At 40.6% G+C, this 576,716-nt stretch overlaps 4 protein-coding genes and 4 long non-coding RNA genes across 9 annotated transcripts; 5 read left to right on the top strand and 3 right to left on the bottom strand.

The window, feature by feature from the left end:
- The first annotated feature begins 191,605 nt into the window (after positions 1 to 191,605).
- LOC132710506 (uncharacterized) lies at positions 191,606 to 237,894 on the top strand. The gene is given in 7 exon segments (XM_087890718.1): positions 191,606 to 191,957; positions 192,637 to 196,116; positions 203,525 to 203,611; positions 219,140 to 221,534; positions 221,650 to 221,653; positions 229,742 to 232,079; positions 232,081 to 237,894. Coding segments are annotated over 6 exon segments (5,220 nt in total). The 5' UTR covers positions 191,606 to 191,957; positions 192,637 to 195,964; the 3' UTR covers positions 232,325 to 237,894.
- Positions 237,895 to 272,980: 35,086 nt separating this feature from the next.
- Positions 272,981 to 512,405, top strand: LOC117660100 (uncharacterized). Its single transcript, XM_087890717.1, has 6 exons — positions 272,981 to 275,459; positions 277,682 to 280,153; positions 288,902 to 291,313; positions 490,177 to 490,235; positions 507,480 to 507,568; positions 509,635 to 512,405. Exons 1-6 carry the CDS (start codon positions 273,036 to 273,038, stop codon positions 509,886 to 509,888), a joined length of 7,710 nt encoding a protein of 2,569 aa, XP_087746843.1. The 5' UTR covers positions 272,981 to 273,035; the 3' UTR covers positions 509,889 to 512,405.
- Positions 300,217 to 309,391, top strand: LOC117656325 (protocadherin gamma-B5-like). Its single transcript, XM_087891214.1, has 2 exons — positions 300,217 to 305,426; positions 308,064 to 309,391. The coding sequence occupies exons 1-2, from the start codon at positions 303,006 to 303,008 to the stop codon at positions 308,079 to 308,081; spliced, it is 2,439 nt and encodes an 812-aa protein (XP_087747340.1). The 5' UTR covers positions 300,217 to 303,005; the 3' UTR covers positions 308,082 to 309,391.
- On the top strand, positions 410,994 to 412,150 carry LOC148114796 (protocadherin gamma-A9-like). Its single transcript, XM_087891215.1, has one exon. It carries the CDS (start codon positions 410,994 to 410,996, stop codon positions 412,014 to 412,016), a length of 1,023 nt encoding a protein of 340 aa, XP_087747341.1. The 3' UTR covers positions 412,017 to 412,150.
- LOC148114795 (uncharacterized) lies at positions 500,888 to 506,031 on the bottom strand. Its single transcript, XR_015733543.1, has 2 exons — positions 505,339 to 506,031; positions 500,888 to 504,202 (listed from the first exon to the last, which is right to left on the bottom strand). It is a non-coding gene; the product is annotated as an uncharacterized LOC148114795 (long non-coding RNA).
- A 1,204-nt stretch (positions 512,406 to 513,609) lies between the features above and the next one.
- On the bottom strand, positions 513,610 to 516,090 carry LOC132710507 (uncharacterized). Its single transcript, XR_009621227.2, has 3 exons — positions 515,864 to 516,090; positions 514,384 to 514,511; positions 513,610 to 513,899 (listed from the first exon to the last, which is right to left on the bottom strand). It is a non-coding gene; the product is annotated as an uncharacterized LOC132710507 (long non-coding RNA).
- A 6,572-nt stretch (positions 516,091 to 522,662) lies between these two features.
- Positions 522,663 to 542,532, bottom strand: LOC132710450 (uncharacterized). 2 transcript variants are annotated; one of them, XR_015733540.1, is made up of 2 exons: positions 542,256 to 542,532; positions 522,663 to 523,028 (listed from the first exon to the last, which is right to left on the bottom strand). It is a non-coding gene; the product is annotated as an uncharacterized LOC132710450 (long non-coding RNA). The 2 variants fall into 2 exon arrangements; XR_009621204.1 differs by lacking the exon at positions 542,256 to 542,532 and adding an exon at positions 532,325 to 532,346.
- On the top strand, positions 525,805 to 538,339 carry LOC148114794 (uncharacterized). Its single transcript, XR_015733542.1, has 3 exons — positions 525,805 to 525,888; positions 526,911 to 527,045; positions 538,000 to 538,339. It is a non-coding gene; the product is annotated as an uncharacterized LOC148114794 (long non-coding RNA).
- Positions 542,533 to 576,716: the final 34,184 nt, after the last annotated feature.

Genomic DNA, 576,716 nt, shown 5'->3' with positions numbered 1-576,716 from the left:
CAGATTTGCAGAAGAAACACATATTCATGCTCGTCACAGTCTGAAAAGCACAAAAACGCCTTCAAGTTTCAAGTACGAGCTTTCCCTGAGGAGTTAGACCAAAGTACATCTCAGAATTGGCAGTAGGGCTCATTTCAGCCAGAACACGTAACTTTTTACAGAGAGCTCAGATTTGTAGAAGAAACACATATTCATGCTCCTCAAGGGCTGAAAAGCACAAAAACGCCTTCAATTTTCAAATACGAGCTTTTCCTGGGGAGTTAGACCAAAGGGCATCTCAGAATTGGCAGTAGGGCTCATTTCAGCCAGAACACGTAACTTTTTACAGAGAGCTAAGATTTGCAGAAGAAACACATATTCATGCTCGTCACAGTATGAAAAGCACAAAAACGCCTTCAATTTTCAAGTATGAGCTTTCCCTGGGGAGTTAGAACAAAGTGCATCTCAGAATTGGCAGTAGGGCTCAATTCATCCAGAAAACGTAACTTTTGACACAGAGCTAAGATTTGCAGAAGAAACACATATTCATGCTCCTCAAGGTCTGAAAAGCACAAAAACGCCTTCAATTTTCAAATACGAGCTTTTCCTGCGGAGTTAGACCAAAGTGTATCTCAGAATTGGCAGTAGGGCTCAATTCATCCAGAAAACGTAACTTTTGACACAGAACTCAGATTTGCAGAAGAAACACATGTTTATGCTCCTCACGGTCTGAAAAGCACAAAAACGCCTTCAAGTTTCAAGTACGAGCTTTCCCTGTGGAGTTAGACCAAAGTGCATCTCAGAATTTGCAGTAGGGCCAAATTCAGCCAGAAAACATAACTTTTGACACAGAACTCAGATTTGCAGAAGAAACACATATTCATGCTCCTCAAGGTCTGAAAAGCACAAAAACGCCTTCAATTTTCAAATACGAGCTTTTCCTGCGGAGTTAGACCAAAGTGCATCTCAGAATTGGCAGTAGGGCTCAATTCTGCCAGAAAACGTAACTTTTGACACAGAACTCAGATTTGCAGAAGAAACACATGTTTATGCTCCTCACGGTCTGAAAAGCACAAAAACGCCTTAAAGTTTCAAGTACGAGCTTTCCCTGTGGAGTTAGACCAAAGTGCATCTCAGAATTGGCAGTAGGGCCAAATTCAGCCAGAAAACATAACTTTTGACACAGAACTCAGATTTGCAGAAGAAACACATATTCATGCTCGTCACAGTCTGAAAAGCACAAAAACGCCTTCAAGTTTCAAGTACGAGCTTTCCCTGAGGAGTTAGACCAAAGTGCATCTCAGAATTGGCAGTAGGGGTCATTTCAGCCAGAACACGTAACTTTTTACAGAGAGCTCAGATTTGCAGAAGAAACATATTCATGCTCGTCACAGTCTGAAAAGCACAAAAACGCCTTCAATTTTCAAATAGGAGCTTTCCCTGGAGAGTTAGACCAAAGTGCATCTCAGAATTGGCAGTAAGGCTCATTTCAGCCAGAACACGTAACTTTTGACACAGAGCTCAGATTTGCAGAAGAAACACATATTTATGCTCCTCAGGGTCTGAAAAGCACAAAAACGCCTTCAATTTTCAAATACGAGCTTTTCCTGCGGAGTTAGACCAAAGTGCATCTCAGAATTGGCAGTAGGGCTCAATTCATCCAGAAAACGTAACTTTTGACACAGAACTCAGATTTGCAGAAGAAACACATGTTTATGCTCCTCACGGTCTGAAAAGCACAAAAACGCCTTCAATTTTCAAGTACGAGCTTTCCCAGAGGAATTAGACCAAAGTGCATCTCAGAATTGGCAGTAGGGCTCATTTCAGCCAGAACACGTAACTTTTTACAGAGAGCTCAGATTTGCAGAAGAAACACATATTCATGCTCCTCATGGTCTGAAAAGCACAAAAACGACTTCAATTTTCAAATACGAGCTTTTCCTGGGGAGTTAGACCAAAGGGCATCTCAGAATTGGCAGTAGGGCTCATTTCAGCCAGAACACGTAACTTTTTACAGAGAGCTCAGATTTGTAGAAGAAACACATATTCATGCTCCTCAAGGGCTGAAAAGCACAAAAACGCCTTCAATTTTCAAATACGAGCTTTTCCTGGGGAGTTAGACCAAAGGGCATCTCAGAATTGGCAGTAGGGCTCATTTCAGCCAGAACACGTAACTTTTTACAGAGAGCTAAGATTTGCAGAAGAAACACATATTCATGCTCGTCACAGTATGAAAAGCACAAAAACGCCTTCAATTTTCAAGTATGAGCTTTCCCTTGGGAGTTAGAACAAAGTGCATCTCAGAATTGGCAGTAGGGCTCAATTCATCCAGAAAACGTAACTTTTGACACAGAGCTAAGATTTGCAGAAGAAACACATATTCATGCTCCTCAAGGTCTGAAAAGCACAAAAACGCCTTCAATTTTCAAATACGAGCTTTTCCTGCGGAGTTAGACCAAAGTGCATCTCAGAATTGGCAGTAGGGCTCAATTCATCCAGAAAACGTAACTTTTGACACAGAACTCAGATTTGCAGAAGAAACACATGTTTATGCTCCTCACGGTCTGAAAAGCACAAAAACGCCTTCAAGTTTCAAGTACGAGCTTTCCCTGTGGAGTTAGACCAAAGTGCATCTCAGAATTGGCAGTAGGGCCAAATTCAGCCAGAAAACATAACTTTTGACACAGAACTCAGATTTGCAGAAGAAACACATATTCATGCTCGTCACAGTCTGAAAAGCACAAAAACGCCTTCAAGTTTCAAGTACGAGCTTTCCCTGAGGAGTTAGACCAAAGTGCATCTCAGAATTGGCAGTAGGACTCATTTCAGCCAGAACACGTAACTTTTTACAGAGAGCTCAGATTTGCAGACGAAACACATATTCATGCTCGTCACAGTATGAAAAGCACAAAAACGCCTTCAATTTTCAAGTATGAGCTTTCCCTGGGGAGTTAGAACAAAGTGCATCTCAGAATTGGCAGTAGGGCTCAATTCATCCAGAAAACGTAACTTTTGACACAGAGCTAAGATTTGCAGAAGAAACACATATTCATGCTCCTCAAGGTCTGAAAAGCACAAAAACGCCTTCAATTTTCAAATACGAGCTTTTCCTGCGGAGTTAGACCAAAGTGCATCTCAGAATTGGCAGTAGGGCTCAATTCATCCAGAAAACGTAACTTTTGACACAGAACTCAGATTTGCAGAAGAAACACATGTTTATGCTCCTCACGGTCTGAAAAGCACAAAAACGCCTTCAAGTTTCAAGTACGAGCTTTCCCTGTGGAGTTAGACCAAAGTGCATCTCAGAATTGGCAGTAGGGCCAAATTCAGCCAGAAAACATAACTTTTGACACAGAACTCAGATTTGCAGAAGAAACACATATTCATGCTCGTCACAGTCTGAAAAGCAAAAAAACGCCTTCAAGTTTCAAGTACGAGCTTTCCCTGAGGAGTTAGACCAAAGTGCATCTCAGAATTGGCAGTAGGGGTCATTTCAGCCAGAACACGTAACTTTTTACAGAGAGCTCAGATTTGCAGAAGAAACATATTCATGCTCGTCACAGTCTGAAAAGCACAAAAACGCCTTCAATTTTCAAATAGGAGCTTTCCCTGGAGAGTTAGACCAAAGTGCATCTCAGAATTGGCAGTAAGGCTCATTTCAGCCAGAACACGTAACTTTTGACACAGAGCTCAGATTTGCAGAAGAAACACATATTTATGCTCCTCAGGGTCTGAAAAGCACAAAAACGCCTTCAATTTTCAAATACGAGCTTTTCCTGCGGAGTTAGACCAAAGTGCATCTCAGAATTGGCAGTAGGGCTCAATTCATCCAGAAAACGTAACTTATGACACAGAACTCAGATTTGCAGAAGAAACACATGTTTATGCTCCTCACGGTCTGAAAAGCACAAAAACGCCTTCAATTTTCAAGTATGAGCTTTCCCTGGGGAGTTAGAACAAAGTGCATCTCAGAATTGGCAGTAGGGCTCAATTCAGCCAGAAAACGTAACTTTTGACACAGAGCTCAGATTTGCAGAAGAAACACATATTCATGCTTGTCACAGTATGAAAAGCACAAAAACGCCTTCAAGTTTCAAGTACGAGCTTTCCCTGTGGAGTTAGACCAAAGTGCATCTCAGAATTGGCAGTAGGGCCAAATTCAGCCAGAAAACATAACTTTTGACACAGAACTCAGATTTGCAGAAGAAACACATATTCATGCTCGTCACAGTCTGAAAAGCACAAAAACGCCTTCAAGTTTCAAGTACGAGCTTTCCCTGAGGAGTTAGACCAAAGTGCATCTCAGAATTGGCAGTAGGACTCATTTCAGCCAGAACACGTAACTTTTTACAGAGAGCTCAGATTTGCAGACGAAACACATATTCATGCTCGTCACAGTATGAAAAGCACAAAAACGCCTTCAATTTTCAAGTATGAGCTTTCCCTGGGGAGTTAGAACAAAGTGCATCTCAGAATTGGCAGTAGGGCTCAATTCATCCAGAAAACGTAACTTTTGACACAGAGCTAAGATTTGCAGAAGAAACACATATTCATGCTCCTCAAGGTCTGAAAAGCACAAAAACGCCTTCAATTTTCAAATACGAGCTTTTCCTGCGGAGTTAGACCAAAGTGCATCTCAGAATTGGCAGTAGGGCTCAATTCATCCAGAAAACGTAACTTTTGACACAGAACTCAGATTTGCAGAAGAAACACATGTTTATGCTCCTCACGGTCTGAAAAGCACAAAAACGCCTTCAAGTTTCAAGTACGAGCTTTCCCTGTGGAGTTAGACCAAAGTGCATCTCAGAATTGGCAGTAGGGCCAAATTCAGCCAGAAAACATAACTTTTGACACAGAACTCAGATTTGCAGAAGAAACACATATTCATGCTCGTCACAGTCTGAAAAGCAAAAAAACGCCTTCAAGTTTCAAGTACGAGCTTTCCCTGAGGAGTTAGACCAAAGTGCATCTCAGAATTGGCAGTAGGGGTCATTTCAGCCAGAACACGTAACTTTTTACAGAGAGCTCAGATTTGCAGAAGAAACATATTCATGCTCGTCACAGTCTGAAAAGCACAAAAACGCCTTCAATTTTCAAATAGGAGCTTTCCCTGGAGAGTTAGACCAAAGTGCATCTCAGAATTGGCAGTAAGGCTCATTTCAGCCAGAACACGTAACTTTTGACACAGAGCTCAGATTTGCAGAAGAAACACATATTTATGCTCCTCAGGGTCTGAAAAGCACAAAAACGCCTTCAATTTTCAAATACGAGCTTTTCCTGCGGAGTTAGACCAAAGTGCATCTCAGAATTGGCAGTAGGGCTCAATTCATCCAGAAAACGTAACTTATGACACAGAACTCAGATTTGCAGAAGAAACACATGTTTATGCTCCTCACGGTCTGAAAAGCACAAAAACGCCTTCAATTTTCAAGTATGAGCTTTCCCTGGGGAGTTAGAACAAAGTGCATCTCAGAATTGGCAGTAGGGCTCAATTCAGCCAGAAAACGTAACTTTTGACACAGAGCTCAGATTTGCAGAAGAAACACATATTCATGCTTGTCACAGTATGAAAAGCACAAAAACGCCTTCAAGTTTCAAGTACGAGCTTTCCCTGTGGAGTTAGACCAAAGGGCATCTCAGAATTGGCAGTAGGGCTCAATTCAGCCAGAAAACGTAACTTTTGACACAGAGCTAAGATTTGCAGAAGAAACACATATTCATGCTTGTCACAGTATGAAAAGCACAAAAACGCCTTCAATTTTCAAGTATGAGCTTTCCCTGGGGAGTTAGAACAAAGTGCATCTCAGAATTGGCAGTAGGGCTCAATTCATCCAGAAAACGTAACTTTTGACACAGAGCTAAGATTTGCAGAAGAAACACATATTCATGCTCCTCAAGGTCTGAAAAGCACAAAAACGCCTTCAATTTTCAAATACGAGCTTTTCCTGCGGAGTTAGACCAAAGTGTATCTCAGAATTGGCAGTAGGGCTCAATTCATCCAGAAAACGTAACTTTTGACACAGAACTCAGATTTGCAGAAGAAACACATGTTTATGCTCCTCACGGTCTGAAAAGCACAAAAACGCCTTCAAGTTTCAAGTACGAGCTTTCCCTGTGGAGTTAGACCAAAGTGCATCTCAGAATTGGCAGTAGGGCCAAATTCAGCCAGAAAACATAACTTTTGACACAGAACTCAGATTTGCAGAAGAAACACATATTCATGCTCGTCACAGTCTGAAAAGCACAAAAACGCCTTCAAGTTTCAAGTACGAGCTTTCCCTGAGGAGTTAGACCAAAGTGCATCTCAGAATTGGCAGTAGGGGTCATTTCAGCCAGAACACGTAACTTTTTACAGAGAGCTCAGATTTGCAGAAGAAACATATTCATGCTCGTCACAGTCTGAAAAGCACAAAAACGCCTTCAATTTTCAAATAGGAGCTTTCCCTGGAGAGTTAGACCAAAGTGCATCTCAGAATTGGCAGTAAGGCTCATTTCAGCCAGAACACGTAACTTTTGACACAGAGCTCAGATTTGCAGAAGAAACACATATTTATGCTCCTCAGGGTCTGAAAAGCACAAAAACGCCTTCAATTTTCAAATACGAGCTTTTCCTGCGGAGTTAGACCAAAGTGCATCTCAGAATTGGCAGTAGGGCTCAATTCATCCAGAAAACGTAACTTTTGACACAGAACTCAGATTTGCAGAAGAAACACATGTTTATGCTCCTCACGGTCTGAAAAGCACAAAAACGCCTTCAATTTTCAAGTACGAGCTTTCCCAGAGGAATTAGACCAAAGTGCATCTCAGAATTGGCAGTAGGGCTCATTTCAGCCAGAACACGTAACTTTTTACAGAGAGCTCAGATTTGCAGAAGAAACACATATTCATGCTCCTCATGGTCTGAAAAGCACAAAAACGACTTCAATTTTCAAATACGAGCTTTTCCTGGGGAGTTAGACCAAAGGGCATCTCAGAATTGGCAGTAGGGCTCATTTCAGCCAGAACACGTAACTTTTTACAGAGAGCTCAGATTTGTAGAAGAAACACATATTCATGCTCCTCAAGGGCTGAAAAGCACAAAAACGCCTTCAATTTTCAAATACGAGCTTTTCCTGGGGAGTTAGACCAAAGGGCATCTCAGAATTGGCAGTAGGGCTCATTTCAGCCAGAACACGTAACTTTTTACAGAGAGCTAAGATTTGCAGAAGAAACACATATTCATGCTCGTCACAGTATGAAAAGCACAAAAACGCCTTCAATTTTCAAGTATGAGCTTTCCCTGGGGAGTTAGAACAAAGTGCATCTCAGAATTGGCAGTAGGGCTCAATTCATCCAGAAAACGTAACTTTTGACACAGAGCTAAGATTTGCAGAAGAAACACATATTCATGCTCCTCAAGGTCTGAAAAGCACAAAAACGCCTTCAATTTTCAAATACGAGCTTTTCCTGCGGAGTTAGACCAAAGTGCATCTCAGAATTGGCAGTAGGGCTCAATTCATCCAGAAAACGTAACTTTTGACACAGAACTCAGATTTGCAGAAGAAACACATGTTTATGCTCCTCACGGTCTGAAAAGCACAAAAACGCCTTCAAGTTTCAAATACGAGCTTTCCCTGTGGAGTTAGACCAAAGTGCATCTCAGAATTGGCAGTAGGGCCAAATTCAGCCAGAAAACATAACTTTTGACACAGAACTCAGATTTGCAGAAGAAACACATATTCATGCTCGTCACAGTCTGAAAAGCACAAAAACGCCTTCAAGTTTCAAGTACGAGCTTTCCCTGAGGAGTTAGACCAAAGTGCATCTCAGAATTGGCAGTAGGACTCATTTCAGCCAGAACACGTAACTTTTTACAGAGAGCTCAGATTTGCAGACGAAACACATATTCATGCTCGTCACAGTATGAAAAGCACAAAAACGCCTTCAATTTTCAAGTATGAGCTTTCCCTGGGGAGTTAGAACAAAGTGCATCTCAGAATTGGCAGTAGGGCTCAATTCATCCAGAAAACGTAACTTTTGACACAGAGCTAAGATTTGCAGAAGAAACACATATTCATGCTCCTCAAGGTCTGAAAAGCACAAAAACGCCTTCAATTTTCAAATACGAGCTTTTCCTGCGGAGTTAGACCAAAGTGCATCTCAGAATTGGCAGTAGGGCTCAATTCATCCAGAAAACGTAACTTTTGACACAGAACTCAGATTTGCAGAAGAAACACATGTTTATGCTCCTCACGGTCTGAAAAGCACAAAAACGCCTTCAAGTTTCAAGTACGAGCTTTCCCTGTGGAGTTAGACCAAAGTGCATCTCAGAATTGGCAGTAGGGCCAAATTCAGCCAGAAAACATAACTTTTGACACAGAACTCAGATTTGCAGAAGAAACACATATTCATGCTCGTCACAGTCTGAAAAGCAAAAAAACGCCTTCAAGTTTCAAGTACGAGCTTTCCCTGAGGAGTTAGACCAAAGTGCATCTCAGAATTGGCAGTAGGGGTCATTTCAGCCAGAACACGTAACTTTTTACAGAGAGCTCAGATTTGCAGAAGAAACATATTCATGCTCGTCACAGTCTGAAAAGCACAAAAACGCCTTCAATTTTCAAATAGGAGCTTTCCCTGGAGAGTTAGACCAAAGTGCATCTCAGAATTGGCAGTAAGGCTCATTTCAGCCAGAACACGTAACTTTTGACACAGAGCTCAGATTTGCAGAAGAAACACATATTTATGCTCCTCAGGGTCTGAAAAGCACAAAAACGCCTTCAATTTTCAAATACGAGCTTTTCCTGCGGAGTTAGACCAAAGTGCATCTCAGAATTGGCAGTAGGGCTCAATTCATCCAGAAAACGTAACTTATGACACAGAACTCAGATTGGCAGAAGAAACACATGTTTATGCTCCTCACGGTCGGAAAAGCACAAAAACGCCTTCAAGTTTCAAGTACGAGCTTTCCCTGTGGAGTTAGACCAAAGTGCATCTCAGAATTGGCAGTAGGGCCAAATTCAGCCAGAAAACATAACTTTTGACACAGAACTCAGATTTGCAGAAGAAACACATATTCATGCTCGTCACAGTCTGAAAAGCACAAAAACGCCTTCAATTTTCAAGTACGAGCTTTCCCTGGGGAGTTAGACCAAAGTGCATCTCAGAATTGGCAGTAAGGCTCATTTCAGCCAGAACACGTAACTTTTGACACAGAGCTCAGATTTGCAGAAGAAACACATATTTATGCTCCTCAGGGTCTGAAAAGCACAAAAACGCCTTCAATTTTCAAATACGAGCTTTTCCTGCGGAGTTAGACCAAAGTGCATCTCAGAATTGGCAGTAGGGCTCAATTCATCCAGAAAACGTAACTTTTGACACAGAACTCAGATTTGCAGAAGAAACACATGTTTATGCTCCTCACGGTCTGAAAAGCACAAAAACGCCTTCAATTTTCAAGTACGAGCTTTCCCAGAGGAATTAGACCAAAGTGCATCTCAGAATTGGCAGTAGGGCTCATTTCAGCCAGAACACGTAACTTTTTACAGAGAGCTCAGATTTGTAGAAGAAACACATATTCATGCTCCTCAAGGGCTGAAAAGCACAAAAACGCCTTCAATTTTCAAATACGAGCTTTTCCTGGGGAGTTAGACCAAAGGGCATCTCAGAATTGGCAGTAGGGCTCATTTCAGCCAGAACACGTAACTTTTTACAGAGAGCTAAGATTTGCAGAAGAAACACATATTCATGCTCGTCACAGTATGAAAAGCACAAAAACGCCTTCAATTTTCAAGTATGAGCTTTCCCTGGGGAGTTAGAACAAAGTGCATCTCAGAATTGGCAGTAGGGCTCAATTCATCCAGAAAACGTAACTTTTGACACAGAGCTAAGATTTGCAGAAGAAACACATATTCATGCTCCTCAAGGTCTGAAAAGCACAAAAACGCCTTCAATTTTCAAATACGAGCTTTTCCTGCGGAGTTAGACCAAAGTGCATCTCAGAATTGGCAGTACGGCTCAATTCATCCAGAAAACGTAACTTTTGACACAGAACTCAGATTTGCAGAAGAAACACATGTTTATGCTCCTCACGGTCTGAAAAGCACAAAAACGCCTTCAAGTTTCAAGTACGAGCTTTCCCTGTGGAGTTAGACCAAAGTGCATCTCAGAATTGGCAGTAGGGCCAAATTCAGCCAGAAAACATAACTTTTGACACAGAACTCAGATTTGCAGAAGAAACACATATTCATGCTCGTCACAGTCTGAAAAGCACAAAAACGCCTTCAAGTTTCAAGTACGAGCTTTCCCTGAGGAGTTAGACCAAAGTGCATCTCAGAATTGGCAGTAGGACTCATTTCAGCCAGAACACGTAACTTTTTACAGAGAGCTCAGATTTGCAGACGAAACACATATTCATGCTCGTCACAGTATGAAAAGCACAAAAACGCCTTCAATTTTCAAGTATGAGCTTTCCCTGGGGAGTTAGAACAAAGTGCATCTCAGAATTGGCAGTAGGGCTCAATTCATCCAGAAAACGTAACTTTTGACACAGAGCTAAGATTTGCAGAAGAAACACATATTCATGCTCCTCAAGGTCTGAAAAGCACAAAAACGCCTTCAATTTTCAAATACGAGCTTTTCCTGCGGAGTTAGACCAAAGTGCATCTCAGAATTGGCAGTAGGGCTCAATTCATCCAGAAAACGTAACTTTTGACACAGAACTCAGATTTGCAGAAGAAACACATGTTTATTCTCCTCACGGTCTGAAAAGCACAAAAACGCCTTCAAGTTTCAAGTACGAGCTTTCCCTGTGGAGTTAGACCAAAGTGCATCTCAGAATTGGCAGTAGGGCCAAATTCAGCCAGAAAACATAACTTTTGACACAGAACTCAGATTTGCAGAAGAAACACATATTCATGCTCGTCACAGTCTGAAAAGCACAAAAACGCCTTCAAGTTTCAAGTACGAGCTTTCCCTGAGGAGTTAGACCAAAGTGCATCTCAGAATTGGCAGTAGGGGTCATTTCAGCCAGAACACGTAACTTTTTACAGAGAGCTCAGATTTGCAGAAGAAACATATTCATGCTCGTCACAGTCTGAAAAGCACAAAAACGCCTTCAATTTTCAAATAGGAGCTTTCCCTGGAGAGTTAGACCAAAGTGCATCTCAGAATTGGCAGTAGGGCTCAATTCATCCAGAAAACGTAACTTTTGACACAGAACTCAGATTTGCAGAAGAAACACATGTTTATGCTCCTCACGGTCTGAAAAGCACAAAAACGCCTTCAATTTTCAAGTACGAGCTTTCCCAGAGGAATTAGACCAAAGTGCATCTCAGAATTGGCAGTAGGGCTCATTTCAGCCAGAACACGTAACTTTTTACAGAGAGCTCAGATTTGCAGAAGAAACACATGTTTATGCTCCTCACGGTCTGAAAAGCACAAAAACGCCTTCAATTTTCAAGTACGAGCTTTCCCAGAGGAATTAGACCAAAGTGCATCTCAGAATTGGCAGTAGGGCTCAATTCAGCCAGAAAACGTAACTTTTGACACAGAGCTCAGATTTGCAGAAGAAACACATATTCATGCTTGTCACAGTATGAAAAGCACAAAAACGCCTTCAAGTTTCAAGTACGAGCTTTCCCTGTGGAGTTAGACCAAAGGGCATCTCAGAATTGGCAGTAGGGCTCAATTCAGCCAGAAAACGTAACTTTTGACACAGAGCTAAGATTTGCAGAAGAAACACATATTCATGCTTGTCACAGTATGAAAAGCACAAAAACGCCTTCAATTTTCAAGTATGAGCTTTCCCTGGGGAGTTAGAACAAAGTGCATCTCAGAATTGGCAGTAGGGCTCAATTCATCCAGAAAACGTAACTTTTGACACAGAGCTAAGATTTGCAGAAGAAACACATATTCATGCTCCTCAAGGTCTGAAAAGCACAAAAACGCCTTCAATTTTCAAATACGAGCTTTTCCTGCGGAGTTAGACCAAAATGCATCTCAGAATTGGCAGTAGGGCTCAATTCATCCAGAAAACGTAACTTTTGACACAGAACTCAGATTTGCAGAAGAAACACATGTTTATGCTCCTCACGGTCTGAAAAGCACAAAAACGCCTTCAAGTTTCAAGTACGAGCTTTCCCTGTGGAGTTAGACCAAAGTGCATCTCAGAATTGGCAGTAGGGCCAAATTCAGCCAGAAAACATAACTTTTGACACAGAACTCAGATTTGCAGAAGAAACACATATTCATGCTCGTCACAGTCTGAAAAGCACAAAAACGCCTTCAATTTTCAAGTACGAGCTTTCCCTGGGGAGTTAGACCAAAGTGCACCTCAGAATTGGCAGTAGGGCTCAATTCAGCCAGAAAACGTAACTTTTGACACAGAGCTAAGATTTGCAGAAGAAACACATATTCATGCTCGTCACAGTCTGAAAAGCACAAAAACGCCTTCAATTTTCAAGTACGAGCTTTCCCTGGAGAGTTAGACCAAAGTGCATCTCAGAATTGGCAGTAGGGCTCATTTCAGCCAGAACACGTAACTTTTTACAGAGAGCTCAGATTTGCAAAAGAAACACATATTCATCCTCCTCATGGTCCGAAAAGCACAAAAACGACCTCAATTTTCAAATACGAGCTTTCCGTGAGGAGTTAGACCAAAGGGCATCTCAGAATTGGCAGTAAGGCTCATTTCAGCCAGAACACGTAACTTTTGACACAGAACTCAGATTTGCAGAAGAAACACATGTTTATGCTCCTCACGGTCTGAAAAGCACAAAAACGCCTTCAATTTTCAAGTATGAGCTTTCCCTGGGGAGTTAGAACAAAGTGCATCTCAGAATTGGCAGTAGGGCTCAATTCAGCCAGAAAACGTAACTTTTGACACAGAGCTCAGATTTGCAGAAGAAACACATATTCATGCTTGTCACAGTATGAAAAGCACAAAAACGCCTTCAAGTTTCAAGTACGAGCTTTCCCTGTGGAGTTAGACCAAAGGGCATCTCAGAATTGGCAGTAGGGCTCAATTCAGCCAGAAAACGTAACTTTTGACACAGAGCTAAGATTTGCAGAAGAAACACATATTCATGCTTGTCACAGTATGAAAAGCACAAAAACGCCTTCAATTTTCAAGTATGAGCTTTCCCTGGGGAGTTAGAACAAAGTGCATCTCAGAATTGGCAGTAGGGCTCAATTCATCCAGAAAACGTAACTTTTGACACAGAGCTAAGATTTGCAGAAGAAACACATATTCATGCTCCTCAAGGTCTGAAAAGCACAAAAACGCCTTCAATTTTCAAATACGAGCTTTTCCTGCGGAGTTAGACCAAAGTGTATCTCAGAATTGGCAGTAGGGCTCAATTCATCCAGAAAACGTAACTTTTGACACAGAACTCAGATTTGCAGAAGAAACACATGTTTATGCTCCTCACGGTCTGAAAAGCACAAAAACGCCTTCAAGTTTCAAGTACGAGCTTTCCCTGTGGAGTTAGACCAAAGTGCATCTCAGAATTGGCAGTAGGGCCAAATTCAGCCAGAAAACATAACTTTTGACACAGAACTCAGATTTGCAGAAGAAACACATATTCATGCTCGTCACAGTCTGAAAAGCACAAAAACGCCTTCAAGTTTCAAGTACGAGCTTTCCCTGAGGAGTTAGACCAAAGTGCATCTCAGAATTGGCAGTAGGGGTCATTTCAGCCAGAACACGTAACTTTTTACAGAGAGCTCAGATTTGCAGAAGAAACATATTCATGCTCGTCACAGTCTGAAAAGCACAAAAACGCCTTCAATTTTCAAATAGGAGCTTTCCCTGGAGAGTTAGACCAAAGTGCATCTCAGAATTGGCAGTAAGGCTCATTTCAGCCAGAACACGTAACTTTTGACACAGAGCTCAGATTTGCAGAAGAAACACATATTTATGCTCCTCAGGGTCTGAAAAGCACAAAAACGCCTTCAATTTTCAAATACGAGCTTTTCCTGCGGAGTTAGACCAAAGTGCATCTCAGAATTGGCAGTAGGGCTCAATTCAGCCAGAAAACGTAACTTTTGACACAGAACTCAGATTTGCAGAAGAAACACATGTTTATGCTCCTCACGGTCTGAAAAGCACAAAAACGCCTTCAAGTTTCAAGTACGAGCTTTCCCTGTGGAGTTAGACCAAAGTGCATCTCAGAATTGGCAGTAGGGCCAAATTCAGCCAGAAAACATAACTTTTGACACAGAACTCAGATTTGCAGAAGAAACACATATTCATGCTCGTCACAGTCTGAAAAGCACAAAAACGCCTTCAATTTTCAAGTACGAGCTTTCCCTGGGGAGTTAGACCAAAGTGCACCTCAGAATTGGCAGTAGGGCTCAATTCAGCCAGAAAACGTAACTTTTGACACAGAGCTAAGATTTGCAGAAGAAACACATATTCATGCTCGTCACAGTCTGAAAAGCACAAAAACGCCTTCAATTTTCAAGTACGAGCTTTCCCTGGAGAGTTAGACCAAAGTGCATCTCAGAATTGGCAGTAGGGCTCATTTCAGCCAGAACACGTAACTTTTTACAGAGAGCTCAGATTTGCAAAAGAAACACATATTCATCCTCCTCATGGTCCGAAAAGCACAAAAACGACCTCAATTTTCAAATACGAGCTTTCCGTGAGGAGTTAGACCAAAGGGCATCTCAGAATTGGCAGTAAGGCTCATTTCAGCCAGAACACGTAACTTTTGACACAGAACTCAGATTTGCAGAAGAAACACATGTTTATGCTCCTCACGGTCTGAAAAGCACAAAAACGCCTTCAATTTTCAAGTATGAGCTTTCCCTGGGGAGTTAGAACAAAGTGCATCTCAGAATTGGCAGTAGGGCTCAATTCAGCCAGAAAACGTAACTTTTGACACAGAGCTCAGATTTGCAGAAGAAACACATATTCATGCTTGTCACAGTATGAAAAGCACAAAAACGCCTTCAAGTTTCAAGTACGAGCTTTCCCTGTGGAGTTAGACCAAAGGGCATCTCAGAATTGGCAGTAGGGCTCAATTCAGCCAGAAAACGTAACTTTTGACACAGAGCTAAGATTTGCAGAAGAAACACATATTCATGCTTGTCACAGTATGAAAAGCACAAAAACGCCTTCAATTTTCAAGTATGAGCTTTCCCTGGGGAGTTAGAACAAAGTGCATCTCAGAATTGGCAGTAGGGCTCAATTCATCCAGAAAACGTAACTTTTGACACAGAGCTAAGATTTGCAGAAGAAACACATATTCATGCTCCTCAAGGTCTGAAAAGCACAAAAACGCCTTCAATTTTCAAATACGAGCTTTTCCTGCGGAGTTAGACCAAAGTGTATCTCAGAATTGGCAGTAGGGCTCAATTCATCCAGAAAACGTAACTTTTGACACAGAACTCAGATTTGCAGAAGAAACACATGTTTATGCTCCTCACGGTCTGAAAAGCACAAAAACGCCTTCAAGTTTCAAGTACGAGCTTTCCCTGTGGAGTTAGACCAAAGTGCATCTCAGAATTGGCAGTAGGGCCAAATTCAGCCAGAAAACATAACTTTTGACACAGAACTCAGATTTGCAGAAGAAACACATATTCATGCTCGTCACAGTCTGAAAAGCACAAAAACGCCTTCAAGTTTCAAGTACGAGCTTTCCCTGAGGAGTTAGACCAAAGTGCATCTCAGAATTGGCAGTAGGGGTCATTTCAGCCAGAACACGTAACTTTTTACAGAGAGCTCAGATTTGCAGAAGAAACATATTCATGCTCGTCACAGTCTGAAAAGCACAAAAACGCCTTCAATTTTCAAATAGGAGCTTTCCCTGGAGAGTTAGACCAAAGTGCATCTCAGAATTGGCAGTAAGGCTCATTTCAGCCAGAACACGTAACTTTTGACACAGAGCTCAGATTTGCAGAAGAAACACATATTTATGCTCCTCAGGGTCTGAAAAGCACAAAAACGCCTTCAATTTTCAAATACGAGCTTTTCCTGCGGAGTTAGACCAAAGTGCATCTCAGAATTGGCAGTAGGGCTCAATTCATCCAGAAAACGTAACTTTTGACACAGAACTCAGATTTGCAGAAGAAACACATGTTTATGCTCCTCACGGTCTGAAAAGCACAAAAACGCCTTCAAGTTTCAAGTACGAGCTTTCCCAGAGGAATTAGACCAAAGTGCATCTCAGAATTGGCAGTAGGGCTCATTTCAGCCAGAACACGTAACTTTTTACAGAGAGCTCAGATTTGCAGAAGAAACACATATTCATGCTCCTCATGGTCTGAAAAGCACAAAAACGACTTCAATTTTCAAATACGAGCTTTTCCTGGGGAGTTAGACCAAAGGGCATCTCAGAATTGGCAGTAGGGCTCATTTCAGCCAGAACACGTAACTTTTTACAGAGAGCTCAGATTTGTAGAAGAAACACATATTCATGCTCCTCAAGGGCTGAAAAGCACAAAAACGCCTTCAATTTTCAAATACGAGCTTTTCCTGGGGAGTTAGACCAAAGGGCATCTCAGAATTGGCAGTAGGGCTCATTTCAGCCAGAACACGTAACTTTTTACAGAGAGCTAAGATTTGCAGAAGAAACACATATTCATGCTCGTCACAGTATGAAAAGCACAAAAACGCCTTCAATTTTCAAGTATGAGCTTTCCCTGGGGAGTTAGAACAAAGTGCATCTCAGAATTGGCAGTAGGGCTCAATTCATCCAGAAAACGTAACTTTTGACACAGAGCTAAGATTTGCAGAAGAAACACATATTCATGCTCCTCAAGGTCTGAAAAGCACAAAAACGCCTTCAATTTTCAAATACGAGCTTTTCCTGCGGAGTTAGACCAAAGTGCATCTCAGAATTGGCAGTAGGGCTCAATTCATCCAGAAAACGTAACTTTTGACACAGAACTCAGATTTGCAGAAGAAACACATGTTTATGCTCCTCACGGTCTGAAAAGCACAAAAACGCCTTCAAGTTTCAAATACGAGCTTTCCCTGTGGAGTTAGACCAAAGTGCATCTCAGAATTGGCAGTAGGGCCAAATTCAGCCAGAAAACATAACTTTTGACACAGAACTCAGATTTGCAGAAGAAACACATATTCATGCTCGTCACAGTCTGAAAAGCACAAAAACGCCTTCAAGTTTCAAGTACGAGCTTTCCCTGAGGAGTTAGACCAAAGTGCATCTCAGAATTGGCAGTAGGACTCATTTCAGCCAGAACACGTAACTTTTTACAGAGAGCTCAGATTTGCAGACGAAACACATATTCATGCTCGTCACAGTATGAAAAGCACAAAAACGCCTTCAATTTTCAAGTATGAGCTTTCCCTGGGGAGTTAGAACAAAGTGCATCTCAGAATTGGCAGTAGGGCTCAATTCATCCAGAAAACGTAACTTTTGACACAGAGCTAAGATTTGCAGAAGAAACACATATTCATGCTCCTCAAGGTCTGAAAAGCACAAAAACGCCTTCAATTTTCAAATACGAGCTTTTCCTGCGGAGTTAGACCAAAGTGCATCTCAGAATTGGCAGTAGGGCTCAATTCATCCAGAAAACGTAACTTTTGACACAGAACTCAGATTTGCAGAAGAAACACATGTTTATGCTCCTCACGGTCTGAAAAGCACAAAAACGCCTTCAAGTTTCAAGTACGAGCTTTCCCTGTGGAGTTAGACCAAAGTGCATCTCAGAATTGGCAGTAGGGCCAAATTCAGCCAGAAAACATAACTTTTGACACAGAACTCAGATTTGCAGAAGAAACACATATTCATGCTCGTCACAGTCTGAAAAGCAAAAAAACGCCTTCAAGTTTCAAGTACGAGCTTTCCCTGAGGAGTTAGACCAAAGTGCATCTCAGAATTGGCAGTAGGGGTCATTTCAGCCAGAACACGTAACTTTTTACAGAGAGCTCAGATTTGCAGACGAAACATATTCATGCTCGTCACAGTCTGAAAAGCACAAAAACGCCTTCAATTTTCAAATAGGAGCTTTCCCTGGAGAGTTAGACCAAAGTGCATCTCAGAATTGGCAGTAAGGCTCATTTCAGCCAGAACACGTAACTTTTGACACAGAGCTCAGATTTGCAGAAGAAACACATATTTATGCTCCTCAGGGTCTGAAAAGCACAAAAACGCCTTCAATTTTCAAATACGAGCTTTTCCTGCGGAGTTAGACCAAAGTGCATCTCAGAATTGGCAGTAGGGCTCAATTCATCCAGAAAACGTAACTTATGACACAGAACTCAGATTGGCAGAAGAAACACATGTTTATGCTCCTCACGGTCTGAAAAGCACAAAAACGCCTTCAAGTTTCAAGTACGAGCTTTCCCTGTGGAGTTAGACCAAAGTGCATCTCAGAATTGGCAGTAGGGCTCAATTCAGCCAGAAAACGTAACTTTTGACACACAGCTAAGATTTGCAGAAGAAACACATATTCATGCTCGTCACAGTCTGAAAAGCACAAAAACGCCTTCAATTTTCAAGTACGAGCTTTCCCGGGGAAGTTAGACCAAAGTGCATCTCAGAATTGGCAGTAGGGCTCAATTCATCCAGAAAACGTAACTTTTGACACAGAACTCAGATTTGCAGAAGAAACACATATTCATGCTCGTCACAGTCTGAAAAGCACAAAAACGCCTTCAAGTTTCAAGGACGAGCTTTCCCTGTGTAGTTAGACCAAAGTGCATCTCAGAATTGGCAGTAGGGCTCAATTCAGCCAGAAAACGTAACTTTTGACACAGAGCTCAGATTTGCAGAAGAAACACATATTCATGCTCCTCATGGTCTGAAAAGCACAAAAACGACTTCAATTTTCAAATACGAGCTTTTCCTGGGGAGTTAGACCAAAGGGCATCTCAGAATTGGCAGTAGGGCTCATTTCAGCCAGAACACGTAACTTTTTACAGAGAGCTCAGATTTGTAGAAGAAACACATATTCATGCTCCTCAAGGGCTGAAAAGCACAAAAACGCCTTCAATTTTCAAATACGAGCTTTTCCTGGGGAGTTAGACCAAAGGGCATCTCAGAATTGGCAGTAGGGCTCATTTCAGCCAGAACACGTAACTTTTTACAGAGAGCTAAGATTTGCAGAAGAAACACATATTCATGCTCGTCACAGTATGAAAAGCACAAAAACGCCTTCAATTTTCAAGTATGAGCTTTCCCTGGGGAGTTAGAACAAAGTGCATCTCAGAATTGGCAGTAGGGCTCAATTCATCCAGAAAACGTAACTTTTGACACAGAGCTAAGATTTGCAGAAGAAACACATATTCATGCTCCTCAAGGTCTGAAAAGCACAAAAACGCCTTCAATTTTCAAATACGAGCTTTTCCTGCGGAGTTAGACCAAAGTGCATCTCAGAATTGGCAGTACGGCTCAATTCATCCAGAAAACGTAACTTTTGACACAGAACTCAGATTTGCAGAAGAAACACATGTTTATGCTCCTCACGGTCTGAAAAGCACAAAAACGCCTTCAAGTTTCAAGTACGAGCTTTCCCTGTGGAGTTAGACCAAAGTGCATCTCAGAATTGGCAGTAGGGCCAAATTCAGCCAGAAAACATAACTTTTGACACAGAACTCAGATTTGCAGAAGAAACACATATTCATGCTCGTCACAGTCTGAAAAGCACAAAAACGCCTTCAAGTTTCAAGTACGAGCTTTCCCTGAGGAGTTAGACCAAAGTGCATCTCAGAATTGGCAGTAGGACTCATTTCAGCCAGAACACGTAACTTTTTACAGAGAGCTCAGATTTGCAGACGAAACACATATTCATGCTCGTCACAGTATGAAAAGCACAAAAACGCCTTCAATTTTCAAGTATGAGCTTTCCCTGGGGAGTTAGAACAAAGTGCATCTCAGAATTGGCAGTAGGGCTCAATTCATCCAGAAAACGTAACTTTTGACACAGAGCTAAGATTTGCAGAAGAAACACATATTCATGCTCCTCAAGGTCTGAAAAGCACAAAAACGCCTTCAATTTTCAAATACGAGCTTTTCCTGCGGAGTTAGACCAAAGTGCATCTCAGAATTGGCAGTAGGGCTCAATTCATCCAGAAAACGTAACTTTTGACACAGAACTCAGATTTGCAGAAGAAACACATGTTTATTCTCCTCACGGTCTGAAAAGCACAAAAACGCCTTCAAGTTTCAAGTACGAGCTTTCCCTGTGGAGTTAGACCAAAGTGCATCTCAGAATTGGCAGTAGGGCCAAATTCAGCCAGAAAACATAACTTTTTACAGAGAGCTCAGATTTGCAGAAGAAACATATTCATGCTCGTCACAGTCTGAAAAGCACAAAAACGCCTTCAATTTTCAAATAGGAGCTTTCCCTGGAGAGTTAGACCAAAGTGCATCTCAGAATTGGCAGTAGGGCCAAATTCAGCCAGAACACGTAACTTTTGACACAGAGCTCAGATTTGCAGAAGAAACACATATTTATGCTCCTCAGGGTCTGAAAAGCACAAAAACGCCTTCAATTTTCAAATACGAGCTTTTCCTGCGGAGTTAGACCAAAGTGCATCTCAGAATTGGCAGTAGGGCTCAATTCATCCAGAAAACGTAACTTTTGACACAGAACTCAGATTTGCAGAAGAAACACATGTTTATGCTCCTCACGGTCTGAAAAGCACAAAAACGCCTTCAATTTTCAAGTACGAGCTTTCCCAGAGGAATTAGACCAAAGTGCATCTCAGAATTGGCAGTAGGGCTCATTTCAGCCAGAACACGTAACTTTTTACAGAGAGCTCAGATTTGCAGAAGAAACACATATTCATGCTCCTCATGGTCTGAAAAGCACAAAAACGACTTCAATTTTCAAATACGAGCTTTCCGTGAGGAGTTAGACCAAAGGGCATCTCAGAATTGGCAGTAGGGCTCAATTCAGCCAGAAAACGTAACTTTTGACACAGAGCTCAGATTTGCAGAAGAAACACATATTCATGCTTGTCACAGTATGAAAAGCACAAAAACGCCTTCAAGTTTCAAGTACGAGCTTTCCCTGTGGAGTTAGACCAAAGGGCATCTCAGAATTGGCAGTAGGGCTCAATTCAGCCAGAAAACGTAACTTTTGACACAGAGCTAAGATTTGCAGAAGAAACACATATTCATGCTTGTCACAGTATGAAAAGCACAAAAACGCCTTCAATTTTCAAGTATGAGCTTTCCCTGGGGAGTTAGAACAAAGTGCATCTCAGAATTGGCAGTAGGGCTCAATTCATCCAGAAAACGTAACTTTTGACACAGAGCTAAGATTTGCAGAAGAAACACATATTCATGCTCCTCAAGGTCTGAAAAGCACAAAAACGCCTTCAATTTTCAAATACGAGCTTTTCCTGCGGAGTTAGACCAAAATGCATCTCAGAATTGGCAGTAGGGCTCAATTCATCCAGAAAACGTAACTTTTGACACAGAACTCAGATTTGCAGAAGAAACACATGTTTATGCTCCTCACGGTCTGAAAAGCACAAAAACGCCTTCAAGTTTCAAGTACGAGCTTTCCCTGTGGAGTTAGACCAAAGTGCATCTCAGAATTGGCAGTAGGGCCAAATTCAGCCAGAAAACATAACTTTTGACACAGAACTCAGATTTGCAGAAGAAACACATATTCATGCTCGTCACAGTCTGAAAAGCACAAAAACGCCTTCAATTTTCAAGTACGAGCTTTCCCTGGGGAGTTAGACCAAAGTGCACCTCAGAATTGGCAGTAGGGCTCAATTCAGCCAGAAAACGTAACTTTTGACACAGAGCTAAGATTTGCAGAAGAAACACATATTCATGCTCGTCACAGTCTGAAAAGCACAAAAACGCCTTCAATTTTCAAGTACGAGCTTTCCCTGGAGAGTTAGACCAAAGTGCATCTCAGAATTGGCAGTAGGGCTCATTTCAGCCAGAACACGTAACTTTTTACAGAGAGCTCAGATTTGCAAAAGAAACACATATTCATCCTCCTCATGGTCCGAAAAGCACAAAAACGACCTCAATTTTCAAATACGAGCTTTCCGTGAGGAGTTAGACCAAAGGGCATCTCAGAATTGGCAGTAGGGCTCAATTCAGCCAGAAAACGTAACTTTTGACACAGAGCTCAGATTTGCAGAAGAAACACATGTTTATGCTCCTCACGGTCTGAAAAGCACAAAAACGCCTTCAAGTTTCAAGTACGAGCTTTCCCTGTGGAGTTAGACCAAAGTGCATCTCAGAATTGGCAATAGGGCTCATTTCAGCCAGGACATGTAACTTTTTACAGAGAGATCATATTTGCAGAAGAAACACATATTCATGCTCCTCACAGTCTAAAAAGCACAAAAACGCCTTCAATTTTCAAGTACGAGCTTTCCCTGGGGAGTTAGACCAAAGTGCATCTCAGAATTGGCAGTAGGGCTCAATTCAGCCAGAAAACGAAACTTTTGACACAGAGCTCAGATTTGCAGAAGAAACACATATTCATGCTCGTCACAGTCTAAAAAGCACAAAAATGACTTCAATTTTCAATACGAGCTTTCCCAGAGGAATTAGACCAAAGTGCATCTCAGAATTGGCAGTAGGGCTCATTTCAGCCAGAACACGTAACTTTTTACAGAGAGCTCAGATTTGCAGAAGAAACACATATTCATGCTCCTCATGGTCTAAAAAGCACAAAAACGACTTCAATTTTCAAATACGAGCTTTCCGTGAGGAGTTAGACCAAAGGGCATCTCAGAATTGGCAGTAGGGCTCAATTCATCCAGAAAATGTAACTTTTGACACAGAACTCAGATTTGCAGAAGAAACACATATTCATGCTCGTCACAGTCTGAAAAGGACAAAAACGCCTTCAATTTTCAAATACGAGCTTTTCCTGGGGAGTTAGACCAAAGTGCATCTCAGAATTGGCAGTAGGTCTCAATTCAGCCAGAAAACGTAACTTTTGACACAGAGCTCAGATTTGCAGAAGAAACATATTCATGCTCGTCACAGTCTGAAAAGCACAAAAACGCCTTCAATTTTCAAATAGGAGCTTTCCCTGGAGAGTTAGACCAAAGTGCATCTCAGAATTGGCAGTAGGGCTCATTTCAGCCAGAACACGTAACTTTTGACAGAGAGCTCATATTTGCAGAAGAAACAAATATTCATGCTCGTCACAGTCTGAAAAGCACAAAAACGCCTTCAAGTTTCAAGTACGAGCTTTCCCTGAGGAGTTAGACCAAAGTGCATCTCAGAATTGGCAGTAGGGCTCATTTCAGCCAGAACACGTAACTTTTTACAGAGAGCTCAGATTTGCAGAAGAAACACATATTCATGCTCCTCAAGGTCTGAAAAGCACAAAAACGCCTTCAATTTTCAAATACGAGCTTTTCCTGGGAAGTTAGACCAAAGGGCATCTCAGAATTGGCAGTAGGGCTCATTTCAGCCAGAACACGTAACTTTTTACAGAGAGCTCAGATTTGCAGAAGAAACACATATTCATGCTCCTCATGGTCCGAAAAGCACAAAAACGACCTCAATTTTCAAATACGAGCTTTCCGTGAGGAGTTAGACCAAAGGGCATCTCAGAATTGGCAGTAGGGCTCAATTCAGCCAGAAAACGTAACTTTTGACACAGAGCTCAGATTTGCAGAAGAAACACATATTTATACTCCTCAGGGTCTGAAAAGCACAAAAACGCCTTCAATTTTCAAATACGAGCTTTTCCTGCGGAGTTAGACCAAAGTGCATCTCAGAATTGGCAGTAGGGCTCAATTCATCCAGAAAACGTAACTTTTGACACAGAACTCAGATTTGCAGAAGAAACACATGTTTATGCTCCTCACGGTCTGAAAAGCACAAAAACGCCTTCAATTTTCAAGTACGAGCTTTCCCAAAGGAATTAGACCAAAGTGCATCTCAGAATTGGCAGTAGGGCTCAATTCATCCAAAAAACGTAACTTTTGACACAGAGCTAAGATTTGCAGAAGAAACACATGTTTATGCTCCTCACGGTCTGAAAAGCACAAAAACGCCTTCAAGTTTCAAGTACGAGCTTTCCCTGTGGAGTTAGACCAAAGTGCATCTCAGAATTGGCAGTAGGGCCAAATTCAGCCAGAAAACATAACTTTTGACACAGAACTCAGATTTGCAGAAGAAACACATATTCATGCTCGTCACAGTCTGAAAAGCACAAAAACGCCTTCAATTTTCAAGTACGAGCTTTCCCTGAGGAGTTAGACCAAAGTGCATCTCAGAATTGGCAGTTGGGCTCATTTCAGCCACAACACGTAACTTTTTACAGAGAGCTCAGATTTGCAGAAGAAACATATTCATGCTCGTCACAGTCTGAAAAGCACAAGAACGCCTTCAATTTTCAAATAGGAGCTTTCCCTGGAGAGTTAGACCAAAGTGCATCTCAGAATTGGCAGTAGGGCTCAATTCATCCAGAAAACGTAACTTTTGACACAGAACTCAGATTTGCAGAAGAAACACATGTTTATGCTCCTCACGGTCTGAAAAGCACAAAAACGCCTTCAAGTTTCAAGTACGAGCTTTCCCTGTGGAGTTAGACCAAAGTGCATCTCAGAATTGGCAGTAGGGCTCATTTCAGCCAGAACATGTAACTTTTTACAGAGAGATCATATTTGCAGAAGAAACACATATTCATGCTCCTCACAGTCTAAAAAGCACAAAAACGCCTTCAATTTTCAAGTACGAGCTTTCCCTGGGGAGTTAGACCAAAGTGCATCTCAGAATTGGCAGTAGGGCTCAATTCAGCCAGAAAACGAAACTTTTGACACAGAGCTCAGATTTGCAGAAGAAACACATATTCATGCTCGTCACAGTCTGAAAAGCACAAAAACGACTTCAATTTTCAATATGAGCTTTCCCAGAGGAATTAGACCAAAGTGCATCTCAGAATTGGCAGTAGGGCTCATTTCAGCCAGAACACGTAACTTTTTACAGAGAGCTCAGATTTGCAGAAGAAACACATATTCATGCTCGTCACAGTCTGAAAAGCACAAAAACCCCTTCAAGTTTCAAGTACGAGCTTTCCCTGAGGAGTTAGACCAAAGTGCATCTCAGAATTGGCAGTAGGGCTCATTTCTGCCAGAACACGTAACTTTTTACAGAGAGCTCAGATTTGCAGAAGAAACACATATTCATGCTCCTCAAGGTCTGAAAAGCACAAAAACGCCTTCAATTTTCAAATACGAGCTTTTCCTGGGGAGTTAGACCAAAGGGCATCTCAGAATTGGCAGTAGGGCTCATTTCAGCCAGAACACGTAACTTTTTACAGAGAGCTCAGATTTGCAGAAGAAACACATATTCATGCTCCTCATGGTCCGAAAAGCACAAAAACGACCTCAATTTTCAAATACGAGCTTTCCGTGAGGATTAAGACCAAAGGGCATCTCAGAATTGGCAGTAGGGCTCAATTCAGCCAGAAAACGTAACTTTTGACACAGAGCTCAGATTTGCAGAAGAAACACATATTTATGCTCCTCAGGGTCTGAAAAGCACAAAAACGCCTTCAATTTTCAAATACGAGCTATTCCTGCGGAGTTAGACCAAAGTGCATCTCAGAATTGGCAGTAGGGCTCAATTCATCCAAAAAACGTAACTTTTGACACAGAGCTAAGATTTGCAGAAGAAACACATATTCATGCTCCTCAAGGTCTGAAAAGCACAAAAACGCCTTCAATTTTCAAATACGAGCTTTTCCTGCAGAGTTAGACCAAAGTGCATCTCAGAATTGGCAGTAGGGCTCAATTCATCCAGAAAACGTAACTTTTGACACAGAACTCAGATTTGCAGAAGAAACACATGTTTATGCTCCTCACGGTCTGAAAAGCACAAAAACGCCTTCAAGTTTCAAGTACGAGCTTTCCCTGTGGAGTTAGACCAAAGTGCATCTCAGAATTGGCAGTAGGGCCAAATTCAGCCAGAAAACATAACTTTTGACACAGAACTCAGATTTGCAGAAGAAACACATATTCATGCTCGTCACAGTCTGAAAAGCAAAAAAACGCCTTCAAGTTTCAAGTACGAGCTTTCCCTGAGGAGTTAGACCAAAGTGCATCTCAGAATTGGCAGTAGGGGTCATTTCAGCCAGAACACGTAACTTTTTACAGAGAGCTCAGATTTGCAGAAGAAACATATTCATGCTCGTCACAGTCTGAAAAGCACAAAAACGCCTTCAATTTTCAAATAGGAGCTTTCCCTGGAGAGTTAGACCAAAGTGCATCTCAGAATTGGCAGTAAGGCTCATTTCAGCCAGAACACGTAACTTTTGACACAGAGCTCAGATTTGCAGAAGAAACACATATTTATGCTCCTCAGGGTCTGAAAAGCACAAAAACGCCTTCAATTTTCAAATACGAGCTTTTCCTGCGGAGTTAGACCAAAGTGCATCTCAGAATTGGCAGTAGGGCTCAATTCATCCAGAAAACGTAACTTTTGACACAGAACTCAGATTTGCAGAAGAAACACATGTTTATGCTCCTCACGGTCTGAAAAGCACAAAAACGCCTTCAAGTTTCAAGTACGAGCTTTCGCTGTGGAGTTAGACCAAAGTGCATCTCAGAATTGGCAGTAGGGCCAAATTCAGCCAGAAAACATAACTTTTGACACAGAACTCAGATTTGCAGAAGAAACACATATTCATGCTCGTCACAGTCTGAAAAGCAAAAAAACGCCTTCAAGTTTCAAGTACGAGCTTTCCCTGAGGAGTTAGACCAAAGTGCATCTCAGAATTGGCAGTAGGGGTCATTTCAGCCAGAACACGTAACTTTTTACAGAGAGCTCAGATTTGCAGAAGAAACATATTCATGCTCGTCACAGTCTGAAAAGCACAAAAACGCCTTCAATTTTCAAATAGGAGCTTTCCCTGGAGAGTTAGACCAAAGTGCATCTCAGAATTGGCAGTAAGGCTCATTTCAGCCAGAACACGTAACTTTTGACACAGAGCTCAGATTTGCAGAAGAAACACATATTTATGCTCCTCAGGGTCTGAAAAGCACAAAAACGCCTTCAATTTTCAAATACGAGCTTTTCCTGCGGAGTTAGACCAAAGTGCATCTCAGAATTGGCAGTAGGGCTCAATTCATCCAGAAAACGTAACTTTTGACACAGAACTCAGATTTGCAGAAGAAACACATGTTTATGCTCCTCACGGTCTGAAAAGCACAAAAACGCCTTCAATTTTCAAGTACGAGCTTTCCCAGAGGAATTAGACCAAAGTGCATCTCAGAATTGGCAGTAGGGCTCATTTCAGCCAGAACACGTAACTTTTTACAGAGAGCTCAGATTTGCAGAAGAAACACATATTCATGCTCCTCAAGGTCTGAAAAGCACAAAAACGCCTTCAATTTTCAAATACGAGCTTTTCCTGGGGAGTTAGACCAAAGGGCATCTCAGAATTGGCAGTAGGGCTCATTTCAGCCAGAACACGTAACTTTTTACAGAGAGCTCAGATTTGCAGAAGAAACACATATTCATGCTCCTCATGGTCCGAAAAGCACAAAAACGACCTCAATTTTCAAATACGAGCTTTCCGTGAGGATTAAGACCAAAGGGCATCTCAGAATTGGCAGTAGGGCTCAATTCAGCCAGAAAACGTAACTTTTGACACAGAGCTCAGATTTGCAGAAGAAACACATATTTATGCTCCTCAGGGTCTGAAAAGCACAAAAACGCCTTCAATTTTCAAATACGAGCTATTCCTGCGGAGTTAGACCAAAGTGCATCTCAGAATTGGCAGTAGGGCTCAATTCATCCAAAAAACGTAACTTTTGACACAGAGCTAAGATTTGCAGAAGAAACACATATTCATGCTCCTCAAGGTCTGAAAAGCACAAAAACGCCTTCAATTTTCAAATACGAGCTTTTCCTGCAGAGTTAGACCAAAGTGCATCTCAGAATTGGCAGTAGGGCTCAATTCATCCAGAAAACGTAACTTTTGACACAGAACTCAGATTTGCAGAAGAAACACATGTTTATGCTCCTCACGGTCTGAAAAGCACAAAAACGCCTTCAAGTTTCAAGTACGAGCTTTCCCTGTGGAGTTAGACCAAAGTGCATCTCAGAATTGGCAGTAGGGCCAAATTCAGCCAGAAAACATAACTTTTGACACAGAACTCAGATTTGCAGAAGAAACACATATTCATGCTCGTCACAGTCTGAAAAGCAAAAAAACGCCTTCAAGTTTCAAGTACGAGCTTTCCCTGAGGAGTTAGACCAAAGTGCATCTCAGAATTGGCAGTAGGGGTCATTTCAGCCAGAACACGTAACTTTTTACAGAGAGCTCAGATTTGCAGAAGAAACATATTCATGCTCGTCACAGTCTGAAAAGCACAAAAACGCCTTCAATTTTCAAATAGGAGCTTTCCCTGGAGAGTTAGACCAAAGTGCATCTCAGAATTGGCAGTAAGGCTCATTTCAGCCAGAACACGTAACTTTTGACACAGAGCTCAGATTTGCAGAAGAAACACATATTTATGCTCCTCAGGGTCTGAAAAGCACAAAAACGCCTTCAAGTTTCAAATACGAGCTTTTCCTGCAGAGTTAGACCAAAGTGCATCTCAGAATTGGCAGTAGGGCTCAATTCATCCAGAAAACGTAACTTTTGACACAGAACTCAGATTTGCAGAAGAAACACATGTTTATGCTCCTCACGGTCTGAAAAGCACAAAAACGCCTTCAAGTTTCAAGTACGAGCTTTCGCTGTGGAGTTAGACCAAAGTGCATCTCAGAATTGGCAGTAGGGCCAAATTCAGCCAGAAAACATAACTTTTGACACAGAACTCAGATTTGCAGAAGAAACACATATTCATGCTCGTCACAGTCTGAAAAGCAAAAAAACGCCTTCAAGTTTCAAGTACGAGCTTTCCCTGAGGAGTTAGACCAAAGTGCATCTCAGAATTGGCAGTAGGGGTCATTTCAGCCAGAACACGTAACTTTTTACAGAGAGCTCAGATTTGCAGAAGAAACATATTCATGCTCGTCACAGTCTGAAAAGCACAAAAACGCCTTCAATTTTCAAATAGGAGCTTTCCCTGGAGAGTTAGACCAAAGTGCATCTCAGAATTGGCAGTAAGGCTCATTTCAGCCAGAACACGTAACTTTTGACACAGAGCTCAGATTTGCAGAAGAAACACATATTTATGCTCCTCAGGGTCTGAAAAGCACAAAAACGCCTTCAATTTTCAAATACGAGCTTTTCCTGCGGAGTTAGACCAAAGTGCATCTCAGAATTGGCAGTAGGGCTCAATTCATCCAGAAAACGTAACTTTTGACACAGAACTCAGATTTGCAGAAGAAACACATGTTTATGCTCCTCACGGTCTGAAAAGCACAAAAACGCCTTCAATTTTCAAGTACGAGCTTTCCCAGAGGAATTAGACCAAAGTGCATCTCAGAATTGGCAGTAGGGCTCATTTCAGCCAGAACACGTAACTTTTTACAGAGAGCTCAGATTTGCAGAAGAAACACATATTCATGCTCCTCATGGTCTGAAAAGCACAAAAACGCCTTCAATTTTCAAATACGAGCTTTCCGTGAGGAGTTAGACCAAAGGGCATCTCAGAATTGGCAGTAGGGCTCAATTCAGCCAGAAAACGTAACTTTTGACACAGAGCTCAGATTTGCAGAAGAAACACATATTCATGCTTGTCACAGTATGAAAAGCACAAAAACGCCTTCAAGTTTCAAGTACGAGCTTTCCCTGTGGAGTTAGACCAAAGGGCATCTCAGAATTGGCAGTAGGGCTCAATTCAGCCAGAAAACGTAACTTTTGACACAGAGCTAAGATTTGCAGAAGAAACACATATTCATGCTTGTCACAGTATGAAAAGCACAAAAACGCCTTCAATTTTCAAGTATGAGCTTTCCCTGGGGAGTTAGAACAAAGTGCATCTCAGAATTGGCAGTAGGGCTCAATTCATCCAGAAAACGTAACTTTTGACACAGAGCTAAGATTTGCAGAAGAAACACATATTCATGCTCCTCAAGGTCTGAAAAGCACAAAAACGCCTTCAATTTTCAAATACGAGCTTTTCCTGCGGAGTTAGACCAAAATGCATCTCAGAATTGGCAGTAGGGCTCAATTCATCCAGAAAACGTAACTTTTGACACAGAACTCAGATTTGCAGAAGAAACACATGTTTATGCTCCTCACGGTCTGAAAAGCACAAAAACGCCTTCAAGTTTCAAGTACGAGCTTTCCCTGTGGAGTTAGACCAAAGTGCATCTCAGAATTGGCAGTAGGGCTCATTTCAGCCAGAACACGTAACTTTTTACAGAGAGCTCAGATTTGCAGAAGAAACACATATTCATGCTCCTCATGGTCCGAAAAGCACAAAAACGACCTCAATTTTCAAATACGAGCTTTCCGTGAGGAGTTAGACCAAAGGGCATCTCAGAATTGGCAGTAGGGCTCAATTCAGCCAGAAAACGTAACTTTTGACACAGAGCTCAGATTTGCAGAAGAAACACATATTTATGCTCCTCAGGGTCAGAAAAGCACAAAAACGCCTTCAATTTTCAAATACGAGCTATTCCTGCGGAGTTAGACCAAAGTGCATCTCAGAATTGGCAGTAGGGCTCAATTCATCCAGAAAACGTAACTTTTGACACAGAACTCAGATTTGCAGAAGAAACACATGTTTATGCTCCTCACGGTCTGAAAAGCACAAAAACGCCTTCAAGTTTCAAGTACGAGCTTTCCCTGTGGAGTTAGACCAAAGTGCATCTCAGAATTGGCAGTAGGGCCAAATTCAGCCAGAAAACATAACTTTTGACACAGAACTCAGATTTGCAGAAGAAACACATATTCATGCTCGTCACAGTCTGAAAAGCAAAAAAACGCCTTCAAGTTTCAAGTACGAGCTTTCCCTGAGGAGTTAGACCAAAGTGCATCTCAGAATTGGCAGTAGGGGTCATTTCAGCCAGAACACGTAACTTTTTACAGAGAGCTCAGATTTGCAGAAGAAACATATTCATGCTCGTCACAGTCTGAAAAGCACAAAAACGCCTTCAATTTTCAAATAGGAGCTTTCCCTGGAGAGTTAGACCAAAGTGCATCTCAGAATTGGCAGTAAGGCTCATTTCAGCCAGAACACGTAACTTTTGACACAGAGCTAAGATTTGCAGAAGAAACACATATTCATGCTTGTCACAGTATGAAAAGCACAAAAACGCCTTCAATTTTCAAGTATGAGCTTTCCCTGGGGAGTTAGAACAAAGTGCATCTCAGAATTGGCAGTAGGGCTCAATTCATCCAGAAAACGTAACTTTTGACACAGAGCTAAGATTTGCAGAAGAAACACATATTCATGCTCCTCAAGGTCTGAAAAGCACAAAAACGCCTTCAATTTTCAAATACGAGCTTTTCCTGCGGAGTTAGACCAAAATGCATCTCAGAATTGGCAGTAGGGCTCAATTCATCCAGAAAACGTAACTTTTGACACAGAACTCAGATTTGCAGAAGAAACACATGTTTATGCTCCTCACGGTCTGAAAAGCACAAAAACGCCTTCAAGTTTCAAGTACGAGCTTTCCCTGTGGAGTTAGACCAAAGTGCATCTCAGAATTGGCAGTAGGGCTCATTTCAGCCAGAACACGTAACTTTTTACAGAGAGCTCAGATTTGCAGAAGAAACACATATTCATGCTCCTCATGGTCCGAAAAGCACAAAAACGACATCAATTTTCAAATACGAGCTTTCCGTGAGGAGTTAGACCAAAGGGCATCTCAGAATTGGCAGTAGGGCTCAATTCAGCCAGAAAACGTAACTTTTGACACAGAGCTCAGATTTGCAGAAGAAACACATATTTATGCTCCTCAGGGTCTGAAAAGCACAAAAACGCCTTCAATTTTCAAATATGAGCTATTCCTGCGGAGTTAGACCAAAGTGCATCTCAGAATTGGCAGTAGGGCTCAATTCATCCAAAAAACGTAACTTTTGACACAGAGCTAAGATTTGCAGAAGAAACACATATTCATGCTCCTCAAGGTCTGAAAAGCACAAAAACGCCTTCAATTTTCAAATACGAGCTTTTCCTGCAGAGTTAGACCAAAGTGCATCTCAGAATTGGCAGTAGGGCTCAATTCATCCAGAAAACGTAACTTTTGACACAGAACTCAGATTTGCAGAAGAAACACATGTTTATGCTCCTCACGGTCTGAAAAGCACAAAAACGCCTTCAAGTTTCAAGTACGAGCTTTCCCTGTGGAGTTAGACCAAAGTGCATCTCAGAATTGGCAGTAGGGCCAAATTCAGCCAGAAAACATAACTTTTGACACAGAACTCAGATTTGCAGAAGAAACACATATTCATGCTCGTCACAGTCTGAAAAGCAAAAAAACGCCTTCAAGTTTCAAGTACGAGCTTTCCCTGAGGAGTTAGACCAAAGTGCATCTCAGAATTGGCAGTAGGGGTCATTTCAGCCAGAACACGTAACTTTTTACAGAGAGCTCAGATTTGCAGAAGAAACATATTCATGCTCGTCACAGTCTGAAAAGCACAAAAACGCCTTCAATTTTCAAATAGGAGCTTTCCCTGGAGAGTTAGACCAAAGTGCATCTCAGAATTGGCAGTAAGGCTCATTTCAGCCAGAACACGTAACTTTTGACACAGAGCTCAGATTTGCAGAAGAAACACATATTTATGCTCCTCGGTCTGAAAAGCACAAAAACGCCTTCAATTTTCAAATACGAGCTTTTCCTGCGGAGTTAGACCAAAGTGCATCTCAGAATTGGCAGTAGGGCTCAATTCATCCAGAAAACGTAACTTTTGACACAGAACTCAGATTTGCAGAAGAAACACATGTTTATGCTCCTCACGGTCTGAAAAGCACAAAAACGCCTTCAATTTTCAAGTACGAGCTTTCCCAGAGGAATTAGACCAAAGTGCATCTCAGAATTGGCAGTAGGGCTCATTTCAGCCAGAACACGTAACTTTTTACAGAGAGCTCAGATTTGCAGAAGAAACACATATTCATGCTCCTCATGGTCTGAAAAGCACAAAAACGACTTCAATTTTCAAATACGAGCTTTCCGTGAGGAGTTAGACCAAAGGGCATCTCAGAATTGGCAGTAGGGCTCAATTCAGCCAGAAAACGTAACTTTTGACACAGAGCTCAGATTTGCAGAAGAAACACATATTCATGCTTGTCACAGTATGAAAAGCACAAAAACGCCTTCAAGTTTCAAGTACGAGCTTTCCCTGTGGAGTTAGACCAAAGGGCATCTCAGAATTGGCAGTAGGGCTCAATTCAGCCAGAAAACGTAACTTTTGACACAGAGCTAAGATTTGCAGAAGAAACACATATTCATGCTTGTCACAGTATGAAAAGCACAAAAACGCCTTCAATTTTCAAGTATGAGCTTTCCCTGGGGAGTTAGAACAAAGTGCATCTCAGAATTGGCAGTAAGGCTCATTTCAGCCAGAACACGTAACTTTTGACACAGAGCTCAGATTTGCAGAAGAAACACATATTTATGCTCCTCAGGGTCTGAAAAGCACAAAAACGCCTTCAATTTTCAAATACGAGCTTTTCCTGCGGAGTTAGACCAAAGTGCATCTCAGAATTGGCAGTAGGGCTCAATTCATCCAGAAAACGTAACTTTTGACACAGAACTCAGATTTGCAGAAGAAACACATGTTTATGCTCCTCACGGTCTGAAAAGCACAAAAACGCCTTCAATTTTTAAGTACGAGCTTTCCCAGAGGAATTAGACCAAAGTGCATCTCAGAATTGGCAGTAGGGCTCATTTCAGCCAGAACACGTAACTTTTTACAGAGAGCTCAGATTTGCAGAAGAAACACATATTCATGCTCCTCATGGTCTGAAAAGCACAAAAACGACTTCAATTTTCAAATACGAGCTTTCCGTGAGGAGTTAGACCAAAGGGCATCTCAGAATTGGCAGTAGGGCTCAATTCAGCCAGAAAACGTAACTTTTGACACAGAGCTCAGATTTGCAGAAGAAACACATATTCATGCTTGTCACAGTATGAAAAGCACAAAAACGCCTTCAAGTTTCAAGTACGAGCTTTCCCTGTGGAGTTAGACCAAAGGGCATCTCAGAATTGGCAGTAGGGCTCAATTCAGCCAGAAAACGTAACTTTTGACACAGAGCTAAGATTTGCAGAAGAAACACATATTCATGCTTGTCACAGTATGAAAAGCACAAAAACGCCTTCAATTTTCAAGTATGAGCTTTCGCTGGGGAGTTAGAACAAAGTGCATCTCAGAATTGGCAGTAGGGCTCAATTCATCCAGAAAACGTAACTTTTGACACAGAGCTAAGATTTGCAGAAGAAACACATATTCATGCTCCTCAAGGTCTGAAAAGCACAAAAACGCCTTCAATTTTCAAATACGAGCTTTTCCTGCGGAGTTAGACCAAAATGCATCTCAGAATTGGCAGTAGGGCTCAATTCATCCAGAAAACGTAAGTTTTGACACAGAACTCAGATTTGCAGAAGAAACACATGTTTATGCTCCTCACGGTCTGAAAAGCACAAAAACGCCTTCAAGTTTCAAGTACGAGCTGTCCCTGTGGAGTTAGACCAAAGTGCATCTCAGAATTGGCAGTAGGGCCAAATTCAGCCAGAAAACATAACTTTTGACACAGAACTCAAATTTGCAGAAGAAACACATATTCATGCTCGTCACAGTCTGAAAAGCACAAAAACGCCTTCAATTTTCAAGTACGAGCTTTCCCTGGGGAGTTAGACCAAAGTGCACCTCAGAATTGGCAGTAGGGCTCAATTCAGCCAGAAAACGTAACTTTTGACACAGAGCTAAGATTTGCAGAAGAAACACATATTCATGCTCGTCACAGTCTGAAAAGCACAAAAACGCCTTCAATTTTCAAGTACGAGCTTTCCCTGGAGAGTTAGACCAAAGTGCATCTCAGAATTGGCAGTAGGGCTCATTTCAGCCAGAACACGTAACTTTTGACAGAGAGCTCATATTTGCAGAAGAAACACATATTCATGCTCCTCATGGTCTGAAAAGCACAAAAACGACTTCAATTTTCAAATAAGAGCTTTCCGTGAGGAGTTAGAACAAAGGGCATCTCAGAATTGGCAGTAGGGCTCAATTCAGCCAGAAAACGTAACTTTTGACACAGAACTCAGATTTGCAGAAGAAACAAATATTCATGCTCGTCACAGTCTGAAAAGCACAAAAACGCCTTCAAGTTTCAAGTACGAGCTTTCCCTGAGGAGTTAGACCAAAGTGCATCTCAGAATTGGCAGTAGGGCTCATTTCAGCCAGAACACGTAACTTTTTACAGAGAGCTCAGATTTGCAGAAGAAACACATATTCATGCTCCTCAAGGTCTGAAAAGCACAAAAACGCCTTCAATTTTCAAATACGAGCTTTTCCTGGGAAGTTAGACCACGGGCATCTCAGAATTGGCAGTAGGGCTCATTTCAGCCAGAACACGTAACTTTTTACAGAGAGCTCAGATTTGCAGAAGAAACACATATTCATGCTCCTCATGGTCCGAAAAGCACAAAAACGACCTCAATTTTCAAATACGAGCTTTCCGTGAGGAGTTAGACCAAAGGGCATCTCAGAATTGGCAGTAGGGCTCAATTCAGCCAGAAAACGTAACTTTTGACACAGAGCTCAGATTTGCAGAAGAAACACATATTTATGCTCCTCAGGGTCTGAAAAGCACAAAAACGCCTTCAATTTTCAAATACGAGCTTTTCCTGCGGAGTTAGACCAAAGTGCATCTCAGAATTGGCAGTAGGGCTCAATTCATCCAGAAAACGTAACTTTTGACACAGAACTCAGATTTGCAGAAGAAACACATGTTTATGCTCCTCACGGTCTGAAAAGCACAAAAACGCCTTCAAGTTTCAAGTACGAGCTTTCCCTGTGGAGTTAGACCAAAGTGCATCTCAGAATTGGCAGTAGGGCCAAATTCAGCCAGAAAACATAACTTTTGACACAGAACTCAAATTTGCAGAAGAAACACATATTCATGCTCGTCACAGTCTGAAAAGCACAAAAACGCCTTCAATTTTCAAGTACGAGCTTTCCCTGGGGAGTTAGACCAAAGTGCACCTCAGAATTGGCAGTAGGGCTCAATTCAGCCAGAATACGTAACTTTTGACACAGAGCTAAGATTTGCAGAAGAAACACATATTCATGCTCGTCACAGTCTGAAAAGCACAAAAACGCCTTCAATTTTCAAGTACGAGCTTTCCCTGGAGAGTTAGACCAAAGTGCATCTCAGAATTGGCAGTAGGGCTCATTTCAGCCAGAACACGTAACTTTTTACAGAGAGCTCAGATTTGCAGAAGAAACACATATTCATGCTCCTCATGGTCTGAAAAGCACAAAAACGACTTCAATTTTCAAATAAGAGCTTTCCGTGAGGAGTTAGACCAAAGGGCATCTCAGAATTGGCAGTAGGGCTCAATTCAGCCAGAAAACGTAACTTTTGACACACAGCTAAGATTTGCAGAAGAAACACATATTCATGCTCGTCACAGTCTGAAAAGCACAAAAACGCCTTCAATTTTCAAGTACGAGCTTTCCCGGGGGAGTTAGACCAAAGTGCATCTCAGAATTGGCAGTAGGGCTCAATTCATCCAGAAAATGTAACTTTTGACACAGAACTCAGATTTGCAGAAGAAACACATATTCATGCTCGTCACAGTCTGAAAAGCACAAAAACGCCTTCAATTTTCAAATACGAGCTTTTCCTGGGGAGTTAGACCAAAGTGCATCTCAGAATTGGCAGTAGGTCTCAATTCAGCCAGAAAACGTAACTTTTGACACAGAGCTCAGATTTACAGAAGAAACATATTCATGCTCGTCACAGTCTGAAAAGCACAAAAACGCCTTCAATTTTCAAATAGGAGCTTTCCCTGGAGAGTTAGACCAAAGTGCATCTCAGAATTGGCAGTAGGGCTCATTTCAGCCAGAACACGTAACTTTTGACAGAGAGCTCATATTTGCAGAAGAAACACATATTCATGCTCCTCATGGTCTGAAAAGCACAAAAACGACTTCAATTTTCAAATAAGAGCTTTCCGTGAGGAGTTAGAACAAAGGGCATCTCAGAATTGGCAGTAGGGCTCAATTCAGCCAGAAAACGTAACTTTTGACACAGAACTCAGATTTGCAGAAGAAACAAATATTCATGCTCGTCACAGTCTGAAAAGCACAAAAACGCCTTCAAGTTTCAAGTACGAGCTTTCCCTGAGGAGTTAGACCAAAGTGCATCTCAGAATTGGCAGTAGGGCTCATTTCAGCCAGAACACGTAACTTTTTACAGAGAGCTCAGATTTGCAGAAGAAACACATATTCATGCTCCTCAAGGTCTGAAAAGCACAAAAACGCCTTCAATTTTCAAATACGAGCTTTTCCTGGGAAGTTAGACCACGGGCATCTCAGAATTGGCAGTAGGGCTCATTTCAGCCAGAACACGTAACTTTTTACAGAGAGCTCAGATTTGCAGAAGAAACACATATTCATGCTCCTCATGGTCCGAAAAGCACAAAAACGACCTCAATTTTCAAATACGAGCTTTCCGTGAGGAGTTAGACCAAAGGGCATCTCAGAATTGGCAGTAGGGCTCAATTCAGCCAGAAAACGTAACTTTTGACACAGAGCTCAGATTTGCAGAAGAAACACATATTTATGCTCCTCAGGGTCTGAAAAGCACAAAAACGCCTTCAATTTTCAAATACGAGCTTTTCCTGCGGAGTTAGACCAAAGTGCATCTCAGAATTGGCAGTAGGGCTCAATTCATCCAGAAAACGTAACTTTTGACACAGAACTCAGATTTGCAGAAGAAACACATGTTTATGCTCCTCACGGTCTGAAAAGCACAAAAACGCCTTCAAGTTTCAAGTACGACCTTTCCCTGTGGAGTTAGACCAAAGTGCATCTCAGAATTGGCAGGAGGGCTCATTTCAGCCAGGACATGTAACTTTTTACAGAGAGATCATATTTGCAGAAGAAACACATATTCATGCTCCTCACAGTCTAAAAAGCACAAAAACGCCTTCAATTTTCAAGTACGAGCTTTCCCTGGGGAGTTAGACCAAAGTGCATCTCAGAATTGGCAGTAGGGCTCAATTCAGCCAGAAAACGAAACTTTTGACACAGAGCTCAGATTTGCAGAAGAAACACATATTCATGCTCGTCACAGTCTGAAAAGCACAAAAATGACTTCAATTTTCAATACGAGCTTTCCCAGAGGAATTAGACCAAAGTGCATCTCAGAATTGGCAGTAGGGCTCATTTCAGCCAGAACACGTAACTTTTTACAGAGAGCTCAGATTTGCAGAAGAAACACATATTCATGCTCCTCATGGTCTAAAAAGCACAAAAACGACTTCAATTTTCAAATACGAGCTTTCCGTGAGGAGTTAGACCAAAGGGCATCTCAGAATTGGCAGTAGGGCTCAATTCATCCAGAAAATGTAACTTTTGACACAGAGCTCAGATTTGCAGAAGAAACACATATTCATGCTCCTCATGGTCTGAAAAGCACAAAAACGCCTTCAATTTTCAAATAGGAGCTTTCCCTGGAGAGTTAGACCAAAGTGCATCTCAGAATTGGCAGTAGGGCTCATTTCAGCCAGAACATGTAACTTTTGACAGAGAGCTCATATTTGCAGAAGAAACACATATTCATGCTCCTCATGGTCTGAAAAGCACAAAAACGACTTCAATTTTCAAATAAGAGCTTTCCGTGAGGAGTTAGAACAAAGGGCATCTCAGAATTGGCAGTAGGGCTCATTTCAGCCAGAACACGTAACTTTTTACAGAGAGCTCAGATTTGCAGAAGAAACACATATTCATGCTCCTCATGGTCTAAAAAGCACAAAAACGACTTCAATTTTCAAATACGAGCTTTCCGTGAGGAGTTAGACCAAAGGGCATCTCAGAATTGGCAGTAGGGCTCAATTCATCCAGAAAATGTAACTTTTGACACAGAGCTCAGATTTGCAGAAGAAACACATATTCATGCTCCTCATGGTCTGAAAAGCACAAAAACGCCTTCAATTTTCAAATAGGAGCTTTCCCTGGAGAGTTAGACCAAAGTGCATCTCAGAATTGGCAGTAGGGCTCATTTCAGCCAGAACATGTAACTTTTGACAGAGAGCTCAGATTTGCAGAAGAAACACATATTCATGCTCCTCATGGTCTAAAAAGCACAAAAACGACTTCAATTTTCAAATACGAGCTTTCCGTGAGGAGTTAGACCAAAGGGCATCTCAGAATTGGCAGTAGGGCTCAATTCATCCAGAAAATGTAACTTTTGACACAGAGCTCAGATTTGCAGAAGAAACACATATTCATGCTCCTCATGGTCTGAAAAGCACAAAAACGCCTTCAATTTTCAAATAGGAGCTTTCCCTGGAGAGTTAGACCAAAGTGCATCTCAGAATTGGCAGTAGGGCTCATTTCAGCCAGAACATGTAACTTTTGACAGAGAGCTCATATTTGCAGAAGAAACACATATTCATGCTCCTCATGGTCTGAAAAGCACAAAAACGACTTCAATTTTCAAATAAGAGCTTTCCGTGAGGAGTTAGAACAAAGGGCATCTCAGAATTGGCAGTAGGGCTCAATTCAGCCAGAAAACGTAACTTTTGACACAGAACTCAGATTTGCAGAAGAAACAAATATTCATGCTCGTCACAGTCTGAAAAGCACAAAAACGCCTTCAAGTTTCAAGTACGAGCTTTCCCTGAGGAGTTAGACCAAAGTGCATCTCAGAATTGGCAGTAGGGCTCATTTCAGCCAGAACACGTAACTTTTTACAGAGAGCTCAGATTTGCAGAAGAAACACATATTCATGCTCCTCAAGGTCTGAAAAGCACAAAAACGCCTTCAATTTTGAAATACGAGCTTTTCCTGGGAAGTTAGACCAAAGGGCATCTCAGAATTGGCAGTAGGGCTCATTTCAGCCAGAACACGTAACTTTTTACAGAGAGCTCAGATTTGCAGAAGAAACACATATTCATGCTCCTCATGGTCCGAAAAGCACAAAAACGACCTCAATTTTCAAATACGAGCTTTCCGTGAGGAGTTAGACCAAAGGGCATCTCAGAATTGGCAGTAGGGCTCAATTCAGCCAGAAAACGTAACTTTTGACACAGAGCTCAGATTTGCAGAAGAAACACATATTTATGCTCCTCAGGGTCTGAAAAGCACAAAAACGCCTTCAATTTTCAAATACGAGCTTTTCCTGCGGAGTTAGACCAAAGTGCATCTCAGAATTGGCAGTAGGGCTCAATTCATCCAGAAAACGTAACTTTTGACACAGAACTCAGATTTGCAGAAGAAACACATGTTTATGCTCCTCACGGTCTGAAAAGCACAAAAACGCCTTCAAGTTTCAAGTACGACCTTTCCCTGTGGAGTTAGACCAAAGTGCATCTCAGAATTGGCAGTAGGGCTCATTTCAGCCAGGACATGTAACTTTTTACAGAGAGATCAGATTTGCAGAAGAAACACATATTCATGCTCGTCACAGTCTGAAAAGCACAAAAACGACTTCAATTTTCAATACGAGCTTTCCCAGAGGAATTAGACCAAAGTGCATCTCAGAATTGGCAGTAGGGCTCATTTCAGCCAGAAAACGTAACTTTTGACACAGAGCTCAGATTTGCAGAAGAAACACATATTCATGCTTGTCACAGTATGAAAAGCACAAAAACGCCTTCAATTTTCAAGTACGAGCTTTCCCTGGGGAGTTAGACCAAAGTGCATCTCAGAATCGGCAGTAGGGCCAAATTCAGCCAGAAAACATGACTTTTGACACAGAACTCAGATTTGCAGAAGAAACACATATTCATGCTCGTCACAGTCTGAAAAGCACAAAAACGCCTTCAATTTTCAAGTACGACCTTTCCCTGGAGAGTTAGACCAAAGTGCATCTCAGAATTGGCAGTAGGGCTCATTTCAGCCAGAACACGTAACTTTTTACAGAGAGCTCAGATTTGCAGAAGAAACACATATTCATGCTCCTCATGGTCTGAAAAGCACAAAAACCCCTTCAAGTTTCAAGTACGAGCTTTCCCTGTGGAGTTAGACCAAAGGGCATCTCAGAATTGGCAGTAGGGCTCAATTCAGCCAGAAAACGTAACTTTTGACACAGAGCTAAGATTTGCAGAAGAAACACATATTCATGCTTGTCACAGTATGAAAAGCACAAAAACGCCTTCAATTTTCAAGTATGAGCTTTCCCTGGGGAGTTAGAACAAAGTGCATCTCAGAATTGGCAGTAGGGCTCAATTCATCCAGAAAACGTAACTTTTGACACAGAGCTAAGATTTGCAGAAGAAACACATATTCATGCTCCTCAAGGTCTGAAAAGCACAAAAACGCCTTCAATTTTCAAATACGAGCTTTTCCTGCGGAGTTAGACCAAAGTGCATCTCAGAATTGGCAGTAGGGCTCAATTCATCCAGAAAACGTAACTTTTGACACAGAACTCAGATTTGCAGAAGAAACACATGTTTATGCTCCTCACGGTCTGAAAAGCACAAAAACGCCTTCAAGTTTCAAGTACGAGCTTTCCCTGTGGAGTTAGACCAAAGTGCATCTCAGAATTGGCAGTAGGGCCAAATTCAGCCAGAAAACATAACTTTTGACACAGAACTCAGATTTGCAGAAGAAACACATATTCATGCTCGTCACAGTCTGAAAAGCACAAAAACGCCTTCAAGTTTCAAGTACGAGCTTTCCCTGAGGAGTTAGACCAAAGTGCATCTCAGAATTGGCAGTAGGGCTCATTTCAGCCACAACACGTAACTTTTTACAGAGAGCTCAGATTTGCAGAAGAAACATATTCATGCTCGTCACAGTCTGAAAAGCACAAAAACGCCTTCAATTTTCAAATAGGAGCTTTCCCTGGAGAGTTAGACCAAAGTGCATCTCAGAATTGGCAGTAGGGCTCAATTCATCCAGAAAACGTAACTTTTGACACAGAACTCAGATTTGCAGAAGAAACACATGTTTATGCTCCTCACGGTCTGAAAAGCACAAAAACGCCTTCAAGTTTCAAGTACGAGCTTTCCCTGTGGAGTTAGACCAAAGTGCATCTCAGAATTGGCAGTAGGGCTCATTTCAGCCAGAAAATGTAACTTTTTACAGAGAGATCATATTTGCAGAAGAAACACATATTCATGCTCCTCACAGTCTAAAAAGCACAAAAACGCCTTCAATTTTCAAGTACGAGCTTTCCCTGGGGAGTTAGACCAAAGTGCATCTCAGAATTGGCAGTAGGGCTCAATTCAGCCAGAAAACGAAACTTTTGACACAGAGCTCAGATTTGCAGAAGAAACACATATTCATGCTCGTCACAGTCTGAAAAGCACAAAAACGACTTCAATTTTCAATATGAGCTTTCCCAGAGGAATTAGACCAAAGTGCATCTCAGAATTGGCAGTAGGGCTCATTTCAGCCAGAACACGTAACTTTTTACAGAGAGCTCAGATTTGCAGAAGAAACACATATTCATGCTCCTCAAGGTCTGAAAAGCACAAAAACGCCTTCAATTTTCAAATACGAGCTTTTCCTGGGGAGTTAGACCAAAGGGCATCTCAGAATTGGCAGTAGGGCTCATTTCAGCCAGAACACGTAACTTTTTACAGAGAGCTCAGATTTGCAGAAGAAACACATATTCATGCTCCTCATGGTCCGAAAAGCACAAAAACGACCTCAATTTTCAAATACGAGCTTTCCGTGAGGAGTTAGACCAAAGGGCATCTCAGAATTGGCAGTAGGGCTCAATTCAGCCAGAAAACGTAACTTTTGACACAGAGCTCAGATTTGCAGAAGAAACACATATTTATGCTCCTCAGGGTCTGAAAAGCACAAAAACGCCTTCAATTTTCAAATACGAGCTATTCCTGCGGAGTTAGACCAAAGTGCATCTCAGAATTGGCAGTAGGGCTCAATTCATCCAAAAAACGTAACTTTTGACACAGAACTCAGATTTGCAGAAGAAACACATGTTTATGCTCCTCACGGTCTGAAAAGCACAAAAACGCCTTCAAGTTTCAAGTACGAGCTTTCCCTGTGGAGTTAGACCAAAGTGCATCTCAGAATTGGCAGTAGGGCTCATTTCAGCCAGAACATGTAACTTTTTACAGAGAGATCATATTTGCAGAAGAAACACATATTCATGCTCCTCACAGTCTAAAAAGCACAAAAACGCCTTCAATTTTCAAGTACGAGCTTTCCCTGGGGAGTTAGACCAAAGTGCATCTCAGAATTGGCAGTAGGGCTCAATTCAGCCAGAAAACGAAACTTTTGACACAGAGCTCAGATTTGCAGAAGAAACACATATTCATGCTCGTCACAGTCTGAAAAGCACAAAAACGACTTCAATTTTCAATACGATCTTTCCCAGAGGAATTAGACCAAAGTGCATCTCAGAATTGGCAGTAGGGCTCATTTCAGCCAGAACATGTAACTTTTTACAGAGAGCTCAGATTTGCAGAAGAAACACATATTCATGCTCCTCATGGTCTAAAAAGCACAAAAACGACTTCAATTTTCAAATACGAGCTTTCCATGAGGAGTTAGACCAAAGGGCATCTCAGAATCGGCAGTAGGGCCAAATTCAGCCAGAAAACATAACTTTTGACACAGAACTCAGATTTGCAGAAGAAACACATATTCATGCTCGTCACAGTCTGAAAAGCACAAAAACGCCTTCAATTTTCAAGTACGACCTTTCCCTGGAGAGTTAGACCAAAGTGCATCTCAGAATTGGCAGTAGGGCTCATTTCAGCCAGAACACGTAACTTTTTACAGAGAGCTCAGATTTGCAGAAGAAACACATATTCATGCTCCTCATGGTCTGAAAAGCACAAAAACCCCTTCAAGTTTCAAGTACGAGCTTTCCCTGTGGAGTTAGACCAAAGGGCATCTCAGAATTGGCAGTAGGGCTCAATTCAGCCAGAAAACGTAACTTTTGACACAGAGCTAATATTTGCAGAAGAAACACATATTCATGCTTGTCACAGTCTGAAAAGCACAAAAACCCCTTCAAGTTTCAAGTACGAGCTTTCCCTGAGGAGTTAGACCAAAGTGCATCTCAGAATTGGCAGTAGGGCTCATTTCAGCCAGAACACGTAACTTTTGACACAGAACTCAGATTTGCAGAAGAAACACATATTCATGCTCCTCAAGGTCTGAAAAGCACAAAAACGCCTTCAATTTTCAAATACGAGCTTTTCCTGGGGAGTTAGACCAAAGGGCATCTCAGAATTGGCAGTAGGGCTCATTTCAGCCAGAACACGTAACTTTTTACAGAGAGCTCAGATTTGCAGAAGAAACACATATTCATGCTCCTCATGGTCCGAAAAGCACAAAAACGACCTCAATTTTCAAATACGAGCTTTCCGTGAGGAGTTAGACCAAAGGGCATCTCAGAATTGGCAGTAGGGCTCAATTCAGCCAGAAAACGTAACTTTTGACACAGAGCTCAGATTTGCAGAAGAAACACATATTTATGCTCCTCAGGGTCTGAAAAGCACAAAAACGCCTTCAATTTTCAAATACGAGCTTTTCCTGCGGAGTTAGACCAAAGTGCATCTCAGAATTGGCAGTAGGGCTCAATTCATCCAGAAAACGTAACTTTTGACACAGAACTCAGATTTGCAGAAGAAACACATGTTTATGCTCCTCACGGTCTGAAAAGCACAAAAACGCCTTCAAGTTTCAAGTACGAGCTTTCCCTTTGGAGTTAGACCAAAGTGCATCTCAGAATTGGCAGTAGGGCTCATTTCAGCCAGAACATGTAACTTTTTACAGAGAGATCATATTTGCAGAAGAAACACATATTCATGCTCCTCACAGTCTAAAAAGCACAAAAACGCCTTCAATTTTCAAGTACGAGCTTTCCCTGGGGAGTTAGACCAAAGTGCATCTCAGAATTGGCAGTAGGGCTCAATTCAGCCAGAAAACGAAACTTTTGACACAGAGCTCAGATTTGCAGAAGAAACACATATTCATGCTCGTCACAGTCTGAAAAGCACAAAAACGACTTCAATTTTCAATACGATCTTTCCCAGAGGAATTAGACCAAAGTGCATCTCAGAATTGGCAGTAGGGCTCATTTCAGCCAGAACACGTAACTTTTTACAGAGAGCTCAGATTTGCAGAAGAAACACATATTCATGCTCCTCATGGTCTAAAAAGCACAAAAACGACTTCAATTTTCAAATACGAGCTTTCCATGAGGAGTTAGACCAAAGGGCATCTCAGAATTGGCAGTAGGGCTCAATTCAGCCAGAAAACGTAACTTTTGACCCAGAGCTCAGATTTGCAGAAGAAACACATATTCATGCTCGTCACAGTCTGAAAAGCACAAAAACGCCTTCAATTTTCAAGTACGACCTTTCCCTGGAGAGTTAGACCAAAGTGCATCTCAGAATTGGCAGTAGGGCTCATTTCAGCCAGAACACGTAACTTTTTACAGAGAGCTCAGATTTGCAGAAGAAACACATATTCATGCTCCTCATGGTCTGAAAAGCACAAAAACCCCTTCAAGTTTCAAGTACGAGCTTTCCCTGTGGAGTTAGACCAAAGGGCATCTCAGAATTGGCAGTAGGGCTCAATTCAGCCAGAAAACGTAACTTTTGACACAGAGCTAATATTTGCAGAAGAAACACATATTCATGCTCCTCATGGTCCGAAAAGCACAAAAACGACCTCAATTTTCAAATACGAGCTTTCCGTGAGGAGTTAGACCAAAGGGCATCTCAGAATTGGCAGTAGGGCTCAATTCAGCCAGAAAACGTAACTTTTGACACAGAGCTCAGATTTGCAGAAGAAACACATATTTATGCTCCTCAGGGTCTGAAAAGCACAAAAACGCCTTCAATTTTCAAATACGAGCTTTTCCTGCGGAGTTAGACCAAAGTGCATCTCAGAATTGGCAGTAGGGCTCAATTCATCCAGAAAACGTAACTTTTGACACAGAACTCAGATTTGCAGAAGAAACACATGTTTATGCTCCTCACGGTCTGAAAAGCACAAAAACGCCTTCAAGTTTCAAGTACGAGCTTTCCCTTTGGAGTTAGACCAAAGTGCATCTCAGAATTGGCAGTAGGGCTCATTTCAGCCAGAACATGTAACTTTTTACAGAGAGATCATATTTGCAGAAGAAACACATATTCATGCTCCTCACAGTCTAAAAAGCACAAAAACGCCTTCAATTTTCAAGTACGAGCTTTCCCTGGGGAGTTAGACCAAAGTGCATCTCAGAATTGGCAGTAGGGCTCAATTCAGCCAGAAAACGAAACTTTTGACACAGAGCTCAGATTTGCAGAAGAAACACATATTCATGCTCGTCACAGTCTGAAAAGCACAAAAACGACTTCAATTTTCAATACGATCTTTCCCAGAGGAATTAGACCAAAGTGCATCTCAGAATTGGCAGTAGGGCTCATTTCAGCCAGAACACGTAACTTTTTACAGAGAGCTCAGATTTGCAGAAGAAACACATATTCATGCTCCTCATGGTCTAAAAAGCACAAAAACGACTTCAATTTTCAAATACGAGCTTTCCATGAGGAGTTAGACCAAAGGGCATCTCAGAATTGGCAGTAGGGCTCAATTCAGCCAGAAAACGTAACTTTTGACCCAGAGCTCAGATTTGCAGAAGAAACACATATTCATGCTTGTCACAGTATGAAAAGCACAAAAACGCCTTCAATTTTCAAGTACGAGCTTTCCATGAGGAGTTAGACCAAAGGGCATCTCAGAATTGGCAGTAGGGCTCAATTCAGCCAGAAAACGTAACTTTTGACCCAGAGCTCAGATTTGCAGAAGAAACACATATTCATGCTCGTCACAGTCTGAAAAGCACAAAAACGCCTTCAATTTTCAAGTACGACCTTTCCCTGGAGAGTTAGACCAAAGTGCATCTCAGAATTGGCAGTAGGGCTCATTTCAGCCAGAACACGTAACTTTTTACAGAGAGCTCAGATTTGCAGAAGAAACACATATTCATGCTCCTCATGGTCTGAAAAGCACAAAAACCCCTTCAAGTTTCAAGTACGAGCTTTCCCTGTGGAGTTAGACCAAAGGGCATCTCAGAATTGGCAGTAGGGCTCAATTCAGCCAGAAAACGTAACTTTTGACACAGAGCTAATATTTGCAGAAGAAACACATATTCATGCTCCTCATGGTCCGAAAAGCACAAAAACGACCTCAATTTTCAAATACGAGCTTTCCGTGAGGAGTTAGACCAAAGGGCATCTCAGAATTGGCAGTAGGGCTCAATTCAGCCAGAAAACGTAACTTTTGACACAGAGCTCAGATTTGCAGAAGAAACACATATTTATGCTCCTCAGGGTCTGAAAAGCACAAAAACGCCTTCAATTTTCAAATACGAGCTTTTCCTGCGGAGTTAGACCAAAGTGCATCTCAGAATTGGCAGTAGGGCTCAATTCATCCAGAAAACGTAACTTTTGACACAGAACTCAAATTTGCAGAAGAAACACATGTTTATGCTCCTCACGGTCTGAAAAGCACAAAAACGCCTTCAAGTTTCAAGTACGAGCTTTCCCTTTGGAGTTAGACCAAAGTGCATCTCAGAATTGGCAGTAGGGCTCATTTCAGCCAGAACATGTAACTTTTTACAGAGAGATCATATTTGCAGAAGAAACACATATTCATGCTCCTCACAGTCTAAAAAGCACAAAAACGCCTTCAATTTTCAAGTACGAGCTTTCCCTGGGGAGTTAGACCAAAGTGCATCTCAGAATTGGCAGTAGGGCTCAATTCAGCCAGAAAACGAAACTTTTGACACAGAGCTCAGATTTGCAGAAGAAACACATATTCATGCTCGTCACAGTCTGAAAAGCACAAAAACGACTTCAATTTTCAATACGATCTTTCCCAGAGGAATTAGACCAAAGTGCATCTCAGAATTGGCAGTAGGGCTCATTTCAGCCAGAACACGTAACTTTTTACAGAGAGCTCAGATTTGCAGAAGAAACACATATTCATGCTCCTCATGGTCTAAAAAGCACAAAAACGACTTCAATTTTCAAATACGAGCTTTCCATGAGGAGTTAGACCAAAGGGCATCTCAGAATTGGCAGTAGGGCTCAATTCAGCCAGAAAACGTAACTTTTGACCCAGAGCTCAGATTTGCAGAAGAAACACATATTCATGCTTGTCACAGTATGAAAAGCACAAAAACGCCTTCAATTTTCAAGTACGAGCTTTCCCTGGGGAGTTAGACCAAAGTGCATCTCAGAATCGGCAGTAGGGCCAAATTCAGCCAGAAAACATAACTTTTGACACAGAACTCAGATTTGCAGAAGAAACACATATTCATGCTCGTCACAGTCTGAAAAGCACAAAAACGCCTTCAATTTTCAAGTACGACCTTTCCCTGGAGAGTTAGACCAAAGTGCATCTCAGAATTGGCAGTAGGGCTCATTTCAGCCAGAACACGTAACTTTTTACAGAGAGCTCAGATTTGCAGAAGAAACACATATTCATGCTCCTCATGGTCTGAAAAGCACAAAAACCCCTTCAAGTTTCAAGTACGAGCTTTCCCTGTGGAGTTAGACCAAAGGGCATCTCAGAATTGGCAGTAGGGCTCAATTCAGCCAGAAAACGTAACTTTTGACACAGAGCTAAGATTTGCAGAAGAAACACATATTCATGCTTGTCACAGTATGAAAAGCACAAAAACGCCTTCAATTTTCAAGTATGAGCTTTCCCTGGGGAGTTAGAACAAAGTGCATCTCAGAATTGGCAGTAGGGCTCAATTCATCCAGAAAACGTAACTTTTGACACAGAGCTAAGATTTGCAGAAGAAACACATATTCATGCTCCTCAAGGTCTGAAAAGCACAAAAACGCCTTCAATTTTCAAATACGAGCTTTTCCTGCGGAGTTAGACCAAAGTGCATCTCAGAATTGGCAGTAGGGCTCAATTCATCCAGAAAACGTAACTTTTGACACAGAACTCAGATTTGCAGAAGAAACACATGTTTATGCTCCTCACGGTCTGAAAAGCACAAAAACGCCTTCAAGTTTCAAGTACGAGCTTTCCCTGTGGAGTTAGACCAAAGTGCATCTCAGAATTGGCAGTAGGGCCAAATTCAGCCAGAAAACATAACTTTTGACACAGAACTCAGATTTGCAGAAGAAACACATATTCATGCTCGTCACAGTCTGAAAAGCACAAAAACGCCTTCAAGTTTCAAGTACGAGCTTTCCCTGAGGAGTTAGACCAAAGTACATCTCAGAATTGGCAGTAGGGCTCATTTCAGCCAGAACACGTAACTTTTTACAGAGAGCTCAGATTTGTAGAAGAAACACATATTCATGCTCCTCAAGGGCTGAAAAGCACAAAAACGCCTTCAATTTTCAAGTATGAGCTTTCCCTGGGGAGTTAGAACAAAGTGCATCTCAGAATTGGCAGTAGGGCTCAATTCATCCAGAAAACGTAACTTTTGACACAGAGCTAAGATTTGCAGAAGAAACACATATTCATGCTCCTCAAGGTCTGAAAAGCACAAAAACGCCTTCAATTTTCAAATACGAGCTTTTCCTGCGGAGTTAGACCAAAGTGCATCTCAGAATTGGCAGTAGGGCTCAATTCATCCAGAAAACGTAACTTTTGACACAGAACTCAGATTTGCAGAAGAAACACATGTTTATGCTCCTCACGGTCTGAAAAGCACAAAAACGCCTTCAAGTTTCAAGTACGAGCTTTCCCTGTGGAGTTAGACCAAAGTGCATGTCAGAATTGGCAGTAGGGCCAAATTCAGCCAGAAAACATAACTTTTGACACAGAACTCAGATTTGCAGAAGAAACACATATTCATGCTCGTCACAGTCTGAAAAGCACAAAAACGCCTTCAAGTTTCAAGTACGAGCTTTCCCTGAGGAGTTAGACCAAAGTGCATCTCAGAATTGGCAGTAGGGCTCATTTCAGCCACAACACGTAACTTTTTACAGAGAGCTCAGATTTGCAGAAGAAACATATTCATGCTCGTCACAGTCTGAAAAGCACAAAAACGCCTTCAATTTTCAAATAGGAGCTTTCCCTGGAGAGTTAGACCAAAGTGCATCTCAGAATTGGCAGTAAGACTCATTTCAGCCAGAACACGTAACTTTTGACACAGAGCTCAGATTTGCAGAAGAAACACATATTTATGCTCCTCAGGGTCTGAAAAGCACAAAAACGCCTTCAATTTTCAAATACGAGCTTTTCCTGCGGAGTTAGACCAAAGTGCATCTCAGAATTGGCAGTAGGGCTCAATTCATCCAGAAAACGTAACTTTTGACACAGAACTCAGATTTGCAGAAGAAACACATGTTTATGCTCCTCACGGTCTGAAAAGCACAAAAACGCCTTCAAGTTTCAAGTACGAGCTTTCCCTGTGGAGTTAGACCAAAGTGCATCTCAGAATTGGCAGTAGGGCTCATTTCAGCCAGAACATGTAACTTTTTACAGAGAGATCATATTTGCAGAAGAAACACATATTCATGCTCCTCACAGTCTAAAAAGCACAAAAACGCCTTCAATTTTCAAGTACGAGCTTTCCCTGGGGAGTTAGACCAAAGTGCATCTCAGAATTGGCAGTAGGGCTCAATTCAGCCAGAAAACGAAACTTTTGACAAAGAGCTCAGATTTGCAGAAGAAACACATATTCATGCTCGTCACAGTCTGAAAAGCACAAAAACGACTTCAATTTTCAATACGAGCTTTCCCAGAGGAATTAGACCAAAGTGCATCTCAGAATTGGCAGTAGGGCTCATTTCAGCCAGAACATGTAACTTTTTACAGAGAGCTCAGATTTGCAGAAGAAACACATATTCATGCTCCTCATGGTCTGAAAAGCACAAAAACCCCTTCAAGTTTCAAGTACGAGCTTTCCCTGTGGAGTTAGACCAAAGGGCATCTCAGAATTGGCAGTAGGGCTCAATTCAGCCAGAAAACGTAACTTTTGACACAGAGCTAAGATTTGCAGAAGAAACACATATTCATGCTTGTCACAGTATGAAAAGCACAAAAACGCCTTCAATTTTCAAGTATGAGCTTTCCCTGGGGAGTTAGAACAAAGTGCATCTCAGAATTGGCAGTAGGGCTCAATTCATCCAGAAAATGTAACTTTTGACACAGAGCTAAGATTTGCAGAAGAAACACATATTCATGCTCCTCAAGGTCTGAAAAGCACAAAAACGCCTTCAATTTTCAAATACGAGCTTTTCCTGCGGAGTTAGACCAAAGTGCATCTCAGAATTGGCAGTAGGGCTCAATTCATCCAGAAAACGTAACTTTTGACACAGAACTCAGATTTGCAGAAGAAACACATGTTTATGCTCCTCACGGTCTGAAAAGCACAAAAACGCCTTCAAGTTTCAAGTACGAGCTTTCCCTGTGGAGTTAGACCAAAGTGCATCTCAGAATTGGCAGTAGGGCTCATTTCAGCCAGAACATGTAACTTTTTACAGAGAGATCATATTTGCAGAAGAAACACATATTCATGCTCCTCACAGTCTAAAAAGCACAAAAACGCCTTCAATTTTCAAGTACGAGCTTTCCCTGGGGAGTTAGACCAAAGTGCATCTCAGAATTGGCAGTAGGGCTCAATTCAGCCAGAAAACGAAACTTTTGACACAGAGCTCAGATTTGCAGAAGAAACACATATTCATGCTCGTCACAGTCTGAAAAGCACAAAAACGACTTCAATTTTCAATACGAGCTTTCCCAGAGGAATTAGACCAAAGTGCATCTCAGAATTGGCAGTAGGGCTCATTTCAGCCAGAACACGTAACTTTTTACAGAGAGCTCAGATTTGCAGAAGAAACACATATTCATGCTCCTCATGGTCTGAAAAGCACAAAAACGACTTCAATTTTCAAATACGAGCTTTCCGTGAGGAGTTAGACCAAAGGGCATCTCAGAATTGGCAGTAGGGCTCAATTCAGCCAGAAAACGTAACTTTTGACACAGAGCTCAGATTTGCAGAAGAAACACATATTCATGCTTGTCACAGTATGAAAAGCACAAAAACGCCTTCAATTTTCAAGTACGAGCTTTCCCTGGGGAGTTAGACCAAAGTGCATCTCAGAATCGGCAGTAGGGCCAAATTCAGCCAGAAAACATAACTTTTGACACAGAACTCAGATTTGCAGAAGAAACACATATTCATGCTCGTCACAGTCTGAAAAGCACAAAAACGCCTTCAATTTTCAAGTACGACCTTTCCCTGGAGAGTTAGACCAAAGTGCATCTCAGAATTGGCAGTAGGGCTCATTTCAGCCAGAACACGTAACTTTTTACAGAGAGCTCAGATTTGCAGAAGAAACACATATTCATGCTCCTCATGGTCTGAAAAGCACAAAAACCCCTTCAAGTTTCAAGTACGAGCTTTCCCTGTGGAGTTAGACCAAAGGGCATCTCAGAATTGGCAGTAGGGCTCAATTCAGCCAGAAAACGTAACTTTTGACACAGAGCTAAGATTTGCAGAAGAAACACATATTCATGCTTGTCACAGTATGAAAAGCACAAAAACGCCTTCAATTTTCAAGTATGAGCTTTCCCTGGGGAGTTAGAACAAAGTGCATCTCAGAATTGGCAGTAGGGCTCAATTCATCCAGAAAACGTAACTTTTGACACAGAGCTAAGATTTGCAGAAGAAACACATATTCATGCTCCTCAAGGTCTGAAAAGCACAAAAACGCCTTCAATTTTCAAATACGAGCTTTTCCTGCGGAGTTAGACCAAAGTGCATCTCAGAATTGGCAGTAGGGCTCAATTCATCCAGAAAACGTAACTTTTGACACAGAACTCAGATTTGCAGAAGAAACACATGTTTATGCTCCTCACGGTCTGAAAAGCACAAAAACGCCTTCAAGTTTCAAGTACGAGCTTTCCCTGTGGAGTTAGACCAAAGTGCATCTCAGAATTGGCAGTAGGGCCAAATTCAGCCAGAAAACATAACTTTTGACACAGAACTCAGATTTGCAGAAGAAACACATATTCATGCTCGTCACAGTCTGAAAAGCACAAAAACGCCTTCAAGTTTCAAGTACGAGCTTTCCCTGAGGAGTTAGACCAAAGTACATCTCAGAATTGGCAGTAGGGCTCATTTCAGCCAGAACACGTAACTTTTTACAGAGAGCTCAGATTTGTAGAAGAAACACATATTCATGCTCCTCAAGGGCTGAAAAGCACAAAAACGCCTTCAATTTTCAAATACGAGCTTTTCCTGGGGAGTTAGACCAAAGGGCATCTCAGAATTGGCAGTAGGGCTCATTTCAGCCAGAACACGTAACTTCTTACAGAGAGCTCAGATTTGTAGAAGAAACACATATTCATGCTCCTCAAGGGCTGAAAAGCACAAAAACGACTTCAATTTTCAAATACGAGCTTTTCCTGCGGAGTTAGACCAAAGTGCATCTCAGAATTGGCAGTAGGGCTCAATTCATCCAGAAAACGTAACTTTTGACACAGAACTCAGATTTGCAGAAGAAACACATGTTTATGCTCGTCACAGTATGAAAAGCACAAAAACGCCTTCAATTTTCAAATACGAGTTTTTCCTGCGGAGTTAGACCAAAGTGCATCTCAGAATTGGCAGTAGGGCTCAATTCATCCAGAAAACGTAACTTTTGACACAGAACTCAGATTTGCAGAAGAAACACATGTTTATGCTCCTCACGGTCTGAAAAGCACAAAAACGCCTTCAAGTTTCAAGTACGAGCTTTCCCTGTGGAGTTAGACCAAAGTGCATCTCAGAATTGGCAGTAGGGCCAAATTCAGCCAGAAAACATAACTTTTGACACAGAACTCAGATTTGCAGAAGAAACACATATTCATGCTCGTCACAGTCTGAAAAGCACAAAAACGCCTTCAAGTTTCAAGTACGAGCTTTCCCTGAGGAGTTAGACCAAAGTGCATCTCAGAATTGGCAGTAGGGCTCATTTCAGCCAGAACACGTAACTTTTTACAGAGAGCTCAGATTTGCAGAAGAAACATATTCATGCTCGTCACAGTCTGAAAAGCACAAAAACGCCTTCAATTTTCAATTAGGAGCTTTCCCTGGAGAGTTAGACCAAAGTGCATCTCAGAATTGGCAGTAAGGCTCATTTCAGCCAGAACACGTAACTTTTGACAGAGAGCTCAGATTTGTAGAAGAAACACATATTCATGCTCCTCAAGGGCTGAAAAGCACAAAAACGCCTTCAATTTTCAAATACGAGCTTTCCGTGAGGAGTTAGACCAAAGGGCATCTCAGAATTGGCAGTAGGGCTCAATTCAGCCAGAAAACGTAACTTTTGACACAGAGCTCAGATTTGCAGAAGAAACACATATTCATGCTTGTCACAGTATGAAAAGCACAAAAACGCCTTCAATTTTCAAGTACGAGCTTTCCCTGGGGAGTTAGACCAAAGTGCATCTCAGAATTGGCAGTAAGGCTCATTTCAGCCAGAACACGTAACTTTTGACACAGAGCTAAGATTTGCAGAAGAAACACATATTCATGCTTGTCACAGTATGAAAAGCACAAAAACGCCTTCAATTTTCAAGTATGAGCTTTCCCTGGGGAGTTAGAACAAAGTGCATCTCAGAATTGGCAGTAGGGCTCAATTCATCCAGAAAACGTAACTTTTGACACAGAGCTAAGATTTGCAGAAGAAACACATATTCATGCTCCTCAAGGTCTGAAAAGCACAAAAACGCCTTCAATTTTCAAATACGAGCTTTTCCTGCGGAGTTAGACCAAAATGCATCTCAGAATTGGCAGTAGGGCTCAATTCATCCAGAAAACGTAACTTTTGACACAGAACTCAGATTTGCAGAAGAAACACATGTTTATGCTCCTCACGGTCTGAAAAGCACAAAAACGCCTTCAAGTTTCAAGTACGAGCTTTCCCTGTGGAGTTAGACCAAAGTGCATCTCAGAATTGGCAGTAGGGCTCATTTCAGCCAGAACACGTAACTTTTTACAGAGAGCTCAGATTTGCAGAAGAAACACATATTCATGCTCCTCATGGTCCGAAAAGCACAAAAACGACATCAATTTTCAAATACGAGCTTTCCGTGAGGAGTTAGACCAAAGGGCATCTCAGAATTGGCAGTAGGGCTCAATTCAGCCAGAAAACGTAACTTTTGACACAGAGCTCAGATTTGCAGAAGAAACACATATTTATGCTCCTCAGGGTCTGAAAAGCACAAAAACGCCTTCAATTTTCAAATATGAGCTATTCCTGCGGAGTTAGACCAAAGTGCATCTCAGAATTGGCAGTAGGGCTCAATTCATCCAAAAAACGTAACTTTTGACACAGAGCTAAGATTTGCAGAAGAAACACATATTCATGCTCCTCAAGGTCTGAAAAGCACAAAAACGCCTTCAATTTTCAAATACGAGCTTTTCCTGCAGAGTTAGACCAAAGTGCATCTCAGAATTGGCAGTAGGGCTCAATTCATCCAGAAAACGTAACTTTTGACACAGAACTCAGATTTGCAGAAGAAACACATGTTTATGCTCCTCACGGTCTGAAAAGCACAAAAACGCCTTCAAGTTTCAAGTACGAGCTTTCCCTGTGGAGTTAGACCAAAGTGCATCTCAGAATTGGCAGTAGGGCCAAATTCAGCCAGAAAACATAACTTTTGACACAGAACTCAGATTTGCAGAAGAAACACATATTCATGCTCGTCACAGTCTGAAAAGCAAAAAAACGCCTTCAAGTTTCAAGTACGAGCTTTCCCTGAGGAGTTAGACCAAAGTGCATCTCAGAATTGGCAGTAGGGGTCATTTCAGCCAGAACACGTAACTTTTTACAGAGAGCTCAGATTTGCAGAAGAAACATATTCATGCTCGTCACAGTCTGAAAAGCACAAAAACGCCTTCAATTTTCAAATAGGAGCTTTCCCTGGAGAGTTAGACCAAAGTGCATCTCAGAATTGGCAGTAAGGCTCATTTCAGCCAGAACACGTAACTTTTGACACAGAGCTCAGATTTGCAGAAGAAACACATATTTATGCTCCTCGGTCTGAAAAGCACAAAAACGCCTTCAATTTTCAAATACGAGCTTTTCCTGCGGAGTTAGACCAAAGTGCATCTCAGAATTGGCAGTAGGGCTCAATTCATCCAGAAAACGTAACTTTTGACACAGAACTCAGATTTGCAGAAGAAACACATGTTTATGCTCCTCACGGTCTGAAAAGCACAAAAACGCCTTCAATTTTCAAGTACGAGCTTTCCCAGAGGAATTAGACCAAAGTGCATCTCAGAATTGGCAGTAGGGCTCATTTCAGCCAGAACACGTAACTTTTTACAGAGAGCTCAGATTTGCAGAAGAAACACATATTCATGCTCCTCATGGTCTGAAAAGCACAAAAACGACTTCAATTTTCAAATACGAGCTTTCCGTGAGGAGTTAGACCAAAGGGCATCTCAGAATTGGCAGTAGGGCTCAATTCAGCCAGAAAACGTAACTTTTGACACAGAGCTCAGATTTGCAGAAGAAACACTTATTCATGCTCCTCACGGTCTGAAAATCACAAAAACGCCTTCACGTTTCAAGTACGAACTTTCCCTGAGGAGTTAGACAAAAGTGCATCTCAGAATTGGCAGTAGGGCTCAATTCAGCCAGAAAACGTAACTTTTGACACAGAACTCAGATTTGCAGAAGAAACACTTATTCATGCTCCTCACGGTCTGAAAAGCACAAAAACGCCTTCAAGTTTCAAGTACGAACTTTCCCTGAGGAGTTAGACTAAAGTGCATCTCAGAATTGGCAGTAGGGCTCAATTCAGCCAGAAAACGTAACTTTTGACACAGAGCTAAGATTTTCAGAAGAAACATATATTCATGGTCCTCACGGTCTGAAAAGCACAAAAACGCCTTCAAGTTTCAAGTGCGAGCTTTCACTGAGGAGTTAGACCAAAGTGCATCTCAGAATTGGCAGTAGGGCTCAATTCAGCTAGAACACGTAACTTTTGACACAGAGCTCAGATTTGCAGAAGAAACACATATTCATGCTCATCACAGTCTGAAAAGCACAAAAACGCCTTCAATTTTCAAGTACGAGCTTTCCCTGAGGAGTTAGACTAAAGTGCATCTCAGAATTGGCAGTAGGGCTCAATTCAGCCAGAAAACGTAACTTTTGACACAGAGCTCAGATTTGCATAAGAAACACTTATTCATGCTCATCACAGTCTGAAAAGCACAAAAACGCCTTCAATTTTCAAGTACGAGCTTTCCCTGAGGAGTTAGACCAAAGTGCATCTCAGAATTGGCAGTAGGGCTCATTTCAGCCAGAACACGTAACTTTTTACAGAGAGCTCAGATTTGCAGAAGAAACACATATTCATGCTCCTCACTGTCTGAAAAGCACAAAAACGCCTTCAATTTTCACGTACGACCTTTCCCTGGGGAGTTAGACCAAAGTGCATCTCAGAATTGGCAGTAGGGCTCATTTCAGCCAGAAAACGTAACTTTTGACACAGAACTCAGATTTGCAGAAGAAACACTTATTCATGCTCCTCACGGTCTGAAAAGCACAAAAACGCCTTCAAGTTTCAAGTACGAGCTTTCCCTGAGGAGTTAGACTAAAGTGCATCTCAGAATTGGCAGTAGGGCTCAATTCAGCCAGAAAACGTAACTTTTGACACAGAGCTCAGATTTGCAGAAGAAACACTTATTCATGCTCCTCACGGTCTGAAAAGCACAAAAACGCCTTCACGTTTCAAGTACGAACTTTCCCTGAGGAGTTAGACTAAAGTGGATCTCAGAATTGGCAGTAGGGCTCATTTCAGACAGAATACGTAACTTTTGACACAGAACTCAGATTTGCAGAAGAAACACTTATTCATGCTCCTCACGGTCTGAAAAGCAGAAAAACGCCTTCAATTTTCAACTACGAGCTTTCCCTGGGGAGTTAGACCAAAGTGCATCTCAGAATTGGCAGTAGGGCTCAATTCAGCCAGAAAACGTAACTTTTGACACAGAACTCAGATTTGCAGAAGAAACACTTATTCATGCTCCTCACGGTCTGAAAAGCACAAAAACGCCTTCAATTTTCAAGTACAAGCTTTCCCTGGGGAGTTAGACCAAAGTGCATCTCAGAATTGGCAGTAGGGCTCAATTCAGCCAGAAAATGTAACTTTTGACAGACAGCTAAGATTTGCAGAAGAAACACATATTCATGCTCCTCACGGTCTCAAAAGCACAAAAACGCCTTCAATTTTCAAGTACGAGCTTTCCCTGGGGAGTTAGACCATAGTGCATCTCAGAATTGGCAGTAGGGCGCAATTCATCCAGAAAACGTAACTTTTGACACAGAGCTCAGATTTGCAGAAGAAACACTTATTCATGCTCCTCACGGTCTGAAAAGCACAAAAACGCCTTCACGTTTCAAGTACGAACTTTCCCTGAGGAGTTAGACCAAAGTGCATCTCAGAATTGGCAGTAGGGCTCATTTCAGCCAGAAAACGTAACTTTTGACACAGAACTCAGATTTGCAGAAGAAACACTTATTCATGCTCCTCACGGTCTGAAAAGCACAAAAACGCCTTCAAGTTTCAAATACGAGCTTTCCCTGAGGAGTTAGACTAAAGTGCATCTCAGAATTGGCAGTAGGGCTCAATTCAGCCAGAAAACGTAACTTTTGACACAGAGCTCAGATTTGCAGAAGAAACACTTATTCATGCTCCTCACGGTCTGAAAAGCACAAAAACGCCTTCACGTTTCAAGTACGAACTTTCCCTGAGGAGTTAGACCAAAGTGCATCTCAGAATTGGCAGTAGGGCTCATTTCAGCCAGAACACGTAACTTTTGACACAGAACTCAGATTTGCAGAAGAAACACTTATTCATGCTCCTCACGGTCTGAAAAGCACAAAAACGCCTTCAAGTTTCAAGTACGAGCTTTCCCTGCGGAGTTAGACTAAAGTGCATCTCAGAATTGGCAGTAGGGCTCAATTCAGCCAGAAAACGTAACTTTTGACACAGAGCTCAGATTTGCAGAAGAAACACTTATTCATGCTCCTCACGGTCTGAAAAGCACAAAAACGCCTTCACGTTTCAAGTACGAACTTTCCCTGAGGAGTTAGACTAAAGTGCATCTCAGAATTGGCAGTAGGGCTCATTTCTGCCAGAACACGTAACTTTTGACACAGAACTCAGATTTGCAGAAGAAACACTTTTTCATGCTCCTCACGGTCTGAAAAGCAGAAAAACGCCTTCAATTTTCAACTACGAGCTTTCCCTGGGGAGTTAGACCAAAGTGCATCTCAGAATTGGCAGTAGGGCTCAATTCAGCCAGAAAACGTAACTTTTGACACAGAACTCAGATTTGCAGAAGAAACACTTATTCATGCTCCTCACGGTCTGAAAAGCACAAAAACGCCTTCAAGTTTCAAGTACGAGCTTTCCCTGAGGAGTTAGACCAAAGTGCATCTCAGAATTGGCAGTAGGGCTCATTTCAGCCAGAACACGTAACTTTTTACAGAGAGCTCAGATTTGTAGAAGAAACACATATTCATGCTCCTCACTGTCTGAAAAGCACAAAAACGCCTTCAATTTTCAACTACGAGCTTTCCCTTGGGAGTTAGACCAAAGTGCATCTCAGAATTGGCAGTAGGGCTCATTTCTGCCAGAACACGTAACTTTTTACAGAGAGCTCAGATTTGCAGAAGAAACACATATTCATGCTCGTCACAGTCTGAAAAGCACAAAAACGCCTTCAAGTTTCAAATACGAGCTTTCCCTGAGGAGTTAGACTAAAGTGCATCTCAGAATTGGCAGTAGGGCTCAATTCAGCCAGAAAACGTAACTTTTGACACAGAGCTCAGATTTGCAGAAGAAACACTTATTCATGCTCCTCACGGTCTGAAAAGCACAAAAACGCCTTCACGTTTCAAGTACGAACTTTCCCTGAGGAGTTAGACCAAAGTGCATCTCAGAATTGGCAGTAGGGCTCATTTCAGCCAGAACACGTAACTTTTGACACAGAACTCAGATTTGCAGAAGAAACACTTATTCATGCTCCTCACGGTCTGAAAAGCACAAAAACGCCTTCAAGTTTCAAGTACGAGCTTTCCCTGCGGAGTTAGACTAAAGTGCATCTCAGAATTGGCAGTAGGGCTCAATTCAGCCAGAAAACGTAACTTTTGACACAGAGCTCAGATTTGCAGAAGAAACACTTATTCATGCTCCTCACGGTCTGAAAAGCACAAAAACGCCTTCACGTTTCAAGTACGAACTTTCCCTGAGGAGTTAGACTAAAGTGCATCTCAGAATTGGCAGTAGGGCTTATTTCTGCCAGAACACGTAACTTTTGACACAGAACTCAGATTTGCAGAAGAAACACTTTTTCATGCTCCTCACGGTCTGAAAAGCAGAAAAACGCCTTCAATTTTCAACTACGAGCTTTCCCTGGGGAGTTAGACCAAAGTGCATCTCAGAATTGGCAGTAGGGCTCAATTCAGCCAGAAAACGTAACTTTTGACACAGAACTCAGATTTGCAGAAGAAACACTTATTCATGCTCCTCACGGTCTGAAAAGCACAAAAACGCCTTCAAGTTTCAAGTACGAGCTTTCCCTGAGGAGTTAGACCAAAGTGCATCTCAGAATTGGCAGTAGGGCTCATTTCAGCCAGAACACGTAACTTTTTACAGAGAGCTCAGATTTGTAGAAGAAACACATATTCATGCTCCTCACTGTCTGAAAAGCACAAAAACGCCTTCAATTTTCAACTACGAGCTTTCCCTTGGGAGTTAGACGAAAGTGCATCTCAGAATTGGCAGTAGGGCTCATTTCTGCCAGAACACGTAACTTTTTACAGAGAGCTCAGATTTGCAGAAGAAACACATATTCATGCTCGTCACAGTCTGAAAAGCACAAAAACGCCTTCAATTTTCAAGTACGAGCTTTCCCTGGGGAGTTAGACCATAGTGCATCTCAGAATTGGCAGTAGGGCGCAATTCATCCAGAAAACGTAACTTTTGACACAGAGCTCAGATTTGCAGAAGAAACACTTATTCATGCTCCTCACGGTCTGAAAAGCACAAAAACGCCTTCACGTTTCAAGTACGAGCTTTCCCTGGGGAGTTAGACCAAAGTGAATCTCAGAATTGGCAGTAGGGCTCAATTCAGCCAGAAAATGTAACTTTTGACACAGAGCTCAGATTTGCATAAGAAACACATATTCATGCTCCTCACGGTCTCAAAAGCACAAAAACGCCTTCAATTTTCAAGTACGAGCTTTCCCTGGGGAGTTAGACCATAGTGCATCTCAGAATTGGCAGTAGGGCGCAATTCATCCAGAAAACGTAACTTTTGACACAGAGCTCAGATTTGCAGAAGAAACACTTATTCATGCTCCTCACGGTCTGAAAAGCACAAAAACGCCTTCACGTTTCAAGTACGAACTTTCCCTGAGGAGTTAGACAAAAGTGCATCTCAGAATTGGCAGTAGGGCTCAATTCAGCCAGAAAACGTAACTTTTGACACAGAACTCAGATTTGCAGAAGAAACACTTATTCATGCTCCTCACGGTCTGAAAAGCACAAAAACGCCTTCAAGTTTCAAGTACGAACTTTCCCTGAGGAGTTAGACTAAAGTGCATCTCAGAATTGGCAGTAGGGCTCAATTCAGCCAGAAAACGTAACTTTTGACACAGAGCTAAGATTTGCAGAAGAAACATATATTCATGGTCCTCACGGTCTGAAAAGCACAAAAACGCCTTCAAGTTTCAAGTGCGAGCTTTCACTGAGGAGTTAGACCAAAGTGCATCTCAGAATTGGCAGTAGGGCTCAATTCAGCTAGAACACGTAACTTTTGACACAGAGCTCAGATTTGCAGAAGAAACACATATTCATGCTCATCACAGTCTGAAAAGCACAAAAACGCCTTCAATTTTCAAGTACGAGCTTTCCCTGAGGAGTTAGACTAAAGTGCATCTCAGAATTGGCAGTAGGGCTCAATTCAGCCAGAAAACGTAACTTTTGACACAGAGCTCAGATTTGCATAAGAAACACATATTCATGCTCCTCGAGGTCTCAAAAGTACAAAAACGCCTTCAATTTTCAAGTACGAGCTTTCCCTGGGGAGTTAGACCAAAGTGCATCTCAGAATTGGCAGTAGGGCTCATTTCAGCCAGAAAATGTAACTTTTCACACAGAACTCAGATTTGCAGAAGAAACACTTATTCATGCTCCTCACGGTCTGAAAAGCACAAAAACGCCTTCAAGTTTCAAGTACGAGCTTTCCCTGAGGAGTTAGACCAAAGTGCATCTCAGAATTGGCAGTAGGGCTCATTTCAGCCAGAACACGTAACTTTTTACAGAGAGCTCAGATTTGCAGAAGAAACACATATTCATGCTCCTCACTGTCTGAAAAGCACAAAAACGCCTTCAATTTTCAAGTACGAGCTTTCCCTGGGGAGTTAGACCAAAGTGCATCTCAGAATTGGCAGTAGGGCTCAATTCAGCCAGAAAATGTAACTTTTGACACAGAGCTCAGATTTGCATAAGAAACACATATTCATGCTCCTCACGGTCTCAAAAGCACAAAAACGCCTTCAATTTTCAAGTACGAGCTTTCCCTGGGGAGTTAGACCATAGTGCATCTCAGAATTGGCAGTAGGGCGCAATTCATCCAGAAAACGTAACTTTTGACACAGAGCTCAGATTTGCAGAAGAAACACTTATTCATGCTCCTCACGGTCTGAAAAGCACAAAAACGCCTTCACGTTTCAAGTACGAACTTTCCCTGAGGAGTTAGACAAAAGTGCATCTCAGAATTGGCAGTAGGGCTCAATTCAGCCAGAAAACGTAACTTTTGACACAGAACTCAGATTTGCAGAAGAAACACTTATTCATGCTCCTCACGGTCTGAAAAGCACAAAAACGCCTTCAAGTTTCAAGTACGAATTTTCCCTGAGGAGTTAGACTAAAGTGCATCTCAGAATTGGCAGTAGGGCTCAATTCAGCCAGAAAACGTAACTTTTGACACAGAGCTAAGATTTTCAGAAGAAACATATATTCATGGACCTCACGGTCTGAAAAGCACAAAAACGCCTTCAAGTTTCAAGTGCGAGCTTTCACTGAGGAGTTAGACCAAAGTGCATCTCAGAATTGGCAGTAGGGCTCAATTCAGCTAGAACACGTAACTTTTGACACAGAGCTCAGATTTGCAGAAGAAACACATATTCATGCTCATCACAGTCTGAAAAGCACAAAAACGCCTTCAATTTTCAAGTACGAGCTTTCCCTGAGGAGTTAGACTAAAGTGCATCTCAGAATTGGCAGTAGGGCTCAATTCAGCCAGAAAACGTAACTTTTGACACAGAGCTCAGATTTGCATAAGAAACACTTATTCATGCTCATCACAGTCTGAAAAGCACAAAAACGCCTTCAATTTTCAAGTACGAGCTTTCCCTGAGGAGTTAGACCAAAGTGCATCTCAGAATTGGCAGTAGGGCTCATTTCAGCCAGAACACGTAACTTTTTACAGAGAGCTCAGATTTGCAGAAGAAACACATATTCATGCTCCTCACTGTCTGAAAAGCACAAAAACGCCTTCAATTTTCACGTACGACCTTTCCCTGGGGAGTTAGACCAAAGTGCATCTCAGAATTGGCAGTAGGGCTCATTTCAGCCAGAAAACGTAACTTTTGACACAGAACTCAGATTTGCAGAAGAAACACTTATTCATGCTCCTCACGGTCTGAAAAGCACAAAAACGCCTTCAAGTTTCAAGTACGAGCTTTCCCTGAGGAGTTAGACTAAAGTGCATCTCAGAATTGGCAGTAGGGCTCAATTCAGCCAGAAAACGTAACTTTTGACACAGAGCTAAGATTTGCAGAAGAAACATATATTCATGGTCCTCACGGTCTGAAAAGCACAAAAACGCCTTCAATTTTCAAGTACGAGCTTTCCCTGGGGAGTTAGAAAAAAGTATATCTCAGAATTGGCAGTAGGGCTCAATTCAACCAGAAAACGTAACTTTTGACACAGAGCTAAGATTTACAGAAGAAACACATATTCATGCTCGTCACAGTCTGAAAAGTACAAAAACGCCTTCAATTTTAAAGTACAAGCTTTCCCTGGGGAGTTAGACCAAAGTGCATCTCAGAATTGGCAGTAGGGCTCATTTCAGCCAGAAAATGTAACTTTTGACACAGAACTCAGATTTGCAGAAGAAACATATATTCATGCTCCTCACGGTCTGAAAAGCACAAAAACGCCTTCAAATTTCAAGTACGAGCTTTCCCTGGGGAGTTAGACTAAAGTGCATCTCAGAATTGGCAGTAGGGCTCAAATCAGCCAGAAAACGTAACTTTTGACACAGAGCTCAGATTTGCATAAGAAACACATATTCATGCTCCTCGAGGTCTCAAAAGTACAAAAACGCCTTCAATTTTCACGTACGAGCTTTCCCTGGGGAGTTAAACCAAAGTGCATCTCAGAATTGGCAGTAGGGCTCATTTCAGCCAGAAAACGTAACTTTTGACACAGAACTCAGATTTGCAGCAGAAACACTTATTCATGCTCCTCACGGTCTGAAAAGCACAAAAACGCCTTCAATTTTCAACTACGAGCTTTCCCTTGGGAGTTAGACCAAAGTGCATCTCAGAATTGGCAGTAGGGCTCATTTCAGCCAGAACACGTAACTTTTGACACAGAACTCAGATTTGCAGAAGAAACACTTATTCATGCTCCTCACGGTCTGAAAAGCACAAAAACGCCTTCAAGTTTCAAGTACGAGCTTTCCCTGCGGAGTTAGACTAAAGTGCATCTCAGAATTGGCAGTAGGGCTCAATTCAGCCAGAAAACGTAACTTTTGACACAGAGCTCAGATTTGCAGAAGAAACACTTATTCATGCTCCTCACGGTCTGAAAAGCACAAAAACGCCTTCACGTTTCAAGTACGAACTTTCCCTGAGGAGTTAGACTAAAGTGCATCTCAGAATTGGCAGTAGGGCTCATTTCTGCCAGAACACGTAACTTTTGACACAGAACTCAGATTTGCAGAAGAAACACTTTTTCATGCTCCTCACGGTCTGAAAAGCAGAAAAACGCCTTCAATTTTCAACTACGAGCTTTCCCTGGGGAGTTAGACCAAAGTGCATCTCAGAATTGGCAGTAGGGCTCAATTCAGCCAGAAAACGTAACTTTTGACACAGAACTCAGATTTGCAGAAGAAACACTTATTCATGCTCCTCACGGTCTGAAAAGCACAAAAACGCCTTCAAGTTTCAAGTACGAGCTTTCCCTGAGGAGTTAGACCAAAGTGCATCTCAGAATTGGCAGTAGGGCTCATTTCAGCCAGAACACGTAACTTTTTACAGAGAGCTCAGATTTGTAGAAGAAACACATATTCATGCTCCTCACTGTCTGAAAAGCACAAAAACGCCTTCAATTTTCAACTACGAGCTTTCCCTTGGGAGTTAGACCAAAGTGCATCTCAGAATTGGAAGTAGGGCTCATTTCTGCCAGAACACGTAACTTTTTACAGAGAGCTCAGATTTGCAGAAGAAACACATATTCATGCTCGTCACAGTCTGAAAAGCACAAAAACGCCTTCAATTTTCAAGTACGAGCTTTCCCTGGGGAGTTAGACCATAGTGCATCTCAGAATTGGCAGTAGGGCGCAATTCATCCAGAAAACGTAACTTTTGACACAGAGCTCAGATTTGCAGAAGAAACACTTATTCATGCTCCTCACGGTCTGAAAAGCACAAAAACGCCTTCACGTTTCAAGTACGAGCTTTCCCTGGGGAGTTAGACCAAAGTGAATCTCAGAATTGGCAGTAGGGCTCAATTCAGCCAGAAAATGTAACTTTTGACACAGAGCTCAGATTTGCATAAGAAACACATATTCATGCTCCTCACGGTCTCAAAAGCACAAAAACGCCTTCAATTTTCAAGTACGAGCTTTCCCTGGGGAGTTAGACCATAGTGCATCTCAGAATTGGCAGTAGGGCGCAATTCATCCAGAAAACGTACCTTTTGACACAGAGCTCAGATTTGCAGAAGAAACACTTATTCATGCTCCTCACGGTCTGAAAAGCACAAAAACGCCTTCACGTTTCAAGTACGAACTTTCCCTGAGGAGTTAGACAAAAGTGCATCTCAGAATTGGCAGTAGGGCTCAATTCAGCCAGAAAACGTAACTTTTGACACAGAACTCAGATTTGCAGAAGAAACACTTATTCATGCTCCTCACGGTCTGAAAAGCACAAAAACGCCTTCAAGTTTCAAGTACGAGCTTTCCCTGAGGAGTTAGACTAAAGTGCATCTCAGAATTGGCAGTAGGGCTCAATTCAGCCAGAAAACGTAACTTTTGACACAGAGCTCAGATTTGCATAAGAAACACTTATTCATGCTCATCACAGTCTGAAAAGCACAAAAACGCCTTCAATTTTCAAGTACGAGCTTTCCCTGAGGAGTTAGACCAAAGTGCATCTCAGAATTGGCAGTAGGGCTCATTTCAGCCAGAACACGTAACTTTTTACAGAGAGCTCAGATTTGCAGAAGAAACACATATTCATGCTCCTCACTGTCTGAAAAGCACAAAAACGCCTTCAATTTTCACGTACGACCTTTCCCTGGGGAGTTAGACCAAAGTGCATCTCAGAATTGGCAGTAGGGCTCATTTCAGCCAGAAAACGTAACTTTTGACACAGAACTCAGATTTGCAGAAGAAACACTTATTCATGCTCCTCACGGTCTGAAAAGCACAAAAACGCCTTCAAGTTTCAAGTACGAGCTTTCCCTGAGGAGTTAGACTAAAGTGCATCTCAGAATTGGCAGTAGGGCTCAATTCAGCCAGAAAACGTAACTTTTGACACAGAGCTAAGATTTGCAGAAGAAACATATATTCATGGTCCTCACGGTCTGAAAAGCACAAAAACGCCTTCAATTTTCAAGTACGAGCTTTCCCTGGGGAGTTAGAAAAAAGTATATCTCAGAATTGGCAGTAGGGCTCAATTCAACCAGAAAACGTAACTTTTGACACAGAGCTAAGATTTACAGAAGAAACACATATTCATGCTCGTCACAGTCTGAAAAGTACAAAAACGCCTTCAATTTTAAAGTACAAGCTTTCCCTGGGGAGTTAGACCAAAGTGCATCTCAGAATTGGCAGTAGGGCTCATTTCAGCCAGAAAATGTAACTTTTGACACAGAACTCAGATTTGCAGAAGAAACATATATTCATGCTCCTCACGGTCTGAAAAGCACAAAAACGCCTTCAAATTTCAAGTACGAGCTTTCCTTGGGGAGTTAGACTAAAGTGCATCTCAGAATTGGCAGTAGGGCTCAAATCAGCCAGAAAACGTAACTTTTGACACAGAGCTCAGATTTGCATAAGAAACACATATTCATGCTCCTCGAGGTCTCAAAAGTACAAAAACGCCTTCAATTTTCACGTACGAGCTTTCCCTGGGGAGTTAAACCAAAGTGCATCTCAGAATTGGCAGTAGGGCTCATTTCAGCCAGAAAACGTAACTTTTGACACAGAACTCAGATTTGCAGCAGAAACACTTATTCATGCTCCTCACGGTCTGAAAAGCACAAAAACGCCTTCAATTTTCAACTACGAGCTTTCCCTGGGGAGTTAGACCAAAGTGCATCTCAGAATTGGCAGTAGGGCTCATTTCAGCCAGAACACGTAACTTTTGACACAGAACTCAGATTTGCAGAAGAAACACTTATTCATGCTCCTCACGGTCTGAAAAGCACAAAAACGCCTTCAAGTTTCAAGTACGAGCTTTCCCTGCGGAGTTAGACTAAAGTGCATCTCAGAATTGGCAGTAGGGCTCAATTCAGCCAGAAAACGTAACTTTTGACACAGAGCTCAGATTTGCAGAAGAAACACTTATTCATGCTCCTCACGGTCTGAAAAGCACAAAAACGCCTTCACGTTTCAAGTACGAACTTTCCCTGAGGAGTTAGACTAAAGTGCATCTCAGAATTGGCAGTAGGGCTCATTTCTGCCAGAACACGTAACTTTTGACACAGAACTCAGATTTGCAGAAGAAACACTTTTTCATGCTCCTCACGGTCTGAAAAGCAGAAAAACGCCTTCAATTTTCAACTACGAGCTTTCCCTGGGGAGTTAGACCAAAGTGCATCTCAGAATTGGCAGTAGGGCTCAATTCAGCCAGAAAACGTAACTTTTGACACAGAACTCAGATTTGCAGAAGAAACACTTATTCATGCTCCTCACGGTCTGAAAAGCACAAAAACGCCTTCAAGTTTCAAGTACGAGCTTTCCCTGAGGAGTTAGACCAAAGTGCATCTCAGAATTGGCAGTAGGGCTCATTTCAGCCAGAACACGTAACTTTTTACAGAGAGCTCAGATTTGTAGAAGAAACACATATTCATGCTCCTCACTGTCTGAAAAGCACAAAAACGCCTTCAATTTTCAACTACGAGCTTTCCCTTGGGAGTTAGACCAAAGTGCATCTCAGAATTGGCAGTAGGGCTCATTTCTGCCAGAACACGTAACTTTTTACAGAGAGCTCAGATTTGCAGAAGAAACACATATTCATGCTCGTCACAGTCTGAAAAGCACAAAAACGCCTTCAATTTTCAAGTACGAGCTTTCCCTGGGGAGTTAGACCATAGTGCATCTCAGAATTGGCAGTAGGGCGCAATTCATCCAGAAAACGTAACTTTTGACACAGAGCTCAGATTTGCAGAAGAAACACTTATTCATGCTCCTCACGGTCTGAAAAGCACAAAAACGCCTTCACGTTTCAAGTACGAGCTTTCCCTGGGGAGTTAGACCAAAGTGAATCTCAGAATTGGCAGTAGGGCTCAATTCAGCCAGAAAATGTAACTTTTGACACAGAGCTCAGATTTGCATAAGAAACACATATTCATGCTCCTCACGGTCTCAAAAGCACAAAAACGCCTTCAATTTTCAAGTACGAGCTTTCCCTGGGGAGTTAGACCATAGTGCATCTCAGAATTGGCAGTAGGGCGCAATTCATCCAGAAAACGTACCTTTTGACACAGAGCTCAGATTTGCAGAAGAAACACTTATTCATGCTCCTCACGGTCTGAAAAGCACAAAAACGCCTTCACGTTTCAAGTACGAACTTTCCCTGAGGAGTTAGACAAAAGTGCATCTCAGAATTGGCAGTAGGGCTCAATTCAGCCAGAAAACGTAACTTTTGACACAGAACTCAGATTTGCAGAAGAAACACTTATTCATGCTCCTCACGGTCTGAAAAGCACAAAAACGCCTTCAAGTTTCAAGTACGAACTTTCCCTGAGGAGTTAGACTAAAGTGCATCTCAGAATTGGCAGTAGGGCTCAATTCAGCCAGAAAACGTAACTTTTGACACAGAGCTAAGATTTGCAGAAGAAACATATATTCATGGTCCTCACGGTCTGAAAAGCACAAAAACGCCTTCTAGTTTCAAGTGCGAGCTTTCACTGAGGAGTTAGACCAAAGTGCATCTCAGAATTGGCAGTAGGGCTCAATTCAGCTAGAACACGTAACTTTTGACACAGAGCTCAGATTTGCAGAAGAAACACATATTCATGCTCATCACAGTCTGAAAAGCACAAAAACGCCTTCAATTTTCAAGTACGAGCTTTCCCTGAGGAGTTAGACTAAAGTGCATCTCAGAATTGGCAGTAGGGCTCAATTCAGCCAGAAAACGTAACTTTTGACACAGAGCTCAGATTTGCATAAGAAACACATATTCATGCTCCTCGAGGTCTCAAAAGTACAAAAACGCCTTCAATTTTCAAGTACGAGCTTTCCCTGGGGAGTTAGACCAAAGTGCATCTCAGAATTGGCAGTAGGGCTCATTTCAGCCAGAAAATGTAACTTTTCACACAGAACTCAGATTTGCAGAAGAAACACTTATTCATGCTCCTCACGGTCTGAAAAGCACAAAAACGCCTTCAAGTTTCAAGTACGAGCTTTCCCTGAGGAGTTAGACCAAAGTGCATCTCAGAATTGGCAGTAGGGCTCATTTCAGCCAGAACACGTAACTTTTTACAGAGAGCTCAGATTTGCAGAAGAAACACATATTCATGCTCCTCACTGTCTGAAAAGCACAAAAACGCCTTCAATTTTCAAGTACGAGCTTTCCCTGGGGAGTTAGACCAAAGTGCATCTCAGAATTGGCAGTAGGGCTCAATTCAGCCAGAAAATGTAACTTTTGACACAGAGCTCAGATTTGCATAAGAAACACATATTCATGCTCCTCACGGTCTCAAAAGCACAAAAACGCCTTCAATTTTCAAGTACGAGCTTTCCCTGGGGAGTTAGACCATAGTGCATCTCAGAATTGGCAGTAGGGCGCAATTCATCCAGAAAACGTAACTTTTGACACAGAGCTCAGATTTGCAGAAGAAACACTTATTCATGCTCCTCACGGTCTGAAAAGCACAAAAACGCCTTCACGTTTCAAGTACGAACTTTCCCTGAGGAGTTAGACAAAAGTGCATCTCAGAATTGGCAGTAGGGCTCAATTCAGCCAGAAAACGTAACTTTTGACACAGAACTCAGATTTGCAGAAGAAACACTTATTCATGCTCCTCACGGTCTGAAAAGCACAAAAACGCCTTCAAGTTTCAAGTACGAACTTTCCCTGAGGAGTTAGACTAAAGTGCATCTCAGAATTGGCAGTAGGGCTCAATTCAGCCAGAAAACGTAACTTTTGACACAGAGCTAAGATTTTCAGAAGAAACATATATTCATGGTCCTCACGGTCTGAAAAGCACAAAAACGCCTTCAAGTTTCAAGTGCGAGCTTTCACTGAGGAGTTAGACCAAAGTGCATCTCAGAATTGGCAGTAGGGCTCAATTCAGCTAGAACACGTAACTTTTGACACAGAGCTCAGATTTGCAGAAGAAACACATATTCATGCTCATCACAGTCTGAAAAGCACAAAAACGCCTTCAATTTTCAAGTACGAGCTTTCCCTGAGGAGTTAGACTAAAGTGCATCTCAGAATTGGCAGTAGGGCTCAATTCAGCCAGAAAACGTAACTTTTGACACAGAGCTCAGATTTGCATAAGAAACACTTATTCATGCTCATCACAGTCTGAAAAGCACAAAAACGCCTTCAATTTTCAAGTACGAGCTTTCCCTGAGGAGTTAGACCAAAGTGCATCTCAGAATTGGCAGTAGGGCTCATTTCAGCCAGAACACGTAACTTTTTACAGAGAGCTCAGATTTGCAGAAGAAACACATATTCATGCTCCTCACTGTCTGAAAAGCACAAAAACGCCTTCAATTTTCACGTACGACCTTTCCCTGGGGAGTTAGACCAAAGTGCATCTCAGAATTGGCAGTAGGGCTCATTTCAGCCAGAAAACGTAACTTTTGACACAGAACTCAGATTTGCAGAAGAAACACTTATTCATGCTCCTCACGGTCTGAAAAGCACAAAAACGCCTTCAAGTTTCAAGTACGAGCTTTCCCTGAGGAGTTAGACTAAAGTGCATCTCAGAATTGGCAGTAGGGCTCAATTCAGCCAGAAAACGTAACTTTTGACACAGAGCTCAGATTTGCAGAAGAAACACTTATTCATGCTCCTCACGGTCTGAAAAGCACAAAAACGCCTTCACGTTTCAAGTACGAACTTTCCCTGAGGAGTTAGACTAAAGTGGATCTCAGAATTGGCAGTAGGGCTCATTTCAGACAGAATACGTAACTTTTGACACAGAACTCAGATTTGCAGAAGAAACACTTATTCATGCTCCTCACGGTCTGAAAAGCAGAAAAACGCCTTCAATTTTCAACTACGAGCTTTCCCTGGGGAGTTAGACCAAAGTGCATCTCAGAATTGGCAGTAGGGCTCAATTCAGCCAGAAAACGTAACTTTTGACACAGAACTCAGATTTGCAGAAGAAACACTTATTCATGCTCCTCACGGTCTGAAAAGCACAAAAACGCCTTCAATTTTCAAGTACAAGCTTTCCCTGGGGAGTTAGACCAAAGTGCATCTCAGAATTGGCAGTAGGGCTCAATTCAGCCAGAAAATGTAACTTTTGACAGACAGCTAAGATTTGCAGAAGAAACACATATTCATGCTCCTCACGGTCTCAAAAGCACAAAAACGCCTTCAATTTTCAAGTACGAGCTTTCCCTGGGGAGTTAGACCATAGTGCATCTCAGAATTGGCAGTAGGGCGCAATTCATCCAGAAAACGTAACTTTTGACACAGAGCTCAGATTTGCAGAAGAAACACTTATTCATGCTCCTCACGGTCTGAAAAGCACAAAAACGCCTTCACGTTTCAAGTACGAACTTTCCCTGAGGAGTTAGACCAAAGTGCATCTCAGAATTGGCAGTAGGGCTCATTTCAGCCAGAAAACGTAACTTTTGACACAGAACTCAGATTTGCAGAAGAAACACTTATTCATGCTCCTCACGGTCTGAAAAGCACAAAAACGCCTTCAAGTTTCAAATACGAGCTTTCCCTGAGGAGTTAGACTAAAGTGCATCTCAGAATTGGCAGTAGGGCTCAATTCAGCCAGAAAACGTAACTTTTGACACAGAGCTCAGATTTGCAGAAGAAACACTTATTCATGCTCCTCACGGTCTGAAAAGCACAAAAACGCCTTCACGTTTCAAGTACGAACTTTCCCTGAGGAGTTAGACCAAAGTGCATCTCAGAATTGGCAGTAGGGCTCATTTCAGCCAGAACACGTAACTTTTGACACAGAACTCAGATTTGCAGAAGAAACACTTATTCATGCTCCTCACGGTCTGAAAAGCACAAAAACGCCTTCAAGTTTCAAGTACGAGCTTTCCCTGCGGAGTTAGACTAAAGTGCATCTCAGAATTGGCAGTAGGGCTCAATTCAGCCAGAAAACGTAACTTTTGACACAGAGCTCAGATTTGCAGAAGAAACACTTATTCATGCTCCTCACGGTCTGAAAAGCACAAAAACGCCTTCACGTTTCAAGTACGAACTTTCCCTGAGGAGTTAGACTAAAGTGCATCTCAGAATTGGCAGTAGGGCTCATTTCTGCCAGAACACGTAACTTTTGACACAGAACTCAGATTTGCAGAAGAAACACTTTTTCATGCTCCTCACGGTCTGAAAAGCAGAAAAACGCCTTCAATTTTCAACTACGAGCTTTCCCTGGGGAGTTAGACCAAAGTGCATCTCAGAATTGGCAGTAGGGCTCAATTCAGCCAGAAAACGTAACTTTTGACACAGAACTCAGATTTGCAGAAGAAACACTTATCCATGCTCCTCACGGTCTGAAAAGCACAAAAACGCCTTCAAGTTTCAAGTACGAGCTTTCCCTGAGGAGTTAGACCAAAGTGCATCTCAGAATTGGCAGTAGGGCTCATTTCAGCCAGAACACGTAACTTTTTACAGAGAGCTCAGATTTGTAGAAGAAACACATATTCATGCTCCTCACTGTCTGAAAAGCACAAAAACGCCTTCAATTTTCAACTACGAGCTTTCCCTTGGGAGTTAGACCAAAGTGCATCTCAGAATTGGCAGTAGGGCTCATTTCTGCCAGAACACGTAACTTTTTACAGAGAGCTCAGATTTGCAGAAGAAACACATATTCATGCTCGTCACAGTCTGAAAAGCACAAAAACGCCTTCAAGTTTCAAATACGAGCTTTCCCTGAGGAGTTAGACTAAAGTGCATCTCAGAATTGGCAGTAGGGCTCAATTCAGCCAGAAAACGTAACTTTTGACACAGAGCTCAGATTTGCAGAAGAAACACTTATTCATGCTCCTCACGGTCTGAAAAGCACAAAAACGCCTTCACGTTTCAAGTACGAACTTTCCCTGAGGAGTTAGACCAAAGTGCATCTCAGAATTGGCAGTAGGGCTCATTTCAGCCAGAACACGTAACTTTTGACACAGAACTCAGATTTGCAGAAGAAACACTTATTCATGCTCCTCACGGTCTGAAAAGCACAAAAACGCCTTCAAGTTTCAAGTACGAGCTTTCCCTGCGGAGTTAGACTAAAGTGCATCTCAGAATTGGCAGTAGGGCTCAATTCAGCCAGAAAACGTAACTTTTGACACAGAGCTCAGATTTGCAGAAGAAACACTTATTCATGCTCCTCACGGTCTGAAAAGCACAAAAACGCCTTCACGTTTCAAGTACGAACTTTCCCTGAGGAGTTAGACTAAAGTGCATCTCAGAATTGGCAGTAGGGCTCATTTCTGCCAGAACACGTAACTTTTGACACAGAACTCAGATTTGCAGAAGAAACACTTTTTCATGCTCCTCACGGTCTGAAAAGCAGAAAAACGCCTTCAATTTTCAACTACGAGCTTTCCCTGGGGAAAGCTTTGGTGAGATGCACCAAAGTGCATCTCAGAATTGGCAGTAGGGCTCAATTCAGCCAGAAAACGTAACTTTTGACACAGAACTCAGATTTGCAGAAGAAACACTTATTCATGCTCCTCACGGTCTGAAAAGCACAAAAACGCCTTCAAGTTTCAAGTACGAGCTTTCCCTGAGGAGTTAGACCAAAGTGCATCTCAGAATTGGCAGTAGGGCTCATTTCAGCCAGAACACGTAACTTTTTACAGAGAGCTCAGATTTGTAGAAGAAACACATATTCATGCTCCTCACTGTCTGAAAAGCACAAAAACGCCTTCAATTTTCAACTACGAGCTTTCCCTTGGGAGTTAGACCAAAGTGCATCTCAGAATTGGCAGTAGGGCTCATTTCTGCCAGAACACGTAACTTTTTACAGAGAGCTCAGATTTGCAGAAGAAACACATATTCATGCTCGTCACAGTCTGAAAAGCACAAAAACGCCTTCAATTTTCAAGTACGAGCTTTCCCTGGGGAGTTAGACCATAGTGCATCTCAGAATTGGCAGTAGGGCGCAATTCATCCAGAAAACGTAACTTTTGACACAGAGCTCAGATTTGCAGAAGAAACACTTATTCATGCTCCTCACGGTCTGAAAAGCACAAAAACGCCTTCACGTTTCAAGTACGAGCTTTCCCTGGGGAGTTAGACCAAAGTGAATCTCAGAATTGGCAGTAGGGCTCAATTCAGCCAGAAAATGTAACTTTTGACACAGAGCTCAGATTTGCATAAGAAACACATATTCATGCTCCTCACGGTCTCAAAAGCACAAAAACGCCTTCAATTTTCAAGTACGAGCTTTCCCTGGGGAGTTAGACCATAGTGCATCTCAGAATTGGCAGTAGGGCGCAATTCATCCAGAAAACGTAACTTTTGACACAGAGCTCAGATTTGCAGAAGAAACACTTATTCATGCTCCTCACGGTCTGAAAAGCACAAAAACGCCTTCACGTTTCAAGTACGAACTTTCCCTGAGGAGTTAGACAAAAGTGCATCTCAGAATTGGCAGTAGGGCTCAATTCAGCCAGAAAACGTAACTTTTGACACAGAACTCAGATTTGCAGAAGAAACACTTATTCATGCTCCTCACGGTCTGAAAAGCACAAAAACGCCTTCAAGTTTCAAGTACGAACTTTCCCTGAGGAGTTAGACTAAAGTGCATCTCAGAATTGGCAGTAGGGCTCAATTCAGCCAGAAAACGTAACTTTTGACACAGAGCTAAGATTTGCAGAAGAAACATATATTCATGGTCCTCACGGTCTGAAAAGCACAAAAACGCCTTCAAGTTTCAAGTGCGAGCTTTCACTGAGGAGTTAGACCAAAGTGCATCTCAGAATTGGCAGTAGGGCTCAATTCAGCTAGAACACGTAACTTTTGACACAGAGCTCAGATTTGCAGAAGAAACACATATTCATGCTCATCACAGTCTGAAAAGCACAAAAACGCCTTCAATTTTCAAGTACGAGCTTTCCCTGAGGAGTTAGACTAAAGTGCATCTCAGAATTGGCAGTAGGGCTCAATTCAGCCAGAAAACGTAACTTTTGACACAGAGCTCAGATTTGCATAAGAAACACTTATTCATGCTCATCACAGTCTGAAAAGCACAAAAACGCCTTCAATTTTCAAGTACGAGCTTTCCCTGAGGAGTTAGACCAAAGTGCATCTCAGAATTGGCAGTAGGGCTCATTTCAGCCAGAACACGTAACTTTTTACAGAGAGCTCAGATTTGCAGAAGAAACACATATTCATGCTCCTCACTGTCTGAAAAGCACAAAAACGCCTTCAATTTTCACGTACGACCTTTCCCTGGGGAGTTAGACCAAAGTGCATCTCAGAATTGGCAGTAGGGCTCATTTCAGCCAGAAAACGTAACTTTTGACACAGAACTCAGATTTGCAGAAGAAACACTTATTCATGCTCCTCACGGTCTGAAAAGCACAAAAACGCCTTCAAGTTTCAAGTACGAGCTTTCCCTGAGGAGTTAGACTAAAGTGCATCTCAGAATTGGCAGTAGGGCTCAATTCAGCCAGAAAACGTAACTTTTGACACAGAGCTCAGATTTGCAGAAGAAACACTTATTCATGCTCCTCACGGTCTGAAAAGCACAAAAACGCCTTCACGTTTCAAGTACGAACTTTCCCTGAGGAGTTAGACTAAAGTGGATCTCAGAATTGGCAGTAGGGCTCATTTCAGACAGAATACGTAACTTTTGACACAGAACTCAGATTTGCAGAAGAAACACTTATTCATGCTCCTCACGGTCTGAAAAGCAGAAAAACGCATTCAATTTTCAACTACGAGCTTTCCCTGGGGAGTTAGACCAAAGTGCATCTCAGAATTGGCAGTAGGGCTCAATTCAGCCAGAAAACGTAACTTTTGACACAGAACTCAGATTTGCAGAAGAAACACTTATTCATGCTCCTCACGGTCTGAAAAGCACAAAAACGCCTTCAATTTTCAAGTACAAGCTTTCCCTGGAGAGTTAGACCAAAGTGCATCTCAGAATTGGCAGTAGGGCTCAATTCAGCCAGAAAATGTAACTTTTGACAGACAGCTAAGATTTGCAGAAGAAACACATATTCATGCTCCTCACGGTCTCAAAAGCACAAAAACGCCTTCAATTTTCAAGTACGAGCTTTCCCTGGGGAGTTAGACCATAGTGCATCTCAGAATTGGCAGTAGGGCGCAATTCATCCAGAAAACGTAACTTTTGACACAGAGCTCAGATTTGCAGAAGAAACACTTATTCATGCTCCTCACGGTCTGAAAAGCACAAAAACGCCTTCACGTTTCAAGTACGAACTTTCCCTGAGGAGTTAGACCAAAGTGCATCTCAGAATTGGCAGTAGGGCTCATTTCAGCCAGAAAACGTAACTTTTGACACAGAACTCAGATTTGCAGAAGAAACACTTATTCATGCTCCTCACGGTCTGAAAAGCACAAAAACGCCTTCAAGTTTCAAATACGAGCTTTCCCTGAGGAGTTAGACTAAAGTGCATCTCAGAATTGGCAGTAGGGCTCAATTCAGCCAGAAAACGTAACTTTTGACACAGAGCTCAGATTTGCAGAAGAAACACTTATTCATGCTCCTCACGGTCTGAAAAGCACAAAAACGCCTTCACGTTTCAAGTACGAACTTTCCCTGAGGAGTTAGACTAAAGTGCATCTCAGAATTGGCAGTAGGGCTCATTTCTGCCAGAACACGTAACTTTTTACAGAGAGCTCAGATTTGCAGAAGAAACACATATTCATGCTCGTCACAGTCTGAAAAGCACAAAAACGCCTTCAATTTTCAAGTACGAGCTTTCCCTGGGGAGTTAGACCAAAGTATATCTCAGAATTGGCAGTAGGGCTCAATTCAACCAGAAAACGTAACTTTTGACACAGAGCTAAGATTTACAGAAGAAACACATATTCATGCTCGTCACAGTCTGAAAAGTACAAAAACGCCTTCAATTTTAAAGTACAAGCTTTCCCTGGGGAGTTAGACCAAAGTGCATCTCAGAATTGGCAGTAGGGCTCATTTCAGCCAGAAAATGTAACTTTTGACACAGAACTCAGATTTGCAGAAGAAACATATATTCATGCTCCTCACGGTCTGAAAAGCACAAAAACGCCTTCAAATTTCAAGTACGAGCTTTCCCTGGGGAGTTAGACCAAAGTGCATCTCAGAATTGGCAGTAGGGCTCATTTCAGCCAGAAAATGTAACTTTTCACACAGAACTCAGATTTGCAGAAGAAACACTTATTCATGCTCCTCACGGTCTGAAAAGCACAAAAACGCCTTCAAGTTTCAAGTACGAGCTTTCCCTGAGGAGTTAGACCAAAGTGCATCTCAGAATTGGCAGTAGGGCTCATTTCAGCCAGAACACGTAACTTTTTACAGAGAGCTCAGATTTGCAGAAGAAACACATATTCATGCTCCTCACTGTCTGAAAAGCACAAAAACGCCTTCAATTTACACGTACGAGCTTTCCCTGAGGAGTTAGACCAAAGTGCATCTCAGAATTGGCAGTAGGGCTCAATTCAGCCAGAAAACGTAACTTTTGACACAGAGCTCAGATTTGCAGAAGAAACACTTATTCATGCTCCTCACGGTCTGAAAAGCACAAAAACGCCTTCACGTTTCAAGTACGAACTTTCCCTGAGGAGTTAGACTAAAGTGGATCTCAGAATTGGCAGTAGGGCTCATTTCAGACAGAAAACGTAACTTTTGACACAGAACTCAGATTTGCAGAAGAAACACTTATTCATGCTCCTCACGGTCTGAAAAGCAGAAAAACGCCTTCAATTTTCAACTACGAGCTTTCCCTGGGGAGTTAGACCAAAGTGCATCTCAGAATTGGCAGTAGGGCTCAATTCAGCCACAAAACGTAACTTTTGACACAGAGCTCAGATTTGCAGAAGAAACACTTATTCATGCTCCTCACGGTCTGAAAAGCACAAAAACGCCTTCACGTTTCAAGTACGAACTTTCCCTGAGGAGTTAGACTAAAGTGGATCTCAGAATTGGCAGTAGGGCTCATTTCAGACAGAATACGTAACTTTTGACACAGAACTCAGATTTGCAGAAGAAACACTTATTCATGCTCCTCACGGTCTGAAAAGCAGAAAAACGCCTTCAATTTTCAACTACGAGCTTTCCCTGGGGAGTTAGACCAAAGTGCATCTCAGAATTGGCAGTAGGGCTCAATTCAGCCAGAAAACGTAACTTTTGACACAGAACTCAGATTTGCAGAAGAAACACTTATTCATGCTCCTCACGGTCTGAAAAGCACAAAAACGCCTTCAATTTTCAAGTACAAGCTTTCCCTGAGGAGTTAGACCAAAGTGCATCTCAGAATTGGCAGTAGGGCTCATTTCAGCCAGAACACGTAACTTTTTACAGAGAGCTCAGATTTGTAGAAGAAACACATATTCATGCTCCTCACTGTCTGAAAAGCACAAAAACGCCTTCAATTTTCAACTACGAGCTTTCCCTTGGGAGTTAGACCAAAGTGCATCTCAGAATTGGCAGTAGGGCTCATTTCTGCCAGAACACGTAACTTTTTACAGAGAGCTCAGATTTGCAGAAGAAACACATATTCATGCTCGTCACAGTCTGAAAAGCACAAAAACGCCTTCAATTTTCAAGTACGAGCTTTCCCTGGGGAGTTAGACCATAGTGCATCTCAGAATTGGCAGTAGGGCGCAATTCATCCAGAAAACGTAACTTTTGACACAGAGCTCAGATTTGCAGAAGAAACACTTATTCATGCTCCTCACGGTCTGAAAAGCACAAAAACGCCTTCACGTTTCAAGTACGAGCTTTCCCTGGGGAGTTAGACCAAAGTGAATCTCAGAATTGGCAGTAGGGCTCAATTCAGCCAGAAAATGTAACTTTTGACACAGAGCTCAGATTTGCATAAGAAACACATATTCATGCTCCTCACGGTCTCAAAAGCACAAAAACGCCTTCAATTTTCAAGTACGAGCTTTCCCTGGGGAGTTAGACCATAGTGCATCTCAGAATTGGCAGTAGGGCGCAATTCATCCAGAAAACGTAACTTTTGACACAGAGCTCAGATTTGCAGAAGAAACACTTATTCATGCTCCTCACGGTCTGAAAAGCACAAAAACGCCTTCACGTTTCAAGTACGAACTTTCCCTGAGGAGTTAGACAAAAGTGCATCTCAGAATTGGCAGTAGGGCTCAATTCAGCCAGAAAACGTAACTTTTGACACAGAACTCAGATTTTCAGAAGAAACACTTATTCATGCTCCTCACGGTCTGAAAAGCACAAAAACGCCTTCAAGTTTCAAGTACGAACTTTCCCTGAGGAGTTAGACTAAAGTGCATCTCAGAATTGGCAGTAGGGCTCAATTCAGCCAGAAAACGTAACTTTTGACACAGAGCTAAGATTTGCAGAAGAAACATATATTCATGGTCCTCACGGTCTGAAAAGCACAAAAACGCCTTCAAGTTTCAAGTGCGAGCTTTCACTGAGGAGTTAGACCAAAGTGCATCTCAGAATTGGCAGTAGGGCTCAATTCAGCTAGAACACGTAACTTTTGACACAGAGCTCAGATTTGCAGAAGAAACACATATTCATGCTCATCACAGTCTGAAAAGCACAAAAACGCCTTCAATTTTCAAGTACGAGCTTTCCCTGAGGAGTTAGACTAAAGTGCATCTCAGAATTGGCAGTAGGGCTCAATTCAGCCAGAAAACGTAACTTTTGACACAGAGCTCAGATTTGCATAAGAAACACATATTCATGCTCCTCGAGGTCTCAAAAGTACAAAAACGCCTTCAATTTTCAAGTACGAGCTTTCCCTGGGGAGTTAGACCAAAGTGCATCTCAGAATTGGCAGTAGGGCTCATTTCAGCCAGAAAATGTAACTTTTCACACAGAACTCAGATTTGCAGAAGAAACACTTATTCATGCTCCTCACGGTCTGAAAAGCACAAAAACGCCTTCAAGTTTCAAGTACGAGCTTTCCCTGAGGAGTTAGACCAAAGTGCATCTCAGAATTGGCAGTAGGGCTCATTTCAGCCAGAACACGTAACTTTTTACAGAGAGCTCAGATTTGCAGAAGAAACACATATTCATGCTCCTCACTGTCTGAAAAGCACAAAAACGCCTTCACGTTTCAAGTACGAGCTTTCCCTGGGGAGTTAGACCAAAGTGCATCTCAGAATTGGCAGTAGGGCTCAATTCAGCCAGAAAATGTAACTTTTGACACAGAGCTCAGATTTGCATAAGAAACACATATTCATGCTCCTCACGGTCTCAAAAGCACAAAAACGCCTTCAATTTTCAAGTACGAGCTTTCCCTGGGGAGTTAGACCATAGTGCATCTCAGAATTGGCAGTAGGGCGCAATTAATCCAGAAAACGTAACTTTTGACACAGAGCTCAGATTTGCAGAAGAAACACTTATTCATGCTCCTCACGGTCTGAAAAGCACAAAAACGCCTTCACGTTTCAAGTACGAACTTTCCCTGAGGAGTTAGACAAAAGTGCATCTCAGAATTGGCAGTAGGGCTCAATTCAGCCAGAAAACGTAACTTTTGACACAGAACTCAGATTTGCAGAAGAAACACTTATTCATGCTCCTCACGGTCTGAAAAGCACAAAAACGCCTTCAAGTTTCAAGTACGAATTTTCCCTGAGGAGTTAGACTAAAGTGCATCTCAGAATTGGCAGTAGGGCTCAATTCAGCCAGAAAACGTAACTTTTGACACAGAGCTAAGATTTTCAGAAGAAACATATATTCATGGACCTCACGGTCTGAAAAGCACAAAAACGCCTTCAAGTTTCAAGTGCGAGCTTTCACTGAGGAGTTAGACCAAAGTGCATCTCAGAATTGGCAGTAGGGCTCAATTCAGCTAGAACACGTAACTTTTGACACAGAGCTCAGATTTGCAGAAGAAACACATATTCATGCTCATCACAGTCTGAAAAGCACAAAAACGCCTTCAATTTTCAAGTACGAGCTTTCCCTGAGGAGTTAGACTAAAGTGCATCTCAGAATTGGCAGTAGGGCTCAATTCAGCCAGAAAACGTAACTTTTGACACAGAGCTCAGATTTGCATAAGAAACACTTATTCATGCTCATCACAGTCTGAAAAGCACAAAAACGCCTTCAATTTTCAAGTACGAGCTTTCCCTGAGGAGTTAGACCAAAGTGCATCTCAGAATTGGCAGTAGGGCTCATTTCAGCCAGAACACGTAACTTTTTACAGAGAGCTCAGATTTGCAGAAGAAACACATATTCATGCTCCTCACTGTCTGAAAAGCACAAAAACGCCTTCAATTTTCACGTACGACCTTTCCCTGGGGAGTTAGACCAAAGTGCATCTCAGAATTGGCAGTAGGGCTCATTTCAGCCAGAAAACGTAACTTTTGACACAGAACTCAGATTTGCAGAAGAAACACTTATTCATGCTCCTCACGGTCTGAAAAGCACAAAAACGCCTTCAAGTTTCAAGTACGAGCTTTCCCTGAGGAGTTAGACTAAAGTGCATCTCAGAATTGGCAGTAGGGCTCAATTCAGCCAGAAAACGTAACTTTTGACACAGAGCTCAGATTTGCAGAAGAAACACTTATTCATGCTCCTCACGGTCTGAAAAGCACAAAAACGCCTTCACGTTTCAAGTACGAACTTTCCCTGAGGAGTTAGACTAAAGTGGATCTCAGAATTGGCAGTAGGGCTCATTTCAGACAGAATACGTAACTTTTGACACAGAACTCAGATTTGCAGAAGAAACACTTATTCATGCTCCTCACGGTCTGAAAAGCAGAAAAACGCATTCAATTTTCAACTACGAGCTTTCCCTGGGGAGTTAGACCAAAGTGCATCTCAGAATTGGCAGTAGGGCTCAATTCAGCCAGAAAACGTAACTTTTGACACAGAACTCAGATTTGCAGAAGAAACACTTATTCATGCTCCTCACGGTCTGAAAAGCACAAAAACGCCTTCAATTTTCAAGTACAAGCTTTCCCTGGGGAGTTAGACCAAAGTGCATCTCAGAATTGGCAGTAGGGCTCAATTCAGCCAGAAAATGTAACTTTTGACAGACAGCTAAGATTTGCAGAAGAAACACATATTCATGCTCCTCACGGTCTCAAAAGCACAAAAACGCCTTCAATTTTCAAGTACGAGCTTTCCCTGGGGAGTTAGACCATAGTGCATCTCAGAATTGGCAGTAGGGCGCAATTCATCCAGAAAACGTAACTTTTGACACAGAGCTCAGATTTGCAGAAGAAACACTTATTCATGCTCCTCACGGTCTGAAAAGCACAAAAACGCCTTCACGTTTCAAGTACGAACTTTCCCTGAGGAGTTAGACCAAAGTGCATCTCAGAATTGGCAGTAGGGCTCATTTCAGCCAGAAAACGTAACTTTTGACACAGAACTCAGATTTGCAGAAGAAACACTTATTCATGCTCCTCACGGTCTGAAAAGCACAAAAACGCCTTCAAGTTTCAAATACGAGCTTTCCCTGAGGAGTTAGACTAAAGTGCATCTCAGAATTGGCAGTAGGGCTCAATTCAGCCAGAAAACGTAACTTTTGACACAGAGCTCAGATTTGCAGAAGAAACACTTATTCATGCTCCTCACGGTCTGAAAAGCACAAAAACGCCTTCACGTTTCAAGTACGAACTTTCCCTGAGGAGTTAGACTAAAGTGCATCTCAGAATTGGCAGTAGGGCTCATTTCTGCCAGAACACGTAACTTTTTACAGAGAGCTCAGATTTGCAGAAGAAACACATATTCATGCTCGTCACAGTCTGAAAAGCACAAAAACGCCTTCAATTTTCAAGTACGAGCTTTCCCTGGGGAGTTAGACCAAAGTATATCTCAGAATTGGCAGTAGGGCTCAATTCAACCACAAAACGTAACTTTTGACACAGAGCTAAGATTTACAGAAGAAACACATATTCATGCTCGTCACAGTCTGAAAAGTACAAAAACGCCTTCAATTTTAAAGTACAAGCTTTCCCTGGGGAGTTAGACCAAAGTGCATCTCAGAATTGGCAGTAGGGCTCATTTCAGCCAGAAAATGTAACTTTTGAGACAGAACTCAGATTTGCAGAAGAAACATATATTCATGCTCCTCACGGTCTGAAAAGCACAAAAACGCCTTCAAATTTCAAGTACGAGCTTTCCCTGGGGAGTTAGACCAAAGTGCATCTCAGAATTGGCAGTAGGGCTCATTTCAGCCAGAAAATGTAACTTTTCACACAGAACTCAGATTTGCAGAAGAAACACTTATTCATGCTCCTCACGGTCTGAAAAGCACAAAAACGCCTTCAAGTTTCAAGTACGAGCTTTCCCTGAGGAGTTAGACCAAAGTGCATCTCAGAATTGGCAGTAGGGCTCATTTCAGCCAGAACACGTAACTTTTTACAGAGAGCTCAGATTTGCAGAAGAAACACATATTCATGCTCCTCACTGTCTGAAAAGCACAAAAACGCCTTCAATTTACACGTACGAGCTTTCCCTGAGGAGTTAGACCAAAGTGCATCTCAGAATTGGCAGTAGGGCTCAATTCAGCCAGAAAACGTAACTTTTGACACAGAGCTCAGATTTGCAGAAGAAACACTTATTCATGCTCCTCACGGTCTGAAAAGCACAAAAACGCCTTCACGTTTCAAGTACGAACTTTCCCTGAGGAGTTAGACTAAAGTGGATCTCAGAATTGGCAGTAGGGCTCATTTCAGACAGAAAACGTAACTTTTGACACAGAACTCAGATTTGCAGAAGAAACACTTATTCATGCTCCTCACGGTCTGAAAAGCAGAAAAACGCCTTCAATTTTCAACTACGAGCTTTCCCTGGGGAGTTAGACCAAAGTGCATCTCAGAATTGGCAGTAGGGCTCAATTCAGCCAGAAAACGTAACTTTTGACACAGAGCTCAGATTTGCAGAAGAAACACTTATTCATGCTCCTCACGGTCTGAAAAGCACAAAAACGCCTTCACGTTTCAAGTACGAACTTTCCCTGAGGAGTTAGACTAAAGTGGATCTCAGAATTGGCAGTAGGGCTCATTTCAGACAGAATACGTAACTTTTGACACAGAACTCAGATTTGCAGAAGAAACACTTATTCATGCTCCTCACGGTCTGAAAAGCAGAAAAACGCCTTCAATTTTCAACTACGAGCTTTCCCTGGGGAGTTAGACCAAAGTGCATCTCAGAATTGGCAGTAGGGCTCAATTCAGCCAGAAAACGTAACTTTTGACACAGAACTCAGATTTGCAGAAGAAACACTTATTCATGCTCCTCACGGTCTGAAAAGCACAAAAACGCCTTCAATTTTCAAGTACAAGCTTTCCCTGGGGAGTTAGACCAAAGTGCATCTCAGAATTGGCAGTAGGGCTCAATTCAGCCAGAAAATGTAACTTTTGACAGACAGCTAAGATTTGCAGAAGAAACACATATTCATGCTCCTCACGGTCTCAAAAGCACAAAAACGCCTTCAATTTTCAAGTACGAGCTTTCCCTGGGGAGTTAGACCATAGTGCATCTCAGAATTGGCAGTAGGGCGCAATTCATCCAGAAAACGTAACTTTTGACACAGAGCTCAGATTTGCAGAAGAAACACTTATTCATGCTCCTCACGGTCTGAAAAGCACAAAAACGCCTTCACGTTTCAAGTACGAACTTTCCCTGAGGAGTTAGACCAAAGTGCATCTCAGAATTGGCAGTAGGGCTCATTTCAGCCAGAAAACGTAACTTTTGACACAGAACTCAGATTTGCAGAAGAAACACTTATTCATGCTCCTCACGGTCTGAAAAGCACAAAAACGCCTTCAAGTTTCAAATACGAGCTTTCCCTGAGGAGTTAGACTAAAGTGCATCTCAGAATTGGCAGTAGGGCTCAATTCAGCCAGAAAACGTAACTTTTGACACAGAGCTCAGATTTGCAGAAGAAACACTTATTCATGCTCCTCACGGTCTGAAAAGCACAAAAACGCCTTCACGTTTCAAGTACGAACTTTCCCTGAGGAGTTAGACTAAAGTGCATCTCAGAATTGGCAGTAGGGCTCATTTCTGCCAGAACACGTAACTTTTTACAGAGAGCTCAGATTTGCAGAAGAAACACATATTCATGCTCGTCACAGTCTGAAAAGCACAAAAACGCCTTCAATTTTCAAGTACGAGCTTTCCCTGGGGAGTTAGACCAAAGTATATCTCAGAATTGGCAGTAGGGCTCAATTCAACCACAAAACGTAACTTTTGACACAGAGCTAAGATTTACAGAAGAAACACATATTCATGCTCGTCACAGTCTGAAAAGTACAAAAACGCCTTCAATTTTAAAGTACAAGCTTTCCCTGGGGAGTTAGACCAAAGTGCATCTCAGAATTGGCAGTAGGGCTCATTTCAGCCAGAAAATGTAACTTTTGAGACAGAACTCAGATTTGCAGAAGAAACATATATTCATGCTCCTCACGGTCTGAAAAGCACAAAAACGCCTTCAAATTTCAAGTACGAGCTTTCCCTGGGGAGTTAGACCAAAGTGCATCTCAGAATTGGCAGTAGGGCTCATTTCAGCCAGAAAATGTAACTTTTCACACAGAACTCAGATTTGCAGAAGAAACACTTATTCATGCTCCTCACGGTCTGAAAAGCACAAAAACGCCTTCAAGTTTCAAGTACGAGCTTTCCCTGAGGAGTTAGACCAAAGTGCATCTCAGAATTGGCAGTAGGGCTCATTTCAGCCAGAACACGTAACTTTTTACAGAGAGCTCAGATTTGCAGAAGAAACACATATTCATGCTCCTCACTGTCTGAAAAGCACAAAAACGCCTTCAATTTACACGTACGAGCTTTCCCTGAGGAGTTAGACCAAAGTGCATCTCAGAATTGGCAGTAGGGCTCAATTCAGCCAGAAAACGTAACTTTTGACACAGAGCTCAGATTTGCAGAAGAAACACTTATTCATGCTCCTCACGGTCTGAAAAGCACAAAAACGCCTTCACGTTTCAAGTACGAACTTTCCCTGAGGAGTTAGACTAAAGTGGATCTCAGAATTGGCAGTAGGGCTCATTTCAGACAGAAAACGTAACTTTTGACACAGAACTCAGATTTGCAGAAGAAACACTTATTCATGCTCCTCACGGTCTGAAAAGCAGAAAAACGCCTTCAATTTTCAACTACGAGCTTTCCCTGGGGAGTTAGACCAAAGTGCATCTCAGAATTGGCAGTAGGGCTCAATTCAGCCAGAAAACGTAACTTTTGACACAGAGCTCAGATTTGCAGAAGAAACACTTATTCATGCTCCTCACGGTCTGAAAAGCACAAAAACGCCTTCACGTTTCAAGTACGAACTTTCCCTGAGGAGTTAGACTAAAGTGGATCTCAGAATTGGCAGTAGGGCTCATTTCAGACAGAATACGTAACTTTTGACACAGAACTCAGATTTGCAGAAGAAACACTTATTCATGCTCCTCACGGTCTGAAAAGCAGAAAAACGCCTTCAATTTTCAACTACGAGCTTTCCCTGGGGAGTTAGACCAAAGTGCATCTCAGAATTGGCAGTAGGGCTCAATTCAGCCAGAAAACGTAACTTTTGACACAGAACTCAGATTTGCAGAAGAAACACTTATTCATGCTCCTCACGGTCTGAAAAGCACAAAAACGCCTTCAATTTTCAAGTACAAGCTTTCCCTGGGGAGTTAGACCAAAGTGCATCTCAGAATTGGCAGTAGGGCTCAATTCAGCCAGAAAATGTAACTTTTGACAGACAGCTAAGATTTGCAGAAGAAACACATATTCATGCTCCTCACGGTCTCAAAAGCACAAAAACGCCTTCAATTTTCAAGTACGAGCTTTCCCTGGGGAGTTAGACCATAGTGCATCTCAGAATTGGCAGTAGGGCGCAATTCATCCAGAAAACGTAACTTTTGACACAGAGCTCAGATTTGCAGAAGAAACACTTATTCATGCTCCTCACGGTCTGAAAAGCACAAAAACGCCTTCACGTTTCAAGTACGAACTTTCCCTGAGGAGTTAGACCAAAGTGCATCTCAGAATTGGCAGTAGGGCTCATTTCAGCCAGAAAACGTAACTTTTGACACAGAACTCAGATTTGCAGAAGAAACACTTATTCATGCTCCTCACGGTCTGAAAAGCACAAAAACGCCTTCAAGTTTCAAATACGAGCTTTCCCTGAGGAGTTAGACTAAAGTGCATCTCAGAATTGGCAGTAGGGCTCAATTCAGCCAGAAAACGTAACTTTTGACACAGAGCTCAGATTTGCAGAAGAAACACTTATTCATGCTCCTCACGGTCTGAAAAGCACAAAAACGCCTTCACGTTTCAAGTACGAACTTTCCCTGAGGAGTTAGACTAAAGTGCATCTCAGAATTGGCAGTAGGGCTCATTTCTGCCAGAACACGTAACTTTTTACAGAGAGCTCAGATTTGCAGAAGAAACACATATTCATGCTCGTCACAGTCTGAAAAGCACAAAAACGCCTTCAATTTTCAAGTACGAGCTTTCCCTGGGGAGTTAGACCAAAGTATATCTCAGAATTGGCAGTAGGGCTCAATTCAACCAGAAAACGTAACTTTTGACACAGAGCTAAGATTTACAGAAGAAACACATATTCATGCTCGTCACAGTCTGAAAAGTACAAAAACGCCTTCAATTTTAAAGTACAAGCTTTCCCTGGGGAGTTAGACCAAAGTGCATCTCAGAATTGGCAGTAGGGCTCATTTCAGCCAGAAAATGTAACTTTTGACACAGAACTCAGATTTGCAGAAGAAACATATATTCATGCTCCTCACGGTCTGAAAAGCACAAAAACGCCTTCAAATTTCAAGTACGAGCTTTCCCTGGGGAGTTAGACCAAAGTGCATCTCAGAATTGGCAGTAGGGCTCATTTCAGCCAGAAAATGTAACTTTTCACACAGAACTCAGATTTGCAGAAGAAACACTTATTCATGCTCCTCACGGTCTGAAAAGCACAAAAACGCCTTCAAGTTTCAAGTACGAGCTTTCCCTGAGGAGTTAGACCAAAGTGCATCTCAGAATTGGCAGTAGGGCTCATTTCAGCCAGAACACGTAACTTTTTACAGAGAGCTCAGATTTGCAGAAGAAACACATATTCATGCTCCTCACTGTCTGAAAAGCACAAAAACGCCTTCAATTTACACGTACGAGCTTTCCCTGAGGAGTTAGACCAAAGTGCATCTCAGAATTGGCAGTAGGGCTCAATTCAGCCAGAAAACGTAACTTTTGACACAGAGCTCAGATTTGCAGAAGAAACACTTATTCATGCTCCTCACGGTCTGAAAAGCACAAAAACGCCTTCACGTTTCAAGTACGAACTTTCCCTGAGGAGTTAGACTAAAGTGGATCTCAGAATTGGCAGTAGGGCTCATTTCAGACAGAAAACGTAACTTTTGACACAGAACTCAGATTTGCAGAAGAAACACTTATTCATGCTCCTCACGGTCTGAAAAGCAGAAAAACGCCTTCAATTTTCAACTACGAGCTTTCCCTGGGGAGTTAGACCAAAGTGCATCTCAGAATTGGCAGTAGGGCTCAATTCAGCCAGAAAACGTAACTTTTGACACAGAGCTCAGATTTGCAGAAGAAACACTTATTCATGCTCCTCACGGTCTGAAAAGCACAAAAACGCCTTCACGTTTCAAGTACGAACTTTCCCTGAGGAGTTAGACTAAAGTGGATCTCAGAATTGGCAGTAGGGCTCATTTCAGACAGAATACGTAACTTTTGACACAGAACTCAGATTTGCAGAAGAAACACTTATTCATGCTCCTCACGGTCTGAAAAGCAGAAAAACGCCTTCAATTTTCAACTACGAGCTTTCCCTGGGGAGTTAGACCAAAGTGCATCTCAGAATTGGCAGTAGGGCTCAATTCAGCCAGAAAACGTAACTTTTGACACAGAACTCAGATTTGCAGAAGAAACACTTATTCATGCTCCTCACGGTCTGAAAAGCACAAAAACGCCTTCAATTTTCAAGTACAAGCTTTCCCTGGGGAGTTAGACCAAAGTGCATCTCAGAATTGGCAGTAGGGCTCAATTCAGCCAGAAAATGTAACTTTTGACAGACAGCTAAGATTTGCAGAAGAAACACATATTCATGCTCCTCACGGTCTCAAAAGCACAAAAACGCCTTCAATTTTCAAGTACGAGCTTTCCCTGGGGAGTTAGACCATAGTGCATCTCAGAATTGGCAGTAGGGCGCAATTCATCCAGAAAACGTAACTTTTGACACAGAGCTCAGATTTGCAGAAGAAACACTTATTCATGCTCCTCACGGTCTGAAAAGCACAAAAACGCCTTCACGTTTCAAGTACGAACTTTCCCTGAGGAGTTAGACCAAAGTGCATCTCAGAATTGGCAGTAGGGCTCATTTCAGCCAGAAAACGTAACTTTTGACACAGAACTCAGATTTGCAGAAGAAACACTTATTCATGCTCCTCACGGTCTGAAAAGCACAAAAACGCCTTCAAGTTTCAAATACGAGCTTTCCCTGAGGAGTTAGACTAAAGTGCATCTCAGAATTGGCAGTAGGGCTCAATTCAGCCAGAAAACGTAACTTTTGACACAGAGCTCAGATTTGCAGAAGAAACACTTATTCATGCTCCTCACGGTCTGAAAAGCACAAAAACGCCTTCACGTTTCAAGTACGAACTTTCCCTGAGGAGTTAGACTAAAGTGCATCTCAGAATTGGCAGTAGGGCTCATTTCTGCCAGAACACGTAACTTTTTACAGAGAGCTCAGATTTGCAGAAGAAACACATATTCATGCTCGTCACAGTCTGAAAAGCACAAAAACGCCTTCAATTTTCAAGTACGAGCTTTCCCTGGGGAGTTAGACCAAAGTATATCTCAGAATTGGCAGTAGGGCTCAATTCAACCAGAAAACGTAACTTTTGACACAGAGCTAAGATTTACAGAAGAAACACATATTCATGCTCGTCACAGTCTGAAAAGTACAAAAACGCCTTCAATTTTAAAGTACAAGCTTTCCCTGGGGAGTTAGACCAAAGTGCATCTCAGAATTGGCAGTAGGGCTCATTTCAGCCAGAAAATGTAACTTTTGACACAGAACTCAGATTTGCAGAAGAAACATATATTCATGCTCCTCACGGTCTGAAAAGCACAAAAACGCCTTCAAATTTCAAGTACGAGCTTTCCCTGGGGAGTTAGACCAAAGTGCATCTCAGAATTGGCAGTAGGGCTCATTTCAGCCAGAAAATGTAACTTTTCACACAGAACTCAGATTTGCAGAAGAAACACTTATTCATGCTCCTCACGGTCTGAAAAGCACAAAAACGCCTTCAAGTTTCAAGTACGAGCTTTCCCTGAGGAGTTAGACCAAAGTGCATCTCAGAATTGGCAGTAGGGCTCATTTCAGCCAGAACACGTAACTTTTTACAGAGAGCTCAGATTTGCAGAAGAAACACATATTCATGCTCCTCACTGTCTGAAAAGCACAAAAACGCCTTCAATTTACACGTACGAGCTTTCCCTGAGGAGTTAGACCAAAGTGCATCTCAGAATTGGCAGTAGGGCTCAATTCAGCCAGAAAACGTAACTTTTGACACAGAGCTCAGATTTGCAGAAGAAACACTTATTCATGCTCCTCACGGTCTGAAAAGCACAAAAACGCCTTCACGTTTCAAGTACGAACTTTCCCTGAGGAGTTAGACTAAAGTGGATCTCAGAATTGGCAGTAGGGCTCATTTCAGACAGAAAACGTAACTTTTGACACAGAACTCAGATTTGCAGAAGAAACACTTATTCATGCTCCTCACGGTCTGAAAAGCAGAAAAACGCCTTCAATTTTCAACTACGAGCTTTCCCTGGGGAGTTAGACCAAAGTGCATCTCAGAATTGGCAGTAGGGCTCAATTCAGCCAGAAAACGTAACTTTTGACACAGAGCTCAGATTTGCAGAAGAAACACTTATTCATGCTCCTCACGGTCTGAAAAGCACAAAAACGCCTTCACGTTTCAAGTACGAACTTTCCCTGAGGAGTTAGACTAAAGTGGATCTCAGAATTGGCAGTAGGGCTCATTTCAGACAGAATACGTAACTTTTGACACAGAACTCAGATTTGCAGAAGAAACACTTATTCATGCTCCTCACGGTCTGAAAAGCAGAAAAACGCCTTCAATTTTCAACTACGAGCTTTCCCTGGGGAGTTAGACCAAAGTGCATCTCAGAATTGGCAGTAGGGCTCAATTCAGCCAGAAAACGTAACTTTTGACACAGAACTCAGATTTGCAGAAGAAACACTTATTCATGCTCCTCACGGTCTGAAAAGCACAAAAACGCCTTCAATTTTCAAGTACAAGCTTTCCCTGGGGAGTTAGACCAAAGTGCATCTCAGAATTGGCAGTAGGGCTCAATTCAGCCAGAAAATGTAACTTTTGACAGACAGCTAAGATTTGCAGAAGAAACACATATTCATGCTCCTCACGGTCTCAAAAGCACAAAAACGCCTTCAATTTTCAAGTACGAGCTTTCCCTGGGGAGTTAGACCATAGTGCATCTCAGAATTGGCAGTAGGGCGCAATTCATCCAGAAAACGTAACTTTTGACACAGAGCTCAGATTTGCAGAAGAAACACTTATTCATGCTCCTCACGGTCTGAAAAGCACAAAAACGCCTTCACGTTTCAAGTACGAACTTTCCCTGAGGAGTTAGACCAAAGTGCATCTCAGAATTGGCAGTAGGGCTCATTTCAGCCAGAAAACGTAACTTTTGACACAGAACTCAGATTTGCAGAAGAAACACTTATTCATGCTCCTCACGGTCTGAAAAGCACAAAAACGCCTTCAAGTTTCAAATACGAGCTTTCCCTGAGGAGTTAGACTAAAGTGCATCTCAGAATTGGCAGTAGGGCTCAATTCAGCCAGAAAACGTAACTTTTGACACAGAGCTCAGATTTGCAGAAGAAACACTTATTCATGCTCCTCACGGTCTGAAAAGCACAAAAACGCCTTCACGTTTCAAGTACGAACTTTCCCTGAGGAGTTAGACTAAAGTGCATCTCAGAATTGGCAGTAGGGCTCATTTCTGCCAGAACACGTAACTTTTTACAGAGAGCTCAGATTTGCAGAAGAAACACATATTCATGCTCGTCACAGTCTGAAAAGCACAAAAACGCCTTCAATTTTCAAGTACGAGCTTTCCCTGGGGAGTTAGACCAAAGTATATCTCAGAATTGGCAGTAGGGCTCAATTCAACCAGAAAACGTAACTTTTGACACAGAGCTAAGATTTACAGAAGAAACACATATTCATGCTCGTCACAGTCTGAAAAGTACAAAAACGCCTTCAATTTTAAAGTACAAGCTTTCCCTGGGGAGTTAGACCAAAGTGCATCTCAGAATTGGCAGTAGGGCTCATTTCAGCCAGAAAATGTAACTTTTGACACAGAACTCAGATTTGCAGAAGAAACATATATTCATGCTCCTCACGGTCTGAAAAGCACAAAAACGCCTTCAAATTTCAAGTACGAGCTTTCCCTGGGGAGTTAGACCATAGTGCATCTCAGAATTGGCAGTAGGGCGCAATTCATCCAGAAAACGTAACTTTTGACACAGAGCTCAGATTTGCAGAAGAAACACTTATTCATGCTCCTCACGGTCTGAAAAGCACAAAAACGCCTTCACGTTTCAAGTACGAACTTTCCCTGAGGAGTTAGACCAAAGTGCATCTCAGAATTGGCAGTAGGGCTCATTTCAGCCAGAAAACGTAACTTTTGACACAGAACTCAGATTTGCAGAAGAAACACTTATTCATGCTCCTCACGGTCTGAAAAGCACAAAAACGCCTTCAAGTTTCAAGTACGAGCTTTCCCTGAGAAGTTAGACCAAAGTGTATCTCAGAATTGGCAGTAGGGCTCATTTCAGCCAGAACACGTAACTTTTTACAGAGAGCTCAGATTTGCAGAAGAAACACATATTCATGCTCCTCACGGTCTGAAAAGCACAAAAACGCCTTCAATTTACACGTACGAGCTTTCCCTGAGGAGTTAGACCAAAGTGCATCTCAGAATTGGCAGTAGGGCTCAATTCAGCCAGAAAACGTAACTTTTGACACAGAGCTCAGATTTGCAGAAGAAACACTTATTCATGCTCCTCACGGTCTGAAAAGCACAAAAACGCCTTCACGTTTCAAGTACGAACTTTCCCTGAGGAGTTAGACTAAAGTGGATCTCAGAATTGGCAGTAGGGCTCATTTCAGACAGAAAACGTAACTTTTGACACAGAACTCAGATTTGCAGAAGAAACACTTATTCATGCTCCTCACGGTCTGAAAAGCAGAAAAACGCCTTCAATTTTCAACTACGAGCTTTCCCTGGGGAGTTAGACCAAAGTGCATCTCAGAATTGGCAGTAGGGCTCAATTCAGCCAGAAAACGTAACTTTTGACACAGAGCTCAGATTTGCAGAAGAAACACTTATTCATGCTCCTCACGGTCTGAAAAGCACAAAAACGCCTTCACGTTTCAAGTACGAACTTTCCCTGAGGAGTTAGACTAAAGTGGATCTCAGAATTGGCAGTAGGGCTCATTTCAGACAGAATACGTAACTTTTGACACAGAACTCAGATTTGCAGAAGAAACACTTATTCATGCTCCTCACGGTCTGAAAAGCAGAAAAACGCCTTCAATTTTCAACTACGAGCTTTCCCTGGGGAGTTAGACCAAAGTGCATCTCAGAATTGGCAGTAGGGCTCAATTCAGCCAGAAAACGTAACTTTTGACACAGAACTCAGATTTGCAGAAGAAACACTTATTCATGCTCCTCACGGTCTGAAAAGCACAAAAACGCCTTCAATTTTCAAGTACAAGCTTTCCCTGGGGAGTTAGACCAAAGTGCATCTCAGAATTGGCAGTAGGGCTCAATTCAGCCAGAAAATGTAACTTTTGACAGACAGCTAAGATTTGCAGAAGAAACACATATTCATGCTCCTCACGGTCTCAAAAGCACAAAAACGCCTTCAATTTTCAAGTACGAGCTTTCCCTGGGGAGTTAGACCATAGTGCATCTCAGAATTGGCAGTAGGGCGCAATTCATCCAGAAAACGTAACTTTTGACACAGAGCTCAGATTTGCAGAAGAAACACTTATTCATGCTCCTCACGGTCTGAAAAGCACAAAAACGCCTTCACGTTTCAAGTACGAACTTTCCCTGAGGAGTTAGACCAAAGTGCATCTCAGAATTGGCAGTAGGGCTCATTTCAGCCAGAAAACGTAACTTTTGACACAGAACTCAGATTTGCAGAAGAAACACTTATTCATGCTCCTCACGGTCTGAAAAGCACAAAAACGCCTTCAAGTTTCAAATACGAGCTTTCCCTGAGGAGTTAGACTAAAGTGCATCTCAGAATTGGCAGTAGGGCTCAATTCAGCCAGAAAACGTAACTTTTGACACAGAGCTCAGATTTGCAGAAGAAACACATATTCATGCTCGTCACAGTCTGAAAAGTACAAAAACGCCTTCAATTTTAAAGTACAAGCTTTCCCTGGGGAGTTAGACCAAAGTGCATCTCAGAATTGGCAGTAGGGCTCATTTCAGCCAGAAAATGTAACTTTTGACACAGAACTCAGATTTGCAGAAGAAACATATATTCATGCTCCTCACGGTCTGAAAAGCACAAAAACGCCTTCAAATTTCAAGTACGAGCTTTCCCTGGGGAGTTAGACCAAAGTGCATCTCAGAATTGGCAGTAGGGCTCATTTCAGCCAGAAAATGTAACTTTTCACACAGAACTCAGATTTGCAGAAGAAACACTTATTCATGCTCCTCACGGTCTGAAAAGCACAAAAACGCCTTCAAGTTTCAAGTACGAGCTTTCCCTGAGAAGTTAGACCAAAGTGTATCTCAGAATTGGCAGTAGGGCTCATTTCAGCCAGAACACGTAACTTTTTACAGAGAGCTCAGATTTGCAGAAGAAACACATATTCATGCTCCTCACTGTCTGAAAAGCACAAAAACGCCTTCAATTTTCACGTACGAGCTTTCCCTGAGGAGTTAGACCAAAGTGCATCTCAGAATTGGCAGTAGGGCTCAATTCAGCCAGAAAACGTAACTTTTGACACAGAGCTCAGATTTGCAGAAGAAACACTTATTCATGCTCCTCACGGTCTGAAAAGCACAAAAACGCCTTCAATTTTCAACTACGAGCTTTCCCTGGGGAGTTAGACCAAAGTGCATCTCAGAATTGGCAGTAGGGCTCAATTCAGCCAGAAAACGTAACTTTTGACACAGAACTCAGATTTGCAGAAGAAACACTTATTCATGCTCCTCACGGTCTGAAAAGCACAAAAACGCCTTCAATTTTCAAGTACAAGCTTTCCCTGGGGAGTTAGACCAAAGTGCATCTCAGAATTGGCAGTAGGGCTCAATTCAGCCAGAAAATGTAACTTTTGACAGACAGCTAAGATTTGCAGAAGAAACACATATTCATGCTCCTCACGGTCTCAAAAGCACAAAAACGCCTTCAATTTTCAAGTACGAGCTTTCCCTGGGGAGTTAGACCATAGTGCATCTCAGAATTGGCAGTAGGGCGCAATTCATCCAGAAAACGTAACTTTTGACACAGAGCTCAGATTTGCAGAAGAAACACTTATTCATGCTCCTCACGGTCTGAAAAGCACAAAAACGCCTTCACGTTTCAAGTACGAACTTTCCCTGAGGAGTTAGACCAAAGTGCATCTCAGAATTGGCAGTAGGGCTCATTTCAGCCAGAAAACGTAACTTTTGACACAGAACTCAGATTTGCAGAAGAAACACTTATTCATGCTCCTCACGGTCTGAAAAGCACAAAAACGCCTTCAAGTTTCAAATACGAGCTTTCCCTGAGGAGTTAGACTAAAGTGCATCTCAGAATTGGCAGTAGGGCTCAATTCAGCCAGAAAACGTAACTTTTGACACAGAGCTCAGATTTGCAGAAGAAACACTTATTCATGCTCCTCACGGTCTGAAAAGCACAAAAACGCCTTCACGTTTCAAGTACGAACTTTCCCTGAGGAGTTAGACTAAAGTGCATCTCAGAATTGGCAGTAGGGCTCATTTCTGCCAGAACACGTAACTTTTTACAGAGAGCTCAGATTTGCAGAAGAAACACATATTCATGCTCGTCACAGTCTGAAAAGCACAAAAACGCCTTCAATTTTCAAGTACGAGCTTTCCCTGGGGAGTTAGACCAAAGTATATCTCAGAATTGGCAGTAGGGCTCAATTCAACCAGAAAACGTAACTTTTGACACAGAGCTAAGATTTACAGAAGAAACACATATTCATGCTCGTCACAGTCTGAAAAGTACAAAAACGCCTTCAATTTTAAAGTACAAGCTTTCCCTGGGGAGTTAGACCAAAGTGCATCTCAGAATTGGCAGTAGGGCTCATTTCAGCCAGAAAATGTAACTTTTGACACAGAACTCAGATTTGCAGAAGAAACATATATTCATGCTCCTCACGGTCTGAAAAGCACAAAAACGCCTTCAAATTTCAAGTACGAGCTTTCCCTGGGGAGTTAGACCAAAGTGCATCTCAGAATTGGCAGTAGGGCTCATTTCAGCCAGAAAATGTAACTTTTCACACAGAACTCAGATTTGCAGAAGAAACACTTATTCATGCTCCTCACGGTCTGAAAAGCACAAAAACGCCTTCAAGTTTCAAGTACGAGCTTTCCCTGAGAAGTTAGACCAAAGTGTATCTCAGAATTGGCAGTAGGGCTCATTTCAGCCAGAACACGTAACTTTTTACAGAGAGCTCAGATTTGCAGAAGAAACACATATTCATGCTCCTCACGGTCTGAAAAGCACAAAAACGCCTTCAATTTACACGTACGAGCTTTCCCTGAGGAGTTAGACCAAAGTGCATCTCAGAATTGGCAGTAGGGCTCAATTCAGCCAGAAAACGTAACTTTTGACACAGAGCTCAGATTTGCAGAAGAAACACTTATTCATGCTCCTCACGGTCTGAAAAGCACAAAAACGCCTTCACGTTTCAAGTACGAACTTTCCCTGAGGAGTTAGACTAAAGTGGATCTCAGAATTGGCAGTAGGGCTCATTTCAGACAGAAAACGTAACTTTTGACACAGAACTCAGATTTGCAGAAGAAACACTTATTCATGCTCCTCACGGTCTGAAAAGCAGAAAAACGCCTTCAATTTTCAACTACGAGCTTTCCCTGGGGAGTTAGACCAAAGTGCATCTCAGAATTGGCAGTAGGGCTCAATTCAGCCAGAAAACGTAACTTTTGACACAGAGCTCAGATTTGCAGAAGAAACACTTATTCATGCTCCTCACGGTCTGAAAAGCACAAAAACGCCTTCACGTTTCAAGTACGAACTTTCCCTGAGGAGTTAGACTAAAGTGGATCTCAGAATTGGCAGTAGGGCTCATTTCAGACAGAATACGTAACTTTTGACACAGAACTCAGATTTGCAGAAGAAACACTTATTCATGCTCCTCACGGTCTGAAAAGCAGAAAAACGCCTTCAATTTTCAACTACGAGCTTTCCCTGGGGAGTTAGACCAAAGTGCATCTCAGAATTGGCAGTAGGGCTCAATTCAGCCAGAAAACGTAACTTTTGACACAGAACTCAGATTTGCAGAAGAAACACTTATTCATGCTCCTCACGGTCTGAAAAGCACAAAAACGCCTTCAATTTTCAAGTACAAGCTTTCCCTGGGGAGTTAGACCAAAGTGCATCTCAGAATTGGCAGTAGGGCTCAATTCAGCCAGAAAATGTAACTTTTGACAGACAGCTAAGATTTGCAGAAGAAACACATATTCATGCTCCTCACGGTCTCAAAAGCACAAAAACGCCTTCAATTTTCAAGTACGAGCTTTCCCTGGGGAGTTAGACCATAGTGCATCTCAGAATTGGCAGTAGGGCGCAATTCATCCAGAAAACGTAACTTTTGACACAGAGCTCAGATTTGCAGAAGAAACACTTATTCATGCTCCTCACGGTCTGAAAAGCACAAAAACGCCTTCACGTTTCAAGTACGAACTTTCCCTGAGGAGTTAGACCAAAGTGCATCTCAGAATTGGCAGTAGGGCTCATTTCAGCCAGAAAACGTAACTTTTGACACAGAACTCAGATTTGCAGAAGAAACACTTATTCATGCTCCTCACGGTCTGAAAAGCACAAAAACGCCTTCAAGTTTCAAATACGAGCTTTCCCTGAGGAGTTAGACTAAAGTGCATCTCAGAATTGGCAGTAGGGCTCAATTCAGCCAGAAAACGTAACTTTTGACACAGAGCTCAGATTTGCAGAAGAAACACTTATTCATGCTCCTCACGGTCTGAAAAGCACAAAAACGCCTTCACGTTTCAAGTACGAACTTTCCCTGAGGAGTTAGACTAAAGTGCATCTCAGAATTGGCAGTAGGGCTCATTTCTGCCAGAACACGTAACTTTTTACAGAGAGCTCAGATTTGCAGAAGAAACACATATTCATGCTCGTCACAGTCTGAAAAGCACAAAAACGCCTTCAATTTTCAAGTACGAGCTTTCCCTGGGGAGTTAGACCAAAGTATATCTCAGAATTGGCAGTAGGGCTCAATTCAACCAGAAAACGTAACTTTTGACACAGAGCTAAGATTTACAGAAGAAACACATATTCATGCTCGTCACAGTCTGAAAAGTACAAAAACGCCTTCAATTTTAAAGTACAAGCTTTCCCTGGGGAGTTAGACCAAAGTGCATCTCAGAATTGGCAGTAGGGCTCATTTCAGCCAGAAAATGTAACTTTTGACACAGAACTCAGATTTGCAGAAGAAACATATATTCATGCTCCTCACGGTCTGAAAAGCACAAAAACGCCTTCAAATTTCAAGTACGAGCTTTCCCTGGGGAGTTAGACCAAAGTGCATCTCAGAATTGGCAGTAGGGCTCATTTCAGCCAGAAAATGTAACTTTTCACACAGAACTCAGATTTGCAGAAGAAACACTTATTCATGCTCCTCACGGTCTGAAAAGCACAAAAACGCCTTCAAGTTTCAAGTACGAGCTTTCCCTGAGAAGTTAGACCAAAGTGTATCTCAGAATTGGCAGTAGGGCTCATTTCAGCCAGAACACGTAACTTTTTACAGAGAGCTCAGATTTGCAGAAGAAACACATATTCATGCTCCTCACTGTCTGAAAAGCACAAAAACGCCTTCAATTTTCACGTACGAGCTTTCCCTGAGGAGTTAGACCAAAGTGCATCTCAGAATTGGCAGTAGGGCTCAATTCAGCCAGAAAACGTAACTTTTGACACAGAGCTCAGATTTGCAGAAGAAACACTTATTCATGCTCCTCACGGTCTGAAAAGCACAAAAACGCCTTCAATTTTCAACTACGAGCTTTCCCTGGGGAGTTAGACCAAAGTGCATCTCAGAATTGGCAGTAGGGCTCAATTCAGCCAGAAAACGTAACTTTTGACACAGAACTCAGATTTGCAGAAGAAACACTTATTCATGCTCCTCACGGTCTGAAAAGCACAAAAACGCCTTCAATTTTCAAGTACAAGCTTTCCCTGGGGAGTTAGACCAAAGTGCATCTCAGAATTGGCAGTAGGGCTCAATTCAGCCAGAAAATGTAACTTTTGACAGACAGCTAAGATTTGCAGAAGAAACACATATTCATGCTCCTCACGGTCTCAAAAGCACAAAAACGCCTTCAATTTTCAAGTACGAGCTTTCCCTGGGGAGTTAGACCATAGTGCATCTCAGAATTGGCAGTAGGGCGCAATTCATCCAGAAAACGTAACTTTTGACACAGAGCTCAGATTTGCAGAAGAAACACTTATTCATGCTCCTCACGGTCTGAAAAGCACAAAAACGCCTTCACGTTTCAAGTACGAACTTTCCCTGAGGAGTTAGACCAAAGTGCATCTCAGAATTGGCAGTAGGGCTCATTTCAGCCAGAAAACGTAACTTTTGACACAGAACTCAGATTTGCAGAAGAAACACTTATTCATGCTCCTCACGGTCTGAAAAGCACAAAAACGCCTTCAAGTTTCAAATACGAGCTTTCCCTGAGGAGTTAGACTAAAGTGCATCTCAGAATTGGCAGTAGGGCTCAATTCAGCCAGAAAACGTAACTTTTGACACAGAGCTCAGATTTGCAGAAGAAACACTTATTCATGCTCCTCACGGTCTGAAAAGCACAAAAACGCCTTCACGTTTCAAGTACGAACTTTCCCTGAGGAGTTAGACTAAAGTGCATCTCAGAATTGGCAGTAGGGCTCATTTCTGCCAGAACACGTAACTTTTTACAGAGAGCTCAGATTTGCAGAAGAAACACATATTCATGCTCGTCACAGTCTGAAAAGCACAAAAACGCCTTCAATTTTCAAGTACGAGCTTTCCCTGGGGAGTTAGACCAAAGTATATCTCAGAATTGGCAGTAGGGCTCAATTCAACCAGAAAACGTAACTTTTGACACAGAGCTAAGATTTACAGAAGAAACACATATTCATGCTCGTCACAGTCTGAAAAGTACAAAAACGCCTTCAATTTTAAAGTACAAGCTTTCCCTGGGGAGTTAGACCAAAGTGCATCTCAGAATTGGCAGTAGGGCTTATTTCAGCCAGAAAATGTAACTTTTCACACAGAACTCAGATTTGCAGAAGAAACACTTATTCATGCTCCTCACGGTCTGAAAAGCACAAAAACGCCTTCAAGTTTCAAGTACGAGCTTTCCCTGAGGAGTTAGACCAAAGTGTATCTCAGAATTGGCAGTAGGGCTCATTTCAGCCAGAACACGTAACTTTTTACAGAGAGCTCAGATTTGCAGAAGAAACACATATTCATGCTCCTCACTGTCTGAAAAGCACAAAAACGCCTTCAATTTTCACGTACGAGCTTTCCCTGAGGAGTTAGACCAAAGTGCATCTCAGAATTGGCAGTAGGGCTCAATTCAGCCAGAAAACGTAACTTTTGACACAGAGCTCAGATTTGCAGAAGAAACACTTATTCATGCTCCTCACGGTCTGAAAAGCACAAAAACGCCTTCACGTTTCAAGTACGAACTTTCCCTGAGGAGTTAGACTAAAGTGGATCTCAGAATTGGCAGTAGGGCTCATTTCAGACAGAAAACGTAACTTTTGACACAGAACTCAGATTTGCAGAAGAAACACTTATTCATGCTCCTCACGGTCTGAAAAGCAGAAAAACGCCTTCAATTTTCAACTACGAGCTTTCCCTGGGGAGTTAGACCAAAGTGCATCTCAGAATTGGCAGTAGGGCTCAATTCAGCCAGAAAACGTAACTTTTGACACAGAACTCAGATTTGCAGAAGAAACACTTATTCATGCTCCTCACGGTCTGAAAAGCACAAAAACGCCTTCAATTTTCAAGTACAAGCTTTCCCTGGGGAGTTAGACCAAAGTGCATCTCAGAATTGGCAGTAGGGCTCAATTCAGCCAGAAAATGTAACTTTTGACAGACAGCTAAGATTTGCAGAAGAAACACATATTCATGCTCCTCACGGTCTCAAAAGCACAAAAACGCCTTCAATTTTCAAGTACGAGCTTTCCCTGGGGAGTTAGACCATAGTGCATCTCAGAATTGGCAGTAGGGCGCAATTCATCCAGAAAACGTAACTTTTGACACAGAGCTCAGATTTGCAGAAGAAACACTTATTCATGCTCCTCACGGTCTGAAAAGCACAAAAACGCCTTCACGTTTCAAGTACGAACTTTCCCTGAGGAGTTAGACCAAAGTGCATCTCAGAATTGGCAGTAGGGCTCATTTCAGCCAGAAAACGTAACTTTTGACACAGAACTCAGATTTGCAGAAGAAACACTTATTCATGCTCCTCACGGTCTGAAAAGCACAAAAACGCCTTCAAGTTTCAAATACGAGCTTTCCCTGAGGAGTTAGACTAAAGTGCATCTCAGAATTGGCAGTAGGGCTCAATTCAGCCAGAAAACGTAACTTTTGACACAGAGCTCAGATTTGCAGAAGAAACACTTATTCATGCTCCTCACGGTCTGAAAAGCACAAAAACGCCTTCACGTTTCAAGTACGAACTTTCCCTGAGGAGTTAGACTAAAGTGCATCTCAGAATTGGCAGTAGGGCTCATTTCTGCCAGAACACGTAACTTTTTACAGAGAGCTCAGATTTGCAGAAGAAACACATATTCATGCTCGTCACAGTCTGAAAAGCACAAAAACGCCTTCAATTTTCAAGTACGAGCTTTCCCTGGGGAGTTAGACCAAAGTATATCTCAGAATTGGCAGTAGGGCTCAATTCAACCAGAAAACGTAACTTTTGACACAGAGCTAAGATTTACAGAAGAAACACATATTCATGCTCGTCACAGTCTGAAAAGTACAAAAACGCCTTCAATTTTAAAGTACAAGCTTTCCCTGGGGAGTTAGACCAAAGTGCATCTCAGAATTGGCAGTAGGGCTCATTTCAGCCAGAAAATGTAACTTTTGACACAGAACTCAGATTTGCAGAAGAAACATATATTCATGCTCCTCACGGTCTGAAAAGCACAAAAACGCCTTCAAATTTCAAGTACGAGCTTTCCCTGGGGAGTTAGACCAAAGTGCATCTCAGAATTGGCAGTAGGGCTCATTTCAGCCAGAAAATGTAACTTTTCACACAGAACTCAGATTTGCAGAAGAAACACTTATTCATGCTCCTCACGGTCTGAAAAGCACAAAAACGCCTTCAAGTTTCAAGTACGAGCTTTCCCTGAGGAGTTAGACCAAAGTGCATCTCAGAATTGTCAGTAGGGCTCATTTCAGCCAGAACACGTAACTTTTTACAGAGAGCTCAGATTTGCAGAAGAAACACATATTCATGCTCCTCACTGTCTGAAAAGCACAAAAACGCCTTCAATTTTCACGTACGAGCTTTCCCTGGGGAGTTAGACCAAAGTGCATCTCAGAATTGGCAGTAGGGCTCATTTCAGCCAGAAAACGTAACTTTTGACACAGAACTCAGATTTGCAGAAGAAACACTTATTCATGCTCCTCACGGTCTGAAAAGCACAAAAACGCCTTCAATTTTCAAGTACGAGCTTTCCCTGGGGAGTTAGACCAAAGTATATCTCAGAATTGGCAGTAGGGCTCAATTCAACCAGAAAACGTAACTTTTGACACAGAGCTAAGATTTACAGAAGAAACACATATTCATGCTCGTCACAGTCTGAAAAGTACAAAAACGCCTTCAATTTTAAAGTACAAGCTTTCCCTGGGGAGTTAGACCAAAGTGCATCTCAGAATTGGCAGTAGGGCTCATTTCAGCCAGAAAATGTAACTTTTGACACAGAACTCAGATTTGCAGAAGAAACATATATTCATGCTCCTCACGGTCTGAAAAGCACAAAAACGCCTTCAAATTTCAAGTACGAGCTTTCCCTGGGGAGTTAGACCAAAGTGCATCTCAGAATTGGCAGTAGGGCTCATTTCAGCCAGAAAACGTAACTTTTGACACAGAACTCAGATTTGCATAAGAAACACATATTCATGCTCCTCAAGGTCTCAAAAGTACAAAAACGCCTTCAATTTTCACGTACGAGCTTTCCCTGGGGAGTTAGACCAAAGTGCATCTCAGAATTGGCAGTAGGGCTCATTTCAGCCAGAAAACGTAACTTTTGACACAGAACTCAGATTTGCAGCAGAAACACTTATTCATGCTCCTCACGGTCTGAAAAGCACAAAAACGCCTTCAAGTTTCAAGTACGAGCTTTCCCTGAGGAGTTAGACTAAAGTGCATCTCAGAATTGGCAGTAGGGCTCAATTCAGCCAGAAAACGTAACTTTTGACACAGAGCTCAGATTTGCAGAAGAAACACTTATTCATGCTCCTCACGGTCTGAAAAGCACAAAAACGCCTTCACGTTTCAAGTACGAACTTTCCCTGAGGAGTTAGACTAAAGTGCATCTCAGAATTGGCAGTAGGGCTCATTTCAGACAGAAAATGTAACTTTTGACACAGAACTCAGATTTGCAGAAGAAACACTTATTCATGCTCCTCACGGTCTGAAAAGCACAAAAACGCCTTCAAGTTTCAAGTACGAGCTTTCCCTGAGGAGTTAGACCAAAGTGCATCTCAGAATTGGCAGTAGGGCTCATTTCAGCCAGAACACGTAACTTTTTACAGAGAGCTCAGATTTGCAGAAGAAACACATATTCATGCTCCTCACTGTCTGAAAAGCACAAAAACGCCTTCAATTTTCAACTACGAGCTTTCCCTTGGGAGTTAGACCAAAGTGCATCTCAGAATTGGCAGTAGGGCTCATTTCAGCCAGAAAATGTAACTTTTGACACAGAGCTCAGATTTGCAGAAGAAACACTTATTCATGCTCCTCACGGTCTGAAAAGCACAAAAACGCCTTCACGTTTCAAGTACGAACTTTCCCTGAGGAGTTAGACTAAAGTGCATCTCAGAATTGGCAGTAGGGCTCATTTCTGCCAGAACACGTAACTTTTTACAGAGAGCTCAGATTTGCAGAAGAAACACATATTCATGCTCGTCACAGTCTGAAAAGCACAAAAACGCCTTCAATTTTCAAGTACGAGCTTTCCCTGGGGAGTTAGACCAAAGTATATCTCAGAATTGGCAGTAGGGCTCAATTCAACCAGAAAACGTAACTTTTGACACAGAGCTAAGATTTACAGAAGAAACACATATTCATGCTCGTCACAGTCTGAAAAGTACAAAAACGCCTTCAATTTTAAAGTACAAGCTTTCCCTGGGGAGTTAGACCAAAGTGCATCTCAGAATTGGCAGTAGGGCTCATTTCAGCCAGAAAATGTAACTTTTGACACAGAACTCAGATTTGCAGAAGAAACATATATTCATGCTCCTCACGGTCTGAAAAGCACAAAAACGCCTTCAAATTTCAAGTACGAGCTTTCCCTGGGGAGTTAGACCAAAGTGCATCTCAGAATTGGCAGTAGGGCTCATTTCAGCCAGAAAACGTAACTTTTGACACAGAACTCAGATTTGCATAAGAAACACATATTCATGCTCCTCGAGGTCTCAAAAGTACAAAAACGCCTTCAATTTTCACGTACGAGCTTTCCCTGGGGAGTTAGACCAAAGTGCATCTCAGAATTGGCAGTAGGGCTCATTTCAGCCAGAAAACGTAACTTTTGACACAGAACTCAGATTTGCAGCAGAAACACTTATTCATGCTCCTCACGGTCTGAAAAGCACAAAAACGCCTTCAATTTTCAACTACGAGCTTTCCCTGGGGAGTTAGACCAAAGTGCATCTCAGAATTGGCAGTAGGGCTCATTTCAGCCAGAAAACGTAACTTTTGACACAGAACTCAGATTTGCAGAAGAAACACTTATTCATGCTCCTCACGGTCTGAAAAGCACAAAAACGCCTTCACGTTTCAAGTACGAACTTTCCCTGAGGAGTTAGACTAAAGTGGATCTCAGAATTGGCAGTAGGGCTCATTTCAGACAGAAAACGTAACTTTTGACACAGAACTCAGATTTGCAGAAGAAACACTTATTCATGCTCCTCACGGTCTGAAAAGCAGAAAAACGCCTTCAATTTTCAACTACGAGCTTTCCCTGGGGAGTTAGACCAAAGTGCATCTCAGAATTGGCAGTAGGGCTCAATTCAGCCAGAAAATGTAACTTTTGACAGACAGCTAAGATTTGCAGAAGAAACACATATTCATGCTCCTCACGGTCTCAAAAGCACAAAAACGCCTTCAATTTTCAAGTACGAGCTTTCCCTGGGGAGTTAGACCATAGTGCATCTCAGAATTGGCAGTAGGGCGCAATTCATCCAGAAAACGTAACTTTTGACACAGAGCTCAGATTTGCAGAAGAAACACTTATTCATGCTCCTCACGGTCTGAAAAGCACAAAAACGCCTTCAAGTTTAAAGTACGAGCTTTCCCTGAGGAGTTAGACTAAAGTGCATCTCAGAATTGGCAGTAGGGCTCAATTCAGCCAGAAAACGTAACTTTTGACACAGAGCTCAGATTTGCAGAAGAAACACTTATTCATGCTCCTCACGGTCTGAAAAGCACAAAAACGCCTTCACGTTTCAAGTACGAACTTTCCCTGAGGAGTTAGACTAAAGTGCATCTCAGAATTGGCAGTAGGGCTCATTTCAGACAGAAAATGTAACTTTTGACACAGAACTCAGATTTGCAGAAGAAACACTTATTCATGCTCCTCACGGTCTGAAAAGCACAAAAACGCCTTCAAGTTTCAAGTACGAGCTTTCCCTGAGGAGTTAGACCAAAGTGCATCTCAGAATTGGCAGTAGGGCTCATTTCAGCCAGAACACGTAACTTTTTACAGAGAGCTCAGATTTGCAGAAGAAACACATATTCATGCTCCTCACTGTCTGAAAAGCACAAAAACGCCTTCAATTTTCAACTACGAGCTTTCCCTTGGGAGTTAGACCAAAGTGCATCTCAGAATTGGCAGTAGGGCTCATTTCTGCCAGAACACGTAACTTTTTACAGAGAGCTCAGATTTGCAGAAGAAACACATATTCATGCTCCTCACTGTCTGAAAAGCACAAAAACGCCTTCAATTTTCACGTACGAGCTTTCCCTGGGGAGTTAGACCAAAGTGCATCTCAGAATTGGCAGTAGGGCTCATTTCTGCCAGAACACGTAACTTTTTACAGAGAGCTCAGATTTGCAGAAGAAACACATATTCATGCTCCTCACTGTCTGAAAAGCACAAAAACGCCTTCAATTTTCACGTACGAGCTTTCCCTGGGGAGTTAGACCAAAGTGCATCTCAGAATTGGCAGTAGGGCTCATTTCAGCCAGAAAATGTAACTTTTCACACAGAACTCAGATTTGCAGAAGAAACACTTATTCATGCTCCTCACGGTCTGAAAAGCACAAAAACGCCTTCAAGTTTCAAGTACGAGCTTTCCCTGAGGAGTTAGACCAAAGTGCATCTCAGAATTGGCAGTAGGGCTCATTTCAGCCAGAACACGTAACTTTTTACAGAGAGCTCAGATTTGCAGAAGAAACACATATTCATGCTCCTCACTGTCTGAAAAGCACAAAAACGCCTTCAATGTTCACGTACGAGCTTTCCCTGGGGAGTTAGACCAAAGTGCATCTCAGAATTGGCAGTAGGGCTCATTTCAGCCAGAAAACGTAACTTTTGACACAGAACTCAGATTTGCAGAAGAAACACTTATTCATGCTCCTCACGGTCTGAAAAGCACAAAAACGCCTTCAAGTTTCAAGTACGAGCTTTCCCTGAGGAGTTAGACTAAAGTGCATCTCAGAATTGGCAGTAGGGCTCAATTCAGCCAGAAAACGTAACTTTTGACACAGAGCTCAGATTTGCAGAAGAAACACTTATTCATGCTCCTCACGGTCTGAAAAGCAGAAAAACGCCTTCAATTTTCAACTACGAGCTTTCCCTGGGGAGTTAGACCAAAGTGCATCTCAGAATTGGCAGTAGGGCTCAATTCAGCCAGAAAACGTAACTTTTGACACAGAACTCAGATTTGCAGAAGAAACACTTATTCATGCTCCTCACGGTCTGAAAAGCACAAAAACGCCTTCAATTTTCAAGTACAAGCTTTCACTGGGGAGTTAGACCAAAGTGCATCTCAGAATTGGCAGTAGGGCTCAATTCAGCCAGAAAATGTAACTTTTGACAGACAGCTAAGATTTGCAGAAGAAACACATATTCATGCTCCTCACGGTCTCAAAAGCACAAAAACGCCTTCAATTTTCAAGTACGAGCTTTCCCTGGGGAGTTAGACCATAGTGCATCTCAGAATTGGCAGTAGGGCGCAATTCATCCAGAAAACATAACTTTTGACACAGAGCTCAGATTTGCAGAAGAAACACTTATTCATGCTCCTCACGGTCTGAAAAGCACAAAAACGCCTTCACGTTTCAAGTACGAACTTTCCCTGAGGAGTTAGACCAAAGTGCATCTCAGAATTGGCAGTAGGGCTCATTTCAGCCAGAAAACGTAACTTTTGACACAGAACTCAGATTTGCAGAAGAAACACTTATTCATGCTCCTCACGGTCTGAAAAGCACAAAAACGCCTTCAAGTTTCAAATACGAGCTTTCCCTGAGGAGTTAGACTAAAGTGCATCTCAGAATTGGCAGTAGGGCTCAATTCAGCCAGAAAACGTAACTTTTGACACAGAGCTCAGATTTGCAGAAGAAACACTTATTCATGCTCCTCACGGTCTGAAAAGCACAAAAACGCCTTCACGTTTCAAGTACGAACTTTCCCTGAGGAGTTAGACTAAAGTGCATCTCAGAATTGGCATTAGGGCTCATTTCTGCCAGAACACGTAACTTTTTACAGAGAGCTCAGATTTGCAGAAGAAACACATATTCATGCTCGTCACAGTCTGAAAAGTACAAAAACGCCTTCAATTTTAAAGTACAAGCTTTCCCTGGGGAGTTAGACCAAAGTGCATATCAGAATTGGCAGTAGGGCTCATTTCAGCCAGAAAATGTAACTTTTGACACAGAACTCAGATTTGCAGAAGAAACATATATTCATGCTCCTCACGGTCTGAAAAGCACAAAAACGCCTTCAAATTTCAAGTACGAGCTTTCCCTGGGGAGTTAGACCAAAGTGCATCTCAGAATTGGCAGTAGGGCTCATTTCAGCCAGAACACGTAACTTTTTACAGAGAGCTCAGATTTGCAGAAGAAACAATTATTCATGCTCCTCACGGTCTGAAAAGCACAAAAACGCCTTCAAGTTTCAAGTACGAGCTTTCCCTGAGGAGTTAGACTAAAGTGCATCTCAGAATTGGCAGTAGGGCTCAATTCAGCCAGAAAACGTAACTTTTGACACAGAGCTCAGATTTGCAGAAGAAACACTTATTCATGCTCCTCACTGTCTGAAAAGCACAAAAACGCCTTCACGTTTCAAGTACGAACTTTCCCTGAGGAGTTAGACTAAAGTGCATCTCAGAATTGGCAGTAGGGCTCATTTCAGACAGAAAATGTAACTTTTGACACAGAGCTCAGATTTGCAGAAGAAACACTTATTCATGCTCCTCACGGTCTGAAAAGCAGAAAAACGCCTTCAATTTTCAACTACGAGCTTTCCCTGGGGAGTTAGACCAAAGTGCATCTCAGAATTGGCAGTAGGGCTCAATTCAGCCAGAAAACGTAACTTTTGACACAGAACTCAGATTTGCAGAAGAAACACTTATTCATGCTCCTCACGGTCTGAAAAGCACAAAAACGCCTTCAAGTTCCAAGTACGAGCTTTCCCTGAGGAGTTAGACCAAAGTGCATCTCAGAATTGGCAGTAGGGCTCATTTCAGCCAGAACACGTAACTTTTTACAGAGAGCTCAGATTTGCAGAAGAAACACATATTCATGCTCCTCACTGTCTGAAAAGCACAAAAACGCCTTCAATTTTCAACTACGAGCTTTCCCTTGGGAGTTAGACCAAAGTGCATCTCAGAATTGGCAGTAGGGCTCATTTCTGCCAGAACACGTAACTTTTTACAGAGAGCTCAGATTTGCAGAAGAAACACTTATTCATGCTCCTCACGGTCTGAAAAGCACAAAAACGCCTTCACGTTTCAAGTACGAACTTTCCCTGAGGAGTTAGACTAAAGTGCATCTCAGAATTGGCAGTAGGGCTCATTTCAGACAGAAAATGTAACTTTTGACACAGAACTCAGATTTGCAGAAGAAACACTTATTCATGCTCCTCACGGTCTGAAAAGCAGAAAAACGCCTTCAATTTTCAACTACGAGCTTTCCCTGGGGAGTTAGACCAAAGTGCATCTCAGAATTGGCAGTAGGGCTCAATTCAGCCAGAAAACGTAACTTTTGACACAGAACTCAGATTTGCAGAAGAAACACTTATTCATGCTCCTCACGGTCTGAAAAGCACAAAAACGCCTTCAAGTTTCAAGTACGAGCTTTCCCTGAGGAGTTAGACCAAAGTGCATCTCAGAATTGGCAGTAGGGCTCATTTCAGCCAGAACACGTAACTTTTTACAGAGAGCTCAGATTTGCAGAAGAAACACATATTCATGCTCCTCACTGTCTGAAAAGCACAAAAACGCCTTCAATTTTCAACTACGAGCTTTCCCTTGGGAGTTAGACCAAAGTGCATCTCAGAATTGGCAGTAGGGCTCATTTCTGCCAGAACACGTAACTTTTTACAGAGAGCTCAGATTTGCAGAAGAAACACATATTCATGCTCCTCACTGTCTGAAAAGCACAAAAACGCCTTCAAGTTTCAAGTACGAGCTTTCCCTGAGGAGTTAGACTAAAGTGCATCTCAGAATTGGCAGTAGGGCTCAATTCAGCCAGAAAACGTAACTTTTGACACAGAGCTCAGATTTGCAGAAGAAACACTTATTCATGCTCCTCACGGTCTGAAAAGCAGAAAAACGCCTTCAATTTTCAACTACGAGCTTTCCCTGGGGAGTTAGACCAAAGTGCATCTCAGAATTGGCAGTAGGGCTCAATTCAGCCAGAAAACGTAACTTTTGACACAGAACTCAGATTTGCAGAAGAAACACTTATTCATGCTCCTCACGGTCTGAAAAGCACAAAAACGCCTTCAAGTTTCAAGTACGAGCTTTCCCTGAGGAGTTAGACCAAAGTGCATCTCAGAATTGGCAGTAGGGCTCATTTCAGCCAGAACACGTAACTTTTTACAGAGAGCTCAGATTTGCAGAAGAAACACATATTCATGCTCCTCACTGTCTGAAAAGCACAAAAACGCCTTCAATTTTCAACTACGAGCTTTCCCTTGGGAGTTAGACCAAAGTGCATCTCAGAATTGGCAGTAGGGCTCATTTCTGCCAGAACACGTAACTTTTTACAGAGAGCTCAGATTTGCAGAAGAAACACTTATTCATGCTCCTCACGGTCTGAAAAGCACAAAAACGCCTTCACGTTTCAAGTACGAACTTTCCCTGAGGAGTTAGACTAAAGTGCATCTCAGAATTGGCAGTAGGGCTCATTTCAGACAGAAAATGTAACTTTTGACACAGAACTCAGATTTGCAGAAGAAACACTTATTCATGCTCCTCACGGTCTGAAAAGCAGAAAAACGCCTTCAATTTTCAACTACGAGCTTTCCCTGGGGAGTTAGACCAAAGTGCATCTCAGAATTGGCAGTAGGGCTCAATTCAGCCAGAAAACGTAACTTTTGACACAGAACTCAGATTTGCAGAAGAAACACTTATTCATGCTCCTCACGGTCTGAAAAGCACAAAAACGCCTTCAAGTTTCAAGTACGAGCTTTCCCTGAGGAGTTAGACCAAAGTGCATCTCAGAATTGGCAGTAGGGCTCATTTCAGCCAGAACACGTAACTTTTTACAGAGAGCTCAGATTTGCAGAAGAAACACATATTCATGCTCCTCACTGTCTGAAAAGCACAAAAACGCCTTCAATTTTCAACTACGAGCTTTCCCTTGGGAGTTAGACCAAAGTGCATCTCAGAATTGGCAGTAGGGCTCATTTCTGCCAGAACACGTAACTTTTTACAGAGAGCTCAGATTTGCAGAAGAAACACATATTCATGCTCCTCACTGTCTGAAAAGCACAAAAACGCCTTCAAGTTTCAAGTACGAGCTTTCCCTGAGGAGTTAGACTAAAGTGCATCTCAGAATTGGCAGTAGGGCTCAATTCAGCCAGAAAACGTAACTTTTGACACAGAGCTCAGATTTGCAGAAGAAACACTTATTCATGCTCCTCACGGTCTGAAAAGCAGAAAAACGCCTTCAATTTTCAACTACGAGCTTTCCCTGGGGAGTTAGACCAAAGTGCATCTCAGAATTGGCAGTAGGGCTCAATTCAGCCAGAAAACGTAACTTTTGACACAGAACTCAGATTTGCAGAAGAAACACTTATTCATGCTCCTCACGGTCTGAAAAGCACAAAAACGCCTTCAAGTTTCAAGTACGAGCTTTCCCTGAGGAGTTAGACCAAAGTGCATCTCAGAATTGGCAGTAGGGCTCATTTCAGCCAGAACACGTAACTTTTTACAGAGAGCTCAGATTTGCAGAAGAAACACATATTCATGCTCCTCACTGTCTGAAAAGCACAAAAACGCCTTCAATTTTCAACTACGAGCTTTCCCTTGGGAGTTAGACCAAAGTGCATCTCAGAATTGGCAGTAGGGCTCATTTCTGCCAGAACACGTAACTTTTTACAGAGAGCTCAGATTTGCAGAAGAAACACTTATTCATGCTCCTCACGGTCTGAAAAGCACAAAAACGCCTTCACGTTTCAAGTACGAACTTTCCCTGAGGAGTTAGACTAAAGTGCATCTCAGAATTGGCAGTAGGGCTCATTTCAGACAGAAAATGTAACTTTTGACACAGAACTCAGATTTGCAGAAGAAACACTTATTCATGCTCCTCACGGTCTGAAAAGCAGAAAAACGCCTTCAATTTTCAACTACGAGCTTTCCCTGGGGAGTTAGACCAAAGTGCATCTCAGAATTGGCAGTAGGGCTCAATTCAGCCAGAAAACGTAACTTTTGACACAGAACTCAGATTTGCAGAAGAAACACTTATTCATGCTCCTCACGGTCTGAAAAGCACAAAAACGCCTTCAAGTTTCAAGTACGAGCTTTCCCTGAGGAGTTAGACCAAAGTGCATCTCAGAATTGGCAGTAGGGCTCATTTCAGCCAGAACACGTAACTTTTTACAGAGAGCTCAGATTTGCAGAAGAAACACATATTCATGCTCCTCACTGTCTGAAAAGCACAAAAACGCCTTCAATTTTCAACTACGAGCTTTCCCTTGGGAGTTAGACCAAAGTGCATCTCAGAATTGGCAGTAGGGCTCATTTCTGCCAGAACACGTAACTTTTTACAGAGAGCTCAGATTTGCAGAAGAAACACATATTCATGCTCCTCACTGTCTGAAAAGCACAAAAACGCCTTCAAGTTTCAAGTACGAGCTTTCCCTGAGGAGTTAGACTAAAGTGCATCTCAGAATTGGCAGTAGGGCTCAATTCAGCCAGAAAACGTAACTTTTGACACAGAGCTCAGATTTGCAGAAGAAACACTTATTCATGCTCCTCACGGTCTGAAAAGCAGAAAAACGCCTTCAATTTTCAACTACGAGCTTTCCCTGGGGAGTTAGACCAAAGTGCATCTCAGAATTGGCAGTAGGGCTCAATTCAGCCAGAAAACGTAACTTTTGACACAGAACTCAGATTTGCAGAAGAAACACTTATTCATGCTCCTCACGGTCTGAAAAGCACAAAAACGCCTTCAATTTTCAAGTACAAGCTTTCACTGGGGAGTTAGACCAAAGTGCATCTCAGAATTGGCAGTAGGGCTCAATTCAGCCAGAAAATGTAACTTTTGACAGACAGCTAAGATTTGCAGAAGAAACACATATTCATGCTCCTCACGGTCTCAAAAGCACAAAAACGCCTTCAATTTTCAACTACGAGCTTTCCCTGGGGAGTTAGACCATAGTGCATCTCAGAATTGGCAGTAGGCCGCAATTCATCCAGAAAACATAACTCTTGACACAGAGCTCAGATTTGCAGAAGAAACACTTATTCATGCTCCTCGCGGTCTGAAAAGCACAAAAACGCCTTCACGTTTCAAGTACGAACTTTCCCTGAGGAGTTAGACCAAAGTGCATCTCAGAATTGGCAGTAGGGCTCATTTCAGCCAGAAAACGTAACTTTTGACACAGAACTCAGATTTGCAGAAGAAACACTTATTCATGCTCCTCACGGTCTGAAAAGCACAAAAACGCCTTCAAGTTTCAAATACGAGCTTTCCCTGAGGAGTTAGACTAAAGTGCATCTCAGAATTGGCAGTAGGGCTCAATTCAGCCAGAAAACGTAACTTTTGACACAGAGCTCAGATTTGCAGAAGAAACACTTATTCATGCTCCTCACGGTCTGAAAAGCACAAAAACGCCTTCACGTTTCAAGTACGAACTTTCCCTGAGGAGTTAGACTAAAGTGCATCTCAGAATTGGCATTAGGGCTCATTTCTGCCAGAACACGTAACTTTTTACAGAGAGCTCAGATTTGCAGAAGAAACACATATTCATGCTCGTCACAGTCTGAAAAGTACAAAAACGCCTTCAATTTTAAAGTACAAGCTTTCCCTGGGGAGTTAGACCAAAGTGCATATCAGAATTGGCAGTAGGGCTCATTTCAGCCAGAAAATGTAACTTTTGACACAGAACTCAGATTTGCAGAAGAAACATATATTCATGCTCCTCACGGTCTGAAAAGCACAAAAACGCCTTCAAATTTCAAGTACGAGCTTTCCCTGGGGAGTTAGACCAAAGTGCATCTCAGAATTGGCAGTAGGGCTCATTTCAGCCAGAAAACGTAACTTTTGACACAGAACTCAGATTTGCAGAAGAAACAATTATTCATGCTCCTCACGGTCTGAAAAGCACAAAAACGCCTTCAAGTTTCAAGTACGAGCTTTCCCTGAGGAGTTAGACTAAAGTGCATCTCAGAATTGGCAGTAGGGCTCAATTCAGCCAGAAAACGTAACTTTTGACACAGAGCTCAGATTTGCAGAAGAAACACTTATTCATGCTCCTCACGGTCTGAAAAGCACAAAAACGCCTTCACGTTTCAAGTACGAACTTTCCCTGAGGAGTTAGACTAAAGTGCATCTCAGAATTGGCAGTAGGGCTCATTTCAGACAGAAAATGTAACTTTTGACACAGAACTCAGATTTGCAGAAGAAACACTTATTCATGCTCCTCACGGTCTGAAAAGCAGAAAAACGCCTTCAATTTTCAACTACGAGCTTTCCCTGGGGAGTTAGACCAAAGTGCATCTCAGAATTGGCAGTAGGGCTCAATTCAGCCAGAAAACGTAACTTTTGACACAGAACTCAGATTTGCAGAAGAAACACTTATTCATGCTCCTCACGGTCTGAAAAGCACAAAAACGCCTTCAAGTTTCAAGTACGAGCTTTCCCTGAGGAGTTAGACCAAAGTGCATCTCAGAATTGGCAGTAGGGCTCATTTCAGCCAGAACACGTAACTTTTTACAGAGAGCTCAGATTTGCAGAAGAAACACATATTCATGCTCCTCACTGTCTGAAAAGCACAAAAACGCCTTCAATTTTCAACTACGAGCTTTCCCTTGGGAGTTAGACCAAAGTGCATCTCAGAATTGGCAGTAGGGCTCATTTCTGCCAGAACACGTAACTTTTTACAGAGAGCTCAGATTTGCAGAAGAAACACATATTCATGCTCCTCACTGTCTGAAAAGCACAAAAACGCCTTCAATTTTCACGTACGAGCTTTCCCTGGGGAGTTAGACCAAAGTGCATCTCAGAATTGGCAGTAGGGCTCATTTCAGCCAGAAAACGTAACTTTTGACACAGAACTCAGATTTGCAGAAGAAACACTTATTCATGCTCCTCACGGTCTGAAAAGCACAAAAACGCCTTCAAGTTTCAAGTACGAGCTTTCCCTGAGGAGTTAGACTAAAGTGCATCTCAGAATTGGCAGTAGGGCTCAATTCAGCCAGAAAACGTAACTTTTGACACAGAGCTCAGATTTGCAGCAGAAACACTTATTCATGCTCCTCACGGTCTGAAAAGCACAAAAACGCCTTCACGTTTCAAGTACGAACTTTCCCTGAGGAGTTAGACTAAAGTGGATCTCAGAATTGGCAGTAGGGCTCATTTCAGACAGAAAACGTAACTTTTGACACAGAACTCAGATTTGCAGAAGAAACACTTATTCATGCTCCTCACGGTCTGAAAAGCAGAAAAACGCCTTCAATTTTCAACTACGAGCTTTCCCTGGGGAGTTAGACCAAAGTGCATCTCAGAATTGGCAGTAGGGCTCAATTCAGCCAGAAAACATAACTTTTGACACAGAACTCAGATTTGCAGAAGAAACACTTATTCATGCTCCTCACGGTCTGAAAAGCACAAAAACGCCTTCAATTTTCAAGTACAAGCTTTCCCTGGGGAGTTAGACCAAAGTGCATCTCAGAATTGGCAGTAGGGCTCAATTCAGCCAGAAAATGTAACTTTTGACAGACAGCTAAGATTTGCAGAAGAAACACATATTCATGCTCCTCACGGTCTCAAAAGCACAAAAACGCCTTCAATTTTCAAGTACGAGCTTTCCCTGGGGAGTTAGACCATAGTGCATCTCAGAATTGGCAGTAGGGCGCAATTCATCCAGAAAACGTAACTTTTGACACAGAGCTCAGATTTGCAGAAGAAACACTTATTCATGCTCCTCACGGTCTGAAAAGCACAAAAACGCCTTCAAGTTTCAAGTACGAGCTTTCCCTGAGGAGTTAGACTAAAGTGCATCTCAGAATTGGCAGTAGGGCTCAATTCAGCCAGAAAACGTAACTTTTGACACAGAGCTCAGATTTGCAGAAGAAACACTTATTCATGCTCCTCACGGTCTGAAAAGCACAAAAACGCCTTCACGTTTCAAGTACGAACTTTCCCTGAGGAGTTAGACTAAAGTGCATCTCAGAATTGGCAGTAGGGCTCATTTCAGACAGAAAATGTAACTTTTGACACAGAACTCAGATTTGCAGAAGAAACACTTATTCATGCTCCTCACGGTCTGAAAAGCAGAAAAACGCCTTCAATTTTCAACTACGAGCTTTCCCTTGGGAGTTAGACCAAAGTGCATCTCAGAATTGGCAGTAGGGCTCATTTCTGCCAGAACACGTAACTTTTTACAGAGAGCTCAGATTTGCAGAAGAAACACATATTCATGCTCCTCACTGTCTGAAAAGCACAAAAACGCCTTCAAGTTTCAAGTACGAGCTTTCCCTGAGGAGTTAGACTAAAGTGCATCTCAGAATTGGCAGTAGGGCTCAATTCAGCCAGAAAACGTAACTTTTGACACAGAGCTCAGATTTGCAGAAGAAACACTTATTCATGCTCCTCACGGTCTGAAAAGCAGAAAAACGCCTTCAATTTTCAACTACGAGCTTTCCCTGGGGAGTTAGACCAAAGTGCATCTCAGAATTGGCAGTAGGGCTCAATTCAGCCAGAAAACGTAACTTTTGACACAGAACTCAGATTTGCAGAAGAAACACTTATTCATGCTCCTCACGGTCTGAAAAGCACAAAAACGCCTTCAAGTTTCAAGTACGAGCTTTCCCTGAGGAGTTAGACCAAAGTGCATCTCAGAATTGGCAGTAGGGCTCATTTCAGCCAGAACACGTAACTTTTTACAGAGAGCTCAGATTTGCAGAAGAAACACATATTCATGCTCCTCACTGTCTGAAAAGCACAAAAACGCCTTCAATTTTCAACTACGAGCTTTCCCTTGGGAGTTAGACCAAAGTGCATCTCAGAATTGGCAGTAGGGCTCATTTCTGCCAGAACACGTAACTTTTTACAGAGAGCTCAGATTTGCAGAAGAAACACTTATTCATGCTCCTCACGGTCTGAAAAGCACAAAAACGCCTTCAGGTTTCAAGTACGAACTTTCCCTGAGGAGTTAGACTAAAGTGCATCTCAGAATTGGCAGTAGGGCTCATTTCAGACAGAAAATGTAACTTTTGACACAGAACTCAGATTTGCAGAAGAAACACTTATTCATGCTCCTCACGGTCTGAAAAGCAGAAAAACGCCTTCAATTTTCAACTACGAGCTTTCCCTGGGGAGTTAGACCAAAGTGCATCTCAGAATTGGCAGTAGGGCTCAATTCAGCCAGAAAACGTAACTTTTGACACAGAACTCAGATTTGCAGAAGAAACACTTATTCATGCTCCTCACGGTCTGAAAAGCACAAAAACGCCTTCAAGTTTCAAGTACGAGCTTTCCCTGAGGAGTTAGACCAAAGTGCATCTCAGAATTGGCAGTAGGGCTCATTTCAGCCAGAACACGTAACTTTTTACAGAGAGCTCAGATTTGCAGAAGAAACACATATTCATGCTCCTCACTGTCTGAAAAGCACAAAAACGCCTTCAATTTTCAACTACGAGCTTTCCCTTGGGAGTTAGACCAAAGTGCATCTCAGAATTGGCAGTAGGGCTCATTTCTGCCAGAACACGTAACTTTTTACAGAGAGCTCAGATTTGCAGAAGAAACACATATTCATGCTCCTCACTGTCTGAAAAGCACAAAAACGCCTTCAAGTTTCAAGTACGAGCTTTCCCTGAGGAGTTAGACTAAAGTGCATCTCAGAATTGGCAGTAGGGCTCAATTCAGCCAGAAAACGTAACTTTTGACACAGAGCTCAGATTTGCAGAAGAAACACTTATTCATGCTCCTCACGGTCTGAAAAGCAGAAAAACGCCTTCAATTTTCAACTACGAGCTTTCCCTGGGGAGTTAGACCAAAGTGCATCTCAGAATTGGCAGTAGGGCTCAATTCAGCCAGAAAACGTAACTTTTGACACAGAACTCAGATTTGCAGAAGAAACACTTATTCATGCTCCTCACGGTCTGAAAAGCACAAAAACGCCTTCAATTTTCAAGTACAAGCTTTCACTGGGGAGTTAGACCAAAGTGCATCTCAGAATTGGCAGTAGGGCTCAATTCAGCCAGAAAATGTAACTTTTGACAGACAGCTAAGATTTGCAGAAGAAACACATATTCATGCTCCTCACGGTCTCAAAAGCACAAAAACGCCTTCAATTTTCAAGTACGAGCTTTCCCTGGGGAGTTAGACCATAGTGCATCTCAGAATTGGCAGTAGGCCGCAATTCATCCAGAAAACATAACTCTTGACACAGAGCTCAGATTTGCAGAAGAAACACTTATTCATGCTCCTCGCGGTCTGAAAAGCACAAAAACGCCTTCACGTTTCAAGTACGAACTTTCCCTGAGGAGTTAGACCAAAGTGCATCTCAGAATTGGCAGTAGGGCTCATTTCAGCCAGAAAACGTAACTTTTGACACAGAACTCAGATTTGCAGAAGAAACACTTATTCATGCTCCTCACGGTCTGAAAAGCACAAAAACGCCTTCAAGTTTCAAATACGAGCTTTCCCTGAGGAGTTAGACTAAAGTGCATCTCAGAATTGGCAGTAGGGCTCAATTCAGCCAGAAAACGTAACTTTTGACACAGAGCTCAGATTTGCAGAAGAAACACTTATTCATGCTCCTCACGGTCTGAAAAGCACAAAAACGCCTTCACGTTTCAAGTACGAACTTTCCCTGAGGAGTTAGACTAAAGTGCACCTCAGAATTGGCATTAGGGCTCATTTCTGCCAGAACACGTAACTTTTTACAGAGAGCTCAGATTTGCAGAAGAAACACATATTCATGCTCGTCACAGTCTGAAAAGTACAAAAACGCCTTCAATTTTAAAGTACAAGCTTTCCCTGGGGAGTTAGACCAAAGTGCATATCAGAATTGGCAGTAGGGCTCATTTCAGCCAGAAAATGTAACTTTTGACACAGAACTCAGATTTGCAGAAGAAACATATATTCATGCTCCTCACGGTCTGAAAAGCACAAAAACGCCTTCAAATTTCAAGTACGAGCTTTCCCTGGGGAGTTAGACCAAAGTGCATCTCAGAATTGGCAGTAGGGCTCATTTCAGCCAGAAAACGTAACTTTTGACACAGAACTCAGATTTGCAGAAGAAACAATTATTCATGCTCCTCACGGTCTGAAAAGCACAAAAACGCCTTCAAGTTTCAAGTACGAGCTTTCCCTGAGGAGTTAGACTAAAGTGCATCTCAGAATTGGCAGTAGGGCTCAATTCAGCCAGAAAACGTAACTTTTGACACAGAGCTCAGATTTGCAGAAGAAACACTTATTCATGCTCCTCACGGTCTGAAAAGCACAAAAACGCCTTCACGTTTCAAGTACGAACTTTCCCTGAGGAGTTAGACTAAAGTGCATCTCAGAATTGGCAGTAGGGCTCATTTCAGACAGAAAATGTAACTTTTGACACAGAACTCAGATTTGCAGAAGAAACACTTATTCATGCTCCTCACGGTCTGAAAAGCAGAAAAACGCCTTCAATTTTCAACTACGAGCTTTCCCTGGGGAGTTAGACCAAAGTGCATCTCAGAATTGGCAGTAGGGCTCAATTCAGCCAGAAAACGTAACTTTTGACACAGAACTCAGATTTGCAGAAGAAACACTTATTCATGCTCCTCACGGTCTGAAAAGCACAAAAACGCCTTCAAGTTTCAAGTACGAGCTTTCCCTGAGGAGTTAGACCAAAGTGCATCTCAGAATTGGCAGTAGGGCTCATTTCAGCCAGAACACGTAACTTTTTACAGAGAGCTCAGATTTGCAGAAGAAACACATATTCATGCTCCTCACTGTCTGAAAAGCACAAAAACGCCTTCAATTTTCAACTACGAGCTTTCCCTTGGGAGTTAGACCAAAGTGCATCTCAGAATTGGCAGTAGGGCTCATTTCTGCCAGAACACGTAACTTTTTACAGAGAGCTCAGATTTGCAGAAGAAACACATATTCATGCTCCTCACTGTCTGAAAAGCACAAAAACGCCTTCAATTTTCACGTACGAGCTTTCCCTGGGGAGTTAGACCAAAGTGCATCTCAGAATTGGCAGTAGGGCTCATTTCAGCCAGAAAACGTAACTTTTGACACAGAACTCAGATTTGCAGAAGAAACACTTATTCATGCTCCTCACGGTCTGAAAAGCACAAAAACGCCTTCAAGTTTCAAGTACGAGCTTTCCCTGAGGAGTTAGACTAAAGTGCATCTCAGAATTGGCAGTAGGGCTCAATTCAGCCAGAAAACGTAACTTTTGACACAGAGCTCAGATTTGCAGCAGAAACACTTATTCATGCTCCTCACGGTCTGAAAAGCACAAAAACGCCTTCACGTTTCAAGTACGAACTTTCCCTGAGGAGTTAGACTAAAGTGGATCTCAGAATTGGCAGTAGGGCTCATTTCAGACAGAAAACGTAACTTTTGACACAGAACTCAGATTTGCAGAAGAAACACTTATTCATGCTCCTCACGGTCTGAAAAGCAGAAAAACGCCTTCAATTTTCAACTACGAGCTTTCCCTGGGGAGTTAGACCAAAGTGCATCTCAGAATTGGCAGTAGGGCTCAATTCAGCCAGAAAACGTAACTTTTGACACAGAACTCAGATTTGCAGAAGAAACACTTATTCATGCTCCTCACGGTCTGAAAAGCACAAAAACGCCTTCAATTTTCAAGTACAAGCTTTCCCTGGGGAGTTAGACCAAAGTGCATCTCAGAATTGGCAGTAGGGCTCAATTCAGCCAGAAAATGTAACTTTTGACAGACAGCTAAGATTTGCAGAAGAAACACATATTCATGCTCCTCACGGTCTCAAAAGCACAAAAACGCCTTCAATTTTCAAGTACGAGCTTTCCCTGGGGAGTTAGACCATAGTGCATCTCAGAATTGGCAGTAGGGCGCAATTCATCCAGAAAACGTAACTTTTGACACAGAGCTCAGATTTGCAGAAGAAACACTTATTCATGCTCCTCACGGTCTGAAAAGCACAAAAACGCCTTCAAGTTTCAAGTACGAGCTTTCCCTGAGGAGTTAGACTAAAGTGCATCTCAGAATTGGCAGTAGGGCTCAATTCAGCCAGAAAACGTAACTTTTGACACAGAGCTCAGATTTGCAGAAGAAACACTTATTCATGCTCCTCACGGTCTGAAAAGCACAAAAACGCCTTCACGTTTCAAGTACGAACTTTCCCTGAGGAGTTAGACTAAAGTGCATCTCAGAATTGGCAGTAGGGCTCATTTCAGACAGAAAATGTAACTTTTGACACAGAACTCAGATTTGCAGAAGAAACACTTATTCATGCTCCTCACGGTCTGAAAAGCAGAAAAACGCCTTCAATTTTCAACTACGAGCTTTCCCTGGGGAGTTAGACCAAAGTGCATCTCAGAATTGGCAGTAGGGCTCAATTCAGCCAGAAAACGTAACTTTTGACACAGAACTCAGATTTGCAGAAGAAACACTTATTCATGCTCCTCACGGTCTGAAAAGCACAAAAACGCCTTCAAGTTTCAAGTACGAGCTTTCCCTGAGGAGTTGCATCTCAGTGCATCTCAGAATTGGCAGTAGGGCTCATTTCAGCCAGAACACGTAACTTTTTACAGAGAGCTCAGATTTGCAGAAGAAACACATATTCATGCTCCTCACTGTCTGAAAAGCACAAAAACGCCTTCAATTTTCAACTACGAGCTTTCCCTGGGGAGTTAGACCAAAGTGCATCTCAGAATTGGCAGTAGGGCTCAATTCAGCCAGAAAACGTAACTTTTGACACAGAACTCAGATTTGCAGAAGAAACACTTATTCATGCTCCTCACGGTCTGAAAAGCACAAAAACGCCTTCAAGTTTCAAGTACGAGCTTTCCCTGAGGAGTTGCATCTCAGTGCATCTCAGAATTGGCAGTAGGGCTCAATTCAGCCAGAAAACGTAACTTTTGACACAGAACTCAGATTTGCAGAAGAAACACTTATTCATGCTCCTCACGGTCTGAAAAGCACAAAAACGCCTTCAAGTTTCAAGTACGAGCTTTCCCTGAGGAGTTGCATCTCAGTGCATCTCAGAATTGGCAGTAGGGCTCATTTCAGCCAGAACACGTAACTTTTTACAGAGAGCTCAGATTTGCAGAAGAAACACATATTCATGCTCCTCACTGTCTGAAAAGCACAAAAACGCCTTCAATTTTCAACTACGAGCTTTCCCTGGGGAGTTAGACCAAAGTGCATCTCAGAATTGGCAGTAGGGCTCAATTCAGCCAGAAAACGTAACTTTTGACACAGAACTCAGATTTGCAGAAGAAACACTTATTCATGCTCCTCACGGTCTGAAAAGCACAAAAACGCCTTCAAGTTTCAAGTACGAGCTTTCCCTGAGGAGTTGCATCTCAGTGCATCTCAGAATTGGCAGTAGGGCTCATTTCAGCCAGAACACGTAACTTTTTACAGAGAGCTCAGATTTGCAGAAGAAACACATATTCATGCTCCTCACTGTCTGAAAAGCACAAAAACGCCTTCAATGTTCACGTACGAGCTTTCCCTGGGGAGTTAGACCAAAGTGCATCTCAGAATTGGCAGTAGGGCTCATTTCAGCCAGAAAACGTAACTTTTGACACAGAACTCAGATTTGCAGAAGAAACACTTATTCATGCTCCTCACGGTCTGAAAAGCACAAAAACGCCTTCAAGTTTCAAGTACGAGCTTTCCCTGAGGAGTTAGACTAAAGTGCATCTCAGAATTGGCAGTAGGGCTCAATTCAGCCAGAAAACGTAACTTTTGACACAGAGCTCAGATTTGCAGAAGAAACACTTATTCATGCTCCTCACGGTCTGAAAAGCAGAAAAACGCCTTCAATTTTCAACTACGAGCTTTCCCTGGGGAGTTAGACCAAAGTGCATCTCAGAATTGGCAGTAGGGCTCAATTCAGCCAGAAAACGTAACTTTTGACACAGAACTCAGATTTGCAGAAGAAACACTTATTCATGCTCCTCACGGTCTGAAAAGCACAAAAACGCCTTCAATTTTCAAGTACAAGCTTTCACTGGGGAGTTAGACCAAAGTGCATCTCAGAATTGGCAGTAGGGCTCAATTCAGCCAGAAAATGTAACTTTTGACAGACAGCTAAGATTTGCAGAAGAAACACATATTCATGCTCCTCACGGTCTCAAAAGCACAAAAACGCCTTCAAGTTTCAAGTACGAGCTTTCCCTGAGGAGTTAGACTAAAGTGCATCTCAGAATTGGCAGTAGGGCTCAATTCAGCCAGAAAACGTAACTTTTGACACAGAGCTCAGATTTGCAGAAGAAACACTTATTCATGCTCCTCACGGTCTGAAAAGCACAAAAACGCCTTCACGTTTCAAGTACGAACTTTCCCTGAGGAGTTAGACTAAAGTGCATCTCAGAATTGGCATTAGGGCTCATTTCTGCCAGAACACGTAACTTTTTACAGAGAGCTCAGATTTGCAGAAGAAACACATATTCATGCTCGTCACAGTCTGAAAAGTACAAAAACGCCTTCAATTTTAAAGTACAAGCTTTCCCTGGGGAGTTAGACCAAAGTGCATATCAGAATTGGCAGTAGGGCTCATTTCAGCCAGAAAATGTAACTTTTGACACAGAACTCAGATTTGCAGAAGAAACAATTATTCATGCTCCTCACGGTCTGAAAAGCACAAAAACGCCTTCAAGTTTCAAGTACGAGCTTTCCCTGAGGAGTTAGACTAAAGTGCATCTCAGAATTGGCAGTAGGGCTCAATTCAGCCAGAAAACGTAACTTTTGACACAGAGCTCAGATTTGCAGAAGAAACACTTATTCATGCTCCTCACGGTCTGAAAAGCACAAAAACGCCTTCACGTTTCAAGTACGAACTTTCCCTGAGGAGTTAGACTAAAGTGCATCTCAGAATTGGCAGTAGGGCTCATTTCAGACAGAAAATGTAACTTTTGACACAGAACTCAGATTTGCAGAAGAAACACTTATTCATGCTCCTCACGGTCTGAAAAGCAGAAAAACGCCTTCAATTTTCAACTACGAGCTTTCCCTGGGGAGTTAGACCAAAGTGCATCTCAGAATTGGCAGTAGGGCTCAATTCAGCCAGAAAACGTAACTTTTGACACAGAACTCAGATTTGCAGAAGAAACACTTATTCATGCTCCTCACGGTCTGAAAAGCACAAAAACGCCTTCAAGTTTCAAGTACGAGCTTTCCCTGAGGAGTTAGACCAAAGTGCATCTCAGAATTGGCAGTAGGGCTCATTTCAGCCAGAACACGTAACTTTTTACAGAGAGCTCAGATTTGCAGAAGAAACACATATTCATGCTCCTCACTGTCTGAAAAGCACAAAAACGCCTTCAATTTTCAACTACGAGCTTTCCCTTGGGAGTTAGACCAAAGTGCATCTCAGAATTGGCAGTAGGGCTCATTTCTGCCAGAACACGTAACTTTTTACAGAGAGCTCAGATTTGCAGAAGAAACACATATTCATGCTCCTCACTGTCTGAAAAGCACAAAAACGCCTTCAATTTTCACGTACGAGCTTTCCCTGGGGAGTTAGACCAAAGTGCATCTCAGAATTGGCAGTAGGGCTCATTTCAGCCAGAAAACGTAACTTTTGACACAGAACTCAGATTTGCAGAAGAAACACTTATTCATGCTCCTCACGGTCTGAAAAGCACAAAAACGCCTTCAAGTTTCAAGTACGAGCTTTCCCTGAGGAGTTAGACTAAAGTGCATCTCAGAATTGGCAGTAGGGCTCAATTCAGCCAGAAAACGTAACTTTTGACACAGAGCTCAGATTTGCAGAAGAAACACTTATTCATGCTCCTCACGGTCTGAAAAGCACAAAAACGCCTTCACGTTTCAAGTACGAACTTTCCCTGAGGAGTTAGACTAAAGTGCATCTCAAAATTGGCAGTAGGGCTCATTTCAGCCAGAACACATAACTTTTTACAGAGAGCTCAGATTTGCAGAAGAAACACATATTCATGCTCCTCACTGTCTGAAAAGCACAAAAACGCCTTCAATTTTCACGTACAAGCTTTCCCTGGGGAGTTAGACCAAAGTGCATCTCAGAATTGGCAGTAGGGCTCACTTCAGCCAGAAAACGTAACTTTTGACACAGAACTCAGATTTGCAGAAGAAACACTTATTCATGCTCCTCACGGTCTGAAAAGCAAAAAAACGCCTTCAATTTTCAAGTACGAGCTTTCCCTGGGGAGTTAGACCATAGTGCATCTCAGAATTGGCAGTAGGGCGCAATTCATCCAGAAAACGTAACTTTTGACACAGAGCTCAGATTTGCAGAAGAAACACTTATTCATGCTCCTCACGGTCTGAAAAGCACAAAAACGCCTTCACGTTTCAAGTACGAACTTTCCCTGAGGAGTTAGACCAAAGTGCATCTCAGAATTGGCAGTAGGGCTCATTTCTGCCAGAACACGTAACTTTTTACAGAGAGCTCAGATTTGCAGAAGAAACACATATTCATGCTCGTCACAGTCTGAAAAGTACAAAAACGCCTTCAATTTTAAAGTACAAGCTTTCCCTGGGGAGTTAGACCAAAGTGCATATCAGAATTGGCAGTAGGGCTCATTTCAGCCAGAAAATGTAACTTTTGACACAGAACTCAGATTTGCAGAAGAAACAATTATTCATGCTCCTCACGGTCTGAAAAGCACAAAAACGCCTTCAAGTTTCAAGTACGAGCTTTCCCTGAGGAGTTAGACTAAAGTGCATCTCAGAATTGGCAGTAGGGCTCAATTCAGCCAGAAAACGTAACTTTTGACACAGAGCTCAGATTTGCAGAAGAAACACTTATTCATGCTCCTCACGGTCTGAAAAGCACAAAAACGCCTTCACGTTTCAAGTACGAACTTTCCCTGAGGAGTTAGACTAAAGTGCATCTCAGAATTGGCAGTAGGGCTCATTTCAGACAGAAAATGTAACTTTTGACACAGAACTCAGATTTGCAGAAGAAACACTTATTCATGCTCCTCACGGTCTGAAAAGCAGAAAAACGCCTTCAATTTTCAACTACGAGCTTTCCCTGGGGAGTTAGACCAAAGTGCATCTCAGAATTGGCAGTAGGGCTCAATTCAGCCAGAAAACGTAACTTTTGACACAGAACTCAGATTTGCAGAAGAAACACTTATTCATGCTCCTCACGGTCTGAAAAGCACAAAAACGCCTTCAAGTTTCAAGTACGAGCTTTCCCTGAGGAGTTAGACCAAAGTGCATCTCAGAATTGGCAGTAGGGCTCATTTCAGCCAGAACACGTAACTTTTTACAGAGAGCTCAGATTTGCAGAAGAAACACATATTCATGCTCCTCACTGTCTGAAAAGCACAAAAACGCCTTCAATTTTCAACTACGAGCTTTCCCTTGGGAGTTAGACCAAAGTGCATCTCAGAATTGGCAGTAGGGCTCATTTCTGCCAGAACACGTAACTTTTTACAGAGAGCTCAGATTTGCAGAAGAAACACATATTCATGCTCCTCACTGTCTGAAAAGCACAAAAACGCCTTCAATTTTCACGTACGAGCTTTCCCTGGGGAGTTAGACCAAAGTGCATCTCAGAATTGGCAGTAGGGCTCATTTCAGCCAGAAAACGTAACTTTTGACACAGAACTCAGATTTGCAGAAGAAACACTTATTCATGCTCCTCACGGTCTGAAAAGCACAAAAACGCCTTCAAGTTTCAAGTACGAGCTTTCCCTGAGGAGTTAGACTAAAGTGCATCTCAGAATTGGCAGTAGGGCTCAATTCAGCCAGAAAACGTAACTTTTGACACAGAGCTCAGATTTGCAGCAGAAACACTTATTCATGCTCCTCACGGTCTGAAAAGCACAAAAACGCCTTCACGTTTCAAGTACGAACTTTCCCTGAGGAGTTAGACTAAAGTGGATCTCAGAATTGGCAGTAGGGCTCATTTCAGACAGAAAACGTAACTTTTGACACAGAACTCAGATTTGCAGAAGAAACACTTATTCATGCTCCTCACGGTCTGAAAAGCAGAAAAACGCCTTCAATTTTCAACTACGAGCTTTCCCTGGGGAGTTAGACCAAAGTGCATCTCAGAATTGGCAGTAGGGCTCAATTCAGCCAGAAAACGTAACTTTTGACACAGAACTCAGATTTGCTGAAGAAACACTTATTCATGCTCCTCACGGTCTGAAAAGCACAAAAACGCCTTCAATTTTCAAGTACAAGCTTTCCCTGGGGAGTTAGACCAAAGTGCATCTCAGAATTGGCAGTAGGGCTCAATTCAGCCAGAAAATGTAACTTTTGACAGACAGCTAAGATTTGCAGAAGAAACACATATTCATGCTCCTCACGGTCTCAAAAGCACAAAAACGCCTTCAATTTTCAAGTACGAGCTTTCCCTGGGGAGTTAGACCATAGTGCATCTCAGAATTGGCAGTAGGGCGCAATTCATCCAGAAAACGTAACTTTTGACACAGAGCTCAGATTTGCAGAAGAAACACTTATTCATGCTCCTCACGGTCTGAAAAGCACAAAAACGCCTTCAAGTTTCAAGTACGAGCTTTCCCTGAGGAGTTAGACTAAAGTGCATCTCAGAATTGGCAGTAGGGCTCAATTCAGCCAGAAAACGTAACTTTTGACACAGAGCTCAGATTTGCAGAAGAAACACTTATTCATGCTCCTCACGGTCTGAAAAGCACAAAAACGCCTTCACGTTTCAAGTACGAACTTTCCCTGAGGAGTTAGACTAAAGTGCATCTCAGAATTGGCAGTAGGGCTCATTTCAGACAGAAAATGTAACTTTTGACACAGAACTCAGATTTGCAGAAGAAACACTTATTCATGCTCCTCACGGTCTGAAAAGCAGAAAAACGCCTTCAATTTTCAACTACGAGCTTTCCCTGGGGAGTTAGACCAAAGTGCATCTCAGAATTGGCAGTAGGGCTCAATTCAGCCAGAAAACGTAACTTTTGACACAGAACTCAGATTTGCAGAAGAAACACTTATTCATGCTCCTCACGGTCTGAAAAGCACAAAAACGCCTTCAAGTTTCAAGTACGAGCTTTCCCTGAGGAGTTGCATCTCAGTGCATCTCAGAATTGGCAGTAGGGCTCATTTCAGCCAGAACACGTAACTTTTTACAGAGAGCTCAGATTTGCAGAAGAAACACATATTCATGCTCCTCACTGTCTGAAAAGCACAAAAACGCCTTCAATTTTCAACTACGAGCTTTCCCTGGGGAGTTAGACCAAAGTGCATCTCAGAATTGGCAGTAGGGCTCAATTCAGCCAGAAAACGTAACTTTTGACACAGAACTCAGATTTGCAGAAGAAACACTTATTCATGCTCCTCACGGTCTGAAAAGCACAAAAACGCCTTCAAGTTTCAAGTACGAGCTTTCCCTGAGGAGTTGCATCTCAGTGCATCTCAGAATTGGCAGTAGGGCTCAATTCAGCCAGAAAACGTAACTTTTGACACAGAACTCAGATTTGCAGAAGAAACACTTATTCATGCTCCTCACGGTCTGAAAAGCACAAAAACGCCTTCAAGTTTCAAGTACGAGCTTTCCCTGAGGAGTTGCATCTCAGTGCATCTCAGAATTGGCAGTAGGGCTCATTTCAGCCAGAACACATAACTTTTTACAGAGAGCTCAGATTTGCAGAAGAAACACATATTCATGCTCCTCACTGTCTGAAAAGCACAAAAACGCCTTCAATTTTCAACTACGAGCTTTCCCTGGGGAGTTAGACCAAAGTGCATCTCAGAATTGGCAGTAGGGCTCAATTCAGCCAGAAAATGTAACTTTTGACAGACAGCTAAGATTTGCAGAAGAAACACATATTCATGCTCCTCACGGTCTCAAAAGCACAAAAACACCTTCAATTTTCAAGTACGAGCTTTCCCTGGGGAGTTAGACCATAGTGCATCTCAGAATTGGCAGTAGGGCGCAATTCATCCAGAAAACGTAACTTTTGACACAGAGCTCAGATTTGCAGAAGAAACACTTATTCATGCTCCTCACGGTCTGAAAAGCACAAAAACGCCTTCAAGTTTCAAGTACGAGCTTTCCCTGAGGAGTTAGACTAAAGTGCATCTCAGAATTGGCAGTAGGGCTCAATTCAGCCAGAACACGTAACTTTTTACAGAGAGCTCAGATTTGCAGAAGAAACACATATTCATGCTCCTCACGGTCTGAAAAGCACAAAAACGCCTTCAATGTTCACGTACGAGCTTTCCCTGGGGAGTTAGACCAAAGTGCATCTCAGAATTGGCAGTAGGGCTCATTTCAGCCAGAAAACGTAACTTTTGACACAGAACTCAGATTTGCAGAAGAAACACTTATTCATGCTCCTCACGGTCTGAAAAGCACAAAAACGCCTTCAAGTTTCAAGTACGAGCTTTCCCTGAGGAGTTAGACTAAAGTGCATCTCAGAATTGGCAGTAGGGCTCAATTCAGCCAGAAAACGTAACTTTTGACACAGAGCTCAGATTTGCAGAAGAAACACTTATTCATGCTCCTCACGGTCTGAAAAGCAGAAAAACGCCTTCAATTTTCAACTACGAGCTTTCCCTGGGGAGTTAGACCAAAGTGCATCTCAGAATTGGCAGTAGGGCTCAATTCAGCCAGAAAACGTAACTTTTGACACAGAACTCAGATTTGCAGAAGAAACACTTATTCATGCTCCTCACGGTCTGAAAAGCACAAAAACGCCTTCAATTTTCAAGTACAAGCTTTCACTGGGGAGTTAGACCAAAGTGCATCTCAGAATTGGCAGTAGGGCTCAATTCAGCCAGAAAATGTAACTTTTGACAGACAGCTAAGATTTGCAGAAGAAACACATATTCATGCTCCTCACGGTCTCAAAAGCACAAAAACGCCTTCAAGTTTCAAGTACGAGCTTTCCCTGAGGAGTTAGACTAAAGTGCATCTCAGAATTGGCAGTAGGGCTCAATTCAGCCAGAAAACGTAACTTTTGACACAGAGCTCAGATTTGCAGAAGAAACACTTATTCATGCTCCTCACGGTCTGAAAAGCACAAAAACGCCTTCACGTTTCAAGTACGAACTTTCCCTGAGGAGTTAGACTAAAGTGCATCTCAGAATTGGCATTAGGGCTCATTTCTGCCAGAACACGTAACTTTTTACAGAGAGCTCAGATTTGCAGAAGAAACACATATTCATGCTCGTCACAGTCTGAAAAGTACAAAAACGCCTTCAATTTTAAAGTACAAGCTTTCCCTGGGGAGTTAGACCAAAGTGCATATCAGAATTGGCAGTAGGGCTCATTTCAGCCAGAAAATGTAACTTTTGACACAGAACTCAGATTTGCAGAAGAAACAATTATTCATGCTCCTCACGGTCTGAAAAGCACAAAAACGCCTTCAAGTTTCAAGTACGAGCTTTCCCTGAGGAGTTAGACTAAAGTGCATCTCAGAATTGGCAGTAGGGCTCAATTCAGCCAGAAAACGTAACTTTTGACACAGAGCTCAGATTTGCAGAAGAAACACTTATTCATGCTCCTCACGGTCTGAAAAGCACAAAAACGCCTTCACGTTTCAAGTACGAACTTTCCCTGAGGAGTTAGACTAAAGTGCATCTCAGAATTGGCAGTAGGGCTCATTTCAGACAGAAAATGTAACTTTTGACACAGAACTCAGATTTGCAGAAGAAACACTTATTCATGCTCCTCACGGTCTGAAAAGCAGAAAAACGCCTTCAATTTTCAACTACGAGCTTTCCCTGGGGAGTTAGACCAAAGTGCATCTCAGAATTGGCAGTAGGGCTCAATTCAGCCAGAAAACGTAACTTTTGACACAGAACTCAGATTTGCAGAAGAAACACTTATTCATGCTCCTCACGGTCTGAAAAGCACAAAAACGCCTTCAAGTTTCAAGTACGAGCTTTCCCTGAGGAGTTAGACCAAAGTGCATCTCAGAATTGGCAGTAGGGCTCATTTCAGCCAGAACACGTAACTTTTTACAGAGAGCTCAGATTTGCAGAAGAAACACATATTCATGCTCCTCACTGTCTGAAAAGCACAAAAACGCCTTCAATTTTCAACTACGAGCTTTCCCTTGGGAGTTAGACCAAAGTGCATCTCAGAATTGGCAGTAGGGCTCATTTCTGCCAGAACACGTAACTTTTTACAGAGAGCTCAGATTTGCAGAAGAAACACATATTCATGCTCCTCACTGTCTGAAAAGCACAAAAACGCCTTCAATTTTCACGTACGAGCTTTCCCTGGGGAGTTAGACCAAAGTGCATCTCAGAATTGGCAGTAGGGCTCATTTCAGCCAGAAAACGTAACTTTTGACACAGAACTCAGATTTGCAGAAGAAACACTTATTCATGCTCCTCACGGTCTGAAAAGCACAAAAACGCCTTCAAGTTTCAAGTACGAGCTTTCCCTGAGGAGTTAGACTAAAGTGCATCTCAGAATTGGCAGTAGGGCTCAATTCAGCCAGAAAACGTAACTTTTGACACAGAGCTCAGATTTGCAGAAGAAACACTTATTCATGCTCCTCACGGTCTGAAAAGCACAAAAACGCCTTCACGTTTCAAGTACGAACTTTCCCTGAGGAGTTAGACTAAAGTGCATCTCAAAATTGGCAGTAGGGCTCATTTCAGCCAGAACACATAACTTTTTACAGAGAGCTCAGATTTGCAGAAGAAACACATATTCATGCTCCTCACTGTCTGAAAAGCACAAAAACGCCTTCAATTTTCACGTACAAGCTTTCCCTGGGGAGTTAGACCAAAGTGCATCTCAGAATTGGCAGTAGGGCTCACTTCAGCCAGAAAACGTAACTTTTGACACAGAACTCAGATTTGCAGAAGAAACACTTATTCATGCTCCTCACGGTCTGAAAAGCAAAAAAACGCCTTCAATTTTCAAGTACGAGCTTTCCCTGGGGAGTTAGACCATAGTGCATCTCAGAATTGGCAGTAGGGCGCAATTCATCCAGAAAACGTAACTTTTGACACAGAGCTCAGATTTGCAGAAGAAACACTTATTCATGCTCCTCACGGTCTGAAAAGCACAAAAACGCCTTCACGTTTCAAGTACGAACTTTCCCTGAGGAGTTAGACCAAAGTGCATCTCAGAATTGGCAGTAGGGCTCATTTCAGCCAGAAAACGTAACTTTTGACACAGAGCTCAGATTTGCAGAAGAAACACTTATTCATGCTCCTCACGGTCTGAAAAGCACAAAAACGCCTTCACGTTTCAAGTACGAACTTTCCCTGAGGAGTTAGACTAAAGTGCATCTCAGAATTGGCAGTAGGGCTCATTTCTGCCAGAACACGTAACTTTTTACAGAGAGCTCAGATTTGCAGAAGAAACACATATTCATGCTCGTCACAGTCTGAAAAGTACAAAAACGCCTTCAATTTTCAAGTACGAGCTTTCCCTGGGGAGTTAGACCAAAGTATATCTCAGAATTGGCAGTAGGGCTCAATTCAACCAGAAAACGTAACTTTTGACACAGAGCTAAGATTTACAGAAGAAACACATATTCATGCTCGTCACAGTCTGAAAAGTACAAAAACGCCTTCAATTTTAAAGTACAAGCTTTCCCTGGGGAGTTAGACCAAAGTGCATCTCAGAATTGGCAGTAGGGCTCATTTCAGCCAGAAAATGTAACTTTTGACACAGAACTCAGATTTGCAGAAGAAACATATATTCATGCTCCTCACGGTCTGAAAAGCACAAAAACGCCTTCAAATTTCAAGTACGAGCTTTCACTGGGGAGTTAGACTAAAGTGCATCTCAGAATTGGCAGTAGGGCTCAATTCAGCCAGAAAACGTAACTTTTGACACAGAGCTCAGATTTGCATAAGAAACACATATTCATGCTCCTCGAGGTCTCAAAAGTACAAAAACGCCTTCAATTTTCACGTACGAGCTTTCCCTGGGGAGTGAGACCAAAGTGCATCTCAGAATTGGCAGTAGGGCTCATTTCAGCCAGAAAACGTAACTTTTGACACAGAACTCAGATTTGCAGAAGAAACACTTATTCATGCTCCTCACGGTCTGAAAAGCACAAAAACGCCTTCAAGTTTCAAGTACGAGCTTTCCCTGAGGAGTTAGACTAAAGTGCATCTCAGAATTGGCAGTAGGGCTCAATTCAGCCAGAAAACGTAACTTTTGACACAGAGCTCAGATTTGCAGAAGAAACACTTATTCATGCTCCTCACGGTCTGAAAAGCACAAAAACGCCTTCACGTTTCAAGTACGAACTTTCCCTGAGGAGTTAGACTAAAGTGCATCTCAGAATTGGCAGTAGGGCTCATTTCAGACAGAAAATGTAACTTTTGACACAGAACTCAGATTTGCAGAAGAAACACTTATTCATGCTCCTCACGGTCTGAAAAGCACAAAAACGCCTTCAAGTTTCAAGTACGAGCTTTCCCTGAGGAGTTAGACTAAAGTGCATCTCAGAATTGGCAGTAGGGCTCAATTCAGCCAGAAAACGTAACTTTTGACACAGAGCTCAGATTTGCAGAAGAAACACTTATTCATGCTCCTCACGGTCTGAAAAGCACAAAAACGCCTTCACGTTTCAAGTACGAACTTTCCCTGAGGAGTTAGACTAAAGTGCATCTCAGAATTGGCAGTAGGGCTCATTTCAGACAGAAAATGTAACTTTTGACACAGAACTCAGATTTGCAGAAGAAACACTTATTCATGCTCCTCACGGTCTGAAAAGCAGAAAAACGCCTTCAATTTTCAACTACGAGCTTTCCCTGGGGAGTTAGACCAAAGTGCATCTCAGAATTGGCAGTAGGGCTCAATTCAGCCAGAAAACGTAACTTTTGACACAGAACTCAGATTTGCAGAAGAAACACTTATTCATGCTCCTCACTGTCTGAAAAGCACAAAAACGCCTTCAATTTTCAACTACGAGCTTTCCCTTGGGAGTTAGACCAAAGTGCATCTCAGAATTGGCAGTAGGGCTCATTTCTGCCAGAACACGTAACTTTTGACACAGAACTCAGATTTGCAGAAGAAACACTTATTCATGCTCCTCACGGTCTGAAAAGCACAAAAACGCCTTCAAGTTTCAAGTACGAGCTTTCCCTGAGGAGTTAGACTAAAGTGCATCTCAGAATTGGCAGTAGGGCTCAATTCAGCCAGAAAACGTAACTTTTGACACAGAGCTCAGATTTGCAGAAGAAACACTTATTCATGCTCCTCACGGTCTGAAAAGCACAAAAACGCCTTCACGTTTCAAGTACGAACTTTCCCTGAGGAGTTAGACTAAAGTGCATCTCAGAATTGGCAGTAGGGCTCATTTCAGACAGAAAATGTAACTTTTGACACAGAACTCAGATTTGCAGAAGAAACACTTATTCATGCTCCTCACGGTCTGAAAAGCAGAAAAACGCCTTCAATTTTCAACTACGAGCTTTCCCTGGGGAGTTAGACCAAAGTGCATCTCAGAATTGGCAGTAGGGCTCAATTCAGCCAGAAAACGTAACTTTTGACACAGAACTCAGATTTGCAGAAGAAACACTTATTCATGCTCCTCACTGTCTGAAAAGCACAAAAACGCCTTCAATTTTCAACTACGAGCTTTCCCTTGGGAGTTAGACCAAAGTGCATCTCAGAATTGGCAGTAGGGCTCATTTCTGCCAGAACACGTAACTTTTGACACAGAACTCAGATTTGCAGAAGAAACACTTATTCATGCTCCTCACGGTCTGAAAAGCACAAAAACGCCTTCAAGTTTCAAGTACGAGCTTTCCCTGAGGAGTTAGACTAAAGTGCATCTCAGAATTGGCAGTAGGGCTCATTTCAGCCAGAAAACGTAACTTTTGACACAGAGCTCAGATTTGCAGAAGAAACACTTATTCATGCTCCTCACGGTCTGAAAAGCACAAAAACGCCTTCACGTTTCAAGTACGAACTTTCCCTGAGGAGTTAGACTAAAGTGCATCTCAGAATTGGCAGTAGGGCTCATTTCAGACAGAAAATGTAACTTTTGACACAGAACTCAGATTTGCAGAAGAAACACTTATTCATGCTCCTCACGGTCTGAAAAGCACAAAAACGCCTTCAAGTTTCAAGTACGAGCTTTCCCTGAGGAGTTAGACCAAAGTGCATCTCAGAATTGGCAGTAGGGCTCATTTCAGCCAGAACACATAACTTTTTACAGAGAGCTCAGATTTGCAGAAGAAACACATATTCATGCTCCTCACTGTCTGAAAAGCACAAAAACGCCTTCAATTTTCACGTACGAGCTTTCCCTGGGGAGTTAGACCAAAGTGCATCTCAGAATTGGCAGTAGGGCTCATTTCAGCCAGAAAACGTAACTTTTGACACAGAACTCAGATTTGCAGCAGAAACACTTATTCATGCTCCTCACGGTCTGAAAAGCACAAAAACGCCTTCAATTTTCAACTATGAGCTTTCCCTGGGGAGTTAGACCAAAGTGCATCTCAGAATTGGCAGTAGGGCTCATTTCAGCCAGAAAACGTAACTTTTGACACAGAACTCAGATTTGCAGAAGAAACACTTATTCATGCTCCTCACGGTCTGAAAAGCACAAAAACGCCTTCAAGTTTCAAGTACGAGCTTTCCCTGAGGAGTTAGACTAAAGTGCATCTCAGAATTGGCAGTAGGGCTCAATTCAGCCAGAAAACGTAACTTTTGACACAGAGCTCAGATTTGCAGAAGAAACACTTATTCATGCTCCTCACGGTCTGAAAAGCACAAAAACGCCTTCACGTTTCAAATACGAACTTTCCCTGAGGAGTTAGACTAAAGTGCATCTCAGAATTGGCAGTAGGGCTCATTTCAGACAGAAAATGTAACTTTTGACACAGAACTCAGATTTGCAGAAGAAACACTTATTCATGCTCCTCACGGTCTGAAAAGCACAAAAACGCCTTCAAGTTTCAAGTACGAGCTTTCCCTGAGGAGTTAGACTAAAGTGCATCTCAGAATTGGCAGTAGGGCTCAATTCAGCCAGAAAACGTAACTTTTGACACAGAACTCAGATTTGCAGAAGAAACACTTATTCATGCTCCTCACGGTCTGAAAAGCAGAAAAACGCCTTCAATTTTCAACTACGAGCTTTCCCTGGGGAGTTAGACCAAAGTGCATCTCAGAATTGGCAGTAGGGCTCAATTCAGCCAGAAAACGTAACTTTTGACACAGAACTCAGATTTGCAGAAGAAACACTTATTCATGCTCCTCACTGTCTGAAAAGCACAAAAACGCCTTCAATTTTCAACTACGAGCTTTCCATTGGGAGTTAGACCAAAGTGCATCTCAGAATTGGCAGTAGGGCTCATTTCTGCCAGAAAACGTAACTTTTGACACAGAACTCAGATTTGCAGAAGAAACACTTATTCATGCTCCTCACGGTCTGAAAAGCACAAAAACGCCTTCAAGTTTCAAGTACGAACTTTCCCTGAGGAGTTAGACTAAAGTGCATCTCAGAATTGGCAGTAGGGCTCAATTCAGCCAGAAAACGTAACTTTTGACACAGAGCTAAGATTTGCAGAAGAAACATATATTCATGGTCCTCACGGTCTGAAAAGCACAAAAACGCCTTCAAGTTTCAAGTGCGAGCTTTCCCTGAGGAGTTAGACCAAAGTGCATCTCAGAATTGGCAGTAGGGCTCAATACAGCTAGAACACGTAACTTTTGACACAGAGCTCAGATTTGCAGAAGAAACACATATTCATGCTCCTCACGGTCTGAAAAGCACAAAAACGCCTTCAAGTTTCAAGTACGAGCTTTCCCTGAGGAGTTAGACTAAAGTGCATCTCAGAATTGGCAGTAGGGCTCAATTCAGCCAGAAAACGTAACTTTTGACACAGAGCTCAGATTTGCAGAAGAAACACTTATTCATGCTCCTCACGGTCTGAAAAGCACAAAAACGCCTTCACGTTTCAAGTACGAACTTTCCCTGAGGAGTTAGACTAAAGTGCATCTCAGAATTGGCAGTAGGGCTCATTTCAGACAGAAAATGTAACTTTTGACACAGAACTCAGATTTGCAGAAGAAACACTTATTCATGCTCCTCACGGTCTGAAAAGCACAAAAACGCCTTCAAGTTTCAAGTACGAGCTTTCCCTGAGGAGTTAGACCAAAGTGCATCTCAGAATTGGCAGTAGGGCTCATTTCAGCCAGAACACATAACTTTTTACAGAGAGCTCAGATTTGCAGAAGAAACACATATTCATGCTCCTCACTGTCTGAAAAGCACAAAAACGCCTTCAATTTTCACGTACGAGCTTTCCCTGGGGAGTTAGACCAAAGTGCATCTCAGAATTGGCAGTAGGGCTCATTTCAGCCAGAAAACGTAACTTTTGACACAGAACTCAGATTTGCAGCAGAAACACTTATTCATGCTCCTCACGGTCTGAAACGCACAAAAACGCCTTCAATTTTCAACTATGAGCTTTCCCTGGGGAGTTAGACCAAAGTGCATCTCAGAATTGGCAGTAGGGCTCATTTCAGCCAGAAAACGTAACTTTTGACACAGAACTCAGATTTGCAGAAGAAACACTTATTCATGCTCCTCACGGTCTGAAAAGCACAAAAACGCCTTCAAGTTTCAAGTACGAGCTTTCCCTGAGGAGTTAGACTAAAGTGCATCTCAGAATTGGCAGTAGGGCTCAATTCAGCCAGAAAACGTAACTTTTGACACAGAGCTCAGATTTGCAGAAGAAACACTTATTCATGCTCCTCACGGTCTGAAAAGCACAAAAACGCCTTCACGTTTCAAATACGAACTTTCCCTGAGGAGTTAGACTAAAGTGCATCTCAGAATTGGCAGTAGGGCTCATTTCAGACAGAAAATGTAACTTTTGACACAGAACTCAGATTTGCAGAAGAAACACTTATTCATGCTCCTCACGGTCTGAAAAGCACAAAAACGCCTTCAAGTTTCAAGTACGAGCTTTCCCTGAGGAGTTAGACTAAAGTGCATCTCAGAATTGGCAGTAGGGCTCAATTCAGCCAGAAAACGTAACTTTTGACACAGAGCTCAGATTTGCAGAAGAAACACTTATTCATGCTCCTCACGGTCTGAAAAGCACAAAAACGCCTTCACGTTTCAAGTACGAACTTTCCCTGAGGAGTTAGACTAAAGTGCATCTCAGAATTGGCAGTAGGGCTCATTTCCGACAGAAAATGTAACTTTTGACACAGAACTCAGATTTGCAGAAGAAACACTTATTCATGCTCCTCACGGTCTGAAAAGCAGAAAAACGCCTTCAATTTTCAACTACGAGCTTTCCCTGGGGAGTTAGACCAAAGTGCATCTCAGAATTGGCAGTAGGGCTCAATTCAGCCAGAAAATGTAACTTTTGACACAGAGCTCAGATTTGCAGAAGAAACACTTATTCATGCTCCTCACGGTCTGAAAAGCACAAAAACGCCTTCACGTTTCAAGTACGAACTTTCCCTGAGGAGTTAGACTAAAGTGCATCTCAGAATTGGCAGTAGGGCTCAATTCAGCCAGAAAACGTAACTTTTGACACAGAGCTCAGATTTGCAGAAGAAACACTTATTCATGCTCCTCACGGTCTGAAAAGCACAAAAACGCCTTCACGTTTCAAGTACGAGCTTTCCCTGGGGAGTTAGACCAAAGTGCATCTCAGAATTGGCAGTAGGGCTCAATTCAGCCAGAAAACGTAACTTTTGACACAGAACTCAGATTTGCAGAAGAAACACTTATTCATGCTCCTCAAGGTCTGAAAAGCAGAAAAACGCCTTCAAGTTTCAAGTACGAGCTTTCCCTGAGGAGTTAGACTAAAGTGCATCTCAGAATTGGCAGTAGGGCTCAATTCAGCCAGAAAACGTAACTTTTGACACAGAGCTCAGATTTGCAGAAGAAACACTTATTCATGCTCCTCACGGTCTGAAAAGCACAAAAACGCCTTCACGTTTCAAGTACGAACTTTCCCTGAGGAGTTAGACTAAAGTGCATCTCAGAATTGGCAGTAGGGCTCATTTCCGACAGAAAATGTAACTTTTGACACAGAACTCAGATTTGCAGAAGAAACACTTATTCATGCTCCTCACGGTCTGAAAAGCAGAAAAACGCCTTCAATTTTCAACTACGAGCTTTCCCTGGGGAGTTAGACCAAAGTGCATCTCAGAATTGGCAGTAGGGCTCAATTCAGCCAGAAAACGTAACTTTTGACACAGAACTCAGATTTGCAGAAGAAACACTTATTCATGCTCCTCACTGTCTGAAAAGCACAAAAACGCCTTCAATTTTCAACTACGAGCTTTCCATTGGGAGTTAGACCAAAGTGCATCTCAGAATTGGCAGTAGGGCTCATTTCTGCCAGAACACGTAACTTTTGACACAGAACTCAGATTTGCAGAAGAAACACTTATTCATGCTCCTCACGGTCTGAAAAGCACAAAAACGCCTTCAAGTTTCAAGTACGAACTTTCCCTGAGGAGTTAGACTAAAGTGCATCTCAGAATTGGCAGTAGGGCTCAATTCAGCCAGAAAACGTAACTTTTGACACAGAGCTAAGATTTGCAGAAGAAACATATATTCATGGTCCTCACGGTCTGAAAAGCACAAAAACGCCTTCAAGTTTCAAGTGCGAGCTTTCCCTGAGGAGTTAGACCAAAGTGCATCTCAGAATTGGCAGTAGGGCTCAATACAGCTAGAACACGTAACTTTTGACACAGAGCTCAGATTTGCAGAAGAAACACATATTCATGCTCATCACAGTCTGAAAAGGACAAAAACGCCTTCAATTTTCAAGTACGAGCTTTCCCTGAGGAGTTAGACTAAAGTGCATCTCAGAATTGGCAGTAGGGCTCAATTCAGCCAGAAAACGTAACTTTTGACACAGAGCTCAGATTTGCATAAGAAACACATATTCATGCTCCTCGAGGTCTCAAAAGTACAAAAACGCCTTCAATTTTCAAGTACGAGCTTTCCCTGGGGAGTTAGACCAAAGTGCATCTCAGAATTGGCAGTAGGGCTCATTTCAGCCAGAAAATGTAACTTTTCACACAGAACTCAGATTTGCAGAAGAAACACTTATTCATGCTCCTCACGGTCTGAAAAGCACAAAAACACCTTCAAGTTTCAAGTACGAGCTTTCCCTGAGGAGTTAGACCAAAGTGCATCTCAGAATTGGCAGTAGGGCTCATTTCAGCCAGAACACGTAACTTTTTACAGAGAGCTCAGATTTGCAGAAGAAACACATATTCATGCTCCTCACTGTCTGAAAAGCACAAAAACGCCTTCAATTTTCACGTACGAGCTTTCCCTGGGGAGTTAGACCAAAGTGCATCTCAGAATTGGCAGTAGGGCTCATTTCAGCCAGAAAACGTAACTTTTGACACAGAACTCAGATTTGCAGAAGAAACACTTATTCATGCTCCTCACGGTCTGAAAAGCACAAAAACGCCTTCAAGTTTCAAGTACGAGCTTTCCCTGAGGAGTTAGACTAAAGTGCATCTCAGAATTGGCAGTAGGGCTCAATTCAGCCAGAAAACGTAACTTTTTACACAGAGCTCAGATTTGCAGAAGAAACACTTATTCATGCTCCTCACGGTCTGAAAAGCACAAAAACGCCTTCACGTTTCAAGTACGAACTTTCCCTGAGGAGTTAGACTAAAGTGCATCTCAGAATTGGCAGTAGGGCTCATTTCAGACAGAAAATGTAACTTTTGACACAGAACTCAGATTTGCAGAAGAAACACTTATTCATGCTCCTCACGGTCTGAAAAGCACAAAAACGCCTTCAAGTTTCAAGTACGAGCTTTCCCTGAGGAGTTAGACTAAAGTGCATCTCAGAATTGGCAGTAGGGCTCAATTCAGCCAGAAAACGTAACTTTTGACACAGAGCTCAGATTTGCAGAAGAAACACTTATTCATGCTCCTCACGGTCTGAAAAGCACAAAAACGCCTTCATGTTTCAAGTACGAACTTTCCCTGAGGAGTTAGACTAAAGTGCATCTCAGAATTGGCAGTAGGGCTCATTTCAGACAGAAAATGTAACTTTTGACACAGAACTCAGATTTGCAGAAGAAACACTTATTCATGCTCCTCACGGTCTGAAAAGCACAAAAACGCCTTCAAGTTTCAAGTACGAGCTTTCCCTGAGGAGTTAGACTAAAGTGCATCTCAGAATTGGCAGTAGGGCTCAATTCAGCCAGAAAACGTAACTTTTGACACAGAGCTCAGATTTGCAGAAGAAACACTTATTCATGCTCCTAACTGTCTGAAAAGCACAAAAACGCCTTCAATTTTCAACTGCGAGCTTTCCCTTGGGAGTTAGACCAAAGTGCATCTCAGAATTGGCAGTAGGGCTCATTTCTGCCAGAACACGTAACTTTTGACACAGAACTCAGATTTGCAGAAGAAACACTTATTCATGCTCCTCACGGTCTGAAAAGCACAAAAACGCCTTCAAGTTTCAAGTACGAACTTTCCCTGAGGAGTTAGACTAAAGTGCATCTCAGAATTGGCAGTAGGGCTCAATTCAGCCAGAAAACGTAACTTTTGACACAGAGCTAAGATTTGCAGAAGAAACATATATTCATGGTCCTCACTGTCTGAAAAGCACAAAAACGCCTTCAAGTTTCAAGTACGAGCTTTCCCTGAGGAGTTAGACTAAAGTGCATCTCAGAATTGGCAGTAGGGCTCAATTCAGCCAGAAAACGTAACTTTTGACACAGAGCTCAGATTTGCAGAAGAAACACTTATTCATGCTCCTCACGGTCTGAAAAGCACAAAAACGCCTTCACGTTTCAAGTACGAACTTTCCCTGAGGAGTTAGACTAAAGTGCATCTCAGAATTGGCAGTAGGGCTCATTTCAGCCAGAAAATGTAACTTTTCACACAGAACTCAGATTTGCAGAAGAAACACTTATTCATGCTCCTCACGGTCTGAAAAGCACAAAAACGCCTTCAAGTTTCAAGTACGAGCTTTCCCTGAGGAGTTAGACCAAAGTGCATCTCAGAATTGGCAGTAGGGCTCATTTCAGCCAGAACACGTAACTTTTTACAGAGAGCTCAGATTTGCAGAAGAAACACATATTCATGCTCCTCACTGTCTGAAAAGCACAAAAACACCTTCAATTTTCACGTACGAGCTTTCCCTGGGGAGTTAGACCAAAGTGCATCTCAGAATTGGCAGTAGGGCTCATTTCAGCCAGAAAACGTAACTTTTGACACAGAACTCAGATTTGCAGAAGAAACACTTATTCATGCTCCTCACGGTCTGAAAAGCACAAAAACGCCTTCAAGTTTCAAGTACGAGCTTTCCCTGAGGAGTTAGACTAAAGTGCATCTCAGAATTGGCAGTAGGGCTCAATTCAGCCAGAAAACGTAACTTTTGACACAGAGCTCAGATTTGCAGAAGAAACACTTATTCATGCTCCTCACGGTCTGAAAAGCACAAAAACGCCTTCACGTTTCAAGTACGAACTTTCCCTGAGGAGTTAGACTAAAGTGCATCTCAGAATTGGCAGTAGGGCTCATTTCAGACAGAAAATGTAACTTTTGACACAGAACTCAGATTTGCAGAAGAAACACTTATTCATGCTCCTCACGGTCTGAAAAGCACAAAAACGCCTTCAAGTTTCAAGTACGAGCTTTCCCTGAGGAGTTAGACTAAAGTGCATCTCAGAATTGGCAGTAGGGCTCAATTCAGCCAGAAAACGTAACTTTTGACACAGAGCTCAGATTTGCAGAAGAAACACTTATTCATGCTCCTCACGGTCTGAAAAGCACAAAAACGCCTTCACGTTTCAAGTACGAGCTTTCCCTGAGGAGTTAGACTAAAGTGCATCTCAGAATTGGCAGTAGGGCTCAATTCAGCCAGAAAACGTAACTTTTGACACAGAGCTCAGATTTGCAGAAGAAACACTTATTCATGCTCCTCACGGTCTGAAAAGCACAAAAACGCCTTCACGTTTCAAGTACGAACTTTCCCTGAGGAGTTAGACTAAACTGCATCTCAGAATTGGCAGTAGGGCTCATTTCAGACAGAAAATGTAACTTTTGACACAGAACTCAGATTTGCAGAAGAAACACTTATTCATGCTCCTCACGGTCTGAAAAGCACAAAAACGCCTTCAAGTTTCAAGTACGAGCTTTCCCTGAGGAGTTAGACTAAAGTGCATCTCAGAATTGGCAGTAGGGCTCAATTCAGCCAGAAAACGTAACTTTTGACACAGAGCTCAGATTTGCAGAAGAAACACTTATTCATGCTCCTCACTGTCTGAAAAGCACAAAAACGCCTTCAATTTTCAACTGCGAGCTTTCCCTTGGGAGTTAGACCAAAGTGCATCTCAGAATTGGCAGTAGGGCTCATTTCTGCCAGAGCACGTAACTTTTGACACAGAACTCAGATTTGCAGAAGAAACACTTATTCATGCTCCTCACGGTCTGAAAAGCACAAAAACGCCTTCAAGTTTCAAGTACGAACTTTCCCTGAGGAGTTAGACTAAAGTGCATCTCAGAATTGGCAGTAGGGCTCAATTCAGCCAGAAAACGTAACTTTTGACACAGAGCTAAGATTTGCAGAAGAAACATATATTCATGGTCCTCACGGTCTGAAAAGCACAAAAACGCCTTCAAGTTTCAAGTACGAGCTTTCACTGAGGAGTTAGACCAAAGTGCATCTCAGAATTGGCAGTAGGGCTCAATTCAGCCAGAAAACGTAACTTTTGACACAGAGCTCAGATTTGCATAAGAAACACATATTCATGCTCCTCGAGGTCTCAAAAGTACAAAAACGCCTTCAATTTTCAAGTACGAACTTTCCCTGAGGAGTTAGACTAAAGTGCATCTCAGAATTGGCAGTAGGGCTCAATTCAGCCAGAAAACGTAACTTTTGACGGACAGCTAAGATTTGCAGAAGAAACACATATTCAAGCCCGTCACAATCTGAAAAGCACAAAAACGGCTTCAATTTTCAAGTACGAGCTTTCCATGGGGAGTTAGACCAAAGTGCATCTCAGAATTGGCAGTAGGGCTCAATTCAGCCAGAAAATGTAACTTTTGACACAGAGCTCAGATTTGCATAAGAAACACATATTCATGCTCCTCACGGTCTCAAAAGCACAAAAACGCCTTCAATTTTCAAGTACGAGCTTTTCCTGGGGAGTTAGACCATAGTGCATCTCAGAATTGGCAGTAGGGCGCAATTCATCCAGAAAACGTAACTTTTGACACAGAACTCAGATTTGCAGAAGAAACACTTATTCATGCTCCTCACGGTCTGAAAAGCACAAAAACGCCTTCAAGTTTCAAGTACGAACTTTCCCTGAGGAGTTAGACCAAAGTGTATCTCAGAATTGGCAGTAGGGCTCATTTCAGCCAGAAAACGTAACTTTTGACACAGAACTCATATTTGCAGAAGAAACACTTATTCATGCTCCTCACGGTCTGAAAAGCAGAAAAACGCCTTCACGTTTCAAGTACGAACTTTCCCTGAGGAGTTAGACTAAAGTGCATCTCAGAATTGGCAGTAGGGCTCATTTCTGCCAGAACACGTAACTTTTTACAGAGAGCTCAGATTTGCAGAAGAAACACATATTCATGCTCGTCACAGTCTGAAAAGCACAAAAACGCCTTCAATTTTCAAGTACGAGCTTTCCCTGGGGAGTTAGACCAAAGTATATCTCAGAATTGGCAGTAGGGCTCAATTCAACCAGAAAACGTAACTTTTGACACAGAGCTAAGATTTACAGAAGAAACACATATTCATGCTCGTCACAGTCTGAAAAGTACAAAAACGCCTTCAATTTTAAAGTACAAGCTTTCCCTGGGGAGTTAGACCAAAGTGCATCTCAGAATTGGCAGTAGGGCTCATTTCAGCCAGAAAATGTAACTTTTGACACAGAACTCAGATTTGCAGAAGAAACATATATTCATGCTCCTCACGGTCTGAAAAGCACAAAAACGCCTTCAAATTTCAAGTACGAGCTTTCACTGGGGAGTTAGACTAAAGTGCATCTCAGAATTGGCAGTAGGGCTCAATTCAGCCAGAAAACATAACTTTTGACACAGAGCTCAGATTTGCATAAGAAACACATATTCATGCTCCTCGAGGTCTCAAAAGTACAAAAACGCCTTCAATTTTCACGTACGAGCTTTCCCTGGGGAGTTAGACCAAAGTGCATCTCAGAATTGGCAGTAGGGCTCATTTCAGCCAGAAAACGTAACTTTTGACACAGAACTCAGATTTGCAGCAGAAATACTTATTCATGCTCCTCACGGTCTGAAAAGCACAAAAACGCCTTCAATTTTCAACTACGAGCTTTCCCTGGGGAGTTAGACCAAAGTGCATCTCAGAATTGGCAGTAGGGCTCATTTCAGCCAGAAAACGTAACTTTTGACACAGAACTCAGATTTGCAGAAGAAACACTTATTCATGCTCCTCACGGTCTGAAAAGCACAAAAACGCCTTCAAGTTTCAAGTACGAGCTTTCCCTGGGGAGTTAGACTAAAGTGCATCTCAGAATTGGCAGTAGGGCTCAATTCAGCCAGAAAACGTAACTTTTGACACAGAGCTCAGATTTGCAGAAGAAACAATTATTCATGCTCCTCACGGTCTGAAAAGCACAAAAACGCCTTCACGTTTCAAGTACGAACTTTCCCTGAGGAGTTAGACTAAAGTGCATCTCAGAATTGGCAGTAGGACTCATTTCAGACAGAAAATGTAACTTTTGACACAGAACTCAGATTTCCAGAAGAAACACTTATTCATGCTCCTCACGGTCTGAAAAGCAGAAAAACGCCTTCAATTTTCAAGTACGAGCTTTCCCTGGGGAGTTAGACCAAAGTGCATCTCAGAATTGGCAGTAGGGCTCAATTCAGCCAGAAAACGTAACTATTGACACAGAATTCAGATTTGCAGAAGAAACACTTATTCATGCTCCTCACGGTCTGAAAAGCACAAAAACGCCTTCAAGTTTCAAGTACGAGCTTTCCCTGAGGAGTTAGACCAAAGTGCATCTCAGAATTGGCAGTAGGGCTCATTTCAGCCAGAACACGTAACTTTTTACAGAGAGCTCAGATTTGCAGAAGAAACACATATTCATGCTCCTCACGGTCTGAAAAGCACAAAAACGCCTTCAAGTTTCAAGTACGAGCTTTCCCTGAGGAGTTAGACTAAAGTGCATCTCAGAATTGGCAGTAGGGCTCAATTCAGCCAGAAAACGTAACTTTTGACACAGAGCTCAGATTTGCAGAAGAAACACTTATTCATGCTCCTCACTGTCTGAAAAGCACAAAAACGCCTTCAATTTTCAACTACGAGCTTCCCCTTGGGAGTTAGACCAAAGTGCATCTCAGAATTGGCAGTAGGGCTCATTTCTGCCAGAATACGTAACTTTTTACAGAGAGCTCAGATTTGCAGAAAAAACACATATTCATGCTCGTCACAGTCTGAAAAGCACAAAAACGCCTTCAATTTTCAAGTACGAGCTTTCCCTGGGGAGTTAGACCAAAGTGCATCTCAGAATTGGCAGTAGGGCTCAATTCAGCCAGAAAATGTAACTTTTGACACAGAACTCAGATTTGCAGAAGAAACACTTATTCATGCTCCTCACGGTCTGAAAAGCACAAAAACGCCTTCACGTTTCAAGTACGAACTTTCCCTGAGGAGTTAGACTAAAGTGCATCTCAGAATTGGCAGTAGGGCTCATTTCTGCCAGAACACGTAACTTTTTACAGAGAGCTCAGATTTGCAGAAGAAACACATATTCATGCTCGTCACAGTCTGAAAAGCACAAAAACGCCTTCAATTTTCAAGTACGAGCTTTCCCTGGGGAGTTAGACCAAAGTATATCTCAGAATTGGCAGTAGGGCTCAATTCAGCCAGAAAACGTAACTTTTGACACAGAGCTAAGATTTACAGAAGAAACACATATTCATGCTCGTCACAGTCTGAAAAGTACAAAAACGCCTTCAATTTTAAAGTACAAGCTTTCCCTCGGGAGTTAGACCAAAGTGCATCTCAGAATTGGCAGTAGGGCTCATTTCAGCCAGAAAATGTAACTTTTGACACAGAACTCAGATTTGCAGAAAAAACATATATTCATGCTCCTCACGGTCTGAAAAGCACAAAAACGCCTTCAAATTTCAAGTACGAGCTTTCACTGGGGAGTTAGACTAAAGTGCATCTCAGAATTGGCAGTAGGGCTCAATTCAGCCAGAAAACGTAACTTTTGACACAGAGCTCAGATTTGCATAAGAAACACATATTCATGCTCCTCGAGGTCTCAAAAGTACAAAAACGCCTTCAATTTTCACGTACGAGCTTTCCCTGGGGAGTTAGACCAAAGTGCATCTCAGAATTGGCAGTAGGGCTCATTTCAGCCAGAAAACGTAACTTTTGACACAGAACTCAGATTTGCAGCAGAAATACTTATTCATGCTCCTCACGGTCTGAAAAGCACAAAAACGCCTTCAATTTTCAACTACGAGCTTTCCCTGGGGAGTTAGACCAAAGTGCATCTCAGAATTGGCAGTAGGGCTCATTTCAGCCAGAAAACGTAACTTTTGACACAGAACTCAGATTTGCAGAAGAAACACTTATTCATGCTCCTCACGGTCTGAAAAGCACAAAAACGCCTTCAAGTTTCAAGTACGAGCTTTCCCTGAGGAGTTAGACTAAAGTGCATCTCAGAATTGGCAATAGGGCTCAATTCAGCCAGAAAACGTAACTTTTGACACAGAGCTCAGATTTGCAGAAGAAACACTTATTCATGCTCCTCACGGTCTGAAAAGCACAAAAACGCCTTCACGTTTCAAGTACGAACTTTCCCTGAGGAGTTAGACTAAAGTGCATCTCAGAATTGGCAGTAGGGCTCATTTCAGACAGAAAATGTAACTTTTGACACAGAACTCAGATTTGCAGAAGAAACACTTATTCATGCTCCTCACGGTCTGAAAAGCAGAAAAACGCCTTCAATTTTCAACTACGAGCTTTCCCTGGGGAGTTAGACCAAAGTGCATCTCAGAATTGGCAGTAGGGCTCAATTCAGCCAGAAAACGTAACTTTTGACACAGAACTCAGATTTGCAGAAGAAACACTTATTCATGCTCCTCACGGTCTGAAAAGCACAAAAACGCCTTCAAGTTTCAAGTACGAGCTTTCCCTGAGGAGTTAGACCAAAGTGCATCTCAGAATTGGCAGTAGGGCTCATTTCAGCCAGAACACGTAACTTTTTACAGAGAGCTCAGATTTGCAGAAGAAACACATATTCATGCTCCTCACTGTCTGAAAAGCACAAAAACGCCTTCAATTTTCAACTACGAGCTTTCCCTTGGGAGTTAGACCAAAGTGCATCTCAGAATTGGCAGTAGGGCTCATTTCTGCCAGAACACGTAACTTTTTACAGAGAGCTCAGATTTGCAGAAGAAACACATATTCATGCTCGTCACAGTCGGAAAAGCACAAAAACGCCTTCAATTTTCAAGTACGAGCTTTCCCTGGGGAGTTAGACCAAAGTGCATCTCAGAATTGGCAGTAGGGCTCAATTCAGCCAGAAAATGTAACTTTTGACACAGAGCTCAGATTTGCATAAGAAACACATATTCATGCTCCTCACGGTCTCAAAAGCACAAAAACGCCTTCAATTTTCAAGTACGAGCTTTCCCTGGGGAGTTAGACCATAGTGCATCTCAGAATTGGCAGTAGGGCGCAATTCATCCAGAAAACGTAACTTTTGACACAGAGCTCAGATTTGCAGAAGAAACACTTATTCATGCTCCTCACGGTCGGAAAAGCACAAAAACGCCTTCACGTTTCAAGTACGAACTTTCCCTGAGGAGTTAGACTAAAGTGCATCTCAGAATTGGCAGTAGGGCTCAATTCAGCTAGAACACGTAACTTTTGACACAGAGCTCAGATTTGCAGAAGAAACACATATTCATGCTCATCACAGTCTGAAAAGCACAAAAACGCCTTCAATTTTCAAGTACGAGCTTTCCCTGAGGAGTTAGACTAAAGTGCATCTCAGAATTGGCAGTAGGGCTCAATTCAGCCAGAAAACGTAACTTTTGACACAGAGCACAGATTTGCATAAGAAACACTTATTCATGCTCCTCACGGTCTGAAAAGCACAAAAACGCCTTCAAGTTTCAAGTACGAGCTTTCCCTGAGGAGTTAGACCAAAGTGCATCTCAGAATTGGCAGTAGGGCTCATTTCAGCCAGAACACGTAACTTTTTACAGAGAGCTCAGATTTGCAGAAGAAACACTTATTCATGCTCCTCACGGTCTGAAAAGCACAAAAACGCCTTCAAGTTTCAAGTACGAGCTTTCCCTGAGGAGTTAGACTAAAGTGCATCTCAGAATTGGCAGTAGGGCTCAATTCAGCCAGAAAACGTAACTTTTGACACAGAGCTCAGATTTGCAGAAGAGACACTTATTCATGCTCCTCACTGTCTGAAAAGCACAAAAACGCCTTCAATTTTCAACTACGAGCTTTCCCTTGGGAGTTAGACCAAAGTGCATCTCAGAATTGGCAGTAGGGCTCATTTCTGCCAGAACACGTAACTTTTTACAGAGAGCTCAGATTTGCAGAAGAAACACATATTCATGCTCATCACAGTCTGAAAAGCACAAAAACGCCTTCAATTTTCAAGTACGAGCTTTCCCTGAGGAGTTAGACTAAAGTGCATCTCAGAATTGGCAGTAGGGCTCAATTCAGCCAGAAAACGTAACTTTTGACACAGAGCTCAGATTTGCATAAGAAACACATATTCATGCTCCTCGAGGTCTCAAAAGTACAAAAACGCCTTCAATTTTCAAGTACGAGCTTTCCCTGGGGAGTTAGACCAAAGTGCATCTCAGAATTGGAAGTAGGGCTCATTTCAGCCAGAAAATGTAACTTTTCACACAGAACTCAGATTTGCAGAAGAAACACTTATTCATGCTCCTCACGGTCTGAAAAGCACAAAAACGCCTTCACGTTTCAAGTACGAACTTTCCCTGAGGAGTTAGACAAAAGTGCATCTCAGAATTGTCAGAAGGGCTCAATTCAGCCAGAAAACGTAACTTTTGACACAGAACTCAGATTTGCAGAAGAAACACTTATTCATGCTCCTCACGGTCTGCAAAGCACAAAAACGCCTTCAAGTTTCAAGTACGAGCTTTCCCTGAGGAGTTAGACTAAAGTGCATCTCAGAATTGGCAGTAGGGCTCAATTCAGCCAGAAAACGTAACTTTTGACACAGAGCTCAGATTTGCATAAGAAACACATATTCATGCTCCTCGAGGTCTCAAAAGTACAAAAACACCTTCAATTTTCACGTACGAGCTTTCCCTGGGGAGTTAGACCAAAGTGCATCTCCGAATTGGCAGTAGGGCTCATTTCAGCCAGAAAACGTAACTTTTGACACAGAACTCAGATTTGCAGAAGAAACACTTATTCATGCTCCTAACGGTCTGAAAAGCACAAAAACGCCTTCAAGTTTCAAGTACGAGCTTTCCCTGAGGAGTTAGACTAAAGTGCATCTCAGAATTGGCAGTAGGGCTCAATTCAGCCAGAAAACGTAACTTTTGACACAGAGCTCAGATTTGCCGAAGAAACACTTATTCATGCTCCTAACGGTCTGAAAAGCACAAAAACGCCTTCACGTTTCAACTACGAACTTTCCCTGAGGAGTTAGACTAAAGTGCATCTCAGAATTGGCAGTAGGGCTCATTTCAGACAGAAAATGTAACTTTTGACACAGAACTCAGATTTGCAGAAGAAACACTTATTCATGCTCCTCACGGTCTGAAAAGCAGAAAAACGCCTTCAATTTTCAACTACGAGCTTTCCCTGGGGAGTTAGACCAAAGTGCATCTCAGAATTGGCAGTAGGGCTCATTTCAGCCAGAAAATGTAACTTTTGACACAGAACTCAGATTTGCAGAAGAAACATATATTCATGCTCCTCACGGTCTGAAAAGCACAAAAACGCCTTCAAATTTCAAGTACGAGCTTTCACTGGGGAGTTAGACTAAAGTGCATCTCAGAATTGGCAGTAGGGCTCAATTCAGCCAGAAAACGTAACTTTTGACACAGAGCTCAGATTTGCATAAGAAACACATATTCATGCTCCTCGAGGTCTCAAAAGTACAAAAACGCCTTCAATTTTCACGTACGAGCTTTCCCTGGGGAGTTAGACCAAAGTGCATCTCAGAATTGGCAGTAGGGCTCATTTCAGCCAGAAAACGTAACTTTTGACACAGAACTCAGATTTGCAGCAGAAATACTTATTCATGCTCCTCACGGTCTGAAAAGCACAAAAACGCCTTCAATTTTCAACTACGAGCTTTCCCTGGGGAGTTAGACCAAAGTGCATCTCAGAATTGGCAGTAGGGCTCATTTCAGCCAGAAAACGTAACTTTTGACACAGAACTCAGATTTGCAGAAGAAACACTTATTCATGCTCCTCACGGTCTGAAAAGCACAAAAACGCCTTCAAGTTTCAAGTACGAGCTTTCCCTGAGGAGTTAGACTAAAGTGCATCTCAGAATTGGCAATAGGGCTCAATTCAGCCAGAAAACGTAACTTTTGACACAGAGCTCAGATTTGCAGAAGAAACACTTATTCATGCTCCTCACGGTCTGAAAAGCACAAAAACGCCTTCACGTTTCAAGTACGAACTTTCCCTGAGGAGTTAGACTAAAGTGCATCTCAGAATTGGCAGTAGGGCTCATTTCAGACAGAAAATGTAACTTTTGACACAGAACTCAGATTTGCAGAAGAAACACTTATTCATGCTCCTCACGGTCTGAAAAGCAGAAAAACGCCTTCAATTTTCAACTACGAGCTTTCCCTGGGGAGTTAGACCAAAGTGCATCTCAGAATTGGCAGTAGGGCTCAATTCAGCCAGAAAACGTAACTTTTGACACAGAACTCAGATTTGCAGAAGAAACACTTATTCATGCTCCTCACGGTCTGAAAAGCACAAAAACGCCTTCAAGTTTCAAGTACGAGCTTTCCCTGAGGAGTTAGACCAAAGTGCATCTCAGAATTGGCAGTAGGGCTCATTTCAGCCAGAACACGTAACTTTTTACAGAGAGCTCAGATTTGCAGAAGAAACACATATTCATGCTCCTCACTGTCTGAAAAGCACAAAAACGCCTTCAATTTTCAACTACGAGCTTTCCCTTGGGAGTTAGACCAAAGTGCATCTCAGAATTGGCAGTAGGGCTCATTTCTGCCAGAACACGTAACTTTTTACAGAGAGCTCAGATTTGCAGAAGAAACACATATTCATGCTCGTCACAGTCGGAAAAGCACAAAAACGCCTTCAATTTTCAAGTACGAGCTTTCCCTGGGGAGTTAGACCAAAGTGCATCTCAGAATTGGCAGTAGGGCTCAATTCAGCCAGAAAATGTAACTTTTGACACAGAGCTCAGATTTGCATAAGAAACACATATTCATGCTCCTCACGGTCTCAAAAGCACAAAAACGCCTTCAATTTTCAAGTACGAGCTTTCCCTGGGGAGTTAGACCATAGTGCATCTCAGAATTGGCAGTAGGGCGCAATTCATCCAGAAAACGTAACTTTTGACACAGAGCTCAGATTTGCAGAAGAAACACTTATTCATGCTCCTCACGGTCGGAAAAGCACAAAAACGCCTTCACGTTTCAAGTACGAACTTTCCCTGAGGAGTTAGACTAAAGTGCATCTCAGAATTGGCAGTAGGGCTCAATTCAGCTAGAACACGTAACTTTTGACACAGAGCTCAGATTTGCAGAAGAAACACATATTCATGCTCATCACAGTCTGAAAAGCACAAAAACGCCTTCAATTTTCAAGTACGAGCTTTCCCTGAGGAGTTAGACTAAAGTGCATCTCAGAATTGGCAGTAGGGCTCAATTCAGCCAGAAAACGTAACTTTTGACACAGAGCACAGATTTGCATAAGAAACACTTATTCATGCTCCTCACGGTCTGAAAAGCACAAAAACGCCTTCAAGTTTCAAGTACGAGCTTTCCCTGAGGAGTTAGACCAAAGTGCATCTCAGAATTGGCAGTAGGGCTCATTTCAGCCAGAACACGTAACTTTTTACAGAGAGCTCAGATTTGCAGAAGAAACACTTATTCATGCTCCTCACGGTCTGAAAAGCACAAAAACGCCTTCAAGTTTCAAGTACGAGCTTTCCCTGAGGAGTTAGACTAAAGTGCATCTCAGAATTGGCAGTAGGGCTCAATTCAGCCAGAAAACGTAACTTTTGACACAGAGCTCAGATTTGCAGAAGAGACACTTATTCATGCTCCTCACTGTCTGAAAAGCACAAAAACGCCTTCAATTTTCAACTACGAGCTTTCCCTTGGGAGTTAGACCAAAGTGCATCTCAGAATTGGCAGTAGGGCTCATTTCTGCCAGAACACGTAACTTTTTACAGAGAGCTCAGATTTGCAGAAGAAACACATATTCATGCTCATCACAGTCTGAAAAGCACAAAAACGCCTTCAATTTTCAAGTACGAGCTTTCCCTGAGGAGTTAGACTAAAGTGCATCTCAGAATTGGCAGTAGGGCTCAATTCAGCCAGAAAACGTAACTTTTGACACAGAGCTCAGATTTGCATAAGAAACACATATTCATGCTCCTCGAGGTCTCAAAAGTACAAAAACGCCTTCAATTTTCAAGTACGAGCTTTCCCTGGGGAGTTAGACCAAAGTGCATCTCAGAATTGGAAGTAGGGCTCATTTCAGCCAGAAAATGTAACTTTTCACACAGAACTCAGATTTGCAGAAGAAACACTTATTCATGCTCCTCACGGTCTGAAAAGCACAAAAACGCCTTCACGTTTCAAGTACGAACTTTCCCTGAGGAGTTAGACAAAAGTGCATCTCAGAATTGTCAGAAGGGCTCAATTCAGCCAGAAAACGTAACTTTTGACACAGAACTCAGATTTGCAGAAGAAACACTTATTCATGCTCCTCACGGTCTGCAAAGCACAAAAACGCCTTCAAGTTTCAAGTACGAGCTTTCCCTGAGGAGTTAGACTAAAGTGCATCTCAGAATTGGCAGTAGGGCTCAATTCAGCCAGAAAACGTAACTTTTGACACAGAGCTCAGATTTGCATAAGAAACACATATTCATGCTCCTCGAGGTCTCAAAAGTACAAAAACACCTTCAATTTTCACGTACGAGCTTTCCCTGGGGAGTTAGACCAAAGTGCATCTCCGAATTGGCAGTAGGGCTCATTTCAGCCAGAAAACGTAACTTTTGACACAGAACTCAGATTTGCAGAAGAAACACTTATTCATGCTCCTAACGGTCTGAAAAGCACAAAAACGCCTTCAAGTTTCAAGTACGAGCTTTCCCTGAGGAGTTAGACTAAAGTGCATCTCAGAATTGGCAGCAGGGCTCAATTCAGCCAGAAAACGTAACTTTTGACACAGAGCTCAGATTTGCCGAAGAAACACTTATTCATGCTCCTAACGGTCTGAAAAGCACAAAAACGCCTTCACGTTTCAACTACGAACTTTCCCTGAGGAGTTAGACTAAAGTGCATCTCAGAATTGGCAGTAGGGCTCATTTCAGACAGAAAATGTAACTTTTGACACAGAACTCAGATTTGCAGAAGAAACACTTATTCATGCTCCTCACGGTCTGAAAAGCAGAAAAACGCCTTCAATTTTCAACTACGAGCTTTCCCTGGGGAGTTAGACCAAAGTGCATCTCAGAATTGGCAGTAGGGCTCAATTCAGCCAGAAAACGTAACTTTTGACACAGAACTCAGATTTGCAGAAGAAACACTTATTCATGCTCCTCACGGTCTGAAAAGCACAAAAACGCCTTCAAGTTTCAACTACGAGCTTTCCCTTGGGAGTTAGATCAAAGTGCATCTCAGAATTGGCAGTAGGGCTCATTTCCGCCAGAACACGTAACTTTTTACCGAGAGCTCAGATTTGCAGAAGAAACACATATTCATGCTCGTCACAGTCTGAAAAGCACAAAAACGCCTTCAATTTTCAAGTATGAGCTTTCCCTGGGTAGTTATACCAAAGTGCATCTCAGAATTGGCAGTAGGGCTCAATTTAGCCAGAAAACGTAACTTTTGACACAGAACTCAGATTTGCAGAAGAAACACTTATTCATGCTCCTCACGGTCTGAAAAGCACAAAAACGCCTTCAAGTTTCAACTACGAGCTTTCCCTTGGGAGTTAGACCAAAGTGCATCTCAGAATTGGCAGTAGGGCTCATTTCTGCCAGAACACGTAACTTTTTACAGAGAGCTCAGATTTGCAGAAGAAACACATATTCATGCTCGTCACAGTCTGAAAAGCACAAAAACGCCTTCAATTTTCAAGTATGAGCTTTCCCTGGGTAGTTATACCAAAGTGCATCTCAGAATTGACAGTAGGGCTCAATTTAGCCAGAAAACGAAACTTTTGACACAGAGCTCAGATTTGCAGAAGAAACACTTATTCATGCTCCTCACGGTCTGAAAAGCACAAAAACGCCTTCAAGTTTCAAGTACGAGCTTTCCCTGAGGAGTTAGACTAAAGTGCATCTCAGAATTGGCAGTAGGGCTCAATTCAGCCAGAAAACGTAACTTTTGACACAGAGCTCCGATTTGCAGAAGAAACACTTATTCATGCTCCTCACTGTCTGAAAAGCACAAAAACGCCTTCAATTTTCAACTACGAGCTTTCCCTTGGGAGTTAGACCAAAGTGCATCTCAGAATTGGCAGTAGGGCTCATTTCTGCCAGAACACGTAACTTTTTACAGAGAGCTCAGATTTGCAGAAGAAACACATATTCATGCTCGTCACAGTCTGAGAAGCACAAAAACGCCTTCAATTTTCAAGTACGAGCTTTCCCTGGGGAGTTAGACCAAAGTGCATCTCAGAATTGGCAGTAGGGCTCAATTCAGCCAGAAAATGTAACTTTTGACACAGAACTCAGATTTGCAGAAGAAACACTTATTCATGTTCCTCACGGTCTGAAAAGCACAAAAACGCGTTCAAGTTTCAAGTACGAACTTTCCCTGAGGAGTTAGACTAAAGTGCATCTCAGAATTGGCAGTAGGGCTCAATTCAGCCAGAAAACGTAACTTTTGACACAGAGCTAAGATTTGCAGAAGAAACATATATTCATGGTCCTCACGGTCTGAAAAGCACAAAAACGCCTTCAAGTTTCAAGTGCGAGCTTTCACTGAGGAGTTAGACCAAAGTGCATCTCAGAATTGGCAGTAGGGCTCAATTCAGCTAGAACACGTAACTTTTGACACAGAGCTCAGATTTGCAGAAGAAACGCATATTCATGCTCATCACAGTCTGAAAAGCACAAAAACGCCTTCAATTTTCAAGTACGAGCTTTCCCTGAGGAGTTAGACTAAAGTGCATCTCAGAATTGGCAGTAGGGCTCAATTCAGCCAGAAAACGTAACTTTTGACACAGAGCTCAGATTTGCATAAGAAACACATATTCATGCTCCTCGAGGTCTCAAAAGTACAAAAACGCCTTCAATTTTCACGTACGAGCTTTCCCTGGGGAGTTAGACCAAAGTGCATCTCAGAATTGGCAGTAGGGCTCAATTCAGCTAGAACACGTAACTTTTGACACAGAGCTCAGATTTGCAGAAGAAACACATATTCATGCTCATCACAGTCTGAAAAGCACAAAAACGCCTTCAATTTTCAAGTACGAGCTTTCCCTGAGGAGTTAGACTAAAGTGCATCTCAGAATTGGCAGTAGGGCTCAATTCAGCCAGAAAACGTAACTTTTGACACAGAGCACAGATTTGCATAAGAAACACTTATTCATGCTCCTCACGGTCTGAAAAGCACAAAAACGCCTTCAAGTTTCAAGTACGAGCTTTCCCTGAGGAGTTAGACCAAAGTGCATCTCAGAATTGGCAGTAGGGCTCATTTCAGCCAGAACACGTAACTTTTTACAGAGAGCTCAGATTTGCAGAAGAAACACTTATTCATGCTCCTCACGGTCTGAAAAGCACAAAAACGCCTTCAAGTTTCAAGTACGAGCTTTCCCTGAGGAGTTAGACTAAAGTGCATCTCAGAATTGGCAGTAGGGCTCAATTCAGCCAGAAAACGTAACTTTTGACACAGAGCTCAGATTTGCAGAAGAGACACTTATTCATGCTCCTCACTGTCTGAAAAGCACAAAAACGCCTTCAATTTTCAACTACGAGCTTTCCCTTGGGAGTTAGACCAAAGTGCATCTCAGAATTGGCAGTAGGGCTCATTTCTGCCAGAACACGTAACTTTTTACAGAGAGCTCAGATTTGCAGAAGAAACACATATTCATGCTCATCACAGTCTGAAAAGCACAAAAACGCCTTCAATTTTCAAGTACGAGCTTTCCCTGAGGAGTTAGACTAAAGTGCATCTCAGAATTGGCAGTAGGGCTCAATTCAGCCAGAAAACGTAACTTTTGACACAGAGCTCAGATTTGCATAAGAAACACATATTCATGCTCCTCGAGGTCTCAAAAGTACAAAAACGCCTTCAATTTTCAAGTACGAGCTTTCCCTGGGGAGTTAGACCAAAGTGCATCTCAGAATTGGAAGTAGGGCTCATTTCAGCCAGAAAATGTAACTTTTCACACAGAACTCAGATTTGCAGAAGAAACACTTATTCATGCTCCTCACGGTCTGAAAAGCACAAAAACGCCTTCACGTTTCAAGTACGAACTTTCCCTGAGGAGTTAGACAAAAGTGCATCTCAGAATTGTCAGAAGGGCTCAATTCAGCCAGAAAACGTAACTTTTGACACAGAACTCAGATTTGCAGAAGAAACACTTATTCATGCTCCTCACGGTCTGAAAAGCACAAAAACGCCTTCAAGTTTCAACTACGAGCTTTCCCTTGGGAGTTAGATCAAAGTGCATCTCAGAATTGGCAGTAGGGCTCAATTTAGCCAGAAAACGAAACTTTTGACACAGAGCTCAGATTTGCAGAAGAAACACTTATTCATGCTCCTCACGGTCTGAAAAGCACAAAAACGCCTTCAAGTTTCAAGTACGAGCTTTCCCTGAGGAGTTAGACTAAAGTGCATCTCAGAATTGGCAGTAGGGTTCAATTCAGCCAGAAAACGTAACTTTTGACACAGAGCTCCGATTTGCAGAAGAAACACTTATTCATGCTCCTCACTGTCTGAAAAGCACAAAAACGCCTTCAATTTTCAACTACGAGCTTTCCCTTGGGAGTTAGACCAAAGTGCATCTCAGAATTGGCAGTAGGGCTCATTTCTGCCAGAACACGTAACTTTTTACAGAGAGCTCAGATTTGCAGAAGAAACACATATTCATGCTCGTCACAGTCTGAGAAGCACAAAAACGCCTTCAATTTTCAAGTACGAGCTTTCCCTGGGGAGTTAGACCAAAGTGCATCTCAGAATTGGCAGTAGGGCTCAATTCAGCCAGAAAATGTAACTTTTGACACAGAACTCAGATTTGCAGAAGAAACACTTATTCATGTTCCTCACGGTCTGAAAAGCACAAAAACGCGTTCAAGTTTCAAGTACGAACTTTCCCTGAGGAGTTAGACTAAAGTGCATCTCAGAATTGGCAGTAGGGCTCAATTCAGCCAGAAAACGTAACTTTTGACACAGAGCTAAGATTTGCAGAAGAAACATATATTCATGGTCCTCACGGTCTGAAAAGCACAAAAACGCCTTCAAGTTTCAAGTGCGAGCTTTCACTGAGGAGTTAGACCAAAGTGCATCTCAGAATTGGCAGTAGGGCTCAATTCAGCTAGAACACGTAACTTTTGACACAGAGCTCAGATTTGCAGAAGAAACGCATATTCATGCTCATCACAGTCTGAAAAGCACAAAAACGCCTTCAATTTTCAAGTACGAGCTTTCCCTGAGGAGTTAGACTAAAGTGCATCTCAGAATTGGCAGTAGGGCTCAATTCAGCCAGAAAACGTAACTTTTGACACAGAGCTCAGATTTGCATAAGAAACACATATTCATGCTCCTCGAGGTCTCAAAAGTACAAAAACGCCTTCAATTTTCACGTACGAGCTTTCCCTGGGGAGTTAGACCAAAGTGCATCTCAGAATTGGCAGTAGGGCTCATTTCAACCAGAAAACGTAACTTTTGACACAGAACTCAGATTTGCAGAAGAAACACTTATTCATGCTCCTCACGGTCTGAAAAGCACAAAAACGCCTTCAAGTTTCAAGTACGAGCTTTCCCTGAGGAGTTAGACTAAAGTGCATCTCAGAATTGGCAGTAGGGCTCAATTCAGCCAGAAAACGTAACTTTTGACACAGAGCTCAGATTTGCAGAAGAAACACTTATTCATGCTCCTCACGGTCTGAAAAGCACAAAAACGCCTTCACGTTTCAAGTACGAACTTTCCCTGAGGAGTTAGACTAAAGTGCATCTCAGAATTGGCAGTAGGGCTCATTTCAGACAGAAAATGTAACTTTTGACACAGAACTCAGATTTGCAGAAGAAACACTTATTCATGCTCCTCACGGTCTGAAAAGCAGAAAAACGCCTTCAATTTTCAACTTCGAGCTTTCCCTGGGGAGTTAGACCAAAGTGCATCTCAGAATTGGCAGTAGGGCTCAATTCAGCCAGAAAACGTAACTTTTGACACAGAACTCAGATTTGCAGAAGAAACACTTATTCATGCTCGTCACAGTCTGAAAAGCACAAAAACGCCTTCAATTTTCAAGTACGAGCTTTCCCTGGGGAGTTAGACCAAAGTGCATCTCAGAATTGGCAGTAGGGCTCAATTCAGCCAGAAAATGTAACTTTTGACACAGAGCTCAGATTTGCATAAGAAACACATATTCATGCTCCTCACGGTCCGAAAAGCACAAAAACGCCTTCAATTTTCAAGTACGAGCTTTCCCTGGGGAGTTAGACCATAGTGCATCTCAGAATTGGCAGTAGGGCGCAATTCATCCAGAAAACGTAACTTTTGACACAGAGCTCAGATTTGCAGAAGAAACACTTATTCATGCTCCTCACGGTCTGAAAAGCACAAAAACGCCTTCACGTTTCAAGTACGAACTTTCCCTGGGGAGTTAGACCAAAGTGCATCTCAGAATTGGCAGTAGGGCTCAATTCAGCCAGAAAACGTAACTTTTGACACAGAACTCAGATTTGCAGAAGAAACATATATTCATGGTCCTCACGGTCTGAAAAGCACAAAAACGCCTTCAAGTTTCAAGTGCGAGCTTTCACTGAGGAGATAGACCAAAGTGCACCTCAGAATTGGCAGTAGGGCTCAATTCAGCTAGAACACGTAACTTTTGACACAGAGCTCAGATTTGCAGAAGAAACACATATTCATGCTCATCACAGTCTGAAAAGCACAAAAACGCCTTCAATTTTCAAGTACGAGCTTTCCCTGAGGAGTTAGACTAAAGTTCATCTCAGAATTGGCAGTAGTGCTCAATTCAGCCAGAAAACGTAACTTTTGACACAGAGCTCAGATTTGCATAAGAAACACATATTCATGCTCCTCGAGGTCTCAAAAGTACAAAAACGCCTTCAATTTTCACGTACGAGCTTTCCCTGGGGAGTTAGACCAAAGTGCATCTCAGAATTGGCAGTAGGGCTCATTTCAACCAGAAAACGTAACTTTTGACACAGAACTCAGATTTGCAGAAGAAACACTTATTCATGCTCCTCACGGTCTGAAAAGCACAAAAACGCCTTCAAGTTTCAAGTACGAGCTTTCCCTGAGGAGTTAGACTAAAGTGCATCTCAGAATTGGCAGTAGGGCTCAATTCAGCCAGAAAACGTAACTTTTGACACAGAGCTCAGATTTGCAGAAGAAACACTTATTCATGCTCCTCACGGTCTGAAAAGCACAAAAACGCCTTCACGTTTCAAGTACGAACTTTCCCTGAGGAGTTAGACTAAAGTGCATCTCAGAATTGGCAGTAGGGTTCATTTCAGACAGAAAATGTAACTTTTGACACAGAACTCAGATTTGCAGAAGAAACACTTATTCATGCTCCTCACGGTCTGAAAAGCAGAAAAACGCCTTCAATTTTCAACTTCGAGCTTTCCCTGGGGAGTTAGACCAAAGTGCATCTCAGAACTGGCAGTAGGGCTCAATTCAGCCAGAAAACGTAACTTTTGACACAGAACTCAGATTTGCAGAAGAAACACTTATTCATGCTCGTCACAGTCTGAAAAGCACAAAAACGCCTTCAATTTTCAAGTACGAGCTTTCCCTGGGGAGTTAGACCAAAGTGCATCTCAGAATTGGCAGTAGGGCTCAATTCAGCCAGAAAATGTAACTTTTGACACAGAGCTCAGATTTGCATAAGAAACACATATTCATGCTCCTCACGGTCTGAAAAGCACAAAAACGCCTTCAATTTTCAAGTACGAGCTTTCCCTGGGGAGTTAGACCATAGTGCATCTCAGAATTGGCAGTAGGGCGCAATTCATCCAGAAAACGTAACTTTTGACACAGAGCTCAGATTTGCAGAAGAAACATATATTCATGGTCCTCACGGTCTGAAAAGCACAAAAACGCCTTCAAGTTTCAAGTGCGAGCTTTCACTGAGGAGATAGACCAAAGTGCACCTCAGAATTGGCAGTAGGGCTCAATTCAGCTAGAACACGTAACTTTTGACACAGAGCTCAGATTTGCAGAAGAAACACATATTCATGCTCATCACAGTCTGAAAAGCACAAAAACGCCTTCAATTTTCAAGTACGAGCTTTCCCTGAGGAGTTAGACTAAAGTTCATCTCAGAATTGGCAGTAGTGCTCAATTCAGCCAGAAAACGTAACTTTTGACACAGAGCTCAGATTTGCATAAGAAACACATATTCATGCTCCTCGAGGTCTCAAAAGTACAAAAACGCCTTCAATTTTCAAGTACGAGCTTTCCCTGGGGAGTTAGACCAAAATGCATCTCAGAATTGGCAGTAGGGCTCATTTCAGCCAGAAAATGTAACTTTTCACACAGAACTCAGATTTGCAGAAGAAACACTTATTCATGCTCCTCACGGTCTGAAAAGCACAAAAACGCCTTCAAGTTTCAAGTACGAGCTTTCCCTGAGGAGTTAGACCAAAGTGCATCTCAGAATTGGCAGTAGGGCTCATTTCAGCCAGAACACGTAACTTTTTACAGAGAGCTCAGATTTGCAGAAGAAACACATATTCATGCTCCTCACTGTCTGAAAAGCACAAAAACGCCTTCAATTTTCACGTACGAGCTTTCCCTGGGGAGTTAGACCAAAGTGCATCTCAGAATTGGCAGTAGGGCTCATTTCAGCCAGAAAACGTAACTTTTGACACAGAACTCAGATTTGCAGAAGAAACACTTATTCATGCTCCTCACGGTCTGAAAAGCACAAAAACGCCTTCAATTTTCAAGTACGAGCTTTCCCTGGGGAGTTAGACCATAGTGCATCTCAGAATTGGCAGTAGGGCGCAATTCATCCAGAAAACGTAACTTTTGACACAGAGCTCAGATTTGCAGAAGAAACACTTATTCATGCTCCTCACGGTCTGAAAAGCACAAAAACGCCTTCACGTTTCAAGTACGAACTTTCCCTGAGGAGTTAGACCAAAGTGCATCTCAGAATTGGCAGTAGGGCTCATTTCAGCCAGAAAACGTAACTTTTGACACAGAACTCAGATTTGCAGAAGAAACACTTATTCATGCTCCTCACGGTCTGAAAAGCACAAAAACGCCTTCAAGTTTCAAGTACGAGCTTTCCCTGAGGAGTTAGACTAAAGTGCATCTCAGAATTGGCAGTAGGGCTCAATTCAGCCAGAAAACGTAACTTTTGACACAGAGCTCAGATTTGCAGAAGAAACACTTATTCATGCTCCTCACGGTCTGAAAAGCACAAAAACGCCTTCACGTTTCAAGTACGAACTTTCCCTGAGGAGTTAGACTAAAGTGCATCTCAGAATTGGCAGTAGGGCTCATTTCTGCCAGAACACGTATCTTTTTACAGAGAGCTCAGATTTGCAGAAGAAACACATATTCATGCTCGTCACAGTCTGAAAAGCACAAAAACGCCTTCAATTTTCAAGTACGAGCTTTCCCTGGGGAGTTAGACCAAAGTATATCTCAGAATTGGCAGTAGGGCTCAATTCAACCAGAAAACGTAACTTTTGACACAGAGCTAAGATTTGCAGAAGAAACACATGTTTATGCTCCTCGAGGTCTCAAAAGTACAAAAACGCCTTCAATTTTCACGTACGAGCTTTCCCTGGGGAGTGAGACCAAAGTGCATCTCAGAATTGGCAGTAGGGCTCATTTCAGCTAGAAAACGTAACTTTTGACACAGAACTCAGATTTGCAGCAGAAACACTTATTCATGCTCCTCACGGTCTGAAAAGCACAAAAACGCCTTCAATTTTCAACTACGAGCTTTCCCTGGGGAGTTAGACCAAAGTGCATCTCAGAATTGGCAGTAGGGCTCAATTCAGCTAGAACACGTAACTTTTGACACAGAGCTCAGATTTGCAGAAGAAACACATATTCATGCTCATCACAGTCTGAAAAGCACAAAAACGCCTTCAATTTTCAAGTACGAGCTTTCCCTGAGGAGTTAGACTAAAGTTCATCTCAGAATTGGCAGTAGGGCTCAATTCAGCCAGAAAACGTAACTTTTGACACAGAGCTCAGATTTGCATAAGAAACACATATTCATGCTCCTCGAGGTCTCAAAAGTACAAAAACGCCTTCAATTTTCAAGTACGAGCTTTCCCTGGGGAGTTAGACCAAAGTGCATCTCAGAATTGGCAGTAGGGCTCATTTCAGCCAGAAAATGTAACTTTTCACACAGAACTCAGATTTGCAGAAGAAACACTTATTCATGCTCCTCACGGTCTGAAAAGCACAAAAACGCCTTCAAGTTTCAAGTACGAGCTTTCCCTGAGGAGTTAGACCAAAGTGCATCTCAGAATTGGCAGTAGGGCTCATTTCAGCCAGAACACGTAACTTTTTACAGAGAGCTCAGATTTGCAGAAGAAACACATATTCATGCTCCTCACGGTCTGAAAAGCACAAAAACGCCTTCAATTTTCACGTACGAGCTTTCCCTGGGGAGTTAGACCAAAGTGCATCTCAGAATTGGCAGTAGGGCTCATTTCAGCCAGAAAACGTAACTTTTGACACAGAACTCAGATTTGCAGAAGAAACACTTATTCATGCTCCTCACGGTCTGAAAAGCACAAAAACGCCTTCAATTTTCAAGTACGAGCTTTCCCTGGGGAGTTAGACCATAGTGCATCTCAGAATTGGCAGTAGGGCGCAATTCATCCAGAAAACGTAACTTTTGACACAGAGCTCAGATTTGCAGAAGAAACACTTATTCATGCTCCTCACGGTCTGAAAAGCACAAAAACGCCTTCACGTTTCAAGTACGAACTTTCCCTGAGGAGTTAGACCAAAGTGCATCTCAGAATTGGCAGTAGGGCTCATTTCAGCCAGAAAACGTAACTTTTGACACAGAACTCAGATTTGCAGAAGAAACACTTATTCATGCTCCTCACGGTCTGAAAAGCACAAAAACGCCTTCAAGTTTCAAGTACGAGCTTTCCCTGAGGAGTTAGACTAAAGTGCATCTCAGAATTGGCAGTAGGGCTCAATTCAGCCAGAAAACGTAACTTTTGACACAGAGCTCAGATTTGCAGAAGAAACACTTATTCATGCTCCTCACGGTCTGAAAAGCACAAAAACGCCTTCACGTTTCAAGTACGAACTTTCCCTGAGGAGTTAGACTAAAGTGCATCTCAGAATTGGCAGTAGGGCTCATTTCTGCCAGAACACGTAACTTTTTACAGAGAGCTCAGATTTGCAGAAGAAACACATATTCATGCTCGTCACAGTCTGAAAAGCACAAAAACGCCTTCAATTTTCAAGTACGAGCTTTCCCTGGGGAGTTAGACCAAAGTATATCTCAGAATTGGCAGTAGGGCTCAATTCAACCAGAAAACGTAACTTTTGACACAGAGCTAAGATTTGCAGAAGAAACACATGTTTATGCTCCTCGAGGTCTCAAAAGTACAAAAACGCCTTCAATTTTCACGTACGAGCTTTCCCTGGGGAGTGAGACCAAAGTGCATCTCAGAATTGGCAGTAGGGCTCATTTCAGCCAGAAAACGTAACTTTTGACACAGAGCTCAGATTTGCATAAGAAACACATATTCATGCTCCTCGAGGTCTCAAAAGTACAAAAACGCCTTCAATTTTCAAGTACGAGCTTTCCCTGGGGAGTTAGACCAAAGTGCATCTCAGAATTGGCAGTAGGGCTCATTTCAGCCAGAAAATGTAACTTTTCACACAGAACTCAGATTTGCAGAAGAAACACTTATTCATGCTCCTCACGGTCTGAAAAGCACAAAAACGCCTTCAAGTTTCAAGTACGAGCTTTCCCTGAGGAGTTAGACCAAAGTGCATCTCAGAATTGGCAGTAGGGCTCATTTCAGCCAGAACACGTAACTTTTTACAGAGAGCTCAGATTTGCCGAAGAAACACATATTCATGCTCCTCACGGTCTGAAAAGCACAAAAACGCCTTCAATTTTCACGTACGAGCTTTCCCTGGGGAGTTAGACCAAAGTGCATCTCAGAATTGGCAGTAGGGCTCATTTCAGCCAGAACACGTAACTTTTCACACAGAACTCAGATTTGCAGAAGAAACACTTATTCATGCTCCTCACGGTCTGAAAAGCACAAAAACGCCTTCAAGTTTCAAGTACGAGCTTTCCCTGAGGAGTTAGACCAAAGTGCATCTCAGAATTGGCAGTAGGGCTCATTTCAGCCAGAACACGTAACTTTTTACAGAGAGCTCAGATTTGCAGAAGAAACACATATTCATGCTCCTCACGGTCTGAAAAGCACAAAAACGCCTTCAATTTTCACGTACGAGCTTTCCCTGGGGAGTTAGACCAAAGTGCATCTCAGAATTGGCAGTAGGGCTCATTTCAGCCAGAAAACGTAACTTTTGACACAGAACTCAGATTTGCAGAAGAAACACTTATTCATGCTCCTCACGGTCTGAAAAGCACAAAAACGCCTTCAATTTTCAAGTATGAGCTTTCCCTGGGGAGTTAGACCATAGTGCATCTCAGAATTGGCAGTAGGGCGCAATTCATCCAGAAAACGTAACTTTTGACACAGAGCTCAGATTTGCAGAAGAAACACTTATTCATGCTCCTCACGGTCTGAAAAGCACAAAAACGCCTTCACGTTTCAAGTACGAACTTTCCCTGAGGAGTTAGACCAAAGTGCATCTCAGAATTGGCAGTAGGGCTCATTTCAGCCAGAAAACGTAACTTTTGACACAGAACTCAGATTTGCAGAAGAAACACTTATTCATGCTCCTCACGGTCTGAAAAGCACAAAAACACCTTCAAGTTTCAAGTACGAGCTTTCCCTGAGGAGTTAGACTAAAGTGCATCTCAGAATTGGCAGTAGGGCTCAATTCAGCCAGAAAACGTAACTTTTGACACAGAGCTCAGATTTGCAGAAGAAACACTTATTCATGCTCCTCACGGTCTGAAAAGCACAAAAACGCCTTCACGTTTCAAGTACGAACTTTCCCTGAGGAGTTAGACTAAAGTGCATCTCAGAATTGGCAGTAGGGCTCATTTCTGCCAGAACACGTAACTTTTTACAGAGAGCTCAGATTTGCAGAAGAAACACATATTCATGCTCGTCACAGTCTGAAAAGCACAAAAACGCCTTCAATTTTCAAGTACGAGCTTTCCCTGGGGAGTTAGACCAAAGTATATCTCAGAATTGGCAGTAGGGCTCAATTCAACCAGAAAAGGTAACTTTTGACACAGAGCTAAGATTTGCAGAAGAAACACATGTTTATGCTCCTCGAGGTCTCAAAAGTACAAAAACGCCTTCAATTTTCACGTACGAGCTTTCCCTGGGGAGTGAGACCAAAGTGCATCTCAGAATTGGCAGTAGGGCTCATTTCAGCCAGAAAACGTAACTTTTGACACAGAACTCAGATTTGCAGCAGAAACACTTATTCATGCTCCTCACGGTCTGAAAAGCACAAAAACACCTTCAATTTTCAACTATGAGCTTTCCCTGGGGAGTTAGACCAAAGTGCATCTCAGAATTGGCAGTAGGGCTCATTTCAGCCAGAAAACGTAACTTTTGACACAGAACTCAGATTTGCAGAAGAAACACTTATTCATGCTCCTCACGGTCTGAAAAGCACAAAAACGCCTTCAAGTTTCAAGTACGAGCTTTCCCTGAGGAGTTAGACTAAAGTGCATCTCAGAATTGGCAGTAGGGCTCAATTCAGCCAGAAAATGTAACTTTTGACACAGAGCTCAGATTTGCAGAAGAAACACTTATTCATGCTCCTCACGGTCTGAAAAGCACAAAAAGGCCTTCAAATTTCAAGTACGAGCTTTCACTGGGGAGTTAGACTAAAGTGCATCTCAGAATTGGCAGTAGGGCTCAATTCAGCCAGAAAACGTAACTTTTGACACAGAGCTCAGATTTGCATAAGAAACACATATTCATGCTCCTCGAGGTCTCAAAAGTACAAAAACGCCTTCAATTTTCACGTACGAGCTTTCCCTGGGGAGTGAGACCAAAGTGCATCTCAGAATTGGCAGTAGGGCTCATTTCAGCCAGAAAACGTAACTTTTGACACAGAACTCAGATTTGCAGCAGAAACACTTATTCATGCTCCTCACGGTCTGAAAAGCACAAAAACGCCTTCAATTTTCAACTATGAGCTTTCCCTGGGGAGTTAGACCAAAGTGCATCTCAGAATTGGCAGTAGGGCTCATTTCAGCCAGAAAACGTAACTTTTGACACAGAACTCAGATTTGCAGAAGAAACACTTATTCATGCTCCTCACGGTCTGAAAAGCACAAAAACGCCTTCAAGTTTCAAGTACGAGCTTTCCCTGAGGAGTTAGACTAAAGTGCATCTCAGAATTGGCAGTAGGGCTCAATTCAGCCAGAAAATGTAACTTTTGACACAGAGCTCAGATTTGCAGAAGAAACACTTATTCATGCTCCTCACGGTCTGAAAAGCACAAAAACGCCTTCACGTTTCAAGTACGAACTTTCCCTGAGGAGTTAGACTAAAGTGCATCTCAGAATTGGCAGTAGGGCTCATTTCAGACAGAAAATGTAACTTTTGACACAGAACTCAGATTTGCAGAAGAAACACTTATTCATGCTCCTCACGGTCTGAAAAGCACAAAAACGCCTTCAATTTTCAACTACGAGCTTTCCCTGGGGAGTTAGACCAAAGTGCATCTCAGAATTGGCAGTAGGGCTCAATTCAGCCAGAAAACGTAACTTTTGACACAGAACTCAGATTTGCAGAAGAAACACTTATTCATGCTCCTCACTGTCTGAAAAGCACAAAAACGCCTTCAATTTTCAACTGCGAGCTTTCCCTTGGGAGTTAGACCAAAGTGCATCTCAGAATTGGCAGTAGGGCTCATTTCTGCCAGAACACGTAACTTTTGACACAGAACTCAGATTTGCAGAAGAAACACTTATTCATGCTCCTCACGGTCTGAAAAGCACAAAAACGCCTTCAAGTTTCAAGTACGAACTTTCCCTGAGGAGTTAGACTAAAGTGCATCTCAGAATTGGCAGTAGGGCTCAATTCAGCCAGAAAACGTAACTTTTGACACAGAGCTAAGATTTGCAGAAGAAACATATATTCATGGTCCTCACGGTCTGAAAAGCACAAAAACGCCTTCAAGTTTCAAGTGCGAGCTTTCACTGAGGAGTTAGACCAAAGTGCATCTCAGAATTGGCAGTAGGGCTCAATTCAGCTAGAACACGTAACTTTTGACACAGAGCTCAGATTTGCAGAAGAAACACATATTCATGCTCATCACAGTCTGAAAAGCACAAAAACGCCTTCAATTTTCAAGTACGAGCTTTCCCTGAGGAGTTAGACTAAAGTGCATCTCAGAATTGGCAGTAGGGCTCAATTCAGCCAGAAAACGTAACTTTTGACACAGAGCTCAGATTTGCATAAGAAACACATATTCATGCTCCTCGAGGTCTCAAAAGTACAAAAACGCCTTCAATTTTCAAGTACGAACTTTCCCTGAGGAGTTAGACTAAAGTGCATCTCAGAATTGGCAGTAGGGCTCAATTCAGCCAGAAAACGTAACTTTTGACGGACAGCTAAGATTTGCAGAAGAAACACATATTCAAGCCCGTCACAGTCTGAAAAGCACAAAAACGGCTTCAATTTTCAAGTACGAGCTTTCCATGGGGAGTTAGACCAAAGTGCATCTCAGAATTGGCAGTAGGGCTCAATTCAGCCAGAAAATGTAACTTTTGACACAGAGCTCAGATTTGCATAAGAAACACATATTCATGCTCCTCACGGTCTCAAAAGCACAAAAACGCCTTCAATTTTCAAGTACGAGCTTTCCCTGGGGAGTTAGACCATAGTGCATCTCAGAATTGGCAGTAGGGCGCAATTCATCCAGAAAACGTAACTTTTGACACAGAGCTCAGATTTGCAGAAGAAACACTTATTCATGCTCCTCACGGTCTGAAAAGCACAAAAACGCCTTCACGTTTCAAGTACGAACTTTCCCTGAGGAGTTAGACCAAAGTGCATCTCAGAATTGGCAGTAGGGCTCATTTCAGCCAGAAAACGTAACTTTTGACACAGAACTCAGATTTGCAGAAGAAACACTTATTCATGCTCCTCACGGTCTGAAAAGCACAAAAACGCCTTCACGTTTCAAGTACGAGCTTTCCCTGGGGAGTTAGACCAAAGTATATCTCAGAATTGGCAGTAGGGCTCAATTCAACCAGAAAACGTAACTTTTGACACAGAGCTAAGATTTACAGAAGAAACACATATTCATGCTCGTCACAGTCTGAAAAGTACAAAAACGCCTTCAATTTTAAAGTACAAGCTTTCCCTGGGGAGTTAGACCAAAGTGCATCTCAGAATTGGCAGTAGGGCTCATTTCAGCCAGAAAATGTAACTTTTGACACAGAACTCAGATTTGCAGAAGAAACATATATTCATGCTCCTCACGGTCTGAAAAGCACAAAAACGCCTTCAAATTTCAAGTACGAGCTTTCACTGGGGAGTTAGACTAAAGTGCATCTCAGAATTGGCAGTAGGGCTCAATTCAGCCAGAAAACGTAACTTTTGACACAGAGCTCAGATTTGCATAAGAAACACATATTCATGCTCCTCGAGGTCTCAAAAGTACAAAAACGCCTTCAATTTTCACGTACGAGCTTTCCCTGGGGAGTTAGACCAAAGTGCATCTCAGAATTGGCAGTAGGGCTCAATTCAGCCAGAAAACGTAACTTTTGACACAGAGCTCAGATTTGCAGAAGAAACACTTATTCATGCTCCTCACGGTCTGAAAAGCACAAAAACGCCTTCAATTTTCAACTACGAGCTTTCCCTGGGGAGTTAGACCAAAGTGCATCTCAGAATTGGCAGTAGGGCTCATTTCAGCCAGAAAACGTAACTTTTGACACAGAACTCAGATTTGCAGAAGAAACACTTATTCATGCTCCTCACGGTCTGAAAAGCACAAAAACGCCTTCAAGTTTCAAGTACGAGCTTTCCCTGAGGAGTTAGACTAAAGTGCATCTCAGAATTGGCAGTAGGGCTCAATTCAGCCAGAAAACGTAACTTTTGACACAGAGATCAGATTTGCAGAAGAAACACTTATTCATGCTCCTCACGGTCTGAAAAGCACAAAAACGCCTTCATGTTTCAAGTACGAACTTTCCCTGAGGAGTTAGACTAAAGTGCATCTCAGAATTGGCAGTAGGGCTCATTTCAGACAGAAAATGTAACTTTTGACACAGAACTCAGATTTGCAGAAGAAACACTTATTCATGCTCCTCACGGTCTGAAAAGCAGAAAAACGCCTTCAATTTTCAACTACGAGCTTTCCCTGGGGAGTTAGACCAAAGTGCATCTCAGAATTGGCAGTAGGGCTCAATTCAGCCAGAAAACGTAACTATTGACACAGAACTCAGATTTGCAGAAGAAACACTTATTCATGCTCCTCACGGTCTGAAAAGCACAAAAACGCCTTCAAGTTTCAAGTACGAGCTTTCCCTGAGGAGTTAGACCAAAGTGCATCTCAGAATTGGCAGTAGGGCTCATTTCAGCCAGAACACGTAACTTTTTACAGAGAGCTCAGATTTGCAGAAGAAACACATATTCATGCTCCTCACGGTCTGAAAAGCACAAAAACGCCTTCAAGTTTCAAGTACGAGCTTTCCCTGAGGAGTTAGACTAAAGTGCATCTCAGAATTGGCAGTAGGGCTCAATTCAGCCAGAAAACGTAACTTTTGACACAGAGCTCAGATTTGCAGAAGAAACACTTATTCATGCTCCTCAAGGTCTGAAAAGCACAAAAACGCCTTCACGTTTCAAGTACGAACTTTCCCTGAGGAGTTAGACTAAAGTGCATCTCAGAATTGGCAGTAGGGCTCATTTCAGACAGAAAATGTAACTTTTGACACAGAACTCAGATTTGCAGAAGAAACACTTATTCATGCTCCTCACGGTCTGAAAAGCAGAAAAACGCCTTCAATTTTCAACTACGAGCTTTCCCTGGGGAGTTAGACCAAAGTGCATCTCAGAATTGGCAGTAGGGCTCAATTCAGCCAGAAAACGTAACTTTTGACACAGAACTCAGATTTGCAGAAGAAACACTTATTCATGCTCCTCACGGTCTGAAAAGCACAAAAACGCCTTCAAGTTTCAAGTACGAGCTTTCCCTGAGGAGTTAGACCAAAGTGCATCTCAGAATTGGCAGTAGGGCTCATTTCTGCCAGAACACGTAACTTTTTACAGAGAGCTCAGATTTGCAGAAGAAACACATATTCATGCTCCTCACTGTCTGAAAAGCACAAAAACGCCTTCAATTTTCAACTACGAGCTTTCCCTTGGGAGTTAGACCAAAGTGCATCTCAGAATTGGCAGTAGGGCTCATTTCTGCCAGAACACGTAACTTTTTACAGAGAGCTCAGATTTGCAGAAGAAACACATATTCATGCTCGTCACAGTCTGAAAAGCACAAAAACGCCTTCAATTTTCAAGTACGAGCTTTCCCTGGGGAGTTAGACCAAAGTGCATCTCAGAATTGGCAGTAGGGCTCAATTCAGCCAGAAAATGTAACTTTTGACACAGAGCTCAGATTTGCATAAGAAACACATATTCATGCTCCTCACGGTCTCAAAAGCACAAAAACGCCTTCAAGTTTCAAGTACGAGCTTTCCCTGAGGAGTTAGACCAAAGTGCATCTCAGAATTGGCAGTAGGGCTCATTTCAGCCAGAACACGTAACTTTTTACAGAGAGCTCAGATTTGCAGAAGAAACACTTATTCATGCTCCTCACGGTCTGAAAAGCACAAAAACGCCTTCAAGTTTCAAGTACGAGCTTTCCCTGAGGAGTTAGACTAAAGTGCATCTCAGAATTGGCAGTAGGGCTCAATTCAGCCAGAAAATGTAACTTTTGACACAGAGCTCAGATTTGCAGAAGAAACACTTATTCATGCTCCTCACGGTCTGAAAAGCACAAAAACGCCTTCACGTTTCAAGTACGAACTTTCCCTGAGGAGTTAGACTAAAGTGCATCTCAGAATTGGCAGTAGGGCTCATTTCAGACAGAAAATGTAACTTTTGACACAGAACTCAGATTTGCAGAAGAAACACTTATTCATGCTCCTCACGGTCTGAAAAGCAGAAAAACGCCTTCAATTTTCAACTACGAGCTTTCCCTGGGGAGTTAGACCAAAGTGCATCTCAGAATTCGCAGTAGGGCTCAATTCAGCCAGAAAACGTAACTTTTGACACAGAACTCAGATTTGCAGAAGAAACACTTATTCATGCTCCTCACGGTCTGAAAAGCACAAAAACGCCTTCAAGTTTCAAGTACGAGCTTTCCCTGAGGAGTTAGACCAAAGTGCATCTCAGAATTGGCAGTAGGGCTCATTTCAGCCAGAACACGTAACTTTTTACAGAGAGCTCAGATTTGCAGAAGAAACACATATTCATGCTCCTCACTGTCTGAAAAGCACAAAAACGCCTTCAATTTTCAACTACGAGCTTTCCCTTGGGAGTTAGACCAAAGTGCATCTCAGAATTGGCAGTAGGGCTCATTTCTGCCAAAACACGTAACTTTTTACAGAGAGCTCAGATTTGCAGAAGAAACACATATTCATGCTCGTCACAGTCGGAAAAGCACAAAAACGCCTTCAATTTTCACGTACGAGCTTTCCCTGGGGAGTTAGACCAAAGTGCATCTCAGAATTGGCAGTAGGGCTCAATTCAGCCAGAAAATGTAACTTTTGACACAGAGCTCAGATTTGCATAAGAAACACATATTCATGCTCCTCACGGTCTCAAAAGCACAAAAACGCCTTCAATTTTCAAGTACGAGCTTTCCCTGGGGAGTTAGACCATAGTGCATCTCAGAATTGGCAGTAGGGCGCAATTCATCCAGAAAACGTAACTTTTGACACAGAGCTCAGATTTGCAGAAGAAACACTTATTCATGCTCCTCACAGTCTGAAAAGCACAAAAACGCCTTCACGTTTCAAGTACGAACTTTCCCTGAGGAGTTAGACTAAAGTGCATCTCAGAATTGGCAGTAGGGCTCAATTCAGCCAGAAAACGTAACTTTTGACACAGAACTCAGATTTGCAGAAGAAACACTTATTCATGCTCCTCACGGTCTGAAAAGCACAAAAACGCCTTCAAGTTTCAAGTACGAGCTTTCCCTGAGGAGTTAGACCAAAGTGCATCTCAGAATTGGCAGTAGGGCTCATTTCAGCCAGAACACGTAACTTTTTACAGAGAGCTCAGATTTGTAGAAGAAACACATATTCATGCTCCTCACTGTCTGAAAAGCACAAAAACACCTTCAATTTTCAACTACGAGCTTTCCCTGGGGAGTTAGACCAAAGTGCATCTCAGAATTGGCAGTAGGGCTCATTTCTGCCAGAACACATAACTTTTTACAGAGAGCTCAGATTTGCAGAAGAAACACATATTCATGCTCGTCACAGTCGGAAAAGCACAAAAACGCCTTCAATTTTCAAGTACGAGCTTTCCCTGGGGAGTTAGACCAAAGTGCATCTCAGAATTGGCAGTAGGGCTCATTTCAGCCAGAAAATGTCACTTTTCACACAGAACTCAGATTTGCAGAAGAAACACTTATTCATGCTCCTCACGGTCTGAAAAGCACAAAAACGCCTTCAAGTTTCAAGTACGAGCTTTCCCTGAGGAGTTAGACCAAAGTGCATCTCAGAATTGGCAGTAGGGCTCATTTCAGCCAGAACACGTAACTTTTTACAGAGAGCTCAGATTTGCAGAAGAAACACTTATTCATGCTCCTCACGGTCTGAAAAGCACAAAAACGCCTTCAAGTTTCAAGTACGAGCTTTCCCTGAGGAGTTAGACTAAAGTGCATCTCAGAATTGGCAGTAGGGCTCAATTCAGCCAGAAAACGTAACTTTTGACACAGAGCTCAGATTTGCAGAAGAGACACTTATTCATGCTCCTCACTGTCTGAAAAGCACAAAAACGCCTTCAATTTTCAACTACGAGCTTTCCCTGGGGAGTTAGACCAAAGTGCATCTCAGAATTGGCAGTAGGGCTCAATTCAGCCAGAAAATGTAACTTTTGACACAGAGCTCAGATTTGCATAAGAAACACATATTCATGCTCCTCACGGTCTCAAAAGCACAAAAACGCCTTCAAGTTTCAAGTACGAGCTTTCCCTGAGGAGTTAGACCAAAGTGCATCTCAGAATTGGCAGTAGGGCTCATTTCAGCCAGAACACGTAACTTTTTACAGAGAGCTCAGATTTGCAGAAGAAACACTTATTCATGCTCCTCACGGTCTGAAAAGCACAAAAACGCCTTCAAGTTTCAAGTACGAGCTTTCCCTGAGGAGTTAGACTAAAGTGCATCTCAGAATTGGCAGTAGGGCTCAATTCAGCCAGAAAATGTAACTTTTGACACAGAGCTCAGATTTGCAGAAGAAACACTTATTCATGCTCCTCACGGTCTGAAAAGCACAAAAACGCCTTCACGTTTCAAGTACGAACTTTCCCTGAGGAGTTAGACTAAAGTGCATCTCAGAATTGGCAGTAGGGCTCATTTCAGACAGAAAATGTAACTTTTGACACAGAACTCAGATTTGCAGAAGAAACACTTATTCATGCTCCTCACGGTCTGAAAAGCAGAAAAACGCCTTCAATTTTCAACTACGAGCTTTCCCTGGGGAGTTAGACCAAAGTGCATCTCAGAATTCGCAGTAGGGCTCAATTCAGCCAGAAAACGTAACTTTTGACACAGAACTCAGATTTGCAGAAGAAACACTTATTCATGCTCCTCACGGTCTGAAAAGCACAAAAACGCCTTCAAGTTTCAAGTACGAGCTTTCCCTGAGGAGTTAGACCAAAGTGCATCTCAGAATTGGCAGTAGGGCTCATTTCAGCCAGAACACGTAACTTTTTACAGAGAGCTCAGATTTGCAGAAGAAACACATATTCATGCTCCTCACTGTCTGAAAAGCACAAAAACGCCTTCAATTTTCAACTACGAGCTTTCCCTTGGGAGTTAGACCAAAGTGCATCTCAGAATTGGCAGTAGGGCTCATTTCTGCCAAAACACGTAACTTTTTACAGAGAGCTCAGATTTGCAGAAGAAACACATATTCATGCTCGTCACAGTCGGAAAAGCACAAAAACGCCTTCAATTTTCACGTACGAGCTTTCCCTGGGGAGTTAGACCAAAGTGCATCTCAGAATTGGCAGTAGGGCTCAATTCAGCCAGAAAATGTAACTTTTGACACAGAGCTCAGATTTGCATAAGAAACACATATTCATGCTCCTCACGGTCTCAAAAGCACAAAAACGCCTTCAATTTTCAAGTACGAGCTTTCCCTGGGGAGTTAGACCATAGTGCATCTCAGAATTGGCAGTAGGGCGCAATTCATCCAGAAAACGTAACTTTTGACACAGAGCTCAGATTTGCAGAAGAAACACTTATTCATGCTCCTCACAGTCTGAAAAGCACAAAAACGCCTTCACGTTTCAAGTACGAACTTTCCCTGAGGAGTTAGACTAAAGTGCATCTCAGAATTGGCAGTAGGGCTCAATTCAGCCAGAAAACGTAACTTTTGACACAGAACTCAGATTTGCAGAAGAAACACTTATTCATGCTCCTCACGGTCTGAAAAGCACAAAAACGCCTTCAAGTTTCAAGTACGAGCTTTCCCTGAGGAGTTAGACCAAAGTGCATCTCAGAATTGGCAGTAGGGCTCATTTCAGCCAGAACACGTAACTTTTTACAGAGAGCTCAGATTTGTAGAAGAAACACATATTCATGCTCCTCACTGTCTGAAAAGCACAAAAACACCTTCAATTTTCAACTACGAGCTTTCCCTGGGGAGTTAGACCAAAGTGCATCTCAGAATTGGCAGTAGGGCTCATTTCTGCCAGAACACATAACTTTTTACAGAGAGCTCAGATTTGCAGAAGAAACACATATTCATGCTCGTCACAGTCGGAAAAGCACAAAAACGCCTTCAATTTTCAAGTACGAGCTTTCCCTGGGGAGTTAGACCAAAGTGCATCTCAGAATTGGCAGTAGGGCTCATTTCAGCCAGAAAATGTCACTTTTCACACAGAACTCAGATTTGCAGAAGAAACACTTATTCATGCTCCTCACGGTCTGAAAAGCACAAAAACGCCTTCAAGTTTCAAGTACGAGCTTTCCCTGAGGAGTTAGACCAAAGTGCATCTCAGAATTGGCAGTAGGGCTCATTTCAGCCAGAACACGTAACTTTTTACAGAGAGCTCAGATTTGCAGAAGAAACACTTATTCATGCTCCTCACGGTCTGAAAAGCACAAAAACGCCTTCAAGTTTCAAGTACGAGCTTTCCCTGAGGAGTTAGACTAAAGTGCATCTCAGAATTGGCAGTAGGGCTCAATTCAGCCAGAAAACGTAACTTTTGACACAGAGCTCAGATTTGCAGAAGAGACACTTATTCATGCTCCTCACTGTCTGAAAAGCACAAAAACGCCTTCAATTTTCAACTACGAGCTTTCCCTTGGGAGTTAGACCAAAGTGCATCTCAGAATTGGCAGTAGGGCTCAATTCAGCCAGAAAACGTAACTTTTGACACAGAGCTCAGATTTGCAGAAGAAACACTTATTCATGCTCCTCAAGGTCTGAAAAGCACAAAAACGCCTTCACGTTTCAAGTACGAACTTTCCCTGAGGAGTTAGACTAAAGTGCATCTCAGAATTGGCAGTAGGGCTCATTTCAGACAGAAAATGTAACTTTTGACACAGAACTCAGATTTGCAGAAGAAACACTTATTCATGCTCCTCACGGTCTGAAAAGCAGAAAAACGCCTTCAATTTTCAACTACGAGCTTTCCCTGGGGAGTTAGACCAAAGTGCATCTCAGAATTGGCAGTAGGGCTCAATTCAGCCAGAAAATGTAACTTTTGACACAGAGCTCAGATTTGCATAAGAAACACATATTCATGCTCCTCACGGTCTCAAAAGCACAAAAACGCCTTCAAGTTTCAAGTACGAGCTTTCCCTGAGGAGTTAGACCAAAGTGCATCTCAGAATTGGCAGTAGGGCTCATTTCAGCCAGAACACGTAACTTTTTACAGAGAGCTCAGATTTGCAGAAGAAACACTTATTCATGCTCCTCACGGTCTGAAAAGCACAAAAACGCCTTCAAGTTTCAAGTACGAGCTTTCCCTGAGGAGTTAGACTAAAGTGCATCTCAGAATTGGCAGTAGGGCTCAATTCAGCCAGAAAACGTAACTTTTGACACAGAGCTCAGATTTGCAGAAGAAACACTTATTCATGCTCCTCACTGTCTGAAAAGCACAAAAACGCCTTCAATTTTCAACTACGAGCTTCCCCTTGGGAGTTAGACCAAAGTGCATCTCAGAATTGGCAGTAGGGCTCATTTCTGCCAGAACACGTAACTTTTTACAGAGAGCTCAGATTTGCAGAAAAAACACATATTCATGCTCGTCACAGTCTGAAAAGCACAAAAACGCCTTCAATTTTCAAGTACGAGCTTTCCCTGGGGAGTTAGACCAAAGTGCATCTCAGAATTGGCAGTAGGGCTCAATTCAGCCAGAAAATGTAACTTTTGACACAGAACTCAGATTTGCAGAAGAAACACTTATTCATGCTCCTCACGGTCTGAAAAGCACAAAAACGCCTTCACGTTTCAAGTACGAACTTTCCCTGAGGAGTTAGACTAAAGTGCATCTCAGAATTGGCAGTAGGGCTCAATTCAGCCAGAAAACGTAACTTTTGACACAGAGCTCAGATTTGCAGAAGAAACACATATTCATGCTCGTCACAGTCTGAAAAGCACAAAAACGCCTTCAATTTTCAAGTATGAGCTTTCCCTGGGGAGTTAGACCAAAGTGCATCTCAGAATTGGCAGTAGGGCTCAATTCAGCCAGAAAACGAAACTTTTGACACAGAGCTCAGATTTGCAGAAGAAACACTTATTCATGCTCCTCACGGTCTGAAAAGCACAAAAACGCCTTCAAGTTTCAAGTACGAACTTTCCCTGAGGAGTTAGACTAAAGTGCATCTCAGAATTGGCAGTAGGGCTCAATTCAGCCAGAAAACGTAACTTTTGACACAGAGCTAAGATTTGCATAAGAAACACATATTCATGGTCGTCACAGTCTGAAAAGCACAAAAACGCCTTCAATTTTCAAGTACGAGCTTTCCCTGGGTAGTTAGACCAAAGTGCATCTCAGTATTGGCAGTAGGGCTCAATTCAGCCAGAAAACGTAACTTTTGACACAGAGCTAAGATTTGCAGAAGAAACGTATATTCATGCTTCTCACGGTCTGAAAAGCACAAAAACGCCTTCAAGTTTCAAGTATGAGCTTTCCCTGAGGAGTTAGACCAAAGTGCATCTCAGAATTGGCAGTAGGGCTCATTTCAGCCAGAACACGTAACTTTTTACAGAGTGCTCAGATTTGCAGAAGAAACACATACTCATGCTCCTCACGGTCTGAAAAGCAGAAAAACGCCTTCAAGTTTCAAGTACGAACTTTCCCTGAGGAGTTAGACTAAAGTGCATCTCAGAATTGGCAGTAGGGCTCAATTCAGCCAGAAAACTTAACTTGTGACACAGAGCTAAGATTTGCAGAAGAAACACATATTCAGGCTCGTCACTGTCTGAAAAGCACAAAAACGCATTAGATAAAAAGCAAACATTATATGAAAGTTCCCAGCTGGTTATCAACAATAGAAGCAATAACCCATCCCAATTTATTAGTAAAACAAAAACTGTTAAGATACAGAGAAATATTAGATCCACAAGGAGTTTTGAAAACAAGGGAAGAACTCAATGAACAAGGAATATTAATAGACTGGTGGCCCTATTCACAAATAAAAATAAGATACAGAAAAGATCAGGAAGAGGGAGGAATAGATCCAAAACCAAACAGATTAGGTAAATTATTAGAATCCAAAGAAGGAAAACTAGTTTCCAAAACTTACAAATACTTATTAGAATTTGACTTGGCAGAACTGGTAAAAGGACAGATGATAGCCTGGGCAAAGAACATCGGGCATAATATACAGTTAGAAGATTGGGAGAGGATATGGGAAAATAATTATAGCATGACAAAATCGGCAGCATATAAGGAGAACCATTATAAGATGTAGTATAGATGGTATCTAGCTCCCTCAAGACTAGCGAAAATGCAAAAATCAAGGACAATAGAGAGAATAAAATATAAGGGTAAAGAGGTTTATGAGCAACAACTGATTAAAAAATCTTTTTTAGAGTTTTATTCGAGGCTGTATACTGGTGATAAAATTAAAGATATAGATATAGAGAGATTTTTGCAGAAAGAGAATATTTATACAATTTCAAATGAGCAGAGGGATAGTTTAAATCAATCGATAACTTCTGAGGAAATTGCGTTAGCAATTAAGCAGTTGAAAGTGGGTAAAGCTCCTGGGATGGACGGTTTGACGGCTATTTACTATAAAACCCTACAGGAGGAAATGATAGAACCGTTGAAAGAATTATTTAACAATATACAACAGGGAGGAAAGGTACCTCCAACTTGGAAGACAGCATTTATCTCGTTGATCCCAAAAGAAGGGCATGACGATACAGATCCTAAAAATTATAGGCCAATTTCATTATTAAATACAGACTATAAGATATTTGCTAAAATTTTGGCAAATAGATTAATGACAGTCATGCAGCAAATGATTCACCATGATCAAACTGGTTTTATAAATGGTAGACAAATGAAGAGTAATGTAAGGCAAATTGTTAACTTATTAGAGTATTTGGGAAGGAACAACCAGGTTCCCGCAGTGCTTGTGTTCTTGGATGCTGAGAAAGCCTTTGATAGATTGAATTGGCAATTTTTACTAAAACTAATAGAAAGGATGCAATTTGGAGAACAATTTGTACAATCTATTAAGGCAATATATCAAAAACAAACAGCGCAAATAATAGTTAATGGTGGTTTAACAGATGCTTTTAACATAGAAAAAGGAACAAGGCAAGGCTGTCCTTTGTCCCCGTTATTGTTTATTTTGATGCTGGAAATTTTATTAAACAAGATACGTGAGATGAATACAATTAAGGGAATTAAAATTAGACAGCATGAATACAAGGTACAAGCATTTGCGGATGACCTGGTTGTTACCTTAACCCAACCGGTACAATCGATTACAGCCTTGATGGCTATAACCTGCTTATATGGACAAGTATCTGGCTTTAAAATAAATGCAGCTAAAACAAAAATAATAGCTAAAAGTATGGTTAGGAGCCAAAAAGAAGAGATAGAAAGGTTAACAGGATTTGAAGTAGTTAAGAAGGTTAAATATTTGGGAGTTTATATTATGACTGCAAATACGAAATTATATCAGTACAACTATGAACCATTATGGCACAAAATACAGAAAGAGTTGGACAACTGGAAAAAACTACAACTGTCTTTGCTGGGAAGGATAGCCGCTGTAAAAATGAATATTTTACCAAAATTTCTATTTCTTTTTCAAATGATACCTATATTTAAAAAAGATGAGAACTTGAAGGAATGGCAGAAGGGCATAAACAAATTTGTGTGGGCAGGGAAGAAACCACGAGTTAAACAAAAGATATTGCAAGATATTAGAGAAAGAGGTGGTCTTAAGATGCCCAATTTAAGATTGTACTATGAAGCTGCTGTCCTCTCAGCAATCACAGATTGGATAAACTTAACGGAAGAAAAGATATTGAATATTGAAGGATATGGTTTGGTTTATGGCTGGCATGCTTACTTAGTGTATGATAAGAAAGTAGATAAGACTTTTAAAAGTCATATATTAAGAAATGCTCTATTGCGTGTCTGGAAAAAGTATAAATATAAACTAAATGATAGGTTACCAATATGGACAGTACCCAGACACGCGATAGAGAACATAAATTTAGAGCAAAAGCAAGATAAGATTACATATAAGGAACTCCTTTATAAGGAAGGAGTCAGACTACAGTTAAAATCCATGGAACAACTAAAAGAAGAAGGGATTATTAAGACTTGGTTTCAATATAGACAGCTGCTGGCCAGATGGAGAGAAGATCAAAAAATTGGTATTTTGCAACAGGATGAGAATTTGATAAAGCAAATAAGAGATGAAGGTCAAATGCACATAAAAAGGTTGTACAATGCATTACTGGAAATAGATTCAGAAACAGAGTTAGTCAAGGATTGTATGATAAAATGGGCACAAAATGTAGGTGAACCAATAATGATGGAAACATGGGAAAAGATATGGGTTAGAAATGTAAGATTTAGACAAGCACAAAATTTAAGGGAGAATTTTTACAAAATGTTTTATAGATGGCATTTAGACCCAAAAAAACTGGCTTGTATGTATCCAAATTTACAACCCAAGTGTTGGCGATGTGAGTGTGAAGATGCTACATATTTCCATATATGGTGGACATGTAAAAAGATTAAGGCTTTTTGGATAAAAATATGGTGGATTATTCAAAATATTTTGAAGAAAAAAATTAAATTTACACCACAGTTTTTTCTGTTGGGAATAGTTACGGATTGTACTGTAATAGAGACTAAGCTGGTTTTGAACTTAATAACGGCTGCCAGGTTACTGGTGGCACAGTACTGGAAGAAGGAAGATCCACCTACTATTGAGGAATGGACATTAAAAGTTGTGCATTTGGCGGAAATGGCAAAAATTTCATCATACTTTAAAGACCATTCAAATGAGAGATATATATCGGAATGGAGAAAATGGATGATTACATACAGAAGAAGTATCCGAATAAGAGGATTCATATAGCTTATGAATGAAATAATATTAAGTAGTTTATGTTTGTTTTTTCTGAGTTATAAGGAGTTAAGGACCTAGGGAGAACATGAAATGTAATAATTTGTTAGCACATTTTAGTTCTTGGTTTGTGAATGCTATACCCTGTGCTCGTTCTGGGAAGTCTAGGGAGCGGGGTGGGGGGAGGGAGGGGAAGGGAGGGTGGGAAGGGGAGGGGGGTTGAGGGGGGAAGGGGGGGTGAAAATGTTTGTACTTTTCATAAAACTTTTCAATAAAAAAAAAAAAGACTAGCGAAAATGTACCCGAATGTAAATCCTGTTTGTTGGAAATGTAAAAAAGCTCAGGGTACTTTTTTCCATGTTTGGTGGCTTTGCCCAGAAATAAAGAAATATTGGAAAAAAATAAAAACATGGATAGTAGAAGTAATAGATCAAGAAATTGAGTTAGAACCAGAAGTTTTCTTATTAGGCATGATAAAAAGGAATATTAGAAAAGACATAAAATATTTGACACTACACATAATTATGGCGGCCAGACTGGCTATAGCACAACTGTGGAAAACAGATCGTATGCCAACAGATCAGGAAGTAATTCAAAAAACCTACACATGCGCAGAAATGGATAAATTAACTCTAGAATTAAAGGACAAGGAAGACTCAAAATATTTTATAGTATGGAATAGATGATATAAGTGGATAAACCAAAGGAAAAAAGGGTAAAGATAAGAATTAGGGGAAATGCAAGTAATAATAATAATTAAAAAAAGCACCGTCAGATAGATAGAATAGGTAAATAAGTCACTGTTTGTATATTTGTATATATGTGTTTATATAATCACATGTATTTAGTATGTTAGTGTAACTGTGGATTGAAAATGTAAATTTTATCTGTGAGAAAATCTGTATATTTTCTTTTTTTTTTCTTGTTAATATTTTTAAATTCAATAAAGTTTGTTTTTTAAAATTAAAAAAAAAACCCCATAAATTACAATTAATAACCCAAGAAGAAGTAGCACAAAAAATTAGAGCAACTAAACAAAATTACTTTGAAAATGCCAATAAGCCCGGAAGAGGGTTGGCTTATAAATTAAAAAAAAGAAAAGGAAAAGAAATTAATAAAACAATTAGTGGATGAGGATGGAATGGTGCATCTACAGGAAGAAAAAAAGAAGAGTATAGCAGTAAACTATTTTCAAAATACAGTTCAGAAAAAATTGAAGAGGAGAATATTCAAAGATACCTTCAAAAAAGGAATCTTCCCAGAATACCAGATATAACAAAAGAAATATTAAATGAGGAAATAACGAAACTGGAGATACAAAGAGCAATTCAAAAGCAAAAAAATAATAAGACTCCAGGCCCAGATGGAATCCCCTCTGAATTTTATAAAACTTTTCAAGAGTCGTTAGAACAACTGCTATTAGAAACATTTAATGAAGTGCTGAAAAAGGCCAAGATACCAGAATCCTGGAGGGAATCATTAATAACTCTCATCCCAAAAAACAATAGTGAACAACAGAAGAGATAGAATTATCGGCCAGTATGGTTGTTAAATGCTAACTATAAAATATTTACGGCCATAACAGCGGATAGAATTAAAAATATATTGAATGAAATTATACATTTGGACCAAAATGGATTCCTATCTAACAGATATATAAAAAACAATATAAGAATTATCATCAATGCATTAGAATATTATGAAGCTCACCCCAAAAAACAGGTAGCTGTGGTTTTCTTGGATGCACAAAAAGCTTTTGACAACTTAAACTGGGACTTTATGATAAACCAATTAATAAGAATGAATTTTGGAGAAAAAATTATAGACATGATTAGAGCCATATGGGGAACAAACAGAAAATTTTGAAATAACTAAAGGAGTAAGACAGGGCTGCCCACTGTCTCCTCTGTTGTTCATTCTGTCTTGGAGACATTAATGTCCCAAATTAGAGATAATTTGGAAATAAAGGGATTAAAAATTAAGTCACAAGAATATAAGGTCCAAGCATTCACAGATGATCTGGTATTTATTATTGAGGAACCTTTAGAATCTAGACCTATTTTACTACAAGACATAAACCAATTTGGTGGAGTAGTAGGATTTAAAATAAATAAAGACAAAACTAAAATATTGATTAAGAATTTAAACAACAGACAGAGTGAACAACTAACGGAGGAACTGGGAATCTCGAGAACAAAAAAAATTAAATATTTGGGAATTTGGCTATCAGAAAAGTTACTACCATAAAGAGGGACAATTACGATATACTTCTATTACAAATGCAAAAAGATTTGGATAACTGGACTAAATTACCAATATCATTAATTGGCAGAATTTCAACGATAAAAATGTACATATTGCCCAAGTTACTATATTTATTACAAACAGTACCAATGACATTAGGGAAAAATTTTTCTGAACAACTGAATAAATTGACATCGAAATTCATATGGTCAGGGAAAAAAATGTGCATTAAATTCAAATTATTGCAAGATAGTAGAAAAAAAGGAGGTTTTGGTTTACCAGAATGGGAACTTTACTATCAAGCGGCATCCCTAACATGGCTCAAAGATTGGATACAATTTAAAAATAAGCGGATATTAACGATAGAAGGCCATGACCTTCAACTTGGTTGGCATGGCTTTTTATGGGATGGGAAAAATAAATCACACACTTATTTTCAACGTCATAAGGTAAGGGATGCACTACTGAAAGTATGGGAAAAGATTAAAAGAAATCATTATATGAAAGTCCCAGTTTGGTTGTCTACAATGGAAGCAATGATACATCCAAATACCACAGACCTAGATAAAATGGTGAGATACGCAGATTTAAATACAAAAGGAGAATTAAAATCAATACACCCCGAGAGGTGGTTTGCAAAAAACCGACGGCTTTGGGGTTTTTTAGATAAATCTTTAAGTTCTATTTTAAGGGGTTCTGGGAGGGATTGTGGGAATGGATCTGGGGGGATCCATAAATCCACTGAAAGGGGTAATGGGTCTGATGATCACGGTGGGGAGGATGGGGACAGAAATCTGACAAGGATGCAGGGGGATGAAGCGATGGGCATTAGTATAGTAAGTGGGAGGGGCAGATATGACAGCTGCAGGGGGCCATATTATGTTTTGGGAGTGCGCACTCGATGTTTACGAGTGATTGCGCACTCCGACCCCCAAAGCATTGCTCGTTTCCCGGGTTGTTCAGAGTCTCAGACCCTGGGTCTAAGGCTGATGTTATGTAATGCCAGGTCAGTGGTAAATAAAGCCCCCCTCATTCATGATCTTATTTCAGAGGGGGGTGCTGACCTGGCAGGGATTACGGAGACCTGGTTAGGCCAGGAGGGAGGAATTCCCCTTGTGGAAATGTGCCCGCCAGGTTTCCGTGCATTCCATCAGCCAAGGACTCAGGGAAGGGGTGGGGGAGTGGCAGCAATCATTAGAGAAAGTCTTTGCCCGAGGTACGCCACTGTTCCTCAGATAGCCGGATGTGAGTCCCTCCTTGTGAAGTGGGGTCGGGGGATTCAGATGGGCCTACTGATTGCGTACCTGGCTCCCTGCCATGTAACAGTGGTCCTGCCTGAGCTGCTCGACATTATAGCCGGGGTGGCGGTGGAAACCCCCAGACTTATTGTTATGGGGGATTTTAACCTGCCATCCACTGGTGAGATGTCAGAGACAGCTCGGGAGTTCATGGCTTCCATGATGGCCATGGACCTGACCCAGGTAGTTAAAGGCCCCACCCACTTGGGGAATCACACTCTGGACTTGATTTTTGTCTCTGATCAGTGGCTGAATGATCTAAGAATAGGGGATATAGACATCAAGCCCTTATCATGGTCTGATCATTCTCTCCTTCACATGGACTTTCAAATCACTTCCACCCACCACAGGGAGAGGGAACCAACCAAATGGTTCCGTCCCAGGCACCTGATGGACCCCGAAAGGTTCCTGACAGAGCTTGGGCCATTTCCTGAGACTCTGGCTCACGACTCGACTGAGGACCTGGTGGTCGCCTGGGACAGGGCGGCTACTGGGGCCTTGGACCGTGTCGTGCCTTTGCGGCCTCTGACCCGATGCCGATCTCGTCTAGTTCCTTGGTTTTCCGAGGAGCTGAGAGAGATGAAGCGTCGGAAAAGACACCTGGAGAGCGATTGGAGGACAAGCCGATCTGAATCTGACCGAACACAGATGAGATCTTATATCAAGACCTACCTAGTGGCGATAAGAGCGGCGAAGTCTAGCTACTTCTCCATTCTTATTCCATCTGCAGAGAACCACCCAGCTGCGCTGTTTAGGGTGACCCGCTCCCTACTTCAGGTGGGGGTACGGGAAGATCCCTTACAGGGTCGAGCTGAGGATTTTGTACAATTCCTGCATGATAAAGTCGCTCAGATTCAGGAAGGCCTGGACTCTGATTGGGTAGATCCAGGGGAGGAGGCGGGGGTAGGTTTTGAGAGCATTATCTGGGAAGAGTTTGACTCTGTGGCTCCTGAGGACGTGGACAGGATTCTGGGCAAGCTTAACGCTGCCACATGTTTATTGGACCCGTGTCCTTCCTGGTTGGTACTGGCCTCCCGGGAGGTTACACGAGGCTGGCTCCAGGGGATTATAAATGCTTCTCTGAGTGAGGGTGTCTTTCCTGCCACCTTGAAAGAGGCGGTTGTGAAGCCCCTCCTCAAGAAGCCTTCCCTGGACCTGGCTATATTATCAAATTATCGTCCAGTCTCCAATCTTCGCTTTGTTGCGAAGGTTGTTGAGAGTGTGGTGGTGCGACAACTACCCCGATACCTGGATGAAGTTGTCTATCTGGATCCATTCCAGTCGGGCTTCAGGTCACGATACAGCATGGAAACGGCATTGGTCACGTTGGTTGATGATCTTTGGAGGGCTCAGGACAGAGGTTGCTCCTCTATCCTGGTCTTATTAGATCTCTCAGTGGCTTTTGATACCATCGACCATGGTATCTTACTGCACCGGCTGGAGGGGTTAGGAATAGGGGGCACTGTGCTTCAGTGGTTCTCCTCTTTCCTCTCTGACCGTTCGCAGTTTGTGTTGGCAGGGGGGCAGAAGTCGACCTCGAGGCACCTTATTTGTGGGGTGCCGCAAGGGTCAGTCCTCTCACCCCTTCTGTTCAACATTTATGTAAAACCGCTAGGCGAGATCATCCGTGGTTTCGGGGTGAGTGTTCATCAGTATGCTGATGACACACAGCTATACATCTCCACCCGAGACCACCCCAATGATGCCCTTGCTGTGCTGTCCCGTTGCCTGGAGGCCGTGCAGATCTGGATGGGGAGAAACAAGCTCAGACTCAACCCCTCCAAGACTGAGTGGCTGTGGCTTCCGGCATCCCGGTATAGTCAGCTGGTACCATCACTGACAATTGGGGATGAGATCTTGCTCCCCACAGAGAGGGCCCGCAACTTGGGTGTCCTCCTGGATTCATGGCTATCTTTAAAAGATCATTTGATGGCCATGGGTGCAGGGGTGCCTTTTATCAGGTTTGCCTGATCCGCCAGTTGTGTCCCTTTCTGGATCGGGATGCCTTGTGCATGGTCACTCATGCCCTAGTCACCTCCCATATGGACTACTGTAATGCTCTCTACATGGGGCTCCCCTTGAAAAGCACCCGGAGGCTCCAACTGATCCAGAATGTAGCCGCGCGGGTGATTATGGGCGCAGCTCGTTGCGCCCATGTGACACCTCTCCTACGCGAGCTGCACTGGCTCCCGGTGGTCTTCTGGGTGCGATTCAAGGTGTTAGTTATCACCTTTAAAGCACTCCATGGCTTAGGACCTGGGTACCTACAAGACCGGCTTTTGCCACCAATAGCCTCCCACCGACCAGTTTGTTCTCACAGGGAGGGACTACTCAGGGTACCGTCAGTCAAATTATGCCGACTGGCGACTCCCAGGGAGAGGGCCTCCTCTGTGAGGGCTCCAACCCTTTGGAATGAACTGCCCCCGAGATACGAAATATCCCTGATCTCCGTGCTTTCTGCTGTGCCCTCAAAACCCTGATGTTCCAACAGGCGGGGCTAAATATATGAACATGTGAATGTTTTTAAAATGTTATCTAATTTTAGGTTCTATTTAATTGGGCCAAACTAAGTTATAATAATAATTTTAATTAGCAATTTTATGATGTTTGTGTATCTATATTTTTCTTGACTGTACACCGCCTTGAGTCCTACGGGAGAAAGGCGGTATAGAAATATAATAAATAAATAAATAAATAAATAAATAAATAAATAAATAAATAAATAAATAAATAAATTTGAAAACACAAGGAATAAATTTACAAATCAAAACTAGATCTAAAAAGGATAAGGAACAATTTGGCATAAACAGGAAACAACTGGAATTAGATAAATTAATATTAGGATTGGGAAGAAAAATTATTACAAATATCTATAATTACTTATTAGGATACAAATTGGAAGAAGAAACAGTAAAGGAAATGATGATAAGTTGGGCTAGGAATTTCAAACATAACATAGAATTGGATAAATGGGAAAAATTGTGGGAGAAAAATTATAAATTGACCATGGCAGTATCATACAAAGAAAACAGCTATAAAATGTTTTATAGTAGCATTTAGCACCAGCGAGACTGGCAAAAATGTACCCCAATTTATCATCCCAATGTTGGAGATGTGGTCACAAACTAGGGACATACTACCACATGTGGTGGATGTGCCCTAGGGTGAGGAAATTTTGGTATAAAATTAAAGGCTGGTTGGAAGAGATTACACTCCAAAAGATAGATTTTAAACCAGAGATGTCCCTCCTACGAATGATTGATAGAAAAATGGAAAAAAGTCTCTATTATATTATATTGCATATTCTAACTGCGGCCAGAATTACTCTAGCGCAAATGTGGAAGTCGACCAATACACCATCGGAAGAAGCAATAATAAAGAAAATCCTTGAATGCACTGAAATGGATAAATTAACGATGGAGATCAAAGAAAGAGAAGACTCGGATTATTATAAAGTGTGGAATAGGTTTTATACATGGTTGGAAAACAGAAATCAAATTAAGAAATAAGAATATAAAGTGAAATTTGATATTAACATACTAGATATAAATGTAAATAATGATCCTGCTAACAAAACAGTTAATCATGAATATTTATAAATAAAGAGAAGGAGCGGGAGGATAAAAGCTAAGAATAAAGACAAAAGTCAATGCAGAAAGTTGTAAAATTGTATATATCTGTTGTCAGTATTGTATTCTAACGTCTGATGTGTGTGTGTTTTGTTTTTTGTTTTTGTCTCTTGATTTCTTTTGCTATTGTGTGTTTGGTTTTAAAATGTAAAATACTCAATAAAAATTATTTTTTTAAAAAAAGAAGATAAACAATGATAGGTGGTGATCCTGAACATTATATTTGATAAGCTTTTCAACTGCTATATGCAACTGAGCCTCTTTTCTTCATTCTCAGGCATGTTTCTTTTATGCAAACTATAATCTTGGGTGACATTCAGGTCACCCAAGAAATTATAGCAATGAGACATCAAAAAGAGCAGCCTAATCAAGAGGTCAAAAGAATAAAGGCAATACTGCTAATACATCCAATAGGAGTAGAAAAAAATGTAACCAAAGGGCAAGTCGAGATTCAGCAGTCCAAATGACCAAACTGAGTCAATGAACAAATAAGAGAGAGTCGGTACATGCTATATTTTCTGTGATCAGAGAAAACAATGACCATGAGCGACAGGAGGGCAGGAGAGGGCAAGGGGTGGGGGGGCAACAGAGAATGAAAAAACATCATCATACAAAAATCACAACTAACATACTTGCATCAGATACCAGGAAACAAGTATGTAATCATGGCAATTGTGTGGTGACATCATCAAGTGCCTATCATTTTGTCAGTATCATAGCTTGCTAATGATGTTGTTGCTATGATAAATTCTGTTTTGATTTGAGAGGCTAGAGAATTATTTCAGCACCAGAAATTGGTGATTCAGCTTCTGCAGACATAGAAAAAATTAGGTTTTTGCAGCTTCCAGAACTCGATCTGGGTGAGGAAAAAACATTTCAAAATATGTCATTTCAGATTTATTTTGAATTGTTCCATAAAGACATTAAAATCATAAAGGAAATTATAATATATGACGCTGTAACATTTCAATCATTTGATGCATTAAACTGTCATTAAATAAATTTAGTTAGCTTTTCCTGAGGAATATTTTGGAAAAAAATGAGGAAGGTAGATCTATATGGTGTTGCAATTTTTGGTTAAAACTCTGAGTGTCACTGTTTTCTCACAGTACTGTGAATTATATATTTTATTCCTTCTCTGCTCAGACAGCAGTGAATACACAAAGCTCAAACACATGTTCACCACGTATGATTATACAACTATAATAAGTAGTTTGTGGCACTCATCTCCAAATAATGCAATAGATTTGGCAGTGCAAGAATCTGATAGAGTCTATGGAAAAGGGCTGGAATAAGAAGACACTAAAAGAAAATTCTGATTTGTTTTCTGTTGACTGGTATCTGGAAGACATTTTCTACACAAATTCAGTATTTAAATTCTGAAGAACTGGAGAAAGGATCTTTTGTTGAAGATATTGCAAAGGATTTTGGACAGGAAATAAGCAAACCATCAGGTGGTGAAATCAGGGTAATTTCCAGAGGTATGAAACTATATTTTGAATTTGATTTGATTTGGCTATTTGTTTGTAAATAAGAAAGTAACAGAGAATAGATATGCTATCAAATTATTAAATGTATATTATATCAGTATATTTGAGATTTTTTATCAAGAATAAGATGATTTTAAATAATTAAGATAGCAGATATTAAAGATAACTCTTAGTTTCTCTATTGAAAAACTGGAATTGAAAATTGCTAAAAATATAGATCTCAGGTCACAGTTTTTCTTAGAAGAAACTCAGGAGCCAGATCTGGGACTAATTCTCTCCTGAGTAACCTGTTGACTGAAAGTGAACATTTTTCTTTGAGTGTTCATACTGAAGTCCAATATGCAATAAATAAATAAATAAATAAATGCCCTTGAAAAGTTGCTAAACTGAGAAGAACAGAAAATACATTTTATGATTCTGATTGTTGTTTATAAAGGAAAATCAATCTGGTTTGGTATTTTGCACACCCATATTGTTTCAGCTGTAAATGACAATGTTCGTAACTTTAGCAAGTTTTAATATCAAGGTGATATTTTAAAAACATCCTAAGAGAATCTAAATTGCTAATACTGAATGCAGTTGTAGAATAAAATTCAGAGGCAATCTATTCATTAAGAGACGTTTCAGACAAGACTTCCTAAAAATTCTACTTAAAATTTATCTTCTGCAGGGCAAATAACAGAGATTGACAACACAGACTTGAAGAATCTAAATAATAGGAAATGGAACTGCAAGCACAAGATGGGGCCAGATTGCCTAGTAATGCCAAAGGTATAATAAGAATCATGGATGCAAATGACTGGTGCACTGGAGATCATAATAACAACATTTTTTAAAGAGATGGCAGAAGACTTTCCACTGGGAAGCACAGCAGATATTATCAACATTCATAATAATGACAGTGGGAATGGAGACATCACATCCTTCCTATCAACAAGCCTTCCATTTTTATTGAAGAAATCATTTGATAGTTATTACAGCTTGGAAATTGTAAGCTTACTTGATAGGAAATAGTTATCAGTACACAGCATCACAAAACCCTAGAACCTGGAATACTGCAACCAATTTTGGTCACCATACTACAAAAAAGATGTTGAGACCTTGGAAAAAGTTCAGAGAAAAACAACTAAGGTATCAAAGGCCTGGAGACTAAACCATATGAAGAGCGGCTGCAGGTTTTGGGTCTGACTAGTCTAAAGAAAAGAAGAATTAAAGGTGATATGATAGCAGTATTTCAGTATTTGAGGGGCTGCCACAAAGAAGAGGAGGTCAAATTATTCTCCAAAGCACCAGAGAGCAGGACAAGAAACAATGTTGGAAACTGATCAAAGAGAGAAGCAACCTGGAATTAAGGAGAAACTTCATAACAGTAAGGACAATTAACCAGTGGAATAGCTTGCCTTCAGAAATTGTGGGTGCTCCATCCCTGGACGTTTTGAAGAAGAAACTGGACAGTCACTTGTCTGAGATTGTATAGGTTCTCCTGCTTGAACAGGGGGCTGGACTAGAAGACCTTCAACGTCCCTTCCAGATTCTATTCTATTCTATTCTATTCTATTCTATTCTATTCTATTCTATTCTATTCTATTCTATTCTATTCTATTCTATTCTATTCCATTCCATTCTATTCTATTCTATTCTATTCTATTCTATTCTATTCTATTCTATGTTGAAGGGATTCCTCTCTTCAGCAACTGCATACTTCCCATTAGAAATAGATGAAAATAACAATCCACCCATTTTTAAAACTGAAGTTTTCAAGGCTTGCATTGAAATAATAATAATAATGCTGGTTATTTCATGATGAATTGAAGGTCTCTGTTCCTAAATGTAGGGAAAGTGGCACAATAACTAATTTTATAATTGAAACAGAGGCTAAAGGACCCAATTCTATAAAAGCTTGTTCAAAAATAAATTGAATCCTATTGAAATTAATGGAAATTATTCCAAGATAACTATGCCAAAGACTGACAACAGAAAATTGTTTTCCTCCTACCTCTCATTAATTCCTCGACAGGAACTGCTTATGACCTAAATCCTTGGATTATGGGGAGATTCCAGAGATTCAGTTCCGATCAAGGCTCTGAGCCAGGTTATCTGGTCTCTAAAGTAGTGGCAGTAGATGCAGATTCTGGCCAGAATGCCTGCCTCTCCTATCAGCTGTTCAGAACAACAGAGCCAGGTCCTTTGCCATGGGACTCCATACTGGAGAGATAAATGAAGGACAACAGCCAACAACCAGTGAAAACATTGTTTTTTTAGTTACTCTAACCTGTCTATATTACTTTTTATGAAAAAAGGCACACCTTTCTGCTGTGCACCCATTTTTCTCTCTCTGAGGGTTCTATTTACTGTAACAATGATAATAATAATGTAGTAATGAAGACTAAAATAGTCTTGCTTGCATAACTACATGAGAAGAATTCTTATTTAATGTCAGAGATATTCTTCTAAGTAAAAATGGGCTGAATGTTTCAACAATAACGAAACAAAAATGGTTAATTCTTACTAATAAAGATAAAATAATGGAGGATGTTGAAGTTACAGGAACTTTGGAGGTGAGTGACCATGTCATACTGGAATTCAACATAATGCAAGCACAAGCAATAGAACAAAATCTAATTAGTGTTTTAGACTTTAAGGGAATGGTCTTCAACAAACTTAGAAAGAGCTTAGGAAGGATTCCATGGATGGAAATCCTAAAGGGGAAAGCAATTCAAGATGCTTGGGAAACTCTGAAAAATGAGATTGTAAAAGCACAATCTAACACAAAACCACAAAGATAGAAAAACAAAAGAGTCCAGATAAAACCAGCATGGTCACATAAAGAGCTTACTGACAAACTGAGGGAAAAAAGGAATAAATATAAAAAATGGAAAAAGCTTCCTGGCTTCCAATATTTCAGTGAAATCTCCAAGTAAACAATCATGAAGGAATTCCTTCCATGGGCATTTTTCATAGCAGAAGTGTTACCAATTCCAAAGCTAAAGTAAATTCAAAACCACCAGCAAGAGAAATTCTACAGAAATTCTCAAGCATCCGAAGAGTAAGGCAGAAAAGGAGAAGCCTCTTTTGCAGGGAAGGGAAATCTTTGAAAAACTGAAAGGCAAATTTCAGCACAGCATTCACATAAAAATATATATTTTTATGTGAAAATATATAATGGAAAGCAATATTATGGCAGACATCAGTTACAGTTTTCTACAGAGCCTCTGGGTGTCGCTGTTCGCCTATCTGGTAATAAAATAATTTCAAAATTCCAAACAGCTCATTTGCAATTCTCTGAAACATCCAGACAAAATATATAAGAGATAACATTGCACGAAATGTTCTGAAACCAACTTTTATATGGAATTGGTCAGATTGTAAAGACAATGAGAGAAACACAGAGGCTGCAGAGCTATAAAAACAAGATCTTCCAATGCCTTATCACAATATTTGTTTGGAAAGAAATTTCTGGGAGCATTCATTATGTTATTAGAGAAGAAACACCAAAAGGTTTTTTTGTGGGGAACATTGCAATGGATCTAGGAATAGATGGCAATAATCTTTCAGAATATGGACAATGGATTGCAACAAGGACAGGTGCGGTTCAATATTTTGCTTTGAATTCTAATAATGGATATTTACATCCCTCTGAAAGAATAGACAGAGGAAAAAAAAATCTCTGGATGGGCAGAGAACTTTGTTTTAAGTTTTGATATTATTATTAAGAGCAAAATAGAGACTTATAGGATTGAAGTGAAAATTACAGACATAAATGATAATGCGGCTCAGTTTACACCTGGGAAACATGAAAGCAAAACCAGTGAATTATCTACTCCTGGATCCCAGTTTCCTTTACCTGAAGCTGAAGATCCAGATTTGGGTATAAACTCTATACAGAGATATGAACTTACAGGTAATAGTCATTTTTCTCTGGATATGCAAATAAAAGCAAATGGTGCCAGACAGGATGAGCTTGTGCTAAAAAAACATCTGGATCATGAATTAAATCAATGTATGATTTAATCCTCACAGCTAGTGATAGAGGTGAACCAGTGAAATCTGGAAGTGTTAGAATCCAAGTAATTGTTCTGGATGCAAATGATAAAGTGCCGATTTTTAGCCAACTTATCTATGAAGTCAGCATTGAGGAGAACATTCCGTAAGGCTTCACAATTCTTAAAGTAAGAGCTACTGATCTCTAAGGAGAGATTCATTCAAAAAAATCACAAAAGAAGATTCCAAAATATTTACTTTAAATTCAACATCTGGTACAATAACTATTATGGGCAATCTTGATTATGAAGAATCGTCCTTATATGAATTTGAAGTGAAAGCTGAAAATGTCCAGAATTATCCTCATATTGTCTTTTTGGCAGAAACCCATTTTGATCAGAATGTATAAAATTATTTAAATATCTTTTAAGTCTGCCAATATTGAAGCAAAAATTTTATAATCAGAATTTAGCAGGGAAATAGGCCTATAATTTTTGATTTGTTGTGGGTCTGTGTCCTCTTTTGGAACAAGTGTAATATATGCTTCTGACCATGACTTGGGTATTTTCCTCTTTAATATAACTTCATTCATAACTTCTAGCAATGGGAGATTCAATGATTCCTGTAATGTCTTATAATATTCCGCTGGCAGTCCGTCCAGGCCTGGTGTCTTCCCAATCTTTTGTTTTTTAAGTGCTTCAGTTAATTCCATCATTGTTATATTTTCTTCTAACATCATTTCAACGTCTTTAGGAATCTGAGGTAAATTCGCCTTTTGCAACTATTGTTTAATATTTTCCTCCTCTATATTTTCTTGTTCATACAGTTTTCTATAGTAATCTTGTATAATTTCTTTCTTCTCTTTATCTCCGAATCTAATTTGTCCTTGATCAACCATTAGTTGTGTTATTTTTCTTGATTCTCTCTCTTTTTTCAGTTTGTATGCTAACCATCTACCTGGTTTGTTGGCATCTTCAAAATAGTTCTGTTTAGGACTTCCGCCGGCACTGCCGACATTGCTGGACGCTCTTTTTTGGAGCACCAGCCCTGTGATCTTGTTAGCTGTTCTGACAGCGCAAATCAGCTATCTGACGGCTGGAAAACCTTTCCCTCAGGAGAAGAGGGAAAGGAGAGCAATCGGATGGGGGTAGAGCTCCCCAAAAGTCCCTGAAATAGCTTTGGGGGCTAGGAGGGTGAGAGCTCCCCAGGAAATTCAGTGAAACTCCGAGATCCAGGGCGCTTCTGCTTTAAGCAGAAAAAAACATCACGACCGTCTCTGCAATCTTTATTGAGATTTAAGTTGTTATTTTATGCAGATGGAGTGAAGACAGGAGAGCAGACAATTGCAAGTAACAAGCCCTTAATTTCATGCTTAAATCGTTACTTTTGGAAGTTGATTGAAGCAAGGAAGAAAATGGCGCTTGTGCTTAATAGGGCGTGAAACTGAAACTTAACTCTTGTTAAAGCTGTTAACATCCAGCATTGTTCAAGGTGGTTGGAGAAAAAGAAAAAGAGAAATGGCTGGCTTTGTTGAAAGTCTTGAAGGATCACTATTACAAACATCATTAAAGACACAAATACTGATTGGGGATCTCTTTAAAGAAATATTAGAATCATTTACCTCTGTGATAGTGGAGAAAATTGAAGGACTTTTTAAAAAGGATTTTACTCAAGTTCGAAACAAAGAGTCAAGCGAAGATATTGTATTGGAATTTCAGTTGCTAAATAACAGTGAATTGTTGAATGAAGAGATGAAAGAAATTCAGTTTAATGTGCCTCCGGGAAATGGAATGGATGTTTCTCAAATTAAGAAGGAAAGGCTGAGAGGCTTGAAGGAGCGTAATCAGGAAATACTGAGTGAGATTTCCCCAAAGGCTTTGTTACAGTCAATTGGAAAATTGTCAGGAGGTGTTGGGATTCCTAATATAACAAAGAAGATTCGAAGTGGAACTTTACAATTTTTTTACAAAAAATTTTACAAAAATGGATTCTTAATTGCAGTTAAGGAGATGTGTTCACTGAGAGGAATTATTTTGCGAAAAGAACAAGATGAAGGTGGAGGAATGAAAAAGAAAGTTCGCAAAAAAGTTAGGAAAAAATGGAGAGGGAAAAATTACAATCTTTTTGTTGGGGGAGAATAGTAATAGTAAAAATGAATGAGTATACCTGCATTTAGGGATATGATTTGTTTTGAAAAGTTATACTATAGTGAAAATGAATGATTTACTTATATTTAAGGATATGATTTGTCTAGAAAAGTTATATTAAACAATGTTATGTTTGTATTGTTATGGATTACTGACCAAATCTTTACCATGGTCTCGAAGCATATTAATACTAAAGTTATATGTCAAGGAATGTTTTGTTGAAGGATTTATATAAGCTTATGGGAAATGGTGCAAGGGTTGAGGGAAGATTTTTATAATATTTTTAATAGACTTTAAATAGTGAAGATGTTATTTGATTATATGTAATGGATTTGTAGAGAACAAGATGAATAAGTTTGTATAAAGTTATTAAGCAAGGAATGTTTCCAGGCAGAATTAATATAAGTTTGTGGGGCAAAAAGTGAAAATAAGGTTTTTTACAATATATTTTATTTGAGATTGGTTAAAATATTTTGCTAATGTGTTAATATATGTAAGGGTTGGAGATGTGATGGTTAATTGTAACCGGGTTCTGATTGTGTAATGCTGGAAGAAAGAAGACTTGCTTATTATTGAAGAACGGATAAGAAAGAAGTTGGATCGATTATTTTTAAATAATAATTGGTTTAAATAGTTACATTTAGATATGAACAAGGGGAGTTAAAGTTTTTTTCTCTTTTTTTTATATATATGTTCGTTAGATGCTATATCCTGTATTTGCTCTGGGAAGTCCGGAGGGGGAGGGTTGGGGTAGGAGGGGGTAGGAGGGAAGGGAAAATATGTGTAAGGAATCTGGAGAGGTTCTTTGAGTTTACATAACTGTTTTTTTTCTAAAGAGGTTGTTAATTTGCAAATGTGATTGTACAATCCACATATGGAAAGATGGCAAACGGTTTATGTTTTTCTTGTAAAAATGTTTTTTTGTCTTGCAAAACTCTTTAATTAAAAAAAATAGTTCTGTTTAGCACTTCTGATTTTTTGTGCTAAGTCTTCTTTTTGTATTAATCCCATTTTATGCTTAGTTGTATCCATTTTTATTTTAATATCCTTCTTTTGTGGAAATTTCTGAAGCTCCTTTTCGAGTTTCTTGTAGTCATCATCCTCTAGTGTTTTATAGACTTGTCTTTTCTTAATATTTCTTTTCCTTGTATAGTCTATTATCAGACCTCTAGTATAAGCTTTCATTGTATCCCAAAGATTTTGCATCAATGTGTCCTCTTTTCTGTTTTCTTTAAAAAAGAAAGCCAATTCTTTCTCCATTTTCTGTACAAAATCCTTTTCTTTTAATATTGTATTATTTAGAGTCCATCTAGATCTTATCCTTTGTCCTTTCCATCTCATGGTCACTGGATTGTGATCTGCCCAGGTATTTGCTTCTATTTCAATTTCTTCTATATTAGAAGTCAATTCCATTGTCGTCCATATCATGTCTAATCTAGACCATGATGAATGTCTGTCAGAATAAAAAGTATATTGCCTATTTTTTGCATTTCTTTCTCTCCATGCATCTTTTAAATTTGTTTTCTCTATCATTTTAAAAAAGGATTTCAGAATTAACTTTCTACTATGCTTTATTGCCTTGTGTGTATTGTAATCTAATTTCTCATCTACTATACCATTAAAATCCCCCATCATACAAATATTGTTATAGTCCAATTCAATTATTTTCTTATGTAGCTTTCTATAGAAGTTGTCTTGGTTGTTATTTGGAGCATATATTGCTATTAAGAGTATTTTCATATTATTATCTATTATTTCCACCATCAAAATTCTTCCCTCATCATCTGCATATATTTGCTCTGCTGGAATTGTGTTTCTAATGTATAAGACAATTCCCCTTTTCTTACATTGTAGCAATGAAGTAAAAATTTTCCCTAATTTTGGCTGTACCAGTAACTGTTCATGTTGCTTTTTAATGTGCACTTCTTGCAACCAGATTATATCAAACTTTAATTTCTCTAATTTATGGAATACCTTCCTTTTTATTATTATTATTATTATTATTATTATTATTTATTAGATTTCTATACCGCCCTACTCCCGAAGGACTCAGGGCGGTGCACAGCCAAACAATAAAAACACATACAATACAAAATTTAAAAAATAGAATAAAATCAAATTAAATAATTTTGGCCCCGACAAATTTAAAACCCCAAACTTTTAAAACCAATTTAAAATTGAATATATAAATACTAAAAAATATTTAAAATTTTAAAAATCTTTTATAAAAGAGGGGGAAAATTAGGCCAGGCCGGCCTGGTGAAATAGTAAGGTCTTTAAGGCGCGGCGGAAGGTGCGCAGATCCGGGATCCTCCGTATCTCTGGGGGGAGCTCGTTCCAGATAGTAGGTGCCCCCACAGAGAAGGCTCTCCCCCTGGGGGCCGCCAGTCGGCATTGTTTGGCTGACGGCACCCGGAGGAGCCCCTCTCTATGGGAGCGTACCGGCCGGTGGGAGGCTATTGGTGGTAGTAGGCGGTCCCGCAAGTACCCGGGTCCTAAGCCATGGAGCGCTTTAAAGGTGGTAACCAAAACCTTGAAGCGCACCCGGAAGACCACCGGGAGCCAGTGCAGCTCGCGCAGGAGAGGTGTTACATGGGAACGCCATGTCGCTCCCATTACCACCCGCGCGGCCGCACTCTGCGCCAGTTGGAGCCTCCGGGTGCTCCTCAAGGGGAGCCCCATGTAGAGAGCGTTGCAATAGTCCAGGCGGGAGGTGACAAGGGCATGAGTGACCGTGCGTAAAGAGTCCCGATCCAGAAAGGGACGCAACTGGCGAATCAGGCGAACCTGATGAAAAATCCTCCCGGTCACGGCCGTCAAGTGCTCTTCTAAAGACAGCCGTGAGTCCAGGAGGACGCCCAAGTTGCGAGCCCTCTCCGTGGGGGCCAATGATTCGCCCCCAATAGTCAGTGATGGCGTCAACTGACTATATCGGGACGTCGGAAACCACAGCCACTCAGTCTTGGATGGGTTGAGCCTGAGCCTGTTCCTCCCCATCCAGATCCGTACGGCCTCCAGGCACCGGGACATCACTTCAAGGGCATCGTTGGGGTGATCCGGGGTGGAGATGTACAGCTGGATGTCATCAGCGTACTGATGGTACTCCACCCCGAAACCACGGATGATCTCGCCCAGCGGCTTCACATAAATGTTGAACAGGAGAGGCGAGAGGACCGACCCTTGCGGCACCCCACATATGAGGGGCCTCGGGGTCGACCTCTGTCCCCCTGTCAACACAGACTGCGACCGGTCAGAGAGAAAGGAGGAGAACCACCGCAACACAGTGCCTCCCACCCCCAACTCTTCCAACCGGTGCAGCATGATACCATGGTCGATGGTATCAAAAGCCGCTGAGAGATCTAACAGGACCAGGACAGAGGAGCACCCCCTGTCCCGAGCCCTCCAGAGATCATCAACCAACGCGACCAATGCCGTTTCCGTGCTGTACCCGGGCCTGAAGCCCGACTGGAACGGATCCAGATACGTCGTTTCATCCAGGTGCTGGGGGAGCTGTTGCGCGACCACACTCTCAACAACCTTCGCAACAAAGCGAAGATTGGAGACCGGACGATAATTTACCAACATTGCCGGGTCCAGGGAAGGCTTCTTGAGGAGAGGCCTCACCACCGCCTCTTTCAAGGCGGCGGGAAAGTCACCCTCACTCAGCGAAGCGTTTATAATCCCCTGGAGCCAGCCTCGTGTCACTTCCCGGGAAGCCAGTACTAACCAGGAAGGACACGGGTCCAATAAACAAGTGGTCGCGTTCAGTCTACCCAGAATCCTGTCCACGTCCTCAGGGGTCACAGGATCAAACTCATCCCAGATAACATTCTCAAGACCTGCCCCTGTCTCTCCCCCTGAGACTACCCAGTCGGAGTCCAAATCTTCCCGAATTTAATGGCTAAGTTAAGTCTGTTTATATTTATTGTAATCAATTTTTCTCTTCCATTTTCATATTTTATATGAGGGGATTATTGCCCTAGTAGATCTCGGTTCACGTGTTGTTGTTTTTTTTTGCTTTAATTTATATGCCGCCCTTCTCCGGAGACTCAGGGCAGTTTATAATGCATTAAGCAAAAGCCTTCATACTTTTGTATATTTATACAAAGTCATCTTATTACCCCCACAATCTGGGTCCTCATTTTACCTACCTTTGAAAGGATGGAAGGCTGAGTCAACCTTGAGCCTGGTGAGATTTGAACTTGCAGTAATTGCAAGCAGCAGATGTTAATAACAGTGCTTTAGTCCACTGTACTATCAGGCTCTTCCTATATTATCAGGCTCTTCCTTGTTCTTTGTGTTCCACAATACCTCCTACTGCTCCTTTTGCTTTTTCAATCATTGCTATGTCTTCTTCTTGGATTTGAATCAATGGTTCTGCCGTTCCTGTTTCCATTTCTTTCTCTCTGAGAAATTCTGCATAAAATGCTTTAGCTTTATCCATTGAATCTATTCTATATCTTTGCTGTTCCCACGTAAACACTAATCCTTCTGGTATCAGCCATCCGTAATTCACACCTTTTTGAAGTAGTATTTTATTCAGGAATTGATATTCTCTCCTCATCTCCCTCACTCTTTTCGGTATTTGCTTCAGAACCACAATTTCTTTCTCCTTGTACTTCAGTGTTTTTTCGCTTGCAATCTGCAATATTTGTGCTTTAATCGATTTCTTGATAAACCTTATATAGACTTCTCATGGTAATTCATTTTGCATTACATACCTTGAGTAGACTCGAAATATCACATCTATGCCATCCATCATCTTTTCTTTGGTAATTTCTAATGCTTCTGCTAGAATTTCTATCATTATTTCTGCCAAGTTCTCTCCCTTTTCTTCTTCTATATATATATATATTTTAAAATTTGATTTATATGCCGCCCTTCTCCGGAGACTCAGGGCGGCTTACAGTGCGTTAAGCAATAGCTTTCATACTTTTGTATATTTATACAAAGTCAGCTTATTGCCCCCACAAACTGGGTCCTCATTTAACCTACCTTAGAAAGGATGGAAGGCTGAGTCAACCTTGAGCCTTGGAGAGATTCGAACCAGCAGTAAATTGCAGGCAGCTGTGTTAATAACAGGGTGCTTTAAACCACTGTAGTACCAAGGCTCTTATTTTGAAATCTGAGATAAAATTCTGCTCTGTCCATCTCCCATTCGGCTAATCCACTCTTATCTCGTTCAACTTCATCCAGTCTAGTGTCAATATCTCTATTTTTTCTCTCTCTTTGCTCTTCCTTTTCCTCAATTTTTTGGAGTCTATCTTCATATTTCATCATTTGCTGTATGTTCTCCACTTTCTCATCTGTTTTCTCTGTTCTTTTTTCAATCTTCTCTACTCTTGTTTGTATATTTTGAACTCCTTGTAGAATAATCTGTAGCGTCGTCTCCTTTTCTTTCTCTCTTTCCTTCTCCTTCTCCTGTTGTAGCATTGTCTGTATTGACCGCTGTCCTCCAGATGGTGATGAAGAAGATGTTGATGTTGTAAGAATCACCTCTCCTTCCAACTTAAGAAAGTACGAATTCTTGAAATGTGGTTGTTTAAAAGGATTCTTTTATTAAGCAGAAGTGACAGCCATCCAACTAAAGCAAGATCTGAATACCCTTAGGCAAAGCAGTAGAATTAAAGTGGTAGAGACCCCTCCCTTTAAGTCAGAATGCAGATTTTAGCCAATACACAAGTGTGAAGATGTTTTCTTTACTATTTCCTATGAGAACCCGAACAAACATGCATTCCCACCATTTACTTTAAAGTGAGACAACCCACATGGCTATCATAAAAATTCCTGCAGGCAAAGGAGATCTCAGGGCTCTTTGGCACCAGGATATAGGTTGTAAAGTATATGTTGACACAGGCGATGCTAGGGAATCGAATTCAAGTGTCCCCCCTCCTCCAACTGAATGGCAGTATCACTTTTAGGGATCTGACATGCTACCCTCCTTAGAAAGCAAAAGGATCCATCTGAAAAAAAAAACAAAATATACACAAGATTTCATGATAGTATATTAACAAGGTTTGTTAGGATATTGGGAGTGAAATTTTCTCAGTAAGATTGGAGCCCTAACGTGGTGTTTAGCGACCCATTCATTGTGTGCTGATGGTAAATGTTTCCAAGCAACTAAGTATTGGATTTTCCCTCTGTGGATCCTAGAATCAAGGATTTCCTTGATTTCAAAGTGTTGTTCACCTTCAATCATGATGGGAATGGGTGGTGTAGATGCAGGTGGTCTGAGGGATGAGATTACTTCTCGCTTGAGTAAACTAATATGGAATACTGGGTGGACTTGCTTGAGTGTCTTTGGAAGGAGTAATTCAACTGCTACTGGATTGATGATTCTAGTGATGGGGAAAGGTCCAATGAACTTTGGCCCTAGTTTTTTCGATGGTTGTAATGATTTCAGGAATTTTGTAGGTAAGTATACTCTGTCTCCAACATGAAAAGGTTTGGGTTCCATCCTTTTCTTGTCAGCTTGAATTTTAAAAGCTTCTCTAGTGTCCTTTAAAGCTAGTCTAACCACTGTCCACGTGTTTTGCAAATTATCCATCCACTCTTTAAGTGAGGGGATGGTGGGTTCTTCTGTGGGTAGTTCAGGCATGGGGCTGAAATCCTGGCCTGTCACTACTCTAAAAGGAGTAAAACCAGTGCTTGAATGGACAGCATTATTAAATGCAACTTCAGCAAAAGGAAAAAGTTCGGTCCAGTTATCCTGTGGAAAATTAATGAAACATCTTAAATATTGTTCTAACACCAAGTTCAAAATTTCAGAATTACCATTAGTACAAGGATGAAAGGATGTGCTCAACCCCTGGCCAGTACCAAGTAATCCCAAAAATGCCCTCCAAAAGTTGGAGGTGAATTGAGCCCCTCTGTCGGAGATGATCCTTTGTGGAGCCCCATGAAGTCGATAAATGTGTATTAGGAATAATTTGGCTAAACTTTTAGCAGATGGGATCTTTTGGCAGGGTATAAAATGTGCCTGTTTTGAAAATAGGTCTGTCACGACCCAAATAACAGTATTTCCCTCACTGTTTGGCAATTCCACGATGAAATCCATAGCAATCTCTCTTCAAGGTGCTGAAGGTTCAGCTACCTTCTGCAATAGACCTGGGGATTTCCTCTGATGTCTTTTTGCTGCTGCACAAATGGGGCAGCTAGCTACATAGCTTTCTATATCCTTTTTAAGCGATGGCCACCAAAATTGTCTTTTAATCAGGTGTAAAGTTTTCACAAACCCAAAATGTCCAGCTAATTTGGAGTCATGGCACCGTACCATTAAGCATAGTCTTTGGCTTGCAGGAACATACAACTTCCCCCCACACACCCAAGCCAAGTCTTCTCTCATCAGACAGCTGGATTTGTTGTTCAAAAACCATTCATCAGTGGCCAATGCTTGTTTAAAATTTTGGGTGGTGTCATTGCCCGTCAATGTCTCTTGTTTTGCCTGGGATCTGGTGACTATTTTGGCAGCTAGTTGATTGTTTTGTACTATGGGTTTGATTACGTCTGGCTTTGCACTATTGTATTGCGGTTTTCTGGATAGCACGTCCGCCAGAAAGTTTTTTCCCCCTGGGAGATATTTTAGAGTAAAATCAAACCGTTTAAAGTACTGAGCCCATCGTACTTGTTTTGGGGAGAGTTTCCTTGGGGTTTTTCTATTTCTATTGCACAGTCAGTGGCACGGTGGGGTGGGGGGGATTTTGCATTTTATGTGTGATCCTGAACTGTGGCTGCTGTAAACAGATTCCAAGTATTATACCAATTTTACTCACATGATATCTTTCTTTGAAAGAATTTTCAGAAAAACCTAATTTCACACTTCTAAAGTAAATATGTTTTTACTCTGTCCAATCAACCAATTTATGAAAAGGGATACAATTCTATTGTTGATTAATTGAATTTCAACAAAAAAATGAATATATAAATATATTTCTAGAATGAATTACATTTTACATTTAGGATATATTTCTAAATGAATTACATTTTACTGTAGAAGACCTCCAAGGTCCCTTTCAACTTTATGATTCTATGTTCTATGCTTAACAGTCTAAAATGCTTTTATATTGCCAAGAGGCTTTTTGGAATGTATTTTTCTCTTTATGCTAAAATTTAGGCAGCAGCTCAGGAACTACTGAACCTGATGTGGAGTAAGATGATTTGAGATGGTATTCATCAAGGTGAGGTGGTGGTGGGGTAGTTTCTTTTTATACTTTTCTTTGATATGCAGTTTGAGAGTTCAGATTTGTTTGGGGGTTTGGTAGTTTTTATCACTAGGGGAAACAGGATTAAGTAACATATAGGTTGAAGGGAATGTCTTCTCCATAGATCAGGGAGTTTCCATTTTGCTCTTGCTAATTAATAATACAGCAATAAAACAATCCATGATTATGGTGATTGCATCTTAAAAAACTGGAGTCTATCCTCTGTAGCCAAAAGACAAGATTTTCTGCATCAAAAGCTTGGCTGCAAAACTGATGCAAGAAATCAGGCATTTGTCAAAGGAAAAAAAAATAATTCCAAATGATTTATAATTATATTGACACAGGACTTCTGTACTTGATAAACCATCCCAAGAAACATATCCAAAATTTGAACCTGACGTTTTTATAGGGATTTTTTTTTTCAAATTACATTTTTAGTGAAAGAAAGAAAATTATCTCTTATATATTTAATTAATTCAAAATCTATTGTACTTACTTGGCATAATTTATTGGTGGGAGAAAGTGGCAAGAAGGTGACAAGCAACAGGGAGAAAGCAGAACTACTTAACATCTGTCTTTACACAAAGTGGGAAAAAAGTCCAACCTATCAAAAACAGCACCACAAAAAACAGATTAGGAATACAAGTTAAAATAGAGAATAAAATGGTAAGTGAACACCTGTCCATTCTAGATGAGTTCAAATCACCAGGACCAGATGGATTACACCCCAAAATTCTGAAGGAACTGGCAGACGTGATCTCAGAACCACTGAAGTATATCTTTCAAAGATCCTGGAGCAGTGGGGAACTGCCAGAGGACTGGAAAAGAGATTATGTAGTTCCCATCTTCAAAAAAGGGGAAAAAAATAGATCCAGGAAACTACAGACCTATCAGCCTGATCTCAATACCAGGGAAGATTCTGGAAAAGATAATCAAAGCAACAAAATAGCAAACACCTAGAAGCAAATAAAGTAATAACCAAAAGCCAAGATGGGTTTGTCAAAAACAAATCATGGCAAACAAATCTTATTGCGTTCTTTGACAAAGTGACAAAAATAGTGGGCCACAGGAATGTTGTCAATATAATTTACTTGGACTTCAGTAAGGCATTTAATAAAATAGACCATAACCTACTACTTGATAAGATAGAAAAATGTGGATTAGACAGCATCACCACCAGATGGATTCATAACTGGATGACCAACCACACTCAATGTGTAATCCTTATTGGAACTACATTTACATGGAGGGAAGTATGCAGTGGGATACCCCAAGACTCTGTTTTAGGCCCAGTACTCTTCAACATCTTTATCAATGATTTGGATGAGAGGATAGATGGGGAACTCATTAAATTTGCAGATGACACCAAGCTAGCAGGAATAGCTAACACTCCAGAAGCTAGGCTTAAGATACAGAAAGATCTTGACAGACTTGAACATTGGGTGCTAACAAAATGAAATTCAATGGTGAAAAAAGTAAGGTTCTACATTTAGGCAAGAAAAACAAAATGCACAGGTACAGTATATGTGGTACCTTGCTCAATAGTAGTAACTGTGAGAGGGATCTTGGAGTCCTAGTTAAATATGAGCCACTCCTTGAACCACTCCTGAAAGCCGTGTGCTTTCACTACCAAAAAAGCTAACACAGTTCTAGGCTGCATAAACAAAGGGATAGAATCAAGATCACATGTTAATACCATGTGTATTAAAGTGTTAATAGAACTTTATAATGCCTTGGTAAGGCCACACTTGGAATAGTGCATCCAGTTTTGGTTGCCATGATGTAAAAAAGATGTTGAGACTCTAGAAAGAGCGCGGAGAAGAGCAACAAAGATGATTAGGGGACTGGAGGCTAAAACATTAAAGAACAATTGCTGGAATTGGGTATGTCTAATTTGATGAAAAGAAGGACTAAGGGTGACATGATAGCAGTGTTCCAATATCTCAGGGACTGCCACAAAGAGGGAGTCAAGCTATTCTTCAAAGCACCTGAGGACAGGACAAGAAGCAATAGGTGGAAACTAATCAAGGAGAGAAGCGACCTAGAACTAAGAAGAAATTTCCTGACAGAACAATTAATCAATGGAACAACTTGCCTCCAGAAGCTGAAAATGCTCCAACACTGGAAGTTTTAAAAAAGAGATTGGATAACCATTTGTCTAAAATGGTATAGGCTTTTCTGCCTAAGCAGGGGGTTGGACTAGAAGACCTCCAAGGTCCCTTCAACTCTGTTACTATTCTATTCTATTCTATTCTATTCTATTCTATTCTATTCTATTCTATTCTATTCTATTCTATTGATGATTGTGATGATTATGATATTAGAACTACTATTCCAAGCATACTAATGCAGGGTACTTCCTCCTAGTTTATATTCCTAGAGGGAAGTAGAAGTGAGAAGTGAGGAGTGAGGGATTTGGGAGATGGGGTAGAAGGATATGTCAGAAAAAACCTCAGTAATAGTTTATGAATATATATTTAATGCCAAGGAAGGCAAGGATTGGCAGCTTAGAGATATAATTGTAAATTAAGGAACCTTTTTACAGGCTTTATTGTGATATAGAAAATTAAGAGTTGAAGGGGAATATATATAGGAAGAAAAAAGGGGAAAAGGTATTGTTTAAAACAGGGTAAATTTCAAAATAGAAAATAGTATTAGAAAACTGTAATTAAAATTCAAGGATTAAAGGGTTTAAGGATTAAATAATAACAAATAGATAGCAATCATAAGTGAGAGGTCCTAAGATTAGTTAAATTGAATTGTAACAGGTCAGAGTGATATCTAAATCTTTTTATGAAATTGTGGAGGAACTTGACAAGAAATTTAATAATGTTAACAACAACAATAACAAAAACTGGAAAAAAAACTGTATCAACCCCAACCTTGATGCCTTCCCCCACAACCCAGCATTTGATTGAAAGTATGCTGGGAAAAGAAAAAGTTAAGAAGGAACCAACGATGAGTACTATGCAGACCATGCTACAAACGATTCAAGAGACTTTAATGAAATCTCAAGAAAAGATGGCAGATCACCAAGAGGAAGCTAGAAGGTTCCATAAAGAAATTAAAAATGAAATAAATAATGAAATTAAAGGAAAATAGGAGAATTAAAGGAGAAAATGGAGAATATTCAACAAACAGTAGTAGAGAACGAGCAGAAAGTCAAAAAAATAGAATCTAAAGTAGACTTATTGGATCTGAAACTAGAAATGGCTGAACAGGATGCTCGACAAGCAAATAAAGAATTGGCCGATTCTATTGTATTTTTAGAAATGGAGAAAGCTTCCTTCTATTTGCGTTTTCAGAATGTGGCGGAAGAGAAAGAAGAAGATTTGGAAGGGAAGATGAGCGAAATAATATCAGAACTAATACAAAGAGATAAAGAGGAGGTAATAGACTCGATAGACGAAACATTCCGAGTACATAATAACTATAATAGAAGACATCGATTGGCACGAGAAGTACACATTAGGTTCAGTAAAAAAGCAATGAGAGACGAAATATATAAAAAATCTAGAGAGGAAACAATATCTTATAAAGGAAAAGAGATTATTATATTAAAGCAAATTCCACGGAGAATACGAGACCAAAGAAAACAATATCATCAGCTGACATCCCAACTAATACAACACAAAGTGATGTTCTGATGGATTATGCCGGAAGGAATCCTTATCACGTGGCAAGATAAAAAATTCAAAATTGACTCAGTAGAAAAAGCACAGCAGTTTTATAAAAATTACTTGGAAGATGAACAAGAAAGTAAGGACGAATTAGAAAGTAAAAGTCAAGAAGAGGAACAACAAGAAGAAATAGAAAGAGAGAAAGAATCAAAGAAAGCTCAAGAAAAACGCATTGTAAGCTGCCCTGAGTCTCCGGAGAAGGGCGGCATATAAATCAAATTAAAAAAAAAAAGAACGAGAAGAAAGAGAAGGAGCAAGAGGAAGAGTTAAGAGAGAGACAAGAAATACAAAAAAACAAGTACAGTAAGGGATGGAAGAAGCAATATCATTATTCTCCGTGAACATTAATGGTTTAAATATATAGAAGAAAAGAACACAAACATTCTCAAAATTAAAGAAGTTAGACATAGATATTATTTGTTTACAAGAAATTCACATAAAAAAAGGTTTTCAAAAATTATTGGAAAATAAGAAATTAGGGAAATTATATGTGTCTCTATCTCAACAAAAAAAAAGGAATAGCAGTGTACATAAAAGAAAGAATAAAATCAGAATTATAGTATGCGGATGATGAAGGCAGAATTTTGATGGTCAAATTAGATACTGAATCCAAACAATTTTTATTATTTGTGATATATGCCCCAAATTCAAATCAGCAAGAATATTACAAAAGACTACATGATAAAATAGTAGAACAGGAAATAGAAAACATTTGCATAATAGGAGACTATAATGCCATAGTGGATAATAAAAAAGACTATCATAGTGAGAAGAAAACAAAAAGAAAAAAGAAAGAAATATTACCAAAAGAGTTTTTCAATATGACACAAGAATTAGGTTTAAAAGATACCTGGAGAGAAATCAATAAAGAAGAGAGGCAATACACTTATTATTCACATCCACATCAGTCTTGGTCCAGGATCAACATGGCCTGGATGTCAACACAATTGCAATTGGAAATTGAAAAAATAGATATTGGATTAAACGAATGGGCAGACCATAACCCTGTAATAATTCATTGGAAGGGACAAAAAAGATATAAAAGGTGGACTCTAAATCAATATGTATGTAAGGAGAAATAATATAAATTGTGAATGGAAAAAGAAATAGAGATCTTTCTGAGCATAAATAAAAAATAAGATACCTCCCTTCAAAATCTCTGGGATACTCTAAAAGCCTACATCAGAGGGGTCTCGATCGCATATATTGCAAAGAAAAGGAGAGAGAAAAATCAACAACAAAATAAACTACAGGAAGAACTCAAAAAATTAGAAGAAAAATTATATAAAGATCCCCAAAACAAGAAAATTAAAGAGGAAAGAAGGATAATTAAACATAAATTAAATTTGATTACACAGGAAGAAGTAGCCTGGAAAATAAAGATAGCGAAGCAAAATTATTTTGAGCATGCAAATAAAATAAGTAGGTGGTTAGCCTACAAATTGAAAAAAGAAAAGGACAAAAGAACGATACAATGCCTGAAAGATGAAGAAGGGGCAATTCGATACAGAAAAGAAGATAAAAAATGAATAATCTATAATTTCTTCTCTATTATATACACAAGAAAAAAAAGAAGAATCGGAAATTAAAAAATACTTGGAGGAAATAAATATTTGTAAATTGACAGATGAACAAAAAGAAATATTGAACAGACCAATTTCTGAAACTGAATTTGGGATGGCTATAAAAAGACAAAAAAATAATAAGACCCCAGGCCCTGATGGATTACCGATTGAACTATATAAAAATATAATAAACCAGATAGGAGGGCTAATGTTAGAAATATTTAATGATGTATTGCAGGAGACAAACATTCCGAAATCATGGTCAGGGGCATTAATTACACTTATACACAAGGAAGATTCGGACCAACAACTAATACAAAACTACAGGCCTATCTCTCTATTGAATTCTGATTATAAAACATTTATGTCAATAATTGTGGAAAGACTAAAAATGATTCTGAATAAGCATATTCATCCGGACCAAAGCGGATTTTTACCAGGACGCCAAATTAAAAATAATACACGTATGATAGTTGACACATTAGAGTATTATGAAATACACTCGGAGAAGCAAATTTCACTGGTTTTCCTTGATGCACAAAAAGCTTTTGACAATTTGGACTTCCGGTTTGCTGTTTGTCGCTGCCAGACGTTCCTTTGGGATCGTCAGCTTCCATCGCCTGTCAGAGCCGCCTTCACAACGGAATGGCGGCTCGAAAAAACTCCGTTTCCATGAGGAAACGGAGATAGAGCCGGCAGGGGTGGGTAGAACTCTCTGCGGAGTCCCAAAAGTTTTTCCTTTACTTTTGGGACGGAGCGGATGAGATGCCCCGTATCCCCAGCCGCTGCTCTGGGCTTTGGGAGACCTCTGCTGATGCAGAGCCAGGCGTCAAAAGCAAGCCTGCAAATTTAACAGACTACTCAAAGAAAATGTGAGCTGGACCTGTAATACTGAACCGCAAGTATTTTACTGATTTTTTAAAAAATTACTTAAGAGAGAGGAGGAGAAGAAAGAGGAAAAAAAGCCTTTTAAAATGGCGTCGGCTGGAGGAGAGGCTGAAAGGGAAAGTCCTTCCGTTTTCTATTACTACAATGTAGCGGAATAAATACCACTGGCTACATTTGTAGATAAAACTTCGCTCCTGTGTCTTTTTCTCTTTTTTTTCCCCTTGGAGACCTGATATTGTTGTTGATTGGAAAGAAGTCCTTTTTTTTTTTCTTGCTTTTTTTTAACAAAGCCTGCCTGAGCGGAAACATGGCACTGAGACTCATAAAGTCAGATAAACAAGAAGGGGGGGGATTCCCCCACCAACAACTTAAGGGAACAAGTCTTAACTCTTCAGTCTCAGAAACCTGATTTTAATATAATAGAATTTTTTATAGAGGAGATTGAAAGAAGGGAGGAGATTGTGAATCAGCAACTTGAAAAATTTAAGCAGGAAATTAAAGAATTTGTGAAATCTAAGTTTGATTTTTTGGAGAAAAAACTCTCAAAAGTGGCTAATGGTTTTACAGAATTGGACACAAATACTAATGTACTAGAGTCTAAAATGGAAGAAATTCAAGATAAATTGGACAATAGAATTCAAAAAATTGAAAATGATTTGACAAACACTCAGGATAATAGCTTAGAAGAAAAACCTAAAATGGATGCTGATCAAAAGTATGGTAATGCAGAAAATCTGCAACAGAAGATTGAAAAAGAGATTTTAATGGTACAATATAATTTCACAGAATATGCGATAAGATTAAGAGGTTTGCAGGAAAATAATAGAGATGATTTAAGGAAAATATCTTCTGAATTTCTAGCTGGGATTCTAAAGGTTCAACCTGACGAAGTGTTTTGTAGGATTGACAGAGTTTATCGAATCAACTCCTGGATTGCCAAGCAAAGGCAATTGCCTAGAGATGTGGTGATTTATTTTACAGATAAAGAAATTAGGAATAATATCGTGCAAAATTCCTTCAATTTTAATTTGCAATTGTATGGAAGAAAGATTTGGATTTACAAGGAACTCCCACCTAAGATATTGATGGAAAGGAAGAAATTTGGTTTTCTGGTGAATGAGTTAAAAAAGAGAAATATCCCATTCAGGTGGGACGCCCCAGTTGGTATTATATTTAGATACCAAGGAGAAAGATATCAGCTAAATACTGTTGAAAGAGCGGAAGAATTTTATCAAAATAGGTTGAAAATGAACTTAACATCTTCAGGTATAATACAGGATAAGCAGAAGGAGCCGGAAATAAAGGTAAAATATTGAATTACAGAGACTGTACCAGATGAATTGCCTTTGGATTTATTGGATACCCCAGATGGATTATCTACAAATTTGAGAGAAGTGGCATCTAACCTTAATGTGATGACTTATCAAGGCAAGGATAAGCATGGAAACCAATTAGGGGATATACAAGGGATAAAAAAGAAACATGAGATACAAAAACAAAACCAACAAGACCAATCTACAAAGCAGAATAAAAACCGACCAGATGATACACAATTTGTAGAAAGGAAACCAGGATGGAAACCAAACCCACAAAAAGAAAAGAAAAAAAGAAATAGGTGGCATATAAATAGAAATTTCTAAATCAGGCAACAGTGAAGCCAGTGACTTTAAAATATGAATGATTATGTGTAAACACAGAAGAGGCGACGTATTGGTTAATATCATCCTGAGGATTGTGGCAGATCTCTGCATGGCCGTAATTTGGGGACGTGAAACGAGCCTTAAACTGATGGATTTGAATTATCCATTTTGGAATTTCTTTTTGTGTTGATAAATATATTATATTATCTTGAATCACAAGGCAAGAGAATTATGCTGGGGCATGCAGAAGATCGGGTTGTTACCCACTACGATGATGGGAATTAATAATCCTGATGAAACCCACAATTATTACTATATGGAATATAATTATAATGTCACTCGGGTGGTTGTTTTTACTTTTATACATATAAGAAGATATTTACTACTGATGGGGGCAGATATGATTGAAGATCCTGAATAAACTGTTGCACAAGCAAGCTATGTTACCCGATTATGGATGTTGGTTCTACCAATCCAGTGGAAAGATCTCAAAGAAGATACTATATGGATTATAAATTTAAAGTCATTGTCTTTTCTTTTTTTTTATTTAGATATAATGGAAAATATAGACACATATTTTTAAGTAGTGTGGGCAGTGAATCAAAGATATTAAGAAATGTTGTGTATGGTAATTTTGCATGATACTAGGTGAATAAGCTAGTTAGTAGATTGATTAGTCTAAGAAAAGGGATTTTTAAGTGATATATTTAGGGGAGTGGAGGAAATGGATAGAGTGGAATAAATGTTAAACTAGATTTTATGGGGAAGGCCGCTTTGAAATGTTATAGTAATATATATAGAAGATTAAATGTTAAAGTAGGACTTATTGTATAGTTTTAAAGCGGAGAAGTTATTCTATAATGTCATAGTATAATGTCTTTTTTTTTTTCCTTTCTTTTCTCTTTTCTGAAATGTATGGATAAAGGGGGATGTTATAATATTAATAATATTTTTAGTAAGTAAAGGTCAATATCTAGAGGAGGGAGTAAGTAATCTGTTATGAAATAGGTTTTTTTTTTGTTATGAAGAAGTCACAGGGGGGATGGGTGGGGAGGGGGGGTTAGGGAGGGGGAGGGAGAGGGGGAAAAAAGGGGGGGAAATTTGTATTTGAAAACTTTTTTAATAAAAAAAAAAGCTTTTGACAATTTGAACTGGAAATTTATGACAAAATTGATAAGGAAAATGGAATTTGGACAAAAATTTGGAAAAATGGTTGAAAAAATATATTCAAAACAAACAGCAAAAGTAATGTTTAACCAAGACACGATGGAAGGATTTGAGATAACAAAGGGAGTAAGACAAGGTTGCCCACTCTCCCCACTTCTTTTTATTCTTTCACTGGAACCACTCTTAAATAGAATTAGGGAAAATCAAGAGATTAAAGGTTTGAGAATTAAGAATGAGGAGTATAAAATTCAAGCCTATGCAGACGATATGGTTTTTATAATTGAAGATCCGCTAAAATCAGACCCTAAATTGATTAGAAAAGTAGAGGAATTCAGTGCAGTGGCAGGTTTAAAAATAAATAAAAATAAATCAAAATTATTAACCAAAAACTTTACAAAAGAACAGGAGATAGAATTAGAAAAGACTATGGATATACAAACTACCAAAAAAATAAAATATTTGGGAATCTGGCTGACCGCAAGAAGCTCATCAATCAAAAAAGAAAATTATGATAAATTGGTTTGGCAAATTGAGAAGGATTTGGCAAATTGGACAAAGCTGCAAATTTCATGGACAGGAAGAGTGGCGGCAATAAAAATGAGTATCTTGCCCAAAATTTTATTCCTCTTCCAGGTTATACCGATTAGAATGGAAATTTTTTTTTTGATTTATTAAACAGAACGACTACAAAATTTATTTGGCAAGGGAAGAAAGCCAGAATTAGATTAAAAGTATTACAAGACACAAGAGACAGAGGAGGAATAGCCTTCCCAGACTGGGAGACCTATTACCAAGCAGCTGGCTTAGTCTGGATAAAGGAGTGGATAGAATTAGAAAATAAAAGACTTTTAATATTAGAGGGACACGATCTTCATGTAGGGTGGCACGCATTTCTATGGGGGGGGGGGAAACAGAACACACATGGCTACTTCAAAAGACATGTAATTAGGAACTCACTCTTAACAATTTGGAACAAAATTAAGAAACATCACTATATAGGAGTATCGTCCTGGATCTCTCCAGAAGAAATATTAACACACCCAAATTTACTAGACTGGTCCAAAATTATTAGATATAGGGATATTGTTAATGAAGGGGGAATCCTAAAAGCAAAACACGAATTGGAGCAGGACTTAGGTAGAGAAATACAATGGTGGTCATACCTACAGATAAGATCAAAATATATTGAGGAGAAGAAAACGGATCAAATTAGAGTAGAACTAATCGACCTTGATAAAATTCTGTTAAAGAATGAACAAAAATTAATTAGTAAAATATATAAATTTCTATTGCGGTATAAACTGGAAGAGGAAACCGTGAAAGAAATGATGATCAAATGGGCCCAAAATTTTAATTATTTGATAGAGTTGGAGAAGTGGGAGAAGATGTGGAAAACAAATATGAAATTAACAATCTCAATTGCATACAAGGAAAACCAGATGAAAATGTTTCAGAGATGGCATCTCCCACCAGCGAGAATAGCGAAAATGTTCCCCAGCAATTCTCCGAAATGCTGGAAATGTAAGATTAGTTATGGAACATTTTATCACCAATGGTGGACATGCCCGGTGGCAAAAAATTTTTGGAAGAAAATTAAAAATTGGATTGAAGAAATAATCCAGAATTCAACAGAGGGAAAACCTGAACAGTTTCTATTAGGGATATCAATAGAAAATTATACCAAAGAAACACAGTATCTCATATACATACAGTATATTGACAGCAGCACGTATTATATATGCGCAATACTGGAAGAAAGAAGAATTACTACCAGATAAGGATATAATTTAAAAGTTTCTGGAATGCGCAGAACTAGATAAACTAACTAAAGAAATTCAGGGGAAAGAGGAAATACTATAAAGTGTGGAATAATTGGTATGAATGGCTAAAAAATAAGGAAATAAATTAAAGGAATGAAGAAGGGAAAGAGAAAAATGTGATAGATCAATTAATATGTTAGTAGAAATGAAATATGATAGGAGAAAAAGGCTGAATAAGTTAACATTATAATATCTGTAAATATTTATATATAGTAAGAAATGGATCACTGTTATGTAGCTGAAAAAGAAATTAAGACTCTTGTATATGTTGTATGTCTATGTATGTCTTTTTAACTATGTTTAAAATAAAAAACTTTTTTTAAAAAAGGAAGCTTTTTACAACTCACGTTTAATTATTAATAATGGTTAATTTTATTTCTTTTTAAATGTTAACATACTAAGTGCTATGCTATATTTTCCCTATCTTCAATCTTAATATGTTTTCCCAGATACTGTACTTATTTACTTACTTATTTATTTATTTATTTACTTATTTATTTACTTATTTATTTATTTATGAGATTTATATGCCACCCTATCTCCAGACGGACTCAGGGTGGCTCACAACAGTTAAGAAACATCTAATAAAAAGTTAAAAAATTAAATCCAAACCTCATAATTTAACAGTTAAAAGTACAATTAAGACTAACAAATTAAAATTAAATTAGAATTAAAACCCCATCAGTCCAGGCCTAAAGTAATAGATAAAGTAATAGAGGAAAAAATAGAAGAATGTTGAAACCAGGAAAAAGTTTGATGGTAGTTGCAAAGCTAGTAGTTCCTTTTGAAATATCACTGCTTAGGTCATCAGTTTATATTGATTGAAAAAAATCAAGAAAATCAAGTTTAGTGTTTTTCACAAACTTGAGATCTGGTTTCCATTAACTGAATATATTTAATAAGTCATCAGTTCTTACTTGAATGGACTATCTTTCCCAATCAACTAATTTGTAAACTCTTTGATCTCTGTTTTATCATTGAAAAAAGGGGGAATTTATGCGATAAAACTGCCTGACTAGGTGGCTCAATGGCTAAGACACTGAGCTTGTTGATCAGAAAGATTGGCCATTCAGCGGTTGGAATCCTTAGTACAGGTCTCCTGTGTGAGCAGGGGGTTGGACTAGATGACCTCTGTTACTGTTAGATCATTTACCATAAAGCCTTCACAGACTCATCAACTGAATGGGTGTAATTGCTATTGACTCCAATTCTTTGGGGAAAAAAATGTGTTACACATTCTGTAATCAGGTATATTCTTATAAAAAGTAATATAATACAAACATTTTTAAATACAACACAACCAATTCTTAAGGTAAAGAAATTATTCAAATAGCTTTAAATGAAAACTCTGTAAAATGAAAAACTTGGAAAGAAAGATCAACATTCGTCAAATCTATACAATACAATACAATACAATACAGTAGAAATTACAGCAGTTGATATATGGGAGGTTTTAGTTCCCATATGGTTAAATATAACTGCAGGAAAAGGAAAGATGTTAATCATACTCTGATTAGTTCATAGCCTGAAATTAAAACTTTGGGGAAAATATTAAACATTCTCTTTAAGTTTAAAGATTTCTGAGTGTGTTGTGTCTCCATTGCAGTTGCTTTAAGAGTCTGCATCAAGGCAATATGCAATACAATAAAACTCAATTGACTATAGAATTTTGTAGTGTTTTTGTCATAAAAAATCAGGACTTTGCGCTTTGAGCATCCATAATGAAAACAGAGTTTAGAAAAGTTTCTTTGCTACCTATCTAATTTACTATATCTGTCTCTCTGTTTCTGTCTATCTCTAGCTAGAGAGCAACATTAGTGAAATTCTTCATACAGACTCCGAGTGTCACTATTGGACAGCAAGGGAGTTGCATGGATGAGTATTGCAGCAACTCATTTCCATATTTCAGCAGATGAGCAAGGAGATGCAGCAGAAGGCATTATATGAAAAGCTGTTTAAGAAAGGATTCTATTTTTACTATCCTACTGTAAAATATTGGGTTAGCTGGGAAATTCTATATGGAAAACAAATTAGGAAGAAAAGAGGAAATAAAAGATGATGATGGAAGCAAAATACAAAACCAGAATACAGGAACTAAATTTGAGGCAAGTACTTTTTCTATTATTATGTTCTTTGATCAGCTGGGTAGTATCTGAACAGGTTCAGTACTCACTTTCAGAGGAAACGGAAAAACATTCCTTTGTGGGGAACCTTGCTAAAGATTTAGGGTTAGATGTTGATCTGCTGTCAAAACACAAGCTTGCTATTTCTTCAGAAAAAGAGTATTTTATTCTGAATGAGCAAAATAGTGATCTATATATAAATGACAGAATAGATCGGGAAAAGATTTGTCGAAAATTATCTACTTGCATCCTTAAACTAGAGGTTGTGGCACATAATCCTTTAAATATTTTCCACATAAAAGTTTTCATCCTAGATATTAATGATAATGCCCCACAGTTCAAAGAAAAAGATATAAAACTGGAAGTGAGTGAGTCACATTTGCCAGGAGCTCGATTTGCTCTGGGAAATGCTGAAGACGAGGACATTGGAATCAACGCCCTTCAAGATTATCATTTGAGCTCAACCCCATATTTCAAGCTAGAGGTTCAAGAGAGCAAAGATGGTGGCAAATATGCAGAATTAATTTTGCAAAAGCCATTGGACAGGGAGAAAGAGCACACACACCACTTGATTCTTACAGCTTCAGATGGAGGACAGCCAGTGAAAACTGGGACTCTTATCATAGAAATCAGTGTTATTGATACAAATGACAATCCACCAGTCTTCTCCCAGGCAATTTACAAAACAAGTCTGAAAGAGAATACACCAAGAGGGACTTCTCTGCTTCAAGTGAAAGCCTCTGATAGTGATGAAGGGTCAAATGCTGCAATTCATTATACAGTCAGTAAAATCCTAGATAGCAGTCAAAAGAAATTCATTTTGGATCCCACTGATGGAACAATTTCACTTAAGGAAAGCATTGATTTTGAAGACAGAGGAAGCTATGTGATGATAATACGGGCAAATGATGGAGGTGGACTAGTTGCACATTGCAATGTAGAGATTGAAGTTCTTGATGAGAATGACAATCCTCCAGAAGTAATTATTACATCTCTATCCAGCCCCATTCTTGAAGATATTCTACCTGGAGCAGTGGTTGCCCTCATCAAAGTCCATGACAGAGATTCTGGACTTAATGGAGAAGTCACCTGTTACCTAAGGGAAACTGTACTTTTCCAGGTGGTCTCATCATCAGATTACTACTTCAAACTCCTCACAGATGGCCCCCTTGACAGAGAAAAAACACCAGTGTATAACTTAACAATTACAGCCACAGACCAAGGCATACCTCCTCTTTCCACAGACAAAACCATCTCAGTACCAATTTCAGATATCAATGATAACCCTCCAGCATTTGAAAAACTTTCCTATGTTGCCTACATTTCTGAGAACAACCCATCTGGAATGTCTATTTTCCAGGTTAAGGCTTTTGATCCAGATCTGGATCATAATGCCCAAATCACCTATTCCATTCTTAACAGCAATGTCAAGGACCTGCCTCTCTCCTCCTATGTTTCAATTAACTCTGAGACTGGAACTCTCTACGCTCAACAATCTTTTGACTATGAGCAACTCAGAGATTTCCAGCTGCAAGTTCAAGCCCAGGATGAAGGCTCTCCATCTCTCAATAACAGTGCCACAGTCAAAGTGCTTGTACTGGATCAGAATGATAATACTCCCCAGATCCTGTACCCTTCCCAAACAACTCAGGGTTCATTGTTGTTTGAGATGGTGCCTCGCTCAGCCGATTTGGGTTATTTGGTGACAAAAGTCGTGGCTGTGGATGCTGACTCTGGGCACAATGCCTGGCTCTCTTTTCATCTCCTGCAGGCCACAGAGCCCTCACTCTTCATCATCGGCTCCCACACGGGAGAGATCCAAACAGCTCGAGCAGTACTTGAGAGAGACATTACCAAACAGAGGCTGGTCATCATGGTGAGGGATAACGGACAGCCACCTCTCTCGGCCACCACTAGTCTCAACATGGTCTTTGCTCAGAACTTCCAGGAAGCTCTTCCTGAAATGAATGCCCAACCTAATAACTCAGAGGATCAGTCCAAGCTCCCGTTTTACTTGGTTCTGACTTTAACTTTGGTATCCTTTCTGTTCCTGGTGGCAGTGATTTTGGCCATTATTATGAAACTTCAAGGGTTGAGGAACCCCACTTTTTTTCAGTGCCTCATTCCTGATTCTCATTCAAAGACTGGTACTGTATTGCCTCCAAATTATGAAGATGGGACTTTGCCTTATTCTTATCAGATCTGTTTATCCACTGAGTCCAGGAGAAATGAACTGACTTTTCTGCAACCCAATGTCCAAATAGTGGAGAATATTCTTTGCGAGGATAAACCTTATACTTGTATCATGCTCAATGGAGACTGTTATCTAAATTCTAAAAATAATTCTGAAAATATGGTAAGTTCATTTTTCCTTTCTTAGTAAGATTTGTCATTATAACAGCATTTTAATGGTATAAGTAAAAACAGTAACCATTTATGGAATAATTATTTTTGACAATTTTTTGTTTTAGCTGTGTACATTAAGTTGAAGTACTATAGGATGGAAGTTTTGAAGCACCACTGCTAAATTAAACGTAGGACTAAATAAATATTTCTGTATGAAGCAATGGGTTTCTGAAGTTGCCCCAACTAGATGAACAGGGAATATTAATAAGAGACTAGCTGTGGAGTTCAACATGAGAAAGAAAAGAACAGTGGGGCTAGAGGAATTATATATTCTGAGACAGTATGTGAACATATGTTGCCTGGAATGAAAATATGTCTTGGATCACTACAGTATTAACGGCAATGGGTATATTCTGAGAGAAATTGACTGCCTGTTGCAGCTGACCTGATTGCTTCCTGTTAAGCAAGGAGAAGATGTTATGAAGGTGACGTGTTTCTAAAGAGTAAATTCAGTGATTAAGAGACAAACTGGAAGAAATTTGTCAGATGAGTTCGGGGTGTGTGTGTCATCGGGAGATCTCTGTCTAAGTGAATAGTTGTAATATTGATAGAAATTATTTTGCAGGTATGCTTGTGTCTCTGAAAACAACAAAACAGCAAACTTACAATGCTTGAGGAAAAGGTTAAGTGGACTGTGGTAGTGAAGACTACTCTTCAACTCCTAAGAGAAATTGAACATTTGGGAAGTCAATAAGTCAGAAATAGGATTTGTTTGGCATGATCTGTTTTTTAGAAACCCATATTAACTTCTATTTATAAGTTTGCTTGCTTTTAGGTACTTGCAGATTTGTTGCTTGATTATCTTTCCCAGGATCTTCCCAGGTATTGATGTCAGCCAGGCTGGTCTGTAGTTTCATGGATCTGTCCCCCCCCCGCCCCCCCCCCGCGCCTTTAAAAAAAAAAGGTGGGAACTACATCAGCTCTTTTCCAGTCCTCAGGTAGTTCCCTGGTGCTCCAGGATCTTTGAACATTATGGTTCAATGGTTCTAAGATCACATCTGCCAACTCCTCTAGATCTCTAGGATCTAATCCATCAGGTCCCAGTAATTTGAACTCATTTAGAGTTCATTTACCATTTTCTTGCTTATTTTAATTTGTATTCCTAATCTATCTTTTACAGTTATATTTTTGGTAGATTGGGGTGTATTATCTTTTTGCATGAAGACAGATGCAAAGAATGAATTAAGCAGCTCTGTTGTCTCACTACTGCCCATTATTTCCTTGTCATCTACTCTCATTAATGGACCAGTTGTTTCCTTGACTTTTCTCTTGTTTTTTATATGTTGACCGAAACTTTTTATTATTATTTTTGACATTTGTTGCAAGTCTTACTTCATTCTGTGCCTTAGCTTTCTTGACTACATCTTTGCAAGTTTGGGCTATTTGTTGATATTGTGCCTTAGTTATACGCTCCTCTTTTCATTTTTCTTTTCACCTAGTTAGGGTAATGAAATGTTTGCAAGAAAACAACCATGCTCAGGCAGCACCAAGGACCCCCCATTTCAACTTTGAGCCACAAATATTTATTGGTACAGAGAACTTTCCATGTTTCTTGTTCAAGAAGACTGGAAATGATCCTGTAGCATTAGGGACACTAGTTCAGGGGTGTTACCCAGCCAGTTTGCTGTGGTTCATGAGAACTAGTTGTTAGAGTTATACACTTTGCAATTAAGGAAATCTCTTATATTTTTCCTTGTCTCCAGGAGAAAGAATGGCCCATAATGAGTCTGATGGGATTTGGGCTTTTCATGCTCCAGACTTCACAAAGAGCTTGTCCAGGCAGAGTGGGGGAAAATTAAATACCTTAGTTCTAATTCTGTGGACAATACTGGCATTCAGTATATATAATTGGCATTGATGGGTGAAATTTTCTCCCATGGTTTATATTGAAAAATATCTATCAGTCTTACATTCCAAAACTCCTGTAATTCTCAATTTACTTTTAATTAAACATGATTACATTTGAATCAGATTCTTGAATTTTCAATGTCAAGGTAATGAAAAAAAATCAACCCTATCTGATATATTAATGGTACATGGCACTACAAAATTTTAGAGCTTCTTGTCTTATTAATGTTGTCACTCATGCTTAACTGAGAAAAATCAGCTTTTTTATAGATGTGTTACTACATCTAGATCAGGGGTGTCAAACTGGCTTTCTTCAAGGGCCAGATCAGCATTGTAGTTCTCCTCCACGGGTCGGTGGGAGAGAGGGGCAGGGAGCAGGGGAGGGGGAGAGAGGGCAGAAGCCTCCTGCAGCACCTCCTGTACACAGCCCCTATGCCCTGTTTTTGGCCTGAATGGCCTCCTATAGCACTTTATCAGACAAAATGGGGCACGGGGGAACCTACATTCTCCCCCTGAGCCTTGTTTTCACCCTCCATGTCCTCCAGCAGCATTCTGCTGGCCAAAAATGGGCCGTGCGGGGGCCTCCTGATTTCCCCATGCAGCCCATTTTTGGCCTCCCCGACCTCCAGCAGCTCTCTGCCAGCCAAAAATGGGCCACGGGGGGCACATACAGCCTGTTTTGGGCAGCACAGGCACCACAGGCCAGTCCTTTGATATTTCCAGACTGGCCCCACGGGCCAGATTTAAGCACCCCATGGGCCACATCCAGGCCTTGAATTTGACACCCCTGATCTAGATTATTAACTAGTTTATTACTTCTTATTTTGAAATATTGACATGACAAACTATTGCCAGAAACAATTACTATCTGATTTGGATAAACTACTGACTAGATGAATGGGGAGAATAAGTTTTAAGCAACAATTAAGGAAATATTGCAGTTTGCTCAGTGAAGAGACAGTAATTTATTTAGGTAACAAAACTATTTTTAATAAGAGAAAGAAAAAACATTTGGACAGGATGGTATAAGGTAGGGGTCCTCAAACTTTTTAAACAGGGGGCCAATTCATGGTCCCTCATACTGTTGGGGGCACAGACTATAGTTTTATTGGCCTAATGACCAGCTGGGTGGGCGTGACTAGTGGTCCTCATATTTACTGCCTTTGCAGCATTCCTGCAGTCATGTGATCGTGATCTGAGTGCTTGGCGCCCAGTTTGTGATTATGATGTCACAGCATCCCATAGTCAGATAATTGTCATTTGCAACCTTTCCTGCCAGCTTCCCACAAGCAAAGTCAACCAGAAAACCAGAAAGAAGTGAGAGGTTATGGTCAATTCACATTGTTAAGTGAATTGTATTGTTGTATTGTTGGTACATTACTCCACTCTGATTGTCAGAATGAATACTTCTTTCTCTAAGTAATGCCAATGATTAAATGAACAGGTTGGACTCTTTGTTCATATGTGATGGTAAAAAAATCCTGGAAAATGATTCATAATAATATAATTTTAAAGGTTGTAATTTCATTTAACTTGAGATATCTCTGTTAAATTCACCAAACTATATATACCTTCAAAATTTATTGAACTAGTAGTAACCTTGAAAGGACATATTGACATGAATCAATCTAACCTTTGCTGTTTGCTTCTGTTAAGAATTGCTTGTGCTATTTTGCTACGGTTAGGAATTATTTGTTAGGAATTAATTCTGTAAACCTCAAATTGTTTCTCTTGCTATCTGGTTTCTTGCTTCTGTTATTTGCTTCAAAGCTAGGCACATCCTTGGAGATAGAACAAAAACAGTTACCCAGGAACATCCTGCTCCATAGATAAATGGGGCAGAGAAGGGGGCTGCCTAGGAGCATGGACAGACAAGGCTATAAGAGATGCTTTGTAAGATAACAAAGTATGGACAAAGAATGCTCCATGGATAAGGGGGGCATGGGCAAGACATTGTCCACGTTGGGTAACAAACTTTTGTCTCTGGTTAGCTAAATTTGGATATAAGACATTGGGGCTACATTCACGTAGGTGTGGCTTTTCTCCTTGCATGTTTGTTGTCTATATGCATATGGAATAAGTATACCCTGCTCTTCTTTGTACAAATAAAAGCTGTTATTTTCCAAGCCTCTTCTTGAGTCTTTTTTTTCTGAATTTTTTTTTTATTTTTTAAAACAAAACATAAAACAAATCCATCATCCATTACAAATACAGTGTGTCAGTCGGTTACAAATCTTTTGTGCATCATCCTCCTATTCAAAATTTACTAATTATCTAATTTCTCATATTGTCAAACAAATCAACATCTTCATTTATCATTTATTTAACTATTGCATTGTTGCTTCAAAAAATTATTTTTAAATATTATATTTATAACATTCATATTTCATATTTCATTTCCATATTTTATTATCTAACCATTGATAAAATAAATCCCATATCTTGTAATATTGTTTATCTTCTTGTTCTCTAATTTCAAATGTCAATTTACTCATTTCAGCACATTCCATGATTTTCTTAATAATTTCATCTTGCATTGATATTTTCTCATTTTTCCAGTTTTTAGTAAATACAATTCTAGCAGCTGTTAAAACATTCACAATCAAATATCTCACTTCTCTATTGTATGTTTCCGGCACAATCCCTAATAAAAAAAATCTCTGGCTTAAAGTCTATGTGTTTTTTTGTCATTTTTTCTAACCATGTGTGGATTTTAGTCCAGTATCTTTTCGCTTCTACACATGTCCACCACATATGGTAATATGAGCCCTGTATCTGATGGCATTTCCAACACTTCTCAGATTTGTTCTTGAACATTCTCGCTATTCTTGTTGGGGGTGGATGCCACCTGTAAAACATCTTATACAAATTCTCCTTATATGCTGTTGACATTGTCATTTTATAATTTTGCATCCACAATTTTTGCCATTTCTCTAAGTCACTACCATAACCAACATTTTTCCCCCATGCAATCATTGTTTCTTTAACTTGTTCTTCCTCTAATTTTACCTTTAATAAGTAATCATACAATTTTTTAATTATATAGTCATCAGAACCTATTAAAATTTTATCTAAATTAGTCAGATTACTATAGAAACCTTCTCTCTTAAAATCTTTATCATATCTAGAATGTATTTGCATAAATGAAAACCAGTCCATTTTTATATCCTGTTCTTCTAATTCTTGCTTCGATTTAAGTTCACCCTTTTCATTCAGTATTTCACTATATCTAACAATTTGTTCCTTTCTAAATGTTATTGAATATGAGAATGCTTCAATAGTAGATAGCCAGACTGGAATTTTTAAATAATGAGGTCTTTTAATCTTCTCCCAATTTAATATCAAAGACTCTCGGATAACATGTCTTCTAAAATACCCCTGTGTTTTTGTGCCCTTGTACCATAAGAAAGCGTGCCAGCCCAACAACAAGTCATGTCCTTCTAAAGTCAACAACCTAGTATTTCTTAAGGTTATCCATTCTTTAATCCACATCAAATTTGTTGCTTGATAATATAGTTCCCAATCCGGCAATCCAAAACCTCTTCTTATTCTAGCATCTTGCAACAATTTTAATTTTATCCTCGCCTTTTTACCCTGCCAAATATATTTTAACACTATTTTGTTTAATTCTTCAAAATAACCTTTTCCCAACCTATTTGGAATTGTCTGGAACAGATATAAAATTCTAGGCAATATATTCATCTTAATAGTTGATATCCTCCCTATTAATGATAATTGCAAATTCTCCCATTTAGCCAAATCTGTCACTATCTGTTGTTTAAGCTTGTTATAATTATTCTCCTTGAGTGTACTGCATCTTGCTGTCAAATATATTCCCAAATACTTAACCTTGTTTGTGACCTGCATCTTTGATACTTCCGCCAATTCTTCTTTTTGTTTTTTTAATATATTTTTTGTCAAAATCTTTGTTTTATCTTTATTTATTTTCAAACCTGCTACCTTTCCAAATTCTCCTATTTTGTCTATCAGTTTATTTATTGATTCAAATGGATCTTCCAGAATAAACACCAGGTCATCCCTCTTCTTGAGTCTTATTTTGGCATTCTGGTAACTGAAGTGCAGTTTTTGGACCTTACAACCTCTTCTTAATTTCTTGTAGACTATGCACATTAATTTTGCTCAACTTTTGAGTTGTTGTCTTCTCCTCCATAAAAGGCTATTTCTTTTACATCCAAAGCAACTGGAAATTCAGAGGTTGTTAAAACAATAATGACAGGGTAATGATGATTTAATAGCTGACCAGCTGCTACAATGCTGTAATGCTGTAATGATGGTACAATGGTAGTAATGAATCAGCAGGGTTATTTGACTGTTACCACTTTAAGAGTCTGTATTATAAGAGAGGCCCTGTTGGGGCGTATTTCTCTCTACATGTGGGCTTCCATGCTGTAAATTGCTGATTGATTGTTTGACTTTGTCTAGTATGTGTATGTATATTCTTTTGTAGAGATAAACCACTATTCTATTATTACAAACCTCTGTTTGATGTTATTGCTCCTGAGTTGTCACACATAGTCACTCTGTGTACACTCTGACAAATAAAACAGAAGAATAAATGAAATTGCTAGAATACTTATTCCTTGAAACAATTCCAGTAAATAGATGGTCCCTTCTAGAAGTTTTCTCCACTTTTAATTCCAACCAGTTTGAGTCTATCCCAAATGAAGCAAATCAAAAATTAGTCTAAACTGGTTTAGAAATTACCAAAATCTAGCACAGAGATCACAATAATTTTCCCTGGTACTACCATCCCCTTACCCTGCCAACAGTCTGCTATCACATGATAAAACTCAGCTGTATATTTAGGTCTAGAACAGGGCTGTGAAACTCCGGCCCGCAGGCCAGATGCGTCAACCACCAGCCATGCCCATGCCCAGTTTAGTGAAGGGGGAAAAAGTCTCAATATGTCATGTGATGCCACTGTGATGACATGAGTTTCACACTCCTGGTCTAGAAGCTTCACTAATTGGTGCCAGAGGTCCTTCCAGCCATCACTTTTCTTCTTGATTCTTAAGAAGGTCTTTGTGGTGAGGAAAGCATAGGATGCTTGTTTTCATTTTCTAACCACACATTCTCTATCAAACCAGGGATTGAAATAAAAAAAAAGTTCCATATGATGAAGTGGAGTTCTTATAAAAGGGGGAATATACAGTCTAAGAAATTTGCAAACCCATCCTCCAATGGGTTGCTATTAATGAGCTTAGTGGATTTGTCTGATTCTCTCAGAGGAAATGTTGAATCCTTCCCCACCCCTTTTAGGGTGGGGAAGCTGCTTCTTATGTTCTAAGCTCTATATAATAAAGGTGATATGGTACTGAAGACAATGAATATGTATGCAAAAATAGAACAGAATAAAATAGAAATCGTAAACAGAAGAAATCATGAGGTTTAGAGGCATGAGATGGATGAAAACTAGTGTTGAAAAAATAAACAAGGAAGGAAGGAAGGAAGGAAGGAAGGAAGGAAGGAAGGAAGGAAGGAAGGTAGGTAGGTAGGTTCTGGGATGAAAGGAAGAGGAGGAGAAGTGAATGAGAAAATTATGAATGTGTGGGACTGTGGGGAAGTTGAGAAAGAAATGAGACCATGCTAAACATAAACAACCCACAGATGGGATAAGAGTTTGTTAGTAATTCTGGGAGAAAGGCCAGCACAATTCAGCTTTTAGAAAGAAGAAATTCAGAATATTCAAATAGACTCTATCTTTATGAATCCCGTAATAATAATAGCTACAGGAGCAGGTTCCAAAATTCTATACTATATCTATAAAATAACTTATTGAAGTCTGTGTAATTCTTGCTTCTTTGCCCTACAATGAGGAGCCTAACAGGGGAGATGACAATTTATAGGTACAAGATGAGAAACATTAATTTAATGCAATATGTACTATATATCAAGCTATTCATGTTAAAAGTTTGTATAGATTCTTGGTTTTAGCTAACTTCGATTAAACAAGAAGCACCCAGCACTTTCCAATTCTTGTTTCCCTTCTAATCTCCTTATAAAACCCACTGGAGGACATTGCCTAATAAAATACAAAATATTCATTCTAGTCAGTCAATCACAATGTCCTTCCTGCTTCCCTTCTGTTGGATTGAATAAAGAAAAGTAGATAGGTCCTGTATATAGTAGAAAAAATATAGTAATTAACATAAAGTTCCTCCTTACATCTTTATTTCAAAGGCTTCTTTATACAATAGATAAGATACGATTTCACTTTTATTCAAATTTTTTAGTAGCAATGGTCAAACAATACTTGGGTGTTCATAGTAAGCTTTCTGTCATTCTGAGCCGAGCCTCTGGGTGTCACTGTTCACCAGGAAGGAAAAGAAATCAAAAGTCAAGAGTCCTGGTGTTGCTATTCTTTCATACAGTACATTTACCAAGTAAGTGAAGAACAATCTAAAAACCAAGAGGTGCATTTTCCATTTGGCTTTGAAGTAACTGTTTTCATTGAGAGAATGGAAGACACACAAACCTGCATCTGTAAAAGGGGGATCCTGCAATACCTTGCTATTATTTTTGCTTGCAAGATGGTTTCTGGGCAGATTCATTATTTGATTCCTGAGGAGATGCACAAAGGCTCTTTTGTGGGAAATATTGCAAAGGACCTGGAAATGGAGGGGATGAAGATTTCAGAAAATGGGCTCTGCATTATTCCCAATGTAGGTATGATCCAGTATTTTGCTTTCAATGTCAACAGTGGTCATTTAGAAATATCTGAGAGAATTGACCGGGAGGAAATATGTGGACAGGCAGAGAAATGTATATTGAAGTTCCAAATTCTTCTTGAAAGTAAATTAAAGCTTTATGCAATTGAGGTGGAAATTACTGACATAAATGACAATGTTCCTAATTTCCCTCTATGGGAGCAAGAGTTGGAAATCAGTGAGGCATCTACACTTGGATTCCGGGTCCCTCTTTCTGAAGCTCAAGATCCAGATCTGGGAATAAATTCTATACAGAGCTATCAACTCAGAGGCAGCAGCCATTTTTCTCTGGATACACAAATAGGAAAAAATGGCTTCAGACATACTGAACTGATACTGGAAAAAATTCTAGACAGAGAGGAACAAGCTGTTTATAATCTAATCCTTACAGCTAATGATGGAGGAGATCCTATCCGATCTGGCACTGCAGAAATCAAAGTCATTGTTTTAGATTCAAATGACAACACGCCTGTTTTCAGCCAACCAATCTATGAAGTGAATGTCAAAGAGAATATTCCTAAAGGATCTATTATTGCTACTGTGCATGCCACTGATCTTGATGAAGGGCTTAATGGAGAGGTGAAATCCTTCCTGAAAAAGACTACAAAATTAGATGTTCCCACATTTCACCTTAATTCCACAACGGGTGAAATTACACTCACTGGGAATCTTGATTATGGAGAATCAACTTTCTATGAATTTGAAGTACAGGCCAAAGATTGGGGAGGTTTTACTGATAGATCAATTGTTGTTATCTTCATTACAGATTTGAATGATAATGTACCTGAACTAGCAATTACTTTTGTCACCAATTCCGTAGTTGAAAGTTCACCACCCGGAACTGTTATTGCCATTTTAAATGTACGAGACAGAGATTCTGGAGTCAATGGAGAAATCACAGTCTCCATTCCAGACAACCTCCCTTTCCAATTAAAGAAGTCCTCTGATAGGTTTTATAGTTTGATGACAGATAATGCCCTTTGCAGAGAACAGATATCAGCTTTTAATATAACTATAGTAGTTACTGACCATGGAATACCTCCTCTTTCAGTAGCCACAGTAATTGAACTATACATCTTAGACACAAATGACAACCCTCCATTGTTTGAGAAATCAATTTATCCTTTCTATGTTGTAGAGAATAACCAAATGGGTGCTTTGATATATTCCTTAAAAGCGAATGATCCAGACTGGAAAAGGAATGCAGTAATAAGGTATTCTATCACTAGTAACCAGACAACTGAATCATTTCTCTCCTCTTATGTCTCCATTAATTCTGAGACAGGAGCTATCTATGCATTAACCTCATTTGATTATGAAAATTTTAAGAAGATTTAGTTTCAAGTTAAGGCTCAGGATGGTGGCTCCCCATCGCTCAGCTCCAATGTTTCTGTTATTATTTACATCTTGGACCAAAATGACAATGTGCCAGAGATTCTGTACCCCTCCCCTTCCGCTGATGGCTCCACTGGAATAGAGCTGGCCCCTCGCTCTTCTGAGCCAGGTTACCTAGTCGCTAAAGTAGTGGCAGTAGATGCAGATTCTGGCCAGAATTCCTGGCTCTCCTATCAGCTGATCAAAGCAACAGAACCAGGGCTCTTTGCCATGGGACTCCACACTGGCGAAATCAGGACTGCTCGGCTTTTTCTGGAGAAAGATGCCCTGAAGCAAATCCTGGTGGTTTTAGTGAAGGACAACGGCCAACCACCTCTCTCTGCCTCAGTCACTCTCACAGTTGTTCTGGCTGACAGCATCCCTGAAATTCTCTCAGATCTGAGCAACATCTCAGCTCCTGTAGATTCTCAGTCAGACCTCACTTTTTACTTAGGGACTGCGGTGGCTTTTGTCTCCTGTTTCTTCTTTACCTTGCTCCTTGTGCTACTGGCAATTAGAGTATATAGATTGAGAAATTCACAGATGAAGTCTGAGAAGATAATCTGCCTCACAGTTTGTAGGCATTAACGGAGTCCAAACATTTCTTCATTCTTACTGCCATGAGGTTTCTCTGACTGCAGATTCTAAGAGAAATCACTTTAATATTTCCACAGCAAATGATTCGGATACTCTGTGTATTAAAGAAGGTTATGGCGCAAAGGATCCAATTGTATCTGGTGAAACTTTAAATTTAAATAATGATGCTCTAATAGTAATTCAGATAAGGTAATTATTTTAAATCATTTTGATCTTTTTGTTCTTATATACACTTGTTTATCTTAATATATGTCAATATGCTCTGATATACAAAATCTTATTGACCTTGCTATTATTGTACATATCACATTCTCTATTCTCTAACTTAATATTATACTGAATTTTCAGCAGATCCAGTGTTGCACTATTTCTTAAATATAAATATAACCATATTCCATTCAGTGGTGGGTTTCAAAAATTTTTTACTACTGGTTCTGTGGGTGTGGCTTGGTGGCATGGCATGGCATGGTTTGGTGGGTGTGACTTGGTGGGCATGGCAGGGGAAGGATACTGTAAAATCTCCATTCCCTCCCCAATCCAGGGGAAAGGTACTGCAAAATTCCCATTTCCTCCTGATCAGCTAGGATTCGGGAGGCAGAGAATAGATGGGGGCGGGGCCAGTCAGAGGTGGTATTTACCCGTTCTCCGAACTACTCAAAATTTCTGCTACCGGTTCTCCACAACTGGTCAGAACCTGCTGAAACCTACCTCTGGTTCCATTGAAATCAACTGGACAAAACTTTGAATAGAACAGGACTGCTTTGTATCTCATTTTACTATACAGGAACATCTCAGGAAATTAGCTCTTTACTTCAAATATATATGTTCAGCAGCAAAACCATTTTTAAAAGATGTCTCTCAAAAATTAAGCATCAGGTCTATGTGAAACTTCTCAGATTTCGGTTAACTTGAAGTATAAGATTCAAAGAGGGCATAGGATGTAATAGGGAAGTAGCAGAAGGCCTTCAGGGTTTGAGATAAATGAGGAATGAGGTAAAATATCAATGACAGTGGAACAGTTATGGGAAGATTCTTCTTGGATTTGCCAGCCATGTGGTGCTCGACAGAGAGGCAGAGTTTAATTAGGCACTAAAGTTCATTAGGTTCTTAATTATATTAAAGTTGGACAGCTCATTATTTTTCTTATATCTGTCAACATTAACCATGTGATGAAGATTCATTATTGTCATTTGTAGCAAACAAAAAAGTTGCTGAAAACCCGCTGAATCTGAATCTGATTTTAATATACTTGACGGTGCAATCCCAATTATCCTATTTCCAGGTGTAGCAATAAACAACAGAAAGTCTTCGATTTATAACCATTCGTTAAGTGACCATTTGAATTTACAACAGCACAAGAAAAAGTGACATGACATTTTTTCACACTTTCGACCATGGTCACATAATCAAAATTCAGGTGCTTGTCAACTGGCATGTATTTATGACAGTTGTACTGTCCTGGGGTCATGTGATCACCATTTGTAACCTTCCCAGCTGGCTTCTGACAAGCAAAGTCAATGGGAAAAGCCATTCATTTAATGACTGGAGGATTCATTAATAGCTGCAGTGATATGTTTCATAACTGTGGCCAAAAAAAAGGTTGCAAAATGGGGCAAAACTCATTTAACAACTGCCTTGCTAAGCAAAGGAAATTTAGGGTCAATTGTGGTCATAAATAATTAAGGACTATTGTATATTCCCCCAATCCTGTCTGATTCTTGGAAACCACCAGGACAACTCCCTGCAGTTTTCTTGCAAAATAAATGTAGAATGAAATATAAAAACTGAAGAATTTTGTTTTAAACACTTGCAATTGTAGATTTAGAATAACGATGTCAGCGTTCCACATTAGGCTCTCTTCCAGCGCTGACATGAATGAAATGAAACAGAGAGCAGAAGCGGTGATTTATTGCTAAGATGAACTTTTACCTAGTTTTCTGCATGTAACAGATAGTGTTGCCTGGGTGACAGAGGGTGGGGGCAAATTCCTGTGAAAAGAATGTGCCAAGACGAAGAGATGGATCTGCATGATGGCCAATGGGATATTGGGGTTGGAGAGCGGAAGGGGAGGTTGTTGGAAGGAGGGGCCAGTTTGGCTGCAACCAGAGTTCAAGCATGTCGTGTTTTTTCTATTCTTAAATAAAAGAGATTCATTAGAGACTTTGCGTTTGAGAATGAAGTTTATTTAAGATAGCACCGAAGCTTGACAAACAAAATAACAGGGTTGGAAGGGACTTTAGAGAACTTCTAGTCCATCTCCCTGCCCAAGCAGGGAGTTCCAATACAATTTCAGACAAATGGTTGTCCAAAACCTCTAGTGATGAAGCATCCACAACTTCTGGAGGCAAGCAGTTCCACTGATTAATTGTTCTCACTTCAGAAAATTCCTCCTTAATTCTAGGTTGCTTTGTTTCTTGTCTTGCCTTCTGGTGCTTTGGAAAATAGGTTAACTCTCTCTTCTTTGTGGCAGCCCTCAAATATTGGAACACTGAGATCATGTCACCCCTAGTTCTTTTTTTCACTAGACTAGACATGCCCAATTCCTGCAACCATTCTTCATTTGTTTTAGCCTCCAGCCCCCTAATCATCTGCACTCTTTCTAGAGCTTCAACATTTTTTTAGATGAGCAAAACTGAATGCAGTATTCCAAATGTGAAGTAGTGTGACTTTAAGCTCAGTCCACATGTATTTGTTGGGAATTCTGGTGTCACATATTTGCCTTCTAATAGTAGTAATAGTGGTAGATACATACATTTATTAGTCTTGCAAGACAAAAAATAAGTAACATCTACTGCTATTAAGCTGAGGTAAAAATCACATAAACTGATGGCAAACCATGCACCAGCTGAGACGAGGGCGTAATATTCCAAAGTGAGGACTTTACACAATTTATGAAGTAAAAAGACTATGCATCAGTTTCCTTTGATTAATACAACCTGCCCTCTACTAAGGTGTAGGCAACCAAGATCACACTCAGTTGAATTTTTACAAAATGAGTTGACTTTTTATAAATTGAAACTGTGTGGCTGTGAGACGTTATTCAAGATACTGTAGCTTCTTTTCAGGGCACATATGTGTTCACTATAGTCATACATATCTGACAATGAGTTAGAAAATCCATTGATCATAGTGACAATAAATAAGGATAATAGGAACATCCAGAAAATTGTGTCATCTGCTAGGGAAAATTTCTTCCCAAATAGTTGGCAATCCAACTGCTTTGTTTAAAGAAATCACATGCCCTTTTAGGGAGGGAATAGGGTCGAAGAATGGTTGTTGAATTGTGAGAAATTTGTTGGGCATCTGGAGGATTAAATCACTCAGGTTTGCTCAGAAAGAGATACTATCTGGCATGTCCTATAAAAGTGACTGAATCATCATCCTGGAGAATATATTTGAGCCCATTAGTCTTACAGAAGGGACAAGCTTTGTGGTGACATCAATTCCATCCACCTGCAGTCTATATTTCTGCCCTTTTTGGTTTCTGAAAGTCCCCAGAGAGGTGTCACGGTGATCGATCAGGGGAAATGTGAATGGTATCATCAGATTTGAAGCAAAGTTGTGCATCCCACTTCCTCAAGATCTAGGGCTCTTCATTGTGAGGTGCCATGGGACTCAAGATTCTTTCCCCTTTTATTTAACATCTATACGAAGCCTGTAGGGAAGGTCTTCCAATGGCACAGAGCATCTCATCTTTGACCCAAAAGAAAATGCAGTTGAAGTTTGTCCTCATGCCTGGAGGCCATCTAACCAGAGATCTAAAAAGTACAGAAAAGATAAGATGGTAAAAAGAACTATACCTGATTTCAGCAGCATGGATCCCTCCAGATACCTAACCATCATTTGAGCATTCTTATTATGCTTTCTTGGGAATCTAGAATACAGAATAACAAGAGTTGGAAGAGCTGCTCTCTTCCGGGTTCTGGTTCTCCAGCGCGCACATGCACACTCCAGTTTCAGCACCCAGTGCCAAAAAGGTTAACCATCATTGCTCTATACCTATACTGTTCTGGACAAATGACTGTCCAATCTCTTCTTGAAAAACCTCCAGTGATGGAGCACCTACATCTGGATGCAAGCCATTTAACAGATTAATTGTTCTAACTATCAGGAAATTTCTCCTTAATTCCAGATTGCATCTCTTTTTAATGAGTTTCCACCAATTGCTTTTTGTTCTTACCTCAGGAGCTTTGAAGAATAAATCAACTCCCTGTTCTCTGTAACAGCCATTTAAGTACTGGAAGACAGCTATCATGTCACCACCTCCCAATCTTTTTCTTCATTATGCTATACATACATACAGTAGTCCCCTTAACAGTTCATCTTATCATCTTTGTAACTCTTCTCTGCCCTCTTTCTCAGCATCTTTTTTTCATCATGTCAACCAGAATTTGATGTAGTATTCCAAATGTGGCCTCACTAGTGGCAGCCCTGAAGATCCAAAGGAACTCTATACTGCAGTATAGAGCAGTACTATCACTTCTCATGATCTTGACACCGTTCCTCTGTTGATGCAACCTAAGACTGCATTGGCTTATTTGGCTGTTGCTACCTCATACTTAGATGCAGAGGTGGGCGTCACATACTGTAACAACTGGTTCGCCCAGCACCAGAAATATGAGTGCACGCGCACAATCCACACATGCATGCGGTGTCACAAAACATGGCAATTTGCTTGCACACACCGTCCACACATGCATGTGGCATCAAAAACCATGGCAATTCGCCCATGTGTGCCTTCCACACATTCGTGTGACATCGAAAACACAGTGATATATGATGGGATTGCACCCAGGTGGGTGGGCAGACCCAACCGCAGGTCACAGTTACTGGTTCACCCGAACTGGTCCGAACTGGCAGCAGCCCACCACCAGTCCACTAGAACATCAAGATTGACTTTAACAATTATTCAGTTCTTTTATTCTATGTGTGACTTGATCTTTTCAAACTGAATTTTAATTTGATTTAATTTAATTTCTGTTATGAGGGATTATGGGGGTTTTGTGTTTGTTTATTGCTAGAATCCTGTGATTCAACATACCAGTAGTCCTCAATTTGAAACTATAATTGAATTATGGTTATAAGTTGTGGAAGTCATTAAGCAGGGGTCACCTCTTGACTGTGCCTAATTTACAGCAGTGATTAAGTGAATGCCATGGTTGTTAAGCAAATGCTGCAGTCATTAAAATGAACACTGTCTTCATTAAATGAATTCTTATACTCAATGGGGCATTTTTTTTTTGCCAGAAGCAGGAAGAAAGCATCAGAAACAGGCAAACCCCCCCCCAATTGTGGTCATGTGACCACAGGAAGTGGCAAACAGTTGTAAATGCGAGCCTGTTGCAAAGCACCTAAAATGCAATCACGGTGTGTTTGTGTATGTGGACATCAGAACTTCAAAATTGGAACACAATTTTGTGGACCTCTGTGGAAGTCCATCATAACATCAGTCACTAAGCAACCAGTGATTAAGCAAGTACTACTTGTAGTATAAATAATATATATAGTACCGTAGATAATGTGGAGAAGTGGCCTTTATCATCAGAAGGCAATAAACTTTTGGAAATAGCTCCAGTCCTGGTGTTATGAAGATTTGTTATTAGCTTGTCTGAAGCAGCTCAGAAACATCCACCACGTTTTAAGCGAAGATAATTTAATGAAACATCCCTTTCCTGTTTTTTCCTGACTTTGATGAATAAAGTGCTTGTCTTGAAAATTAAGCATAGATTTCAGGAGTTAGAAAAAGATAAGGAAGCTCATTCTTCCCAAAAATGATTTTAACTTTACAATATTGAATTTTTCTTTTTTTCTTATTTGCAATTAAATAGTTACATTTTACAAATGAAGGCAAATATACATGTCCCAGGATAATGTTGCAAGATCCAATCTGATCCAACCAGTTCCCTGAGGATGGGATCATGCACGAGTCTGAAAGCTTAGAAGAGTAAACCTCTGATCCCGGTGACCTACCCAGATTAGATCTTAGATATGTTTTATTTCTTCTTCTTTTTTTAATCAAGTTTTATTGATTTTTTTTCTTTTGCACACATCCACATATCTTATGAACAGAGTATTGGCCATATCATATCTTATACAACTTATCATCTCCAAATACATTTTACATAGTTACAATTTCTGCAAAAATATTTTTTCCATACTTTTTTATCTTATCTTAATACTTCTATGCTTATTGTATAAAGAACATCTTCTTCTGCCCTTAAATTCTAATTTCTTCATTATTAATCATATATATTTTCTTTTCACTTTCATATTAATTCATTCTTCATCCTAATAAATTTATACATGTTCAGGGTAGCCCTTTTACCATTTCATCTTTTTTATTTTACAACAATCCTTCTTCTCCTTCTCTCTTTCCCTTCCCTCCCTTCTTTTATCCTTTCCTACTTTCTTCTTTCCTCCTCTCCTACTCCTTCTCTACTTCCCCTTCCTTTCTCCCCTCCTTTCTTCCTCCCTTTCTAACCTTCTCTCCTACTCTTATTTCCCCTCCCTTTCTTCCTCTCCTTTTCCCCTTCTTCTATTTCTCTCTCTCCTTCCTCACTTCTCCCCTCCTTCTATCCCTCTACTCCTTCTTACCATTCTGTTTCCATTGCTGTATTCATTTTCAATTGAATATTTTCCTCTATGGTGTCCAATTTTTTCTTCAATTATTATATATATTTCTCAAAATCCCCATCCCATTTTTTAATTATTAACAATGTATTTCAATTTATTCCATTTTTACCATGAAAGCTTTTAACTCAATTAATCTTCCACCTCTTATTTTCTTTAATTCCTAATTTCTTATTTCCACATCAATTATTTCCATTTACTAGCATTTCAATTTTATATTACAGTTTCAGTTATTTTCACATTTAAACCAATCTATCTTTCACATTGCATCTGCTAATCCATTTTACAATAAACAATATACTTCTTTTTTGTTTCTTACATACATCATTTAGTAACATTTCACTTTTATAATCTTAATTTCAATTAATTATTCCATTTTACCGTGATCTATGTACTTCTTCTAATTCACTTCTTACATACAATTTCTACTATTAATACCATTCCTTTAAATCAACCAATAAATACTTTAATTCCCTTTCTACTATCCAATTATTCTTCCCCTTTTAACCATTTTCTTTTGGTCTCTCCAAAATTCCATTTCTTAATATTTTCCTCCCTTTCTCCCATTCTCTTATTTTCTTCTTTTTCTTTTTATATTTATTGTATCTTTCCCCCTGAATCCTTTCTCTAGTTTTTAAAATTATTACCCTCTTCATTCTCCCCCTCAATCTTTTCCCATTTTCTTCTCTTCCCCTCTTTTTTGAGGAATATTCCTCCCTTTCCATTTTTATTTTGTCACTGTCAATCCCAGTGTAATTGTCTATTTTTTATCTTCAATTGTTTTCTCTTCAATGTTATGTTCTTGCTTTTCATTTTATTCTCTTTTTCCTTTTTTTATCTTCTAACTAGTTCTCCGCTTCTTTATTTCCCTTAAACGCTTCATGCACTTTCTTAAACATCTCCATTAGTTCCTCATACTCATACTCCCAATTTTCCATATTGTCAGTTCAAAGAACAGAATTTTTTTTTGTAGTTTATGTATAGTTCAAATTCAAGTCCATGTAATATCTCTTTTTTCTTTTTTCTTTCCAAATAGTATCCAATTCAAATATTTATTTAGACCATTCCAGTTTGAGGCTTTATTTTTTCCAGTTCTTTTCAAAATCGTGCTCCAGCTGTTTAAACAAATACTCCTTAAACAGTTTCCCATGGTTATCTCACTCCTTTATTTCTTCAAATTTTAAAACGATTGTTGTAGTGCTTCCTTTCCGCCAGGAGATGTCTCTCTCTGATTCACAAATCTCCAGACAGCAATGTATCACTTTTAAATCCACATAGAAAGTACTTTCACTTCAATTACTTCCTTTTATTGCTAAAAAATGCTTTCATTCAGTTTTCTTTTTCTCATATTGTTTTTAATTTCTCCCAATTCAATTATAAATCCAGGTAGTAAGTTTTCCTTTTTGGGCTTTAGTCTTTTAGATTCCTTTTTATTTTTCTCTTCACTTTAAATTCCCAAGTGCCAATTAGCCATTTATTTCATGCTGAGACCTCTTTTAAGCTTTCAAAATTTTTCTTCTTACCTGTGAATTGGCCAATCACTCACCTGGTAACAATACTCCATTCAAACATCACTCCTGCACAAATCTTAGTCCGGTTGCCCCAGCTTAAAGCGGCCATTTTAATGGCCGCTATCCCCGCCACCAGATCAAAGAGCTGCCTCTGACCGTTCGAGGAACTTGCCTGTTCCTCTCGGTCTTCCAAAGTGCCTCTCTTTCTCCCCCATCCCTCCAAGACGGTTCCAGTCCAAAGACTCCCCAACAGTGGTTTGTCTGGCTGGATTTTCATGAAGCTCTTCGAAGCTCGCTATTTTCCAGCCAGTATCGCCACAACACTTCCAGTTCCTCTGATACGTTTTATTTATATTGTTATATTTGGTACAGAGATGTAAATTTAATTATTCCAAATAAGGAGTATAGCTATTTCTTGCCTAATCAGAACCCCAAATCTTTTTATAATTTGTGGGGCTTAATATTGTAAAATCACCCAATATCCTGTGTGTTTTTACTACATGTTACCATTGCTGCTATTATTATTGTTGTTATTGTTATTGTTATTATTTACTTTATTCATTAAACATGAAACTCAGTCAACAGAAGGTTGTTGTTGTTGTTGTTGTTGTTATTATTAAAGTATTTTGCACAATTTTGCTGTACTAACATATTAAATGTGAAATAGTTTCAACTTTGTCATTGCAAAGCTGGCAGTTTGGACTGGATTTTTGTATCTTCGCTTTTTTTTTCTTTTTCTTTTTTGAAATAATTTTTATTACAATTTTCCTTTACACAACTCTAGTACATAATCAACAGACTGTCATTTTTTGTATACTTCGGATCAACATTCCATACAATATATACATTATATACGTTCAATATCTAGTCCTCAATAACCTTATGTATATTTCCAATTTTTATTTCTATTATCTATTCAAGTGTACCATTTTTCCCAAACCGCATAAAATTCTGAATCATCTGTGGAAGTATGATTTTTTCCCCTTTTCCTTGACCCATAAGTACGTGTGCCAGCCTCTCTGTAAATCATGCCCTTCTAGCATCAAAATTCTTTTATTTTCTAAAGTAATCCATTCCTTTATCCAGACTAAATTGGCCACTTTATGGTAGATTTCCCATGCAGGGAGTCCAAAGCCTCCCCTGCTTCTATTGTCCTGCAACTTTTTTTAGCGAAATTCTGGGTTTTTTCCCTCCCCAAACAAATTTCCTAGTGATTTTGTTCAATTCTACAAATTGACACAGGCTACGGGATACACTATTACAAACGTGGAAGGAAATTGGGCTAAAACAACACATGAAGATTTCAAACTGGCTTTCAGTAATGGAGGCCATGATATATCCCAATGCTCTAGCAATAGATAAAATGTACAGGTACAAGGATATTTTAGATAGTTGCGGAAACCTCAAAACAAATGAATCACTCAAAGAACAGGGCATCTACATTGACTGATGGCCATATTTACAGATCAAATCTAGGTATCAAAAAGATAAGGAGGAATTTGGAATAGAGACGGGATTAAACAGATTTGACAAATTATTGACGGGCACAGAAAATAAAATATTATCGAAATTATACAATTACTTATTAGAATATGACAGAGCCGAGGAGGTGGTAAAGGAGCAAATGATTGTATGGGCAAAAAACATAAGGCATAATATAAATTTGGCCGATTGGGAAATAATTTGGAATAGGAACTATAAATTGACAAGAGCGGTAACATTTAAAGAAAATCAGTATAAAATGTTGTACAGATGGCACTTAGCCCCCTCAAGATTAGCTAAAATCTATCCAAATTTGAGACCAAATTGTTGGAAATGCGACCACCAACAGGGCACCTTCTTCCATATGTGGTGGACATGCCCCAAAGTGATCAAATATTGGAAAAAGATTCGAATTTGGATCCAGGAAGTAATTGAAGAAAACATAGATTTGGCACCCGAAACTTTTCACCTGGGAGTTCTAAAGAGGACATATGAGAAGAGGAAGAGATACTTAATAATACACATTATCATGGCAGCCAGGATAACATATGCACAGTATTGGAAAGAAAAAGGAATACCACCGGAAGAACATTTAATTTGGAAAATTTTAGAGTGCGCTGAGATGTGTAAATTAACATATGAGATTGATGAGAAAGAGGAATCGGAATACTATATGGTGTGGGGACTATGGTACAAATGGTTGGAAGATAGAATAAAGAAAGGAAAAGGAAGAACTTAGATATCTAAATAAGGGAGTAAAATATGAAATATGATAAGTTAAGAATGTATTCAATCTGTATTTATATTAACGCTGTCTAACCGATAGTTCATTTATTGTATTATTATGCAATTTAATAAAAAAAAAATTAAAAAAATTCTGAATCATCTTTTTCTTTTAGTTCTAGGGTAAGTTTATCCATTTCAGCACATTCATATATCTTCTGAATGATCAATCCCACTGGTGGTGTATTGCGTTCCTTCCAATATTGCGCGAAAGCAATTCTTGCTGCTGTTAATATGTGTAGAATCAAATATCTTATCTTTCTATCAAATTTTGTTTTAAGTATTCCCAGGAGAAATGTTTCTGGATTTAGTTCTATTTGACATTTTATTATCTTTTGTAGCCATCCTTGTATCTTAGTCCAGAATTTTTTCACTTCAGGACATAGCCACCAAGCATGAAAGAAGGTACCTTGACATTGGTTATATTTCCAACATTTTGGGCTTAAATTCGAGTACATTTTAGCCAGCCTTGCTGGGGCTAGGTGCCAATGGTAAAGCATTTTGTATTGATTTTCCTTATAAGCAGCAGATTTTGTTATAGTGTATTTTTTGTTCCAAATTCTTTCCCAATCCTCTAAATCTATATTATGCCCTATGTTTTTAGCCCATGCAATCATCGGTTCTTTCACCACCTCCTCTACTCTATCAAATTCTAATAGATAATTGCATATTTTGGATATTAATTTTCCTTCGGGGCCTATCAACAATTTGTCTAGTTGTTTTGGTTCTGTGTCAATTCCGTATTCTTCCACGTCTTTCTTGTACCTAGATTGCAGTTGTAAATATGGCCACCAATTGATAGAAATTCCCTGTTCCTTTAGTGTCTGATTGTTTTTAAGCTTCCCCTGTTTATCTAAAATTTCTGAATATCTGGACATTTTGCTTATATCTAATGTGTTGGGGTGGATCATTGCTTCCATGGTGGATAACCAACCAGGGATTTTCATGTAATGTTTTTTCCTTATATCCTCCCAAATTCGTAACAATGCATCTCTTATTTTGTGTCTATAGAAATATGAGTGTATCCTATTCCCTTTATCCTACATAAAGGACATGGGTATGTCCGGACGGGATGACTGAGGCAGGTCTTGAGAGTGTTATCTGGCGGGAGTTCGATCCTGTGGCTCCCGAGGACATGGACAGGGCTGGGACGGCTGAACGCAACCACATGTTTATTGGACCCGTGTCCCTCCTGGTTGGTACTGGCTTCCCGGGAGGTGACACGAGGCTGGCTCCAGAAGATTGTTAACGCTTCTTTGAGTGAGGGGGTCCTACTGGCCGCTTTGAAAGAAGCGGTTGTGAGGCCCCTCCTCAAGAAGCCCTCTCTGGATCCGGCTGTTTTGGCTAACTATCATCCAGTCTCCAACCTTCGCTTTGTTGCGAAGGTTGTTGAGAGTGTGGTAGCGCAACAGCTTCCCCGGTACCTGGATGAAGCTGTCTATCTAGACCCGCTCCAGTCCGGCTTCCGGCCTGGGCACAGCACGGAAATGGCATTGGTCGCGTTGGTGGATGATCTCTGGAGGGCTCGGGATAGGGGTTGCTCCTCTATCCTGGTCCTGTTAGACCTCTCAGCGGCTTTTGATACCATCGACCATGGTATCATGTTGCACCGGTTGGCGGGGTTGGGGGTGGGGGGCACCGTTCTGTGGTGGTTCTCCTCCTACCTCTCTGACCAGTCGCAATCTGTGTTGACAGGGGGGCAGCGGTCGACCCCAAGGCACCTTGCTTGTGGGGTGCCACAAGGGTCGGTCCTCTCACCCCTTCTGTTCAACATTTATGTAAAGCCGCTGGGTGAGATCATCCATGGCTTCGGGGTGGAGTTCCATCAGTACGCTGATGACACCCAGCTGTACATCTCCACCCCAGGCCACCCCAACGATGCCCTTGAAGTGATGTCCCAGTGCCTGGAGGCCGTGTGGGCCTGGATGGGGAGAAACAGGCTCCGACTCAACCCCTCCAAGACTGAGTGGCTGTGGCTTCCGGCGTCCTGATATAGCCAGCTGATGCCATCGCTGGCTATTGGGGGCGAATCACTCGCCCCAACGAAGAGGGCTCGTAACTTGGGCGTTCTTCTGGATGCAAAGCTGTCTTTAGAAGATCATTTGATGGCCGTGGCCAGGGGGGCTTTTTTATCAGGTTCGCCTGATACGCCAGTTACGCCCCTTTCTAGATCGGGACTCCCTATGCACAGTCACTCAGGCACTCGTCATTTCCCGCCTGGACTACTGCAACGCTCTCTACATGGGGCTCCCCCTGGGGTGCACCCGGAGGCTCCAGCTGGTCCAGAACGCGGCCGCGCGGGGGATTATGGGGGCGACGAGATGCTCCCATGTGACACCTCTCCTGCGCGAGCTGCACTGGCTCCCGGTGGTCTTCCGGGTGCGCTTCAAGGTGTTGGTGACCACCTTTAAAGCGCTCCATGGCTTAGGGCCAGGGTATCTACGAGACCGCCTTCTGCCACCAATAGCCTCCCACCGGCCAGTACGCTCGCACAGAGTGGGCCTCCTCTGGGTGCCGTCTGCTAGACAATGTTGGCTGGCGACCCCCAGGGGGAGAGCCTTCTCTGTGGCGGCGCCCACCCTCTGGAACAACCTCCCCCCAGAGATACGTACAATAACAGACCTCCGGATTTTTCATCGGGCCCTGAAAACCTATTTATTTCAACTAGCTGGGCTGGCTTGAGTTAAATTTTAAATTGATTTTAAATTTACGGTCAAAATATTTAATTATTTTAAACTGTTTTTTAAATTTTGTATGTTCTGTCTTTTACTTTGGCTGTTCACCGCCCTGAGTCCTATTTGGAGAAGGGTGGTATAGAAATGGAAATAAATAAATAAATAAATAAATAAATAAATAAATAAATAAAGGTATGCCACCCCTTTTGCAGATCGTGTCCTTCCAGTGTTAAGATTCTTCTGTTGTTTAAGTTCACCCAATCCCTTATCCAAACCAGAGTTGCTGCCTTGTGGTAAAATTCCCACGCCGGGAGTCCAAAGCCCCCCCTACTTCTGCTATTTTGGAGAGAGAGTGGTTTTATCCTTGCCTTCTTTCCTGACCAAACAAATTTTGTAGTAATTTTGTTAAATTCTCCAAAAAACTTCTTATCTAATGATATGGGAATTGTCTGAAATAAGTATAATAATTTGGGTAAGATGTTCATCTTGATGGTCACTATCCTACCTAAAATTGATAGTGGTAGCGTCCCCCATTTTTCCAAATCCTTCTTTATTTGTTGGACTAATACCATGTAGTTATCCTCCTTTAGGAACATACATCTCGCTGTTAACCATATCCCTAAGTACTTGGGTTTTTTTATAATTTGTAAATCCATTTCCTTTTCTAATTCTTTTTTCTGATTTGTTGTTAAGTTTTTAACTATCATTTTGGTTTTCCCTTTGTTAATTTTAAGTCCAGATATTTCTCCATATTTTTCTATTTCTCGTATTAGAATTCCACACAATTAGGATTCCACACAATCTAAAAAAAATTTAACTACTTCTCCCTCCGATGGTATATTCTCTGCTTTCCAATTTTGTACATAAACAATCCTTGCTACTGTTATTACATGTATAATCAAATATATATTGTCTTTGCTATTTTTTTCTGGTAAGATACCCAATAAGAATAGTTCTGGTTTTAAATCCATACGTTGTTATATCATTTCCTCCAACCATAGCTTAATTTTATTCCAATAGCTCTTTGCTTCAGGGCATGTCCACCACATGTGGTAATATAAGCCTGGTAACTGGTGGCATTTCCAGCATTTAGCTGATTTATCTTTAAACATTTTTGCCAGTTTCTCAGGGGGCATATGCCATTTGTAAAACATTTTATATTGATTTTCCTTGTATGCAGTGGACATTGTTAATTTATAATTTCTTTCCCATATAATTGTTGCCATTTATCTAAATTGAGTATCCAAAATTTTTTGCCCAGGCTACCATTGTTTCTTTTACTTGTTCTTCCTCTAATTTTATATTCAATAAAAAATTGTAACATTTTTTAATTAATTTATCATCTGTTCTGATGAGTATCTTATCCAGTTCAGTCTTCTTTAAATAAAAACCATGTAGTTTGACATCTTTTTCATATCTTGTTTGTATTTGCATATACATATACCAATCCATTTCAATTCCCTGTTCTTCCAATTCTTGTTTCCCTTTCAATTCCACCTTATCTGTTTACGAATCCTTATATCTAACAATATTTCCAAACTTAAAAACATTTGGGTGAATTAAGGCTTCCATTGTTGATAACCATATTGGTATTTTCACATAATATTTATCTCTAACTTTTTCCCATACCAATAACAATGCATTTCTTGTATAATGTCTATGAAAGTATGTATGTATCTTATTTTTACCATACCATCAAAACACATGCCAGCCCAATTGTAAATCATGGCCTTCCAGTGTTAATAGTCTTGTATTTCTTAGTTCAACCCATTCTTTCAGCCATGTCAATGCTGCTGCTTGGTAATATAATTCCCAATTCGGGAGTCCAAATCCTCCTCGTAATTTTGTATCCTGAAGCATTTTTAAACTTATTCTTGCTTTTTTGGCTTGCCATATAAATTTCCTTATTATCTTATTTAAATATTGAAAATAAGCCTTTTCAATTTTTATCGGTATTGTCTGAAATAGAAATAACAATCTTGGTAATATATTCATCTTTATTATTGCTATCCTTCTCATAAGTGACAATTAAAGATTCTTCCATTTCTCCAAGTTTCTCTCAATTTGTTCTTTAAGTCTATAATAATTGTGTTCTTTAATCGTTGCACATCTTGAAGTCAAATATATTCCTAAATATTTAACTTTTTTCACCACTTGTATGTCTAATGTCTCTTCTATCTCTCTTTTTTGTTTTTCTGTAATTTTTTCACCAAAATTTTTGTTTTTTCTTTATTTATTTTCAGTCCAGACACCTTTCCATAATTCTCTATTTAGGATAATAATTTTGGTCCTGTAACTTGTGGTTCCTCCAAAATGAATACTAAATCATCCGCAAATGCTTGCAATTTGTTTTCTTCTTTTTTAATTTTCATTCCCTTTATCTCTTTGTCTCGCCTAATATTTCTATTTAATACTTCTAAAGTCAGAATAAACAGTAATGGTGATAAGGGGCATCCTATTCTAGTACCCTTCATAATACCAACATTCTCTATCATTTCTCCATTCATCATTATTTTAGCAGATTGGTTGTCATAAATCGTTTTTACTGTGTTTATAAATCTCTCCCCAAAGTCCATTCTCTGCAATTGTTCTATCATAAATTGCCAATTCACATTATCAAAAGCTTTTTGGGCATCTAAGAATATCATCGCCATCTGTTTGTGTCTCGTAATACTCCAAGGTGACCTGACCCAGTTAATTCATGGCCCTACTCACATAGGAGGACACACTCTGGACTTGGTTTTTGTCTCTGGTCAGTGTTCGAATGGTCTAGATACAGGGGATATAGCCATTGAACCCTTGTCATGGTCAGACCATTCTCTCCTTAGGCTTGACTTTCTGACCGTGACACCCCACCGCAGGGAGGCAGAACCGACCAGGTGGTTCCGCCCCAGGCGCCTGATGGATCCTGATAGGTTCCAAATGGAGCTTGGGCCATTTCCTGAGACTCTGGCTCATGACTCGATGGAAGACCTGGTGGCCACCTGGGATAGGGCAGCCGCTGGTGCTTTAGATCAGGTCATGCCTTTGTGGCCTCTGACCTGGCGCCGAACCTGCCCAGCTCCTTGGTTCTCCGAGGAGCTGAGGGAGATGAAGCGCCGGAAAAGACACCTAGAGAGTAGTTGGAGGACTAGTCATTCCAAATTTGACCGAACACTAGTGAGGTCTTATATCAAGACCTACTTAGTGGCAATAAAAGCGGCGAAGTGTAACTACTTTTCCGCTCTTATCGCATCCGCAGATAACCGCCCAGCTGCCCTGTTTAGGGTGACCCAGTCCCTTCTCCACCTGGGAGTGTGGGAAGACCCCTTGCAAGAGCGAGCTGAGGATTTTGCGTGTTATCTGCACGATAAAATTGCTCAAATTCGGGAAAGCCTGGATTCTGACTGGGTGGGTTCGGGCGGGATGTCTGAGGCGGGTCTTGAGAATGTTATCTGGGATGAGTTTGACCCTGTGACGCCCGAGGACGTGGACAGGTTGCTGGGGAGGTTGAACACAACCACATGTTTACTGGACCCGTGTCCCTCCTGGCTGGTGCTGGCTATCCGGGAGGTTACACGAGGCTGGCTCCAGAGGATTATTAACACTTCTTTGAGTGAGGGTTTCCTACCCCCCGCCTTGAAAGAGGTAGTGGTGAGGCCCCTCCTCAAGAAGCCCTCTCTGGACCCGGCTGTTTTGGCAAACTACCATCCAGTCTCCAACCTTCCCTTTGTGGTGAAGGTTGTTGAGAGTGTGGTTGTGCGACAGCTCCCGCAGTACCTGGATGAAACTGTCTATCTAGATCCGTTCCAGTCCGGCTTCAGAACTGGGTACAGCACGGAAACAGCATTGGTCGCATTGGTTGATGATCTCTGGAGCGCTCGGGACAGGGGGTGCTCCTCTGTCCTGGTCCTATTAGATCTCTCAGCGGCTTTTGATACCATCAACCATGGTATCATGCTGCGCCGGCTGGAGGGGTTGGGAGTGGGAGGCACCGGGTGCCACAAGGGTTGGTCTTCTCACCTCTCCTGTTCAACATTTATGTGAAGCCACTGGGTGAGATCATCTGTGGTTTTGGGGTGCAGTGCCATCTGTATGCTGATGACACTCAGCTGTACATCTCCACCCCAGACCAGCCCAATGATGCCCTTGAAGTGATGGCCCGATGCCTGGAGACCGTGCAGGTCTGGATGGGGAGGAACAGGCTCCGACTCAACCCCTCCAAGACCGAGTGGCTATGGTTGCCGGCGTCTCGATATAGCCAGCTGGTGCCATCGCTGGCTATTGGGGGCGAGTCATTGGCCCCCACGGAGAGGGCCCGTAACTTGGGCGTCCTCCTGGATGCACGGCTGACTTTAGAAGAGCATATGACGGCCGTGGCCAGGGGGGCTTTTTATCAGGTTCGCCTGATATGCCAGTTGCGCCCGTTTCTGGATCAGGACTCCTTATGCACGGTCACCCATGCCCTCGTTACTTCCCGCCTGGACTACTGTAATGGTCTCTACATGGGGCTCCCCTTGAGGAGCACCCGGAGGCTCCAACTGGTCCAGAATGCAGCCGCGCGGGTGATTATGGGGGCGACATGGCGCTCCCATGTAACACCTCTCCTGCGCGAGCTGCACTGGCTTCTGGTGGTCTTCCGGGTGCACTTCAAGGTTTTGGTTCTCACCTTTAAAGCGCTCCATGGCTTAGGGCCTGGATATCTACGAGACCACCTTCTGCCACCGATAACCTCCCACCGGTCAATACACTCCCACAGAGAGGGTCTCCTCAGGGTGCCATCGGTCAAGCAATGTCGACTGGTGACCCCCAGGGGCAGAGCCTTCTCTGTGGGGGCACCCACCCTCTGGAATGAGCTACCCCCAGGGATACGAATGATCCCGGGCCTCTGTACTTTCCGCCGGGCTCTGAAGACTTTCTTGTTTCAGCGAGCTGGACTGGCTTAAAATTTTAATTGATTAATTTTATGGGTAAGGGGTTTTAAAATTAGAAAGCCAAATTGGATTTAATTATTTTTAAATTATTTTAATTTTTATACTGCATGTATTTTAACCCTGGCTGTTCACCGGCCTGAGTCCTTCGGGAAAAGGGCAGTATAAAAAATTTAATAAATAATAAATAAGTAAATAAAAGGTGTCCAAAATTACCCTCATATTGTCTCTAATTTGCCTTTTAGGTAAAAATCCATTTTGATCCTTGTGGATAAGTTCATTTAATGGTCTTTTTAATCTGTTTGCCATTATTGAAGCAAAAATCTTGTAATCCACATTTAATAGTGAAATAGGTCTATAGTTTTTTATTAGTTGTAGATCTGTATCTTCTTTGGGAATAAGTATCACATAGGCTTCCCTCCATGAGTCTGACATTCTGGCCTTCATTAGAAGTTCATTGAATAATTCCAGCATTACATTGCTCATCGCTTCTTGTAATGTTTTGTATAATTCTGCTGGTAGACCATCTGGTCCAGGTGCTTTCCCATTTTTTTGTCTTTTTATCGCTTCTGTTAATTCCATCATTGTTATTCTTTCTTCTAACATTCCCTTATATTGAACTGTTATTTTAGGTAGATCTGAATTTTCCAAATATTTTGATATCTCTTCCTCTGGGATTTTCTCTTGAGAGTAGAGTTTTTTATAATATTTTTGAATTATCTTCTTCTTTTCCTCATTTCTGTAGCATAGTTTCCACTCTTCATCTTGTAGATATTTTATCATCTTCTTCTCCTTCTCCTTTTTCAATTTGTATGCTAACCACCTTCCTGGTTTATTTGCATTTTTGAAAAAAATATGTTTAGTTGTTCTTCATTAATTTGCTAATTGTTCCTGTTCATTTAGATTTATTTCATGCTTTTTTCAATTCCATCAACTTCTTAATTTTTTTATTTTGAATATCTTTTTGGAATTCTTTTTCTAGTTTCTTATACTCCTCTTCCAATCTTATCCTTTTTTGTCTTTTCTTTTTGTTCTTTTTCCCCAAATAAGTTATTGCCAGACCTCTAATATAAGCTTTCATAGTATCCCATACAGTCTGGAGTGATATGTCCTCTTTTTTATTTATTTTAAAGAAAAACTCTAATTCTTTTTCCATAAACTGTTGAAAGTCTTTTTCATTTAGTATTGTTGCATTTAAAGTCCATCCTGTCTTTTTCTTTTGACCTTTCCATGTTATTATCATTGGGTTATGGTCCACCCAAATATTTGAATCAATATTTATTTCTTGTATATTGTCCATAAGCTCTGTTGACATCCATATCATGTCTATCCTAGACCATGATAAGTGTCTATTTGAATAAAAAGTGCATTGCTTTTCTTTCAAGTGTTTTTGTCTCCAAACATCTTGAATGCTCAATTCTTCCATCATTGTGAAAAAAGATCTCAGCAGTGTTCTACTAGACTTTTTACATGTCTTCATTGCTTTGTAATCCAAGTCCACATCTACTATGGCATTGAAATCACCCATTATACATACATATTCATAATCCAATTCTAAAATAAAATTGTGTAGTCTTCAATAAAATTCTTCTTGTTTTTCATTTGGCGCATATACTGCAATTAGTAATATTTGTTTTGATTTCATTTTTATTTCCACCATCAGAATCCTGCCTTCATCATCTTCAAAACATAGTTTAGGTTCTAATTTTTCTTTGATATACAGTACCATACCTCTTTTACTCTGTTGTATCAACGATGTAAATAAAACTCCTAACTTTGGATATTGTAACAATTTTACATGTTGTTTTCTAATATGTACTTCTTTAAACATATAATGTCCATTTTCAAACTGTTTAATTTGCTTAAAGTTCTATTTCTTTTTATCACTGCATTTAGTCCATTTACATTTAGTGATATTGCTTTGATTTCTTCTTCCATGATTTACTTGTTACTAGTTTTTAATTTCATCACCCTTGTCTCTCTTTGTTTCATTGGATCTTTAGATCTCGCCCCCTCTCTTAACGCTCTTTCTTCTTTTGTTTTTTCATCTTTCTCTTTCTCTTCATCTCTCTGTTTTGTCTCACCTACTGCTCCCTGGCCTTCCTCTAACGGTCCACAGAATTGTTGATAAAACAGCTTTGCTTTTTCAATAGAATCAAGTCTGTCTTTGTTCTTGCCATGTCACCATAATTCCTTCAGGTATTAACCATCTAAAACTCACTCCTTTAAATACTAAAATTTTTGTTAAGAATTGATATTCTCTCCTCAGATCCCTAACTCTTCTGGGTATTTGTCATAGAACCACAAGTTCTTTATCTTTATATTTCAGTGGTGTAATTCTTCCTGCTTTTATAATCTCTCCTTTCACCACATTCTTTGTAAATCTTACATGTACTTCTCTTGGTAATTTATTTTTCACTGCATATCTTGTATATACTCTAAACGCTTCATCAATCTCATTTAGAATCTTTTCCTTGGGTTGTTCCAAAGCTTCTGAAAAAAATCTCAGCAATCACTTCAGATAGATTTTCTCCTTTTTCTTCCTCTATATTTTGAAAACTTAAGTAGAATTCAGAATGTTCCATTTCAAGTGAGATAATTGTTTTTTCTTGTGATTTGTCTGTTGAAACTAATTTCTCTTCTAATTCGTCAACTTTCTTCTCTGTAATTTCTTCTTTTTCTTCTACTTTTTGAATTCTCTCTTCATTTTTCTCCATCATCTCCTTCATTTCTTTTAACTCTTGTTTTATATCATCATGAAGCAATTGCATAAAATTTCTTAGTTCCGTCATCTCTGACATTTTCTGCTGCTGAGGGACTTGATGCAGGATGCAAATGAGCTGTAAATTTCTTCGTTTTAATATTTTATAATCCACTTGTGGTTTAATTATAATCCAAATCTCTAATCCATCCGATGGTTGGATTAGCAAAAATATTAAGAAAAAGAAGAAGAAAAATTCCAATCAACGACCTTCCTCCAAAAATTTAAAGTTCCCACTCTCCCCTATAAAAATTTAAAAAGGAAGTATGGAGAGAGAGAAAAAAAAAGAAAAAATAAGACAAAGAAAAATTAATCCAATTGTCCAGAGGGCAATTCAAAAAGAGAGAGAGAAAGAAAGAAAGAAAAGAAATAAGAAGAGACAAAGATCCAATAAAAAAAGCCAAAAGAAAAAGGTTTTCTTCTGACTCTTCAAGTCTTAATCCACAATTTCTAGAAATCTAATTTTATTGAGTTTAGTAAAAAGGCATCTGGGTAAAAGACAAGTCAAGAACATATGCTCCTTGATGAGAGTATGGAAGAGCTCCTTGATGAGAGTATGGAAGAAGCACCGATTCAAATGGGATTACAAAATACCGTTGTGGTTGGATCTTGGTCACATTATACAGAATATAAATATAAAGTCACTCGGGGGGGTTATATAAAGAAGTACTTTTTAATGATGGGGGCAGATGGCAACTAAAGACATTGAACACACTGTTGGAAGAAGGGATTAATTTAACTTGGTTACAGTATAATCAACTTCAATTGAGATGGAGAGAAGATCAAAAAACCGGTTTAATGTTGCATGAAGAAGAATTGGTTAGACAGATAAAAGAGAAAGGCCCAATGCATATTAAGAGGATTTATAATGTTTTGTTAGAAAGAGATTCAGAAAATGAATTGGTTAAAGATTGTATGATAAAATGGGCGCAAAATTTTGGAGAACCAGTTATGATGGAAACATGGGAAAAAATATGGGTCCAGAATGTTAAGTTTACACAGTTGCAGAATTTAAGGGAAAATTTTTATAAAATGTTTTATAGGTGGCATTTAGATCCTAAGAAATTGTCATGTATGTATCCTAATGTTCAACCGAAATGTTGGAGATGTGATTGTTTAGATGCTACATATTATCATATATGGTGGACATGCAAGAAAGCCAAGGCTTTTTGGATAAAAATTTGGTGGGTTATGCAAAATGTTTTAAAGAAAAAAAATCAATTTTCTCCTCATTTGTTTTTACTGGGTATAGTTAAGGGTTTTTCAGTGGGTGAAACAAAATTGATATTGTATATGGTGACAGCAGCCAGGTTACTGATTGGTCAATATTGGAAAAGGGTTGATGTGCCTACAATTCAAGAATGGACTTTGAAGATGGCCAGTTTTGCAGAAATGGTGAAGATATCAGCATACTTAAAAGACCGGACTCAAGAGACTTATGCATGGGAGTGGAAGAATTGGATAGATTATGTGCAGAATAACTACCAAACCAGGAAGTACCAGATAGCTTTTAGCTAAATGTTGTGTAGAAATGTATAGTTTATAGGGGGTAAAATAGCTTATTGTTATGTAGAAATTTATAGTGCACAGGGAGGAGAATAGAGGGGTGGTAAAGTATGATATAATACAATGTGGATGGATTTCACCTTGGGGAAGTCATGGGGAGGGAGGGTTTGAGGGGGTTAGGGAGGGATGGGGGGGGAAATGGGGGAAAAATTGATGTTTGTAAAACTTTTTCAATAAAAAAAAAAAAGAACATATGCTTTTCTCTTTCCACCAGCAAATCTCATAAGAAAGTACTTCAAAGAGTTTATACAAAAGTATACAAATTAGTCATCCCAGGCGAAAAGGGAGAGTTATGTAAGATTCAAAGTCAAAAAAGAAAAATAAAGTTCAAAAGCAAGTTCAAAGTCTAGTCTTCTCTTTTCCACAGCTGTTCAATTATCATTCAGCCAAAATGTCAAGGTCAGTTATTTCTTCAAAATATATATCTTTTTTCCCCTTTCACCACTAGATGGCACTGCAGGTTAACTTTTACCATTAACCATTAACCACTTTCACTTCTTTTTTTTTTTGAAAAATTTTATTTTTATTTTTAAATAAACATACATAAAAACATAAAAACATCTTCAATTACACACAGTGTATCGGTTGGTTACAAGTCTTTTGTGCATCTTCACCATATTCATAGCTTACAGTTTACCTAAATTATTATATTATCGATCTAATATATATCTATGTATTATTGTCCTCATTAATCATTTATTTGACTATAGCTATTCTTCCCTCATTTTGTACAAAATATTCTAAGATGTTAATTTATATTATAACATTCATTTCATCATCCTAAATTGATCCAATAATAATACATCTTTATGTTATATTTTATATAGTTCTACAATTCTTATATTATAAAAATCTCTTATCATATTTCATTTCCATATTTTTTTATCTAACCATTGATAAAATAAATCCCGTATCTTATAATATTGTTTATCTTCTTGTTCTCTAATTTCAAATGTCAATTTACTTATTTCAGCACATTCTATTATTTTCTTAATAACTTCATCTTGCGTTGGTATTTTCTCATTTTTCCAATTTTTAGTAAACACAATTCTAGCCACTGTTAATACATTCACAATCAGATATCTCAATTCTCTATTTTCATTTTCATTTTTTCATTTTATTAAATTTGTATACCGCCCTACTCCCGAAGGACTCAGGGCGGTGAACAGCCATAAAATAAAACATATAGATACAAAATTTAAAATAGAGATAAAACTAATTAAATAAATTTGGCTGAACCATTTTAAAAACCCAATAAATTAAAACCAGATTTAAAATTCCATTTAAAAAGAGGAAAAGTTTAGGTCAGGCCAGCTTGATGGAATAAGAACGTCTTAAGCGCGCGACGGAAGGTACGCAGATCCGGAATCCTCCGTATCTCCGGGGGGAGCTCGTTCCAGATCGTAGGTGCCCCCACAGAGAAGGCTCTCCCCCTGGGGGCCGCCAGTCGACATTGGCCGACGGCACCCGGAGGAGCCCCTCTCTATGGGAGCGTACTGGTCGGTGGGAGGCTATTGGTGGCAGCAGGCGGTCCCGTAAATAGCCAGGTCCTAAGCCATGGAGCGCTCTGAAGGTGATAACCAAAACCTTGAAGCGCACTCAGAAGACCACCGGGAGCCAGTGCAGCTCGCGCAGGAGAGGCGTTACATGGGAGTGCCACATTGCTCCCATCACCACCCGCGCGGCCGCACTCTGCGCCAGTTGGAGCCTCCGAGTGCTCCTCAAGGGGAGCCCCATGTAGAGAGTGTTACAATAGTCCAGACGGGAGGTGACGAGGGCATGAGTGACCGTGCGTAACGAGTCCCGATCCAGAAAGGGACGCAACTGGCGAATCAGGCGGACCTGATGAAAAATCCTCCCAGTCACGGCCGTCAAGTGCTCTTCTAAAGACAGCTGTGAATCCAGGAGGACACCCAAGTTGCGAACCCTCTCCGTGGGGGCCAATGCTTCGCCCCCAATAGTCAGCGATGGCACCAGCTGACTATATCGGGACGTCGGAAACCACAGCCACTCGGTCTTGGATGGGTTGAGCCTGAGCCTGTTTCTCCCCATCCAGATCCGTACGGCCTCCAGGCACCGGGACATCACTTCAAGGGCATCGTTGGGGTGGTCTGGGGTGGAGATGTATAGCTGGGTGTCGTCAGCGTACTGATGGTACTCCACCCCAAAACCACGGATGATCTCGCCCAGCGGCTTCACATAAATGTTGAACAGAAGGGGCGAGAGGACCGATCCTTGTGGCACCCCACATATAAGGGGCCTCGGGGTCGACCTCTGCCCCCCTGTCAACACAGACTGCGACCGGTCGGAGAGAAAGGAGGAGAACCACCGTAATACGGTGCCTCCCATCCCCAACTCTTCCAACCGGTGCAGCATGATACCATGGTCGATGGTATCAAAAGCCGCTGAGAGATCTAATAGGACCAGGACAGAGGAACAACCTCTGTCCCGAGCCCTCCAGAGATCATCCACCAACGCGACCAATGCCGTTTCCGTGCTGTACCCAGGCCTGAAACCCGACTGGAACGGATCTAGATATGTCGTTTCATCCAGGTACTGGGGAAGCTGTCGTGCAACCACACTCTCAACAATCTTCACCATAAAGCGAAGGTTGGAGACTGGACGATAGTTAGCCAATGTTGCCGGGTCCAGGGAAGGCTTCTTGAGGAGAGGTCTCACCACCGCCTCTTTCAAGGTGGCGGGAAAGACACCCTTGCCCAATGAAGCATTTATAATCCCCTGGAGCCAGCCTCGCGTCACCTCCCGGGAAGCCAGCACTAACCAGGAGGGACACGGGTCCAACAAACATGTGGTCGCATTCAGTCTACCCAGAATCCTGTCCACGTCCTCAGGGGTCACAGAATCAAACTCATCCCAGATAACATTCTCAGGACCTGCCCCCGTCATCCCCGCTGGATCTACCCAGTCGGAGTCCAGATCTTCCCGAATCTGAGTGATTTTGTCATACAGATACTGAACAAAATCCTTGGCTCTTCCCTCCAAGGGGTCCTCCCTCGCTTCCTGGTGGAGCAGGGAGCGGGTCACCCTAAACGGGGCGGCCGGGCGGTTATCTGATGACGCAATAAGAGCAGCAAGATAAGTGCATTTTGCTGCTTTTATTGCCACTAGGTAATTCTTAATATGAGATCTTACCAGTGTCCGGTCAGATTCAGTACGACTGGCCCTCCAACTACTCTCTAGGCGTCTTTTCCGGCGCTTCATCTCCCTCAGCTCCTCAGTAAACCAAGGAGCCAGGTGAGATCGGCGCTGGGTCAGAGGCCGCAAAGGCACGACTCGATCCAGAGCTCCAGCGGCCACCCTATCCCAGGCGGCCACTAGGTCTCCAGTCGAGGCGTGAGCCAGAACCTCAGGAATTGGCCCAAGCTCCATCTGGAACCTATCAGGTTCCATCAGGCGCCTGGGGCGGTACCATCTCATCGGTTCCGCCTCCCTGCGGCGGGGTGCAGCGGTTCGAAGGTCAAGGCGAAGGAGAGAGTGATCCGACCATGACAAGGGCTCGATGACTATGTCCCCTATCTCGAGATCACTCAGCCACTGTCCAGAGACAAAAATCAGGTCTAGTGTGTTTCCCCCCATGTGCGTAGGGCCATGAATTAGTTGGGTCAGATCCATAGCCATGAACTCCCGAGCCACCTCAGACGTCTCACCCATGGACGGCAGGTTGAAATCCCCCATGACCATAAGTCTGGGGGTATCAACCGCCACCGCGGCGATAACGTTGAGTAGCTCGGGCAGGGCTGCTGCCACGTGGCAGGGAGCCAGGTACGTGATCAGCAAACCCCTCTGAATCCCATGACCCCACTTCACAAGGAGGGTCTCACAACCGGCCGTCTGAGGAACAGTGGCCTCCCTCGGCCTAAGGCCTTCTCTAATAATAACCGCTACTCCCCCGCCCCTCCCCTGTGACCTCGGCTGATGGAATGCCAGGAAGCCTGGTGGGCACATTTCTACCAGAGGGACCCCTCCCTCCGGGCCCAACCAGGTCTCCGTAATACCCGCCAGGTCCGCTCCCCCCTCCTGAACCAGATCACAAATGAGGGGGGCTTTATTTATTACGGACCTGGCGTTGCACAACATCAGTCGAAGGCCCGGGCCCTGAGGGTCCGTACAACCTGGAGAACAAGTGGAGCCTTGGGGGCCAGAGCACGCTACCGCTCGGAGACAGCGGGTGCGCGCTCCCTTAACATGATATGGCCCCCTTCTCCCGCCATATCTACCCCTCCCACTCACAGTACCGATGATAGAAAAACAATCTGGACAAGCTCGACCCCCCCATCACCTCCGGATCCCCCATCCCCTCTGCCGCGCATAGTGGCCAGGCCTGACCCTCCCCTTGGTGGGTCTTCCCCCAAACCCACAACCCTAGTTCCAATTTTTCCCTCCCTGCCCCTGGGACCCCTTAAAAATTTACCCAATTTACTTAAAAAACCCCTCAACCCCCTCTTCGCGGCATGCCACCTCTCTGGGTTCCAAAGCCCCTCATTGAGGTAGGCCCTCGATAATGTGGAGGGCCAGACCTGCGAGAGGGGGGAGTCTCGCAGCGCAAGAAGCTCAATGGTTGAATACATCCACAGAATGGGAAAGGGTGAAGATGGCGTCTGGCCAGGGTTCCATAAAGTCTAAAGGTCCTGAGGACAAAAGGCAGCAACAAAAACGTGGGTAACTGGACTCCACTGTCCTCTCACGACAGTGGGAGGAGTCCCATGCCATTCCGATAAATCTAGGGGATGTTCCTCCCAGACATCCTCTCACGATGTCAGGCCAGATGAAATGTGCTATGGAGAAGTTCAAAAGCTGTCCCCTCTAATAGGGATGGTAGTAGTAACCCAGACTCCCTGGGAACCCACTTCAAGCTGTCCGTTTGTCATATAGTCCGGGGCGGATGAAATAAGCCAGTCCAGAAGGCAAAAGTAGATAGTAAGACCAGGGGCAGAGTTCGATGACACCCAGAAAGATGGAAAAAGTGGCTTATGAGGCAAAAAGCAGCTGGGGTAATGACTATAATGAGGCCTACACAAGCCAAAAAAGGGGGGAGGGTATGGCCCGAGGCAGCCCACGGCCAGCCCTCAGCCATCCTCCAGCCTCTCCCACTCCCTGGTCTTTAGTCATTTTTATCCCCAGTCTGCAGCCCCAATTCAGGGGGGCCTCCGGATTCGGCCAGGAAATGGGTCCGTAGAGCCAGCCCCTGAAAGGTCCGGGCTGTTGGCAATTTGCCTCTCCCCACATTCAGCTGCTGCCCCCTCGCCTCCACCAGCGTCCAGGGCAGTCCAAGCCTCGTCGGCACCGGTGCCGCAGCCGCCGTCGTCTCCACCAGGGCTCCCACCATGCTCCAGAAATGCCAGGGGCCTTAAGAAAGACCCCAGAGAGACCGGAGAGCCAGGGAGACCCCCATTTTGCCGCCGCCGCTGCTGCAAAGCTGCCGCCGCCGTCCCGACTGCCGCCGACCATAGTGGGGGGGGGAAGCACCGCTGAACAGCTGTTGCTGCCGCCACCCCACGGCGCCTTCTGACGGCCGTATCTCCTCAGTCCTGGTGTCCTGGAGGGCGAGAAATCCCTCTATATGCTGGGAGGAAGCCCCTTTCACTAGGACTGGGGGCCAGGATGATCGAATTTGCCCCCGCGGTCCCCAAAATGCCAGGAATCACCCCTTTCTCCCGGGAGCGTCTCAGCTCAAATCCGCCATCTTGGGCATGCGCAGAAATATTATATATTCAGGTACAATCCCCAATAAAAAAATCTCTGGTTTAAAATCTATGTGCTTTTTTATCATTTTTTCCAACCATGTGTGGATTTTAGTCCAGTATCTTTTGGCTTCTACACACGTCCACCACATATGGTAATATGAGCCCAGTATCTGATGACATTTCTGTCACTGCGTTTTTTCTGTTTGCCAGCTGTGCTTGAATTCTAAGACTTAAGGTAGATTGTCTGACTCTTATCTCTAAACTACTGCGCATGTCCACATTCTTTCACTTTCTTCTAACTTTCTTTGTTCATCTGCCAGAACTTCTGCCAGCAAGGCAGAAACGCTGCCAAGATGTAATTAATTAGCTAGTAAGACTGTTTTTACTTTCTTTATAATAAAATGTGTTTATTAGAATATATCTCGGGTTTATTTTCTTAAAGTATGCTGCAAGGAAAAGCCACATCCCGTCTCTAATTAAGGTGCAATTACCCCAAAGCGGAATGGGATTAATTGCCACCCTGACAATTTCCAACATTTATTCTTGAACATTCTGGCTATTCTCGTCGGGGGTAAATGCCACCTGTAAAACATCTTATACAAATTTTCTTTATATGCAGTTGACATTGTCATTTTATAATTTTGCAACCATAATTTTTGCCATTTCTCTAAGTCAATCCCGCGTCCAAAATTTTCCCCCAAAGCAATCATTGTTTCTTTAACTTGTTCTTCTTCCAATTTAACCTTCAATAAATATCCATATAGTTTTTTAATTACGTTTTCATCAGTACCTGTTAAAATTTTATCTAAATTAGTCAAATTATCATAAAAACCTTCTGTCTTAAAATCTTTATCATATCTAGAATGTATTTGCAGATAGGAAAACCAATTCATCTTTATACCTTGTTCTTCTAATTCTTGCATAGATTTAAGTCCACCCTTTTCATTCAATAATTCACTATATCTAACAATTTGTTCCTTTCTAAATTTTATTGAATATGTGAATGCTTCAATAGTTGATAACCAGACTGGAATTTTTAAATAATGTTGTCTTTTAATCTTCTCCCAATTTAATAGCAAAGCCTCTTGTATAAAATGTCTTCTAAAATATCCCTGTGTTTTTGTGCCCTTGTACCATAAAAAAGTGTGTCACCCCAACAACAAATCATGTCCTTCTAGAGTCAATAATCTAGTATTTCTAGACTTCCGGTTTGCTTCTCGTCGCCGCCAGACGATCCCTCGGGACCGCCAGCCCCATTGCCTGTAAAGAGCCGCCTTTACAATGGAAAGGCGGCTCGAAAAAACTCCATTTCCATGTGGAAATGGAGATAGAGCCGGCGAGGGCAGGTAGAGCTCTCTGCGTAGCCCCAAAAGTTTTTTTTTTACTTTTGGGGACGAAACAGATGAGGCTCCCTATTTCCCCCGCCGCCACTCCGGGCTTTGGGAGACCTCTGCTTATGCAGAGCTAGGCGACAAGAACAAGCCTACAAAATTAACAGATTAATTAAAGAGGATGTGAGCTGGACCTGTGACCCTGAATCGCAAGTATTTCATTTATTTTATAAAAGTTATTGAAGAAGGAAAAAAGAATTTTTTAAAATGTCGACTGCCGAGGCTTGAGAAGGGGCTGAAAGGGAAAGTCCTTCCGCTTTCTATTAAGCTACAAAGTAGCGGAATAAATACTTCTGGCTACAACTGAAGATAAAGCTCCACTTTTGTGTTTTCTTTTTCCTGGAGATTTGATATTGATCTTGGTTGGAAAGAAGCTTTTTTTTTTTCTTTGCTTTTCTTTTCTTTTCTAAAAAAGTTTGTCTGTGTGGAAACATGGCATTAAAACTTACAAAGCTGGACAAACAAGCAGTGGGGGGGGGATTCCCCCATTAATAAATTACATGAACAAGTTCTAAAACTCCAGTCTCAGAAAACTGATTTTAACATAATTGAATTTCTCTTGGAGGAGATTGTAAGAAGGGATGAGATTGTGAATCAGAACTTTGAAAAATTTAAGCAGGAAATTAAAGAATTGGTGCAATTAAAGTTTGATACTTTGCAACGAAAGATTACAAAAATGGCTAATGGTTTTACAGAATTTATGATCAAGTTGGATGCAAATACTAATTTATTAGAGTCTAAAATGGAAGAAATTGAGGACAATTTGGATAATAGAATACAAAAAATTGAAAATGATTTGATAAACACTCAAGACAACAGCTCAGAAGAAAAACCTAAAATGGAGGCTGATCAAAAGACTTGTAATGCAGAAAACATACAACAACGGATTGAAAGAGAAGTTTTAATGATGCAATATAATTTTACTGAATATGCGATTAGACTGAGAGGATTGCAGGAAAATAACAGAGATGATTTAAGGAAAATATCTTCTGAAATTCTGGCTGGGATCTTAAAGGTTCAACCTGAGGAAGTATTTTGTAGGATCGATAGAGTTTATAGAATAAATTCCTGGACTGCAAAGCAAAGGCAATTGCCTAGAGATGTGGTGATTTATTTTACAGATAAAGAAATAAGAAATAATATTGTGCAAAATTCTTTCAACTCTACTTTGCAATTGTTTGGAAGAAAGATTTGGATATACAAAGAGCTCCCACCCAAGATGTTATTGGAAAGAAAGAAATTTGGTTTTCTGGTGACTGAGCTTAAAAAAAGAAATATTCTATTCAGGTGGGATGCTCCAGTTGGTATAATATTGAGATATCAAGGAGAAAGATACCAATTAAATACTGTTGAAAAAGCGGAAGAATTTTATCAAAATTTTTTGAAAATGAACTCAACATCTTTATGCACAACACAGGATAAGCAGAAGGAGTTGGAAATAAAGGGAAAACATCGAATTATAGAGGCCTCCGTAGACAAATTGCCTTTGGATTCTTTAGACACCTCAGCTGGATTATCTACAAATAAGAGAGAAGTGGCATCGGATTCTAACGTGATGATTCATCAAGTCACAGACAAGCATGGAAATCAATTAGCTGATACACAATTGATAGAAAAGAAATATGAGTCACAAAAGCAAAACCAACAAGATCAAGTCATAAAGCAGAATGAAAACCGATCAGTTGATATACAACTTGTAGAAAGGAAATTAGGATGGAGAAACCCACAAAAAGAAAAGAAAAAAGAAATAGGTCTCACAAAAATAAAAATTTCTAAATTAAGCAACAGTGAAGCCAGTTATTTTTAAAAAAATGAATGAATATATGAAAAGATAGTTGAGGCGAAGTATTGGTTAACATTATCCTGAGGAGAGTGACAGACCTCTGCAATGCCGTAATTTTGGGATGTGAAAAGAGCCTTAAATTGTTGGATTGGAATTATCTATTTTGGATTTCTTTTTTTTATTGATAAATGTATTATATTTATGTTGAGCTATAAGGCAAGAGAGCTACGCTGGGGCACGCAGAAGATCTGGTTGTCACCCATTATGATGACGGGAATTAATAATCCTGAAGAAAGCCACAATTACAGATATTATATGGAATATAATTATAATGTCACTCGGGTGGTTGTTTTCCTTTTTTATATATATATGAGGATATTCATTACTGATGGGGGCAGATGATAACTGAGGATTTTGAACAATCTGTTGCAACCAGGATGCTATGTTACCCTAATATGGATGATGGACTCAACAATCCAGTGGAAAGACATCAAAGAAGACATTATATGGATTATAAATTTAAAGTCATTGATTTTTTCTATATAACGGAATATTTTTTTTAGTAGGGCGGGCAGTAGATTAAAGATATTAAGAATTGTTGTGCATGGCAATTTTGTAGGAAAGTGGGTGGAGATAGGTTAGTTTACTGATCGTTTAGTTTAAGAAAAGGGATGTTTCAGTGATATATTTAGGGGAGTGGAGGAAATGGATAGAGTTGAATAAATGTTAAATTAGGATTTATGGGGAAGGCTGCTTTGAAATGTTATATTAATATACACAAAAGATCAAATGTTAAAGTAGGATTTATTATATAGTTTTAAAGTGGAAGGTTGTTTTGAAAGGTTGCTTTGAAATTTTGTATTAATATACAGATATAAGTATGGGGGAGGAGAAAAAGGGCAGATTATTGCTAAATTGGGAGTTATAATAATATTATTATGCTAAATTAGAAGTTATTATACAATGTTATAGTAGAATGTTATTTTGAAATGTATGGTAAAAGGGGGAAGTAATAATATTAATAATAATATTAGCAAGTAAGGGTCAGTATTTAGAGGAGGGAGTAAGGGGATGGTAAAATATTATATAATCTGTTATGAATTAGGTTTATGTTGTGAAGAAGTCACAGGGGGATGGGTGGTGAGGGGGGTTAGGGAGGAGGGGGGAGAAAAATGGGGGAAAAGTTTGTATTTGAAAACTTTTTCAATAAAAAAATAATAATAATCTAGTATTTCTTAACATTATCCATTCCTTGATCCACATCAAATTTGTCGCTTGATAGTATAATTCCCAATTAGGCAAGCCAAATCATCCTCTTATTCCAGCATCTTGTAACAATTTTAATTTTATCCTTGCTTTTCCCCCCTGCCAAATATATTTCAACACTATTTTATTTAAATCTTCAAAATAATCTTTCCCCAACCTAATTGGACTTGTCTGGAACAAGTATAGAATTCTAGGTAGTATATTCATCTTAATCGTTGATATTCTCCCTATTAATGATAATTGTAAATTTTCCCACTTTGCCAAGTCTGTCACTATCTGTTGTTTGAGTTTATTATAATTGTTCTCTTTGAGTGTACTACATCTTGCTGTCAAGTATATCCCCAAGTACTTAACCTTATTTGTGACCTGTATCTTCAATACTTCGCCAGTTCTTCTTTTTGTTTTGTTAACATATTTTTTGTCAACATCTTCGTTTTGTCTTTATTTATTTTCAAATCTGCTACTTTTCCATATTCTCCTATCTTTCTATCAATTTAATTGCTGTTTCTAATGGATCTTCAAGAATAAAAACCAGGTCATCTGCAATGCTTGCAATTTGTATTCTTTCTTTTGAATTTTCATTCCTTTTATATCTTTTTTTTTCTCTAATATTTCTGTTTAGCACTTCTAATGTTAACACAAACAACAGAGGTGACAGTGGACAACCTTGTGTCATTCCTTTTTTAATTTCAATAGACCCTGTCAATTCTCCATTTATCATTACTTTTGCTGTTTGTTTGTGATATATGGCTTCTATGGCTTGAATAAATTTTCTAGCAAAGTCCACCTGCTCCAGCTGTAATAACATAAATCGCCAATTCACATTATCGAAGGCTTTCTGTGCATCTAGAAATATCAAAGCCATTTGTTTTTCAGGATGTGCCTCATAATATTTCAAAGTGTCCAGAATTATCCTCATATTATCTTTGTCTTTTTGGCAGAAACCCATTTTGATCAGGATGTATGAAATTTTTTAGATATCTTTTAAGTCTTTCTGCCAGTATTGAAGCGAAGATTTTATAGTCTGAATTTAGCAGGGATATGGGTCTATAATTCTTGATTTGTTGTGGGTCGGTATCCTCCTTTGGAACAAGTGTAATATATGCTTCTGACCATGACTTGGGTAGTTTCATCTTTGACATAACTTCATTCATGACTTCTAACAATGGGAGGCTCAACAATTCCTGAAGTGTCTTGTAATATTCTGCTGGCAGTCCATCTGGGCAGCACTTTCACTTCTTTAAGCTTTGTTGTTTCAAGATTCTTGTAGCAATCATCACCATTCTATAGTAATTCATTCAAATGGGATTTCCATCTTCAATTCAATTCATTGCCCCAATTCTTATCATCAATTTTAAAAAGGTTCAAAATTCCCCAAGTTCTCTTTTTCTTTCAATAGCAAGATAGTAAAAAAGCTTCCAGTTTCGCTTTCCTCACCACCAAATTGCTGTATGTGAGAGCGGAATATACACCCTTTCTCACTCCTCACTTTCAGCTAGTCTTTTCCATCCTGTGAATTTTTCAGGTGGATTTGAAGAGAAACATTTGTTAAAAAAAATCAGATCACTCTCACCTCCATGTCACATGCTGTCTTTCTTGATCCTCTTTTGTTGTAGCTGCCCCAGCTTCCTAGCGACCTCTTAGGTCGCTTTCTGCACTGTCTGAATTGAGAAGCTTCTTCCGGTCCTACCAGGGAGTTTGTGGACTCCCTGTGTTGACCGGTACGTGCTCCTCTTGTTTGTCATCTCTACAAGATGACTTAGGTCCCTGGGGACCCTCAGGCAGTGGAGATCGACGGGTCCTTGAGAGCCCTCAAAGAGGCCATCATTCCACCGCGACGCTGGCCACACCTCCCAATAGGACCGGATTCCAGAGGTTCCTCAATAATGAATACCATGTCATCCGTGAAGGCCTGTGCTTTATACTCTTCTCTTTTAATTTTCGTTCCCTTTATTTCTCAGTTTGCTCTGATTCTATTTAGTAAAATTTCTAACATTAAAATAAAGAGAAGTGGTGACAGTGGGCATCCCTGACATACACCCTTGGTTATCTGAAATGTGTTGGTGGTGTCCCCATTTACTATTACCCTTGCCTTCTGCGTCGTATATATTGCCGCTATCATATTTTCGAATTTACTTCCCAGTTTCATGGGTCTAATTTGCCTAATCATGAATTGCCAGTTTAGATTATTGAAAGCCTTTTGGGCATCCAGAAAAACAAGAGCCGCTTGTTTCTCTGGTGGGCTTCATAATATTCCAGTATGTCTACTATTATTCTTCTGTTATCTCTTATTTGTCTGTTTGGAAGGAAGCCATTTTGATCCAGGTGTATAGTCTCATTCAATACTCTTTTCAGCCTTTCTGCTATTATATTCATGAATATTTTATAATCTGCATTTAAGAGGGATATTGGTCTGTAATTTTTGATTTGATTTTTATCTGTACCTTCTTTCAAGATTAAGGTGATGTATGCCTCCCTCTATGATTCCGGTATTTTCACTTCGCTTTCACTTTGATTAATTTACATAGACTATTGATATTGATACTTATATGGAATAATCTGTTAAGGTTGATTAAGAACAGAGATAGCTATCATTAGTGGAATTGATTATTTAACACCTAATACTTAATATCATAAGGAGGGGAAAAATAAAATAAAATAAAAGTCAGATAGTAAATGGTTGATGACCATAGATGAAAAAACATCTATAGAATACTGGGAGAACAAAGTAGGGTATTGAAAGAGATGACAGTTGTTGTTACAACAACAACTTTAAAGGCAGGGAAAAAAACTGCATCAAATCCAACGATAACGATGGCTTCCCCATTAAATCAACAGTTGACAGGGTGGTTATCAAAGGTGGAAAAAATTAACATGACCCCAAACATGCAAACAATGCAAGCCACTCTGACATTGATCCAGGAGACAATGGTAAAGATGCAAGAAACAATGTCTAGCAATCACAGAGAAATACAAGTTGAACAAAATAAATAAATGAAATTGGATATTCAGAAATTGGATAATAAAATGAATTCAATCCAGGAAGCAATTCAGAAGAATGAACAAAGAATAAAAATAGTAGAAGCCAAAACAGAACAAACCAAAAACAAAAATTAGACCTGGTAGATCAGAAAATGATGGCAATAAATAAAGACCTCAAAGATTCATTAATCCAATTAGAAATGGATCAGGCATCGTTCTACTTAAGATTTCAAAAGGTGATAAGGCAAAGGATGAAGATTTAAGACAGTTAATGGCAGGCATTATAGCAGAATCTCTCCAAAGGGATAAGCAAGAAATTATGAACGAATTAAATGAAGTGTATCGAATCCAAACGAATTATGCTAGACATCACAAATTGCCCAGAGAGGTCAATATTAGATTTGGCTGAAAGAAAATCTGGGATATAGTTTATAATATCACCTGAGAGGAACCAATGAGCTACAAGGAGAAGGAAATTATTACATCAAAGCAAATCCCTAGAAGGGTTCAAGAACAATGTAAGGACTATCATTTCTTGGCCCTACAATTGAACAAACGAACATCTTGTTTAGGTGGATACTCCTGGAAGAAATGCTTGTTTCATGGCAAGGCAAGAAGGTTAAAATTGATAGCTTAGTGACGGCACAGGACATTTTTGACCAACTGATGGGAAATGAAGAGGATCAGAGTAGTAAGGAGGAGATAGAGACCGTAAGTCAAGAAGAGGAACCAATATAACACCAGGAAGCCAAAGGAGGAGTCCTGTATCTTCGCTTTCATGACATTCATTTGTAGAGCTTGTTCTTGAGCATGACTCATTGTCATTATTTTTCTAGTCTTCCTATCCATTGCTTTTAATTCTGCTTGAGTCCACTATTCCTGCTGTGTATCTAATGACTGGTATTGCCCAGGTGTTAATTGTTTTGATGGTATTTCCTCCATTGAGTTTGCACTTTAAGATCTTTTTCACTCTCTTGATGTATTCACTTCTAATCTTTTTCTTGACTTCAGTATGCTTGATGTTGTCAGCTTGAAGGATACCCAGGAATCTGTAGTAATCATCTTCATCCAGACTCTTAATGTTATTTTAATGGGGCACCTTGATTCCTTCAGTTTTCATTATTTTTTCTAGTTTGATAGTGAGTGTGGCATGTTTGTCCAGTCCAAACTCCATTGCAATATCTTGGCTATATATATGAACAGTGTTGACAGCGATTCTATTTCAGATGGTATTTTTCCATACAGCTTTAGATCGTCCGTGTAAAGGAGGTGGGATAGTCTGGCAGATGTTTTTGATGTTTGATAGCCATGGCCTGAGTTATTCAGTATTGTTGATATTATTATTGCAATATTATTGCACTATTTGTGCAATGACAAATAGTAGTGGTGATAGTGAATCTCCTTGAAATATTCCTCTCTTGATATTAACTTCTCCCAGTCTCTCATCATTGACCTGTAACTGTGTCTTCCATTGTGCCATCGATCTTTGCACAAAGCTTATGATGTTTCTACTGACTCCTGTTATTTCTAGGCACTTGATTATTCAGTCATGTGGCAGAGAGTTGAATGCCTTTTTGTAGTCAATCCATGCTACATTCAGGTTGATCTTTCATATCTTGCAGCTTTCCAAAATCATTTTGTCAATTAGAAGTTGATCTTTTGTTTCTCTACTATAGGGGCAGTTTCCTTTCTGTTCAGATGGAAAGAGATTGTTTTCAACTAGATGCTGTTGGACTGCATCAGCTACCACACCAGTTAACAATTTGAAAGTTGTTGGTAAGCAGGTAATTGGCCTGTAGTTGCCTAGTTCTGCCCCTTTTGCTGGATCTTTCATTATCAGGTAGGTTTTGCCAGATGTTAGCCACTCCTCAATTTCACCTCCTTGTAGTATGTTGTTAAAACTGCTTGGCAACAAGTGGGTATAAACCAGTTAAATGTTTCAACCAAAAACCATGCAGATCATCTTCACCTGGTGCTAACCAATTCTTGATCTTCCTTGCTCTTTTCTCTACCATTTCTGCTGTTATTACTAGTTCTTTCATTTCAACTTCTTTTTTATTCTTATCCACCTCTTTTAATCAAGCTGCATTCTTGTTGTATTTCTTTGGGTTATCCCATATCTGCACCCAAAAACTGTTTCTTCCTTGTCAGATACTGACTGATTCACTTCAGTTTTTCCATTGATGGATTGGTAGAAAGTTTTCTGATTGGATTGAAATTGGAGGTTCTGCCTATAATTTGCAATTTGAGGTTTGTATCTGCTAATCTTCTTGACTATAGCTGTTATTTGCTGCTTTATTATTTGATCTTCCTTGTTTCTAAGTGATATTTCTTGATTAGGTATTCCTTGATCTTCTTGTTATTCAGCTTATTTTCTTTCATCTGTTCTAGCTTGCTTGCATCTGATCTCAATTTGCTAATCTTATTTTCCAATCTAATCTTTCATTTTTGGTGCACTGTTTTTTTTTCCTCTATTGATTTTGCATCCCAGGTATTCAGTTATAACTGCAGCTGTGCTGTACATTAGTTGATTTGTTTCTTGCAGTGAGTTGGTACTTAAAGTTGATATTGCAGTATTTGCATCTTTTAACACTTGTGCTAGCTGTTTCTTTGGAACAAGCTTCAATGCATGCAGCCTTATTCTGATGTTTTTGTGCTGCTCTAGATGCTCAGTTATTCTTTGTTTCAGTCCTACAAGGTTTTGTTCTTTCTGAGGCAGAGGAGTTTTTAAATGAAAACAATTGTATATCTCTGTTGGATTCCTCTATTACCAACTCTCCCTGGTTTGCCTCTGCATTTTGAATTACTTCTGGCAAGGCTTTGCTTTCTTTGCCCTGGGTGAACCTTTGCAGCTTTTCCAATTCTGCTTCTATGAATATTTTATTTCATATTATAAATCAACGTTGATCTGCTGGCCTCTGTTCTGTTATTTCTGATTCTGGATGTTGTTCTTTCCAGAACTGGTGCATTCATTTCAAATATCCTTTTCTTGTTGGGCTTGCTCTGTAATAACAGATCATTATTTCTTTGTTTTCAATTACTGTATATTTGTGACAGGTAAACACCTTTTCTTCCAGTAGTTCTACAGTTTCTGGCCCTGATTGCTCAGCCAATGGTTCTGAGTCCTATAGTCCATTTTTCACCAGCTATCCAGAAACTCCCACATCTAGCACGGACCTTATTAACCCAGGCAACATCCAAGCCAATATGGCTTTCTGAAATTTACGTCTCACTATAATTTTTATGGAAGAGACACTCTTTGCCTGATTCCTCTGATGAGACCTGTCTGGTATGGTTGAACCTCTGACATAGCTCACATCTTCCTCAGAGCACACAAACCCCACAACCACGTCAAGGTAGTGCCTCACTGGGAGATTATTATTATCTCTTTTATTCATTAAACATGAAACTCAGTCAACTGGACATTTAAAAATATGTCACAAATACCATTGACTGGTGCTAATGGCTGCTACGGGTTGCTGCCAGCGTCCTAGGTATCAATCAAGTATCTTCTTAAAATATATGATGTTCCGAGTAATTTAGTTTTTTTGCAGTTCTGCTGGTGTTATTGCAGGAAGCTGCAATTTCTTGATGTGTTTTGTAAAATTCTTGGACATGGTACCAAGTGCCCTGATGACAATGGGTATCACTATTACATGTTTCATCCATAACCGTGTAGTTTCGATGGCCAGGTTGTGATATTTCATGATTTTTTCCAGTTCTTTTTCTTCGACTCTGGCATCTCCTAGTACAGTGATATCAATAAACTGTACGCTTTGGCCCTCAATAACAGTGATATCTAGTGTGTTGTGTTCCAAATGATGATCTGTCTGTATTTGAAAGTCCCACAAGATCTTCACCATCTCAGTTTCAACAACTTTTTCCACTTTATGTTCCCATGTCTTTTCAGATACAGGTAGGGCGTATTTTTCACATAATGACCAGTGAATTAATTTAGCAACTCAATCATGTTGTTGTTGTTGTTGTTGTTGTTGTTATTATTATTATTCACAGTCAGCCAGATGCTCAGACTGGGTTTAGCATTTTTGTCTACCTATCAAGTCCTTACAAGGACCTGGGACAGGCAGATGTGGATGTTTGATGGCATTACAGATAGCATCGCAGGATGGAAGCTGTTCCCAGTAAACTGCCTTTTGTAATTGGCTGATGGCAAATTTGTCAATCCCAATGATGTTCAAGTGGTGCGCCAGTTGTTTTGGGATTGCACCTAAGGCACCTATTACTATTGGTACTATCCTTGCTTGCCTTTGCCATAGTCATTCTATTTCTATTTGTAGGTCTTTGTATTTTGTTATCTTCTCCAGTTCTTTCTCTTCTATTCTGCTGTCTCCAGACACTGTTAGTCATCATCATCATCATTGTTGTTGTTGTTGTTGTCGTCATCATCAACATTTTTATTGCTACTGCTACCACCACAAACCTCAAGGCCAATAGATAACAAGAAATACATTTCAATAATATTTGAGGAGACATTATTTAGGGTTTCAGTTTATCAGGAAATCTCAAGACTGTATCTTAGTCTGGCAAGATGATATTCTGGAAGAAGAAAGCCCTTCTGCATTATTGCCAAGAAAACAAGTCAGACACGTATATGTAGTCAGAGGATTTGAACTTAGCTCTTGGGAGTCTTTGATTGTAAATCTATACCAATACTATGAAATAGGTTTGCAATAGGCACTCAGTGCAAATCACCAAGAATGGGTGCAATAAAACATTGACCGCATCCATGAAAAAATAGCCAACACAGCATTCTGTACTAGCTGAAATCATAGAATTGTCTTCAAGGAAAGTCTCATGCAAAATGATTGATTGTTACTATCACAAGCTTATGATTTTCCCATGGTCAAAACTTTATCTTAGCTCTTGTCTTTTCTTTGGCATGAAAAATCTGGTAATAGTTTCTTAATTGCTATGAACTAATTGCTATGTGATGAGGACACTTTTTTTCCTTGTGGGCATTATTCCTCTCTGAATTTGATTAGCCATTGGCTCCCTTGTATGCATTATTGCTGGTTTTAAACTGCTTTACTGTTTCTTTTAAAATTTATTTGTTTTCTTGTGAACTGTAACTGTCCTGTTTGTATTATTTTTTAAAATAAAAAAACTATAGATATTTTTAAACAAATAGTGGCAAATACTGTATATAATTTCTATGACCAAGGATATTCTGCAGTTTTGGATTGAGCCTCTGGGTGTCGCTATATACCACTAAGGAACAAAAACGTAAGAATGAGCCACTCCAGCTTTGTCAATACATTAAAGCACACCAATTCAGAGATCAGGCGACAGTGAAACAGAAGCATATTTTGCTTCCAAACCTGGATACAATATATTTTCAACTGGAACTTGAGACAGCACAAGAGAACCTCAGCAGTCAGTAAGTACTATCAAAAGAGCTTTTAATCCTGAGTGGATGCTATTTATATTATAGTAAAACAATGAAGAAAACTAAGAGAATATGGAATTATGATCAGAGAATTCTGCAATACTTTATTGTGATGATTGTTTGGGAAGCAGTTTCTGGGCAGATCCATTATTCCATTCCTGAAGAGATGCCAAAAGGTACTTTTGTGGGAAACATTGCAAAGGATCTGGGAATGGATGGGAAACAACTTTTAGAACATGGACTTCGTGTCGTCATTAATACAGGTACAATTCAATATTTTATTCTGAATATCAACCGTGGACATTTAGAAATTTCCCAATTAATAGACAGAGAGAAAATATGCAAAGAGACAGAAAAATGCATAATAAAATTCCAGATCCTTATTGAAAGTAAACTAAAACTTTATGGAATTGAAGTAGAAATCACAGATATAAATGACAATGCTCCTCAATTTCTCTCAAAGGAATGGACAATGAAAATCAGTGAGATGTCAGCATTAAAAGAACAATTTCCTCTAGCAAAAGCTCAAGATCCAGACCTGGGGATGAATTCTGTGCAAAACTACCAACTCACAGGTAGTAACCATTTTTCTCTGGAGATGCAAAGAGGCGAAACTGGCACCAAATCTACTAAACTGGTGTTGGAAAAATCACTGGACAGGGAAGAGCAATCAGTTTATGATTTGATCCTTACAGCTTTTGATGGTGGTGATCCCATTAGGTCTGGCACAGTACAGATTCATATCATTGTTCTAGATGCAAATGATAATGTACCGGTTTTCAGCCAACACCTCTATGAAGTGAATCTTAAAGAGAACCTATCCAAAGGATCCACAATAGCAACCATAACAGCTATTGATATGGATGAAGGAATCAATGGAGAAGTAAAATATTCTTTTGAGGAAATAAACAAGAATAAAAAAATGTTTCTGTTAAATTCGACTTCAGGGGAAATTATCCTTGTGGGGAGCCTTGATTTTGAAACATCATCAACATATGAATTTGAAGTGCAAGCCATGGATGGGGGTGGGCTGAGTGATAGGACAAAGGTTGTGATTTTGGTTACAGACCTAAATGATAATGCACCTGAGTTAGCCATGACCTTTGTGATCAACTCGGTGCCTGAGAACTCTCTAGCTGGAACTGTCATTGCCATTTTAAATGTCCAAGACAGAGATTCAGGAGACAATGGAGAGGTTAAATGCTCAATTCCCAGCAACCTCCCTTTTTGGCTCAAGAAAACAATGGAGAGTTTCTACAGTTTAGAGACAGACAAAGCCCTTGACAGGGAACAATTGCCAACTTACTCTATCACTGTTACAGCAGTGGATAACGGGGCACCACCACTCTCTACATCTGTGGTTATTTCACTCCAGGTGTTAGACACAAATGACAACCCTCCACAGTTTTTGGAATCAAAATATACCTCCTACCTTCTAGAAAATAATCCAAAAGGTGCCTCAGCCTTTTCCCTTAAAGCAAGTGATCCAGACTGGGAAGAAAATGCCAGAATAACTTACTCCATCATTGATAGCCAAATGCGGGACTCACCCCTCTCCTCCTACCTCTCCATTAATTCTGAGACGGGGACCGTCTATGCCCTAAGCTCCTTGGACTATGAGGAGATTCAAGAGATTCAGTTCCAGGTCAAGGCTCAGGATGGCGGATCCCCATCACTCAGCTCTAATGTCTCAGTGACTCTCTTCATCTTGGACCAGAATGACAATGTGCCAGAGATCCTGTACCCCTCCCCTCCTGCTGATGGCTCCACTGGAATAGAGCTGGCCCCTCGCTCTTCTGAGCCAGGTTACCTGGTCACTAAAGTGGTGGCAATAGATGCAGATTCTGGTCAGAATTCCTGGCTCTCCTATCAGCTGATCAAAGCAACAGAACCAGGGCTCTTCACTATGGGACTCCACACTGGCGAGATCAGGACTGCTCGGCTTTTTCTGGAGAAAGATGCCCTGAAGCAAATCCTGGTGGTTTTAGTGAAGGACAACGGCCAACCACCTCTCTCTGCCTCAGTCACTCTCACGGTTGTTCTGGCTGACAACATCCCTGAAATTCTCTCAGATCTGAGCAACATCTCAGCTCCTGTAGATCCTCAGTCAGACCTCACATTTTATCTGGTGATTGGTGTGGTGTTTGTCTCCTGCTTGTTTTTTACATTTCTCCTTGTCTTATTGGCCATCAGATTGTACAGGTGGAAGAATTTGAAATTGTTAGAGTCAGAAAGTGTACATTTTAGTGGTGTCCCCGTGTCGCAATTTGTTGGGATGGATGGAGTCCGAGCCTTTCTTCAGTCTTACTGCCACACTATTTCACTCACCAGAGATTCTAGAAAAAGCCACTGCAATTTTCATGAGGAAAACTGTTCAAATACTCTGACCAATCAACCTCTAACCTGTGGGGTGAGTGACCCTATCCTAGCCTGTGGGGATTTAAGTTTGAAGAATGATGAGCAAATCTTAGTCAAGGTGAGTTTAATATTTCAGAGAAATGGTGTATTTTGTTGATCCTGTAAGCCCTTATTTATCTCAACAGTGATTTCCCATCAATCTGTTTTCTCTAATGAAGCTTAATACTAAGTATTTTAAATGCCTGATTTTGTATTCCTTGTAAAAATTTGTTTGTTTACCATTTTCTATTATATTGGTCATATGAAATTCCTCAGGAATTGATTTACCGTATTTTTTGGAGTATAAGACGCACCCCCCCCAAAAAAGAGACTGAAAATTTGGGTCCGTTTTATACTTTGAATGTAGCTTTTTCAAAGCTTTTTTCCGGCCCTAACGAGCAAGTGAAGCAATCTTTCCTGCACTTTGCCTGCTCCCTCCGACTCTCAGCTGTGTTTTAGAAGCTTTTTTTCAGCCCTAATGAGGTGCTAGCAAGTGAAGGGATCTCTGTACTTTGTCTGCTTTTCTCATTGCTGCTCCCTCTCAGCTGTGCTTTAGAAGCTGGTTTTTATCCCCAAGCAGGGGATAAAACCAGCAAACTAATATGCTGAAGCTGACCAGACTAAGAATGCTAGCCAGATAGGCAGATTCCCCCCCCTATTTTCCTCCCAAAAAACTAATCATATTTTTACATTAAACTAGGTAGTAAATGTATATGATTTATAGATGAAGCCCATATAGATTGTATCAGTGCACTCAGTTTAAAATTACATTACTTTCTTGACTCGGAGAATTTCAGTATGTTTGCAAGCCACTAAAATAATGATATGGATGGATCTGAAACAGCTGAGACTATTTTCAAAGGTTTTGTAAAAGTATGGGTTTAACCTACTGGAACCAAGGGTTTAATCTACTGGAATAAATAAGTGCCTTTATGTACTACTGCCTCCCCATGCCTCCAGCAAACCACGTTATGACTACTTTTGTGTCTACATCAAATTAGTATGGACACATTAGGAACATCTACTGTAAATAACATTGTTATACTTGCAATAGAAAAGAGCCTCTCCAGGGCCCTCCAGTTTGAGGTAATCACTACTTTGAGAACTGTGTAGGAATTGGCAGGCTGAGATTTTGTATATGTGCATTTTGCCTTTGTTCTCTTCCCTCTCACTGACTTCCTACTTAATTAATTGATCAATCAGAACTTGGATAAACAATATCTCCTTATTTCCAGGCCAGGGGAATATCTCTGTTTGCTCAGCTTCCTCCCACTGATACCTATTTTTGGATGTGCCTCTACTAATTCAAAAGCAAGCAACTATACTTTTTAAAGAAATAGATTACAGTTTTATTTTGTTCTGCTTATATAAAATATTTACTTTAACATTTTCACTTGTTTGCTTAAAAACAAATTTCTTTGGAAGATATGTTCCATGGATTTTGGTTGGCAAAAGCTTGATTGAACTAAAAGGACTAATTACTATGCAATGACTTCAATTAAGTCAGGAGAATTTATTTCAAAGAACATAGGTTTAAGATGAATGCTGAAATTCAGTATATTCCCTCTAACTCACACATTGTACAAAAGTTTCTGGAGCACAAATGCTATGGAAACTGAATAAGAAATAAATAATGGAATTTATTGTTGGGATTAAATAGTAGATGTAGATTTATTAGTAAGAATTATAAATTTACAGTCATCTAGATGGTTTATTTGTTTATACAATAATCTATATCCCCACTGCTGATTTATTAATTGTGGGCTTTGACTTTCAAGTGCATATTGTTGCTTATTGAGAATAATAAATCCTCTACTCACTTGACTATTTTGATGTTCTCCCCATCTTCTACCCTTCAAGAATTAAGAAAATGAAATCTAGATTGTGACTGTTTCATTTGATGAAAAGGAATTAGGTACCCCAGTTCCATTGGCCAGAAAATTAAAATAATGTCAAAAAATGTATTCCGTTTGTTCAGCTTTGATGTTACAATGCCACTGGCAAATCATTAAATTAGTTACAGCTTGAATAATATTCTATGTTTTTGTAGCAAAAAAAATCACATGGAATTAAAATAAAACTTTATCAGGAAATGCAGTTCACAGTATAGACTCAGAGTGTCACTATAGGACAAGAGGATCCTTGGATCAGCCCTCTATTCTTCTGCAGCTGTATCCCGCCAGTTGACTAGAAAAGATGCAGCAGAAAGCTTTATTCTAAAAGGTGTTCCGGAAAAAAACATTTTCCCTCATGAATCAACTCATTAAGACTATTCTTTTCTCCAATATAATTGCTAAATAGTGTGAAATTGGAAGCTATTACACTAAGAAGGAAAAACAAACAAGAAAGACAATGACAGTAATGGAAGCAAGCTACATAAATGGAATAAAGGAGTTCAATTTGAGGCAAGTACTTTTTCTGTTCATATTCTGGGATTTGGTCAATTGGGTGATACCTGAGCAGGTTCAGTACTCACTTTCAGAGGAAAAGGAAAAGAATTCCTTTGTGGGGAACCTTGCTAAAGATTTAGAGCTGGATATTGAACAATTACCAAAATGCAAACTTGCTGTCTCTTCAGAAAAACAATATTTTGCTTTCAATGAGCAAAGTGGTGATCTATATGTGAATGACAGAATAGACCGGGAAAAAATCTGTGGAAACTCACCTATTTGTATGCTGCAGTTAGAAGTTGTTGCACATAATCCTTTAAATATTTTCCACATAAAAGTTTTCATCCTAGATATTAATGATAATGCCCCATATTTCCGAAAGAAAAATATCAGTCTCAATTTGAGTGAGTCTCATTTGCCAGAAGCTCGATTTGCTCTAGGAAATGCTGAAGACGAGGACATTGGAATCAACGCCCTTCAAGATTATCATTTGAGCTCAACCCCATATTTCAAGCTAGAGGTTCAAGAGAGCAAAGATGGTGGCAAATATGCAGAATTAATTTTGCAAAAGCCATTGGACAGGGAGAAAGAGCACACACACCACTTGATTCTTACAGCTTCAGATGGAGGACAGCCAGTGAAAACTGGGACTCTTAACATAGAAATCAATGTTATTGATATAAATGACAATCCACCAGTCTTCTCCCAGGCAACTTACAAAACAAGTCTGAAAGAGAATACACCTAGAGGGACTTCTGTGCTTCAAGTAAAAGCCTCTGATAGTGATGAAGGGTCAAATGCTGAGATATCTTATATTTTCTGGGAAAATCCAGAAAATGTGAATCAGAAATTTATTCTGGATCCCACTGATGGAACAATTTCACTTAAGGAAAGCATTGATTTTGAAGACAGAGGAAGCTATGTGATGATAATACGGGCAAATGATGGAGGTGGACTAGTTGCACATTGCAATGTAGAGATTGAGGTTCTTGATGAGAATGACAATCCTCCAGAAGTAATTATTACATCTCTATCCAGCCCCATTCTTGAAGATATTCTACCTGGAGCAGTGGTTGCCCTCATCAAAGTCCATGACAGAGATTCTGGACTTAATGGAGAAGTCACCTGTTACCTAAGGGAAACTGTACCTTTCCAGGTGGTCTCATCATCAGATTACTACTTCAAACTCCTCACAGATGGCCCCCTTGACAGAGAAAAAACACCAGTGTATAACTTAACAATTACAGCCACAGACCAAGGCATACCTCCTCTTTCCACAGACAAAACCATCTCAGTACCAATTTCAGATAGCAATGATAACCCTCCAGCATTTGAAAAACTTTCCTATGTTGCCTACATTCCTGAGAACAACCCATCTGGAATGTCTATTTTCCAGGTTAAGGCTTTTGACCCAGATCTGGATCGTAATGCCCAAATCACCTATTCCATTCTTAACAGCAATGTCAAGGACCTGCCTCTCTCCTCCTATGTTTCAATTAACTCTGAGACTGGAACTCTCTACGCTCAACAATCTTTTGACTATGAGCAGCTCAGAGATTTCCAGCTGCAAGTTCAAGCCCAGGATGAAGGCTCTCCATCTCTCAATAACAGTGCCACAGTCAAAGTGCTTGTACTGGATCAGAATGATAATACTCCCCAGATCCTGTACCCTTCCCAAACAACTCAGGGTTCATCGTTGTTTGAGATGGTACCTCGCTCAGCCGATTTGGGTTATTTGGTGACAAAAGTCGTGGCTGTGGATGCTGACTCTGGGCACAATGCCTGGCTCTCTTTTCATCTCCTGCAGGCCACAGAGCCCTCACTCTTCATCATCGGCTCCCACACGGGAGAGATCCAAACAGCTCGAGCAGTACTTGAGAGAGACATTACCAAACAGAGGCTGGTCATCATGGTGAGGGATAACGGACAGCCACCTCTCTCGGCCACCACTAGTCTCAACATGGTCTTTGCTCAGAACTTCCAGGAGGCTCTTCCTGAAATGAATGCCCAACCTAATAACTCAGAGGATCAGTCCAAGCTCCAGTTTTACTTGGTTCTGACTTTGACTTTGGTATCCTTTCTGTTCCTGGTGGCAGTGATTTTGGCCATTTTTATGAAACTTCAAGGGTTGAGGAACCCCACTTTTTTTCAGTGCCTCATTCCTGATTCTCATTCAAAGACTGGAACTGTATTTCTTCCAAATTATGAAGATGGGACTTTGCCTTATTCTTATCAGATCTGTTTATCCACTGAGTCCAGGAGAAATGAACTGACTTTTCTGCAACCCAATGTCCAAATAGTGGAGAATATTCTTTGCGAGGATAAACCTGATACCTCTGTTATGGTCAGTGAAGGTAACATTTTTGATTCTGGAAAGGGCATGGTGAGTTTTATTCATTTTCTTCATAAATTAAGATCAAGCTCTAATATTTGTTTCCATTTTGTTGATACTGTTATAAATATAATTCAAGCAAATAAGATTGATTTATCATTATCAATTATTTGTTAGATGTTGGATTTGTTTCAGACTTCGATGTCTGTTTTGCTTCAGTTTATTCAGTTGATGCTGCATTGAGTATTATAGGTACAATTAATAAATATATATTTAATGAATTATAAATAATGCAAATCAGAATTATTATATATTTAGCGAATATTTGTAGTAGTAATATTTGTGTTAGATGTAACATTGTAATGTTCAGTTTTGCACAGATGCCATCTCTCCCAAAATTAGAAGCACTCAAATGAGAATATTGTTACTAATGCCTTCTACTTCTGAACTGATTTCAATAAAGTTAAAGGTTAAAGGCCCCTGGGGGCTGAACTGGGATGATATTGAATTTCTTGCATCTGCCAGCAGAGGGACCTGACCATCGGACCAACCGCCGTGAGAGGGCGGTTTTTGGACCTGAGCCCCGGATGCTGTGCTGTCTGCATTGGTTCATCGCTGCCATCTCACCACAAGAGGGGGTCGACTGGTTGATTGGACCACCGTGAGAGGGTGATTGGGTCTATCCCCCCCCCTTGGACTGTGGTCGACCTGGAACCTGACTTCGTCCTCTGTTGTGAGGGGACAGTGGACCTGGTCTTGTTGAAAATGCTCTTGAGACTCCCATTCCATGTCTCTCCCCTGGACCTTCTATATGGACCCCTAGGATATGGTTGCTCCCATCCTCTGTGGTCAAGATGTATTCCACAGTGGAGCTTCTTGGTCTGCGAGACTCCCCCCTCTCGCAGGCTTGGCCCTCCATTCTATCGAGGGCCTACCTCGATGACGGGCTTTGGAACCCCGAGAGGTGGCATGCCGCAAAGAGGGGGTTGTGGGGTTTTTTAAAATTGTCTTATTGTAATCTTTTAAGGGGTTTAGGGTGGGAGGTGGGGAGGGAGGGGCATAGGTCAGGCTCGTTACAGGGGCATGGAACGGAAGGCGGGGAGCGGGGTGTGGAGGAGCTCAGTGTGGATAGGGTGGAGGGCAATTCTATCAGGACTGTGGTTGGGAGGGGTAGATATGGCGGGAGTAGGGGGCCACATCAGGTGGTGGGGGCACGCACCCGCTATCTCCAAGTGGTGGCATGCCTCGGCCCCCATGACTCTTCTCGTCTCCCTGGCTGTCCAGAGTCTCAGAGCCCAGGCCTTAGACTGATGCTGTGCAATGCCAGGTCCGTGGTTAATAAGGCCCCCCTCATTTGTGAGCTAATACAGGAGGGGGGTGCGGACCTGGCAGGTATTACAGAGACCTGGCTGGGCCAAGAGGGGGGGTCCCCCTTGTAGAGATGTGCCCACCAGGTTTCCATGCATTCCATCAGCCAAGGGCCCAGGGCAGGGGTGGGGGGGTGGCGGTCGTTATAAAGGAAGGTCTTGATCCGAGGGAGGCCACTGTACCTCAGATAGCCGGATGTGAGTCTCTCCTGGTGAAGTGGGGCCATGGGATGCAGGTGGGCCTGCTGATCACGTACCTGGCTCCCTGCCACGTGACAGCGGCCCTGCCTGAGCTTCTCAACGTTATTGCTGGGGTGGCGGTTGATACCCCCAGACTTTTGGTCATGGGGGATTTCAACCTGCCGTCTACCGGTGAGGCGTCTGGGATGGCTCAGGAGTTTATGGCTTCCATGACAGCCATGGACCTGACACAATTAATTCATGGCCCCACTCACGTGGGAGGACACACTCTGGACTTGGTTTTTATCTCTGGTCAGTGGCTGAGTGGTCTGGATATAGGGGATATAGTTATTGAACCCCTGTCATGGTCGGACCATTCTCTCCTGAGACTGGACCTTTTGACCGCTGCACCCCACTGCAGGGAGGCAAAACCGACCAGGTGGTTCCGCCCCAGGCGCCTGATGGATCCTGATAGGTTCCAGAGGGAGCTTGGGCCAGTTCCTGAAACTCTGGCTCACGACTCGGCTGAAGATCTGGTGGCCGCCGGTGCTCTGGACCGAGTCGTGCCTTTGCGGCCTCTGACCCGACACCGAACCTGCCCGGCCCCTTGGTTTTCCAAGGAGCTGAGGGAGATGAAGCGCCGGAAAAGACGCCTAGAGAGTGGTTGGAGGGCTAGTCGGTCCGAATCTGACCGAACACTAGTTAGGTCTCATATTAAGACCTATCTAGTGGCGATAAAAGCGGCAAAGCGTAACCACTTTTCCGCTCTTATTGCATCGGCAGATAACCGCCCAGCCGCCTTGTTTAGGGTGACTCGCTCCCTCCTACATCAGGGAGCACGGGAAGACCCCTTGCAACGGCAGGCTGAGCATTTTGCACAGTATCTGCATGATAAAATCGCTCAGATTCGGGAAGGCTTGGACTCTGACTGGGTAGATCCTGGCGGGGTGACTGAGGCTGGTCTTGAGAATGTTACCTGGGATGAGTTCGACCCTGTGACTCCTGAGGATGTGGACAGGATCCTGGGGAGGTTAAACGCAACCACATGTTTATTGGACCCGTGCCCCTCCTGGCTGGTACTGGCCACTCGGGAGGTAACACGAGGCTGGCTCCAGAGGATTATAAATGCTTCTCTGAGAGAGGGTTTCTTGCCTCCCGCCTTGAAAGAGGCGGTAGTGAGGCCCCTCCTCAAGAAGCCTTCTCTGGACCCGGCTGTTTTGGCAAACTACCGTCCGGTCTCCAACCTTCACTTTGTTGCAAAGGTTGTGGAGAGTGTGGTTGCGTGACAGCTCCCACAGTTCCTGGATGAAACCGTCTATCTAGATCTGTGCCAGTCCGGCTTCAGGCTTGGGTACAGCACGGAGACGGCATTGGTCGCATTTGGTGGATGATCTCTGGAGGGCTCGGGACAGGGGTTGTTCCTCTGTTCTGGTCCTGTTAGACCTCTCAGTGGCTTTTGATACCATCGACCATGGTATCATGCTGCGCCGGCTGGAGGGATTGGGAGTGGGAGGCACCGTGCTGCGGTGGTTCTCCTCCTATCTCTCTGACCGGTCGCAGTCTGTGTTGGCAAGGGGGCAGAGGTCAACCTCGAGGCGCCTTGCTTGCGGGGTGCCGCAAGGATCGGTCCTCTCACCGCTCCTGTTCAACATTTATGTGAAGCCGCTGGGTGAGATCATCCGTGGTTTTGGGGTGCGATGCCATCTGTACGCTGATGACACTCAGCTGTACATTTCCACCCCAGACTACCCCAATGATGCCCTCGAAGTGATGTCCCAGTGTCTGGAGGCCGTGCGGGTCTGGATGGGGAGGAACAGGCTTCGACTCAACCCTTCCAAGACCGAGTGGCTGTGGATGCCGGCATCCCGGTATAGCCAGCTGGTGCCATCGCTGGCTATTGGGGATGAGTCACTGACCCCCACAGAGGGGGCTCGCAACTTGGGCGTCCTCTTGGACACACGGCTGTCTTTAGAAGAGCATATGACGGCCGTGGCCAGGGGGGCTTTTTATCAGGTTCGCCTGATACGCCAGTTGCACCCCTTTCTGGATCGGGACTCCTTGTGCACAGTCACTCATGCCTTGGTTACATCACGCCTGGACTACTGTAACACTCTCTACGTGGGGCTCCCCCTGAGGAGCACCCGGAGGCTCCAGCTGGTGCAGAATGCGGCCGCGCAGGTGATTATGGGAGCGACGTGGTGCTCCCACGTAACACCTCTCCTGCGCGAACTGCATTGGCTCCCAGTGGTCTTCCGGGTGCGCTTTAAGGTGTTGGTTCTCATCTTTAAAGCGCTCCATGGCTTAGGTATTTGCGAGACCGCCTGCTGCTACCGATAACCTCCCACCGGCCAATACGCTCTCACAGAGAGGGCCTCCTCGGGGTGCCGTCAGTCAGGCAATGTCGGCTGGCAGCCCCCAGGGGGCGAGCCTTCTCTGTGGGGGCACCCGCCCTGTGGAATGAGCTGCCTCCTGGAATACGATTGATCCTGGACCTCCGGACCTTCCGTAAAGCCCTGAAGACATTTTTATTTCATCAAGCCGGCCTAGCCTAAATGGTTTTTAATTGGGATTTTAAATTTTATGGATTTGGGGTTTTAAATTGGGTAGCCAGTGATTTAATTCTTTTTAGTTATCTTAACTTTTGCATTTGTATGTTTTTTTAATTTTGGCTGTTCTCTGCCCTGAGTCCCTTCTGGGAGAAGGGCGGTATACAAATTAAATAAATAAATAAATAAATAAATAAATAAATAAATAAATAAATAAATAAATAAAAATTAGCAGCAAAAAGTTAATATTTTGAAGAGTTAAAACATTAAAATATTATTCTTGTTCAGATAACACTGTATTAAATAGATATAATTATGCCTTAATCCTTCTCAAGGATTGATAAACTCCGAACCCCATCACCTTTTTGCCTTCCAATCCTAAAATAATTGATGGAAGAGGAGAGGGCATTTTTTGTCTCTTTGCTTGTTTGTTTTTCTTTTTCTTTGCCTTTTTCAGGTTGTTAAAGGCACTGTAAAACATTTGCTCTTCTCTCACCCATTTGCTGGATCATATATCCTAACATTCATCATTTGGGGAACCAATTTGATTGATTGATTGATTGATTGTACATCAAATCTTAGTAGCCACTTAGATAAACTTCCTCCATGACAATCTGACCTTAACATAGTCTTTCAGATCTTCTAATAGTGCACTCGTCACCACTATATCGTGACTGTATCTCAATACCACTGCATATTGACTGTATCTAAGTCCACTTACCTTGCTGCTGGTTGTTCTCTTCTCTTCTTTTCTTTCCATCCTGTTTTCACACAGCAATAGAGTTTTCTCTGGAGTGCTAGGTCTTTGCATAATATGTCCAAATTTGGATAATTTGAGCCTGATCATTTGTACTTCTCATTAAAAGGAGCCTGAGTGGCGTAGGAGGCTAATGCCTCCTACTAAGGCAGCATTTAACATCCAGATACCTGCAATTACTGCGAGTTCAATTCTCACCAGGCTCAAGGTCGACTCAGCCTTCCATCCTTTCTAAGATGGGTAAAATGAGGACCCGGTTTGTGGGGGCAATAAGCTGACTGTGTATAAAATATACAAAAGTATGAAGGCTATTGCTTAACGCATTGTAAGCCGCCCTGAGTCTCCGGAGAAGGGCAGCATATAAAAATAAATAAATAATAAATAATAAACTAAATAAAAAACTCTGGGTTGATTGAACCAATTTAGTAAGAGTAAATAAAAGACCTTTGCACTTTGCACAAATGATTAAGAGAAGTTCCTATTCCATATCTAAATTATTTATCAGAGTGCTACTGTTGCTCTAAAATATCAAAATTGAGTGGGAAACTATCTGCTGTAATCATAGTAATAAGGCTGGCAAAGATGCATAATCAAAAGATAAAACCATTTTATTTATTCTTGGGTTTTATTTGTTGTCCATCCAAACCATAAATTCTACAATTTTTAAAGACAAATCTATACCTGATTTTGCAGGCTTTTGATTATCAACAAGAGCAAATTCTTCAGCATGATTTCCATCAGTTTCATTTATTTTTTTACTAAAATATGGGACTAATGTCTAAGGATAAGTCACAATATATACCGATAGTCCTTGACTTATGGCACAATTGAGACCAGAATCTCAGTCATTGAGCAAAATGATCATTAAGCAAGATTTCCGTGTAACTGCTTCACTCAACAACTGCAATCCCAGCACTTGTGGTTGCAATCTCACTGGTCATTAAACTGACGCTGTCCCAGGTAAGAAGTGCAGGGTACTTTAGGGGGTGTGGGAAGTCTGCTTAGGAGCTAAAAATAATCCATACTAAAATCCAAGCAGAATTTTCAGCACCTGGGTGGAGAAACACCAGTGCATGGCCTGTGCCAGGTCTGCCATGGCCTCTCCTACCTACCTGAGGCACCCCACACTTCTTACCTTAACATGTTGCCTCTCCACTCTCTGCTTGGATTTTGGCTCCTTCTTGTTTTTGGGTGGTAAACTCTGGCTGAAAGAGCTGCCTGCTGAAGGAGTTCAGCTTCCCACCATGCATAAGGGAGAACTCTGGCAGCATGCAGGTACAGAAATTTGAGCTCTGTTTCTGCATCCCGCCAAAGGACTCCAGTTCCTCTATGTGTGAAAATCTTCAGGATTTGATCTTCAATTCTACACCCTGTCAAAGGACTCCATTTCTGTAACCTGTCAAAGGACTTCATTTGGCAGGTAGCTCTTTCAGCAAGCCACCAGAGTCCTCTCAGCAAGTGGCAGCAGCTTGTAACCTTCCCTGCTGTCTCCCCCATTGACTTTCTAGGGAAGCTGGCAGAAAAGATTGCAAATGGTGAGCGCATTATCATGGGGCAACTGATTGCAAAAGTGCGATCAGGTCGTCAAGCACCCAGATTGTGTTCATGTGACTGCAGGATTAATGGTGCAACATTTTGTGATGACTAGAAGTGCTTTACTGGCCATTTTAAAATATAGGTGGTAACTTAGCAATTTTTCATTCCTATAATCATTAATACACTAGTGGACTATTTGAACATGAGTGTAATTTTTCTGCAAGTATTTCAACTAGATAATCAAATAATTTCTTCCGGACCACTTTGGTAAATTTGGTGACATAATATTGGCTTAAGGAATTCATTATGCTACTGATTATGCCATATATCAACTAATATGGTTTACTGCTATTTACAATATTGCATGGTGGAATGAAGAAAGTACATGTCTCCACGGATGGTGTTATCCTCAGTGGGGCAACAAAGTGCTTTCTCTACATTCTTTTTTCCTTTTCTTACTCTTCTTTTCTTTCACTTTTATGTTATAAATTTCCTTATATTTTCCACTACTGACAATACTTAATGGAGCTTCCTTCACCTGTACAAAACCTTATCAATATATGAATGAGATACATTTGGGAAATACCAGCACATAGGCTAGTTTGGGAATTGAAAAACACCCCAGAAGAAAGCTATAGCAAACCATTTCCTTTCTGTTGCTGAAAAAAACTGAATATGTTCATGGAGATACTAGGAGTTGAGTTCAGTTCAAAAGAGACTGGTCTATGCTCAGCCCATGTCAACTGTAAATAGATTTCCACTTTCCCACCCTTTTTCAGCACATGTATTAGGCTTTCTGCTCACTTGACATTTCCTTGTGGAACACAGGCTTATGAGTCATAGACATTGCTTTGAGCATACTATGTTTGAGATTATACTTTTGATTTTTTTATTTCCATTTTATCTTGACTTCCACAAAGCAAAAGATATATAAACAGCAAGATAACTGATGTTAAAATAGTGATGAGGTAACCATTATACATCCAGTAAGTAATAGAAAAGGTCTCAATGGATTACTGTAACTGAAAGGCAAATTGGTAGAAGGGCTGTTCCCCTTCATTACCTGGTCTTCAGCCAATTAGCATGTGAAATACATAAATGGATTGTATCTTTTGCCACATGGAATGGAATGGAATGGAATTTGCCAGCATTCAAGAAAATTAGGAGGGGACACAGTTTTCATTGAATGTAGTACAGAGTGTTAGAGTCACATAAAAAAGAATTTTAAGAAAAAAGAGTTTTAAGGTTAGTTAACTTGTATCATGGTTTATGGAAAATGATAGACAATGATAGACAAATTATAATGTTGAAGATCCTGGAAGTTCAGGAAAAAAATTTAAGGAAGAATTAGGAAAGAAAAAAAATCATTTGATAAGTATCCATTTGATAAGTTCATTTTGTAAACAGATGCAGATTGCTCAGTCTGAGAAATATAAAATAGAAAAATGCTTAATAATGCCTTAGAATAAAGGCTAGTAATTTTTCTCCATTATATTACAGAATATAGCATCATTAGAATTGTTATAAGAAAAATGTTCTTAATAACTTGAAGAAACGTATTTATTTCATTTATCTCATGCAAAATCAAAAGACCAATAATCTACCACCAATTTTCCAAGATGGAAAAGTTAAACTTTATGAAATAAAAGTATTAAATACCACTTCACCTCTGTTTGATATGCTAGTGCTTCAATTAGCATTTATGCTACAGAACTGCCTTTTCATTTTCCGCCACCCTGCTTTGTCTTGCCTATGGATTCCAGAGACCTTAAATGGACAGGCTCAAGAGCAATTTATCCATCCAAGTCACCAAGATATGCCCAACATATTTTGCAATTCTCCTATTTGCAGGTAATGGGAAAGTGGGAGTAGGGTCTCATTTGCAATATATTATATTAACTCAAATATATAGGTCAAGTCTTTGAAGATTTTTCATTTTTTATTTGATGTAGTTTTCAGTGAAAAACTTAATTATTTCTGACTAATTGCAATTATTTGTAACCTAAAGTAAACAATACATACATGGATTGTATGTTAGCTTCTAATATTTAGCTTCTAAAAGTAGGCTTCTGCTTTTGTGTGTCACCAAACAGTAACCAGGTTCTATTTTATTACTGTTGTTCTACTTTTTCATCTTTGGAGGATGGAAAGCATAATTTTCATTGAGACAATCAGCCTGATTTGTGACTACAGGTAAAGTAATATTAACATAAGCAAAGAAACATTACAAAAAGTACCTGTAATTTTGGGGTTGTGACCCTGGGTGTCGCTGTTTACCAATCTGGCAGAGAACTGCTCAGAAAGCTCAACCTTCATATCTGTGCTACTCAAATACCTAGACTACAGAACAGCTAGATCATAAAGAAGAGACATACAAGCACGGGCAATTCTTGCTTGCTGGAAGTAAATGGAGAAAAGAAGCTACAGAGAAGGAATTCTACTACAATGCCTTATAATGGTGAATTCTTGGAAGATTATTTCTGGTCAGCTCCATTATTCTATTCCAGAGGAAGTACGCAAAGGTACTATTGTGGGAAATGTTGTGAAGGATCTGGGAATAGATGGGACGCAGCCTTTTAATCATGGACTACGCATTATTTCTAATTCAGGTACAATTCAGTACTTTGAACTTAATTCCAACAGTGGTCATTTACAAACCTGTGAGAGAATAGATAGAGAAGAGATCTGTGGAACAGGAAAGAAATGCATCTTAAAATTTCAAATCCTTGCTGAAAGCAAGTTAAAGCTTTATGTCACTGAAATAGAAATTGTGGATATAAATGATAATGCTCCTTCCTTTCTTTCAATAAGATGGGAACTGAAAATCAGTGAAATATCTATTCCTGGTTCTAAATTCTTTCTACCAGAAGCTCAAGATCCAGATCTGGGGATGAATTCTATACAACACTATAAACTCACAGCCAGTAACCATTTTTCTTTGGAAATGCAAAGCAGCCAAAATGATGTCAAATCTACTAAACTGGTGTTGGAAAAATCACTGGACAGGGAAGAGCAATCAGTGTATGATTTCATCCTTACAGCTTTTGATGCGGGTGAACCTATCAGGTCTGGCACACTGCAAATTCACATCTTTGTTCTAGATGCAAATGATAATGTACCAGTTTTCAGCCAACACCTCTATGAAGTAAATGTCAAGGAGAACATGCCTAAAGGATCCATAGTGGCTACAGTGATGGCTATTGATATGGATGAAGGAATCAATGGAGAAGTAAAATATTATTTCCAAAAAATAACAAAAAAAGGCTCCCAAATATTTATGATAAATTCGACTTCAGGGGAAATTATCCTTGTGGGGAGCCTTGATTTTGAAACATCATCAACATATGAATTTGAAGTGCAAGCCATGGATGGGGGTGGGCTGAGTGATAGGACAAAGGTTGTGATTTTGGTTACAGACCTAAATGATAATGCACCTGAGTTAGCCATGACCTTTGTGATCAACTCGGTGCCTGAGAACTCTCCAGCTGGAACTGTCATTGCCATTTTAAATGCCCAAGACAGAGATTCAGGAGACAATGGAGAGGTTAAATGCTCAATTCCCAGCAACCTCCCTTTTTGGCTCAAGAAAACAATGGAGAGTTTCTACAGTTTAGAGACAGACAAAGCCCTTGACAGGGAACAATTGCCAACTTACTCTATCACTGTTACAGCAGTGGATAACGGGGCACCACCACTCTCTACATCTGTGGTTATTTCACTCCAGGTGTTAGACACAAATGACAACCCTCCACAGTTTTTGGAATCAAAATATACCTCCTACCTTCTAGAAAATAATCCAAAAGGTGCCTCAGCCTTTTCCCTTAAAGCAAGTGATCCAGACTGGGAAGAAAATGCCAGAATAACTTACTCCATCATTGATAGCCAAATGCGGGACTCACCCCTCTCCTCCTACCTCTCCATTAATTCTGAGACCGGGACCGTCTATGCCCTGAGCTCCTTGGACTATGAGGAGATTCAAGAGATTCAGTTCCAGGTCAAGGCTCAGGATGGCGGATCCCCATCACTCAGCTCTAATGTCTCAGTGACTCTCTTCATCTTGGACCAGAATGACAATGTGCCAGAGATCCTGTACCCCTCCCCTCCTGCTGATGGCTCCACTGGAATAGAGCTGGCCCCTCGCTCTTCTGAGCCAGGTTACCTGGTCACTAAAGTGGTGGCAATAGATGCAGATTCTGGTCAGAATTCCTGGCTCTCCTATCAGCTGATCAAAGCAACAGAACCAGGGCTCTTCACTATGGGACTCCACACTGGCGAGATCAGGACTGCTCGGCTTTTTCTGGAGAAAGATGCCCTGAAGCAAATCCTGGTGGTTTTAGTGAAGGACAACGGCCAACCACCTCTCTCTGCCTCAGTCACTCTCACGGTTGTTCTGGCTGACAACATCCCTGAAATTCTCTCAGATCTGAGCAACATCTCAGCTCCTGTAGATCCTCAGTCAGACCTCACATTTTATCTGGTGATTGGTGTGGTGTTTGTCTCCTGCTTGTTTTTTACATTTCTCCTTGTCTTATTGGCCATCAGATTGTACAGGTGGAAGAATTTGAAATTGTTAGAGTCAGAAAGTGTACATTTTAGTGGTGTCCCCGTGTCGCAATTTGTTGGGATGGATGGAGTCCGAGCCTTTCTTCAGTCTTACTGCCACACTATTTCACTCACCAGAGATTCTAGAAAAAGCCACTGCAATTTTCATGAGGAAAACTGTTCAAATACTCTGACCAATCAACCTCTAACCTGTGGGGTGAGTGACCCTATCCTAGCCTGTGGGGATTTAAGTTTGAAGAATGATGAGCAAATCGTAGTCAAGGTGAGTTTAATATTTCAGAGAAATGGTGTATTTTGTTGATCCTGTAAGCCCTTATTTATCTCAACAGTTTTTACTCTACTGGGATCCTTCAGCTTTGTCCTGGAGTCTGGTAGGATAATGTTCATACTGTTGATATGAACACTATTTCAGAATGAATGCAGACTATTATATCTGTCATATAGATCTACTTATTTGCCACTATTTCAGTATTCTTGTGACATGATAAGGCGGGCTAATTTCCTTGTGTATCGATTTTCTATTCATAATGCCCATAGGAATCCTATGGTTCCCCACTACTATCACCTTATGAGTTCGGGCTGATGGAGACTGGTCCAAAGTCATCCAGTGAGTTTCTGTGGCTGAATGTATAATAGGATATTTTCTAGATGGGTGGAGTTCTAGAATTCTCACTGATGATCTGAAGAATTGTTGAGGCACCATAGAATTATTTGTGTACCGCATAACATTGGATGTTAATCTATAAATAGATACTCTGGTTGTAGCACAAATGTGATTCTTAGTCACTGAGATCTTAATCTGAGAAGAAGGAATGAAAAAGAATTTCTGTGTAGGTTCCATTGTAGCTAAATGTGGGCTTTCTGCTAGCATTTCTGCAGATGTATTTTCTTTACACAAAAACTGGTGAGTTTCTTTTTTTTTCTAATAAAAGCCCCTCTAAAAGGAACTTTACTTGAAATTCTGTTCTGAGACATTTCACATAGATTAAAAGTCCATTTTAAATCCATCACAACACAGTATTTCCTGTCTAATGGGAATAGTGAAGTAAACCAGATTTTTATTAGTTGTGATAATATACTGGACCTATTTGCGATGTTATCACATTTCTTGAAGAAATGAAGAAAGTTTGGTATTTTAGCTATAGCATTTTTAGAGTTCTTTTGTCCAGTAATTAAAGAAGCAACAGCAGTAACAATAGCACTTAGACTTATATACCATTTCACAGTGCTTTACAGCCCTCTCATAGCGGTTTACCAAGTCAGCATATTGCCCCCAACAATCTGGGTCCTCATTTTACTGACCTTAGAAGATGGAAGGCTGAGTCAACCTTGAGCTAGTCAGGATCAAACTGTTGGTAGTCAGCCTGCAATACTGCATTCTAACCACTGTGCCACCACAGCAATGGTAAAATGGCAGTGGTAAAGGAAGAAGAAACTTCCTTTACTATATGCGATGTTTCCTATCATCCTGAGAAATAGAGTAATCAAAGGCTCTATTTTGACCTGCAATATTGCCCACAAAGACTTGAATAAAGAGATGCACATATTATTAAAATTAAGTTTTGTTTTTTTTTAGTTTTTATTGAATTTCTATACCGCCCTACTCCCGAAGGACTCAGGGCGGTGCACAGCCATGAAATAAAACACATAGATATACAAAATTTAAAATTGAATAAAATGAATTAAATAAATTTGGCTGAATTAATACCCATAATTTAAAATACCCATATTTTAAAATACAGTAAAAATTTAAAATTTACACTTAAAAGGGAGAAGATTTAGGCGAGGCCAGCTTGATGAAATAAAAGCATCTTCAGCTCACGGCGGAAGGTGCGCAGGTCCGGAATCCTCCGTATCTCTGGGGGGAGCTCATTCCAGATCGTCGGTGCCCCCACAGAGAAGGCTCTCCCCCTAGGGGCCGACAGCCGACATTGTTTGGCCGACGGCACCTGGAGAAGCCCCTCTCTGTGGGAGCGTACTGGTCGGTGGGAGGCTATTGATGGTAGTAGGCGGTCCCGTAAGTAACCAGGTCCTAAGCCATGGAGCGCTTTAAAGGTGGTAACCAGAACCTTGAAGCGCACCCGGAAGACCACCGGGAGCCAGTGCAGCTCGCGCAGGAGAGGTGTTACATGGGAGCTCCACGTTGCTCCCATAACCACCCGCGCGGCCGCACTCTGCGCCAGTTGGAGCCTCCGGGTGCACCTCAAGGGGAGCCCCATGTAGAGAGCGTTACAATAGTCCAGACGAGAGGTGACGAGGGCATGAGTGACTGTGCGTAATGAGTCCCGATCTAGAAAGGGACATAACTGGCGAATCAGGTGAACCTGATGAAAAATCCTCCCGGTCATGGCCGTCAGGTGCTCTTCTAAAGACAGCCGTGAATCCAGGAGGACGCCCAAGTTACGAACCCTTTCCCTGGGGGCCAATGATTCACCCCCAATAGCCAGCGATGGCGCCAGCTGACTATATCGGGACGTCGGAAACCACAGCCATTCGGTCTTGGATGGGTTGAGCCTGAGCCCGTTTCTCCCCATCCAGATCCGTACGGCCTCCAGGCACTGGGACATCACTTCAAGGGCATCGTTGGGGTGGTCCGGGGTGGAGATGTACAGCTGAGTGTCGTCAGCGTACAGATGGTACTTCACCCTGAAACCACGGATGATCTCGCCCAGCGGCTTTACATAAATGTTGAACAAAAGGGGCGAGAGAACCGATCCCTGCGGCACCCCGCATATAAGGGGCCTCGGGGTCTATCTCTGCCCCCCTGTCAACACAGACTGCGACCGGTCAGAGAGAAAGGAGGAGAACCACCGTAAAACGGTGCCTCCCACCTCCAACCCTTCCAGCCGGTGCAGCATGATACCATGGTCGATGGTATCAAAAGCCACTGAGAGGTCTAACAGGACCAGGACAGAGGAACAACCCCTGTCCCAAGCCCTCCAGAGATCATCAACCAATGCGAACAATGCCGTTTTCGTGCTGTACCCAGGTCTGAAGCCCGACTGGAACGGATCTAGATAAGGAATGAATGCCGCCTTTTGTTAAGGATTATAGGATTATAACTCTCAGCTTTTCAACCTGATGCCTTAATTTTTCAACTATGGCATGCTGTATGGCGGGTGTCAAACTCACAATGACATGTCATCACATGACATATCGCAACTTTCCCCCCTTCGCTAAACCAGGGGTGGGAGTGGCCAGCGCGTGATTCATCCAGCCTGCAGGCTGTGAGTTTGACATCCCTGCTGTATGAATTTAGCCCAAAGTAATAGCTGAGATTCATAATTACTCTCCCTCCCTCCCAGTCTGATGAAGTGTTACCTTTGACTCTTGACAGGGTTGTGCTTGCACAAACAGAGTTGGTACATAATTTGAGAGTACTCCTGAACTTATGGTTCCTGCTTGAGGAGTATGTGACAATCTTTGTTAAGATTCAATTTGTGCACCAACTGTGCACAAGGGCTTGTGGCCCTTTCCTGGTTGGACTAGTTAACATGCTGTACATGTGCTGCCCTTGAAGATCCCCAGGATGTTACAATTGGCACAGAATGTGGTAGCATGTGTGGTGTTGGGCTTCCCGCTATTTACTCATATTACATTGTTGATTTATGTGTTGCACTGGCTCCCAGTTTCTTTCTGGGTGCAATTCAAGGTGCTGACAATCACCTTTAAAGCCTTACATGGCATGAGGCTAGGTTATTTGTGGGGCCATCTCCATTTGAGGTTATATGCCTGCTATACCAGGACTGATAAAGTGGGCATGTTCCATGTCCCTTCTCTTAAATGCTACTATCTAGTGAGACCTAAGAAGTGTGCTTTTTCTATATCAACCTGTGGAATTGAAGCTGGATTAAATGATGATAATGCACCCCATTTTCAGTAAGAGTGTCTGTAAAACAAAGCGTCTGTAAAACCAGGATCTAGGCTTCTTTAAATATTGTCATAATCCACAAAATAATTAAGTTAATTGCCCAATGATATATTCCAAATATACTATTTTGTCTGGAAGTTAAGCAAAATGTCTAGGTGTCATAAATACTGATCTGTTTTTGGAAAATTCTTCAATAAAGGGGACTCCATTTATAATAATAGCTATTAATGAGAGTAATTTGTCCATATGGTGTTGTATTTATTTATTTATTTATTTTTTATTTCAAATTTATATACTGCACTTTCTCCCAAGGGACTCAGGGCGGTGTACAGCCAGATAAAAACATACAATACAAACATTAAGAACAATTAAAAGAATATATATTAATTTGGCCCCAGTTTAAAATGACAAACCAATTAAAAATTTAAAATTTAAAAATATGTTAAGCCAGCCCGGCTTGATGAAAAAAGAAAGTTTTAAGGGCACGGCAGAAGGCACCGAGGTCTTGGATTCTCTATTATTATTATATTATATGTATTATTCTAAATAATTCTTTTATATTTAAGTAACAGTTTACTGTTTTTTTAATCTTTTATATAAAATAAGTGTCACTGAAGATATCCTAAAAGAATCCATAGTCTGAACAATAAAATCCAGTAATCTTGATGAAGTAATCAATCATGATATAAATTATGCTTTCAGAAATATTGAGGCAATCACTTTTCAAATATTTCTAAAAAGGGGGCACAAAGGAATTAAAACAAATGTATGGTGACCTGAAACATCAGTTCATGAAGCATGTGCTTTGTCAGGAACAAGAATATGACTGAACCATCAAGCCCATTGACAATTATCTCTTCTTGCTAATAAAATGATATACTAAAGAAAGCTACAGCTGATTCACCATAAAATGAAATTTTCAGAAGGAAGCTCAAAAACCTGGGGTTTCAAGAGGCGTTATCATCCAGTCTTCCAATCTGTTCTTCAGGTCAATGATGGGTTATGCAAATGGTATCAATAGGAGAGATTTGGTTTCTGGAAACAAGGTCTGAATTCTTGAAAGATGGTCTGAATGGTCTGACTGCTAGCATAAAATAGGTTATACCTCACAAAGATCAACAAAAATGTGTTTGAACAAAGCATGGCAACTTCATTAGAAGGCCTTAAATATTTTGGAAGTTGAAATGAAAATCTCATTTTCTATATACTAATGCCCAGAATTTTGGAAACAAACTGAATCTGAGCCCTTAAAATAGGAAGGCAAGTGTTATTTAATTCATAAAATAGAGACCCAGTGGCTGGAATATAGCAATTAAAGGATGCAGTTTGTTTAAAAGGGAAAAAAGCAATAGAAAGCAGGGAGAAATTGCATTATTTGTTAATAATATTCCCTCTTGCTCGAAAATCAAAATGAATGAACTGGTCAATATTATCAGAAACTATTCAAAAAGTCATGAAGTCATACAAATGGGAAATCATTCCAATTGTTGGGAGGCCCAGCCAAATATAGACCTTCCAGGAAATTTCTGATTTGTTGTGCTGATAAATTTCACCTTCAGAGAAAGGAGGAAGAGTCAAAGTTCTAGCTCATAGAAACGGCTTAACTGAGGAAGTGGGCAAAGCACGACATTGAGGGAATGGCAATGTATTGCTTATGTTCTTGATTTTAAGGGAAACTAAAAACTAACCATAGTCAGACCAAGGATAAATGGTATTGCATGGGATAGGAAGGAAAAGGATCCAAGACAGGATAAGTTCTTAAAAGAGAAAACAGAATTGAAAACAATTCCACTGTGAAGAAAAATGAAGGACAGCAGACCAGTCCAGAACAGCAAATCAGTATAGCTACAGAAAAAGCTTACTAAAGATCTGAACACGAAAAAGAAATGAAAAAGATCACAAAGGAAGAGGTCAGACAGATAAGCTTAAGAGTGTAGAGCTGGTATAAGGAAAGCAAAAGTTTAGAATGAATTAAAGTTAGAGAAAGTTAGGTAGTGGCACTGTTGAAACAAACCTATTAGATATGGATGCATCAGAACTGATTTTTGCCTCCTTCCTTATCCAAAGAAATACCTGAAGATTCTACTTTAGATTTGTATCACTATCTGTAACATATAAGGCTTGTGGGGGCAGGGTAATGAGGTATGTTAATTGCCATTTAAAAGTGCTTTCCCATTCAAAATAGTATCTGCTACTATAAACTTCTACTATAAGCACAATGACTTCACAATATCTTTAAAAACATACAGGGAATTTAAAGTAATATCCGTATTGATTTAAGGAAGTTGCATATATATTTCTGGAAGTTGTTACTGAAAACAGCTGACAATATTATAACATGTTTAAAAAGTCTGAAAACAATCTAACAAACAGGCTATATAATACTGCAGATATTTATACTAATCGTACACTTTTTTCCTCCGTTAAACATATATTGTACCAATAAAACTCTAACAAAACATTTTTATTTATTGCATAACTGGCAAGAACTAATCTGAAATTTAAAAGACATTGCATTATTACATTTAGGAGATTCTTTGTTATTTCTTTCTAAAAGCCTAGATCCAGACATTTCTTGCAGTTCTGCATCTAAGACTCAGAGCGCCGCTGTTGGCCAACATAGTTCCCAGAAAGGAGCTGGAAATCTAATGGGGCTTCCTGCCTTCTGACAATCCAGTCACCGAGTGCAGACCAGTCAAAGAGCAGGATTAAGGGACACTCACCCACCATGGCAGAGAAAAGAAAACCACTGCAGTGTAGATAAAACTCAGGAGAATCCTAGGAACTTCTTGATGCTTTCTTTCTAATGGGAATTTCAACTCCTCATCTTACTGAAATGCATAAAGGACTTTTCACCGCAGGTGGGATGGACGGCAGGAGCAAAGCTAAGAGCAGATCTGTAAAAAGGCAAGTACATCTCCTCTTCTTATTGTCTTTCATCTGCCAGACTGTCTCAGAGCACCTTCGCTATTCAATTCCAGAGGAAATGGGAAAGGGTTCCATTGTGGGGAATCTTGCCAAGGATCTGAAACTGAGTATTGCAGAAGTGGGAAATCGCAACCTGCATATCCTTTCTTTAGGCAAAAAGCAATACTTCTCCATTAATGCTGAAAATGGGAATCTGTATATAAAAGACAGGATTGACAGAGAGGAAATCTGTGGGGAAACTGCACTCTGCCCCATCAGTTTTGAAGTGGTGAGTGCAAACCCCATGGACATATTTTACATAACAGTAGAGATCCAGGATATTAATGACAATGCACCACATTTCTTAAATGGTGATATCAAGCTAGAGATAAGTGAATCCACTTTACCAGGAGCCACATTTCTTCTTCGACAAGCAGAAGATCCTGATATTGGAACAAATTCCCTCCAGAATTATCAACTAAGCATTAATAAATATTTCATTTTAGCAATTAGCAAGCAAGACTCTTTAAACAAGTATGCAGAATTAATGCTGGAAAAACAATTGGATCATGAAAGTGAAAGTACTGTTAGTTTAACCCTTACTGCTCTTGATGGAGGAAATCCTGCAAAAACTGGAACAGCCAAAATACAGATTACAGTCATAGATGCTAATGACAACCCACCTGTCTTCAGTCAAAAAGTGTACAAAATCAGCCTCAAAGAGAATGTGTCAAAGGGATCTACTGTAATACAAGTCAAAGCTACAGACAAAGATGATGGTTCCAATGGCCAGATCAACTATTGCTTTAGCAATATTGCCGATAATGTGCATCGAAAATTTGAGTTAGAGACATATTATGGAATTATAACAATAAGGGAAGAGCTAGATTTTGAGGAAACAGAGAAATACACAATGGTGATAGAAGCAAGAGATGGAGGTGGCTTAGTAGCTCATTGTAACATTGAAGTAAATCTGGTAGATGCAAATGACAATGTCCCAGAAGTGATTCTCGCTTCCTCATCCAGAGAAATTCCTGAAAACTCTCCATTAGGAACATTGATAGCCCTCATCAATATAAAGGATAAAGATTCAGGGGATAATGGGGAGGTCAGTTGCCATTTACAGAATGCTTCCCCATTCAAAATAGTATCAGCAGCTAATAGCTACTATAAGCTGCTAACAGATGGTCCCCTAGATAGAGAAAGCACTCCAGCGTACAATCTTACAATCACAGCCACAGACAAAGGTACGCCCCCTCTTTCTACACAGAAAACCATCTCACTGGAAATTTCAGATATCAATGATAATGCCCCTACTTTTGAGAAATCTTCATACAATGTTTATGTGGCAGAGAACAATCCTGCTAGCTCCTCCATCTTCAGCATCAAAGCTGTAGACCCTGATCTTGGTCGCAATGCTAGGATCACCTACTCCATCCTCACTAGCAAAATAGAGGCATTACCTCTCCCATCTTATCTCTCCATTAACTCAGAAAGTGGCACCCTCTATTCTCAAAGGTCTTTTGACTATGAGCAACTCAGGGAGTTTGAGGTACAGGTGAAGGCTGAAGATGGAGGCTCCCCCCCTCTCAGCAGCAATGTCACATTGAAGTTGCTCATCCAGGACCAAAATGACCAAAGCCCTCAAATTCTGTATCCTTCCCCAGGAGCAGAGGGCTCAGCCTCCTTTGAGATGGTGCCTCGCTCGGCAGAGATGGGATACCTGGTTACAAAGGTGGTGGCTGTGGATGCCGACTCTGGGCACAATGCCTGGCTCTCTTATCATCTACTGCAAGCCACTGAGCCAGGACTCTTCACAATTGGTGCCCACACGGGTGAAATCAGGACACTGCGGACGTTTCTGGACAGGGATGCTCTGAAGCAGAAGCTAGTGGTCTTAGTGAAGGATAATGGGCAGCCCCCACTCTCTTCTACAGTCAGTCTCAATCTGATTTTTGCTGAAAACTTCCAAGAGGCACTGCCAGAAATAAATAACCAAACCATGGATTCAGAGCAACAGTCTGAGCTCCAGTTCTATCTAGTGCTGGCCTTAACTTTGATCTCCTTTCTGTTCCTCTTGACTGTAATTCTAGTCATTATGATGAAACTCCGACAGTCAGGGAATCTGAAATTTCTTCCATGCTTTGTTCCCACTCCCCATTCAAGCAATGCTATTATATTCCCACCAAATTATGAGGAAGGGACTATTCCTTATTCCTATCAGCTCTGCTTATCATCTGAGTCCAAGATACATGAAATTACTTTTCCAGCACCCAAAGTTCAACCTGCAGAATATATTTCATGCAACCAAAAATCTGGTGAGATTTTGGCCAACAATGAAATTAATATCCTAAATTCTGAGATGGCTAAATCTAGTTTGGTGAGTTTTCTTTTCTTTCTTTTTCTTTTTTACCAGTACTACCTTTATAGTCTAACCATCCTTTAAAATATATTATGGTATATTGCTTTATAGACACATTTTACTTTATATTACTATCTCTTTCATCTGTTGTTTCTTATAGCTTTATTGTACAGAAGAACCTCTACAGTTTCAGTGGTTTCTAATGTATCTTTTATAAATTGGAATTATTTCAAGATCAGATTTTGGAGCAAGTGTAGTCTCCTTCTAATTGAAAATATATTATTTATCTGTGTGTGAGAGAGAGATAGTTTGCACACATGCATACATATATGTCAAGTTGTGTATTAAAAAGAAGAGAGTTGTGGAAAGTGAGAGCTACTCATACTACCAATGCTTTGACACTTTTTTTTTCATAGATCTAATTTAATGGAATAAATGGAAAGGGGCCCAATATTGTAAGTTCAAATAACATGTTGAATGCCTTGAATGAAAAAGCAAAAAATGAGCACAAATAACCTACAAGTATGAATAGCAATTGATGGATTTCTTATGCTTCTTCAGTAGTAGTTTCCAATTCTATTCTATTAGAAACCTGGGTTGAGATATAACAGCATATCTAAAACCACCTGTGGTATATGAATTAATGTGATGTGAATAAGCCTAATTTATGAACTAATCCATAAAAATATTGTTACAAATATTATTACAGTTGTAAAAGCAAATTAGAGTTTGCCAGATACCTCTTTTTTCCCAAGAAAGATATGATAATGCGAAACAACTTAGAATTTAAATATTAAATTTTTAAATATTTTTAAATAGATTTCTTTCTTTCCTTTCTGATGTCACTTTTTTATATAAAGTTGTCAAGGCAGCTTGCAATTTAGAAGTCTAAATATTAATTTCATTTAAATAACAAAACAACAAATCCCACTTCACCACATTTCATTATATACCAGTAATACTGAATGGAGGTTGGGTATGCAAAGTATGAGTAAGTAAGTACAGGCTAAGGATTACAATTTTTTTGGGCTTACACTGTTTGCTATGGCACTTGATAAGCAGACCAACAGAGGGCTTATGCCATACTAATTAATCATGCTAGTCACAAAAAATATTGGGTGTATTTAGATATATATGGTTTTAAACTTAACTATTAATTTATAGCTTCTAGTGGTGTATCCTAATTTAAACTTCAGGAGTATATAAATAGGGTCTCCAATTATGGAATGAAAGAAGCCTACAAAAGGCCTAGGATAGAATAAGAGTAACTTGGTTGTTTCTTTGCAAGATTTTTACTATTTGCTCACATTTTTCTATATGTTAAAATATCTAAAATGCATTCCAAACATATCAAAGAAACACAAATGTGATAAGGAAGAAATATAACTGAGGAAATGCAACTTTTTACAACTTTTGATTAAAGGACCTGCAACCAATTCCTTTGCACTTGTACGACCAGGAACCGTGTAGGTGTAGCTCGGAAATTGAAAAGAAATGGGCTACTTCTCTGAAAACATCATTACTGATTAAGTTGTGCCTAACTGTTCTGCTCTTACTTTATTTCTTTAATATTCTTCATAAATCTGCTGTTTCAATCCTGCACTGAATTTTAGAATGTAAACTTCTCAGGTGTAGAATTTGTCTTTTTGGTTGTTGCACTAAAGTAACTTGTTCAATCCAAACATTCTGAACTTCAGTTTATGAAATACTCAGGCAACATGGCAAACAACTGTATTTTAAACCATTCTGTATATCAATATGGCTGAATTTTTGGTTTGGACATCAGGTTTGGTTTGGTTTTTAAGTGTAACATAACTGCAAACTTTTCATATTTCATGTTTTTCACATTCTATTTTATTGCTTTGGATTCCATGCATTTCTGAGCCTAGTTGTTGTTCCAATGGGATATCCTATCTCCAAATGCTTTGAACCAAATGAATATATTTTCAAAATTGAGGCAACCTGCTTTTATGTTAATACTGGATAATAGACCAACCAGTTTAAAATTACAATCAAAAGGCCAACATCTAAGTTGCTGAATTAGACTCCTAACTAGGGCTCATATTTTAAGTCTTCAGTATTAAAAAGAACAATGTTACTATATTAAATTTAAGGATCTCAAAAAAAGATAAGAATATCAGATTTGGATTATCTTGTATCCTTAATAAACCAAACTGGAGCAAAATTAATTCTGATGATTCAGATATTCTAATTATTTTTAGAAAAAAATCCAGTTCATAAAAAACATTTCTTATGCCCCTTCAAGGAAGAAAATTCCACAGACTCCTGGAACATTTCTTAGAGTGATTGGAAGACTTTTTCCATTTATTCTGCTTCTTCCTATTTATTTGTTTGTTTGTATCCCAGTTTTATTATTTTTACAAATAACTCAAGGCTGAAAATATATCCAACACATATTCTTCCTATTTTCCCCACAACAACCAGGGGGAAAAAAAGAAACACCAGAATACCAACTTTTCCAAAATCTGTTGCTTAACATAGCATTTATTTTGAACATACCAAAAACGGGTCACATCCAAGTACTTTTGAATATATCCCTTGCAGCCTTTGGCCTCAGGGTGTCGCTGTTAACCAACTGGGACACCGAAGAGAATGGAGAAGAGCTGCTTGTTATACAGATGCTTCCCAAAGGAGGATTCAGGCATTTCGTTAAAGACAGGGGAAACAGCAGATCACAAATGCAAAGCAGTCTTGCGAAACGAGAAGGTCCCAGACATTAAGAAGAAACGAGAGTGTTTCTTACTATTCTGCATTCCGATGAGATTTTGAGGCAGTCACTTTATCGCAGAGGAGATGGAGCGAGGGCAAGGAGGGAATGGCAGAGCAATCCGAAGGCAAGTACTATCGCTCTTAGTCTTGTCGGTTTCCTACCGAGCCGTTTCCGAACAGATTCATTATTCCATCCCCGAGGAGATGTCAAAAGGTTCTATAGTGGGGAATCTTGCAAAGGATCTAGGACTGAGTCTCAGAGAACTGGCAATTCGCAAAATGCATGCCATCTCTGTGGGCAAGGTGCAGTATTTCACAATTAGTGCAGAAAATAGAAACCTCTATGTGAATGACAGGATAGATAGGGAAGAAATATGTGGCCGTATCCCACTGTGTGTTCTTAATATTGAATTAGTGATTGAAAATCCGTTAAATATTTACCATCTAAAAATAGAGATACAAGACATTAATGATAATTCTCCACAGTTTCTCAGTAGCATAATCCAGTTGGAGATAATTGAAACAACACAAATAGGCACCAGATTCCTTCTTGGGAATGCCAAAGATCCAGACATTGGCACAAACGCTTTACAGAATTATCATCTTAGCACCAATCCTTACTTTACTTTGGATGTGAAAGAGAGTCAAGATGGAAATAAATTTGCAGATTTAGTATTGCAGAAACCACTTGATCGCGAGAGTGAACCAACGGTTCAGATAACACTTACTGCGCTAGATGGCGGGAAACCCAGAAAAACTGGAACAGCCCAAATATGGATCAATGTCACCGATGCCAATGATAATCCACCTATATTCACTCAAGAAGTCTACACAGTCAATCTGAGGGAAAACCTACCAGTTGGGTTCCTAGTGCTGCAACTTGTAGCTTCAGATAAAGATGAAGGCTCAAATGCACAAATTAGATATTATTTCAGCAATATACCGCTGAATGCAAATAAGAAGTTCAGCCTAGATTCAACCAGTGGAATGATTTCTCTTGTGGAACCATTGGACTTTGAGGAAAACTCAGAATATGTGATGACTGTAGCAGCAAAAGATGGAGGTGGATCAATGACCCATTGTAAAGTAGAAGTAAAAATCCTTGATGAGAATGATAATGTGCCAGAAATTATAACTGCATCTGTTTTTAGTCCCATTCTGGAAGATTCTCAGTCTGGGACAGTTATTGCTCTCATCAATGTACATGACAGAGATGCTGGTGATAATGGAGAGGTTACTTGCTATTTGCAAAATAATTTGCCATTCACGATTCTTCCATCATCTAAAAATTACTACAAGCTAATGACAGACAGACCTCTGGACAGAGAAAAAGCATCTCAGTATAATATTACAATCACAGCCATTGACAAGGGAACTCCTCCACTGAGCACAAATAAAACCATCTTACTGGAGATCTCTGATATCAATGACAATGCTCCTGCTTTTGAAAAAGCTTCCTACAGCATCTATGTGCCAGAGAACAATCTTTCTGGTGCCTCCATCTTCCAGATTCAAGCCTTTGATCCAGATGTAGATCAAAACTCACAGATCACATATTCAATCCTCACCAGCAACATTGAAGAACTTCCCATCTCCTCCTATATCTCCATTCACTCTGAAACCGGCATTATCTATGCCCAGCGATCCTTTGACTATGAGCAGTTCAGGGAATTCCAGCTGCAGGTGACGGCACAAGATGGCGGTAGTCCCCCTCTCAGCAGCAACGTCACAGTCAGGGTGTTTATCCTGGACCGGAATGACAACAGCCCCCAAATCCTGTACCCTTCATCAGACTCCAAGGACTCTGCCCTCTTTGAGATGGTCCCTCATTCAGCCGAGGCAGATTATCTGGTAACAAAGGTGGTGGCTGTGGATGCTGATTCTGGACACAACGCCTGGCTCTCCTACCAGCTGATTCAAGCCACAGAACCAGCACTCTTCACCGTTGGCTCCCATACGGGTGAGATCAGGACAGCTAGAACCTTTTTGGAAAGAGATGCTGTGAAACAGAGACTGGTCCTTCTGGTGAAGGATAATGGACAACCGACTCTCTCGGCCTCTGTCACTTTGAACCTGGTATTTGCTGAGAACTTTCAGGAGGCCCTTCCAGAGATGAAAAACCAGATGAAGAGTTCAGAGGCTCAGTCGGACCTGCAGTTCTATTTGGTGGTGGCCTTAGCTGTGATGTCATTTTTATTCCTCTTGTCAGTGATTCTGGCCGTTGCCATCAAACTCAGGCAGTCAGGGAATTCCAGTTTCTTACCATGTTTTGCTCCTGTTTCCCATTCCACAGCTGGGGTCATATTTCCACCCAATTTTCAAGATGGGACCCTGCCTTATTCCTACCAGCTTTGCCTGTCCTCAGAATCCAGAAAGAATGGATTTACCTTCCTGACACCAAACGTTCATATTGCAGAGAATGTGCTTTGTGGTGAAAAAATTGAGGTGCCTCTTTCAAGCAATGGAGAAAGCATTTTGCATCCTGAGTTGGAAAATAACAGGAAGGTAAATATCAATTAATTGCAAACCCCATAAATCCATTCCCTAAGAAGCAGCATACTCGTATATTAGTTTATTCAGAAGCTGATTCTATTCTATTTTACTGTTCCAACACCTAAAATTATATTTCTTTCCAATATTTCACTGAGCCATTTAACTTACCCTTCACAGAAAATGGAATAATTAATTTGAATTGTCCAACTGAATACAATAGCAAGGTAAGTTTTCTTTTTTAAAGATTTCCATAATATTTAAAAGAGAAATTATCATACTAAGTTTAGTTTCTTGGATCTAGATAGTAAGTGTTCTTATGAAGTAAACAATTTTAGACTAGTATTTTTTCTACTTAAATTAATAATACCTTTTATAATGGGGATTTAAGTACTTATCAAAACATTTTTCTGAGGTACTATTTGATTTATTGTTGGATAGATTAATTTCAAAACTATTAAGGAAATATACCAGGTAAGGGAATTCCCTTATGTCATAATGATTTTAGGAATATGCCGATCTGTTTCATTTAGATTAATCATTTGACAATTTTCTATTCTCTGTCTAAAAATACTCATTCTTCAGTCCCCTACACTCTTTTCTAATATTATAGGTCACAGTGCCACTATATGTTACTTAATTTAGACAAGTAAATATATCTTATATTTTACTATAACAAAATGTTTCTAGAACACAGAGCTTCCCCAGGTAATAGTTAAATTTTTTAAAAAATTAAATGGTATGTAGTGCTCATGCTCCCATCAAAAGTGCTGTAGTCATGCAAAGTTAATAAGCGTGGAACTAGGCACTATAATATAAAATGTGTAATTAAACTAACACAGAATTAAATTCCTGGTCAAAGGCAACAGTCATAGAATTTTGCCTTCATATCTTGTCTTCTACTGAATGTAGACATCTAAACTAAAGCATCCAGGATAGAATCATAGAATGATAGAGCTGGAAGTGACCTTGGAAGTCTTCTAGTCCAATGCCCTGCCCAAGACAGGAGACCTTATACTACCCTGGGCAAATGGATTTCCAATCTTTTCCTGAAAACCTCCAGTGGTGGAATACCTGTGACTCAAGGAGGCAAGCTGTTCCATTGCTTAATTGTTCTCACTGTCAAAAAATTTCTCCTTAATTTGAGGTTGGATCGCTCTTTAACGAGCTTCCACCCAATACTTCCTCTCCTGCCCCTCATTTCTGTGATTCAAGTACTGGAAATCAACTATCAGGTCACTCCTAATCTGGATCTTTGTTATCCTTTTCTTTGTTAGACTAGACATTCCTAGTTCCCTTAACCATTCATCATTTGGTTTAGTCTCCAGACCTCTTATCATTTTTGTTGCTCTTCTCTGATCTCTTTTTCAGCATCTTTTTTGTATCATGACAACCAGAACTGGATGCAGTATTCCAAGTGTGGCTTCACTAGTGCAGTATAGAACAGTACTATCATTTCTTGTAATCTTGTTCTACCTCTCTGTTGATGCAGCCTACAACTTTTTTGGCAGCTGCAACATATTGCTGGCTCATGCTTAAACAATGTCCACTAGGTCACCTAGATTCCTCTCATGGCAATGACTATTAGAATAGGTACCACCTATTCTATATCTATGCATTTGGTCCTACGTGCAAGACCTTTACTTTTCTGACCACTGAATTGGATAAGGCTCAGAGGCCAAGTCTGTCAAGATCCTTCTGAATTTTGAGTCTATCTTCCAGCGTTAGGAATTCTCCCCAGCTTGATGTCATCTGCAAATTTAATGAACTCCCCATCTATTCCTTCATTTAGGACATTTATGAAGATGATAAGAACACTGGGTCCAAGACAGATAGATGGCACTCTAGATTGTTTATGTTTGAACACAGTAAGGGAAAGGCACTAACCTTAACATCTCTGCATAATTGTCACTGTCAAACTACTGATTCTATTGGAAAGCTCTTTCTAAAAAATCCATTTGCAAATGGCCTTGTTAAAATTGTGTTTTTGCATGTGCTACATGCAAAATGACAGGGGGAAAAGTCGTGACTTCTTTCTGTATTACATCCTATCATGGATTTGAAAAGTATTACTTGTCCTCTCCTCTCCTCTCCTCTCCTCTCCATATTACTTTCTTATAATTGTTAATTACTCATACTTGGTCTTAGTAAAAAAACAGGGCACTAAATATATAATTAGGGATTTTATTTCTTTCTCAGCCTAAACTATTATCTCTTTTCATACTGGTTAACTTGTAAATTTCCTGATCATTCTTTTAGCTCTTCTCAGAACCTGTTTTTAGTCATCTTGAACCAGTGGTGGGATTCAGCTGGTTCACAACAGTTTGGGAGAACCAGTTGTTATATTACCAACCCCCCACTATCAAAGCGGATCCTGGATGCTGCGCTGCACTGCAATGAGGAAACGGGCAATGGAGCGGCCGGCATGAAGGAAGGAGAAGGCCGCTTTCCCTCTCCTTCCCTCATGCCAGCCGCTCCGTTGCCCATTTCTCCATTGCAGCACAGCATCATCCAGAATCCACTTTGATAGTGGGGGGATAGGTGGGGTAATAATTTGCCTGGCCAAACTAACCCCGCAGTCTCCCCTACATTGGGCCTAGCTTCTACCATGCTGCCAACTTAATTCCTTGCCCCTCTCATTTTTGCCTGCAGACTAACCAACACCTCTGACTCATCTCCACATGGAGGGGGGGGAATCCCTCCAGTTCCCCCCAATTCTCCCCCCCCTCGTTCCTCAAAAACTTCGCCTCTTAAAGGAGCCGTGTCCAAAAGGCTGAAACAGCTGCAAGACCAACATGCAGACAAGCACCCTCAGAAACAGTCCTTTGGCAAAGGGTGGAAATTTAACAGCCGCTTCACCCAGGGTCAGGTTGGCCATCGTGGGAGGCTCGTCCCGCATGTGTGGCAGAGCTGGAGGACAATATCATCTTCACACAACCCATTCTGTGCTTTGCTTTGCTTTGCTTTGTGTTTCCTAAGTGAAGAACTTTGCATTTGTCTCTATCGAATTCTTATCAGAATGTTTCTCATCAGTGTCCCATACTCCTCATGGACTATGCTAGCACAGAATGAGCTTCTTTAGTCTATTTGCAAAAACAAATGGGGATGCATTTAAATTGCATATGAAATGGAACCTTTTCATAAGAACGGCCAATTGGTAATATGTTCCATTGGTTATTGATAGCAATGCTTGGTTGTTCCTTTAAATTATGCTTCAGAATTTTTAACTTTTATTTTCATTTGGGTGCTACTTATGTTTATTTTCATTGCGGTATTAGCCAGTACTGCTGTTTGCTCTTGATGCTTCTTTGCTGTGCAAGAAAACACAAATGCTGCAACTGCTCAACAGATTATTTTATAATGAACAGTTTTCCATACACAAACATCTTGAATACTTTTAACTAAATAAACATAGGAACATCATACTTCACTCATAAATATTTCTCTGATATGTTCTTCCTCATCAAAAGAAATCGTCTTCTATCAGTTCAAATAAGAATAGTAGAAATGAATAGTAAAAATATTCAGCATTGCACTAAAGCGTAGTGCGAGATACAGCTGATTTTGGTTCAGTGGCTGATGCACCAAAAGCTAAGCAGGGTTGAGTTAATAATTGGATAGGAAACTACCAAGATATCATAGGGTTATAGGCTAGACATGGAAATTGAAATACATCCAGAAGACAACAATGACAGGAAATATCTGCCTATAAAGAAGCATCTCTGCTTTTCACCAGGAGTCAAGCTGGCTGGAAGAAATCTTTATCTAGCACTTGTACAGAGGTATTTACATAATGCTGGGCTGAGAAATAAGAAAAACCTTATGTTTGTTTATCATAAAAAGGCAAAATGACTTTAAAAGGGTAATAATTTAAGAATTTGCCTAATTCACTTTTTTATTACTATGGTTATCGTATGAATCAGAGGTATTAAATGTATATATACTGTAGAAAGTATATACACACCAACTATTTTATTGCATTTTTCCTATAATTCATTTGGCTCAATATTGTCTGGTGTAACTTCTGTTATAGGATTTTTTTTCCACTATTGTGGTGGTTATGAAATTTGCTTGACATGCAGAATGTCACTTGTTTGAAACTTCACAGAATTTTAAGATTAGTATTACATTTTACATATTACAAGAGCCTTGGTGGCGTAGCAGACTAAAGCACTGTTAAGTAACACCAGCTGCCTGCAATTACTGCAAGTTCAAATCTCACCAGGCTCAAGGTTGACTCAGCCTTCCATCCTTTTGAGGTAGGTAAAATGAGAACCCGGTTTGTGGGGGCAATAAGTTGACTTTGTATAAAAAAGAAACCACTTGGGGTGTGTGTGTGAAAGCCCTACTAAGCAGGTATATACAAAAGTATGAAGGCTATTGCTTAACGCATTGTAAGCCGCCCTGAGTCTCCGGAAAAGGGTGGCATATAAATCGAACCAATAAATAAATACATAATTTTTTTCTTTCCTTACTACACCTTTTAGGGAAAAAAAATACCAATGTACCATTTCATAGTTCTTGTCACTTTAGGTAGGAGGGCTTCAAATTCATCCTAGCTCCCAAATAGCCCAATTAGGTAAGTATCCAGTTGCAATACTTATTCCTTTGGATTATTTGTGAGCTGGGGAAAAGCACAGCAGCAGCTCCAGCATTTCGGTATAGCACAAGTGGCTTTAAAAAGCCTAGTGGAAAATTGGATTTCTCAGAAGAAGAAAAATAGGTTTTTTAAAAATGTTTCTGCTGAGTTTCAAATCGTCCTTTGCAGGTTAGGCAGGAGCTCGAACCACTATGCTATTGGAACATTGTTTAATAGAATCATAGAATAACAGAATTAAAAAGGACCTTGTGGGTCTTCTAGTTCAACTCTCTGCTCAACAAATGGTTCTCCAATCTCTTCTTGAAAATCTCCAATGATAGAGCACCCACAACTTCTGGAGGCAAGCTGTTCCACTAATTAATTGTTCTCACTGACAGAAAATTTCTCCTTAATGCTAGGTTGGATCTCTCTTTAATAATCTTCCATCCATTACTTCTTGTCCTGCCCTCTGGTGCTTTGGAGAATAAGTTGATCCCCTCTTCTCTGTGACAGCCCCTTAAATATTGGAAGATTGCTATCATGTCACCTCTTGTCTGTCTCTTCGCTAGACTAGACATACCTAGTTCCCACAAGTGTTCATCATATGGTTTAATCTCTAGAATCCTGATCATCTTTGTTCCCCTTCTCTGGACACTTTCTAGAGCATCAGCATTTATTATATATATATTTGTATTGTGGTGACCAGAAGTGGATGCAGTATTCCAAGTATGGTCTTACCATTGCAGTGTAAAGTGGTACTAACTTGATCTTGATACTATTCCTTCCTTGATGCAGTTTAGGACTGGCAGCACACTGTTGTAACCCAGTTGACAAAATATTCCTGTCACTGCATGCAGTAGCCATTTGTAATAAAGGGGTCTTCCTAGCAAAAACTAAACTCCAATAGACAAATTGGATTGCAGGACTTCAGCTGCTAAAGCCAGAAAACACCACTTTTAACATGGAGCAGGCAGAGATTGCACTGCAGTGGATTGAGAGTAAGAAAATCATCCGTTCTTTCCTTCCAGACATTGTTGATGGGCCACAAATAATAATATGATTAGTCACCAGAAAGTCTCTATCACTTTAAAGCAGTGTTTTCCCAACCTCAGCAACTTTTAGCTGTATGGATTTCAACTCCCAGCATGCTGACCAGGGAATTATGACATCCACACATCTTAAAGCTGTGGAGAAACACTGCTTTAGATGACCACTCAACAATAACCTTTGGCAAGATCTAAATCACTCCTGTTCCTTATAATATTCAGTTTTAAATAAATAAAGTTTAATTTAATGACAAGAAGTGAATATGATTTCATTTCTTCTACATCTTTATAAAGTGAGAACAAAAAAAATCTAAGGATTAAGTTTAAAAAGTAATTTAAAATGACCTAACCAACTTTCCTAAGACTCATTCAAAGCATTGGCAACACTCCTCAATATGCTAGAATGCCAAATGATGAAAACAGGGCTCCAAGCTCAAGAAAATCTTTATATTTCATTATCCTGTATTTAAGGGATATAATTTCCATTTTCCCCCATTGAATGTGTGCATAGCAGCTTCAACTTGGAGGAATTCTGTCCTACATCACAGTGCCAAGCCTTTAGAGAGTTCAAATGAACACTTTGAAAAAGTTTATTAAAAATCCTTCACCAGGAAATATATATTTATTAATAGAATTGTAGTGTCATACATATACATTTCTAAATTTAAAGTTTTAATTTCACTGAATCAGTCATGAAATATATTATAATACTATCACTTTCAGCTGCAAATTTCTGTGTACTCTACAATTACTAATTGAGCCAAATGCCCTAACATACAATGTGTGAAATCACCACAGGCCATATAACAGGGACATCACTTCTAGACACTGGCATTGGTGTTTTTTCTCAGTTTACTTTAGATGCAAAATGCCATTCAATATATTACATTGTAATTTCACAACAATCTTTCTTTTCTTCATGAAAAGTCAGTATAATCTGGCACTACCAATATAGTGATTCAGTTGTATGTATTTAATCAATAACAACCTTTTAGTGACTAAACTACATAATTCATGGCTTAAACATTTGCTTTTGGATACTTTTCCTTCTTCCAAAAAATCACTCTCTACTTTTTTAACCCAATGAAATGCCCTGCAACACTCAGAAACCTGCATACATTTTGCTTTTATGGCATGTTGATTATCATAAAGGAAGGGTCACTGAATTATGGATTTCAAAAAAGATAGGAGTGCTGTAGAAAGGAAGTGTGGCTATCTTAGTATAGAGATGAAATATTGCTTGTTCTATTGATAAAAGTACACAAAAACCCCTGTAAACACACATTATTTACCATAAGCACTACAGATTCAGCTCTCCATCACAATCAAAATAATCAAAATGGGGGGAAAAATCTGAATGTATTTAAGATGCTTCTTGCAGTTCTGCATCTGAGACTCAGAGCGCCGCTGTTGGCCAACATAGTTCCCAGAAAGGAGCTGGAAATCTAATGGGGCTTCCTGCCTTCTAACTATCCAGTCACCGAATGCAGAGCAGTCAAAGAGCAGGATTGTGGGACACTCACCGACCATGGCAGAGAAAAGAAAACCACTGCAGTGTAGATAAAACTCAGGAGAACCCCAGGAACCTCTTGATGCTTTCTTTCTAATGGGAATTTAAACTCCTCAGCTTACTGGATTGCACAAAGCACTTTTCACCGCAGGTGGGATGGACGGCAGCAGGAAAGCTAAGAGCAGATCTGTAAAAAGGCAAGTATGTCTCCTCTTCTTACTGTCTTTCGTCTGCCAGACTGTCTCGGACCACCTTCGCTATTCAATTCCAGAGGAAATGGGAAAGGGTTCCATTGTGGGAAATCTTGCCAAGGATCTGAAACTGAGTATTGCAGAAGTGGGAAATCGCAACCTGCATATCCTTTCTTTAGGCAAAAAGCAATACTTCTCCGTTAATGCTGAAAATGGGAATCTGTATGTAAAAGATAGGATTGACAGAGAGGAAATCTGTGGGGAAACTGCACTCTGCCCCATTAGTTTTGAAGTGGTGAGTGCAAACCCCATGGACATATTTTACATAACAGTAGAGATCCAGGATATTAATGACAATGCACCACATTTCTTAAATGGTGATATCAAGCTAGAGATAAGTGAATCTTCTGTACCAGGAGCCACATTTCCACTCAAACAAGCAGAAGATCCTGATATTGGGATATATTCTGTCCAGGAATATCATCTAAGCATTAATAAGTATTTTATTTTAGTAATTAATGAGCAAGACTCTTTAAACAAGTATGCAGAATTAATACTGGAAAAACAGTTGGATCGTGAAAGTGAAAGTACTGTTAGTTTAACCTTTACTGCTCTTGATGGAGGAAACCCTACAAAAACTGGAACAGCCAAAATACAGATTACAGTCATAGATGCTAATGACAACCCACCTGTCTTCAGTCAAAAAGTATACAAAATCAGCCTCAAAGAGAATGTGTCAAAGGGATCTACTGTAATACAAGTCAAAGCTACAGACAAAGACGATGGTTCCAATGGCCAGATCAACTACTGCTTTAGCAATATTGCTGAAAATGCGAATCAAAAATTTGATTTACATCCAGAAAATGGATTTATAACAATTCAAGAAGAGCTAGACTTTGAAGAAACAGAGAAATATATCATAGGGATAAAAGCAAGAGATGGAGGTGGCTTAGTAGCACACTGTAATGTTGAATTAAAGCTACTAGATGTGAATGACAATGTCCCAGAAGTGATTTTCGCTTCCTCATCCAGAGAAATTCCTGAAAACTCTCCATTAGGAACATTGATAGCCCTCATCAATATAAAGGATAAAGATTCGGGGGATAATGGGGAGGTCAGTTGCCATTTACAGAATGCTTCCCCATTCAAAATAGTATCAGCAGCTAATAGCTACTATAAGCTGCTAACAGATGGTCCCCTAGATAGAGAAAGCACTCCAGCGTACAATCTTACAATCACAGCCACAGACAAAGGTACGCCCCCTCTTTCTACACAGAAAACCATCTCACTGGAAATTTCAGATATCAATGATAATGCCCCTATCTTTGAGAAATCTTCATACACTGTTTATGTGGCAGAGAACAATCCTGCTAGCTCCTCCATCTTCAGCATCAAAGCTGTAGACCCTGATCTTGGTCGCAATGCTAGGATCACCTACTCCATCCTCACTAGCAAAATAGAGGCATTACCTCTCCCATCTTTCCTCTCCATTAACTCAGAAAGTGGCACCCTCTATTCTCAAAGGTCTTTTGACTATGAGCAACTCAGGGAGTTTGAGGTACAGGTGAAGGCTGAAGATGGAGGCTCCCCCCCTCTCAGCAGCAATGTCACATTGAAGTTGTTCATCCAGGACCAAAATGACCAAAGCCCTCAAATTCTGTATCCTTCCCCAGGAGCAGAGGGCTCAGCCTCCTTTGAGATGGTGCCTCGCTCGGCAGAGATGGGGTACCTGGTTACAAAGGTGGTGGCTGTGGATGCCGACTCTGGGCACAATGCCTGGCTCTCTTATCATCTACTGCAAGCCACTGAGCCAGGACTCTTCACAATTGGTGCCCACACAGGTGAAATCAGGACACTGCGGACGTTTCTGGACAGGGATGCTCTGAAGCAGAAGCTAGTGGTCTTAGTGAAGGATAATGGGCAGCCCCCACTCTCTGCTACAGTCAGTCTCAATCTGATTTTTGCTGAAAACTTCCAAGAGGCACTGCCAGAAATAAATAACCAAACCATGGATTCAGAGCAACAGTCTGAGCTCCAGTTCTATCTAGTGCTGGCCTTAACTTTGATCTCCTTTCTGTTCCTCTTGACTGTAACTCTAGTGATTATGATGAAACTCCGACAGTCAGGGAATCTGAAATTTCTTCCATGCTTTGTTCCCACTCCCCATTCAAGCAATGCTATTATATTCCCACCAAATTATGAGGAAGGGACTATTCCTTATTCCTATCAGCTCTGCTTATCATCCGAGTCCAAGATACATGAAATTACTTTTCCAGCACCCAAAGTTCAACCTGCAGAATATATTTCATGCAACCAAAATTCTGATGTTCTTCTGCCTACAAATGGAGCCAATGTCCTAAATTCTGAGATGGAGAAAATTAATTTGGTGAGTTTTCTTTTGAAGAGTAACAACTTTACGTATCTTGTTAATGAAATTGAAAATGTTAAAAGATTCTATAAAAGCTACCAGGTCCTTTGATTTCTGTGTAAAAATAAGGTTATCACATCAGTTGTGAAGGTAGTCCTTCACAAGCCCAGAAATTTCTTTTCCTAAGCGAGAAATTTTTTTGTGCATTTTTCCATCTTTCTTGCCTCACAGTTGGTAAGTGAATCACTGCAGTTGTCACCTTATTAACGTTATTAAATGAATCTGGCTTCCCCATTGACTTTACTCATCAGAAGGTTGCAAAAGGTGATCACATGACCCTGGGGGATTACAGTTGTTTTATGAGTCAGTTGCCAAGAGTCTAACAATTACCAGATCCTTTAAGTTCTGTATAGAAAGAAAATTATTTTCTGTATTGTTCATGCAGCTGTCACTTTATTATTAATTCATTTTTTAAAGAAAGATAGGCATTTCATAAATAGTGATAAAAAAACCTTAGAATTGATGGGGTTTTTGTAGTTTTTTTCTATTGAAAGTAAACAAGTGCATTTGATCATATGTAACTTTTGAATGAAATATCAACAATAAGTAATATTGAGGGATAACCTTTTAATGCTTCTACTATAGCAAATCCTCTGATAATATAGAGAGCATCTGAAGCATTCAGAATGATTCACTTTATTTAGTACATATGAAATATCTCAGTAATGAATACCAGTATTGAATGTTAAGTATTTTTATAAACATAATAGTATGAAAACACATTGTGTTTTCCATTATGACTAGAATTTGTCTAAAATCACTTCTGCTCTCTATATATTTATGTTAACAGATTAATTATATTTGAGTTACAGAGTAATCTAATCAACCAAACACAGAAGAAATTTTGTTACAAATTAGGAGGCATAAAAACAAATCAAGGTGTACATGCTTTCAGGGTTCCAAGTAACAGCCCATAGGTAATCAAAACTCCAAGGCAGAGTTCCTCAAAGTATAGATGTATTCAGCATGTCATATTGGCACAGCTGGTGAAAATATGAACTGAAGTCCCCCGGGTTTTCCCCACCCAGTTCAGAGTCCAAAGTTCTCCCCCACATTACACACATCCATCACATGCCCCAATCAAGTCTCTCTTCCCACCCCAGATGCCTCCCTACCATGCCTCTTCAAATGCTGGTGAGAGTGTCGTTGGTTCCCAGAAGAAAGAATGTTATTTTGGCTACATATCCCCCTCAGCTATCTCTACTCCCCACTTTCTTTCCCACAGCTTCAGCTAGCATCTCTGTGGCATCTTCAGAATAATTTGAAATTTAAAAAAACTTGTTACTTTACAACTGGAAGTAGATGCATCTGATGATTGCTTATGTTTCTTGGTGGTCAAGTGTTTCTTAATAGCTGCTCTGCCCCCAACTGCAATACAAAATTCTCCGCTGCAAATATTGCAGAAAACAATGTTATCCTTCTTTGATATGAGGAATGGAAATTCCTTATTCAATTTATCATTGAAATGGCATTTCCTCTTTTTTTATTTTTCCATCTCTAAATGAAATTTAAAATTTAAAATAAAATATAGAGCTACACGAACAATGCAAGCACATTCATTATGAATAAATAAAATTAATTATTAAAACTGAAACAATAACATAAGCAAATAAACTTGTAAATAAAATTATACATATTTGGAAATTATTAAATAGATAATGAATTAATAAAACGTGAATTATTGTGCTCACCTGTATATGATTGACTATTTACTGAGAAAAAGTTAGTCTAATGCGTGCATGTGTGCCGTGTCGTGTTTCGGTAAGAAGTAAACAAAGCCACTTGCGCACGGCGTGCACTCTCAAAACAATTCTCCTGTGCAAAGCACATGCGTCTCATAATCGTGTCTAGCCGCACTGTACCGAGCTTTGAATCGTCATGTCAAATATAAATATGTCACATCATACGCAACGGATCGGATTGGCATTGATCGAATACGGAGATATACAGATTAGTCTTCAAATATTGAAAAGGAGGACATGTAGGAGGACATGTAGGAGGACACTTTTCGAGAGATGTCAGAATTTACAAAAGAAGAACTGTCCTCCCTAAAGGAGGACGATTGGTCACCTTAGCATTATTCAATTCAATTCAATCTTTATTACAGTTATGGACCAACACAAAAAAATTAAACATTAAAATAAAATAAAACAAAACTGAACAGAATAGAACGGGGCATAGTAAATAATATATTACAATTGATGGAGAAATCAGCGGCTGACCAGTCTGCCTAATTTTATAGACAGTGTAACAAAACTTAGCTACATTCAGAGAATCATACTGATCCAACAATAAAAGTTTAGATAAAAATAATCAGAGTTTCTGGGGATATTTAATCAGGTAAGAGTCTGTGAGTCGCTGTAGAGGGGGCAATACAATAGGATATTGGCTGTACTTTCAATGGCCCCTTTTCCACAGGGACACCACTCATATGGAACTTTTTTCTATCAGCTCTCCAGAATTGCTCTGAGCAGAGTATTTACAGCATGCTATAGTTAATGCCCTCCAAAATTTAGAGACAGCTATATAATATAAATATTTAGCTGGTTTGTGAAGTGGGCCCTGTCTGTTCAAGAAAACATTATTGAGTCAACATTCTTCCTGTCTTATTGAACTTCCTGATCTTTAATACTTTGTTTAAATGCACTAAGTGCATACTTATAGCCCATCATTAGGAACTCCTTCTTGGAGAGGCCAAGATGCTAGAGTTTGAGGAAAAGAAGCAATCATATTATTTGTCATTTAATCTTCTTTTGAGTCTAATCACTCACAATGATTGGTTAAATAATTTGTCCATGTTTGCTATAATACATGCCACACTTAGAGACCATACACAGTGCCTTTGTTTTGGAACTATCCGAATGCTGAGTGGGGTTGCAGGAAGTTATTATAAGACATCTCAGAATAGTGTCTGCAGTCCACTTTTCCTTAATCTCTCAGAGAGATACACAGATGTCACATTACATGCAATCATGCAACACCTCATACACAGAGGAAGAAATAATATAAAATATGCATATATTTCTGAGACCTGAAGGGAATCTATGAGTCAACTATTCAATCTATCAGGCACTGGCAGCAAAGAGAGGTTTTTTTATCTCTTGATTGCCAATTTGTTCAAAAGATTGAGTCTGAGAAAGAATTTTAGCTGAGAGGATGGAAGTGGGAACTCTAAACTACTTTAAAAACATGTGAAGTAAGGAACTGAGGAGCCAAGACACCTGGGGGCAGTGGCCACAGGGAAGGAAATTTCCTATCCCATGGACTACAGATATGTAAGAGATTAATTTTTTCAGGGATACTTCCAATTATTTTGATTAGATAGAAGAGTACAAAAATAAACTGGAAGATGGAATACAAGAATTGTAATTAAACAACTCAGATGGAGTGTGAAACAAACTCAAGGTAACCTCCGCTTAATTCTGCTTGGTATGAGCAGGGTAGAGGAATACGTTGCCAGGCTTCCAAGGCTCTGGTATGACATCCTATAGCAGTAGCGTTTCAGTGGTCCCTGCACTGTCAACTTCCTGACCTAACCTACTTGATAGTTGATATTTTAAGCTGGAAAAGCTAGCCCATGTTAGGACTTGACACTCTCTAAGTTGACCAGTTGACCAATATACCAACTCATTTGAAAAAGAAAATAAGTGTGCTAAAGATGGGTTTAAATTAAAAGAAGATGTGGGGAGTAGAACAAATCAGAGAGAGATGAAAAGGTACAATTCTGGAGAAAGCTGATTCAAACAATTGTAGGCACAGTCTTCTGGCATGGAAATAGCCTCCCCCTGAGCATTGCCCCCACACACCGTATATTTATTTTGTGTATGTGCTTTTCTTTGATCTTTGACATGAATACAATAATAAATAATAGGATGGAGATAAAAATGTATTGACATGTATCTAACAGTTATTGACTTGTTGAGATTCTATAGTGTAATGTTTACATTTTGTCAAAATTCCAATGTGGATAAAAATAGATCTAAACAATTTTCTTTTTGAAATGAATTCAAATGCAAGATAACCTGCCCCTCCCAAATTTTCCCATGGGTACTAGAAGGGTCTGTACCAATAGTGCTGAATGGAGGTTTGATTCTGGGGGCTATGAATAACCATAGACTAATGTTAATCACAAAACAGTTGCAAACATGATTGATTTACAAATGTTGGTATAGCAAGGGGTGCTTTCATTGAGCAAATCAACAGGAATCTTTATCCCATACTAATCAATGACATTAGATCTTGTAAGAAATAATTTTTGTTTTTTTACAAATATAAATAGGGTACAAATGTACAATCTAATAATGGAGACAATGAAAGAAAACTATTTACAAACAAAGACTTTACTAATACTCTGACTGTATACTAATTGTATAAGCAAGAAAATGATATTATAGAAAACCAGTGCAGAAAGCACTAGACAGTAAAAAGAGTCTCTATTCAATTTCAATTATCTATTCAGTTGGCTTTGTCAATGAAAAATAGGTTCTAATTTTAATGTTAATAGGCCATGGTGCTTAGAAATTTAGCAGTCATTATATGATTTAAATTGAATTTACAGTTGTGTTGGCAACCATCATAGGCAAATCTACTCTACTGACTACTCAGAAAGTTATCCTAATTTTAAGAAAATGTTCCTAATGCATAAAATACACTAATATTCCTTCAGGTGAATTGAAGTCTTCAATCTTCCTCGTTATTAGAACTGTTAGGTTACAACTAATATGTATGTAAAGGAGAAAGGAACAGAAAACAGATATTATTTTCCTTATTGTACCATGATATGGTTGAGGATAGCTGAAACTATGAATTAAAATATTGAAGCTATATTCCTAGATACAGGAAAAAGGAGATAAGTGTGTGATAAGGAAAAAAGAGATATGTCTGAGATACAAAAGAAATTATCAAAACAGTAGGACAATAATATTAGGATTTGCCTACTACTATCAGAAGATTGAGATTCAAGTATCAATAATGATTAATTCTCATGATATTCTTGGAGCCTAGCCTATGTGCCATAGAGTATGTTATAAATTGCAGATTATATTCCTGTTTTCCTGAGACCAGGTCTAGTGAAGACAGTTCTAAGCTGACAGGTGTCACATTGCACTGCACAATAGGATATAAAGAGGTTATAACATGAAAGAGGTATGTTACAATTAAAGCATCATAAAGAGTAAAAAGAAACACCAGAATGCCAACTCTTCCACATTTATTCTTGAACACCTCAAAAACGGGTGGTATGCAAGTATAAATCCCTTGCAGTTTTCCCTCTGACCTCAGGGTGTCGCTGTTAACCAACTGGGACGCCAAAGAGAATGGAGAAGAGCTGCTTGTTATACAGATGCTTCCCAAAGGAGGATTCCGGCATTTCGTTAAAGACAGGGGAAACAGCAGATCACAAATGCAAAGCAATCTTGCGAAACGGGAAGGTCCCAGACATTAAGAAGAAACGAGAGTGTTTCTTACTATTCTGCATTCCGATGAGATTTTGAGGCAGTCACTTTATTGCAGAGGAGATGGAACGAGGGCAAGGAGGGAATGGCAGAGCAATCCGAAGGCAAGTACTATCGTTCTTAATGTTGTCGGTTTCCTACCGGGCCGTTTCCGAACAGATTCATTATTCCATCCCCGAGGAGATGTCAAAAGGTTCTATAGTGGGGAATCTTGCAAAGGATCTAGGACTGAGTCTCAGAGAACTGGCAATTCGCAAAATGCATGCCATCTCTGTGGGCAAGGTGCAGTATTTCACAATCAGTGCAGAAAATGGAAACCTCTGTGTGAATGACAGGATAGATAGGGAAGAAATATGTGGCCGTATCCCACTGTGTGTTCTTAATCTTAAAGTGGTTATTGAAAATCCGTTAAATATTTACCATCTAAAAATAGAGATACAAGACATTAATGATAATTCTCCACAGTTTCTCAGTAGCATAATCCAGTTGGAGATAATTGAAACAACACAAATAGGCACCAGATTCCTTCTTGGGAATGCCAAAGATCCAGACATTGGCACAAACGCTTTACAGAATTATCATCTTAGCACCAATCCTTACTTTACTTTGGATGTGAAAGAGAGTCAAGATGGAAATAAATTTGCAGATTTAGTATTGCAGAAACCACTTGATCGCGAGAGTGAACCAACGGTTCAGATAACACTTACTGCGCTAGATGGTGGGAAACCCAGAAAAACTGGAACAGCCCAAATATGGATCAATGTCACCGATGCCAATGATAATCCACCTATATTCACTCAAGAAGTCTACACAGTCAATCTGAGGGAAAACCTACCAGTTGGGTTCCTAGTGCTGCAACTTGTAGCTTCAGATAAAGATGAAGGCTCAAATGCACAAATTAGATATTATTTCAGCAATATACCGCTGAATGCAAATAAGAAGTTCAGCCTAGATTCAACCAGTGGAATGATTTCTCTTGTGGAACCATTGGACTTTGAGGAAAACTCAGAATATGTGATGACTGTAGCAGCAAAAGATGGAGGTGGATCAATGACCCATTGTAAAGTAGAAGTAAAAATCCTTGATGAGAATGATAATGTGCCAGAAATTATAACTGCATCTGTTTTTAGTCCCATTCTGGAAGATTCTCAGTCTGGGACAGTTATTGCTCTCATCAATGTACATGACAGAGATACTGGTAATAATGGAAAGATTGTTTGTTATTTAGAAAATCACTTGCCATTCAAGATTCTTCCATCATCTGACAACTACTACACTCTCTTGATAGATAAACCTTTAGACAGGGAAAAAGCATCTCAGTATAATATTACAATCACAGCTTTTGACAAAGGAACTCCTCCATTGAACACAATTAAAACCATCTTACTGGAGATCTCTGATATCAATGATAATGCTCCTGCTTTTGAAAAAGCTTCCTACAGCATCTATGTGCCAGAGAACAATCTTTCTGGTGCCTCCATCTTCCAGATTCAAGCCTTTGATCCAGATGTAGATCAAAACTCACAGATCACATATTCAATCCCCACCAGCAACATTGAAGAACTTCCCATCTCCTCCTATATCTCCATTCACTCTGAGACTGGCATCATCTATGCCCAGCGATCCTTTGACTATGAGCAGTTCAGGGAATTCCAGCTGCAGGTGAAGGCACAAGATGGCGGTAGTCCCCCTCTCAGCAGCAACGTCACAGTCAGGGTGTTTATCCTGGACCGGAATGACAACAGCCCCCAAATCCTGTACCCTTCAACAGACTCCGACCTCTTTGAGATGGTCCCTCATTCAGCCGAGGCAGATTATCTGGTAACAAAGGTGGTGGCCGTGGATGCTGATTCTGGACAGAATGCCTGGCTCTCCTACCAGCTGATTCAAACCACAGAGCTGGCCCTCTTCACTATTGGCTTCCAAACGGGAGAGATCAGGACAGCTAGAACCTTTTTGGAAAGAGATGCTGTGAAACAGAGACTGGTCCTTCTGGTGAAGGATAATGGACAACCGACTCTCTCAGCCTCTGTCACTCTAAACCTGGTGTTTGCTGAGAACTTCCAGGAGGCCCTTCCAGAGATGAAAAACCAGATGAAGAGTTCAGAGGATCAATCAGATTTGCAGTTCTATTTGGTGGTGGCCTTAGCTGTGATGTCATTTTTATTCCTCGTGTCAGTGATTCTGGCCATTGCTATCAAACTCAGGCAGTCAGGGAATTCTAATTTCTTACCATGTTTTGCTCCTGTTTCCCATTCCACAGCTGGGGTCATATTTCCACCCAGTTTTCAAGATGGGACTCTGCCTTATTCCTACCAGCTTTGCCTCTCCTCAGAATCCAGAAAGAATGGATTTACCTTCCTGACACCAAACGTTCATATTGCAGAGAATGTGCTTTGTGGTGAAAAAACTGAGGTGCCTCTTTCAAGCAACAGAGAAAGCATTTTGCATCCTGAGTTGGAAAATAACGGGAAGGTAAATATAAATTAAAATCAAACTCCATAGATTTATCCCCTAGTAAACAGCACAATGCTACACCTATTATTCAGAAGGTAATTTCATTGTTTTTTGTCATTCTCTCAAGTAATATTCATTTTTAAAAAATTCATTTATGTTATTTATAGTGGAAAATACAACAAAAAAAATAAACCTATTAAAAAGAAAGAAAAAGAGAGAAAGAAGCTTTTTTTTCTACCCAGGTTGTAGTTTGGTTCTGGATTTACATTGGTTTCTCAATTTACAGGCAGCAAAGCAGAGTTTGGCTACTCCTGGAGATGTACGATTATACTATTCAGCCAGCAGTAGTTGAACAATAAAAAATCTATGTGTCTTGATTAGTTCAGTGAAATAAACCTGTTCCTGATATCTCTGTACAAGAGGCAATATAATAAAGCATGGCTAACAGATTCCACTGTGTTTGATCCACAAGTATGTAATTGGTCATTATAAGGGATTCTTCTGAATTTCCCTTCCATGAGAGCAGTAGTCATCACAGTGGGCCAAGGTGGCAAAGTTGCTAAATATAGGTAAAGTTATATATTTTAGGTAACTTGCTAGTTTTCACATAGGGACAGAGATGTTTAAGAGAAAATGCTTAGGAAAGGAGATAGTTTATCATTCTATATTCAGTATCGGTGACTTTATCATTTTGGCTGCCTGATTAGACTATAGAGGACTTCCCAAAATAATCCTAATGAATTAGGTATTTGGTACTATTTCTTCTGGCAAGTAATTTCACATGCCCTTTCTCAGAATGTGGGATAATTAATTTGAATTGTCCAACTGAAAGCAATAGCAAGGTAAGTTCCTTTTTTAACACTGCAGTTCTGATAAAAGAAATTTCTTATGTCTAGGTAATGACTCTTCCATGAACTTGAAGATTTTAAACTGCTCTTATTTTATTTATGGTCCTATTTTACTTATGTTTTATTTATGTTGTATCCTGTGTGCATATTGCAAATGATAGTTTTTAATAGGGAAGGGAAGTTTATGCTCTTTTTAACATTATTCTCAGATAGTATTTGAATTACTCTTGCAAAGATGTCCTGAATCTAAAGGAAATATGCTAATTCCCTTCTGACATAATGATTTTAGGATTATGGCAATACCAAGAGATATGGTACTTTTCATTTGGACATCAATATTTGACTGATATTAGGTGATCAGTTCTCTATCTGAAAGTATTCAGTTTTCAATCTCATGCATATTTATCTAATATTACATGTCAAGTGTTTAGATAAGAGTATATAAGTACTTTTGCTTTTTATTGCATGAAAATATTACCGAATCAAAGGAGATTCACCTGGTAACAATTTGCTTTTGCCTTTATATTAAATGTTTCTCCATTATATAGATAAACAATCAGTTCTAATTTTAAAAACATTTCAATAATCTATATAGTCTGGTTTCTCTTCAGAACATACTGTATAAATATTTCACCTTTTATTGAAGTCTATGTTAATTAATTTGATTTTGAGAAATCCCTATGTGCTCAAGCAGTACTTCTTTCTGGATATTTTTATACTCGAGGATATATTGACTATATACTCAATATGGATAGTGGGTATACCACAGCATCTAAGAGAAGTAATTTATATGTGAATAAACTAAATTAAAGAACTACAGGTTAGATTAACTAGATTTTTAAAATTGTAGGTCCTGTTGATATTCCCTTCAAAAGTGTACCACTCATCCAAAGTTAGTAGCCATGAGTTTATGATAATAGAAACAAAGAGTTTCCAGATCTAAGACCACAGAATCATAGTTTGGCCACCGTATCTAATCTAATATCTAATTTTAGCCATGGAAAGGGAGCCAACCATATTTCTGTATAATTGGTTCCACAATCAAACCACTGATACTCTTGAAAAGTTCCTTCTAAAATCCACTTGTAAGCGGCTTTCTTAAAACTTGTTGCTGTATGACAGAGAAAAGATCTTTATCTTCAGTTCTATTATATTTTTTCAAGGATTTGAAAAGTACTGTTATTTTCCTTCTCATCTTAATATTATATTCTTATAATTGTTGCTAATTACTTAAAGTCACAAAACCAGGCACTAAATATACAACTAAGGATAAACTTTTTGATACTTTTTGTTGCCTTTTTGTTACCATATCACACTTATTTACTCACACAATTTTCAGAGATGATTGTAGAATGATCAGACTTTACACTTTGTGAGCATCTTGTAATTAAATGAATACGAAACATTGAATTCCATCAATAAGAACTTCTCTGGAATTCTCTTGTTATAAATAAATTTCAAAAGCCAGCAAATTCTCTTTTATCAGGTTGAATGACCATAGTCAATAAGAATAGTAAAAAAATATTCAGCAGAGCACTAAAAGCATCAGTCAAAAGCCCAGGGGATAGCATTTATCAAGCTAATCTTGGTTGAGCTTGGCTGATCTTCAAAAGCAAAACAAGGTTAGATTAATACTTGGATGGAAGACTCTCAACATATCATACAGCTGCAGGCTTTAGAGGGAAGGTGAAAATATCCAGAAGAAGAAAACAACAAGAAATTTTTGAAGTGTTTCCACAAAAACTACAAAAGAAGTGTAGATTTTTACAACATGAAACTCTAGGCAGAGAAACAGGAAAAACCTATATTAGTTGAAAACAGGGCATTAAAAGTGTGATTATTCAAGATTTCTAACAGATGGATTTACATTAGTATGGTTACTCATTTTGTGAAATGGTGACAAAGAGACTTTGGTAGCATGATCCATGAAGAATTAAATATTGGAACTTTTCAGAATAAAGAATGACAATTGGAAGGGACCTTGGTGGTCTTCTAGTCCAACCCACTGCTCGAGCATACAATTTCAGACAAGCCAAGGTGGGCCAGCATTTCTGAGCTGACCTCTGTGTATGATCTTTGGAAGGCAAGTCACAGGGCAGTTTTCAAAAAGGAGGCAAAACCAGGAAAAACCAAATTAGATTTAAATTTGGTTGTCATAAAAATTAGTAGTTAATATTACTACTCTCCACACTATCATATTAAAAATGACAATTTAGCAATAACTTTTGAAAGGATTAAGTCTTTGTTGACTTGTATAGGACCTATAGCTTTAAATATTCTTTGAATGTGCTTTTCAAATTCAGTCTTCAGTAAATACCGTACTTTTCAGAGTATAAGACACACTCCCCCACCCTAAAAGAGGGTGGAAATATTGGTGCGTTTTATACACCAAATATAGCCATTTTTGGCCTCCCAAAGCCCCACCCCACAAATCCTGTTTTTGTGAAAAACAGGCCCGTTTTTTGCAAAAACAGGGCACACAGAGGCTTTGGGAGGCCTGCAGAGTGCTCCAGGGGGCCGGGGAGAGCAAAAACTTTTTTTTTCTTGCTTACTTCTTGGAAATCTTGGTGCATCTTATACACTGGTGCATCTTACAGTCCGAAAAATATGATAGTTCTTATCTTCCAGAAGAAAGTGAATAAAATGTTATTTCTTGTTGTTGTTAGTTGCGAAGTCGTGTCCAACCCATCGCGACCCCATGGACAACGTTCCTCCAGGCCTTCCTGTCCTCTACCATCCTCTGGAGTCCATTTAAGTTCACGCCTACTGCTTCAGTGACTCCATCCAGCCATCTCGTTCTCTGTTGTCCCCTTCTTCTTTTGCCCTCAATCTTTCCCAGCATTAGGTTCTTCTTCAGTTTCATCTTCAGGATCTGGCCTTCTAAAGAGCAATCAGGGTTGATCTCCTCTATACATCATTGTAACAATGTGTAGAAGAGAGTGAGGAGTTAAGGGATCTCTTTGAAGAGTATTTTTAAAAAAATCAGAAGCATTTAACAGTTTCAAAGCCTTGACTATCCTTCCAACTGTACCAGAATGCCAAAGGGAAAAATAGAAAACTTCTGCATTTGACTGAGCATCCTTTACTTGAGGGCTGTATTTCTGTTCTGTTGAAGGTACACAGAGAAGCCTGAGTAATTCTATCCTATATCATGATGTCAAACCTTTCCAGGAGCCACACTATATACTGTACTTTCAAAAAATATACTTTTAAAAAAATCCTCACAAGAGATAATATATGTAGCCCAAAGACTTCAGAAATCAGATTTCTGATGTCACATATATCCATTTACAGTATATATTTGAAGATTCAGTTTCACAGAAATCATGCATAACACTACCATGCTCTTTGCTCAGCTCCACTTTTCTGTCTATTGGACACTAATTACCAAATTGAAATCTATAATGTGTGAAATCATTTTAGATCACATATAAAGGACAGCATTTCCAGACACTAACATTTGTGTTATAAAATATTTTCCATTTACATATTAAAGGATCAATGTCAATCAGCAGACAGGATTGCAATTTCAGAACAATGTTTTCCTTTCTCTTTACAAATGGATTTAATAACCACCAATTAATTGTGAATCTACATTTGATTCACAATTACCTTTCCAGAAATGATTTTCAACTGCAGAACCAAGGTTTAAACAGCTGGTCTATACAGTATTTTGGATTATATAACTTTTTTTCAGAATTCTTTTTCTAACTTCTTGTCCAGTGAAGATTTCTGGAGCATTCAGAAACTTGAAAATACTTTGCTTTTCTATCACATGGATCATGCTAATTAAGAATTCCCCCAGTTATAGATTGCAGAAAACTTATGAATGATACAGGAAAAAATTGTGGAAGGTTTTTGCTTTGTGAAATTTTCTAGCAGATAAATTATTGCTTCTAATACTGAAAAGGACACAAGAAACAGATTACTTAGCAATCTATACAAGCAGTCCTTCCTAACCATACAAAATCATCTGCAAAATAGACACAAAGTGAAGTTATTTCTTTAAGATGCTTCTTGCAGTTCTGCATCTGAGACTCAGAGTGCCGCTGTTGGCCAACATAGTTCCCAGAAAGGAGCTGGAAATCTAATGGGGCTTCCTGCCTTCTGACTATCCAGTCACCAAATGCAGAGCAGTCAAAGAGCAGGATTGAGGGACACTCACCGACTATGGCAGAGAAAAGAAAACCACTGCAGTGTAGATAAAACTCAGGAGAATCCCAGGAACCTCTTGATGCTTTCTTTCTAATGGGAATTTAAACTCCTCAGCTTACTGGATTGCACAAAGCACTTTTCACCGCAGGTGGGATGGACGGCAGGAGCAAAGCTAAGAGCAGATCTGTAAAAAGGCAAGTACGTCTCCTCTTCTTATTGTCTTTCATCTGCCAGACTGTCTCGGACCACCTTCGCTATTCAATTCCAGAGGAAATGGGAAAGGGTTCCATTGTGGGGAATCTTGCCAAGGATCTGAAACTGAGTATTGCAGAAGTGGGAAATCGCAACCTGGATATCCTTTCTTTAGGCAAAAAGCAATACTTCTCCGTTAATGCTGAAAATGGGGATCTGTATGTAAAAGACAGGATTGACAGAGAGGAAATCTGTGGAGAAACTGCACTCTGCCCCATCAGTTTTGAAGTGGTGAGTGCAAACCCCATGGACATATTTTACATAACAGTAGAGATCCAGGATATTAATGACAATGCACCACATTTCTTAAATGGTGATATTAAGCTAGAGATAAGTGAATCCTCTTTACCAGGAGCCACATTTCTTCTTGAACAAGCAGAAGATCCTGATATTGGAACTAATTCCCTCCAGGATTATCATCTAACAATTAACCAATATTTTATTCTTGATATTAGTAAATATGATTCAACAAACAAATATGTAGAATTAGTACTGGAAAAACAGTTAGATCGAGAAAGTGAAAGTGTCATTAGTTTGACACTTACAGCTCTTGATGGGGGGAACCCTCCAGAAACTGGAACAGCCAAAATATGGATCAAGATCATTGATGCTAATGACAACCCACCTGTCTTCAGTCAAAAAGTATACAAAATCAGCCTCAAAGAGAATGTGTCAAAAGGATCTACTGTAATACAAGTCAAAGCTACAGACAAAGACGATGGTTCCAATGGCCAGATCAATTATTGTTTTAGCAATATTGCTGATAATGCTTATCAAAAATTTGATTTACATCCAGAAAATGGACTTATAACAATTCAAGAAGAGCTAGACTTTGAGGAAACCTGGAAGTATACCATAGCAGTAGAAGCAAGAGATGGAGGTGGATTAGTAGCACACTGTAATGTTGAAATAAAGCTACTTGATGTGAATGACAATGTCCCAGAAGTGATTTTCGCTTCCTCATCCAGAGAAATTCCTGAAAACTCTCCATTAGGAACATTGATAGCCCTCATCAATATAAAGGATAAAGATTCAGGGGATAATGGGGAGGTCAATTGCCATTTACAGAATGCTTCCCCATTCAAAATAGTATCAGCAGCTAATAGCTACTATAAGCTGCTAACAGATGGTCCCCTAGATAGAGAAAGCACTCCAGCGTACAATCTTACAATCACAGCCACAGACAAAGGTATGCCCCCTCTTTCTACACAGAAAACCATCTCACTGGAAATTTCAGACATCAATGATAATGCTCCTACCTTTGAGAAATCTTCATACACTGTTTATGTGGCAGAGAACAATCCTGCTAGCTCCTCCATCTTCAGCATCAAAGCTGTAGACCCTGATCTTGGTCGCAACTCTAGAATCACCTACTCCATCCTCACTAGCAAAATAGAGGCACTACCTCTCCCATCTTTCCTCTCCATTAACTCAGAAAGTGGCACCCTCTATTCTCAAAGGTCTTTTGACTATGAGCAACTCAGGGAGTTTGAGGTACAGGTGAAGGCTGAAGATGGAGGCTTCCCCCCTCTCAGCAGCAATGTCACATTGAAGTTGTTCATTCAGGACCAAAATGACCAAAGCCCTCAAATTCTGTATCCTTCCCCAGGAGCAGAGGGCTCAGCCTCCTTTGAGATGGTGCCTCGCTTGGCAGAGATGGGGTACCTGGTTACAAAGGTGGTGGCTGTGGATGCCGACTCTGGGCACAATGCCTGGCTCTCTTATCATCTACTGCAAGCCACTGAGCCAGGACTCTTCACAATTGGTGCCCACACGGGTGAAATCAGGACACTGCGGACGTTTCTGGACAGGGATGCTCTGAAACAGAAGCTAGTGGTCTTAGTGAAGGATAATGGGCAGCCCCCGCTCTCTGCTACAGTCAGTCTCAATCTGATTTTTGCTGAAAACTTCCAAGAGGCACTGCCAGAAATAAATAACCAAACCATGGATTCAGAGCAACAGTCTGAGCTCCAGTTCTATCTAGTGCTGGCCTTAACTTTGATCTCCTTTCTGTTCCTCTTGACTGTAACTCTAGTCATTATGATGAAACTCCAACAGTCAGGGAATCTGAAATTTCTTCCATGCTTTGCTCCCATTCCCCATTCAAGCAATGCCATTATATTCCCACCAAATTATGAGGAAGGGACTATTCCTTATTCCTATCAGCTCTGCTTATCTTCCGAGTCCAAGATACATGAAATTACTTTTCCAGCACCCAAAGTTCAACCTGCAGAATATATTTCATGCAACCACAATTCTGATGTTCTTTTGCCTACTAATGGAGCCAATGTCCTAAATTCTGAGATGGAGAAAATTAATTTGGTGAGTTTTCTTTTGAAGAGTAACAACTTTACGTATCTTGTTAATGAAATTGAAAATGTTAAAACATTCTATAAAAGCTGCCAGGTCCTTTGATTTCTGTGTAAAAATAAGGTTATCACATCAGTTGTGAAGGTAGTCCTTCACAAGCCCAGAAATTTCTTTTGCTAAGCGAGAAATTTTTTTGTGCATTTTTCCATCTTTCTTGCCTCACAGTTGGTAAGTGAACCACTGCAGTTGTCACCTTAGTAACGTTATTAAGCGAATCTGGCTTCCCCATTGACTTTGCTTATCAGAAGGTTGCAAAAGGTGATCACATGACCCTGGGGATGAGTCAGTTGCCAAATATTTGAATTTTGAATTTTGATTACATGACAATGGGGATGTTTTAATGGTTGTATCTGTGAAAAATGGTCATAAGTTACTTTTTTCAGTGCCGTAACTTCAAACAATCACTAAATGAACTGTTGTAACACGAGAACTACCTCTAGTCCAGTTATCTATTTTACTCAGTGATTCATTTTAAGAAAGATTTATTTTATTTATTGATTAAATTTATATGCCACCCAACTCACTGCCAAGCAATTCTGGGTACTTTACACTGTCATAAGTGTGTTGTTTTATAAGTATGATTGAAACCAGATAAGAATTGATATGTTTTTTTTCATAGATCTTTCTAGTGAAAGGAATAGAAATGTTTTGAATGAAATTTAGTAGCAATAACCTCAAATATATATAATGAATAACTTTTTAATGATTCTACAATAGCAACTCTTGAAATTAATTACTATAATAGAGAACATTTGAAGCACTCACAATGGTTCACTTTTTTTGATACACATGAACTGTCTCAATAATGAATGCCAATATTTCATGTGAGACATTTTTACAAGATGAAGCTAATATGAAATCCCATTTTGTTTTCTATTGTCACTATAATTCATCTAAAATCATTTCTATTTTCTATGTATTTATTTTAATAAATTAAACTAATTAAGTTTTAATTATAATTTTTGCCAAGCACAGGAAAAACTTTCATACAAGTAGATATACTAATAATCCACATATGCCATATTAAATGTATGTGCCTTACTCTTGAAAGAGATAATAAAAAGGTTTTTAAAAGACTCATTGCTTTTTTTTTCTTCTCAACATATTCCATGCTGTTGATTAATTTGTCAAAGTAACTTACACTTTAGAAGTCTAAAAATAATAATAATAAAAAAAAGTTTAGTTAAAGCACACTTTCTCATTTTCTCTTTTCATTTAACAACAATTATTTTTTTAAAAGGAGAACCATTATCACATTGTCACACCCTCAATAGCCCTGACAAGAGAATGGTGGAATCTACATCTGACATCAGGGTTTTGCAAAAAAACAATATTAATTGTAACACAACATTTGCAACTAGGTTGTTTGCTGCAGTTGTGGGCTTCCGCGTTTAAAAACTGGAGGACAATTTTAGGATACTGTATATAAAATCCAGTATTTTACCAGTGAAAAGGTTTTTGTGTCAAATCCTACTTCTGCTGCTTAATACAAAGTGAAGAGCTCAGTCAAACAATAAAGTCATTTCATGGATTTCAAAGGGCAGAAATTTACATTCCAAACAGAAGAACAGACAATAAAGTATGATTTATAATCTCATGCATGTCATGCATGTCAAGTAGCTGAAAAAATCAACTCATATTAATTTATATGCTCTGATGTAAATAAAAAGGAATCAGTATGGAATTATGCACATACACAGGTCTCAAAAAACACTTCTTGGTAACTTTAAAATGACTCAAAAATATTCTCATTTGAAATAATATATACAATGCATACTAATACTAATCCATTATGTTTACCACTGACAGAAAGCTTTTTTATAAATATAAATGTGTACAAATATTCACAATAATAATGGCAACAATAATGTTACTGAAAGGAGGTCTATTTATAAAACAAGGTTTTACTAGCATATTGATTATATACAGATTAAATGATAAAAGAGAAAATGACATAATAGAAGTTAGAAAAAAAACATTACTAGAAATATTAGAGAAGTGAAAGGATGTAAAAGAGACATTAAAACAATTACATTTTAAAATCCTGGGTGGTTTCATTAATGAAAACTATGCTCTAATATTATATTGCTTGCCATTGAATTCAGGAATGTGATTTAATATATATGATTTAATATATGATTTAAATTGACTTTCCAGATCTGTCAGCAATTGTTATAGGCAGACCATACAGATTATTTGGAAAGTTACATTATTGCTAAGAACATTTTCCTAATGCTTAAAACTCATGCTCCTTGTGCTCCTTCTTCCTCTTGTTAGTAAAACTATTGTCTATGTAAAAGAAAAGAAATAGAAAATTGACATTTAGTAGTTTTCCTCTGGTGCCGTGGTATGGTTCAGGATAAACTAAATTCAGGATCAAACACATTGTACCTTTATTTTTAGATATACAGAACCTATAGACTGTATTCATCATAGGGGCAGTAAATATCAAAGCAACAGGGTAAAAATACAGTAAGAACTTTAAGATATATTTTAAGTATCATTGTCACCCCATTTATTGAGTCTAGCTTGTGTGCCATGAGGTAGGTAAGAGTATTAAGATGCATAAAACACTCAATCTTCAGTTATGTGCTTATTTTTCTGAGGCCAAGTCTACTGAAGTGAATTCTAAGTTAACAAGTATTAACATTGCACTATATACCATAACATGAAGAGCTCAGTGAATGAAAGTTCATTGAAAGAGCTATGTTAGAATTGCAGCAAGAAGAAGAAAGAAAAAAATAAAGGCTACAAGGTCAACACTTACAAAACTCTGTTGCAGTTTTCAGTTAACATAACATTTATGTATACCCCAAAAACGGGTCATTTATGAACACCCCAAAAACGGGTCACATCCAAGCACTTTTTTTATATTCGCCACTATTACTTTTTTATTACTTGTGGAATAGAATCCCTTGCACTTTCCCCTCTGACCTCAGGGTGCCGCTGTTAACCAACTGGGACGCCGAAGAGAATGGAGAAGAGCTGCTTGTTATACAGATGCTTCCCAAAGGAGGATTCCGGCATTTCGTTAAAGACAGGGGAAACAGCAGATCACAAACGCAAAGCAGTCTTGCGAAACGGGAAGGTCCCAGACATTAAGAAGAAACGAGAGTGTTTCTTACTATTCTGCATTCCGGTGAGATTTTGAGGCAGTCAGTTTATCGCAGAGGAGATGGAGCGAGGGCAAGGAGGGAATGGCAGAGCAATCCGAAGGCAAGTACTATCGTTCTTGATCTTGTCGGTTTCCTACAGGGCCGTTTCCGAACAGATTCATTATTCCATCCCCGAGGAGATGTCAAAAGGTTCTTTAGTGGGGAATCTTGCAAAGGATCTAGGACTGAGTCTCAAAGGACTGGCAATTCGCAAAATGCATGCCATCTCTCTGGACGAGGTGCAGTATTTCACAATCAGTGCAGAAAATGGAAACCTCTGTGTGAATGACAGGATAGATAGGGAAGAAATATGTGGCCGTATCCCACTGTGTGTTCTTAATCTTAAAGTGGTTATTGAAAATCCGTTAAATATTTACCATCTAAAAATAGAGATACAAGACATTAATGATAATTCTCCACAGTTTCTCAGTAGCATAATCCAGTTGGAGATAATTGAAACAACACAAATAGGCACCAGATTCCTTCTTGGGAATGCCAAAGATCCAGACATTGGCACAAACGCTTTACAGAATTATCATCTTAGCACCAATCCTTACTTTACTTTGGATGTGAAAGAGAGTCAAGATGGAAATAAATTTGCAGATTTAGTACTGCAGAAACCACTTGATCGCGAGAGTGAACCAACGGTTCAGATAACACTTACTGCGCTAGATGGCGGGAAACCCAGAAAAACTGGAACAGCCCAAATATGGATCAATGTCACCGATGCCAATGATAATCCACCTATATTCACCCAAGAAGTCTACACAGTCAATCTGAGGGAAAACCTACCAGTTGGGTTCCTAGTGCTGCAACTTGTAGCTTCAGATAAAGATGAAGGCTCAAATGCACAAATTAGATATTATTTCAGCAATATACCGCTGAATGCAAATAAGAAGTTCAGCCTAGATTCAACCAGTGGAATGATTTCTCTTGTGGAACCATTGGATTTTGAGGAAAACTCAGAATATGTGATGACTGTAGCAGCAAAAGATGGAGGTGGATCAATGACCCATTGTAAAGTAGAACTAAAAATCCTTGATGAGAATGATAATGTGCCAGAAATGATGTTCGCGTCCATTTTTAATCCAATTCTGGAAGATTCACAGACTGGAACAGTTATTGCTCTAATTAAAACAAATGACAAAGACATGGCCGATAATGGAAAGGTCATTTGTTTTTTAGAAAATGACTTGCCATTCAAGATTCTTCCATCATCTGACAACTACTACACTCTTTTGATAGATAAACCTTTGGATAGGGAAAAAGCATCTCAGTATAATATTAAAATCACAGCCATTGACAAAGGAACACCTCCATTAACTACCCACAAAACCATCTTACTGCAGATCTCTGATATCAATGACAATGCTCCTGCTTTTGAAAAAACTTCCTATAGCATCTATGTGCCAGAGAACAATCCTTCTGGTGCCTCCATCTTCCAGATTCAAGCCGTTGATCCGGATGTAGATCAAAACTCACAGATCACATATTCAATCCTCACCAGCAACATTGAAGAACTTCCCATCTCTTCCTATATCTCCATTCACTCTGAGACTGGCATCATCTATGCACAGCGATCCTTTGACTATGAGCAGTTCAGGGAATTCCAGTTGCAGGTGAAGGCCCAAGATGGCGGTAGTCCCCCTCTCAGCAGCAACGTCACAGTCAGGGTGTTTATCCTGGACCGGAATGACAACAGCCCCCAAATCCTGTCCCCTTCATCAGACTCCAAGGACTCTGCCCTCTTTGAGATGGTCCCTCGTTCAGCAGAGGCAGATTATCTGGTAACAAAGGTGGTGGCTGTGGATGCTGATTCTGGACACAATGCCTGGCTCTCCTACCAGCTGATTCAAGCCACAGAACCAGCACTCTTCACTGTTGGCTCCCATACGGGTGAGATCAGGACAGCTAGAACCTTTTTGGAAAGAGATACTGTGAAACAGAGACTGGTCCTTCTGGTGAAGGATAATGGACAACCGACTCTCTCGGCCTCTGTCACTCTGAACCTGGTGTTTGCTGAGAACTTCCAGGAGGCCCTTCCAGAGATGAAAAACCAGATGAAGAGTTTAGAGGATCAGTCGGACTTGCAGTTCTATTTGGTGGTGGCCTTAGCTGTGATGTCATTTTTATTCCTCTTGTCAGTGATTCTGGCCATTGCCATCAAACTCAGGCAGTCAGGGAATTCCAGTTTCTTACCATGTTTTGCTCCTGTTTCCCATTCCACAGCTGGGGTCATATTTCCACCCAGTTTTCAAGATGGGACTCTGCCTTATTCCTACCAGCTTTGCCTCTCCTCAGAATCCAGAAAAAATGAATTTACTTTTCTGGCACCAAACATTCATGTTGCAGAGAATGTGCTTTGTGCTGAAAAAACTGAGGTGCCTCTTTCAAGCAACAGAGGAAAAACATTACAACCCGAGATGGAGAATAATGGGAAGGTAAATATTTAACTGCAAATTCTATAATAGCACCCTTAAAAGGCAGCAGACTCCTAGACGTGTTTACTCCAAAGTAGATTGCATTCTATTTTACTTTTCTAACATCTAAAATTGTATTTGTTCACAATATTTCACTGCTTTCTCATAAAATGGTCCAACTAAGTGTAATATCAAGGAAAGCTTCCTTTTTAAAGAACTTCCATATAGTTTCAACATAGGATCAGTTATCTTATTAATTTTATTACAGAAGTTCTTGTGTCTAAGTGGTTAGTGTTTGCATGAAGTTAAGACGTTTAATCTGACCCTTATTGTATTTAAATAAGTTTCAACATATTATTCTGTGGCAGCATTTGAATGCCTGCACAAAGTACTGATATTATTTTGAAGGTTACATACCAAAATTGGGAGGAGGGGTGTCATAATGCTTTTAGGACTACGTTGATACATATTACTTCAAGGTTTGACTACCAATTTCTGAGTCCAAATGTTTACTTAATTTAGATAAGTAAAAATGTCTTGTATTTTACAGTCTCAAAATATTTGTTTGAACAAAGAGATAACCCAGGTAATGCAGTACTTTTGCATTTATGTTAGACTATCTTTCATTATATATATAAAAAAACCTTCTCACCCCTATGGGTGGTATGTGTCTTCCTCAATTTCAGGACTTCTACCAGAGTCCTGGGAGTTTGAAAGTTTTGCACAGTATCTTAGATGTTTGTAACATTGGACTCTTAACATTGGACATAGAGCTCTGATGTTGTTCCTGGGATCTGTTGGAGCCACTCCCTCAGCTTATGAGTCATAGCCCAAAATGTTCCTAGCTTCATTAGGACCACTTTGGCCTTTACTTTCCATATCCTCTCCAGTTCTTCCTACATTTCCTAGTAGTTCTCCGACTTCTCATATTCCTTCTTCATGATGTTGCTGTCACTTGGCACTGCTACTTTTATTTTGTATTTTTGTATTTTACTTTTACTGCTGTCCTCTGCTTCTTGTTTACTACCACAGTGTTCGATTGACAAATAGCTGCCTGTCTATCTGGATCTGAAAGTCTCACAGGATCTCAGCCCCCTTATTCTCCATCTCCCATCTGAACTTGGGAGGATCTAACCCACATACTGTGCAGATATTCCTGTACACAATCCCAGGTTCAATGTGCGTTCAATGTCTGCCATTCCTGCCCTATATACAGTAGAGGCAATTCTAAGATCTCATCAAATTCTGCTTTCTACATGCATTTCATTATAAGTGCCATTACCTTACTCTGGTAGTCTGGATATGGCCATTTAAAGAAGTATCTTATATTTTTGATATGTAAATTATAGATGTATTTAAAGAATCACAGTTAAATAAAAACAATTTTTTAATAATAGTTGTGCTGGTATTTCATTTAAAAGTGCAGTGATCATACAAAGTTAAAAGATCTGTAGTCATGAGTTTTATTATTATAGAATCTTTATGGGCTTTATGATTATGATCTCAAGCTTCATGATTATAGAATCAAAAAAACCTCAGAATTGGTCAACATCCAAGTCCAAGTCCATAGAATCATAGATTCAGAAAATTTTGGCTACCATTCATGATCTCTGTTGAATACAAGAGTCCAAATTAAAAATTTCTAGGGAGATTGCAATCTAGTTTGGCCGCTTAGCACATCCAAGAAAGGAGAGTTGATTACATTTGTAGGCAAATGGATCCACTGTCAAATCATTGTTAGTGTCAAAAAATGCTTTGTAACATTCAGAACCTGCCTTCTTAAAACTTAAATCTATTATTGTATGTCCTACATTTCTACATTTTTCTACATTTTCTCTATTTCTACATTTTTCTTTGTTGTGTCATTGGGGTCCTTAAAAAGTGCTATACTATTCTTTCTGTTCTTATATTAACAATCTCATAATTATTTTGATTGCCAAGAATCACAAAATAGAACACTAAAACAAATAATTATTTTCCCCAGCCTAAACATGCCTAATCTCTTGAATATCTCTTCATATTTATATTTGCCTGATCATCCTTTTACTTCCTTAAATCTATTTTCAGTTTATCTAAATATTTTTAATGTTGTTGTTGTTGTTGTTAGTTGTGAAGTCATGTCTGACCCATCATGACCCCATGGACAACTTTCCTCCAGGCCTTCCTGTCCTCTACCATCCCCCAGAGACCATTTAAGCTCACACCGATTGCTTCAGTGACTCCATCCAGCCACCTCATTCTCTGCCGTCTCCTTCTTCTTTTGCCCTCAATCGTTTCCAGCATTAGGCTCTTCTCCAGTGAGTCCTTCTCATTAAGAGGCCAAAGTATTTCAGTTTCATCTTCAGGATCTGGCCTTCTAAAGAGCAGTCAGGGTTGATCTCCTCTAGGACTGACTGGTTTGATTGTCTTGCAGTCCAAGGGACTCACATGAATCTTCTCCAGCACCATAGTTCAAAGGCCTCAGTTCTTTGACGCTCAGCCTTGTGGTCCAATTTTCACAACCATACATTGCAACTGGGAAAACCATAGCCTTGACTATATGCACTTTTGTTGGCAGGGTGATGTCTCTGCTTTTTTAGTATGCTGTCTTTTAAGTTTTTGGCTGTAGTCCCCATGTGCAGTGATCTTGGAGCCCAGGAAAATAAAATCTGTCACTACCTCCATTTCTTCCCCACCTATTTGCCAGGAATTGAGAGGGCTGGGAGCCATGATCTTAGTTTTCTTAATGTTGAGTTTCAAGCCAACTTTTGCACTCTCCTCCTGCACCCGCGTCAGAAGGCTCTTCAGTTCCTCTTCACTTTCTACCATTAGAGTGGTATCATCTACATATCTGAGGTTGTTGATATTTCTCCCAGCAATCTTAATTCCAACTTGTGATTCATCTAGCCCCGCCTTTCTCATGATGTGCTCTGCATATAAGTTAAATAGGCAGGGTGACAGTATACAACCTTGCCGAACTCCTTTCTCAATTTTGAACCAATCAGTGGTTGTGTGTCCAGTTCTCACTGTTGCTTCTTGACCCATATATAGATTTCTCAAGAGACAAATTAGATGGTCTGGTACTCCCATCTCTTGAAGAACTTGCCACAATTTGTTGTGATCCAAACAATCAAAGGCTTTAGCATAGTCAATGAAGCAGAAGTAGATGTTTTTCTGGAACCTCCTAGCTTTCTCCATGATCCAACATATGTTGGCAATTTGATCTCTAGTTCCTCTGCCTCTTCGAAATCCTGCCTGTACTTCTGGTAGTTTTCGGTCCACATAATGCTGGAGCCTAGCTTGTAGGATTTTGAGCATAACTTTCCTAGCATGTGAAATGAGTGCAATAGTGTGGTAGTTTGAGTATTCTTTGGCATTGCCCTTCTTTGAAATTGGAAAGTAAACTGACCTTTTCCAATTCTGTGGCCACTATTGAATTTTCCAAATTTGCTGGCATATTGACTGTAGCACTTTTTATTTTAATGTAAGTACTCACAAATGATGCTATAATGATGGGGTCTGAGTAATGGAAAATAAATTTAAATTTCCCATTATTTAAAATTCAATTTTTTTTTCTGCAGCTAAATTGCATTCACCATTTTGCAATTGCCTCACACTACTGATTCATACAATTTGGAATTAAATGCTGAAGAGAACAGTTAAGAGAACTAGGTATGTCTAGCCAAAGAAGAGAAGGATTAGGGGTGACATGATAGCTGTCTTCCAGTACTTGAGGGGTTGTCAGAGAGAAGAGGGGGTCAATTTATTCGCTATAGCACTTGAGGGCAGGACAAGAAGCAATGGGTGGAAGTTTGTTAAATAGATATCCAACTGGGAACTGAGAAGAAATTCCTGACAAGTGAGAACAATTAATCAATAGAACAACTTGCCTCCCAGAGTTGGAGGTTTTCAAGAAAAGATTGGGCAACTATTTATTCAGGATGGTATAAGGTCTCCTGCCTTGGGCAGGAGGATGGACTAGAAGATCTTGAGGGTCCATTCCAGCCCTATGATTTTATGTTAGTTGGATATTATGTTACGTTACGTTATGAGATAGGTGTAGAATGAAAATTCAGATATTTATACACACATTCCTTGCCCATCTTGTACTGTAACTAAATAAATCTAGGAACTTAATACAGTAATAATAATAATAATAATAATAATAATAATAATAATAATAATAATAATAATAATAATAATAATAATAATTTTATTTCTATACCGCCCTTCTCCCGAAGGACTCAGGGCGGTGTACAGCCAATTTAAAAACACAAGACACAACAATAATTAAAAATTAAAATAATTAAATAGATTTGGCCGATTTAAAACCCCAAAAATTAAAATACCCCAATTTAAAATTATTATATTGACAGCCCTGCCTGGCGGAACAACAGGGTCTTCAGTGCGCAGCGGAACACCCGGAGGTCGGAGATCTTACGTATTTCCGGGGGCAGTTCATTCCACAGGGTTGGGGCTCCCACAGAGAAGGCCCTCCCCCTGGGTGTCGCCAGCCGACATAACTTGGCTGATGGCACCCTGAGGAGACCCTCTCTGTGGGAACGGACTGGTCGGTGGGAGGCTATTGGTGGCAGAAGACGGTCTCGAAGGTATCCGGGTCCTGTGCCATGGAGCGCTTTAAAGGTGGTAACCAACACCTTGAATCGCACCCGGAAGACCACTGGGAGCCAGTGCAGCTCGCGCAGGAGGGGTGTCACGCGGGCACAACGAGGTGCGCCCATAACCACCCGCGCGGCCGCATTCTGGACCAGCTGGAGCCTCTGAGTGCTCTTCAAGGGGAGCCCCATGTAGAGAGCATTACAATAGTCCAGCCGGGAGGTGACAAGAGCATGAGTGACCGTGCGCAAGGCATCCCGGTCCAGAAAGGGCTGCAACTGGCGGATCAGGCGAACCTGATAAAAGGCCCCCCTGGCCACGGCCATCATATGCTCTTCTAAAGACAGCCGTGCATCCAGGAGGACACCCAGATTGCGAGCCCTCTCTGTGGGGGGCAAAGATTCACCCCCAATAGTCAGTGATGGCACCTGCTGACTATATCGGGACGCCGGTAGCCACAGCCACTCGGTCTTGGAAGGGTTGAGTCTGAGCCTGTTCCTCCCCATCCAGACCCGCACGTCCTCCAGGCAGCGAGACATCACATCAAGGGCATCGTTGGGGTGGTCTGGGGTGGAGATGTACAGCTGAGTATCATCAGCGTACAGGTGACAGTTCACCCCAAAACCACGGATGATCTCACCCAGCGGCTTCACATAAATGTTGAACAGAAGAGGCGAGAGGACCGACCCTTGTGGCACTCCCCATGCGAGATGCCTCGAGGTCGACCTCTGCCCCCCTGCCAACACAAACTGCGAGCGGCCGGAGAGGAAGGAAGAGAACCACCGCAAAACGGTGCCCCCTACTCCTAACCCCCTCAACTGCTGCAGCATGATACCATGGTCGATGGTATCAAAAGCCGCTGAGAGATCTAATAGGACTAGGACAGAGGAGCAACCCCTGTCCCGGGCCCTCCAGAGATTATCCACCAACGCGACCAATGCCGTTTCTGTGCTGTGCCCCTGCCTGAAGCCCGACTGGTACGGGTCTAGATAGATAGCTTCATCCAGGTGCCTGGGCAGTTGTCGTGCCACCACACTCTCAACAACCTTCGCCACAAAACGAAGGTTGGAGACCGGACGATAGTTAACTAATTCAGCCGGGTCCAGGGAAGGCTTCTTGAGGAGGGGCCTCACCACTGCCTCTTTCAAGGTGGCGGGAAAGGCACCCTCACTCAGAGAAGCAGTTATAATCCCCTGGAGCCAGCCTCGTGTAACTTCCCGGGAGGCCAGTACCAACCAGGAGGGACACGGGTCCAATAAACATGTGGCGGCACTAATCCTACCCAGAACCCTGTCCACATCCTCGGGAGCCACAGGATCAAGGTTGAAATCCCCCATGACAACAAGTCTGGGGGTATCCACCGCCACCCCGGCGATGACGTCGAGTAGCTCGGGTAGGGTCGCTGCCATGTGGCAGGGAGCCAGGTACGCAGTCAGCAAATCCATCTGCACCCCACGGCCCCACTTCACAAAGAGGGACTCACATCCGGCTATCTGAGGAACAGTGGTCTCCCTCGGACAAAGACTCTCCCTAATAATCACCGCCACTCCCCCACCCCTCCCCTGGGCCCTTGGCTGATGAAATGCACGAAAACCTGGTGGGCACATTTCAACGAGGGGGACCCCCCCCTCTTGGCCCAACCAGGTCTCCGTAATACCTGCCAGGTCCGCACCCCCTCCAATATAAGATCACAGATGAGGGGGGCTTTATTGACAACCGACCTGGCATTACATAACATCAGCCGTGGACCCTGGGCCTGAGACTCTGCACAACCCAGGCCACGAGGCACGCATTGGGGACCGGAGTGCGCAATTGCTCGTAAACAACGTATGCGCACCCCCGGCACATACGCTGTTTACATTATTATTGTAACAGCTTATGGGTACACCACCCATAAGAATGTTACATTAATAGCTGACAAAGCTGCAATAGGATATTAAAAGACTTATTGTGCAAAATTTCTCCTAATTCACATGGCATTTACACTATCATAAACATCCTTTCTAAAGTTGCGACAAAAATATTTTTGTAGCATCACCCATGAAGAATTAAATATTGGAATCCCGTCTCTTCAATCCAAGATGTGCTAGCATTTCTGAGCCAAGCTCCACATATAGCCTTTGGAAGGTGGTTCACCAGGCAGATTTCAAACAGGAAGCAAAGCCAGGTCAAAATTAAATTAAATATAAACTTGTTCCTTATAAAAATTAAATAATGGTAATTAGATACAGTTAGCACAATTATTCTCCATGCAATATTTTTCTCTCATATTAAAGACTGCAATTTATCAATAACTTTTGAAATTATTAAATCTCTGTTGCCTTTGACCCATTTTAAAGTAAATTACATTTTCTTATCAATTTTTCAGCAGTCATCTTTAACTGTAATTATTGTTACTATTATATTAATAATAATAATTATATTTTTATGCCATCTGCCTTACAGCAACTCTGGGCAGGTGATCTTTAAAAAAATCTTCTCAGTATGCTTATTACTTAACTACAACCTCTGTGTATTGTACACTTATTACCAGTTTATAAAGTATGAAATCATTATAGACCATATAAAAGGCACTTGATTTCCATATTTCTGTTATTTTTCAGTTCCACTTTAAGAGCAAAACGCCATTCAAGAGGATAGTTTCCAGTTTCAGAACAATCTTCTTCCTGAAAAGTGCCCATCATCTGGCACTATGAACATACAATATTGGCTCTTTATTTAGTTTGCAACTACTTTTTAGGGAATGACTTTCAACAGCTTATCCATCTGACCTGTGATTGATTGATTGATTTAGTTTAAATGCTACCCATCTTATTAGCAAAGCAACTCTGTATGTCTTACATCACAATGTGGGTTTGGGCTGTATTTCAACCTCTTTTCTAACTTCTTGCTCCCTTTCTGGAACACTCAGAAACTTGAAAATACTTTGCTTTTCTGTCACATGGAACCTACTAATAAAAGGATCTCCCAGTTACGGATTGACAAAATGTTACAAAAAATTATGCAAATTTTTTATTTCTGAAATTTTCTTAGATAAATTATTGCTTCTAATACTGAAAAGGACACAAGAAACAGATTACTTAGCAATCTATACAAGCAGTCCTTCCTAACCATACAAAATCATCTGCAAAATAGACACAAAGTGAAGTTATTTCTTTAAGATGCTTCTTGCAGTTCTGCATCTGAGACTCAGAGTGCCGCTGTTGGCCAACATAGTTCCCAGAAAGGAACTGGAAATCTAATGGGGCTTCCTGCCTTCTGACTATCCAGTCATCAAATGCAGAGCAGTCAAAGAGCAGGATTGAGGGACACTCACCGACTATGGCAGAGAAAAGAAAACCACTGCAGTGTAGATAAAACTCAGGAGAATCCCAGGAACCTCTTGATGCTTTCTTTCTAATGGGAATTTAAACTCCTCAGTTTACTGGATTGCACAAAGCACTTTTCACCGCAGGTGGGATGGACGGCAGGAGCAAAGCTAAGAGCAGATCTGTAAAAAGGCAAGTACGTCTCCTCTTCTTATTGTCTTTCATCTGCCAGACTGTCTCGGACCACCTTCGCTATTCAATTCCAGAGGAAATGGAAAAGGGTTCCATTGTGGGGAATCTTGCCAAGGATCTGAAACTGAGTATTGCAGAAGTGGGAAATCGCAACCTACATATCCTTTCTTTAGGTAAAAAGCAATACTTCTCCATTAATGCTGAAAATGGGGATCTGTATGTAAAAGACAGGATTGACAGAGAGGAAATCTGTGGGGAAACTGCACTCTGCCCCATCAGTTTTGAAGTGGTGAGTGCAAACCCCATGGACATATTTTACATAACAGTAGAGATCCAGGATATTAATGACAATGCACCACATTTCTTAAATGGTGATATCAAGCTAGAGATAAGTGAATCCTCTTTACCAGGAGCCACATTTCTTCTTGAACAAGCAGAAGATCCTGATATTGGAACAAATTCCCTCCAGGGTTATCATCTAAGTATTAATGAGAATTTCATACTTGAATTTAGACTGGTGGAAAATAGAAAACAATATCCGAAATTAGTGGTAAAGAAACAGTTAGATCGTGAAAGTGAACACTGTATTAATTTAACACTTACTTCTGTTGATGGTGGTAATCCAACAAAACATGGAACAGCCAAAATATGGATCAGGGTTATTGATGCCAATGACAATGCACCCATCTTCAGTCAAGAACTTTATATGGTCAGCCTCAAAGAGAATGCATCAAAAGGATCTACTGTAATACAGGTGGAAGCCACAGACAAAGATGAAGGTTCCAATGGCCAAATCAACTATTTATATAGAAATATTGCTGATAATGCTCATCGGAAATTTGACTTGGATTCCAAACAGGGATTTATTTTAATTCACGAAGAGCTAGATTTTGAGGAAATAGAGATGTATACTATAGCAGTAGAAGCAAGGGATGGAGGTGGGTTAGTAGCACACTGTAATGTTGAAATAAAGCTATTAGATGTAAATGACAATGTCCCAGAAGTTATTCTTGCCTCCTTATCGAGGGAAATTCCTGAAAACTCTCCATTAGGAACATTGGTAGCCCTCATCAATATAAAGGATAAAGATTCGGGGGATAATGGGAAGATTAATTGCTATTTACAGAATGCTTCCCCATTCAAAATAATATCAGCAGCTAATAACTACTATAAGCTGCTTACGGATGGTCCCCTAGATCGAGAAAGCACCCCAAAGTATAATCTTACAATCACAGCCACAGACAAAGGTACGCCCCCTCTTTCTACACAGAAAACCATCTCACTGGAAATTTCAGATATCAATGATAATGCCCCTACCTTTGAGAAATCTTCATACACTGTTTATGTGGCAGAGAACAATCCTGCTAGCTCCTCCATCTTCAGCATCAAAGCTGTAGACCCTGATCTTGGTCGCAACTCTAGGATCACCTACTCCATCCTCACTAGCAAAATAGAGGCACTACCACTCCCATCTTACCTCTCCATTAACTCAGAAAGTGGCACCCTCTATTCTCAAAGGTCTTTTGACTATGAGCAACTCAGGGAGTTTGAGGTACAGGTGAAGGCTGAAGATGGAGGCTTCCCCCCTCTCAGCAGCAATGTCACATTGAAGTTGTTCATTCAGGACCAAAATGACCAAAGCCCTCAAATTCTGTATCCTTCCCCAGGAGCAGAGGGCTCAGCCTCCTTTGAGATGGTGCCTCGCTTGGCAGAGATGGGGTACCTGGTTACAAAGGTGGTGGCTGTGGATGCCGACTCTGGGCACAATGCCTGGCTCTCTTATCATCTACTGCAAGCCACTGAGCCAGGACTCTTCACAATTGGTGCCCACACGGGTGAAATCAGGACACTGCGGACGTTTCTGGACAGGGATGCTCTGAAGCAGAAGCTAGTGGTCTTAGTGAAGGATAATGGGCAGCCCCCGCTCTCTGCTACAGTCAGTCTCAATCTGATTTTTGCTGAAAACTTCCAAGAGGCACTGCCAGAAATAAATAACCAAACCATGGATTCAGAGCAACAGTCTGAGCTCCAGTTCTATCTAGTGCTGGCCTTAACTTTGATCTCCTTTCTGTTCCTCTTGACTGTAATTCTAGTCATTATGATGAAACTCCGACAGTCAGGGAATCTGAAATTTCTTCCATGCTTTGCTCCCATTCCCCATTCAAGCAATGCCATTATATTCCCACCAAATTATGAGGAAGGGACTATTCCTTATTCCTATCAGCTCTGCTTATCTTCCGAGTCCAAGATACATGAAATTACTTTTCCAACCCCCAAAATTCAAACTGCTGAATATATTTCATGCAACCAAAAATATGATGTGCTTTTGGGAAGCAATGGAGCCAATGTCCTAAATTCCAAGATGGAGAAAACTAATTTGGTGAGTTGTTTTTATTAGTACTGACTTTGTAATCTAACTATCTTTTAAAAGATTCTCAATAAATGTTTGATTCTATGATTTTGTATATACTTTCTACTTTACCTGTTGTTTGCTTTATTGTACTCAAGAACCTCTACAGTTGTAATAGTTTCTAACATACCTTTCATAAATCAGTGTTATTTCAGAATTAGACTTTGGAGCAAGCATGGTCTCCTTCCAATTGAAAATATATTATTGGCTAGTTTTATTATTTGCAGTTTTGAGGTTTTCATAGAAGTTTAAAATTTAGTGAAAAGAAAGTTCAAATAACATGTAAGTGCTTTGAATGAAATAGCAAATTAGATGAGAAAAAATAATTATCAAATATGAATAACAAATGACCGATATGTTATGCTTTTTCAGTATAATAGTAGCAGAAATAATTTGCAGAAAGCATTTCAGCATTCAGAACAGTACACATAAATTATTTAGTAGATATAATGTGGACCAAGAGCATATGCCGGTATTTAGTTGTGAACATTTTTAATAAAAAGAAGTATATAAGTATAGTTTTGTATTTTATCAAATGCCCAGACTAAGTTATTACCTGTCTCAAATCACCTCTGCACTGCACAAATTAATGCACCACGGTTACATCTAGTATGAACTATCTATTTTGACAAATCTGGAAGGAGCACTTTTATAAATTAAGCTATAAATTAAGCTTAAAGTCTATTCTACAATTTCAAATGGAATATAAGCGCAAAATACAAGTTTTTAAAAGCTGAGTTCTCTTCTTACTTCCTAACTTATAATATATTTCCTTTTTTTAATTATTATTAAGTTTTTTTATTTTTAAATATATATAAGTATTAAATACATGAATAGTGTGGCATCTGGGTGTCCTTGATTTTGATACCAAATAATAGTGATGAGATTGACAATTTTGATAACCTTAATTACATTAAACATACTCACGTCATTATAATAACATTGTACATAATACAATAATCTTTCAACTTCTAGTCCTTTCATCTGCATACTGATTTTAACATATTATATAGAAATATACATATTTCCCCCTTACTAATTTCACCTCTATTCTATATCTTGTTAACACAAATCTTATACTATTTATATCCTTCATCTTTTGTCCATTTTAGTATTTCAATTCTTTTTATTTATTTATTTTTTTGCATATTTTCCATATTCTTTTGGGGCTTTGTATTAATTACATTAGTCATACTCACATCATTATAATAACAATATAAATATTACAGTTAAAGTTGTTAACATTATAATATTTGCTCCACCATGTATATAATCCCTCATTTAATTTCCAATATTTTATTACACAATATTAATAGACATAGTAACCTTAATACTGGTGTTTAAGAGTATATAGTACAATCATCTTTCAACTTCTAATCCTTTCCTCTACATATTAATTTAAAAACATATAAGAATATACCTAATAATATTATCCCTCTTCCTAATTCCTACCTCTATTCTAAGTCTTAATAGCACAAATCTTATATTACTGGATATTTTGTTTCTATCCATCATCTCTTGTTTGCTTTCGTATTTCAATTCTTATTGATTTTTTTAGCATGTTTTCCATACTCCTTCTTTAGAATTTTATATCTCCATGTATCATTCATATTTGATCTAAGTGTTTCCTGTCTCTACAGATTGTTGTTTTTTCTGCTCTATTCTTTCCTCTATTTTTTCTATTTTTTCCTCTATTTCCAGGGTTTCCTGTTCATTTTTCATTGTCATTTGCTGAACATTTTCTAGTTTCACAACTATATCATGCACCAAACCCTTTATCTACCTGTGGTTCTGTGTTATAGTTTCATAAATACCTTGAAACATCAATTACATTTCTTTTGGAAATATGCTTGTTTCCTCCTGTTGAAGCATAGACTTCCCTTTTGGCATCATTGCAGGACAGTAGTAGGGAGTGGGGCTCCATGAATCTAGGCTGAATCCTCATTGGGGGGCCCTTAAAGGGCTAAAGTCACCTTGGATGGGTGCAAAGAAAGGAGGGGTGCCTCGTAGATCGCTGAGAGTGGCAACTCTCCTGCTTGATCCAAGGCTTATTCTCCTATCCAACAATGAAGAGGAGAGGCGGCCATTATGGCTGCCATGAAGCTGGGACAATCGAAGAAAGAAATGTGCTGGAGCAATGTGTGAACAGTGGACTGAAGTGGGTGAACAGTGGGTAAAATGATTTTTAACTTCTCTACTAGAGACTAAACCCCAAAGAAAAGAAACTTCGAAAAGATAGACTCTCCAAAATGTTAAAAAAGCGGTGAACAAATACTTAGAGAAAGATTACAGATCCAAAAGAAAGTGAAACCTAAAAGAGAATATAATTCTTAAAATACAGAGACTGGATTTGAATATTTTATTGGCAATATCTTAAAAAGGCATTTTAAAATGCTGGAAACATTGGGCTGATTATTGAAAGAAACTGAAAGAAATTATTTGAAGGTAATTGGAAGGCTTTCAGCTGTCAGACTGGGTATAACCTTGAAATATTAGGTGATGGTGCCATCTACTGGTGAAAGAAAGAAAAGACATGATATTTTCACAAGACTGGGAAAGTCCTTGGAATAATCTGTATTACAGAATGGAGATAAAAAAATATATGGAAGACTGTTCTTTTCTTTTGTATACTGTCTGATACTTATTTGTTTCATGACTAAGGAGGAAAAACCTTTGAGACTTTTGAAGATTGCTAAGTAGAGTGGTTCACAAATACTTGGAATTATCATTGAAATTAAAGAGCTGACTATGTGGTTGATGAAGACAAGGGAAAACCTGTTGGATCATCTAGGATTATAAATGTTGTCTGATAACTGTACAAAGAGGCGAAAAAAAGAAACCTAAAAGAAAAAAGAAAATGGCTTTTTGGAAAACATGGAAGGAGTAAGTTGACTGGTGATAAAGAATTATAAATATTGTGCACCTTGAGGAATAATTCTCGGACTGAATGAATAGTTTTAAAACTGGTTTTTTGGATGTTACAGACAACTCAGGATTTGAGACCTTGATAGATTATTCTTCCCCATTGCACATACTATAGAGATATCCATAGCTCATTCATTGACTCTATTATTCCTAAGGATATCAGGCCATACAAATGTCTTCTATATCAAGTTATTAGTTTTAAGTAATGGACTATTATTACTAATGTAAACAAATTATTTGCAACAACACATAAAATATGATCAGAATTAATATATAGTGAGTATTAATTGAGCTAGAAATATTCTTTATTTATAATTTAATCTCAGTACCTAATATTATTATTATTGTAATATTATTATTGTAAGATATGTTTACTAACACATCTTTTAACTGGATTAGTTATCATCCCAATATCACAAGAGTTCAAGTTAGTTTGATTATTTTAAGCTAATTCAACAAGTTAGTAAATTTTAAAGCAGCTGGTAGAATTATAGACTTCTTAATTGATACTTTTAACTGTATAGATTTTAATCTGTTATTTTACAGACCTGCTTGTAATTTTTAATTTACTGTACAGATTAAGTTCATGGTAAACCCATTTAAGGCTACTAAAATCTAGTATTATAGTTACAATTTTTTTTTTTTTAATTAGAATTTCTATACCGCCCTACTCCTGAAGGACTCAGGGCGGTGAACAGCCTTGAAATAAAACACATATATATACAAAATTTAAAATCGAATAAAATGAATTAAATAAATTTGGCTGAATTGATACCCATAATTTAAAATACCCATTTAAAATTGCTGGATTACTTTTGTATTGTCTATTTTACACATTATGTTAAATAAAATACAGAGCTGACCAATCACATGATTTTCCTCCAAGGCAATGGGAAACCAAAAGTTTCCATAGGCTTTGACTTTCCTCTTAGATAGGATAGGAATAAGGGAAGCGTTACTTTAACATCCTTCAATATTCTACTTGTAACTTAACACTGGTACAGCTATGTACAAGTTTGATTTACTTGTGGGCTGGGACACAATAGGAACCAGCTGTTGCCAGAGCATATTTGTACAGTGGTTAGGCAATTTTAAGAATTGAGCCTTTATAGTATGTCAAACATGCTTGCAAACTGATGAATGCAACTAGGCCTCAAAAGATTCTGCACATCAATTTTTTATATCCATTCCCTGAAAAGGCTGGTTTGGGATTTGAGGATGTAGATACTCCTGGAGGTCCAGCAGGATACTGTAGTCTTTCTCCCTCTCTAAAACTACATGGAGCCTGTTTCTGCAGACAACTTGCATTTTGCAGCCATATTTTCTCTACAAAGCCAGTAGAGAATACTGTATTCTGGATTGTTTGGACAGTATAAAGAGAGCAAAAACGGCCCCATTCTACCAACCTAACTGGGAACATATGTCCTAAAACTCTATATACTGTCACCAGCAATCAGTTTTGGTCTAGATGAGTATTGCCTGAGCAACTATAAGAGGTGTGAATGTCAATTCTTAGAATTTTCCAGTCAGGCAACACCCTAAAGTTGTTGAGATTGGGAAACACTGATCTAGAATGCAGCTAAAAGCATTGGAGAGGAGCTAACTGCTGCTTTGTACCTGCAATACCTATATCGTTTTTGAATGGGTAGGTGGTTTCTGACTTTGCAAGGAAAAAAGCCAAAAAGACCCTCCTTCCAGCCCATCTCCAAAGAAAAATTGTCAAACATACCTTACCCATCATGGAAAATTGCTGTTAAAAAACCATTTCCATTGTAGATGGATGCCTTTTTTTCATTAAAAAAAACCTGCATAGTTATATGTGAATTTTAAAAAGATTCAGGAAAAAATTAGGTTCCTCCTCTTATCTACATACAGCAATCCAAAGCAGTAACAAGTCTGTATTTCATTGCAATTTAAACATTTTTAAAAACAGAAGTCTACTTTGCAGAGACACACAGGACATATCAACATTATACCTTTCAGTTACTCCTGTCTTGTGGTCAGGCTGGGTTGATTTTAAATCAGCTTCAGACAATCCTATTATGCCTGAAATGCTTAATTTAATTAATTCAATTTATATGCCGCCCCTCTCCGAAGACTCAGGGCGGCTTGCAAAGTCCTCCCATTGGACAGTGCTCTGCTGGCTGTTTCTGCCCACATTTCTCTTCAGAAAAGCAATGGTCAATTGCTTTCTTTTCTGGGGGCAAGTCAGAAGTGGTATTCAGCAGGCTCTGACCAGTTCTGGAGAACCAGTAGTGGAAATTTTGAGTAGTTCAGAGAACCGGTAAATACCACCTCTGACTGGCCCCGCTCCCATCTATTCTCTGCCTCCCGAGTCCCAGCTGATCGGCAGGAAATGGGGATTTTGCAGTAACCTTTCCCTGGAGTGGGATAGGAATGGAGATTTTACAGTATCCTTCTCCTGCCATGCCCACCAAGCAACGCCAAGCCATGGGTAGTAAAACCGGTAGTAAAAAAAATTTGAATCCCACCACTGGGGCAAGTCTTATATAGAAGTGATTTTTCCCCCAGTAAATTCACCACTATATCATTTTATCATTAAAGTTATCGCTATAACTTTTCTCAGTTATTTATACTCAGTTATAGTACATTCAACACTATACTGTTTTATTTTTTCTCAGTTACTTATACTCAGTTATAACAATAAATGTACTTTAAAAAGTTAAGTTTCAATCCAAAAAGTTCTGCACGCAAGGCAAAAGCAATAAACAATAAATTTGGTGTAATAAAATCATGTAACAGATGTTATTCAGAAAAAAATGCAGGAATCTGCTTCTGTGAAATTACCTCAGTGCAGGGATGGTCTCGAAAAAAATGAAGCACAACAGGCAATACCTAAGGCAACAGAACCAGAAAACACTAGTTTGAAAGTAGAATAAAATGGCCAGGAGGTTATATTTATAGTGGTCTAGATACTATCTCTCTGTTGACACATCCTAGGACTGCATTGGCTTTTTTCGCAGTTGCAGCACACTGCTGGCTCATACTTAGGAAATGGTCCACTAGGACACCAAGATCTCCCTCTATATGTTATTGACTTGGCTTCACAAGTCCATACTTTGTGATCAGTATCCCCCTGCAATTTGTCCTCCACAACGACTTTTGAATTTTCCAAGGAATGCAAAACAAAGTGAAAAAAACCTTTAATTTTCCCCAAGTAGATAACTGAAGCCGAAGAGCTTCAAAGGTACCTGATAGAAAAACATATGCAAATATCTTCATGGTTCACCTCACTCAGGGCCCTGTATAAGGAACTGAATGTGTGAGGATGAGTGTGTCTTTGAGTTAGGCTCCTGGACAAATCCCTGCAGTTTTCTTGGAAGTGCATTTTTTGGAAGTGTCTTGCAATTGCTTTTTTCCTAAGGCTGAAAGAGAATGACTGGCCCAAGATTACTCAATTGGCTTTATGCCTGAGGTGGGACTAGAGCTCATGGTCTCATGGTTTCTAGCCTGGCGCCTTAACCATTACACCAAACTGGATATCACATCCATAAAGCTCTCTGGAATATAACTTAGATAACCATGTTTTCCCCAAGACTATAAAAACAATGCAAGAAATTACCTTTAAAAGTATTGACTGGGATAAAAGGAAAGAAGCACTGACTCCAAAATTATAATCACAATGTTTTAAATATCCACTCAAGTCCACAATAAATATAATGCTTAAGTAGCAGTCTACAGAATAATGATGTTCACACTGTTTGATCAGAAGCAGAAAAGAAGCATTCCTTGCAGTTCTCTTTCTGAGCCTCACAGTGCCACTGTTGACCAACCTCATCAGCACACAGCGGTGGAAATCGACTTTTGACTCTAAGATTATTTCACCAGTACTGTGTAAACTGGAGAACAGAAAAGAGGGAGAGAATACTGAAGCTGCCAAAAAGAAATTGCATGAGATTTCTTCAACAAAAATTAGATTGTTCTTCCTTACAGAATTTTCTTCCCTCCTGATGAAAATTTGATCTGATCTGAAAGGAAGCAAAAGATAGTGGAGAGAGGTCAAGATGGAAAGAAAGCAAAAAAAGAATGGAGGAGCACACAGAAGGCAAGTATTACTTCTCTTGCAATTATCATTCCCTTACTGGGTTGCTTCAGAGCAGATTCATTATATAATACCAGAGGAAATGACAAAAGGTACTATTGTGGGGAATCTTGCTAAGGATCTGGGGCTGAGTAACAAAGAACTGGCAAAACGCAATGTGCATGCAGCCTCGGTGGATGATATGAAATACTTTGGAATCAATACAGAAAATGGAAATTTCTATATAAATGAAAGGATAGACCGGGAAAAAATTTGTGGTAAAATTCTACTTTGCTTGGTTAATTTTGAAGTAGTGATTGAAAACCCTCTGAATATTTTCCATGTAAGCGTTAAAATCCAAGATATTAATGATAATGCCCCACAGTTCTTTAATGGCAATATCAACTTGGAAACAAGTGAAGTTACTTTGCCAGGCACCAAGTTTCTTCTTGGAAGAGCTGAAGATGCTGATATTGGAATAAATTCTTTACAGAATTACCAGCTCAGTTCCAATCCATATTTCATTTTGGACGTAGAAGAGAGTCAAGATGGAAATAAATTTGCAGATTTAGTTCTGCAGAAACCTTTAGATCGTGAAAGTCAAGAATCTATATATTTGGTTCTTACAGCAGTAGATGGAGGTGAACCTATAAAAAATTCTACAGTGCAAATATTAATAAACATTACTGATGCCAATGACAATCCCCCCATTTTTACTCAAGAGGTCTATAGAGTCAGTCTGACAGAAAATGCTCCTATTGGAACCAGTGTGCTCCAGACTTTTGCTTCTGACGATGACGAAGGCATAAATGCTCAAATCAAATATCATTTCAGCAATATACCAACAAATGCACAAGAAAAATTTAGTATGGATCCAATCAAAGGGATAATTACTCTCATTAAAACACTAGATTTTGAAGAAACCAAAGAATATATTATAACAGTGGAAGCAAAAGATGGTGGAGGATTAGTAACACATTGTAAAGTAGAAATACAAATTGTAGATGAGAATGACAATTACCCAGAGATAACAGTGGTTTCCTTATTTACCCCACTTCCTGAAAATTCTAGGTCTGAAACTTTAATTGCTTTTATAAATGTTAAAGATAAAGATGCTGGTGATAATGGAAAGATAACTTGTTATTTAAAAGATGATTTGTCATTCAAGATACTTCCATCATCCAACAACTATTACACAATCCAGACAGACAGACTCCTGGATAGAGAAGAAGCATCTCAGTATAATATTACAATCACAGCAACTGACAAAGGAACCCCTCCATTGAGCAGACACAAAACCATCTTGCTGCAGATCTCCGATATCAATGACAACGCCCCTACTTTTGAAAAAACTTCCTACAGCATATGTGTGCCAGAGAACAATCCTTCTGGTACCTCCATCTTCAAGATCAAAGCCTATGATCTAGATATGCATCAGAACTCACAGATCACATATTCAATCCTCACTAGCAACATTGAAGAACTTTCCATCTCTTCCTATATCTCCATTCACTCTGAAACTGGCATCATCTACGCCCAGCGATCCTTTGACTATGAGCAGTTTAGGGAATTCCAACTGCAGGTGAAGGCCCAGGATGGCGGGAGTCCCCCTCTCAGCAGCAACATCACAGTCAGGGTGTTTATCCTGGATCGGAATGACAATAGCCCCCAAATCCTGTCCCCTTCACCAGACTCCAAGGACTCTGCCCTGTTTGAGATGGTGCCTCGTTCAGCCGAGGCAGATTATCTGGTAACAAAAGTGGTGGCCGTGGATGCTGATTCTGGACACAACGCCTGGCTCTCCTACCAACTGATTCAAGCCACAGAGCCAGCCCTCTTCACTATTGGCTCCCATACGGGTGAGATCAGGACAGCAAGAACTTTTATGGACAGGGATGTGGTTAAGCAGAAACTTGTAATTGTGGTGAAAGACAATGGGCAGCCCCCTCTCTCAGCCACCGTCACCGTGAACCTGGTGTTTGCTGAGAACTTTGAGGAAGCCCTTCCAAAAATGAAAAACCAGTTGAACAGTTCAGAGTATCAGTCTGACCTACAATTTTATTTGGCATTGGCCTTAGCTGTGATTTCATTCTTATTCCTCTTCACAGTGATTCTGGCTCTTACAATGAAACACTGGCAGTCAGGGAATCCTAGATTCCTACAATGTTTTGGTCCAGTCCCACATACCAAGACTGGTACAATATTTCCTTCAAATTTTGAAGAAGGGACGTTGCCTTATTCCTACCAACTTTGCCTTTCCTCTGAATCCAGAAAGAATGAGTTTGCTGTGCTGACACCAAAAATTCATATTGCTGAGAACGTTCTTTGTGATGAAAAATTTGGTATATCTTTTGCAGAAATTGGAGGAAGAAATTTACCTTGTGAGGTGAGATAAAATAGAAAGGTAACTTCTTACTTTTTGTCATAGCACAATGCTATCTATATATGTTTAATTTGTAGTTAATTGTATTTTTTTTCAACTCTTTTAGTTGCATAAATCTATATGTTTTAGATATATTTATCTCTATAGGTTGTGCAATAATGAATCTCATTTAATATACAGTACATTTAATATTGATTCCTATGGCACACTTTCACTGCATTATCTGTGTTATAATGTTTATTAAAAAATAAACATCTGTTCATATTACATTGGAAGTGATGTGCTTCATAATGTATGGCTAAGAATAAGACAGGAGGTTTGATTGCTTTGAGGCAGCATGTTTTCAAGAGATAATTGTTGCTTTATTATCTAATAATAAACATTTAAGTGGATCATGCGTAGGAGAATGGATAAATGAGGATTGGAAAAATATATTGTGAATATCTGCAGAATCTTATTTTCTTTGGATATTTATTGAATTTTAGATTTCTTTTACTCTTTCTTTGATCAAATGTGAGTAAAAGAGCAATTTACATTCTAATGCAATGCTGAATCCTTGATCTTTTAAAAATTGATACAAAACTGTTCAATAATCATAAATATATACAGCTTTTTGACTGTTTATTTGTCTAATTCATTATTCTGCTCAAATAGTATATCAGATTTGGTAGAAAGCATAACACAGATAAAGGTAAGTTTGCTTAATGGAGGGGTGTCAAACTCGATTTCATTGAGGGTTATGTTTGATCTTGGGGGGCTAGGATGGGCGTGGCCATCTTAACATCATTTGTGTCAGCGCCTATGGTGGCCTGAACACTCTGCCAGTGAAAATGGGCTCCTCAGCTCCGTATTTTGGCTGCGATGGCCTCCTACAACCCTTTTCACTAGCAGAGGGTTGCAGGAGGTTGTCACAGCCGAAAAACGGAGCTCGGGAGCCCGTTTTTGCTGGCAGAGGCACCATGGGTCGATCCTTCACTGTTTCCAGGGTGGCCCTGCAGGACTGGTCTAAGCACTCCACAAGCCAGATCTGGCCCACAGGCCTTGACTTTGACACCCCTGGCTCAGTGGTGAAATTCAAATTTTTTTACTACCGGTTCTGTGAGCGTGGCTTGGTGGGCATGGTGTGGCTTGGTGGGCGTGGCTTGGTGGGTGTGACAAGGGAAGGATACTGCAAAATCTCCATTCCGACCCCACTCTGGGGGGGAGGATATTGCAAAATATCCATTCCCACCCCACTCTGGGACCAGCCAGAGGCAGGGGTGAAATCCAGCAGGTTCTGACAGGTTCTGGAGAATCGGTAGTGGAAATTTTGAGTAGTTCGGAGAACTGGCTGGGCTGGCCCCAGAGTGGGGTGGAATGGAGATTTTGAAGTATCCTTCCCCTGCCATGCCCACCTAGCCACACCCACCAAGCCACACCACGCCCACCAAGCAACGCCCACAGAACCGGTAGTAAAAACATTTGGATTTCACCACTGGCCAGAGGTATTTGCAGGTTCTCCGAATTACTCAAAATTTCCGCTATCGGTTCTCCAGAACCTGTTGGATTTCACCCCTGCTCTGGCTTAATGTTTCTGTATGCTTTCTTAGTGTTACAAAACTGCAACGGGATTTAATATGGTGTTTTAATTAGTATGGGCCAAATTTGTTTAATATGTTTTAAATTGTTTTTAAATTTTATATTGTATGTGTTTTATCTTTGGCTGTTCACTGCCCTGAGTCCTTCGGGAGAAGGGCGGTATATAAATCCAAATAAACCTAAACAAACCTAAACCTAATATGAGTAAGAGAGTGGGATAGTTAAAAATGTGCCAATACTAATGTAAAGTAAAGGCCAACTTTCATTTTCCTAATACTCTGTGGAATTGTGAGCCAAATTCATCCTTCAGAGCATAGTACACTTTGTAGTACACTACAACATATCATTGATGTGTTTTTTCTTGGATACGTTTTCTTATGATCTTGCAAAGTTTATACTGCAGTTTATTAGTGAAACTTCTGGTGTTTTATATTGTCCATCTTTTTTATTAAATCAATAATTTCAACAGGGATTGTTGACTGTACAAAGTGTTTTTCCGGTGGTTCTACAGATGTAGCAGATTCAAGGATGTTTTTGTCTATTTTTTTATTTTGGTCTGTAATGTTCAGCTCTTCCAAATCTTGCAATAGAGGAAAGCAATTTGTTAGATTAATCTCAAAATTGCTGTTCTCCTCTAACAGTTTATCACTCTCTATTTTTGTTTTTTGTGATTTCTTTATCATTTTTGTATGCTCTTTTCAACAGTCTATCTTTACTTTAGTTCGTATCATTCTATGGTCATTTTCAACATTAAAACAATTGATGACAGTACAATTGCAGAATATGGTTTTATCACTTGACATGATGTAGTCAATTTCACTTGTGTACCCAGATGGACTCTTCCATGTCCATTTTCTGCTGGCTTTTTTCTTGTAAAATGAGTTCATGGTATAAAGTTCCTGTCCTTCAACAAAATCTACTAGTTCTGTCGCCTCTATTATCTCATTCACCACTTCCATACGGGTCAGTCACTTTTTCTCCAAGCATTGCTCTTCCTATTCTTCTGCTAAAGTCACCCATTAGTATTTAGTATCAGAATTTTTCTTTGTCACATCATTGTAAAACTCTTCGATCTCATCATTTTACTGACCTCAGAAGGATGGAAGGCTGAGTTAATCTTGAGCCAGTGAGAATTGAACTGCCAAACTGAAGGCAGCTGGCAGTCAGCAGAAGTAGCCTGCAGTATTACATTCTGACCACTGTGCTACTGTTTTGCTTTGCTTTGCTTTGCTTTGCTTTGCTTTGCTTTGCTTTGCTTTGCTTTGCTTTGCTTTGCTTTGCTTTGCTTTGCTTTGCTTAATTTACTTTTTACACCAACTCTGAGTATAGCTCTTGTTCCAATGAAGTTTTAAAATCCCAATTTACAGATCGCCTTGCAATGGTCTTTGCATACAACAGACCCAGTTTCTTTTGTGATTTGCATGAGTTGTGTAATGATCTCATTTGTATCTATTTGCATCATTCCTATTATGTCATTTCCCAAATGACATAAATTCCCACATAAGGAACATTCCCCTCCTCTGCAGTTTCACTGTAAATTCATAGATCTCTGACAAAATCTGTGCAACCATACTTTTAGATTTCACCTCCAGATTTACCCTCAAGTTAACTTCAGCAATAATATAGCTCTTTTCTACCTCCCTGTTACCTGTTAGTGAATTTCTCTGCTCTCCACTTTGTATGTCTTTTTTAAATAACACAAAGAATTTTCTTAGCAATGTGTTAACATATTTGTTTTCAAAAGTAATATGTTTTGGTAAAATAAATATAGCTTGGTAACTTGGACTTTTAGAAACATTACCTAAAGTTCTTCAAAAGGTATTAAGTAAATTTAACAGCCATTAAGTAAAAGAATGTCCCTGTGTGTGATTTTTTTTCTTTCATCCATTTTCTTCCAATTTTGTCAAATTCTTGGAGGCTGCCTAAACAAGTCCCTGCAGTTTTCTTGGCAAGATTTTTCAGAAGTGAATTGGCATTGTCTTCTTCATACAGATAAGAGAAAGTGACTGTCCTAAGGCCACCCAGCTGGCTTTGTGTCTAAGGTGAGACTAGAACTCATAGTCTTCCTATTTCTGAAATAGGAAACACAGTAGGAAAATATTTGAAAGTTCTTGCTATAAATAATATTAAGTGTAGCATTGTTTGAATTTTATTGAGACAGGGTGATCTGTCACCAACTCATTAAAAAACTGAAGTGAACCATGAATTTCCCAGAGTGCTTGTCAGAAAAGGGCCTGAAAATAAAACTGCTAGTATCACAATGCTGCTATAGTCTATAGAATCACTTCACTTGGAATATTCTATGATTCTGATATATCCATATGAAAAAGATAGAGCTGGGAATTGTGTAGGAAATGGCATTAAAACAGGAGTCTGGAGCAATTTGGAAGAAAAAGATTTGGAAATAGTTATCTAAATGAGATGACTTAACCTGAATATGATAAAAACTCTGGGCATGATTTGGAAAAGGGAAAACAAAATATTTTTTGGTTTACTTTATTAATTAATGCTCAGTGGAAATTACTGTCAGTAGTGTCACAAAAATATTATCAACACAAAATTCATAACTATTCATAATATCCATTATTTTATTCATGGTTTGTTTGCGAGATTTTTTGAAGACATGTACTGTGTATCCTATTTTGGAAAATGGAATATATTATATCCCTTCATTTACTGAATTTAGAATCTTTATTTTAAAATCCATCAATCAGAAGTCATGCTGACCATAGTACTATATTAACAGATGCAACATCAATAAATAAGTGGTAAATTGTTACTGAGAAATTATGATAGTTCATATAAATACCATCTACAAATACAATTTCCATTTAAAATTGCAAAATCAAGCAAAATGTATATTTTTAAAAAAGCAGAGCTGAGTGAAGCATGAAAGAAAACTACAGAAAAAAAAGAAACACATGCTGTGGATATAGAAGCATTCAGTCATACCGCAACACATGTTTTAAATCCTTAGCTTTAAATTGGTGAAGATAAATGTTCTTGCAATACTCTGTTTAAACCTCAAAGTGCCGCTGTTGGCCAGCACAGACTGCTAAAAAGAATTCATGCTCAATATGCAGTTCTATCAATGCTGTCTAGGAAAATTGAGAAATACAGAGTCAGAACTGACTTGCAGACTGAAGGAAAACGGGTTCAGGTGGTACAAGAAAAGGGAAATTTTCCTTGTTCAGATTTCTTTTGTTCTCAAGACCATTTCACCTAATGACAATAAGTTTAATCAAAGAAGAGGAAGGGGTTATAGCCTATTATTGAAGAAGACAGATGGACACAAAGGACAGAAAGAATGGCAAAGCATTCACAAGGCAAGTACTGTTTATCTCACTATTCTGTTTCTCCCACTGGGCTGTCTCAAAACACATTGATTATTCAGTACCAGAAGAGATGGCAAAAGGCTTTGTTGTGGGGAATCTTGCAAAGGATGTGGGATTGAACATAAGGGAAGTAGAAAAACAAAATTTACATCTAGTCTCTATTGCTACAATGCACTACTTCAGCATCAATGCAGAGAACGGAAACCTCTATGTAAATGAAAAGATAGATCGAGAAGTAATATGTGGGAAGGCTCCACTCTGTCTTCTTAGTTTTGAAGTTGTGGTTGAAGATCCTTTGAATGTTTTGCATATAACTGTATCTGTTGAGGACATTAATGATAATGCACCATATTTCTTGGATAACAACTTCAACTTAGAAATAAGTGAAACCACTTTACCTGGAACTCGATTTCTCCTTGCAAAAGCTGAAGATCCTGACATTGGAAAGAATTCCCTCCAAAACTATGAGCTTAGCTCCAATCTTTGTTGTAATTTGGAGACTGGAGAGAGAAAAGATGGAAATAAATACACAGAACTAGTGATTAATAATCCATTGGATCGTGAAAGTGAACCATATGTACATTTGATCCTTACAGCCATGGATGGGGGTGAACCAAGAAAAACTGGGACTACCCATATATGGATTAATGTCACTGATGCCAATGACAACCCACCCATTTTCACTCAAGAACTCTATAAGGTCAGATTGGAGGAGAATCTTCCAGTAGGGTCTCCTGTGCTCCAAGTTATTGCTTCTGATACAGATGATGGTACAAATGCCCAAATCAGATATCATTTTGGCAATATGCCTGGAAATAACCATCCCATATTTCATCTGAATCCAAGCAATGGAAAAATCACACTTATGGCCCCCTTGGACTTTGAGGAAACTGCAGAATATACAATAACGGTAGTAGCAAAAGATGGTGGTGGCTTAGAAGCAAACAGCAATATTGAAATAAAAATATGTGACGAGAATGATAATGCACCAGAGATAAACCTGGTCTCCTTATTTAGCTCACTCTCTGAAGATACTCCACCTGAAACATTAATTGCTTTAATTAGTGCAAATGACAAAGATGCTGATGATAATGGAAAAGTTACATGTCATTTAGAAAATGATATTCCTTTCAAGATCCTGCCTTTTTCTAATAATTATTACAAGCTCCTAATAGATAGACCTCTAGATAGAGAAAGAATTTCTAAATATAATATTACAATCACAGCAACTGACAAGGGAACTCCTCCACTGAGCGCAAATAAAACCATCTTACTGCAGATCTCTGATATCAATGACAACGCTCCTGCTTTTGAAAAAGCTTCCTACAGCATCTGTGTGCCAGAGAACAATCCTTCTGGTGCCTCCATCTTCCAGATTCAAGCCTTTGATCCGGATGTAGATCAAAACTCACAGATCACATATTCGATCCTCACCAGCAACATTGAAGAACTTCCCATCTCTTCCTATATCTCCATTCACTCTGAGACCGGCATCATCTATGCCCAGCGATCCTTTGACTATGAGCAGTTCAGGGAATTCCAGCTGCAGGTGAAGGCCCAAGATGGCGGGAGTCCCCCTCTCAGCAGCAATGTTACAGTTAGGGTGTTTATCCTGGATCGGAATGATAACAGCCCCCAAATCTTGTCCCCTTCATCAGACTCCAAGGACTCTGCCCTGTTTGAGATGGTCCCTCGTTCAGCCGAGGCAGATTATCTGGTAACAAAAGTGGTGGCCGTGGATGCTGATTCCGGACACAATGCCTGGCTCTCCTACCAACTGATTCAAGCCACAGAACCGGCACTCTTCACTGTTGGCTCCCATACGGGTGAGATCAGGACAGCAAGAACTTTTCTGGAGAGAGATGCTGTGAAACAGAGACTGGTCCTTCTGGTGAAGGATAATGGACAACCGATTCTCTCGGCCTCTGTCACTCTGAACCTGGTGTTTGCTGAGAACTTCCAGGAGGCCCTTCCAGAGATGAAAAACCAGATGAAGAGTTCAGAGGATCAGTCGGACCTGCAGTTCTATTTGGTGGTGGCCTTAGCTGTGATGTCATTCCTATTTCTCTTCACAGTGATTCTGGCAATTGCAATGAAACTTCGGCATGCAGAGAGTCCCAGATTCTTACAGTGCTTTGGTCCTACTCCCCATTCCACAGCTGGGGTCATATTTCCACCCAATTTTCAAGATGGGACTCTTCCTTATTCCTACCAGCTTTGCCTCTCCTCAGAATCCAGAAAGAATGAATTGATGTTCTTGACACCAAATGGTCATGCTATTAAAAGTACCTTTAATGGTGATAATAGTGTTCCTTTTGTAGGCAACAGTGAAAATCAATTAAATTCAGAAATGGATCATGACATTAAGGTAAATTTTATTTACAATCATTTGTTTTATTTAATATGCCATGATTTTTTTGTGCTATTAATTTTGTAAATCGGGGATGCAAAATGTACTATAGTGTTTGTTTTTCATTTACTCAGTTAACTAAATAACTTTCAATTTGCCTACAGATTGCCTTTCACAAGCACTATGAAATCTAGCATCTGTACTACTAGATTTAATAATTTAAAGATCCCTGGTACAACTGTTGAGGCAATGCCTTTGTTAAGTTATTGTTGTTTACAATTACATAAGTTGTGTACAAGGGAAACATGCAGACCTCTAAAAGGGACAAAACATTGGATAACCCTGAATGGTATGTCTAAAGAGCAGCTACATTGCAAGGTTCAATTTAGTTAATGTAATATCAATATTGCCAGCAATCTTTCTCTCTGTTTCTTAAACTTTGAATATCAGATTCTTTACATAGCTCTTTTGTTCCTTCCATTAAACCTAATGGACATTATGGAAAGATTTTACAGAGATTTTACAGAAATCAATCCCCCTTTAGGTGCTAGGAAGCAAAACTACCACAGCAGGTCCAATTGCATCAGTGAAGGATATCAAATTTATACCACAATATTCTCTTTCATTTTATGTTGCATATTTCAGCAAAAATATGTCTGTCTCAAAATTTAGGAACTTTAGGCTTGGGATAGAATCCCAGAGGCCAGGGGCTTTCTCAAGTTTTGTTTTGTTTTGTTTTGTTTTGTTTTAAATCAGAGAAGTTTTCAATACAAGGATAAAGAGTCTCTTTGGATGGCATATAAATTTAATAAATGATAAATAAGTAATAATTAAAAAATTAACATTACTTTCTCTCTTTATTGCTTCCCAACCAGCCATTTTCTAACATGCTGAAACCATAGTGTTGGAAAGTTTCAAAAAAGAGATGTAAAGAGCTAAGTAGGAGATTTTTTTCCATGCCTCTAAATATGGAGAATATTTAGAGCAGTTCTAGAGGTAATCTAGAATCCCCCTCATTGCTTGCAACAGAAGGAAAAGCCCCAGAAGTCTAGAAAGTTCTGTTGATTGTTGATTTTTTAGCATCAGACTCTGTTCTTGTTTTTCTCCATATGTTTCTCCATAAATTATCATATTCATATGGTAACTAAATTTATGCATTAAAATATGCTATATTTTAATTTGTTTCCAACATTTCTGTATAAATTATTGCAATTATTCCTAAATTTATATCCATAAGTCAAGAAAATCAGTTTTTTTTACAAATCTTTTTTGCCACCCCAAGCCCCTTTGAGGTTTTTCAGTACAGAGTCTGAAAGACTTGGCAATGAACTGCTTCTTAAGATTTCAAAAGTTATAGTGCAGAAGGACCTTTATTTCACCAGTGGGGGGATAGATAAATTCAAATGTACCAAAAGTGTTAAGATCATCTTAATGTATAATGATTTTTAATACCAAGTTCATTTCCTTTGGTTTTTTGACAATAAATATATTGTTTCATGGATAGTCACTATTTATTATACTATAGACAACAAAACTATGTATCAAATTGGCCACTGTTTTTTGGTTAGGCATGGATATGTGCGTGTAATTAGATTTTCTGTACTTGATTTCTAGGTCTAGCATACACTGTGGATTTTCTTGTCACTTTCTCCATTATAATATTTCTCCTAAAGAAAATGAAATTGTTGACAAAAATGTTATAGGCTTCTGCATAAGTATCTGTAAGTTATACAGTTTAATTCTAATAAGCTACTTTTGAACAATCTCATTCTTTAGGCAAAACTATTCTATTTATCGAGATTGAACATGGGAATTCAATCACTGTTAAATCAAGATACTATAAATTGAAATTCAAAATTAAGTCTTTTATTTTTACTATAATGTTGTAGATTCATTAGCAGATATATTCTAAACTTTAAGACTTTAGTTTTGCAAATATAATTTCAATGGGACCAAGTTTTTAATTATAATATTTTCATATGCATTCTTGGGACTTATTCCAATTTATTTCATAATCATGAAGCTCTTTAAGTCAAATTCTTGACACATAAAATAAAGATTAGAATGAAGTTCAATGAACTTATAGGAAAACAATTGTGTGAAGTTATTAGCTGTGACTTCAGGGCTAAGAAATTGAATGAAAAATTAATCCTCAAAATTTAGCAGCTTCAGAGGACAAAATGTGGAGAAACTAAAAACAGACCAAACATTTCAGCTGTAAGACACTATCAGTCGAACAACACATATTTTCACTTTCTGGCAGCTCCCTGACATTCCTCAGTCACAAATCTCCTTGGTATTTCTTAACAAAATAGAAATAATAATAGCAAAATGTTCCTAAAACCACAAAAGAGAAGTTATTCTTTTATTTTTATTTATGAGGACCCAGATTGTTGGGGACAATATGCTGACTCTGTAAACTGCTTAGAGAGGGTTGTATAAAGCACTATGAAATGGTGTATAAGTCTAAGCGCTAGTGCCATTGCTATTTCTGTTTATTAACATCTACCAAGTCGATCCATTCCTTCATTCCTCAAGAAACAGAGAAAAAGTCTTTGATAGGAAACTGCAAAGGATTTGGGACTGGAAATGAAGAAGGTAACTGATTATATCATCCACTTTGTTTCTTCAAGCAAGATTCCACATTTTGCTTTGGATTATTAGAATGGCCATCTATGCATCAGAAGGCTAAGGAAGAGAAACGGGCTCAAAAAAGGGAGTGTACCTTCATTTGTGAGATTACAGCTAAAGATTTGATTAAAAATTAAAGAACTGAAGTAGAATTCACTGATATTAATAATCATCCTCCTAACTTCCAGTCAGAGAAACTAGCAATAAATATTATCTCTTTTATTCATTAAACATGAAACTCAGTCAACTGAACATTTAAAAATGTGTCACAAATACCATTGACTGGTGCAAATGGTTAATACGGATTGCTGCCAGCGTCCTAGGTATCAACCAAGTACCTTCTTAAAATATATTATGTTCCGAGTAGCACAGTTTTTTGCAGTTCCGCTGGTGTTATTGCAGGAAGCTGCAATTTCTTGAAGTGTTTTGTAAAATTCTTGGACATGGTACCAAGTGCCTTGATGACAATGGGTTACATGTTTCATTCATAGTCGAGTAGTTTCAATGGCCAGGTCATGATATTTCGTAATTTTTTCCAGTTCTTTTTCTTCAACTCTGGCATCTCCTGGTATAGCAATATCAATAAACTGTACGCTTCGGCCCTTGACAACCGTGATATTTGGCGGGTTGTGTTCCAAATGATGATCTGTCTGTATTTGAAAATCCCACAAGATCTTCACCATCTCATTTTCAGTAACTTTTTCCACTTTGTGCTCCCATGACTTTTTGGATACAGGTATGTCATATTTTTTGCATAATGACCAGTGGACTAATTTAGCAACTTGATCATGTCTAGCTTTGTAATCAGTTTGCGTGATTTTGCTGCACTCACATATTAAGTGTGAAACAGTTTCAACTTTGTTGTTGCAAAATCAGCAGTTTGGATTGTCAGTGGATTTTTGTATCTTCGCTTTCATGGCATTAGTTTGTAGTGCTTGTTCTTGAGCAGCAAGTATTAAACCTTCCATGTCTTTCTTGATGGTTCCTCTCTTAAACCGTGCCCATGTCAAGTTGTTATCACATTTTCCTTCAATGTTTTTCAAGTGCTGTCCATGCAGAGCTTTGGTTTTCCATCCACTTAATCTGTCATCCAACTGTTTTTCCTTATATTCTGCCTTTGTTTCTGTTGTTTTTATAATGTTCTCCGTTTTCACAGCCTGCAACAATCTTTCTGTGCTTTGGTTCACATAATCATTCAAACTTCGCTTTTCTTCTTCTACAGTTTGATGGATTTGCAATAGCCCTCTGCCCCCTATTCTTTTTGGCAGGTACAACCTGTCGGTGTCACTTCGTGGATGTAAAGCATGGTACATATTTAAAAGTTTGTGCATTTTCTGGTCCATGTTTTCCAGTTCAGCCACAGTCCAGTTGTTGATTCCAGCTGGGTAGCATATCACTGGAACTGCCCATGTATTAATGGCTTTAATTATGTTTCCAGCATTCAGTTTTGATTTTAATACTTTGCGGACCCATTCAAGATGTTATCCTCAATAATTGTTGTGGTCCGCCAGCAGCCTGCGGAGCTGGCAGCAGAATTGGACAGTGAGAAGGCTGGGGAGGACACTGGGCCAGTCCTGGAGTCAGGGGAAGGTCTGGACAAAGACTCTGCCTCAGAGGCAGAGATGGGGCCTGGGCCATCTGGGAGCGATGCGCGGGCTCCGGAGCCTCCAGAGGCGGACAGCAGAGAGGCAGAGGAACAGGAGGAGCCTGTTCCTAGTGCATGCATGCGAAGAGCTGCCAGAAGGCAAGAGCAGCTAAAGCAAAAAGGACGACTTGGGAGTACGGCCAGGAGATGATTGGCCCCTCCCAGAAGGCTTAAACGAGTAGCAACGGCTCTTGGGATCTTTGTAGGAAAGCAACATTGCTACATTTTATTTCTTGTCAGCATCTCTTGCTTCTGAACTTTTGCCAAGAAAAGCCTTTGGCAGAGTGCCAAATAAGACAAAGGTTGGTGATAAGGCCAAAGAACTGTATACGAAGAATTTGTTTTGGATTTAATTTGGACTAATTACTTCATTCTCAGCTGTTCTAATAAAATATGTTTGTTTAGGACTGATTGTGTCTGGTAATAACTACTTGGGCCTAAGTCACAACAATAATACTTGGGAAAAATTCTATTATTGTATAGAACAGTTAGTAAAATGTTGATAACATCTTTAACAAAATATTAGTGATATAATGCAAGAGATAATTACGGGAGAAAGGTTATTTCCATTTCTTTTTTATTATTATACAATTTTCTTTGTTATATATAAAATTCGATATTCACAATAGCAGTGTACTGTCTGGATACAATCTCTTCTACATACACATAAAAAAATTATGACTGTTATTCTCAAAATCTATTCGCCATGGTCTTCACTTATCCTTATTAAACATTTTCCATTGTTTAATTAAATGCTCTGTTCATTTTTCTCTATAATCAATTTATACTATCTGACATTATAAACATCATGTAAACATCACATTTATAACCATTATCCTCCAAGTCATAGTGTTTACTTATCCTAATTATTTAATATGCATTATGTAATTACAATTACTTCATCTTTGTTTACATATCCTCCTTGATTCTAAATTTCCAATTTCTGCTTCTTTTTTCTAACCATTAATAAAATAGTTCTGAAGTTAAAGAGTAATATTTTCCTCATTTCTAGTTTCTACCTCTATACTAATTTTTAATAGAACAACTCTTATATTAGACTGTATTCTACATCTATCCCTCATCTCTTGCCCGTTTTTGTATCTATCTCATCTCTTATTGACTTCTTGGCACATCTCCCATATTCCTCCCTTGGGGTCTTATATTTTCTTATATCATTCTTGTTTAATCTAAGTATTTCATCTCTCTCTATCATTTCTTCACTCTGTTGAGCCTTAAGTAGACCTTTCAATGAGCCTTTCCTCACTTCAGGAGTGTCTTTCCATGTATCCTCTTCTGTTTTTTGATCTCTTAAAGTATAATTTACTTTTTCTATTTCATCAGCTTTTACTATCTCTCCTTTTTCTTTTTGTTACCTTTGTCATTTTTCCTCCCCTGTCCTTTCCTCTGTTCTTTCTATTTTCTCCTCTACTTCCTGGATTTCATATTCATTATTCAGTGTCATTTGCTCATAATTTTCTAGTCTCACAACTATGTCATGTATTAATTCATTATCTCCTTATGATTCCTTGTCATCATTTCCTGCGTACCTTGGAGCAACAATAATATTTCTTTTAATAATAAATTTATTTCCCCCTGCTGTACCATTTTGCCTTATTTTAATGAATTTAAAAGTTACTCAGTAATTTATCCAGATCCCAATATCCCAATTATTCATCACACCAAGAAAGCCAATATTAGAGCAGTTCACAAAATTACTCCCTTAAATAGTCCATTAGCAACCTTCACTTAGTTTCAAAACAAATCCAAGCTGTTTCTCACTCTCACACTGTCCAGCATATTTATAATCCTTAAGGTTCTAAGATTTGAATGTTTTCACAATTTATTTATTTATTTATTTGTTCAGCTTGTAGGCCGCCTTTCTCTGAAGACTCAAGGCGGCTTACAATGCATTTAAAAACCATATATAAAAACATTAAAAATTAAAACATTAAAAACAATTAAAACCCATTCACACCATTCATGGCGGGATCTCACCAGATCGCAACAGCAAGATCAATGGCCCCAGGCCTGCCGGAAAAGCCAGGTCTTCACCACTTTTCAGAAGGCCAATAGGGTGGGGATGGTCCGGATCTCAGGAGGTAACTGGTTCCAGAGAGCTGGGGCAGCCACAGAGAAAGCCCTCTGCCATGGGCCTGCCAGCCGGCATTGTTTAGCTGATGGGACCCGGAGGAGATCAACTCTGTGGGATCTTACCGGTTGCTGGGAGATATGCGGTAGAAGGAGGTCTCAAAGATAACCTGGCCCTGAGCCATGTAGGGCTTTAAAGGTAATAACCAACACTTTGAATTATGCCCGGAGACCAATAGGGAGCCAGTGCAGCTCGCAGAGAATTGGTTTAATGTGGGTGTACCTACGTGCACCCACAACAGCTCACGTGGCTGCGTTCTGGACCAACTATAGTCTCCGAACACTTTTCAAGGGTAGCCCCATGTAGAGTGTGTTGCAATAATTTAACCGTGAGGTGACAAGGGCATGAGTGACTGTGAGGAGAGCCTCCTGATCCAAGTAGGGCCGCAATTGGTGCACCAGGCGAACCTGTGCAAAGGTCTCCCTAGCCACAGCTGACAGATGTTGCTCTAATCTTAGCTGTGAGTCTAGGAGGACACCCAAATTGCGAGCCCATTCTGAGGGGGACAATTTCTCCCCACCCCCCCAGAACCAAGGACAATCTGTCTCCAAACACCAAGTACAATCAATTTGCAGGTGTTGTTTAGTGTATTTCAGCTAATTTGTAGACTAAACAACTTTCACTCCTTCTTCCACTTTTTTCAGCTCTATGATGTCTTCCCCATCCAGTAGGTGTCACTGTTACTCTTTTTCTCCATTTTTGCTGCAAATAAAATATCTCCAAAAATATTTTCCAATAATTTTCCAAAGGGGGTGTTTTTTAGAGAAAATTCCATGGCAAAAGTTAGAAAGTTCTTACCCAGACTGAGCACACTGTTACAGGATCTTTCCTTTCTTTTCTTCCATTTCAGCTGTCACAGCTTTGGTTCAGCCATAATGGCTGTCTTCTCTTCTGCCAGTTAAAGGGGCTTTTTTCGGGTCAAAAGAGAAGAATGCGCTCTCCTCACGACCACTGAAGCATCCCCTCTGTCTTCATCACCCCTACAGGGTGACTTTCGGCCCTGCAGAGGCTCCTGGCTAGAAGAATTCGGTGGGACTTCGCGGAGCTACCGCTCGTCCGCACCACTTTGCTGTGACATCAGCTGCCTTCCAGAGACGCTAGCAATAAATATTATTGAGAATACAATACTGGATTGCAAATTTCCATTGTTAGACGCTCAAGATTTTGCTTTAGGAGACAATTCTGTGCAGGTGCACAAAATCAAATGCAGTAAATATTTCTTTCTGAGTATACAAACAATTTTTGTGATAAACAATATATTGAAATATACAATTCTTGTGATAAACAATATATTGAAACAATCCTGATAAAGCACTTGGATCACAAAAAAATCTTTATTCACAATATTGTTCTCGTGGCATGTGATATTGGAGAGCCTGTTAAGTTCAGTTTACTGTGATCGATGTTGATGATAATGCACCTATTTTTAACCAATATTTCTATAAAGTAAATATTTAGAGCCACAATAATCATATTAACATTTCGTGAGAATAGAGAAAGGAACGAACAAAAAATTAAATATTTAGAAAAATCACAGCTAAAGCTTCTGAAATAGTCCACATGAATGCAAATGCAGGGGAAATGAAAATTGTAGGAAATTAAAATTATGAAAATTCTGCACATTATAACATTGATGTTCAAATTCTAGATGATGAAGATTTATTGGACAGATCAACCCCTACTGTGTTTTTTATGGATCACTTCCATTCCTAAAAATTATCCATCCATAACTGTGATAATATTTCTAAATTTGCAAGATTGAAGACTTGGCAGACAATGCAGAAATCAGATGTTCAATTCCCAAGAACTTCCCTTTCAAATGGCAAGATCCTATGGTAATTGTTAGTTTTCATACAGGAAGAGCAATATCACTGTTATTATTTGGAGATCTGGTATTTCTCAATTTTTAATATTTAGTGTTATTGCAGCTGAGATTTTGGACAAAAATGACAATCCTCTCCACTTTCTGCAATCAGTTTACACTGCTTATTTAAACAACTGGGGGGAGGGCTAGAGGGGACTCCATATTTCCTGTGCGAAGGCAAATGAGTGAGACAATTGCAGAATAACATACTTCATCACAGTGGTTCAGTGCTTTTCTGTACCTACTCTCTGTTAATTCTGAGATTGGAACTATGGCATGCTATCTTTCAGTTATGAGAGAACGAAAGAAATTCAATTCCTTTTTTTCCCCCAATTTTTTTTTAACATAAAACATAAAATACATCTTTTTAGAGCAAGGGTTTGATCTGGCATAAAATGAGTACAATTATTCACATTCCCTCAATCAATTTTGTTCCAAATTTTATCCATTTACATCTAAAAAAAAAGAAAAAAGAAAAAAAATCTTATTCTAAACATTTATCATTCTACTATTACACCCAAGATTCTAAACAATAAACACCATTCTAAATCTTTATCATTTTAACAATCAATATTTCATATATATTCCTCAATCCTAAAACCCATTACCTCAAATCTATATTTTACTTCTCTTAAATGACATCTAATATCCATAATCTTAACAAAAAGTATTTTCATCCTCTCTTAAAGTCATTTCATAAACGATCAACATTTCCTTCTATAGTTTGTTACTTCCACAATACTTTATTTTTTTTACTTCAAGTTTATTCTCATATTTTATTGAATCTAATTTTTAACTGGTTCATAGTTTAAATACCTAATTCCCAGCTGTATTTTCCAATACTCCTGTCTGTATTTATTTAAACTGGTTCACAGTTTAGCTACTATTCTCTAGTAAAATCTCTTCCACTTCCTCCTAAATTTATTTTTTAGCTGGTTTGCATCTTAATCAGCTGCTTTCCAGCAATGCTTTCCTCCACTCCTTACCTTAATTATTTTAGCTGGTTCACAGTATAATTTTAACTGCACACCAACCTTCTCCTTAACTCCTCCTAAATCTATTATAAAACTGGTTCACAACTCAAGTGGTTGCCTTCCAGCAATGCTTTCCTCCACTCCTACCCCTATTTTTAACTGGTTCACAACTTTATTTCAATTGATCCCCAGGTATAGTCTCCTCCACTCCTAACTTTTTATTTTTGGCTAGTTCACAGTTTTGCTTTAACTGTTACCCTGTGTATGCTTTCCTCCACTCCTAACTCAGTATTTTGGCTGGTTCACAGCTTTGGTTTAAATGTTTTCCAGCACATGCTTTCCTCCACTCCTAACTCTTATTTTTATTTTTAACTGGTTCCCAATTTACTTTAACTGTTCTCCAGTATGATGCTTTCCTCTACTCCTACCTTATTTGTAAAACTGGGTCACAGCTTTGCTTTCACTGATCTCCAGAATCATGCTTTCTTCCACTCCTAAATTTATTTATTTAACTAATTCATAACATTTATCTCTTACTCAGTTGTTTAGCTCCAAATTACTTCGGAATGTGTTACCAATATTGTTTTCCAATCTATTCTCCTCCATATCTCTTACCAATTTAAAATAAAAGTATATTTCAATAAATATCTTATCTCCTATTCTCTCTTAAGTTTTCTCCCATTCCATGCTTATTTCTTATTTTCAATAGGAAACATTTTGAAACACTTTAAAATCATTTTTTTATGGTTCTTAATTCTATAAATAATTCTTTTTAACATCCAATGCCTTTAAAGGTAAACATTTTCTTCCAGATTATTAAATCTGTAGGTAGTGCTAGTTAAAAATTCAAAGTTTAAAAAAGGCATTAGAACATCCAAAAATCATGTTTTTCTTCAATCATTTATGCTCTTATTTCTTAATCAAATTGTTTATATATTTATATGAGAATAATAATAGAAAAAAAGGAGAGAGTAATAGCAATAATAATAATAATTACAATAAAAGAAATACAAAAAAATAAGGCAACACTAAAAAAGGAAAAGATAAAAGGAAGAGAGTAGAAATATAACAAAGGAAGTCAAATGGATTAAAAAAGAAAATAGAGAGGGGAAAAGAAACAAAGAGAAAGATACTAAAAGAAAGAAATAGAGAGAAAGCATAGAAAAGAAAAAGAAAAAGAAAAAAAAGTATCTCCTAGCATTATTCAGCCACCCAGAAACCGTTACATTCATTTAAATCAAAATATAATATTTTGTTGTCTTGTTACATAGTATATTCCATTATTCCTTTCTCCAGTCTGTCCAGATATATATCTTTTCCATTTCAATGTCATCAAAGTTATGAGTTCTACGAAGTTAATTCTGAAGCTATTCCATATATGGTATCATCATGTCCTTCTTCTATTGCCACACCCTTCTGTTGTTGCCAAGTTTATTATAGTTCAGTTTTCATTGTTCCATTTAATTTCTTCTTTCTAATCTTCAATAAATCCTCCAGTGAACAGATTATGTATCCAAAGTCAAGTTCGCTAAGTCTTTTCCTCAAAATAGTCAAGTTTAAATAACAAGCAACAAAGTTTCTCTTTTCAAGTAACAAGCAGCCTGGAATTTAGACATTCACTTTTCAGCTGGCAACCATTTTTTCCATCTCCGTTTGTCTTTTTCCTTTGCTTTTGAAGGCATAATTATTTCCTCTTCTCCTTCTCCTTTGGACAAAAATGACAATCCTCTCCACTTTCTGCAATCAGTTTACACTGCTTATTTAAACAACTGGGGGGAGGGCTAGAGGGGACTCCATATTTCCTGTGCGAAGGCAAATGAGTGAGACAATTGCAGAATAACATACTTCATCACAGTGGTTCAGTGCTTTTCTGTATCTACTCTCTGTTAATTCTGAGATTGGAACTATGGCATGCTATCTTTCAGTTATGAGAGAATGAAAGAAATTCAGTTCCTGATTAAGGCACAGCTCCAATGTGTCAGTACCTCTCTTCATCATGGATAAGAATGACAAAGTTCCAGAGATTTTATAATCCACCCCTCCCACTGGAGGCTGAACTGGGGTAGAGCTGGGTCCTCAATCTTCTGATACACGTTACCTGATCACTGAAGTAGTGGCAATAGATGTGGATTCTGATCAGAATGGTTAGCTCTCTTACCAGTTGGTGATGGCAATGAACCTGAATCAGAATTCTATTGAATTCTATACTAGTGAGATCAGGACAGCTCTTTTGTTTCTACAAAAAGATACATAAGGTAATCCTTTGCTGAAGATATTTTTGAGGTAGTAAGGATTTCCCAAAAGTCCAGATGAGCTATCTTAATTAAATTTGGATTCCTTAACATTGTGTGATACTATTATATTTGCTTTTATCTATGGCTATCACTGATGGAGAAGGAATACAATTCATTCTGTATTTTGCACCAAAATTTCAATATTGTTTTCTGCATATGAAGATACCTTTGTCACACATATAAACTATTTGTTCTCGTCAAAAACCATTTCTCTTGTGCATAAATATGCTCGCCAGAATGAAAGAGCAAGAAAATATCAGTTATTTGCTTATTCTCCTTATGAAGGAAAGACATTATGAAGATGTTTCTCATCTTAAATAAAGCTTTATATTTATTTTTGAGTGATCCTTAACCTTCAACCTGATCACTGCAGATATCACTGCAATTATTAAGTGAATCATGTGGTTGTTAAGTGAATCCATCTTCCCCCACTGACTGGTTGTCGGAAGTGGCTGAGAAGGTTGCAAATGGTGATCACATGACCTTGCAATGCTGCAACGGTCATAACTACTTCATGCCAGTTGCCAAACACTTTAATTTTGATCACGTGACCCTGTGGATTCTGTGATGGTTGTAAGTGCAAGGACCGGCTGTAGATAACTTTTTCACTGCCGTTGTAACTTTGAATGGTCGCTAAACAAATTGTAACTTGAGGATTATCTGCAGTATGTTTGTGCCTGCTGGTCAACTTCAGACTGGAGAAAATAACTCAGATGAATAAATATTTCTGTGTGTAACAAATTAATGTGAAAGAAATGTGAAAGAAAAGTTTTGTACTAGGATAGCAATAGCAATAGCACTTATATTTATATACTGCTTCACTGTGCTTTATAGCCCTCTCTAAGCGGTTTACAGAGTCAGCATATCGACCCCAACGATCTGAGTCCTCATTTTACCCACCTCGGAAGGATGGAAGGTACTGCACTCTAACCTCTGTGCCACCGTGGATCCTTCTCTTTCATCCCTTTCTTTCCCTGTCCCCTCTGAATTTAGCTGAAAATGCAAAGATCAGCTTTGCATGAACATGTGTTCATCTATGTGGGTATGCATGAGCCAGAACTCTGCATGCTGCACCATCTCCACCCTATCAGAAGCTTTTTCCTTGTTTCTTTAAGCACTTGATCAGGGCTTATGTCTATATATTTACCTTGCTAATGTTGTAAAGTATCTGTAAAGGTGGTATGAGATTTGCAGATGCTATATACGGTTCTAATATAAGGTTCGGTAGAGAGCCTTGACTTCTCTTTCAACAAGAAAAATAAAATAAGCAAAGAGAACATAACCTGAACAGCCACTGAATGTGGAAATAAACTTTGTGAACAGATATTTTTCTCCATCTATTAAAAAGAATAACAAATATTACCATTAATAGAAGTTGGGAGAAGGAGGGAACAAAAAGAATATAATATAACTACAGTGTACAGTCTTTTCAAAAGAATCCATTGATGAGCATTCATTAATTTGGCTACAAAGAATGAAATCAACGAAGTTTGATCAAAATCAGTCATGTTCTTCTTCTAAAAATAGGACCATGGAAGATCAATTAGCACAGGAAAAATGGGGAAAGTGCTAAGCCCCCATTGCTGAAATGGTTATCTTTAAAAATTACTGCAAATAATATTATATTTAGTGAGATATCTCTAAATATTATATTTAATGAGATAAATAGTAGCTATATTTTGTAAAGCCTAAAACAATGTGGAGTTTGATGATTTGGGAGTATGGAGTTTTGTGTGATTGAAAATAGTACATTGACTATTTTTAGATCGCCTATGATGACATCCGGGGCAGTGGGCGGAGCCTCCCGCCGGTTTTACTACTGGTTCTTGCGAACTGGTCCCAACCGGGGGCAACCCACCACTACAACCACCCTATGAGGTGGATTGGGCTGGGCTAAGAAAGAATTGGTCACCCAGTTGGCTTTCATGCCTAAGCCAGGATTAGAACCCATGGTCTCCCACTTTCTAGTTGGTGTTTTTACTACTAAACCAACTGTGATGTCATGTGGCTGCAAGAAAGACAAATGCGATTTTATCTGCACCACCAAAGGTATTATTCAACTTTATTCTGCATTAATCACAATCTATCTCAAATACTTTGTCTAGCCCTGAACACCATTGTTTAAGAAGTATTAAAACTGGAACTGCTTTAAAGAAGCGTACTGAGGAAGTTCAGGAACTAGAAATGTAATAGTATTAAGCGAGTCTGAAGGAACTAAAAATCTTTAGTTTGGAGAACAGAAGATTGATAGAGGATATGAGCGCACTCTTCAAGGTTGTCATATAGAAGACCACCAAGGTCAGTATGTATTGTCCCATATGGCAGAACACTTAACATTTCCATAATAATGAATTTAAATTATGAAAAAAAATGACTTTGATTGAATGTTATGAAAACTTTTCTAATAGTAAGAGCAATTTGACAATAGGACTGATTGACTCTCCTATACTGAATATTTTTAAACAAAACTTGAGCTATTATTTGTGGAGGATACTTTCATTTGGATTCTGGAGCAGGAGGTTTAACTTAATAATCTAAAATGAATCTAAAGTTTCCAACTTTATAATTTTATAATCCTATGAAACTCTATATCACACTTTTATCACATGATGTCAGTCACTCAGAATGTCCAGCCTTTGGAGTAGTTGTGTTATTTAATGTTGTTCAAAAAGGCATCTATTTGTGTTTTTCTGCTATTTTAATAGTTTTAAACCTAAGAACATTTCTACTGTGGTTACAAGCTGCCTATGAGAAATCCACAAGCAGAATCTGAATGCAGAACTCACTTTTACCACTTCCATTTTAATGTCTGTTTTGTATTTCTAATAAACTGGCATGTTCTAGCATGTTCCCATGATATGTCCAATTGCATTCTTATTATCATACTGTTCAAGAATATTTCAAAATATGTAAAATTTATTGGTCTTTGTTGTCTATAAAACAGAACATAAAAAAGAAGAAAGTTTATCAAAATGAGCATGGAGCCACATTATTATAATATTTTCAAAGATAAAAAAGCTTGCAAAGGCATACATTATGTTTTATCAGAGTTACAATATTTTTTAGAGAGGTATTTTCAGTGCTGCTGCTTTTGGAATCAGCAATACATCTTCCAAAGGGGATACTGAGTTCTAATCTAAAAAAGAGTATTTTTGCATTACATACATACACACACATGCGTGCACACACACACATATTTACAGGGATCAGTAGCTAGATAAAAATTATTTAATAGAGTATGAGATTCTAGAATTTTAAAAGACAAATGTAGAGTTTGTACATTTTGTACAGATTACCGTATTTTTCGCACTGTAAGACGCACCTGACCATAAGCCACACCTAGGTTTAGAGGAGGAAAATGGGCAATGACAAAGACAGAAGAGGTGGGGTTCAGCACTGTAAAAGGACCCCTCTGCTGTGGCCCGTATTGTTTGCTCCATAAGACGCACAGACATTTCCACCCACTTTGGGGGGGGGGAGTGTGTCTTATGAAGCAAAAAATATGGTAATTCATTTTTGCATAAGTGATTGTGGATCAGGGTCACTGCCCATTCAAATCTTCCTCCTTATCATCTGGAGCAGATTAATACAGCTACCTCCTTTACACCTTTAAAATAATATGTTTCAGCCTTCTCAGAGAGAGAAGCTAGAACCTTAACTTTTAAGGTGACAGTGCTGATATAATGTTTTCAGCAGCCTCATTTAATTACATTTTGATAGGTCCTTTTAAAAAAAAGCACAAATTCACATAATCCAAATAACCGTCATTGTTAAAATTACATAATTCCGTGTAATTATGAATTCATAATTACAAAGCAATAATATGGAAGTTAAAGTCATATTCAGTGGCTTATATGAAGAAACAAATGGAGAAATAAAATAATAGCTTAAAATTAAGATTCAAACATATTTTCAAAATACATTTATTTTTATGAGACAAACAATCACAGTGAAATAGCATTTCTATTTTAAATTGGATAGGAAACTATTCAATGCAATTTTCTAACTGATCCTCAGAGTGTCACTGTTGGACAATGTGGCATGGGAAGAAAAGCTGGTGAGCCAATGATGTTTCATTGATACTTTTCTCCTATAGTGTTGCACATAATGGGCAAACAGCAGACTACAGAAAAATACAAATCTAATATTTACAGTCTAAACAATTAAAAGACAAGAAGAAGCTAATTTTTATATAAATAGGTTTCTTGCACTGTAAGGAAATTTCATCTGATCACTACTAGTTGCGGGGCAAAGCCAGAAACTGCAAACAGCTGTATGGATAGAAAGAACAAAGACAATGGAAGGGCAGTCAGAAGGCAAGTATTGCTTCTCTTATTATTATCATGTTCCTGCTGTACTGCTTCAGAAAAAATTGGCTTTTCAATACCTGAAGAGATGACTAAGGGATCTGTAGTAGGGAATCTTCTCAAGGATTTGGGACTAAATATCCAAGAGCTGTCTAGGAGAAATTTGAATGCTGTCTCTGTAGGTCAAATGCATTATTTCAGTATCAATGCCAAAAATGGAAACCTCTATGTGAATGACAGGATTGATAGGGAAGAACTATGTGATGCATTTCTTCTTTGTCTTGTTAATATGGATGTAGTACTTGAAAACCCTCTGAATGTTTTCCATATATCAGTGACAATCCAGGATATTAATGATAACGCACCCAAATTCCACAATAACAATATCAGCTTGGAAACAAGTGAGCAAATTTTGCCAGGTACAAGATTTCAGGTAGGGACAGCAGAAGATCCAGATGTTGGCCTCAATTCTGTCCAAAATTACATACTGAGTCCAAATAACCATTTTGCACTGGACATTAGAGAAAGAAAAGATGGGCTTAAATATGCAGAACTGGTGCTGCAGAAACCCCTTGATCGGGAAAGCGAACAGAGCCTTCACTTGATCCTTACAGCCCTGGATGGGGGTGAACCAAGGAAAACTGGAACTGCCCATATATGGATTAATGTCACTGATGCCAATGACAACCCGCCCATTTTCACTCAAGATACATATACAGTTAATTTGAAAGAAAGTGTTCCAGTTGGATCCCTTGTGCTTCAGGTGGAAGCCTCTGATAAAGATGAAGGGACAAATGCCCAAATCACATATCATTTCAGCAACTTACCAGCAACTGCAAAGGACAAATTCAGCCTGGATTCTGCTAAAGGAACTGTCATTCTTAGTGTCCTACTGGATTTTGAGGAAATAAAACAATATACAATGACAGTTGTAGCAAAAGATGGGGGCGGATTAATAGCACACTCCAATATTGAAATAAGTGTTCTAGATGAGAATGATAATCCCCCAGAGACAACTCTAACCTCTCTGTTCAGTCCAGTTCCTGAAGATTCACTTCCTGGAACACTGATTGCTCTCCTCAGTGTAAATGACAAGGATGCTGGTGATAATGGAGAGACTACATGTTATTTGCAAAATAATTTGCCATTTAAGTTGCTTCCATCATCTAAAAATTACTACAAGCTCATGACAGACAGACCTCTGGACAGAGAAAAAGCATCTCAGTATAATATTACAATCACAGCCATTGACAAGGGAACCCCTCCACTGAGCGCAAATAAAACCATCTTGCTGCAGATCTCTGATATGAATGACAATGCTCCTGCTTTTGAAAAAGCTTCCTACAGCATCTATGTGCCAGAGAACAATCTTTCTGGTGCTTCCATCTTCCAGATTCAAGCCTTTGATCCGGATGTGGATCAAAACTCACACATCACATATTCAATCCTCACCAGCAACATTGAAGAACTTCCCATCTCCTCCTATATCTCCATTCACTTTGAGACCGGCATCATCTATGCCCAGCGATCCTTTGACTATGAGCAGTTCAGGGAATTCCAGTTGCAGGTGAAGGCCCAAGATGGCGGGAGTCCCCCTCTCAGCAGCAACGTCACAGTGAGGGTGTTTATCCTGGATCGGAATGATAACAGCCCCCAAATCCTGTCCCCTTCACCAGACTCCAAGGACTCTGCCCTCTTTGAGATGGTCCCTCATTCAGCCGAGGCAGATTATCTGGTAACAAAGGTGGTGGCTGTGGATGCTGATTCTGGACACAACGCCTGGCTCTCCTACCAGCTGATTCAAGCCACAGAACCAGCTCTCTTCAGTGTTGGCTCCCATACGGGTGAGATCAGGACAGCTAGAACCTTTTTGGAAAGAGATGCTGTGAAACAGAGATTGGTCCTTCTGGTGAAGGATAATGGACAACCGACTCTCTCGGCCTCTGTCACTTTGAACCTGGTATTTGCTGAGAACTTTCAGGAGGCCCTTCCAGAGATGAAAAATCAGATGAAGAGTTCAGAGGATCAATCAGATTTGCAGTTCTATTTGGTGGTGGCCTTAGCTGTGATGTCATTTTTATTCCTCTTGTCAGTGATTCTGGCCATTGCCATCAAACTCAGGCAATCAGGGAATTCTAGTTTCTTATCATGTTTTGCTCCCGTTTCCCATTCCACAGCTGGGGTCATATTTCCACCCAATTTTCAAGATGGGACTCTGCCTTATTCCTACCAGCTTTGCCTCTCCTCAGAATCCAGAAAGAATGAATTTACCTTCCTGGCACCAAACATTCATATTGCAGAGAATGTGCTTTGTGGTGAAAAAACTGAAGCGCCTCTTTCAAGCAACAGAGAAAGCAGTTTGCATCCTAAGGTAGAAAATAATGAAAAGGTAATATTCTTTTTTTATTGCTCTTCCCATAATTATGCTCCTTACGAAACAAACACAATCCTATACAAGCTATTTTATAAGATTTAATTGAACTCTATGTAATATGACAAACTATTTTAAAATTAACGTATACACTGAAACTCAAAATCATGTTAGATTGTTGCTATTAGAAAATAATAGGTGATAGAAAATATGGAACAAACATTATGATCAATTATCATTGTAAAAAAGGAAAAACAGGATATATATATATATATATATATATATATATATATATATATATATGTAGGTATGTAGGTATTGCTAAAATAGGATAAAAATTATAAATTAGAACCTTTTAAGCTAATTTAAATCTATTAACTATAAAACCTTATCTTTTTTTTTTTTTGCTACTTTACAATCCTTGATTATGTTTACATAAGTAGTAAATTAAAAAAATAAAACAGGGGAAGTAGATAAAGTGGAACACAATGTAGAATTTTGCCTTTCTAGTTCTGCTGATTTTTTAACTGTAAGGTACATATGCTTTTGTTCATGTTCAGAGCAAAATCTTGCAACTTGTATCAACATATTAGCAGCTATATCCTTCAATAATAAGTGAAGGTAAAATTCTCTGGACTCCTCTTTAAACCTTTTAGTAAGTGGATTTATCCTATATCTGGCGTCATCATAAAAAGGGTAGTTTAGAAGATTTTGTAAATAACTAGACAAGTCATGATCCATTTTAGAGGTATTTCCTCTAAACAAATAAACAGAATGACCATGGATGGGCAAAATAACAAGCGGAACAGGAGCAATTTCTGACTTCCTGCTGTCTTCCTCATTTCCTTATAAGAAGTTGGCAGGGAGCATACAAAATAACAATCACATGACTGGCTGATCATGACAGCACAGCAGCACTTATATAGCCACAACTTTGCCAAATTTCAATCCCATAGGAATCATGGGTACAGGGTTTTGGACAAATTCTGTAAATTAGCCCATTGAAAGTACACTGATTCAAAAATTGTTGCCCAGTTTGCCCAATTGAAGGTTTGCCCAATTGAATTATTGAAGAAACAAGAATTTTAGTAATATATAGATTGGCCAGGGCACCAATAGTACTTTCAACCAATGAGTGACAGAAGTCTAAGGCTTGACCCAGCTTTTTCCAGTGATCCATATCAGCTATCCTTTCATTAAGCATTCTCATGTCATCAAATATCCAGTTAACTTGTATATTCACTCATTGATAATAAATGTTTTTTTTCTGCAAACTAATTGTCATCTTTATAGTTGCTCATTAACAACAAAAGGAGCACTCCACTGAAGTTTAAAGTAACTCTGATCTAGTTGTTAGTATCCTGAATCAGGTTGGGGTTTATTTGGCAAGCCTGCTTACAGTTTCAGTTACAATTTAGACATATTATAGCCATCAGGAAAGTTCATTGAATCTGTTGGTTATAAAATGTGAAAATGGATTACATACATCATTCATACTAATGATTTGGCAGGAAACAGCATATTTTCTACTGGAGTTAATTTTCCTTCTTAATATCTGTAAAATCTTGGAATGACTGCAGAATTCTTTTGCACCTTCAAAGTGGCATAGATTATTCAAACCTTTGATTTCCTATTGCTTTGCAAAACAACTGCTAGATATTTATACTTTAAAGTTGTTTGACTGCATGGCTATTAATTGTCCATAGAACATAGGATCACAGGGCTGGAAGGGACCTTGGAGGTTTTCTACTTCAAACCTACTCCAGGCGGGAGACCTTATACCATCCCAGTCAAATAGTTGTTAGTCTATTTTTGAAAACCTTCAGTGATGGAGCATGTATAATTCTGGGAGGCAAGCTGTTGCATTGATTAATTGTTCTCACTGTCAGAACATTTTTGCGTACTTCTAGCTTGGACTTCTCTTTAACACGCTTCCACCCATTACTATTTGTTCTGCCCTTTGGTGCTTTGGAGAATAAGTCAATCCCCTCTTCTCTGTGACCGCCCCTCAATTACTGGGAGATAATTATCATACTCCCTCTAATTCTTCTCTTTGAAAGGCTAAATATGCCTAGCTCCCTCAACCATTCATTATACAATTTAGTCTCAAAATGCTTTATCATCTTTGCTGCACTTCTCTGAGCACTTTCTAGGGTCTCAGCACAGTGGTGGAATTCAAATTACTTCCGGTTCTGTGGCCATGGCTTTATGGGTGTGGTGTGGCTTGGTGGGCGTGGCATGGCAGGGGAAGGATACTGCAAAATCCCCATTCCCTCCCCACTCTGGGGCCAGCCAGAGGTGGTATTTGCCAGTTCTCCGAACTACTCAAAATTTCCGCTACCGGTTCTCCGAACTGCTCAAAATTTTCATTACTGGTTCTCCAGAACCTATCAGAATCTACTGAATAGCATCCCTGTCTCAGCATCTTTTTTGTATCTTGATGACCAGAAGTGTATGAGTATTCCAATTATGACTTCAGTAGTGTGATATAAAGTTCTCATAATCTTGATGCTATCCCTTTTTTGATGCAGCCTTGGACTGCATTGGCTTTTTTGATAGCCGCAGCACATTGCTGGCTCATACTCAAGTGAAAGTCCACTAGGATACCTGAATCCCTTTCAGAGTTTTTACTGTTGAGCCACATACCACCTATTCTGGACCTATGCATTTGGTTTTTCCTGCCTAAATGCAGAACTTTACTTTTCTCAACTTTTCTGAACTGCATCTTGTTAGATGACACCTAATGCTCAAGTCTGTCAAGATCCTTTTGAATCTTGATTCTATCTTTAGCATTTCACTGGTCCACTAATTTAGTCACTTTATCAAAGAAGGCTATAAGGTTTGTTTGGCATGACTTGTTATTAACCCATGCTGGGTTCTAGTAGTCATCTTGTTTGTTTCTACATGCTTACAAATCCTGCACTTGATTATGTTTTCCAGGATTTCCCCAGATTTTGATGTCAAGCTGATTGGCCTAAAACGTCCTAGACATTTTAGCCCCCCCACCCCACCCCACCTTCTTGTAGATTGGAATCACATCAGCTCTTTTCCAGACCTCTTGTAGTTTCCCTGTCTACAGGAGCTTTGAAAGGTTACATTCAGTCATTCTGAGATTAAGTCCTGTAGATCCCTGGCACTGAAATCATCTGGTCCAGGTCAGTGGTGGGTTGCCCCTGGTTCGGACTGGTTCTATAGAACCGGTATTAAAACCAGCGAGAGCTACGCCTACTGATCCTGATGTCATGAGACGCGATCTGCGCATGCGCAGAAGCAAGGCGCATGCAATCCCATTGCGAACCGGTAATAAAGATAAGTAGAACCCACCCCTGGTCCAGGTAAATTGTAGACTAATAAAGGATAATATTTGTAGCCCAGGGTTGAAATGAAGGGTCCTTGGTGCTTTGCTAGCATTGATAATATTACCTGGTTAGGGTAATGAAACATCTGCCAGAAAACAAGCAAACTCAGAGACTACCAAGGACCCCTCAATTTGTAGACTAGATAGATGTGTATTCTCTTATTAATTCCTTGTCTATTTTGACTTGTATACCTGTTCTATCTCCCTTGTGGCTGTTTTTATAGTTTGGGTTTTTTTCTTCCATGTGTGTAAAAACTGATGTGAAGAAGGAATTGAGCAGCTCCTTTCTGGTTTCTTCCTGCTTTCTGTTATCTTCCTGCCATCTACTTCCATTAGTAGACCAATAATTTCCTTCACTTTCTTCTTGTTTTTTTTTTACATATTGAAAGGAACTTCTTAAATTATTTTTTGCATTAGTTGCCAGTTTTATCCTTGCAGATTTGGGCTATTTGCTAGTATTCTGTTTTAGTTATGTCTCCCTCTTTCCAATTTTTATTTTTGGCCTTTATGTCCCTCAATTTGACAGAGAACACTTTGTGTAACCATGCTAGTCTCTTCTGGTGTCTTTTGTTTTTCTTTCTCTGTGATATTGTTTTTGTTTGGGCCTTCAATACCTCATTTTTCCACATTTCCCAAGCACCTTGAGGTATTTTTACTTTTAGAATTTCCATTCATGGAATCCTTCCTAATTTGTCTGTTAGTAAATTAGAATTTAAGTCAGTTTTCTTAAATTCTACAACATTAATGTGATTTGGTTCAGTTACTGTGGTTGCATTATGATGGACTCAAATATAACATGGTCACTCTCCTACAAAGTTCCTATAACTTCTACTCCTCGACCATTTCTTCCCTATTAGTATATTATTAGTATATAGCAGTGGTGAAATCCAATTTTTTTTACTACCGGTTCTGTGGGCGTGGCTTGGTGAGCGTGGCAGGGGAAGGATACTTCAAATTCTCCATTCCCATGCCACTCCAGGGGAAGGATACTGCAAAATCCACATTCCCTCTCCACTCCTGGGGGAAGGATATTGCAAAATCTCCATTCCCACCCGACTCTGAGGCCAGCCAGAGGTGTTATTTGTCGGTTCTCCAAACTACTCAAAATTTCCACTACCAGTTCTCTGAACTGCTCAAAATTTCCGCTACTGGTTCTCCAGAACCTGCCAGAACCTGCTGGATTTCACCCCTGGTATATAGCTGTCCCTCTAATTCTCTCATCTACCTTTTGTATGACAAAGTTGTCACCTAAGCATGTCAAGAATATGTTTGATCTCCCACTCTCTGCAATGTTTGTTTCCCAGTTGATGTCAGAGTAGTTAAATTCTCCCTTTACTAGCATTACTATTGAGGTGTATTTCCTGCAAACCTCAGCTAACTGATTAGTGAAGAGGTCAGCTATTTCCTCTGGTTGGTCGGGTGGACCATAGAACACCTCTATAGCAAAGTCATTTTCCCCCTCTTACATTTACCCAAATATTTTCAAGAAAGCTTTCATCCCTAGTATTATGTATTTCTGTGGAGGTGTATTAATTCCTTACATACAATGCAATCGGGGGGGGGGGGGCTTGTCACAGAGAGGAGTGGGTCAACCTATTTTCCAAACCACCTGAAGGCCAGACAAAAAACAATGAATGGAAATTGATCAATGAGCGATTCAACCTAGAAATAAGGAGAAATTTTCTGACAGTGAGAATAACCCACCAATGGAACAGCTTGCCCTCAGAAGTTGTAAGTGCCCCATTACAAATACTCAGTTTTGTAAAAGGATTCAAAAGTTGTTGCTCATTTTATGTCAACTTGCATTTGTGAGAGTATTGCCATATCATCCTCATATAAAAGAATTTGAAATCTTTCTGCTAACACTTAACACTCTAATTTCCTGCTGGTGAGCTTTCCAGACAAAAAGTTTAACTGGAAATGTAGGTCTAAGTCATATCTATAAGAAAGCCTTCCATAGAAAATAAAATGAAATTAATTTTAAATATGAGAATTATGAGGTAAAAGTAATATATACACTCTACACAAAGGGTCCTCAACCAGCAGGCCACAGACCAGTTCCAGTTCATGGCCTGTTAGGAATTGGGCCACACAGCTGGAGGTGGGCAGCAGGCAAGTGAGTGAAACCAAAACCATCACACATACATCCCATGGAAAAAATGTCTTCCACAAAACCAGCCCCTGTTGCCAAAAGTTTGGAAATTCCTGCTCTACTCAGTAGTTCTTCATTATGGCCAACATTATAGAATCCAGATTGCCTTGTTCTCATTTGGCTTTCATAAATCCTTTCTTTTCCTATACTAATTAGCATTAAAGTCTTGCTACATGAGGAAGAGAGGCACTGAACAAAGACAAAATACATACATGAAATGTGAAGCAATTAATTAGACACATTAAATAAAATGAATTGGATTACAACTTTTTATTCCAAAATTTGCTGTTGTAATCAATTGCCTCACATTATGAAATACTTACATTTTCCCTGGTGTATATATTATGGGTATGTACAGTTCCAAACCAGAGTACCTCTCTATTCAACTGGACTGATCCAATCTCTGTATATTATGAGGGTTAGAGTCGAAATTACATGGGAATCAATTTTAAATGATAATGATATAACTAGTTTGCCATTGATTTCATGACATGAAGCAAATCCTTTTATTATCAGTCTGAATCAATGAAGGTTATAGACCATAATCTACCACCATAGTGCAGCAGTGATTGATAGATACATGTTTTTTTACTTCTCAGTCTAAGCTGTAGAGGTTCCATTCCTGAGGGAGGACTATAACCCCTAACTCTTTTAGTGGATGAGTAACAGGATTTTGAAAAGCTTGGCAATGTTTTACTTAAACCTTCATAAAGCAGTTAATTGAGTTAAATCCATGTGCTATCTTTTAGGTTGGGGGGGAAATAACATTTTTTTTCTCCTTGTATAGTTTGGCTAAAAAAGTTTGGCTGCTTCATTACATTAAAAAATGTGACTGCTTTCTAGAATAAATCTTGGACATAATTCTTTAGCTATCATTGTCATATTAAAGTTCTCCATGTATAATTGGAGAGATATACTTTCGTGGAACATTATTTAAAGAATTACAATAACACTTAGTATTTCATTATTACATATTGTTAGAATAATTGTAAATCAATATTTAACATTAAATATTAAAGTTGGTATGGCATGAACAAACTGAAATCTTGGGATTAATGTGGCACTCAGACCTTGGAGGCCCATGTGACAATTCCTGCTGAAAATTGGTAGATTTGTCCAGAATTATCACTTAAAGTATAGATGATTGCTATAGCTAGTATCCTAAACAATGGTTTTCATATTTCACATTTTATACTGATCAGACTGTCTCACTAGATTTTGTTGAGTTTCCTTATCATCAGAGTTTTAAAAATTATTCTTGTTGAACATGTATTTGCCAGAAAAATAATTTGCTTGAATAGATTGATAAATATAGAATAGAAAACCTTAGAATGGGTAGAAGGAAGAGCCACTGGGTCATGATAGTTTGGAAAATAAAGAAAATGTTGGATATATGAAAGCACTGCAGTTGCAACTGCCTTCCACTACAGTTCCTGTAGCAGTATATATGAAAAAGCCCAAGAAACAAACTGCAGACTGCAGACTGATAGTGAAACCAGAGGGCTAATCCAGTGACTCTTGCCAAGTGTGACACAGCTGTGGTATTCAAATGGGAATGCCACAATAAAGTTGCACATGAGCACATCTCACCTAGACTGCTTCTGCATACTACTAATGGATCTCTGCAGCTCCAGCTGTGGGAATAGAAAACCACATAATAGAGGAGAGCTTGATGGAATGATATATATTAAGCCTTGATGGTGAGAGATAAAATTGTAGAGTTCTGTAATGAACTTCTATCCATTGATTCTTGTCTTGGGAGCTTTGAAGAATAAGTTGACTCCCACTTCTCTGGGCAGCCCATCATGTTCTGGAAGACAGTTATCATGTCATACCTAATTAGCAATAGCAATAGCACTCAGACTTATATACTGCTTCATAATGCTTTACAGTACTTTCTAAGCATTTTACAGAGTCATCATATTGCCCCCAACAATCTGGGTCCTTATTTTATTAACCTAGGAAGGAAGGAAGGCTGACTCAATCTTGAGCCAGTGAAGATCAAATTCCTGTCAGTGAACTGAATTAGCTTGCGATACTGCATTCTACTCAGTGGTGGGTTCCTCCCGGTTTGGTCCGGTTCAGCTGAGCCGGTAGCGGTGACGATACGAAGTCACCGAACCGGTTCTCCCACCCACCCACGTTATTCTTACCTTTTATTTGGTCCCACCCCCAATCTATTGCTGCCTCCTGAGTCCCAGCTGATGACTAGAGGGAAAAAAACTGTTTAAACTCTTGCCGCGGGGCTTCAAAGGGCCGTCCTATAGCTGATCAGTGTTAAAAGCAAACAAATGAGTCGGGTCGTAAGTGTGAGGACTGGCCGTAAGTGTGAGGACCTTCCAGAAATGACTCTGACCAGCTAGCCACGCCCACCTAGTCACATGACCTCCAAGCCACACCCACAAAATAAGTCACGCCCACAGAACCGGTAGTAAAAAAAATTAGAACCCACCCCTGATTCTACTGCACCACCACAGCTTCTAATTCTTCTTATTAGGCTAGACATACCTTCCCTTATCCATTCCTTGTACATTTATCCTACAGACTCTTATCTAGTTAGTTGCTCTTCTCTGCACTCTTTCTAAGGTCTCAGATTTATTTATTTATTTTACCAATAGTGACCAGAATTGGAGGCAGTATTCCAAGAGTGGTATCTCTAGTGCAGTGTAAAACAGTCCTATCACTTTTTGTGTTCTTGATGCTAGCCCTCTGTTCATGCAGTTGCTACTGTTGAGCCAGGTAATGCCTATTCTATATCTGTGCATTTGATTTTTCCTGGCTAGGTGCAGGATCTTACTTTTCACACCACTGAATTGCATCTTGTTCCTAGGCCTCAATGCTCAAGTCTGCCCAGATCCTTCTAAATCTTGAGTCTATCCTGCAAAGTGTTAACAATTCTCCCCAACTCCCCAATCATCTGCAAATTTGATGAGCCGATCCTTTTATCTAGATCATTTATGAAGATAGTGAAGAGCACTGGGCCCAAAACAGAACATTGGGGTAACCCACTGCATGCAGATCTATTTCCCTTGAGAACTATACCCACTCCATGTAGATCTATTTCCATTGAGAACTATATGCTGAGTGTGGTGTGTCAGCCAACTGTGAATCCATCTAGTGGTGGTACTGTCTATCCCACATTATTATATCTTACTAAGAAGTAAATAAAAAATTTAAAAAAATATTTTATATAAAATAAATAATAGTAATAATAATTACCTCTAATACCATAAAACATCAACATCTGCCTACCCCAGGTCCTTGGAAAAGATTTAATAGATGAATAAATATGCAAAATCCAGTTTTAATATCTGGCTCACTGAGCAACGAATCAAAATAAAATTTTCTTCATTTTATGAGAGCATTTTATAGAATAACATTCTTAAATTACTGGAAGCCAGATTATGGTTGATCTTGGTATGATAGTATGAAAGTGGAAGTAAATTGTGAGACTCTCTCCAAAGGATATGTTCAATCAAAGTTTAGGTAGCCACCTGTTGCAGTTGCTTTCAATTTAGCTTAGTCGTCTTTCCATTCTATTATTCTATGATTTTATTATTATATTATGGTAAAGATTTATTTTAAAGGAAAAAGCACTTTTGGTGTCCCCTTGTTCCAGACTCTAGCCCATGATAAATATGAAAGCACAGATACCAAAATCTGATACCTGATTTAATAATCTTTTGCCCTATCAAAAGTCAAAGTAAATCAGCAAAACAATTCCAAATATTGATTCTGAGAAAACAGAAAAGCATACTATGGTAATTGAAGCAAGAAGGTGAGAGTGATTATAGTTTATGGTACATACATACTTTCCAAATTAGTCATGTAGAAAAAATGTGAAAAGTAGTAAACAAACAAAACAAAGTAACAGAGAGAAGAAAGAATTATCATTGGTGATACAATCAGATGTTTAGACTGATTTGGCATTTTTATCTACTATCAAATCCTTACTTGGGAGAGGCAGATGTTGTTGATAATTGTTGTTGTTGTTGATAATTGTTGTTGTGTTAAAGATAATCCCAGGATGTAAACTATTCTAAGTAAACATACCTTTTGCAATTGACTAAATGTGATTTTGTCAATGCCAATGGCATTCAAGGGCTGCTCCTGATATTTTGGGATTGTACTCAAGACACCTATTACTACTCACTTCCGGTTTGCTGCTGGCCGCCGCCAGATGTTCCCTCGGGATCGTCAGCTTCCATTGCCTGTTAGAGCCGCCTTCACAGCAGAATGGCGGCTCGAAAAAACTCCGTTTCCATGAGGAAACGGAGATAGAGCCGGCAGGGGTGGGTAGAACTCTCTGCATAGTCCCAAAAGTTTTTCTTTTACTTTTGGGACGGAGCGGATGAGATGCCCCATATCCCCAGCCGCTGCTCCGGGCTTTGGGAGACCTCTGCTAATGCAGAGCCAGGCGTCAAGAGCAAGCCTGCGAATTTAACAGATTATTCAAAGAAAATGTGAGCTGGACCTGTAATACTGAATCGCAAGTATTTTACTTATCTTTTAAAAAAACTACTTAAGAGAAAAGAGGAAAGGAAAGGGAGAAAAAAAAGCCTTTTAAAATGGCGTCTGCCGTGGCTGGAGAAGAGGCTGAAAGGGAAAGTCCTTCCGTTTTCTATTACTACAATGTAGCGGAATAAATACCACTGGCTACATTTGTAGACAAAACTTCGCTCCTGTGTCTTTTTCTCTCTTTTTTTTCCCTGGAGACTTGACATTGTTTTTGATTGGAAAGAAGTCTTTTTTCTTGTTTTTTTTTCCTTTTAACAAAGCTTGCCTGGGCGGAAACATGGCACTGAGACTCATAAAGTCAGACAAACAAGTAGTGGGGGGGGGATTCCCCCACTAACAATTTAAAGGAACAAGTTTTAACTCTCCAGTCTCAGAAACCTGATTTCAATATAATAGAATTTCTCTTAGAGGAGATTGAAAGAAGGGATGAGATTGTGAATCAGCATCTTGAAAAATTTAAGCAGGAAATTAAAGAATTGGTGAAATCTAAGTTTGATTTTTTGGAGCGAAAAATTTTAAAAGTGGCTAATGGTTTTTCAGAATTTATGATACAGTTGGATACAAATACTAATTTACTAGAGTCTAAAATGGAAGAAACTCAAGATAAATTGGACAATAGAATCCAAAAAATTGAAAATGATTTGATAAACACTCAGGATAATAGTTCAGAAGAAAAACCTAAAATGGAGGCTGATCAAAAGTCTGGTAACGTAGAAAATCTGCAACAGAGGATTGAAAGAGAAGTTCTAATGGTACAATATAATTTCACAGAATATGCGATAAGACTGAGAGGTTTGCAGGAAAATAACAGAGATGATTTAAGGAAAATATCTTCTGAAATTCTAGCTGAGATTTTAAAGGTTCAACCTGAGGAAGTGTTTTGTAGGATTGACAGAGTTTACAGAATAAACTCCTGGATTGCCAAGCAAAGGCAACTGCCTAGAGATGTGGTGATTTATTTTACAGATAAAGAAATTAGGAATAATATTGTGCAAAATTCCTTCAATTCTAATTTGCAATTGTATGGAAGAAAGATTTGGATCTACAAAGAACTCCCACCTAAGATATTAACGGAAAGGAAGAAATTTGGTTTTCTGGTGGCTGAGTTAAAAAAGAGAAATATCCCATTTAGGTGGGACGCCCCAGTTGGTATCATATTGAGATATCAAGGAGAAAGATACCAGCTAAATACTGTTGAAAGAGCGGAAGAATTTTATCAAAATAGGTTGATGAACTTAACATCTTCAGGTATAATACAGGATAAGCAGAAGGAGCTGGAAATAAAGGGAAAATATCGAATTACAGAGACTGTACCAGATAAATTGTCTTTGGATTTTTCGGATACCCCAGCTGGATTATCTACAAATTTGAGAGAAGTGGCATCTGACTTTAACGTGATGACTTATCAAGTCAAGGACAAGCATGGAAACCAATTAGGGGATATACAAGGGATAAAAAAGAAACATGAGACACAAAAACAAAACCAACAAGACCAATCTACAAAGCAGAATGAAAACCGATTAGTTGATACACAATCTGTAGAAAGGAAACCAGGATCGAAATCAAACCCACAAAAAGAAAAGAAAAAAAGAAATAGGTTATATAAAAATAGAAATTTCTAAATCAAGCAACAGTGAAGCCAGTGACTTTAAAAAATGAATGAGTATGTGAAAATATAGAGGAGGCGACGTATTGATTAATATTATCCTGAGGATAGTGACAGATCTCTGCATTGCCGTAATCTTGGGATGTGAAAAGAGCCTTAAACTGATGGATTTGAATTATCCACTTTGGAATCCTTTTTTGTCCTGACAAATATATTATAATTATCTTGAATCATAACGCAAGAGAATTACGCTGGGGCAAGCAGAAGATCAGGTTGTTACCCACTACAATGATGGGAATCAATAATCCTGATGAAAGCCACAATTATTACTATATGGAATATAATTATAATGTCACTCGGGTGGTTGTTTTTACTTTTATACATATAAGAGGATATTCACTACTGATGGGGGCAGATATGATTGAAGATTTTGAATAAACTGTTGCATCAGCAAGCCATGTTACCCTATTATGGATGATGGTCCTAACAATCCAGTGGAAAGACTTTAAAGAAGATATTATATGGACTATAAATTTAAAGTCATTGTCTTTTCTTTTTTATTTAGATATAATGGATATATATACATATATTTTTAAGTAGCGTGGGCAGTGAATCAAAGATATTAAGAATTGTTGTGTATGGTAATTTTGCAGGACAGTGGGTGAATAAGTTTGCAGATTGATTAGTTTAAGAAAAGGGATTTTTAAGTGATATATTTAGGGGAGTGGAGGAAATGGATAGAGTGGAATAAATGTTAAATTAGATTTTATGGGGAAGGCCGCTTTGAAATGTTATAGTAATATATATAGAAGATTAAATGTTAAAGTAGGATTTATTGTATAGTCTTAAAGTGGAAGGTGGTTTTGAATTGTTGTAATAATATATAGATATAAGTTTGGGAGAAGAAAAAAAAGGGCAGATTATTGCCAAATTGGGAGTTATAATACTATTATGCTAAATTAGAAGTTATTTTACAATGTTATAGTATAATGTCTTTTTTTTTCTTTCTTGAAATGTATGGATAAAGGGGGATGTTATAATATTAATAATATTTTTAGTAAGTAAAGGTCAGTATTTAGAGGAGGGAGTAAATAATCTGTTACGAATTAGGTTTTTTGTTACGAAGAAGTCACAGGGGGGATGGGTGGGGAGGGGGGGTTAGGGAGGGGGAGGGGGAAAAAAGGGGGAAAAATTTGTATTTGAAAACTTTTTCAATAATAAAAAAAAAAGACACCTATTACTACTGATACTATTTTTGCTTTCTATTACCTTTGCTTTGCTTTCCCATTGCTTTCTACTTCTATTTGCAGGTCCTTATATTTTGTGATTTTCTCCAGTTCTTAAATTTAGATTTTATTCCACTTCTATACCGCCCTTCTCCCAAAGGACTCAGGGCAGTGTACAGCCATCTTAAAACACATATACACTTACAAAATTTTAAAACAATTTAAAAACAAATATATAATAATTTGGCCCACAAAATTAAAAGCTAACAGACACCCAATTTAAAATTCCTATTAGGCCAGCCCAGCTTGTTGGAATAAAAGAGTCTTCAGGGCGCGGCAAAAGGTACGCAGGTCGGGGATCATATGAACCTCTAGGGGCAGCTCATTCCAGAGGGCTGGTGCCACCACAGGGAAGGCTCTCCCCCTGGGTGTCGCCAGTCGACATTGTTTGGCCGACGGCACCCTGAGGAGCTCCTCTCTGTGGGAGTGTATTGGCCGGTGGGAGGCTATCGGTGGCAGAAGGTGATCTCGTATATACCCTGGTCCTAAACCATGGAGCGCTTTAAAGGTGGTAACCAACACGTTGAATCGCACCCAAAAGACCACCGGGAGCCAGTGCAGCTTGCGCAGGAGAGGTGTTACATGAGTGCGCCATGTCTCCCCCATAATCACCTGCGCGGCCGCATTCTGGACCAGTTGGAGCCTCTGAGTGCTCTTCAAGGGGAGCCCCATGTAGAGAGCGTTACAGTAGTCCAGATGGGATGGGACGAGGGCATGAGTGACCGTATGCAATGCATCCGCAGGGAGGCGGAGCCGGTAAGATGGTTCCGCCCCAGGCGCCTGATGGAACCTGACAGATTCCAGATGGAGCTTGGGCCATTTCCTGAGGCTCTGGCACACGCCTCGACTGGAGACCTAGTGGCCGCCTGGGATAGGGCGGCCGCTGGAGCTCTGGATCGGGTCGTGCCTTTGCGGCCTCTGACCCGGCGCCAATCTCAATTGGCTCCTTGGTTTACCGAGGAGCTGAGGGAGTTGAAGCGCCGGAAAAGACGCCTAGAGAGTAGTTGGAGGGCCAGTCTTTCTGAATCTGACCGGACACTAGTAAGATCCCATGTTAGGAATTACCTAGTGGCGATAAAAGCAGCGAAATGTAGCTATTTTGCTGCTCTTATTGCATCATCAGATAACCGCCCGGCCGCCCTCTTTAGGGTGACCTGCTCCCTGCTCCACCAGGAAGCGCGGGAGGACCCCTTGGAGGGTAGAGCCGAGGATTTTGTTCAGTATCTGTATGACAAAATCACTCAGATTCGGGAAGATTTGGACTCCGACTGGGTAGTCTCAGGGGGGGAGACTGGGACAGGTCTTGAGAATGTTATCTGGGATAACATTCTGGGATGAGGCGCCTCGAGGTCGACCTCTGTCCCCCTGCCAACACAAACTGCATACAATCAGAGAGGAAGGAGGAGAACCACCGCAACACGGTGCCCCCCACTTCCAACCCCTCCAATCGTCGCAGCATGATACCATGGTTGATGGTATCAAAAGCCACTGAAAGATCTAATAAGACCAGGACAGAGGAGCAGCCCCTGTCCTGAGCCCTCCAGAGATCATCAACCAATGCGACCAATGCCGTTTCCGTGCTGTACCCCGGCCTGAAGCCCGACTGGAACAGATCTAGATAGACAGTTTCATCCAGGTACTGGGGAAGTTGTTGTGCCACCACACTCTCAAAGCGAAGGTTGGAGACTGGATGATAGTTCACTAATACAGCCGGGTCCAGGGAGGGCTTCTTGAGGAGGGGCTTCACCACCACCTCTTTCAGAGAGGGAGGGAAGAAACCCTCACTCAAAGAAGCATTAATAATCCCCTGGAGCCAGCCTCGTGTAACCACCCGGGAGGCCAGCACCAACCAAGAGGGACACGGGTCCAATAAACATGTGGCAGCGCTAAGCCTACCCAGAATCCTGTCCATGTCCTCAGGAGTCACAAGGTCAAACCCCTCCCAGATAACATTCTCAAGACCCACCTCCGTCACCCCATCTGAATCTACCCAATCTGAGTCCAGGCCTTCCTGAATCTGATTGACTTTGTCATGCAGGAATTACACAAAATCCTCAGCCCTGCCCTGGAAGGGGTCTTCCCTCGCTCCCAGATGAAGGAGGGAGCGGGTCACTCTAAACAGGGCTGCTTGGCGGTTCTCTGCAGACCTGATAAGAGCGGAAAAATAATTAGATTTTGCCGCTCTTATCGCCACTAGGTAGATCTTAATATGAGACCTCACCAATGTTCAGTCAGATTCGGAGCAGCTGGCCCTCCAGTCGCTCTCCAGGCGTCTTTTCTGGCGCTTCATCTCTCTCAGCTCCTCAGAAAACCAGGAAGCCAATTGAGATAGGCACCGGGTCAGAGGCCGCAAAGGCATGACACGGTCCAAAGCTCCAGCGGCCATCCTATCCCAGGGGGCCACCAGTTTTTCCATCGCACCATGAGCCAGAGCCTCAGGGAATGGCCCAAGCTCCGTCAGGAACCTATCAGGGTCCATCAGGCACCTGAGACGGAACCATCTAGTCGGTTCTGTCTCCCTGCGGCAAGGGGTAGCGGTTCAAAAGTCCATGCAAAGGAGAGAATGATCAGACCATGACAAGGGTTTGGTGACTAAATCCCCTATTTCCAGATCATTCTGCCACTGACCAGAGACAAAAATCAAATCCTTCAAAATCAAATCCTTCAAAATCAAATCTTTCTCCTTTATCCTGCTGCAATGTCCACTATCCAGACTTTTTTGGTTTTCTTATTGACAGTTGTAATTCTGGGCTGTTACATGGCAAATACTTCTCTGGTTGAATTCTAAAGTCCTGTCACACTTTAGTTTCTTCATTTTCTATTTCATTTTCTCAAGAAGCCTTCTCTGGACCTGGCCGTTTTGGCAAACTACCATCCAGTCTCCAACCTTCGCTTTGTTGTGAAGGTTGTGGAGAGTGTGGTTGCGCAACAGCTCCCACAGTACCTGGATGAAACCGTCTATCTAGATCCGTGCCAGTCCGGCTTCAGGCCTGGGTACAGCACGGAGACGGCATTGGTCGCATTGGTGGATGATCTCTGGAGGGCTCGGGACAGGGGTTGTTCCTCTGTTCTTGTCCTGTTAGACCTCTCAGCGGCTTTTGATACCATCGACCATGGTATCATGCTGCGCTGGTTGGAGGGATTGGGGGTGGGAGGCACCGTGTTGCGGTGGTTCTCCTCCTATCTCTCTGACTGGTCGCAGTCTGTGTTGGCAGGGGGGCAGAGGTCGACCTCGAGGCGCCTTGCTTGCGGGGTGCCACAAGGGTCGGTCCTCTCGCCGCTCCTGTTCAACATTTATGTGAAGCCGCTGGGTGAGATCATCCGTGGTTTTGGGGTGCGATGCCATCTGTACGCTGATGACACTCAGCTGTACATCTCCACCCCAGACCACCCCAATGATGCCCTCGAAGTGATGTCCCAGTGTCTGGAGGCCGTGCGGGTCTGGATGGGGAGGAACAGGCTTCGACTCAACCCTTCCAAGACCGAGTGGCTGTGGATGCCGGCGTCCCGGTATAGCCAGATGGTGCCATCGCTGGCTATTGGGGGCGAGTCACTGACCCCCGCAGAGGGGGCTCGCAACTTGGGCGTCCTCCTGGACACATGGCTGTCTTTAGAAGAACATATGACGGCCGTGGCCAGGGGGGCTTTTTATCAGGTTCGCCTGATACGCCAGTTGCGTCCCTTTCTGGATCGGGACTCCTTATGCACAGTCACTCATGCCTTGGTCAGGTCACGCCTGGACTACTGCAACGCTCTCTACATGGGGCTCCCCCTGAGGAGCACCCGGAGGCTCCAGCTGGTGCAGAATGTGGCCGCACGGGTGATTATGGGAGTGACATGGCGCTCCCACGTAACACCTCTCCTGTGCGAGCTGCATTGGCTCCCGGTGGTCTTCCGGGTGCGCTTTAAGGTGTTGGTTCTCATCTTTAAAGCGCTCCATGGCTTAGGGCCAGGGTATTTGCGAGACTGCCTGCTGCTACCAATAACCTCCCACCGGCCAATACGCTCTCACAGAGAGGGCCTCCTCAGGGTGCCGTCGGTCAGGCAATGTCGGCTGGCGGTCCCCAGGGGGAGAGCCTTCTCTGTGGGGGCACCCGCCCTGTGGAATGAACTGCCTCCTGGAATACAATTGATCCCGGACCTCCGGACCTTCTGTAAAGCCCTGAAGATATTTTTATTCCATCAAGCCGGCCTAGCCTAAATGGTTTTTAAATTGGGATTTTAAATTTTATGGATTTGGGGGTTTTAAATTGGAAGCTAGTGATTTAATTCTTTTTAATTATCTTAACTTTTGTATTTGTATGTTTCTTTAATTTTGGCTGTTCACCGCCTGAGTCCCTTCTGGGAGAAGGGCAGTATATAAATTAAATTAATAAATAAAATAAATAAATATTACTTCGTCTATTTTGTGGTCCTACCAGAGGTGGTATTCAGCAGGTTCTGACCAGTTCTGGAGAACTGTAGTGGAAATTTTGAGTAGTTTGGTAAAAACCCCCTCTGACTGGCCCCGCCCCCATCTATTCTTTGCCTCCCGAGTCCCAGCTGATCGGGAGGAAATGGGGATTTTGCAGTAACCTTCCCCTGGAATGGGGTGGGAATGGAGATTTTACAGTATCCTTCCCCTGCCATGCCCACCAAGCCATACCTACCAAGCCATGCCATGCCCACCAAGCCACGGCCACAGAACTGATAGTAAAAAAATTTGAATCCCACAACTGGGTCCTACCATTCTTGCTTGCAGGGAAATGTATTTCTTGAGGATATTCCAATATAGTAGGAATGTTGGTAGGAGGGAAAACAGAGCAATGTTGCTCTAGAAATATTGTATCGATCTCACCCCACTATTGGCTCAATTGCAATAGCTGCCCCTCACTCCTCTAAATCAGATTATCAGATCAATAAAATGGTGAAAGTAAACAAGGATTCTGACCAGAATATTGTCCTGAAAAATAAATATAAATTCTGGCCAGTTTATCCAAGACACAGAGTCAAGGCTCTTCACCAGGATGCCACACAATTGCCAATGGTTGGGGCAATTATCTTTTTTATTGGAGAAAGATATTGGAGAGTTTCACAAAGAATAAGTTAACTGCCTGGCTCTGTTTCTGTCATTGTACAATGGCCAACCGAATTCCTGAAGTCCCTTTATAATTCAGGAATAACTTAACTTTTTTAAGTCTCTGCCTAATCTTCTTGGCGGTTGTTGTGACTTTTACTTCATTTCTATCTTGTATTATATAATTTTGTTTTTGCAGTTTGGAATGCATACATAGATAAAATCTCTAATATATGATCTCTAATATATGACAATAAATTTTAGCACTGTTCCAACTTCATACTTTATAATGATTGATGGAATAAAAAAAATTTTCTTCAAGTTCTGCTATAATGAGATTTGATTCTAGAAAAAGAATTGTATTTCTAGAAAGAAACATTTGAATTAAGAAGAAAAGTCCCTCTGGTACTAAAGAATATTTTCCTTATAAAGATATTGAACTTGTCTGTTACATCAAACTTTGTTCTAACTGTTCAAGATTGTGTTTATATGGTATCAATTATTCCTCCTATATTAGAGAAGCATTTTTCTCATTTAGTTATCCAAATTATTTATGAGGGTTTCTCTATTTTCATAAGTGCTCTTTGAGTAAGTTTTTTAAATTGCAAATTTTGAATTACTTGTGCCTTCAAGTTGTCTTGACTCCTAGTAACTGCCTGGACTTGTGTATGTAGTTTTCTTTGTAAGATATCAGAAGTGGTTTGCCATTGCCTTCATTTTAGAGCTGAGAGAGAATGACTGGCCAGGTTACCCAACTGGGCATTTTGCCTAAGGCAGGATTAGAATTCATAGTGCCCTGGTTTCTAACCTAGTGCCTTAATGATTACATTCATCAAACCAATTCTCATCTGTGAATGTACTTAATAATTATTCCAGTTAGCTTTTTGATGAGTATATCATGGGATGTTTTGTCAAATGTGTTGTTGAAATGATTGTGTCCACAGCATTCCTCATCTCTGGACATGAGATTTGTCAAAAATAAGAGTATTTATTATGATAAATCTATTCTGATCTTTTAAAAAATCGCTGCATTGTTAAGTTGCTTACAGACAGTTTCCACTATGATCTGCTGTATCAGATTCATGATCATAGTCCAGCATTTCTTTCTTACAATGGACAACCAGATGCAGGAGATGGCTAAGATCTCCATCAATGTATAATATAATAATTTATTTTAATATTGCCATGTTTTCTTCTTCTGTGAATATTGATCTACCTCACATAGAATAAAATAGAATCTGGAAGGGACCTTGGGGGTCTTCTAGTCCATCCCTCTGCTCAAGCAGGAGAATCTATACTATTTCAGATAAGTGACTGTCTAGAGACTCTCCTTAAAAACATCCAGTGAGGGAGTGCCCACAATTTCTGAAGGCAAGCTGTTCCACTGGTTAATTGTCCTCACTGTTAGAAAGTTTCTCCTTAATTCCAGGTTGCTTCTCTCTTTAATTAGTTTCCAACCATTGTTTCATGTCCTGCCCTCTGGTGCTTTGGGGAATAATTTGATCCCCTCTTCTTTGTGGCAGCCCCTCAAATACTGGAATACTGCTATCATGTTATCCCTAATTCTTCTTTTCTTTAGACTAGCCAAACCCAAATTCTGCAGCCCTTCTTCATATGTTTTAGTTTCCAGGCCTTTGATAATCTTAGTTGCTCTTCTCTGAACTTTTTCCAAAGTCTCAACATCTTTTTTGTATCATGGTGACCAAAATTGGTTGCAGTATTTGAGGTGTGGTCATGATTATATATACACTGCTTAAAATTCAAGATTGCTATAATAATAATAATAATAATAATAATAATAATAATAATAATAATAATAATAATAATAATAATAATAATAATAATAATAATAATAATTTTATTTCTATACCGCCCTTCTCCCGAAGGACTCAGGGCGGTGTACAGCCTATTTAAAAACACAAGACAAAACAGCAATTAAAATTTAAAATAATTAAATAAATTTGGCTCAAATTTAAAACCCCAGAAAATTTAAATACCCCAATTTAAAACTATTATGTTGATAGCCCGGCCTGGCGGAACAACAGGGTCTTCAGTGAGCAGCGAAACACGCGAAGGTCGGAGATCTTACGTATTTCCGGGGGCAGTTTGTTCCACAGGGCTGGGGCTCCCACAGAGAAGGCCCTCCCCCTGGGTGTCGCCAGCCAACATAACTTGGCCGATGGCACCTGGAGGAGACCCTCTCTGTGGGAGCGAACTGGTCGGTGGGAGGCTATTGGTGGCAGAAGATGGTCTCGGAGGTACCCGGGTCCTATGCCATGGAGCGCTTTAAAGGTGGTAACCAACACCTTGAATCACACCCGGAAGACCACCGGGAGCCAGTGCAGCTCGCGCAGGAGGGGTGTCACGTGGGCACAACGAGTTGTGCCCATAACCACCCACGCGGCCGCATTCTGGACCAGTTGGAGCCTCCGAGTGCTCTTCAAGGGGAGCCCCATGTAGAGAGCATTACAATAGTCCAACCAGGAAGTAACAAGGGCGTGAGTGACCGTGCGCAGGGCGTCCCGGTCCATAAAGGGCTGCAACTGGTGAATCAGGTGAACCTGATAAAAGGCCCCCCTGGCCACGGCCGTCATATGCTCTTCTAAAGACAGCCACGCGTCCAGGAGGACACCCAGATTGCGAGCTCTCTCCGTGGGGGGGGGGGCAAAGATTCACCCCCAATAGTCAGCGATGGCACCTGCTGACTATATCGGGGCGCCGGGAGCCACAGCCACTCAGTCTTGGAGGGGTTGAGTCTGAGCCTGCTCCTCCCCATCCAGACCCGCACAGCGTCCAGGCAGCGAGACATCACATCAAGGGCATCGTTGGGGTGGTCTGGGGTGGAGATGTACAGCTGAGTATCATCAGCGTACAGATGGCACTTCACCCCAAAACCACGGATGATCTCACCCAGCGGCTTCACATAAATGTTGAACAGGAGGGGCGAGAGGACCGACCCTTGTGGCACTCCCCATGCGAGACGCCTCGAGGTCGACCTCTGTCCCCCTGCCAACACGAACTGCGAGTGGTCGGAGAGGAAGGAGGAGAACCACTGCAAAACAGTGCCCCCTATTCCTAACCCCCTCAATCGCTGCAGCATGATACCATGGTCGATGGTATCAAAAGCCGCTGAGAGATCTAATAGGACTAGGACAGAGGAGCAACCCCTGTCCCGAGCCCTCCAGAGATCATCCACCAACGCGACCAATGCCGTTTCTGTGCTGTACCCCTGCCTGAAGCCCGACTGGTATGGGTCTAGATAGATAGCTTCATCCAGGTGCCGGGGAAGTTGTCGTGCCACCACGCTCTCAACAACCTTCGCCACAAAACGAAGGTTGGAGACTGGACGATAGTTGGCTAATTCAGCCGGGTCCAGGGAAGGCTTCTTGAGGAGGGGCCTCACTACCGCCTCTTTCAAGGCGGCAGGAAAGGCACCCTCACTCAAAGAAGCACCTATAACCCCCTGGAGCCAGCCTCGTGTAACCTCCCGGGAGGCCAGTACCAACCAGGAGGGACACGGGTCCAGTAAACACGTGGCAGCACTAATCTTACCCAGAACCCTGTCCACATCCTCGGGAGTCACAGGATCAAGCTCCTCCCAGATAACATTCTCAAGATCTGCCCTCGTTTCCTCCCATGGACTCATCCAATCGGAGTCCAAGCCATCCCGAATCCGAGCGACTTTATCGTGCAGGAATTGCACAAAATCCTCAGCACGACCCTGCAAGGGATCTTCCCGCACTCCCCCCTGAAGAAGGGAGTGGGTCACCCTAAACAGGGCAGCTGGGTGGTTCTCTGCAGATGCGATAAGAGCAGAAAAATGGTTAGATTTTGCCGCTTTTATCGCCACTAGGTAGGTCTTGATATAAGACCTACCGGACTGTGTCTGGTCGGAATCGGATTGACTAGTCCTCCAAATGCTCTCTAGGCGTCTTTTCCGACGCTTCATCTCTCTCAGCTCCTCAGAGAACCAAGGAGCCAATTGAGATTGGCATTGGGTCAGAGGCCGCAAAGGCACGACGTGGTCCAAAGCTCCAGCGGCCGCCCTTTCCCAGGCGGCCACCAGCTCTTCAGTCGAGTCATGTGTTAGAGTCTCAGGAAACGGCCCAAGCTCCGTCAGGAACCTTTCGGGATCCATCAGGTGCCTGGGACGGAACCATCTGGTCGGTTCCGTCTCCCTGCAGCGGGGGCAGGTGGTAGGAAAGTCTAATTGAAGGAGTGAATGATCTGTCCATGACAAGGGTTTGATATCTAGGTCCCCTCTACCAAGATCATTCAACCACTGACCAGAGACAAAAATCAAGTCCAGGGTGTGTCCCCCTATGTGAGTTGGGCCTTGAACTAACTGGGTCAGGTCCATGGCCGCCATGGAAGCCATGAACTCCCGAGCCACCTCTGACACCTCACCCGCGGATGGAAGGTTGAAATCCCCCATGACAATAAGTCTGGGGGTATCAACCGCCACCCCGGCAATGACATCGAGTAGCTCGGGCAGGGTCGCTGCCACGTGGCAGGGAGCCAGGTACGTAGTCAGCAAACCCATCTGCATCCCACGGCCCCACTTCACACAAAGGGACTCACACCCGGCTATCTGAGGAACAGTGGTCTCCCTCGGACAAAGACCTTCCTTAATAATCACCGCCACTCCCCCACCCCTCCCCTGGGCCCTTGGCTGATGAAATGCACGGAAACCTGGCGGGCACATCTCGACGAGGGGGACCCCCCCTCTTGGCCCAACCAGGTCTCCGTAATACCTGCCAGGTCCACACACCCCTCTAAAATAAGATCACAAATGAGGGGGGCTTTATTAACCACTGACCTGGCATTACATAACATCAGCCGCGGACCCTGGGCCTAAGGCTCTACACAACCCAGGACACGAGTCACGCAATGGGGGCCGAAGTGCGCAATCGCTCGGAGACAGCGCGTGCGCACCCCAACACTTGATATGACAACCTGCGCCTGTCGTACCTGCCCCTCCCACTCATTATTTCAATTACACAGCCCTTTCTGTCGTCCCCCTGCCCTCCGGTTAAATTTCCTTTCGCGACCCCTCTGCTGCAGCTAATCGACCCATCATCCCACGCAGTCGCTATCTGGACCCCTCCAGGTCCACTTTTACAACCCCCTCCCACCCTCTCGGGTCCCCTTAAAATTTTCCTTAAAAATTTGGCTAAAAAACCCCTCAACTAAATAAATATCTTGTCTGACACTGAATAGTCCCATTCTTTCATTTTACAATTTCATCTCAAAGAAAACAGTTGTTCTTTTGTATTATTATATTTGGAAATGTTGATAGGACTTATGTCAATTTGGTACATAATTTTGACCAACATTTCATTTTTACCCAATTGATAGATAATTTTATAAGAACTGTATTACTTCTCTGACTATGACTAGGTATGCTACAAAGCCCATTTGAATATTTTTACTTTTTCATAAAAGTATTCTTTAAGGTATAAAAATAATATTTTTTCTTTAAAGTTTTACATGTAGCAGAACAGTGTCTGGATGGCACAATTACAGTAAGCTAGTCTCCTAAAAAAAAGTGCCATCTAATTTGCAAGAATGTTTAATGCTGCTTAAATATCACAATGGAAAGTATCTCAGCTTTAAGTAGCTTATATGTATTATTTTTGGTGCCATTTCATTTTATTATGCATAAGAATATTTGCTATATGTATATTTATATTCTGCATTATCAATACCAAAGCACTCCTTTTCACAGAGAATTTTTAAGAAACCCAAAAAGAACATACATACACATGTGTGAATCAGTGGTGGGTTGCTCCTGGTTCGGTCCAGTTCTTGCGAATCGGTAGTAATGGTGGCAGGAGGCTCCGCCCACCCACCCGGATGTCATCATGAACAATCTGCACATGTGCAGAAGCTTCTGTGCATGTGCAGAAGCACACGCGCGCTCCCAGTGAGAACCGGTAGTGGAGGTAAGTAGAACTCACCCCTGGTGTAAATATTATATGTATGCTTGCAAAAATTAGGCAAGTGATTACCATGAAGATTAACTAATCCTTTCCTTTAAGAGTGGGAAAATGTACATTGGTTGGAAATGTTAGGGAAGAACCACAATTTTATAGTAACATTGACCCCTTAAGTTTGAATTATTACTATTATTATCATTCAGGTGGATAACTGATTATTAATTCAATAATTACATGTAGTACTTTTGGGAGATGTTATAAATACCAGAGTATTATAAGCAAGAAGGCTTATAACTGCCTGGCCTACTCGATGCCCTTTCGGGGTTGGTGGTGGAGTTCCCCTGACTTATGGTGCTGGGTGACTTCAACCTGCCTTCCCTGGGCGGGGGGGCGGGGGGGGCTCGGGAGTTCATGGCATCCATGGTGGCCATGGACCTGACTCAGATTATTCAGGGACCAACTCATTAGGGAGGACACACACCCGATCTTGTTTTTTATCTCGGAGCAGTGGCGTGTTATGCTCAGTGGAGGGGTATCTGTTGTTTCCCCCCTGTCATGGATCGACCATCATCTCCTCCGGTTGGACTTCCAGGGTGCCACCCCACCTTGCTGGGATGAGGAACTGACCATCTGGTTCCGCCCCAGGTGCCTGATGGACCCGGAGAGGTTCTAGATGGAGCTTGGGATAATCCCTCTCTCTCTCTCCCACACCCCGGTGGAGACGCTGGTGGAGGCCTGGGATAGGGCAGCCACTGGGGCTCTCGACCGTGTCATGCCTTTGAGGCCTCTGACCCGGTGCAGACCCCAACTTGCCCCTTGGTACACTGATGAGCTTCGGGGGATGAAGCGCAGGAGAAGAGGCCTAGAGAGCTGTTGAAGGACTAGTCGTTCCGAATCTGACTGAGCCCAGCTAAGATCGTTCACACGGTCTTACCTGGAGGCAATCACAGCGGCGAAGCATACATACTTCTCATCGTGTCTGTAGATAATCGCCCGGCTGCCATGTTTAGGGTATCCCGCTCCCTCCTGTATCAGAGGGTGGGGGAGGACCCTTTGCGGGGGCGAGCCAAGGAGTTTAGCCTTCATCTTTGGGACAAGGTCGCTCAGATTTGGGACGGCTTGGACTCTGACTGGGCAGGGTCAGACGGGAAGGAGGCGGTGGGTCTTGTTATCTGGGAAGAGTTCGATCCTGTTACCCCGGAGGAAGTGGACAGGATCATGAGGAAGCTGAGTGCGACCACTTGCATACTGGACCCGTGTCCCTCCTGGCTGGTTTATGCAGCTCGGGAGGTGACACGCAGCTGGATCCAGGCAGTGATAACGGCATCCTTGGATGGATGGAGTTTTCCCGACGCCTTGAAGGAGACGGTGGTTAGGCCCCTCCTTAAGAAACCTGCCTTGGATCCAACCATTTTGGGCAACCTTTGTCTGGTCTTCAACCTTCATTTTTTGGTGAAGGTTGTTGAGAGCGTGGTGGCACGTCAGTTTCCGGTGGCCCTGGATGAAGCAGATTACCTAGATCTGTGCCAATCGGGTTACAGGCCCGGTTACAGCACGGAGAAGGCATTGGTCACGCTGGTGGATGCTCTCTGGAGGGCTCAGGACAGGGGTTATTCCTCGGTCCTGGTCCTATTAGATCTCTCAGCAGCTTTTGATACCATTGACCATGGTATCTTGCTGCGACGCCTTGAGAGGTTGGGAGTGGGAGGCACCGTTTTACGGTGGTTTGCCTTCTACCCCTCGGGTCGTACGCAAGCGGTGTTGGCAGGGGGGCAGAGGTCGGCCATGAGGCCCCTCACTTGTGGGGTGCCCCAGGGGTCGGTCCTCTCACCCCTTCTGTTCAACATTTACATGAAGCCGCTGGGAGAGATCATCCGTGGTTTTGGGTTGGGGTATCATCAGTACGCTGATGATACCCAGCTTTTTATATCCACCCCGAACCAGCCCAATGATGTCCTTCACATGATGTCCCAGTGCCTGGAAGCGGTACGGATCTGGATGGGGAGTAACAGGCTTCGACTCCACCCGGACAAGACCGAGTGGCTGTGGATACCGGCATTTTGGCCCGAGCAAGAAGTTCCAACGCTGTCTACTGGGGGCGAGGTGTTGGCCCCCCCCCCTGTAGACAGGGCGCACAACTTGGGCATCCTCCTGGACTCTCCGGCTGAGTTTGGAGGGTCATATCATGGCCGTGACCAGGGGGGGCGTTTGCCCAGGTTCGCCTGGTGCACCAGTTGCGCTCATACTTGGACCGAGATGCCCTACACACAGTCACTCATGTGCTAGTCACCTCCCGGATTGACTACTGCAATGCTCTCTACATGGGGCTGCCCTTGAGGACCACCCAGAGGCTTCAGCTGGTACAGAATGTGGTCGCGCAGGTTGTTGCGGGAGGGTCCCGATACTCCAATATTACACCTCTCCTGCGTGGCTTGCATTGGTTGCCGGTTGCCCTCCGGGTGAGATTCAAGGTGCTGGTGTTAACCTATAAAGCCCTTCATGGCTTAGGCCCAGGCTATTTGTCGGACCACCTGCAACCAGCATCAACTTCCCATTGCCCGGTGCGCTCTCACAGAAAGGACCTACTCAGGGTGCCATCAGCTAGACAATGTCGGCTGGTGACCCCCAGGAGTAGAGCTTTCTCTGTGAGCGCCCCTACCCTTTGGAATCAACTTCCCTTGGGGCTCCGGTTGGCCCCTGACCTTCGCACCTTCCACCGTGAATTGAAAACCTGGCTATTTATGTCCCACAGCCTGGACTGATGGGGTAGTATATTTTAAATTTTTTAAAATTTTAAAACTTTTTAGATTTTTTGTGTATATTTGTTGATTTTAATAGTTGTTGGTCAATTGTTGTGTGAGCCACCCTGAGTCCTTGGAGATAGGGCGGCATACAAATTTAATAAATAAATAAATAAATAAATAAATAAATAAATAAATAAATAAATAAATAATAAGGAATATGTCTGGCCATTTCAGAATTAATATAACAACACCACTCCACTTCAATAAAAAAGTATCTTAATGGGGTACTGTGTTAAATGCAGAAATCAGCATTACCTTATAATAAGTGACACAGAGAGCATGAACAAGAAAAAACAGCAGGTTTATTAAATATATATATATATAGCTATATATATATTTCAAGCTTTTGCAAAAGGGTCCTCCCATGAAAGAGAGGACGTCTGACCACTTCGATTACACGTTTTTTTTTTTAATTTGATTTATATGCCGCCCTTCTCCGAAGACTCAGGGCGGCTTACAATGTGCTCAGCAATAGCCTTCATCCTTTTGTATATTTATACAAAGTCAGCTTATTGCCCCCACAAACTGGGTCCTCATTTCACCTACCTTAGAAAGGATGGAAGGCTGAGTCAACCTTGAGCCTTGGCGAGATTCGAACCCTGCAGTAATTACAGGCAGCTGGTCTTAATAAGCTTAATAACAGGGTGCCTTAAACCCCTGTACTACCAAGGCTCTTCAAACCAAGGCTCTTTAAACCAAGGTTTAAATACAGTTTTCAGGATACAGAAGCCCTATACAAATGGATACAAACGGTCCACCAGGGAATTGGTTTCAGGTCTTATATAACATATTTGGCACATGTTCCGCCCTGGAAATTCCCATCCAAAAATACCCTTCAAAAATACCCTACACAGATGTTTCCATGCTAAATGGTATTGTTATTTGTGGACTTCCCCTTCTGGAATGGGCAGGCCCCAAACAGACCCATTTCGGAATTTTACCAGAACATCCATTTCCTCAAAAATATGCATCACATATCCTGCAAAATAAGCATCACAGAAGCAAAACAATTCCTCTTCTCATGTTCTTATTGCTCAGTTATATAATCAGGTTATACAAGGTAAAATAAGGTACTTAAAATGGCGTAGCTCAGGGTATACTCTTTACAGGAATAAACCATATTTCTCTCATACTGTAACAAATTAAGAGAAATTTAATAGAACTGGAAATTAATATTATCTTACTATATGAGAATTCGACATAAAATCTGATTGGTGTTGCAACTATTATTTTCATACTATTGTACAAAAAGGGAAAAACAATATTTTCCCCATATACACACCACTGCTGAACAATCATGTCCCTCTTTCTGTTTTCTATGAATGAAAAGACTTTTCTGCAATTCTCTGTCTGAGCCTCAGAGTGCTGCTGTTGTCCAAGCTGATAGCCTGGGAGAGCATAGAGATTGAAAGGAGGCCTCCTAACTTGAGCAGCTCCCATCACTGCTGTGTAGAATAGAAGAAAATGAAAAGCAAAAGACCACACTGCTGCAAAGGGAGAAAAACATAAAGGCAATTATTATTTCTACTGATATTTCTTTCAATCCCAAGAGAATTTGGTCAGGTCATAAGAAGCTGGGAAAAAGAAATGACCTGATGGGGATCAGACTGATGGAGAAAAAGCACAGAAGGAATCGTAGGACACTCTTAGGGCAAGTTGCTTCTCCTGATTTTGTCATCCATCCACCATACTATTGCAGAACAAATTCCATACCTGAGAAGATGTCGAAGGGTTCCATAGTATGAAATCTTGCCAAGGAATTAAGTTTAAAAGAAAAAGAATTAAAATATAATAAACTACATTCCGTATCTTTGGATAAAATGCAGTTTTTGATGATCGATGCAGACAGTGGACATCTTTATGTAAATGATAGGATAGATAGAGAAGGAATCTGTGGAAAAAGCCTTCTGTGTCTTGTTAACTTAAAAGCTATGATGGAAAACCCTCAAAATATTTTCCATTTATCAGTGACAATCCTGGATATTAATGATAATGCACCCAAATTCCACAATAACAATATCAGCTTGGAAAAAGTGAACTAACTTTGCTAGGTACAAGATTTCTCATTGGAAAAGCCGAAGATCCAGATGGCCTCAATTCTGTCCAGAATTACATACTGAGTCCAAATCAATACTTCGCCTTGGAAGTTAGAGAGAGAAAAGATGGGCTTAAATATGCAGAACTGGTGCTGCAGAAACCCCTCGATCAGGAAAGCGAACAGAGCCTTCACTTGATCCTTACAGCCATGGATGGAGGTGAACCAAGGAAAACTGGAACTGCCCATATATGGATTAATGTCACTGATGCCAATGACTACCCACCCATTTTCACTCAAGATACATATACAGTTAATTTGAAAGAAAGTGTTCCAGTTGGATCCCTTGGGCTTCAGGTGGAAGCCTCTGATAAAGATGAAGGGACAAAGGCCCAAATCACATATCATTTCACCAATTTACTGCTGAACAAAAATTCAGATTGGATTCAATTAAAGGGACAATTTATCTGACAGTTTCTGGACTTTGAATAAACAGAAGAGTATACAATATCATTTGCAGTAAAGGATGGAGGTGCATTGGTGACACATTGCAATACTGAAATAAGTGTTCAGATGACAATGACATATTCCAGAAATACAGTTAGCTTCTATGTTTAACCCAATTCCTGAAGACTCTGATTCTGGAAACTTAATTGCTGTTATAAATGTTAAAGCCAAAGATATTGGTGATAATGGAAAGGTTACTTGCTACTTGCAAAGTGATTTGCCATTCAAGATTCTTCCATCATCTAAAAATTACTACAAGCTCATGACAGACAAACCTCTGGACAGAGAAAAAGCATCTCATTATAATATTACAATCACAGCCACTGACAAGGGAACCCCTCCACTGAGCACAAATAAAACCATCTTGCTGCAGATCTCTGATATCAATGACAATGCTCCTGCTTCTGAAAAAGCTTCCTATAGCATCTATGTGCCAGAGAACAATCTTTCTGGTGCCTCCATCTTCCAGATTCAAGCCTTTGATCCAGATATGGATCAAAACTCACACATTGCATATTCAGTCCTCACCAGCAACATTGAAGAACTTCCCATCACCTCCTATGTCTCCATTCACTCTGAAACTGGCATTATCTACGCCCAGCGATCCTTTGACTATGAGCAGTTCAGGGAATTCCAGCTGCAGGTGAAGGCCCAAGATGGTGGGAGTCCCCCTATCAGCAGCAATGTCACAGTCAGGGTGTATATCCTGGATCGGAATGATAACAGCCCCCAAATCCTGTCCCCTTCACCAGACTCCAAGGACTCTGCCCTCTTTGAGATGGTCCCTCATTCAGCCGAGGCAGATTATCTGGTAACAAAGGTGGTGGCCGTGGATGCTGATTCCGGACAGAACGCCTGGCTCTCCTACCAGCTGATTCAAGCCACAGAGCTGGCCCTCTTCACTATTGGCTCCCATACAGGAGAGATCAGGACAGCTAGAACCTTTTTGGAAAGAGATACTGTGAAACATAGATTGGTCCTTCTGGTGAAGGATAATGGGCAGCCACCTCTCTCAGCCTCTGTCACTCTGAATCTGATGTTTGCTGAGAACTTCCAGGAGGCCCTTCAGAAGATGAAAAACCAGATGAGGAGTTCAGAGGATCAGTCGGACGTGCATTCTATTTAGTGGTGGCCTTAGCTGTGATGTCATTTTTATTCCACTTCTCAGTGATTCTGGCCATTGCCATCAAACTCCAGCATTCAGGGAGTCCCAGATTCCTACAGTGTTTGGGTCCTGTTCCCCATTCCACAACTGGAGTCATATTTCCACCCAATTTTGAAGATGGGATTCTGCCTTATTCCTATCAGCTTTGCCTCTCCTCAGAATCCAAGAAGAATGAATTTACTTTTCTGACACCTAATGTTCAAGCTGCAGGCAATATTCTTAGTGGTGAGAAATCCAATGCACTTTTCACAGGAACTGTAGAAAAGAATTTAATTTCCAAAATAATATTAAGGTATGGCTTCTTCAAGAATTATTTACAATCTGTTTTCATAACTATAATTGAAATACTATCTATCAAAATAACTCCCTTTTTTGCACTGCTTTTTCTTGAGTGGTAAAAGGAATTTAGAAAATACAGTTTATGTAAGTAATATTTTTGCCCCACAATTCATTGATTTAAATATTCACAATTCATTGATTTAAATAGAGTTTGGCTGGATACCTTTTAAGTACTGAAACTAATTTTTTTTTGTTGGATACTCATATTAATTGTGAGAGGTAGCTGTCTTGTAATTAATGGGGTATTCCTAAAAGCAAAACAGTTTGCCTTTAGGGACAGCTGCAGAGAAATGGGGTGCAGCAGCAGATTTTTGAAGGAGGAAACTGTCTGAGGTGTGGAAGTGTCTACATGCTGATTCTAGGGTCACACTTGAGGGGGAGTGTATGTGTAGGTATTTATTCTTGTGAACATGCAATTCCTCTGGGAGATCTAATTTAATTAACTGTTTGTATTTGCAGACCTTATCCTTTCATATGTGGATTAGGTCTCGGTAACTTATTTCGAGGTTTGAGAAAGTTTGCTAATTTGATTAACTTGGAGACACTGATTCTCAAACCATTGTGGATTCTGGTAATATTTTAAGGGAAGATGGAAACAGTATAAAGAATAATATATATTTGAAAATAAAACTTCTCACAACCTGAAATGGTCTTTCGTGGCAGGTGAAATATCTAGGTTGCTGCCTACCTGGATAATTTGGATCTCATGTCAAAAGTAATAATTATTATGTTATTTTGAAACCTTGCTCAACAGGCCTTAATTATTATTTTTTTGTCTGTGCACAAATTAAATCCTAGATTGTTAATTCATTGCTAATTATTCCAGGAAGCTTCATATAGTGCATTTGGTTGAAATATGCATATGTTTTCATCAAATCTTTGCTAATTTTAACTTACTGACCTAATATATAAATATTAGAATAATGCAATATTTAACTTTTATATATTTAATATATGTGAAGTATAGACCATGAAGAACTTGAATGTGGGTTAGTCCTTGTATCTAAGTTGTCCAGAAAGTTTGATTTCATAACATTAGCATTGAAGTTTTTGTTTAGTGTTATCATGTCTGTTTCAATTGACTCCCCACTTCTGTATAATGGGGACATCTGAAACACGATACATACTTCCTGAACTTTGGTTCACCAAGTGTTTGAAATCTACACACATTGTGCATCCCCACCCCACCCCCACCTTTGGATCAGAGGTGTTATCTAACTGGTTTTGGGTCATTCCATGTCAAGTGATGTGATTTCAGAAAAGTGCCCAGCTCGACCATCACGGATTTCAATGAAATTTGGCATGAACATGCACACACCTCCCTAATGAACATTGGTAAAGTGTTACATTTGCTGATGCAATACTTGTGGAGATATAGTCATTTGTTTGACCCCATACCACAGCCTTCTACAGTATGACTCAGAGGTTTCAGCAACTTTGAGACATAATATCTCCGGCAATATTTTGTTCAGAGAAACAAAACTTGGCTAACTTGTACAACATGTTGGGCTCTATTAAACAAAATAATAAAAACACTCTCATGAGCTATCTCCATCTAGATAATTTGGAGCAAAGTTGGCCGAAAATGACTGTGGCTTGAAAAAAAGGTTAAAGTTTGGCTTCCTATATCTCTGGAAGGAAAGGTATGAGAAATGTGAAACTTTGTGCATAATAACTTAGCAACACAAGATTGTTGAATATAAAATTTCATTCTCCTACTGTTTTCCAATAGTTCACAAATTGAGTGTAAAGTTGACAGTTTTTGTAAAAATGCCAAAAATAGGGTATTTTCAGCCCACTGTTACAAAAAAAGACTTTCTGGTAATTCTGTTAAATCATTCTTATTAGAAAGAGCATGTTTCAAGCCCCCTAAAAAAATAGGTGTTTCATCTCTGATGTATAAAGCTCTAAAAATAGGGGCAAAGTTGAGGACGTTGTATGGCAACGTCACATGCGTTCTATTATTGTTTCATCTTATTTGTTTTATATAGACATCATTACTACTATTATATTGTGTTGGTCCATGGTGACATTGTCACTACCAGTTCAGGCACTTGAACCAGCAACCCCATCACCATAGGGGGCACGCCTGATAGCCATTCAATGCCAGCCATGGGTGGGTTTCTTGGTTCAGGATCCCAAGCCTGTAGTATGGTTTCTTCCTCGAGATTCCAAAGCCTTGTTTGGGTATCTGTCCAGTTCCCAAGCCAATGATTGGGCAGCTTATCCTAGGTTCCCAAGCCTAAAGTGGGTATCTTATATGGTTCCCAAGCCGAAGTCCATACTGTTTGTATGAACTGCCAAATTCCAACTATCGCTTATTTATTATTGAATTTACATTCTTTAGTGTTGCTTCTGGGAATTAATACTGTCGACCTGACAATGTAACTGAAGGTGCTGGAAGCACGCAAATAAGATGTGGTTCTTGAACCCAACAAACATCTTGTTTTTCAGGCCAATAAAATGAATGAGCAGGGCCTCACGGATGCATAAATGTTACCAACGCATCATTTTGTTCGATCAAAATTTCCACGACGTTGCCTACCCACCGTTTTTTGTCATAAATGCAGGCAACATAACAACCAGGAAATATGTTGGCCAATTTTAAATTCGGATCAACGGTATTGGACATTTTGGGCACAGAGTTAATCATGTCATTTGAAACTTTGCTGACAGAAATCGAAATTGGAATGTATATATATTTAAGTCCATGAATGTTTCACCATGTGATTTTGTTTCACCAAATCACCTTGCGATGGAGTTGGCAGCACGACTAAATGTTTGGCTGCTCAAGCCAGCCTCCAGCAACCATCAACCAACCAAATACTGACACCGACAGATCTGTTTTTTTAAAGAATAGAATAGAATTCTTTATTGGCCAAGTTGATTGGACACATAAGGAATTTGTCTTGGTGCATACATTCTCAGTGTACATAAAAGAAAAGATACATTCGTCAAGAATCATAAGGTGCAATACTTAATGATAGTCATAGGGAACAAATAAGCAATCAAATCATATTAGGAAAAAGTCAATATAAATCGTAAGGATACCAGCAACAAGTTTACTGTCATACTGTCATAAGTGGGAGGAGATGGGTGATAGGAACAATGAGAAGATTAATAGTAATGCAGACTTAATAACTAGTTTGACAGTGTTGAGGGAATTATTTATTTAGCAGAATGATGGAGTTCAGGAAAAAACTGTTCTTGTGTCTAGTTGTTCTGGTGTGCAATGCTCTATAGCGTCGTTTTGAGGGTAGGAGATGAAACAGTTTATGTCCAGGATGCGAGGGGTCTGTAAATATTTTCACAGCCCTCTTTTTGACTCATGCAGTATACAGGTCCTCAATGGAAGGCAGGTTGGTAACAATTGTTATTTCTGCAGTTCTAATTATCCTCTGAAGTCTGTGTCTGTCTTGTTGGGTTGCAGAACCAAACCAGACAGTTATAGAGGTGCAGTTGACAGACTCAATAATTCCTCTGTAGAACTGCATCAGCAGCTCCTTGGGCAGTTTGAGCTTTCTGAGTTGGTGCAGAAAGAACATTCTTTGTTGTGCTTTTTTGATGACGTTTTGATGTTAGCTGTCCAGTTTAGATCTTGTGATATGGTAGAACCTAGAAATTTGAAGGTCTCTACTGTTGATACTGTGTTGTCTAGTATTATGAGAGATGGAAGTATGGAAGAGTTTCTCCTAAAGTCTACCACCATTTCTACGGTTTTGAATGTGTTCAGTTCCAGATTGTTCTGGTCGCACCACGAGGCTAGTTGTTCAACCTCGCGTCTGTATGCGGATTCATCATTGTCTCGAATGAGATCGATCACTGTTGTGTCATCTGCGAACTTCAGTAGTTTAACAGATGGATAGTTAGAGATGCAGTCATTGGTATACAGAAAGAAGAGAAGTGGGGAGAGCACACAGCCTTGGGGGCCCCCTTTGCTAATTATACAGGTATCTGATGTGATTCTGCTTAGCTTCACCTGATGCTTCCTATTTGTTAGGAAGCTTATGATCCACTTACAAGTGTATTCAGGTACCTGTAGCTGGTTTAGCTTTATTAGAAGAGTGTCTGGAATGATGGTATTGAATGCTGAAATAAAGTCTACAAAGAGGACCCTTGCATAGGTCTTTGGAGATTCAAGATGTTGTAGGATGTAGTGCAGAGCCATATTAACAGCATCAACTGTTGATCTATTTGCTCGGTATACAAATTGCAGGGGGTCTAACAGTGGATCCGTGATGGTTTTCAAGTGGGACAGCACTAGCTTTTCAAAGGTTTTCATGACTACAGATGTTAGAGCAACTGGTCTGTAGTCATTCAGTTCCTTGATGGTGGGCTTCTTTGGCACTGGGATGATAATAGAGCATTTGAAGCAAGAAAGAACATAGCACATCTCTAGCGATATATTGAAGATATGGGTGAAGATGGGGGCCAATTGGTCAGCACAGACTTTTAAGCAAGAAGGAGTTATCTTGTCTGGGCCTGGAGCTATTCCTGGCTTTTGTCTGTGAAATAGATCTTGCACTTCCTTTTCTGTGATCACTAGGGGTTGGGAACCCAATGGGATGGGGTCAATTGTAGGAGGCTTGGCTGTTGTTGGTGTGTCTGAGATGGAAGTTGTGGAGATAAGTGGCTGCAGTTTCCTTTCAAACCTGCAATTCAGGTCATCTGCCAGTTGTTGTTGTGGCCCGTACGCGGCCTGTGCGGCTGGTGGCTGATTCAGACAGCGAGGAGGCTGGTGTGGTGCTGTGCCAGCAGCCTGTGCAGCTGGCACTCAAGTTGGACAATGAGGCTGGAGAAGATGTGATGCCAGAGGCGGGGATTCAGCCAGGGCCTTCAGAACCTCCAGAAGCTCCCTTAAGTGAAGAGGACGAAGAGGAGGAGCCTCTTCTCAATGCACGGGCGCACAGAGCTGCCAAAAGGCAGGAGTGGCTCCTCAGGAGGAGGTCTCCTTGAGAGTAAGGCTTGGGGCTAATTGGCCACTCCTTTAGCCTATTTAAGGAGGAACGCCGACTGAAGCAATTTGCAGGGAACAACCATTTACTCTCCTTCGTGCCTTGATCTTAATTCTCTGCAAATTGCTTCTGGGCTTTCTGCCAACCATAGTAAAATTAAGATTATTTATTCTTTGGATTCTTGCAGGCTGTTAAGAAATTTAATTAACAGCCTTTGTTTGAAAAAAAAACTGATTTTATTTTAGTAAACTAAGGTTTGTACAGACTTTGTGTGTGCTGTGTTCTTTGGGGTCCGTAGCTGGGGCAGAACAGTTGTTGATTTCCTTCAGCCTGGGAAGGAGGTTTGCAATAACCGGCGATATTTTTAAGAGTTTTCCACATGTTTGCTGATTCATTTGTCGAGAACTGATTCTTTAGCTTTTCAGAGTAGCTTCTTTTTGCTGTTCTGATTTCCCTTGTTAATACATTTCTGGCCTGATTGTACAGCATTTTATCACCTCTTCTGTAAGCTTCCTCTTTGGAATGACGTGGCTGCTTAAGTTTAGCTGTGAACCAAGGTTTGTTGTTACTGTATATTCGCAAGTTCCTGGTTGGTACACATAGGTCTTCACAGAAGCTGACATATGATGTTACAGTTTCTGTGAGTTCATCTAAATCTGCAGAGGTACTTTCAAAAACATTCCAATCAGTGCAGTCAAGGCAGGCCTGTAGCTTTGGAATTTGCATGCTGTTGTCATCAATATCATCATGTAACCAGGTTTCAATAAAGCATAGGGCAGCTGTGCGGTGAAAATCAGAATTGCATCTGTTTAAAAGGAGTATTTCATCCATCTTGTTAGCAAGTGAACATAAATTTGTCAGGAAGATTGAAGGCAGAGCAGTTCTATTTCCCCTATTCCTTAGCCTGTTTAAAATTCCTGCCCTTTTACCTCTCCGTCTTCGTTTCCTCCTTTTGGTTTTTTTGGTAATCCATAGCTCTGGGAAAATTGCTTCTTCCTGTGTTAGAATCTCCTCCGCGTTTGTAAAGATGGGGGGATGAGATCACAGAAAGCTGCTCCTTAAAGAAATGTTGCTTAATTCTTAGCAGATAGTCTCATGAGTATGAAATCCATAGTGAGTCACAGAGAATAATAAAAAAAATATAGAAACCATTAGAGAGCATTTCATTGAGGCAGCCTTTGGCGGCACCATCCCCAGACCACTTGACATGGAATGACCCTTTGTCTAGTTGAATTGTTTTGCTATGCTTTTGAGAATTTATTTATTCATTAATTTTTTTATACTGCCCATCTCCCCTATATTCTGGGTGGTAAATGTCAGAAACAATCTTCCTTTGGCCTGAAAAGAAGATGGTGTCTTATTTACTGGTTACTTCCCTGGAGCTATCATTAAAAGTAGGCATATAAAGTAATTGAGATGACCCCTTGGAGATCTGAGGCTTTGAGAATAGAGTTTGTTTATTTCTTTGATTTTTAAACTGTGAAAGAGCAAAATCTTGGAAGTGTAGTGTGGCTTTATGCTGGGTAGGAAATGTGCATATCATATTGTTGCACTTCAGCATTTAAAAATATAGGGAAAGGAAATAAGTGTACTTATTGGGTACTTCAATACAGGTAGTCCTTGACTTACAACAGTTCATTTAGTGACTGTTCAAAATTACAACAGCACTGAAAAAAGTGCTTATGACCTTTTTTCCCACTTACGACTATTACAGCATCCTCATTGTCATATGAACAAAATTCAGATGCAATCATTTATGATGATTGCACTGTCCTGGGGTCATGTGATCACCTTTTGCAGACTTCTGACAAGTCAATGAGGGAGACAGATTCACTTAACAACTACAATTGTTAAAATGGGGCAAAACTCACTTAATCCAAATAAATTGCTGTGAATGATGTGAATGATAGACAGATTTCACGATGCAATTAAGAATATAAATTTTAAACTGATGAGAACAATGTCCTTTTGTTTAACAATTTCATGATAAGTACATGAAGACAAATTAGAGCAAATAGATTAATTTGTGTATCTTGTCAGAATTTTTACTGAAGATAGGAAAAAGAATGGAGAAATTTTAAGAAATGCAAACACTGGGAGTGGTATGTGGCCTGGTGCAAAGAATGAACGTTTACTGAAACAAGTGAAAATGGTTCTATCACAGAGACATCAGGACAATAAAAATTGTTGAATGCAGTGGGAATAGGCTACTTCATATATAGAAAAAAGAGAAAAAAATAAGGTTCAGAATGAATTAGTGCAAATTCAGTACAAAAGAATTGTGTTGAAGTGATTTGATCATACAGACAAAAAAAAAGTGAATTGAATTGTATAATATATACAAATATATGAGTGAACAGCGAATGGATTGAGAGGCAGGGTAAAAGCAAGAAAGTCAAGATTTGAAGAAATAAAAAATTCCTCAAAAAGAAAATGAGAAATTATATAAAAAAAATAACAACAGTATACTAACCAGTGTTTGGTTTACTGCTGGAAACAAGGATGGCTTCCAGGATAGAAATGTATAACAAAGTATATTGAATTATTATTATTATGGTTCATTGCACAGTCAGCCAGATGTTCAGACTGGATTTGGTATTTTTGTCTACTAATAGGATCCTTTCCAAGGAACTGGGATAAGCAGATCTGGATTTTTGATGGTGTTACAGATACTGTCACAGGATGTAAGCTGTTCTGAGTAAAGCTGCCTTTTGCAATTGCCTGGTGGTGAATTTGTCAATGCCGATGGTGTTCAAGTAGTGCTCCAGTTGATTTGGGACTGCATCCAAGGTGCCTATTACTATTGGTACTACCTTTGCTTGCTTTGCCACATTCATTCTATTTCTATTTGTAGGTCTTTGTATTTTGTTATCTTTTCCAGTTTTTTATCTATTTTGCTGTCTTCGGGTACTGCCACTTCAACTAGCCAGACTTCTTTGTCTTTTTTATCTTTTTAAATAACAATTCAGAATTGTTAAGGCTGAATTATGTGACAGGTGCCTGTCACTTGTTTGAATTCTAAAGTCCCAGAGCAATTTAGCTTCTTCATTTTCTATGACTTCCTCTATTTTATGATCTCATCAGTTCTTGCTTGCAAGCAAATTTCTTGCAGAACTTCCAGAGCACTATTGTTGCTACTTTGTCATGCTGTTGCTTATAGTCAGTCTGGGTGATCTTCTTGCAGCAGCTAACTGGATCGTCTACTGTTTCTTCAACTTCTTTGCACAGACAGCATTTGCTATCTGTTGCTGTCTTCTCAATTCTGGCTTTGTATGCATTTGTTCTTAAGGCTTGGTCTTGTGCAGCCAGAATTAGCCCTCTGTCTCTTTCTTTAACTTTCCTGCTCCTAGGCCATTGCCAAGTCCTGTTATTATCTGTTTTCCCTGCTTTTTAAAAAATGTACTGGCCATTTAATGCTTTGCCTCCTTTCTCTTCTTCATTTGATCTTTCTTGTAGGTGAGTGTTCTCTCCAGTACTCAGTATGCCTTTCTGGTATATTAGCTTCAGTGCATCTTCTTCAGTAGAAGAAAAGAAGAATTAGGGGTGACATGGTAGCAGTATTCTTGAGGGGCTGTCACAAAGAAGAGGGGGTCAAATTATTTTCCAAAGCACCAGAGGGCAGGATAAGAAACAATGGTTGGAAACTAATCAAAGAGAGAAGCAACCTGGATTAATTTCTCCTTAATTCCAGTGAGGACAATTAACCAGTGGAACAGCTTGCCTCTAGAAATCCTGGGCTCTCCATCACTGGATGTTTTTAAGAAGAGTCTAGACAGTCACTTATCTGAAATAGTATATGTTCTTCTGCTTGAGCAAGGGACTGGACTAGAAGACATCCAAGGTTCCTTCCAGCTCATTCAATTCAATTTGATTCTATCTTGGCTGTATATATAGCCAATGTTGAGCAGTGATTCTACAATATTTCAGATGGTGTTTTTCCAAATAGCTTCAAATAATCCATGTAAAAGAGTTGGGATAGCCTGGCAGATGTTTTGAATGTTTGATAGTCGTGACATGAATTATTCAGAATTGCTAACAAAGGAATCAGTGCAACTATAGTAGTGTCGTTAGTGACAGTAGTGGTGACAGTGAGTCTCCTTGAAAGATTCCTCTCTTGATGTTAACATCTCCCATTCTATCACCATTGACCAGCAACCATGTCTTCCATTGTGCCATGGATCTTTGCAAACGCTTCTGATGTTTCTACTGACTGCTGTTATTTCTAGGCACTTGATTATTCAGTCATGTGGCAAGGAGTCAAATACCTTCCTGTAATCAATTCATGCTACATTCAACTTGATCTCTTGCAGTTTTCCAGAATTATCTTGTCAATTAAATGTTGATCTTTTGTTCCTCTGCTGTTTCAGCAGTTTCTTTTCTGCTTGGGGGAAAAATCCCAGGAAAAATCAGATTTACCTAAAATAACAGAACAATATAAGGGAATGTTAGAAGAAAGAATAACAATGATGGAATTAACAGAAGCAATAAAAAGACAAAAAAGCAGGAAAGCACCAGGACTGGATGGTTTACCAGTTGAATTATGTAAAATATTACAAGAAGTGATGAGTAATGTATTCAGGTATTCAGTTGTAACTGCAGCTGTGCTGTACATTCGTTGGTTTGTTTCTTGCAATGAGCTGGTGCTTATATTATATGGGGAATCACACTCTGGACTTGATTTTTGTCTCTGATCAGTGGCTGATCTAAGAATAGGGGATATAGACATCAAGCCCTTGTCATGGTCTGATCATTCTCTCCTTCACATGGACTTTCAAGTCACTTCCACCCACCGCAGGGAGACGGAACCAACCAAATGGTTCCGTCCCAGGCGCCTGATGGACCCCGAAAGGTTCCTGATGGAGCTTGGGCCATTTCCTGAGACTCTGGCTCACAACTCGACTGAGGACCTGGTGGTCGCCTGGGACAGGGCGGCTACTGGGGCCTTGGACCGCGTCGTGCCTTTGCGGCCTCTGACCCGATGCCGATCTCATCTAGTTCCTTGGTTTTCCGAGGAGCTGAGAGAGATGAAGCGTCGGAAAAGACACCTGGAGAGCGATTGGAGGACAAGCCGATCTGAATCTGACCGAACACAGATGAGATATTATATCAAGACCTACCTAGTGGTGATAAGAGCGGCGAAGTCTAGCTACTTCTCCATTCTTATTGCATCTGCAGAGAACCACCCAGCTGCGCTGTTTAGGGTGACCCGCTCCCTACTTCAGATGGGGGTACGGGAAGATCCCTTACAGGGTCGAGCTGAGGATTTTGTACAATTCCTGCATGATAAAGTCGCTCAGATTCAGGAAGGCCTGGACTCCGATTGGGTAGATCCAGGGGAGGAGGCAGGGGTAGGTTTTGAGAGCATTATCTGGGAAGAGTTTGACTCTGTGGCTCCTGAGGACGTGGACAGGATTCTGGGCAAGCTTAACGCTGCCACATGTTTATTGGACCCGTGTCCCTCCTGGTTGGTACTGGCCTCCCGGGAGGTTACACGAGGCTGGCTCCAGGGGATTATAAATGCTTCTCTGAGTGAGGGTGTCTTTCCCGCCGCCTTGAAAGAGGCAGTTGTGAAGCCCCTCCTCAAGAAGCCTTCCCTGGACCCGCCTATATTATTAAATTATCGTCCAGTCTCCAATCTTCGCTTTGTTGCGAAGGTTGTTGAGAGTGTGGTGGCGCGACAACTACCCCGATACCTGGATGAAGTTGTCTATCTGGATCCGTTCCAGTCGGGCTTCAGGTCATGATACAGCACGGAAATGGCATTGGTCGCATTGGTGGATGATCTCTGGAGGGCTCGGGACAGAGGTTGCTCCTCTATCCTGGTCCTATTAGATCTCTCAGCGGCTTTTGATACCATCGACCATGGTATCTTACTGCACCGGCTGGAGGGGTTAGGAATAGGGGGCACCGTGCTTCGGTGGTTCTCCTCCTTCCTCTCTGAACGTTCGCAGTTTGTGTTGGCAGGGGGGCAGAGGTCGACCTCGAGGCACCTTATTTGTGGGGTGCCGCAAGGGTCAGTCCTCTCACCCCTTCTGTTCAACATTTATGTAAAACCGCTAGGCGAGATCATCCGTGGTTTTGGGGTGAGTGTTCATCAGTATGCTGATGACACACAGCTATACATCTCCACCCCAGACCACCCCAATGATGCCCTTGCTGTGATGTCCCGTTGCCTGGAGGCCGTGCGGATCTGGATGGGGAGAAACAAGCTCAGACTCAACCCCTCCAAGACCGAGTGGCTGTGGCTTCCGGCGTCCCGGTATAGTCAGCTGGTACCATCACTGACAATAGGGGATGAGATCTTGCTCCCCACAGAGAGGGCCCGCAACTTGGGTGTCCTCCTGGATTCACGGTTATCTTTAGAAGATCATTTGACGGCTGTGGCCAGGGGTGCCTTTTATCAGGTTCGCCTGATCCGCCAGGTGCGTCCCTTTCTGGATCGGGACGCCTTGCGCACGGTCACTCATGCCCTAGTTACCTCCCGTATGGACTACTGTAATGCTCTCTACATGGGGCTCCCCTTGAAAAGCACCCGGAGGCTCCAACTGGTCCAGAACGTAACCACGCGGGTGATTATGGGCGCAGCTCGTTACGCCCATGTTACGCCCATCCTACGCGAGCTGCACTGGCTCCCGGTGGTCTTCCGGGTGCAATTCAAGGTGTTAGTTATCACCTTTAAAGTGCTCCATGGCTTAGGACCTGGGTACCTACGAGACCGTCTTTTGCCACCAATAGCCTCCCACCGACCAGTTCGTTCTCACAGGGAGGGACTACTCAGGGTACTGTCAGTCAAATTATGTCGACTGGCGACTCCCAGGGGGAGGGCCTTCTCTGTGGGGGCTCCAACCCTTTGGAATGAACTGCCCCCGGAGATACGGAATATCCCTGATCTCCATGCTTTCCGCCGTGCCCTCAAGACCCTGATGTTCCAACAGGCGGGGCTAAACATACGAACATGTGAATGATTTTTTAAATCTTATCTAATTCTGGGTTTTATTTAATTGACCAAACTAAGTAATAATTTTAATTAGCAATTTTATGATGTTTGTGTGTCTATATTTTTCTTGACTGTACACCGCCTTGAGTCCTACGGGAGAAAGGCGGTATAGAAATATAATAAATAAATAAATAAATAAATAAATAAATAAATAAATAAATAAATAAATAAATATTTGATACTGCAGTATTGGCATCTTTTAATGCTTGTGCTAGTTGTTTCTTTGGATGCCACATCTTCATGGTGGGTATCAGTTTGCTTCATGTATGGATTGGAGGGGTTTAAAGTGGCTAATGATGCAGCTGTGGTCTGGCTTCTGGTTTGTGGTCATGCCTCATTGGTGTGGGTTTGCTTTTTGTGTGGATGTGTGGTGGTGACATCCTGTGTGGTTTTCGTGAGTGTGGGTCTGGTGTCATTCTTTGTGTTAGGGACTCGTTTGTTAATAAGGGCGGGTTTCCAAATGGCTGGTAGGCGGGAGGTATCATCTCGTTTATTCATGCTGTGTGGACGTTTTTCTATCTCAATGGCTTCTCTGATTAGTCTGTTGTTAAAGTGTTCAGTTTTGGCGATAGTTCTGGTCTTTTTAAAGTCAATATCATGTCCTGTGGCTTTATGGTGTTGGACCAGGGAAGAAGTTGGTTCCTCTTTTCTGACTGAGTTCTTGTGTTCTTCTATGCGTGCACTTATTCTTCTGTTGGTTTGTCCGATGTATGTAGTGGGGCAGGCGGTGCATGGGATTTCATATACTCCTTGATTTTCTAACTCAATTTTGTCTTTGGGGTTCCTTAGGATGGTGGATATTTTTCGGTTTGTGCAGAATGCTGTCTTGATGTTATGTTTGTGGAGGATTTTGCTTATTCTGTCTGTGGTGCCTTTTATGTATGGGAGGAGGGCTTTGCCGTTTTCTTGTTCTCTGTCTTGGATTTTAGTGGGGGTTTCTTTTTGGATTAGGTTGGTAATCTTATTTCTTTGGAATCCATTGGATGTTAGTACATTAGTGAGAGTGTGTAGTTCGGTTTTTAGGTGTTGTTCGTCAGCTAAGCATTTTGTTCTGGAGATGAATGTCTTGGCTACGGAGTTGATCTGTGCTGGGTGGTGGTGTGAGAGTGTGTGCAGATAGCGGTTTGTGTGTGTTTTCTTCTGGTAGATAGTGTGTCCTAGGGAGCCATTGGATTTTTTGTAGACTAAGACATCCAGGAAGGGAAGTTGGTTGTTCGCTTCTGTTTCCATGGGGAACTGTATTTTGGGGTGTAGGCTGTTGAGGTGTGTGAGGAAGTTGTCCAGTTTTTCTTTCCCATGTGGCCATATTATGAAGGTGTCGTCTATGTATCTGAGCCAGAGTTTGGGTTTGTGATCAGATTTTTCTAGAGCTTGGGTTTCAAAGTGTTCCATGTAGAGGTTAGCAATGACAGGTGAGAGGGGTGATCCCATGGGTGCTCCTTCTATTTGTTTGCATTTTTGTCTGTTATAGATGAAGTATGTGTTGGATAGGCAGTGGTTGGTCAGATCTAGGATGTGCTTGGGGGGGTTATATTTGTTTTGGAAAGCTGTCAAGGCTTCTTTGATTGGCACTTGGGTGAAGAGGGATATGACATCGAAGCTCACGAGTAGGTCGCTGGGCTGTAAGTTTTGTTTCTTTATGATCTCTATGAACTGGAATGAGTTTTTTACATGTGAGTTGATGGATTCTGCATAGGGCTGTAGTTGTTTGGCGAGAAATTTGGCTAGGTTTTGTAGAGGTGAGCCTATGGAGCTGATTATGGGTCTAAGTAGGGTTCCTTCTTTGTGTATCTTGGGGAGACCATAGAGCTTAGGGCATCTGGATGATTTCTCTCTGGGAATGATTCTTTGCTGGATCTCTTCGCTGATGGGGGAGGCTTTTATTTTGGATCTAGTGGTTTTTTCCAGGTAGGTGGTGGGATCTGTGTTTAGGGGTTTGTATGTGGAGTCTTGGAGTAGGTTGGCTAATTTGGTTTGGTAGTCAGATGAGTTCATAACCACCGTGGCGTTTCCCTTGTCTGCTGGTAGGATTATTATGCTAGTGTCTTCTTTCAGGTTAAGTAGTGCTGTCTGTTCCTCTTTGGGTAAGTTGCTTTTGGGTGGCTTGCTGATGCAGAGGATGTTGGTGATTTCGAGTCTGATTCTGTTAGCGTCAGAAATCAGACTCGAAATCACCAACATCTAAAATCCAAGACAGAGAACAAGAAAACAGCAAAGCCCTCCACATACATCGGACAAACCAACAGAAGAATAAGTGCACTCATTGAAGAACACAAGAACTCAGTCAGAAAAGAGGAACCAACTTCTTCCCTGGTCCAACACCTCAAAGCCACAGGACATGATATTGACTTTAAAAAGACCAGAACTATCGCCAAAACTGAACACTTTAACAACAGAATAATCAGAGAAGCCATCAAGATAGAAAAACGTCCACACAGCATGAATAAACGAGATGATACCTCCCGCCTACCAACCATTTGGAAACCCACCCTTATTGACAAACACAAAGAATGACACCAGATCCACACTCACGAAAACCACACAGGATGTCACCACCACACCACTCAGACTAACCTGAGCACAACCAAGCCCCCACCTAAACAGAACACACACCCAGCCAATCAGAGCACAGCCAACCCGCCATCCAATCAGAACACAGCCAAACCCCCAACCAATCAGAACACACCTCCACCAAATCAGAACACAGCCAAGCTCCCACCCAATCAGTTCACACCCCCACTGGCAGTTAAAAGGAAGAAACAGCTGCGATCACACACATTGCTCCTAGAAGCACGAAGCCAAAAACACCAGCCTGAAGATAACGAATGAGACTTCGTCGAAACTTTGCCAAGACACCTCCAATTTTACGCGGGAGAAAACCCAAATAACCAAAGACCTACATACAAAGACCCGCGAAAACCTCAGAATATATATATATATATATATATATATATATATATATATATATATATATATATATATATATATATATATATCTGAGCCAGAGTTTGGGTTTATGATCAGATTTTTCTAGAGCTTGGGTTTCAAAGTATTCCATATAGAGGTTGGCAATGACAGGTGAGAGGGGTGATCCCACAAACAAACAGAAGGAGCACCCATGGGATCACCCCTCTCACCTGTCATTGCCAACCTCTATATGGAATACTTTGAAACCCAAGCTCTAGAAAAATCTGATCATAAACCCAAACTCTGGCTCAGATATGTGGACGACACCTTCATAATCTGGCCTCATGGGAAAGAAAAACTGGACAACTTCCTCACACACCTCAACAGCCTACACCCCAAAATACAGTTCACCATGGAAACAGAAGCGAACAACCAACTTCCCTTCCTGGATGTCTTAGTCTACAGAAAATCCAATGGCTCCCTAGGACACACTATCTACCAGAAGAAAAGACACACAAACCGCTATCTGCACGCACTCTCACACCACCACCCTGCCCAGATCAACTCTGTAGCCAAGACACTCATATCCAGAACAAAACGCTTAGCTGACGAACAACACCTAAAAACCGAACTACACACTCTTACTAACGTACTAACATCCAATGGATTCCAAAGAAATAAGATCACCAACCTAATCCAAAAAGAAACCCCCACTAAAATCCAAGACAGAGAACAAGAAAACGGCAAAGCCCTCCTCCCATACATAAAAGGCACCACAGACAGAATAAGCAAAATCCTCCACAAACATAACATCAAGACAGCATTCTGCACAAACCGAAAAATATCCACCATCCTAAGGAACCCCAAAGACAAAATTGAGTTAGAAAATCAAGGAGTATATGAAATCCCATGCACCGCCTGCCCCACTACATACATCGGACAAACCAACAGAAGAATAAGTGCACGCATAGAAGAACACAAGAACTCAGTCAGAAAAGAGGAACCAACTTCTTCCCTGGTCCAACACCATAAAGCCACAGGACATGATATTGACTTTAAAAAGACCAGAACTATCGCCAAAACTGAACACTTTAACAACAGAATAATCAGAGAAGCCATCGAGATAGAAAAACGCCCACACAGCATGAACAAACGAGATGATACCTCCCGCCTACCAGCCATTTGGAAACCCACCCTTATTGACAAACGAGTCCCTAACACGACAAATGACACCAGACCCACACTCACGAGAGCCACACAGGATGTCACCACCACACATCCACGCAGAAAGCAGGCTCAAACCCACACTGATAATGAGCCACGACCAAGGACCAGAAGCCAGACCGCAGCTGCATCATTAGCCACTTTAAACCCCTCCAATCCATACATGAAGCAGACTGACACCCACCATGAAGAGCTCGCACGGCCACAAACACGAAGCCAAACAACAACAACGCAGCTCACCAGCTCAAATCCCCCTGCAACTCAGACTAAGCTGAGCACAACCAAGCCCCCACCCAAACAGAACACACCCCCAGCCAATCAGAGCACAACCAACCCCCCATCCAATCAGAGCACAGCCAAGCCCCTAACCAATCAGAACACACCTCCACCCAATCAGAACACAGCCAAGTCCCCACCCAATCAGCTCACACCCCCACTAGCAGTTAAAAGGAAGAGACAGCTGAGATCTCACATTGCTCCTGGAAGCACGAAGCCGAGAACACCAGCCTGAAGATGACGAATGAGACTTCGTCGAAACGTCGCCAAGACACTTCCAATTTTACGTGGGAGAAGACCCGAATAACCAAAGACCTACATACAAACACCCGCGAAAACCTGAGAAAACATATATATATATATATATATATATATATGCGATATTTTTGCAATCAGGTTTTTTTTTTCCTATGTTGAAAGATGTTAAAATGGCCATGGTGGGATGAAATCTCTATTCATCGCTTTCAGGCCTGTCAGACATTTTATGTTGTTTCTTCTGAGACTTATGGGAGACTGGGATAGCACTATTTCGGCCTTCTTGGACCTCTTCAGCCAGACACACCCATATTTTATGACTCCTCCCTGTAGAGGTCAAATATTTATTTCTTTTAATTCATAGGTATAAATGTGCGATATTTTTGCAATCAGGGTTTTTTTCCTATGTTGAAAGATGGCCATTTTAACATCTTTCAACATAGGAAAAAAAAACCTGATTGCAAAAATATCGCACATTTATACCTATGAATTAAAAGATATATATATATATATATATATATATATATATATATATATATATATTTCTTATATATATATATATATATATATATATATATATATGTTTATGTAAGTTTTCACGGGTATGTATGTGTGTATAGTTAATATTTCAGGTTTCTTCCCGTGTAATTGTGGATATATCCCTAAAAGGGTAGAAGCGACGTTTCGGCAGAATCCCATCTGCCCTCATCAGGCTTATGTCATTTTGCTTATGTGCAAAATGACTGCTGACATAAGCCTGATGATGGCAGATGGGATTCTGCCGAAACGTCGCTTCTACCCTTTTAGGGATATATCCACAATTACACGGGAAGAAACCCGAAATATTAACTATACACACACATACATATATACATACATACATACATACATACATACATACATACATATATATATATATATATATACACACACATATACACATATACATATACAATATACATAAACATATACATATACATAAACATATACATATATATATATACATATACATATAATATATATATACTTTTTTATTTATAACACAACACAATATAACAAACACAAAACACATAATATAAATTCCTTTTTTACAACTGTTTTGTAACAGTCATCTTCTAATATTTACATCTTCCCCCATTTCCCCTTATACTGTACTTTTCCTTCTTGTCCCTTTTTCTCTTATTTACATTATAATTCCTAACAATCATGATATTAATTTTGTACATTTTATACATTGTCCTATAAACCTTTTACATTTATGATTTCTGCCCTTTCATTATTGTTCACTATTTCTAATCTCCAGCCAGTTGTACCATTTGTTCCATATTACATAGTATTCCGTATCTTCCTTTTCTTTAAGTTCTTTTGTTAATTTGTCCATCTCGGCACACTCTTAAGATTTTTTTTATCAATTCTTCCTCTGTTGGTGTATTTTTATTTTTCCAATTTTGTGTAAATGATATTCATGCAGCTGTTATATTATGTAAAATCAAGTATTTCATTTCTTTAGTATATTTTCTAGTGAATATTCCTAATAAAAATTTCTCTGGTTTCCTATCAATTGGTTGATCTGTTATTTTTTCTAGCCTTTTTTTGATTTTAGCCCAAAACTTTTTTGCGGCTGGGCAAGTCCACCAAAGATGATAATATGTTCCCTAGATCTTGTTGCATTTCCAACATATTGGTGAGCTGTCTGGGAATATCTTAGCAAGCCTTGCCGGTGGGAGGTGCCATCTGTAGAACATCTTCAACTGGTTCTCCTTGAATGCCACAGACATAGTTAATTTTGTATTTATTTGCCACATTTTCTCCCATCTCTCCAGTTCTATATTATAATTAAAATTTTTGGCCCTTTTAATCATTGTTTCTTTCACTACCTCGACTTCCACCTTATACCGCAGTAAAAATTTATAAATCCTACTAATTAATTTCTCCTCTGTCCCTTGTATAATTTTGTCTAGTTCATGGTGCTCAGGCTAAATTGGCAGGCACAAAAATTCTTCTGTCTGGGAGTACATACCACTCTCCCTGCTTATGTTCTTTCAAATCTACAGTTGCCTGGAGTTCCTCTGCTTTAGAATATTTGGGGCTCAGTCCCCTTGGCATTTCCAATGCTACACAAGCTGTCATGTCAGGGTGGGCCTGATCATCTCGGGTTGCCGACGGTCTTGCTTCTCTATCGGTGGCCCTGTTTCCTCTGGTTATTTCACCTTGCCCCTTCTGATGTCCCTTGCAATGCATCACTGCTACTGTCTTGACGGCGGCTATGAGTCTCTCGATTAGAAAGGGATGTTTTAATTTATTTTCCTGAGGCTGTTAAGAGTCCTCTCTCCTTATAAACGGCGGCATGGACATGTAAAGCATATTTAGAATCAGTCCAAATGTTTACACTTTCATTCTTTGTCCTTTCAAGTGCCCGGATCAAAGCCCATAATTCTGCTACTTGGGCACTAGTGCCTTTTGGGAGTGGTCCACTTTCTATGACTTGGTCAAGTGAGACTACTGCATAACCTGCATAGCGTTCCCCTACTGAGATGAAACTTGACCCATCAGTAAACAAATTATGGTCTGCTGCTTTCAGTGGAACGTCAGTTAGGTCAGGCCTGTATGAGAACTGGCTCTCGATGACCTGCATACAGTTGTGTTCAATTTCAGGACCCGGTGCTGGCAAGAGAGTGGCTGTATTGAGGGCATTTGTTTGTTTCAGGGTCACTTGTGGGTTCTGAGTGAGGAGAGCCTGATATTTGTAAATTCTGGGGTTTGTCAGCCATAAATGGCCCTTTGTCTCTAAGACTCCTTGAATTGCGTGGCTGGTATAAATGGTAGTTGGCTGCCCAAAGGTTAATTTATTAGCTTCCTCCATCAAGAGAGCAGTTGCGGCCAGGATTTTTAGGCAATGTGGCCAGTCCTTCACTACTCCGTCAAGTTGCTTTAACAGATAAGCCACAGGCTGTTGCCAACTTCCCTTTTCTTGAGTCAGTACCCCAAGTGCTGTATTATTCTTTGAGTCAACATATAAATTAAAAGGCTTCTCTAGGTTTGGAAGTCCCATGACAGGAAACTGAGATAATTTTGACTTTAAGCTTTCGAATGCCCATCGTTGTTCCAGGTCCCAAACAAAGGGTTCCTTTTCTCCCCACTTTGTAGATTCATAGAGTGGTTTGGCTAACAGAGCAAATTTCGGGATCCATATTCTGCAATAGCCTGCTGCTCCTAAAAATCCCCGCAATTCTCTCCTATTAGTTGGTTCTGCAATCTGACAGACAGCTTCCTTCCTCTCATGTCCTATCGCTCTCTGTCCTTTGCTTATAGTGTAACCTAGGTATTTAACCTGGGGCTTCACCAACTGGGCTTTCTGCCTTGAGGCACGATATCCCTTGTCCATTAACAGATGAAGCAGTTGGTTGGTATTGTCCCAACACGTTTCCTTCGTTTGCCCAGTTACTAATACATTATCTACATATTGGAGTAGTACATCTCTATCTTCACAAAGCTGGAAGTCTTCTAGGTCTGAGGCTAAGGCTTCGCCAAAAAGGATAGGTAGATTTTTAAATCCCTGGGGAAGCCTGGTCCAAGCATACTGCCTCTTTCGACCTGTTACTGGGTCTTCCCATTTAAAAGCAAACAGTTTCTGACTGTCTCTATGTATCGAAATGGTAAAGAAGGCATCTTTCAAATCTACCACTGAGAACCAACTGGCCGAGGCTTCATTTGTATAATTATTGGAGCATGGTGTGCAGCATGTCTTGGTGGGTTATCTTCTGCCCATAACTTCGGTACTTCAAACTCCTGCCAGGTATTGGGGACTTGACCCTCTTGAGCCAACATTACTTGCCATACTTCATCTGGGGGGTGCCTCATTATTAATAACATCTTGTCTTCATCAAAGGACAGAATAGCTCCCATCTTACATAGGATGTCACGACCCAGAAGGGAAACTGGACACTCAGGCATATAGAGAAACTGGTGTTCTATATTTCTTCCATCTAGGGAACATTTCAGGGGTTTCAGCACAGGGCAACGATTTATGAAGCCATTAACCCCTTGGATATTTATTACATCATTAGAAAAGGGAGCCAATGGCTTTGTAATTACAGATCTAGATGCCCCTGTATCTACTAAGAAGGTTACATTATTGCCCCCTATTTTCATTCGGACTAAGGGTTCGGGGGGGCTTGACTTAACCCTGGTCCCCTTCAGTCTTCAGGCCTTTCTTCCACTGCAGCCAGGCCTATGGCTTCCATCCATTCTTGGAAGCGCTCTGCCTTGGAACCCACGGGGACGCACTCCTCTTCCCTTTCCTCCTCTCTGAAAATCATAGATCTTGACCTCCCGAGTCAAATGACCACGGCCTCTTCCTCTATTTTGTCCACGTCCCAGTCCTTTTATTTCGACCTCAAGTCTCTTGGGGCATTCTTGTTGCCAGTGGCCCTTTTCCTTACAACAATTACACCTGTCTCTTTCCCAGGCTTTGGAATTGTTTGACAATTCAGCCTTGCGTTGCATGCTATCATCCTTCTTCTTTTCCTCCATGTTGTCTCTATTCACATAGACTTTATGTGCAATTTCCATTAATTGGCTCATGCTCATCCCTAAGGCGCCCTCTTGCTTCTGGAGTTTCCACTTTATATCTGGGGCACTCTGGGATATGAAGGCCATGGCTAACATGCGGCCATTATCAGGATCCAGGGGATTGATTGGAGTGTATGTCTTATAAGTCTCAACAAGCCTTTGGAAAGAAAGCCTCAGGGCTTTCCTCAGTCTCTTGTATTACCAGGGAAGGCTTGGACATGTTTACTGGAGGTTTAGCAGCCTGTTCTAAACCTTGAAGTGCCTGATAGTCTTGGAGGTAGACCATGTCATTATAGGGGTCCCACTGTGGGTCCCGTCTTGGAAACCATTGGTTTAATATAGCCTAGAGGTTTACCCCGTCCGTGGGTTTTAAAATTTTTCCAATGGCATTACTTAATCTCTCTCTCTTCACCATTAAGGAGAGTGGTCATCAACTGTTCCAAGTCCTGCCAAGTAGGATTGTGGGTCTTTATAATGACTTTAAACAGGTCCACAACCTCTTAAGGTTTAGCTGACAGTGGTCCATAATGTTGTTTCCAATTTAATAGGTTTGTTATAGTAAATGGGACGTACTGGAACAGAGGCTGAATCTCTGCCTGGCCCTGACCATCTATGATTCTTTGATCTACTTGACGGAGTGGGGCCAAGAACTGGCTTCTGGTTCGGGCAGCAATGGGAGAAGTCCACTGGGGCGACAGAGGAGGGAATTTACGAGAAGCCCTTTCCAACTTAGGTGTCTCCCTCTGTCCTTCATGCTCTACTGCCTTTTGAACTTGGCTATTAGGTGTCTCCCTCTGTTCGTCATGCCTTATTGCCTCTTGGACTTGTCTATTATCATCGTTGACAGTTGGCTGTTGTCCTGGTTGATAAAGGGGGGCATATGGAGGGGGATTCTCCTCTTCATAGGGTGCAGTCTTTAAGATAGTTTTCTTTTCAGGGTGACTCTTTCTGACCTGACATTTGGGATTTCCCCTCACTCGAGCCATGCAGACTCGCATGACTTCTATTCGGCATTTGCAAAGCCAGTCAGGGTTCTGTTTCACTACCATTTGCCACTGGTCAATATATTGGTACTGGTCTGGGTGGCCACTTTCTGTTGTGATCTGATGTACTTTTGAAATGATGTCAGGGTTAAAACTTCCCTCAGGCTTCCACCCCACATTAAAGGTTGGCCATTCATTTTCACAGAATTTCTTTAAGTCACCTGGGTTGGCCTTGGGGTCTCCATAATCCCCACTGAAACTTTTCTTAAAATTCTTCAATATACATGGAAGAGGTGTTCGGGGAACACTTCTTCTACCACCCATTTTCTAAGTCACTGTCACTGACCTACGGTGCCAGACGTTCCAACGGTCACCAATAGGAACTGCAATGGCTTAACCACCTACACAGTTCTAGAGTCTCATTAGGACACACTGCTTCCGCTAGGAAGAGACGTTCCCAGACCCAGGAAGGTGATCAGGCCCCCTCTTCCACTCTCAAGGAGTGGGCCTACAATTCCCACAATACTTGCCTGCATGCATCTTCTTCTCTCAGCCGGCTTTATTTATTGGCTTGTCTTGATCTCGTCTAGTTTTTGGATTGGTCAGAATCACCAATTACCCCAGAGGGGCCATCTGCCTTCTTCCTGAGAAAACTCTCAGTGGCACCTGAAGGTTGGGCAAGACGGCCTCGATTGGGCACCGGCTGGTCCGTGCCATCCTCAGCGAAATATCGCTCCAAGTCCGGCCGTGGTCACCATGAAATGTTACAGAAAATCAAAGGACTCAGATTTCAAAATCAAGAGAAGCTTTATTTTGGCCAAAAGATTCAGACAGAAATATAATTGCTTAACACATTGTAAGCAGCCCTGAGTCTCCGGAAAAGGGCGGCATATAAATCAAACTAATAAATAAATAATCATCTAACATCTGAACAACATTCTGTTTAAGACACACATTCTTATAGTCTTCAAAAAGCAGCAAAACACGGAAATATGTAAAATCAGTCTTAATGTCTAGGCCCCTTGTTGCTGGGCAGAAAGGCTGATTCATGCTGACCTATGTGGTTTTTAGTTCTGCATTTTGACATGGAAGGAGAACGTTAGCTAAATCTGCGGTTTGACTTTTTGAACTCAGCAACTGTCTCTTACAATAACAAGTCAAGGGATCTTTAGAGATCATCCAAGCCCCGTATCATTTCACTCTTATATCCAAATTTCACTTTACGTCCTACTTTAGCACACTGCTGGCTCATATTTAAGTGATTGAAGACCACCAGTGATTTATAGAATAAACTAGGACTCCAAGATCCCTCTCACAGTTACTGCTATTGAGCCAGGTTTCATCTAATCTGTACCTGTACATTTGGTTTTTCTTGCCTAAATGTAAAATCTTACTTTTCTCTATCTTGAATTTCATTTTAGATAGATAGGTATTTGAGTCTGTCGAGATCCATCTGGATTTTGAGCGTATCTTCTGAGGTGTTGGCTATTCCTGCCAGTTTACTGTTGTCTGCAAATTTGATAAATATCAATAGTGATTCAAATAACAATATATAATAACACAAGATCAATTTCACCTCCTTTACAAATAATTTTAGTTAGAAATAACTAAATTATTTTTCTTCTCTGAACAATTGTAAGATCCAATTATTGCATCAGGCCATTAGAAATCCTCTGTCTTCAATAGAAATATATACGAGGATCATAATTTCATGATACTTAATTATCCAAGTCACATTTTTCTTTATAATTTCATGTGAATGTCTTCTCAGGCAAATAGGAAATTATTAAGGGTCAAATATCCAAAAATATCTGAAAACAAATCTCCAATTCATTAGATCACTGTAATGATTTCTTCCTGTGTGTCATCATTCTTTTACAATGCAATTCTCTCATGTTTTAGTTACTATTCTAGTCTTCTCACATTTCTCCAGGGAAATTCGCCAATTGCTGTGAAGTAGGGCAGTTTAATTTTTATTTCAAAAGTGCAGTTACAGGAAAATAATTGTGTTCTGATCTATTTAGAAATGTAGACTCTTTGGGGAAGTACAGCTGAACACATATTTAAAAACACTGAATTTTGAAATACAGTTTTTCCTATTACTAGCACTGAACGTGGGTACCAAATATATATACATTCTAGAAATTTAAAAGATGAGTGAATGTATTTAACAGTAACTAATAGTTTAATAGAAAAATATCTTCTAAATCAGTGCTGTCAAACTCAAATGGAAGAAGGAAGGTCACTGAATTATACATAATGCTCCCTGTGGGCCAGGGGTGCGTTGTACTTACCTTTACTACCAGTTTGCATTATGCCTGTGCACACTCTTCTGTGCATGTGCAGAAGCTTCTGTGCATGTGCAGATCACTTCTGATGACGTCCGGGTCAGTGGGCAGAGCCTCCCACCGGTTTTACTACCAGTTCTTGAGAACTGGTCCGAACCGGGGGCAACCCACCACTGCTATGGGCCATATATTGGCTGTACTCTACACATTTATACATACACAGAAAAAAACACATTAACATCAGATAAGAACTAGATTTGATTAATACATAAAAAAGAAACTATTGCAAATTTGATTATTTATTTTCAATACTTATATGTATGTATGTGTCTGTCTGTGTCTATGTATAATCTACCACCCCATTGAGCTTCATCGCAGGCCTACCACCAAATTATTATGCCATCACCTTCCCCCATCCCTGCCCGCCAGCGACCCTCCTACTCATTATCACCTCTTTGCAATGTTCCCTCCAATTTCTGATGAGTTCAAGGCTGGCTGGCTACATGCTATCTAAAGAAAGGCACAAGTGGAGCTTCATGCTCCTGTGGACTCCTGATCAGCCCACATCAGGGAAGTTTCAAGCAATTTTGGCTGCTGCAATGAAGTTTAGGTAATAGCAAACTGGTGCAGGACTTGTTAGTAGCAAACCTGGAATTTTGAGAATTAATGATTAATTATTTGGTTTAAAAATGTAGCACTAGCTATGTTTTGTTATATTTTTGTTTTATTTTCTTAAAACATTATCCAATTGCATTTTAGAACATAGAATATAGAATAATATAGAGGTTGGAGGTCTTCTAGTCCAACTCTCTGCTCGAGCAGGGGACACTATACCATTTCAGACAAATGGTTGTCCATTCTCTTTTTGAAAGTCTCCAGTGATGGAGCACCCACAACTTCTGAAGGCAAACTATACCATTGGTTGATTACTCTCACTTTTGGGAAATTTCTCCTTAGTTCTACGTTGCTTCTCTCCTTGATTAGTTTCCATCCATTGTTTAATCTGGTTCTCCTGCACTCCGGAATTCTGGGAGCCACATGTTTGACATCTCTGTTCTAGCAGGCTTGGAAAAAGCCCTTATTCTTGCCCTGAGATTCCTACATATATGGGAAAAAAACTACTTATTTTTTCCATCAGGTGATCCAGGTCCTTCAGTATCTTCTCCACTTCAGCTTTTTATTCTCAGGAGAAAAATAGATACTAACGAAGAGGTAAATTTGTGCATCACTAAACAGCCAAACAGAAATTGATGTATGTGTTCGACCAGCTCAACCTAGAATTAAGGAAAACTTTCCTGACAGTGAGAACAACTTGCCTTCAGAATTTGTAGGTGCTCCATCAATGGAGGTTTTTAAGAAGATATTAGGTCAAAATTTGTCTGGAATGGTATAGGGTCTCCTGCTTGAGCAAGGGGTTGGACTAGAACAGGGGTCCCCAACCTTTCAGATCTCAGGGACCACTAAATTCATAATTTAAAATCCTGCGGAGCACTAATGTGATCTGCCTAATGACTGGCTGGGTGGGCGTGGCTAGGTGGTCATGTGACTGGGTGGGCATGGCCAACTCAGTGTCACTTGCACCGAGGGGCACCTCACCAGCCTCTACTCACCCCTCCCCTCCCAGCCACTCCATGCCTGCCTGCCCGGGCTCCTTAGGGCCCCAACAGGAAGCAGTTGTTGGAGCTAAGCAGCCACCATGAGAAAGAGTTGGCAATACAGCTCAGTTCAAATTGGATCTGACCAAGAAGGAGGCTCAGCAGAAGCACCTCACTGAGGACTAGGAGCATAGGCTTTCCAAGCAGCGGGAGTGCAAGGCCAGGTACCGGCGCCTGGACGCTCAGCGGGCTGAGATGGTCAGCCAGTTCCAGGCCATGATTCAGTCCCACTGGAACAAGGCCCTCTGGCTCTTTGCCACCAGCAGCACTTCTGCCCAGCCTTTGCCCAAAGCCCCACACCAGGAGGCTGAAGTAGACCCTGAGTCAAAATTTTTGCCCCCCTCTGACCCGCACAAAAAGTCCCCGAAGGGGGAGACTCTCTGCAGCAACACAAACGTTCATTGCACGTATCCAGCCCAGGGGCTGTAGGACCCCTGATTTAGTGCAAGATAAAAAATGCAAATAATTTTTCTGCGGAGCACCAAAATTTTCTTGTGGACCACCAGTGGTCCATGGACCACTTGTTGGTGACCGCTGGACTAGAAGAGCTCCATTGTTCTTTCCAACTCTGTTATTCTTTATAAATCTATGCTAATTATGAAATGCCACATTACCTTTCCTTGTTCCAGTAATGGATCCACTTGCAAAATTCTTCAGCACAATTTCAAATTCACATGCAGCCAACTAAATTAACACTTTCTATAATTGAAAGTCAGCCTCTTTAACTTCTTTTAGTAGGAGTTAGCTAACTGCTGGTTTTAACAATGGCTACATCAAACAAATGCACAGACAGTGATTAAAATAAAATAGTTCTAACTAAACAAATTCATGACTTATAAAAATTCTTAATAGTTTGTTAACAGGTTAATAGCCTAGACCCTCAAGTATGAAGATTAACATTCATTGATCATAGATCCCATATATACAAATATGGCCAAATCTCTACAGTATTTGTTTATCTACTTTAGGATGTTAAAAGACCATCTTTCTACAAAACATGTTTTTAAAACAAATAATGAAATACAAGTATTTTGTTTTTTCAACCAGGCAAATTCTCCATCTTATACTGTATCCTTTACCTTTTCTAGCCAAGTCATTTTGAATAGTAGAAATCAATTTTCTAGAGAGTACTTGCATTCCAACTTAATAGTTTTTCCTCCCCCTACCTAAGACTATACCTATGGCTAACTTTCTAGATTGTTTATTAATAGGAATATTATGCCAATAATTCTAAAATAGTGCCAACTGTCGCTGTCGATATAATTTACTTGGATTTGAGTAAGGCATTTGACAAAGTAGACCATAACCTACTACTTGATAAAATAGAAAAATGTGGGTTAGACAGCATGGATTCGTAACTGTCTGAACAACCACACTCAACCTGTAGTCCTCAATGGAACTGCATCTGCATGGAGGGTGGTATGCAGTAGGGTATCCCAGGGCTCTGTTTTAGGCCCAGTACTCTTCAACATATTCATCAATGATTTAGATGAGGGGATAGATGGGGAACTCATCAAATTTTCAGATAACACCAAGCTAGCAGGAATAGCCAATACTCTGGAAGATAGGCTTAAGCTACAGAAAGATCTTGACAGACTTGAACATTGGGCACTATCTAACAAAATGAAATTCAATGGTGAAAAAAGTAAGGCTCTACATTTAGGCAAGAAAAACAAAATGCACAGGTACTGTATATGTGATACCTTGCTCAATAGTGGTGGTGACTGTGAGAGGGATCTGGGAGTCCTAGTGGACAATCACTTAAATACGAGCCAGCAGTGTGCTGCAGGTGCCAAAAAAGCCAACACAGTTCTAGGCTGCATAAACAGAGGGATAGAATCAAGATCACGTGAAATGTTAATACCACTTTATAATGCCTTGGTAAGGCCACACTTGGAATACTGCATCCAATTTTGGTTGCCACGATGTAAAAAAGATGTTGAGACTCTAGAAAGAATGCAGAGAAGAGCAACAAAAATGATTAGAAGACTTGAGGATAAAACATATAAAGAACGGTTGCTGGAACTGGATATATCTAGTCTTATGAAAAGAAGGACTAGGGGTGACATGATAGCAGTGTACCGATATCTCAGTATTTGCCACAAAGAAGAGGGAGTTAAACTATTCTCCAAAGCACCTGAGAGTAGAACAAGAAGCAATGGGTGGAAACTAATCAAGGAGATAAGCAGCTTAGAACTAAGGAGAAATTTCCTGACAGTTAGAACAATTAATCAGTGAAACAACTTGCCTCCAGAAGTTGTGAATGCTCCAACACTGGAAGTTTTTAAGAAGAGACTAGATGATTTGACTGGAAGTATCACAGCAAGACAGTCAGGGAATTTGCGGGCTCTGATGAGCTCCACAAAAACCCGGACTGACGAACCGCTGCCAAAGGGTCTTCAGACCGGAACCGTCCTTAGGGATGGGGTTGAGGGAGAGGCACCTCGGAAGACCAAGAGGAACAGGCAAGTTCCTTGATGGTCAGACGTAGCTCTCTACGACTTGGTGGTGGGGCCGGCAGCCATTGCGGCTGTTACGAAGCTGGGGCAACCAGACTAAGCATGGAGCAGGAGCAGTGAATCAAACGGAGTTTTTGGAGCCGGGTGAGTGTTAGCCAACTCACAATAAGGAAAATTTTTTTAAAAAACCTGAAGACCCCTAGCGAGAAAACGGTGGCTAATAAGCATGGGGGGAAGAAAAGAGGATATTGGAGCGTATCTTTAAAGAGACCAAAAAAAAAACCTAAATAGAAAATTGACCTTTGAACAAAATGACCTGGAAAATAATGTGGAAAATCTTAAAAATGAAAGAAATTACCCCAAGATTGATTAAAGGATTGGAAAAGAATAATTAGATACTTTTTCTCTCCTCTTTCTTGTGAACTTTAAGAAAAACAAAAAGAGAATGGATAATAAGCCTTGTAACAGAAGTGCTGTATAAACAAAAGGAAAAAGGGAAAAAAAGAAATGAAAAGAGCTGTTTAAATTTAGACTGGATTACAAAATTGATTTGGTATTTTTAAAGCTAAAAAGAAAAGAAAGAAAAAAAGAAACTGGTTAAGATTGTTAATATAGTGAAACAAAATGGATACTTGTTAGATAACCAAAATTGTGGATTGCAGAGAGACATCATCAGGAGCAAAAAGGAACACTGTATCTTGGTTTGTGTTTTGGAAAATTGTGAACTTTACAGATAACAGCCATGAGAACTTTTGGGGAGGACTCCTTTGTTTGCAAGCAGCTTGACTTGGGGGGGGGGGAGGAATACTACTGAGCTTTTAAAGTTGGAACAATATTAACTTAAAAAGAATAAAATGGCACAGGAAATTAGAGAAATGATTAAAGCGATGTATTTGTCATGGAAAATGGAAATAAGAGAAATAATTACAATGATACATGGGGGATCAAAATCTGAGGACATAAAAACGAGAAAGAACATATGCAAACTGACAAGGAAACAAAGAGGGAGAAACGAGACACAAGCTGAAGATAAAGAAGATATAGAAAATGAGACCAAATGTGAAAATGTATTTGAATATGTGGATAGTAATAATAAAAAAGAGGTTTTTAAAGATTACATTGGGATTAACAATGAAAGAAATAGGGAGGATAGAAAGAGACAAACATGGAAAGAAGAGTGGAACAGAAAGGATATAAAGAATTTAAATGATTACACTGGGATTTAGTGTGAAAAAATAAAAAAGAGAGAAAGAGGGTGGAAAACAATAGGAAATATAGGGCAGAAGAGAAGAATCCAGAACTTTAATATATAGAATGACAATATTGGGTTAAACAGCGGGCTAAACAGTGGTGAAATAAAAAAAAGAGAAAAGAGAGAGGGAACAATGGGAAACAGAGGGCAAAATAGGAGAGATCAGGATGTTAAAGTGCAGGAAAGAAGGGGAAAGAAAAAGGTAAAAATAAAATTGAAAAGGGAGAAAAGGAGAAAGAAATGAAAGAGGAATTTGAGGTATACATTTAGAATTGAAATGTGAATTGTAGCAAGAAATAATGGTAAAGTATATGATGGTGAAAATGAATTGTACAATAATTGGAATATTATCATTTATATTTTTGAAATCTAGATAATGATGAGTTTTCTTTTTTTCTTTTTTGAGAAATATGAATAAGTTTAAAATGTAATAATTGAAATACTGTTAATGGTTTATGGTGGTGTGTATAAAAATGATCAAGTGAGGATTTGAAACAATACAGTACATAGGGGAAGGAAGTAGAGGATAACAGTCAAAATATTTTTTAAATTTAATTAAGGGAATTGTAATAGATGAAATAGTTTTAATGATATATTGTGATGAAAGTAGAAATGATTAAGATATGGTTTGGAGGAACATGGGGAAATTATTTGATGTATGAAAATGGAACTAATTGGAACAGCTATGTTTATATTTGGTTTTTTTCTTTCTTTTTCATTAAGTGTTTGAATATATAATAGAAAAGATACTTATGGAAGTAACCGATTATATTAAAATGTTGGACTGTATTACTTAAGAAAATGTAAGCCATAAAATAAGTGGGCTCACTATTCCTGTAAGAATTGAACAATTGTAACATCATAAATTAATTATTCTGATGATGAATAGAATAGAAGGGAAATTGGAATTTGGTTAAAATTAGAGATGAAAATGAAGGGTAAAATTGGTAAAAAAATAAATGAAAGTGAGCAAAAAGGAGGTATAGAAATGGTAATCTTAAATTGTAAAAATTAAAAATTGTTTAAATTTGTTAACCGGCCAAATACTCTGATCAGCAAAAATACATTGTATGTTTGTGTGTGTATATGTGTAAAAAATAAAGAAAAACTTTTTACAAAAAAAAAAAGAAGAGACTAGCTCACCATTTGTCTGAAGTGGTGTAGGATTTCCTGCCTAAGCAGGGGGTTGGACTAGAAGACCTCCAAGGTCCCTTCCAACTCTTCTCTTCTCTTCTCTTCTCTTCTCTTCTCTTCTCTTCTCTTCTCTTCTCTTCTATTCTATTCTATTCTATTCTATTCTATTCAAGACGTGCAAAATGTATCAACCTTAAAGTGTCCTGTCTTAAAATGGATAGTTTCACTGTCCAAGCACAAAGTGAACATGTGTTTTGAGAGTTTTGTTTTGGGGAAAATGGAATGGAATCTGATTGTCTGGTTCCTAAACAGAAACAAAACCAATGTTCCAATGATGCACTGTTGTCTTGTGGCTTGTAGCTGGATTGCTTTTTTGCCATTTTCCCCCCAATCTAACCACTATAGTACCAGAAACAGTCATATTTCCTCTACTTTGGTTTAGACTGAATGAAATCATGTGAGAATGTAATACTGTATTGAAAAGAAAGGAGTAGTTGAGCACATAGCCAGACAAAGAGCTTGACCTAGTTGCATGCTTGCCTGCCAATCATCCAGCCAAACTAATGCTGCTTTTTAAAATAGCAAATGTTGAGTTAATATGAATGAAAAAATGGGTTGCTTATGTTCAGGATTTATTTATTCTTCTGCAGCTAAAACTCAGTATTTCTGCTACTATAGTACTTCATACCACTCACAAACATTGCTAATGTTGGTGCTATAAATGTCTGTTTGCTGTATTAAGATTTGGGGAGGGGGTGCATGTGCACTCTGGGCATATTTCTGCATATGAAAACAGGATCTACATTGATTTTGGTTGGTTTGCTGAGCATTAAGTTTGCACATACATTCTGTGCGTGGTCTTTTAACTTACTGCAGTATTGTTATATGTATTCATGCAGTTAAGAAGCCCCAAAGCAATGTTGGGGTGGGGGGGTTATTTGGTTCATTCTGAAAACTAGCAGTTACCCCTTAAGCAAAAAACATCACAAAGACTAGGAAATTCTTTTGCTTGGGCTTGTGTCTGGATAGGCTATATTTAAAAAAAGACATGTCAGATTTGTTGCTTGTTGATTATTCTTTTTTAAAAATCTCAAAGTTTTAGTATATTTAGGAAAATGCTAATAGAAAGGAATATTATATTAAACAAATTAAATGCTCCCTTTGTCCTGTAGTCAAAGAGGAGGAAATTCTGAAGATTAATTCTAATATAAAATATGTTTTCAGTGGGGGAAGAACGGAGCATTTTTATTTTTGAAGGTATGTTTTAAAAATCATCCCTTCGCCATATTTTCTACAATTTGGGTATTAGGTACTAGGATGTTGAATTTAAAACCAGTTTCTAATTTTTAAACATATTAGAATGAACCCCAAAGCTTATATTTTGGCTGCTCTACGTGATAAACCTAATGATTTGGGCAGAATAAGAAAGAAAACCTCTGGGCTACCAAACAATTATATCCCAAGACTGTGTGGGGAAAAATGTGATTTTTGGCTTAGCTCTTATTATATTGGATATTGGAACTTATATAGTTGATGAAGAATTTAACATTTACTAATTCATTTTAATAAATTTGATGTACATAATTGTGGTTTATAAATGAACATTTCTTCCAATTTATCTATATGTCTAGTTCAGTAGAATTCTGGAAACAAAACTGTATTAAACAATGCGATTGTTATCAGTGAATTTAGAATGCTGCTTTTTAACTAGCATAGTTTTTCAAATGATTATAATATTAAAAATATTAAAAAGAGTGTGTGGTTAAGTAACAGAAAAAAACTCTCTAAATACTCATATTTTCACTATCTGCACTCAGGAAGCATATCAAGTTATTTTTCCTTATATCTTTGGCTTTTTAAACAAAGCAGCTAAGACTTACTTTTTTGAAGTAATGCTATTTGATATAAAGGGAATTAATTTGTTTTGCACAGGTATTCTAGCCTCTGGGACACTCACACACATAAAATCGATTTATTTATTCAAAAATTTATCTTTATTTACTTTTTTTAGTCTAATTATCAATTTGCATGCTATAATTGGCCATCTTATTTCCTCAAATTATTCTCCATTCTTTTAATGGACCTAAACCTCACTGCTAACTCATGTGTAACAGCTTCATCTTTTCCCTCATCTACTGTAAAGGATGTTTCCAGGGCATGGTTGGTAAATATTGCATCTTATCTAAATCTTGTTTTCATCTAAAAAAATAATATCCATGGGGCTTGCATTTCTGACAAATATGGCTCTTTCTGTTTCATTGGCATAGCTACTAAGACAGGATAAAAGAGTGGATTTTTGGTTGATAGTTTTATCTTGATTCCTTTAAGGAATCACAAAATTTTCATTAATGTCTAATTTTTATTAAGTGTCTGAATTTTAATCACATGACCATGGGGATTTTGCAATAGTTGTGTGAAAAACATTCATAAGTCACTTTTTTCAGTGCCGTTGTAATTTCAAATGGTCAAGTTAAAAGTAAAGGACTCCCTGTATTAGCTCATTATTTCTTACTTAGCTTCTATAGCTACAAATGGGCTTCAGTTTGTGTTTCCATAGTTGATAACTTGGAGACCCCTTAGTTCAGTGTTTCTGTGCCTGGGGAATTCTGAGAATTGATACCCACTCATCTTAAAGTTGCAAAAACTGAGAAATATTTACTTAACTGAAGTATATGGCCTAATTTTTTAACTTTCTTACTTCTCTTTCTACCTTCTATGGTATGCTTGATGAAAGTTTCTGGAGAACTTTAAAGTTTATACTTTGTGCAATTTGATTGATATTTCAATAACCACCATAGTGCTATTTTATTCTATGTGAATTGGCTCTAATTTGAATCAAATTAGAGATTCAAGATTCAGTAGGTTGAGATAGCTTTGCTACTTGTGATTTTAGTCTGGTATAGCTACTCAACAAGCTAGGTCCTCCTGCGAAGGATCCCCTGTATTAGCATTGATTTTCTTACATTTTTGTTTCACCCAGCTCTGAAAATTCCAAAAAAGATTGCCAGCGCTATCTATTTTAACTAATAAAGGCACCAGAATCAGGCCAAGAGAGATATAATGCCACAGAAAAAGGCAAGCCATCAAGAAAAAAGGCTGGCATAAATAAGTGACATATTTAATCTTGTCTTCTATCATGTTCTTAGAAACAATAAATGTTCTAGCTGGCATCATTCATATATGCTTGACATGCATTCACTCATTGCAATATGGAGAGACTTCTATGTTCCCCAATCATGCAGAATGTAAAAATAAGGTCAGAGGGTCTGGTCAGCCTTGAATCTGTATTTCAAGTGCTGAGATATTCCATATATGGCACTAGGCCCACTCAAGTGGCTATCAAAAGCCTTTCTGAAAAGCCATTTCTGCAAAACACAAGGAGCCAATCTTGTTTGTAAGGACTGGCAACCTGTTCTAGAGGATAGAAACCATCACACAAAATACCTCCCTCCACGCCAAGGATAAAATGGTGGCACAGTGGTTAGAATGTAGTACTGCAGGCTACTTCTGCTGACTGCCGCCTGCCTGCAATTTGGCAGTTCTAATCTCATCAGGCTCAAGGTTGACTCAGCCTTCCATCCTTCTGAAGTGGGTAAAATGAGGACCCAGATTGTTGGGGGCAATATGCTGACTCTGTAAACAGCTTAGAGAGGGCTGTAAAGTTCTGTGAAGCAGTATATAAGTCTAAGTGCTATTGTTATTGCTATCTTCCTCTCTCATGGTACTTGTTACTAGGAATGGTCCTTCAACAGGCACTTTCTATTTGTCTGGTTTGGATGGGTAGAATTTACTTGGAATGGGAGGTCTTGGAGATATGTAGTCTTTAAGTTGGATAGGGCTTTACTGTATTGGTAATGACTAACACCTTGAATTACACTTAGAAACAAAATATAGCCAGTGATGAATCTATTGTGTTGACCAGATAAGCATAAAAGAAGTGTAACTTTCCATTTGCACAAGAAGCCAGATTAAACCTGGTCCTGACCCACAATAAAGAACAGAGCTGTCAAAGAAAAGGTGATAACCTCTTTATGGCCTCATTTGCAGTTTTGTTTAGGAATACATATTTTAAAAGTCCTGAAATAAGCCTCAGTGATAGCCTGTTCTTTTATAGACCTAGCCCCTTCTGTTAGGCTAGAGTGCCTGCCCAATGACTTCTTGTTGATCTGAGATTTAATTCTACTTCAGGCCAATCTTGGGTAAGCAACTTGAGATCAGGGGTTTATATAGGCAGGAGGCAGCTAACTCTGCATGACTCATTAGAAAAGATTGAACACCCAAGATTTTAATAACAACCACCAACTTTCTTAGCTATAATGCTGTGTGCCTTCTTTAAGCCTTTGGATTCCCTTATGGGAAAACTTCCAAATGACTGCAAGTTTCAGTACAATGTAAATCATATCTGCCTCAAGTAAACCAAAGAAAAGACTAACTACCAAGTCCATTACTCCCCAGAAGTATAAAGCTGGATTTAGGGTCCTGAGCTATGCCTTATTCTTTGTAAGAATAAAATCAGTTTTTGAGGGTAATTTCATGCTAGGCTTGAAGACTTATTCTTAGGAGCAAAACAAAGTTGTGGGGGCTGATGCCACTTAGACATGATCCCCTATTTTAGAAAAAACTAAAATACCTTCAAGTTAGCCATGTCCCCTCTTTCTTAAAAAGGGTGTAAAGCATACTTTAACTAAACCTGGCTTCTCATTTCAAAAAGCTTTTGTCTTTTTAAAAGCAACACATCTAAGAAAAAAACCTATCCTAAGTTTAACAGATTTGGAGAGATAGGGCTGGGTCATTGCCCTGTCCCTACTAAAAAGAAAGCAAGCTGTTGGCATTCAAGGGAAGAGCCACTCATTGTTCACCTACTTTTCACCCTCCTTAGCAGCAATAATACATATTAGTGACTAAGCCACAGATCTGGTGTTGACAATTTTATACCCGTCCCAGGCAAACCAAAGAACTTTCTGTATTTTAAAATTCTATCTTTAACTTTTATAGAAGAATTCATTTGTTGCAATCTGCATCAATTAAGATCATTAATCTTCTCGTTTGCCTCGTTCTCAGAAGGTATGTTGCAGGCATCCTTTCCCCAAATTATTCATTTGAGTTGGGAGATTGTATGATAAAACTCAAGTTAAAATATGGAGGTTAGCATTATAATAGTGAAAACATAATCTTTGTCACAAATTATGCAATTTGTATTACAGGAATTGGGAACTTTTCCTGCCAATGCATTTGGCCTTTTCTTTGAATAGGGCTATAGTCACCTTCTAATCCCTTCCTTCAGCTGTCCCCCACTTCACCCCACCCCTACCACATCCCATCCCTGCCCACAACTTTCAGTGGCTTTCCCAGCCCTGGAATGCTGGGCATTAGGAAGTTCTCCAACCACCACTGGAGAGAATTCACACAGAAATCTCTTGAAGTCCCACATAGCCTATACCTGATAAAGAATGTTAAAGTTGAGAGAAGATATTTTCAGATGTTGGGAGCAGGAGGCAGCAGTTTTTATTGTTTCAGGGTAATTTGAGAGAGGAGTATACCAAAAGTAGAGGCTAATGAATAAGTGGCTGTGAGGCAAAGATAGGCAACAAATTCAGGCAAGTCCCCTTAGATCATTGACTGACTGCTGCCCCTCATTTGTGACTTGTAGGGGCTGAGGGGGTATCACTGGCATTTTACCCTTTTCTTCTTTGTAAAACACCAATATGCAAAACAAGTGTTTTGTTTTCTTCCCTCTCTTTTCTTGCTTTGATGCCCCCACCCTTCTTAGTTTTGTATTGTGTTCACACAAAATCAGTAAAATGATTTGGATGTGGAATTTACACAAAGTATGGCGAGACATTCAAATCAACAAATATAATTTAATTTTTTGCTTTGATTTTAAGCAAAAGTCAAGTAAAACTATTTTTCAAGTAGTTCCCAAAACATACATAGTGTATGATACAAGTTTTATTTTTTCAAATAATATGAGAAAGGAAGTGAAAATGAACTTTATAAATTATAGGCTTTTATCTATTCTTTATTCCTGCTTGTTATTTCCCCAACATCTGGGTGTTTTCTATGCGGTTTGGATATTAATCAGCAATTTGTCAAATTATTTGATGGACCTTGTATTTATTTTAATGTTCCACTTCTTATCCCATTACTTGTGAGATTCCTGAGCTTTTTCCCTCCTTGTTGTATTAATCTCCTTATCACCCTCCCCTCAATCATTCCTTAAATATTTGCTAAGAGCAAGAAGAAAGAAACTAGGCAGGTGCAGTCTCTATGGAGGCATAGTGAGGAAATAATGTGGCTTCCACTTATCTAAGGCCTTTGTACTGGAGGAGATGTATCTGGGCACTCTAGCCTGTGTCTATCAATCTGGCTGCCAACCCAGTCACTCTGGCCCTGCAGTTTAAAAGGATCTAATGGCCCTACAATTATAGCTGGTGTGATTACCCGGTTAGTTACTTTGTGTTTTGGTGCTGTTAGCACAAAGGAAAGGGAACAATAAACCCTCAGCCAACTTCTCCCAGCTCTTTCTCCCTATCTGCCTCTCCAGAAGACCATGGGGAAGCTTCTGTTTACTGGCAAGCAGAGAAGAGGAAGACATATTCTCCTCTTCCCCTGAGATCCACATACACGAACAACTACAGTCACAAATCTGCAACAGGTCCTGCTTGGATTTAGTCCCCCAGGCTCAGAAGCAGGAAATCAAGATGCTGGTGTGTCGCGCATGGCCAGCAGCGGCGGCGGCACCAAGCCGGGGAGCGATGCTGCTGCAGTTATTGGCCAGGACTCTGCGCGCCGCTGTTGACCCAACGATGTTCGATGGGAATACTGTGAGAACTGGGACGTCGCCCGAGTTTGAGAGAGAGAGAGAGAGAGAGAGAGAGAGCGGCAGACGGAGTGGAGAAGAAAAGAATCCCACTATTCTGTACCAGGAAAACAATGCCCGGCTTTAAAACTCCTCAAAACCAATGTCCGGAACATGCGGAGTTGCAGCAACATGAAACTGCCGGCTGAAAACTTTTAAAGGAAAACTCAAAGAAACTTTACAAAGCAACGAGCTGTACCTCCCTCGTGAGATGAACTGCGCTGCTGGAAAGAACCGATGGGTAACACAATGGCTGCAATTACTGGGGGTTTGGTTGGGTGTCTCGGATTGGGCTTTTGCATTCATTCGCTATACAATTCCCGAGGAAATGCCGAAGAGCTCGTTGGTAGGAAACGTAGTGCTTGACCTGGGCTTAGATCTCCAGCAGTTACAAGCTCGAAATCTCCGGGTTGTGTCGGGAGGCAGCAGAAAATACTTCGAAGCAGATCTCAACAGTGGAAAGTTGCTAGTAAATGAGAGAATCGACAGGGAGGAACTTTGTGCGAGTCTCTCTCCTTGTGTCCTAAGCCTGCAGATCATCGCGGAAAACCCCCTGGAGCTCTACGGCGTGGCTGTGGAAGTCCAAGACATCAACGACAATGACCCAGTTTTCCTGAGCAAACAAATGAGACTGGAAATCAGCGAGTCAGTGTCACCTGGAGCACGTTTTCCTTTGGAGAGCGCACAGGACCCCGATGTGGGAATTAACTCTTTACAAACTTACCAGCTCAGCTCCAATCAGCACTACGCATTGAACGTACAGACTGGAGGAGATAATACAAAATATGCAGAGTTAGTGCTGGAGAAGACATTGGATAGGGAGCAGCAAAAAGAAATCCTACTGATTCTCACAGCTCTGGATGGAGGAAATCCACCCAGATCTGCTACCTTGCAAGTACTTATTGATGTCCTAGATGCAAATGACAACGTCCCTATCTTCAATCAATCTATTTACAAAGCCAGCGTGAGAGAGGACACACCCTTAAACACTTTGGTGGCCAGAATAAGAGCTTTTGATCTGGATGAGGGCCCTAATGGAGAAATAGTTTACTCTTTCAGCAGTCACACTCCTGCTAGAGTTCGGCAGCTTTTTGTTTTAGACTCTGATACTGGAGAACTGAGGCTCAATGGATTGCTGGATTTTGAAGAAATCAAATTTTATGAGATTTATGTCCAGGCCAAAGATAAAGGCACCAATCCTGCAGAGGCTCATTGTAAAATATTGGTAGAAATTATTGATGTCAATGACAACATCCCAGAAATCACAGTGACATCAGTGTACAGCCCAGTACCAGAAGATGCAGCTCCAGGAACAGTAATTGCTTTGCTAAGTGTCACAGATCAGGACTCTGGTGATAATGGCCTTGTAAACTGCTTTATACCTTTTGGCACTCCTTTTGCCCTTAGCTCTTCACTTAAAAACTACTACACATTGCAAATGAAAGAACCATTGGATAGGGAAATTATTTCCGAGTACAATATCACAATTACTGCTCAGGATGCTGGCTCACCCTCTCTCATGGAAAAAAAACAAATATTTGTTAAAGTGTCTGATATAAATGACAATCCCCCTACATTCCCACAATCTTTCTATGATGTGTATGTGGAGGAAAATAACCTTCCAGGGGCTATTATTTTTAATATTAGTGCCTCTGATCCAGATCTGGACCGGAATTCCCGTCTTTCTTACTCTATCTTGGAAAATGAGAAACATGACAGAGATCTGGTTAGCAGATTTTTTTCTATTAACCGGGAGAATGGTACCATTTATATCCTAGCACTTTTGGATTATGAAAACATAATGGAGTTCACGCTAGTGGTACAAGTTCGTGATGGAGGATTTCTAGCTCTTGCCACCAACATTACAATCAATATTTTTGTCACAGATCAAAATGACAATGTACCCAGAGTGTTATATCCAACTTCAGGTAACAGTTCTTTGTTTTCAGAAGTAATGTCCACAGTCAATCCTGGATATCTGGTTACCAAAATTGTGGCCTGGGATGCAGACGCTGGTTATAATGCTTGGCTTTCCTATGTACTTCATGAAGCCACTGACCCAGGACTCTTTGCTTTGGGCTTGTATTCTGGGGAGATAACAACAACCCGCTCTCTACAGGAAGAAGATTCTCGCAAGCAAACTTTGATAATTTTAATAAAAGATCACGGAGAACCAGCATTGTCCTCCACTGCAACCCTTATTGTAACAATAGCAGAGACATCCAGAGAGACACTGACAGACTTTACAGTAGTGTCTACTACACCACAATCAAAGAAACACTTGACGTTCTACTTGATCCTTGCTATTATTCTAATATCTGTGGCCTTCTTTGTTACAGTGGTTGGAGTGGGCTCTTATAAATTTTACAAATGGAGGCAATCCAAGGATATCTTTAAGGCCTCTAGGAGCAACCTTTATAGAACCCCAGAACCTTTCAACCATGTGGACACTGTGCGGAGTGGATTTTTTCCTCCAGATTTCTACCAGCAGGTCCTTACCACTGACTCTTGCCAGAGTGATCTTCTATACAAAATGCCTTTTGCTCCCAGTACTATAGGGAGCCATCAAAGTACTATCACAAGATGTGTTCCTGCAATGTACAATCAGATAATAAGTACTAGTAACAGGCTGCTAGTGCCCTCTGAGGTAATGTATGTTTGTCCTTTTCCATCTATGTCTGGAAAACTCAATTCTGAGCCTAAATTAGTTTAAGGATAGCTTTTTTTTCTTTCCTGAAATATATCAGTGTCTGTGAAGCTTGTTCTTTTTCTTCCATTCTCTTTCTATGGTGCATATTGCAACAGAATAATTTAGAATTTGAATTCCTGTTGACTTCCTATATCCTGTTTTTTGTTATTTTTTTATATTGTATGATGGTGGGGAATTCATGCAGTTGCCCTGTGCTAACTCAGATCCATGTTAATCTTTTAGGACTCTGTATACACAAACCTTGATTAATTAACCTCACATTTAACTTTAAAAGAATAAGCAGTTCCAGAAACCATGAAACAGCAGCTCTATGTAGAGATATTATATGTATACTGTACAAGCAAATGGACTAAATACTAACTGGAACAATTTTGAAGGCTGTATTGCTTGGGTGGTTTTCCAAAAAAATTAAAGGAACCTTTCTGCAACATTTTACTTTTTCCTAAGACAGGATGTTATTGAATGACATATGCTACTTTTTTATCTTGGGAGATTATGGAGGAATCACATAAATAGCATATGAAAAATATGAGTAATCATAGAAGTAGAAATGTAAAAAAAAAACAACCCTATCAACCACCAAGAAATATAATAGAACAAACAGCAGAATATTTATTTTCATCCTAGCTTTATTATTTTTAGAAATAACTCAAGGTAGGGAACATACATAATTCTCCTTCCTCCTCCTATTTTCCTCACAACAACCTTATGAGAAAGGGGACTGGGAGAGAGTGACTGGCCCAAAGTAACCCAGCCATTAGGCTTCATTGCAATTATGTTTAAAGTAGATTGACACATTGTCTTTTAGCCACCTTTAAAATATCACTGTGGTGCCCAACTATTGAGGAATCCAAACTTCCAGGAAGATACATCATCTCAGAGAAGGAAGGTAAGAGAGAATCTTGAATAAAACAATAGCTCCAAGTCCCTGGCTACTTTCATTTTTCACAGGATGCTTGATGGAATCATTAGAGGGTTGAGGTCCAGAAAAGGTGAAGTTTGAATAGCAGGTAATAATTCTGTATTTAAAGGGACCTGCTTTTGTTGCTCCAAGATGAGCGTGCAAAACATGGTTGTATAGATTAGAGAGGAGAAAAGGCATTTTATAGATGGGGAACTGTCACCAAGAATGCCTCCCTATGTCTGGCTAATGCAAAGAGGTGGGCCTGGAGGCCCTTTTAGAACAAAGGCAATTTTCTCACTCAGATAGTTAGCCTGTGTCCAGCCCAGACTGCAGATGAACTCACACAGTGGGATACTGGGCTTATTTTACTCCTAAATGAAGTTATTGCATATACAAATGTAAGGCACACAAAGAAACCTATTTTAGGTATAACCAACCAAAATTTATGCGTAATTAAAGCTGTCTTTTTTGTGGAACTTTCTTTTGTGCTTTTCATGAAACAAAATGATAGTTATTTTGTGGTAAAAGGACATCTGTGAGCAGAGATCAAATTCTGATGATTATCTGGACAGTTCGTGTAATTTTGTCACAGCTTTCTTCCTGAATCCTTGTCAGCAAAAAACAAGCTCTCGTTTACTGCTTTATAACTGCTGGCCTAAAGGCATAAGAAATAGAAACTTACATAGAATGTCAGGTAGATAGACAGACATAGACATAAGAATCACAGATCGAACTGTGGCCTCAAATAGGCTGTCTAATAGAATTGGAGCAAGACAGGTACACATCACATGAAGGGTTAGGGTTGGCTTAATCATTATGCTATACAGGTAGGGCCTGATTTATAAGGTCATTTAACAACCATTTGGAGTTATGATGGCCTTGGAAAGGATCCTTTACAGCTTGTAAAGTACTTCAGGCCATTGTAAAATGGTGCAACACCACCATCCTGTCACATTACATTTCAGGTGCTTGGCAACTAGCTTACGTTTATGACTGGTTGCATCATCCCATTATCACATGACCAGGATTTGCAAAAAAAACCCCACCCATTTGGGAAATGGACTTGAATGTATGACCACATGATTTGCTTAACAACAGCTGTAAAACAGTTGTAAAATTGAATTTGGTCATGTAGATGCCTTGATTTGCAACCATCACAATTTATGACTGAAATTATGTTCTCAATTACAGTCGCAAGTCAAGAACTACCTCAGTGGTGGGATTCAAAATTTTTTACTACAGGTTCTATGGGCGTGGCTTGGTGGGTGTAGCGTGGCTTGGTGGGCATGGCTTGGTGGGTATGGCAGGGGAAGGATCGGGTGGGTTCTACTTACCTTTACTACTGGTTTGCAATGGGGCCACGCACGTGCACGAGCAAAGCAAGCAGAAGCGTTTTGATGACGTTGGGGTCAATGGGCAGAGCCTCCTGCCGGTTTTACTACCAGTTCTATAGAACCAGTGTGAACTGGGGGCAACCCACCAACTGTACTGTGGGAAGAATACAGTAAAATCTCAATTCCCTCCCCACTCCAGGGGAAGGTTACTGCAAAATCCCCATTTCCTCCTGATGAGCTGTGACTCGGGAGGCAGAGAATAGATGGGGGTGGGGCCAGTCAGAGGTGGTATTTACCGGTTCTCCGAACTACTCAACATTTCCGCTACTGGTTCTCCAGAACTGGTCAGAACCTGCTGAATACCATCTCTGAACTACCTGTACTATTAATATTTAAAATTAGCTTTCCTAGCATATGAGATGTATATTATATGAGGCCAGAAATTTATCTTGGAGGCACTGGATATAGCTGATAGTGAGCACTCCTATAATTCATACTAAAATTTAAAATATGAGAAAAACATTTGTTGCATCTCATTTATAACCTGTTTGCTTTATTTTCTGTATGGTCATCAATGCAAAAATATTGTCTAGTAATCTTATATTTGAATATCTAAGTACAAAGATAGAATATAAATCAGATATAAATACACAGTACATATTGCTAAGTTCACTGGGGCTTAGCTACCTGTAAGTTTGAATAGGATTGTAACAATGTCATACACAAATCCATTTAAAAAGTATCAAAACACATTTAAGTAAAATTTAATCTAAAGTACCTATGGGCACAATTGCAACAAATCTCAATTTGGTTTGATCTCATGTTTTGTTCCTTTTGGCTTGTAATAGATTATATCAGTGGTGGGTTGCTACTGGTTTGCCCCGGATCAGGAGAACCAGTAGCGTCGATGGCGGGAGGCTCCGCCCACCCACCTGGACATCTCTGTGCATGTGCAGAAGTGTCGCACATGCGAGCACACCCACGAGCAAACCAGTAGTGACAGGATTTGAATCCCACTACTGGATTATATCCTACCTCCTGTTCCTTATAAAGAATAAATAGATGTGTCTTTCCATTAGAGCAAGGGTCTGCAACCTTAAACATTCAAAGAGCCATTTGGACCCATTTCCCACAAAAAAGAAAACACCGGGAGCCACAAAACCTGGGTGGGCGTGGCCAACTCGATGTCATTCACTTCCACCACTAACATGACCCCTTAGCCACACCAACCCAGCCAGTCATTAGGGCAGAGAACTGGTTGTTAAAGAACACCAGGAACCACAAAACCCTTTTGACATCTCTCTCCCTCCCTCCCTCTCTCCCCTCCTCTCTCTCCCTCTTTCCCCCCCTCCTTGTGTATCTCTCTTTCTTTGCCCTGGCTGCTTCTTCATCCCCTGCCGTTCCTCTTACCTTCTCAGGCCAGGCGAGGAGTGACTGGGAGGGGAGGGCAAGGGGCGGGGCTAGCCAGTGGTGGGATCACCTGACAGGGAGCCACAGCAGAGGGCCCAAAGAGCCGCATGTGGCTCCAGAGCCACAGGTTGCTGACACCTGCATTAGAGTTTTCTGCCCATTTTTCATAATTAAAAACAAACTGAAAGCTAAATAGAAACAATATTGGAGACTGAGTTCTCAAACATAAAATGAAGTAGAAACCAAATTTAAATACTGTAGCTTACAAACTAAATGGAAAAATAGGCATGAAATAAAACTTAATTTAGAAAGGGCATATATTCCTGTTATAGAATTGGAGCTATCTATTAATTTTGGCTTTATCTGCAATTACCACTAAATCTTGTTTTTTACAGCTTGCAATTTTTCCTTAGGAATGTAAATCAAGATGAAGCAGGAAGTCTGCTTCATCATTATGTACAAACAGGGCATCGTCACTTATTCATCACCCCACAATTAAAACACATTATGAATTAGTATGGTTGTAGATATACCCATTGTCAAGACAAGCTGAGACTTCATTGCATAAATCAGCTGAAAAACAGTAGTAGGGAGTCTTTCAGAGGCAGAACGTCTCTGTGTCCTGTTTTTGTTTTTGTTTTTATTTGAAGGCTAGAAACATCTGCACTTCCAGACAATGATAATCTGAGTTAGTTTAAAGAAGGGGAGCTGCAGTCCTTTTAAACCCATATTGTTTACTGTGTCTCCCTGCATGAAAAAAAAAAACAAAATTCTGCAAAGTGATAAAAATTATTTCTTTTTAAAAAAATGGAATGGAACTGTTTTGTTCAGTTATAACCACTGAAATAAAACCACTTTGCTAACTAATTCTCCCCTCTTCCCAAAATGATTCATTTGTCATGTGATTAACAAAAGAAAAATCTTCTCTACCAGGCTGTATTTGGGGAAAGGGAGACAAAATTGATTATTAAAAAATGAAAATCTTCTTGAACACTGCATATCCATCACCATGGTGATGCAGTAGAAAATGTACATGTAGAAGTTATGAGTTCCTACCATTTATCTTTTTAGTTGTAACTTCAGTGGCATGTTTATTTATTGTGGGAGGATTTTTTTGCCACTGCAGTCAAAAAGATTCTTATTGTCTTGAATAGAAAAGGTACAAGATACCATACGTTGTTCCCCACTCCCCATTTATTAACATTTAACCAAGGAAGATAAATTCTTAATTGCCTGCACTATTACCAGGAGACAGAAAGGTGATTGCAGCTTTTATATATGCCCTGATTTCATCTGGAAATGAAATAGTTAATTGAAGTGGAGGGGGAGGGGCCATTGTGAATTCCCTTTAATAATCTACAGCTCATCTCTTCCCCCTTGTCTGCAGAAGCATGGCTGAATGATGAAAGCTGGTAAATGTTTAGATTTAAAGATTAGAGAGAAAAAATATTACATAGAGTAGAAAACCTCCTTTTGTGAAAACTGCTAATGTGTGAGATTCTGCAGACAAACTAATATAAGTATCTAGAAGAACCATATTCAGAATCCACCCACAGTTAAAATGGTATAGTCCTGATACAGATGTTCACTAAAATGGGAATTAGAATACAGAATAGACCAGGGCTTTCCAAACCATGTGACATCATTGCAATAAATCCACCTTCCCTAAAGTTTCATTTTATAAAGTTTTCATTATTCTTTGTGTCCTCTACATCTAAAAACTATCATTCCTGCTAGTGGAGATAATATAGCACTAGTATAATGTTGTATTCCCTTGAAATACACCTAGTCCTCGGCTTACAACCACAATTGAGTCCCAAACTTCAGTTGCTAAGCAAGACAGTTGTTAAGTGAGTTTTGCTCCATTTTGTGACCTTTCTTGCCAAAATTTCTTACCATCCAAATTTTGATCACATGATCATGGGGATACTGCAACAATTGAGAAAAATGTTAAGTCACTTTTTCAGTGCTGTGGTAACTTCAAACAGTCACTAAATGTATGGTTGTAAGTCGAGAACTACCCATATTGGACATAATGTCATCTGTCCCTCTTAGCCAGAAAATGCTGCCTTGCACAGAGTTGCAGATAACCACCAAGTATGCTCTACCATATCTATGTTGAAAGAATCTTAAGCATGTTGTACCACTAGGCCGCGGCACAAACAGTCATTGTGATCCAAAATTGTGAGGTCTCCAAAGTTTGATGTGAATATTCAGCATTTCTTATTAGGCGGTTGGATTACTGAACTGGAATACTGCAATCTTTTTAGACTTTTGTCAATAATTGCACACAGATTCAGGATGAAATAGATTGGTAGAAAGGAACAGCTTCCAGTCAGTTGAGCTTCCTCCCTCCCAGCAGCCAAGTTGCAGGCCAGCAAATCATTGGTGAAGAAGAAAAACACACACATTGTTTTACATTGTAGCAACAGAAGCAGGCAGCAATTTTTGGTTTATGTTTCAGGGTAATTTGAGCGGCTGGGGAAGGGGTGGTACAGGAAAATAGAGGGCTTTGGGTAATCACCTATGTTTGGCCTTTTTCATCTTTTTAAAACCTCCTTCTCTTCCTCCTCCTCCTCCCTCTCTTCCTCCTCCTTCATTTTGCTTTGCTTTCCTCCATTTTAATTTTGCAGTTTTGTTTATGCAATGTTAGTAAAATTATATGGATTGGAAATTGACCTCAAAATAGGAAAGTTTTGTATAAACAAATTAGGCAAAACATGGGTAATGCTGGAATGTGCCCATTTACTTTTTGTTAGTTTACCCTACCCTAGCTGACTCTCTAGGAAAGAAAGATGCTTGACTCCATCAGAAAGTTACAAGGCTCTTTTACTAGAGATAACTGGATGCAGCGAAAGCAAGGCCTGATCTGAAGAAAACTCATGTAAACTGCTACATTGTTCCAAATCCTTAGCCCTCCCCTCTTTGACCAGTTCGTAAGTGCCCAATAGGATGGTAGCTGAATGTTTTGAGAACAGGATACTTTGAAAAGCAGTTAACATTCCATTCCCAGGTCCTGTGTGCCCCAAAGTCCTTGAAGTGGACCGGATGAAACTGGTTCACACCTCTGCTTCCTGTTTGTGCTGGTCTCCCCACTCCCCCCCCCTTTTACAACAAGCACTCTTACCCACCCACCCCATCTCTCTCCCTCTCAGGATTGTGGTAGGCTGCAGCACAAGCAATGGGGAGGTCAGCCTGACATTCTGCCCCCTTTCACAGGGATGTTAGTCCTGGAAAGAGAGAGATAAAAAGTTTGTGTCCTGTGGTTTATGTGGATATTGGTTATGGAATCTCTGGAGTAGCTTAGGTGCGTGCATATGCCATACATTTACACATTCAATTTCAGAAGGGGGAAAATGTTTCCAGGTGATGAGGTATTGGACTTTTCCCCTGTGCTTGCAGGAGTCAAGAATGTCTTTAATTTCAAAATGCTGTTTCCCTTCTATCGTGGTGGGGACTGGAGGAGCTACTGGCTCCCGTTGTAGGGAAGAGGTTAGTGCTGGCTTCAACAAGCTGCAATGACATACTGGGTGGATTTGTCTGAGGTTTTTGGGAAGGGTTAAGTATACAGCGACAGGGTTGATGATTTTACAAATGGGAAAAGGGCCAACGTATTTGGGGCCCAGTTTTTTTGACTTCTCCCTAGATTTAGTGGAAAGGTAGACTTTGTCTCCTGCTTTAAAGTCCTTTGGTTTAGAAAGTTGTTTGTCAGCTTGATTTTTGTGTGCAGGACATGTGTCATCTAGTGCTTTGTGGACCACTGATGAGGTGTGTTGTAGTTGGGTGATCCAGTCAGCCAATGAGGCAGTCTGGGGCGTGCTTTGGGGCAGTTTTGGCATAGCAATGAATTCTTGCCCCATAGCCACCTTAAAAGGGGTGAAACCAGTTAAACAGTTATTATATGCCATTTTTGCAAATGGGAGGAGGTCCGACCAGTTGTCTTGCTGATAATTAATAAAACATCTTAAATATTGTTCTAGAACCCCATTAGTTCGTTCGTGCTCACATTTGTGAACCAGTAGGGAAGGTAAGTGAATCCCATCTATGCTAATTATAGACCTATTCCAGTTAATGCCTTGCTTGTGAAGATATCTGTGTCTTTCGAACTGGTGCTTAGTTCAAGTATACCTGATTCCTGGATGGATAACTTTTTAATAACACTATTTCTGTGGGCAGGTTCTTCTTTGGACAGCTCTAGGATGATAGTTGGTGTGTTTGCAGGACTAATCTTTGAAGTAAAATAGTTAGCTTCAGCTACTGATAGATCCCAGTATTTTCCAGAATGACCTTGGAGATGATCCTGTTTCCTGTTCTGGTGAGACTGTCAATATACTGCTAGTACAGCAGTATTGGAGTGTGGAAATGGTTGGGTCAAAAAATATTAATATAAAGATTCTCATTCCTTTTACAGAGCCAAGTAAGGCACTTACAGGAGGAAGGTTAGGGCAATTAAGTGGAAGTGGTGACAACTTGAATATGGAGAAAATCTCTGAATGAATCCCATAAACTAATCCCACAAACTAAACTCCATTTGAAGTAACATCACAGAAGTCAATGTAGTTGTTTCTATGCCTCCTTTGCCTTTTCAAAAAAGAAACCAATATTGCACTTCATGCTGTCTTATAGCTGTTCCCCCAGGATGCTGGGGAAGAAGAGTTATTTACCACATTCTTTGCAGATATTTTTTTAGTTCCATCTCAACTTGAGATCAGGAGGTAACCATGACAACCATTTGTCTTACTGTGTTGTGAATCTCAGGGATATACAAAAGATATCTGGAGAGATGGAGCTTCTTTCATTTTGCACCCATTTTGGTTGATTAAAGCTGCCAGACCCCATTGTTAAGGAAAGTAATGAAAGTTTCCTTATGAGGAGGAATGTTTTCTTCCCAGAATTATAATTAAAGAAAACTTTAATTGACCTGGCATAGCTGGGTAAGAATCTTATAATCTCAAATGTATCCATTCTGTTTGAAATGATTAAGAAAACAATAGCCTTCCAATTCTGGAATGTCTGGAGGACACATTTTACTCGAGCCTCTAGATAAGATATGAGACTGATGGCCTTGGTGGAGTCTAAATGCTAGAATGGTAATTGCTGTCTGACCATAATATTATTTTACTATTTCTATTTCTTTGTCCATCTGAGAAACATCAATGAATTCCTAAATAGAATATTTTCCCTGCTAAGGCAAACCTTTTCTACAATTGCTGAAGATTTAATTCAGAAGTTCTGCACAACATAATTAATGTGGTGCTAATTTTTTAAAATATTTTCCAGCAGTGGAATGTTTGTTTTGATAACCCTTTGATATTGTTTCACAAAGTGAAGTAATACTGTATTTCCAGATACTATAGTTTGTTTTCAGAGGATATTTTCTCTACAAAAAGAAATAGGTGAGCTAGTCAGAGATATCTTTTTATCAAAAGATGCTGTCTCCACAAACAAAATTTTGCTATAATAACCCCATATATTGAGAATCCCCAGGTGTGGTTGGATGAAGCTTCTTCACAAAACTGAAATAAATCTTCAAACATCCTTGGCTGTTGACTAAACCAAAGTAAATCAGAAAACAGGGAAATCATGAGTTAGGGAATGAACTTCACTGTGTCTGTTATAACTTTCCAAGCTAACAGATATATAAAAATAGAAGAATCAATGTCCTTAGGCTCTTGCATCCTCACTTAGTTTACTTTGACAGCCATAGGGTAGTCAGCAGTCCATATATAAAATCTGCCACCTTTTTTTCTGAAATTGCTGCTTCTAAAAGCATTTTGCTCTTAAAAGTTTAAGGTTAAAAAGCTCTCCAATTTATATAGAGAATTGCAGGTACTGTATTCCATATTGTACTTCAATTTTATTACACTGCTTTTTCCTTTAACACAACATAAAGTCCAAATGGAGATGTCACAGTGATACTAAGGAACATGCAGTAAATGTATTGTTGTTTGTATTTATTTATTTAAATGTATTGCCCGCCCCACTCTTGTGGATTCTGGACAGCATACAAAATTAGAAAAAAGCATAAAAACAGCTAAAAACATTAAAATCAAACAGACAGCCCAGACTAAAACAATGTAACGGACAGCAAAATCAACAAAATAAGACAAGGGGCATTGAATAAATAATAGAATCAACCCCTTTGGCCTGGTTTTCAGGTTTTCAAAACTTTCTGGAACCCTAAGAGAGAGCACCAATCTTAATCTCTGGGGGTGGGGGTGTTTATTTCAAAGGGGATCTTTAGAAAGGATGAGAGCATAGGCATGGGTCTAAATACTGCTTGTCTCGACTCCCAAGTCATGCTTGTCTCTGCTAGAAAGTACTTTGAAACAATTAGTCACATTGCATTGTGCTTCATCTAAATTGACTAGCAAACCAATGTGTGGAAATAGATGAAATTAATGATCATACTGTATTTAGAGATCTTAGAATCTACCATATTTTTCAGAGTATAAGACACACTTTCCCCCCCTAAAAGAGGGTGAAAATTTGGGTGCGTCTTATACACCGAATGTAGCCCTGCCCATCCACCGGCCCCCACCTGCCGGCCTCCTGTGTCCTCTCAAACTGAGCTTTTGGAGCTTTTGGAAGCTGCAAATATAGCCTCTCAAATGGAGAGCCTCTCAAGCAGCCTCCAAAAGCTCCATTTGCAAAGGAGCTTCTCTTTGCAAAGGCAGCTTCTCACGAGGGTGTTGGGGTTTCGTTATACTCTTTTTTAATTCGTCTTTTAAGGGGTGGGAGGGAGGGTGTTTTGTATATGACCAGGGTGGGATTAGGGGGCAACCCACCGGGGTCAGGGCCGGGGCCGGCAGGGGGCTACGACCTTGGGGTGTGGGGTTGGAGGTCAGGGAGGGGGCTAGACTCCATACTGGTGAGGGCTGTTGCATTGGTACTGTGGGTGGGAGGGGCACATATGGTGGGAGCAGGGGGCCATATCATGTTGTGGGAGTGTGCACTCGCTATCTTCGAGCGATCGTGTGCTCCGGCCCCCAATGCTCTTCTCGTTCCCTGGGTTGCTCAGACCCTCAGGGCCCGGGCCTTCGGTTTATGTTGTGCAATGCCAGGTCTGTTGTAAATAAAGCCCCCCTCATTTGTGATCTTGTGCAGGAGGGGGGTGCGGACCTGGCGGGTATTACGGAGACCTGGTTGGGTCAGGAGGGGGGGTTCCCCTCGAACTGTGCCCACCAGGTTTCCACACATTCCATCAGCCGAGGGCTCAGGGAAGGGGCGGGGGGGTGGCGGTTGTTATTAAGGAAGATCTTTGTCTGAGGGAGGCCGCTGTACCTCAGATAGCCGGATGTGAGTCCCTCCTTGTGAAGTGGGGTCGTGGGGTGCAGATGGGCCTGCTGATTGCATACCTGGCTCCCTGCTGTGTGGCAGCGGCCCTGCCCAAGCTGCTTAACATAATAGCTGGGGTGGCGGTTGATACCCCCAGACTTATGGCCATGGGGGATTTCAATCTGCCATCTGTCAGTGAAACATCAGAGGCAGCTCAGGAATTCATGGCTTCCATGACGGCCATGGCCCTACCCACATGGGGGGACACACTCTGGACTTGTGTTTTTTCTCAGGTCAGTGGTTGAATGATCTAGAAATAAAGGATATAGTTATTGAACCCTTGTCATGGTCAGATTATTCACTCCTTCAACTCGACTTTCGTACCACTACACTTCGCCACAGGGAGGCGGAACCGACAAGGTGGTTCCGCCCCAGGCGCCTGATGGATCCGGATAGGTTCCAGATGGAGCTTGGGCCATTCCCTGAGGTTCTGGCTCACAACTCGACTGAAGACCTGGTGCCTGCCTGGGATAGGGCAGCCGCTGGAGTTTTGGATCACGTCGTGCCTTTGTGGCCTCTGACCCAGTGCTGATCCCGTTTGGCTCCCTGGTTTTCTGAGGAGCTGAGGGAGATGAAGCACCAGAAAAGACTCTGGAGAGCGATTGGAGGGCCAGCCTTTCCGAATCTGACCGGACACTGGTGAGGTCGTATATTAAGACCTACCTAGTGGCGATAAGAGTCGCAAAATCGAACTATTTTTCCGCTCTTATTGCATCTGCAGATATTTGCCCAGCCGCCCTGTTTATCTCCTCCTTCATCTGGGAGTGCGGGAAGACCCCTTGCAGGGTAGGGCTGAGAATTTTGTGCAATATCTGCATGACAAAATCACTCAGATTTGGGAAGGCTTGGACTCTGATTGGGTGGGTTCAGGCAGGGCGATGGAGGCGGATCTTGAGAGTGTTATCTGGGAGGAGTTTGACCTGGTGACTCCCGAGGATGTGGACAGGATTCTGGGTAGGCTCAGCACTGCCACATGTTTATTGGACCCGTGTCCCTCCTGGTTGGTGCTGGCCTCCTGGGAGGTGACAGGAGGCTGGCTCCAGAAGATTATTAACGCTTCTTTATGTGAGGGTTTCTTTTCTCCCGCCTTGAAAGAGGCAGTGGTGAGGCCCCTTCTCAAGCAGCCTTCTCTGGACCCGGCTATATTAGCGAACTATCGTCCTGTCTCCAACCTACACTTTGTGGCAAAGGTTGTTGAGAGTGTGGTGGCATGACAGCTTCCCCGGTACCTGAATGAAACTGTCTATCTAGATCCATTCCATTTGGGCTTCAGGCCTGGGTACAGCACGGAAACGGCATTGGTCGCATTGGTTGATGATCTCTGGAGGGCTCGGGATAGGGGTTGTTCCTCTGTACTGGTCCTATTGGATCTTCAGCGGCTTTTGACACCATTAACCATGGTATCATGCTGCGCCGGCTGGAGGGATTAGGAGTGGGGAGCACTGTATTGCGGTGGTTCTCCTCCTTTCTCTTGGACCGGTCGCAGTTCATGTTGGCAGGGAAGCAGAGATCGACCCCGAGGCACCTCGTGTGTGGGGTGCCACAGGAGTCGGTCCTCTCGCCCCTCCTGTTCAACATTTATGTGAAGCCGCTGGGTGAGATCATCCATGGTTTTGGGGTGAAGTTCCATCAGTACGCTGATGATACTCAGCTGTACATTTCCACCCCAGACCACCCCAATGATGCCCTTGACGTGATGGCCCGATGCCTGGAGGCCATGTGGATCTGGATGGGGAGAAACAGGTTCAGACTCAACCCCTCCAAGACTGAGTGGCTGTGGCTCCCAGCGTCCCAGTATAGCCAGCTGGTGCCATCACTGATTATTGGGGTTGTAACTCTGGCCCCCACAGAGAGAGTTCGCAACTTGGGAGTCCTCCTGGATGCATGGCTGTCTTTAGAAGAGCATGTGACAACTGTGGTCAGGGAAGCTTTTTATCAGGCTCGCCTGATCTGCCAGTTGTGGCCCTTTTTGGATTGGGACTCCCTATGCACGGTCACTCACACCCTCGTTACTTCCCGCCTGGACTACTGTAATGCACTCTACATGGGGTTCCCCTTGAAGAGCACCTGGAGGCTCCAACTGGTCCAGAATGCGGCCGCACGGGTGATTATGGGAGTGACATGGCGCTCCCATGTAACACCTCTCCTGCGCGAGCTGCACTGGCTCCCGGTGGTCTTCCGGGTGCGATTCAAGGTGTTGGTTACTATCTTCAGAGCATTCCATGGCTTAGGACCTGGGTACTTACGAGATCGCCTTCTGCTACCAATAGCCTCCCACCGGCCAGTATGTTCCCACAGAGAGGGACTCCTCGGGGTGCCGTCAGTCAAACTATGTCAACTGGCGACTCCCAGGGGGAGATCCTTCTCTGTGGGGGCACCTGCCCTCAGGAACGAATTGCCCCGGGATTTACGGATGATCCCTGACCTACGCACCTTTCGTCATGCCCTCAAGACGCTGTTGTTTCAACAAGCTGGGCTGGCCTGAATACCAAGATCAATTTTAAGTTATATGGGTTGTCTTTGTCTTAATTGAAATGGGCCAAATTATTTAATTCCCTTTTAAACTGTTTTAAATTTTATATGTGTTCATTTTTATTTTTGGCTGTGCACCGCCCTGAGTCCTTCAGGAGAAGGGCGGTATAAAAATTAAATAAATAAAATTAAATTAAATAAATAAATAAACAGAGCTTTCAGAGGGTGAAAAAGCAAGGCACAGAGGCAAAAATGGCAACCCGGAACAGCTGCTGCCTTGCTGGACTGGTTCTGCACTTCCCCTGCTGTACTCACTGGAGCACCCTGGGACGATCAGGTGCATTTTTGAAGCTGCGTATCTGCCCCAAAGAGGCGCGTGCATGCTCACAACCAGCGAACCTGTTGCTAAAGGTCACCTCTGGGAACAGCTGATTGGGGATATTCCTAGAGGTAATCCACCCACCAATCAGCTGCTCATGCTGAATCAGGCTAATGTGCTGAAGCTGACCAGGCTGTTTGCTGTTTGCTGCAAGGACGGTAGCCAGATGAATACCAATGGATGCTGGTAGGCAGAGGCAGAATTTTTTTTTCCTCCCCACAAAATAAGGTGCGTCTTATACTCCGGACTGTTTTATACTCTGAAAAATACAGTAAATCTGAGTTTTAACAGTGAAATGACTACTGGGATGCTGGTACAAATTTAATTAGTATTTACTATTTAAGTCCACACGAACAATCCAGCTTGAATATTAATTCTTGTACAGATGGCAGCAAAGCTGACCTGATTTGAGAGAAGATACTTAAAAGAAAAGAGCAGCTTCAATTCTTGGTCTTACAATGCTAGGTGAAGGAATTCCTACTAAATTTGGAAGTGCTAATGTTACACGATGGACTATAGATTCCAATGATATTTCATCTTTAGTCAGTCAACATATAAAGCTGGAAAGTGTCTGAGTGATTGTTACATGTAGAAGATTTAGGGTCCATATTGGAAAATAAGGGGTCCTTGATATTCCTCTGAGATTGGTTGTTTTCTTGCAGACGTTTCATTACCCAAACTAGGTAACATCAGCGCTAGCACTGACTGACTAGTACTGATGATGTTACCTAGTTTGGGTAATTAAATATTTGCAAGAAACAACCAAGTTCAGAGAGCACCAAGGACCCGTCACTTCAAATCTGTGCTACAAATATTCTCTTTTATTAGTACATTGGAAAGTGACCTACAGGTAGTCCTTGACTTGTTCATTTGACAGAAGTTCAAAGTTACAGTGGCTTTGGAAAAACTGACTTACAACCTACAAAAGGTAAAGGAAAAGGTTTCCCCTGCTGTGTCCGACTCTAGGGAGCGGTGCTCATCTCCGTTTCTTGGCTCCCAGTGTTAACTGAAGACATTTCTGTGGTCACGTGGCCAGCATAACTATATACCAAAAAGCATGGAACATTGTTACCTTCCCACAGAGGTGGCACCTATTAATCTACTCGCACTTGCATGCTTTCGAACTGCTGGCAGGAGCTGGGGCAAATAACGAGAGCTCACCCCATTGTGTAGAGCTTGTGTCTCCAGCCTGAGCTGCCAGCTTTCCAGATGACAAGCTCAGCATCTTTAATCACTGATTAAAGATCATCATGGCCCACCACTATAACCTACATTCTACTACACACACACCCTCCAGCCCTATTATCACAATTTGGGCGCTTGGCAACTAGCCTACATTTACAACCTTGCAACATACTGTAGTCATGTGATCACAGTTTGTGGCATTTTTGGCAATTTCTGGCAAAATACCCCCATTGAAGAAACTGGATTTGCTTAACAACCACCATAAAAATTGTTCTAAGAGCAGGTCTGACTTGACCGATGACTGCAACAACTTAGGACAGAAATTCTGGTTCAAATTGTGGTTATAAGTTAAGAACTACCTGTATTCCTTTAACATTCATACTTCACAGAACAACCAGAGAATTTGCAGCTGTGATTATGAATTTGGAGATAAATAATTCAAAAGGTGATGAAAGTGACATTTTTCAAAATTCACAAGAAGACCAATGAACAAGGAACAGCTTCCATAAGCACAACCCTGAAAATTCTTAATGATTACTAATGTCAGGCACAAGGAATCAGAACTACACAAGCAGTTGATCAGAATGGTATGTTTATTGATACTTGCCTATTAACAAGAATCTGATCAGATTCATTGCACTCACTAGAGAACATCTAGATACCATATTTTCCGGCGTATAAGACGACTGGGCGTATAAGACGACCCCAACTTTTCCTGTTAAAATATAGGGTTTGGGCTATACTCGCCATATAAGACTGCCCCTCTTCCAATGCACACCAAATAAAAATTAAAAAACATCAACTGGCTCACCTACAATGTAAAAGCAGCTGTGCTAGACCCAAAATGGCCCCTGTAACAAGCAGGAACCTCACACAGCCACAAAAAGCCCCCCCAAAAAACTTTCACACTCTAAACACACACAACACAACACAACTGGCTCACCCACAATGTAAAAGCAGCTGTGCTAGACCCAAAATGGCCCCTGCAACAAGCAGGAACCTCACACAGCCACAAAAAGTCCAAAAAACCAACTTTCACACTTTACACACACAAAATTCCACATACAGCTTTGTGAGATTTTGTGTGTTTGTGTAGTTGGAGTGAAACACTACAGAAACACACTAAATCTCAGAAAGCTGCACAAATATTGTTTTATTTTATTTTATTTTTATTTTTATATGAAAGCTAAATTTAAAACTTCCTAAACTTTAAATGGCTAGGTCTAAAAAAGAACAACTAAAAAAACCCCAATTGACTATTTTTTTTAAAGCTCCCAAAGGGGAAAAAAAACTTACCCAATAGAACAGGGGTCTCCAACCTTGGCAACTTTAAGACTTGTAGACTTCAACTCCCAGAATTCCTCAGCCAGGTTTGCTTTGCTGGCTGAGGAATTCTGGGAGTTGAAGTCCACAACTAACTCCTTGCTTGATTGCAGGCAGGGAGTTGCTTGTTGCCTGAATAGATTCAGGCAAGCAAAGCAAGGCAAGCGTTGCGACTAGCAGCTGAGGTAAGCAAGCTGGAGGGGGAAAACTTTTTCCCTTTTACGTGGTTTCTGGCGATCCCAGCTGAGTTGCAGGGAACTCAGCTGGGATCGTCAGAGCTGGGATCGCCAGAGCTGGGATCGCCAGAGCCATTTAAGGCTCGTCAGAGCCTTTCGGGCTGGTCTGCCTGGTTACAGGAGAACTACACCCAGCGTATAAGACGACCCCCGACTTTTGAGAAGATTTTCATGTGTTAAAAAGTCGTCTTATACGCCGGAAAATACGGTAAGAACTTCAGAGTTTAAAGAGAGTCTGCTTTCTAAGGTTGCCAGGTGTCCACTATTTGAGCGGACAGTCCACTTTTTTTCACATTATGTTCACTATTTTTTTCACAAAATAGTGGACATTTTTTTTTATTCAAAAGCTTTATGATGAAATGGTACGTAATCTAAAGCTGTACAGTCTAAGAGAATAAGGATAGAATCGTGTTTTGTCTTTTTTTTCATAAGTTAGAATGAGACAAAGATCGAATGCTCATTGCAATAATCACATTTTACACAACAGCGCAAAAAATGCATTAAAGCAGTTATCTTTTAATATCGAAAATGTAGTGCTGAAGGTTTTTGCTGAATTTTCGAATTCTGCGAAGAAACGAGAAGAGTTGAAATCATTTTTTGAGTTTTGCGAGTCAGAATTCCATGAAGTTTTGCGCCATGTTCCAACACGTTGGTTAAGTTTGTTTAAAGTGGTCGAAAGACTTCTTTTAAACTGGATACCTCTAAAATCATATTTTATTTCTCTTGGATCTGATGAGTGCCATAAGGTTATCTGGAACCTTATTTCGGAGGAAAATGAACTCGCAAAGGATGATGAACCAACAATTTCAGAATTGTATTTATATTTCACGCACTTCTTCATGTCAATAATGCAAGACACCCTACTGAAGCTGGAAAGCAAGAAAATTCTTGCATGTGATCTCCACATTATCATGTGTAAGCTGCGTGATTCTTTGCAAAAAAAATACGATGAGCAGTTTTTTGGAATGAAAGTTTTATTTGCCTTACGTAAAAAACATTTGCCTGAGAATGCCATGCAAAAGTTCAAGAAAGAAGCCATCAACATGTATCAAAGAGCCATTGCGTACCTAGAAAAGTGGTATAATTTCACCGATTCAGAATATGAGATGCTAAGTTGTTTCAATCTGATTGATCTCAATAATCCTCCAACTTTAGAAGAAATGACGAACATCTGGTTATTATCACCATGGCGAGAAGAACTTCCACCCAACACTCTCTTCGATGAAATTTCTGCCTTAGAAGAAGTTTATGTTCATCTGCAGGGCGATTCATCCCTTGATAAGTGGACGTACTTTTTCAAGAAAGAGCCAGCTCCGAGTTTACTGAAACTGTTCCAGTATTGTGCATCAATTCCAGTATCAAATGCAAACATTGAACGAATTTTCAGCGTCATGGGAAATTTGTGGACTGACGAACGTAACCGACTGCTTGTACCATCAGTTCGAAGTGAACTTTGTATATTTTTTAATATTTCTCAACATTGTACTGAAATTAAAGAATTATTCCTTAAACACAAAGAATTGATCAAAGCTGCACAGTCAAATAAAAAATACACACGACAGCAAAGTAAAATGTAATTTAATATTTTACATATTATTATTTGATGTTTTGAATTTTAAGTAAAGTTTTGAAGTGATTATTTTAATACGTGTTAAAATGTTTGTAAGAAAATATATAATTTAATTGTAAATTTTTTAAAAAATTGTTTACTACTTAACACCCCCCCCCCACTTGTCTGCTATTTTTTGGAAGCAGACTTGGCAACCCTACTGTTTTCCGCTGCTTCCTCCCTTTCAGCAATTCCAGACTAGCCAATCTTTTAACTCCACCCCTCACTTCAGCTCCAGATTCCATCATAACTGATTAGGTATTACTGATTAGGTTCACTTGTTTACTATTATACCAATAGTGTTCTTCTTTGTACCACAGAAATGATCCTCAGGGTTAGTAAGGAAGATTTTGGAGAAAAAAAATCCCTTTCACAATATGTTATAATAAACGATTACAGATTTGAGTTTTTCAATTCAGAGCATTATCTGTGTAATCACTCTGATCTCAATAATAATTTATCCTATTTCTCACAGCCTATATCACAACTTTTGACTAAGAAAAGTGCTGAGAGAATGTTAATATTTTCTTTATTTGCATTTGTTTAATCCTGGTATTGTTCAAACTTCACAGCTTTTACTCTTTGGTCAAATGTATAATGGAATGTCCATTTCCTTCTATGTTTATACCATGGAGAATGGAACCATTTATGATGTGTGTTCAGTGACTAAAATTCATCTACAATGAATGTTCAGTGACTAAATTCAATAGATTCACTTCTAGTTTCAAGATACATTATTAACTCAAAATGGGCATCAAGCCAAGAAACCATACTTTTCTCAGAACAAGGAGTTTCCTTGGTCACCAGAGTAACAGAATGCATGAATTTCTTATAAACTGTAACAAGACACATCCTAAGCATTTTCAAAATTTCAACCTTCCCAAGAGAAAGTCAGATCAGACAGACTATTTTGGAATAAGATGGCCTTATCCTAAATCTCACTTAAATCAGCCAGAACCATTTTGATATCTAATCTCAAATATCAGCATGGCAATTATGTCCACAATGAATAGGATGGGCTAGGAGCCGTGGTGGCACAGTAGTTAGAATGCAGTACTGCAGGCTAATTCACTGCTCACTCTAGGAGTTCGATTCTGACCGGCTCAAGGTTGACAGCCTTCCATCCTTCTGAGGTCGGTAAAATGAGGACCCGGATTGTTGGGGGCAATATGCTGATTCTGTAAACTGCTTAGATAGGGCTGTAAAGCACTACAAAATGGTATATAAGTCTAAGTGTTATTGCTATTCCATTCTGCCAGCAATCTCAGCACCTTCTATGTTTTTCTTTATATATATTTAATCTTGAAGTGATTTAAAGATTGAAAATAAGACATCTGATATGCCTTGGGTCAATACCTGAAAGAAAAGAATTCCATTTAAGTGGGAAAACATTGATGTTTTCACTCCATAGAGCAAAAGATTAATTTCCTTCAGTTTTCATTAGAAGTATTTTTCCATGTAGTTATAAAAATGGCTAGTTTCTATTATTATGAAAAAGCAAAAAGTTGAGGATAGATTTTACTGCACCAAAGGAGTTGAAAATCAATGCCTTATTTTTTTTCTTTTTCCCTTGCTTTCCCCCACTATCCACTTCCCTTTTTCCTTTCCTAATTTACCTAATATTTGTTTTTGTATTCTTTTTGTATGTTATATTATACATTAATAAAACTATGAAAAAAGTAGAAGTATTTTTTCGTATAGTCTCCTAAAGTCTGACATGACTCACTCTTCAGAAGGGAGAAACGTCAGGTGTGTGAAGTCAGTCACTAGGGGATATTAGCAATAGGTACTCTTCCAGCTAGCTGCCTTCCCCAAGAGACAAATTAAATGTGATGTGAAATGTTTTTCTTTGGATAGTAGTGGTTTTGATTTGGATGTCTTAATGTTGAAAATGATGACTAAAGCCATGTGAAACAGGTTTCATATTAAAGTGGACATCTTATGAATTAAAAATACTTTGGAGGAGAGTTTTGTGTTAAATAGCTCTTTAAAATATTTTAAAATAAGTCTAAAAATATATGTGAGACTCAAAGATTTGATAAGAAGTAATGCTTTTAACTAATGGGAACATAGGTACAGATAGTCCTCAACTTACAACAACATCTGAGCCCAAAATTTATCTTGCTAAGTGAGACATTTGTTAAGTGACTTTTGCTCCATTTTACAACCTTTATTTACTTTACTTTACTTTACTTTACTTTACTTTACTTTACTTTACTTTACTTTACTTTACTTTACTTTACTTTACTTTACTTCGAATTTATATACCGCCCTTCTTCCTGGGAACTCAGGGCGGTGTACAACCAGATAAAAACACATAATATAAACATTAAGAACAAATTAAAAGGAAATATCTCAATTTGGCCAAAAATTTAAGAAACATACAAATTTAAAATCATTTAAAAGGCATTGTTAGGCCAGCCCAGCTTGTTGGAAAAGGAAAGTTTTAAGGGAACGGCGGAAGGCACGGAGGTCTTGGATTCTCCTTATCTCTGGGGGCAGCTGATTCCAGAGGGTAGGTGCCCCCACAGAGAAGGCCCTCCCCCTGGGGGTCACCAGCCTGCATTGCTTGGCTGATGGCACCCCGAGGAGGCTCTCTCTATGGGAGCGCAAGGGTCGATGGGAGGTCGTCGGTGGCAGAAGGTGGTCTCGGAGATAACTAGGTCCTATGCCATGGAGCGCTTTAAAGGTGGTAACCAACACCTTGAAGCACACCCAGAAGACCACTGGGAGCCAGTGCAGCTCACGCAGGAGCGGTGTTATGCGGGAGCGGCATGCAGCTCCCGTAATTACCCGCGTGGCCGCATTCTGGACCAGTTGGAGCCTCCGGGTGCTCCTCAAGGGGAGCCCCATGTAGAGAGCGTTGCAGTAGTCCAGGCGAGAGGTGACAAGGGCATGAGTGACTGTGCACACGGAATCTCGATCAAGAAAGGGGCGCAACTGGCGAATCAGGCGAACCTGACAAAAGGTCTCCCTGGCAACAGCCGTCAGATGTTCCTCCAAGGACAGCTGCATATCCAGGAGGACTCCCAGATTGCACGCCCTCTCAACGGGGGCCAAAGACTCGCCCCCGATAGTCAGCGATGGAGTCAGCTGACTATATCGGGATGCCAGGAACCACAGCCACTCAGTCTTGGAAGGGTTGAGCTTGAGCTTGTTCCTCCCCATCCAGATCCGTACAGCCTCCAGGCACTGGGCCATCACTTCAAGGGCATCGCTGGGGTGGCCTGGGGTGGAGATGTACAGCTGGGTGTCATCAGCGTACTGGTGGTATCTCACCCCAAAGCCACAGATGATCTCGCCCAGCGGCTTCACATAAATGTTGAACAGAAGGGGCGAGAGGACCGACCCTTGTGGCACTCCACAGATGAGAGGCCTCGAGGTCAACCTCTGCCCCCCTGCCAACACGAACTGCGACCGGTCTGAGAGAAAGGAGGAGAATCACCATAACACGGTGCCCCCCAGCCCCAACTCTTCCAACCGGTGCAGCATGAAACCATGGTCGATGGTATCAAAAGCCGTTGAGAGATCTAATAGGACCAGAACAGAGGAGCAACCCCTGTCCCGAGCCCTCCAGAGATCATCAACCAACGCGACCAATGCCGTTTCCGTGCTGTGCCCAGGCCTGAAACCCGACTGGAACGGGTCTAGATAGGACGTTTCCTCCAGGAATTGTGGGAACTGTCGTGCGACCACACTCTCAACAACCTTCGCCACAAAGTGAAGGTTGGAGACAGGACGATAGTTAGCCAATACTGCCGGATCCAGGGAGGGCTTCTTGAAGAGAGGCCTCACCACCGCCTCTTTCAAGGTAGCGGGGAAGTGACCCTCACTCAACGAAGCATTGATAATTCCCTGGAGCCAGCCTCGTGAGACCTCCCGGGAAGCCAGTACTAACCAGGAGGGACACGGGTCCAGTAAACATGTCGTCGCATTAAGTCTCCCCAAAATCCTGTCCACGTCATCCGGAGTCACAGAGTCAAACTCTTCCCAGATAACATTCTCAAGACTATTCCTCGTCATCCTGCCCGGATCTACCCAGTCAGAGTCCAAATCCTGCCGGTGTTCGGTCAGATTCGGTGCGACTGGCCCTCCAACCACTCTCCAGGCATCTTTTCTGGCGCTTCATCTCCCTCAGCTCCTCAGTAAACCAAGGAGCCGCGAGGGATCGGGACCGGGTCAGAGGCCGCAAAGGCACGACTCTATCTAAGGCTCCGCTAGCGGCCCAATCCCAGGCCGCCACCAGGTCCCCGACCGAGTCCTGAGCTAGAACCTCAGGAAATGGCCCAAGCTCCGTCTGGAATCTATCAGAATCCATCAGGCGCCTGGGGCGGACCCATCTTGTAGGCTCTGCCTCCCTGTGGCAGGGTATAGCGGTTTGAAGATCTAGGCGAAGGAGCGAGTGGTCAGACCATGACAAGGGTTCCATGTCTATATCCCCTATAACAAGGCCACTCAACCACTGGCCAGAGACGAAATTCAAGTCCAGAGTGTGACCCCCCCTGTGAGTGGGGCCATGAACTAACTGGGTCCGGTCCATGGCCGTCTTGGAAGCCATGAACTCCCGTGCCATCTCAGACGTCTCACCAACGGATGGCAGGTTGAAATCACCCATGACCGTAAGCCTGGGTGTATCAACTGCCACCGTGGCTATCACGTTGAGTAGCTGGGGCAGGGCCGTTGCCACGTGGCAGGGAGCCAGGTACGTGAGCAACAGGCCCATCTGAACCCCATGACTCCATCTCACAAAGAGGGTTTCACATCTGGCAATCTGTGGCACAGTGGTTTCCCTCGAACCAAGATCTTCTTTAATAATAACCGCCACCACCCCCGCCTCTCCCCTGTGCCCTCGGCTGATGAAATGCTCTGAAGCCCAGTGGGCACATCTCAACCAGGGGGACCCCTCCCTCCGGGCCCAACCAGGTCTCAGTAATAGCTGCCAGGTCCACTCCCCCCTCCTGTATAAGATCATGAATGAGGGGGGCCTTATTAACCACGGACCTGGCATTGCATAACATCAGCCGGAGGCCCAGGTCCTGAGTATCTAAGCCACCTAGTATCTGAGTGGAGTCTTGGGGACCGGGGTGCGCAATTGCTCTCAAACAGCGAGTGCGCACCCCCTGCACATGATATGGTCCCCTACTCCCGCCATAACTGCCCCTCCCATTCACCATGCTGATGGAAAATTCCTCTTCCGGATGGTCCTCCAGCCCCTCCCCAATCCCTCAACTCACACCCTCCAGGCCGTCCCCCTGTGCCGGGCTCGGCTCTGACCTTAGTGGGTTTGTCCCCCCAAACCCCTTGGTCTTCCTCCCAGTTCCCCTTAAAAAATCATTATTTCCATCCCTCCTCCCGGGTCTTTTCCTCCTTGTACTATCTTTTCATACAAATGGAAAACAGATCACTTTGGAATATTGTCATTCTGGATAAAGAGACTTTCTTATTTGTTCAGATGCAATGGAACAATCTAGAGAATGTAAACAATGAAAATTTGTACTGTTCATGCTTGCCGGATGTGCTGTTTCCTTGAGAACAAGAATCTGAGCTGCTAAACATAGCTGCCAAAACCAGTGACGAACCAGCCTGCTTTATTGGGTGCTATCTCAACTCTGCTTGTTGCTGCTACTGTAAGGGTGTAGGTGGAACTGTCAGTGGTAAAGACTATATGGAAATATCCTCTATTCAGCTGCTGATCAGATTTCTGATGGAAGGAAGGGATCTAGTCTTTCCGCCTTGACTTTCTTCCTCCGTCATGGCTGTAATTCAGTTTCCCTCCCTTAATCCACCCCCTCACCTTTCTGACTAACGTTGTTGCAGCTGAGCAAGATCAAAAGCTACTTATATTCATTTGGAAAGGAATACAGAGGGATTTTATCAACAGAACTCATCCAGGTCTTGAAAAATCTCTTGATAAATGGGAAATTACAAGAAGACTTTCTGAGATGAAGCCACAATTGTCCTGGCAACTCTCTTGCAAATGGCAAGTACTGGGCTTATTTTTATTATTCAGCTGGGTGTTGATTACAGGACAGATCCACTATTCTGTTGTGGAGGAATCGAAGCTGGGGACCATGGTGGGAGAGGTGGCACATGACCTGGGCTTAACACTGGCAGATCTTTCAAGTCGTAGGCTTTGGCTGGGCTCTGAGGAAAGTAAGAGGTACTTTGCAATTAACTTGGACAGTAGTGCTCTGATAGTGAATGAAAAGATAGATCGAGAGACTCTCTGTGGAGCAAGCTCACTGTGCATCCTGCCTGTGCAAGTAGTAATTGAAAATCCCTTGGAACTCTTTCACCTGGAGGTAGAGATTCTGGATTTGAATGATAATTCACCCAATTTCATCACTCCCTGGCTTGTATTGAGGGTAGCAGAATCTGCTGCTACAGGATCACGGCTCCCACTCGAGAGTGCACATGATACAGATGTTGGGACCAATGCAATCAGTGCCTACCAGCTCAGTCCCAATCCTCATTTCATACTTGATATAAAGAATGTGAAGGATGGCAAGCTTTTACCTGAACTGGTGCTAGACCAGCCTTTGGATAGAGAAGAGCAATCAGAACATCAGCTGATTTTGACTGCCTATGATGGAGGGGACCCTGTCCTGTCAGGAACAAGTCAGCTCACCATTGTGGTCCTTGACAATAACGATAATGAGCCGACATTTGATCTGCCTGTGTATAAGATACATTTCTTGGAAAACATTCCCGTAGGTTCTTTAATTTTTAAACTCAATGCAACTGATCCTGATGCAGGTTCTAATGGGGAAATACAGTATTCTTTTGGAATCCACACATCAGATTCCATCCAGACATTGTTTGGTTTAGATCCCCATACAGGTGAGATCTATATTCAAGGAGTTGTGGATTTTGAAGAATCCCAATTTTATGAACTTCACATAAGAGCCAGAGACAAGGGCATACCACAGATGGAAGGCCACTGTGTTATCCAAATAGAAGTTGAAGATGAAAATGACCATTTCCCAGATATTCTGCTTACCTCCTTGGTAAATCCAGTGCCAGAAAATACACCTTTAGAAACAGTGGTGGGGCTTTTCAGTGTGCGAGATCAAGATTTGGGTGTCAATGGAAAAGTAAGCTTGCAAATACCAACGAACCTACCCTTTAAAATTAAATCGTTTGAAAATCATTTTTCCTTAATTACACATGAAAAGCTGGATAGAGAAACAGTCTCTCAATATACTATAAAGCTCACTGCCCAAGACTCAGGAATTCCACCTTTAACTAGAGATTTGACTGTCTTGCTGAACATTTCAGATGTCAATGATAACACACCATCCTTCTCTCAGCATTTCTACAACTCCTTCTTGAAAGAGAACAATCCACCTGGCTCTCTGTTGTGTACTGTATCTGCCTCTGATCCTGATGAGGGTGATAATTCCCGGCTCACTTACTCAGTGGCTGGAAATCAGGTCCAAGATGCCCTCATTTCTTCCTTTATTTATATCAACCCAGATAACGGGAATATATATGCTCAGCATTCTTTTGATTATGAAATGCTTCAAGTGTTGCAAATTCTTGTTACTGTGCAGGATGCTGGGACACCGATACTAAGCTCCAGTGTTAGTGTTCATCTCTTCATATTGGATCAGAATGATAATGCTCCTGTTGTTTTGTATCCAGTGACTGGCCAGCAATTGTCAGCACTCCAGAGAATCCCTCTGTTGGCACCAGTAGGTTATGTCATCACAAAAGTCACAGCAGTAGATGTAGATTCTGGTCATAATGCCTGGCTGTCCTATTCCTTACTCCCCCAATCTACGAATGCCTCCCTGTTTCGAGTGGCACCATACACTGGGGAAATATGGATTATTCGAAGCTTCCAAGAAACAGATCTTCTTCCACAGAAAATCCTTGTCCTTGTTAAGGATCATGGAAAACCATCTTTGTCCACTACTGTTACAATCTTGGTCTCACTAGAGGAAAAAGCATCTGAGGAAAGTTCACAGTCTCATGAGTTCATAAATCACCCCAAAGAAAAATCTGATCTGACTCTGTATCTGATTATAGCTCTGGTGGTGGTTAGCATTGTCTCTCTCATTACTTTAATTGTCTTGTCTGCAAAATGCTTTTGGAAAAGAAAAGACAAAGATTCTTCTTACACCATAAACAATGATCCTATCAGGGATCTTTTCAAATACTCCAGTCCTAAACTGCAACTCAACTCCAATGGTACCCTGGAATACATGGAGGTGACCCTGAGGCCTGCAGATTCCCATAGCCATCCCCATAAATCAAGGCATTCTTCAGGGTCAGACAGAAGTGATTTCACCTTCATGAGGCCTGTGTATTCTCAGCCAAGTACCCTAACAAGGAAAGTTGATTCTTTTTTGTCCCATATTAATACGCTGAACCATCCAAAGCAGGTGAGGTGACTTTTTGTGTTTTGTCCTGATCCCATCCCAAACATAACTGGTATTTCCAGTAATTGAAATTTGACCAAGAGCTAACCCAAAGGTGCTTTTTCAAAAAGCTACTGGACTTTGTTTTTCCTTTAAGATGTTTTGCTTCTCATCCAAGAAGCTTCTTCAGTTCAGAACTGAAGAACTGAAGAAGCTTCTTGGATGAGAAGCAAAACATCTTATAGGAAACATCTTTTTGAAAAAGCACCTTTGGGACAACCATGACCTGGATGACTGAGAGTCTCTATAGACATTTAGACCAAAAGCTAAATTCTTATAGGTCTGTAGCTTCATAAATGGAAGATTGAGCATGGGCTAATTCATACCTTATTATCAAAATGGTGCAGGAACTCTGAACGTGTTTTCTAAAATAGATACTTTGGAGATGAGGCAAATTTTGTGGATTGACTCCCATGACTTTACATATGTTGGAAGTACCTATGATAGGAACCTGGAACTGGGGAGCAGTGGTTTGATTTGGGCAAGAGTAAGAAGAAAATTCAAATTTTAATAATTGTATATATCATTTTTCAAATGCTGCCAAAATCAGATTTTTCTTTCATTTTTAACATATTTACAATTGCAAAGCTCTACCACCTGCCAAGTGGTTTATTATTAGAAAAATAGAATATGCATTTTCTGAAAAAAATACATCTTATCCTAAAAGTATCATTAATTCAGCATTCTACAAATAATTAGCTGGGTGAGTTGGGATGGGGGAAGGAGGGAGCCATTGCTAGCCTTAATTAATTGTCATTCCTGATAGAAGATGAGAAATTCACTGTTTTGCTGCGTATATAATATAGGAGGAGTCAGCTGTGCTGTTAGAACAAATATTTGCATGCTGCTAATACTTCTGGTGGTCAGATAAGCTAGAACAAAGCCAAAATGGGGCAAGATGTTTGAGTATGTTTTCCACAGCCTGTCTTTTTGCCTGATGTCTCTAGGTTTAAAAAAAAAAAAAAAACCCAGGTTACGCGGTCCTTTTTCACACAGTAGCTGCTTTCAGACATGGATTGGTGCTTGTGTTGCTGTCCTGGGAAAGGCTCTGCTGATTGGATAAATAGAAAAGCAGTCTCAGCGAATGAACAGGCGGTTAATGCTGAAGACTTGCCGTGCGTACCACTCCCTCCATAGCAGTGACAATCTCTCTCAAACCAAAACAATGAATGAGGGAGGTAAATACTGACTATAGACCCTCTTTCTTTCATATAATGCATATTTCGTTGGGATAACTGGTGAGTTTCTCAGGGTTTTAAAGCTGTACTGTGTGCTATAAATAGCTCCTGTTTTGCAATTTTTAGACCTTCCTGCTGTGGATTTCTGAAAGATGCTCAGACCAGAAAAAACTGCCTGGCGTTTGGGATTCTTACATACCTTTGCTTTCTGTCTGTTTCTGAGTGACTGTTTTGCACAGATCCGTTATTCTGTCCCTGAGGAACTTACTCGGGGAGCCTTTGTAGGAAATCTTGCTAAGGATTTAGGAATGGATGTAACAAAGCTTGCAGCTGCCAATCTGCAGGTGCTTTCTGATTCCGACTTCCAGTATTTCTCTGTGAATGTGAACACTGGAATCATAATAATCAATGACAGAATAGACAGAGAACAGCTTTGTGGCCAGAACCTGCGATGTTTCTTGCATCTTAAACTTGCTATTGAAAACCCGGTGGAGTTCTATCGCATCGAAGTGGAGATTCTGGATATCAACGACAATGCTCCTGAATTCTCAAGTAGCACAATTGTTCTGCAGATCTATGAATTGGCTGCCCTGGGTGCCCGTTTCCCTATTCCACATGCACAGGATCCAGATATAGGAACAAATACTTTGCAAACCTATCACCTCAGCATCAATGAGAACTTCAGCCTTAATGTGAAGGCACACACCGATGGCACCAAATTCCCAGAACTAGTTCTGGAGAAAACATTGGACAGAGAGCGTGTGGCTATCCACAATTTGATCCTGACAGCTGAAGATGGGGGCACATTCCCCAGATCTAGCAGTGTACAGATTGCTGTCCATGTTCTGGATGCTAATGATAATCATCCAGTTTTTGACAAACCCACTTACAATGTCCGCTTGGTAGAAAACTCTCCTACTGGGACACTGGTGATTAAACTGAATGCAACCGACTTTGATGAAGGGTCTAATGGACAGGTACGGTATTCCCTCAGCAGTCATAACTCTGAAGTTTTGTGCAAAATATTTGCTATTGATAATATCACAGGAGAAATCCGTGTTCAAGGGACTCTTGATTTTGAAGAGGCCAGCATATATGAAATTGAAGTGGAAGCTAAGGACATGGGTTCCCCTACCATGGAACAGCATTGCAGTGTTATTGTAGAAGTGACAGATGTCAATGATAATGTCCCTGAAGTCATTCTCACATCTTTCTCCAGTTCCATGAGTGAAGATGCACCTCCTGGCACAGTAGTTGCTGTGATACATGTCAAAGATAGAGACTCTGGGGATCAAGGGAAAGTCCAGTGTGATTTGTCAAAAAATCTTCCTTTTAAACTTCGGAAGGATTTTGAGCACCAGTATTCCTTGCTCATTGGTGAGCAACTGGATCGTGAGAACTCTTCTCAATACAATATCACTATCTGTGCCTTTGACTTAGGAAATCCATCTCTCTTGCAACAGACATCTTTCTCCATTACTCTGGCAGATGTTAATGATAATCCACCTCAGTTTGACAGGTCATTTTATGAAGTCATCATAGAAGAGAACAATCCAGCAGGAGTGATTCTCCTTAAGGTTTCTGCAACAGATGCAGATAAAGACCAGAATTCCCAGCTATCTTACATTGTTTTGTCCAGTCCAGGACAAGAACTGATTGAAGATCTCACTTCTTTCATCTCCATTAACCCAACAAATGGGGAAGTTTTTGCAGAGAGCTCTTTTGATTATGAGTGTACCAATCATTTTCAGTTTCAGGTGGAAGCTTGTGATGGAGGTTCTCCTTCTCTCTGCAACAGGGTTATGGTCCACATTTATCTACTAGATCAGAATGACAATGCACCAAAGGTTCAGTTTCCTTTTACTGGGAAAGATTCAGTTGTACAATTCAGGATTCCTCGATCTATTATGGCCAAAGCTTTAATCACAAAAATTATTGCTGTGGACTTGGATTCTGGGCAAAATGCTTGGCTCTCTTATCATCTAAAACAAGCCACAGATCTTAGTCTGTTTAGCATAAGTCTTCACAGTGGGGAAATGAGGACTCTGCGAATAATACAGGACCTAGACAATCCTACCCAGGAACTAATCATAGTTGTCAAAGATTCAGGAGAACTTTCCATGTCTACCTCAGTTACTGTGATCATATTCCTGGAAGAGAGCACTTCTGAAGTGTTTCTAGGGTTGAGTGCACATTCTGTGAAAAGTGAGAGACCACCCACATTGACTTTATACCTTATTATCTGTTTGGCAGCAATTTCTACTATCATATTGATTGCTTTGGTGGCCCTGGGAGCAAGATGTCTTCACCGTGATTCTCTTGCAACATCTACTATCTTTGGATGCTGTGGAGGTAAAGCTAGTGGGCTTGAAAATGTCCCAGATCACATGACGGGACATTATCATTATCAGCTGAGCCCTGGAGATGCCATGATTGGAGTACAGGTAGCTACTTCAGGACCTCCAGTCAGAGGATACAGATCTTGCTTTTCTCCTGTATCAGATATCAGCGAGTTTGTGTTTATGAAACCTAATTTGACTCTTAGGGCAGCTTCTTGCAGCAATCTAACTGAAGCCAGCTTCTTTCATAAGGTGAGAATTTTCTGCTTAAGCCCTTGGTTCTGTACACATATTATGGTCTCTTGTGCACAAGAGATAAGGGTGGGGAAATCAATGAATAAGCTATTGCATAGATACTGTTAACCTACACAAGCTCACCCTGAAGCCTTCTGAATTGTCTGTCTAGCAGGCTTCATATACTGTAGGCTTTTTACTCACTCATTCAGTCACTTCCTTAGGCATCTATGTTGTTCCAATTGCTTTGGGGAAGATTGGGAATTAAGGCTGGGAGGTTGTCTTTCTTTTTTCTGAGATTATGTATATTCTAAGCAACTCTCTCTGCCTTTCTTGTACACTTTTGATTTCAGCTTTTTCAGCCAGGCAGTCTGTGCAAGCTCTTTTGGCCAACAGCACCCTTGGGACAGCTCGCTCTGCTGTGCTGGAAAAAGAGGGGGAGGAGGAGCATGGTGGCTCTGGAGATGGGCAAAGTATTTTGGGGGGGATGTATTTTGAGAAAGGGACTTCAGTGCTGTCACAGAGAAGGGGATTGCTAATATCCATTTCAGAGCTCTTTTTCCTGTTTTCCATTTTGCCAAGGAGGAGCTGTTGCTGCTGCTGCTGTTGCTGCTGCTGCTGCTGCTTGAAAATCCATTCCCCCTCCTCTCCCTTCTCTCTCAAGCTGCAGCATCCTTTTTGGGGGGCTGCACTGCCCTCTCGGGTCATCCCAGAGTCACCAGGTGGGAGGGACAGAGTGTATCTAGAAGCAGCAAAAAAAAACCAAAAAAAAAAACGCACCCACCCACCTCCCCCAACCCCCGGCAAGAAGCAGCAGCAGCAGCAGCAGCCAGAAGCTGCAATCCTTTTGACTGAAGCAAGCCAGGCATGGATAGCAGACAGAATTTGCAATGGCAGCTGCTGTTATTTTTAGCTTCAGTGTTTTCCCTGCCAGATCTCATCTCCATGCAGATTCACTACTCCATCCCAGAGGACCAGGATCCAGGCTCTTACGTGGGGAATATTGCCAAGGATCTGGGAGTGGATGTGCGGACTCTGCGTGCTCGCCGCTTGCAGCTGGTCAGTGAGGGAATGCGCCAATACTTCCAAGTGAACCTGGCAGACGGCATGTTACTCGTCAATGAGAGGTTAGATCGGGAAATGCTGTGTAGCTCCAGCCCCAGGTGTTCTTTTCCTTTTCAGTTGGTGCTGGAGAATCCATTGCAACTTAACCGGGTGGAGGTGGAGATACTGGATGTGAATGACAATGCCCCCCGATTCCCAAAGGACACTGTTTCTTTAGAAATCACTGAGGTTGCCAACCTAGGCACCCGATTACGGCTGGAAGTTGCAGAAGATCAAGACACTGGTTCCAATTCCATTGCAACCTATGAGCTCAGTCCAAATGAACATTTTGCTTTGAGTATCAATATCAGAGGAGATGGGGTCAAAATACCTGAAATTGTATTGGAAAAGCTCCTGGACAGGGAAAAAGCAGCTACCCATCATTTAATCCTGACTGCCCTAGATAGTGGAAATCCTGTTCAGTCAGGCACTGTTCAGGTTACAGTCCATGTTCTTGATGCAAATGATAATCCCCCAGTGTGTGAACCACCTGTATCAAAGGTTTATTTAGAGGAAAATATCCAGGTGGGGACTATTGTAACAAAACTCAATGTTACTGACTTAGATGAAGGACCTAATGGAGAAGTTGAATATTTCTTTAAATCCAGTAGCAGTGTACAGCTAAAACTCCTTGATGTATTTAGTCTGGACTCTCAAACAGGGGAAATCAAGACAAAAGTTTTATTGGATTATGAAGAAGCCAATGCATATGAAATAGCCATCTACATTAAAGACAAGGGATCCCCTGCTATGGAAGGTCATTGCAATATTAGAGTAGAACTTGTTGATGTTAATGACAACAGTCCAGAGATTATGATGACCACTCTTTCTAGCTCAGTACAAGAAGATGCACCCATAGGAACAGTCATTGCACTTATTCAAGCAAAGGACAATGATTCTGAGGAAAATGGGCAAGTTCACTTAGAGATTCCAAGACATGTGCCATTTAAATTGGTGTCTTCATTTAAAGGACATTATTCACTAGTGACTAATGGCCCACTTGATCGAGAGAAGACTGCTGGATACAGTATCACAATTAAAGCAACAGATTCTGGAATACCTCAAAAGTCAACTGAGAAAAATATATTAATTCAAGTTTCAGATATCAATGACAATGCACCCACTTTCTCCATCCCTTCCTACACAGCCCATGTGGAGGAAAATACATCTCCTGGAACTCTAGTCTTTTCTGTGTCAGCCTGTGATCCAGATGTAGGTGTCAATTCCAAGCTATCTTATTCCATTGTGGATACCGGAAATCATGGCTTGCCTATCTCAACCTATTTCCACATCAATCAAGAGAATGGCAGTATTTACACCTCCAGGGTTCTAGATTATGAGCAAGAAAAAGTCTTTCAAGTTTCAGTAGAGGTGAAGGATTCAGGTTTCCCACCACTAAGCAGCACAAGCATTCTTCATCTGTTCATAGTGGATCAAAATGATAATGCACCTGTAATTGTACACCCAGAAGTTCCCAAAGGTTCTGCCTTTCATCAGTCACTTCTAATCCCAGTGGAACCTGGATATCTGGTGACTAAAGTAGTGGCTGTGGATGCTGACAGTGGCCATAATGCATGGGTTTCGTACCATTTACTCTATGAGACAAATGAGGTGAATACTTTCAAAGTAGAAGACCACTCAGGAGAGATCCGTGTCACTCGGACACTGAGGGAACCTGGGGTTTCTCACCGGTTGGTGGTAGAAGTGAAAGACAATGGGGTGCCATCTCTTTCAGCATCATTGATTCTAATAATCTCCTCAGAGGATAATGCTGCACAGGACTTTACCAAATCCTTGGACCTTCTCCCCAAGTCACCTGCCAGGGCTCAGAATTTAACTCTTTATCTTATCATTTCTCTAGTGGCTATCTCTCTAGTGTCTTGTGTAATGATGATTATTGTAGGAGCCAGGTGCTTCAAGTCTGGCTTCTGTATCCCGAACTGGATCATATCACGCTGGTGTAGTAGGAGGACAGACCGAAAATCTACCATAAATATCAGTGGGTATCCAAATCCAGAAGGCTTTATAAGATACCTTGAAGTGAGTGGAGCTGGAGCTCAGAACTACAAGTCTTGTTTCTCCCCTATGTCTGAGCAGGGAGATTTCTTTTTTGTTAAACCTTTCAGTCATTCCACTACAGCAGAAAGCATTCTTGCCTTTGAACATACAGGCAGTGCTTTGCAGAACCCCTCTGATGCGGTAAGATACACCAAGACAATGCTGGAACATTATATAAATATATATCTATAGGGATATATGAATATTTGCAGTCTATATTTAACAGAAACTCTGCCATGAACTTTTATTTCACCTGAAGATATCATCTTCATGAATAGGGAATAGTTTTGTACTGTTTTTTGCAAGTGATTTTGGATGCTTTTTATAAATAACCTGTTTTGCCATTTGTCTCCACATTGACAACTGCCTTTGCTCCTCAATGAGACATCTGTATTAAAAGAGAATGAAGTTTGTTTTGTCAGTGATCCTGGTCTTGGTAACTGCTATTTTGATTCTTTTACAGGTAGTCCTTGATTTATGACCACGTTTGGTGCAGGAATTTCTATTACTAAGGGATGTGGTAGTTAAGTGACTCACACCCAACTTTACTACCTTTTTGCAGTGTTTGTAAAGCAAATCACAGGATCATTAGGCAAACCCAACTTGTTCCATTGACTTTACTTGTTGGAAGATGGCTGGGAAGGTTGCAAGTAGCAATCACATGATCCTGGGATGCTGCAACCATCTTAAGTACATGCCAGTTGCCAAGTGCCCAAATTGTGATCACGTGACCCCAGGGATGCTGCAATGGTCATAAGTATGAGGACCAGTCATAAATCATTTTTTTCAGCACTATTTTAACTTTGAATGGTCACTAAACAAATATCGTAAGTCAAGGACTACCTGCATTCTTAGTGCAGCTAAATAAGTTTAAAAACAGAAATCAAATCTAGAAAATTCAGTAAACTGATTAAAATTAACAATAAAAAAGTATTAAAATAATCCAATGGATTGTTTGCCCTTTAATAGAAAGTTCTTGGTGTTGTTACTGTGTCAAGAAGGCTTCAGTGTCAATTTAGATAAGGAACAGGTAGTAAATTTATTGATGAATAAAAATTAGCAGATGACATTGAGATAAAGTTCCTTCAGTTATCAGTTACCTGTACAGCAAATGGTTGGGAGAAAAGTACTGGACAGATTTAACTGTTAACTAAATTTAACTACCTTAACTTCATTTCAGACTAAAACAAGCAAAACATTTTATAAAACCTATTCGGGAGTGCAAAACAAAAGTTTCAGGAACACTGTTTCCTGCTGAATATTAGAAAAACTTCCTAACCAGAAGTCCAGTTCAATATTAGAGGCTAGGCAGCCATCTTTCAAGGAGGCTTTAATTTGGATTCCTGGACTGAATGGAATGCAGTGACCTAAATGACCCTTTCCCAGTCTATTGGTTGGTTCCCTGAAAGAATACTGTGGGATAGGTATTTATTTCCTTGCTTCCAGTTGGAGATTTGCAAATATGCCTGATGCTTCATTTTTAGCAAGGGGTTGTGATTTCTAAAGTTTTGCTGATTTCATAAAATGCTGTCTCATCTTTCTCACATTGCTAGAACTCTATATGATTGTTAAGCAGTATTCAGAATAATCATTGTTACAAAATTTTAATGCTTACTGTTCATTATACAAACATACAAAATTATTTATCCAAAGAAATTCAGGAACCTGGTCTCAAGACAGGCCAAATATCTTCCTTTTGCTTTTGAGTCTATTTCTTTAAAATTGCCTTCTGAATCTACTTTATGAGACTTTATCCCATATTCAGGGATAACAGTTTTATCCTCGGGGGAAGATGGTTGCTTATTTTAGGGTAGCCATTTTCACTGTTAAAATGACCATCCATGAGTCCACACAAACCTCCACGTCACATTGTTATTTGCTGCCAAATTTCACTGCTATAGAACTGGAATCCACAGTTTGGTTTAGGTCTACAAATTACATGCTATTGCTTTAAAGAAAGAATTGCAAATTCTATGAACTTTATTTTCCTGAACAGATTCCAGGTAGCCTTTAAGTTGTTTTATTATTTTATGTATTGGCTATATAGTGCTATATAGGCATTTCTTTAAAAAAAAAACTTTAAAAGAAGTTTTACATTTATTTATTTATTTATTTATTGGTTTGATTTATATGCCGCCCTTCTCCGGAGACTCAGGGCGACTTACAATGCGTTAAGCAATAGCCTTCATACTTTTTGTATATACCTGCTTAGTAGGGCTTTTGGGACCCTCCTAAGGGGTGTTCTTTTTTATACAAAGTCAGCTTATTGCCCCCAGAAACCGGGTCCTCATTTTACCTACCTCGAAAGGATGGAAGGCTGAGTCAACCTTGAGCCTGGTGAGATTTGAACTTGCAGTAATTGCAGGCAGCTGATGTTACTTAACAGTACATTAGTCTGCTGCGCCACCAAGTAGTGGTGGTATGAAATAATATATACACGATCTTAATTGTTATGGCATCAGAGGGAATTCTTCAAAAACTGACAAATAAAACTATATCCATTAGGGCTGTGCCCACTTAGAATTGGTTAGAAATGGTGTTTTAGAACTTGTAGAAGCACTGGTGTCTGGCTTTCATGAAAAAAAGCCTGACTTTTTTCAGTGAGACAGAAAAAAGATGCTTCTGCTGCTTTCAGAAAACCATTTAAGTTTTGTTTTGTGTCTTTGTGTTGACTCCTGAGGACTGCTGAAGCAAATCCCTGAAGTTATCTTGGCAAAACTTTCAGAAGTTTCACTCTGTGATTAATATATTGGATATCTTTTAATAATGTGGTGGGTATGTTGAGCATTATTACAAGTAGTCCCTACTTAGCAACTACTCCTTCAGCAACCATTTGATGTTAAAATGGTGCTGAAAAAGAAGACTTATGACCAGTCCTTGAAGTTGTGGCTGTCACAGAATCCCTATGGTCATGTGATCACAATACGGGGGCCTGGCAACTAACATGATGGTTGCCATATCCCAGGGTCTGGTGATTGTTATTTGCAACATTGATTGTGACCTTTCCATCAGACAAGCAAAGTCAATGGGAAGCTGGCAGGAAGTCACAAGTCGTGATCACATGACATCATGCTTAACCTGAAGTAATTTGCTTAATGACTGCAGCTGGAATTGATGAACTAACATCATTAGTTAAGTGCAGTCATATGATGTTTCAGTTTACAACCATATCATTTAGTGATGGAGCTGAGGGTCCCAATTGTAGTTGGTAAGTGAGGACTACCTCTACATACTTCAAGTTTCTATTGAATCTCCCCCCCTTCCCCCGCTGCTCTTTTTTTCTGTACCCATCCACATTCTATTGGAAAAAGTGTAGTGAAACAATTCTCTTTCAGGATCAATCTTCCCCTAATCATTATTGGTGATATTCAATTATGCTTTTTCAGGTTTGTTTCATGTTTTATTTCATCTATATATTTTTATGCAGTACAATTTTTGTGAATGATTTTTCTAGTAGATTACAGAATATTTCCGATTGTGGTGATATTGAAGTGCTGTTGAATAAACAAGCAAACATTTTTAAGCAGATTATTTAATCATGCATTCCTGTTTGGAAATAGCTTGAAAATGTCATTGTATACTTGTGCATATTGTTTATAATTCAAACTTTCAAAGCATAAACTAACCATATGTTACAGTTTATGTTTAATATTCTGTAGTAATAATGAGGATGCTGTGCTTAAATTGAAAAATAGAAATTTGTTCCTCTTTATGTTTGTTTGTTTTTCAGCAAGCACAACCTAACACAGACTGGCGTTTTTCTCAGGCTCAGAGACCAGGAACTAGTGGGTAAGTTGGTTTACACAGATAAGGTACTCTATAAATGGATGTTACTTTTGTGCTATAAAAGTGCATGAAAATATCTTGGGAAGTAGTAGACTTTTCTAGATCTTTATCAATTGGAACATGCTGGAATATGTACGAAGATTAAAGTGTGAAGTCTGGTTCTTATGTAAACTCATTTTTGCATGGCCCCAAAATAGCATGCATATATATATTCCAAAAATATTCCAATATGTTTTCTACGTATAGATACAAAAATGAAGCTAAAATTGTTTAACATATTTCACTAATGAACAGTAAGAAATAAAATAGAAAACTACATTTTGTTATTTGCCAGTTCAAACTGTATTAGTAACATTCACATGCAAAATTTCAGATATTTTGTTCCTTTCAGAGAGATATGATAGAAAAATATAGTCTAAAAAATGAAAACTCTAGTGGTTGGAGGAGGGGCCTCAGATTCTGAATGCAAATTTTGTTGCCTTGACCACAACCCAATTTTTCCTCTCTTGCTTCCAGCTTTGGGTTGGAAGTGAACTTTGAGATCTAAGGTCACCTGTTCAGTGCAGACATTCCTTTCTGTAGCTTCTTCTAATGAAAGAATGTCACTGCTTCCATAGGTTGTCTCTTCCATTCTTGAACAACCCTAACTTCTATAATATTTTTTTGATATCCAGCCACAATCTACTTTTTTTAAAAAAAATTGATTTATATGCCGCCCTTCTCCGGAGACTCAGGGCGGCTTACAATGCGTTAAGCAATAGCCTTCATACTTTTGTATATTTATACAAAGTCAGCTTATTGCCCCCACAAACTGGGTCCTCATTTAACCTACCTTAGAAAGGATGGAAGGCTGAGTCAACCTTGAGCCTGGTAAGATTCGAACCTGCAGTAATTGCAGGCAGCTGTGTTAATAACAGGGTGCTACTTTGTTATAATTTATACTACTGTTTCGTTTGTTGCCTTTTGGAAAACTCTGAACAGTTCTGTCCCATCTTCTACATGAAAACCCATTTTGTATGTTTGGTCTCAGTCAAAATATAATAATAGATTGAAGATTTTTTTCTTATAGTCCTGGAACACTTGGTTCTCAGATTTCCTTGTTACCAGCAGGGCTAGTTTTTTTGCTTTTCTACTTGTCCATATCTAGTTCTTTTACTCGGGCCAGTGGAAACCATATATATTTTAGAGAGAGTTATTGTTATATTAACTAATAAATTGAACAGCACTCTGATCTTCCTGGTTCAGAATTCATCTCTGCTATTCTTTTAGGGGTTGGTCTTCTTACTTGCAATCCTGAGATAGTAAAACTGATTTATCCCAAAGGTACTGTACTTTTTCCAATAGGCAACTGGACTTTCTTTTCTTTTTTTCTTTAAAAACATTAAGCTTTTCATCCGAGAAACTTATTCAGTTCTACCTGAATGGTGAGGAATGGAAAGATTTATATAAATATTCCCCACCAGTCAGTTAGAAATGAAGACGCTTCTTGGATGAGAAGTGTAATATTTTTAAAACAAACCCAAGAAAGTCCAATTGCTTTTTGGAAAAAGCACTTTTGGGACAACCATGACCTGGATATTTGAGAATCTCCATAGACATAACACTGATTTACTTTGTATCAAAAGGGGGATTTGTAGCTCTGCGGTTTTTGTTAAACAGTTTCCAGCATTCTTTTGAAAATGGCCAAGCTGGCTGGGGCTGTTGCTTACTTTGAGCAAAATTGGAAGGACTACAAGTTCCTTATTTCTACTCCATTACCACTGTAAGAATATAATCTGATAAATATATTCAGTGCTTTGAATATTTGAACATACTACAGAAATGCTAAGTATACATTAGTATACATAAACTGTTTCTGTACCCTGGATTTTAATAAATAAAAATATTTTGGCTTTAGTTGGAAAGTTCATTTTACATATTTTATTATGATCTTACATATGTAAATTTATATGTACCAGTATATGTAATATACAATCTATTTCTGTTATTTAAACAGAAATCTTTTCAGAAATATGTTTCAACTGCTTTAAAAGCAAAACCATGAGGAATAGAATATGCAAAAGAAATGTAAATAACTTAATGTAGAAATTGCCTATATCAGAAGTTTAACATGTGTCTCCAACGTATTTATTTAACAACTGCATATTTAACAACTACTTGGCAATCAGAAATTCAATAGTTTAACCTTTTCCCTCCCACTTCTGGATGAGAAACATATTTGTGTGCTTGAAAAGGGGTCAGATGAAACTTTTCTCAATTACACAGGTATGATGAGAAGTATTGGCTTTATCTGCTTATTCCTTTTTGTCCTACATTAGTTAAAGCTATCCATAAGAATCATGAAACTCTGAGGCACAGCAGAAGAATTTGGAATAGATTTTCTTTTATCTAGGTTAGAACATAGCCATTTGAACTTTCTCTTTTCCCCATTTGAGCCTTTATCAATTTGAAATTCTAAATTCTTCCTTTGGAATTTTGAAACACTGTAGATAATGGTACTGTAATAGATGTATAAAAGTTAAACTTCTTTTTTAAAAAACTTAATATTTTTCATTGTTTATGTAGAATACAATGATGTGAAGGGAACAGAAATACTCAGAGCCCTCAAAAGTGATTTTCTCACCCAAAAAGGGAGAAATAGCCCAACCTCTTAAAGCAGCACCAAAGGAGATAGAACAGGTATGCAAGTCAAAATAGGCAAGGAATTACTAAGAGCACATTATCCACCCTGAATGAGTACAAATCACCTGGACCAAATGGTTTATATCCAAGGATTCTGAAGGAGCTGGCAAATGTGATCTTGGAACGACTGAATGAAATCTTTCAGAGCTTCTGTAGCACAGAGAAACTATCAGAAGACTGAAAAAGAGCTGATGTGGTTCCAACCTACAAAAAGGGGAAAAACATAGATCAGAAAACTATAGGCAGATCAGCTTTACATCAATACCTGGGAAAATCCTGAAAAGATAATCAAGTGGTGGATTTGTGAGCAGGGAACTAGGTATGTCTAACCTATCAAAGAGAAGAATTAGGGATAACATGATAGCTGTTTTCCAGTACTTGAGGAGCTGTCACAGAGGGGGCTTTTTTTTTCCAAAGTATCTGTGGGCAGGCCAAGAAGTACTGTAATGGGTGGAAGCTTGTTAAAGAAAAAGCCAACCTAGAACCAAGGAAAAGTTGCCTGACAGTGAGAGCAGTTAATCAATGGAACAGCTTGCCTCCCAAAGTTGTAGGTGCTCCATTGCTGGAGGTTTTCAGGAATGGACCGGGCAACTATTTGGTTTGGATGATATAAGTAGTTCTCGGATTACTGCCATTCATTTAATGATCATTCAAAGTTATAACGGCACTGAAAAAAGTGACTTATGACCATTTTTCACACTTACGATTGTTACATCATTCCCATGGTTGGGTGATCAACATTTGGATACTTGACAACTTAACAACTGTGTAACTAACTTAACACAGTGATTCATTTAACATTTGTGGCAAGAAAGGTCATAAAAATAACTCACTTAACAACTGTCTAGCAACAGAATTTTGGGGCTCAATTGTGGTAGTAAGCCGAAGACTACCTGTATAAGTTCTCCTGCCTTGAACAGGGGGGTTGGATTCGAAGACCTTCCAGGTCCCTTCCAGCCCTATAATTCTATAATTCTTACAGTCAAGCAATTTAATTTAATTTAATTAATTTAATTTAATTTAATTAATCATATTTCTATGCCGCCCAACTCCCAAGGGACTCTGGGCGATTTACAACAGAAATAATACAAACAGTGAACATAATTTAAAAAAAAAAAACATTATAAAAGCATTTTAAAAACATTAAAAACGCATGCACACCATCCATGGCTGGATCTCGCAAGATTGAACAGCGAGATCAATGGCCCCAGGCCTGCCGGAAGCAATAGTTTATTCCTGATTTCTCCAGCATCACAATGACTTGAAGGAGGCAAATCTTCAGTTATTTCAATAGCTCCTTGACACAGTCACATTGTCACCAACCCATCCCTCTGTTAATTCAAAATATAGATATGCTATGTAGATAATAAATTCATCATAGCAGAAAAGAACAATTAGAATACACATAACATCTAATAAACAGCATTCATAGAATATTTATAGAATCAAGTTCAGAAAACAAGAAAACAAAAAATCCCCTTCCCTAAACATTCTCATTAGCAGACAAACCACAGGCTTCACTGAAGATCGACTCACAAAAAGTCAAATCTTCTATAGTATAAAAACAGCAAAAAGAACAAGTTGACTAAAGCCTACAAAATCAGAAATAAAATATTATAAGACACCCATTATAAAATATTATAAAACACCCATGTATTACACTGTATTATAATACAGTGGATTATACTTTCATTTTGTTGCATCCTGGCTGAGTCTTGAGTTTGGAGATCCCGTCAGAATCCTTTTAATCTATTTGGATTTGAAACTGTGTAGTGAAGTATAGGTTACTTCATTTTAGAAGTTTATTGTATTTCAATTTTGGTATTTTTAGTAGGTTTGTTTATTTATAACTTTTATAGGCTGCCAAATTGTACCTCAAGGTTTGGTGAGTTGTGGAGTAATTTTGTTATTGTCTCTAATTTGGGTCAGTTGATGTGAAAAGAGTAATGATACCACACTTTACTTCTTTTCAGTTGTAAAGTCATTTACTCTTGTAAGATTTTGTACTTTACTGCACCCTTATACTAGATGTTTTAAGTTTCTTGGTCTGTATAAGTTTATATAGAGATTTCTTCTTTTTCTTTTTCTTACTCCTCATCCAGCATTCATGGCAATATTTACCATTGCAAAGAGCATTATCTTATCTATTCTATCTTGGCTATTTTATCTTGGCTGTTCACCGCCCTGAGTCCTCCAGGAGTAGGGCGGTATAGAAATTTGATTAATAAATAAATAAATAAATAAATAAATAAATAAATAAATAAATAAATAAATAAATTCTGATTTTTATTGTCTTGTAATATCCTTATCTTTCACAATCTTGTCTAAATTTGTGACTGCTTCCCTCTATGAATTTTTTACCTCTCAACACCCTGTCCATATTTCTCTGTTTGGTTAATATATTATATTGCTATATTGCATATCTGAAACTGTTAACTGGTTTTGCTTGTCTATTTTGAATCCAGCTTTCATCTCTTCAAATCCTGTCATGTTTATAATAGCATCACTGTACAGGTAGTCCTCGATTTACAACAGTTCATTTAGTGACTGTTCAAAGTTACAAAAGGATTGAAAAAAAGTGATTTATGGTTGTTTTTCACAATTATGACCATTGTAGCACTCCTGTGGTCATGTGATCAAAATTTGGATGCTTGGCAACTGGTTCATATTTATAACAGTTGCAGTGTCCTGGAATCATGTGATCATCTTCTGTATTCTTCTGACAAGTGAAGTCAATGGAAAAACTAGATTCACTTAACAACTGTGGCAAGAAATGTCATAAAATGGGGCAAAACTCACTTAATAAATATTTCACTTAATAGCATAAATTTTGGCCTTAATTGTGGTCGTAGGTTGAGGACTACCCATATACAGTGCATTCATAAAGTATTCAGACCCCCTTCACTTTTGCCAATTTTGTTATGCTGCAGCCTGATTCTACAGTTGTTGAAATTCATTTTTTCTCATTAATCTACACTCAGTACCCCATAATGACAAAATGAAAACAGAAGTTTAGAAATGTCTGTAAATTTATGAAAAAGAAAAAACTGAAATATCACATTAGCATAAATATTCAGACCCTTCGCAACAACACTTGAAATTTAGCTCAGGTGCTTCCCATTTCTCTTGATCATTGTTGATATGTTTCTACATCTTGATTGGAGTCCAATGTGTCCTGTGATAAATTAAATTGATTGGAATGATTTGGAAAGGCACACACCTCTCTATAGAAGGCCTCATAGCTGACAATGCATACTGGAGCAGAGCAAAAGCCATGAGGTCAAAGGATCTGCCTGCAGAGCTCAGGGACAGGATTATTGCAAGGCACAGATCTGGGGAAGGCTACAATAAAATTTCTGCTGCACTGAAGGTTGCTAAGAGCACAGTGGCCTCCATAATTCTTAAATGGAAGAAGTTTGGCACAACCCAAACTCTTCCAAGAGCTGGCCGCCCAGTCAAACTGAGCAATCTGGGGAGAAGGGTCTTAGTAAGAGAGATGACCAAGGACCCAATGGTCACTCTGACTGAGCTCCAAAATCCTGTCTGGAGATGGGACAGAGTTTCGGCCGAAGAGGTTGTAGAAAAAATGGTTTTAAAAGTTAAAAAAAAAGAGTTGACCACGCCCACCCAGTCATATTACACCCCGCCACCAAGCCACACCCACAGAACCAGTTGTAACAAATTTTACATTTCCCACTGCTTTATAGAGTGGTATTAGTAGTACCTCACTTGATCTTGATTGTATCCCTCTGTTAATGCAATTTAGGATTGCATTGGCTTTTTTGGATGCACACTGCTGGCTCATATTTTGGTGGTTGTCTACTAAGACTCCAAGATCCCTCTCACAGTTACTGCTATGAAGTCTGGTTTCTATATGTGGGAGTCTATATGTGAAACTATATCCCAAGCATGGTGGTGGCAGCAGCAGCATCATACTGTGGGAGTGTTTTTCAGCAGAAGGACTGGGAGACCTATGGTCAGGGTTGAGGGAAAGCTGAATGGAGCAAAGTACAGGGATATCCTCAATGAAAACCTGTTCCACAGCACTTAGGACCTCAAACTAGGCTGAAGGTTCACTTTCCAACATGACAACGATCTAAGCACATAGCCATAACAACACAGGAGTGGCTTAGGGACAATTCTGTGAATGTCCTAGAGTGGCCCAGCCAGAGCCCTGACTTGAACCCTATTGAACATCTCTGAAGGGACCTGAAAATGGCTGTTTACTAACGCTCACCATCCAACCTGACTGAGCTTGTGAGGATTTGCAAGAAAGAATGGCAGAAAATCCCCCAATCCAGGTGTGCAAAGCTTGTCATGTCATACTCAAAAAGATTCTAGGCTGTAACTGCTGCCAAAAGTCCTTCAACAAAGTACTGAGTGAAGGGTCTTAATACTTATATTATATTATATGATATTTCAACTTTTTTCTTTTTAATAAATTTACAGACATTTCTAAAATTCTGTTTTCACATTGTGATTCTGGGGTACCAAGTGTAGATTAATGAGGGGAAAAAAGAATTTCAACAAATCTGGCTGCATAACAAAATTGACAGAAGTGAAGGGAGTCTGAATATTTTCTGAATGCATAAGTGAAACAGGTATGTGTTGACAGTATTGTATTATCCTTGCCTCAGTTCCAAAAGAACTGTTTCTCCTATTGTAGTTCTTTTTTTTATTATTTTATTTTATCTTATACATCCAACAAACATTAAATCTATAGCGGTCTACATCACAACGCGAGAAGGAAATAAACTAGTCCCATTACATATATAGGGTAACCTACAAAAGTCTATTACATATACCAATTGACATGCTTATCCAATACCTCTATTTGTAGCTCGATTTGAGATCCAATTATACCATTGACTCCAAGATATATAATAATCTGTGTCCCCCGTCCTTTCAATATCATAGTAAGCCTATCTGATTCCGCACAATTCATTATTTTTTGAATTAATTCTAAATTCTGAATTTGTTCGAGTGGGCTAACATCCATCTTCCAGTATTGGGCCCATGCCAATCTTGCAGCTGTTGTTATATGTAGCAACAGGTACCATGCCGATCTATTAACATTTTCGGGTCTTATCACTAATAAAAATACCTCAGGACGCAATTGTATATGCTGCCCCAACATTTCATTAAGCCACTTCAGAATATTCTTCCAAAATTTCATTGCCTCTCGGCAGGTCCACCATTGGTGGAAATATGTGCCTTCTTTAACGCCACATTTCCAACAGACTGAGGGTCTTCCAGGGAACATTTTTGTGAGTCTGGCCGGTGGTAAATGCCATTGATATGCCATTTTATATATATTTTCTTTATATCCTATTGATCGGGTTAGTTTCATATTCTTTGTCCAGATTTCATTCCACCTCTCAGGCTCTATTGAATAACTTAGATTCTTCTCCCAGGCATGAACTGAAGTCTTCACACCTTCCTCACCTACCTCCATAGCCATAAAGAATTTATAGCATCTAGAGAACACCTTTTCATCCACCCCCAATAATATTCTATCTAGAATCTGCACCTCTCGGCTAATCCCAAGTCTCTGTCTATCTCTCATATACTTACTGCTAATTTGCATGCATGTCCACCAGTCTAGGTTCACTCCTTGTTCCTGAAGTAACAATTTTGTTTTTAACTTCCCATTAGTATTTAATATTTCTTTGTAAATCAATTTTTTCTCCGGATTATACAGACTCGGATAGGTTACAGCTTCCACAGGTGAAACCCAGAGTGGTACCTTATTGTAATATGTTTTCCTAATTTTCATCCAACTCTCAATCAGGACTCCTCGCACTTGATGTTTCATAAAATATGCTGGGGGTTTGCCTCTCTCCCACCATAGGTGGGCATGACACCCCTGTTGGAGATCATGACCTTCAATTGCTAACAGACGTCTCCTTTGTAATGTAATCCACTCACGGATCCAGACCAAAACTGCCAAATTATAGTAATACTTCCAATTTGGGACCCCCAACCCGCCTTGTTCTTTCGGTTTCTGCATCGTTTTCAACTTAATTCGAGGCTTCTTGCCCTGCCAAATAAATCTATTTGTAGCCCTGTCCAAGTTCCTAAAAAAGGTTTTATCTAATCTAACTGGGGCCGTTTGAAAGAGAAATACCATTCTGGGCACTCCGTGGGTCTTAATTAAGGCTAACCGTCCCATTAATGACAATTGTATCTTGCCCGATTTCTCCAAATCTTTGTCTAGTTGCTCAGTTAATTTTAGGTAGTTATCCGCCTTTATTGAGGAGCATCTTTATTGAGGTTATTCGAGTCCCCCGGCCTGGACTGATGAGGTTTTATACGGGTTTTTTAGCTTTATCTGATTTAATTAGGCATTTTAATTTTGTATAATGGATTATTGTAGTTTTTATTGTTGTGAGCCACCCTGAGTCCGTTGGAGATAGGGCGGCATATAAGTCTAATAAAATAAATAAATAAATAAATAAATTTATCAGACAGCCAAATCCCTAAATATTTAACTTTACGAACTATCTGGAAGCCCAAAGTGTTTTGTAGTTCTAATTTTTGTACTTCCGTCATGTTTTTAACTATGATATTTGTTTTTTTCCGATTTATTTGTAATCCAGCTACTTCACCAAATTTCTGTATTATGTCAATAAATCACCTTCCGGAGGTTAGTGGCTCTTCCAGGACAAAGACCAGGTCGCCCACAAATGCCTGGACCTTGTATTCTTGTTCTCTGATCTTCAATCCTCTTATGCTCACCTCTTGTCTTATTGACCTAGGTAAAGGTTATAGCACTATAAACAACAATGGGGAGAGTGGGCAGCCTTGTCTCGTTCCCTTCACTATCGTCACCTCCTCTGACTCTTCTCCATTGACCAAAATCTTAGCCTTCTGTTGACTATAAATTGCCTGAATTGCATTCATGAAATGATAGTCAGCCTCCATATATTTCAATTGTGATATAAGATAATTCCAATTGACCCTATCGAAGGCTTTCTGGGTGTCCAAAAAGAGGAACGCCGCCTGCTTCTCAGGATGAGCCTCGTAATATTCCAGGGCATCCATTATGATCCATCCATTATCTTTCAACTGTCTGGCCGGTAGAAAACCATTTTGATCTATATGGATGAATTTGCTAAGGTATCTCTCAAATCTAGCTGCCATTACAGTTGCAAAAATTTTATAGTCGGCATTTAAAAGTGAGATTGTGTATCAGAGTGTGGTCCCCCCCTTCCTTCAGTATTAAAGAAATATAGGCCCCTAGCCATGATTTGGGAGCCTTAGACTCCATCAATATCATATTAAAAATTTCTTTCATATATTTTATGTATAGATCTGTAAAGGTTTTATAAATCTCTGCAGGCAAGCTATCAGTACCAGGGGTTTTACCGGCCTTCTGCCTCTTGATTGCAATCTCTATCTCTCCTTCCATAATCTCCTTATTCAACAAGTCCTTGACTGAATCTGGAAATTTGGGAAGATCCAAATGTTCCAAGTATACCTTAATTTTTTCATCCAGTACTTGCTCACTAGCATAAAGTGGTGAAAAGAATTCCTGTGCAATCTCTTTTTTCCGTTCATTATCTACCCATATGATTCCCGTCTTGTCCTGTAATTGATCTATCCGCCTACCTTCCCTTTCCTTCTTTAGTTTATAAGTAAGCCACCGGCCCGCCCTATTAGCATGTTCAAAGTGGTGCTGTCTGGCCATTCTAAGATTATGTGCTATTTCCTCCTGGTCTAGTAATATGAGTTGGTGTTTACTTGCATCTACTGCTTCCTTAGCTTTAGCATCTAATGGATTAATCTGTAAATTCCTCTCTGCAGTCCGCAACTTCGCTGTCCAGGTTTCCCTCTCCTTAAATTTCTGTCTTTTCTTCCCCGCTATATATTTAATTGCTAACCCTCTCATATAGGCTTTCGCCGTATCCCACACAATCTGTATCGAGATTTCCTTATTATCATTGACCCTAAAGAAGGCTTCCATTTCTCTCTTTACCATTTGTTGAAATTCCATCTCCGTTAAAATACTTGCTCTCAACATCCACCTCTTGTTTCTTTTGATCGTATCCCTCTTCCACCTAACTAATAATGGACTATGGTCTGCCCAGGTATAGGTTCTATCTCTGTTGCTACAGTTCTGGTCTTTAAATCTGTAGTTGCCTACATCATATCCAGCCTCGATCAAGATTTATGCCTGGGAGAGAAGAAGGTATATTGATTTATCTGAGGGTGAAGCACTCGCCATATGTAAGACCCAACTCATCTCTCATATCTGCACATACTCCTATTTTCTCTCTTTTGACTGTTCCCCAGTAAATAATCCAAATCCCTGTCAATTACTGCATTAAAATCGCCTAGTATAGCGATATGGTCATATTGCAACTCGATAAGTTTTTGATACATCTTTTGATAGAAATCAGACTGTCCATTATTTGGGGCGTATATTCCCACCAAGAGGACCTGTAACCAGTCTATACGTATCTCCAACATTAGAGTCCTTCCCTCATCATCTGTATAAATTAATTTAGGTTCTAGGCAATTCTTAACATAAAAAACCACACCTCTTTGTTTCTCGCCAGCTAACGTAGCATACAGCTTTCCAAGTTCAGGACATTGCAAAATACATTCACATTGTTTTTTAATATGCCCTTCCTGGAGACATATAACATTCATTTTCAGTTTTAGTAAATTCTTGAAAACCTGCTTTCTCTTCACCTGTGCGTTCAAACCATTTATATTTAATGAGAACAAACATATTTCCTCCTCCATCTTTACTTATCTGCATTCTTTGCTCTACTTGTCTGTCTGGTTACCCGTTGGTTGCTCTCCTCTTCTCCTTCCCTTACTCCTACCGCTCCTTTCTCCTCCTGCCCTCCTTCCTGACCCTTACTATCTACCACATCTTCACTTTCCCTTCCTCCTTCCCTTTCCCAAGTTATAAATTCACTTTCAAGAAACTCATCAGCTTCCTGCGGGGTTTCAAGACATACTCTCTTCCCTTGCCACGTCACCAAAAGCCCATCTGGAAATAGCCACTTATATCTCACGTCGTATTTTTATAGTTGTGTTGTCAGCGCTTGGTAGTTTCGTCTTCGGTCTTGCACCTTCTTCAGCACCTGTCTCAAAACGGTGACTTGTTTACCAGCGTACTTTATCACCTGGTCCTTCAATCTCTGGTATACTTCCTCCCATAACGATCTCTTACTAAACTTTACGTGGACTTCCCTCAGGAGGTTCTGTCTCCTTGTAAATGATGTAAAAACCCGGAAACATTCATCAATACCACTGTGGACCATTTGCGTGTCTATCTGCAGCATCCCTGCCACCATCTCAACCATCTTATCTTCCAAGTTTTCTTCCAGCTCCTCCCTAATATTTTGAAACCTCAGGATGTGGGCAGACTTCTCCATCTCAAGCAGAACTATATCATCTTCAAGCTGCTTATTGACCAGTAGCTGTCGCAACTCACGCCCCTCTATCACCGCCTCAACCTTCTCCACCTTTGTAGCTACCTCCTGGATCTGGCCCTCATGCTTTTCCATTGTCACACACACATCATTCAATCTCTCAGAGATTTGTTTCACTTCCCCTCACATGCCTCCCATCTCCTGTTTCAATTCAGCCAGATCCTTCGCTGTGGCCTCCTGGTTTTTTGTCATAGTTTCCTGTATAGCATATAATAAATTCTGAATTCCTTGGAGCATAGAAGTCTTCTCGGCCACAGCTACCGCTTCTAGAGATTTATGCGGAGTAGGAGGAGTTGTAATTGGAGCCATAGATGCTGTTGATATCGGGAGCTTCTTTCCGGTCTTAGTTGAGGAGCTAGACATTTCTGTTAAACAGAGGAACCTCCTCCAAAGTAACATAAAACTAAGATGAACCCAAAGGTACTAGTTATTGATCTACCCTATCCCAATAATTAATCAGTATTCTAGTCTGTTAGCGAGTTACTTTGCTATTTAGTCAATTATCTACCTTACTTCCTATCCCCCCCCTTCAATACTCTCAAATGATTAATAGTAATTACTCAGTTTAATTTGCTAATCAATTAATCTACTTAATATTAAACCATTTAATTATCTAATTATTGCTCTAGACTTAATCAATACTCTAATCAAATCAATTAGTCCACTTTATATTAATTCTCACCAATAAATTTAACTCCTAATTTTCCAAAACAAATATACCCGCCTCCCACTGTCCTGTTCGATCTCACAGGGCTACCCTTCTCAGGGTACCGTCGGCCAGACAATGACTGCTAGCGACGTCCAGGGGTAGAGTGTTCTCCGTGGGTGCCCCTGTCCTTTGGAATGAGTTACCCACTGAGCTTCGGATGGCACCTGATCTCCTCTCCTTCCGTCGGGACTTAAAGACCTGGTTGTTTCAACAAATGGGTTGACCTTGACAAATGGGTTTTTCTTATTTTGATTGTCATTGTTTTAACTGGGTTTTAATCATTTTGATCTTTTATTATTGTATGTTTTTAACTTGTGTTCGCCGCCCTGAGTCCTTAGGGAGAAGGGCGGCATATAAATTTTTGGTAAATAAATAAATAAAATAAATAAATACCCCAACAAATTACTTATAATTTCAATCAGTCCATTAATAAGATGATCTAAGAATTAATAGAGATAGCAAAGCTACTCGTAACAAGGGGGTTCGAAAGAGGAAGCACAATTCGGCTATATTATTCCAGTTCTCCTGTCGTGCAGGTATCAAGTATGATTCTCCATAGCAATCACGTTAAAATGTCTTAGTCACCACCGAGTCCACATCCAAGTCAGGGGAAAGGTTGATAGGAGTAGCTCTTCCAGCACTTACCAGCTAATTTTCAAATCACTTTTAAAAAGCGCAGCAGTAATAAAGTAGGGGGTAGAGTCTATGAAAGTTCCAACTACACCCAAAAATTGAGAGGAAACAGCGCCCATCTGACCCGACAGGCCACTCAGTACCTGATCTCTCCGATCCTCCAATATTGCCTCTAAGTTACTCATGAAACCAATCTGCCGCTTCCAGCCAAAAATCAGCCTTGCGCCCCCCGAATCTTCAGCGTTAATCCTGAGGGGACAATCCGTTCCTTTCTCGCAATCCAATCTATTTATTTCACCGCCAGTGCTGCTTCTGCTCCATTCCCCCCAAAGCACTCTGTCATGGCAATGGGGCCTCTGCCCTCTCTGCAGGGTCCTTTTCTCTCACCAGAGATCAGGATCGTCCTTCACTTCCTCGGGAGTTCGCACTACTCCCGGCAAGCCCGGACCTTCATCCTTCTTTGCCGATCGCTCCATGATCAACAACGGCTCCTTTAACTGCTTGGCAAAGAGAAACAAAAGTTTCGCATCTCAGGAAAACTTTCCCTATCGTTCCACTCGCCTATGATGTCACGCCAGAAGTCCCCTGTTGTAGTTCTTATAATAACTTCTTATTCATTATAAAATTTCTTCAGAAAAAAAAGTATCTATCTATCTATCTATCTATCTATCTAGGGGTGGGATTCAAAATTTTTAGCAACTGGTTCTCTGCCCGGTTGCTGGGTGGGCGTGGCCATGGTGGATGTGGCCTACTCAGCCTCCTGCAGCACAGTGGGGTGTTTTCACCCTCCCCAGGCTCCGGAGGCTTTCCTTGAGCCTCTGGGAGGGTGAAAACGGCCTCCCCTGGGCTCCAGAGGCCCTCCGGAGCCCGGAAAAAGGCCCCTTTCTGATTTCCAGAACTTCCAGGAGCCCAGTTTTTTGCCTTCCCCAGGCTCCAGAGGCTTTCCTCAAGCCTCCAGGAGGGAAAAAACAGCCTCCTCTGGGCTCCGGAGGCCGGAAATGGGGGCCCATTTCTTGACTTCTGGAACTTCCTGGAGGCCTGTTTTTCATCCTCCCAGAGCCTCTGTGCAGGCCCTGCACTTACCTGGCATCCAAAACAGGCCACGTGGAGACTCCTGGGTGGGACAGGGCGGGGTGGGCGGGGTGGGGCCAGCCAGTCCTTGCAACTACCAGTTTGGCAAACCAGATGTAATAGTAGCATCCAGTTCGCCCGAACCTGCCCGAACCAGCTGAATCCCACCCGTCTGTCTGTCTGTCTGTCTGTCTGTCTGTCTGTCTGTCTATCTATCTATCTATCTATCTATCTCATCATCTAGCTGAACTCTTCCCATAACCTTTAATTGGGAAAAGCAGTACATCATAGGGCAACAATTTCTGAAGGAAACTATCTTAAATGAGCCACGGCCGTACTGCAGACTACTTCTGCTGACTGCCAGTTGCCTGCAATTTAGCGGTTCAAATCTCATCAGGCTCAAGGTTGACTCAGCCTTCAAACCTTCTAAGGTGGGTAAAGTGACCCAAATTGTTGGGGGCAGTATGCTGGCTCTGTAAACCGCTTAGAGAGGGCTGTAAAGCACTGTAAAGCGGTATATAAGTCTAAGTGCTATTGCTATTGCTAAATGGTCTGAACTTACAGAGTGTGTCCAGAATCCAGGACCCATGAATTACAAGGAAATGAAATTTGGGGAAATTGTGATTGCTTCTGTATTCTTGGGCTGCTGCTGTGGTCTCATGATGCTCATTTTGAATGTTCTTTGACAGCTTCCAAATGATTTGCAATTTCTTGCTCCCTGCTCCACCCAGCAGTTGCCTGCAGTGAAGGGAAGGAGAGAAAGGAATAGAAAGAGGAGGGAGAAACAGGGAGAATGGGATCCCCATGCACTTTTCCCAATCTATACCACCCTCCACATGCTCCCTCAACCCATATCCCTTATGGCACCCCCACCACTCCTGTGCATCATCCATGACTTGAACAGCATCTCTCATATACTCTTACACACCCAGGCACCCTACCTAATACACACCATTCCTCCACAAATTTCTTGACCTGTCACAGACATTTACACCCTTCCTAACTCTTGTTGCCCCTCCCCCAACGCACTGTCCCTGACCCTTGTGCACATGTGGCCACTCTTCTTGTCCTGGGTGGCACTTCTCATGCATCCGCACATACCATTTCCAACCCAATGTCTTGCTCCTTCCCCCATCTGGCAGTAACCACTTATCTGTCTGCTGGCCTTAGCCTTGCAATTTCCTGCTGACTTCCCCATTGACTTTCTCTCTACAAGTTTACCACAAGAAAAGTAAATGGTGAAGCTGGCAGGAACTAGAAGGAGGGAGGGAGGGAGGGAGGGAGGGAGGGAGGGAGGGAGGGAGGAAGGAAGGAAGGAAGGAAGGAAGGAAGGAAGGAAGGAAGGAAGGAAGGAAGGAAGGAAGGAAGCTTTCTAATACTCACTGCCAGTTCAATGGGGAAGTTTATAGATCATTGGAAGTTACTCCCGCTCTCACTGCTTTTTTCCTACCTGTGGTCATTTTGTTCCTTCTGTTTGGTAAGGAAATATCTCTGAAACAATGATCCAGCAGGTCACCAGTTGCTAGTTAATGTGTTCCATATTCTACCTGATATATGCAGTCAAAACATCTTCTTTGAAAGATCTTAAGCAAATGGATTTATTTTATTTTATTTGTTATACTACGGTACCAGCCATTGAACTTAGTTTATAGTAAAAACTGTAATGGTTCCGTATGTAATGCTTTGATAACATTGTTATATGTACCGGTCTTTTCCAATCTCTAGGCCATATGGTTTTGTTTCATATTTGATGACACAGAACTGTTAGCACTTTAACTGCCCTTTCCCTTTTAACTTTAAATACTTCAGTGTGTATTTTATTTGAACCTGGCTGTTTACTGTTTGACAGCTGGTCCATTGCATTTCTTATATCCCTTCCTAGTGGAGTTGCCCCTGAATATATACTCATTCTACAAATATTAAGATCCTTATGTTTATTAAACCCTTCTGTAAAGAGATAAGGGAATTCTTACAAATGTGCAGGTGAAGCATATGGGTGGGATAGCTACTGCTCCAGAATACTGAACAAATTTTATAGGAATCTTGATAGTTTAGAAAAATAAGGTGAAAATAATAGAATGAAATTTAAATTTCTTCAGTTAGAAAAAAGAAATGAAATGCAGAAATACAAGTACAAGATGGGGAATAACTAGCTTGACAATTGCAGGTATAAAAGGGTAATATAGGCCACCATCTCTTCAGTCAGAAGGGGTCTCATTGCAAAGGTTTGACTTATGGATGGGCCTGTCACTTTCTAAAGCTGTTCTCCCACTCACCCTATTGCATTTCTTTATGCAATTGTGCACCAGTGGTTTTAAAAAACAATCTGGCATGGCTGCCAGGATACAGCCACTTAAAGTATGATGAAACTACATAAAAGGAAATCAGATTGGAACTTTGAATCTGAACAGACATAATAGAACTGCTCATTTCATAAAGTTCATAATGTAGAAAATGCATACTTTTCCAGGAACTAATATGTATTGATGAATTTGTTTATCTAAGTAATATTAATATCAGAGAAGTTAGTCTACTTATTGGGGGGGGATGTCTTTGTATATATATTAAGAATAAGCTTTGATACAAATTATGTGAAGAAATCAAGACAGTATATACATAATATCAATAAATAAAAATGTTTTTTTTCCCCATTTTGCTTCTATTGTACTTTTCTTATATTTGATTTGCTTTGTTTCTTCTTAGATCTCAGAATGGAGATGAAAATGGAACTTGGCCAAACAATCAGTTTGATACTGAAATGCTTCAGGCTATGATTTTAGCATCAGCCAATGGTCAGTTTCCACAAATAACCTATCCTATTTTTGTACTGCATTCCCATCCCTCATCACAACCCTTTAAAATTAGTATAAAATGTACTGCAAAAGATTTGTGTTTGATGGCAAGAAAGCTTAAGTGTCTTTTATGTTAAACTAGTCAATAGTCACTGCCTATTATAAAAAATATTATATTAAATATATTCATGGAATGAGATTGGATAGTTTGGAACCGTATGTAAGTCTGAGAAATCTTTTTGTGCTTTAATTGTACTGTAAAATAGATAACACTATGAATATTGAAATTTAAGTTATAAATTGGTACAGGTAGTCCTTTACTTATGACCAATATGGAGCCCAAAATTTCTATTACAAAGTTAGACATTTGGTAAGTGAGTTTTGCCCCATTTTACAACCTTTCTTGCCACAGTTGTTAAGCAAAATCAGTATAGTTATTAAATTAATAACATGGTTGTTAAGTGAATATGGTTTCCCCATTGACTTTGCTTCTCAGAAGGTCACAAAAAGTGATCATATGACCCTGGGACACAGTAAGCATCCTAAATATGAGTCAGTTGGCCAAGCATCTAAATTTTGCTCACATAACCATTGGGATTCTGCAGTAGTTGTAAGTGTGAAAAACATTCATAAGTCACTTTTTTCAATGCCATTGTAACACTAAATGATGTAAGTCAAGGACTACCTGTATATGATACCAGAACTTACTAATTCCTGTATTATTTTCTTCTTTTACATTCTTGGAATACTTACCAATTCTGGATATAAAAGTTTTCATGCTTTCTGATAAATTTTGTTTCATGATTTGGTTCTCTGTATGTATATTAACTATTCCATAAACTGAAATAAGATATTGAATGAATTTGTAACATGCATAATAAAAAATACAGTGCTCAAATACTCTGTTCTCATATTTCAGTGGGAGGGATTTTTAAAGAATGTGAAATTAGTTTATTTTACTCTTAAAATGAAGTGAATCAGGCAGCATATAAATTTAAATAATGATAACAATAATAAGATAAAGAAAAAAGTTTGGGTAAAAGTCTGGATAACTGGGTGCAATTACAAAAATTTCTGGAACATCACTTCAACACCATCAGCATTGACAAAATCACTATCAGTCTATTGCATAAAGCAGCTTTACTTGGAACAGTTTGCATTCTGCAGTGATATCTTTAACAACCATCAAACAATATCAACCTATCCCAGCTCCTTGAGAAGAATTTGATAGCCAAATGCAGTCTGATGTTTTCTATCTGACTGTGCAACCAACCATAAGTATAACAGATTTCTCAGAGAGAATTTAGGTACATATTATAGACGTACTTCAGCAGCCAAAACATTATTTCATATGGTCTGTCCTATTACTTCACTTGGGCTTGAAAGTCTAGCATTAATAGCAGAACTTCAGACCTATTGTTGTGGATTAAGGATTTATAAATTGTGCCAAGCTGAATTCCACAGTATTTCAAACTTATTAAGATATGGAGCATTGTGATATTTTGTGAATGTTGATAGCCAAAATAATTATTATACAATACTGAAGGAAAAAAATCTGCATTTAATTCAATGCTTGAATTAAATTTTTGTTTTGAATAAAGGGTGAAGGAAGAGGTCTTTCAAGATGTTCAAAATTATTGCAAGGTTTTAAAACATGGTAAATCTGGGTGTTGTTATTATTGTTGTTTTAAGTTTGTTGATTTTGTTTTAATCTTTTTAAACAGTAAATCTATATGTGCAGATTATGTCAACCCTATATATATTTTGGAAGCTCCAGAGACTGGAATACATAATTATTGGAGAGGCAATATACTTCTCTCATCAGAGGAACTAATAATATAGGATTTTTTTCAGGGAATTCAGGCAATTGTTCTTCATGTTTCAAGCAGATATTAGAAATTTATTTAGATATGCTTGTATAATCTAACCTTTTCTAAAACATATTCCTCTTGAATTGCAGGGAAGAGAAAATTTTCTTTTCAGTCAAATCTGCATATACATGACATTATTCAAGTATTACTTTAAAACCTATTTTTTCCTCTCTTCCTATCCTAATACTCTTGCAGAAGCTGCTGCTGCCGCTGCAGCTAATCCAGATGGAAATTCTACTCTGGGAGGAGGAGCAACAGCAGGTACCATGGGGCTCAGCACCAGGTATGGCCCCCAATTCACCCTTCAACATGTTCCTGATTATAGACAGAACGTGTATATCCCTGGGAGCACTGCTACCCTCTCCAATTCCGCTGGCAAACGTGATGGAAAACCAGCAGCCTCTGGAGGGGGAAATAAGAAGAAGTCAGGAAAGAAAGAGAAGAAGTAGGACCCACAGGATAACACAACCACTTCCACGTAAATCTAAAGGGCAGACTCTTCCAGCACTCCCCCAGTTCATAGCCTAGGATGGAAGATGAATGTGAATTTGTGGTTAAAATTTTTTTAAAATATGGAACATTGTGAATGTACATTGTTGTTGTCATCTAAGTTTATGAGTAGATGTACTGCTGTTATTCATGAAGAAAAATATCTGAATAATAACAAATACAGTGTATACTCTTTTGAGGATAGTGTAATATGCAAGGGTGTCAGATCTTTGAAACATTTTCTTTCCTGAAGATCTGCATCACCAACAAAATTTAGGATGGGCTCTGCTCATTGTAAATAATTATTCTGAACAGAGTTTTTTATTTATATAAGTTCCTCCATTTTTACAAAAATTCTCACTTTTCCAAATTTTGATAGAAGTTCTTGGGGGGGGAGGGTTAGACATCATTTCAGCTGGAATCCTTGTTATGATATTGATAGGGAGTGCTTTAATTCCTGCTTTGTTTTAAAAGAAATGTGTATCCTGTATTATTATAAGAGAATGAGATTCAGCTACATTTATCTTTTTTACAAGTTTAACCAATGATGGCCAGAAAAAAATTAAACTGATATTGTAATTTCTAAGAAGCAAGGAGTGCATTGCAATGGGAAAATTTTCACGCACAGAACATGTCTTAGATATAAGCAAAACAGAGAACACTGCCACTCATGACTGATTTACAGTGATCTCTAAAGAGGCAACACATCTCATCATAGTATATATGTACTAAATGTTTTCTAGAAAAAGTTGAAGAAAAAAGTCATTCACTTGTGAGCATAGTGAACTACTGCTCCTTTGCTTGACTCCTGAGGGAGATGTCTTTGTTAACTGGATGAGCTCTGCTGATCTTATAGGTAGAACATTAAAAATAGAATGCTTCACATTTTTCTGCACATTAAACTGCATGCAAATCACTTCACATTTACAGGACAGCTGACTTCACACCCAAGTTTGAATTGGGAAATTTATTGCATGACATGAACAGCATGTTAATATGCTCTCAAGTGCCCACATCAGCACTGTCTATGAGTAAAGTTCACAAACAAGATGCATTGCCCTTCCTCAGAGAGATTGGGAAGCTTGTGTATTTCATTTCTCTGTGCAGTATAGCCAAAAAATAATGTTGGTTTTTTGGTCTTCACAATTTGATATTAAATAGAAAGTGACTGATTTGGGACAGCTAAGGGACCAGGTCCAATTAAGGTATACTGGAATTAGAACTGAACAAATTGCAAAGCCAATCACTTTATTCCTGAACTTTTATAAATATTAAACAAATGACATTGTATTGATGCAATCAGGCAATTTGAGACTCCTACCACTAACTCTTCTTGGATATGAATAGACCTTAAAATATTAAAAATACAATTTGTGTTACTGTTTTGAAATTGCTAGATTTACTCTCTTAACTGCATCATTTCATAGCCTAGTATGGAAAAGAAGTAGGATTTCCTAACTCTGGCCCATTTGATAATGTAATGGCACTCTGAATCAGGTGCGAAATTGTAATGTTACTTGGCAACATTGGTTGTCTTTCTAGATATATTGTAGGTTTCCTGTACTATCTCATGGTTTTCTTTATTGCAACAAAAGAGCCATAAAGAATCAGAGGAGCATATTTCCAACATGGAGGGCGAACCACTTAGTCCAAGAACTTTTTTTACATTGTAATAAATAGCTTGCTTGAAATAGTCAGAACAGGTCAGTCTATGACAAGTTTCCGAAGTTGCCTCCCAAACTGATTGGCTATGTTGTTGTCACTGCTAAGAGCATTTTATGAACTATTTGATGCTTTCCCTGTGTCTAGAAAGTAGGACTTGTCTACAAGACGTTTTTATCTACATATGGATTTTATAGTGATCCCAAACCCTTCTCCATCAACTTTTTCTTTGGTGACTGCATTAGAAACAGTTTACATAGTTAGCGAAATAGACAACAAACTAGTGGGATGTTCTGTAGCATGAGCCACATTTAAATGAATGAGAGCACAATAGTTTTCTTGTCACACAGCTCCCATTTATCTCAATGCAGTTTGTGCAGGTACACCTCTGCTGTGTTGTGCCTAAAGCTTCTTATGTAATCAAGTAGTTAACATGTGACCTTTCCCAAAGTACTGTAGATGAATCTTAGTTAATCTTGTTTATTTTTTCATCTACACCTGAAAATAGTGTAGCAGTGTGTAGTGATGTGTGTTTTTTATTTGTTTAATCTTAGTAATTGAGTAGTGGACATCAGTATTTTATATTCTTTTGGATCTTCTTCATGTGTGTTCATTGTGCTTTTAACTGTATGTGAATTGAAACACACTTACTTGTCCCTCCAATGTGTCTAATATTGAGCTATACTTATATATTATATATATGCTTATATTCTTCTTATATCCATGTAACTGATATTGATGTGTTAACACGCAAGTTTTATACTCTAATATTTATATTGCTTTTTTCTTTGAGAAAAATAAAATCTTTCTTCTGATGTGCTGTTACTGGTATGGCATGTTTCTAGTGAACAGGGTTTGAGTTTTAAAAATCTGAAAAAATATGTGGGTGCAAGCACACTGAAAAAAGAGAGTGTAGACTTTTATAATGCCACTCTTCTAAAAATGTCATATTTAGACATAGAAAAAGAAATGTGTTCTATAAGTTAACATTCTATTCTTCGGGCAAAAGATTCTGGACACACAGCCCAGATATGGACAAAAAAATTAAGCAATGACAGATAAACAATGGCAACTATCACATGAATGTCAAGTTAGGCAACTTTACTATGGGCCCCAGACCAGACAATATAGAACAAATATATGACGCAAAATAAAAAGGCCTGTAATTGTGCCTAGTCTAATTTGCATTGGGCAATACATAAATCCTACAGTTACAAATTTAGCAATGGCAAGAGTTGTTTTAGGACCCTTATCCAGCAAAAGAAGCTGAACATTAGATTATTCTGTCTATCCAGGCAATGGGTTAAAAAGAGTACCTCATCAAAAATTTATTGGTGTAAATTAAAATAAAGCAAAACATGAGCCTGTCTTCACAATCCCATGCTACATCAAGGTTTTTTGGAATTTACTCTCCAGCATTGTTGATAGCAAGATACTTAGTTCCAATTGTGTGAAAGTTCTACAAAATTTTTAATTTGTAGTTTGGTCAAGATACAATGCTAGTTTCGAATTTGAAAAAAAGGATAAATGTCCCTGCTATGTTCTGGGTAAGAGTTTACTATATTGCATTTGTAATTCTGTATTGAGAATCCTTTGAGAATTACAGTAGCCTATTCTAGTCTCCAGGAATCCTGTGGTACAAGGTGCAGATAGAGAATCTACTCTATTTAAGGTGCCAATAGCTGTCACTTAAAAAAAAATCTCAGAAACCACATAATTAACTCGTTTTTTTGAAATCAGTGTTCCTTACAAAAACGGGTCAATAATCTCACAACTCTTCTAAGCCTTGTTAATATCTGCAGCCTCACAGCAGCATCTGCATAAAATAGTATAGCTATTAGTCAACTTACCATTGTGAGGGTGAATGGGGTAGAAGTGTTTCTGATATAAGTATTCTAGCAATACATTGTGAAAAGCCACCCAGTTACCCTGTGATAAAATGGGCAGTCAATAAATTAGATAAATAAAATAAAGTTGACTAAATGTCTCTGTGATTCATGACATTTCATCCAAGGTTGTATTACTGGTGATAATAATGTAACTAATCCTCCAGCAAGTGTGAATCTTGAAAGGCTGGAATATGCTGAATCAGGTCTTTTTTTACTGTTTATCAATGTGACTAGCTAAGAAATTGGTATTCCAGCCCATTTTCCAAAATGCATATTTAGTTAGCAACAGTTTGTACTTACCATTGAAATTTTGGGCTCTGACTGCCCCAGTCCTCCGTGGACCTCCATGGCTAAAGAATGCAGTGTTTGGGGCACTTGGACATGATGTGACAGGCTGTTTTTAACTCTGTCCCATTTGTTCTGGGTGCCGAAGAATTAGTAAAAATTAAATACTAAAAGGGTCATGTTCTTAAATATTATGTTTCTCTAATACATCCATTGTTTGCTATTCATTCTCACAATTCTGGGAAGCTTGCAGGAAATACAATAAACTATTAAACTGGTCCTAAAACCAATAATTACAGTTAAAAAATATTTAATGCAAAATTAATAAAAAAACTGCTGCTACTATCAGGCACATCTGAATGATCTCAGAAGGATGATTATCCTCATTTTGCAAAATACCAAGACAAACATCTGATCTCAGCATGGGGGCAAACTGTTACAGAGAGAGGGGGCTTTTACCGAATCTAGGAAAATATCATGATTGTGCACTAACTTCTTCGGGAAAACACTATTTCATCAAGTGTTACAGATGCAATATCCATGGTACCAGAATGTTTCTGAACCAACACAATTTTTCTGAGATTTTAATTGCCCTTTGTTAACTCATCAAATCTCTTACCAATTCCAGGCACCAGATCAGGATTTCCAGATATGTTCTTCTTGAGATGGTAAACTAGGAATTATATTGTTGATACCTAATCCCAAAAGTATTGGCCAAGGACCTCTCCCAATGTTTCCATGTAGATGCTAAATAAAGTAGGAAAGGAGGACAAACTCTGAGGTATTGCACATTGAATTGGCAAATGTCATAACTGCCAGTTCAGGAAGAAATGGAAACACTGCAAAACAGTGCCCACAATCCCACACCCTCACTGACAGCCTATATTGTGGTAGAGGGTAGCAAACGAGCACTGAAAGATTTAGCAGGTCGAGATTCACAAGTCATCCAATACTGTAACCAGTGGGGTCTCCATCCCATATCTGTGTATATTCTCAATCATCCAGGTCCAATTGCCTTTTGGGAAAAAACATCTTTGGTGATCTCCATCCCAAGCTCATGCCTTAAACTATCCAGAACCCTCTGTAGTTCAAGTCCTATAGTTTTTGTAAATTAGAGACTGGATTATAATTCTCTAGACTGGATCCAGGGGTAGCTTTTTAAGGAGGGAGCATGCCCTGCCTCATGTAAGGTTGGCAGTATTAACCTCACCAAGGATCAAGTGATCACCTCCTGGATCTATGCAATCTCTGCCTCTTTCAGTACTTGTAGTAGCCAGGAGGGACTACGTTCCAGATGGCTGAGCTCAGTCTAGAACAATATCTTACCCACCCACACCCACCCCACACACACTCTACCTTGGAGTGAATGAGTGATTTATACTGCTTGGAGCTTCTCACACATCTTTTATGTGTGCAAAATCCTATGCATTCTATGAAAAGATGCCTAATATCCTTTTTAATAATCAAATTGATTGCAATTCTATATTTTAAAAAAAGAAAAAGGACTAAGTGCAGGAGTACTGTACTAAAAGGCAGGTAGGACTAGTGAAATAAAACAAATTAGGGATCATCTCTAAATCACAAAAAGTTCATACAAGTAAAAAATATCTGTTGTTTTAACGATCAGAAAATGAAAATATTGGTTTGCACAGTGTTTTATACAAAACATTCAAAGAATGCATTAAGGCTGCAATGGAGACTAATTTCTGGTCCCAAGAAATTAGATGGAGGGAAAACTCTTCCAGTTGCCACAGCAGCCCATGGATGAAAAAAGGACCCCAATTACACACTGCAGTACAGTAACCACAGTACTGTTCATAAAGGCACCTGGAAAATCCTTCCACACCTCAAGAATCCAGGTATTATAATGACCTCTCTGCCTTCCAAAGCACACAGTATCGCTCCATTTTTCTTCCCAACTGACCTAACAAAACATCTAAAGGAAAAAGAAGGCACAAAGGGCACTAAAATGGTTCACGGATATACCTGGGAACCTTCTTCCCACTTGGTTCCCGCAGATGAAATATATTTGGAAAGAAGCAGGGACAAATCCCCAACCCGCCCACCTCCCCCAGGTTCAAGCTTCAGCAGGTGCATACCGATATTTTACAACATTGTTCGAAGGAGGGAGGAGGCAGATCTCTATTCAAGGAAGAACATGTCCCTCCAGTGCGTGTAGCTTCCCTACCGCCTCGCTGGGGGAAATGCAGATTACAACTCCTTTACCGGATACGCTTTGTGAAAGCAACCCCTTCCTTTTGCCTCAGATGCCAGCAAGATGCAATCTTTCAGGCTTGAGGAGGAGGAGCAGGGAGGGAGGGAATGAGAAGAAGGTCCCTTCTCTCAATTGGAAACCATTATCACCTTCCCGTGACACTTTTGTACATGTGCAGAAGAGTGTGCCAAAAGCGACTTGCCATTAATGCCCCCATCAAAGAAGCAATGGAAAATTTGCTTTTCCCCTCCCCACCAGCTCCCTCAGTTCATGACAAGATTTCCTATTGGGTGTTGCGATGATTGTGTTCCCTGTGAGGAGCTGAAGTGGGGGGAGTGGGCATGGATAAAGATGTGGGTGGACTGGAGAGCCTTTAAAGGAAACGATTTGGAATGTCAATTAAAATACTTGTAGCACCAGTAAGAAGGCACACAGAATGGTCATTTGAATCACAGAATTTGTCATAAGTTTGTTTATTAGTGTCATGTTGGAAGAAAAATCAGGTCTAGCTCCAGAGTTAAATAGAGAAATCGATTGGTGGATTTTCACACAGATCCAATCCAAATACAAGGAACACATAAAAACATATGAAATCCACAGAGAGAAACAAGAACTAGATAAAATTATATTAGACTCACAAGAGAAATTAATTAGTAAAATCTATAATTTTCTATTGCGATATAAGATGGAGGAGGAAACAGTAAAGGATACAATGATTAAATGGATGCAAAATTTTAAATATACAATAGATTTGGAGAAGTGGGAGGAATTATAGCAAATGAATACAAAATTAACACTAGCGGTGGCATACAAGGAGAACCAGCTGAAGATGTTTTATAGGTGGCATATGTTGCCCACAAGATTGGCAAAAATTCATTCAAAGAATAGTTCATTATGCTGGAAATGCAAAAAATCGCAGGGTACCTTTTACCATCTATGGTGGACGTGCCCGGCAGCAAAGAAATTTTGGTCTAACATCAAGAAATGGTTGGAACAAATAACAAAATTACAAATAGAGATGAAACCAGAAACTTTCCTGCTAGGAATCTTCACAAAAACATATCCTAAAGATATAAAATACCTGATAATACATATTCTAATGGCAGCTCGAATAACATACGCAAAGAACTGGAAACAAGAAAAAATCCCAACGGAAGAAGAGTTAACAGGTAAAATCGCACAGTATGCTGAAATGGTTAGACTAACAAAAGAGATTAAGGAAAAAGAAGAGACAGAGTACTATAGAATATGGGACAAATGGTACCTATGGTATAACGTCGCTAATAAAGATATATAGGTGCAAGAAAAATAGAATAAAGATATAAATAGATATATTAATAATTTTCTATGGGCAAGTAAACATGAACAGGGGTTTCAAAACAAAAGTATAATTCAAATATAAAGATTGTTAAGAAATCCTAAGGGGAGGGGGGAAAAAAGAGGAGGGGGAGAAAAGAGAATGGGAAAAACTACTAGGCTAAACATAAGGGGGAAATCACAACTATATTAATTGAAGAACCACTACGAAATATTGCTTTAAGAAGAAAATTTACTTATACGTTGTATGTTTTGTAAATGTTTTTATATGTGTTTTATATGTGTTTTAATAAAGTTTATAAATTAAAAAAATAATAAAAAAAATCAGGTCTAGCTCCAAGCAGGGAGAAAGATAAATAAATAAAATAAATAAATAAATAAATAAAGATGCTGGAAATAAAATAGAGGCTGGCTGTAAGGAGAGAAAGTCTCAGTTTATTTGGATGCCGGAAACTTTAGTGACAGCAGCATGTTTCTGGGGTGGCTGACAAAATGGGGTTGGAATAAGTGGGCTTTTATACATTATTTGGGCTTTGTGGTTGAGATGCCTGTTCCTATGTAAGAATGTATCCTTTAATATTTTAATGGCTGTTGCCAGATTCCTATGTGATCATAGGGATCATGTAGGGGTCATGCCTGGCTCTTCAGGCAAAAGGGGAAATGCAAATCCTAGGTGTTTGTCTGAGCTAATCTTGTCAGCTTGCCTAATTGTGTTACTTATTTGGAATCTCTTTGCTGTATCCATTCAGTCTTTCTGAATGAACACAAAATCTTCATTCCATAAGACCAGCCTCTTCAAGCTTCTGCTTGAAGCTGTTTTCCTATGGCAGGGAGACGGGGGCTGCTTTCTGCCTTCAAGAACATGTTTCTCCATTTCTCCTTTGGGGAAATATAACATTCTGCCTCTTTTAATGTTCCCCAAAATATTTAATTGGGTGGGGGGAGGCTTCCCATAGTCAGAATAATCACAATTAAAATAAGGCATACTACATGACATAAAATTTAAAATTTTAATTACAAGATTTAAATATGTACAAATTAAATAGATCTTGCCCAGAAACTAGCAACATTAATCACATTCTGTCGTGCTGCTGTAGGAAGTTAGCACCCACCCCTTTCCTAGGAAAATGAAATATTCTAGGAAATATTAAAAAGCCAGAATATTATATTTTCCTTAAAGGGGAAACATATTTCTAAAGACAAACTCAGAGCCTCAGCTCCCTGCCCCCCCCCAAGCACATATTTTGGTGCCAACCTATCGACAAGAAAAAGGCTGGGCCATCTTATCTACAACACAAAAGACATGGTCTTCAGGACATGATAGGATTAGCCCTCACTCAAGATCCAAACCAGGACAAAGCCATTAAGCCATAATAGGAATTGCCCAAAGCCCCTTCATTACATCATCACCCAGCAAGATTCAACCAAGCCTGGGACTCAAGATAAAGTTACCCCTGCATGGCCCCATGGGAGTCTGACAACCAATCAGAGTACATTTCTTACACAGGAACAGGAAGCTCCAAGGTGGGGCCCAAGAGAGGATATAAATCTCTCTCCCTCTCTCACCCATGTGCTCTTTTTTGCCCAGGACCTCAAACCATGTGGTCCTGTCCATCATTAAGCAGTCTCCATGTTTCCAGTATCTTTCTCCCCACTTGGAACTGAACCCAGATGGACATTTCTTCCAACACTGCCATTTGGTTTTCAAATGTTAACTGATTGAGTACAAATCATATATGTTGTCTACATGTAAAAAATAATAATTGTGTGCACCCCATGAAGCCATCAGGAGGCCATACTGAAATGAAGACCCACCCCCAAAATCCAACAACAAGCATGTAACAAAAATTGATATGTGAGCTGCATGTGCTATGCACACAAACTGCAATCAACCATGTTGTCTATGAGAGCTTTCCAACTATTGGAATAATTTCTGTGGATGACCTTGCCCCTCCCCAATAGCAGGATTAGCACCAGTCCGATTTGTAAGATTTATATCCACCCTCCCTTAAACAAAAGCAGCTCTGCTAGTCATGTATTCCGTTCACCGGAAGTACAAAGGTAGGCAAAATCTGGGCAGAATTCCTGTTTCTGTTCCAGTTCTGAAACAGCAGCATTTACTCTGGTTCCTTTAGCACAGGCTTGTCAAACTCAAGGCCTGCGAGCTGGATCCCGCCTGCGGGGTGCTTAGATATGGCCCGCGGGGCCCAGGGGTGGGTTCTAAATTTTTTTACTACCGGTTTTGTGGGCTTGGCTTTTTTTTTTTTTTTTTGCTTTAATTTATATGCCGCCCTTCTCCGGAGACTCAGGGCGGCTTACAATGCGTTAAGCAATAGCCTTCATACTTTTGTATATTTATACAAAGTCAGCTTATTGCCCCCACAATCTGGGTCCTCATTTCACCTACCTTTGAAAGGATGGAAGGCTGAGTCAACCTTGAGCCTGGTGAGATTTGAACTTGCAGTAATTGCAAGCAGCAGATGTTAATAACAGTGCTTTAGTCCACTGTACTACAGGCTCTTATTTTGTGGGTGTGGCTTGATGGTCATGTGACAATTATTTAGGATTTAGCAGAGGTACTGGTCTACCAGGCTTTTAACTGCTTGCAGAGCTGTACCGATCTACCCATTTATTTTTTGCAGGCACTGATCTACTCATGTATTTTTGCAGGCACTGATCTACTCATGTATTTTTGCAGGCACTGGTCTACTCATTTGTTTTCTTTTAACACTGATCAGCTGTAGGGCAGCCCTTTGAAGCCCCGGGGCAAGAGTTTAAACAGTTTTTTTCCCTCTAGCCATCAGCTGGGACTCAGGAGGCAGCAATAGATTGGGGGTGGGGGCAAATAAAAGGTAAGAATAATGCGGGGGTGGAGGGGCATCGGGGGCGGTGGGTCACGGGGGGTGGGGGGGCAGAACCGGTTCAGTGATGTCTATCGTCACCGCTACCGGCTCGGGAGAACCTGGCCGAACCGGGAGGAACCCACCACTGGTGGGGCCAGTCTGGAAATAGCAAAGGACTAGCCCGCTTCTTCTTGCTCTTCTAGCAAAAATGGGGCATGGGCAGGACACACTTCCCCCCTTTCCCCCAGCAACAGCTTTTGGCCTCCAGAATGGTCCAGGAGGTCTCCCAGGCCCAAAATGGGGCTTCCAGAGTACTGCAGGAGGACATCCTTGACTCAGAAGGTAGGGAGGAAAAGGAAAATATTTTACCTTTCAGGCTTCCAGGATTCTGCTACTACCCTATGTCAATAATTTATAGTTCTAGTCTTCCTATGGAGTCAGTTTCTTGATCTGGTCTCTCTCTCATAAGGTGATCAAATAGATCAAGTAAGTATTAAAAAACCAAAATCACAGAAATGTATGCCTAGCTATTTTTATAAGTTTATAAAACCATGTCTGCGAAGGTGCGGTTTCCTGTCACACCCACCATGGCCAAACCCACCATGGGCACCCCCACCCCCACCCCCGGCCCTCCAGGATCAAACCCAATCCTGATGTGGCCCTCAATGAAATTGAGTTCGACACCCCTGCTTTAGCAGTAGAGCTGCATGATACACTATCCCCCAATCTCAAGTCTCAGGAAGTGGAATTTATTGCAGGATTAAACAGCCAGACCCTGGGAACAGATGGGATATTTGTTGGCAGTGGGAGGAACATCTCAACTCCACCTCTGTGGCAGGAGAGGCCGACTCTTCTCTTGCTTCAGTAGCAGAAATTAAAGGGTGGAACGTGAACATTGTACCAGGCTGCAAAACTCCAAATGGTCGCGAGATGCCAATTAAGGGTTTAGTAGTCCATCTTTCTTTCTGCCACCTACTTGCCAGCCAGGTTTTTCCAGGTCAGGTATGGCATGCTTAATTCTCTCTTAATTCAGATGTTTCAGATCCAGACATGTGTATGAGTCTTTTCTGCATGTCATTTTGTTTCTGATCATACAACATCACCCTTTGCAAATTTTCCTCTGAAACTTATTCCAAACAGTTTGCCTCAGATCCCATTAGTGAAATTCACTTTCAATTTTATCTCAGACTGTGTCTAGCACTTGGCTTGTTTTCTCATTCAACACTCTAGGAATAATAAAGCATGTTTTTTTCTTTATAAGAAATAAAAAAAATATTTGATTTGATTTTACTTGTCTCTTTTAGGCAAATTTAAATTATGTGCTAGAGATTTAATGGCTTAATTATTCAAGTCTAACCATTATTTTCCTCCTGAGTAAAATGGTAAAATATGGGCTAGATCAGTATTTCCAAATTGTTCAAGACTTGAACAATGGGCCATATCCAACAAAATGAAATTTAACGTGGAGAAAAGCAAGGTTTTACATTTAGGCAGGAAAAACCAATGGTACAAGTACAGATTAGGCAAAACCTGGCTCAAAAACAGTAACTGTCAGAGGGACCTTCGAGTCCTAGTGGATGATCATTTAAATATGAGTCAACAGCCAAAAAAGTCAATACAATCCTTAGTTGTATAAACAGAGGCATAGAATCAAAATCTTGTGAAGTATTATGCTGCTTTATAAATACTGCATCCAGTTTTGTCAACACATTACAAAAAAGATATTGAGATTTTGGGAAAAGTGCAGAAAATATCAACTAACATGATTAAAGGTCTGGAGACTAACAAGTATGAAGAACAGTTGCAGGATTTGGGTATGGATAGTCTGGAGAACAGAAGGAACTAGAGGTGACATGGTAGCAGTGTTCCAATATTTGAGAAAAAACAGGGGGTCAACTTATTTTCCAAAGCACCAGAGGGCAGGATAAGAAACAATAAATAGAAACTAATCAAGGAGCAAAGAAACCTGGAATTAAGGAAAAACTTCCCAACAAGAACAATACCAATAAAAGAGAATATTTGTAGCTCAGGGTTGAACTGAGGAATCCTTGAGGTTCTCTGAGTTTGCTTGTTTTCTTGAAGATGTTTCTTTTTTCTTTTTCTTTTTAATTTTAAAAAACAAACTTTATTAAATTTAAAATTAACCCAGCTTCCCTTCAGAAGTTGTGGGTGCTTCATCACTGGAGGATTTTAAGAAGAGAGTGGACAACCACTTGTCTGAAATAGTATAGGGTCTCCTGCTTGAGCGGGTGCTTGGACTAGACCTCCAAGGTTCCTTCCAGCTCTATTCTGAATTTGAATTTGAAAATTTTTCAAACTTGGCAACTTTAAGATGTGTGGACTTCAATTCCCAGAGTTCCGGAGTTGAATTCTGGGAGTTGAAGTCCACACATCTTAAAGTTGCCACGTTTGAAAAACACTGGGCAAGTGGCTAGGTGATATAGCTGCAAATGGAGTGGCTAACACTTTAGAAAAAGAGAAAGGCCCAAAATATCTACAATGTCAAGGCTCCAACTAATGAACCCAAGCAAATCAGAACTCTTCTTTATTTAGTACATCATATCGGCATAGCTTCAAAGGAAAATCAATTCTAAATATTTCCCGCGGTTTCAGTATAATTAAACTAGGAAATAACCCCATCCCCAAATATCACAGGTCATGTTGGCCAATTGGGTTAATTGGCAGGCACTCCTTTCCCAACCTTATCCATTGCTAGTAGAGATGACCTTGGTTCTCACAAGAAAGCTCTCTGTTGTGTCTAGTAAAGCATTCCAACCTCCTTCCCCCCTTCCTCCACTGTGTGGCAACTGAGGAACAGAAAGATGGCTGCAGCCAGATTTGGTTTGAAGTTGATAGTTGGCTCTCCCCCGCCCACTGAGTGCGACATATCTGGAAAATATCAAATGCAGACAGGTTAAATATTTTCTAGCCACCCCTGCTATCCCCCGACTGTCCTTTTGGCTTTTGGGGATTCCCTCATGGAATTTTCTGATCAGCCTATCTGCTCTTACGTTTTGACTCGTCACCCAAGTGACTTCCAAAAGGGGGTAACCCTTCCACTCTACTAAGTACTGTAACCTACTCTTATACAGTCTAGAGTCCAGGATTGTTTTCACTTTGTAATGGGTTTCTCCTTGTACTATGATGGGACCTGGGGCTCTCTAAGCTACTGGCCTTAGCTCTGAACCTATTATCAGCTTTAATAAACTACTGTGGAAAACGGGATGTATTTCCCCCGACAGGCATGGGAGTTTCAGCTCCACTGTGACTGGGTTAATGATTTTTACAATAGGAAAAAGTCCTATAAATTTAGGAGCCAGCTTTTTACATGGCAGGTTTAATTTTAAGTGTTTGGTGGAGATATAAACTTTCTCCCCTATGTGAAACTGCTTCTGGGGGGGATCACCTTTTGTCTGCTTGCTCCTTTTGCATCTCTGTGGCTTTGGTTAGTGCCCATTTTACATTCCCCCAAGCATCTTTCTTTGCAGAACCTGGACCCGGAGAGTGCTGGGGATGTACAACTTTGGGCCTTTCCATCTTGGGAGGTCAGGAGTTGTTGGTTGCCCCTGAACCAGGGGTCAGTTTGCAGCTTGGCTCTGAGTTTTCAAATTAGCTCTTCCTCCGACTCGCTCGATTGTCTCCGAGTCTGTTGCCTCATAGTGACTTGTGCTGCTTTCTGGGGGATGGAGATGATGGCATTAACCACTTCCTCACACTTACTCTTGTACTGGGGCATTCGGGACACAGCATCTACTAGGAAATTCTTTTCTCTGGAGATGCATTTCAACATGAAGTCAAACCGCAGGGGCCCCTTGGAGCCTGAACAACATTATTTTAAATTGGAAGCTGCCCAGTGGGCAGTTAAAAGTAGTCTTCCATTTGTCTCCCTCTTTGATTTTCACTCTGTAATACGCCTCCCTCAGGTCCAGCTTGGTGAAGATTTTCCCCTTTGCTAGATGGGCCAGCATGTCCTTCATTAAGGGGAGGGGGTACATGTTTCCCATACACCCCCCTGCTTTAGGTCCCAGATATCGGCTTCAGCCTGCAGGTCTTGGAATTCATCTTCAAATCTGGCTCTCAGCTCCCCCATGAAGGCTTCGATGTTCCCCAATTCTGGCATGTCTTCATCATGGAGTTTCATCTCCCCCTCCGTGGCTTCCCCCTCTAGGTTGGCAGCCATGGCATTCACTATCACCACATCTGATGGGTAGGCTGGGGCATAGCAGTCTAGATGGGCCCACACCTGGTTAAGGAAGAATGCCAATGCCCACATCAAATGTGGCCTTCATTGGTCTACCAGCTGTGGAGGGGGTGCCCATGGCCCAGGGAACCAGCTGGCCCCAGATAGCAAGGCCATGGTGGATGCCCATGCCATCCAGGAGGAGGCTGAGGTTGCCCTGCTGGACTTGCTGATCATTGCTGCTGGGGGGGGGGCTCTGCCTTCGGTGTGGATTCACTGCTCCGGCTGGCTAGGGTGGTGGACTGGCTGCTTGGGCTGCTAGAGTTGGCCTTGTGCTCTGGCAGGTTGGAAGCAGTTGAGCTGGCCATGCTGCTGTCACCACAGATAACCCAGTTCAGTTCCACCCTTTGGATCTCCATGTGTCAAACCTCTCAGTCACTCCACAGATGGGCTGTGAAGGGCGGTCAGGTACTTCCATTCCCTGTGCACATCCCACTTGAATTCCTCTTCACCTTCCATCTCAGGACAAGAGTGCCAGCAATCGAGGGGATCTCAGGGGAAATTCCACTTCAGTGGCCTTTGGCACACATGAGCCTGGCTTCCCACTCTGCTCACTAGAGATCCTCAGTGGCTAGGGCATCCTCTTGCATCACTGGTCTTTCCGTCCTTTCCACACAGACCTTCAGCCTGGCTGCCAGTGGGAGGGCCGCCTCACCGGAGTGGCTCGCCTGCTGCGCAGCCCCAGCTGGGGCAGTGCTAGGGTTAGCAGTCGCTTCCTCCGTCTTCTCCATCTCCGATTTTCCCTGAGTCTTTTCCACCCCTCTGGTGGTGTTGGATGGGTGGCCAGGGCTCAGGACCCCAGGGTTGTTTTAGGAGAATTGGTTTAATGTCTGACTAATGAACCCAAGCAAATCAGAACTCTGAGACTGAACTCCTTCTCAAAGGTCTTCTTTATTGAGTACATCATATCAGCATAGCTTCAAAGGAAAACCAATTCTAAATCTTTCCCACAGTTTCATTATAATTAAATTAGGAAGTAACCCCATCCCCAAGTTTCACAGGTCATGTTGGTCAATTGGGTTAATTGGCGGGCTCTCCAGGCACTCCTTTCCCAACCTTATCTGTTGCTAGTAGAGATGGCATTGGTTCTCACAAGAACATTCTCCGTTGTGTCTAGTAAGGCATTCCAACCTCCTTCCCCGCTTCCCCCACTGTATGGCAACTGTGAAACAGAAAGATGGCTACTGCCAGGTTTGGTTTGAAGTTGACACACACATGGTTGAAGGGCCAAAATGTACTGAATCAAATTTAAGAGAGAGAGAAATTAACAGATCTGTATCTGGCATGATATAGGATGGGAGCAACCTTACATGGCAGTAATGGATGTAAGAAGCATCCTGATTAGCTAAAAATAAGAGGCAGTTGTTAAAAGTAAAGTTTGGGTGCATATTAGTAACAGCATAGATACTATGTCCAATTTTGTCAAACAGAACAAGGAGAAACTGGAAGAAGCTCAGAAAGGGCTACCAAGATGATGAGAAGACTGGCATCAAGTTCTATGAGACTTGGGTGGGTATAATTTTAATTCCTCCAATTTATTAACATCTCTTTAATATATGATTCTTTGTCCTTCAATATTAGTTTGAAACACTCTTTAGTATTTCTGTAATAAACAATTCTTTCTATTGACTTTGACTCTGGTCTTTTAGGATACAGTATCAGATTTTCCTTAAGTACCCATAGTTCAACATTACAAAATTATACATATTTTGTTCAGTTTACACATATTAATGCAGAAACATATACGTACATGAACAGTTAGGAAAGTAGGATGTTTTACTATTCATAGTTTTTCTTAATACCAAGAAGTAGCCAACCACTATTTTACAAATGAAAATTTTTATAGAAAAATTAAATCATTTTAAAGAAAAGATATTTTTCTTTTTAACCTTATACAGACATTTATTTAATGGTTATCTAATATTACCCTATGAATCTATGCCTTCCACTACTCTCATGTCCAGTACCAAATTCTTTTTTTAGCAACTCCTTTTTCAGTTGGGATTTCATTGGGATTCATCATGGCGGCAACGGAGGAAGCATAGTTACATCACAGGGAGTTAAAAGAAGAGAAAACTTTCTACTAAAGTAAGATAAATGATAGGAGGAGAGGTGGGGAGGGAAAGACAAATCATAGAATAAATCATAGAGAAAAAAGGAAAAGGAGAGGAAAGACTGAAGAAATAGGAGGAAAACGATCCACAGCGAACTTGGCCTGCTGAGGGAAGCCCAGCTGCACCCGAGAGGCCTTCCCAAGAGCACAGAGGCCCATTGAAGCAAGGTGAGCGGAGAGGCAAAACACACCGGCAAAGAACAAGGAGGCAAGCCAGTGAGCGTGTGGGGCCCGCTGTGGAGCAGGGAGTGTAGGGAAACAATAATAAAGATAGAATATAAAATACTGATATACTAGATTTAGTAAAAGCTTGTTATTCTGTAATCATTAGGTTCCTGTAACATATATATTGTGCTTTTGTATCACATGTATTATTCCTTTCTATTTGTATCTCCTGTTACAAACATATTGTCATTAGGAAAATGGAGCGTGGAAAGCAAAGGGGGAGCATCGGTGCAACTGGAGGCTGCTGCTGTTGGTGGAGCATTTCAGCACAGCGGATTAGTGAACCGGTGACTGAGAACAACAACAGGACAGCGTGGGAGACCAACAGGTGAGGGAGGGTGGACTGAGAAAAGCAGGGAGAGCTGAATACCCGATAGTGGCAGGAGAAAAACAAGTAGGAAGGGAGGATAAAAAGACAACACAGGATACAAGGCAAAAGAAAATCAAAGGCAAGTAGACAATAGCAAGTACAGAACATGTAAAGGCAGAGAAGTAAGAGATAAATCAAGCCCACAAGAAAGCAGGGAGGAAAGGGTTCACAAGAAGGAAGGGACAATCAAAGAACATTCCAGTACAGGCTAAGAATGAACCTCACACTTAAGCCCACTCAACGCTAAAAAAAATTTAAATTGGATAATCTAAATGATCTGTTAGACCCTTAAAATTTTAAACTAGACAATTTGAACTGTAGAACTTTAAATCCTTAAACTAGGCATTCTTTAAATGTTAGAACCTTAAACTTTAGCTAGACTTGAGTCCCACAAATTTTAAATTTTAAATGATCTGTTAGAACATCAGTATCCCAAATTGTATCCTTTTTAAAAATCTGTGGAAAAACCCTCTATACTTTCATTCTCAATTTTTTGTAAACCCACTCATGGAAGAAGAAACTGATACTATTGTGATCTGCAGAACCAGTGGTGGATTTCAAAATTTTTTACTACCGGTTCTGGCTTGGTGGGTGTGGCAGGGAAAAGATACTGTAAAATCTCCATTCCCACCCTACTCCAGGGGAAGGTTACTGCAAAATCCCTATTTCCTCCTGATCAGCTGGGACTTGTGGGCAGAGAATAGATGGGGACAGGGCCAGTTAGAATTTTTACTACCGGTTCTCCGAACTACTCACAATTTCTGCTACCGGTTCTCCAGAACTGGTCAGAACCTGTTGAAACCCACCTCTGTGCAGAAAATGTTCCACTTATATACATACAAGTATGTATATACTTATGCCCATAGAATACCCAAACTACATATGTACCAAATGTAAATTAATCAAGTTCTAGAAGAAAAAGTAAGGGTCTAGAGGAAACTCTTAACCACTCTGAAACTCGACCTACAAAATGAGAAACCCCAAATCTTGCAAAAAGAATATGCCCAAACTGAACATAATAATGACCAAACAACTTCTAAAAGAGTTGACTCCTTAGAGGAAAAAGACAGATGGAAACATGTCACTCATAGAAAAAACAAACAAACCTAGTACAAAACTCCTGTCCAAACCAACCCACTCTGAAGCAGCCCCACTGCTGCTAAGCAATCGATATCATGGACTCTCACTAGAAGAAAACATGCAGACACATAGAGAAGCACCATCAAATGTCCCTTAAAAAGTAGCACCACCAAATGTGATAGATAGAAAAACACCACAAACCTACCAAGGAAAAAAAAGGCGAGTGTTGGTGATAGGAGATTCAATTCTCAAGGGAACAGAACCTGCTGTCTGTAGACCAGTCAGTCAATCCAGAGAGGTACGTTGTCTCCCTGAAGCTAAAATTAAAAATGTGGCTGAGAACCTAACCAAAATAATAAAGCCAACAGACTATTACCCCTTTCTACTACTACATGTAGGGACGAATGACACAAAAAAGGATTATGATTATGAGCAGCTAGGCAAGAAAGTCAAGGATTTAGGTGCACAAGTAGATTTTTCATCTGTACTGCCAATGAAAGGACAACATCCAGCAAGAGAACAAAGAATTCTAGAAGTGAACCACTGGCTAAAGGGTTGGTGTTGCCAAAAAAACTTTGGATTCCTGGACTATAGTCTGTGCTACCTCCAAGATGGGCTTTTGGCAAGGGAGGGGTTGCACCTCACAAACACTGGGAAGAATGTTTTTGGAAAACGACTGGCTCAACTTATCAGGAGGGCTTTAAACTAAAATTGAGGGGGAAGGGCGATCAGTCTTTGGGATCTCCAAGACCTAATTCCAAGCAAAAAACACTAGAAAGCAAGGCAAATAACAAAGTAAGGAGGGATAGAAGGAAGACAAACTCAAATACAAAATAGGAGACATAGGAAGCATACCAGAGGCAGGCATAAAGACCTCAAGTGCCTATAAACAAATTCACAAAGTCTGGGGAACAAACAGGGTGAACTTGAACTATTAATACACGAAGGTAGATATGACATAGTAGGAATAACAGAAACTTGGTGAGACGAAACCCATGACTGGAACATACTGATAGAAGGATACAAACTCTTCAAGAAAACCAGACCCCATAAAAGAGGAGGTGGAGTTGCACTGTATGTAAAGGACCACTATATTGCGACAGAATTGCATGAAATCAAAGACAAAAACCTCCTAGAATGCATATGGGTCAACATAAAAGACAAAAAGAATGACATGGCCATAGGTGTATACTATAGGCCAGTGGTGAAATCCAATTTTTTTTACTACCTGTTCTGTGGGCATGGCTTGGTGGGCATGGTGTGGCTTGGTGGGTGTGGCTTGGTGGGCATGGCAGGGGAAAGATATTGCAAAATCTCCATTCCCACCCCTCTCTGGGGCCAGAGGTGGTATTTGCCGGTTTTCCGAACTACTCAAAATTTCCGCTACCAGTTCTCTGAACTACTCAAAATTTCTGCTACTGGTTCTCTGAGCTGCTCAAAATTTCCACTATCGGTTCTCCAGAATCTGCCAGAACCTGCTGGATTTCACCCCTGCTATAGGCCACCCAATCAAGCAGAAAAAATAGATATCCTTTTTGCCACCCAACTAACAAATATATGTAGGAAACACACTACAATAGTAATGGGGGTCTTCAATTACCCTGATATCAATTGGAAAACTAATTCTGCACCAAGTGAAAAATCAAATAGGTTCCTAACCAACCTAGCTGACAACTTTGTTGTCCAAAAGGTAGAGGAGGGAACTAGAGGGACAGCCATACTGGCCTTAATTCTTACAAACAGAGAAGAAGTGATAGAGGGAGTTGAAACTGCAGGAACCTTGGGTGTGAGTGACCATGTCATACTAGAATTCAACGTAACACAAACACAAGCAGTAGAACAAAATGATACCAGAGTCTTAGATTTTAAAAGAGCTGATTTTAATAAACTCGGAGATAACTTGGGAAAGATTCCTTGAATGAAAATCCTAAAGGGGAAAACAACTCAAGAATCTTGGGAAACCCTGAAAAATACGATCATAAAAGCCCAGACTAGCGCAATACCGCTGAGAAAGAAAAACAAGAAATCCAAGAAGAAACCAGCATGGCTACACAAAGATCTCTCTGACAAATTAAAAGACAAAAAGGACAAGTACAAAAAATGGAAAGAGGGACACAAAACTAAGGCAGGATATCAGCAGACAGTCAGAATCTGACTGTCTACATGGAAAGAAGTAAGCATTTATTTCTCGATCTAAATAAAAAACAACACACCTCTTTACAGGACCTATGGGACACAATAAAAGCATATAACAATATCATATATGTCAAAGAGGAATAAGGAAAAATGGAAACAACAGGACATACTAGTGAAAGAATTAAAGCAGTTAGAAAAAAAAATTCAAACAAGGCCAGGCGATATACAATTAAATGAAGAATTAACATTAGTTAAACACAGATTAAATTTAATAGAACAAACAGAACATGTTAAAAATATTAAATATGTGAAACAATACTATTTTGAGAATGCAAATAAGCCGGGGAGGTGGTTGGCATATAAATTAAAAAAAGAAGGAGAAAGTAGGATAATACATCAATTACAAGACGAGGCAGGAAATTTACAAAACAAAGAAGAAATTAAAAAGATTGTATTAAAATACTTTGAGAACTTATATAATCAGGAAGAAATTGAAATAGAAAAAATAAATGATTATTTAAAAGAGGAAAGTATGCCCATCCTGGAGGAAGAAAAGAGAACGTTACTAAATAGGGAAATAACAGTAAACAGAGCTAAAAGAAGCAATCCAAAGACAAAAAACAATAAGACCCCGGGACCAGATGGCCTACCAGGAGAATTTTATAAAAATATGGGAGAACTAGTAGAACCTATACTTTTAGAAGTGTATAATGAGGCCTTGATGGAAGCAAAAATGCCTGTCTCGTGGAGAGAAGCATATATCACATTGATCATGAAAGAAGGTATTGATGCAAATCAAATTAAAAAATACAGGCCAATTTCACTTTTGAATGCAGATTATAAAATCTTTGTGACTATTATAGCAGGAAGGATGAAAAAGATATTAAATGAGATTATTCACTCCGACCAAAATGGTTTTCTCCCATCAAGACAAATCAGAGATAACACAAGAACAGTACTGAGCATATTAGAGCATTACGAAACACATCCAGAGAAGCAAGTTGCACTTGTTTTTCTGGATGCTCAAAAAGCATTTGACAATTTAAATTGGAAATACATTATTAGGCAAATTAGAGAAATGAAATTCGGTGATAAATTTGAACAAATGATTGAAGCAATCTACTCTTCCCAAAAAGCAAGCATAATAATAAATGGAGAAATCACAAGAACATTTGAAATAAAGAAAGGAGTTTGCCAGGGATGCCCATTGTCGCCTCTGCTTTTCATTCTGACATTACAATCGTTATTGATTAAAATTAGAGCAAATCCAGAGATTAAGGGAACTAAAATTAGAAGGGAAGAATACAAATTAAAGGCGTTTGCAGACGATCTGGTATTTTTTTGGGAGGACCCAAAGGAGACAGGACCCATCTTAATACGGGAGATAGAAAAATATGGGGAAGTAGCGGGCCTTAAAATTAACAAGACAAAAACCAAAATGATAGTGAAAAACGTAGCATTACAACAGGGAAAAGAATTAGAGAAAAACCTGGGACTACAGATTACGAGAAGAATCAAATATTTAGAAATTTGGCTGACAGTGAGGTGTTCTTCAATTAAGGAAGACAATTATGTAAAATTAATACAACAAATAAAAGTAGATTTGGAAAGGTGGGGGGCATTACTGCGGCAAGATTGGCCTTCGCGCAATGTTGGAGAAGCTCAAAAATACCCTCTGAAGATTTAATAATTAAAAAGATATTGGATTGTGCCAAGATGGACAAAATGACACTTGAATTGAAAGGGTTGATGGACTCAGATTTTTTCGTAATATGGGAGAAATGGTATAATTGCAGTGGTGGGATTCTACCGGTTCTCACTGGTTCGGTAGAAGCGGTTGTTAAGTACTTAAGTAGTTAAGCAATTTGGAGAACCAGTTGTTAAAAGAAATCTCCTTTTGTTTTTTTCCGCTTTATAGGGTTAATCCTGTAAGGAATTACAACATTCGGTGTTGTTTCCTAGCCTAATCTTTATTGCCCTGCTTACAGAAACTGCCTCTCTGGCAGTATGCCTAGACTTACTGTTGCTTCCAGTTCCGGAGGTTCTCGGAGGTTTTTTTTTTGCTTGACTTTCTTAAAGGGGAAGGGTTGTTTTAAGCTTTTTACACTGCTGTTGGGAGGAAATACTCCCCTGTTGGAGTTCTTCCAGCCAGGGTGCAATGATCAGCACTTTGAAGAAATAATTAAATAACGAAGCAGAAGCTTTTAATGACAAGGAACCAAGATGAGTGACATTCAGCAAGGCTTATTGACTAGCTAGAAAGATTGACATTCAAACGTGAGTTTACATACCCTTTCTGACTTTTGGTCTAAAACTGGTTTTTGGTGAAGTTTAATTCTGTGCTTGGTGATGTTTAATCCTGTGTTTAGTGATGAGATAATTTTCCCTATTCGGCTTTGTTTGGAAGGGAAAATGTTAATCCCTGTTCCTGAAAAGAAGCAGCTTTGGAAATCTGACTAGTTCTGTGTCTATTTGTTCTGGTAATTGGTTTAACAAGCAACAGATACTCTGTTTGCTCCTTTGCTTCATTCTGGAGAGCTTAAATGACCTCTCTGCTAAAGGGATTCACTTTATGAGCAAGAGTTGGCTGCTGATAGTTATCATTGCATTTTAACTATTTTAATACCTCAAGGTGCTCTGGCACCTCCCTGATTTGTAACTCCAGTTTGCAGGTATTTAGGGCAGCTTTTTACAAGCAAAGAAGCTTTTTGTATTTTTGTACAGGTAATCCTTGATTTACAACAGTTACAATGGCATTGGAAAAAGTGACTTATGACCGTTTTTCACACTTATGACCATAGAAATATGATAAATTAAATTAAATTAAAAAATTAAATTAATTAAATTAAATTAAATTAAATTAAATTAAATTAAATTAAATTAAATTAAATTAAATTAAATTAAATTAAATTAAATTAAATTAAATTAAATTAAATTAAATTAAATTGCAGCAAACTGTTATTAGGGCAAAGAAGCGATGCCACATGACCACCTGGCCACGGCCACCCGGTCACATGAAGCACCGCAGTTGTGAAATGAATGACACAGTCGTTAAAAATGCTGCAACAGGCATAAATGATGACCAGTCATAAGTGCAAGGACTGGTCAAAAGTGCGAGCAACTGTCAGAAATCACTTTTTTCAGCCCTCTGATAGTCCCTATGTGCATATGGATTACTCAGAGGGCTGAAAAAGTTATTTTTGACTGGTCCTTGCACTTTTGACCAGTCCTCACACTTACGACTGTCCTCACATTTTACGTTTTTTGCCCTATCATCACCATGGTGAAGAGAAGCAGTTGTGAAATGAGTGACACGGTTGTTAAGAATGCTGCAACTGGCATAAATGTGAGGATGGTCATAAGTGTGAGGACCAGTCAAAAGTGTGAGGACAGTTCAGAAATGACTTTTTTCAGCCCTCTGAATAGTCCCTATACACATAGCTATGGCCACCCAGCCACATGACCAGCTAGCCACGCCCACCCGGCCATATGACCAGCAAGCCACACCCACCCAGTCACATGACCACCAAGCCACGCCCACAGAACCAGTTGTTAAAAAAATTGAATCCCACCACTGTATAATTGGATCGAAAATAGAAAAAAAGGAAAATAATAGAATGTAGATTTAGTAAAAATATATAGAGTATAGGTGAATACTAGTATGATGATACGTAAATGGTAACAGTCATGCACAAGAGTTGAATAATGATTGTTTAATTGAAAAAATTCAATAAAACAATTTTTTTAAAAAAGAAGTAAGCAGTGGGGTGCCACAAGATTCCGTCTTAGGCCCAATACTCTTCAATATTTTCATAAACGACTTAGATGAGGGAATAGAAGGGGAACTCACCAAGTTTGCAGATGATACTAAGCTGACAAGAATAGCTAACACTCTAGAAGATAGGCTCAAGATCCAGATGGATCTTGACGGACTTGAACACTGGGCCCTATCTAACAAAATGAAATTCAATGTAGAGAAAAGTAAAGTCTTACACTTAGGTAAGAAAAACCAAAAGGGGGAAACCAGGCTCAATAGCAGTAACTGTGAGAGGGATCCTGGAGTCTTAGTGGACAACCAGCTAAATATGACCCAGCAGTGTGCAGCAGCAGCTAAAAAAGCCAATGCAATCCTAAATTCCATTAACAGAGGGATACAATCAAGATCAAGTGAGGTACTAATACTACTCTATAAAGCCCTAGTAAGACCACACCTAGAGTATGCATCCAGTTTTGGTCACCACACTATAAAAAAGATGTTGAGACTCCAGAAAAAGTGCAGAGGAGAGCAACCAGGATGATTAGGGTACTGGAGACTAAAACATATGAAGAATGGTTACATGAACTGGGTATGGCTAGTCTAGTGAAGAGAAGGACCAGAGGAGACATGATACCAGTGTTCCAATATCTGAGGGGCTGCCACAGAGAGGAACGGGTCAAGCAATTTTCCAAGGCACCCAAAGGCCAGACAAAGAATAATGGATGGAAACTGATCAAGGAGAGATCCAACTTAGAAATAAGGAGAAATGTTCTGATAGTGAAAACAATCAACCAATGGAATAGCTTGCCTTCAGAAATTGTGGGAGCTTCATCACTTGAGGCTTTTAAGAAGAAATTGGACTGCCATTTGTCAGAAATGGTGTAGAGCAGTGGTGAAATGTAAAATTTGTTACTATTGGTTCTGTGGGCATGGCTTGGTGGGGGGTAATGTGACTGAGTGGGCGTGCCCAACTTTTTTTTTTTTTTTTACTTTTAAAACCATTTTTTCTACAACCTCTTCGGCCGAAGAGGTTGTAAAAAATGCTTTGAAAAGCCTCTGACGATCCCAGCTGAGTTGCCTGGTTGTCAGAGGCTTTTTTTTCTTTTAAAAGCATTTTTTCTACAACCTCTTCGGCAGAAAAAATGCTTTTAAAAATAAAAAAAAAAGCCTCTGGTGATCGCACAGCTCAGCTGGGCATGGGGGGTGGGGGCAGGGATTTTTGCTTCCGGTTCTCCGAACCACTCGCCACCATCGCTACTGGATCAGTCTGAACTGGGAGCATTTCACCCCCGGTCCTGGGTCTCCTGCTTGGGGGGGGTTGGACTAGATGACCTTCAAGGTACCTTCCAACTCTGTTAATCTGTAATCTGGATGATATTGGGCAGGTGATGAATGGTCTCTGGTTTCCTCCAGACATAACATTTAGAATTGAGGCCAAACAGTTCAATTTTGGTTTGAGAATCTTGTTCCTCACAGTCTGAGAGTCCTTCAGGTGGTTTTTTGCAAACAGGCTTTCATTTGTTTTGCGGTGAGGAGAGGCTTCTCTCTAATCACTTTGCCATAAAGCCCAGATTGGTGGAGGGCTGCATTGATGGTTGTCCTTCTGAAACTCTGTCCCATCTCCAGACAGGATTTTGGAGCTCAGCAGGGTGGATTTGATTTAAATCGAGTTGATTTAAATCACAATTTAAATCATGATTTAAATCACTAGTAAAAAGGCTTGATTTAAATCGAGTTGATTTAAATCATAATTTTTAAAGAGCAACTGTCATCTCTGCTACTCCTTTGACCCACTGTTGACTCACCGATAGTCCCAGTGTTGCAGAATATACAGCCTCATGCTATATAACTAAGCTCCATTTCATGCTGAGTAAACTAAATTATTTATGTATCTTAAATAGAAAACTATCTTACGATAGATTTTTACCCCAAAAGTTTTTTATTAAAATAAATTCAATAAAAATAAAAAAAATCCAATTTAAATAAAAAAAATCTGATTTTTTTTTATTTTTTAAAAAAAATCATTGATTTTTATCCACCCTGGAGCTCAGTCAGAGTGACCATTGGGTCCTTGGTCATCTCTCTTACTAAGACCCTTCTCCCCAGATTGCTCAATTTGACTGGGCGGCCAGCTCTTGGAAGAGTCTGGGTTGTGCCAAACATCTTCCATTTAAGAATAAAGGAGGCCACTGTGCTCTTAGCAACCTTCAGTGCAGCAGAAATTTGATTGTAGCCTTTCCCAGATCTGTGCCTTGCAATAATCCTGTCCTAGGTACAATTGGCAGACTATAAAAGTTATAAATAAACAAACCTACTAAAAATACAAAAATTGAAATACAATAAATTTCTAAAATGAAGTAACCTATACTTCACTACACAGTTTCAAATCCAAATAGATTAAAAGGTTTCTGACGGGATCCCCAAACTCAAGACTCAGCCAGGATGCAACAAAATGAAAGTATAATCCACTGTATTATAATACAGTGTAATACATGGGTGTTTTATAATATTTTATAATGGGTGTCTTATAATATTTTATTTCTGATTTTGTAGGCTTTAGTCAACTTATTCTTTTTGCTGTTTTTATACTATAGAAGATTTGACTTTTTGTGAGTCGATCTTCAGTGAAGCCTGTGGTTTGTCTGCTAATGAGAATGTTTAGGGAAGGGGATTTTTTGTTTTCTTGTTTTCTGAACTTGATTCTATAAATATTCTATGAATGCTGTTTATTAGATGTTATGTGTATTCTAATTGTTCTTTTCTGTTATGATGAATTTATTATCTACATAGCATATCTATATTTTGAATTAACAGAGGGATGGGTTGGTGACAATGTGACTGTGTCAAGGAGCTATTGAAATAATGAAGATTTGCCTCCTTCAAGTCATTGTGATGCTGGAGAAATCAGGAATAAACTATTGCTTCCGGCAGGCCTGGGGCTGTTGATCTCGCTGTTCAATCTTGCAAGATCCAGCCATGGATGGTGTGCATGCATTTTTAATGTTTTTAAAATGCTTTTATAATGTTTTTTTTTAAAAAAATATGTTCACTGTTTGTATTATTTCTGTTGTAAATCGCCCAGAGTCCCTTGGGAGTTGGGCGGCATAGAAATATGATTAATTAAATTAAATTAAATTAATTAAATTAAATTAAATTGCTTGACTGTAAGAATTATAGAATTATAGGGCTGGAAGGGACCTGGAAGGTCTTCGAATCCAACCCCCCTGTTCAAGGCAGGAGACCTTATATGGGTAGTCTTCAGCTTACTACCACAATTGAGCCCCAAAATTCTGTTGCTAGACAGTTGTTAAGTGAGTTATTTTTATGACCTTTCTTGCCACAAATGTTAAATGAATCACTGTGTTAAGTTAGTTACACAGTTGTTAAGTTGTCAAGTATCCAAATGTTGATCACCCAACCATGGGAATGATGTAACAATCATAAGTGTGAAAAATGGTCATAAGTCACTTTTTTCAGTGCCGTTATAACTTTGAATGATCATTAAATGAATGGCAGTAAGCCGAGAACTACTTATATCATCCAAACCAAATAGTTGCCCGGTCCATTCCTGAAAACCTCCAGCAATGGAGCACCTACAACTTTGGGAGGCAAGCTGTTCCATTGATTAACTGGTCTCACTGTCAGGCAACTTTTCCTTGGTTCTAGGTTGGCTCTTTCTTTAACAAGCTTCCACCCATTACAGTACTTCTTGGCCTGCCCACAGATACTTTGGAAAAAAAAGCCCCCTCTGTGACAGCTCCTCAAGTACTGGAAAACAGCTATCATGTTATCCCTAATTCTTCTCTTTGATAGGTTAGACATACCTAGTTCCCTGCTCAAAAATCTACCACTTGATTATCTTTTCAGGATTTTCCCAGGTATTGATGTAAAGCTGATCTGCCTATAGTTTTCTGATCTATGTTTTTCCCCTTTTTGTAGGTTGGAACCACATCAGCTCTTTTTCAGTCTTCTGATAGTTTCTCTGTGCTACAGAAGCTCTGAAAGATTTCATTCAGTCGTTCCAAGATCACATTTGCCAGCTCCTTCAGAATCCTTGGATATAAACCATTTGGTCCAGGTGATTTGTACTCATTCAGGGTGGATAATGTGCTCTTAGTAATTCCTTGCCTATTTTGACTTGCATACCTGTTCTATCTCTTTTGGTACTGCTTTAAGAGGTTGGCCTATTTCTCCCTTTTTGGGTGAGAAAATCACTTTTGAGGGCTCTGAGTATTTCTGTTCCCTTCACATCATTGTATTCTACATAAACAATGAAAAATATTAAGTTTCTTTTATTTATTTATTTATTTATTTATTTATTTATTTATTTATTTATTTATTTATTTATTTTTCATATTTGTATACTGCCCTACTCCCGAGGGACTCAGGGCGGTGAACAGCCATAAATAAATACAAAGACATATAAAAGTTAAAAACTATTAGAACAGATTAAATCATTTAGGTTTAGGTTCAAAGATTAAAACATCTAAATTTATCTAAAAGAGATTTTAAAAACCAATTTAAAAGCCAATTTAAAGGCCAATTTAAAAGGGAGAGAATAAGGCCAGACCAGCCTGTTGGAATAAAAACGTTTTTAGGGCGCGGCGGAAGGTGCGTAGGTCTTGGATCTTCCGTATCTCCGGGGGGAGCTCGTTCCAGATGGCAGGTGCCCCCACAGAGAAGGCTCTCCCCCTTTTCTTCTTTTAAAAGAAGTTTAACTTTTATACAACTATTACAGTGCCATTATCTACAATGTTTCAAAGTTCTAAAGGAAGAATTTAGAATACAAACGAAACAGTAGTATAAATTATAACAAAGTAGCACCCTGTTATTAACACAGCTGCCTGCAATTACTGCAGGTTCGAATCTTACCAGGCTCAAGGTTGACTCAGCCTTCCATCCTTTCTAAGGTAGGTTAAATGAGGACCCAGTTTGTGGGGGCAATAAGCTGACTTTGTATAAATATACAAAAGTATGAAGGCTATTGCTTAACACATTGTAAGCCGCCCTGAGTCTCCGGAGAAGGGCGGCATATAAATCAATTTTTTTTTAAAAAAGTAGATTGTGGCTGGATATCAAAAAAATATTATAGAAGTTAGGGTTGTTCAAGAATGGAAGAGACAACCTATGGAAGCAGTGACATTCTTTCATTAGAAGAAGCTACAGAAAGGAATGTCTGCACTGAACAGGTGACCTTAGATCTCAAAGTTCACTTCCAACCCAAAGCTGGAAGCAAGAGAGGAAAAATTGGGTTGTGGTCAAGGCAACAAAATTTGCATTCAGAATCTGAGGCCCCTCCTCCAACCACTAGAGTTTTCATTTTTTTAGACTATATTTTTCTATCATAACTCTCTGAAAGGAACAAAATATTTATTTATTTATTTATTTATTTATTCGAATTTCTATACCGCCCTTCTCCTTTCGGACTCAGGGCAGTGAACAGCCAGATAAGAAACATCTATACAAACATCACGGTTAAAAAATAAAGTTAAAATAATTTATAAATTTGGCCCATAATTTAAAACTTGTCAATTTAAAATTAAATATTAAAATTTTAAAACTAACCCTAAAATCAGGACAGACCGGCTAACTGAAAAAAATAAGTTTTTAGGGCCCGACGAAAAATCCGGAGGTCGGAAATCACTCGTATCTCTGGGGGTAGATTGTTCCATAGGGTAGGTGCCACCACAGAGAAGGCTCTCCTCCTGGGGGTCGTCAGCCGGCATTGTCTGGCCGACGGCACCCTGAGGAGGCCCTCTCTGTGGGAGCGAACCGGCCGGTGGGAGGCTATTGGTGGCAGAAGGCGGTCCCGTAAGTACCCTGGCCCTAAGCCATGGAGCGCTTTAAAGGTGATCACCAACACCTTGAAGCGCACCCGGAAGTCCACCGGAAGCCAATGCAGCTCGCGCAGGAGAGGAGTCACATGGGAGCGCCCCGTCGCTCCCATAATCCCCCGCGCAGCCGCATTCTGCACCAGTTGGAGCCTCCGGGTGCACCCCAAGGGGAGCCCCATGTAGAGAGCATTACAATAGTCCAGATGAGAAGTGACGAGTGCTTGAGTGACCATGCGTAGGGAGTCCCGGTCCAGAAAGGGGCGCAACTGGCGTATCAGGTGAACCTGACAAAAAGCCCCCCTGGCCACGGCTGTCATATGCCCCTCTAAAGACAGCCGCGCATCCAGGAGGACGCCCAAGTTGCGGGCCCTCTCTGTGGGGGCCAATGATTCGCCCCCAATAACCAGCGATGGCGTCAGCTGGCTATACCGGGACGCCGGCAGCCACAGCCACTCGGTCTTGGAAGGGTTGAGTCGAAGCCTGTTTCTCCCCATCCAGACCCGCACGGCCTCCAGGCACTGGGACATCACTTCCAAGGCATCATTGGGATGGTCTGGGGTGGAAATGTACAGCTGAGTATCATCAGCGTACTGATGGAACTCCACCCCAAAACCACGGATGATCTCACCCAGCGGCTTCACATAAATGTTGAACAGGAGGGGTGAGAGGACCCTTGCGGCACCCCACAAACAAGGCGCCTTGGGGTCGACCGCTGCCCCCCTGTCAACACAGATTGCGACCGGTCGGAGAGATAGGAGGAGAACCACCGCAGAACGGTGCCCCCCACTCCCAGTCCCTCCAGCCGGCACAACATGATACCATGGTCGATGGTATCAAAAGCCGCTGAGAGGTCTAATAGGACCATGATAGAGGAATAACCCCTATCCCGGGCCCTCCAGAGATCATCCACCAACGCAACCAATGCCGTTTCCGTGCTGTACCCAGGTCTGAAGCCGGACTGGAGCGGATCCAGATAGACAGCTTCATCCAGGTACCGGGGAAGCTGTCGTGCCACCACACTCTCAACAACCTTCGCAATAAAGCGAAGATTGGAGACTGGACGATAGTTAGCCAAAACAGCCGGATCCAGGGATGGCTTCTTGAGGAGAGGCCTCACCACCGTCTCTTTCAAGGCGGCCGGCAGGACACCCTCGCTCAAAGAAGCGTTAATAATCCCCTGGAGCCAGCCTCGTGTAACCTCCCGGAAAGCCAGCACCAACCAGGAGGGACACGGGTCCAATAAACATGTGGTTGCGTTCAGCCATCCCAAGATCCTGTCCACGTCCTCGGGAGCCACAGGATCGAACTCCTCCCAGATAACACTCTCAAGACCTGCCTCAGTCATCTCGTCTGAACTAACCCAGTCGGCGGCCAAGTCTTCCCGAATCTGAGTTATTTTATCATCCAGATACTGTACAAAATCCTCAGCTCGGCCCTGCAAGGGGTCCTCCCGCGCTCCCAGATGGAGGAGGGAGCGGGTCACCCTAAACAGGGCGGCTGGGCGGTTATCTGATGACGCGATAAGAGCGGCAAAATAGCTAGATTTCGCCGCTTTTATCGCCACTAGGTAGGTCTTAATATGAGACCTTACCAGTGTCAAGTCAGACTCGGAATGACTGGCCCTCCAACCGCTCTCTAGGCGTCTTTTCCGGCGCTTCATCTCCCTCAGCTCCTCAGAAAACCAAGGAGCTAAGTGAGTTCGGTGCCGGGTCAGAGGCCGCAAAGGCACGACCCGGTCCAAAGCCCCGGCAGCCGCCCTATCCCAGGCGGCCACCAGGTCATCAGCCGAGTCATGAGCTAGAGTCTCAGGAAATGGCCCAAGCTCCATCTGGAACCTATCAGGGTCCATCAGGCGCCTGGGGCGGAACCACCTGGTCGGTTCCGCCTCCCTGCGACGGGGTGCGGCGGTCAGAAAGTCAAGTCGAAGGAGCGAGTGGTCAGACCATGACAAGGGTTCAATATCTACATATCTGAAATATCTGAACAAATATCTGAAATTTTGCATGTGAATGTTACTAATACAGTTTGAACTGGCAAATAACAAAATGTAGTTTTCTATTTTATTTCTTACTGTTCATTAGTGAAATATGTTAAACAATTTTAGCTTCATTTTTGTATCTATACGTAGAAAACATATTGGAATATTTTTGGAATATATATATGCATGCTATTTTGGGGCCATGCAAAAATGAGTTTACATAAGAACCAGACTTCACACTTTAATCTTCGTACATATTCCAGCATGTTCCAATTGATAAAGATCTAGAAAAGTCTACTACTTCCCAAGATATTTTCATGCACTTTTATAGCACAAAAGTAACATCCATTTATAGAGTACCTTATCTGTGTAAACCAACTTACCCACTAGTTCCTGGTCTCTGAGCCTGAGAAAAACGCCAGTCTGTGTTAGGTTGTGCTTGCTGAAAAACAAACAAACATAAAGAGGAACAAATTTCTATTTTTCAATTTAAGCACAGCATCCTCATTATTACTACAGAATATTAAACATAAACTGTAACATATGGTTAGTTTATGCTTTGAAAGTTTGAATTATAAACAATATGCACAAGTATACAATGACATTTTCAAGCTACTTCCAAACAGGAATGCATGATTAAATAATCTGCTTAAAAATGTTTGCTTGTTTATTCAACAGCACTTCAGTATCAGCACAATCGGAAATATTCTGTAATCTACTAGAAAAATCATTCACAAAAATTGTACTGCATAAAAATACATAGATGAAATAAAACATGAAACAAACCTGAAAAAGCATAATTGAATATCACCAATAATGATTAGGGGAGGATTGATCCTGAAAGAGAATTGTTTCACTACATTTTTTCCAATAGAATGTGGATGGGTACAGAAAAAAAGAGTGGCGGGGAAGGGGGGGAGATTCAATAGAAACTTAGTATGTAGAGGTAGTCCTCACTTACCAACTACAATTGGAACCCTCAGCTCCATCACTAAATGATATGGTTGCAAACTGAAACATCATATGACTGCACTTAACTAATGATGTTAGTTCATCAATTCCAGCTGCAGTCATTAAGCAAATTACTTCAGGTTAAGCATGATGTCATGTGATCACGACTTGTGACTTCCTGCCAGCTTCCCATTGACTTTGCTTGTCTGATGGAAAGGTCACAATCAATGTTGCAAATAACAATCACCAGACCCTGGGATATGGCAACCATCATGTTAGTTGCCAGGCCCCCGTATTGTGATCACATGACCATAGGGATTCTGTGACAGCCACAACTTCAAGGACTGGTCATAAGTCTTCTTTTTCAGCACCATTTTAACATCAAATGGTTGCTGAAGGAGTAGTTGCTAAGTAGGGACTACTTGTAATAATGCTTAACATACCCACCACATTATTAAAAGATATCCAATATATTAATCACAGAGTGAAACTTCTGAAAGTTTTGCCAAGATAACTTCAGGGATTTGCTTCAGCAGTCCTCAGGAGTCAACACAAAGACACAAAACAAAACTTAAATGGTTTTCTGAAAGCAGCAGAAGCATCTTTTTTCTGTCTCACTGAAAAAAGTCAGGCTTTTTTTCATGAAAGCCAGACACCAGTGCTTCTACAAGTTCTAAAACACCATTTTAAACCAATTCTAAGTGGGCACAGCCCTAATGGATATAGTTTTATTTGTCAGTTTTTGAAGAATTCCCCCTGATGCCATAACAATTAAGATCGTGTATATATTACTTCATATATGTAAAACTTTTAAAGTTTTTTTTAAAAAAGAAATGCCTATATAGCACTATACAGTCAATACATAAAATAATGAAACAACTTAAAGGCTACCTGGATTCTGTTCAGGAAAATAAAGTTAATAGAATTTGCAATTCTTTCTTTAAAGCAATAGCATGTAATTTGTAGACCTAAACCAAACTTTGTAGATTCCAGTTCTATAGCATTGAAATTTGGCAGCAAATAATATCCCCTCCCAGCCACTCTTCGCCTGCCCGCCCGGGCTCCTTAGGGCCCCAACAGGAAGCAGTTGTTGGAGCTAAGCAGCCACCGTGAGAAAGAGTTGGCAAAACAGCTCTGTTCAAATTGGATCTGATCAAGAAGGAGGCTCAGCAGAAGCACCTCACTGAGGACTAGGAGCATAGGCTTTCCAAGCAGAGGGAAGACCTGCGGGAGTGCAAGGCCAGGTACCGGTGCCTGGAGGCTCAGTGGGCTGAGGTGGTCAGCCAGTTCCAGACCATGATTCAGTCCACTGGAACAAGGCCCTCAGACTCTTCACCACCAGCGGCACTTCCGCCCAGCCTTCGCCCAAAGCCCCACAACAGGAGGCTGAAACAGACCCTGAGTCGGAATTTCTGCCTCCCTCCGACCCACACAAAAAGACCCAAAGGGTGTTTTCAGCAACACAAATGTTCATTGCACGTATCCAGCCCAGGGGCTGTAGGACCCCTGATTTAGTGCAAAATAAAAAAAGCAAATAATTTTTCTGTGGACCACCAAAATTTTCTCGCGGACCACCAGTGGTCCATGGACCACCTGTTGGTGACCACTGGACTAAATGACCTACAAGGTCCCTTCCAACTCTGTTAATCTGTTAAATCTGTTAAATAGTTGTATGATTTTCTCAAATCATTTTTGTTTCCCAAAACACTTTTGCACAAATCAGTGTTCTAGACTCCTAGCCAGATATACCCTAGATCAGTGATGGTTAACCTTTTTGGCACTAAGTGACGAAACTGGTGCGTGCATGCACCGGAACACCATAACCCAGAAGAGAGCAGCTGGCCAGTGTGCATGCTCTTGCTGGTCAGCTGCTCTTCCGGTTCTGTCACGCACATGTGCACCAGATTGCTGCTCTTTTCTGGGTTCCGGCATGCATCTGCAAAGACCAGCTGGCTGGTTTGCATGTGTGTGCCAGAACCCAGAAGAGAGCAACTGGCCAGTGCGCATGCGCACCGGACCAACTGGCCGGTGCACATGCACGTGACAGAACCGGAAGAGCTGGCTGGTGATGGCGCATGTGCCCACAGAGAGGGCTCTGCATGCCACCTCTGGCATGCCACCTCTGGCATACGTGCCATAGATTCACCATCACGGCCCTATATTATAGCTTATAGCATCACTGTATTGTTATAGTACAAAAACCAAAGCATAGATCATGATTATAAAAAGAATTGAAAAAATTTAAATGTTCTCACAATTTGCATTGATTTCACCTGTAAGAGTAGATTAATTTTTGGAAAATGATTATTGAAATTTACGTCAGTAATGGGATTGCGAAACAGAGGCAAAATGGGAGTTTTTGTGGACAATTTCATTGTATTGCCTTTCTAGAAGATTACTAAATAAAATATTTTTCTTGATGAGAAATAATGAATGAAAACGAACCAAGGAGAGAAGCAATCTAGAACTAAGGAGTACTTTCTTAATGGTGAAAGCAATCAACCAATGGAACAGCTTGCCTTCAGAAGTTGTGAGTGTTTTATCTGAAATGGTATAGGGTCTCTTGCTCAAGCAAAGAGTTGGACTAGAAGACCTCCAAGGCAGTGGTGAAATCTAAAATTTGTTACTACCGGTTCTGTGGGCATGGCTTAGTGGGGGAGGGGTAATGTGACTGGGTGGGCATGGCCATTTTTTTTTTACTTTTAAAACCATTTTTTCTACAACCTCTTCAGCGAAGATATTGTAAAAAATTGCTTTCAAAAGGCTCTGATGATCCCAGCTGAGTTGCCTGATCGGCAGAGGCTTTTTTTAAAAGCCTCTGCAATCAGGCAACTCAATTGGGATCGTCATTGGCTTTTAAAAGAAAAAAAGCCTCTGCCGATCAGGAAACTCAGCTTGGATTGTCAGAGGCATTTAAAAGAAAAAAAGCCTCTGCCGATTAGGCAACTCATCTTGGATTGCCAGAGGCTTTTAAAAGAAAAAAAGCCTCTGTCGATTAGGCAACTCAGCTTGGATCGTCAGAGGCTCTTAAAAATATTTTTTCTACAACCTCTGAACAGGTTGTAGAAAAATGCTTTTAAAAGCCTCTGACGATCCCAGCTGAGCCGCACGGTCATCAGACGCTTTTTAAAGCATTTAAAAACATTTTTTTGGCCAAAGAGGTTGTAGGAAAAAATGCTTTTAAATACTTTTTTAAAAAAGCCTCTGATGATTGCGTGGCTCAGCTGGGCATGGAGGGGGGGCAGGAATTTTTGCTACCAGTTCTCCGGTCCAAACCGGGAGCATTTCACCCCTGCTCCAAGGTCCCTTAGTGAAAAGAGGACCAAGGGAGACATGATAGCAGTGTTCCAATATTTGAGGAGCTGCCACAGAGAGGAAGGGGTAAAGCTATTTTCCAAGGCACCCGAAGGCCAGAGAAGGAATAATGGATGGAAACTGATCTACATGGGACTACCCTTGAAAAGTGTTTGGAGACTGCAGCTGGTCCAGAACACAGCCGCGTGAGCTGTTGTGGGTGTACCTAGATATACCCACATTACACCAATTCTCCGCGAGCTGCACTAGCTCCCTATTGGTCTCCGGGCACAATTCAAGGTGTTGGTTATTACCTTTAAAGCCCTACATGGCTCAGGGCCAGGTTATCTTCGAGACCGCCTTCTACCACATAGCTCCCAGCGACCGGTAAGATCCCACAGAGTTGGTCTCCTCCGGGTCCCGTCAGCTAAACAATGCCGGCTGGTGGGCCCATGGGGGAGGGCCTTCTCTGTGGCTGCCCCAGCTCTGTGGAACCAGTTACCTCCTGAGGTCTGGACCATCCCCACCCTACTGAAGACCTGGCTTTTCCGGCAGGCCTGGGGCCGTTGATCTCGCTTTGCGATCTGGCGTGATCCGGCCATGAATGGTGTGAATGCGTTCTAAGGTTTTTAATGTTTTTTAATCTTTTAAATGTTTTTAGAATGGTTTTTTAAAAAAATGTATTGTGAGCCGCCCTGAGTCTCTGGAGAGGGGCGGCATATAAATTTAATAAATAAATAAATAAATAAATAAATAAATAAATAAATAAATAAATAAATAAATAAAGATTCAACCTAGAAATAAGGAGAAATTTTCTGATAGTGAGAACAATCAACCAGTGGAACAGGTTGCCTTCTAAAATTGTGGGAGCTTCATCACTGGAGGCTTTCAAGAAGAGATTGGACTGCCATTTGTCAGAAATGGTATAGGGCAGTGATGGTTAACCTTGTTGGTGCTGAGTGCCCAACGCGCAAGCATGCATGCACGAATGCATGTGCATGTGCCCCAATCCCCAAAATGCAATGTAAGTGCCCCCCATGAATGCACCCCGTGCATGCACCACCCCCTGTTTTGGCTTCCAGGTTGGTGCAGGTGGCTTTCCAGGCTCAAAACAGGGCATGTGGGAGCCTTGCGTGGTGCCCCTGTGCCCCATTTTGGCTTCCAGGTTGGTGAGGGTGGCAGAAATGGAGTAGAAAGGTAGAGTGCACTGGGGGAAATCTGCAGAAATCGGGGAAGGCATGGGTGGCAGAAATGGAGGAGAAAGGTAGGGTGCGCTGGGAGGGGAACCTGCGGAGATTGGGGAAGGCCCCGCCCCTGCACATGCACGGCAGAGACCCAAAGACCTGCTGGTCGGCGGGAGGTGCGTGCGCATGCGCGGTGTAGCTCGGCTGGGGCAATGGCTGGCAGACAGGGCTCTGTGTAATGATTGCCTCTCCTTCCAACTTTAGAAAGTAAAAACTCTTGAAACGTGGTCATTGAAAAGGAACCTTTTATTAAGCAGAAGTGATAGCAACCCAGTTAAAGCAAGATCTGAATACCCTTAGGCAAGACAAGTAGGATTAAAGCAGTAGAGACCCCTCCCTTTAAGTCAGAATGCAGATTTTAGCCAATACACATGTGTTAAGATGTTTTCTTTACTAGTTTCCCTGAGAACCCTAACAAACATGTATTCACACTGTTATCCTTTAAAGTGAAACAACCCACATGACTATCATAAACATTCCTCCATGTTAAGAGGATCTCAGGGCTCTTTGGCCCCAGGCTATAGGTTGTAAAATATCTGTTGACGCAGGCAATGCTAGTAAATCGAATCCAAGCTTCCCCCTTCTCCCAATCGATTGGCAGTATCACTCTTAGGGATCTGACACTCTGTATGCCACCTGTGGCATGCGTGCCATAGGTTCGCCATCACAGGTATAGGGTCTCCTGCTTCAGCAGGACTAGATGACCTACAAGGTCCCTTCCAACTCTGTTAATCTAATCTAATTCTGTGCCACAAAAGAAATGTGAAAGCCAATCTGGATTCAAATTTTGAACAAATATTTTTAAGACTAATAATTCTTTTGTATACCTATCCACCTGCTTGCAGGTCTCAGCTGATATGAAGAAGTACAAGTATTTGAGGAGCAGATCACTTTTTTACTGTTTTGGAATGAATACAAGCATAGACAAGCCATGAGTCACAGTCAGAAGGCAAATCATGAATCCTGCCACATTTACAGTGATCCAGGGCTGGTTGGTCAGTCCTTGAACCAAAATATGCTAGTGACTGCAATCTGGCTGGGGTGGGTTTCAAACAGGAAAATAATATATTATTTGTATTCTCAGAGAAAATGAGGTTTTGCATTCTCTTGCTCAGAGTCACATGGTGCACAGTGCTCTCTTGATCTTTGTTTTTCTATCAAAAGACACAACTGCAACCTAGCCTCAGTACTGTGAAGTTTAGCCTCAGATGGAGAAAAAATTAGAGACTGAATGTTGGACTTTACAGATCCCATCCTATGTAGCAAATGGTTGTCTTTTCCCACAGTTGGTAAAGTTTACCCAGAGAAAGCTTCCGGTTACTCTACCCCAGATGGTTGGGTGAAAGAGCTCTGTGAAAAACATAGTTTCAAGTTGCATGTTAAGAACATATAGGGGAAGCAGCATGATTTCCTTCTGATTTGGACAAAAAGAAAACGTGGCAGAGAAGCTGTGGATAAGACCTGGTGAGAACAAATTGATGTTTTTAATGTTTTCTCTTTCAAACTAAGCAACAAAATGGCCCCAGGTGAGCACTTGCAAACAAGTGAATGCCTAGTGATATCCTATCTTAGGCAGCTGTTGACAAAGAAAGAAGAGTTTTGAGATTCAGTGGCAACCTGATGATAGGATTCTTACCCATGTTCTCTTTTTCTGCCGTGACATTGGCCAACTCATAAAACTTGCAACGTCTGATTTTATAAAGTAAAACAATATCCACAGTCACTATTTAGTCAGAACAGAACAGGTTTATAGCAGGAAAAGATAACCTAATTACTGCTTTATTTTCTGCTTCCTTGCTTTCTTGACATAACCATCAGTAACAATGGCTCTTTACCCAGCTGGACAATCTGCATGACTCATTTGTGGTATGATGAATTGAATAAGGCCAACTCACTGTTCCAAAAGTACAGTTGAGGAAATATCATAATTTTCTGCCAATAGCATGTCTGTTTTATAGTAAGGTTATGCTTACATGATTCAGCTGGCCATGTAGAATGGACAGAACTGATTTTTAATTATTTTTCAGTCAAACGCTCTGTTATATTTTCCTAGCCACCTAAATGATAGTGAAAGCATAGTAATGCCAGATGGTTGAGGCAAAATTTTATCTCTGATAGATATATATGAATGCATGGTTGATCTTGTTTTTCACCATACTGCTGTTGCTGTTAGTCCACATAGATTTTTTTAGCCATCTGTGAACACTTCACATCTATAAGATATTTGAAAATGTATATATTCTGATTTCACTTTAAAAGTTTTGATACAAGTTACTAGTTTCAGAAATCTTGACCTTGCAATTAATGTGAAGAAATGGCTTAAGTATTTTGGCCTCAGACTGGAAATGCCATCTAGTTCATGTCAAATTTTAAAACAATAGAAAAATTACAGTTAATCTGAATTAACATTAATTCAAATGGAATTGTTTGCTTGCATCATACTAATTGCAATTTCTTAGCAAGGTATTGGATAAATTGTACCATAAAAAACTTATATCACTCATTTAACAGAAAATCCTGTTTTAAAAGCTATAGTACTGCATCTTTAGTTAAATATCAACATTAGCAGCTATTTTAAAAAAATCCTCTCATCCCTTGATTTAATTTACCCAAACTCACTTAACAATAATCATTAGAACTGGCTTGTGGACAGTAAGCCTGAGTTTTTTTGCCATTTTAAATCTAAGTATAATTTTTCCTACTACAGTTGCATGAACAGGATTTGGGATATAACCCTTATAGAAAAGTTGACTCACCAATCCAGCAGGATTCATGAAAACATTACAATCAGACTAATCTGAAAATGGTTATAGTAACAATTTTTCAGGGGAATTAAAGAATATGTTACTCATTCTCTAGGAATAAGTGTCCCCTTTGAAATACATTCAAACAATAGTGTTAAAAGCATACTTAGCTACATAACTGTGATCACTTCATGTGATTTTGATACTATCCCTCTGTTGATGCAGCCTAGGACTGTGTTGACTTTTTTGGAACTGCAGCACATTGCTGGCTCATACTTAAATGGAGGTCCACCAGGACACCTAGATCCCTCTCACAATTACTACTGTTGAGCTAGGTACCACATATTCTTTACCTGTGCATTTGTTTTTTCTTGTCTGTAAGATTTTACTTTTCTCACCACTGAATTGCATCATGTTGGATAGCACCCAATGCTCAAATCCACCAAGATTCTTCTGAATCTTGAGCCTATCTTCCAAAGTGTTACCAATTCCCCCAAGCTTGGTGTAGTTTGCAAATTTGATGAACTCCCCTTCTGTCCTCTCATCTAGATCATTTATACAGATGTTGGAGCATTGGACCCAAGACAGAAACTTGAGGTACCCCATTGCATACTTCCTTCTATGTAGATGTAGTTCCATTGAGGACTACATGATGAGTGCGGTTGGTCAGCCAGTTGGGAATCCTCTGGTGGTGATGCTGTATATTCCACGTTTTTCTAATTTACCAAGAAATAAGATGTGGTCTACTTTGTCACATGCCTAAGTGAAGTTTAAGTAAACTATGTCTACAGTGTTTCTTTGATCCAGTGATTTAGTCACTTTGTCAAATAGTGTCAGCATTCCAGAAAACCCCCAACTCCCAGTAAAGACGCAGAAGCAGGCATTTTCCAAAGTTCTCTTTACTAGAATAGGTAAACTGGCACATCTGGGAAATCCTGAATCCCGACTTTCCTTCAGTAATTCAAAGCTCCCAAAACCATCCCCCTTCTCCCCAGTCGATCACATACTCCAATCAATGTCCGTTCCACCTCGACCCAACCCCCTGACCTTGACCAATAGGAAGAATGCTATTATGTCTACTAATTTCCCCCCCTCCTAGTTTCCCACACATGAGGAGGTGGCAGCATTGAAGCTTCCAGCCTAATATGGCTTCCAAGGCTGACAGGCATGACAGGCTGACCCCCCCTGCAGAAAGAACCACATCCTGAAAAATAAAACAGACAAAATACAAAAGGAGGGGTTTTCGTTTAGCACCAATCCCTTTAACCACCACCCCCTCCCCAGGAGGACCTTTCAGTTTGTCCGGAAATTTGTCATGAAACTGTTTCACAAGTGCATCAGTCTTCACATCCCAACTCTTAACCCAAGTAGCTTCAGTCAAAGGGTAGCCTTTCCAGTGCACCAAATATTGTAATCGACCCCTGTAGAGTCTAGAGTCCAGGATTTTCTTCACCTCATAATGAGTCTCCCCTTGTATTACTAAAGGAGGGGGCGGAGCAGCTGGCAAAGGTCTGAGGGTAGATTCTCTGACTGGTTTCAATAAGCTACTGTGGAAAACGGGGTGTATTTTCCCTAATATTTGAGGGAGTCTAAGTTGGACAGTCACTGGGTTAATCACTTTCACTATAGGAAAGGGACCTATGAATTTGGGTCCAAACTTCTTGCTGGGCACCCTCAATCTTAGGTACTTGGTTGACAAATACACCTTATCACCTATTTGGAAAGGTGGTTGGAGACCCCGGTGTTTGTCGGCCTGGGCCTTATATTTTTCCGCTGACTCTGCTAAAGCCTTTTTAGTATTCTCCCAACCCTTTTTCAATGAGGTCCTCCAGTCCGTTAAGGACATGGAAGTGGGCGGCTCTCTAGGCAATTCAGGCATCGGCACAAAATCCATGCCTGTAGTTATTTGAAAATGAGTCAACCCAGTACTGCTGTGTACTGCATTATTATAAGTGACTTCTGCGAATGGTAGCAAGTCCGCCCAGTTCTCCTGTTGATAATTCAGATAACACCTAATGTACTGTTCCACCATTGAGTTCAATTTTTCAGCCGATCCATTAGTCGATGGGTGAAAAGCCGAGCTATATCCCTGGGATGACCCAGGGATCGTAGAAACTCCCTCCAGAACTTAGCGGTAAACTGGACCCCGCGGTCTGATATTATTCTTCTTGGGACTCCATGTAGCCTGTAGATGTGTTTCACAAACAGCTTTGCCAGTTTTTTGGCTGAGGGTAGTCCGCTGCAGGTAGTGAAGTGGGCTTGCTTGGAGAATAGATCAATGACAGTCCAAATGACCCGTTTGCCCCCACTGTCAGGGAGCTCAACTATGAAATCCATCACAATCTCCTCCCAGGGCTTGGTGGGTGGGGCCACCGCCTGGAGAAGTCCAGGGGGCTTTCCTGGTCGGTATTTCACAGTGGCACAGGTGGCACAGCTCCTCACATAGTTTTCCACATCAGTTTTCATCTTCGGCCACCAGAATTGCCTCCTAGTCAAATGGAGGATTTTTAAAAACCCAAAGTGGCCCCCTAGGTGAGAATCATGACTTCTCTTCAGTACCAGGAGCCGCAGGCTGTGGGGCACATAAAGTTTACTCCCCTTCCATGCCAACCCGTCCCTTAGGGTTAGGTCCGCCTGGTTTTCTTTGAACCAGGAGTCATTAGAGAGCGCCGCTTTTAACTCTGCTGTCAACTTGTCTTCGGGGAGATTAGAACCCTGGCGCGTTTGTGCTCTGATGCATGCTTGGGCGGCTGGCTGAGTCTCTGAGATCATGGCATGAACTATCTCTTCCCATCGGCTGTCAAATTGGGGCTTGCAGGGGAGAGCATCAGCCAGAAGGTTCTTACCCCCCGGGATATATTTCAGGTTAAAGTTAAAGCGTTTGAAATATTGAGCCCAACGAACCTGCTTTGGAGAAAGTTTCCTTGGGGTCTTCAGTGCCTCAAGATTCTTGTGGTCAGTCCAAACCTCAAAAGGCTCCTCCACCCACTCCAGGAAGTGTCTCCAGGACAGAAGAGCCCATCGCACTGCAAACGCCTCCTTTTCCCATACCGCCCATCTGCGCTCAGTGTTTGTTAACTTCCTTGATACATAAGCACATGGCATTAGATTGTTCTGGGGGTCCCTTTGTAGTAGAACAGCCGCCACCGCCACATCACTTGCATCCGCCTGAACCACGAAGGGCTTATTCGGGTCAGAATGCTGTAGGATCGGCTCCACCGCAAATAGGCGTTTTAACTGTTCAAAGGATTTTTGGCAGTCCATTGTCTAAGCTAAGGGCTGGCTAGGTTTTGGCTTGGTGGGAGACAGGCCAGTTTTTAGCAATTCTGTCAAAGGGAGTGCAACCTCAGCGAAGGAAGGGATGAATTGTCTGTAAAAGTTTGCAAATCCCAGGAAGCTCTGGAGTTGCTTATGGGTGTCTGTGGGCTGCCAATCCAGTACTGCCCTCACCTTCTCTGGGTCCATTTCGATCCCCTTATTCGACACCCTGTATCCCAGGTAGTCAAGGGCTTCTTTATGGAACTCGCATTTGGACAATTTTGCATAAAGTTTGGCTGCTAGGAGTTTTTTCAGCACTTGTCTGACCAATTTGACTTGGTTTTCCATATTTTCCCTGAATATAAGAATGTCACCGAGATAAACAAGAACCCCCTGATACAAATGCTCATGCAAAATTTCATTGATCAGTTTCATGAAGACCCCTGGGGCCCCCTAGAGTCCAAAAGGCATGACCCGGAATTTGAAGCTGCCCAAGGGGCAGTTAAAAGCAGTCTTCCATTCGTCTCCCTCCTTTATGCGAACTCGGTAGTAGGCTTCTCTTAGATCTAGCTTAGCGAAAAATTTTCCTTTTGATAGGTGGTTCAGTAAGTCCTTCATCAGTGGGAGGGGGTAGGTATTTTGTATGCAAATGGCATTGACAGACTGAAAATCGATACATAACCTTAAAGTACCATCTTTTTTCTCTTTAAACAATACTGGGGCGGCCATGCTGTATTTCGCAGGCTCTATGAACCCTCTGGCTAGGTTGATGTCAATGTACTGCCTCAACTCAGTCGTCTCAGCAGGTGTCATGGAGTACATTCTAGGTTTTGGCAGTTTGGCCCCCGGTTGTAATTTGATGGCGCAGTCTGTGGGCCAGTGAGGGGGGAGGAGGTTACATTCCTCCTCACTGAAGGCTTCGGCTAAGTCTGCATACACTTTAGGGATTTGGTGTTCGCCTGGAGGCCCGTTTGAACAAGCTGCTGCTGTTTCTGGCCGCTGGTCATTCTGGGTAGGTGGATTTTTGTGGGGAGGGGCAGGGGGTGTTGGGCCAACCCCTATTCTGATTTTTCGGTATCCATCTTCCCATGTGATGGTGGGGCCCCATTTGTCCAGCCAAGCCAGGCCCAGTATGATAGATTCTGACATCTTTGGGGTTACTATAAATCGTATAAGTTCATGATGTTTCCCCATCTCTAATTTGATCAGTTCACTAATATGGGTGGCAGGGACTCCCCCAATCAATGTCCCATCCATCTGGTGAAATTTAATCAGGTGCTTTAAGGGTGTTGTTCTGATCCCCAGCTGTTCTACCACTTTAAACCTGATTAAACATCTGGTGCAGCCGGTATCTATTATTGCTGGGAGTTCTGCTTGTTTCCCTGTTTCTAGCAGCACTAGTTTTACTTTAATTGAGAAGGGGGAGATGGGTGCACTCACCATCGGGTCTTCATCTCCGCTAGTCACGTTGGGAGGGGCTCCTTTTGCCGGAGGGTCCTCGCTCACTTCAGTGGAGAGGGGAATCTCCATGGCTTCTCTGGCAAATCATCTGGTGTCTGGGGCTTTCCTTGGAGCCCTCCTGCCTCGTGCAGCTGTGGTGGGTCGTTGTTGTGGAACTGGGGCAGGGGCCAGGCACTCAGAAGCTCGATGTCCTGTCTGTCCACAGCAATAGCACTTAATCACACCCCCCCCGGTTGAAGGGGGGTGAGATTTGTAGCTTTTGAAATGGGCTTTCTAGATAACGTTTTTCGAGGCGGCTGCTGTGCTGGGGTTTGGCTGGGGGGGGGACATCTCTGTATAGAGCAATGGACATGGTATACCAGTCGTGGAGACGCTCAGGCACCCCCCGGATCCCACAGGCTTTTCTGACTTCTGGGTCAATAGCTTCTTTAAAGTAGTGCAGGAGTATGCGGTCAGGCCAATGGCCTAGATTCCCTGCAACTCATCTAAAGTCCTATACAAAGTCTTTTATAGGTCGATTACCTTGCTTCATGACCTCTAGCGTTTAGCGTTTTCATTTACGCGGTCTGGGTCTTCAAATCGGGACCGGAGCAGTGTGATAAACCCATCGGCATCATTCAGTTCAACAGCGCCCTCATTATGCAGCTGGGCTATCCATTCAGAAGCCTCTCCCTCATTCATTCCATCTGAGATTGCCAACACTAAGTCCTATTCTGATTCGTATTGCTCACCATACTGATTCATGTGAGCCCAGATCCTGCTGAGGAAATAAACTAGCTTGGCTGGCGTCCCGTCAAAGGTTGCTCTGAAGTGGGGGGGGGGGGCAGCGGCCATGGCTGGTTGGGGTAGGGCTTGCTGTGGGGCTGCTCCTGGTTGTTGCATTCCAACAGGCTGTTGCATTTCAACAGGCTGGTGTAAAGCTTGCTGGGCTGGAGAGGGGGGCACTCCAGCCGGCTGCTGGATTAGTCCCCCCTGCGGTGCCAGGATCGTTTGGCTATAGGAGGGGGGCCAGGGGGATCCCTGGAAGGTTGGAACAGATGGCGCGGGATACCACTGGCACTAGATCCATCCCTGGCCGGGACAGAAAGCCCATCCGGGCGGTATGCTCTCCGCAGGAGGTAATGCTAATGCAGGCTGGCGAAGGGCCCAAAAAGGGGGGTTTTGCCTTCCGTATGCTGGCTGAGCCTGATGCCCCACTGCTGCAGGATTGGAATGTTGCGCTAATCCTGTTGTTTGGCCTCTGGGTGGATAAGGGGGGGTCTTCATCCTACGAATCCCCCCTCCATGTCCCGGATCAGGGAGGGCGAATGTTGGTTTCGCTAGCCTCCAGCTCACCTCCAGTGGTTGGGAAGGGGGGGGTGAAGCTCCCCATTTCCATCCGCTCAAAACTCTCCCAGGAATCTGATGCCTCGGCCCAAACCCCAAGTCGAAGGGCTTCCTCTGCAGCCCCCATGGCTCGTCCCATCTCTTCAGAAAGAGCATGCAAGGGATCGGCAATTCCTCGAGCATCCGGGGGCCTGGCAGGCCTCCCTCCGATTTCTCCTTTCTCCTCCATCTTCACCGAGTCTTTGCATCACCCAGGGTTTTAGGTCGATGCTGGGGCTCAGTACTCCTGACAGCCCCCTTACAGGGTGCTGTTAGGTTTTAGAGAGATTCGGGATAATGTCAACGTTCTAGAAAACCCCCAACTCCCAGTAAAGAAGCAAGCATTTTCCAAAGTTCTCTTTACTAGAATAGGTACATCTGGGAAATCCCGAATCCCGACTTTCCTTCAGTAAGTCAAAGCTCCCAAAACCATCCCCCTTCTCCCCAGTCGATCACATGCTCCAATCAACGTCTGTTCCACCTCGACCCAACCCCTGACCTTGACCGATAGGAAGAGTGCTATTATGTCTACTAATTCCCCTCTCCTAAATCCCCCCTCCTACTTTCTCACACATGAGGAGGTGGCAGCATTGAAGCTTCCGGCCTAATATGGCTTCCAAGGCTGTCAGTTTACTTTGTCACATGCCTAAGTAAACTATGTCCACAGTGTTTCTTTGATCCAGTGATTTAGTCACTTTGTCAAATAATGCAAAAAGGTTTGTTTGGCATGATCTCTTTTTGACAAACCCATGTTGGCTTCTAGTAATAGCTTTGCTTGTTTCTAAGTATTTGCAGATCCATTGGTTGATTATCTTTTCCAGGATCTTCCCAGATATTGATATCAGGCTGACTGGTCTATAGTTTCCTGGATCCATTTTTTCTCTCATTTTGAGGATTGGAACCACATCAATTCTTTTCCAGTCCTCTGGTAGTTCCTCGCTGCTTCAGGATATTTGAAAGCTATTGTTCAGTGGTTCTGCAATCATGTCAAGAAACTTTTTTTGAAATTATATTTGAACTGGTTTGCAAGTCTTAACTGATTTTCATCCTTAGCTTTTCTGACTTTGTGTTTGCAGATTTGGGCATTATGCTGGTATATTATGTGTCCCTGTTATCACTTTTTATATTCATCCTTTTTGACTATCAATATATGAGAGAGTTCTTTAGGTATCCATGCTGATTTCATCTGGGGTCTCTTATTTTTCTTTCTTAGTGGTAGTCTCAAAGGTGCTTTTTCAAGAAGCAACTGGACTTTCTGGTTTTTCTTTGAAGACATTTCACTTCTCATCCAAGAAGCTTCTTCAGCTCTGACTGGGTGGTGGGAGAATTCCATTCCATTCCCCACCATCCAATCAGAGCTGAATAAGCTTCTTGGATGAGAAGCGAAATGTCTTCAAAGAAAAACCAGAAAGTCCAGTTGCCTCTTGAAACAGCACCTTTGGGACAACCATGGCCTGGATGACTGAAAATCTCCATAGACATTTTTCAGTGGTATTGTGCTAGACTGAGTTTTTATAATCTCTTTTTTATGAATTTCCCAAGCTTCTTGAGTTGTTTTCCCCTTTGAGATTTTTATCCACAGAATCCTTCCTAAGTTCTAAGTTTGTTGAAACCAGTTCTCTTAAAGTCTAAGATGCTCATTTGACTTTATTATTTGTGCATGCGTCTTGCTTTCTCAAATGTTTTTCCTAAGCCTTCAGGAATGTTGACAAGTCTACTAAGGACTTGAATAAATACAAAAGATTTTTGCTTTTTGTTTTTATTTAAAACTTAAAATTCTTGTGTATTTATACTCCTGACAGGTCTTAAATAGTAGTGTACCTGTGCCTATTGGAAAATCAGATCAAATTCCTTGTTATCAGTTCTACATTCTTATCAAGATATATTGTTCTCCCTATTCCAACAACCTTGTGGAGCAGTAATGGGTTTCAATTTTGGCCGCTACCAATTTGCTCATGGGCACACACACATGCAACACTTCTGCGCATGTGCAGAGATGTCCAAGTGGGTGGGCGGAGCCTCCCACCGCTACTGGTTCACCCGATCCGGGGCAAACTGGTAGCAACCCACCACTGTTGTGGAGGGAGTGAAACATCTTTAACCCTAATATTGATAGAAATGGATACAGTAGAGATACTTACAGAATACAGAACAATAGAGTTGGAAGGGACCTTGGAGGTCTTCTAGTCCAACACCCTGCTCAAGGCAGGAGTGTCTATACCATTTTATTTATTTATTTGTTTGTTTGTTTGTTTATTTATTTCATCAAGTATGTGTTAGATAACAGATATAAGTATAAAGCACACATAATTTCTGAAGGCAAGCTGTTCCTAGTTAATTGTTAATTGTTCTCACTATCAGGAAGTTTCTCCTTATTTCTAGGTTGCTTCTCTCCTTGATTATTTTCCATCCCTGTTTCTTGTCTTGCCTTCTGGTGCTTTGGAAAATAGGTTGACCCTTTCTTCCTTGTGGCAGCTTCTCAAATATTGGAAACTACTATCATATCCTACCTAGTCCTTCTTTTCTGTAGACTAGCTATACCCAATTCCTGTAACGGTTCTTCATATGTTTTGGTCTCCAGGCCCTTAATCATCTTAGTTGCTCTTCTCTGCAGTTTTTCCAAAGTCTCAACATCTTTTTTTTTTTTTTTGGTGACCAAAACTGGTTGCAGTATTCCAGATGTGGTCTTGCTAAGGTTTTATAAAATGGTAATAATAACTTCACATGATCTTGATCACATGATCTATCACTTTATGCAACCAAGAATTGCATTGGCTTTTTGGACTGCTGCCAAAAAAGTAATGACTGCTGGCTCATTATTAAGTGATTGTCCACTAGGACTCAAGAACCCCCTCACAATTACTGCTATTGAACCAAGTTTCACTTAATCTGTACCTCTATATTTGTTTTGGGTTTGTTTGTTTGTTTGTTGTTGTTGTTGTTTTTGCTTAAGTGTAAAACTTTACTTTTCCCTACATTAAATTTCATTTTGTTGAATAGAGTTCAAATCTGTCAAGATCCATTTGGTCCTGAGCTTATCATCTGAGGTGTTGTCTATTTCTGCCAGTTTAGTGTCACCTGCAAATTTGATGAGTTCCCCTTCTATTCTCTCATCTAAGTCATTTATGAAGGTATTGAAGAGTACTGGGCCTAAAACAGAACTTTGGGATACCCCAATGCTTACTTCACTCAAGGTAGATGTTGTACGATTAAAGACTACATGTCGAGTGTGGTTTGTCAGCCAATTATGAATCCATCTAGCGGTGATGTTATCTATCCCATATTTTTCTAGTGTATCAAGAAATAGGTTGTATTCAATTTTGTTGAATGCCTTGCTGAAATCAAAGTATACTATGTCCATAGCATTTTGGTGGTCTACTAATTTAGTCACTTTGTCAAAGAATGAAATAAAATTTGTTTGGCATAACTTGTTTTTGACAAACCCATGTTGGCTTCTGGTTATAACTTTACTTTCTTCTAGTTTTGGCAGCTCTGTTTTTTTATTATCTTTTCCAGGATCGTTCCAGGTATTGATATCAGGCTGATTGGTCTATAGTTTCCTGGACCTGTTTTTTCACTTTTTTGTAGATGGGAATCACATCAGCTCTTTTCCAGTTCCAGGTAGTTCCCTGGAGACACTCCAGGATCTTTGAAAGATATGGTTCAATCTTTCTTTATCTTTCTTTATCTTTATTTGATTTGTATACCGCCTTACTCCCGAAGGACTCAGGGCAGTGAATAGCCAAACAGTAAAATACATAAATACAAAATTTAAAAACAGGATAAAATCAAATTAAACAATTTGGCCCAGACAAATTAAAACACCCCAATCATTTAAAAACAGATTAAAATTTGCATATTAAAAAGAAAAGAGGGAAAAGATTAGGCCAGGCCCGCCTGGTGGAATAAAAAGGTCTTCAAAGCGTGGCGGAAGGTGCGCAGATCCGGGATCCTCCGTATCTCCGGGGGGAGCTCATTCCAGATAGTAAGTGCCCCCACAGAGAAGGCTCTCCCCCTAGGGCTGCCAGTTGACATTGTTTGGCTGATGGCACCCGGAGGAGCCCCTCTCTATGAGAGCATACCGGCCGGTGGGAGGCTATTGGTGGTAGTAGGTGGTCCCGTAGGTAACCAGGTCCTAAGCCATGGAGCGCTCTAAAAGTGGTAACCAGAACCTTGAAGCACACCCGGAAGACCACCGGGAGCCAGTGCAGCTCGCGCAGGAGAGGAGTTACATGGGAACGCCATGTCGCTCCCATTACCACCCGCGCGGCCGCACTCTGTGCCAGTTGGAGCCTCCGGGTGCTCCTCAAGGGGAGCCCCATGTAGAGAGCGTTACAATAGTCCAGGCGGGAAGTGACGAGGGCATGAGTGACCATGCGTAAGGAGTCCCGATCCAGAAAGGGACGCAACTGGCAAATCAGGCGAACCTGATGAAAAATCCTCCTGGTCACGGCCGTCAAATGCTCTTCTAAAGAGAGCCGTGAATCCAGGAGGACGCCCAAGTTGCGAGCCCTCTCCGTGGGAGCCAATGATTCACCCCCAATAGTCAGTGATGGTGCCAACTGACTATATCAGGACATCGGAAACCACAGCCACTCGGTCTTGGACGGGTTGAGCTTGAGCCTATTCCTCCCCATCCAGATCCGCATGGCCTCCAGGCATTGGGACATCACTTCAAGGGCATCGTTGGGGTGATCCGGGGTGGAGATGTACAGCTGGGTGTCATCAGCGTACTGGTGGTACTTCACCCTGAAATCACAGATGATCTCGCCCAGTGGCTTCACATAAATGTTGAACAGAAGGGGCGAGAGGACCAACCCTTGTGGCACTCCCCATGTGAGACGCCTCGAGGTCGACCTCTGCCCCCCTGCCAACACGAACTGCGAGCGGTCGGAGAGGAAGGAGGAGAACCACCGCAGAACGGTGCCCCCTATTCCCCTATTGCCACCACACTCTCAACAACCTTTGCCACAAAACGAAGGTTGGAGACCGGACGGTAGTTAGCTAATTGAGCCGGGTCCAGGGAAGGCTTCTTGAGGAGGGGCCTCACCACCGCCTCTTTCAAGGTGGCGGGAAAGGCACCCTCACTCAGAGAAGCAGTCATAATCCCCTGGAGCCAGCCTCGTGTAACCTCCTGGGAGGCCAGTACCAACCAGGAGGGACACGGGTCCAATAAACATGTGGCGGCATTAATCCTACCCAGAACCCTGTCCACATCCTCGGGAGCCACAGGATCAAACTTCTCCCAGATAATATTCTCAAGACCTGCCCCTGTCTCCTCCCCTGGACTCATCCAATCGGAGTCCAAGCCATCCCGAATCCGAGCGACTTTATCATGCAGAAATTGCACAAAATCCTCAGCGTGGCCCTGCAAGGGATCTTCCCGCACTCCCCCCCGAAGAAGGGAGTGGGTCACCCTAAACAGGGCGGCTGGGCGGTTCTCTGCAGATGCGATAAGAGCGGAAAAATGGTTAGATTTCGCCGCTTTTATCACCACTGGGTAGGTCTTGATATAAGACCTCACCTGTGTCCGGTCAGAATCGGATTGACTAGTCCTCCAAATGCTCTCTAGGCGTCTTTTCCAACGCTTCATCTCTCTCAGCTCCTCGGAGAACCAAGGAGCCAATTGAGATCGGCATCGGGTCAGAGGCCGCAAAGGCACGACGCAGTCCAAAGCTCCGGCGGCCACACTCTCCCAGGCGGCCACCAGCTCTTCAGTCGAGTCGTGTGCCAGAGTCTCAGGAAACGGCCCAAGCTCCGTCAGGAACCTTTCGGGGTCCATCAGGTGCCTGAGACGGAACCATTTGGTCGGTTCCGTCTCTCTGCGGCGGGGGAAAGCGGTAGGAAAGTCTAAGTGAAGGAGCGAATGATCTGTCCATGACAAGGGTTTGATATCTAGGTCCCCTCTACCAAGATCATTCAACCACTGACCAGAGACAAAAATCAGGTCCAGAGTGTGTCCCCCTATGTGAGTTGGGCCTTGAACTAACTGGGTCAGGTCCATGGCCGTCATGGAAGCCATGAACTCCCGAGCCGCCTCTGACGCCTCACTCGCAGACAGAAGGTTGAAATCCCCCATGACAATAAGTCTGGGGGTGTCAACCGCCACCCCAGCAATGACATCGAGTAGCTCGGGCAGGGTCGCTGCCACATGACAGGGAGCCAGGTACGCAGTCAGCAAACCCATCTGCACCCCACGGCCCCACTTCACAAAGAGGGACTCACATCTGGCTATCTGAGGAACAGTGGTCTCCCTCGGACAAAGACTCTCCCTAATAATCACCGCCACTCCCCCACCCCTCCCCTGGGCCCTTGGCTGATGAAATGCACGGAAACCTGGTGGGCACATTTCAACAAGGGGAACCCCCCCCTCTTGGCCCAACCAGGTCTCCGTAATACCTGCCAGGTCCGCACCCCCCTCTAAAATAAGATCACAAATGAGGGGGGCTTTATTAACAACCGACCTGGCATTACACAACATCAGCCGCGGACCCTGGGCCTGAGACTCTGCACAACCCAGGACACGAGTCGTGCATTGGGGGCCGGGGTGCGTAATTGCTCGTAAACAGCGTGTGCACATCCCCAGCACATGATATGGCCCCCTGCGCCCGTCATACCTGCCCCTCCCACTCATTGTTTCAATTACACAGCCCTTCCTATCGTCCCCCTGCTCCCCGGTTAAATTTCCTTTCACGACCCCTCTGTTGCAGCCAATCGACCCATCACCCCGCTCAGTTGCTATCTGAACCCCCCCGGTCCACTTTTACACCCCCCTCCCTTCCTCCCGGGTCCCCTTAAAATTTTGGTTAAAAATTTAGCTAAAAAACCCCTCAACCCCCTTCTCGCACCATGAATAAGATGGCATTTTGGTAATTACAATCCAGATAATCCTTTTGGCAATCAAGTCAGATGTATCCACAATGACTGATTCTTCTTGATTTTTGGAGGTAGCTGGATGAACAAGAGACATATTTGCAATCTGAGCCTAGATGACGATGATGATAGATATTAGATAGATAGATAGATAGATAGATAGATAGATAGATAGATAGATAGATAGATAGATACAAGATATCGATAGATAGGTAATTAGACAATATATGTATTGTATTTGAAATATGATGGCAAGATAATATCAAATCGAGTAATTTGGCTACTTGACAAGGAAAAGGAAATAACTTTTCTTGAATGATGCTAATTTTATTGGATATTTCTAATTTTCTGAATTACAACATTGAGAATCACTATCAGGTGATCTATGCCAGATGAACTAGGTGGGCCAGAGAATATTCTTTCTTTTGTAGTCAAGGAAGCCATTATGTCAGGTGTTCATCATAGTCTGCGTGTTGAGGAGACATTGTTGCTGTATGAGGCTGTATAGGATATCATTCAGGATAACTTCCAGAAATCAAAGACAGACAAGTCTAACAATACTTTGGTGAAGATCCATGAATGTCCTATACTGGTAAAGCTGATCATAGTATGCCATCCAAATTTTTTAAATACTTTTGTCTGATGGAACATGGCATTTTCTTCTTTAAAATATGCATTTATATTTTACATAAAGATATAGATTATTTCATTTGTGCCTTCCTTGCTGAAGTTGCTTAGTAGTTCCTACTGCCACCGTGTATCTTCCATAAGGAAGCTTTACTTGGCATCTTCCCCACTAAGCCCAGCATGTGTGTGAGGGGGGGGGGAACCCCACAGGCATCCTTCAGGCAACAGGAAATGAAAAATAGAATAAAAATGGAATTGCACTACTGTACCTCTTGACCCTTATAGCATTAGGTGCATGACCAGGGAAATCAACTCTCTGCCTTTGGAAGTTAATATCACAAGATATAGTTAAAATGCACATTCAAGTTTTACTAGATCAAATATCTGCATTGAAGTGGATAGTAGCATTAGTATCCTCCCCCTGGATTAATGTTACATAATGGACACCAAGTGCTAGCTGAGGGTTTCAGAGAGGAGCTGATATCCATGGACAATCAAATGAAAGAGTCACCAGGATGCAGCATTCTCCACCATGCTAAATGGCTGGTCACTTAAATCCCTTATCACTGTTAGACCACCCTGCTGTTTGTCCCCTAGTAGCAGTGCTTCAATCTTATTCAGGCATTTTGTTTTACTTATTGCTTGATGGTAATGCAGGCTTTCTGTTGATATCAGAAATATTAAAAGATACCTGGATAATGCCTGTTTAAGCACTCTTTAAACTGAAAGATACCTGAGGCTCTTTTCCCTGTTGAGCTATACTGCAGACACTCTAGCATGGGTGTTTGCATACCATGGTGCACTTTGGCCCACAGCATGTGTGCTGTATGAGTGAAGACTGACTGATGATACCAGAGTCTTAGATTTTAAAAGAGCTGATTTTAACAAACTCAGAACTTGGGAAAGATTCCTTGGATGAAAATCCTAAAGGGGAAAACAACTTAAGAAGCATGGGAAACTCTGAAAAATATGATCATAAAAGCCCAGTCCAACACAGTACCACTGAAAAAGAAAAACAAGAAATCCAAGAAGAAACCAGCATGGCTGCACAAAGATCTCTTTGATAAATTGAAAGACAAAAAGGACAAGAAAAAAAATGGAAAGAGGGACACATAACTAATGCCAGAATCTGCAAAGACGAAGTCAGGAAAGCAAAGGCTCAGAATGAACAAAGACTTGCAACAAAAGTCAAAGATAATTTTAAAAAAAGTTTCTTCCAACATATAGATAACAAGAAAAAAATCAAGGAAACAGATGGCCCACTAAAGAGAGAAGACAGCTAAGAAGTAACAGGCAGTAGAGAGAAATCAGAACTGCTGAACTCATTCTTTGCATCGGTCTTCGCGAAAAAAGAAACTATAGCCCAACCTACCAAAAACATAACTGTAAAAGACAGACTAGAAATAAAAGTTAAAATAAGCAAAAAATGGTAAGAGAACATCTGTCTGATCTTGATTAATATAAATCATTAGGACCTGATGGATTATACCAGTGGTGGGATTCAAATAATTTAACAACCGATTCTCTGCCCTAATGACCAGCTGGGTGGGCATGGCTGGGTGGGTGTGTGGCTGGGTGGGCATGACTGGGTGATCATGTGACTGGGTGGGCATGGCCAACTCGACATCACTCACATCGAAGGGCACCTCACCCTCACCTGGAAAGGTGGGGCCAGGCATGACGAGGCACACTATTCAGCTGGTTCAGAGAAACAAAATCAAAATTCAAATAATTTAACAACTGGTTCTTTGCCCTAATTACCATTTTAAATATAAAAAAAGATATACCAAAAGTAAGTTTATTATTTCATGCATTTAATATTTAAATAAGAACAATAAAAGAGGTACACAAAACTATATTTTGTTATAAGAAAGAGTTTTAAAATATTAATGAAAAACTATTAGATAATACCTGACAAAAAACAATAAAATTGTTATGTAAGGTATTTCCAAATTGCTTTTTGATTGGTGTCCTCACTTGCAATTTTCTTAATTTTTACTTGAGCATCATCAGCTGTGTGATTTATTCTTAACTATTTTTTCACTGTAGGATTAGGATCCCATTCCTTTAGAGGTAGGCCAATTAGATTAATAATCATTATGTTTATTATATTAGAAACAGTTAGGTGACTTCTCTTCTCTGAACATATTATGTTCATCTTTGAAAAAACCCTTTCCGCTTCTGCTGAATTTACAGCAATTGTTCTGACAATATTTTTAGCTTTTTGAATACTTTCAGGAATTGCATATTTCTGGGAATTTTTAAAAACGTTTTCTACAAAATCTCAATCATTAATATCAATTTGGTAATTAAAAATGTCACTAAATATTGAAAAAGTTTTCAAATACAAATTTTTCCCCCTTTTTCCCCCCCCTCCCCCCCCTCCCTAACCCCCCCTCCCCACCCTTCCCCCCCTGTGACTTCTTCGTAACAAAAAAAAACCCTAATTCATAACAGATTACTTACTCCCTCCTCAAAATACTGACCTTTACTTACTAAAAGTATTATAAATCCCCCTTTATCCATACATTTCAGAAAAGAAGAAGAGAAAAAAAAAAACAAAAAACAAAAAAAAACAAACACATTATACTATAACTATTATAAAATAACTCTAATTTAGCATAATAGTGTTTTATATCTATGCATTATTGCAACAATTCAAAACCACCTTCCACTTTTAAACTATACAATAAGTCCTACTTTAATAACATTTCAAAGCGGGCTCCCCATAAAATCTAATTTAACATTTATTCCACTCTATCCATTTCCTCCACTCCCCTAAATGTATCACTTAAAAATCCCTTTTCTTAAACTAATCAGTCTGTAGCTAGCTTATTCACCCACTGTCTTACAAATTTACCATACACAACAATTCTTGATATCTTTAATTCACTGCCCACACTACTTAAAAATATATATATATATATATATTCCATTGTATCTAAATAAAAAAAGAAAAGACAATAACTTTAAATTTATAGTCCATATAATATCTTCTTGAAGTCTTTCCACTTTCCAAAATGTCACTAAATATGATCAATTATTCTTCAGCTGCTTTCCATGGAATTACTACTACTTCAATATTCCAGTAATCTGGCTCCAAAAAATTGAGAAATTGTAATTTATTCCTGTCTTGAAATTGAACAGGCTACAACCTGTTTTTAAATGTTCACAAACCATTAATCTTTTATTCAAATTCGTTACGATGTTTTCTAAAAGTCTTTTCCAAGGAAGCCCAACAAATTAATTATTTTCTACAAATTTTATATTTTTGAATGTTTGATGTAATTAATTCATCAACTTGGTTTTCATGATGAGCCTTTTCCTTTCCAAGCATTTGAAATGCTTTAATAGATCTTATCACAAGTTTTTCAGCCTTTATTATGTCTACATTTCTTGCTTGCAGTGCATTTGAAAGAAGAGAAATTTTGTTTAGAATATCGATCATCAATGCCAAATCAGTCATAAAATAAAATATTTTCAAGATGGGCGGCCATACCTAATTTTTCATTTGAATGAAAGTAGTGATGTAGCACTGGATAAGCACACCACACAGCTAGGGTTGACCTTAAACTACAGGCAGCCCATCTTGGTCCCACAACTGTACCAATCTTTATAATTTCAATTCCAAGTTGTTCGGATAAGTTTGGTTCTTATTGGATTGATGAAAAATAGTATATATCTTAACAACAAATATTTTAAAATGATTTACTTGCTTTATTTCCTTTATTGAATCATCTAAAACAAGTTAGAGGTGATGGTTTAAACAGTGCCATGTTATTATGTTTGTAAACTCTTTTGTTATTCTAATGCTCACTCCAGATTTTCTCCCAAGCATAACGCTGGCACCATTGAAGCAAAATCCAATCAAATTTTTTTCTAGGTAGTTCTTAGTAAGCCCAACATTAATTAAACTTTCCATAACTGAAGAACATACTGTCTCTGCAGCTTGTTTTTCTAATTCAACTAGCTCAACAAAAATTATTGGTGATGTAACTGAATCCTCCACTTTTAAGAAAAGTATAACAACTGGTTTGCAAAATATCATTGAGGCTTCATCAATAATCAAAAATATTTTCAGATTCTTTTCAATAATTTTAGTAAATATTTCTTTTTTAATTTATTTTGCAAGAAATCAACTATTTTCACTGCAGTTTTATATGAATGTAATCCTATTCCCATATCTAATCCATTTTTAATTTGCAAATCTATCTCATCTTTTATGTCTGAAAATGGTTTGCATCTTTGTGCCAGGCTGTAAACTGTTTTAAATACTCTACAAGCAGTACATACATATTTTTCATTCATCTTATCTATTCCTTTTGCTATTGAATCTTGCTCATATTGTTTTAAGTTCAAAACAATGAACATACAAATGTTATGAGCTTTTGTTGAAAAATATTCTTTCATTTTTTTTCCTTAGAGAAGCTTATTGTACCTCAATCTGAAAATATTTCTATTCTTTTGACACATGAACACTTTTCTCTGCTGTGAAGTCATATTTTGCACAATACTTGCAACCTAACTTTTTGTTAGAAATTATCAGTCCCCCATATTTTTCTTTAAAGTTGTTATATTGTTGCAATGTCCAGCAGTCAGGAAGATTATTTTTAATTTTGGAGTTATCAGTTATTTTAATAATTGATGTGCTGCTTTCTCCAAGTTGGAGTGGTTGTGCTTGTGACTGTTTTGTATCATCCAAGGCCAATTCTGATACAACTGATTCCGGTCTTGGTTTCTTATTGGAAAAAATCTGTCAAACTCTGTTGCCTTTTCATGCTGTTAAGGGCTACTGCAAAAAAATAAAAAAATGTTTTAGTTTGGACTCGATTGTAGTTGTAAGTTGAGGACTATGGTTAGGTAACAGAAGGGATCTCTGTTGTCACCCAACAATGTTCAGTCTGTTTTCATCCATTTCTATGGACAATTTGTAATGTACAAATACAGATTGTCTGAAATGGAATAGGGTTTCCTGCCTGACCAGGAGGTTGGACTAAAAGACCTCCATAGTCCCTTCCAACTCTGGGTCTATTATTGGACTCATTCTTCCACTTTCTTTATTTTAACAGATTAACAAAGTTGGAAGGGACCTTGTAGATCATCTAGTTCAACCCCCTACCCAAGCAGGAGATCCTACACCATTTCTGACAAATGGCAGTCCAGTATCTTCTTGAAAGCTTCCAGTGATGAAGCTCCCACAGCTTCTGAAGGCAAGCTGTTCCACTGGTTGATTGCTTTCTGTGTAAGAAAATTTGAAAGGCTCCATCAATTCAGTTTTGTCATATGCCCCATGAATGCTCGCTAATTTCAATCTGGATTTATTCAACCTTGGAGCAGATTTTCCCATGGGCAATGCAATGAGAGGTCACACAATCCCTGTACATGTGAGACAGAGCAACTTACCAAAAACTAGGCAAGCGGTGAAGGCTGGCGAGGGAGGATAGTGGGCGAGGGAGCTGGATAGCAGCTGGGCCACAGGTGAGTCTAGGCAAGTGAGGAAAGTAGGTGAGGGAGCCGGAGAACAACTGGGCTGCAGGCACCACGTGGTAGGCCGTGGTGAAAGAAGGCAAGTGGGTGAGGACCGAGGTATGTGGAGATCAGCTGGGCTGCATGGTCTGAGCGAGCGAGCGAGCGAGGCAAGTGAGCGAGGGAGGGAGTCAGATAGTGTCTGGGCCACGTGTATGACTCTAGGCACTGGCCAAGGCGGGCAAGGTGAGATAAGGAGTGGCTGGGAGGGGCAGACAGGGTGGGGTGGGGCCAGCCAGTGGTGGGATCAGCCAGTTCTCCGAACTGTGCAAAAAGTTAACAACCGGTTCGACTGAACTGGTGTGAACTAGCTGAATCCCACCACTGATTATATCCCAGAGTTCTAAAGGAGCTAGCAGATGCCATCTCAGATCCACTGTACCCCATCTTTCAAAAACCCTGGAGCACCAGAAAATTACCAGAAGACTGGAAAAGAGCTGATGTGTCATGGCCCTGTTGCAAAAAACCAGCATATTTGAATTGGTGTAAAAACACATATTTTTAGAACTCTCACTGAAAAAAATTGCAAAAATTAATTTCACCCCATTAAATGACATGCTTTAAACCTCAGCCTACCTCTTGGTAAGATAGAAATATGTGGGATAAAAAAGTATTACTACCAGATGGATTTGCAGTTGGCTGATCAACAGCACTCAGCATACAGCTACATGGAGGGAAGCATGCAGTGCAGTACCTCAAGGGGATTGCTTGGGTTAGTGCTCTCCAACATCTTCATCAAGGCTCTAGCTGAGAGAGAAGGGGAGCTCATCAAATTTGCAGAAGACACTATGTTGGAGGGAATTGCTAATACTTTGGAAGAGAGGCTCAAGATTTAGGAGGGCCTTGACAAACTTTTAGCACTTTCTTCAATCCAACCGCTCATTTATTGATGAGAAAAGTAAGATCCTGCACTTAGGCAGGAAAACCCTGGCCTGCTCTCGAGTTGCCATAGGCAAGGGGGATGGGAAAACGAACTCTGCAGGTGCAGCGAGGCAGCACATCAGTCAAAACAAAAGCATATTCCAGCCATATCTCTGTCAAGGCCATCTCCGTGGTTACCCACAGTGGCCAGAGAGGAGTGATCTCTACAACCTGCAAAATTGCTTCGTTGGAGAATGTGATTGATGACACACCTTGTGGGGAGGGGGAAACAGGGTCAGAGCTGGAACATAAATTACGTGGGGTCAGAGTTGGCTTCACTTGGAACGTACCAATAAATAAATTGATTTCTTTTGAAGCTTGGCTCAAGGCTCATGAATTAATTAGGGCATCTGTCAGAATCCTGACAACAAACCAACTCTCTCAAAATTAATCAAAATAACTGGGACTCCTGAGCCCTGGGTTCTCCAGTCTCTCCCCAACCCCTGGGGTGTATGGAGAGAAACTCAGGCTACCATGGCAGAGGGTGGACTATCCGAAGAGAGCCTGCTCCAGGGGACCCAGAAAGAAGCAGAACTTGCCTCCATCCAGGGACTTCCAGGACCCAGCAGCCCAATCGAAACTAGAGTGCAGCCCTCCCTGACCATCAAAGCCAAGACACCAGCCCCAGCAACCGAAGCAAATATGGGGAAAAAATCCCTAAAGCAGCTGAGGTTGAGTTCCCCCACCCTAGTGCCCAAGGCTGGGGAAGGCCCCTGAGCGAGCTAGGAAGAGTGGAATGGATGTGGGACTGGGCACAGGCCAAGCTCCCAAATCCCCTGACAGAATCCTTGGGGAGATCCATAGAGCAGCTGAGGGAGGAATTTGACCGAGCCACCCTTCGTGATGAGAGGCCGTCATGCCGCCCAAAAGAGAGGGTGGTTGCAGCTGTGCCCTTTGATGTGAGGAGACTCAGTGTAAGGACTAGCTTCTCCCCACCTTCCAAGAAAGTTCGAACTCTTGAGAACTTTGTATTTTAAAAGGAACCTTTTATTGAAAGGGATGAAAGAAAGTCAAAACTCAAAGCAAGCTCTGGGGTCCCTCAGGGCATGCGGTTCAGGAAAAGGAAATTAGGAACCCCCTCCCCAACTTCCAATGTGGATTCCGACAATCCGTTGGTGTGAAGATGAATTGTACCATCCTCTCTGAGAAAGGGATACGAAGAGCTTCTCAGGGTCATCTTACAATCCACTCATTTCCCCCCTCCCCTTTCATTTCCTGAAGTGTGAGAATTCTCCAGGCATTCCTGGCACCAGGTAACAGTTATAAATCAGGTTAAAGTTTATACAAAGAGGACCAGGCAAGAAATTGGATACTTAGGATACATAGGAAAAGAACTAAATGTGACAACTCCAACCCCCTCCCCCTTCTATGAAGAATGGCAGATACACAGATCTGACATGCAGATGGGAATGCAGTCCCCTTTCTCCACCCACCAGAAGGAGAAGGAGCCTGAGGCTGCAGCCAGTGCCTCCCCCACATAACAGGCAAGCCACTCAGGGCAGATGGCCCCTCCCCTCTCTATGAACTAGAGCCGAGGAAGACTGCCAGCCACATCAAGTGCAGGCATACAGGGGCCAACATGAGGAGGGAGGAGCAGTGCTGAATGAGCCACCTCGATTCAGGGGGAAATTCGATGGGGACTCAGATCAGCTGGCTCTATTCCTTGACTCGGCTGAGATCCATCTAGAGCGCTACAGACACCTCTACCCATCCCACAGAGCCATAGTGAATACCATTGCTGAGGGGATAGAGGGAGAAGCAAGGGAATAGCTAGCAGCCATCCACAAGAGGAGAGCCCCCCAACTGCAAGATGTCAACAACTTCCTATGACAGCTAGAAGCCAGATTTGAGGAGGTGGAGGAGGATCTGTATGCTGAAGATGAGCTCCAAAACCTAAAGCAGAGAGGGCGACCCATTAAGGAACACATCTGTGACTTCAGGAGAGTCTTGGGGAAGCTACCCCCTTTGCTGCAGCAGCTGTTTGTTCATTTTTTCAGAACAAGCCTGGATAAGCAAATTGGCCAGGTAACCCAAACCGACTCTCTGAGTGGTTCCGAGTAGCCAAAAAGTGATGGATTGCGCACCAATGAGATGAGAAAGCAACCGGACACCAAGGAGAGAGAACAACCAGACCGGAGACCACCTGGCTGACAGGAAGCCACAGCACCACAGCCGGCCCCAAAACCAACTCTCCCACAAAAGCCAGCTGAAATGCTACAGATGCGGAGGCATAGGCCACATGGCATCAGCATGCACAACCCCAGCCTCAAAATCAAAGCCAGAGCCACCACCCAGGGCATGACTGGAACGAGGCCCCAGGCATGTCAACAACATGTCCTGAAAAGCCCTCCAAGCTGTAGAGGTCCCTCCCTACCCAGCCAAAGGAGGGGGGAACTCCAGCCAACAACGCCAGTCACCGAATTCCTATGACAGCAAAGATGAAGGCGAAAATGACTCAATGGTGAGTGAACCAATGCACTCTTTTGTTTTCCCAATATGCCACACAGCCCCAAAAACAGGAATCCAGGGGGCTTTTCAATCCCTAATAGACTCAGACTGCACTGGATGCTTGATCAACCTAACCACGTTCCTGAAACTGGGGATTAGAGTGAAAAGATTGTCCCACCAGATCAGGTTTGAACAGATTTTTTTTTTAAATCAAGTTTTATTGGTCCCCCCCCCCATTCACCCACATCTTTTTTGAACAGAGTATTGGCCATATCTTATCTTATACAATTTATCAAGTTCAAATACATTTTACTCAATTACAATTTTTGCCACAATTTTCTTTTTTCCCTTTTTTTATCATATCTCAATATTTCTTTGCTTACTTATATAAACCACATCTTCATTCGCCCTCAAATTCTAATTTTCCTGCTTATTCATATTTATTCTCTTTTATTTTTTAACCACTCATTCTTTATCTTAGTATATTTATTTATGTTCGGGATTGCCTTTCTTCCATTTCATCTTTTTTGTTGTACAGCAATTTTTCTTCTCAATCCTGCCATCTCCCTCTCTTCTTTCCTTCTTACTTTCTCTTCCCCTCCTCTTCTTCTCTTATCTACTTCCCCTCCCCTTCTCCTTTTCCTCCTCTCTTCCCCTTTCTCCTACTCTAATTTCTTTTCCCTTCCTTCTTCCTTACTCTTCCTTCCCTCTCTCTCCTTCCTCTTCCCTTCCGCCTCTCTTCTCCTCCTTCATCTCTCTCTATTGCTGTATTCATCTTCAATTTAATATTTTCCACTATGGAGTTCAGGCAACCCCGATCTTTCATTTATCAAATATATTTCACAGAATTCCTCTTATCTTTTTAATTATAAACAGTATATTTCATCTTATTCTATTTTTCCCTTTAAATTTTTACCCAAACAATCTTCCAATCCTTTATCTTCTTTACTTTTAACAATATGTTTTTTTCTTCTTTACTTCTTGCAAGTATAACGCTTAAATCATTTTTTAACATTTCAATTTCATTCAATTTTACATTCAATTTCAATTTTCCATCATAATTTCAATTAATGCTTATGTTACTCATTTCTCTCCATAATGCTTTCTCCAAAATTCTTTCTTTCACATTGCACCTACTGGTCTATTTCATTTAACAACATTTTCACATATAATTTCTACCATTAACATCAATCTCTTTATTAACAAATTACCATTTTCACTGACTCTTAACCATTTTCCCTTAATCTCTCCACAACTCCATTTTTTGGTATTTTCCTCCCTTTCTCCCATTCCCTTACCTTCCTCTTTTTCCTTTTCTTGTATCTTCCCTTCAGCCTCTTTTCTTTAATTTTAACTCTATTAATTTTCTTTCTCAATCTTTCCCCATTTATTTTTCTTCTTTTCTTATTTGAGATGTATTTTCCCCTATCCATTCTTATTCTGTCACTGCTAAACCCAGTGTAATCATCTTTATCTTTATTTTCAATTATTTCTTCTCCAATATTATCTCTTTGTTTCTTTCATTTCTCATTCTTCTGTTCTCTTTCTCTTTTTTTGCATTCTAACCAATCCTCTGCTTCTTTGTTTCCTTTAAATGCTTCTCTTATTTTTTGAAACAGCTCCCTCAATGTCTCATATTCCTGCTCCCAATTCTCCATATTTTTAATTTAAAAGGCTGAGATTTTTAAATTTATTCTTTTCCTTTATATATATTTCAAATTTCCAAGTCCATATAGTGTTCTTTCCCCCCCACCTTTAAATAATGTCCAATTCAGATCTTCACTTGAGCCAGCACCGTTTCAGTCTTTGTCCTTTGTTCTCTTATCTTGGTAGAGCTGTATGAATTCTCTCACTCCTCTTTCTCACGCTCTCCACCAGCAGCTGTCTTTCTCCGATTCACAATCCTTTCCATAACAAAATAGCCATCTTGTAATACACAAAAGCTTAACTTTCTCTTTTCCACATTAAATTCTTCTGCTGTTTAAAATGTTTTTCTATCTTATTTATTTATTTATTTATTTCTGTAATTTATATGCCGCCCTTCTCCCGAAGGACTCAGGGCGGCTTACAAAGAAAACATTCAACAAATTCAAAAATTACATAAAAATTAAAATCCAATTAAAAATTAATTAAAATTATTTCAGTGTAAAAATCCCCCAACAGGTCAGCCCATTTTGATGAAAGAGCCACGTCTTCAGTTCGCGGCGGAAGGAGAGGAGGTCAGTATCTTCTTTTCCTTGTCTTATTTTTTCCCCCCAAATCCAGTTTTAAATCCAAATGGAAGATTTTTTCCAGGGCTTTTGGTTTGATTTTTAAAGTTCTGGTTTTTTCCCCCCTCTGCTTTAATCCTTCTGTGCCAATTAACCGCCAATCTTCCGTTACAATTTTTTCAAGCAGTTAAAGATTTTTTTTCTTTTACCTGTGAGTTGGCCAATTACTAACCAAGCAACAATACTCCATTCAATTACCCCTCTTACATTCCCTCTTTCTGATCGTGGCCATTCTGGCTTGTGACAGCTCCTTAATGGCTGCCTTCCTTTGCCGATGGGTCGAAGATTAATGCTGGCATTTCGGGGAACTTGCTCATTCCCTATCCATGCCAGCCAGCATCTTCTTTCTTCGCTGTCTCCACAAGACAGCTATGATCCATGGGGATCCCCAAAATCGGCTAGGATATTGGTGTTCTCCTGGAGCTCCAGAATCCACACCATATCGCCCGCTGCCAGCCATGCCCCTCTCCAGGTTTGAACAGATTGATGTGTCCCTATTGGGGGGGGCTATGGCACCCACCTGACTGAACCAGTGAAGCTAGAGCTAGTGAATCACTGTGAAGCAATTTGATTCGTAATAGCCCCAAAAATTACAGACACGGTCATACTGGGGCTCTCCTGGCTAGACAAGTGGCCCTGTTTATTTATTTATTTATTTATTTATTTGTTTATTAAATTTATATGTCACCCCTCTTCGGAGACTCAGGGCGGCTCACAATACATTTTTAAAAATACCAGTCTAAAAACATTTAAAAGATTAAAAAACATTTAAAACCTTAGAACGCCTTCACACCATTCATGGCCGGATCTTGCCAGATCGCAAAGCGAGATCAATGGCCCCAGGCCTGCCAGAAAAGCCAGGTCTTCACTGCTTTTTGGAAGGCCAGTAGGGTGGGGATGGTACGGACTCAGGAGGTAACTGGTTCCAGAGAGCTGGGGCAGCCACAGACAAGGCCCTTCCCCGCAGGCCCGCCAGCTGGCATTGTTTAGCTGACGGGACCCGGAGGAGACCCACTCTGTGAGATCTTACCAGTCCCTGGGAGCTAAGTGGTAGAAGGCGGTCTCGAAGATAACCTGGCCCTGAGCCATGTAGGGCTTTAAAGGTAATAACCAACACCTTGAATTGTGCCTGGAGTCCAATAGGGAGCCAGAGAATTGGTGTAATGTGGGTGTATCTAGGTGCACCCACAACAGGTCACACGGCTGCGTTCTGGACCAGCTGCAGTCTCCGAACACTTTTCAAGGGTAGCCCCATGTAGAGTGCGTTGCAATAATCTAACCGTGTGGTGACAAGGGCATGAGTGACTGTGAGGAGCGCCTCCTGATCCAAGTAGAGTCGCAATTGGGGCACCAGGCGAACCTGTGCAAAGGTCCCCCTAGCCACAGCTGTCAGAGGTTGCTCTAATCTTAGCTGTGAGTCTAGGAAGACACCCAAATTGCGAGCCCTTTCTGAGGGGGACAATTTCTCCCTCCCCCCAGAAAAGGATGGACAAGCAACATAGTGTTTAGGAGGCAATACCCGCAGCCACTCGGTCTTGTCTGGGTTAAGTCTGAGCCTGTTGACTCCCATCCAGACCCTCACAGCTCCAGGCACTGGCACATCACATCCACTGCATCACTGAATTGACGCGGGGTAGAGATATACAGCTGGGTATCATCAGCGTATTGCTGATATCTCACCCCGTATCATCGGATTATCTCAGCCAGTGGCTTCATGTAGATGTTAAATAGGAGGGGAGAGAGAACCGAGCCCTGAGGCACCCTGAAAATGAAGGGCCTAAGGGTTGACCTCTGTCCTCCCACCAACACTGACTGTGACTGACCAGAGAGATAGGAGGAGTACCATCGTAACACGGTGCCTC

The sequence above is a fragment of the Pantherophis guttatus genome, chromosome 3 (assembly GCF_059756535.1).
Source record: "Pantherophis guttatus breed Tessera chromosome 3, ASM5975653v1, whole genome shotgun sequence".
Classification (NCBI taxonomy): domain Eukaryota; kingdom Metazoa; phylum Chordata; class Lepidosauria; order Squamata; family Colubridae; genus Pantherophis; species Pantherophis guttatus.
The sequence above is the reverse complement of the archived record's forward strand: the minus strand, read 5'-3'. Positions and strand labels throughout refer to the sequence as shown.

Coding starts and splice junctions, on each gene's coding strand:
- LOC117660100 (XM_087890717.1), top strand. CDS start 273,036: ATGAAGAAAACTAAGAGAATATGGAATTATGATCAGAGAATTCTGCAA. Junction 275,460..277,681: donor ATGAGCAAATCTTAGTCAAG/GTGAGTTTAATA, acceptor ATTGCTAAATAG/TGTGAAATTGGAAGCTATTA. Junction 490,236..507,479: donor CAGAGACCAGGAACTAGTGG/GTAAGTTGGTTT, acceptor GTTTCTTCTTAG/ATCTCAGAATGGAGATGAAA.
- LOC117656325 (XM_087891214.1), top strand. CDS start 303,006: ATGGAGCGAGGGCAAGGAGGGAATGGCAGAGCAATCCGAAGGCAAGTA.
- LOC148114796 (XM_087891215.1), top strand. CDS start 410,994: ATGTTTAACCCAATTCCTGAAGACTCTGATTCTGGAAACTTAATTGCT.